This window comes from Coregonus lavaretus (assembly GCF_964263955.1).
Source record: "Coregonus lavaretus genome assembly, chromosome: 11".
Lineage (NCBI taxonomy): Eukaryota > Metazoa > Chordata > Actinopteri > Salmoniformes > Salmonidae > Coregonus > Coregonus lavaretus.
In genome coordinates, this window is record NC_139998.1 from 39,074,840 (window position 1) to 39,562,795 (window position 487,956).

The 487,956-nt window shown below is 43.1% G+C and overlaps 2 protein-coding genes across 7 annotated transcripts; both read left to right on the forward strand.

Annotated features, from left to right (window-relative positions):
* The first annotated feature begins 9,424 nt into the window (after positions 1-9,424).
* Positions 9,425-14,604, forward strand: LOC311137371 (DET1 homolog). Its single transcript, XM_084171819.1, has 7 exons — positions 9,425-9,471; positions 9,573-9,634; positions 11,523-12,313; positions 12,440-12,793; positions 13,128-13,318; positions 13,568-13,759; positions 14,306-14,604. The coding sequence occupies exons 3-7, from the start codon at positions 11,585-11,587 to the stop codon at positions 14,493-14,495; spliced, it is 1,656 nt and encodes a 551-aa protein (XP_084027945.1). The 5' UTR covers positions 9,425-9,471; positions 9,573-9,634; positions 11,523-11,584; the 3' UTR covers positions 14,496-14,604.
* A 178,153-nt stretch (positions 14,605-192,757) lies between these two features.
* Positions 192,758-487,251, forward strand: LOC311137143 (NT-3 growth factor receptor-like). Of its 6 annotated transcripts, none has more exons than XM_084171493.1 (16): positions 192,758-192,821; positions 245,108-245,182; positions 247,304-247,375; positions 326,469-326,537; positions 343,048-343,202; positions 343,643-343,785; positions 345,264-345,405; positions 356,403-356,702; positions 358,875-358,889; positions 370,494-370,549; positions 371,388-371,490; positions 446,634-446,822; positions 464,580-464,710; positions 478,757-478,962; positions 480,459-480,702; positions 487,119-487,251. In XM_084171493.1, exons 1-16 carry the CDS (start codon positions 192,811-192,813, stop codon positions 487,239-487,241), a joined length of 2,034 nt encoding a protein of 677 aa, XP_084027619.1. In that variant the 5' UTR covers positions 192,758-192,810; the 3' UTR covers positions 487,242-487,251. The 6 variants fall into 6 exon arrangements, with proteins under 6 accessions (XP_084027619.1, XP_084027616.1, XP_084027617.1 ...); XM_084171490.1 differs by having other exon boundaries at positions 192,770-193,317; XM_084171491.1 differs by having other exon boundaries at positions 192,770-193,317; positions 478,790-478,962.
* The last annotated feature ends 705 nt before the right edge of the window (positions 487,252-487,956 follow it).

Below are 487,956 nucleotides of genomic sequence, written 5' to 3' on the forward strand. Positions count from 1 at the left end.
TGGGATTGATTTACACTTTTTGCACCAAAGTACGTTCATCTCTAGGAGACAGAACGCGTCTCCTTCCTGAGCCGTATGACGGCTGCGTGGTCCCATGTTGTTTATACTTGCGTACTATTATTTGTACAGATGAACGTGGTACCTTCAGGCATTTGGAAATTGCTCCCAAGGATGAACCAGACTTGTGGAGGTCTACAATGTTTTTTCTGAGGTCTTGGCTGATTTCTTTGGATTTTCCCAGGATGTCAAGCAAAGAAGCACTGAGTTTGAAGGTAGGCCTTGAAATACATCCACAGGTACACCTCAAATGATGTCAATTAGCCTATCAGAAGCTTCTAAAGCCATGACATTATTTTCTGGAATTTTCCAAGCTGTTGAAAGGCACAGTCAACTTAGTGTATGTAAACTTCTGACCCACTGGAATTGTGATACAGTGAAATAATCTGTCTGTAAACAATTTTCTGAAAAATGACTTGTGTCATGCACAAAGTAGATGTCCTAACCGACTTGCAAAAACTATAGTTTGTTAACAAGAAATTGTGGAGTGGTTAAAAAACAAGTTTTAATGACTCCAACCTAAGTGTATGTAACCTTCCGACTTCAATGGTAAGTGTTTTATAACTGTATCCAATATAATAAAATACTCTACATTATATCATGAAACAATGAATACTATCAACTATCCACACACCAAACTGTTATATTAGCAAATTCTGCAGGCTTTCCATTACATTCCAAATGATTGATGATTTTTCAATAGTGACAAACATCCAACTGTCTTCCTCTGAAAATCAAGTAGTGATCTCATATGAAATGAAGGATAGCTTGTTTTTGTTTTGATTGATTTAGGTGAGAGTTGCACTATTGGAACTGATTGGCTGTATGCATGCCAAGTAACTGATGTAGCCTAGTTTGTAACATTATTTTTTACTTCAGTTCTTTGAATGTTAAACTCTTAAAAGTTGATGCATCGAAATTGACTTTTGAGTATGCCGTTACTTCTCAGAAAATCTTAAATTTACTTCACTCACAAAGACTTGAAGTTCAGGTGGGTAGAGTTAGCCGGAAAGCATTCTAAAATGCATGTGTATTTAGTGTGCCTTGGAAAGTTAAAAGCTTTTCCAAAATGTCAAATACAACCCTTTAGTAATAGACATACAAAAATGGTAAAACAATGCATTTCTGCCTGCTCTTTGTACTAAGAGCAACCTTTTCAATAGCTATTTCAGCTTCAAGAGGAAATTCACAAAAATATTATAAGGAGGGAATAATTGACACAAGAAATGTATAATTATTAACTATCCATGTCATTTTCCTACTAGCCTACTATGTTTCTACAGGTCTACACTTGTTTTCTATACAGTGCCTTCAGAAAGTATTCACACCCCTTGACTTTTTCCACATTTTGTTGTGTTACAGCCTGAATTTAAAATGGATGAAATTGAGATTTTGTGTCACTGGCCTACACACAACACCCCATAATTAAGAGGTAGGCCTGATCACCTGATCATCTCTGGCGGGAGGTAAGCTTGGCTTATATGGTGTCGAGTAAAGCTTAAACCATGTATTTAGATTGTAGGTAAGTATTGTATTCGGCTGAGCCCGGTGAAGCACGAGGCTAGCTAACCCACTACCTGGACTAGCTAGCGGGTAGCTACTCGTAACTATTAGCAACTGTGGATAGTAGTTTCCAATGTTATTTCACGCTTAAGAGTACCTGTAATTATGCCAGCTAGCTGCCTACCATTCAGCTGTTTTTCTAACCTCATTATCTGAAGTGTTAACGTTAGGTAGTTAGTAGCTACTATACTCGAAATGTAGCTAGCTTGTTGCTACCTGGATAGCTAACTAGACAATAGCTGGAACAACCTAGCGAACATGTGCGAACTTTGAATTCCATGCTGTCACAGTCACTAGCCCATTCAAGCTTAACATCCTTATCATTTATCGCCCTCCAGGTTCACTTGGAGAGTTCATCAATGAGCTTGACGCCTTGATAAGTTCCTTTCCTGAGGATGGCTCACCCCTCACAGTTATGGGTGACTAACCTCCCTACGTCTACCTTTGACTCATTTCTCTCTGCCTCCTTCTTTCCACTCCTCTCCTCTTTTGACCTCACCCTCTCACCGTCCCCCCCTACTCACAAGGCAGGCAATACGCTTGACCTCATCTTTACTAGATGCTGTTCTTCTACTAATCTCACTGCAACACCCCTCCAAGTCTCCGACCACTACTTTGTATCCTTTTCTCTCTCGCTCTCCTCCAACACCACTCACTCTGCCCCTACTCAGATGGTAATGCGCCGTTGCAACCTTCGCTCTCTCTCTCCCGCTACTCTCTCCTCTTCCATCCTATCATCTCTTCCCTCTGCTCAATCCTTCTCCCTCCAATCTCCTGATTCTGCCTCCTCAACCCTCCTCTCCTCCCTTTCTGCATCCTTTGACTCTCTATGTCCCATATCCTCCCGGCCGGCTCGGTCCTCCCCTCCTGCTCCGTGGCTTGATGACTCATTGCGAGCTCACAGAACAGGGCTCCAGGCAGCCGAGCGGAAATGGAGGAAAACTAGACTCCCTGCGGACCTGGCATCTTTTCACTCCCTCTCTACATTTTCTTCCTCAGTTTCTGCTGCTAAAGCCACTTTCTACCACTCTAAATTCCAAGCATCTGCCTCTAACCCTAGGAAGCTCTTTGCCACCTTCTCCTCCCTGCTGAATCCCCCTCCCCCCTCCTCCCTCTCTGTGGATGACTTCATCAACCATTTTGAAAAGAAGGTTGACGACATCCGATCCTCGTTTGTTAAGTCAAATGACACTGCTGGTCCTGCTCACACTGCCCTACCCTATGCTTTGACTTCTTTCTCCCCTCTCTCTCCAGATAAAATCTTGCGACTTGTGACGGCAGGCCGCCCAACAACCTGCCCGCTTGACCCTATCCCCTCCTCTCTTCTCCAGACCATCTCCGGTGACCTTCTCCCTTACCTCACCTCGCTGATCAACTCATCCTTGACCGCTGGCTATGTCCCTTCCGTCTTCAAGAGAGCGAGAGTTGCACCCCTTCTCAAAAAACCAACACTCGACCCCTCTGATGTCAACAACTACAGACCAGTATCCCTTCTTTCTTTTCTCTCCAAAACTATTGAGCGTGCCGTCTTTAGCCAACTCTCTTGCTATCTCTCTCAGAATGACCTTCTTGATCCAAACCAGTCAGGTTTCAAGACTGGTCATTCAACTGAGACTGCTCTTCTCTGTGTCACGGAGGCTCTCCGCACTGCTAAAGCTAACTCTCTCTCCTCTGCTCTCGTCCTTCTAGACCTATCTGCTGCCTTTGATACTGTAAACCATCAGATCCTCTTCTCCACCCTCTCCGAGTTGGGCATCTCCGGAGCGGCTCACTCTTGGATCGCGTCCTACCTGACAGGTCGTTCCTACCAGGTGGCGTGGCGAGAATCTGTCTCCGCACCACATGCTCTCACCACTGGTATCCCCCAGGGCTCAGTTATAGGCCCTCTCCTATTCTCGCTATACACCAAGTCACTTGGCTCTGTCATATCCTCACATGGCCTCTCCTATCATTGCTATGCAGACGACACACAATTCACCTTCTCCTTTTCCCCTTCTGATAACCAGGTGGCGAATCGCATCTCTGCATGTCTGGCAGACATATCAGTGTGGATGACGGATCACCACCTCAAGCTGAACCTCGGCAAGACGGAGCTGCTCTTCCTCCCGGGGAAGGACTGCCCGTTCCATGATCTCGCCATCACGGTTGACAACTCCGTTGTGTCCTCCTCCCAGAGTGCAAAGAGTCTTGGCGTGATCCTGGACAACACTCTGTCATTCTCCGCTAACATCAAGGCGGTGACCCGATCCTGTAGGTTCATGCTCTACAACATTCGCAGAGTACGACCCTGCCTTACACAGGAAGCGGCACAGGTCCTAATCCAGGCACTTGTCATCTCCCATCTGGATTACTGCAACTCGCTGTTGGCTGGGCTCCCTGCCTGTGCCATTAAACCCCTACAACTCATCCAGAACGCCGCAGCCCGTCTGGTGTTCAACCTTCCCAAGTTCTCTCACGTCACCCCGCTCCTCCGCACAATCCACTGGCTTCCAGTTGAAGCTTGCATCTGCTACAAGACCATGGTGCTTGCCTACGGAGCTGTGAGGGGAACGGCACCTCCGTACCTTCAGGCTCTGATCAGTCCCTACACCCAAACGAGGGCATTGCGTTCATCCACCTCTGGCCTGCTGGCCCACCTACCTCTGCGGAAGCACAGTTCCCGCTCAGCCCAGTCAAAACTGTTCGCTGCTCTGGCACCCCAATGGTGGAACAAGCTCCCTCACGACGCCAGGACAGCGGAGTCACTCACCACCTTCCGGAGACACTTGAAACCCCACCTCTTTAAGGAATACCTGGGATAGGATAAAGTAATCCTTCTACCCCCCCCCTTACCCCACCCAAAAAAAATTGTAAAGTGGTTGTCCCACTGGCTATCATAAGGTGAATGCACCAATGTGTAAGTCGCTCTGGATAAGAGCATCTGCTAAATGACGAAAATGAAAATGTAAAATGTAATTAATAAAAAATGAAAAGTTGAAATGTCTTGAGTCAATAAGTATTCAACCCCTTTGTCATGGCAAGCCTAAATAAGTTCAGGAGTAAAAATGTGCTTATCAAGTCACATAATAAGTTTCATGGACTCATTCTGCGTGCAATAATAGTGTTTAACATCAATTTTGAATGACTACCTCATCTCTGTACCCCACACATACAGATAATTGTAAGGTCCCTCAGTCGAGCAGTGAATTTCAAACACAGATTCAACCACAAAGAATGGCATCTATTTGTAGATGGGTATATATAAAAAAAATGCAAACATTGAATATCCCATCTGAGCATGGTGAAGTTATTAATTACACTTTGGATGGTGTATCAATACACCCAATCACTACAAAGATACAGGTGTCCTTCCTAACTCAGTTGCAGGAGGGGAAGGAAACCGCTTAGGGATTTCACCTTGAGGCCAATGGTGACTTTAAAACAGTTACAGAGTAGGATGACTGAGGATGGATCAACAACATTGTAGTTACTCTACAATACTAACCTAAATGTCTGAGTGAAAAGAAGGAAGCCTGCAGAGAATAAAAATATTCCAAAACATGAATCCTGTTTGAAATAAAGCACCAATGTAAAACTGCAAAAAATGTGGCAAAGAAATTAACTTTATGTCCTGAATACAAAGTGTTATGTTTGGGGCAAATCCAACACAACACATCACTGAGTACCACTCTTCATATTTTCAAGCATGGTGGTGGCTGCATCATGTTATGGGTATGCTTGTCATCGGCAAGGACTAGGGAGTTTTTTAGGATAAAAATAAACAGTATAGAGCTAAACACAGGTAAAACCATAGAGAAAAACCTGGTTGTCTGCTTTCCAACAGACACTGGGAGAGAAATTCACCTTTCAGCAGGACAATAACCTAAAACACAAGGCATAATAATTTTTTGGTAAAACAAACAAATAAGACAAAAAACAGAACTTGAGCGTGCATAACTATTCACTCCCCTCCCCCCCAAAGTCAATACTTTGTAGAGCCACTTAGGGGTATGTCTCTATGAGCTTGGCACATCTAGCCACTGGGATTTTTGCCCATTCTTCAAGGCAAAACTGCTCCAGCTCCTTCAAGTTGGATGGGTTCCGCTGGTGTACAGCAATCTTTAAGTCATACCACAGATTCTCAATTGGATTGAGGTCTGGGCTTTGACTAGGCCATTCCAAGACATTTAAATGTTTCCCCTTAAACCACTCGAGTGTTGCTTTAGCAGTATGCTTAGGGTCATTGTCCTGCTGGAAGGTGAACCTCCGTCCCAGTCTCAACTCTCTGGAAGACTGAAACAGGTTTCCCTCAAGAATTTCCCTGTATTTAGCGCCATCCATCATTCCTTCAATTCTGACCAGTTTCCCAGTCCCTGCCGATGAAAACATCCCCACAGCATGATGCTGCCACCACCATGCTTCACTGTGGGGATGGTGTTCTCGGGGTGATGAGAGGTGTTGGGTTTGCGCCAGACATAGCGTTTTCCTCGATGGCCAAAAAGCTCAATTTTAGTCTAATCTGAGCAGAGTACCTTCTTCCATATGTTTGGGGAGTCTCCCACATGCCTTTTGGCGAACACCAAACATGTTTGCTTATTTTTTTCTTAAAGCAATGGCTTTTTTCTGGCCACTCTTCCGTAAAGCCCAGCTCTGTGGAGTGTACAGCTTAAAGTGGTCCTATGGACAGATACTCCAATCTCCGCTGTGGAGCTTTGCAGCTCCTTCAGGGCTATGTTTGGTCTCTTTGTTGCCTGTCTGATTAATGCCCTCCTTGCCTGGTCCGTGAGTTTTGGTGGTTTGTTGTGGTGCCATATTCTTTCCATTTTTTTATAATGGATTTAATGGTGCTCCATGGGATGTTCAAAGTTTCGGATATTTTTTTATAACCCAACCCTGATCTGTACTTTTCCACAACTTTGTCCCTGACCTGTTTGGAGAGCTCCTTGATCTTCATCATGGTGCTGCTTGCTTGGTGGTGCCCCTTGCTTAGAGGTGTTGCAGACTCTGGGGCCTTTCAGGACAGGTGAATATATACTGAGATCATGTGACACTTAGATTGCACACAGGTGGACTTTATTTAACTAATTATGTGACTTCTGAAGGTAATTGGTTGCACCAGATCTTATTTAGGGGCTTCATAGTAAAGGGGGTGAATACATATGCACGCACCACTTTTCCGTAATTTATGCTTTTGAGTTTTTTGCAACAATTTTTTATTTTTTTTTCACTTCACCAATTTGGACTATTTTGTGTATGTCCATTACATGAAATCCAAATAAAAATCAATTTAAATTACGGGTTGTAATGCAACAAAATAGGAAAAACGCCAAGGGGATGAATACTTTTGCAAGGCACTGTATTCCCAAGTATTTGTATGAGGTGACTACCTCAAGCTCTAAACCCTCAGAGGTAGTAATCACACCATATACAGTGGGGGGAACAAAAGTATTTAGTCAGCCACCAATTGTGCAAGTTTTCCCACTTAAAAAGATGAGAGAGGCCTGTAATTTTCATCATAGATACACGTCAACTATGACAGACAAAATGAGAAAAAAAAATCCAGAAAATCACATTGTAGGATTTTTAATGAATTTATTTGCAAATTATGGTGGAAAATAAGTATTTGGTCACCTACAAACAAGCAAGATTTCTGGCTCTCACAGACCTGTAACTTCTTCTTTAAGAGGCTCCTCTGTCCTCCACTCGTTACCTGTATTAATGGCACCTGTTTGAACTTGTTATCAGTATAAAAGACACCTGTCCACAACCTCAAACAGTCACACTCCAAACTCCACTATGGCCAAGACCAAAGAGCTGTCAAAGGACACCAGAAACAAAATTGTAGACCTGCACCAGGCTGGGAAGACTGAATATGCAATAGGTAATAGGTTCTTGGTTTGAAGAAATCAACTGTGGGAGCAATTATTAGGAAATGGAAGACATACAAGACCACTGATAATCTCCCTCGATCTGGGGCTCCACGCAAGATCTCACCCCGTCTGTCATAGTTGACGTGTACCTATGATGAAAATTACAGGCCTCTCTCATCTTTTTAAGTGGGAGAACTTGCACAATTGGTGGCTGACTAAATACTTTTTTCCCCCACTGTACATAATCACACTTACATATATTTAAAACCAAATATTTTTAGACTTTTACTCAAGTAGTATTTTACTGGGTGACTTTCACTTTTACTTGAGTCATTTTCTAGTAATGTATCTTTACTTTTACTCAAGTATTACAATTGGGTCGTTTTTCCACCACTGTCCAGGTGTGCAAAGCTCTTAGAGACTTACCCAGAAAGACTCACAGCTGTAATCGCTGCCAAAGGTGATTCTAACGTGCATTGACTCAGGGGTGTGAATACTTGTGTAAATGAGACATTTCTGTAATTCAATTTCAATAAATGTGCAAAAATGTCTAAAAACATGTTTTCACTTCATTATTATGGGGTATTGTGTGTAGATGGGTGAAACAAAAAAATCGATTTCATCCATAATTCAGGCTGTAACACAAAATGTGGAATACGTCAAGGGGTATGGATACTTTCTGAAGGCACTGTGTGTTTATTTTCCATTAGCTGTTAAATATACGTCTTTGAAATGGTCCTTTGAGGTCTCTCGTCCTTATCCTAGTCTGCTCACATAATTACAGCCTCCATGTGTTTGTGGAGCAAATGGAGGAAGCCAATGGATCTAGGCTCTATCCCTCTATTCCTCCAGAAAGAATAGCCCAAAAGTGTTTGAATGCCCCTTCTGCTGTAGCCTTTTCTCCAATCCAAATCATACTTTGCAAACAGCTGCTAAAAGCTGAGGTGAAAAGGTTATGAGATATACAGTATTAGAAATTAATGAGCTGATATACAAAAACTCAAAGGAAAAAGTGTGGGAGAGGATACTCTTCCTGAATAAGTTATTTATGTGCTACACACATCCCCTCTGAGTAATAGAGCACCAGCTATTATTATTGGCTATTTAAAAAAATACCACAGAAGGCTTACATTGCATTACATGGTAAAATCTACAGTACATTGAAAAGTGGACAATTTCATGTTCTTACCTCCGTTTTTAGCACTACCTTTCCGTGTTACCTGCATGCTATTACTGGAAATTATGACTTGTAATCTGTGAGACACGTAGGTCAGGGATAATTGCACATAGAGCCATTATCATGATCTCAAGGCCAAGCATGAAGGCTTTCTTCTATTGGTCTTCCTTCTGCTTTTTCTGTGCAATTTTTGAGTCTTAAGAACAAGATCCATTTTGGGATTGTATAGAACATTTAATAATTAAGACCCATTTCTCTCCATACACTACTTTGTGATGGTTTCAGTTGATTAGACATATTAGCAGGGCCAGTAGTGTACTATGACCAAGAAAAACTCTGATCAGGTCAGGGATCAGGTCACATGGCCAGGAAAACTCCTGAACCGAATTTGTCAGCAATATGCGAGTGGAGGTTGTCTCATTGAATCGCTTCATGTTTGTCTCAGAGGGTTTCATCCTGACCACGTATTTAAAATAATTATATTCAAATTAATTTCAAGCAGGAAAAACACTGTTTGGGCCCCAATAAATTAGAGGGTTTTATGCCCAATGCAATTGCTGTGTCATTGCAGTGTAGGCTTGCTACCAGTCTGTCTGTCTTTGGTCAAGTGTGGTGTATACGTGATGCGATACTCTTTTCAACCTTAGTTTACCGTGGCGCTGTGAGGAATGAGGAACGGTTCCACGGAGGAGGATGCCTCTCTTAGCTAGCTAATACTAACAACATTGAACAGTGTTGAGAAATCACCGCTCACTTATTTCGTATGTGCAGAACACATGTTCCAAGCTTGCCATACATTCGTTTTTATTGCCTGTCCTCAAGACTGTAAGTTAAACGTTATTCCCGCATTTGTTCATTTTTGTGACTGCACAGTCAGTGCACTAGTACCAAATATATTTATAACTAACCCCTTCTGTCTGTGCTAGGACTAGTAGCGAGCTAGCTAGCATACCGGTTTGACAGAATCACAGCATGCTGCAAGCGACAAGTGAGTATTTCTGTTGATGGTGCTTTCTGCTGCATCTTACTGTCTATGCCTGGCCCAAAATGAAATAATATTCTGCGTTTCGGGAAGCTCGTGACTTAAAAGATGGAACGCTAGCTAGTTGCTACTTTTCAGGGCTAGCTTGATAGCTTTAGTTTGTATGGGTGGAGAAATGGGAGCCACACTTTTTTTCCCCTATGGTAAATCTGTCAAAATAAATAATTACTTACTAATCCATCGCACCTAACCTCGTCCCCAGGCTAATGGTTCTGACTAGGTGGACTACAGCTACGACCGGATGTGACTTTTTCGTAACAGGTTAGAATAATTTACGCAGCAGGTTAGGTAAATGTTAGGAGACTGATGTAAAGAAAAGGGATAGAGTTAGCTAAATTGCTCTCTTAACCTGCTACGAAAAGTCACTTCCGGTCGTAGCTGTACTCCATCGACTCACACCCAGCTAGTTGCGCATAGCCCATAGAGAACAATTGTAATGGCATCTTTTTGTAGACACTAACTCCGCCATGGCTCGTTGGCCGAAACCTTTGTTTTATTTTGGATAAACTTCGGAAAATAAGTAAATAAATACATTTCTTCTTTTTTTGGGGGGGGGGGGGGGGGGGGGGGTTGTAGATCAGCATTAATATTGCAGATAGATTGTAACTTCCATCAATGTATTGTCACTTCCAATCCCCCATATGTTTTATTTATATATATATATATATATATATATATATATATATATATATATATATATATACTACCGTTCAAAAGTTTTCGGTCACTTAGAAATGTCATTGTTTTCAAAAGAAAATGAGTTTTTCTGTCCATTAAAATAACATCAAATTGATCAGAAATACAGTGTAGACATTGTTCATGTTGTAAATGGCTATTGTAGCTGGAAACGGCTGATGTTTAATGGAATATCTACATTGGCGTACAGAGGCCCATTAGCAGCAACCATCAGTCCTGTGTTCCAATGGCATGTTGTGTTTGCTAATCCAAGTTTATCATTTTAAAAGGCTAATTAGAAAACCCTTTTGCAATTATGTTAGCACAGCTGAAAACTGTTGTGCTGATTAAAGAAGCAATAAAACTGGCCTTCTTGAGACTAGTTGAGTATCTGGAGCATCAGCAATTGTGGGTTCGATTACAGGGTCAAAATGGCCAGAAACAAATAACTTTCTTCTGAAACTCATCAGTCTGTTCTTGTTCTGAGAAATGAAGGCTATTCTATGCGAGAAATTGCCAAGAAACTGAAGATCTCGTACAATGCTGTGTACTACTCCCTTCACAGAACAGCGCAAACTGTCTCTAATCAGAATAGAAAGAGGAGTGGGAGGCCCCGGTGCACAACTGAGCAAGAGGACAAATACATTAGTGTCTAGTTTGAGAAACAGACGCCTCGCAGGTCTTCAACTGGCAGCTTCATTAAATAGTACCCGCAAAACACCAGTCTCAATGTCAACAGTGAAGAGGCGACTCCGGGATGCTGACCTTCTAGGCAGAGTTGCAAAATAAAAGCCATATCTCAGACTGCCCATGTTAATCTTTTATTTTTATTGGCCAGTCTGAGATATGGCTTTTTCTTTGCAACTCAGTTTTTTGCAAAAACGTTTTGCACAATTGCAAAACGTTTTGCAGCAGAAACCGTTTACTTCACGTAGAGTATTGGACAAATTCATGTAGGTCCCTCCCTGTTTCGCTCCGTTTGCTTCTGTTTGCGTCCGTTTCGCATGATTTGGTCCTAGTGAATACACCCCTGATGTAGGCTAAACTCATTTTAGTTAGAAATTACCTGTATGATATGTCTCTTCAGATAAGCTTCTGTTGCACTTTAAAATTAATTGTAAATTGATTTAATCGTTGTTTGTATTACCTCTTTTACCAGTTGCTATACAGAGAGATTTGTGATGTAGCTACCAGTAAGTGAGAGCTGGCAACAATCAAACAATGGAAGATGATTCCCCAACCCTGAAACCCAGGCGCATCCAGAACCAGAATGTGGTCCATCGACTGGAGCGGCGACGGATCTGCTCTGGGCGGGCTGGAGCCCACTGGTATCGCGTGCGCTGCTTCCACCAGAACCTATTCCCCAACTTCACTGTGGTCAACGTAGAGAAGCCTCCCTGCTTCCTCCGCAAGTTCTCCCCAGATGGACGCTGCTTCATAGCCTTCTCCTCTGACCAGACCTCCCTGGAGATCTATGAGTACCAGGGCTGCCAGGCGGCTGAGGATCTGCTGCTGGGGCAGGATGGGGAGACCCTGGCAAATGGCAACGACCAGCGCTCCCTCAACATCCGCGGCCGCCTCTTTGAGCGCTTCTTTTCACTACTGCACGTCACTAATGTGGCCTCCAATGGGGAGCACCTGAACCGAGAGTGCAGCCTGTTCACTGATGACTGTCGCTATGTGATCGTGGGCTCAGCGGTCTATGTGCCAGAGGAGCCCTCTCCACACTTCTTTGAGGTGTACCGCAACAACGAGTCTGTGACTCCCAACCCACGCTCTCCTCTGGAGGACTACTCACTGCACATCATTGACCTGCACACTGGCCGGCTTTGTGACACCAGGTCCTTCAAGTGTGACAAGATCATCCTCTCGCACAACCAGGGACTCTACCTCTACCGTAACATACTGGCTGTTCTTTCTGTTCAGCAGCAGACAATCCATGTCTTTCAGGTATATATCTCAGCTTGCATTGTCCTCTGAACCCTATGCTTACCTGGAAGTGAGATTATAAAATGTATACTTTATTGAATAAAATTGAATTAACGTTTTTACAAACCTTTTCCTTTCATCCTGTAGGTGACATCAGAGGGGACGTTCCTGGACGTGCGGACCATCGGTCGGTTCTGCTACGAGGACGACCTCCTGACTCTGTCTGCGGTGTACACTGAGGCCCGGGCCGAGGGCCAGCCAGGCTTCTCCCGCCTCTACAAGGAGAAGACCATCAACTCCCTGAAGCACAGACTACTGGTCTACCTGTGGAGACGGGCTGAGCAGGACGGCAGCGCCACCGCCAAGCGACGCTTCTTCCAGTTCTTTGACCAGCTGAGACAGCTGAGGATGTGGAAGATGCAGCTGCTGGATGAGCACCACCTCTTCATCAAATACACCAGCGAGGACGTGGTCACCCTGCGAGTCACTGACCCCTCTCAGGTACACCTCTGCCCTAACTAAGTTTCTGTAATAAGGCCTTGTTGGTGTGCAAATCATACAGGTATGCACTTCTGAAAGTGCTATCTGCAATCTGCAGTTGATTAAATCCTGTCATTTGATTTTGTTTTTCTGCACTCTAAATAAGGACACTGGGGAATTAACACTGTAGATTCAGGCTCATTGCAGCTTATTGCTCAGAAAACATCTGACTTGAAATATTGATTTTGTCTCAAACATTGTAGCTATAGGCCTATTTCATATGATTGTTTGCTGTTGATGCATTAGTGCATATCCTCTTTATTTCTAACTTCATATCTGTCTGCTCTTCTCTCAGCCCTCATTCTTTGTAGTGTACAACATGGTGAGCACAGAGGTGATGGCAGTCTTTGAGAACACCTCTGACAAACTGCTGGAGCTGTTTGAGAACTTCTGTGACCTGTTCCGGAACGCCACGCTCCACAGTGAAGCTGTTCAGTTCCCCTGCTCAGCCTCCAGCAACAACTTTGCACGGCAGGTCCAGAGAAGGTATTGTTGGCTGGGGGGAGGCTAACCGCAGGGCTAACATGAAAATAAATCCATACAGTGTGGCACAATCCAAAGGCCAATAAATTGAACCAATTTACATAAATTAGACTATTAAAACAGTGTTTAGTAGAGTTCTGAGAATTTCACAGTATTCCTTAGAATTTTTCAGTTAAATCATTCAGAAATGACTGCTTTTTTTTGTTCCATTGACAGTGGGAAATCTTTCTGCTTATGCTCCCTCCTGGTCAGGTTCAAAGACACCATAGTGAATGCAAAGTATGGCGGTCACACTGAGGCTGTGAGGAGGCTGCTGGGACAGCTGCCCATTAGTGCTCAGTCCTACAGCAGCAGCCCCTACCTCGATCTTTCTCTCTTCAGCTATGACGACAAGTGGGTTTCTGTGATGGAGCGGCCCAAAACATGTGGAGACCACCCCATCAGGTAACATTGGCTAGATAATGCTGATTTCTAAAACGTTTTTCTGTAAAACAAAAATGTTTGTTGTGCCCTGGTAAAAATTACATTGAATCAATAATCAATCATTCATACCATAAAACTTCAATTAATAAAGGGGTGTTTATTTGCTTCAACCGTGGAGCTGCGCCGACATCTGTTGGAGACATCAATCATTCAGAGCGAGATGGAGATTCTGTTAGATTCCACCGGAGCAGACTGGCAAAATGCATAATTACACTTTTCTTGACCAGGTGTTTATTAGAGTCTGCCATTTATTAGCTAAAATGTTTAAATGATGCCCGGCCATTATAAAAGGCAGGGACTTGTTGGAGACTGTGTTTAATCAACATTTTATGGTAACTGTAAGCTCTCTTGTTATTGGAAGTATTACATTTATTGTTTGGAAATGAAACTACAATAACTAATAACGTTATAGGACAACCATTTGGATGTAGCTGTGTGTTCCTAGATACCCTCTTTCATTTCAAACTTGCATTTGAAAAGACTGACTGTTTTTCTTGTTAACTGCAGGTTTTATGCTCGGGACTCTGGCTTGCTGAAGTTCAAGATCCAGGCAGGCCTGCTGGGCCGGCCCATTAACCATGCCGTCCGGCGGCTGGTGGCGTTCACATTCCACCCCTTTGAGCCGTTCGCCATCTCAGTACAGAGGACCAACGCTGAGTATGTGGTGAATTTCCACATGCGTCACGTCTGTGTATGAGAGGAAACCAGGGGACTAGACCTGGAGAACTTGGCATTGTACTGTGTAGAGAAAACAGCGGCCATTCTGCCTTTTTTCTCCCCCTAGTGTGAGGAACAAAATAAGACTGGACTGTGGGCGGAACCACTTGAAGTTGAAATGGGGAGCTTGGGGATGGGGGATGGGGGATGGATTCCTTGCAGGGACCAAAGATGATTTTGGCTGGCTCTCAAAATGTTATTTTCCATATCACCATGTCTTTTTTTGGGTCACATTTTATTCTATGTATTTTTATTTAGCTTTTTTACATTTGTTTTATATTTCAATAAAATTATTTAAATATTCTGTGTGATTCTTTATTATGAATATTTTGCTAGAGTAAAGGCTATCTGTAATATACTTTGCTTAGTGGACCCTTTTAACTCATGTTAAGGCCGCTTTAGACCAATATCATTTATTTTCCTCTTTTCCCATTTAACAGATAATGGTTGCATTCATACCACTTACACAAGTTAGCTACTGTACGTTGCTAACCTAGCTCATACTGTATTAGAAATGAAATGCATTAATGTGGGTAATTTCTACAGGAAATGTCCTTTAATGTTATTAGAAAGTACTGAATCCTTGTTAACCCTATCACCACAGACAAAAGTCAAGTATGAAGACTTTCATGAGGATGGTACTACTGTAATGGACTCATAGCTGTAGCCATATTTTGGAATACATGAGCATTTAATGTTATTTACAGTTCAGCAGATGTTATTAGCAATAACAAATTCAATTTGTAGGTACAGTTTTGTGCTACTTTATCTCAGGTTGCTGTCAGTACCATTTGGAGTGTACATCCATGCTAGTAATTTCCCCAACGTATGAATTTGACCTAAGATATCTTGCTCGCATTACTGAAAAAAACTATATTTTCTGAGGTGGATGCTTTCTTGGGATTATCCAATGCATGAGCCTCTGCCTGTAGGAAATGTGGAGTGAACATTCTCGGCTGAGGAGTGGAATGAGAAGTGTGATCCGACTGGAGATTTCTGTGGGGGTGTGAGTGGGAAGATGTCTGTGTACATCTCCTTTCTCATTTAATTCAGACATAATGATACTGCAGCAAAACGGAACCAAAATGACAAAGAAATGAAGAAAAAATGCTATGGTGATCATGTTTTCACAGTTCAATCAGCTCAGTTTTGAAAAAATAGAAAAGTTAAATTTGCAGGGCATTTCCCTAATTTTAGGATGATTTTATCTAGCTCATTTATCTACATTCAGGTCCATAATTATTGGCACCCTTGATAAAGATGAGCAAAAAATACTATTCAATAATTAATACAAATACTGAGCTATATTGTATGCTCAGAAAAATTGGGAAATTATATTTTATACCTTTACAATTGCTCAGAGAAAGATGTGTTTAACAAGTAATACAAAAAAATCTCTAAAAGTATGTGTTAATAATTTTGACCCCTGTTTTCAATACTCTAGCCCCCTCCCATTGAGCTTTTTTCTAAAATGTTTTATGAGATTAGAGAACACGTTGGGAGGGTTCCAGAACCATACAGAATCTTTCCAAAACCTTGATATCTTTCGCCTGCTCTTATGGACTGCCCTCTTCAATTCAAACCACAGGTTTTCAATGGGGTTCAAGTCTGGAGACTGAGATGAGCGTTGCAAAATGTTGAGTTTGTGGCCAATTAAGCATTTCTTGGTGGATTTTATATTTATTACTTGTTAAACAAAATCTATTTCTCAATTGTATTAGTAGAAAATAATATAATTGTCAAAACATTTTGAGCATGCAATATATACTGAACAAAAATATCAATGCAACATGTAAAGTGTTGGTCCCATGTTTCATGAGCTGAAATAAAAGATCCCAGAAATTTTCCATACGCACAAAAAGCTTATTTATCTCAATTTTTTACATGCCTGTTAGTGAGCATTTCTCCTTTGCCAAGATAATCCATCCAACTGACAGGTGTGACATATCAACATTTTACATTTTAGTCATTTAGCAGACGCTCTCATCCAGAGCGACTTACAGTTAGTGAGTGCATACATTCACCCCCCCATGGGAAACGAACCCACAACCCTGCCGTTGCTAGCGCCATGCTCTACCAACTGAACTACAGAAGCTGATTAAACAGCATGATCATTACACAGGTACACCTTGTGCTGGGGACAATAAAAGGCCACTCGAAAATGTGCAGTTTTGTCATACAACACAATGCCACAGATGCCTCAAGTTTTGAGGGAGCGTGCAATTGGCATGTTAACTGCAGGAATGTCCACCAGAGCTGTTGCCAGATAATGTAATGTTAATTCAATTAAGCCGCCTCCAACGTCGTTTTAGAGAATTTGGCAGTACGTCCAACCGGCCTCACAACCGCAGACCACGTGTAATAAAGGGGAAACACTCATTCTGATTGGCTGGGCCTGGTTCCCCAGTGGGTGGGCCTGGCTCCCATGGCTGCGGCCCTGCCTAGTCATGTGAAATCCATAGACTAGGGCCTAATTTATTTATTTCAATTGACTGATTTCCTTATATGAACTGTAACTCAGTAAATTCGTTGAAATTGTTGCATGTTGCATTTATATTTTTGTTCAGTATAGCTCAGTATTTGTAATATTTAGCTGAGTCTTTTTTGCACATTTCTGTCATGTTTATCAAATATTAGATCTTTATCAAAGGTGCCAATAATTATGGACCTGACTGTAAATCAGAAGGCTACCCTTCTACAACAGATTTATCAGTGAAGTGAAATGATGACATTCATGACAACTAACATTCATCAGATGTATTCTATACTGTTCTCTTTAAAGCGCATCTCAAGGTTAAATGCCTCTGTGTTCTGTACCCATCTGTGGACTCAATGGAATAAAGCAAAGTGTGGTAACAGGCTTTATCACAGAAGACAAAGGAGTGTCATGCCAGCTAAACAATCTATTACTGCAAAGACTTGAAAACCTGATCCATTTCAGCTTGAGTCAGGGCTGAAATATTTAGGCATATGTGTGTCCCATCTGAATAACTCATAGTGTATTTGGCAGTTAGGTGAGTTCTACAGTAGGCTTTGAACGCTTCCTAAACTTGGGAGACTTATAGCATGGTGCTGATATGCACTTTTCCTTCATATCTGTGTCCATTCCTCAGTAAGAAATCAATCCTGAAACTTATCTTACTGTATTAACCAAATGTTAGAATAAGTGTATGAGTAATAAAAGTGCTGCCCAGCTAGTTGCCTGTCACCCTGCTCTGCAGTAATCTCCAATCAGATAGTGGGAGTAGGTCCACGGCAGCTGGACAAAGGGCCAAGCATAGTGATATCCTGCCGGCCCCCATCAGAGGCCCAGCTCTCTGGGGCTAGCTTGTGAACATACAGCAGGTGCTGTGGGATTAAGTGTTCACCCTGCCTCTGGTTACAGGCTAATTGAACACATTCAAACACCTTCTGGACAGCTAGGGGAGGATTCTGCTGCTGTGATGGGTATGGGGGATAGGAGGGGGTGGTGGTGGTGATGAGAGGTTAGGTAGGGGTTCCAGCAGTTAGTTGATTAATTTGTAATATTGTCTGATGTAGGATGAATGTACTCCTGAGTGGCGCAGTGGTCTAAGGCACTGCATCGCAGTGCTAACTGTGCCACTAGATCCTGGTTCGAATCCAGGCTCTGTCGCAGCCGGCCGCGACCGGGAGACTCATGGGCGGCGCACAATTGGCCCAGCGTTGTCCAGGGTAGGGGAGGGAATGGCCGGCAGGGATGTAGCTCAGTTGATAGAGCATGGCGTTTGCAACGCCAGGGTTGTGGGTTTGATTCCCACGGGGGGCCAGTAAAAAAAATAAATAAAAAAAATGTTTTCACTAACTGTAAGTCGCTCTGGATAAGAGCGTCTGCTAAATGACTAAAATGTAAATGAATTAAATATCTTGTAGATCTCATTATGTCTCACAGAAGTGTGAAATCTAGCATGTGAGTGAGTGACAGAGCATACGGTAGGTCACTTCTTTGCATTGAAAGTTAACCCACCCTTATGACTTGTAGTTCACTTCACTGATGCTGATGTACTGTATCTTTCAATGAAAATTTGGTAAATGATCCCCATAAATAAAGTTTGTTCACCTTAGAGGAAATTGATTTACTCATTTGCAAGAAAGGGTCACAGTAATGTATGAACAATAGGTGGAGATGATCTCTTCTAATGTACTGTAGGTATTTTTGGTCTTACTGGCAGACATGAAATAAAGGTGGTCTTTTACAAACGCATGAACATTAATGTCCATAAAAATACTTTTTTTGTTATCAATGAATTGACTCAGTCAGACGCCTCGTGTTAATTTGCTGTATGTTTAGTCACACTGTATGATCGGGCAAAGGCCTCATGTGGAATATGTGTCTTCTGTAGCACAGCTAAGGAGCCAGCAGATGAGCGCTCTGCTGTTGGCCTGACCTTGGTTGCTATGGCTACGAGGTGTATAGAGTGTTATAGCCACTGTCTGCCTGGTAACCCAGTCCCTGCTAATTGCTGTTGTCTTGGCAACGCAGCGACCAATGTAATCCTGGGAAAGCGCAACAATCATAAATGTATAAATGTATCTGCTGCTTGCTTGTCATGTCTAGGAGACAAGCAGGATGATGATGCCATTCTTAGGTTTATGACTAGAGCATCAGACCATTGATATTAGATCCTCACAGTGGCTTCAGATAAGCTATCTGTGCCTGCCACTGCCACTTGTTCAATAGACTTCAAATATGAACCAGAAAGGGCCTGTTTTAGCAGGGTCATTATCATACTGTAATGTAATACAGTGGAAGCATGCTGCTCTGATTTTCTCCATTGACACATAGCTCAGTTAAGCATCATTCAGAGAAGAGCTGTAGAGAAAGTGACATGAGATTATCCTTTTCTAATCAACAACCTTGGTTTAATTACTTAATTTAGTGTTCCGTTATTATCTTCTCAAATGTACAACCCTTTAAGAAAGTGTTTGCTAAAATGCAAGGCCATTATTTATTGTTATGGGTGCATCCAAATAAATGTCACTAGAAAGCAGCTTAAACAAATGCAAATGCAGCTACTGTTGTTATTCTGGCTGCACTGTTTGAAATGACTGTAAATTAGCCGTAGTTGGCTAGCTAGCAAGCAAGGGATACGAACGTTACCAGCCAGTATGGCAATGGAACATTTAGAACAAACGACTGGGTCATGTCCATAGATACAGAACAAAAAGACTGAACGACTGGGTCGCGTCTCTGGCAACCGAACCGATAGAACGAACAACCAGCTGGCTTGGGTAGCAACCCTAGATTTGTGTCGGGAATATATCTTGTGGATGAAATAGTATGAATAAATTAATGAAAATAACATTTTTAATGAAAATATGTCAATCATTATTTGAATATGTTGGTAACCCGTAATATAAAAGTGATAATGCCCTCGAAGCCAGTGTTTGGAGGATATATTGGCACGGTTTGCCGGCCCTCGACTTCTTCCCGAGCCTACAACACCAATTGTCACTTAATTATTTAAGTATTAGTTGTGGCGTACAGCAGGTTAGCCACCAGGGGGAGACTTGTCGAGGCCTGGTGACAGATGGAGTCTACATCACGCGGCGATGGCTCCCTCTGCTGGATGTGCCAGGTCTCGACGGGCTCTCCGGCCAGGACTAATTGGGGCTGATTGTGGTTGGTGAGTAATGAAGGGGCTGATTGCTCACCAGCTGGACGAGTCCCATAAAGCTGTCAGAAGGGCAGCACACGAGAGGGGGGACTGTGGAAGAGAGGTTACTCCCGTACAGTCGTGCTCAGTACCAGAGATAATGGAGGGAGCTCGGTTTTGTTCCCCACAGGATACAGCAAGACCCCGGAGCTCAGAAGACGGTATCTCCTGGAGGAGACCTATTATTTTCTCTTTGTTCATTATTTAAATAAACACCCTTGAAACTGAGCTAATACAATTCTGTCCGTGTCTGATCTGTGTAAACATCTTGACCAAACCCCCTTGTCTGCCACATAGTATAGTACTGTTAGACATTTACTGCACTGCTGGAGCGAGAAACACTGCACCTGCTTTAACATCTGCTAATCTTTGTATGAGACAAATAAACTTAGATTTGATTTGATTTAGTTAAGATACTGTCTGAGGTGAGTCCTGAGTAGGCGATGGATGGAATGTGGTGAGACTGCCTGCTGCTCTGTCGTTACAAAAATAATACCTCATTACAGCAATAAGGTCTGGCAAGACACAGGTGCAGACACTGAGGCTGGATGGATGGAGTGACTGAGGGAGGAGAAAGTCATGTCATTACTTACCTACAGTACCAGTCAAAAGTTTGGACACACCTATTCATTCATGGGTTTTTCTTTATTTTTACTATTTTCTACCTTGTAGAATAATAATGACGACATCAAAACTATGAAATAACACATAAGGAATCATGTAATAACCAAAAAAGTGTTAAACAAATATATTTTATATTTGTGACGATCTCAGTTCGACAGACGCTGAGAGATGGGAAGCAAGTACAGGTTGATGATTTAATGAATAAAAGACATGGAACAAAACATGTACAGAGTCTGGACAGGGGAAACAAAACAACATCAATGCAGACACAGGGATCAAACTGGGGAACAGACAGATATACAGTTGAAGTCGGAAGTTTACATACACTTACAGTGAGGGAAAAAAGTATTTGATCCCCTGCTGATTTTGTACGTTTGCCCACTGACAAAGAAATGATCAGTCTATAATTTTAATGGTAGGTTTATTTGAACAGTGAGAGACAGAATAACAACAAAAAAATCCAGAAAATGTTATAAATTGATTTGCATTTTAATGAGGGAAATAAGTATTTGACCCCCTCTCAATCAGAAAGATTTCTGGCTCCCAGGTGTCTTTTATACAGGTAACGAGCTGAGATTAGGAGCACACTCTTAAAGGGAGTGCTCCTAATCTCAGCTTGTTACCTGTATAAAAGACACCTGTCCACAGAAGCAATCAATCAGATTCCAAACTCTCCACCATGGCCAAGACCAAAGAGCTCTCCAAGGATGTCAGGGACAAGATTGTAGACCTACACAAGGCTGGAATGGGCTACAAGACCATCGCCAAGCAGCTTGGTGAGAAGGTGACAACAGTTGGTATGATTATTCGCAATTGGAAGAAACACAAAATAACTGTCAATCTCCCTCAGCCTGGGGCTCCATGCAAGATCTCACCTCGTGGAGTTGCAATGATCATGAGAATGGTGAGGAATCAGCCCAGAACTACATGGGAGGATCTTGTCAATGATCTCAAGGCAGCTGGGACCATAGTCACCAAGAAAACAATTGGTAACACACTACGCCGTGAAGGACTGAAATCCTGCAGCGCCCGCAATGTCCCCCTGCTCAAGAAAGCACATATACAGGGCCGTCTGAAGTTTGCCAATGAACATCTGAATGATTCAGAGGAGAACTGGGTGAAAGTGTTGTGGTCAGATGAGACCAAAATCGAGCTCTTTGGCATCAAATCAGCTCGCCGTGTTTGGAGGACGAGGAATGCTGCCTATGACCCCAAGAACACCATCCCCACCGTCAAACATGGAGGTGGAAACATTATGCTTTGGAGGTGTTTTTCTGCTAAGGGGACAGGACAACTTCACCGCATCAAAGGGACGATTGGACGGCGCCATGTACCGTCAAATCTTGGGTGAGAACCTCCTTCCCTCAGCCAGGGCATTGAAAATGGGTTGTGGATGGGTATTCCAGCATGACAATGACCCAAAACACACGGCCAAGGCAACAAAGGAGTGGCTCAAGAAGAAGCACATTAAGGTCCTGGAGTGGCCTAGCCAGTCTCCAGACCTTAATCCCATAGAAAATATGTGGAAAGAGCTGAAGGTTCGAGTTGCCAAACGTCAGGCTCGAAACCTTAATGACTTGGAGAAGATCTGCAAAGAGGAGTGGGACAAAATCCCTCCTGAGATGTGTACAAAGCTGGTGGCCAACTACAAGAAACGTCTGACTTCTGTGATTGCCAACAAGGGTTTTGCCACCAAGTCCTAAGTCATGTTTTGCAGAGGGGTCAAATACTTATTTCCCTCATTAAAATGCAAATCAATTTATGACATTTTGACATGCGTTTTTCTGGATTTTTTTGTTGTTATTCTCTCTCACTGTTCAAATAAACCTACCATTAAAATTATAGACTGATCATTTCTTTGTCAGTGGGCAAACGTACAAAATCAGCAGGGGATCAAATACTTTTTTCCCTCACTGTAGGTTGGAGTCATTAAAACTCGTTTTTCAACCACTCCACACATTTCTTGTTAACTAACTATAGTTTTGGCAAATTTGGTTAGGACATCTACTTTGTGCATGACACAAGTCATTTTTCCAACAATTGTTTACAGACAGATTATTTCACTTATAATTCACTGTATCACAATTCCAGTTGGTCAGAAGTTTACATACACTAAGTTGACTGTGCCTTAAAACAGCTTGGAAAATTCCAGAAAATGATGTCATGGCTTTAGAAGCTTCTGATAGGCTAATTGACATCATTTGAGTCAATTGGAGGTGTACCTGTGGATGTATTTCAAGGCCTACCTCCAAACTCAGTGCCTCTTTGCTTGACATCATGGGAAAATCAAAAGAATTCAGCCAAGACCTCAGATTTTTTTTTTAGACCTCCACAAGTCTGGTTCATCCTTGGGAGCAATTTCCAAACGCCTGAAGGTACCACGTTCATCTGTACAAACAATAGTACGCAAGTATAAACACCATGGGACCACGCAGCCGTCATACCGCTCAGGAAAGAGACGCGTTCTGTCTCCTAGAGATGAACGTAATTTGGTGCGAAAAGTGCAAATCAATCCCAGAACAACAGCAAAGGACCTTGTGAAGATGCTGGAGGAAACAGGTACAAAAGTATCTATATCCACAGTAAAACGAGTCCTATATCGACATAACCTGAAATGCCGCTCAGCAAGGAAGAAGCCACTGCTCCAAACCTCCATAGGAAAGCCAGACTACGGTTTGCAACTGCACATGGGGACATGGAGAAATGTCCTCTGGTCTGATGAAACAAAAATAGAACTGTTTGGTCATAATGACCATTGTTACGTTTGGAGGAAAAAGGGTTGGCTTGCTAGCCGAAGAACACCATCCCAACCATGAAGCACAGGGGTGGCAGCATCATGCTGTGGGGGTGCTTTGCTGCAGGAGGGACTGGTGCACTACACAAAATAGATGGCATCATGAGGAAGGAAAATGATGTGGATATATTGAAGCAATAACTCAATACATCAGTCAGGAAGTTAAAGCTCGGTCACAAATGGGTCTTCCAAATGGACAATGACCCCAAGCATACTTCCAAAGTTGTGGCAAAATGGCTTAAGGACAACAAAGTCAAGGTATTGGAATGGCCATCACAAAGCCCTGACCTCAATCCTATAGAAAATGTGTGGGCAGAACTGAAAAAGCGTGTGCGAGCAAGGAGGCCTACAAACCTGACTCAGTTACACCAGCTCTGTCAGGAGGAATGGGCCAAAATTCACCCAACTTATTGTGGGAAGCTTGTGGAAGGCTACCTGAAATGTTTGACCCAAGTTAAACAATTTAAAGGCAATGCTACCAAATACTAATTGAGTGTATGTAAACTTCTGACCCACTGGGAATGTGATGAAAGAAATAAAAGCTGAAATAAATCATTCTCTCTACTATTATTCTGACATTTCACATTCTTAAAATAAAGTGGTGATCCTAACGGACCTAAGACAGGGAATTTGTCCTTGGATATAATGTCAGGAATTGTGTAAAACAGAGTTTAAATGTATTTGTCTACTTCAACTGTAGAAGGGGAAATTAACAAAGTGAAGGAGTCCAGGTGAGTCCAATGAGCGCTCAGGAGGAGGCACTCGAGGGCGTTCACCGACCTCGCGTCTCACAAAGACACGGCGGTTGGAACCAAATATCTTCAATTTGGACTCCAGACCAAAGGACAGATTTCCACCGGTCTAATGTCCATTGCTCGTGTTTCTTCTTATTGATGCCTTTAGTAGTGTTTTTTTGCAGCAATTCGACCATGAAGGCCTGATTCACTCAGTCACCTCTGAACAGTTGATGTTGAGGCCCCCTCTGCCTTGCTAGCACACGTGACTGCTCTCCTGAAACATCCTACCAGTGTGTGCCAAGCGAAAAGCTAGCTATTCGGTGGCACAAGTGGAGACATTTCAGGCTGAGGAGTACGTTTCACACATCCCCATGGACAAGAGACCTTACTCATGTTACATCATCCATACCAGAGGAGTGAATAGATTAGAACATGGTGGGTTGATATGTTCTTTATAACTGTTGTTTGTTCACCTGCATTGTACATCTGAGGCCAAGCAGTACCTTGTGGAAAAATTGACCGAATGTCAACTATATTTCAACTATACAACATCCACACACTCATTGGCACACAAACATTTTCTCTGTCCTCTTCATCAGGCTCTCTCTCTCTATTCTGCCAATGTTGTTTGTGGGTACATACGGTATTGTTCAGAAAAACGAAAATGCCTCGACATATCTCCATCAACAAGAGTGGTAGTTTAGAAAAATGGTTCTTCCTCATCAAGAATTACTCCAATGCACTTCACTGCAAGAAGGCTTTTTTTGCCTCCTTTTTCCGAGGTCTCGTTCTGCTGACTGTACTTGGAATAAATTCTACTTCAGTTGGACCTTTGATGTAGAGTAAAAATATTCATTGAAGTCTGAATGTATTTTTCCTCAGTTTACACAGAGAGAAAGAGAGAGAGAGAGAGAAAGAGAGAGCAAGAGAGAGAGAGAGAGAGAGAGAGAGAGAGACCAACAATGCAAACAGGCAACACTACATTATAGTGTGCTTAGAACAATGGTAAGTACACAGTAATAAGAAAAAATTTATGTAAAGTATTAACCAAATACAGTACCTTGCAAAAGTATTCATCCCCCTTGGAGTTTTTCCTATTTTGTTGCATTACAACCTGTAATTTAAATGGATTTTTATTTGTATTTAATGTAATGGACATACACAAAATAGTCAAAATTGGTGAAGTGAAATGAAAACAATAACTTGTTTCAAAAAATTCTAAAAAATAAATAACGGAAAAGTGGTGCATGCATATGTATTCACCCCCTTTGCAATGAAGCCCCTAAATAAGATATGGTGCAAATGATTACCTTCAGAAGTATCATAATTAGTTAAGTAAAGTACACCTGTGTGCAATCTAAGTGTCACATGATCTGTCACATGATCTCAGTATATATACACCTGTTCTGAAAGGCCCCAGAGTCTGCAACAACACTAAGCAAGGGGCACCACCAAGCAAGTGGCACCATGAAGACCAAGGAGCTCTCCAAACAGGTCAGGGACAAAGTTGTGGAGAAGTACAGATCAGGGTTGGGTTATAAAAAAATATCAGAAACTTTGAGCACCATTCAATAAATTTTTAAAAAATGGAAAGAATATGGCACAACAACAAACCTGCCAAGAGAGGGCCGCCCACTAAAACTCACAGACCAGGCAAGGAGGGCATTAATCAGAGAGTCAACATAGAGACCAAAGATAACCCTGAAGGAGCTGCAAAGCTCCACAGCGGAAATTGGAGTATCTGTCCATAGGACCACTTTAAGCCTTACACTCCACAGAGCTGGGCTTTACGGAAGAGTGGCCAGAAAAAAGCCATTGCTTAAAGAAAAAAATAAGCAAACACGTTTGGTGTTCGCCAAAAGGCATGTGGGAGACTCCTCAAACATATGGAAAAAGGTACTCTGCTCAGATGAGACTAAAATTGAGCTTTTTGGCCATCAAGGAAAACACTATGTCTGGTGCAAACCCAACACCTCTCATCACCTCGAGAACATGTTTTCATCAGCAGGGACTGAGAAACTGGTCAGAATTGAAGGAATGATGGATGGTGCTAAATACAGGGAAATTCTTGAGGGAAACCTGTTTCAGTCTTCCAGAGATTTGAGACTGGGACAGAGGTTCACCTTCCAGCAGGGGAAACATTTAAATGTATTGGAATGGCCTAGTCAAAGCCCAGACCTCAATCCAATTGAGAATCTGTGGTATGACTTAAAGATTGCTGTACACCAGCGGAACCCAGTTCCGCCTTGAAGAATGGGCAAAAATCCCAGTGGCTAGATGTGCCAAGCTTATAGAGACATACCCCAAGAGACTTGCAGCTGTAATTGCTGCAAAAGGTGGCTCTATAAGTATTGACTTTCGGGGGGTGAATAGTTATGCACGCTCAAGTTTTCAGTTTTTTTTGGTCTTATTTCTTGTTTGTTTCACAATAAAACATATTTTGCATCTTCAAAGTGGTAAGCATGTTGTGTAAATGAAATGATACAAACCCCCAAAAATCAATTTTAATTCCAGGTTGTAAGGCAACAAAATAGGAAAAATGCCAAGGGGGGTGAATACTTTCTCAAGCCACTGTATATTTCCTCACTTTCTGCTGTTGCATAACTATTACTGTATCAATCTATCCTACACGTGTGCACTGTATCATAGCGCAAGCTGGAAAGATAACTTGATCTACTCAATACAATGTACTCAATACAATCCAGTGGTCCCCAACCAACACAACGGATTGACCATTCTACCTTCACACCACTCTTGTTGCTTATTTCTTGAATACTGTGTCAAGAAATATCAGCCAGTTTTCAGGTATGGACAAAGTTGTTTGAGAGTAGCAGTTAATTTCATTTGAGTACCACAGTGGGTTAATTGTTCTGACTTCACTGGAGTAAACTATAAAACCAAAAGACAAATGAGTGTTTGGTGGAAAGACAAGCCTAAATATTGACAGCAAATATTTGACTTGGGTTTGACATCCCCCGGGTTGTCATGTCTTATCAGAATTTCCAGCTGTCTGTAAATTGAGGGTGGTGGGAAACACACACCCACAGGTCCTCAGCCCCCCCCCCCCCCCTCCACAGCCCCCCACAGGTCCTGAGAGCCCCCCCACAGTGAGACAGACTTACACGCCTCATTGTGCATCCAGCGCTGACTTCAGTCCGTCTCAGGCACACACTTGATTTGGCGTCAGCGGGGGGCTTCTGGTGGAGCAAAACTTAGTAACACGGCGAGACTTTAAATATTACAAGAAGGATATGCATAAGCTACTTAAATTATATATTCTACATGGCAACATGCACATGTACTAAAACATGTGAGTCGTAACATTCATTCATGTAGGCAATACAAACATTTGGTGAAACGGATACTGTACACTGAACATGAGCCCCAATGGAAAAGAGATTGATTCAACTGAAACGGATTATTTGTATTGACTAATTCAATTGTCTGTTCTGTCTACAGATATATTTACCTCAGCCTACTCATAAATAAGTCAAACCAAATGTTCATATTACTGTTGTTGTCTGATTGCCCAGACGTATTCATATGCTGGCCTGTTTCTCTAGGTTAGTGAACTGGGGAGATGGGGAGGGATATAGCCAGCCATCATCACCATTCCCACATTAAATTGAGGCTATTAGATTGATATTAAAGGGACAATTGGGTGTATAGGACATGGCTGGCTGAGAGAGAGAGAGGGAGAGAGTGTGAGAGATAGAGAGCGAGAGAGAGGGAGAGATAGTGAGAGAGCGAGAGAGCGAGAGAGAGAGAGAGAGAGAGAGAGAGAGAGAGAGAGAGAGAGAGAGAGAGAGAGAGAGAGAGAGAGAGAGAGAGAGAGAGAGCGTTATGTCCTGCCTGGTTGGGACACCATGGCCTGTGTGCTATGATGTGAGTCACCACTCAGACGTGGGCACTGCTCCACAGACGCCAGTGTCAGCTAATGAGTTACCAGGCGAGGGAGCAGATGCAGGCCTGACATGGCTATAGAGTTGTTAGAGAGGGCTTGCTGGGTGACCTGGGTTCAGACCTTTTACAGACACACGCCCGCTGTTCCCCCTCCACTGGCCCCCACTCTGCTGTACAGAGGAACAATGAGGAAAGGCGCATTATGGAACACAGTAGAGGTATAACGAACTCAAGGATGTAAAGCATTTTCCATACCACGAAATATCGGCTAAAATGAAAATCGCTTTGTTACAGAAAATACGGCAACAGTCATTGTGATTTCTAGATAAGTACAGTAGGTGACGTGTTTGTGAAATCCAAAGAATAGATTTGCACAACAAATCAATCTCCAATTATCTTTGGCTGAGTGATGCATATTTGAGTTACAGGGTAAGAGATGGGCATAGGGATAGAGGGAAAATGGTTGGAATAAAAGAAAGAGAAATTATTAAAGCAACAAAGAAAACTTTTTTTGTATACGACCAGTGAGAAGAATTCAGCACCCTCTCGTCAGCCATGAATCCTCTCCAATGAATGAATCTCAACGGCTGCCTCCCAAATGGCACCCTATTCCTTTTATAGGGCACTACTTTTAAACAGAACCCTATGGCACTGGTCAAAGGTAGTGCACTATAAAGGGAATAGGGTGCCATTTGGGATGCAAACAATGACACCAGTATGGAGAGAGCCAAGATGAGAGGTCTTCAGTAAAGCTCTTCTAACTGGGAGCATAAACATACAGTACCTAAGGGAGCACACAGCAGAATAATCAGCAAAGAGAGATTGATATTGACAGCTCTGGACAGGTGGTATCGCTTTGCTCTACATGATGTGGTCAAGACATTATGGGTGAACGAACATGTTTCGTTGTCTGTATCAATATGCATTTAGGCCATGAGGGTGGGTATTACCCAATAAACCCTCTCTACCAGAAGTTCAGAACTAGCCTTGGTTGAACACAGACATTAAATAGTATAAAGACTGTCAGTGCTGTGATTATGTTGCCACCTTGTGGAAATATAAGGAAAAACCACTGATTGTAAATGGAGAAAGAAAGGGAATTACAATTTGCAGTAATGTGGGTTAAAGTCAAGAATACTAAATTCAATGTTCAATATAAATAATTAATTAATAACAAATAACAGCCCCTCAATGAGCCAGACACATCAAGGTCGTGGTTTTGTTTTCAACACACATATTCTATGGTTGCAGATCTGTTTGTGCTTTAGCTGACTCCTCTGGAGTGTCTGCTATCATGCCAAATATGTATTGCAGCATGGCAGCATCGCAGCATGGCAATGAATGACAAACACATCTACAGCCAAACGAGAGATTTTCTAAACCTAGCCGAAAGCACAACTGTTGAAGGAATTCAATGACAGAATATATTGACAATTGTATCAATTTTTCTATATGCTCAAGACTCTTGAGACAAGACATCCCTCTTAGCTCTGTAATATTTTAACTGTTGAGAATCAAGTTTTCTATCATGTATGTATTCTTCTCACATACTGTAGGTTCTTACAAGGACAAAAAATGTAAAAATGTAAATGTAAATGTATTATCATTAGGCAAATTTTTTTCATTACAGAATCCACTAGGGGCAGCCAATCATACATAAAGAGCATTCACACCAGTTTGAAGGCAGCTTCCAAACTAGCAGACATAATATAATCCTACTACTTATTTTATTTTTATTTTTTATTTTTTATCCTTTATGTAACCAGGTAAGCCAGTTGAGAACAAGTTCTCATTTACAACTGCGACCTGGCCAAGATAAAGCAAAGCAGTGCGATAAAAACAACAACAACACAGAGTTACATATGGAATAAACAAAACGTACAGTCAATAACACAATAGAACATCTATATACAGTGTGTGCAAATGTAGTAAGTTATGGAGGTAAGGCAATAAATAGGCCATAGTGCAAAATAATTACAATTATAATTTAGTATTAACACTGGAGTGATAGATGTGCAGAAGATGATGTGCAAATAGAGATACTTGGGTGCAAATGAGCAAAATAAATAACAATGTAAATAACAATATGGGGATGAGGTAGTTGGGTGGGCTAATTAGAGATGGGCTGTGTACAGGTGCAGTGATCGGTAAGCTGCTCTGACAACTGATGCTTAAAGATAGTGAGGGAGATAAGTGTCTCCAGCTTCAGAGATTTTTGCAGTTCATTCCAGTCATTTGCAGCAGGGAACTGGAAGGAATGGCAACCAAAGGAGGTGTTGGCTTTGGGGATGACCAGTGAGATATACCTGCTGGAACGCATACTACGGGTGGGTGTTGCTATGATGACCAATGAGCTAAGATAAGGGAGGGATTTGCCTAGAAGTGATTTATAGATGACCTGGAGCCAGTGGGTTTGGCGATGAATATGTAGTGAGGGCCAGCCAACGAGAGCGTACAGGTCACAATGGTGGGTAGTATAAGTGGCTTTGGTGAGAAAACAGATGGCACTGTGATAGACTACATCCAATTTGCTGAGTAGAGTGTTGGAAGCTATTTTGTAAATAACATCGCCGAAGTCAAGGATCGGTAGGATAGTCAGTTTTACGAGGGCATGTTTAGCAGCATGAGTGAAGGAGGCTTTGTTGCGAAATAGGATGCCGATTCTAGATTTAACTTTGGATTGGAGATGCTTAATGTGAGTCTGGAAGGAGAGTTTACGGTCTAACCAGACACCTAGGTATTTGTAGTTGTCCACATATTCTAAATCAGACCCGCCGAGAGTAGTGATTCTAGTCGGGCAGGCGGGTGCAAGCAGAGTTTGATTGAAGAGCATGCATTTAGTTTTACTAGCGTTTAAGAGCAGTTGGAGGCCACGGAAGGAGTGTTGTATGGCAATGAAGCTTGTTTGGAGGTTTGTTAACACAGTGTCCAATGAAGGGCCAGATGTATACAAAATGGTGTCGTCTGCGTAGAGGTGGATCTGAGAGTCACCAGCAGCAAGAGCGACATCATTGATATACACAGAGAATAGAGTCGGCCCGAGAATTGAATCCTGTGGCACCCCCATAGAGACTGCCAGAGGTCCAGACAACAGGCCCTCCGATTTGACACATTGAACTCTATCTGAGAAGTAGTTGGTGAACCAGGCGAGGCAGTCATTTGAGAAACCAAGGCTATTTAGTCTGCCAATAAGAATGCGGTGATTGACAGAGTCAAAAGCCTTGGCCAGGTCAATGAAGACGGCTGCACAGTACTGTCTGTTATCGATTGCGGTTATTATATCGTTTAGGACCTTGAGCGTGGCTGAGGTACACCCATGACCAGCTCGTAAACCAGACTGCATAGCGGAGAAGGTACGGTGGGATTCGAAATGGTCGGTGATCTGTTTGTTAACTTGGCTTTCAAATACTTTCAAAAGGCAGGGCAGGATGGATATAGGTCTGTAACAGTTTGGATCTAGAGTGTCACCCCCTTTGAAGAGGGGGATGACCGCGGCAGCTTTCCAATCTCTGGGGATCTCAGACGATACGAAAGAGAGGTTGAACAGGCTGGTAATAGGGGTTGCGACAATTTCGGCGGCTAATTTTAGAAAGAAAGGGTCCAGATTATCTAGCCCAGCTGATTTGTAGGGGTCCAGATTTGCAGCTCTTTCAGAACATCAGCTATCTGAATTTGGGTGAAGGAGAAGCGGGGGGGGGGGGGGGGGGGGGGGGGGGGGGGGCATGGGCAAGTTGCAGCGGCGGGTGCAGAGCTGGTGGCCGGGGTAGGGAGTTAGTGCTCCAGGATGCACATTTCTGTTTGAAAAAGTTAGCCTTGGTTTATTGGTTCCTGACTTCCCTGAAAAGTTGCATATCGAGGGGGCAGTTCGATGCTAATGCAGTACGCCACAGGATGTTTTTGTGCTGGTCAAGGGCAGTCAAGTCTGGGGTGAACCAGGGGCTATATCTGTTCTTAGTTCTGAATTTTTTGAATGGGGCATGCTTATTTAAGAACAACCAGGCATCCTCTAATGAGGTCAATATCCATCCAGGATACCCGGGCCAGGCCAATTAGAAAGGCCTGCTCGCTGTAGTGTTTTAGGGAGCATTTGACAGTGATGAGGGGTGGTCGTTTGACCGTGGACCCGTGGACCCATTACGGACGCAGGCAATGAGGCAGTGATCGCTGAGATCCTGGTTGAAGACAGCGGAGGTGTATTTAGAGGGTAAATTAGTCAGGATGATATCTATGAGGGTGCCCATGTTAACGGATTTAGGGTTGTACCTGGTAGGTTCCTTGATAATTTGTGTGAGATTGAGGGCATCTAGTTTAGATTGTAGGATGGCCGGGGTGTTAAACATATCCCAGTTTAGTTCACCAAGCAATACGAACTCTGAGGATAGATGGGGGGCAATCAATTCACATATGGTGTTCAGGGCACAGCTGGGGGCTGAGGGGGGTCTGTAGCAAGCGGCAACAGTGAGAGACTTATTTCTGGAAAGGTGGATTTTTAGAAGTAGAAGCTCAAACTGTTTGGGCACAGATCTGGATAGTATATTAGAGCTCTGTAGGCTATCTCTACAGTAGATTGCAACTCTGCCCCCTTTGGCAGTTCTATCTAGACGGAAAATGTTGTAGTTGGGAATGGACATTTCAGAATCTTTGGTGGCCTTCCTAAGCCAGGATTCAGACACTGCTAGAACATTAGGGTGTGCTAACGCAGTGAATAACTCAAACTTAGGGAGGAGGCTTCTGATGTTAACATGCAAGAAACAAAGGCTTTTGCTTTTGTGGTCCTCTGTAGCTCAGCTGGTAGAGCACGGCGCTTGTAACGCCAAGGTAGTGGGTTCGATCCCCGGGACCACACGTACACAAAAAATTTATGCATGCATGACTGTAAGTCGCTTTGGATAAAAGCGTCTGCTAAATGGCATATTATTATTTGCGGTTACAGAAGTCAACAAATGATAGCACCTGGGGAGCAGGAGTGATACTGGGGGCTACAGTGCCTGGGTTAACCTCTACATCACCAGAGGAACAGAGCAGATGCTTTATCCTGTGGTCTGGTATCTCTACTTTGTACTCCTTGATACCAACAGAGTGAAGTTGCATTGTCACTGTTTTTGGTGAAATTACATTACAGTCATTTAGCAGATGCTCTTATCCAGAGCAACTTACAGTTAGTGCATTTTTATTCAATTTTTTTCATACCTGCCCTCCGTGGGAATCGAACCCACAACCCTGGCATTGCAGACACCACGCTCTACCAACTGAGCTACATCCCCACCTGCCATTCCCTCCCCTACCTTGGACGATGCTAGGCCAATTGTGCGCCGCCCCATGGGTCTCTCAGGCGCGACCAGCTACGACAGAGCCTGGATTCGAACCAGGATCGATAGTGGCACAGCTAGCTCTGCTATGCAGTGCCTTAGACCACTGCGCCACTCGGGAGTTACAGATGTTGCTAAAGACTTGCCTCATTCATTAGTCCATCTTCTGTTTCTCTGCAAGAAAGTCGCCTTATAAAGATATGTTTCATTAAAATTATTTCTGCAGATTCCAGACCCAACAAGCCAATCAAGACAGCAGTGAACATAACATAACTGTGAACATGACAGTGAAAAGGTGAGGACTAGCATGCTAGAGAGCACAGCCTAGTTGTTCACACTCCTCCTACATGATGTATACATAGATTTGATACAGGGGGCTAACTCTGTCCCTCAACTTGTCTTGAGTGATTGTCAGTATTAGATGACACCTTGTAATTGTTCACATAATCATACGTTCCATCCTTCATCCCCACAGGACACATACAGTAGCTGCTCATGGATAGCCACCTGAAATCCTTCATAATCCTGAAACACAGACAGCAGCGCCATACATAAACAAACAAGTAAGCATATGGTAAGTGTGTCTCATGACATTTTCCATGAATCCTAATATCCACGCACGCACACAGTCTTGCCTAACATGGTTTACAGTACAGACACTGTTCATCGTGTGTGTTGTGTTTACAGTATGATAATCTGTCCAACAAATTAATTCCAATGTGCTCACATGCAATTTTATCTATCTGGGTACTCAAACTAGGCTGTATGATACCAGCTCCCACAGATAATATTAATATGAAAACCTGATATATAATATACAGTTGTGAATGCTACACTATTTTTGTGAAAATATATTATTTGTCTAAAAACATGCATTTGTTTTGGTGTCTGTGGGAGCTGGTATGGTATATATACAGCCCAGTGGAGGCTGGTGGGAGGAGCTATACGAAGATGGGCTCATTGTAATGGCTGGAATGGAATTAATGGAAAGGTATCAAACACATCAAAGATATGGAAACCACGTTTAACTCCATTCCATATGTTCCATTCCAGCCATTACAACGAGCCAGCCCTCATACAGCTCTTCCCACCAGCCTCCTCTGATTTACAGCCTAGTCTGAGTACATTTTGAGGAAAATGCATGTTTTTAGACCAATAATACATTGTTACAAAAATAGTATAGCATTCACAACTGTATAATGTCCAACAAGCTCTCACAGTCTCATGTCAGAATTAGACATTCATCCATGTTTCTCAAACATCACATTTCGAAGTTCTTCCAAATGTCAAATTTCAAAGTGTTTAAGGTTAACTTTAGGCATTAACTCTGAATTCTTAATGGTAGGCCTTAACACCGAATGGTTAAGGTAAGGGTTAAGGTATGGGATAGGCTTAAAACAAAAAAATATCAAAAACAACTTTCCATCACTGGATTCAAACATGCAACCTTTGGAACCAGAAGCAGATGCTTACATCCATCCCCATCCACAATGCCCTTGCATTAGCAAAACCAAAGCCTGCTTGAAGGTAACAGCGCTCACTGTTGTCACTGTTGCCCCTTGTGGCCAATTTCCACGTCATCTCCCAATGTCCTCAGACATGGTTGGACGTCGAATACTGACTTGTATCATGGGTGACCTGTCTGAAATTGTCTTCATCAGGCTTTGCTAAGTTGAGAACATTGTGTAGAAATTATTTTGGAGACTGTGAAAGTTTGTATGGTATATCTACAGCCTGGTACGAGTACCCAGATCGAGGAAAATGCATGAGTCAGATAATTTATAACACATCACCAGTTTAACTGTCACTAGAGCACCAGTGCCATTTCACAATTCCCCAATGCAGTCTGCAGTCTGCAGTCTGCAAAGCAGAGAAGCGGTAATGATAAACTGTGCCACTGGATGGCAGAAGGTAGACACTGAGCTGAAGACATACTGTATGTAACTGCCATCTATATTTGCCAGCACGAAAACCAGAGGCTGAGAATAAGCAACATTAAGAATCAAGAAAGGACCTATAGTCAAAAGAAATGCATGTGGATACTATTACAATTACTATTATGTGTAACACCCCCCTCCTAGAATATATGTACAGTGCTCCATGCTGATACCAACATTTGTCTTAGGCTAATATATTCTAAGCTTTGTTTGTGTTAGTTGTACAGTATGTGTGGGAGGTATTTACATTATTAAATAAGCCTCTTAGATTTTGTCTGGCATGGATGAACAATTGTTCGAGGCTTTTGAGTTTGGACTGCCACAATAACAAACAACATTTTCTCTATTCTAGTAACATGATTACTATAAGCTACTAGGAAAACCAGGCTAAATGTACACCCTGGAAAAAGTTATACACCCTGTTACATAATTAATGGTCCACTCACTCCATTTGCTTGCTTCTGGTGAGTTTGGGCCATGGCTGAATCCTAAGGTCTTCCAAGACTACAGTCAGACAGACAGGTGAGAGTGTCAGGGTCTGCCTGAAGAAGATTATCATTCCTGACTGCCTCCTCCCACTGTTTGTGTTTGTTCAGTCTAGTGCTGCACTGTATGACAATATTGAGCACCTTTTCACCTCCTTATCCGCCTCCCTGTTGGAAGCTCTTTGTGAGCTGACAATTCCATTGCCTTTGACAGACTGCTGTTGACTACTATTCCTGTCAGAGGTCTCGGCCCACTCTGTCTCATTGCCACGGTTATTTTTAGCTTATTTTCTTGGTTTGGCAGTCAGCTCTCTTAAGAGTGATGAACCACCACACACTCTCCCAGCTGCAGAGGTTAGGACGGAGGACTGCACAGTCAGGCATGGGCCTGGAGATGAACGGATCAGCAGAACTGATTGAGAAGTGTCAAGGTAATCGTCTACTCCCTCTGATGTTCTATTTAAACAGTCAATGTCATGGTCCTCCCATGGCAAACGCTCTGTCTTTACATTGGAAGAGAGGAAGCTTGTCAGTTAGATGTCTGACAACATCAAATTACTTAGAAGATACGATTGGATAATATGAAAACAATGTAGTCATGTACAAAGTGGAGCTTATGATGCTTGTCATAGTATTATGGTGCACCATTGTGGCACGTATTGACATTAGCCTTTAAACTGTGTCAATATACTATAATAAGACAAGTACAGCAGCATGATGATCGCAACTCTGTTATTATCACACCATAATTCTACCACCAACATGAATTTATGATATTCATGACATATCTATGACAATAATTGCCCCATTAGGAAATGACAATCCTCAGATTTACCCTGCTTTCCCCCTGTACAAACTCTGCTTGTATAACTCCTTTCTCTTTGTGAGGATGGCAGACAAGTTTTTACCAGGGAAAGCCTCCCCACTCTCTTCTTCTCTGGCTTTTAGTGTTCATCTCCCATCAGCAGCAGCCCTTACTCTCATCCACCTGTCAGATCACACCCCTCCTCCTCTCCACACGGAGGAACACCAATGCTCTTCGTTAGCTTCACCTCCCACACAATTGTGGGCACACGCAAGAAGCACTTGAGGCGACGCAGTTTAAGCACCGCCTTCGCCCAATCCTGATACGTCCAAATAACCAGTGACGAAAACCCCAAAACCAGAAGTAATGCTGCTTGGATCTCACGCATCCCATTCAGTCCTGACAGATTATCTCGGTCCACACACAGAATCTGCCCACGGGAGATTACATGCAGGTCTGCTTCATAGCAGGCGGTTGTTGGAATCTTCCACTTTAGTGTTGCATTTTGGTCAAAGCAATCTTCAATCCCATTGGAAACATTCATCTGTATAATATACAGTAAGTGTAGCTTTGTTGTGTTTATTTCCCCCAGGGAATATAATGGTGAATGTTACTGTAAAACATAACAAAAAATGTACTGAACCATACTTTTTTTGTTTACTGAACCATCTTTTCTTTTCAGGATGACTGGGCAAAAATCATGAACCAAGCCTATTTTTTTGCTGCTACTCCCACTGCCAATGTGATACTGTAGCAGACAGTTGCAATGTGTTTATTTGATTGCCTGGTACCTCCATATGATAGGGGTCTACAGTAGATTTGATAAAGAAGAATATAGCACACTCGCTGTTAAGTGTTTCCTGTGATTTCCTGCTATAAAATAACGTGGAATATGAGAGTATGTCAGAATGAGAGTAGGCTATATCAGATACAGTGCATTCGGAAAGTATTCAGAACCCTTGACTTTTTCCACATTTTGTTACGATACAGCCTTATTCTAAAATGGATTAAATTGTTGTTTTTTCCTCAGCAATCTACCAGCAATACCCCATAATGACAAAGCAAAACAGGTTTTTAGAAATGTTTGCAAATGTATTAAAAATATAAAACTGAAAAGTGACATTTACATAGGTATTTACATAAGTACTCAGTATTTTGTTAAAGGACCTTTGGCAGCGATTACAGCCTCAAGTTTTCTTGGGTATGACGCTACAAGCTTGGCACACCTGTATTTGGGGAGTTTCTCCCATTCTTCTCTGCAGATCCTCTCAAGCTCTGTCAGCTTGGATAGGAGCGTCGCTGCACAGCTATTTTCAGGTCTCTCCAGAGATGTTTGATCAGGTTCAAGTCCAGGCTCTGGCTGGGCCACTCAAGGACATTCAGAGACTTGTCCCGAAGCCACTCCTGCACTGTCTTGGCTGTGTGGTTAGGGTCGTTGTCCTGTTGGAAGGTGAAACTTCGCCCCAGTCTGAGGTCCTGAGCGCTCTGGAGCAAGTTTTCATCAAGGATCTCTCTGTACTTTGCTCCGTTCATCTTTTCCTAGATCCTGACTAGTCTCCCAGTCCCTGCAGCATGATGCTGCCACCACCATGCTTCACCATAGGGATGATGCCAGGTTTCCTCCAGACGTTATGCTTGGCATCCAGAGAATCTTGTTTCTCATGGTCTGAGAGTCTTTAGGTGCCTTTTGGCGAACTCCAAGTGGACTGTCATGTGCCTTTTACTAATGAGTGGCTTCCGTCTGGCCACTCTACCATAAAGGCCTGATTGGTGGAGTGCTGCAGAGATGGTTGTCCTTCTGGAAGGTTCTCCCATCTCCACAGAGGAACTCTGAGCTCTATCAGAGTGACCATCGGGTTCTTGGTCACCTCCCTGACCAAGGTCCTTCTCCCCCGATTGCTCAGTTTGGCCGGGCGGCCAGCTCTAGGAAGAGTTTTGGTGGTTCCAAACTTCTTCCATTTAAGAATGATGGAGGCCACTGTGTTCTTGCGGACCTTCAATGCTGCAGAAATGTTTTAGAATTCAAGGCACACTTAACCAGCATGGCTACCACAGCAGTCTGCAGCAATATGCCATCCAATCTGGTTTGTGCTTAGTGGGACTATCATTTGTTTTTCAACAGGACAATGACCCAACACACCTCAAGGCTGTGTAAGGGCTATTTTACCAAGAAGGAGAGTGATGGAGTGCCGCATCAGATGACCTGGCCTCCATAATCCCCCAACCTCAACCCAATTCAAATGGTTTGGGATGAGTCGGACCGCAGAGTGAAGGAAAAGCAGCCAACAAGTGTTCAGCATATGTGGTGTACTGGGCCGTACGCACTACCCTCTGTAGTGCCTTGCGGTCGGAGGCCAAGCAGTTGCCATAACAGGCGGTGATGCAACCAGTCAGGATGCTCTCGATGGTGCAGCTGTAGAATATTTTGAGGATCTGAGGACCCATGCCAATCTTTTCAGTCTCCTGAGGGGGAATAGGCTTTGTCGTGCCCTCTTCACGACTGTCTTGGTGTGTTTGGACCATGATAGTTCGTTGGTGATGTGGACACCAAGGAACTTGAAGCTCTCAACCTGTTCCACTACAGCCCCGTCGATGAGAATGGGGGCATGCTCAGTCCTCTTTTTTTTCCTGTAGTCCACAATCATCTCCTTTGTCTTGGTCACGTTGAGGGAGAGGTTGTTATCCTGGCACCACACGGCCAGGTCTCTGACCTCCTCCCTATAGGCTGTCTCATCATTGTTGGTGATCAGGCCTACCACTGTTGTGTCGTCGGCAAACTTAATGATGGTGTTGGAGTCGTGCCTGGCCATGCAGTCATGGGTGAACAGGGAGTGTTGAGTACCAGGATCCTTAGCTTAGTGATGAGCTTTGAGGGCACTATGGTGTTGAATGCTGAGCTGTAGTCAATGAATAGCATTCTCACGTAGGTGTTCCTCTTGTCCAGGTGGGAAAGGGCAGTGTGGAGTGCAATAAAGATTGCATCATCTGTGGATCTGTTGGGGCGGTATGCAAATTGGAGTGGGTCTAGGTTTTCTGGGATAATGGTGTTGATGTGAGCCAGGACTAGCCTTTCAAAGCACTTCATGGCTACAGACGTCAGTGCTACGGGTCGGTAGTCATTTAGGCAGGTTATCTTAGTGTCCTTGGGCACGGGGACTATGGTGGTCTGCTTGAAACATGTTGGTATTACAGACTCAGTCAGGGACATGTTGAAAATGTCAGTGAAGACACTTGCCAGTTGGTCAGCACATGCTCAGAGTACACGTCCTGGTAATCCGTCTGGCCCTGCGGCCTTGTGAATGTTGACCTGCTTAAAAGTCTTACTCACATCGGCTACGGAGAGCGTGAACACATAGTCATCCGGAACAGCTGGTGCTCTCATGCATGCTTCAGTGTTGCTTGCCTCGAAGCGAGCATAGAAGTGGTTTAGCTCGTCTGGTAGGCTTGTGTCACTGGGAAGCTCGCGGCTGTGCTTCCCTTTGTAGTCTGTAATAGTTTTCAAGCCCTGCCACATCCGACGAGCGTCAGAGCTGGTGTAGTACGATTCAATCTTAGTCCTGTATTGACTCTTTGCCTGTTTGATGGTTCGTCGGAGGGCATAGCGGGATTTCTTATAAGCGTCCGGGTTAGAGTCCCGCTCCTTGAAAGTGGCAGCTCTACCGTTTAGCTCGTTGTGGATGTTTCCTGTAATCCATGGCTTCTGGTTGGGGTATGTACGTACGGTCACTGTGGGGACGACATCATCAATGCACTTATTGATGAAGCCAGTGACTGATGTGGTGTACTCCTCAATGCTATCTGAAGAATCCCGGAACATGTTCCAATCTGTGCTAGCAAAACAGTCCTGTAGCTTAGCATCTGCGTCATCTGACCACTTTTTTATTAACCGAGTCACTGGTGCTTCCTGCTTTAGTTTTTGCTTATAAGCAGGAATCAGGAGGATAGAGTCATGGTCAGATTTGCCAAATGGAGGGCGAGGGAGAGCTTTGTATGCGTCTCTGTGTGTGGAGTAAAGGTGGTCTAGAGTTTTTCCTCTGGTTGCACATTTAACATGCTGGTAGAAATTAGGTAGAACGGATTTAAGTTTCCCTGCATTAAAGTCCCCGGCCACTAGGAGCGCTGCCTCTGGATGAGCGTTTTCCTGTTGACTTATGGCCTTATACAGCCAGGGAAGTGAACTAGACAGAGGATAAACGCTAAGACAACAGAGAATCTGGGTAAGCCTGTGTGAATAGGTGTGTCTTTAGTTTGGACTTGAATATGTGTATGGATTGTGAGATTCTGACATGGAGAGGGAGTTCCAGAGTTGGGGAGCTGCACTGATAAAAGCCCGGTCTCCCTTGGAGTGGAGCCTGGTGCGAGGGATGGTGAGGAGGCCAGTGTTAATGGAGCGCAGTGAACAGGTGGGAGTGTAGGGGTGCAGGAGGTCAGTAAGGTATGTGGGCACCAGTCCATTGAGTACTTTCTAGGTGAGCACGAGCAATTTGAAGATGATGCTGTATTTAACTGGGAGCCAGTGAAGTTTGATGAGGGTGTGGTCCCAAGGTCTGGTGTGTGTGAGGACTTGTGCAGCTGAACTTTGAATATGTTGAAGTCTGTCCAGTGTTTTGGTGGGGAGTCCGTAGAGAAGGGTGTTGCAGTAGTCGTGATAAAACAAAGGTATGAATGAGGGTTTCAGCAGTGGGGTCAGTGAGAGAGGTTCTAAGTCATGAGATGTTTACGAAGTGGAAGAAGGCTGACTTGGTGATGTTCCGGATGTGGCGTTCAAATGACAGAGTGGGGTCTAATGTAACACTAAGGTTCCTGACTGTGGAGTTGGAGTGGATGGTGCAGCCATCGATTGTCATGTTGAGTTGACCCAGTTTTTTGATGAGAGAGTTGGGGCCCATGAGCATGATCTCTGTTTTGTCATAATTTAGGTTGAAAAAGTTATTGCTCATTCAAGTTTTCACTTCACAGAGACAGTCAACAGAGGGGGATGGCAGGATGGAGTTGGGTTCTGTGTGGAATTAGATTTGTATGTCATCTACATAACAGTGAAATCGGAGTCCATTTTGACGGCGGATCTGACCAAGGGGTAGCATGTCAATACTAATCAGTAATGGACCTAACACAAAAGGCACCTAAAGGACTCTCAGACCATGAGAAACAAGATTCTCTGGTCTGATAAAACCAAGATTGAACTCTTTGGCCTGAATGCCAAGCGTAACGTCTGGAGGAAACCTGGCACCATTCGTATGGTGAAGCATGGTGGTGGCAGCATCATGCTGTGGGGATGTTTTTCAGCAGCAGGGACTGGGAGACTAATCAGGATCGAGGCAAAGATGAATGGAGCAAAGTACAGAGAGATCCTTGATGAAAACCTGCTCCAGAGCGCTCAGGACCTCAGACTGGGGTGAAGGTTCACCTTTCAACAGGACAATGACCCTAAGCACACAGCCAAGACAATGCAGGAGGAGCTTTGGGACAAGTCTCTGAATGTCCTTGAGTGGCCCAGCCAGATCCCGGACTTGAACCCGATCTAACATCTCTGGAGAGACCTGAAAAGAACTGTGCAGAAACGCTCCCCATTCAACCTGACAGAGCTTGAGAGGATCTGCAGAGAAGAATGGGAGAACTCCCCAAATATAGGTGTGCCAAGCTTGTAGCATCATACCCAAGAAGACTCGATGCTGTAATCGCTGCCAAAGGTTCTTCAACCAAGTACAGAGTAGTCTCTGAATACTTATGTACAGTGGGGAGAACAAGTATTTGATACACTGCCGATTTTGCAGGTTTTCCTACTTACAAAGCACGTAGACCTCTGTAATTTTTATCATAGGTACACTTCAACTGTGAGAGATGGAATCTAAAACAAAAATCCAGAAAATCACATTGTATGATTTTTAAGTAATTGATTTGCATTTTATTGCATGACATAAGTATTTGATACATCAGAAAAGCAGAACTTAATATTTGGTACAAAAAACTTTGTTTGCAATTACAGAGATCATACATTTCCTGTAGGTCTTGACCAGGTTTGCACACACTGCAGCAGGGATTTTGGCCCACTCCTCCATACAGACCTTCTCCAGATCCTTCAGGTTTCGGGGCTGTCGCTGGGCAATATGGACTTTCAGCTCCCTCCAAAGATTTTCTATTGGGTTCAGGTCTGGAGACTGGCTAGGCCACTCCAGGACCTTGAGATGCTTCTTACGGAGCCACTCCTTAGTTGCCCTGGCTGTGTGTTTCGGGTCGTTGTCATGCTGGAAGACCCAGCCACGACCCATCTTCAATGCTCTTACTGAGGGAAGGAGGTTGTTGGCCAAGATCTTGCGATACATGGCCCCATCCACCCTCCCCTCAATAGGGTGCAGTTGTCCTGTCCCCTTTGCAGAAAAGCATCCCCAAGAATGATGTTACCACCTCCATGCTTCACGGTTGGGATGGTGTTCTTGGGGTTGTACTCATCCTTCTTCTTCCTCCAAACACAGCGAGTGGAGTTAGACCAAAAAGCTCTATTTTTGTCTCATCAGACCACATGACCTTCTCCCATTCCTCATCTGGATCATCCAGATGGTCATTGGCAAACTTCAGACGGGCCTGGACATGCGCTGGCTTGAGCAGGGGGACCTTGCGTGCGCTGCAGGATTTTAATCCATGACGGCGTAGTGTGTTACTAATGGTTTTCTTTGAGACTGTGGTCCCAGCTCTCTTCAGGTCATTGACCAGGTCCTGCCGTGTAGTTCTGGGCTGATCCCTCACCTTCCTCATGATCATTGATGCCCCACGAGGTGAGATCTTGCATGGAGCCCCAGACCGAGGGTGATTGACCGTCATCTTGAAATGTTCTAATAATTGTGCCAACAGTTGTTGCCTTCTCACCAAGCTGCTTGCCTATTGCCCTGTAGCCCATCCCAGCCTTGTGCAGGTCTACAATTGTATCCCTGATGTCCTTACACAGCTCTCTGGTCTTGGCCATTGTGGAGAGATTGGAGTCTGTTTGATTGAGTGTGTGGACAGGTGTCTTTTATACAGGTAACAAGTTCAAACAGGTGCAGTAAATACAGGTAATGAGTGGAGAACAGGAGGGCTTCTGAAAGAAAAACTAACAGGTCTGTGAGAGCCGGAATTCTTACTGGTTGGTAGGTGATCAAATACTTATGTCATGCAATAAAATGCAAATTAATTACTTAAAAATCATACAATGTGATTTTCTGGATTTTTGTTTTAGATTCCGTCTCTCACAGTTGAAGTGTACCTATGATAACAATTACAGATCTCTACATGCTTTGTAAGTAGGAAAACCTGCAAAATCGGCAGTGTATCAAATACTTGTTCTCCCCACTGTAAATGTAATATTTCAGTTTTTTACAATTAAAATAAAAAATAAATAACTGTTTTGCTTTGTCATTATGGTTTGTAGATTGATGAGGGGAAAAAACCATATAATCAATTTTAGAATAAGGCTGTAACATAACAAAATGTGGAAGAAGTTAAGGGGTCTGAATACTTTACGAAGGCTCTGTATATGTGCCAGAGACTTTAAATATACTTCTCTAACATTTCATCACCCATACCCCTGGTTTATTAATCCTGACACTATAACAATTGAGGGCTATGATTGTAAGAATGTGTGATTAGAGACCTGGCACAGTCTGTTACTGTAGGTCATCACAACAGCAGGAGCAGTTAAAATCTATCATTTACTTAATGTAGCTATAATTCAAAGCTGTTAAACGTATCTTTCCCTTAAATTGTTTTAAATCTGAGACTGTCCATAACCTTGTCTGGGAGATGTGGTTTTAAGCAAATGGGATTACTGCGCTAATTTAGATTTTATTTAGCTTTTATATGAGTGGAAATTGTAATGATATTTAAACATGAGGTTTTTCATGAATCATAAACGTATTCATTTAAGGGTGTCTCCTGTATGTGAAAGTAGCCAATGCTCTCTACTGGACATGTAGATCACATCAGTTTGAGAGCACAGGCTTATGTCATACTAATCACATAAGGATAGGTATAGTATGATAAAAATATAATTTAATTCAAACAAACTACTAATAACCATAGCAACTAGGCAACTAGGTCACTCTTGGGACTGACAAACCTACAGCATACTTATCACATTTCAGGAGAAGACTCAGATGCAGACAGTGTCGAAGTAACAAAAGTTTATTACAAAACCAGCGGGCAGGCAAACAACAGGTCAAGGGCAGGCAGAGGTCAGTAATCCAGATCAGAGTCCAAAAGGTACAGAACGGCAGGCAGGCTCAGGGTCAGGGCAGGCAGAATGGTCAAAACTAGAAAACAGGAACTTGAGAAAGACAAGAGCAAGGGGGAAAAACAGATCAGGGTGTGACAATACAGCCATTGTCAGGATAGATCTCAGGGCAGAATGTCCCCTGTTGTACAGCCACTGTGTTGACAGATGTATTGCTCTCTGGGTGACATTTTCAAACTCTCCAGCAGAGGTGTCAGTGTGCTCTCACACAGTGGCACACTGCCTGGGTCATGTCACATGAGCAGGACACAGGTCCAGGGGGGAGGAGGGCGGCTGGGCAAGGCCAACCCTTTTTTTTTTTTAAAGGAAAAAAAGGGGGAAAAACACGTGAACACAACATTTTTATGTGATTATTATATTTTTTCAGACATGGTTTTCAGACTACATGACATTTTCTTCTCCACACATTTCTTTTCACCACTTCCAGCTACATCTGCTCTCCCATCCAGGGACCTACCAGGACCGACGCTGCTTAGCTTCAGAGGCAAACCAGCAGTCAGATGCAGCGTGTTATGTTGCTGGAATGAATGTGCCAAAACTTGTAACTGAAAAAAAGGCAGCAAAAGCAAGGCCAGGGAAATTTGCAAGAAAGAGGGTGGTGTTTTATTTAATTGCGTTATACATCTCTTTACTGTAAACATTTGCTCTCGCAATTAAAAATGATTTCCTTGCAATATTTTGTTTTGCTATCAATACTTTTGGATTTATGTTTAACTTTCAATAACATTATTTTTGTTTGCAATACTAAGAATTTTGTTCTCGACTTCGGTAGCTTTTCTTTATATTAATGGAACAAAAGTAACTCACTCATTAGAGGATTGCGCCGTAGAATAATGCTATTACTCTATTAAAAGGTGTTTAATAAAAGTGCGTCAATCTAAGTAAAAAATAAATAAATCCCAACCAAAAAGAGAAAAAAATGATATTGAATATCCCTTTGAGCATGGTGAAGTTATTAATTACACTTTGGATGGTTTATCAATATACCCAGTCACTACAAAGATACAGGGATCCTTCCTAACTCAGTTGCCGGAGAGGAAGGAAACTGCTCAGGGATTTCACCATGAGGCCAATGGTGACTTTAAAACAGTTACAGAGTTAAATGGCTGTGATAGGAGAAAACTGAGGATGGATCAAAAACATTGCAGTTACTCCACAATACTAACCTAATTGACAGAGTGAAAAGAAGGAAGCCTGTACAGAATAAAAATATTCCAAAACATGCATCCTGTTTGCAACAAGGCACTAAAGTATTTCTGCCAAAAATGTGGCAAAGTAATTAACTTTTTGTCCTGAATACAAAGTGTTATGTTTGGGGCAAATCCCATACAACACATTACTGAGTACCACTCTCCATATTTTTAAGCATAGTGGTGGCTGCATAATGTTATGGGTATGCTTGTAATCGTTAAGGACTGGGGAGTTTTTCAAGATAACAAATTAATGGAATGGAGCTATCCACCAGACACTGGGAGATGAATTCACCTTTCAGCAGGATAATAATCTAAAACACAAGGCCAAATTTGCACTGGAGATGCTTACCAAGAAGACAGTGAATGTTCCTGAGTGGCCGATTTATAGTTTTGACTTAAATCTGCTTGAAAGTCTATGGCAAGACCTGAGAATGGTTGTCTAGCAATGATCAACAACTAATTTGACAGAGCTTGAAGAATTTTGAAAATAATAATGGGCAAATGTTGCACAATCCAGGTTTGGAAACCTCTTAGAGACTTACCCAGAAAGACTCACAGCTGTAATTGCTGCCAAAGGTGCTTCTACAAAGTGGTGTGAATACTTATGTAAATGAGATATTTCTGTATTTCATTTTAATACATTTGCAAACATTTCTAAAAACATGTTTTCACTTTGTCATTATGGGGTATTGTGTGTAGATGGGTGAGATTATTTTAAAAAAAATATAAAATGTTGAATTCACAACAAAATGTGGAATAAGTCAAGGAGTATGAATACTTTTTGTAGGCACTGTATGTGTAAATGTTTTTTTATATATATTTCCTGAGCTTTCTTATATCTCCTAGATATAGGACAGACACTTCATTCCTTATGATTTATTTTTTGACTGTCTTTTTTGTCATTTATGAATGTGTTATTCAATGAGTTTCTATGGGCTATAGCATTTTTATTTTGTACCTTTATTTAACTAGGCAAGTCAGTTAAGAACAAATTCTTATTTACAATGACGGCCTACCAAAAGGCAAAAGGACTCCTGCAGGGATGGGGGCTGGGATTAAAAATAACAAATAAAAATAAAATATAGGACAAAACACACATCACGACAAGAGAGACACCACAACACTACATAAAGAGAGACCTAAGACAACAACATAGAATGGCAAAAACACATGACAACACATCATGGTAGCAACACAACATGACAGCAACATGGTAGCAACACAACATGGTAGCAGCACAAAACATGGTACAAACATTATTGGGCACAGACAACAGCACAAAGGGCAAGAAGGTAGAGACAACAATACATCACGCGACGCAGCCACAACTGTGAGTAAGAGTGTCCATGATTGAGTCTTTGAATGAAGAGATGGAGATAAAACTGTCCAGTTTGAGCTGTGACGACCCCCCCACTCTGTCTGCCGTATTCTCTCTCTTTGCTCTTGTTTCCTTATTAGGAGTTGGGATGGTCGTCAGCTACATGGGAAACACCTGGGCTTGGGTGTGTCCCAGGATAAATGTACCTCTTCCACATTCATTGGGGAGACTTTCTCCATGCAGACACCTTTATTGATTTTTGTTGTGGTATTTTTGTGGCTTTTTGGTTGTTTGCTTTGGCACCTTTCAACACCTTGCATTATTACATTTATGCATGCAAAACACTCACTTACACTACTGATTACTGATTACACACACCATTGTTAATTGTACTTAGTTTACTTTAGTTAATAAATATATATTTTGGTATTCCTTGTCTCCACGTTGTCTCCCTTTTGTTACGAATTTTGAGCCGGTTCGTGACAAGTGGGGGCTCGTCTGGGATCTTGAAAGTGTTGTGTTTGGGAGAGTTAATCTTAAATTCTGTAGGTGCTTTGGTTGTATATTTTGTTAGGTTGGTTGAGTTTGATAGGCCCAGTATTGGTTGCCTTTAGTTTTTTGGGTTGTGTACTGCGTTGGAGAGAGTACAATGGTTAGTTTCCAGGCCCTGCCCAGCCTGGAAACTCTTGCTCTACTCGCTGTTGGGACATTGGTCTGAGGAGGTGAGTACAATCGGCTGTGTACCTCAGTGGGAGATTTGGATAGGGTAGTGACATTTGCTACCCGGAGCTATAGCCTTTTCCCCTGATATGCTTAGTGACGTGTTATATTTTGGAATACGTTGGGCATGGTTAAATGTTTTATTTTTGTGTGGTGTCTGTGGACTGAGCAGTTGTCTCGGGGGCACATCCGTGGCTTGGTGGAATCTACCAGCGTGCTGGGGGGTTTATTTCCTTGCCAGTGGGCTACAGTGCGTAATTACCCACCGCAAATCCGCACGAAGACTAGGGTTGAGTTATTGTAGGTTTTGGGGAAGCTCCATATCCCATCTCTCTTCTGTGGTGCTCGGTGTGATTGTCATTTCTTGTGTTGTGTCTGGTGTGCTCAGCAGATGGGTTGAGCGAGATTATTATAATATTTTTTGAACAGCAGAAAGAACTGCTTCTGTTACAGCTAGGGCATGATTGTGTAAAATATGAAAGGGAATTGGAATTTAAACAGGATATGGAGCGTGCTAAAATCAAGCTGCAACAAGAGCGACTAGAGTTGGTTAGGGAAGGAAAGCTCTCAGGGGAGAGTTTGCTCTGGGAAGGTGACCCAGAGTTACCTAGGGGTCGTTCCTCTTTTGGTCGTGACCCAGACACATTTGATATTGTTGGGAACTTACGGTTGTTGCCTCAGTTTAATGAAAAGGACCCTGAGACATTTTTTGTTGTTGTTTGAGCGTGTTGCTGATGCTAGGAGTTGGCCTGATTCTGACCGCACTTTGATGTTGCACTGTGTGCTGACTGGTAAAGCGCAGGAAGCATATTCAGCTCTTAGTGTAGCCGACAGTGTCAGTTATGATAAGGTTAAAACGGCTGTGTTACAGATTTACGAATTAGTCCCTGAGGCTTACTGCCAACGATTTAGAACTTTAAAAAGGGATGATCACCAGACTCATGTTGAGTTTGCGCGAGAATTATCTTCACATTTTAATCGCTGGTGTTCCGCCTCTGCAGTTATGACTTTCCAAGGGCTGTGTGATCTGATTATGTTAGAGCAATTTAAGGACACAATCCCTGATCGTATAGCGACGTACGTTAACGAACGAAAAATAAAGACTGTCGCTGAGGCTGCGGTTTTGGCGGATGAATATGTTTTGACTCACAAAAATGTTTTTGCAGAACCCCGTATTCGGAGTGAGTGGGGGCGTTTGCAGAGATTTGGGCCTCGCTCACCGAGATACTTCGGTTCACGGGCAGAGTTTCATTCAACTAGGGTTGAGCCCGATTCCCGTGGGAAAACTGACGTTGGTCAAGAGTGTCACTACTGTCAAGACTTAGGTCATTGGAAAAAATGAATGTCCGGTTCTCAGGTCTAGGGGTAAATGCAGTACAGGTGGTTATGTTAAATCTAAGCCTATGGCGTTAGCTGCGCCTGTTCCACATCAGTTCACTCCTGACACATTGTCTCATGCCCAGGGGCATGTGAAAGTCCATATTGATCCAGACTATTTACCTTTCATTACGGAGGGTTTTGTGTCTATGTTAGGAAGTAAGAACCTAGTGCCAGTGAAGATCCTGTGCAGTGACACGTTCTATGATCCATGACGACCTGGTCACTGAACTGGCTAACGAGAATACCACAAAGAAGTCTGTCACTGTTTTCCCTGTTATCCCGTTATCTGTATCCCGCTCCGATTTAATCGAGGCGCAACGGACTGACCCCACATTAGAAGAGTTGCGGGACCAAATTGTGCCTGTGGAACAGTTGGGAGATGTCGCACAGGGCTATTTTCTCAAAGAGGAGGTCCTGATGAGAAAGTGGATGTCTCATGGTAGTTGTTTTCTGGGGGATGCAATTAGTCAGGTTGTGGTACCAGTTAAGCTTTGTGAGTTGGTGTTGACAACTTCTCACAACGACGTTGCTGGACATATAGGTGTGAGGAAAACCTACAATCACATATTAAGACATTTATTTTGGCCTAGATTAAAGAGGGATGTTTCTGATTTCATTAAAACTTGTCACACCTGTCAATTAACTGGTAAACCTAATCAAGCTATTAAGCCGGTACCACTGTTTACTATTCCTGTACTCAGTAAACCTTTTGAGTATCTGATTATTGACTGTGTTGGTCCTTTGCCTCGTTCTAAAAAGGGTAGCAATTATTTGTTGACTGTGATGTGTCAGACCACTAGGTTTCCTGCTGCCTATCCTCTCCGGTCTATCGCAACTAAGTCTGTGTTAAAAGCTTTGACTCAGTTTCTCTCACTGTTTGGAATCCTTAAGGTCATTCAAAGTGATCAAGGATCTAATTTCACCTCTAATCTCTTTGGTCAGGTTCTCCAACAGCTCCATATTAAACACAATTTGTCTAGCGCCTATCACGCGCAACGTCAAGGAGCACTGGAACGTTTCCATCAAACACTTAAGTCTTTGTTGAGAGCTTATTGTACTGAGATGGATAAGGATTGGGAGGAGGGGTTGCCTTGGTTACTGTTAGCCGCTAGGGAGGTTTCACAGGAGAGCACAGGTTTTAGTCCAAATGACCTTGTGTTTGGACATAGGGTGCGTGGGCTTTTATCTGTTCTCCAAGATGACTGGAAGTCTCCCGAGCCTCCTCAGTCCCTGTTATCATATGTGTGTGATTTTCGGCGACGCTTGTATGCCGCTGGTGAAATGGCTAAAGAGAAGCTATCATCTTCACAGGACAGGATGAAGAGCATATTTGATCGCCGAGCTGAGCCTCGTCACTTTAGTCCAGGTGATCAGGTTCTGGCTCTGCTGCCAATTGTTGGTTCTCCTTTTCAAGCCAAGTTTCAAGGTCCATATACAGTGGTGCGCCAGTACACTGAGCAAAATTATCTAGTTGCCATTCCAGAACGGAGGAAAGCACACCAACTGTGCCATGTAAATTTGTTAAAACCCTATTATGCACGTTCCTCTGAGACTGAACAGTGGGAGTCTACAGAGGACGGTAAAACTGTTATTTTGGCTGATACTGTTATTTCCCTGGGTTCTGGTCATGCTAGGTCTGTGCATGAGGAGGAAGATGTTCCTGGTCCCGACGATTGCATTATGCAGGGTAGATTGAAAAATTCAGAGACACTGGATATTTTAGATAGCCTTTTTACTCTACCTGTTGATGGGCGGAAAGAGATGGTTGGTCTGATTCTGAGATTTTCTTTTTTGTTTTCTAATACACCTACACGTACAAACTTAATAGAACATGATATTGACATTGGAGATGCTGACCCCATTCGTCAACGGTTCTACAGAGTTTCTTCATAGAAACTGCGTTGTCTGGATGCTGAGGTCAGGTACATGCTGGAGAGTAAAATAGCAGAGCCTTCTTTCTTCAGTTGGGCTTCTCCCTGTATCTTGGTCAGTAAATCGGATGGAACAAACAGATTTTGTACAGACTACCGTAAGGTAAACGATGTCACTAAGCCAGATTCATTTCCTCTTCCTCGGATGGAGGACTGCGTTGATCAAGTCGGCGCAGCTAAGTTTGTGAGCATATTTGACCTGTTAAAGGGCTATTGGCAGGTGCCACTGACGAGTAGGGCACGTGAAACCTTTATTACACCTTTTGGTCTGTACTCGTATTCGGTTATGAGTTTCGGCCTGCGTAATGCACCTGCCACTTTTCAGCGACTTATGAACAGGGTTGTCTCTGGTCTGGCCGGGTGCGCTGTTTATCTGGACGATTTAGTGATATATGCAGATACTTGGGAGGAACATCTGTCCCGTATTCAAGCCTTGTTCGAATGTCTGGCTGCGGGTCGCCTCACGATAAATTTGGCTAAATGTGAGTTTGCTCAGGCGACTGTTACATACCTTGGAAAGGTGGTTGGGCAGGGTGAAGTGCATCCTGTTCGGGCTAAAGTGGTAGCTATTGATGCTTTTCCACCACCAACTACTAAAAAGGAACTGATGCGTTTCTTGGGAATGATTGGGTATTATCGTGGTTTTTGTAGGAACTTCTTTACTGTGGTCGCTCCCTTGACAGATTTGCTGAAAGCTAAGGCTGTTTACGTATGGTCTTCTCGTTGTCAACAGGCTTTTGAAGATGCAAAGAGGTTGCTTACCTCAACTCCGGTGCTGGCTGCTCCTCGTGTGGATTTGTCATTTACCTTGCAGGTGGATGCTAGTCATGTGGGGGCAGGTGCAGTTTTGCTGCAAGAAGATGTGTCTGGGGTTGAGAGGCCTGTTAGTTTCTTTTCCAAAAAGTTTAACCATTATCAGTTGAACTATTTGGTCATTGAAAAAGAAGCGCTAGCACTCATATGGGCGCTGCAACACTTCGAAGTGTATGTCGGGTCGGGAGTAATACCTATTGTGGTCTACACCGACCATAACCCTCTCACCTTTTTGAGGTCCATGATGTGTCCTAATCAGAGGATAATGAGATGGTGTTTATTTTTTACAATCCTTCCATCTAGACGAGCGGCACATTCAGGGGACTGATAACGTGATTGCTGATGCGCTCTCTCGTGCGCCCTGTTCCTGAATGTTTAGGTGACTGACCATTGTTTGGTTTTGTCATGTTCTATCTTTCCTGTCTGTTCCCTCCTGGTCTTGTGTTCTTCTTTCCTCTTAAATGTTGCTTCCTGTGTGTAAATGATGCTGAGGTCTGGGGAGGAGGATGTTGGCTGGGGCAAGTGGAGGTGTGAACATGTAACAACTTGTTAATTTGGGACGCAGAGGCTGGTACGTTGTTCCAGGGTCCTTGTTGGTCCCCGGTTTTATGGGGGGGGGGGGGGACAACTGCCTCTGCAACGACCCTGTCTAGAGAGAGAGGAGGGGACAACTGCCTCTGCAACGACTCTGTCTAGAGAGAGAGGAGGGGACAACTGCCTCTTCCACATTCATTGGGGAGACTTTCTCCATGCAGACACCTTTATTGATTTTTGTTGTGATATTTTTGTGGCTTTTTGGTTGTTTGCTTTGGCACCTTTCAACACCTTGCATTATTACATTTATGCATGCAAAACACTCACTTACACTACTGATTACTGATTACACACACCATTGTTAATTGTACTTAGTTTACTTTAGTTAATAAATATATATTTTGGTATTCCTTGTCTCCACGTTGTCTCCCTTTTGTTACGAATTTTGAGCCGGTTCGTGACAGAGCGAACTGAAAAGAGGAGTGACCCAGGGATGTGTGTGCTTTGGGGACCTTTAACATAATGTGACTGGCAGAACGGGCGTTGTTTTTCGAGGATGAGGGCTGCAGTAGGTATCTCAGATAGGGGGGAGTGAGGATAGTAGTAAAGGCCAAACTCAATATTTTATCAAATCATTTCTATTTTATATCTAAAGGGGTCCTAAAATTTCCACGTGGCGTTTTCTTACATGTGAAACTGTAAATTAGATTTTTTTCACGTCATTTCAAGTTTTTAACATGTGAAACTACACATTTTACATGTGAAACTGCAATTCACGTCAGGTAAAAATATGTTATTCTTCTCACATGTGAAAAGGTGGTGTTAACATGTGAACTCAATGTAATACATGTAAAATATGGTTTCACATGTGAAATTTAAGCTCAACATGTGAAAACAGCTATTTTACTTGTGTTGAAAAAGTGTTACAAGTGTTGAAAAAAGGCCCTGGAAAAATCAAGAGTGCATCAAGTGTGAATTGCAGCTCAAATAATGCTTTCTTTCTCTCTTGTAACCCTCACATTTTAAGATGAGGATGGAGAAGCTGGTTAGATTTTGTAGGATGAATTCAATCCAGAATGGAAGCAACCATGGCTGTAGACTGTAGACTGTGGAGTGTTTTAGGCTCTATTCAATCCATACTGCGGAAGTTCAGCGTACAGCGTGATTCAGATTTAAAAGCAATGTTCATGCATTAGCGCAGACTGCATTCACGATAAATGCTGAGGTTGCCGGCCAAATCGGAAATTACCTTCACATTTCTATCGAGCAATTTTTAACGCTTCAGTGATACAGATTGAATAGAGCCCTTTATCTCCTTACCTTTTCTCTAGCTGTCCCAAAAGGTTCATTACCAGATGTGATACATTGAATTACCCACATCTCACAATAATCACATCTCACAATTGGTTTATAGGCATGTGGTTGTTTTAAGGCTCTTAAAGACATGCTTCGGAACTTTGGCAACCAGTAAGTCTTTTTTATACAACGTGTGGGTTGCATTCCAGCCAGTGTCTATTCAACAAGTTACCACCGGCTAAATCTATGACGTTAAAATGCCTATTTACTCTGTTCCATCTGACTGCGCAATCCACTTTCTCATCAGCCCAGCCAGGCACGTTATACACTTGATCTCCACTATAAAAAGCATCTAGACATTATCTCACATTTCCTTCAGACTATCATTTAGTTTTCAACAGCAGAGATGTGTACAAACCTTGCTGTCTGTCTCTTCGACATTTGCAACATTGTTTCAATATTCAAATTCGATCTCCAGCTGTCCCATAGTAATGAATGTGTCGGGAGTCGGGAAGAGACAGACAGGAAGACAGCGTTTCTCAGCCAGTCGAAATCATGAATCAGCTGGCATAATTTTTATGGTTATATATAAAGAAATGTAAATTGAAAAAAGGTCAAACGAAACGAAGTGCAGCTAGTTTGCTGTCTTTCCAGCTTCAGTTTGAAGTGATTGTGTTAGCTGTGTTGTTGGCTAGCTCCTCTGAACAACAGTATCCTGACGATTGAGCACCATTTTCTATGCCAGGCGAAATCGTGCCTCATTAGTTCATTGTTATGGATGTCTCCAAATAAATGTCACTAGAAAACAGCCTAAACTAATGCAAATGCGGATACTTTGCTGTTATTCTGGCTGCACTTTTTGACGTGACTGTAAGTTAACCGTAGTTGGCTAGCTTCCAAGCAAGGGATAAGAACGTTGCCAGCCAGTATGGCAATGGAACATTTAGAACGAACGACTGGGTCGCGTCCATAGATACAGAACAAATAGACTGAACGACTGGGTCGCATCTCTAGAAACAGAACCGATAGAACGAACAACCAGCCGGCTTGGGTAGCAACCCTAGATTTGTGTCGGGACTATATCTTGTGGAAGGATGATATAGTATTAATAAATTAATCCAAATAAAGTTTTTAATGAAAATATGTAAATCATTATTTGAATATGTTCGTAACCCGTTGTATAAAAAAGTGATAATGCCCTCGAAGCCGGTGTTTGGAGGATATATTGGCACGGTTTGCCGGCCCTCGATAAATAATAATAATAATATGCCATTTAGCAGACGCTTTTATCCAAAGCGACTTACAGTCATGCGTGCATACATTTTTGTGTATGGGTGGTCCCGGGGATCGAACCCACTACCTTGGCGTTACAAGCGCCGTGCTCTACCAGCTGAGCTACAGAGGGCCTGTAGTTCTCGATGAACTAACAACACCTATGCCAATATATCCTCGAAACACCGGGTTCTCGGGCATTATCACTTAATTAAACCTCCCGCTTTGGGCTGGATGTGTCAATGTGTAGTTCATACACGCATAATATAATAGCAGAATTGCTGTCAACTCAATTAGCCACGAAATCCATAGTTTGAAAAATACTCTTCTGGAAGCGGTTCGGTGCCATTTTCCCCCACGTGGGCCAGTCACCTAGCAATTCAAGTTTCAGCCAATGAGCTTCAGCCCCTCGCCATTTGAGTGACAGCTAGAAAGATGCACACACAGCAGAGTGAGAAAGGGAGAGAGAGAGAGAGAGAGAGAGAGAGAGAGAGAGAGAGAGAGAGAGAGAGAGAGAGAGAGAGAGAGAGAGAGAGAGAGAGAGAGAGAGAGAGAGAGAGAGAGAGAGAGAGAGAGAGAGAGAGAGAGAGAGAGAGAGCAATGATGTGGTGCACATACAGTGGGGAAAAAAATTATTTAGTCAGCCACCAATTGTGCATGTTCTCCCACTTAAAAAGATGAGAGAGGCCTGTAATTTTCATCATAGGTACAAGTCAACTATGACAGACAAATTAAGATTTTTTTTCTCTCCAGAAAATCACATTGTAGGATTTTTTATGAATTTATTTGCAAATTATGGTGGAAAATAAGTATTTGGTCAATAACAAAAGTTTCTCAATACTTTGTTATATACCCTTTGTTGGCAATGACACAGGTCAAACGTTTTCTGTAAGTCTTCACAAGGTTTTCACACACTGTTGCTGGTATTTTGGCCCATTCCTCCATGTAGATCTCCTCTAGAGCAGTGATGTTTTGGGGCTGTCGCTGGGCAACACAGACTTTCAACTCCCTCCAAAGATTTTCTATGGGGTTGAGATCTGGAGACTGGCTAGGCCACTCCAGGACCTTGAAATGCTTCTTACGAAGCCACTCCTTCGTTGCCCGGGCGGTGTGTTTGGGATCATTGTCATGCTGAAAGACCCAGCCACGTTTCATCTTCAATGCCCTTGCTGATGGAGGTTTTCACTCAAAATCTCACGATACATGGCCCCATTCATTCTTTCCTTTACACGGATCAGTCGTCCTAGTCCCTTTGCAGAAAAACAGCCCCAAAGCATGATGTTTCCACCCCCATGCTTCACAGTAGGTATGGTGTTCTTTGGATGCAACTCAGCATTCTTTGTCCTCCAAACACGACGAGTTGAGTTTTTACCAAAAAGTTATATTTTGGTTTCATCTGACCATATGACATTCTCCCAATCCTCTTCTGGATCATCCAAATGCACTCTAGCAATCTTCAGACGGGCCTGGACATGTACTGGCTTAAGCAGGGGGACACGTCTGGCACTGCAGGATTTGAGTCCCTGGCGGCGTAGTGTGTTACTGATGGTAGGCTTTGTTACTTTGGTCCCAGCTCTCTGCAGGTCATTCACTAGGTCCCCCCGTGTGGTTCTGGGATTTTTGCTCACCGTTCTTGTGATCATTTTGACCCCACGGGGTGAGATCTTGCATGGAGCCCCAGATCGAGGGAGATTATCAGTGGTCTTGTATGTCTTCCATTTCCTAATAATTGCTCCCACAGTTGATTTCTTCAAACCATTGCAGATTCAGTCTTCCCAGCCTGGTGCAGGTCTACAATTTTGTTTCTGGTGTCCTTTGACAGCTCTTTGGTCTTGGCCATAGTGGAGTTTGGGGTGTGACTGTTTGAGGTTGTGGACAGGTGTCTTTTATACTGATAACAAGTTCAAACAGGTGCCATTAATACAGGTAACGAGTGGAGGACAGAGGAGCCTCTTAAAGAAGAAGTTACAGGTCTGTGAGAGCCAGAAATCTTGCTTGTTTGTAGGTGACCAAATACTTATTTTCCACCATAATTTGCAAATAAATTCATAAAGAAATCCTACAATGTGACTTTCTGGATTTTTTTCTTCTCAATTTGTCTGTCATAGTTGACGTGTACCTATGATGAAAATTACAGGCCTCTCTCTCATCTTTTTAAGTGGGAGAACTTGCACAATTGGTGGCTGACTAAATACCTTTTCCCCCCACTGTACAGTGAGAGAAAAAGTATTTGATGCCCTGCTGATTTTGTACGTTTGCCCACTGACAAAGAAATGATCAGTCTATCATTTTAATGGTAGGTTTATTTGAACATTGACAGACAGAATAACAACAAACAAATCCAGAAAAACGCATGTCAAAAATGTTATAAATTGATTTGCATTTTAATGAGGGAAATAAGTATTTGACCCCCTCTCAATCAGAAAGATTTCTGGCTCCCAGGTGTCTTTTATACAGGTAACGAGCTGAGATTAGGAGCACACTCTTAAAGGGAGTGCTCCTAATCTCAGTTTGTTACCTGTATAAAAGACAGCTGTCCACAGAAGCAATCAATCAATCAGATTCCAAACTCTCCACCATGGCCAAGACCAAAGAGCTCCCCAAGGATGTCAGGGACAAGATTGTAGACCTACACAAGGCTGGAATGGGCTACAAGATCATCGCCAAGCAGCTTGGTGAGAAGGTGACAACAGTTGGTGCGATTATTCGCAAATGGAAGAAACACAAAAGAACTGTCAATCTCCCTCAGCCTGGGGCTCCATGCAAGATCTCACCTCGTGGAGTTGCAATGATCATGAGAACGGTGAGGAATCAGCCCAGAACTACACGGGAGGAGTAGTTGTCAATGATCTCAAGGCAGCTGGGACCATAGTCACCAAGAAAACAATTGGTAACACACTATGCCGTGAAGGACTGAAATCCTGCAGCGCCCGCAAGGTCCCCCTGCTCAAGAAAGCACATATACAGGGCCGTCTGAAGTTGCCAATGAACATCTGAATGATTCAGAGGAGAACTGGGTGAAAGTGTTGTGGTCAGATAAGACCAAAATCGAGCTCTTTGGCATCAACTCAACTCGCCGTGTTTGGAGGAGGAGGAATGTTGCCTATGACCCCAAGAACACCATCCCCACCGTCAAACATGGAGGTGGAAACAGTATGCTTTGGGGGTGTTTTTCTGCTAAGGGGACAGGACAACTTCACCGCATCAAAGGGACGATGGACGGGGCCATGTACCGTCAAATCTTGGGTGAGAACCTCCTTCCCTCAGCCAGGGCATTGAAAATGGGTCTTGGATGGGTATTCCAGCATGACAATGACCCGAAACACACGGCCAAGGCAACAAAGGAGTGGCTCAAGAAGAAGCACATTAAGGTCCTGGAGTGGCCTAGCCATTCTACAGACTTTAATCCCATAGAAAATATGTGGAGGGAGCTGAAGGTTCAAGTTGCCAAACGTCAGCCTCGAAACCTTAATGACTTGGAGAAGATCTGCAAAGAGGAGTGGAACAAAATCCCTCCTGAGATGTGTGCAAACCTGGTGGCCAACTACAAGAAACGTCTGACCTCTGTGATTGCCAACAAGGGTTTTGCCACCAAGTACTAAGTAATGTTTTGCAGAGGGGTCAAATACTTATTTCCCTCATTAAAATGCAAATCAATGTATAACATTTTTGACATGCGTTTTACTGGATTTTTTTGTTGCTATTCTGTCTCTCACTGTTCAAATAAACCGACCATTAAAATTATAGACTGATCATGTCTTTGTCAGTGGGCAAACGTACAAAATCAGCAGGGGATCAATACTTTTTTCCCTCACTGTATCTGCACATACGTGATGTAGTACAACCTTTTCGGGGACCGTTTTTGGCTACTACTGGCTGAAAAGAATGCCGGAGAATCTCTTTAAGAGTCTTCATGCAATATGTTGTTTTGTATATACAGTTGATATTTTGTATGCATGGTATATCTTATTCTAAAAGACTATGTAAGACATGTAATTACTTATCTGTAACTCTAGTTTTGAATCCAGAACATTCTGACCACATCTTATTTTTAATCCTCTGTATGGATTTAATATAATCTCAAGATACTTTTAATGGCATGGTCTCTTTCTCCTTGAAATTGTAAACCTTTATCAAGGTCTACCTTATTTTCATATCAACATGGTGCCTCCTCACATGAGGAGGAATGGATTTTATACACTCAAAGCGTGGTTACATCTCCCCGTTTTGTTTAAATAAAAGCTTGGGTTAAATTAGTGTGCTGCCATAGACAGGTTGGTTGTTTAGCAACAAAACTGACGCGTGCGGAACTATGGGGCAAAACAGATGAGGCTTAGATTGTTGACAACATGTAAGCTATATTTCGGCTCCAGTGTCTATTGAAAACATAAATACATTTGCACAATGAGCACTTGTTGTCTCTCAAAAACAGTATTTCAGTTGTTGGTTAGCTAGCTGGTGAATTTTAGACATGAAATCATTTAAAACACCTCAAAACAAGTATCAAGAACAAAATGAAACGAGCCACTTCCCCACATGGCAGTTTCCTGTCATTCTTGCTAGCAATCTGGCCATGCGGAATCACAACAACACGCTGACTTCTGCCCCATGGAAGCGCGCACATCGTTTTTGTGACATTATCAGCTAACCCATCTATAGGAATCCACATTTTCTTTGAATTATTATGAACCCTAATGCACCAGCCTGAAGCTCTGGAGTGCTTCCTAAGTGCAGGCGGAAAATATTCTGTAGGACCAAAAGCAGCTCGCTTTTCTCATCTTCTACACATCACTCCATGTCTCCATTAGAGGAAGGCAAGAAGACATGATCATTTTCGCACAACCAACACCTCTGTTATGTAGCTAGCTACCATAACCAGCAGAATAACAATGATGCACAAGGATTGAGCCATTTCATGTGAAGGTATCATCTCTCCCCCTTGATAGAGATACCACGCTTTTGTTTTGCTGAGCAGACAGACCCCAAAGAGAACCCCCCCCCCCCCCCCCCAAGTGGCTGAATTGGTAAATTGATACATTTTCATAACTATAGAGAACATACAAAAATGCTATGCTAATAACAAATACAAGTTTACACACTCCCAGGAATGTCATACATGATGGATCATTAGCTTCCCTACATAAAAGGTACTAACAGGAGACGCGACGAGAATGCTGATCCAATGCCTCCCAACACAGAAGTGAACTATTTAAGATAAGGGCCAAGTTAGCAGCCAACACTGATCTAATGTCATAAGTGAACACACCACAAACAAAGTGAAAAAAAATATATATATATATGATTTGTTTAACACTTTTCTGGTTACTACATGATTCCATATGTGTTATTTCATAGTTTTGATGTCTTCACTATTATTCTACAATGTAAAAAATAGTAAAAATAAAGAAAAACCCTTGAATGAGTAGGTGTGTCCAAACTTGACTGGTACTGTATATATATTTACACACTATTTACAATGACAGTATTTAGAACACCCTCAGTCCTCTACACAAGATTGTGCTGCTAATACCAAGTCCCATAGCAGTCTCTTTCTACTGTAAAGCAGAGGGTAACAGAAAAAGTAGTGCAGGTGATGGGATATTTCTTGTGAAGACACCTGGGTGACTTCATACTAAATGTTACGTAGCTCCCTCATTCATACACCTTATGGAACAACGGGGACTGTGAAGCAACACAAACATAGGCACAGACACATGCATACAAACAGCAGCTAATGGGGATCCATAATAAATTCAAATTCAAATACAACGACACCTCCCTGTTGTGCTCTTTTGGCCATGAGGCACATTCATGTCAGCAGTTATGTATTTTGGCAGGTGAACTCCACTGGTGGCAGGAGTAGAGGGGTGAAGATGAAGTTGGCTGTACTTTCCAGTCATGTTCTGGCTGCCTTTTCGGTTGAAATGTTGGTGGAAGTGGTTCCACATCATATTCTAGCACAGTGTGCCGCTTCTGGGCTGGCCTCTTCACACCTTTAGATAGCCGGGCGGGTGTAGGTGTGGATCCAGAGACAGCAGCAGGGGTTGGACTGAATAAAAAAAGAAAAATCAGTAAGAATACTTTCACAGATGAGCCCTGCATCAATACATCAAATAAACAACACATATCTATAAACATATACAGTTGAAGTCGGAAGTTTACATACACCTTAGCCAAATACATTTAAACTCAGTTTTTCACAATTCCTGACATTTAATCCTAGTACAAATTCCCTGTCTTAGGTCAGTTAGGATCACCACTTTATTTTAAGAATGTGAAATGTCAGAATAATAGTAGAGAGAATGATTTATTTCAGCTTTTATTTCTTTCATCACATTCCCAGTGGGACAGAAGTTTACATACCCTCAATTAGTATTTGGTAGCATTGCCTTTAAATTGTTTAACTTGGGTCAAACGTTTCGGGTAGCCTTCCACAAGCTTCCCACAATAAGTTGGGTGAATTTTGGCCCATTCCTCCTAACAGAGCTGGTGTAAATGAGTCAGGTTTGTAGGCCTCCATGCTCGCACATGCTTTTTCAGTTCTGCCCACACATTTTCTATAGGATTGAGGTCAGGGCTTTGTGATGGCCACTCCAATACCCTGACTTTGTTGTCCTTAAGCCATTTTGCCACAACTTTGGAAGTATGCTTGGGGTCATTGTCCATTTGGAAGACCCATTTGCGACCAAGCTTTAATTTCCTGACTGATGTCTTGAGATGTTGCTTCAACATATCCACATAATTTTCCTTCCTCATGATACCATCTATTTTGTGAAGTGCACCAGTCCCTCCTGCAGCAAAGCACCGCCACAGCATGATGCTACCACCCCAGTGCTTCACGGTTGGGATGGTGTTCTTCGGCTTGCAAGCATCCCCCTTTCTCCTCCAAACATAACGATGGTCGTTATGGCCAAACAGTTCTATTTTTGTTTCATCAGACCAGAGGACATTTCTCCAAAAAGTACGATCTTTGTCCCCATGTGCAGTTGCAAACTGTAGTCTGCCTTTTTTATGGCGGTTTTGGAGCAGTGGCTTCTTCCTTGCTGAGCAGCCTTTCAGGTTATGTCGATATAAGACTCGTTTTACTGTGGATATAGATACTTTTGCACCCGTTTCCTCCAGCATCTTTACAAGGTCCTTTGCTGTTGTTCTGGGATTGATTTGCACTTTTCGCACCAAAGTACGTTAATCTCTAGGAGACAGAACGCGTCTCCTTCCTGAGCGGTATGACGGCTGCGTGGTCCCATGGTGTTTATAGTTGCATACTATTGTTTGTACATATGAACGTGGTACCTTCAGGCATTTGGAAATTGCTCCCAAGAATGAACCAGACTTGTGGAGGTCTACAATGTTTTTTCTGAGGTCTTGGCTGATTTATTTTTATTTTCCCATGATGTCAAGCAAAGAGTCACTGAGTTTGAAGGTAGGCCTTGAAATACATCCACAGGTACACCTCCAATTGACTCAAATGATGTCAATTAGCCTATCAGAAGCTTCTAAAGCCATGACATGATCATTTTCGAAAGAAAAGCATTTTTTTTGTCCATTAAAATAACATCAAATTGATCAGAAATACAGTGTAGACATTGTTAATGTTTTAAATGGCTATTGTAGCTGAAAACAGCTGATTTTTACTGGAATATCTACATAGGCCCATTATCAGCAACCATCAGTTCTGTGTTCCAATGGCACGTTGTGTTTGCTAATCCAAGTTTATCACTTTAAAAGGCTAATTGATCATTAGAAAACCATTTTGCAATCATGTTAGCACAGCTGAAAACTGTTGTGCTGATTAAAGAAGACATAAAACTGGCCTTCTTGAGACTAGTTGAGTATCTGGAGCATCAGCAATTGTGGGTTCGATTACAGGCTCAAAATGGTCAGAAACCAATAACTTTCTTCTGAAACTCGTCAGTCTATTCTTGTTCTGAGAAATGAAGGCTATTCTATGCGAGAAATTGCCATGAAACTGAAGATCTCGTACAACGCTGTGTACTACTCCCTTCACAGAACAGCGCAAACTGGCTCTAACCAGAATAAAAAGAGGAGTGGGAGGCCCCGGTGCACAACTGAGCAAGAGGACAAATACATTAGAGTGTCTAGTTTGAGAAACAGGCACTTCACAGGTCCTCAACTGGCAGCTTCATTAAATAGAACCCGCAAAACACCAGTCTCAACGTCAACAGTGAAGAGGCGACGCTGGGATGCTGACCTTCTAGGCAGAGTTGCAAAGAAAAAGCCATATCTCAGACTGCCCATCTTAATCTTTTCTTTTTATTGGCCAGTCTGAGATATGGCTTTTTATTTGCAACACTGCCAAGAAGGTCAGCATCCCGGAGTCGCACATATCAAAGAAAAAATAAAAATAATCTCTCAAATGAATAATATGCAACCATTCAAACAACTGCATCATTAACATGAGTAGAAAAAAACGTATTTCACTTACCAGTCTAAAGTGGCGTCCTCTCCTTTCAAAAACATATATTCAGTTTTTGAGTCTAAACCATATTCACTAAGTCCTCATCTACTGGTTCTGTGACACTTTCCCGGTCGATTTCTGCTATAATCTCATTGTCACACCCTGGCTCTGGGGACTCTATATGTTGAGCCAGGGTGTGTATATTCTATGTATTGTATTTCTGTGTTGGCTGAGTGGTTCCCAATCAGAGGCAATGAGTGTCAGCTGTTGCTGGTTGTCTCTGATTGGGAGCCATATTTATAGAGGCTATTTCCCACAATAGTTGTGGGATCTTGTTCCTTTTGGTTTGTACCGTAGGACTGCACGTATCGTTTGTTGTTTTGTTCGAGTGTTTACTCTCTTTAAATAAATATGTTTGCCTTCAACGCTGCGCCTTGGTCCACTCACTCTAACGATCGTGACACTCATCCAAATCTGTATACAATGGATCACCCCCCTTGGCATTTTTCCTATTTTGTTGCCTTACAACCTGGAATTAAAATTGATGTTTTGGGGGGGGTTTGTATCATTTGATTTCCACAACATGCCTACCACTTTGAAGATGCAAAATAATTTTTTGGGTGAAACCAACAAGAAATAAGACAAAAAAACAGAAAACTTGAGCGTGCATAACTATTCACTCCCCCAAAAGTCAATACTTTGTAGGGCCACCTTTTGCAGCAATTACAGCTGGAAGTCTCTTGGGGTATGTCTCTATAAGCTTGGCACATCTAGCCACTGGGACTTTTGCTCATTCTTCAAGGCAAAACTGCTCCAGCTCCTTCAATTTGGATGGGTTCCGCTGGTGTACAGCAATCTTTAATTCATACCAAAGATTCTCAATTGGATTGAGGTCTTGGCTTTGACTAGGCCATTCCAAGACATTTAAATGTTTCCCCTTAAACCACTAGAGTGTTGCTTCAGCAATATGCTTAGGGTCATTGTCCTGCTGGAAGGTGAACCTCCATCCCAGTCTCAAATCTCTGGAAGACTGAAACAGGTTTCCCTCAAGAATTTCCCTGTATTTAGCGCCATCCATCATTCCTTCAATTCTGACCAGTTTCCCAGTCCCTGCCGATGAAAAACATCCCCACAGCATGATGCTGCCACCACCATGCTTCACTGTGGGGATGGTAATCTCGGGGTGATGAGAGGTGTTGGGTTTGCGCCAGTCATAGCGTTTTCCTTGATGGCCAAAAAGCTCAATTTTAGTCTCATCTGACCAGAGTACCTTCTTCCATATGTTTGGGGAGTCTCCCACATGCCTTTTGGCGAACAGCAAACGTGTTTGCTTATTTTCTTTCTTTCAGCAATGGCTTTTTTCTGGCCACTATTCCATAAAGCCCAGCTCTGTGGAGTGTACAGCTTAAAGTGGTCCTATGGATAGATACTCCAATCTCTGCTGTGGAGCTTTGCAGCTCCTTCAGGGATATCTTTGGTCTCTTTGTTGCCGCTCTGATTAATGTCCCCCTTGCCTGGTGCGTGAGGACATCTACTTTGTGCATGACACAAGTAATTTTTCCAACAATTGTTTACAGACAGATTATTTCACTTATAATTCACTGTATCACAATTACAGTGGGTCAGAAGTTAACATACACTAAGTTGACTGTGCCTTTAAACAACTTCTGATAGGCTAATTGACATCATTTGAGTCAATTGGAGGTGTACCTGTGGATGTATTTCAAGGCCTACCTTCAAACTCAGTGACTCTTTGCTTGACATCATGGGAAAATAAAAAGAAATCAGCCAAGACCTCAGAAAAAACATTGTAGACCTCCACAAGTCTGGTTCATCCTTGGGAGCAATTTCCAAACGCCCGAAGGTGCCACGTTCATCTGTACAAACAATAGTACGCAAGTATAAACACCATGGGACCACTCAGCCGTCATACCGCTCAGGAAGGAGACGCGTTCTGTCTCTTAGAGATGAACGTAATTTGGTGTGAAAAGTGCAAATCAATCCCCGAACAACACAAAATAGATGCACTTCACAAAATAGATGGCATCATGAGGAAGGAAACGTATGTGGATATATTGAAGCAACATCTCAAGACATCAGTCAGGAAGTTAAAGGGTTGTATGTCAGAAATGTAAATGTTAATGCTTGGTCGCAAATGGGTCTTCCAAATGGACAATGACCCCAAGCATACTTCCAAAGTTGTGGCAAAATGGCTTAATGACAACAAAGTCAAGGTATTGGAGTGGCCATCACAAAGCCCTGACCTCAATCCTATAGAAAATGTGTGGGCAGAACTGAAAAAGCGTGTGCGAGCAAGGAGGCCTTCAAACCTGACTCAGTTACACCAGCTCTGTCAGGAGGATTGGGCCAAAATTCACTCAATTTATTGCGGGAAGCTTGTGGAAGGCTACCCGAAACGTTTGACCCAAGTTAAACAATTCAAAGGTAATGCTACCAAATACTAATTGAGTGTATGACCCACTGGGAATGTGATGAAATAAATACATGCTGAAATAAATCATTCTCTCTACTATTATTCTGACATTTCACATTCTTAAAATAAAGCGGTGATCCTAACTGACCTAAGACAGGGAATTTTTACTAGGATTAAATGTCAGGAATTGTGAAAAACAGAGATTTAAATGTATTTGGCTAAGGTGTATGTAAACTTCCGACTTCAACTGTATATGCCCGTGAAAATTTGCTTTTGTTTACAACGTCATTGTAGTCACATTATCCGTATTGAGCAACAACTGTCCCGATTTCAGGACACCCAGCCAGTAGAGGTTAAACCATATTTGCCGTTCACTTGCACTGTATAAGATTGAAGGGAGTTCCATGCACTCATGGCTCTGTATAATACTGTACGTTTCCTTGAATTTGTTCTGTCCTGGGGACTGTGAAAATACCCCTGGTGGCATGTCTGGTGGGGTAAGTGTGTGTGTCAGTGCTGTGTGTAAGTTGACTATGCAAACTATTTGGAATTTCCAACACATTAATGTTCCTTATGAAAACAAGAAGTGACGCAGTCAGTCTTTCCTCAAATCTTAGCCAACAGAGACTGGCATGCATAGTATTAATATTAGCCCTCTGTTCTGGACCAGCTGCAGCTTAACTAGATCTTTCTTTGTAGCACTTGACCATATGACTGAACAATAATCAAGATAAGATAAAACTAGAGCCTGCAGGACTTGTGGAGTATTAAAAATCAGAGCATATCTTTATTACGGACATACCTCTCCCAATCTTTACAACCATTGAATCTATATGTTTTGAAAATGACAGTTTACAATCTAAGGTAACACCAAGTAATTTCGTCTCCTCAACTTGTTCCACAGCCACACAATTCATTAACAGATTCAGCTGAGGTCTAGAACTTAGGAAATTATTTGAACCAAATACAATGCTCTTAGTTTTAGAGATGTTCAGGACCAGTTTATTACTGGCCACCCATTCCAAAACAGACTGCAACTCTTTGTTAAGGGTTTCAGTGACTTCATTCGCTGTGGTTGCTGATGTGTATATGGTTGAAACATCAGCATAGATGGACACACATGCTTTGTTTAATGCCAGTGGCAGGTTGTTGGTAAAAATAGAAAACAGTATAGGGCCTAGAGAGCTGCCATGTGGTACACCACACTTTACATGTTTGGCATTAGAGAAGCTTGCATTAAAGAAAAGCCAAAACACATACAGTGGTGTGAAAAAGTGTTTGCCCCCTTCCTGATTTCTTATTTGTTTGCATGTTTGTCACACTTAAATGTTTCAGATCATCAAACAAAATTTAAATATTAGTCAAAGATAACACAAGTAAACACAAAATGCAGTTTTGAAATGAAGGTTGTTATTATTAAGGGAAAACAAAATCCAAACCCACATGGCCCTGTGTGAAAAAGTGATTGCCCCTTACAACCTAATAACTGGTTGGGCCACCCTTAGCAGCAACAACTGCAATCAAGCGTTTGCAATAACTTGCAATGATTATTTTACAGCGCTGTGGAGGAATTTTGGCCCACTCATCTTTGCAGAATTGTTGTAATTCAGTCACATTGGAGGGTTTTCGAGCATGAACTGCCTTTTTAATGTCATGCCACAGCATCTCAATAGGATTCAGGTCAGGACTTTGACTAGGCCACTCCAAAGTCTTCATTTTGTTTTTCTTCAGCCATTCAGAGGTGGACTTGCTGGTGTGTTTTGGATCATTGTCCTGCTGCAGAACCCAAGTTCGCTTCAGCTTGAGGTCACGAACAAATGGCCGGACATTCTCCTTCAGGATTTTTTGGTAGATAGCAGAATTCATGGTTCCATTTATCACAGCAAGTCTTCCAGGTCCTGAAGCAGCAAAACAGGCCCAGACCATCACACTACGACCACCATATTTTACTGTTGGTATGATGTTCTTTTTCTGAAATGCGGTGTTACTTTTACGCCAGATGTAATGGGACACACACCTTCCAAAAAGTTCAACTTTTGTCTCGTCAGTCCACAGAGTATTTTCCCAAAGGTCTTGGGGATCATCAAGACATTTTCTAACAAAAATGAGACAAGCCTTAATGTTATTTTTGCTCAGCAGTGGTTTTCGTCTTGGAACTCTACCATGCAGGCCATTTTTTCCCAGTCTCTTTCTTATGGTGGAGTCATGAACACTGACCTTAACTGAGGCAAGTGAGGCCTGCAGCTCTTTGGATGTTGTTGTGGGGTCTTTTATGACCTCTTGGATGAGTCGTCGCTGCGCTCTTGGGGTAATTTTGGTCGGCCGGCCTCTCCTGGGAAGGTTCACCACTGTTCCATGTTTTCGCCATTTGTGGATAATGGCTCTCACTGTGGTTCGCTGGAGTCCCAAAGCTTTAGAAATTTCTTTATAACATTTTCCAGACTGATGGATCTCAATTACTTTCTTTCTCATTTGTTCCTGAATTTCTTTGGATCTCGGCATGATGTCTAGCTTTTGAGGATCTTTTGGTCTACTTCACTTTGTCAGGCAGGTCCTATTTAAGTGCTTCCTTGATTGAGAACAGGTGTGGCAGTAATCAGGCCTGGGTGTGGCTAGAGGAATTGAACTCAGGTGTGATAAACCACAGTTGAGTTGTGTTATAACAGGGGGGGCAAACACTTTTCATACAGGGCCATGTAGGTTTGGATTTTGTTTTCCCTTAATAATAACAACCTTCATTTCAAAACTGCATTTTGTGTTTACTTGTGTTATCTTTGACTAATATTTAAATTTGTTTGATGATCTGAAACATTTAAGTGTGACACACATGCAAACAAATAAATCAGGAAGGGGGCAAACACTTTTTCACACCACTGTACGTTTTCTCAACAACAGGTTATGGTCAATAATATCAAAGCGCAATTGAGCATACACCTCCTCTTCCTTCCTAATCTGACCTTTGAATCTTGGTCCACCTACCTTTTTTTCCAGGGAATATAAATATAAACAAGTCTCATCTCTTCTGCCACACATCTATCAAAATGGCTCTGATCTTACATTTGGCCTCACCTCTACCCTGTGGAACATGAATATACATTATATCTTGTTTTACAGCCCTTTTTGCTATCTGGTCTACAATTTCATTCCCTTCCACACCCGAATGGGCTGGGACCCAGCAGAATCTCACTATTACACCCAGTCTCTCGATTCTCCATAATAACATCAATGCCTCCAATAGTAGGTCACTCCTATTAGATTTGCCAGATGATAAACTATTCAACACAGACAGGGAGTCTGAGCAAACTATAATTCTGACAGGATGAACATCCTCCAACAACTAGAGGGCAACTACTATCGCCAACAGTTCAAATGAATATACTGACAGTTCATCTGTTAGTCTTCTACATATCTGCACATCCAATTCAGGAATGTAAACGTCTGCTCCTGTATGCCCACTATCTGGATCCTTGGATCTATCTGCGAAAAGCTGTAAAAAAAACTAAAAACTTCTACCAATGTAATTGTCAACCAGTTTCCCTATATCACTAACTTCTGACCATTCTTTTGTTTTCCCTACCAAGGTTCGATCAACAACAGGATCAGGTATTAACCACAGAGGAACATCCCCTATTACCACAGAAAGGCCAATCTCCAACTCCCTCAAACCACACTCATCAGCAAGCTTTCCAACTGTCCAACCAAAACCACTGCCTTGTCTACTAGTACATTCCCAACAGTTATTGAGAACAGTAGCAGTGGGATAATCAACCTCACAGCCTTTCACCCTAACCCAATAAGCTAATGACAATTTTTTACGGTGTATATCCAAAGGCATCTTACCTGCCTCCACTAGTAAGGCACTTACAGATGTTGATTTAAATGCACCAATACATATCCTTAAAGCTATATACTGGATTCTGTCCAGCCTCGGAAGCCAATTCTTCACCTCTGTTCCAAATCAAATCAAATCAAATTTTATTGGCCACATGCCGAATACAACAGGTGCAGACATTACAGTGAAATGCTTTTTTACAGCCCTTAACCAACAGTGCATTTATTTTTTATAATAAAGGAAAATAAAACAACAACAAAAAAGTGTTGAGAAAAAAATAGCAGAAGTAACATAAAATAACAGTAGGGAGGCTATATATACAGGGGGGTACCGGTGCAGAGTCAATGTGCGGAGGCACCGGCTAGTTGAGGTAGTTGAAGTAATATGTACATGTGGGTAGAGTTAAAGTGACTATGCATAAATAACTAACAGAGTAGCAGCAGCGTAAAAAGATGGGGTGGGGGGGCAGTGCAAATAGTCCAGGTAGCCATGATTAGCTGTTCAGGAGTCTTATGGCTTGGGGGTAGAAGCTGTTGAGAAGTCTTTTGGACCTAGACTTGGCACTCCGGTACCGCTTGCCGTGCGGTAGCAGAGAGAACAGTCTATGACTAGGGTGGCTGGAGTCTTTGACAATTTTGAGGGCCTTCCTCTGACACCGCCTGGTATAGAGGTCCTGGATGGCAGGAAGCTTGGCCCCAGTGATGTACTGGGCCGTACGCACTACCCTCTGTAGTGCTTTGCGGTCGTAGGCCAAGCAGTTGCCATACCAGGCGGTGATGCAACCAGTCAGGATGCTCTCGATGGTGCAGCTGTAGAATTTTTTGAGGATCTGAGGACCCATGCCAAATCTTTTCAGTCTCCTGAGGGGGAATAGGCTTTGTCGTGCCCTCTTCACGATTGTCTTGGTGTGTTTGGACCATGATAGTTCGTTGGTGATGTGGACACCAAGGAACTTGAAGCTCTCAACCTGTTCCACTACAGCCCCGTCGATGAGAATGGGGGCGTGCTCAGTCCTCTTTTTTTTCCTGTAGTCCACAATCATCTCCTTTGTCTTGGTCACGTTGAGGGAGAGGTTATTATCCTGGCACCACACGGCCAGGTCTCTGACCTCCTCCCTATAGGCTGTCTCATCGTTGTCGGTGATCAGGCCTACCACTGTTGTGTCGTCGGCAAAGTTAATGATGGTGTTGGAGTCGTGCCTGGCCATGCAGTCATGGGTGAACAGGGAGTACAGGAGGGGACTGAGCACGCACTCCTGAGGGCCCCTGTGTTGAGGATCAGTGTGGCAGATGTGTTGTTACCTACCCTTACCACCTGGGGGCGGCCCGTCAGGAAGTCCAGGATCCAGTTGCAGAGGGAGGTGTTTAGTCCCAGGATCCTTAGCTTAGTGATGAGCTTTGAGGGCACTATGGCGTTGAATGCTGAGCTGCAGTCAATGAATAGCATTCTCACGTAGGTGTTCCTCTTGTCCAGGTGGGAAAGGGCAGTGTGGAGTGCAATAGAGATTGCATCCTCTGTGGATCTGTTCGGGCGGTATGCAAATTGGAGTGGGTCTAGGGTTTCTGGGATAATGGTGTTGATGTGAGCCATGACCAGCCTTTCAAAGCATTTCATGGCTACAGACGTCAGTGCTACGGGTCGGTAGTCATTTAGGCAGGTTATCTTAGTGTCCTTGGGCACGGGGACTATGGTGGTCTACTTGAAACATGTTGTTATTACAGACTCAGTCAGGGACATGTTGAAAATGTCAGTGAAGACACTTGCCAGTTGGTCAGCACATGCTCGGAGTACACGTCCTGGTAATCCGTCTGGCCCTGCGGCCTTGTGAATGTTGACCTGCTTAAAAGTCTTGCTCACATCGGCTACGGAGAGCGTGATCACATAGTCATCCGGAACAGCTGGTGCTCTCATGCATGCTTCAGTGTTGCTTGCCTCGAAGCGAGCATAGAAGTGGTTTAGCCCGTCTGGAAGTCTTGTGTCACTGGGAAGCTCGCGGCTGTGCTTCCCTTTGTAGTCTGTAATAGTTTTCAAGCCCTGCCACATCCGACGAGCGTCAGAGCCGGTGTAGTACGATTCAATCTTAGTCCTGTATTGACTCTTTGCCTGTTTGATGGTTCGTCGGAGGGCATAGCGGGATTTCTTATAAGCGTCCGGGTTAGAGTCCCGCTCCTTGAAAGCGGCAGCTCTACCCTTTAGCTCAGTGCGGATGTAATCCATGGCTTCTGGTTGGGGTATGTACGTACGGTCACTGTGGGGATGATGTCATCGATGCACTTATTGATGAAGCCAGTGACTGATGTGGTGTACTCCTCAATGCTATCTGAAGAATCCCGGAACATGTTCCAGTCTGTGCTAGCAAAACAGTCCTGTAGGTTAGCATCTGCGTCATAATCTATACACCCGTAATCAGTTGTGTAAAGTACTAAGTACAAACACTTTCAAGTACTACTTAAGTAGGTTTTTTTGGTTTCTGTACTTTACTATTTTTATTTTTGACAACTTTTACTTTTACTTCACTACATTCCTAAATATATTTTTTAAACCTTTTACTCCATACATTTTCCCTGACACCCAAAAGTACTCGTTACATTTTGAATGCTTAGTAGGACAGGAAAATGGTCCAATTCAGGCACTTATCAAGAAAACATCCCTGGTCATCCCTACCACCTGATCTGAAGGACTCAGTAAACACAAATGCTTTGTTTGTAAATTATGTCTGAGTGTTGGAATATAAAATAAATAAAAAACAAGAAAATGGTGCTGTGTGGTTTGCTTAATATAAAGAATTTGAAATTATTTATACTTTTACTTTTAATACTTAAGTACATGTTATCAATTACATTTATTTTTGATAATCAAGTATATTTAAAACCAAATACTTTTAGACTTTACTCAAGTAGTATTTTACTGGGTGACTTTCACTTTTACTTGAGTCCTTTTCTATTAAGGTATCTTTACTTTTACTCAAGTATGACAATTGGGTACTTTTCCACCACTGTCAATAATCAATTGTCATACTGATCAGAGCTCTATAAATATCCATCAATGATTGTCTGTCAGCACCCCATTCAATACCAGAGACCGAGTGCATAAGATTCACCACCTTCTTACACTTTCAACATTTAAGACCTTATCTTTCCATGTACATCTCTCATTGAACCATAGACCCAAATATTTGAACTTAGAAACCCTCCCCATAGGCTGTCCATGCAGAAACAACTGTAAAATCAGTAACTTTCTTCTTCGAGAAGAACATACAGTAAGACTTCGCCACTGACAATTTAACCTTTTCATGTGTGAGTTCCAAATATCTCTAACGGTCGCCCCAGCGTGAGTTTTTTATAATGCGCGACAGAATGCACTCACTGTTCTAAAATGTGATTGTTACGCAATAGAACACAGATAACCCACACTGCCCTCAAACTAAGGCACGCTGCCTGATAATTATCTAAAGGCTATTTTTCAACTTGTCAATTATGAATTATTTTCTAACAACAGTTTGAATTGAGATGTGTTCTGCCTTCTCATTAATTCACATAGAAGTAGCCCATTTCACTGTTGCGGACAATTTACGTTTGAGGCATTACTGAGCAGGACAAACTGCTCTCTTCAACGAGAGCCCAAGCACAAACCTTTTCCTCCCTGGCACATTTTCCAGCTGGCGCCCGCATTGCCTTCACTGCTAACAATAACTTTGGACATGTGTGCGTTCCTATCAACGTAAGTGCTATCATTCATAGTTTCTGTAAATCGTGTTGTCGTTTCTACTGTAGCACACCGTATGTATGTTTTATTCCCATATTTTCAAGTACTGGTGACGAATCATGCATTCCGATTCTTGCATAGACAAAAATACTTTGTACTGATTAGCTAATGCTAAGCTAATTGCCAGCTATAATAATAATAATAATATGCCATTTAGCAGACGCTTTTATCCAAAGCGACTTACAGTCATGCGTGCATACATTTTTTTTTGTGTGTGTATGGGTGGTCCCGGGGATCGAACCCACTACCATGGCGTTACAAGCGCCGTGCTCTACCAGCTGAGCTACAGAGGACCACATGTCCTATGTGTGGCGCCATGTTTGTTGACGTCATACAATGCATTCTGGTTGTCACGTAAACGTCTGTCAGACCAAAGATTTTATAATAAAACAAGGTGAAGGGATGATTCACTCGTCTTTCGTGTAAACTACCGGAAGTGCATGATTGAAGTGAATGATGGTAGACGACGCACCCCGTTCAACATGCACACTGCAAACTGACCCAACTCATCTTGTAACCTCTTATCTTTGGTTGACGCGAAAAAAACAAACATGGCGGCACGCACAAACTACCCATCGTCGAAATACTTTCGATTTTTAAAAAATGTTTTACTCAATTATATTTCGATCACTGGAGAGGTCCCCCGTGATGTGATAAATTGTAAATAGTAATTGCTATGAGCTAATTCATGTTGTGGTTTCTGTAAGCCGAGGATTACCTAAATATTAGGTCACTCTTTCCTCAGTTAGAGCTACAACTAATGTAGCCTACATGTTCCGGTTTGGATGAGAATTGTGTTATGCTGTCGCTACTTCTGTGAATGTCTGAACATTGCATCCAAAAATAAACTGCTCACATTGAGGACATAACTTTGTAAAGACTGAGTTTGTGCAATATGTTTCTGTGAAAAAACAGTGTGGCCAGCTCAAACGCTGACTGTTGCGTCAATCGTAACTAGACATTCTAAATAAGTATTCTAATCATACCGGTTTGAGCGGTTTAAATGTCAAAACGAACTCTGAAACAACTATATTAATTTCGGGACAGGTCGAAAGGCATTAAACATATATGGCAATTTAACTAGCTTGCTAATTTGTCCTGGGATATAAACATTGGGTTGTTATTTTACCTGAAATACACAAGGTCCTCTACTTCGACAATTAATCCACAGATAAAAGGGTAAACAGACTTTGTTTCTAGTAATCTCTCCTCCTTCAGGTGTCTTCTTCTTCTTCAATGAGGTTTAACGGCGGTTGGCATCCAATTTGTTGCATTACCGCCACCTACTAGACTGGAGTTCAACTCCCTTATCTTTCCTTGAAAAATAAAATAAACCAAAGCAAAGAAATATCCTACCATCTAACACTACAACTAATAATTAACCCCACCCTTCTCCACTGTTTAAATCCACTCACTCCTACCTCATGCCCTCAACCTGAATTGATGGGACATCACCACTTAACACTCCCTGTAACTCTTCTGCTGTCAAGTCTCGCACACCCAAATATCTCTCTGCAGCTGCCACCACCACCTCAATTTTCTTCGATTTGCGTTCCATCCCTGCAGTACAATTAATAACCATTGCTATAAACGCTAAAAATCAAATCTTGCTGAACCATATATCAATTTTTGGTTTATCCCTCTGTACTGGTACATCTCTACTACTCACACCATTTCTCTCAGGATCCCTCCCCCTTGACCCATTTTCCTCTACTTTCTTTACTGCCTCCGCACATGACAACTTCTTCTCTACTCCAACCCTGGATACCTCAACCTGCTTCTCTCGCACTGGACATGTCTGATCCCCAGCCCCATTGCCACCCCTACAATTAGCACACACCACCACTTTCCCCACTGCTTCACACTCCTTAGTCTCATGCCCTTCTGCACACTTCTCACACCTTGGAATCTCCCTCCTACACACTGCTGCCACATGCCCATAAGTTTGACACCTGTAACATCTTATGGTATTCGGCACATATGCTCGCACTGGATAACTTATATATCCTAACCTCACTTTCTCAGGCAAAGACTCAACTTCAAAACTCAAAAGAACAGACAATGACTCTTCTGTTTCCCCACTCTCGCCACCCTGTTTACGTCGCACCAAAGGACGAGCATCACACACACTGGGAATCATCTCCTTCAGTTGGTCAACTTTTACATTCACTGCTACTCCAGTAATCACTCCTCTCAATGGCGCCCTTTTCTTAAGAGCGAAACAATTCACAATTCTTTCCCCCATTTGTTTAACTCTGAGCGCCTTCTCCCTCTGCCCAACAGAAACACAAACAATTATCACTAGACCACTTCTGTCTGTAAACAATTGTTGGAAAAATTAATTGCACAAAGTAGATGTCCTAACCAACTTGCCAAAACTATAGTTTGTTAACAAGAAATTGAAGTGGTTGAAAAACAAGTTTTAATGACTCCAACCTAAGTGTATGTAAACTTCCGACTTCAACTGTACTAATGCTCTTGTTTCCATCATATCTTCAACATTAGTACCATTATCATCTGTATGTGTGCTTCCCCATAAACTATTATGGGCATTGAAGTTGCCTCACCATATCTCTCTAGAGCCCGATTCTCCTGATATTTTATCAAACATCGCTACAGATAGTTGACAAGGGTTGTAAGAATTACTACCTGCACTGTGGATTTCCACCATCACACATTCGTATTCAGATGGGACAGGTATATTACGATATACAAGCCCTTCCCTTATGAACGTAGCACAACCACCACCCTGTCCAGTTGATCTATCAGATCTGATTGAACAATAACCAGGAATAATAAAATCAAGATATGGTCTAAGCCACGTTTCTTGAACACATATCACATCAGGTTTGATCTCTAAATCAATTACATATTTCTTAAACTCCTGACCGTTAGCAATAAGGCTTTTGGCATTCCACTGAAGGATGACAAAAACCATAAATCTAATTATCATCATACTGAGACATTCCATCATTAGTATTATTAGGAGTCAACATATCAACAATCATGGCAACAGTAACATCTGTTACTCCTAAAAACTCTGTTGCTGCTTCCACAATGATCTTCAACTTGGCAGTTTTTCTTTCCACATTCGCAGTCAGGTTTATAACCGTTCCATTGAAGGCTATGAAGTCAATCTGATTAACTATCAAGGTGTCCTCTGACACAACACATTAGTGAGAGCAAGATTTCTGAACAGGTCTCATAACCGTGTCAGGACTAGCATAAGCAGCATTTCCGACAGTATGTCCACTTATTCCAGGAGTAACCCTATTATCTCCATCATTCTGCCTAGTAGTTCCACCAATCTGCCTCGCAGCATCTGATAAGATACATTATGAGTGATTTTATATCTTTGAGGCTCTCTAACCTCTTTCTGCACCTGGCATCTACCAAATGCTGCATTGTGTCCCCCCCACAATTACAGCAGTTAGCCATGACATTGTTCCCACATTCACCAAAATCATGTTCCCCTCCACACTTGGCACATATTTTCTTTCCTTTGCACTGACTCTACCATTACAAATTAACCGGGCTAATGTGACTACACCTCTCTCTTTCTTAACCGCATTGGTTAATCGAATAGGGTGGAGATGAGACCCCGTGGTCGCATCAAACACGATTACAACTTTCCACTCCGACACGTTATTTACTACTTTGGCCCCCTCTTCACGCCCCCTCAACACTAGAAGCGCCACTGCTTTATAGCAAGGCCATTATTTTTCCTTTTCCTTTTCCCCACAGACCATCCATCCCCACCCATACCATCACAACTATCCATGTCGACCACAGTCCAGCACACCTGTTGCTAAACCGTCTACCACAATATAGAACTATTGATTCTGCTTCGCTTCTCCACAAACACTCAAACCCCAGCCAACTTCCTCTCTCGCTCCACTGTCACCATCTTTACACAGCTGAAGCTGGCTATTTAATTGGGAATTAAAGGGGAAGCGCAGCATTGGGAGGAGACGCACTGAGACGGTTCAGACATAATTTGGGGCGTCACAACACAAAAGACAGCATCAAGGCTAAAGTGCTGAACAGGATTGTTTAGTAAAAGCAGGGCCTTAATTTGGCACTCACTTATTCTGTCTTTCTCTCTGGAATGTGTGTAGTTGATATAGGGACATTGTTGTAGATTTCATGAGTGACAAGCAGCCGTAAAAAGTAGAACAGGATTGTGTGTGCCGATATTGAGTCTTTGTTCCATGTTGTCCTACCTACACAGACAGCACAATTGGGAGATATTTGAATAAGCCCCCAGGATTTCTTAGTTTAGGTTGTGTTGAAGGACAGTATTAATACAGGGAGCTGGGAGGAGGAGGCTGAGCACACTGCATAGCATATAGTGATGTCAGCAGCTGCGACTGCCTGGAAGTCAGCACACAAAGCAAAATGAGGGACGTGAGAGGACTATGTGTGTGTTTGCATGTGTGTGTGTGCGTGCTCATGCGTGCCTATGTCTGCAGCCTAGTGATGTGGGATGGGAATTACAACCACATCAAACCAAGCCAACATCATTAATAACTGAGATGTGCTAACGTAAAGAATACTTAACAAGAGGGATCTGCTTTAATAACACATCATTCTTTCTACTTTACAAACATATATAATGACGAAGAAAAGGATAAATGAAAGTTACAGTACATCCATTCATCATAATACCATCTAAGGTAATGTCATGTGGAGCAAGGAACAGAATCATCCTCACATATTACTAGACAGACATCATACTGTTGATGGAGAGGGTGGAGCTAAAGAGAGAGATTGTGCCCCGGGTGGGGAGGAGTGAGATAGAAAGATAGAAGAGACGTGAAGACATTAGATCACAGGAAGGAACCAGGAAGGATGATAAGAGGATAAACATGAGAAAAAGCAACCAGGACAACCCTCTATCACAGACTCTCCAGAACTTCACTTACATATTACGAAACAACATCAGACATGATCAGCAAATTTTCTATTTTCTGAGGCAGTACTTACTTCTCTTTGACTATTTGTATTAATATTTAAATATTGGAGCTCTAATCACATCCATTATACTGACAAGAAGACATTTCCCCTACATGGAAAACAACATGAAAGGGGCCTAATGCTCCCTGTCAACACGTCAAAGGCACTTACATGCGACTTCTGCTTTCAGAATACGAATATCGCACTGAAAAGACAGATTGTGTTCAGATCTGGCTGTGCGGATTTCTCCTCCGTCTGGACACAATCAGGCTACCGAAAGTGCATACAGTGGGCGACGTCATCAGCACGCCACCCACAAGTCTCCAGAAAACTTGGGAGCGAGAGGCACCTTTTTTCATTAAATGTTGGAGGGAATATGTTCCTAGCGTGTGAGGAATGTGTTTGCTGGCTTCGTGTTTGCTAGCTTATTTAGAAAAACTATTTTTAGAGTTATGCTAACTTGTTTGCAATCCCTTTAGCTTTGCTAGCTAACTGGCTACAGAGGTTAGCTGGCTAGTTAGCTACAATAGTTGGCTACTGCCATCAAGAAGGCTGTGTTATCAGATTTAGCCTGTTCCACAGTTTGCAGAATGCATACAGGCATTTGAATATAGCGTGGGAAAAGAGAATCCAGACACAATGTGGACATGGTAGACACATTTAAATGTAGGTGTATATGCATTACGTGTTTCGGAATTCCATGATCAGAACTCCATGATCAGAATACAAAAGCTATATGAACAGTCAAGTGTAGACACAACCTTTAAGGAGGGAGGAGTATCTGATTGCACATTGACTTGACTGCACATTTGAAAACCAAGGATTGAGAATGGTTGCCTTGCACTAGTAAACCCTCCATAGTCTCCCATGGTTCCATTGGGTCCTCTTATTCATGGTTACAGTGTAGCTGGCCACTGTGGCCAGGCAGGAGCAAAGCTGGAGGCTCAGGGCAGTCTGTATAGAGATCTTTCCAAGGACCACCTGTGGAGAAACAGAAGAGATGGCAGGCTTTAGGCAGTGGCTTTAGGCATGGGAAGTACTCTGCTCTGCTTGGCTTGGCTTGCTGGCTCCCTAAAAGCCAATATATGCTTGATCTGAAAATGTGGTCAGAGACTTCGTATGGAGGGTGTGACACAATCAAATGTGGAGCCTCCGGAGGCATGCAGAGGCCAAATCAAGCTCCATACCACATTGCTGTGCGCCTCTCAAATTTTGTAACAATGCGGAGGGCTCCGTATAACTCTGCATTGACATGATTGGTTGATGGTAGGTGGGGGGCGGTACGTCCTGTATAAACACAAACTCAAGTCCTTGACAACTTCCTTCACAATAGCTCTGCTCTGCTCTGCTCCACTAAGCGCAATAAGTATGAAAGCCCTGACGTCTGCGGAGGCTGCATCACAGTATATGCTGTACGGTCACTTTACTTCTGCTATTAGTGTGATATGTCAAGACACCCTTATATCCATGCCAGGAAGATAGCTCAACTACCTGCAGCTGCTTGATTGCTGAATGGTTTCAGGTATGATGATTAGGAGCTGTCCATGGTGCTTAAGAGACTGAAGGTGGTGCTGCAGCAGTGATTTGTCAGGACTTTCTGTCCACAGCGCGGAACAGGTTTAGTGTGTTTGAGCAGCCCAGCCGTCACGGACTGTAGCTGCAGAGCTGCGTAGGCATGTCACAATAAGCCACAATGAGACTATCACAACTATGGACTCTGAATTGGGCTAGAAAAGGTCAAACTTGTCATCAGAGTTTCAGTCAGAGCCTTTCGGAGGAGTGAATGGGTTCAGAGTGCCCAGTGACCCTGTATGTCCATAGACTGACACAGAGTCAATTACTATAATGCACTGTCTGCAGAGGGACACCCTCTCTTTCTATCAGAAGTGGGTCATAGTGTGCCTATTTGACCCTGCACTGATCAAGTGCATGGTGTTATGACAGTGAGGATGACAAAACATACCTTGATGGTGCATTCAACACCTTCCTCTATCAAACCTCCTCTTTCATGCAGTGAAGCCGAATGCTAATCACAATCCTCTCCAACACTCAGCAGAATGTAACCTTTTTTATGCCTTCTGTCCAGCTGTTCAGTATGGGTTTAAACTAAAGGTATGCTTTTTTATATAGAAAAAGCAGTTTGCCCTTCATGGATTTGAACTGATTTATTTTTCACTGGATAGTGAAAAGACCAATAGAAATGGCCTGTAGCAGAAATCGTCAGCTGAAAGCACATACAATAATGGGATGTTTTTGTGAAAATAGTGTACATATGACTCCCAGAGCCCTTAAAGTAAGTGGCTTTCCTTTGTGCACATTAGCTGCTTCATAAACGACCTCAGTTTGTTACAGCTCTATTAGCAAGTGGCAGCAGTGTAATTTAGATGCAGTGAAACATAGTACTGTAATGCTGTGTGGCGACAGTGGACCATGCTCTTTTCCTGCTATGGGGCATGCCGAGTACATATTGAATTCCTTTGGAGTCGCAAAGAAAGATAATAAAAGCAATATGTAGATATTTGGATATGATCTGATTTTATTTATGAATCTTCCCAATTATTTGTAGCAGTGCAACTACTTGTACAAGTGGAGCTATTTTTTAAATACAGCTGTTGGTTGCAATTCTTACCTATAGGCAATTGCAGAAAGCATCTTGTTTTAAGCAATTTAATGATTAAAACTGACATCATAACATCATAGCAGAGCATAAATGAGATGCAATGTATGTGCTCATGATATCACTGAACTGGTAATTAATTTAAACACATGGGAGTCATGTGAAGCCTATGGGTCGTTACACTTAAAAAGTAAATATAATTTTTCCATCCATAAGCACATATTCCCCTGCGCTGTGTTGACTGATGTGGTGTGAACTTCTCCATTTCATGGCACATTTCTTCTTAGTCCTGCTTCATGACAGCTCTCTCTGCATCCTTCTTATTTTTTGTTATCTGTGCAAAGTATAAAGTAATACTCACTTTCCCTGTAAAATACACTATGTGATGAAAAAGGTCATTACTCCTATTGTCTGTCAGTGTGAAAGATACTCTGGTCTCAGTCTCTGTAGATGGCTAGATAAATACAATGTTTAACAGGAATGCCACAATCACTCATGTGGCCACTATGCAGTACACATTTTAATAACTATAATTAATGCCGGTTATTCCTAAAATTGACTACTGCAGTAAATGAACCACCAGTTTTTTTACAAGACAGACTAAACATAAATAGAACACTCTCTGAAGAGCCTTTGCCAGGTTGTCACTGCAAATAAGATTGTTTTCTGAACTAACAGGCCTGGTTAAATAAAGGTTAAAAAAATCTAACATATCTTTATATTCGTATGCAGTATTACATTTAAAATACATTTTCTCCAAATGTGATTAACTCCTTTACTTACAAAATGTGATCTCTTGATTTTGTGATGATTGCAAAAACGATGGGGGGTCTGATTGCAAAAATGATGGGGGTGTTACTTCATTTGAGAAGCGATTGGCCACCCTTGAATGCACAACAGTTGCATTAATGAGAGCCCTCTCCGCTGGAGCTCAACACTCCTCTATTCAAGCACTCATACATCTATGGGTTCTTGTTTTGAATGAGGCCAACAAAATAATAAACAGGCTTAAGCTATTTTGATCCTCTTGTAAATGTATAGCTGGACTAATGCATTATCACAGAAGGACTTGTTTGCATGGCTTAACTTCCCAAGATTTGTTGTAGATATTCTCAGCATCTACATATCTAAAGCTAAATTGAATGTTGTTGGAGAACATTTTGTACTCCCTGAGCTATGACTTCATGACAAAATGGAACCCACCCCACTCCAAAACACTGCTCTGGTCCAGTAGCTCAATTACAGCAGTTTTTGGTTTCTTGGACAGTCTCCTCTTATGCTTTTTGAAACCAAATATTGATTTTGTAATTTCTCTCATTAGTGGCATGTGGACCACAATGAGCACACAGGTTAACGGTCACAGTGCTGGTAAAGTATACCTGCTACACACTACCTTGAAATACTCATGAGGATAGTATTATTTATGACAGGCCTAGACGTCCAGATGCCCAGCCAGAGATAAGTCCAAGTTAATGGTGCTGGTTGGTGGTAGTTGTGCTGGTAGGACACGGCCTGTCATTCCACTATAATGGGACTTTATAGCCATAGTGCCATTCACCTACATTAGCAAGAGACCTGAAGAGCACAACACATTTCTTTTTCATTTGACTAATCTTGTTGCATTGGAAAAATAATGTTTTTGTCCTCGTCCACAGAAACTAAACAGAAAATGAATGGGGGATTGAAATGTTCTACTTTTATGTTTTATCAAATACCATAAGTGGTTATTTAAGAAGGCAACCTCTCACAGAGGCAACATGACAATACGATACAGATGTAGGATCTTAATGTGATCACCCTGTTGCAGGAGAACTTTCCTGTAATGCATGATATTTAAAACTTGCAGTGTATTTGAGGTTTTAAAAGGCTTCTGAAGTTTGTAATTTCCACGTGATTTTCCCATACCAAAAATGTACTGTATCAACCCCTACAGAAATGTCCATTCATTATAATCCACATAATAATTCACATTTCCTGTTACTGCAGGATTATTTTCCTGCTGTAGCAAACAGGCTCAAATGAAGATCCTACTGTACATCTGTATATGCTGGGCATATTAGATGCCTGGTTGCTCATGTAGTAGTACTGTAGCAAAAATAATTGTGTGTTCTGTATCAATCATTTTAAGGACTGTGTAAATTAAGTAGGCTAATGTGAAATGGACCAAAAGGTTCGATGTCTCAATATTTCATGGTTCTCAACTGTGTCACTACCTGAGGGAGCCAGGCTCTGCACTGATTTGGAATTCCAGTGATCTCTTGGAATGCTGCTTGAGCACCAGAAGAGGAACTGTCCAATCAGGGGCTCAGTGGGCTGGAAGTGTGCAGGATCCCAGCTTCCCTTTAATAAAGGAAATGTTAATTATAAATCAGAGCATGATTAATACAGACATGCTGGCATCATTAGAATCCTGGCTGGGCCTAAAAGGAATCGCTCAAACACCTCATCGGAAAATCTCTCACGCAATCTCTCTCAGGCCTCCCTTATACAAGGAACACTCAGTCTTTCTCCGGTAAAATAGATTATTTTCTAATAGATCCTTCCCATCTGTACTGCTGTATATCACTCATTCTCTGATTCCCCACCCTCACTCTGAAAAAAGACCACCCTGACACTAAAAGTATGTGCTGGTCCCTCTGTTAGGGCTGATCAGTGTCAGTGACGGGGTATACCCCACCACAGGCGTCAGACAACAGCCACCAAGGTCAAAGCTAGGACATACCCAGAGAGGTGGGCCAGATGGCCATACAATGTAGACACTCCATATGGTGATATTCAATATTCAACTGAGACACACAATGATTCTATTTTGTGAATTCTCATACTGTCTCGCCACTGATTTCAATGAAAGGTACGATTTTAACAAACAACGACAAATAGGTTTGAGTCTCTTTCAGCCCTCCCAGCTTTAACTAACTCAATTGTTGTCTCTTCCATGATGATCTGTTAGAAAATAAAATGAAAACAGAATGAAACGATGGCATTCAATCTCAGGTTATTCATTTCAAGAGGCTCATGGTCCAAACCAATTCTAAAGAAAATAGGTATGTAGCTCTGTAATGTATTTGTCAGAGTGTGTGGCAGACAGTGTATAATCATTTTTATCACTCAGTCAGTCGTGACTTGACTGCAGATCCTTTTTATATTTGGTCACAGATGTATAATTCACGTAACACATTTACAACATAATAACAGCAATAACAGACACAAAATAACAATCTCATTCCAAGAAAATGAAGTGCCACAATAGAGCAGCTAAGGACAGAGTTAACCAATTTATTTATTCTCACATGTTCCTCCTTCCATCCGGCCAGAGCAGAACAGAAAGAAGATGTGTAAGTGAGCTGAGGCCTCTGATATTGCCGCACAGACAGACCTGGTCAGGTTAATCATGGTCAGAGGATGGGGCAGATGAATCAAACCCAGAAACAGTGACAGGCTGCTGGGAGGAGAAAACAAATGCAAAGGAAGAGAAGAAAAGGCCCAAAACAAAGCTTTAAGGCCCACCGCGACTGATGGAAGAGAGAAGAGAAAATTGCTACAGTAAGATAAAGAGGGGAGACAGTAGCCGGGCGGTGATGGTCTGGTGTTAGCAGCGCAGTGCCGTGGGGAGGGGATACAGGGCAGTAATTAAAGCTGTGCGCCGATAACTGCCCTGCTGGGGCCGGGGTTAAACTGCGGCCATTATGGAGGTAAGACAAGGGCTACAGCGGGAGGCAGCGTCTTAGCAGGGAGACTGTCTGCTGCTGTGATGGATGGAGCACAGGGCCTGCGTTATTAAACCCATTACAGGGATATCTTCTCACCTCTCCATATAAATCTCACTATAAATAATTTATCTTCCGCCTACTCTCTTCTCATGGTGTATTTCTTCTGCACTTATACGGCCATATATTACTAAAGATGCACTCAATTTGATCCCCTTGAGATGAGTACTGTAGCTCAATGTATTCAGTATTTGAAAGGGTTGTTCTGCAATGACAGCCATTTTGATGTGGTTGAAAGCAAATTATTTAAGTGGAATTTATTCTAGAGCAATAAGAAAACCCTTTTTGTTTTACATACCAAAAAAAGTATGTGATCCCCGAGTTAGTGAAGTCCACCTTGAGATCTTCAGAGCAGGAGGATATAGGACTACTATAATAGTTAGAAAATATTGTGGGGACAACAAGTGACATTGGCCTTGAGCACATTTCGAAATTCAAAACATTTTCAAAGCTTTGTAACACCAACGCATATCACAACAGATGTGGATTGAGCATATACTGTACATGTATACCACCATTTACTTGGCATGCTCCTGGGGACATTACTACCTTACAGGGCTTAACAACAGTATTCTGCCATGATAGGCTTACAAACTGAGCATACCATCACAATACCAATTACTTTTCGTTTGCAAAACCTTTTCCTCCTAAACTACAACTGTAATTAACCCCACAATTGAGGAAGTAAGCATAAAGTTAAAAGATATAACAGAAACATGATTCACAGCCAAACTGTAAACAGCAAGTTAATCACTTGACACTAAGTAAAAAGCACAAACAACAGCAGAAAATAAAAACAAGTCCCTCCAACTTTAAGTGAATTAAAGCCCCTGGAAGACGTGACACAAGGCTTTGTTACTAGGCAACCTTTAGGGTAAAGTCACAGTGTTATACATTTTTAAGCCTTCAGACAATTGCGACATGGATTGTGTATGTGCCATTCAGAGGGTGAATGGGCAAGACAAAATATTTAAGTGCCTTTGAACGGGGTATGGTAGTAGGTGCCAGGCACACCGGTTTGAGTGTGTCAAAAACTGCAATGATGCTGGGTTTTTCACGCTCAACAGATTCCCGTGTGTATCAAGAATGGTCCACCACCCAAAGGACATCCAGCTAACTTGACACAACTGTGGGAAGCATTGGAGTCAACATGGGCCAGCATCCCTGTGGAACGCATTCAACACCTTGTGGAGTCCATTCCCTGACAAATTGAGGGTGTTCTGAGGGCAAAAGGGCATGCAACTCAATATTAGGAAGGTGTTCCTAATGTTTTGTACACTCAGTGTAGGGAATAGGGTGCCATTTGGGACACAGACTGTATCCCTCCTCACAGAAAGCAGATGGGGCACATCTCCATCACGGTGTTATACATAAACATCCCACTATTACACATAACAGAAAGGAAAGGATGGAGGTCTGAGGAGAAGAGACAGAGAGCCCCTGACCACCCTCCACCCTTCACCCTGGTAGCTCTACATCGTTGAATCCCAAATGGCCCCCTATTCCCTAAATAGTGCACACTATATAGGGAATAGGGTGCCATTTGGGAAGCACATACTGTATAGTTAATGAGGGCTCCACACAGGGAGCAGGGCCACTAATCAATCTCTGTTCCGTTGTGTGACGCTCCTGCTTCCTTATCAATCTTCCTGAGAATAGGTGAATATGATTAATTGGCTGTGTGAGGGTGTGCTAAAGGCCACCAGGCCGGCCTGTTAACCTCTTGCTGGCAGGACCTCATTATGAAACAGCCATGTTGAAGAGGAGGAGGAGGAGGAGGAGGAGGAGAGATAAAGGAGAAACTCATTTGCACTCCATGTTTAAAGAGTTACACACAAAAAATTAATCAAATTCATCATGATGCTGAATAAAATATTCTGGCCATTATATTTGATTTCTATTTCAAATCAAAATAAACAAATAGAGATGTATCTATGAGCCTGTTTAATACATGTTTGTCCTGGTATTTTATATGTTTTCTTCAATTTGAATAGGAACTGAGAAAAATGTAGCCCAGTAACTATTTATTTCCAGCTGTTTTGAATGGCCTTAATTGCACAAACTGTTCAAAGCTACTGCCTCGCTTATCCAATGTTGATTCTGTTCAGCATAAAAAATACAGCGGGTGACGTGTGCTGATGCTGTCATGTTGCTGCTCATGCTGCTGCTCATGCTGCTTCTCATGCTGCTTCTCATGCTGCTTCTCATGCTGCTGTTCATGCTGCTTCTCATGCTGCTGCTCATGTTGCTGCTCATGCTGCTGCTCATGCTCCTGCTCATGCTGCTGCTCATGTTGCTGCTCATGCTGCTGCTCATGTTGCTGCTCATGCTGCTGGTCATGCTGCTGCTCATGCTGCTGCTCATGCTGCTGCTCATGCTGCTGCTCATGCTCCTGCTCATGCTGCTGCTCATGTTGCTGCTCATGTTGCTGCTCATGCTGCTGCTCATGTTGCTTCTCATGTTGCTGCTCATGTTGCTGCTCATGCATGTAGCTGTTCAAGTCTATTGTGTAGCAGCCATGAACTCAATGCATTGGCTAGCACAAATCACCCCAGTGGTCCATAAGGGATCCCTAAGGTTGGTCGGGAGGGAGGGAGGGGGGGGCATTTCAAACCACCCTATCGGTCCGCCATAAATACTCCCTAATTGTTTCTGTGGCAGGGAAATATGGATGTCTTGAAAGAACCCACACAGCACATTACCAGCCAGACAACAACAGTCTGCAGTGCATTCCAAGGCAACCTCGTAAGACTCTCCTGTGCACCTCAGAGTTGGACGATGGCCATAAAACAACCACATAATGCATCGCAAAATGCTAACATGATGAACATTTGAAACCACTGGCACCCAGGAAAAGTACCTCATGGCTTTGAAATTGCTCATGAAGTCATCATGAAAACAATAGGTCCCTGCTCTAATGGCTTGATTAGGTCAAAGGTGCTGATGTTTCAGTTGTGGTGGTGAAAAGCATTAGCAGTTCAGGTGGTGAAAAGCATTAGCGGATTGGTATAACTTAGCTGGAAGACAAATTAATATGACAAGATGGGTAGTAGTTCCATCAAGAACATGTTTTACTGATGGGCCAGAGGTATAAAATAACAGATTTCCTTAATGCCCTCCTGGGTTAAGTTACGTCTCCCTCTGCATTTTGCTCAAATTGGGTAAAAAAGTCCATTACAACACCTCTAACTACTTTCTTGGTGTATCATCATCACCCAGCAATGTGTGTGCCAGACAGACTGTGTAACACATAATTATGACCAGCAAATTTGATTACCAGTGTGTATTGTCCCACAAGGGGGCTTGAACATCTAAATGGAGTTCCTTAAGCTGTTTTGGAGGAAGCACTAAGACGTTTACTCAAAGTATATTTGACAAAATAAATCCATAACAAATAGTTTCTGAAAACTGCAGGATGAGAGGAAACAAGGAGTGAAATAAGCCATTCAAGCAAAAATATATGGAAGACAGATTGTACACAGACAAATTTGCTGCAGTAGACGATGCCATTGATTTTGGCTGGAGTTGGAACTACAGTATATTATTGATTTACGGAGGCTGCTTGTTTGTGCCTTTCTGCTTGGCCCTCTGGGAGAAAGCTCCGAGCAACATTAGGGAGGGAGAGAGAGAGAACGAGGGATGGAGAGAGAGAGGGATGGAGAGAGAGAGGGATGGACAGAGAGAGGGATGGAGAGTGGTCCTCTGTAGCTCAATGTGGTCCTCTGTAGCTCAATTGGTAGAGCATGGCGCTTGTAACGCCCGGGTAGTGGGTTCGATCCCCGGGACCACTCATACCTAAGAATGTATGCACACATGACTGTAAGTCGCTTTGGATAAAAGCGTCTGCTAAATGGCATATTATTATATTATTATTAAACTACTCAGGACCAAGACCAGGCTGGCCTGCAGGCAACACTTACTGTGACCAGCGGGGATCCCTCAGCACACTGCCTATAAGAAAGCCATTGTAATGGTTAAGAATGCCACATACTTTACCTCTATGGAAGTGACCCTTACCTGGCTGACGGCTGCACACTGAACTGGTGGGGAGGTGTTGTGTTCACAGCTATGCAATTTCTCTCTCCGTCAGGCCCACATCAGAGCTCCACTGCTCTTTGACCCCTTATTTAGAGGCCCTCCAACTGCCTGTTTTACTGCACTTGACCCCTATCAGAGAAAGGCACCCTGTCGGCGGGTGTGAGGGGGTGTGACGGGATATTACCTGCATCCTGTGGTTGGTAACATATCTCTGCACTCCCTCAGTTAACAGGGGCACTTCTAGGAAGATAAGGCTGCTGAGAGAGAGAGAGAGAGAGAGAGAGAGAGAGAGAGAGAGAGAGAGAGAGAGAGAGAGAGAGAGAGAGAGAGAGAGAGAGAGAGAGAGAGAGAGAGAGAGAGAGAGAGAGAGAGAGAGAGAGAGAGAGAGAGAGAGAGAGAGAGAGAGAGAGAGAGAGAGAGAGAGAGAGAGAGAGAGAGAGAGAGAGAGAGAGAGAGAGAGAGAGAGAGAGAGACATAAAAGACAAGCAAGGTTTGAAATAATTATGTTTTAGTCAAATATTATATATGTTTGGGCTTCTTGCGGTCAAGTTGCAGTCTACAAATTATTTGTAATTATGTTCCGGCCCTCTGACCAACCTTTCAAGAAAAAAATCGGCCTGCGGCTGAATCTAGTTGATGATCCCTGCTATAAGGCATTAGGTCAACAGTAAAGTAAATGCTATACGCTGCTGCTACTGTTAATTATCTATCCTGTTGCCTAGTCACTTTATTGATAGTTATATGTGCAAATCTACCTCAATTACCTTGTACCCCTGTACATCGACTCGGTACTGGTACCCCGTGTATATAGTCAAGTTATCGTTACTCATTGTGTATTTATTATTACTTTTATTATTACTTGTTTTACTTTTCTATTATTTCTCCATTTTCTTTCTCTCTGCATTTTTGGGAAGGGCCCGTAATTAAGCATTTCACTGTTAGTCTACACCTGTTGTTTACAAAGCATGTGACGAATAAAATGTGATTTTATTTTATTTTATTTGAAGTCCTTTTGCTGTACGGATGTAGGATCTTAATTTGATCACCCTGTTGCAGGAGAACTTTCCTGCAATGCAGGACATTTAATGTATTTGCGTTTTAAAAATGCTTCTGGTTTGTAATTTCCACTTTGAAATGTCAGACTTCCCTTATGAAAAATGTATCAACCCATACAAAAATGTCCATTAATTATAATGTTGCTACATCCTATGTCTCACAGCATATTTATATTAGATCCTAGTCAAGTTGGTTGGAGTAGGTGAGGCGGGAGGGCGGAGCACTATTACAGGGTGAATACATAAAAAAATGTAAAGAACACTGCTGGTTGATTTCCCTTGACCATACAAAAGCATCTGCTGTACTACAATTTACAGAAATAGAGAACATAGAGGATCATTATGTTCTATATTTCTGGAAATGTTTTGCTATAGCGAGAAGGTTATTAGCAGTGAATAATTACGCAGTTTTTTTGTTTTGCTTTTGAATGTATGTATTAGAACTCTTTCTCCTTAGTAAAACATGATTGCATTGCCAGTCAACGATATGACGCCACACACAGCAGGAAAAGCATGATTTTATTCCAGTTTGTGTGACTGTTATAACATCTCCACTAGTAGAGTAGATTTTATCCGACCCACGGGTCTAATCACAGTGCCGAGTGTGAACGCTATCGGATCATAACAAGCTCAGTGTAAACTCCTTAATGGAAGCCCTCTGTTTAGTGACCTATCTGAGCAGGCAGAGAGAAACTCATAATGCCTATCACAGGCCACATTAATGGCTCTTAGATGGAGTTATTAATTAAGTACACAGAGTGGCCCAACAATGGAAGCAGTCCCTTCCACACCCTCTGCTCTCATATTGCATAGGACTAACGAACAAGGCTTTTACTCTGAAAGAGGAGGTCTAATAGCTGTGTTGTCTTCCTGCCTGGGGAGAATCAGTCAACCTACAAGAAGATGATGCCCAGAACATTTACTAATGGATACATCCTTTTGATTTAGATGTTGTGCCGTGATGCACACTTAAAAATACAGCATCTGTACAAAATCTGAAGACACCATTTGCCTTATAGTCTGGATCTGTCCCTTGAACAGCAAATGAATGGAGGTTGTAGGGGAGGGGATTGGCAAGGTGTCACCTACAGCCTCCTTTGATAAGTTGCAGCGCAGCACTGCGTTGGTAAGTTATTAGATGTGTAGGTGGTTCCTGTTCTTTACTCCTCTCCTCTCATTGGAGAGCTTGCCGACGACTCCTGATTTATTCTCAGAGTGTGAAGACAAGCTCCCTTTCACCTCCAAGCCATATGAATCACCCATGGCAACTCACATAAACATAGCCAGTCAGATCTGCAACTTCCAGCAAAGGCACTTCAAAAGTGGCTCTCAGTTCAGTATTATAATGGCGATGCAAATCAAAACAGCATTAAATTCTGACACAAACAAGGAGAAGCATATTCTACTAATGGGGTTCTCCACTTAGATGTAAAGGCTTTGGTTGCTTGGTTGCTCAATTTGCCATGTATCAAGTCTCCTCCGAGGTCTCTCAGGTTTGCACTAACGGCAAGAAAAAAGGCTCTGTAAGGGCACTCTGATGTGTGCCTTAGGGTAATGAGGAACTTGCTGACTAATCTTATGGGAAATGGACACTTAGAGTTGATAGGGAAACTTCCATTTATACAATTTATACAGTGCCTTCGGAAAGTATTCAGAACCCTTGACTTTTTCCACATTTTGTTACGTTACAGCCTTATTCTAAAATTGATTAAATAAATAAAAATTCTCACCAATCTACACACAATAACCCATAATGACAAAGCAGGTTTTTAGAACTTTTAGCAAATGTATTAAAAAAAACAAGTATTCAGACCCTTTGCTATGAGACTTGAAATTGAGCTCAGATGCATCCTATTTCTGTTGATCATCCTTGAGATGTTTTACAACTTGATTGAAGTCCACCTGTGGTAAATTCAATTGATTGGACATGATTTGGAAAAGCACACACCTGTCTATATAAGGTCCCACAGTTGACAGTGCATGTCAGAGCAAAAACCAAGCCATGAGGTCGAAGGAATTTTCCGTAGAGCTCAGAGACAGGATTGCGTCGAGGCACAGATCTGGGGAAGGGTACCAAAATATTTCTGCACCATTGAAGGTCCACAAGAACACAGTGGCCTCCATCATTCTTAAATGGAAGAGGTTTGGAACCACCTCTCCTAGAGCTGGCTGCCCGGCCAAACTGAGCAATCGGGGGAGAAGGGACTTGGTCAGGGAGGTGACCAAGAACCCGATGGTCACTCTGACAGAGCTCTAGAGTTCCTCTGAGGAGATGGGAGAACCTTCCAGAAGGACAACCATCTCTGCAGCAGTCCACCAATCAGGCCTTTATGGTAGAGTGGCCAGACGGAAACCACTCCTCAGTAAAAGGCACATGACAGCCCGCTTGGAGTTTGCCAAAAGGCACTTAAAGGACTCAGACCATGAAAAACTAGATTCTCTGGTCTGATGAAACCAAGATTGAACTCTTTGGCCAAGCGTCACATTTGGAGGAAACCTGGCACCATCCCTACGGTGAAGCATGGTGGTGGCAGCATCATGCTGTGGGGATGTTTTTCAGTGGCAGGGACTGGGAGACTAATCAGGATCGAGGCAAAGATGAATGGAGCAAAGTACAGAGAGATCCTTGATGAAAACCTGCTCCAGAGCGCTCAGGACTTCAGACTGGGGTGAAGGTTCACCTTCCAACAGGACAATGACCCTAAGCACACAGCCAAGACAACGCAGGAGTCTCTGAATGTCCTTGAGTGGCCCAGCCAGAGCCCGGACTTGAACCCGATCGAACATCTCTGGAGAGACCTGAAAATAGCTGTGCAGAAACTCTCCCCATCCAACCTGACAGAGCTTGAGAGGATCTGCAGAGAAGAATGGGAGAAACTCCCCAAATACAGGTGTGCCACGCTTGTAGCGTCATACCCAAGAAGACTAGAGGCTGTAGTCGCTGCCAGAGGTGCTTTAACAAAGTACTGAGTAAAGGGTCTGAATACTTATCTAAATGTGATATTTCAGTTGTTTATTTGTAATAAATTTGCCAAAATTTATAAAAACCTGTTTTTGCTTTGTCATTATGGGTTATTGTGTGTAGATTGATGAGGGGGAAAAAATATTTAATACATTTTAGAATAAGGCCTTAACGTAACAAAATGTGGAATAAGTCAAGGGGTCTGAATACTTTCCAAATGCACTGTATGTATAACATGAAAAGTGAATCAAAAGGGGACCATCACGCTCTCCCAGAAGTTTGATCACCTTATTCTGAAAAATATCTTATCTCTGCAGAATTGTCATTGCTATAATTATTTGAAAACCCATAACGAAACCCATTTTGACTAAATAAGGTTGTGATGTTGTTTTTCAATAGTACAGGTAGATCATAAATCCAGCTTCATACTCCTTAATGTAGTCGTATTTACAACACGGTTAACTATTTCTTTTAGGATCTTAAAAGGCTATTTTCTAAGAGTGCCCCCTAACAAAATCAAGCATCTCCTAAGAGCATTCACTCAAAAGACCTCTCTCTCTACTTCAGCTATGCAAATGATCTCCAATAAAAATAACCATCCCAACGAAGTGCTAAAAGCCTACGCAGACCAAAAAACTGTCCAAGTAACCAGATTTCCACTGTTCTTAGATACAGTAGGATCTGTAATTAACTGGACTTAAACCACTGTTCTATAGCAATGAGCTCATTTGAGTCCCATGCCTTCAGAAAGAAAGTGAAATAAAACAGAGGATTGTAAGTCTTAATTTATTCATTAATAACATCAGCATAACTTCAGAGAGGAAAGTTGACAGATACTGTATGTTTTCACAAGCTATGTTGCTTTGTTCTAGAAGTGATTATTTCACAGTGTGCTGATATATCCCGTGATGACTCAACAGGGGATAATTGATCTCCCCTGTCATTTCATCAGTCACCTCCCTCCCTCCCTGTCTTGACCTGTCACTCAGTCCACCATCCTGCTGACTCCCGGCGCACCTGTTCTGGCCAAGCAGACACACACTGAGGCCAAGTCGGGTATAGGCACGAGGCATGCTGGCACATCTTTAACCCTGGAGTCCCACTTACTCATGCTGGCCAGCCTCACATACACCAGGGTTCCTACGGGGGAACTGCCAATTAATGAACTCTGGGAAGCCCAGCACTCTGGATTATTGGTGAACATGCCCACTGCAGTAATTGACAGGGCTGCAATTGAAAGCAGAATGTAGCAGGAGGGAAATCTGTCATCTACAGCTCTGGTCAATATTGTTGTAGCACGTTGGGAGGCTGGTATCAGAAGTCTGCAGCCTCACATTATTATGTGCTGCTGATTTCTGTTTGTTTACGGAATCTCTTTTTGCTCGTCTCCAACGGCCTATAGGGGATTTGTTGTTGACTTTCAGTGGAAACATTAGAAATACTTGGGTGGACTGACTGTAGACTATAAGAAAACCAGGTTGTCTGAGGTCATAGCAACTCTGCTTTGGGGTCCACTGAGGACTGATATTGACAAATCTTTGGATATAACACCAAAGGGCTGTACTACAGTAGATATGAGACTCTGTGTTGCTTAAAGGCCCATGCCAGCCTCCTCTTTTCCCCACAACACCCCAAATCCCATATGAGATGGTGGATCAGGCACAGGTTTGGATAATAATGAAGATCCTGTTGTGAAAATATATCATAATTATAAATTGGCCTTTTGGGGCCTCCTGAGGTGTCTAGGTGATTAATCTGGACTGTGTTGCTTGGTGACACCTGTGTGACAGTGTTGGTATGTGTACTCGTGTGTGTGTGTGTGTGTGTGTGTGTGTGTGCGTTTGTGTGTGTGTGTGGTGGTGAGGGAATGATGTTGGCCAACTCAGCACCCCCAGTAGCCCAGGTCCATCCTTCATGGCTCCCTGTCCTGAGTGGACTAGTTCTGGATGGCAGTAAATACCTCTAGAAGGGTGACCTCATTTGCACCTGGCTGCACACTTCCCCTGCAATTATTCTACTTGGGTCCCATGTTACTGAGCCGAGTGTGGGCAGTGCCAGCCAGCGTTGGGGCACAATGTCCTCAAAGAAGCTGTCCCTGTAGTACCAAGCTGAAGACAGACAGGGGAGGGCAGGCAGGCAGAATACATTAGTGCAGGGTAAGATAGTTATTAGATCAGCCTGTGCACTAACACGGCTCTTGTCTCTCTTCCCTGCCATTAAAGGAAGGGAGGATGTTTGGGGAGGATGGAGGAGGATGTGGTCTCTGTTGTGGGATGGGATTTCTTGGTTCTGGCGGAGCCATTAAAAACATAATTGCTGAGGTTTTTTGCTTTATAGCTATTCACTGAAGATGAAATGGAGCAACGTGGACAGCACAGACAGAACCCTCTTAGTCAATTAATGGACATATTTTTCCTTTTTGGCTCCACTCTGATTTCAGATAGAAAGAAATAATTGAATAGGGTGTGTACAAATACATTTGGATTAGGTCAAAGCCCTGATATTGAGAATGTTAACAAGATAAGAGGCTGACCGACGTCAGAGCAGGACTCTAGTTTATCACTATCTGTTTGGGTCGCTGGGAGCTGCAGGCAAGTCATACATAAGGTCAAAGGATCTCTTAGTTCCCACTGTGTTACTTTCCTAACAAATGTGTTATGTTGAGATGGGAAACTTTGTTGGAATAATGTATTTTAATTAACCTTTGCTTAACTTCTAAACTCCCTGTGCGGTGGGTGTTGAAGAGAGATAGCAATGGGTGTACTTTTTTGTCTTTGACTTAATTTTTTTATTTTTTTAAATTTCATCTTTATTTAACCAGGTAAGCCAGTTGAGAACAAGTTCTAATTTACAACTGCGACCTGGCCAAGATAAAGCAAAGCAAAGCAAAGAAGTGCGATAAAAAACAACAACACAGAGTTACATATGGGGTAAAACAAAACAAAGTCAAAAATACAACAGAAAATATATATACAGTGTGTTCAAATGTAGCTGTCACGCCCTGGCTCTGGGGACACTGTTATGTTGAGCCAGGGTGTGTAATTCTATGTTTGTATTTCTATGTTGGCCTGAGTGACTCCCAATCAGAGGCAACGAGTGTCAGCTGGTTGTCTCTGATTGGGAGCCATATTTAACTGTCTGTCTTTCACTTTGTGTTTGTGGTTTCTTGTTCCGTGTTGGTTGGTGTATGTAACCAGGGACGTCACGGTTTCGTTTTGTTGTTTTGATCGGGTGATCATTTATTAAATAAAGAAGATGTTTGCCTTCAACGCTGCGCCTTGGTCCTCCTCTCTGGTAGACGATCGTGACAGAAGAAACCACCAAGATGTGACCAAGCAGCGTGTCCAGGAGCCACCGCCAGGGAGATCCCTAACAGATCTCCTTCGCCTCCTCGACTGGGTCAAGCCGAGTGAGGAAGAGAAGGGCTTGACATTGTGGCAGAAGGGCGAAAGGCTGGCGAGGGACATGGAGACCTGGTCCACGGGTAGGGGAGACGGGCAGAAATTTTTTAGGGGGGGCTAACGCCGTGGACGACGGGCCAGCAGGAGACCGCGGCAGAGCGGCCCAGCGGATTGGCAGAGGAGGCCGCCAGGTTACGGGGGCCACTGGTCGAAGAGGGGGTGGAAGATGTAGAGGCACGGCGAGAGGTACTGGCGTGTGTTGCCAGTCCGGTCCGGCCTGTTCCTGATCCCCACGTAGGGCCAGTGGTGTGTGTTCCCAGTACGGTCCGGCCTGTTCCTGCCACTCGCACCAAGTCTACGGTGCGCATCGCCAGCTCGGCCCGGCCCATTCCTGCTCCCCGCACCAAGTCTGTGGTGCGCTTCGTCAGTCCGGTCCGGCCCGCTCCTGCTCCCCGCACCAAGTCAGTGGTGCGCGTCGCCAGCCCAGTCCGGCCCATTCCTGCTCCCCGCACCAAGTCTGTGGTGCGCGTCGCCAGCCCAGTCCGGCCCATTCCTGCTCCCCGCACCAAGTCTGTGGTGCGTTTCGACAGCCCGGCTCGGCCCGCTCCTGCTCCCCGCACCAAGTCAGTGGTGCGCGTCGCCAGCCCAGTCCGGCCCATTCCTGCTCCCCGCACCAAGTCTGTGGTGCGCGTCGCCAGCCCAATCCGGCCCATTCCTGCTCCCCGCACCAAGTCTGTGGTGCGTTTCGACAGCCCGGCTCGGTCCGCTCCTGCTCCCCGCACCAAGTCAGGGGTGCGCTTCGACAGCCCGGCTCGGCCCGCTCCTGCTCCCCACACCAAGCCAGTGGTGTGCGTCGTCAGTCTGGCACGGCCCGTGCCTGTTCCCCGCACCAAGTCAGGGGTGCGCTTCGACAGCCCGGCTCGGCCCGCTCCTGCTCCCCACACCAAGCCAGTGGTGTGCGTCGTCAGTCCGGCACGGCCCGTGCCGGTTCCACTGGTGCCTGGTCCGGCACCGGTCAGATGCGTTACGCCGGAGCTAGAGCAATCCGCTCCATCAGTGTGCAGTCCAGCTCCGGCCAGCGGGGCCAGACCGGACCAGGGGTACTTTGGGGGGTTGGAGAGGGAGTGGGGATCAGGCCCGGAGCCGGATCCGCCGCCAAGGCGGAGTGCCCACCCGGTCCCTCCCCTGTGGTATTTAGTTGGCGCGGTCGGAGTCCGCGCCTTTAGGGGGGGGTACTGTCACGCCCTGGCTCTGGGGACACTGTTATGTTGAGCCAGGGTGTGTAATTCTATGTTTGTATTTCTATGTTGGCCTGAGTGACTCCCAATCAGAGGCAACGAGTGTCAGCTGGTTGTCTCTGATTGGGAGCCATATTTAACTGTCTGTCTTTCACTTTGTGTTTGTGGTTTCTTGTTCCGTGTTGGTTGGTGTATGTAACCAGGGACGTCACGGTTTCGTTTTGTTGTTTTGATCGGGTGATCATTTATTAAATAAAGAAGATGTTTGCCTTCAACGCTGCGCCTTGGTCCTCCTCTCTGGTAGACGATCGTGACAGTAGCAAGTTATGGAGGTAAGGAAATAAATAGGCCATAGTGCAAAATAATCACAATTAGTATTAACACTGGAATGATAGATGTGCAAGAGATGATGTGCAAATAGAGATACTGGGGTGCAAATGAGCAAAATAAATAACAATATGGGGATGAGGTAGTTGGGTGGGCTAATTTCAGATGGGCTGTGTACAGGTGCAGTGATCGGTAAGGTGCTCTGACAACTGATGCTTAAAGTTAGTGAGGGAGATAAGAGTCTCCAGCTTCAGAGATGTTTGCAATTTGTTCCAGTCATTGGCAGCAGAGAACTGGAAGGAATGGCGGCCAAAGAGGTGTTGGCTTTGGGGATGACCAGTGAGATATACCTGCTGGAGCGCATACTACGGGTGGGTGTTGCTATGGTGACCAATGAGCTAAGATAAGGCAGGGATTTGCCTAGCAGTGATTTATAGATGACCTGGAGCCAGTGGGTTTGGCGACGAATAGTAGTGAGGACCAGCCAACAAGAGCGTACAGGTCACAGTGGTGGGTAGTATATGGGGCTTTGGTGACAAAACGGATGGCACTGTGATAGACTACATCCAATTTGCTGAGTAGGAGGCTATTTTGTAAATGACATCGCCGAAGTCAAGGATCGGTAGGATAGTCAGTTTTACGAGGGCATGTTTGGCAGCATGAGTGAAGGAGGCTTTGTTGCGAAATAGGAAGCCGATTCTAGATTTAACTTTCGATTGGAGATGCTTAATGTGAGTCTGGAAAGAGAGTTTACAGTCTAACCAGACACCTAGGTATTTGTAGTTGTCCACATACTCTAGGTCAGACCCGTCGAGAGTAGTGATTCTAGTCGGGTGGGCGGGTGCCAGCATCGTTCGATTAAAGAGCATGCATTTAGTTTTACTAGTGTTTAAGAGCAGTTGGAGGCTACTGAAGGAGTGTTGTAATGCATTGAAGCTCGTTTGGAGGTTTGTTTACACAGTGTCCAATGAAGGGCCAGAAGTATACAAAATGGTGTCGTCTGCGTAGAGGTGGATCTGAGAGTCACCAGCAGCAAGAGCGACATCATTGATATACACAGAGAAAAGAGTCGGCCCAAGATTTGAACCCTGTGGCACCCCCATAGAGACTGCCATAGGTCCAGACAACAGGCCCTCCGATTTGACACATTGAACTCTATCTGAGAAGTAGTTGGTTAACCAGGCGAGGCAGTCATTTGAGAAACCAAGGCTATTTAGTCTGCCAATAAGAATGCGGTGGTTGACAGCCTTGGCCAGGTCGATGAAGACGGCTGCATTATAATATCGTTTAGGACCTTGAGCGTGGCTGAGGTGCACCCATGACCAGCTCGGAAACCGGATTGCATAGCGGAGAAGGTATGGTGGGATTCAAAATGGTCGGTGATCTGTTTGTTAACTTGGCTTTCAAAAACTTTCGAAAGGCAGGGCAGGATGGATATAGGTCTGCAACAGTTTGGATCTAGAGTGTCACCCCCTTTGAAGAGGGGGATGACCGCAGCAGCTTTCCAATCTCTGGGGATCTCAGACGTTACGAAAGAGAGGTTGAACAGGCTAGTAATAGGGGTTGCGACACTTTCGGCGGCTAGTTTTAGAAAGAAAGGGTCCAGATTGTCTAGCCCAGATGATTTGTAGGGATCCAGATTTTGCAGCTCTTTCAGAACATCAGCTGTCTGAATTTGTGTGAAGGGTGCATAAATGGTGGCCGGGGTAGTGGTAGCCAGGTGGAAAGCATGGCCAGCCGTAGCAAAATGCTTGTTGAAATTCTCGATTATTGTAGATTTATCGGTGGTGATAGTGTTTCCTAGCCTCAGTGCAGTGGGCAGCTGGGAGGAGGTGCTCTTATTCTCCATGGACTTTACAGTGTCCCAAAACTTTTTGGAGTTAGTGCTACAGGATGCAAATTGCTTGTGTATATTGGTTCCTAACTTCCCTGAAAAGTTGCATATCGTGGGGGCTATTCGATGCTAATGCAGTACGCCACAGGATGTTTTTGTGCTGGTCACTGGTCTTCACTGACATTTTCAACATGTCCCTGACTGAGTCTGTAATACCAACATGTTTCAAGCAGACCACCATAGTCCCCGTGCCCAAGGACACTAAGATAACCTGCCTAAATGACTACCGACCCGTAGCACTGACGTCTGTAGCCATGAAGTGCTTTGAAAGGCTGGTCATGGCTCACATCAACACCATTATCCCAGAAACCCTAGACCCACTCCAATTTGCATACCGCCCCAACAGATCCACAGATGATGCAATCTCTATTGCACTCCACACTGCCCTTTCCCACCTGGACAAGAGGAACACCTACGTGAGAATGCTGTTCATTGACTACAGCTCAGCATTCAACACCATAGTGCCCTCAAAGCTCATCACTAACATTTACATTTACGTCATTTAGCAGACGCTCTTATCCAGAGCGACTTACAGTTAGTGCATACATTATTCTATTTTTTTCATACTGGCCCCCCGTGGGAATCGAACCCACAACCCTGGCGTTGCAAACGCAATGCTCTACCAACTGAGCTACCTCCCTGCCGGCCATTCCCTCCCCTACCCTGGACGACGCTGGGCCAATTGTGCGCCGCCCCATTGGTCTCCCGGTTGCGGCCAGCTACAGCAGAGCCTGGATACGAACCAGGATCTCTAGTGGCACAGCTAGCACTGCGATGCAGTGCCTTAGACCACTGTGCCACTCGGGAGAAAAGCTAAGGATCCTGGGACTAAACACCTCCCTCTGCAACTGGATCCTGGACTTCCTGACGGGCCGCCCCCAGGTGGTAAGGGTAGGTAACAACACATCTGCCACACTGATCCTCAACACGGGGGCCCCTCAGGGGTGCGTGCTCAGTCCCCTCCTGTACTCCCTGTTCACCCATGACTGCATGGCCAGGCACGACTCCAACACGATCACACTGCTACGCCATCTTGGGTTGATGGCATCTTGACTTACTGCACTACATAAACCTACATTTCAAAAACAGAGCCAAAGTGGTACAATAATTGCACTGTAACTGAGATAAAAGCTAGAGACAGTATTTCCATCCCACTGATTCACATTACAGTGAAATATTTAAGCATATTTTATCAGCAGCACTTTTGTTAACAGTATCAGTCCAAAGTGTTTTACACTGACACTATAGAAAAATGCACTGATTGAGAGACATACTGTATACTGTATAAGGATTCTTCTTTGTCCATATTGTGTTCTTCTGCATTATTCTATTGCCAGTGACAGTACACTGAATCCCACTCTTCAGAACCAGTCGCTTTACAGTCTTTTCCATTCCAATTGGATGATGTTATGTGCTGTAAATTAAACATGTCCTAAGCTTTTTCTCAAGACAATCCCTTTCATGTAATTACCTTAAAATATACTTTCTCTTAGATTTTTATTTCATTATTTATTTTGTGACAGAGTTTATTTTGATTTTTTATTCACTGATGCTTTGAGACGTAAGATTAAAAACACACATTACTAACCCATTCTCTTTCAATCTGTTTATAGATGTTCTCCTCAGGGAATGAAGTCTGAATGTCTTAGTCTTTTCAGACTGAATGATAATATTTTGGGTTTGACTTCAATCAAAGTTTAGCTTTAAAACATATTTGAGTTTCAACAACTTTACGGTTTAAGAATGAAGATGCAATTAGTCCTTTAAATTAAATATGTATAACAATTCACATGCACTATATTTATATGGTTTACTATAAATGTAGTAATATTTCAATTATATTTCTATGGAGTTCAGATGAGTATTTAAAGGCATGGTATTAAATATGACGTGGCTGTCCTGTCTCTCGGTAATGAGCCAGGGAGATTTGCCCGAGCCTCCACCAGGAAAGACAAAGACACTGGCTGTGCTCCAAATGGCACCCTCTTCCATAAATAGTGCACTACTTTTGACCAGGGCCCATAGGGCTTTGGTCAAAAGCAGTGCACTATATAGGGGATAGAGTGCCATTTCAGACACACCCACTGTATTTCCTCTCAGCTGGAATCATTGCTTATTTTGACAGCAGAAGTTGTTTAATAGCACAGGGGAGATTTAATTGGGCATTGTACTAGCTTTTTGGCAACACACAAACTGTGGGATACAGTATATCTCGTAGTATTGTACTGAAAAGACACCATATTTAAAGAAAAAAGACAATGGTATCCCAGATGCCCTTTTAATGTACTTCTGTAGGGTAAAGGCAAGTTGGAAAATAATACTTTACCAGTCAAGGGTATTCAACAGGTTCAGTGGATCTTTGTGGTTCACATTATCCAATCTACCACAAAAAAAATAATTTTGCATCAATATTATGATTTATCAATAAAGTTAATCTCTGTTTTATTTGTAGCTACATCTTGTTTGTGGTCCTCTGTAGCTCAGCTGGTAGAGCACGGCGCTTGTAACGCCAAGGTAGTGGGTTCGATCCCCGGGACCACCCATACACAAAAATGTATGCACGCATGACTGTAAGTCGCTTTGGATAAAAGCGTCTGCTAAATGGCATATTATTATTATTATTATTGTTTGGCCAGCATTGTGTCCAGTCACTCCGGTTCACACTGACCGTGGCGTGTGCAGAAAGTAGCCCATCACTTTTTCCTACTGATCAGTGATAGCGCCTGCTAAATTCAGGGCATCAATGTTGTTGAGAAAAGTAGCACAACCTTTGTAGTTCTTGATGGCTAACGTTATATCTTTCAAAAACGGCGCGGTTTTCCTGAAACGAGTCCCATAAATAGAGCCTGATTCACCAGCTCTCTACAGCCCTTCACTCACTGACTCACCTCAGAGTTACAGTTACGCAACCTCTCCTAGACTCCTACAGCCTGCTCACTTTAACTGTTGATTGGCTTCATCATACTGTATGCATTCGCTGAGAACATTCGCTCCTTGGACAATTATACTCCTGCACATAATCTGAAGATCTGCAGACATTGGACTGATTTCACTCCATTATGATGATTTGTCAGTGTTCTAGAAATACAGTTATGGCAGGTGTCTCATACACTGTGAGAAACACGTGGAAATGATGAGAGCCAACACATTCTGGGCATTGATCTTCACAGTGACACTCCTGCAGCTCTCGGAGTCTGGGATGTGACTATAAGATGCTCACTGAGTGTACAAAACATTAGGAACACCTTCCTAATATTGAGTTGCACCCCCTTTTGCCCTCAGAACAGCCTCAATTTGTCAGGGAATGGACTCTACAAGGTGTTGAAAGCGTTACACAGGGATGCTGGCACATGTTGACTCCCATGCTTCCCACAGTTGTGTCAAGTTGGCTGGATGTCCTTTGGGTAGTGGACCATTCTTCATACACACAGGAAACTGTTGAGCATGAAAAACCCAGCAGCATTGCAGTTCTTGATACACTCAAACTGGTGTGCCTGGCACCTACTACCATACCCGATTCAAAGGCACTTAAATCTTTTGTCTTGCCCATTCACTCTCTAAATGGCACACATACTCAATCCATGTCTCAATTGTCTCAAGGTTTAAAAATCATTCTTTAACCTCCTCCCCTTCATCTACATTTATTGAAGTGGATTTAACAGGTGACATAAATAAGGGATAATACAATAATAATAATAATATGCCATTTAGCAGACGCTTTTATCCAAAGCAACTTACAGTCATGCGTGCATACATTTTTGTGTATGGGTGGTCCCGGGGATCGAACCCACTACCTTGGCGTTACCAGCGCCATGCTCTACCAGCTGAGCTACAGAGGACCACTGAATGGGATCATAGCTTTCACCTGGATTCACCAAGTCAGTCTATGTCAAGGAAAGAAAAGAGCTGGTGTTCCTAATGTTTTGTACACTCATTGTATATTAGACTGCAATCTCACCATGGATCTTTCCATTTTCAGTTGGTGAAGACTCAAACTCTTACAGGACCAGCATATCATTGTTGAACCTTGTTTAGTAGTCCTACAGAATCTTCAAATCTATGTCCTAAATGATTTGTGGTGTAGTAGCTGATGCTTTTTTGAATTAATGATTTAACTCTAATTATAATTGAATTGCTATACTGCTTCAATGGTTATGTATATTTGGTTAAGTTGTAACAGGAAGTGACACATTCTAACAACTTCTTTGAACTCATTGTATTTTTTAGTGGCTCAAATCTGTGCCAGCTGTGTGCTGGAAACTGTTACTGGACAAACACATTTGTTTAATTGAGTATGAGAGGAGTCACCCAAGCGTTGAAGTGCTTACATCATCGAGAGGCCAATTTGGAGAAGTAACGATTCTAAGTGTTTACAGCTCACAAAGTGGACCTGGAGCGTGACATTTTGGAGAACATGAAAACAGGTGGGATCCTTATCAGGCAATCTCTTGAACTGCGGTTGCTCACTCTTTGTGAGACCCTGCAGTAAGACAGTGAGACAAAATCACCCTCCAGATGGCTCACAGGCTAGTACAGCAGCTCCATAGACATCCTCATGTCCTGTCAGGGAGACAGCCCACTGTTTCTACCACTCCAGCCATCTGCTCTGACCTCTCTACAGTTTGTTGTTTGCTCTTCTGACACACTGTTTGAATGAGACGGGTGCAATTGCCAGAGGCTACATTTGCTAACCTGAGCAAATGTTCAAACTTGAAATGTTTTGAGAGAGAGATGTTTTTGCGTAACAAAATCCCTAATTTATGCAGAAATATTCACTTGCAAATAGACAATCACAATTTACTGAAACAGTTAGATGAGCATGTCTTGTGTTCAGTTAGTGATTTCTAAGCTCCATCTCTTCGCTTCACGAGTAATGTAACATGTCTGTATAATGATTTCTGGAAGAAATAGAGACCCGCACAATGTCCGAAAAAGGAATAGATCCAAAAGTGAGGCTTAAATGCAAAATAAGGATGTTTATTGAAACATCATGGTGCCAAAATAATATATCATAGTGAAAGAAAGTGCATAAATGAAAGGTGAAAACAAAACACAAACGTTTAGGCCTCAGGCCATCATCAGTGTAAATCGTCAGCACACACACCTGGCTTCTATTTCAATGATAATTGCATGTCACATGATCGGGCAAGAAAATACATCAGAAAATCTATAAATCAGTACCTAGTACAATAGAATGCATGATCTAGACTATATACGAAATATACAAAATATACAAAAGTGGACAGAGAAACATCATCATTATACATATACCATGTGAACATAATGTATAATGATTTGTAAATGTGTCAGTTAGATGTGTACAATTCTTTTAACTTCCTTCACTCTCAGCACAAGATTCCCTAATGTTAAAAACAACACACTGGAGAACAGTAGAGGAGTAGTGCTGGCCTTTTGATAAACTAATGTGTATGAACATTAGGGGGATTTTGTGGTGCTCTTTTTCATGTCACTACACACATCTGGAGAATACTAATGTATTTGCTTACCTCATCTACAACCAGACACATTTGATTATTTTTACTTGATCATGGTTCTATGTTCTGTGTAGAGTCTCAGATGTGAGGTAGATGAAAGAAAGAAAGAATAACAGGGAGACTATGTTTTTGCAGATAATAAGCTTTTTCAAACAGCTGCTCCTATGTCATCTCGACTTCCTCTAAGATGGAGCCAATTGAACCTTATGAGTGTTCAGCCTGAGTGACCTCTTGGAGCCCTTGGGTATGGAACTCCTTGTGAAACACCCTATTAGCCAGGAGCACGGCCCCTTCAGAACCCTGGTTCTAGATCACAGTTCATTAACGACGGAAGAGCTACGAAATCCAATAATATTACTGTAGACCTCAAAGTGATTTGGATTGATTATGAAAGCAATCAGCCATGCTTGACTGTGATCAGCTTGTCTCCCAGCTAAGGATGAAACATGTTCATTGGAGGATGGAGACCTGGACAGTATAGAAACTGAACTCTCTTTCTTTCTCTCTGATAAAGCACGGGTTGGACTGATTACATGATGCTAATATGAGGGAAACACGTCTATTCATTCATCAGTAGTCAATTAATTGCTTGCTGAATTCCAATTAGAGAAACGGAGCTGAAAGTGAAAGTGACATCTAGTATTAGAGACATGAAACAATGGTCTCACTTACACTGGGTTTGTTCTGATGTCAGATGACGGCCAAAACTGATACTTCTTTACACTAGACTGGCTCAGACTGCAAGTCGTCACAGGTGTTGTAAAGCTCTTAGTCCACCTATATGAGTAGTAGCTTAGTATACTGTACAAAAATATAAAACGCAACATGTACAGTGGGGAGAACAAGTATTTGATACACTGCCGATTTTGCAGGTTTTTCCTACTTACAAAGCATGTAGAGGTCTGTATTATTATCATAGGTACACTTCAACTGTGAGAGACGGAATCTAAAACAAAAATCCAGAAAATCACATTGTATGATTTTTAAGTAATTAATTTGCATTTTATTGCATGACATAAGTATTTGATCACCTACCAACCAGTAAGAATTCCGGCTGTCACAGACCTGTTAGTTTTTCTTTAAGAAGCCCTCCTGTTCTCCACTCATTACCTATATTAACTGCACCTGTTTGAACTCGTTACCTGTATAAAAGACACCTGTCCACACACTCAATCAAACAGACTCCAACCTTTCCACAATGGCCAAGACCAGAGAGCTAAGGACATTAGGGATAAAATTGTAGACCTGCACAAGGAATGGGAGAAGGTCATGTGCTCTGATGAGACAAAAATAGAGCTTTCTGGTCTAAACTCCACTCACCGTGTTTGGAGGAAGAAGAAGGATGAGTACAACCCCAAGAACACCATCCCAACCGTGAAGCATGGACGTGGAAACATCATTCTTTGGGGATGCTTTTCTGCAAAGGGGACAGGACGACTGCACCGTATTGAGGGGAGGATGGATGGGACCATGTATCGCGAGATCTTGTCCAACAACCTCCTTCCCTCAGTAAGAGCATTGAAGATGGGTCGTGGCTGGGTCTTCCAGCATGACAACGACCCGAAACACACAGCCAGGGCAACTAAGGAGTGGCTCCGTAAGAAGCATCTCAAGGTCCTGGAGTGGCCTAGCCAGTCTCCAGACCTGAACCCAATAGAACATATTTGGAGGGAGCTGAAAGTCCGTATTGCCCAGCGACAGCCCCGAAACCTGAAGGATTTGGAGAAGGTCTGTATGGAGGAGTGGGCCAAAATCCCTGCTGCAGTGTTTGCAAACCTGGTCAAGACCTACAGGAAACGTTTGATCTCTGTAATTGCAAACAAAGATTTCTGTACCAAATATTAAGTTCTGCTTTTCTGATGTATCAAATACTTATGTCATGCAATAAAATGCAAATTAATTACTTAAAAATCATACAATGTGATTTTCTGGATTTTTGTTTTAGATTCCGTCTCTCACAGTTGAAGTGTACCTATGACAAAAAATTACAGACCTCTACATGCTTTGTAAGTAGGAAAACCTGCAAAATCGGCAGTGTATCAAATACTTGTTCTCCCCACTGTAAAGTGTTGGTCCCATGTTTCATGAGCTGAAATGTTCCATACGCACAAAAAGCTTTTTTCCCTCAAATTTTGTGCGCAAAATTGTTTACATCCCTGTTAGTGAGCATTTCTACTTTGCCAAGATAATCCATCCACCTGACAGGTGTGGCATATCAAGGAGCTGATTAAACAGCATTATCATTACACAGGTGCACCTTGTGCTGGGGAATATAAAAGGCCACTCTAAAATGTGCAGTTTTGTTACACAACACAATGTCTCAAGTTTTGAGGGAGCATGCAATGTCCACCAGAGCTGTTACCAGAGAATTGAATGTTCATTTCTCTACCAAAGCCGCCTCCAATGTCGTTTTAGAGAGTTTGGCAGTTCATCCAACTGGCCTCACAACCGCAGACCACATGTAACCACGCCAGCCCAGGACCTCCACATCCGGCTTCTTCACCTGTGGAATCGTCTGAGACCAGCCACAGACAGCTGATGAAACTGAGGAGTATTTCTGTCTATAATAAAGCCCTTTTGTGGAAAAAAACTCTTTTTTATTTTCTGGGCCTGGCTCCCCAGTGGGAGGGCCTGACTCCCAAGTGGGTGTCAGGCCCACCCCTTCCCAGTCATGTGAAATCCAAGGATTAGGGCCTAATGAATTTATTTCAATTGGCTGATTTCCTTATATGGACTGTAACTCAGTAAAATCGTTGAAATTGTTGCATGTTGCGTTTATATTTTTTAAAAGTATATAACAATCAGTCCAAATGAAATAAACCTAAATAAACGACAAGTTTGGTACCATTAAATTATACCTTAAATAGTTTTTCAGTGTTTTCAGATGAAATAAAGCCACTGTGAGTCATGTCAGATGGTTTCTGATTCTCCTCAGGGCTGGGAGGTAATATTGGCTCATTCTCCCTCCAATCAGGAAGAAGATCATATACTGTATACATCAGAGTATGGAACCCTGAATTTACAACTTGGTAAATTGGCAGTAAACAACTGAAATGATTTCCAATATACAGTGTTGTGTTAAATTAGATACATACTGTCTGTTTATTTTAGGTTTTACATCTAGCACCTCTGCTTGAGTTTTCCTCTCCATACTGCTGAGCTAAGCACTGTTCCTGGACCAGGACTGCAGTTTCTGCCCAGCCAATAGCCAGATTTCTACCTTATGCCGTGACTTACAGATGTGCAAATTAATCAAAAATCCATTCTGTCATGTTTTCCCCCTCTATTTGCTGTTAGCAGGAATCTCATCCTTCAACATGTACAACTTTATTTAACAAGATTCAATGTTTAATATTGTTCTGAATAGAAACCATATGTGGTTACAAGCCAGTTCCACACCAATCATAACTTAGCCAGCATGTGCGGCTCTCTATCAAGCCATGCACACATATAAGGTGATTTTCGTTACATTTCTCTTTTTGTAGCCACTTAACTGTACAAATATGTTATGGTAGCAATCTACTGAGGCTCTGTGGTGTGATATCAGGTTATCTGACAGTATTGTCACATTTTCTGGATTATGGTTGTATTGTTTTTTTTTACTGCTAGGTATTATTGCACTGTTGGAGCAAGAAACACAAGCATTTCACTGCACCTGCAATAACATCTGCCAATCTGTGTATGCGACCAATAAACTTTGATTTGATTGCAGCCCCTTCTTCAGTCACATTCATGCCAACATGAACAATGTCTATCCTCTTAATTCCCTGGCTAAACCCAAGGCCAAACAGATGGAACCTGTGTTTCAAAAGCCTCCATTCAAAGCATAATTACCACACACAGCCTTGACAGTGACTCAGTGTTTTATATGTTCAATCTCTATGCTCTATCCTGCCTGTAGTGGTGGTGGGATCGGGATCACCACCTGATGGATAAGGTGGGGTATGTCACCCATGTTTTATTAATCAGGTCCCACTAATGATACTAGCTGACACTCAGAGTCTTTACACTCAGTAATTGCACCAGGCAGAGAGAAGAGCCATTAGAGAAGAACACCACAGAACAAGATTAACATATTGTGGAGAAACATCCTGGTGGCAGTTGCTGCTAATGCCATGATCTAAATGATGACAATGCCCATCTGGGACATAATGTATAAAGACATAAGTACACAACAGAGAACACAATTAAACTATTGTTAATTAAAGAGGCAAAAGTACAGAGACATACCAGGGTGTGGGACAATGAGGCAATGACACAAGAAAGCAGATGCAGAGTCTCTATTCTGTTAGTGACTGGCTAATAGGCTACACGTACTGTATGTCTCACCTTGTGATAATTGCCCTACCTGTATTCCATGCTCATAACAGCTACTGTGAAAGGTGACAAAGAGGTCTTACTGGTTACTGGTTATGGACCTCTCTCAACCAGAAGGTCTTGATACATTTTTTACATTTATTTTTAGTTAACCTTTATTTAACTAGGCAAGTAAATTAAGAACACATTCTTAATTACAATGACGGCCTACCAAGAGGCAAAAGGTCTCCTGCCGGGACGGGGGTTGGGATTAAAAATAAAATAAGGGTGCTACCTGCTACCCAGTCATCTCAACCCCAAGATGAATGCTGTACATTCACGGATACACAAAACCTTGCCTGAGGTCTGGGGCTCGTAGAAAGGCTCTCTCACCTTTTGCTATCACATTCACATGTTTTGAAGTCCATCTGTTAAAAGGGCGAGAGAAAGGATATTTGCACCCTGCCACCATTCTTGCCAGTGCTGTGGGTGGAAAGAATGCCTATAGTTGCTCTCACGTCCCTCTTTCTTCTAGCCTAATAATATATTTTTTCCTTGAAGCCGAATACAAGGAGACTGTCTCTCACTATCTGGCCTAATGATACACACAGAGACAGCCCACTGGGCAAAAACTGGTTAAATCAACGTTGTTTCCACGTCATTTCAACCAACAAATTCAATGTGATGACGTTGAATCAATGTGGAAAATTGATTGGATTTGAAAAAAAGTATTTTTTACACCCAATTTTTTACCTAAATCCAATGACATGGTGACATTTTTTTATGTTATTTTTTTATTCACATTAGTTGACAGCTCAACCAAATGTAAATGAAAACTAGACGTTGAACTGACGTCTGTGTATAGTGGGAGTTATTTTGGTGCTCTCTAGTCCAGACCCATTAATAAAAGCTGTCTAATAAGAATATACACTAAAAGATACAACTCTCAGCTCTCAAAGCCCAACTTTTGGTAATGACCCTGTCATCAGTGTGGAGCTCTAATAGATAAAGTTCTCCCTCTGCCTGCACACTGATAATTAACACCCCTCCTCTCTGTTCTATTCTCCAGTGGGACAGGGAGCGCCACAGTATATCTCTATCTGCTGGTGGCCGCTGGTATCCCCTACTTCTCTGGTCTCTGTCTGTAACAAGTAAGAAAGAAAGGGACAGATAGAAAGAGAGAGCGAGAGAGGCAGAGAGAGACAAAGTGGGAGAAGAGAGAGGGGGAGCAATAGCAGGAGGAGGAGGAGGAGGAGGAGAAGGAAGGAAGGAAGGTGATGTATAAAAAAAACTGACTGCATTTAACTCAATCAAGATGCCCTGAGTTATAGGGATCTGTAATTTGTTTCTGCTTTCTTTAAGTACAGAGAACAATCTCTAGAAGGAACTTGTCTCTTTTTCTGGGGCTTCTGCAGAGAGATAAGGTGCTGACATTGTGTGTCTCTCATAGATTGTTCAGCAGCAGCACAAAGCCTCCAACTCACCTAATTGATCTACTGACTGAGTGCTTATTTTTCCTACACTGTAGCCGCTTCCTCCGCAATCACACTGATGGGATTAATGGATCTCTAGCTGTAGCATGCACATGGACCAGCAGAAAGAAGATGGTAAAAAGTTTAGATGTACAGACAGAAGACAAAGGGAGTAATTTAAACTCCCATTTTACCCCTGAACAAAAGCCATTCAACCAAACTGCTGATTCCAATTAAATGGCCATTACAGTGAAACACAATCTATTCCAGCTTTAATTTGTCTATGAAGGACTTTTCTGTTGTTGTTTTTTTACTTCCCCATCTAATGTGACTTGTGGCTTTTCTGCCCTCCCAAAAGAAACGTAACTGATGCCCATAACTTGGCAGAATTAGTCAAGCAAAGTGATTTTTCACTACAAACACATTGATTGAGTTATAGGCAAACTGCTATAAATCCTGTGGGACTTTATCCAAAGAGGCTATGAGGGTTCAGCCAATGTGCGATTTAAACTGGTCAAACAAAGACTAATCGCCACTCTACCAATACAGCCCAGGGAAGCAGCCATGAGAGCTGGGGTGGTTTTGGTGTGTATTCAAAGGGTTTTGGGGATATAAACAGATTATCTGGAAGCAGATGATACTAGAATGCCCCCCTAGCAGGGTTCAGTGTAGACTATGATACAGTGAACTCATTTGCAGCGTGGTAGAGGCTCGGCTAATAGTGCTCTATGGGGTTTTCAAGGTTATTTCACAGACACGCTGGAAAAACTGTTTGTCCATGCTCTTACTACATAAGGAAAGCAGGAGAATACTTAGTAGAGTATGCTTTTATACCCAGAACCCGGAAAAAATCTGATCTCTGTATATTCTTGTATTTTAGAGAGCAGAGATAAGATAAGCAGAGATTAATGTTGGCTGAAACATATATTTTTATTGCCTCATTATTTACATTTAGTGTAAAAAACAGAACACACAAGAGTATAGTGAGCATTTGGGAGTAATGTTATTGCAGAGAATCCACAAATATGTGTGAGTAAAAAACGCAACACAGACTACATAAAAGTCAATGTTCCAATGTACTGTGGCAGTTGAACAATAATTCAGGGACTTTTTTATGATATCAAATGCTATATTATGCTTCCGTTGTTCGAGATCTCAACATACCTTAATCATAAAGAGTGTGATGATCAGAGCAGGAGGGTTAGAGGGTGAGAGGAAGAGAGAGGGAGAGGGGAAGGAGAGAGGGAGAGGGGAAAGAGAGAGGGAGAGGGGAAAGAGAGAGGGAGAGAGGAAAAAGAGAGGGAGAGGGGAAAGAGAGAGGGAGAGGGGAAAGAGAGAGGGAGAGGGGAAAGAGAGAGGGAGAGGGGAAAGAGAGGGAGAGGGGAAAGAGAGAGGGAGAGGGGAAAGAGAGGGAGAGAGGAAAAAGAGAGGGAGAGGGGCAAGAGAGAGGGAGAGGGGAAAGCGAGAGGGAGAGGGGAAGGAGAGAGGGAGAGGGGAAAGAGAGAGGGAGAGGGGAAAGAGAGAGGGAGAGGGGAAAGAGAGGGAGAGAGGAAAAAGAGAGGGAGAGGGGAAAGAGAGAGGGAGAGGGGAAAGAGAGAGGGAGAGGGGAAAGAGAGAGGGAGAGAGGAAAGAGAGAGGGAGAGGGGAAAGAGAGAAGGAGAGGGGAAAGAGAGGATCAGCAAGTAAAAAGGTATTGTATATTTTTTGCTCGTGTTAATTTGAAACAGCAATAGCCATTTTTGTCTTGTTCAAAATCAACTGAATCTATTGCTACTTAATTACATTTTAAATGGACTTGTGATTAATTGAATCCCTCCTCTCTCTTGCTTTGAATCAAGTTCTGATTAATCCATTTCTAATGAATTATGATGGGAGAGCGGTCCTGTTGTATCATTCAGCTGGCTGTGAGGGATCTCTGACTGGCCTGGTCCCTTTGTCTGCCTGTGAAATGGAGCCAAGGACTGACAAGAGAGACAGGTCACCCAAAGGTAACCGTAGACTGGTGAGGAGTCCATTTCTAAAGTGAAGCGTGGCCAGGTGAGGCAAGCCAAACTCTGGTTCCCTTTCAGTCGATCACTCGGCATAACATACTATGGGGAGTCAACGACCAATCACATTCACCTGAAGAAAACTTAAAATCACAGCCAATGGGGACAATGAATGCAGAGCGCCGCCTTCCTGGCTATAATACCGGGGCTCACATTTATTTCCTCAATTCGGCAAGGTCGACGTCGGAAGTGCGATGATGCAAAAGCGTAAGAATGGCGCTGTTAAGATCAGAGATTCGTCTCCTGAGTATACACCTATGTTCGAGGTGTACATACCTACGTCTCCTGATTACAAACCAAGTAATCTTACTTATAGGTCTTCATGATCTCTTGAAACATTGATGATCATGAAATGGAGTCAGTCCGCAGTGGTGAGAGCTCTGAAGTTGAGCCAGTCCAGGATGTAGTGGGCCTACCTGCGGCGACAGGTGTGGTAGAGTCTTCCAACATTTGCCCTGAAAGTTCTACCAGAGAGGATTTTGGACTGGTAGGAATGAGATTTTTGGAAAAAGTGGATTCCTGCTTTTTGGCCGACCCATTCGTTGTGTCAAGCTGGGTAAAAGACAAACTGGGAATTGTTACATCTGTGAAAGTTTTGAGAAGTGGAATTGTTTTGATTTTTTTTGTATCTGCCTCCCAGAGGAAGCGGGCACTTCCGGTCACGGGGCTCGGTGCTCAACATGTGGTGTGCTTTGCTCTCCTGAGCAGGGCACCGCTAAAAGGGTTGATCACTGCACTGATGGAGCAGAAGTCACAGAAGATACAGTTAAAGTCGGAAGTTTACATACACCTTAGCCAAATACATTTAAATTCAGTTTTTCACAATTCCTGACATTTAATCCTAGTACAAATTCCCTGTCTTAGGTCAGTTAGGATCACCACTTTATTTTAAGAATGTGAAATGTCAGAATAATAGTAGAGAGAAGGATTTATTTAAGCTTTTATTTCTTTCATCACATTCCCAGTGGGTCAGAAGTTTACATACACTCAATTAGTATTTGGTAACATTGCCTTTAAATTGTTTGACTTGGTTCAAACGTTTCGGGTAGCCTTCCACAAGCTTCCCACAATTATTTGGGTGAATTTTGGCCCATTCCTCCTGACAGAGCTGGTGTAACTGAGTCAGGTTTGTAGGCCTCCTTGCTCGCACACACTTTTTCAGATCTGCCCACAAATGTTCTATAGGATTGAGGTCAGGGCTTTGTGATGGCCACTCCAATACCTTGACTGAGTTGTCCTTAAGCCATTTTGCCACAACTTTGGAAGTATGCTTGGGGTCATTGTTCATTTGGAAGACCCATTTGCGACCAAGCTTTAACTTCCTGACTGATGTCTTGAGATGTTGCTTCAATAGATCCACATAATTTCCCTTCCTCATGATGCCATCTATTTTGTGAAGTGCACCAGTCCCTCCTGAAGCAAAGCAACCCCACAGCATGATGCTGCCACCCCCATGCTTCACGGTTGGGATGGTGTTCTTCGGCTTGCAAGCCATCCACTTTTTCCTCCAAACATTACGATGGTCATTATGGGCAAACAGTTCTATTTTTGTTTCATCAGACCAGAGGACATTTCTCCAAAAAGTACGATCTTTGTCTGCATGTCCAGTTTTTTTTGTTTATGGCGGTTTTGGAGCAGTGGCTTCTTCCTTGCTGAGCGGCCTTTCAGGTTATGTCGATATAGGACACGTTTTACTGTGGATATAGATACTTTTGTACCTGTTTCCTCCAGCATCTTCACAAGGTCCTTTGCTGTTGTTCTGGGATTGATTTGTGCTTTTCGCACCAAAGTACGTTCATCTCTAGGAGACAGAACGCATCTCCTTCCTGAGCGGTATGACGGCTAAGTGGTCCCATGGTGTTTATACTTGCGTACTGTTGTTTGTACAGATGAACGTGGTACCTTCAGGCATTTGGAAATTGCTCCCAAGGATGAACCAGACTTGTGGAGGTCTACAATTTTTTTTCTGAGGTCTTGGCTGATTTCTTCTGATTTTCCCATGATCTCAAGCAAAGAGGCACTGAGTTTGAAGGTAGGCCTTGAAATACCTCCACAGGTACACCTCCAATTGACTCAAATGATGTCAATTATGTCACGATCGTCGGATACAGAGGACCAAGGCGCAGCGTGGACGGTGAACATATTTATTAAATAATGATTACACGAACAAAAACAACAAATCGATACGTGACGTCCAAAGGTGCAAAACACAAACCTACACAGGAACAAGATCCCACAAACACTGTGGGAAAACTGGCTGCTTAAGTATGGTCCCAATCAGAGACAAGAAGCAACAGCTGATACACGTTGCCTCTGATTGAGAACCACACTGGCCAACATAGAACTACAAAACTATAACGAAAACAAATGAAAACTCACACCCTGGCTCAACATACTAGAGTCCCCAGAGCCAGGGCGTGACAGTACCCACCCCCAAAGGCGCGGACTCCGGCCGCGCCAACCAAACACCACAGGGGAGGGACCGGGTGGGCACTCCGCCTTGGCGGCGGATCTGGCTCCGGGCATGATTCCCAATCCCTCTCCAACCCCCCAAAGTACCCCTGGTCCGGTCTGACCCTGCTGGCCGGAGCTGGACTGAACACCGGTGGAGCGGATTGCTCTAGCTCCGGCGTGGAGCAGCTGACCGGTGCCGGACCAGGCACCGGTGGAACAGGCACGGGCTGTGCCGGACTGACGACGCACACCACTGGCTTGGTGTGGGGAGCAGGAACAGGCCGAACCGGGCTGACGATGCGCACCATAGGCTTGGTGCGTGGAGCAGGAACAGGCCGGGCCGGGCTGACGATGCGCACCATAGGCTTGGTGCGTGGAGCAGGAACAGGCCGGGCCGGGCTGACGACGCGCACCACAGGCTCGATGCGAGGAACAGGAACAGGCCGGACCTTACTGGGGACACACACCACTGGCCCTATGCAGGGATCAGGAACGGGCCGGACCGGACTGACGACGCGCACCAAAGGCTCGATGCGAGGAACAGGAACAGGCCGAACCGTACTGGGGACACACACCACTGGCCCTACGCAGGGATCAGGAACGGGCCGGACCGGACTGGTAACACACCCCAGTACCTCTCGCCGTGCCTCTACACTTTCCCTCTCCTCTGTGACCAGTGGCCCCCTTAATCTGGCGGCCTCCACTGCAAACCCGCGGGACCGCTCTATCGCGGCCTCCTGCTGCCCCGTCGTCCACGGCGTGAGCCCCCCCCCTAAAAAATTTCTGGGGGTCTCTCCTCCCCGTGGGCCAAGCCCAGTCGAGGTTGATGTCCTTTAGCGATACCTCTGGCGCTGGCTCCTGGACACGCTGCTTGGTCCAGTGTTGGTGGGATCTTCTGCCATGATCGTCGGATACAGAGGACCAAGGCGCAGCGTGGAAGGTGAACATATTTATTAAATAATGATTACACGAACAAAAACAACAAATCGATACGTGACGTCCAAAGGTGCAAAACACAAACCTACACAGGAACAAGATCCCACAAACACTGTGGGAAAACTGGCTGCTTAAGTATGGTCCCCAATCAGAGACAACAAGCAACAGCTGATACACGTTGCCTCTGATTGAGAACCACACTGGCCAACATAGAACTACAAAACTATAACGAAAACAAATGAAAACTCACACCCTGGCTCAACATACTAGAGTCCCCAGAGCCAGGGCGTGACAAATTAACCTATCAGAAGCTTCTAAAGCCATGACATCATTTCCTGGAATTTTCCAAGCTGTTTAAAGGCACCGTCAACTTAGTGTATGTAAACTTCTGACCCACTGGAATTGTGATACAGTGAATTATAAGTGAAATAATCTGTCTGTAAACAATTGTTGGAAAAATTACTTGTGTCATGCACAAAGTAGATGTCCTAACCGACTTGCCAAAGCTATAGTTTGTTAACAAGAAATTTGTGGAGTGGTTGAAAAACGAGTTTTAATGACTCCAAACTAAGTGTATGTAAACTTCCGACTTCAACTGTAGATGTGATAGTTGCAGCAGCAGATAAATATTTGGATGTGAGAGATTTTAGTGCAGAAGATCTACAGGAAGTTTTGAGAGAAGGGGTTCCATCCTCCCAGGCCGACGGCCTGGTGTAGGATCCTTTAGTAGTGGGATGGGCTGGAGGGTTTTGGGGGTTAGTGTATACAGTGGGGGAAAAAAGTATTTAGTCAGCCACCAATTGTGCAAGTTCTCCTACTTAAAAAGATGAGAGAGGCCTGTAATTTTCATCATAGGTACACGTCAACTATGACAGACAAAATGAGAATAATTTTTTCCAGAAAATCACAATGTAGGATTTTCGATGAATTTATTTGCAAATTATGGTGGAAAAAAGTATTTGGTCAATAACAAAAGTTTCTCAATACTTTGTTATATACCCTTTGTTGGCAATGACACAGGTCAAACGTTTTCTGTAAGTCTTCACAAGGTTTGGTTTCACAAGGTTTGGTTTGGTTCTGGTATTTTGGCCCATTCCTCCATGCAGATCTCCTCTAGAGCAGTGATGTTTTGGGGCTGTCGCTGGGCAACACAGACTTTCAACTCCCTCCAAAGATTTTCTATGGGGTTGAGATCTGGAGACTGGCTAGGCCACTCCAGGACCTTGAAATGCTTATTACGAAGCCACTCCTTCGTTGCCCGGGCGGTGTGTTTGGGATCATTGTCATGCTGAAAGACCCAGCCACGTTTCATCTTCAATGCCCTTGCTGATGGAAGGAGGTTTTCACTCAAAATCTCACTATACATGGCCCCATTCATTCTTTCCGTTACACGGATCAGTCGTCCTGGTCCCTTTGCAGAAAAACAGCCCCAAAGCATGATGTTTCCACCCCCATGCTTCACAGTAGGTATGGTGTTCTTTGGATGCAACTCAGCATTCTTTGTCCTCCAAACACGACGAGTTGAGTTTTTACCAAAAAGTTCTATTTTGGTTTCATCTGACCATATGACATTCTCCCAATCCTCTTCTGGATCATCCAAATGCACTCTAGCAAACTTCAGACGGGCCTGGACATGTACTGGCTTAAGCAGGGGGACACGTCTGGCACTGCAGGATTTGAGTCCCTGGCGGCGTAGTGTGTTACTGATGGTAGGCTTTGTTACTTTGGTCCCAGCTCTCTGCAGGTAATTCACTAGGTCCCCCCGTGTGGTTCTGGGATTTTTGCTCACCGTTCTTGTGATCTCACTGGGTGAGATCTTGCGTGGAGCCCCAGATCGAGGGAGATTATCAGTGGTCTTGTATGTCTTCCATTTCCTAATAATTGCTCCCACAGTTGATTTCTTCAAACCAAGCTGCTTACCTATTGCAGATTCAGTCTTCCCAGCCTGGTGCAGGTCTACAATTCTGTTTCTGGTGTCCTTTGACAGCACTTTGGTCTTGGCCATAGTGGTGTTTGGAGTGTGACTGTTTGAGGTTGTGGACAGGTGTCTTTTATACTGATAACAAGTTCAAACAGGTGCCATTAATACAGGTAACGAGTGGAGGACAGAGGAGCCTCTTAAAGAAGAAGTTACAGGTCTGTGAGAGCCAGAAATCTTGCTTGTTTGTAGGTGACCAAATACTTATTTTCCACCATAATTTGCAAATCAATTCATAAAAAATCCTACAATGTAATTTTCTGGAGAAAAAAAATCTCAATTTGTCTGTCATAGTTGACGTGTACCTATGATGAAAATTACAGGCCTCTCTCATCTTTGTAAGTGGGAGAACTTGCACAATTGGTGGCTGACTAAATACTTTTTTCCCCCACTGTAGGTGCAGGGTTAGGTGGTGGTGCAATTTACGTTTTCCCATTCCCCTTTTCCCTATTTTTTTTTTTTTTTGGGGGGGGGGGGTGACCAAAATGTGCAATCTGCGAAAGTTAGCAATATGCAACACAGTGTCTAGTCTGCCGGAAAGCCACGCGAAGAAGAAGAAAAATATTTCCTCAGTTCTTCGCTCTTCAGTTCGCCTGAAGGAGAACTTGTCACGCAATTTACAAGCACACAAAGATTTCTTGATTCGGCTCCCACTTAGGTGTCTGTTAGTGGCGAGAGAGTACTTGTCCCTCTAGATCTTGTGAGTTTTGGGTCTTGGTAGTGGTTTATGTGTTTTCTAAAAGCTAACTACTTTCTGCTCTGCTTTTGTAGCTAATGCTTCCTTGCTTGGGTAGGATTTGTGTTTGCTAAAAGCCTACCACTTCTGCTCTGCTTGTGTATCCAGTGCTTCCTTGCTTGAGTAAGATGGCCAGTGGTAAGAGTAAGTTCAAAAAGCTAACCAGACGGATTTGAACCTCCGACCATGCCCCAGGGCATATGGTTTTACAATAAAAATTAAGATAGATACTCACAAGTGCTGTCCTGTTTACCTGGGGTGGAAAAAAGGTGTCACCCGCTGAGTTCAGACTCCCTTGTACGCTGATTTCTGATTTCTTAGCCCTCTCTGGCGAAATATACTTCTCCCATGGGCAAAGAAACTCAAAAGGGGTGATGATATTAATTAACAGTTATTTTGATCCGAATGTGCAAATTGTCCGAACAGTTCCGCAAGGTGGATGGATGATTTTAAACATGTTACTGGACCATAAACAGATACGGCTCATTAACCTTTTCGGACCAAATAAAGATGATCCACGCTTCTTTGAAAATATATAGAATAAATTATCAACCCTGCAAGACTCTATTATTATGGTGGGAGATTATAATACTGTTTCAAATAGCTCAATGGACCGTAAAGGAAATCACACTACAAACAATCACCCTCATGCTCTTAAGGAAATCATGAATGTCATGGATACATTAGAACTAGTGGATATATGGAGATTTAAATATCCTGACCTAGTGAGATATACAGTGGGGAGAACAAGTATTTGATACACTGCCGATTTTGCAGGTTTTCCTACTTACAAAGCATGTAGAGGTCTGTAATTTTTATCATAGGTACACTTCAACTGTGAGAGACGGAATCTAAAACAAAAATCCAGAAAATCACATTGTATGATTTTTAAGTAATTAATTTGCATTTTATTGCATGACATAAGTATTTGATACATCAGAAAAGCACAACTTAATATTTGGTACAGAAACCTTTATTTGCAATTACAGAGATCATATGTTTCCTGTAGGTCTTGACCAGGTTTGCACACACTGCAGCAGGGATTTTGGCCCACTTCTCCATACAGACCTTCTCCAGATCCTTCAGGTTTCGGGGCTGTCGCTGGGCAATACGGACTTTCAGCTCCCTCCAAAGATTTTCTATTGGGTTCAGGTCTGGAGACTGGCTAGGCCACTCCAGGACCTTGAGATGCTTCTTACGGAGCCACTCCTTAGTTGCCCTGGCTGTGTGTTTCGGGTCGTTGTCATGCTGGAAGACCCAGCCATGACCCATCTTCAATGCTCTTACTGAGGGAAGGAGGTTGTTGGCCAAGATCTCGCGATACATGGCCCCATCCATCCTCCCCTCAATACGGTGCAGTCCTCCTGTCCTCTTTGCAGAAAAGCATCCCCAAAGAATGATGTTTCCACCTCCATGCTTCACAGATGGGATGGTGTTCTTGGGGTTGTACTCATCCTTCTTCTTCCTCCAAACACGGTGAGTGGAGTTTAGACCAAAAAGCTCTATTTTTGTCTCATCAGACCACATGACCTTCTCCAATTCCTCCTCTGGATCATCCAGATGGTCATTGGCAAACTTCAGACGGGCCTGGACATGCGCTGGCTTGAGCAGGGGGACCTTGCGTGCGCTGCAGGATTTTAATCCATGACGGCGTAGTGTGTTACTAATGGTTTTCTTTGAGACTGTGGTCCCAGCTCTCTTCAGGTCATTGACCAGGTCCTGCCGTGTAGTTCTGGGCTGATCCCTCACCTTCCTCATGATCATTGATGCCCCACGAAGTGAGATCTTGCATGGAGCCCAAGACCGAGGGTGATTGACCGTCATCTTGAACTTCTTCCATTTTCTAATAATTGCGCCAACAGTTGTTGCCTTCTCACCAAGCTGCTTGCCTATTGTCCTGTAGCCCATCTCAGCCTTGTGCAGGTCTACAATTTTATCCCTGATGTCCTTACACAGCTCTCTGGTCTTGTCCATTGTGGAGAGGTTGGAGTCTGTTTGATTTAGTGTGTGGACAGGTGTCTTTTATACAGGTAACGAGTTCAAACAGGTGCAGTTAATACAGGTAATGAGTGGAGAACAGGAGAGCTTCTTAAAGAAAAACTAACAGGTCTGTGAGAGCTGGAATTCTTACTGGTTGGTAGGTGATCAAATACTTATATCATGCAATAAAATGCAAATTAATTACTTAAAAATCATACAATTTGATTTTCTGGATTTTTAAAAATTACAGACCTCTACATGCTTTGTAAGTAGGAAAACCTGCAAAATCGGCAGTGTATCAAATACTTGTTCTCCCCACTGTACATGGTGGAGACTCAATCAAGCTAGGCGTCTTGACTACTTTTTTATGTCATTCTCGTTGGCACCAAAAGTTTAAAAAGTGTTGATAGAGGACAGAATGCGGTCGGACCATCATATAATTGGCATATACATTACTCTTACTGAATTTCCACGTGGGCGAGGATATTGGAAATTTCATCAAAGCCTATTGGATGATAACTTGTTTTTAACTAGGACAGAGAAATGTATAACTGAATTTTACCGACATAACATAGGTACAGCAAATCCCCTTATTGTATGGGACACTTTTAAATGTGCCTTTAGAGGCCATGCAATTCAGTACTCATCTCGAAAACAAAAGCAATTTAGGTCAAAAGAGTCCATACTAACAAAGGAAATAGAAGGTCTAATAGAACAGATAGATAGCAATAAAAACTGTAACATAGAAGCTCAGAATAAGTCAGAGGAAAAATAAAAATAAATGGAGAAACTTATTCAAGAAAGATCAAGTGTAATATATTATAAAAAATAAAGCAAACTGGATGGAATATTGGAAGAAATGCACCAAATTCTTTTTAGATCTTCAACATAGAAATGCTACCAAAAAGAATTTACTGATATTGGTTACAAATGACGGAGTCACCCATTATTCACCAAATTATATTTTGAAGGAGGAAAGCAAAGTACTTTAAGCATATGTTTTCGTTTCAGTCGCCTCCATCTCCTCTAAATGAAGCTAATTGTATGGATATGTTTTCTATTGATAATGTAAAATTAACAACCATACAGACAGACTAATGTGAACGTGAAATTACAGAGGAGGAACTGGATGCAATTAAAGACTTTAAGTCTGGGAAAACTCCAGAGTTGGATGGCATACAAGTTGAGGAATACCAAACCATTTTTTATATACTCAGAGGACTTAAAGCATGTTTTAACCACACCTATGTAAATGGTAGATTATCAGACACTCAAAAATAAGGTGGGAAATATAAGTGGAGGCCCCTTACACTTCAGTGTTGTGATGCAAGAATTCTAGCAAAATGTATAGCGCATAGAATTAAAAAGGTATTGTCGGACATTATTCATTCTAATCAGACAGGTTTTTACATGGACGATACATTGGAGATAATATAAGGCAAGTACTGGAAACAACACTATGAAAAATCAGGGAAACCAGGCCTGCTATTCATAGCTGACTTTGAAAAGGCCTTTTGATAACGTACGACTGGAGTTTATATATAAATGCCTGGAGTATTTCCATTTTTGGAGAATCTCATATAAAATGGGTTAAAATCATGTATAGTAACCCTAGGTGTAAAATAGTAAATAATGGCTACTTCTCCAAAAGTTTTAAACTGTGAAGAAGAGTGAAACAAGGTTGTCCACTATCGGCATATCTATTTATTATGGCCATCGAAATGTCAGCTATTAAAATCAGATCCAACAATAATATCAAGGGATTAGAAATCCAGGGCTTAAAAACAAAGGTGTCATTGTACACTGATGATTCATGTTTTCTTTTAAATCCACAACTTGAATCCCTCCACAGCCTCGTAGAGGATCTAGATACATACACTGCTCAAAAAAATAAAGGGAACACTTAAACAACACAATGTAACTCCAAGTCAATCACACTTCTGTGAAATCAAACTGTCCACTTATGAAGGAACATTGATTGACAATAAATGTCACATGCTGTTGTGCAAATGGAATAGACAACAGGTGGAAATTATAGGCAATTAGCAAGACACCTCCAATAAAGGAGTGGATCTGCAGGTGGTGACCACAGACCACTTCTCAGTTCCTATGCTTCCTGGCTGATGTTTTCGTCACTTTTGAATGCTGGCGGTGCTTTCACTCTAGTGGTAGCATGAGACGGAGTCTACAACCCACACAAGTGGCTCAGGTAGTGCAGCTCATCCAGGATGGCACATCAATGCGAGCTGTGGCAAGAAGGTTTGCTGTGTCTGTCAGCGTAGTGTCCAGAGCATGGAGGCGCTACCAGGAGACAGGCCAGTACATCAGGAGACGTGGAGGAGGCCGTAGGAGGGCAACAACCCAGCAGCAGGACCGCTACTTCCACCTTTGTGCAAGGAGGAGCAGGAAGAGCACTGCCAGAGCCCTGCAAAATGACCTCCAGCAGGCCACAAATGTGCATGTGTCTGCTCAAACTGTCAGAAACAGACTCCATGAGGGTGGTATGAGGGCCCGATGTCCACAGGTGGGGGTTGTGCTTACAGCCCAACACCGTGCAGGACGTTTGGCATTTGCCAGAGAACACCAAGATTGGCAAATTCGCCACTGGTGCCCTGTGCTCTTCACAGATGAAAGCAGGTTCACACTGAGCACGTGACAGACGTGACAGAGTCTGGAGACGCTGTGGAGAACGTTCTGCTGCCTGCAACATCCTCCAGCATGACCGGTTTGGCGGTGGGTCAGTCATGGTGTGGGGTGGCATTTCTTTGGGGGGCCGCACAGCTCTCCATGTGCTCGCCAGAGGTAGCCTGACTGCCATTAGGTACCGAGATGAGATTCTCAGACCCCTTGTGAGGCCATATGCTGGTGCGGTTGGCCCTGGGTTCCTCCTAATGCAAGACAATGCCAGACCTCATGTGGCTGGAGTGTGTCAGCAGTTCCTGCAAGAGGAAGGCATTGATGCTATGGACTGGCCCGCCCGTTCCCCAGACCTGAATCCAATTGAGCACATCTGGGACATCATGTCTCGCTCCATCCACCAACGCCACGTTGCACCACAGACTGTCCAGGAGTTGGCGGATGCTTTAGTCCAGGTCTGGGAGGAGATCCCTCAGGAGTCCATCCGCCACCTCATCAGGAGCATGCCCTGGCATTGTAGGGAGCACGTGGAGGCCACACACACTACTGAGCCTCATTTTGACTTGTTTTAAGGACATTACATCAAAGTTGGATCAGCCTGTAGTGTGGTTTTCCACTTTACTTTTGAGTGTGACTCCAAATCCAGACCTCCATGGGTTGAAAAATTTGATTTCCATTGATAATTTTTGTGTGATTTTGTTGTCAGCACATTCAACTATGTAAAGAAAAAAGTATTTAATAAGATTATTTCATTCAGATCTAGGATGTGTTATTTCAGTGTTCCCTTTATTTTTTTTAGCAGTGTATTTGTGGAAAAATCACGCTGATTAACTCTTTAGTATTATCCCAGTTTACCAATTTGCTTATGGTCTTGCCCACGCCTAGCGAACAGTTTTTTAAATTATATGAGAAAAAAAGATTCAATTTTATTTGGAACGGCAAGCCAGACAAAATTAAAACGGGCCTATTTATATAATGAATATGAATTCGGAGGACAGAAATTATTAAATATTAAAGCATTAGACCTATCACTAAAAGCTTCAGTCATTCAAAAGTGATACTTAAATCCGAACTGGTTCCCTAGCTGTCACGTTCGTTCATAGACGGGTCAGACCAAGGCGCAGCGTGATATGCATACATGTTTATTTGAACCGAATAAACAACGACAAATCAACAAACTAAACGAAACGTGAAGTCCAAGGTACACAAACAACATACCTCACACGGAACAAGATCCCACAACCCACTAGTGCCAATAGGCTGCCTAAGTATGGTCCCCAATCAGAGACAACGAGCGACAGCTGCCTCTGATTGGGTACCACACCGGCCAACATAGATCTAGAAATACTAGATAGAAAACATAGAACTACACAACATAGAATATACACACCCTGACTCAACAAATAAGCGTCCCCTGAGTCAGGGCGTGACACTAGCAAATTAGTAAGATTGTCTCACCCCATGTTCAAGAATGGTCTTTTTCCCTTTATTCAGATTACAACCTCTCACTTTCAGTTATCTGAAAAGGAAATCATCTCCCAAATATAACTATTTCTAAAACAAGCCATAGAAAGTTGTTTGCAATTTCAATTTAATCCTCCAGAAACGACAGAACAAATAATGCAACAAATATTGTGGTCAAACTCAAATACACGAATCGATAAAAAAACATAACTTTTGGAAAGAATGTTTGAAAAATGTATAATCTTCGTAAATTATATCATAGGTAGGACTGGTAGAGTTATGTCACACATGCAGCTAACAAAAACATATGGAATTGTCTGCTCTACCCAAAATTACAACCAAGTAATTGCAGCATTACCGCAAAAATGTTAGAGGAAAGTGGAAGGGGGAAAAGTAAGGAACTTGTCTGTCGGCCCTGCATTAAAGACCATAATTGGTTAAAGAAAATTGTGATAAATAAAAAAGTATACCAGTTTCATTTAAGGACCAAAGGATTGACAGCCGTCCCATATAGATTGCAAAATAGTTGGGAAGAGATTTGTGATGTACTGATTCCATGGCAAATGGTTTATGAACTGATACAATTTTAAATTATTATACAAAATTCTTGCTTCCAATAGAATGTTATTTATATGGGGAATACAATCTTCCCAGCTCTGCAGATTTTGTTTTGGTACTGTCCATTTGTAGCTTATTTTTGGTTATAGGTCCAGGAATAGCTGAAGGATTGCAATATTTACCTGGCGCTAACCCTGCAGATAACACTACTGGGTGATCTGAAAAGTCATAGTCAATCGATCAATAATATAATAATACTTTTAGCAAAAATGTTTATTTTCAATTTACAATCTGTAGAAACAATGAGAATAGAAGGGTTCAGAACTTTTGTGAAACATCACAGTACAGTTGAAAAATATATGGCAAATAGAAATCCAATATGGATGGTGTTAAGAGATAGATGGGAGGGGTTGAATGGAGCTGAAGGTTGGGACTAATAACAACAAGATAAATATATATATGGGGGATTGGAAGTGATGCAGACAATTACATTGATGGAAATTACAATCGATCTTCAATATTAAAGCTGATCTACCCCCTAAAAAAAGAAAAGAGAAAAAAAAAGGATGCGGTGTCTCTGACTGGTTCTGGGTTTTTTTCTGAGATAGAAATGGATGAGCTAGCTCCAGCAGCTTCATGTCTCTGCCACGGATATCGCACTGGGCTGCAGAGCAGTGGCCCGGCGATATGGCTCTTCTCTCCTTCGCAATGGAGGTAGCCCAGGTTGGGGAAAGTTTTACCACCTGCAATGACAGTGGTAAAGCGTCGCTTGACTCTCTTTCCAGTTTTGACCTGGAATAAACTCACATTCAGCCAAGTTGCATGAATGTGGAACTGTTTTACAGGGGACACGTCAAGCTTGTATGCCGGTATGGTAAGCTCGTTAGCCAAATGGTCTCGGAGGCTAACAGAGAGGCTAATCTTAGCCAATCGCTCCTGAATACAGCACGGCTGGTTCCGGTGGACCAGTGTCATCTCTGGTTGACTTTGTCACAAATAGCCTACCGGAGCGGGGGAATGTGTTTTGGGCAAGCCAATTTTATCAAAATGAGTGTTTGGCTCAGGTATGGAGTCCATGCAGTCGCGTTCTGAGGAGAAGCGAAAGCAGGAAGTAGCAGTGCTTTCTTGCTGCATTGAAGTCATGCTGGGAACTTGGGCAATATGACCTTCCTGCTGGGAAAATGCACGTGAACGCCCGTCCAACTCTGGTTCATGACTAGGAGACTCGGGTATGATATCTGGACCCCAATCTTTTTCATATGCAGGGTATATTGTCATGCACCACTGAGAATGACAAACATGGCCAAGTTTGTTGGCAGTCAATGGTGACATTGAGCATTTGCATTCTGGTTATTTGGTGGACGCTCTTATCTAGAGTGACTTGCAGTAGTGAGTGCTGTGCTTCTACCCAAGGGCCTACAGTGTCCAAGGGTATCAAAAGTATGGTATCACCCATATGTGAGCATAAATCAGTCTCTTCCCCGCAGTTGGACACAATGTTGTCGGGTGTGGCGGGTGTGAGAGGACATAAGAAAATAACCACATTATCCCAATGTCACGAGTGTCAGTGTAATGCGGTGGATCGAAGTCAGGCGCAGGACACAGAACTCTATGAAACGTACTTTACTGAATAAGTAAAGAAATCAATACAAGATACCTCCACACAGGGAGGAACAAACCTGCTCACCAATGACACACGAAACGAAAAACAAACACGCACAAAACACATTGGGAGCCACCGGGTTAAATAGGGAAGGAGTAATCACATAATGGGAAACAGGTGTGTAACAATCAGGTAGAGCATAGAAAATATATTGGCAGCAGCTAGTATTCCGGTGACGACGAACGCCGAAGCCTGCCCGAGCAAGGAGGAGGGGCAGCCTCGGCAGAATCCGTGACAGTACCCCCCCCCCCCCCCAGACGCGCGGCTCCAGCCGTGCGTCGACACCAGCCTCGGGGACGGCCAGGAGGACGCAGCGCGGGACGAGTCGGATGACTGCGGTGGAAATCCCTCAACATGGAGGGATCGAGGATGTCCCTCCTAGGGACCGAGCACCGTTCCTCCAGACCGTACCCCTCCCACTCCATGAGATACTGCAGGCCTCCCACCCGACGCCTCGAATCCAAGATGGAACGGACCGAGTACGCCAGTGCCCACTCGATGTCCAGTGGGGGTGGAGGAACCTCCCGTATCTCAGACTCCTGGAGTGGACCAGCTACCACCGGTCTGAGGAGAGACACATGGAATAAGGGTTTAATACGATAATCAGGAGGAAGCTGTAACCTATAACATACCTCGTTCAATCTCCTCAGGACTTTGAATGGCCCCACAAACCACCGACCCATCTTCCGGCAGGGCAGGCGAAGGGGCAGGTTTCGGGTCGAGAGCCAGACCCGGTCCCCCGGGGTATACACCGGAGCCTCACTGCGGTGGCGGTCGGCGCTCGCCTTTTGCCGCCCGATGGCCCGTTGCAGGCGCACATGGGCAGCGTTCCAGGTCTCCTGCGAGCGCCGAAACCATTCATCCACCGCAGGTGCCTCGATCTGGCTCTGATGCCAAGGTGCCAGAACTGGCTGATAACCTAATAAACACTGGAATGGAGTAAGGTTAGTGGAGGAGTGACGGAGTGAGTTTTGGGCCATCTCTGCCCAAGGGAGGAACACCGACCACTCCCCCCGCCGGTCCTGGCAATACGACCTCAGAAACCTACCCACCTCCTGGTTGACTCTCTCCACCTGCCCGTTGCTTTCGGGGTGAAACCCTGAGGTCAGGCTGACCGAGACTCCCAGACGTTCCATGAACGCCCTCCAGACTCTCGAGGTGAACTGGGAACCCTGATCAGACACTATATCCTCAGGTACCCTATAGTGCCGGAAGACGTGTGTAAATAGGGCCTCAGCAGTCTGTAGGGCCATAGGGAGACCGGGCAGAGGAATGAGGCAGCAGGACTTAGAAAACCGATCCACAACGACCAGGATCGTGGTGTTCCCTTGTGAGGGGGGAAGATCCGTCACGAAGTCCATCGATAGGTGGGACCACGGTCGTTGTGGAATGGGTAGGGGTTGCAATTTCCCTCTGGGCAGGTGTCTAGGAGCCTTACACTGGGCGCACACTGAGCAGGAGGAAACATAAACCCTCACGTCCTTAGTCTGACCGATACCAGGATGACCAGAGGAGGGTGACGTGTGAGCCCAATAGATCAAATGATCGTGGACCTCCAACGGGACGTACACACGACCCTCTGGATACTGGGGAGTGGGTTTGTTCCGCAACGCCCGCTCGATGTCCGCGTCCACCTCCCACACCACCGGTGCCACCAGACACGGGAGTGGGCTCCACGGAACTCTCCTCCGTGTCATACAGTCGGGACAGAGCATCTGAATTAGCGTTCTGGGAACCTGGCCTGTACTAACGGGTGAAAACAAAACGGGCGAGAAACATGAACCACCTTGCCTGGCGAGGGTTTAATCTCCTCGCCGCCCGGATGTACTCCAGATTGCAGTGGTCAGTCAAAATGAGAAAAGGGTGTTTAGCCGCCTCAAGCCAATGTCTCCACGCTTTCAGGGCTTGGACCACAGCCAACAGCTCCCGGTCCCCCACATCATAGTTGTGCTCCGAACGGGCTTCTTCGAAAAGAACGCACAGGGGCGGAGCTTGGGTGGTGTTCCCGAGCGCTGGGAAAGTACAGCACCTATCCCAGCCTCCGACGCATCCACCTCAACCGTGAAAGCCAAGGAGGGATCCGGATGAGCCAGCACTGGAGCCGAGGTAAACAGGTTTTTCAGATGACTGAACGCCCTGTCCGCCTCAGCTGACCACCGCAGATGCACCGGTCCCAACCTTCAGCAACGAGGTAATGGGAGCCGCTACCTGACCAAAGCCCCGGATAAACCTCCAGTAGTAATTGGCAAACCACACAAATCGCTGCACCTCCTTCACCGTGGTTGGAGTTGCCCAATTACGCATGGCCGAAATGCAGTCAGTCTCCATCCTCACCCCAGACGCGGACACGTGGTGCCCTAGGAAGGAGATGGACTCCTGGAAGAACAGGCATTTCTCCACCTTGGCATACAGGTCATGCTTCAACAGTCGTCCAAGCACTTTACGCACCAGGGACACATGCTCGGCCCATGTAGCGGAGTATATGAGAATGTCATCAATATACACCACTACACCCTGTCCGTGCAGATCCCTGAAAATCTCATCGACAAAGGATTGGAAGACTGATGGAGCATTCATCAACCTGTATGGCATGACGAGGTACTCATAGTGTCCTGAGGTAGTACTGAATGCTGTCTTCCACTCATCTCCCTCCCGGATACGCACCAGGTTGTACACGCTCCTGAGATCCAATTTCGTGAAGAAGTGCGCCCCGTGCAATGACTCTGTCATACAAGCTATCAGAGGTAATGGATAGCTGTACTTGACGGTGATCTGATTAAGACCACGGTAATCAATGCACGGGAGTAACCCACCATCCTTCTTCTTCACGAAAAATAAACTTGAGGAAACAGGTGAAGTGGAAGGCCGAATGTATCCCTGTCTCTGAGATTCGGAGACATATGTTTCCATAGCTGCCTTCTCCTCCTGTGACAGAGGGTATACGTGACTCCGGGGAAGTGCAGCGCCTACCTGGAGATTCATCGCACAATCCCCCGGACGATGGGGTGGTAATTTAGTCACCCTCTTTTTACTGAAGGCGAGAGCCAAATCGGCATACTCGGAAGGAATGTGCATCGTGGAGACCTGGTTTGGACTCTCCACCGTAGTAGCCCATAAGGAAACCCCTACACACCTCCCTGAGCACTGACTGGACCATCCCTTGAGAGCCCTCTGTTGCCAGGAAATAGTGGGGTCATGAGTGGTTAACCAGGGAAGTCCCAACACCACAGGATACACAGGAGAATCAATCAGATAGAGTCTAATCCTCTCCTCATGACCCCCCTGCGTCCTCATTAAGAGTGGTGCTGTAACCTCCCTGATTAGGCCTGACCCTAACGGGCGACTATCTAATGCATGTACAGAAAAGGGCACATCAACATGAACAGTGGGAATCCCTAAACTAAGTGAATACTGATGATCAATGAAATTCCCAGCTGCGCCTGAATCTACTAGCGCCTTATGTTGGGAATGAGGAGAAAACTCTGGGAAAGCAACCTCTATACACAGCTGACCAACAGGGAGCTCTGGGTGAGTCGGGTGCTTACTCACCTGAGATGGTCGACCAGTGCTCTGCCTACTGCCTCGACTCCCTGGGGACCCTCCCCAGCACCGACACGCAGCGTGTCCTCTGCGGCCACAGTTGGTGCAGGGGACGGCCCCTCTCCTGGTCTCCCTAAGCGCAGCACCTCCGAGCTCCATGGGGGTAGGGTCGGAGGTGCTGGGAGATTGAATGAATGGGCCCTGATCAGAACGTCCGCGGGTCTCCAACAGGTTATCCAGCCTGATGGACATCTCCACCAGTTGGTCCAGGTTGAGGTTGGTATCCCTGCAGGCCAGTTCCGCCGAACGTCCTCCCTTAGGCTGCAATGATAGTTGTCGATCAGGGCCCTCTCATTCCATCCTGCGCTGGCTGCCAGAGTCCTGAACTCCAGCGCAAAATCCTTGGCGCTCCTCCTCTCCTGTCTTTGGTGGAACAGACGCTCGCCCGCCGCTCTCCCCTCCGGTGGATGATCGAATACCGCCCGGATGCGGCGGGTGAAATCCTTGTAGCGGACAGATGTAGCGTCAATTCTTCCCCACTCGGCGTTGGCCCACTCGAGCGCCTTCCCCGACAGACAGGAGATGAGGGCGGACACGCTCTCGTATCCCGAGGGCGCCGGGTGAATGGTTGCCAGGAAGAGCTCTACCTGGATAAGGAAACCCTGACACCCGGCTGGTGTACCGTCATATGCCCTCGGGAGCGAGAGCCGAATCCCACTGGACCCAGGTGGCGAAGGGGTGGACAGTGGTATGGGTGGTTGAGTGGTTGGAGAAGGTGTAGGAAAGCCACCTCTCTCCCATCGGTCCATAGCATTCACCACCCTCTCCATAGCGGTGCCGAGAGCCTGGATCATGCTCTCCTATCGTTGAACGCGTTCCTCCATCGATCCGGACTGACTGGCTGTACCTGCTGACTCCATCTTTGGTGCGTGTTTCTGTCACGAGTGTCAGTGTAATGCAGTGGATCGAAGTCAGGCACAGGACACAGAACTCTATGAAACGTACTTTACTGAATAAGTAAAGAAATCAATACAAGATACCTCCACACAGGGAGGAACAAACCCGCTCACCAACGACACGCGAAACTAAAAACAAACACGCACAAAACACATTGGGAGCCACCGGGTTAAATAGGGAAGGAGTAATCATATAATGGGAAACAGGTGTGTAACAATCAGACAACAGGTAGAACATAGAAACATAGAACATAGATCGGCAGCAGTTAGTATTCCGGTGACGACGAACGCCGAAGCCTGCCTGAGCAAGGAGGAGGGGCAGCCTCGGCAGAATCCGTGACACCCAGCCCTCAAGGTGGTGCTCCGCCCCTGCAGATAACAATGTATGGGAGGTTGGCTGCGTGCTCCGCCTAGTGGCGGGCATGTGAAGTGTCACCGTGGGTGTGTCCTAGCACCTGTTTTGAGAGTGAAGATTTCCTCTCTTTTTTGGAAACGGGCTATTTGGGTGGTTCCCGTGTCTGAAGTACAGAGCGGTTGGTACAGCCAGTATTTCCTAGTTCCTAAGAGCAATGGAACGCTGCGTCCCATTCTGGACTTGCATGGTTTGGACAAGCACCTCAAGTTGTGCAAGTTCTGCTTGGAGTAACCCTGGATTGTAAACTTTCATGGTCAAAACATGTTGAATCAACAGTAGCTAAGATGGGGAGAAGTCTGTCCATAATAAAGCGCTGCTCTGCCTTTTTAACAACACTATCAATAAGGCAGGTCCTACAGGCTCTAGTTTTGTCGCACCTGTTCAGTCGTGTGGTCAGGTGCCACAAAGAGGGACCTCGGAAACGTACAATTGGCTCAGAACAGGGCAGCACGGCTGGCTGTTGTACACAGAGAGCTAACATTAATAATAAATGTAAATCTCTCATGGCTCAAAGTGGAGGAGAGATTGACTTCATCACTGCTTGTTTTTGTAAGAAGTGTTGACATGCTGAATGCACCGAGGTGTTTGTTTAAATTACTAGCACACAGCTCGGACATCCATGCATACCCCACAAGACATGCCACCAAAGGTCTCTTCACAATCCCTAAGTCAAGAACAGACTATGGGAGGCGCATAGTACTACATAGAGCCATGGCTACAAGGAACTCTATTCCACATCAGGTAACTGATGCAAGCAGTAAAATCAGATAAAGAAAACAGATAAAAATACATCTTATGGAACAGCGGAGACTGTGAAGAGACAAACACGCACAGACACACATACACATGATAAGACACTCACTCACACACATGGATTTTGTATTGTAGATATGAGATAGTAGAGTAGTGGCCTGAGGGAACAGACTTAATGTGTTGTGAAAAGTGTTATGAAATGTAATGTCATGTAATATTTTAAACTGTGTATAACTGCTGGACAACAGGAAGAGTAGCTGCTGCCTTGGCAGTCGGTGCGTCCCGGTGATTGGTCCACGTAGCTACACGTTTGGACGCATCTCGCCATCGGCATTGGTTGCTCAAGGTATCAAAATCAAATCAAATCAAATGTTTTTTGTCACATGCACCGAATACAACAGGTGATGACCTTACAGTGAAATTCTTACAGTGCCTTGCAAACTATTCATCCCCCTTGGCGTTTTTCCTATTTTGTTGCATTACAACCTGTAATTTAAATGGATTTTTATTTGGATTTCATGTAATGGACATACACAAAATAGTCCAAATTGGTGAAGTGAAATGTAAACATTCACTTAAAAAATAAATAACGGAAAAGGGGTGTGTGCATATGTATTCACCCCCTTTGCTATGAAGCCCCTAAATAAGATCTGGTGCAACCAATTACCTTCAGAAGTCACATAATTAGTTAAATAATATCCACCTGTGTGCAATCTAAGTGTCACATGATCTGTCACATGATCTCAGTATATATACACCTGTTCTGAAAGGCCCAAGAGTCTGCAACACCACTAAGCAAGGGGTACCACCAAGCAAGCGGCACCATGAAGACCAAGGAGCTCTCCAAACAGGTCAGGGACAAAGTTGTGGAGAAGTACAGATCAGGGTTGGGTAATAAAAAAATATCAGAATCTTTGAACATCCCACGCAGCACCATTAAATCCATTATTAAAAAATGGAAAGAATATGGCACCACAACAAACCTGCCAAGAGAGGGCCTCCCACCAAAACTCACGGACCAGGCAAGGAGGGCATTAATCAGAGAGGCAACAAAGATAACATTTTAGCAGACGCTCTCATCCAGAGCGACTTACAGTTAGTGAGTGCATACATTATTTTTTTATTCATACTGGCCCCCCTGTGGGAATCGAACCCACAACCCTGGCGTTGCAAACACCATGCTCTACCAACTGAGCTACATCCCTGCCGGCCATTCCCTCCCCTACCCTGGACCAATTGTGCACCGCCCCATGGGTCTCCCGGTCGAAGCCAGCTATGACAGAGCCTGGATTCAAACCAATGGCACAGCTAGCACTGCAATGCAGTGCCTTAGACCACTGCGCCACTCGGGAGACAAGAAGGAACTGCAAAGCTCCTCAGCAGAGATTGGAGTATCTGTCCATAGGACCACTTTAAGCCGTACACTCCACAGAGCTGTGCTTTACGGAAGAGTGGCCAGAAAAAAGCCATTGCTTAAAGAAAAAAATAAGCAAACACGTTTGATGTTCGCCAAAAGGCATGTGGGAGACTCCCCAAACATATAGAAGAAGGTACTCTGGTCAGATGAGACTAAAATTGGGCTTTTTGGCCATCAAGGAAAACGCTATGTCTTGCGCAAACCCAACACCTCTCATCACCCCGAGAACACCATCCTCACAGTGATGCATGGTGGTGGCAGCATCATGCTGTGGGGATGTTTTTCATCCCCAAATAGTTTACAGTTCAGGAGTCTTATGGCTTGGGGGTAGAAGCTGTTGAGAAGCCTTTTGGACCTAGACTTGGCACTCCGGTACCGCTTGCCGTGAGGTAGCAGAGAGAACAGTCTATGACTAGAGTGGCTGGAGTCTTTGGCAATTTTTAGGGCCTTCCTCTGACTCGGCCTGGTGTAGAGGTCCTGGATGGCAGGAAGCTTGGCCCCAGTGATGTACTGGGCCGTACGAACTACCCTCTGTAGTGCCTTGCTGTCAGAGGCCGAGCAGTTGCCATACCAGGCATTGATGCAATCAGTCAGGATGCTCTCAATGGTGCAGCTGTATAACTTTTTGAGGATCTGAGGACCCATGCCAAATCTTTTCAGTCTCCTGAGGGGGAATAGGTGTTGTCGTGCCCTCTTCACGACTGTCTTGGTGTGTTTGGACCATGAAAGTTCGTTGGTGACGTGGACACCAAGGAACTTGAAGCTCTCAACCTGCTCCACTACAGCCCCGTCGATGAGAATGGGGGTGTGCTCGGCCCTCCTTTTCCTGTAGTCCACGATCATCTGCTTTGTCTTGATCACGTTGAGGGAGAGGTTGTTATCCTGGCACCACACTGCCAGGTCTCTGACCTCCTCCCTATAGGCTGTCTCATCATTGTCAATGATCAGGTCTACAGCACAGGCAAAATCATAGAGGAAAACCTGGTTCAGTCTGCTTTCCAACAGACACTGGGAGATAAATTCACCTTTCACCAGGACAATAACCGAAAACACAAGGCCAAATATACACTGGAGTTGCTTACCAAGACCACTTTGAATGTTCCTGAGTGGCCTAGTTACATTTTTGACTTAATCGGATTGAAAATCTATGGCAAGACTTGAAAATGGCTGTCTAGCAATGATCAACAGCCAACTTGACAGAGCTTGAAGAATTTTATAAAGAATAATGTGCAAATATTAAATAATTCAGGTGTTCAAAGCTCTTAGAGACTTACCCAGAAAGACTCACAGCTGTTATCATTTGCAAAAGGGATTCTGACATGTATTTACTCAGGGTTGTGAATACTTATGTACAGTGAGGGAAAAAAGTATTTGATCCCCTGCTGATTTTTTACGTTTGCCCACTGACAAAGAAGTGATCAGTCTATAATTTTAATGGTAGGTTTATTTGAACAGTGAGAGACAGAATAACAACAAAAAAATCCAGAAAAACGCATGTCAAAAATGTTATAAATTGATTTGCATTTTAATGAGGGAAATAAGTATTTGACCCCCTCTCAATCAGAATGATTTCTGGCTCCCAGTTGTCTTTTATACAGGTAAGGAGCTGAGATTAGGAGCACACTCTTAAAGGGAGTGCTCCTAATCGCAGCTTGTTACCTGTATAAAAGACACCTGTCCACAGAAGCAATCAATCAATCAGATTCCAAACTCTCCACCATGGCCAAGACCAAAGAGCTCTCCAAGGATGTCAGGGACAAGATTGTAGACCTACACAAGGCTGGAATGGGCTACAAGACCATCACCAAGCAGCTTGTTGAGAAGGTGACAACAGTTGGTGCGATTATTCACAAATGGAAGAAACACGAAAGAACTGTCAATCTCCCTCGGCCTGGGGCTCCATAAAAGATCTCACCTCGTGGAGTTGCAATGATCATGAGAACGGTGAGGAATCAGCCCAGAACTACACAGGAGGATCTTGTCAATGATCTCAAGGCAGCTGCGACCATAGTCACCAAGAAACAATTGGTAACACACTATGCCGTGAAGAACTGAAATCCTGCAACGCCCGCAAGGTCCCCCTGCTCAAGAAAGCACATATACAGGACCGTCTGAAGTTTGCCAATGAATATCTGAATGATTCAGAGGAGAACTGGGTGAAAGTGTTGTGGTCAGATGAGACCAAAATTGAGCTCTTTGGCATCAACTCAACTCGCCGTGTTTGGAGGAGGAGGAATGCTGCCTATGACCCCAAGAACACCATCCCCACCGTCAAACATGGAGGTGGAAACGTTATGCTTTGGGGGTGTTTTTCTGCTAAGGGGACAGGACAACTTCACCGCATCAAAGGGACGATGGACGGGGCCATGTTCCGTCAAATCTTGGGTGAGATCCTCCTTCCCTCAGCCAGGGCATTGAAAATGGGTCGTGGATGGGTATTCCAGCATGACAATGACCCAAAACACACGGCCAAGGCAACAAAGGAGTGGCTCAAGAAGAAGCACATTAAGGTCCTGGAGTGGCCTAGCCAGTCTCCAGACCTTAATCCCATAGAAAATCTGTGGAGGGAGCTAAAGGTTCGAGTTGCCAAACGTCAGCCTCGAAACCTTAATGACTTGGAGAAGATCTGCAAAGAGGAGTGGGACAAAATCCCTCCTGAGATGTGTGCAAAACTGGTGGCCAACTACAAGAAACGTCTGACCTCTGTGATTGCCAACAAGGGTTTTGCCACCAAGTACTAAGTCATGTTTTGCAGAGGGGTCAAATACTTATTTCCCTCATTAAAATGCAAATCAATGTATAACATTTTTGACATGCGTTTTTCTGGATTTTGTTGTTGTTATTCTGTCTCTCACTGTTCAAATAAACCTACCATTAAAATTATAGACTGATCATGTCTTTGTCAGTGGGCAAATGTACAAAATCAGCAGGGGATCAAATACTTTTTTCCCTCACTGTAAATGAGATTCCTGAATTTCATTTTCAATACATTTGCAAAAAGTTTTAAATAAATGTTTTCACTTTGTCAGTATGAGGTGTTGTCTGTAGATGGGTGAGAAAAACTTTCGGAAGGCACTGTATGTCCAAGTGATAAAACCTTGCAAAGGCATGTGAGGAACCCCAACTCGCTGCAGCACAGATATCACCAATCGTCATTCTCCTGAGTAGCCGCCACACTGCTAGCACTTACACCGCTAGGCCACCCTTGTCCTTTGCTGTCATACACCAGGGAGATAGCCTCCACAATCCAATGAGAAAGACGCTGCTTAGATAGCGCCCTACCCCGAGCTGGATTAGCGAAACAGACAAAAAGCTGGTCATAAACACAGATATCCTTGGTCCTATCCATATACTGTAACTGCTCCCACTGTTTCTCATACTGTTCTTCTGGCTCGGTCTAGGAGCGGTGTTAGGCATCTCGCAGGTTGCGCTTTTATCCGAGTTACCACAGTTCCCCTGTTGGATTGAAACTTGGGCTGCCTTGGTGTCAGGCAGCATGCAGATTGCGCATTTATCCGGGTTACCACAGTTTCCCTGTGGGTTTCAGCCTTGGGCTTCAGTGGTTCGTCAATGAGGCTGTGTGCGAATGAGCATTATCAAGTCACAGCGGTTGCGGTTCCTTGTGTGAGTTTCTTGTGTAAGTTCTGGCATTCCAGACTCCTTGGGTCTCTGTGGGAGTCTTTTTGGAACCGGTAGTGTCTATGGACTTGGGCCGCCGTGGTCGATGTTAGTCAGCGTTTTCTCCAGGTTACCACTTTTCCCCTGTGGGTTTCAGCCTTGGGCTGCCGTGGTTCATCGACTCTGGTCGATGCTATGCTGCATGTGTGTGCACAGTTTCCAGGTTACTGCAGGATTTTTGTGGGTTTAAGCTTCGGGCTGCCGTGGTTCGTAGACTCTGTTCGATGCTATGTGTGTGCACTTTACCAAGTCACGACAGGTGTTGTTTTGGGACTTGCGGTTCCATGTACGAGTTCTGACATTTCAGGCTCACAAGGTAAGTATTGTTCTTGGAACTGTGGGCTCTATGGACTTGGGCTGCAGTGGCAGCGTGGCTTCTGTAACCCCTTTATGGAGCCGGTGGAACCTGTGTGCTTTGGCTGCCGTGGGGCTCCTAGTTTGGTACCCTCTGAGCAGGCTTGTGGCGTGATTGTATGACTGCATAGTATGTTATACAGAGTGACCGACTGAAAAGGAAGGTACAGTTTTGAATATAACTACTGTTCCCTGAAGAAGGGAACGAGGTACTCATAACTGTACGGTTTCAAGTGAGTTTCAGTTACTGTCTGAGGTGAGTGATCTGTGCTTAAAAAATGGAGGTGGATGACCTGTAGTCTTTTAAAGAGCTTCACTCTTAAGGCTCTGCACTGCCTTGTGGATTTCAGCCTAACCATGCAGATAAAGTAGGTTTACAGATATATCAAATATTGTGAAATATATTGGCACCCTTGCATGATTCACTATTTATTTTAAAATACATTGAAATAAAATAAAAAGTAAGAAGTGTTTATGCGTGTATTTGTTTGATTTACAATTGCACAGGACCAGTATTATTATTATTTTTTTTACTGTAATGGAGATTTTACACTTCAAGTCAAAAATGGCATGGACTAAATTATTCCAAATTCAAATGAATTTGGTTGGAAGCAATAGTTCACGTTAACTGTGTAGTTGATTTAACCTGTGGTAAGTTGTAGGTGCCTACAGGGTAAAAGTAGCCATTTAACCAGTTTTGAAAAAAAATTATGAACAGCACTTTCTGCTCCATTATTTGGAGTAAGGTTTCTTTGGATAGGAAATGCACCTAGAACAAATGGATTTGAAACCTATATATTTATGAGTTTGATGAATTGGATTAACTTTTTGAACTCCGAGCACAGATAGGACACATGGACATTCATTTCTTTAGGCATTAATCATGCAAACACATTTTTTTATTTATTGTCACTCAGTGAGATTCAAATCTGTGATCTTTTGTTCTCTATACGTGGAATTAGTCCACTGCGCCACCAGGATGGAGCTATGCCATGTTTTTTTATGCAGACAAAGCTGTTCATTTTAGTCTATTCAAACAGACTCCATTTAAATGGGAAACAACCGCTCATTAAGATCAGGTGTGGCAAATTAGTGGGTGCTGCCAACCCACCTGAACACACTTAACAAGATAGAGGATAGAGAGAGTTTTGTTGATGCTGAGAACGGAATGTATATGTTTTTAAATAACATTCTTAGAACATTCTCTGAACATATGACACAGTATGAAACATTTTATTTATTTATTTATTACATGCTTGCTTCCAAAGTGGTTTTAAAGTAATTAACATATGTGGACAACTGTATATGTGGTCCTCTGTAGCTCAATCGGTAGAAAATGGCACTTGTAACGCCAGGGTAGTGGGTTCGATCCCCGGGACCACCCATACGTAAAAATGTATGCGCACATGACTGTAATTCGCTTTGGATAAAAGCTTCTGCTAAATGGCATATTATTATTATTAGTATATGAAGTGTTGCCTGATATATAAACATGAGAGACGCCATAATGAGGTTGATAACCTGGATGTTTGCACTAGTCCCTTGCATCCAACCTCCAAGGGCACGGAGGAGTGGCGAGGTGGAAGGCATGGTGGGAAATGCTTGATGAGGGCCTCTTGTTTGTTTCCTATGAAACACACACAGTGCACTGCACACCAATGGATATCCAAGCACCTGGCTGACTTCCACTCACTGTGGCATGGTACACAATAATGAGCTAACTCTCACACATCTGACCCCATGACTTATTGATGAGAGGGATCTTTTTTTGCAGAACATTTTGTCTTTCTCTTGTGCCCTACTCCTACTTTATCGCCCCTCTCTCCAACCAGTGAAAGCACTGATAGAGCATCTTACGAAATTATAGTTGTCCCAATTTTATTGTTGATAATTCATTAAATGTGGCCCAAATTAAATAACTTTCCTTTAATGGTTCAATATATATTAACCTCCCCCAACATATATATTTTTTGGGGTTAAAATTCAAATCTGAAATTTACGTTTGCAATCATATCGTGTGAAATAATGCACGGGAACTCTGTCAGGGTGGAATAGTCCATTATTATGAACCAGTCTGCGAGTGATTAATGACACTTGTTTCTACTATTATGAGAAAATCTTAGATTATATTAATATTGATATGATACATATGTATGGAAGTAAATTATTGATCTTTTCTGAGTTATTATTCGTCTGTATGGATAAATTAATTTTTTTGATGCCTTTTTTTGTCAACAATGTGGCCTCATTAACCTGGGCACAGTGGCCAAGCAAAACCTCCCTCCCTCTCCATTTCCTTTGCAACTTCAAAATCAAAACAAATCAAATTGTATTTGTCACATGCTTCGCAAACAACAGGTGTAGACTAACACTGAAACGCTTACTTACGGGTCATTTTCCAACAATGCAGAGTTAAAGACACCGATTTGCCACCGGAACAGCCTAAATTCTTCAGGGCATGAATTCTACAAGTCAGAAACATTCCACAGGGATGTTGGTCCATGCTGACGCGATGGCATCACACAGCTGTTGCAGATTGGACGCCGGTACACCACCGCCACCAGCCTGTACTATTGACACCAGGCAGTATGGGTCCATGGACTCATGCTGCTTACTCCAAATCCTGACTCTGCCATCAGCATGACGTAACAGGAACCGGTATTTGTCGGACCAGGCAATGTTTTTCCACTCCTCAATTGTCCAGTGTTGGTGATCAGGCAGGTAGCTTAGTGGTTAAGAGCGTTGTGCCAGTAACCAAAAGGTTGCTGGTTCTAATCCCTGAGCCAACTAGGTGAACAATCTGTCGATGTGCCCTTGAGCAAGGCACTTAACCCTAATTGCGCCTGTAAGTCGCTCTGGATAAGAGCGTCTGGTAAATGTTGTCCACTGGAGACACTTCTTCTTGTTTTTAGCTGATAAGAGTGGAACCCGATGTGGTCGTCTGCTGCAATAGCCCATCCGTGACAAGGATCCACGAGTTGTGCGTTCTGAGATGCCGTTCTATACTGCACCGTTATATGTCTGTTTGTGGCCCGTCTGTTAGTTTGCATTTCTTGCCATTCTCCTTCGACCTCTCTCATCAACGAGCTGTTTTCTCCCACAGGACTGCTGCTGACAAAAGCGAGATCTTGTCTTGTGTCTCTACCACTGTCACGCTTCTCACCAATTCTGCTCACCAACATTGTGTGATGGTGAATCTGTGATGGTATTACATCTAAATGACTTCAAATAGTCTGATTTAAAATGTTCCACTGGAAGTTGTTTGTGGACTATATAGCGAGAGAGGGCAGAGGAGGAGCCTTGGATTGAAGCGCTGAGCATGTTGTTATGACATGCATTATCTGAATTAGGCCCACAGAATTATACCTATGGAGGAGCGGCTTCTATGAAGGACCTTTGAATGTCTTTGAACTTCTGAGAGTTATCTTAACGTTGGATCAGCGCTAGCTAGCTAACAAGCTTGTGTGTGCAGAGCGGCACCATAATTAAAATAAAAACACATCTTACCTTTTTGTAGTTAATAAATCCAATGTGAAACGTGATAACTATAGTATCCTTAATTAGCATTGAAAAAGTTAATCCCTTCTCTCTCCCTAATTTCTGAATCACGTTCATAACATCAGTAAGCTACAGTAGCCTATGCTTCGGAGGGGGAGAGGCAGGTAGCCTACACACGCACAAACCCTGGCAAAGTTTTTCAGCTGGCAGGCAGACACTGGAATAAGTTTGTTGCTTTTTTTGTGGAACTGGAAGAAAATTACCGGAACATAAAATAACTTTATTAACCAGTTCCCATGCTTTTAAAGAAACGGTTCTGTTACAGAACAGTATAGTTAATTTCCAGTTCTGATTCTGTTCCTTGAAACATTTCAGAATTTTTCTGTTTTCAGTTCTGTTTCCTGAACTGGTTCCAACCCCTGAAATATACAGTGCCTTCGGAAAGTATTCAGACCCCTTGACTTTTTCCACATTTTGTTAGGTTACAGCCTTATTATAAAATGTATTAAATTGTTTTTTTCCCTCATCATTCTACACAAAATACCCCATAATGACAAAGCAAAAACTGGTTTTTAGAAAAACAATTCCCCTGATCTGTGCCTCGACACAATCCTGTCCCGGAGCTCTACGGACAATTCCTTCCACCTCATGGCTTGGTTTTTGCTCTGACATGCAATGTCAACTGTGGGACCTTATATAGACTGGTGTGTGCCTTTCCAAATCATGTCCAATCAATTGAATTTACCACAGGTGGACTCCAATCAAGTTGTAGAAACATCTCAAGGATGATCAATGGAAACAGGATGCACCTGAGCTCAATTTCGAGTCTCATAGCAAAGGGTCTGAATACTTATGTAAATAAGGTCTTTCTGGTTTTTATTTTTAATACATTTGAAAAACATGTCTAAAAACGTGTTTTCGCTTTGTCATTATGGGGTATTGTGTGTAGATTGCTGAGGAAATAGTTTTATTTAATATATTTTAGAATAAGGCTGTAACGTAACAAAATGTGGAAAAAGTCAAGGGGTCCGAATACTTTCCGAAGGCACTGTATACATTGGAGTGTGATGCTTTGAGCTAATGAGGTAGTGTTCTGACTGATCAGAGTTTTGTCTGGACCTGTTTTGAGTGGGTTGAGGGCATCTATCTATGTCTACATGAATGTCAGTCCACAAGCCCTTTAGAACAATGGTTGATGTATGTGGATAAGGTTTGAGTTGATTAAACAGTTGACATCAAAACTGTAATGTCCTGTGCTAGTCTTAAACACACCAGTGAAAACATGTCTAACATGCCAGTGATTCTGTGCTAAAGGTGCTTCTGTTATGCAGTGCTATCTATCTGCTGCAACACCCACACTATAGCGTTGCGCTGCAGTAATCCACCGTCATGGATGTATTTTAAGACCTGGCAGCACGACAAGAGAACATCCACAATATCGCACCCTCTTATTCATTTAATATCTTATTCAGTAATTGCAAATTAATCCATGTGACATGCAGGCAATCATGCTTCCTCTCCTTTCCCAAAGAGCCCCTCCAAGCAGTGGCCTTTCTGTGTTGTTTTCTGATTGTGTCATCACCATGGCAGCACGAAAGGCGCAGGTAAACATCGACAGAGATTAGACGGTGGGTAAAGCAAGACCAAACTCTGCAAGAGGGAAAACTGTTTATTCTCGCAACGATGCGTAGACTGTTTCGGTTTTCAGGGCCCCATCTGTAGTGATGCAGTTTAGATTGATCAAACACTATCCTAAATCATTGTCGAGTCAAACAGTGAATGTTTCACCTTGAGTCAGAATTTCTCATTTTCAAAAATTCCATTGCAGCCATTTTCCACACAATTGAGAAAATGTGGGCAAAGTAATACACTCACAGGATAGTTCCATAACAGGCTTGAAGGCTATAAAACACAAGCACAGTACTGTTGAAAGAGGTTCAGTACTGTTTTGAACAGAAGCAAAAGAAGCCATCCTATGATTTGTAATTAGGCACAAAAATGTTTTTACAGTATGTGTAGTTGTCAAATCAGTTTTTCTGTCCATTGATTGACTGTCAGGTTAACATTGTGCCAAGCTACTGTAGTACCTGTAGAGGAGATGGGATGTATACTAGTAAACTGCTGACACACAGCGAGGAGAGCTTCAAACACAGACATGAGTGATGTGGAGTTAATCTTGACAGGCAGAATGAGACTCCAAGCAATGAAGTAATTAAGGACAAAAAGGAACAGTGAAAAAGCCTGGCCATTATTTATCCTTCCATGAAGAGACATGATTGTGCTATTGACTGGCATGTAGGTGACAGGGTGTTTTTGTGACTACAGACAGAAAGAGAGACTATAGCTTTTTGTGCAAGCCATCAATAGCTGTGACAAGTTAAAAAGGCAGAGAGATTGCAAGCTCATTCCCTTCCTCTTTCAGACACATACACAAGCCTAGACCAAGTTGGCAGAAGGCTGATCAAATTTGGTATGAGTTATTGCATGAATTAGGCAGGCAGTAGATGAGGTCAATTGGGAATCAAGACAGTAGATGAGGTCAACTGGGAATCAAGGAATCAATGCAACAAAAGTGTCTTAAAAACCCTACAACTTTCAATGGCAAAGAGAAAACAAGTTCAGAGGACAATGCTAAATGCCTTGCAGCTATACAGACAGTATATATGTGTATGTATACTAATAGCATACTATATACTGCACGCCTACTGTTTCTAATGATAGTGAGCCCTTATCTACAATTACTATGGTTCTGCGTGTCATATCATTACTGTGACATTCTTTTATCATCAGTACTTCAATGACATATGGACTACGAATAGCAGGATAACTTTATATGAAATAGAAGTTACGTTACTATAGGATGTAATCAGTTTGTGAGCTACTTTGTCAAAGAAGGATCTGCATTGAGTTTGCATTTGGGAAAATAACAATTGTAAACTATTGGCATAAGTTGCTTCAGTAAGGACCTCCTGGTTTAACAGGAAAAGGGTTGGAATACTCATTACAACCTGACATCACAATGACTCTCCTTGATGATGCCACATTCCCATCAGCGCTTCAGGCTACTAGCTTTAAACTAGCTTCAAAGGGGTTGCTGCTTTCTGGAGCTGAATTTCGATTCATGTTACAATGAGAACAGAAAAAAGAAATGATCTGGAGAAAAACACTTGATTATTGCAGCACTTTGTCAGTCATTAGAGTCCCTAATGGCAGGTTGTAGCAGTCAATATGCAAAAGTATTGATTTAGGAATAAGGGGGAATCTAGATATCGGAGACAGAAGACTGATATTCAGACAGGCTTCACTCTTTCTGTTTTAATGGACATTTCAAAAACAGCTCAATGGAGAGGATTACTTTTATTCTGGGCACTTTAGAGGTTAATTAGCTCCATGTGATGATCAATGATGGGCTGAAGATCTTCCAATGATTATTCTATGATCTACAGAGAATGAAACGCTTCAATGGGTTGAGGGATGTTTCTTTTATATCCCTTGACTCTTGCAATTTATGTACAGTGCATTGGGAAAATATTCAAACCCTTTGACGTTACAAACCCTTTGACGTTTACGTTACAAACCCTTTGACGTTTACGTTACAGCCTTATTCAAAAATTGATTAAATCGTTTTTTTTCCCCTCCACAATCTACACACAATACCCCATAATGACAAAGCAAAAACAGATTTTTTGAAATGTTTGCAAATGTATTACAAATAAAAAACTGAAATATCACATTTACATAAGTATTCAGACCCTTTACTCAGTACTTTGTTGAAGCACCTTTGGCAGCGATTACAGCCTCAAGTCTTCTTGGGTATGACACTACAAGCGTGGCACACCTGTATTTGGGGAGTCTCTCCCATTCTTCTCTGCAGATCCTCTCAAGTGCTGTCAGGTTGGATGGGGAGCGTTGCTGCACAGCTATTTTCAGGTCTCTCCAGATGTGTTCAATCAGGTTCAAGTCCAGGCTCTGGCTGAGCCACTCAAGGTCATTCAGAGACTTGTCCCGAAGCCACTCCTGCGTTGTCTTGGTTCTGTGCTTAAGGTTGTTGTCCTGTTGGAAGGTGAACCTTAGCCTCAGTCTGAGGTCCTGAGTGCTCTGGAGCAGGTTTTCATCAAGGATCTCTCTGTACTTTGCTCCATTCATCTTTCCCTCAATCCTGACTAGTCTCCCAGTCCCTGCCGCTGAAAAACATCCCCACAGCATGATGCTCTCACCACCATGCTTCACCGTAGGGATGGTGCCAGGTTTCCTCCAGACGTGATGCTTGGCATTCAGGCCAAAGACTTCAATCTTGGTTTCATCAGACCAAAGAATCTTGTTTCTCATGGTCTGAGAGTCCTTTAGGTGCCTTTTGGCAAACTCCAAGCGTGCTGTCATGTGCCTTTTACTGAGGAGTGGCTTCCATCTGGCCACTCTACCATAAAGGCCTGATTGGTGGAGTGCTGCAGAGATGGTTGTCCTTCTGGAAGCTTCTCCCATCTCCACAGAGGAACTCTGGAGCTCTATCAGAGTGACCATCGGGTTCTTGGTCACCTCCCTGACCAAGGCCCTTCTCCCCCGATTGCTCAGTTTGGCCGTGCGGCCAGCTCTAGGAAGAGTCTTGGTGGTTCCAAACTTCTTCCATTTAAGAATGATGGAGGCCACTGTGTTCTTGGGGACCTTCAATGCTGCTGACGTCTTTTGGTACTCTTCCCCAGATCTGTGCCTCGAAACAATCCTGTCTCGGAGCTCTACGGACAATTCCTTACACCTCATGGCTTGGTTTTTGCTCTGACATGCACTGTCAACTGTGAGACCTTATATAGACAGGTGTGTGCCTTTCCAAATCATGTCCAATCAATTGAAATTACCACAGGTGGATTCCAATCAAATTGTAGAAACATCTCAAGGATGATCAATGGAAACAGGATGCACCTGAGCTCAATTTCGAGTCTCATAGCAAAGGGTCTGAATACTTATGTTAATAAGGTATTTCTGTTTTTGTTTTAGTATACATTTCTAAAAATCTGTTTTCACTTTGTCATTATTGGGTATTGTGTGTAGACTGATGAGGAAAAACAATTATTTAATCCATTTTGGAATAAGGCTGTAACGTAACAAAATGTAGAAAAAGTCACGGGGTCTGAATACTTTCCAAATGCACTCTATACGTTTGCAGGCAGTTATTCCATGTGTCTCTGATTACTCTGTTGTGTAACCCATACAAACGGATGGTGACAGATGGTCCTGATTCCCCACATTGTCAAACAGGCCTCAACCCTACGGGTCTGGAGAGAGAGAGAGCGCTGCATATCTCGTACGATAAGCATCAAGAGGGCAGGTCAGAGTCTCAGTGGAGAGTAAGCTATGTGTGTGTATGTGCATTAATGTGTTAGTGTGAACATAGCATGGTGTGTGTTGGACTATATTATGCCCACTGGTCTTCATGATTACTGTTGTCAAGCAGATGATACATATAAGCGAAGGGGTAACTTTGCCATTACCAGTCATGTTTTTCTTTCCCAAGTTTCAGTTTGTCAAATCTCATCTAGACCATTACACAAGTATGAGTTCATACAGTCAAGCTAGGCTGTGACAATGCTAAGTGGACATGCATCATTTATGAATGATTCATTATTATTATACAGTGAGGGAAACAAGTATTTGATCCCCTGCTGATTTTGTACGTTTGCCAACTGACAAAGAAATGATCAGTCTATCATTTTAATGGTAGGTTTATTTGAACAGTGAGAGACAGAATAACAAAAGAAAAATCCAGAAAAACGCATGTCAAAAATGTTATAAATTGATTTGCATTTTAATTAGGGAAATAAGTATTTGACCCCCTCTCAATCAGAAAGATTTCTGGCTCCCAGGTGTCTTTTATACAGGTAACGAGTTGAGATTAGGAGCACACTCTTAAAGGGAGTGCTCCTAATCTCAGCTTGTTACCTGTATAAAAGACACCTGTCCACAGAAGCAATCAATCAATCAGATTCCAAACTCTCCACCATGGCCAAGACCAAAGAGCTCTCCAAGGTTCAGGGACAAGATTGTAGACCTACACAAGGCTGGAATGGGCTACAAGACCATCGCCAAGTAGCTTGGTGAGAAGGTGACAACAATTGGTGCGATTATTCGCAAATGGAAGAAACACAAAAGAACTGTCAATCTCCCTCGGCCTGGGGCTCCATGCAAGATCTCACCTCGTGGAGTTGCAATGATCATGAGAACGGTGAGGAATCAGCCCAGAACTACACGGGAGGATCTTGTCAATGATCTCAAGGCAGCTGGGACCATAGACACAAAGAAAACAATTGGTAACGCACTACGCTGTGAAGGACTGAAATCCTGCAGCGTCCGCAAGGTCCCCCTGCTCAAGAAAGCACATATACAGGGCCGTCTGAAGTTTGCCAATGAACATCTGAATGATTCAGAGGAGAACTGGGTGAAAGTGTTGTGGTCAGATGAGACCAAAATGGAGCTCTTTGGCATCAACTCAACTCGCCGTGTTTGGAGGAGGAGGAATGCTGCCTATGACCCCAAGAACACCATCCCCACCGTCAAACATGGATGTGGAAACATTATGCTTTGGGGGTGTTTTTCTGCTAAGGGGACAGGACAACTTCACCGCATCAAAGGGACGATGGACGGGGACATGTACCGTCAAATCTTGGGTGAGAACCTCCTTCCCTCAGCCAGGGCATTGAAAATGGGTCGTGGATGGGTATTCCAGCATAACAATGACCCAAAACACACGGCCAAGGCAACAAAGGAGTGGCTCAAGAAGAAGCACATTAAGGTCCTGGAGTGGCCTAGCCAGTCTCCAGACCTTAATCCCATAGAAAATCTGTGGAGGGAGCTGAAGGTTCGAGTTGCCAAACGTCAGCCTCGAAACCTTAATGACTTGGAGAAGATCTGCAAAGAGGAGTGGGACAAAATCCCTCCTGAGATGTGTGCAAACCTGGTGGCCAACTACAAGAAACGTCTGACCTCTGTGATTGCCAACAAGGGTTTTGCCACCAAGTACTAAGTCATGTTTTGAAGAGGGGTGAAATACTTATTTCTCTCATTAAAATGCAAATCAATGTATAACATTTTTGACATGCGTTTTTTTTTTGTTATTCTGTCTCTCACTGTTCAAATAAACCTACCATTAAAATTATAGACTGATCATGTCTTTGTCAGTGGGCAAACGTACAGAATCAGCAGGGGATCAAATACTTTTTTCCCTCACTGTATGTGGATATAAGCATGGCATTATGACTAAATCTAGTATGGGAAATAAATAGTATGGATATATTATATAAATGGATGAGGCCTCCTGTGCACACCCTGAACGGAGCATTGGCAGCGACTCCGATCCCCTGCAGCAGCTCCACTCCTTTGGCGGGAGCTTCATCAGGGTGGACTGAGCTCTGCCAACACTGCTCTCCCAGTTCCTGCCCCATCCCCTGCATCCAGCGACTTGAGGGAGGTCTGTCAAATGCTCAGTCTGCTCAGCTCTCACGTGGTTGGCCAGGGATGTTGGCAAAGTCTCAGCTCACTCAACAAATAGCTGCAGATGACCCTATGCCTGTTAGCTCTTATGGGAATGAGCTGAATACCCCCTCTGACTTTAAATCTCATAGGGGGCTTGGGCTAATGCACCTAAATGTGCAAAGTATGATTACAAAAATGGACACAATTGATATTTGGGTACAGGACTCGTGTCCTGTCATTCTGGTTCTCTCTGAAACATGGTTAAATGGTAAAGACATTGAAGTAAATTATTATAATGTATTTAGATGTGACAGATTACAGAAAGGGGGAGGAGCGGCCATATACGTAAAATCTAATTTCATGTCGTCCCAATCTTTAAATATTTCTGTTCCCAAGAATTTGAGCTCCTGGTTGTAGATGTGTCCATAAACAAGAATACACATTTATTTGTTGCTGGGATTTACCGCCCCCCTGCTGCCATGGCGGATGCTATTGGTGCTATATCCAAATGTTTAACACCTTTTTTGTTCTCAGAGTTGGTCATTTTAGGGGATTTTAATCTGGATTGGCTATCCCCGGCCCTTATATCAATTTAAGAGCATTGATTTTAATCTGACTCATTTGATCTCAAAACCACACAGCTAAATGTGAAAAACCCTGGTAACTCCTCATTGATTGATTTAATTATTACTAATAACCAATAAATATTTCTTAAGTGAAGTGTTTGCATATGATCTCAGTGATCATTGTTAAGAAGAGACATTTTGGCCTCCCGAGTGGCGCAGCGGTCTAAGGCACTGATCAGTGCTAGAGGCATCACTACAGATCCGTGTTCGATCCCGGGCTTGTGTTGCAGCTGGCCGCGACCGAGAGACCCATGAGGCGGCGCACAATTGGCCCAGCGTTGTCCGCGTTAGAGGAGGGTTTGGCCGCCTGGGATGTCCTTGTCCCATCGCGCTCTAGCGACTCCTTGTGGCGGCAGGGCGCATGCACGCTGGCTTCGGTCGCCAGCTGTACCATGTTTCCTCCGGGTTAAGCGAGCAGTGTGTCAAGAAGCAGTGCGGCTTGGCGGGGTCGTGTTTCGGAGGACGCATTGCTCACGACCTTCAACCTCTCCCGGGAGTTGAAGCAATGGGACAAGACTGTAACTACCAATTGGATATCACGAAAACGGGGGAAAAAAATTTGATACTAAAATACGTTTTCTCCTCAATGGTTTTACATGACATGTTCTACTCTGAGTTAGCCACTATCTCCTGTATTCCTGACTCTGAGTTGCCTCTAGAACATTTCTCCTCCATATTTATTTCTCTGGCAGATAAACACGTCCCTTTTAAACAATTCAGAGTCAAAGGTAGATCTAACCCTTGGTTTTCTTCTGAGCTATCTGAGCTCATTCAGATGAGATATCAGGCCTGGGCCAAAGCAAGGAAAACTGAATGTAGTGGACTGGCAATATTTCAGACAATTGAGAAACAGATATACTATCTCTATTAAGAAAGCTAAATCAAGCAATTTTTTAAGGTCTATCTCTGCTGGTGATTATGCATTTTGGAAAACAGTAAATGCACTGAAGCGTACAAATTCCTCTTCTTCCCTGCCTAAGCAAGTTCTGTGTGACTCTGGCATCATAACTGAGAATAATGTAATAAGGGATGCTTTTAATCATCATTTTATCTCATCAGACTTTTTATTTAAGAGAAACTGTGGTTTAATTGACCCTGGTCAGTAAATCGATTGCTCTTCCCTCTGCCAGCCACTAGCTCACTCGATGGTTAATCCGTCAACTTCTAGTGAATAATCTTTTCATTTCAACAATTTACTATCTGTGATGTGCTAGATACCTTGCTTAAGATTTATGTTTTAAAAAATCCACTGGGGCTGATATACTTGATCCATTTTTGCTGCAGCTCTCTGCTGGATCATTAACCCATATTTTTAACCTGACGATTATATCTGGCCCATGTACTCCTCCTTCACAAAGGTGGTGACCCTTGTGACCTAAATAATTATCGCCCTATTTCCAAATTTTCTTGCCTAGCTAAAATATTTGAATCATTGATTAATTCTCAGCTAAGATCTTTCTTATCTTTGAAATGTATTTTAAATGTACATCAGTTGGGTTTTAGACCAGGTCATATCACTATCTCTGCTGCAGCCCTAGTTATAAATTATGTGGTTAAATGTATGGATAAAAGGCAACATTGTGCTGCCCTCTTCATTGACTTGTCAAAGGCTTTCGATACTGTTGATCACTCACTGCTAATTCAGAGGCTTTCCTCAATTGGTCTAGACCAGGCTGCATGTAACTGGTTTAAAAATTACTTGACAGGTAAAACTCAATGTGTATCTACTGATGGTGTTAAATCAGGTTTCCTGGATATTACGAAAGGTATCCCGCAGGGGTAGATTCTGGGTCCTGTACTTTTTACTGTTTACATTAACAATATCAACTTGTCTGTAAAAAATTGTAACCTGCACTTGTATGCCGATGATACTGTTGTGTATGCTATTGGCCCCACGGTTGACCAGGCTCTATCTGAACTAAAGTCTGCCTTCATTTTATTGCAGAAACATTTTATTGACCTGAAATTAGTATTGAATGCAGGTCAAACTAAGTATATGATGTTCTCTAAAGTTTATAAAAAATAACTCTGATGATTTAAGCATATGTACTTTGGATGGTGTCCATATTGATCGTGTCCCTGCTTACAAATATCTAGGCATCTGGATAGATGAAAAGCTGTCTTTTAAAAAGAATATTGATGAGTTTGTAAAGAAGCTGAGAACAAAAATGGGCTTCATATATAGAAATAGATCCTGCCTCTCACTAAATAGTAGAAAACAGATTATTCAGTCGACGTTCCTATCGGTTCTAGTCTATGGCGATATCATCTATATGAATGCAGCTGCCACTTCATTCAAGCCTTTAGATGCAGTTTAGTACTCATCACTGCATTCTCTATCAGAAAGTTGGTTGGCACTCTTTGATGTCACGTAGGTTGATATATTGCTATGTTTTCATTTATAAAGCCCTTTTACAAAAGGTCCCACTGTACCTAACATCTTTACTAAACATATGAGTTACCACACCTGGTCTGAGGGATGGTTAACTCTGGAAATTCCTTTGTCTCTACGGAGTTAGGTAAATCAGCTTTTAGTTTTCTTGCACCTTATTTGTGGAACAATCTTCAAAATGTTCTTAAATTTGATGTTTTGATGCTTCTAGGGCAATTCAGAATGCTGATTGAGGACCTTAATACTGATGAATATGTTTGTTTTTTATGACCATGTTTTTCTTTCTAATTGCATTTTGTATTGATATTGATGTGTGTATTTTCTGTAATTTATGTAAAGAGACCTTGGTCTCGGTAGGACTCCCTGATAAAATAAGGTTGAATAAATACACCTGCACCTGTTCAGATATGCCCATTGTAGCAGCCAGATATTTGCCAAAGTAAGAATGTATAGGCCAACTATCTATTTTAGGACTCCAAAAAAAGTAGAGAGGGAAAGACATTATAAACCAAACAAAATGTTATGACTGGAATTACCACAATTGCCAATTGCCATCTCTGTTGAATTCCCATGTCTGCTAAAAGGCTATTTTCTGCAGAGAGCTTAGGTCATGCTATTTCTGCCGCTCTTTTAACTGATTATGTCAGGGAAATAAAAGTGCTAAGTAAGTAAGGCTCACACATGCCATGTCAGCACAAGGAACATGCATTGAAATAAATGTAATCTTCACAAAATAAATACATATTTTCTCATATTGTCACCCCCTGGCTATTCCAGCTTTATACCAGTTTCAAAAGCACTAAGTTAACAAAATAAACATATGTTTCACCAAACACCAAACGGACACCATGCAGTTGAAATTGGCAACAAGTTATGTGGACAATTCCATCGCCTACAAAATCCCAATTTTACTTCTAACTGTTCAGTGTAGCGGTCAGCTGTGATACAACAACTTGGACCTACAGTAGGCTATGTTTCAGGATTCATCTCAATAGTCTAAAATGGTTTAAAAAAAATTAAGAAGGAAAAAATAGGAAATGCCAGGAGAAGGTCAACCATATTGCTTTCACCTATGTCTGGTCTCAGATCAGTGCAGATTTTACAATTTAGCAGACACTCTTAGTCAAAACGACAAGAGCAATTCGGGTTAAATGCCTTGCTCAAGGACACATCGACAGGCGGGTTGGGGATTCGAACCAGAGACCTTTCGGTTACATTTACATTACATTTTAGTTGTTTAGCAGACGCTCTTATCCAGAAAGACTTACAGTTAGTGCATTCATCTTAAGATAGCTAGGTAGGACAACGACATATCACAGTTATAGTAAATACATTTTTCCTCAATAAAGTAGCTATCAGCAAAGTCAGAGCTAGTAAGGGGAGGAAAAAAAGTGAAATGCGAGTGTTAACGCTCTTAACCTCTGGGCTACCTGCCGGACAGAGGAGGGAAAGGAGACAATGGATTTCTTCAAATAGACTACGCTCTGTTTCAGTCATGGGATTTCAGTGGGTTCTACCACTATGCTTTCCTCAAAAGCCTGCTAGGCTACAATATGGATGAATGCATGGGCTGAAGGCAGAAGTACATTTTCCCGCCATTTCCTCTACATACTACATAGCCTACACTTTCATAATGTTAAAGGCACTCAGACATTCAATTAAAATGTGGACTTTACCCAACTGAAACCAATTTGTTGAGTGTTTTGCAGCGTTTGATGTCTAGTTGATTTAGGCCTAGTCCCTACATGTCGCATTGGTTTTGCAAACATGTCGCATTGGTTTTGCAAATGCCATTGACGAATGGTCAGACCAGTGGGTCAGACAGGTAGGCTAGCCTACTCATCTCCAAGCAGACCACGATTTGGGAACATTATGTTGCCAAATCCCTTCTCATTACAGTTCTCATTACATCCCTTTTCATTACAGTAATGCTGCCCTTGAATAATTTAATAATTTTAGTTATCATTCCAGTATTCATGAAAAGCGTTTCTTAGCGGTAGTGTATCTCTTGCTTGTTCTACAGTGCGAAGGATTCGCATGCGTGTGCCCAGGGGAGTTCGGGTAGTAGTTTGGGAATGATTGTAGGCATATCCACTGTCGCGACAGGGGAGTTTACTTTTGAGAAAAGGTTGTAATTCTCATAATAGTGTTTATTGTCAGGTTTTCCTCTCCTGGTAGCCTGGCTACCTGTTTTCATTTATCAGGCTCAGGCACAGATTCATGTGTTTAGTCATTTTATGGAAACATGGTAATGTAAGAAAGAGAAAGGTGAGGATATTTACCTGACGCCAGCTGTGTTGATAGTATATTCCACTAGGGCACACTTCTTGACACAGAGGGTATTTCAATCAGTTTCAGGCCTTCGGGTTGGAAGGATGGGAACAGACGTGTATGGTAGCTCCCCATACGAAAAATGAATGTATTATAATATATGTACATACACTGAGTATACAAAACATAAAGAACACCTGCTCTTTCCATGATGTAGACTGACCAGGTAAATCTAGGTGAAAGCTATGATCCCTTATTGATGTCACTTGTTAAATCCACTTCAATCTGGGTAGATGAAGAAGAGGAGACAGGTTAAAGAAGGATTTTTATGCCTTGAGATAATTGAGACATAGATTGTGTGGGAGGGGGCAACTCAATATTAGGAAGGTGTTACTAATGTTTGGTATACTCAGTGTATATGCGGGGGAATTCAAAATATATTTACATACACAGTGCCTTCAGAAAATATTCACACCCCTTGATCTTTTCTACATTTTGTTGTGCTACAAAGTGGGATTAAAATGGATTTCATTGTCATTTTTGTCAACGATCTACACAAAATACAAAATACAAAATACAAAATGTATGAAATCCATTTACTAATATATCTTCATTAGATAAATATTTAACTCCCTGAGTCAATACATGTTAGAATCACCTTTGGTCTTTCTAGGAAAGTCTCTAAGCGCTTTCCATACCTGGATTGTGCAACATTTGCCTATTATTCTTTTCAAAAATCTTCAAGCACTGTCAAATTTGTTGTTGATCATTGCTAGACAACCATTTTCGGGTCTTGCCTTCTTTTTTCAAGCATATTTAAGTCAAAACTGCAACTCTGTCTTTTTTTCAGTATTACTTTAGTGCCTTGTTGCCATTAAACTCTGTAACTGTTTAAAAGTCACCATTCGTCTCATGGTGATATCCCTGAGCGGTTTCCTTCCTCTACGGCAAACGAGTTAGAAAGAACGCCTGTATCTTTGTAGTGACTAAGTGTATTGATACACCATCCAAAGTGTAATTAATAACTTCACCATGCTCTGAGGTATATTCAATGTCTGCTTTTAAATTTTTCTCATCTACCAATAGGTGCCCTTCTTTGTGAGGTATTGGAAAACTTCCCTGGTCTTTGTGGATGAATCTGTGTTTGAAATTCACTTCTCGAATGAGTGACCTTACAGATAATTGAGGTACAGAGATGAGGTAGTCATAAAATAATCATGTTAAAAACGATATTAAGTTATTATATGACTTATTAAGCAAATTTTGACTCCTGAACTTATTTAGGCTTGCCATAACAAAGGGGATGAATACGAATTGACTCAAGACATTTCAGCTTTTCTTCTTTAATTAATTAAAATTTGTAAAAACATAATTCCACTTTGACATTATGGGGTATTGTGTGTAGACCAGTGACAAAAAAATCTCTATTTAATCCATTTTAAATGCAGTGCTGTAACACAACAATATGTGGATGTAGTCAAGAGGTGTGAATACTTTCTGAAGGCACTATATGTCCAGAATATATTTATGAAATATATAACTTGAGTACATCATACAATATGTATGTAAATATATTTTAAAATACACAGTATGTTAATAAAATATATATTTTTTTACCTCTGTACCTTAGCATTAGGTTCCCAAAGTGGGATTCGCATGCAAAAGTTAGATCATTGAGGTATAGCCAGTGCTTAATTTGAGCCGGATACTGTAGGAACAGTTTTGGACTATTTTGTTCCGGAACCTATTTGGCAGGATCCGGTACCTCTCATGGCATGAAAAATAATGTTCACTTTTTGCAATGTAAGAGTTCTAATACACCATGAGAAGGCCTATAATTTAGCCACAGAGCTTATTTTTAAAAATAGCCTTGCTGTGGATTGTGTGTAGCCCAATAACACGGCATAGCCTACAGTCGGGAACGCGCAGCAAATCTGTCAGTAAACATCATGTAGACAAAACAGGCCTTTCAAAATATTTTAAATACAATCGCGGGAAAACACAGCTTGGAAAGCAAATGGCTCCTGCTGAAAAGAGAAGACTCTAATCTGTTTGCTGTAGGCTACCAAAATATTTGATCAACTTCTAAATATTGTTTTACAAAGTAAAACAAGAGCGAGATAGGCTTTTGGCACGAACACAGCAGCCATCACCAGCCAGTGAGCTGCACATCATTGGGTGAGTCAGTGAAGCTGGAAAGCATTTTTAGGACTATAATTTCCTCCTCATATTGTAGCCTACAATATTTGTCTCCACACACCTAGGCCTAGGCTATTGATGGATTTAAAACAAACTTCGTTTTTATTGATCTCAGATTCTCAGTGTGTCAGTGTCAAAGTAGCCTGTCATTGCGATCATTTGTGTGGTATTAAAAAAGATTCTACCAAAGTCTCCAATCATGTAAAATGACGCAGAATTGCATGAAATGCGTTTAGAAAATGCTACATTAATCCCGGACCTTTGGCAACAACAACAAAAAATCTCCATGTGTACAACTTCTATAAGCGCCTCTACTCTACTGCTCTATGCCACTATGCAAATGCGATGATATGCATGCAATGCTTTATTATAAAGGTGATTTTTTCCCCTCATGTGTTCCGGTACCTTTGAGCTCCCCAGGTCACCCCCCTCTCGCGCTCACTTTTTGTTCCATCACCTCCCGATTTACAAATTAAGCACTGGGTATAGCCTACCTGCCACTTATGAAGGTTAGTAAGATTAGCTAGCTATGTTTATTTAGAAAATAGTTCCTGTGCCCCGCCTTCAACTGACAGAGCAGCCATTGCAATTTTCTTCAGATGAAGAAGAGCAGCTGTCACCACCAATGTATAATGGCATTTCATTTGATTTTATATTCATAACATTGATTTAAATGTATGTTTTTCACCTGGCAAGAGACAGAGGAGAAATACTGTATGTTTTCATCAACACCCAGCAAGCAAGAGTTTTCACCGAGCTATCTAACACAGCTAGTTAGCTAGCTAGCTCCTTCTTTAGCTTGCTACCACAACGTGCACTGTGACTGACCATGGTAAGAATTGTTTTGGATATTAAAGTTCTGAGTTAATATGTAATGCATGTGTTAGATATAATTTCATTGCCAAAGCTAGACAATGTTAAATAATGCTTGCCAAGCAATGTGGTGCTTGTTATTAGCTAGCTAGCTTTATAGTGAGGGCTGGGTTTCACCAAAGATTTATATAACTAACCCTAGCTCGTTGTTCTATCTTTGGTTTCTCTGTCAGCAATATAGCTAACTAGAACTGGCTAGCTAGCTAGCTAGCTACCTAGATTATTTATAGCTAAAAATAATCATATTTTTCAATCCAGTGAATCCTTCTGGTTTGGAGACTCAACTGCCTATGGATAGACCCCAGCCAATGTAAGTTAGTCTTTTGTATCATTTAGCAAGCTAGTTCCCAATTAAATGAAAATGTGTTCACGAACATTAATCCCTATTTCTTCATATTGTTTGGAATTGTTTCACTGACTCTCTGTCTCTGCATTATCCACAGGGTAACTGTCAACATGTGAGTCTGAAATGGACACTGGAGGTTAAGGAATCTGCATGTTCAGTATCAATTCGAAGTTCATGAACATTAACACCTAATTCTTCATCTTGTGTGACTCTCCATCTCTGCATTATCCACGGGGTAACTGTCAACATGTGAGTCTGAAATGGACACTGGAGGTTAAGGAATCTGCATGTTCAGTATCAATTCAAAGTTCATGAACATTAACACGTAATTCTTCATCTTGTGTGACTCTCCGTCTCTGCATTATCCACAGGGTAACTTTCAACTTACTCTGAAAATGGACAAAGTGAACAAATCTGCATTGTAAATATAAATGTGATGTTTAAAGACCTTATTTTCAAATACAGATGATAAATGCACAGAGGTAATTTGTACACATTTTGTTTTTCAGATGCAACCTTCCAGTGACTCCTATGCCACAATTCAACAATGAACCAAGTTATTTGAACAGAACATAAAGATAATTAAAAGCACTCCTTTAGTTGTCAGTCATGAGTCATTCATTCAAACTTTTCAAAATATACTAAAGCGTGCTATTTTGTAATAGTGCTGAACTTTGTAGTTGTAGGCATTGCATTTGAATGTAGCCTAGCTAAAAGTATGTAATGTAAATAGCTAAATCTTCCATTCATTAAAATAAATGGCCGAAACGTTTGTGTTTTGTTTTCACCTTTCATTTATGCACTTTCTTGCACCATGACTTTTTGGGCACCATTTTTAATACAAATCTTTATTTTGCATTCATGCTTCAGTTTTGGATGTATTCCTTTTTCCACATTCAAATACATTGAGGTTTAAAATCACAACATTTTTAAGAAGATACATTTTAGAAATAGGCGGGGTTGATGACTTTGTGGCTGTGGTAACTAGTGACGACCTAGAATTTGCTTGACCCGAGTTACTGACCTGATGACACAGACGGCTTCATCAACCACGGTAATATGTGTTATGTGAAAAGTTGTATAAGAAAATACCAGGTTTGAGGGTGTGTGTGGATGTGGTTGGTCTTTCTTTATCTCATCTCTCACTGTCATTCCCCCTCTCTCTACCTCCCCTTTCTATCTTTCTCTCTCCCCCTTTTCTCCCTCACTCCTTCTCTCTCCCAGTGTGAAGGCTGTGTATAATGAGCTCCACAACACTCTCATGGCCATCAATGAGCAGCACAAACTGCACTGGTGGAAAAACACCCACTGACTGGCCTCAGTTCCAGGTGCAAAACACACACACACACACACACACACACACAGCGGGCTAATGGAAGTTAATGGGGCTTAATGGAGTGTACCGTAATATGGGATGATGCAGACTCCAGCCCCTTTGTTACTGTCAGAGTTAGTCTAATGTAGTGACCAGTGTTACAAGTTAATGTATTAGACTGTAAAACAATAGTGTATGGTCCAACAATGTGACCAATATTAGAGACTGCTGGAGAGTAATATACTGGACTGGTCTGCCTTGTTGTTCAATGGAGTCTAATGAAACTTCTCTTTCAGGAGTGGGCACAGGAAAGAAAAGCAAAAGAACTGAATAAAGAGGTAGAGGCACAGCAAGGCACAATAGAGGTGAGCATGTCTCCATCTGTCATTATGACCTCAGGCACCAAAGACGGTATTAACAATAAGTCATATAATAAAGACAGCACTTCTAAAAGCCTATTTCACACCATAGCCTGCTGAATTTGCAATATAACTTTTCTTTCATTTTGATTTCGGCACAAATGGAAATGTGGCAATGACTCGCCCATGTATTGATGTTTCAGCATCGCCTCAATGAAGAGTTGGGCGTTCAACTAGCCATGTGTGACATGCACGCGCAGTTACAAGCCTGCTAGAGTTAGCGGCAGGCGGGCGAGCAAAATCCACCATCGTAGTATGGATGAAGCCTGACCTGGAATGTGAAGCTAACTGAAGCTGGCTAACTGAAGCTGGCTAGGTTTATAAAAGCCTGAGTAGCTTTCTTTGTAGTATACCACTCTGGTGACAGACACAGTGAGACAAACACTGTGACACACACACTAACCACCATTCCCTTGTATCTATCTCAGTTAGTCTAACTGCTAGCTAGCTGCCTATCAAGCTAGCGGGGTTTTCTTGAGGGCTTGAACGCAGCCTGCCCTGTCTGGAACTGCGAGGAGTAACAGCGTAACCTACGTTGCTATCATGACATAGACCAAAGCTGGCGGGAGTACCGTTGAGGACAGTGGTGTCTCTCTATCATAGGTGAAGGATCTTTTAAACAAACAAAAAGAGTTCTACCAGCAGTTGTTACAACAACAAGAAAATAGATTCAAGTGTTGTGCCCAAATACTGGTGGAGTCAACTAATAAAATAATTGACGACCTGACCAGAGCGGTCCAGGACCTGAAGAACAGTTTGCAGTTCTCCCAGGGTCAGCTCGATGAGTTTAAACAGGACAACGGCAAGATGACAGCAATCTGTAAGACATTGAGAGAGGACATCAGTTCTGTATGTGAATCCATGATAAGAATGATGGAGAATCAGATTATCTCGAGGGACAATCAAGGCGGAACAACATTGTTGTGGATGGAATTACAGAATCTCCACGAGACCTGGACGGAGTCTGAGGACAAAGTCAGGGAAATGATCTCGGAGAAACTGAAGATGGAAAAACCACCACCTGCCCAGGTGACAGGCCCAGGCCAATGGTGGTCAAGTTCTTGAGGTTCAAGGACAAGGCAGCTGTTCTGGAAAGAGCCAAGAATGAGGACTATTCTGAAGCTGTGCGCCAGAACAGAAAAGAACTTATCCCACCCATGAAAGCTGCTAGAGCGTGATGGGACATTGCATACATCAGCTATTCACGGATCATTGTCCACCCTCCCTCTCAAAAGCCTGGAAGGGATGAGCGAGTCAAGCCTATTGGTTCATAGATTCAACCTCGCAGCACACACACACACTTACAGTACACACACCAACTGATTAATGGACTGCTGAATGTATATCTTTTTTCTCTTGCTTAGTTTGCCCTTTTCCACATTATGTCTATCTCTGATAAGCTACCCAGGAAAGGGCTGAAAATAGCCCATATGAATATAAACTCAGCAAAAAAAGAAACGTCCTCTCACTGTCAACTGTGTTTATTTTCAGCAAACTTAACATATGTAAATATTTGTATGAACATAACAAGATTCAACAACTGAGACATAAACTGAACAAGTTCCACAGACATGTGACTAACAGAAATTGAATAATGTGGGGGGGGGGGGGGGGGGGTCAAAAATCTAAAGTAATAGTCAATATCTGGTGTGGCCACCAGCTGCATTAAGTACTGCAGTGCATCTCCTCCTCATGGATTGCACCAGATTTGCCAGTTCTTGCTGTGAGATGTTACCCCACTCTTCCACCAAGGCACCTGCAAGTTCCCTGACATTTCTGGGGGGAATAGCCCTAGCCCTCTCCCTCCGATCCAACAGGTCCCAGACGTGCTCAATGGGATTGAGATCTGGGCTCTTCGCTGGCCATGGCAGAACACTGACATTCCTGTCTTGCAGGAAATCAGGCACAGAACGAGCAGTATGGCTGTTGGCATTGTCATGCTGGAGGGTCATGTCAGGATGAGCCTGCAGGAAGGGTACCACATGAGGGAGGAGGATGTCTTCCCTGTAACGTACAGCATTGAGATTGCCTGCAATGACAACAAGCTCAGTCCAATGATGCTGTTACACACCGCCCCAGACCATGACGGACCCTCCACCTCCAAATCGATTCCCGCTCCAAAGTACAGGCCTCGGTGTAATGCTCATTCCTTCAACGATAAATGCGAATCCGACCTTCACCCCCGGTGAGACAAAACCACGACTCGTCAGTGAAGAGCACTTTTTGCCAGTCCTGTCTGGTCCAGCGACGGTGGTTTTGTGCCCTTGGTTGACGTTGTTGCCGGTGATGTCTGGTGAGGACCTGCCTTACAACAGGCCTACAAGCCCTCAGTCCAGCCTCTGTCAGACTATTGCGGACAGTCTGACCACTGATGGACGGATTGTGCGTTCCTGGTGTAACTCTGGCAGTTGTTGTTGCCATCCTGTATCTGTCCCGCAGGTGTGATGTTCGGATGTACCGATCCTGTGCAGGTGTTGTTACACGTGGTCTGCCACTGCGAAGATGATCAGCTGTCCATCCTGTCTTCCTGTAGTGCTGTCCTAGGCGTCTCACAGTACGGACATTGCAATGTATAGCCCTGGCCACATCTGCAGTCCTCATGCCTCCTTGCAGCATGCCTAAGGCACGTTCACGCAGATGAGCAGGGACCTTGGGCATCTTTCTTTTGGTGTTTTTCAGAGTCAGTAGAAAGGCCTCTTTAGTGTCCTAAGTTTTCATAACTGTGACCTTAATTGCCTACCGTCTGTAAGCTGTTAGTGTCTTAACGACCGTTCCACAGGTGCATGTTCATTCATTGTTTATGGTTAATTGAACAAGCATGGGAAACAGTGTTTAAACCCTTTACAATGAAGATCTGTGAAGTTATTTTGATTTTTACAAATTTTATTTGAAAGACAACGTCCTGAAAAAGGGGCGTTTCTTTTTTTGCTGAATTTATGTAGCCTTAGAAATAAGGTTCATGAAATCAATAACTTGCTAACATCATATAACATTAACATATTTGCCATTTCTGAGACTCACTTATATAATTCATTTGATGATACAGCAGTAGCAATACAAGGATATAACATTTATAGAAGAGACATGAATGCTTAAGGGGGAGGTGTTGCTGTATGTATTCAGAGCCATATCCCTCTAATACTTAGAGAAGATCTTATGTCAGGTGTTATTGAAATGTTGTGGTTGCAGGTTCACCTGGCACATCTGAAACCTTTTCTTTGGGGGTGTTGCTATAGGCCACCAAGTGCTAACAGTCAGTGTCTAAATAATATGTGTAAAATGCTTGATAATGTATGTGATGTAAACAGAGAGGTCTACTTTCTTGGGGACCTGAATATTGACTGGTTTTCATCAAGCTGTCCGCTCAAGAGGAAGCTTCTCACTGTAACCAGTGCCTGTAATCTGGTTCAGGTTATTACTCAACCTACTAGGGTGTTTACAAACACTACAGGAACAAGATCATCCACATGTATTGCTCACATTTTTACTAATACTGTAGAACGTTGCTCTAAAGCTCTATCCGTACCCATTGGATGCAGTGATCACAATATAGTGGCTATATCCAGGAAAGCCAAAGTTCCAAAGCTAGGCCTAAAATAGTCTATAGTCTAGTCAAAATATTTTGCTGTAGATGATGTAGAAAATATTTGTTGGTCTGATGTGATTTATAAGGAGCATCCAGACACTGCACTTGATGAATTTATTAAATTGCTTCTTCCAATTACTGATAAACATGCACCTGTTAAGAAACTGACTGTTAGAACTGTTAAGGCTCCATGGATTGATAAGAAATTGAAAAACTGTATGGTTGAAAGAGATGGGGCAAAATGAGTGGCTAATAAGTCTGGCTGCACATCTGACTAGCTGACTTACTGCAAATTGAAAAATTATGTGACTAAACTGAACAAAAAGAAGAAGAAACTGTATTATGAAGCCAATATAAATTATTTTAAAAACTTCTGAATATTGTAAATGAAATTATGGTCAAAAAGACAAATTCAACTCCATCTTTCATTGAATCAGATGGCTTATTCATCACAAAACCATTTGATGTTGCCAATTATTTTAATGATTACTTAATTGGCAAAGTGGGCAAACATTACATTTACATTTACATTTACGTCATTTAGCAGACGCTCTTATCCAGAGCGACTTACAAATTGGTGTATTCACCTTATAGCCAGTGGGATAACCACTTTACAATGGGTTTTTTTTTTTGGGGGGGGGGGGGGGGGTAAGGGGGGGGGTAGAAGGATTACTTTATCCTATCCCAGGTATTCCTTAAAGAGGTGGGGTTTCAAATGTCTCCGGAAGGAGGTGAGTGACTCCGCTGTCCTGGCGTCGTGAGGGAGCTTGTTCCACCTTTGGGGTGCCAGAGCAGCGAACAGTTTTGACTGGGCTGAGCGGGAACTATGCTTCCACAGAGGTAGGGGAGCCAGCAGGCCAGAGGTGGATGAACGCAATGCCCTCGTTTGGGTGTAGGGAATGATCAGAGCCTGAAGGTACGGAGGTGCCGTTCCCCTCACAGCTCCGTAGGCAAGCACCATGGTCTTGTAGCAGATGCGAGCTTCAACTGGAAGCCAGTGGAGTGTGCGGAGGAGCGGGGTGACGTGAGAGAACTTGGGAAGGTTGAACACCAGACGGGCTGCAGCATTCTGGATGAGTTGTGGGGGTTTAATGGCACAGGCAGGGAGCCCAGCCAACAGCGAGTTGCAGTAATCCAGACGGGAGATGACAAGTGCCTGGATTAGGACCTGTGCCGCTTCCTGTGTAAGGCAGGGTCGTACTCTCCGAATGTTGTAGAGCATGAACCTACAGGATCGGGTCACCGCCTTGATGTTAGCGGAGAACGACAGGGTGTTGTCCAGGGTCACGCCAAGGCTCTTCGCACTCTGGGAGGAGGACACAACGGAGTTGTCAACCGTGATGGCGAGATCATGGAACAGGCAGTCCTTCCCCGGGAGGAAGAGCAGCTCTGTCTTGCCAAGGTTCAGCTTGAGGTGGTGATCCGTCATCCATACTGATATGTCTGCCAGACATGCAGAGATGCGATTCGCCACCTGGTTATCAGAAGGGGGAAAGGAGAAGATTAGTTGTGTGTCGTCTGCGTAGCAATGATAGGAGAGGCCATGTGAGGATATGACAGAGCCAAGTGACTTGGTGTATAGCGAGAATAGGAGAGGGCCTAGAACTGAGCCCTGGGGGACCCCAGTGGTGAGAGCACGTGGTGCGGAGACAGCTTCTCGCCACGCCACTTGGTAGGAGCGACCGGTCAGGTAGGACGCAATCCAAGAGTGATCCGCGCCGGAGATGCCCAGCTCGGAGAGGGTGGAGAGGAGGATCTGATGGTTCACAGTATCAAAGGAAGCAGACAGGTCGAGAAGGACAAGAGCAGAGGAGAGAGAGTTAGCTTTAGCAGTGCGGAGAGCCTCCGTGACACAGAGAAGAGCAGTCTCAGTTGAATGACCAGTCTTGAAACCTGACTGGTTTGGATCAAGAAGGTCATTCTGAGAGAGATAGCAAGAGAGTTGGCTAAAGACGGCACGTTCAATAGTTTTGGAGAGAAAAGAAAGAAGGGATACTGGTCTGTAGTTGTTGACATCAGAGGGGTCGAGTGTTGGTTTTTTGAGAAGGGGTGTAACTCTCGCTCTCTTGAAGACGGAAGGGACATAGCCAGCGGTCAAGGATGAGTTGATCAGCGAGGTGAGGTAAGGGAGAAGGTCACCGGAGATGGTCTGGAGAAGAGAGGAGGGGATAGGGTCAAGCGGGCAGGTTGTTGGGCGGCCTGCCGTCACAAGTCGCAAGATTTTATCTGGAGAGAGAGGGGAGAAAGAAGTCAAAGCATAGGGTAGGGCAGTGTGAGCAGGACCAGCAGTGTCATTTGACTTAACAAACGAGGATCGGATGTCGTCAACCTTCTTTTCAAAATGGTTGATGAAGTCATCCACAGAGAGGGAGGGGGGGGGGGGGGGGAGGATTCAGCAGGGAGGAGAATGTGGCAAAGAGCTTCCTAGGGTTAGAGGCAGATGCTTGGAATTTAGAGTGGTAGAAAGTGGCCTTAGCAGCAGAAACAGATGAAGAAAATGTAGAGAGGAGGGAGTGAAAAGATGCCAGGTCCGCAGGGAGTCTAGTTTTCTTCCATTTCCGCTCAGCTGCCCGGAGCTCTGTTCTGTGAGCTCGCAATGAGTCATCAAGCCACGGAGCTGGAGGGGAGGACCGAGCCGGCCGGGAGGATAGGGGACATAGAGAGTCAAAGGATGCAGAAAGGGAGGAGAGGAGGATTGAGGAGGCAGAATCAGGAGATTGGAGGGAGAAGGATTGAGCAGAGGGAAGAGATGATAGGATGGAAGAAGAGAGAGTAGCGGGAGAGAGAGAGCGAAGGTTGCGACGACGCATTACAATCTGTGTAGGGGCAGAGTGAGTAGTGTTGGAGGAGAGCGAGAGAAAAAAGGATACAAAGTAGTGGTCGGAGACATGGAGGGGAGTTGCAGTGAGATTAGTAGAACAACAGCATCTAGTAAAGATGAGGTCAAGCGTATTGCCTGCCTTGTGAGTAGGGGGGGACGGTGAGAGGGTGAGGTCAAAAGAGGAGAGGAGTGGAAAGAAGGAGGCAGAGAGAAATGAGTCAAATGTAGACGTAGGGAGGTTGAAATCCCCCAAAACTGTGAGGGGTGAGCCATCCTCAGGAAAGGAACTTATCAAGGCGTCAAGCTCATTGATGAACTCTCCAAGGGAACCTGGAGGGCGATAGATGACAAGGATATTAAGCTTAAATGGGCTAGTGACTGTGACAGCATGGAATTCAAATGAGGAGATAGACAGAAGGGTCAGGGGAAAAATTGAGAATGTCCACTTGGGAGAGATGAGGATTCCTGTGCCACCACCCCGCTGACCAGATGCTCTCGGGGTATGTGAGAACACATGGTCAGACGAGGAGAGAGCAGTAGGAGTAGCAGTGTTTTCAGTGGTAATCCATGTTTCCGTCAGCGCCAAGAAGTCGAGGGACTGGAGGGTAGCATAGGCTGAGATGAACTCTGCCTTGTTGGCAGCAGAACGGCAGTTCCAGAGGCTGCCTGAGACCTGGAACTCCACGTGGGTGGTGCGTGCAGGGACCACCAGGTTAGAGAGGCAGCAGCCACGCGGTGTGAGGCGTTTGTATAGCCTGTGCGGAGAGGAGAGAACAGGGATAGGCAGAGGCATAGTTGACAGGCTGCAGCAAATGGCTACAATAATGCAGAGGAGATCGGAATGAAATGAACTAAACATCTGGGAAAGGAGAGAGCGGGGCCTCCCTCACCACAACTCCCAAATATAACTCTCCCAACCAGAGCATATGAGCGGAGTGGAGCGGTGAGAATCTCAGCTCCTCGCTCACGGAGCTGTTCTCCCCTCCGCTCCCCCCGCTCAAAGCCACTTCAGGCCAGTCCGCTCATTATCGCTCAGCGCTCAACGAAGTTTGCATCGCGCTCCACTCAAATCGCCCCCTCGCTCGCTCCAAAAAAGGAAAATAATCTGCATGTATTTCACTTTTAGCTTAAACCACAGCCTTACCTCCCAAAGAACTAAAGAGCAACGACAACATTTTCCAAATATAAATGTTTTATTTCAAATTACAAATTAGGCCTAGCCTATGTAAGAAGGAATATACACAAAAAGTCCTGTAAAATTAAACGAATCAATGGGCCTAATTACATAAATAAAAATATACAGGCTATACATCAAAGTTTTAAAAGTAAATTAACTATTAGGCCAAAATTCTGATAACTGAACTTTTGCGCAGCTTGCAAGTGGATTAAAATTAAAATAGGCTTGTATCCATTGTCAAACTTTAAAATAAAATTTAAAAAAATGAATTGCTTTCCTTATCTACAGTTCTTTTGAGTTCACCTTCAAGAACACAAGTTTGACCAATGTCTGAGGCTTCAGACTCATGCGGTGGTTTCTTGACAGCAGGCCAGCAGCGGAGAAAACCCTCTCTGCGCTCGCAGACCCGCTTGGGATGCTGAACACAATGCAAGCTACTTTAGCCAGGCGGGGAAAAGACGTGGAGTTTTCTTTCCAAAATCGAATAACATCTGCGTCCGGGTTCTGTCTCGGGGATGAGAGGTAATTTTCGACTTCACCTTTGGCGTCTCCGGTTATGCGTAGCTGCTCACTGAAGTATGACCCGAACAGGCAAGCTCTTTTTGGTTCAGGCTCGGGATTCAGGTCAGCGGCGGGTGGGGTGTCTGTCTCGGGTGTCCCGCTGGGAGCGTTAATTTCCTCAGCTTCTTTTATGAGGAGGTTGCAGATCTCCCCGAGTTTGTTGCATACAGACTCATCTCGGATTATCCATTCTGTCTTGAAACGGGGATCTAACACTGATGCTAAAATGAGATGTTTATCAGTATAGTATATTCCATAGCGAATTGACACGTTGTTAGCCAATGTTTCTGCAAAAGCAGCGATGCCCATTGAAAGTGCAGCGTGAGTGTCATCGGTGAGCAGGGATTTGATTTCTGTGACAGCAGGGAGGATCATCCCCAGGTTCCCCAGCTCCTTCTGCATTTTGTCTGTGAGGTCTGCCAGTGGTGTCAGCACACTGAAAAGGTGCGTCAGCTGCCGTACTTGATTCAGGGTGATGTTAGCAACATTAGACTTGAGTTTGTTTTGCCATAACAGTTCTTTTTGGAATAACCGGATGAACGACTGAATCAAGTGATCCATCAAGTGGCGCAGGCATTTGTGGGGCGGACACCTAATTGGTCGGTTTCCTCTGTGTTCAGGGTGCTCTTGCGTACACTTTTGTAGCCCGGTTGAGCTGCGCTGGCGAAGTGTTGCATCCCTTCGCGTTCTCCTTTACTCAGCGGTTCATAGTCCATGTAAATCATTTTTTTAAATGCTACATCCAGCTCTCTTTTTCTCTCCCTTGTTATGGTTGGGCCTTTGTGTGCAGTGAATAAACTTTTGAATTCCTCAACCCTTTTCTCTTGTTGCTGCTGCTGCTCCTCTTGCTCTATAAAATACAAATTCATGGACAACACAAATTAAATTAAACGAACCATATATTAGGCCTACTTTGAATGACAAAACGAATTTGTTTGAATATTAGGCTATATTTACTTTACACTTTTGTTACAAGTTACCCTATTCAACTTGCTAACCTTTTGCTTTCTTCGCAGCATGTTTCTCGTAGCACACTTTCGTGTTTTCGAGAGATGTGTCTTTTTAGATTCCAAAATGAATCTTTACTGACTGAAACGATGTCACCACATTCTTTTTCTTGAACCACATTATCATTGTTAGTTAGTTTTATATTAATAGTACACCTGTATGACTTCTCATTTTCCTTTTTGAAGTACTTGGTGAACTCCATTATTGAGCCGAGTTCTGACTGAAAATAGTCTACTGTTGATGACTGTGCAAGACACAGATGGATTCTGGGTCAGGCTTGAGCATGCTTCAGACTCGTTGTGTGAGCGGAGCGAAATTGGAGCGGGACATAGGGCGACGCTCCGTCCATTTAAAAATGCCGCTCTGCGCTCTGTCCAAAATCCGGCCGCTCGCGCTCCCCGCTCGCTCCCGCTCCACTCCGCTCACATGCTCTGCTCCCAACTTCCACCTCAGAAACTATAATTGTTGTAAACTACAGCGGTTCAATGTTTTCTAGGAATAGACTAACTTAGTTTATTCAGCTAGCTAACTAGGTACAGTATTATTCCGTGAAAATCGTCCGGGCACCTAGTCATAAGACGCCACAGCCAGCTAGCATGCCGGACTCCAACAACACGGTTTAGCGCCAATACTCGGCCACAACAAACCACCAGTGTATCAACACGAAAGCAGATCGTTCGTGTCCGTGTCTAACGTTGTGGGTTAGTCCCGACAGCTTGAGCGAGTCCGTCGTCAACTTATTCAGCCAGTTAGTTAGCTGTAATAGTTAGCAAGCTAGCTATCCATTGCTTTCAGACAAAGAAGAACCCCTCCTTTCACGGCACGAACACACAGAGAGAGCCAAGCTAACGTTAACTAGTCACCCATGTCCCGAATTCCTTGAACGACTCGGGCTACCAATATGTAAAAAACAAAACACAAATGTAAGTTATGACTTACCCCTAGCAGCTACTGTTAGCTAGCCAAGTGCAAAGCTAGCCACTGAATTGACTCAGCCAGTTCTTGTCTGTTCGCTAGGTCGTTCCAGCTATTGTTTACTAGTAGCTATCCAGGTAGCAACAAGCTAACTAAATTTCAAGCACAGTAGCCACTTGCTACCTAACGTTAACGCTTCAGACAATGAGGTTAGAAAACAGCTGAATGGCAGGCAATTATTGTATGTAATTATTGTAGGCAGCCAGCTGGCGTAATTACAGGCACTCTCAGGCGTGAAACAACTATACCGTTGCTAATAGCTACTCGCCAGCTAGTCCAGGTGGTGGGTTAGCTAGCTAGCTTCGTGCTACACCGGGCACAGCCGAATACAATACTAACCTACAATAATTACATACAACAACCTACGATAACTACCTACAATACCTAACTACAATCTAAATACATAGTTTAAGCCTTACTCGACAAAGCCCAAGCTATGTATAAAGCCAAGCTTACCCGACGCCAAGCTTACCCGACGACCTCCTCCTTCGACACAAGGTCAGTCATGTCTGCATAGGCAGGAAATGCCAACAACGAACAGTGAGCCATCACATTCATTCATATTCATTCATAAAAAAACTAATAATGAAAGAAAAGCATTGTAAGTTTGAATTTTGTAAAGTTAGTGTGTGAGAGGTGGAAAAATTATTGTTATCGCTCAATAATGACAAACCTCCTGGCATTGATAACTTAAATGGAAAGTTACTGAGGATGGTAGCTGACTCTATAGCCACTCCTATCTGCCATATCTTTAATCTGAGCCTAGAGCAAATTCTTTGTCCTCAGGACTGGAGGGAAGTCAAAATCATTCCACTACCCAAGAGTGGTAAAGCGGCCTTTTCTGGTTCTAACAGCAGACCTATCAGCTTGCTGTCAGCTCTTAGCAAACTGTTTGTAAAAATGGTGTTTGACCAAATACAATGCTATTTCTCTGTAAACAAATTAACAACAGACTTTCAGCATGCTTATAGAGAAGGGCACTCGACCTGTACTGCACTGACACAAATGACGGATGATTGGTTGAAAGAAATTGATAATAAGAAGATTGTGTGAGCTGTACTATTAGATTTCAGTGCAGCCTTTGACATTATTGACCATAGCCTGTTGTTGAGAAAACTTATGTGTTATGGCTTTTCAACCTCTGCCATATTGTGGATTCAGAGCTATCTATCTAATAGAACTCAGAGGGTTTTCTTTCATGGAAGCTTTTGTAATGTCAAACGTCTAAAGTGTGGTGTCCCACAGGGGCAGCTCTCTAAGCCCTCTACTCTTTTTATTTTTTTTACCAATGACCTGCCACTTAAACAAAGCATGTGTGTCCATGTGTGCTGATGATTCAACCATATACACATCAGCAACCACTGCTAATGAAGTCACTGAAACCCTTAACAAAGAGTTGCAGACTGTTTTGGAATGGGTGGCCAGTAATAAACTGGTCCTGAAGATCTCTAAAACTAAGAGCATTGTATTTGGTACAAATCATTTCCTAAGTTCTAGACCTCAGCTGAATCTGGTAATGCATGGTGTGGATGTTGAGCAAGTTGAGGAGACTAAATTATTTGGTGTTACCTTAGATTGTAAACTGTCATGATCAAAACATATATATTTTTAAATTTATTATTTCACCTTTATTTAACCAGGTAAGCCAGTTGAGAACAAGTTCTCATTTACAACTGCGACCTGGCCAAGATAAAGCAAAGCAGTGCGATAAAAACAACAACACAGAGTTACATATGGGGTAAAACAAAACATAAAGCCTAAAATACAACAGAAAATATATATACAGTGTGTGCAAATGTAGCAAGTTATGGAGGTAAGGCAATAAATAGGCTATAGTGCAAAATACTTACAATTAGTATTAACACTGGAATGATAGATGTGCAAGAGATGATGTGCAAATAGAGATACTGGGGTGCAAATGAGCAAAATAAATAACAATATGGGTGAGATGGGTGGGCTAATTTCAGATGGGCTGTGTACAGGTGCAGTGCTCTGACAACTGATGCTTAAAGTTAGTGAGGGAGATAAGAGTCTCCAGCTTCAGAGATTTTTGCAATTTGTTCCAGTCATTGGCAGCAGAGAACTGGAAGGAATGGCGGCCAAAGGAGGTGTTGGCTTTGGGGATGACCAGTGAGATAAACCTGCTGGAGCGCATACTACGGGTGGGTGTTGCTATGGTGACCAATGAGCTAAGATAAGGTGGGGATTTGCCTAGCAGTGATTTATAGATGGCCTGGAGCCAGTGGGTTTGGCGACGAATATGTAGTGAGGACCAGCCAACAAGAGCGTACAGGTCACAGTGGTGGGTAGTATATGGGGCTTTGGAGACAAAACGGATGGCACTGTGATAGACTACATCCAATTTGCTGAGTAGAGTGTTGGAGGCAATTTTTTAAATGACATCGCCGAAGTTAAGGATCGGTAGGATAGTCAGTTTTACGAGGGCATGTTTGGCAGCATGAGTGAAGGAGGCTTTGTTGCGAAATAGGAAACCGATTCTAGATTTCACTTTGGATTGGAGATTCTTAATGTGAGTCTGGAAGGAGAGTTTACAGTCTAACCAGACACCTAGGTATTTGTAGTTGTCCACATACTCTAGGTCAGACCCGTCGAGAGTAGTGATTCTAGTCGGGTGGGCGGGTGCCAGCAGCGTTCGTATAGGTTAAATGGTTGTAAAGATGGGTAGAGGTCGGTCCGTAATAAAGAGATGCTCTGCTTTTTTGACACCACACTCAACAAAGCAATTCCTGCAGGCTTTAGTTTTATCTTATCTTGATTATTGTCCAGTCATATGGTCAAGTGCTGCAAAGAAAGAACTAGTTAAGCTGCAGCTGGCCCAGAACAGAGTGGCACGTCTTGTTTTTCATTGCTAATAGTAATACTATGCCTGCCAGTCTCTCTTGGCTGAGAGTTGAGGATATACTGACTGCATAAAATCTTGTTTTTATAAGAAACATTAATGTGTTGGAAATTGTTTGTGTAGTCAACTTACACACAGCACTGACACACACACTTACCCCACCAGACATGCCACCAGGGGTCTTTTCACAGTCCCCATGTCCAGAACAAATTCAAGGAAATGTACAGTCTTATACAGAGCCATGACTGCATGGAACTCCCTTCCATCTTATATAGCGCAAGTGAACAGCAAACCTGGTTTCAAAAAACAAATAAAGCAACACCTCACGGCACAACGCCTCTCCCCCATGTGACCTACTTGTTGTGTGTATGTACTGTATGTGTAACTGATAGATGCACACACACACACACACACACACACACACACACACACACACACACACACACTACATGTTAATGTTTTTAAATGTATGTAAATTGTAAAGTCTTTTGACTGTAAAGTATTTTTCTTTATGTGTCAGACCCCAGTAAGACTAGCTGTCACCATTGGCATCGGCTAATGGGGATCCTAATAAATAAAATAAAAAATAAAATAAAATGCCTGGGATGCCAGTGAGATCTTCAACTAGGAGACGTACAGTCGTGGCCAAAAGTTTTGAGAATGACACAAATATTAATTTCACAAAGTCTGCTGCCTCAGTTTTAATGATGGCAATTTGCATATACTCCAGAATGTTATGAAGAGTGATCAAATGAATTGCAATTAATTGCAAAGTCCCTCTTTGCCATGAAAATGAACTTAATCCTAAAAATACATTTCCACTGCATTTCAGCCCTGCCACAAAAGGACCAGCTGACATCATGTCAGTGATTCTCTCGTTAACACAGGTGAGAGTTTTGTCGAGGACAAGGCTGGAGATCACTCTGTCATGCTGATTGAGTTAGAATAATAGACTGGACGCTTTAAAAGGAGGGTGGTGCTTGAAATCATTGTTCTTCCTCTGTTAACCATGGTTACCTGCAAGGAAACACGTGCCGTCATCATTGCTTTGCACAAAAAGGGCTTCACAGGCAAGGATATTGCTGCTAGTAAGATTGCACCTAAATCAACCATTTATCGGATCATCAAGAACACGGCACGAAAATAGGCATGAATGATCAGTTCCCGAAGGAGATTGTAGAAAGGCGCAAAGTTCTGTATCCAATCTTCAAGGAAAACAGATTAAAAGGGAAACGTGTTGCACTAGTGGTGGATAAATTATATATTGACAACCAAATGTTCAGAGACACAAAGACTACTCCATGGCTATTCTAAAAGTTGTAATAGAGGAGTCAAATATTGGAGCACCTGATACTAGCAATGATAGGGATTGTAATATTAAATAACATTTATAGTAAGTATAGTATTTTATAAATGGATAAAACGATATAACAAGCAGAATAATACATCTTTATATACAAATAATTAGAACATGGATTTTTTGGCGGGAGATTGTTGTTTTGGCGGATGGTTGTTGTGGTTGGTCCTGTGTTCTCTCTGGCGTCCTTTCCCCCTTGCAGCAGATGTGGATGCGGGTGCGTTTGCACGCTCGGCCCATTTCTTCCGCAGTCAACCATGTGGTGTGCATTTTTGTATTTGAAAAGGTACGGCGTTAAGTGAGTGAGAGGGGAAATGGTTGCATATCCCAGAGCCGACCGGGGGTCTATGAACAGGGGTAGTGAGAGAGAGAGCTTTCAATTTTGTGTAGATGAGGGATATACATTTTTAAATATAGTATACATCTAATCTAATTATTCATTGTCCTATCATGATGGAAAGATCCCTAACCCTATAACCTGGACACCCACCTGAGCGACCCATACACCAAAGAGAAGTTCCCATCTATTTTATGGACCTGCTGTGAATATGCAGCCTAAACAGAGAAATAAATGCGGTCAGAGACCTACTTGAGCAGCACCGCCCCCTCAAGATTCTGAGCCTGCCTGGCAGGGTTGGTCCTACAAAGCCAGAGCCCCCTGATGGGAGAGCAAAATATACAAGGAAATTCTCAAAGCTGCTAATGAGAACCTTGACGACCTTTTACCTAGCCGGTGGGGATTCCGGTGGGGTACGCCCACCCAGGTAGTGGCAGTGCTGGCAACACTGGCTGCAGTAACCCATGGGGAGGGGGTCACACTCGGACAATCAGAGAGGGGGTTTATCATTGTGGCCCAGGTGGCACAAAACAATCAAAGGTCTGACCGCATGGAGATGCTTGGGAAAATGGTTACAACAGGGGATCAGAGTGTTTGTGTCTCAGGTGAAGAGGGTGGATCTGATCTCCATCACCTAGGACTTGACATAGATTAAGTAGATTAATCAAATCTCACATTGTTATCAATTTCTGCTCAATCTGCATGCTTTCTCAATCAGCTTTAACTGTATGTGCACTCGTAGATCAAGTTATTTCTCGAGTTGGGCTCTGGGATATAACAGCCGTTGAGTATCGGATTTTATGGTGGATTGTGGAGGAGGGGGGTTGAGTGTGTTGGAGTATGTGAGTATGTGCGTGTGTGCTGGTCTGGCATCTGTTGTGGGGGGGGTGGGGATGTTGGGGGGGGGGGGTATGGGATGGACCGCGGGAATTATTTGCTAGGATAATAATTGCTTGTCAATTAATTAAATGTAATACAATGGCAATCCTGGTTATATGTTAGAATCCTATGCGTGAACTGCCGACATTATTACGCATATTAATTGATAATGATGGAAAATAGGATATGCATAATAAAAATAATAATAATAGTTATATAGATATATATATAGAGAGGTAAAAGCATTGGAAATGCTTTTGGCGGTTAACCTGCTTCTGTTTTGTGGGTGGCACTGTGTGCTGTTATCGATGGATGGGTCCTGGCCTCTCGGGGCCTTAGGGATACGGAGGGACGTGGGTGGGATGCTGATCACTGGGATGACGGCTCAACTTGGGATGGGGAGGGGCTTTAGCGGGGGAATTAGTGGAGAACAATTGAAGGGTTACTCCGTAGCAATGCAAATATCACGGTACAGCTATATGGACACTCAATCATTACGCTATTTTTTATTGATAAATTTACAAACATATATAATGATAAATAGACTTGAAACTTGTATCTCATTATGGTGTATGGTGAAATAAGTATAGCCAGTTATAATTGTAATGGCTTAGCTGATAATAACAAAAGAAGAACAATATTTACATGGCTCAAAGAGAAGGAATATAATATCTATTGTATACAGGAAACTCATTCAACAATTCGAGATGAAGTAGCGTGGAAAAAAGAATGGGGGGGGGGAAATATACTTCTCCCATGGGCAAAGAAATTCAAAAGGGGTGATGATATTAATTAATAGTAATTTCGATCCAAATGTGCAAATTGTCCAAATAGATACGCAAGGTAGATGGATTATTTTAAATATGGTATTGGACCATAAACAGATATGGCTCATTAACCTTTACGGACCAAATAATGATGATCCACAATTCTTTGACAATATATATAATAAATTATCAAGCCTGCAAGCAACTCAAGACAATATTATTATGGTGGGGGATTATAATACTGTTTTAAATAGCTCAATGGACCGAAAAGGAAATCACACCACAAACAATCACCCACATGCTCTTAAGGAAATTGTGAATGTCATGGATACATTAGAACTAGTAGATATATGGAGGCTTAAATATGCTGATCTAGTGAGATATACATGGCGGAGACTGAATCAAGCTAGTCGTCTTGACTTCTTTCTTAACTCATTCTCGTTGGCACCAAAAGTAAAAAAAGTGTTGATAGGGGACAGAATGCGGTCGGACCATCATATAATAGGCATATACATTACTCTGACTGAATTTCCACGTGGGCGAGGATATTGGAAATTTAATCAAAGCCTATTAGATGATAATTTATTTATAATTAGAACAAAGGAATTTATAACTGACTTTTTCCAACATAACATAGGTACAGCGAATCCCCTTATTGTATGGGACACCTTTAAATGTGCCTTTAGAGGCCATGCAATTCAGTAATCATCTCGAAAACAAAAGCAATTTAGGTCAAAAGAGTTTATACTAAGAAAGGAAATAGAAAGTCTAACAGAACAGATAGATGGCAATAAAAACTGTAACATAGAGGCTCAGAATAAATTAGAGGAAAAACAAAAAGAAATGGAAAAACTTATTCAAGAAAGATCAAGTGTAATATATTATAAAAATAAAGCAAACTGGATGGAATATGGGGAAAAATGCACAAAATTATTTTTTAATCTTCAACATAGGAATGCTACCAAAAAGAACTTAATGAAACTAGTTACAATTGACGGAGTCACCCATAATTCACCTAATGATATTTTGAAGGAAGAAACAAAGTATTTTAAGCATATGTTTTCTTTTCAGTCGCCTCCATCTCCTCTAACTGAAGCTAATTGTAGAGATTTTTTTTCTATTGATAATGTCAAATTAACAGCCACACAGAAAGACTCATGTGAAGGTGAAATTACAGAGGAGGAACTTCTGGATGCAATTAAAGACTTTAAGTCGGGGAAAACTCCAGGGTTGGATGGCATACCAATCGAGGTATACCAAACCTTTTTTGATATACTAAGAGGACCGTTATTAGCATGTTTTAACCACTCCTATGTAAATGGTAGATTATCTGACACTCAAGAAGAAGGTCTGATCTCATTATTACTGAAACAGGATACAAGTGGAAAATATAAAGATCCAGTCCATTTACAAAATTGGAGGCCCCTTACACTTCAGTGTTGTGATGCAAAAATCCTAGCAAAATGTATAGCGCATAGAATTAAAAAGGTATTGTCGGATATTATTCATTCTAATCAGACAGGTTTTTTACATGGAAGATACATTGGAGATAATATAAGGCAAGTATTGGAAACAATTGAACACTATGGAAAATATGGGAAACCAGGCCTGCTATTCATAGCAGACTTCGAAAAGGCATTTGATAAAGTTCGACTGGAATTTATATATAAATGCCTGGAGCATTTCAATTTTGGAGAATCTCTTATAAAATGGGTCAAAATCATGTATAGTAACCCTAGGTGTAAAATAGTAAATAATGGCTATTTCTCAGAAAGTTTTAAACTATCAAGAGGAGTGAAACAAGGTTGTCCACTATCGGCATATCTATTTATTGTGGCCATCGAGATGTTAGCTATTAAAATCAGATCCAATAATAATATCAGGGGATTAGAAATACAGGGCTTAAAAACAAAGGTGTCATTGTACGCAGATGATTCATGTTTTCTTTTAGATCCACAACTAGAATCCCTCCACAGCCTCATAGAGGATCTAGATACATTTTCTAACCTCTCTGGATTAAAACCAAATTATGACAAATGTACTATATTACGTATTGGATCACTAAAAAATACAATTTTTACATTACCATGTAGTTTACCAATAAAATGGTCTGATGGTGATGTGGATATACTCGGAATACATATCCCAAAGGAAATAAATGATCTCACTTCAATAAATTTTAATAGAAAGTTAGCAAAAATAGATAAGATCTTACTACCATGGAAAGGAAAATACCTGTCAATTTGTGGAAAAATCACCCTGATTAACTCTTTAGTATTATCCCAGTTTACCTATTTGCTTATGGTCTTGCCTACGCCTAGCAAACAGTTTTTTAAAATATATGAGAAAAAAATATTCAATTTTATTTGGAACGGCAAGCCAGACAAAATTAAAAGAGCATATTTATATAATGAATATGAATTCGGAGGACAGAAATTATTAAATATTAAAGCATTAGACCTATCACTAAAATCTTCAGTCATCCAAAAGTTATACTTAAATCCGAACTGGTTCTCAAGCAAATTAGTAAGATTGTCTCACCCACTGTTCAAGAAAGGCCTTTTTCCCTTTATTCAGATTACAATCTCTCACTTTCAGTTATTTGAAAAGGAAATAATCTCCCAAATGTCACTATTTCTAAAACAAGCCATAGAAAGTTGGTTGCAATTTCAATTTAATCCTCCAGAAACGACAGAACAAATAATGCAACAAATATTGTGGTTAAATTCAAATATACTAATTGACAAAAAACCTTTATTTTTTGACAGAATGTTTAAAAAAGGTATAATCTTCGTAAATGATATCATCGGTAGGACTGGTGGAGTTATGTCGCACATGCAGCTAACAAAAACATATGGAAATGTCTGCTCTACCCAAAATTACAACCAAATAATTGCAGCCTTACCGCAAAAGTGGAAGAGGAAAGTTGAAGGGGGAGAAAGTAAGGAACTTGTCTGTCGGCCTTGCATTAAAGAACATAATTGGTTAAGGAAAACTGTGATAAATAAAAAAGTATATCAGTTTCACTTAAGGACCAAAGGATTGACAGCCGTCCCATATAGATTGCAAAATAGTTGGGAAGAGATCTTTGACGTACCAATCCCATGGCATAGTGTTTATGAACTGACACGCAAAACGACACCGGATTCAAAAATTAGAATCTTTCAATTTAAATTATTATATAAAATTCTTGCTACCAATAGAATGTTATTTATATGGGGGATACAATCTTCACAGCTCTGCAGATTTTGCTGTGAAGAGATAGAATCATTAGATCATTTGTTTTGGTTCTGTCCATTTGTAGCTTGTTTTTGGACACAGGTCCAGGAATGGCTAAAGGATTGCAATATTTACCTGGAACTAACCTTGCAGATAGCATTACTGGGTGATCTGAAAAGTCATAGTCAATCAATCAATAATATAATAATACTTTTAGCAAAAATGTTTATTTTTAATTCACAATCTGTAGAAGCAATGAGAATAGAAAGGTTCAGAACTTTTGTAAAACATCACAGTATGGTTGAAATATATATGGCAAATAGAAATCCTATATGGATGGTGTTAAGAGATAGATGGGAGGTATTGAATAGAGTTGAAGGATGGGACTAATAACAAATAACAACAAATAATGGCAAAGATGGCTAATGGTGTAGGCATACTGTGTCCATAATGAGTATATAGGTTGTATGTTGGGAGCTTTTGGGAGGGAGCACAGTTAGAAAGATATGGCATTTAGAAGCAAACCGGATGGACATCATGAAAATGATCGGGGAGGTTGAGAGTAGAAGAAGTTCAGGAGCAAAAAAATTAATAAATATATATATATATATATATATATATATATGGATATAGAATTATTGTAAAATTAACTCTGTCCATAAGGTGTAGATAGTGATTGTGGACCGGAGGTAGAGGCCTGGGCGTTGTTGTTCACTAGTTTACTCCAAGTAGGGAAAGGATGGTGGGGTTGAAAAGTAATAAAGGGGAATATATATATATAAAAAATAAAAAAAACATGGGGGATTGGAAGTGATGCAAACAATTACATTGATAGAAGATACAATCTATCTGCAATATTAAGCTGATCCATCCCCCCCCCAAAAAAATAAAAAAATAAAAATAAAAAAAGAACTTCAAGGAGAGAGGTTCAATTGTTGTGAAGAAGGCTTCAGCTGCAGGATCGGGGCACCACCAGTGCAGAGCTTGCTCAGGAATGGCAGCAGGCAGGTGTGAGTGCATCTGCACGCACAGTGAGGCAAATACTTTTGGAGGATGGCCTGGTGTCAAGAAGGGCAGCGAGGAAGCCACTTCTCTCCAGGAAAAACATCAGGGACAGACTGATATTCTGCAAAAGGTACAGGGTTTGGACTGCTGAGGACTGGGGTAAAGTCATTTTCTCTGATGAATCCCCTTTCCGATTGTTTGGGGCATCCGGAAAAAAGCTTGTCCGGAGCAGACAAGGTGAGCGCTACCATCAGTCCTGTGTCATGCCAACAGTAAAGCATCCTTAGACCATTCATGTGTGGGGTTGCTTCTCAGCCAAGGGAGTGGGCTCACTCACACTTTTGCCTAAGAACACAGCCATGAATAAAGAATGGTACCAACACATCCTCCGAGAGCAACTTCTCCCAACCATCCAAGAACAGTTTGGTGACGAACAATGCCTTTTCCAGCATGATGGAGCACCTTGCCATAAGGCAAAAGTGATAACTAAGTGGCTCGGGGAACAAAACATTGACATTTTGGGTCCATGGCCAGGAAACTCCCCAGACCTTAATCCCATTGAGAACTTGTGGTCAATCCTCAAGAGGCGTGTGGACAAACAAAAACCCACAAATTCTGACAAACTCCAAGCATTGATTATGCAAGAATGGGCTGCCATCAGTCAGGATGTTGCCCAGAAGTTAATTGACAGCATGCCAGGGCGGATTGCAGAGGTCTTTGAAAAGAAGGGTCAACACTGCAAATATTGACTCTTTGCATTAACTTGATGTAATTGTCAATAAAAGCCTTTGACACTTATGGAATGCTTGTAATTATACTTCAGTATACCATAGTAACATCTGACAAAAATATCTAAAAACCCTGAAGCAGCAAACTTTGTGAAGACCAATACTTGTGTCATTCTCAAAACTTTTGACCACGACTGTACAGAGTCAACTCCACCATGGATTCCTCTCCATGTACACGTTAGTATCCTCACCTCAGTTCCTTAATATCTCAATGGTTCCTCAATATATTTTTAGAAGGTTTAATAATGCATTATTTGCCTCGACAAGCACCCCATTTCCAAACAGAATACCTGTATACCTTCTTGATCAGACCATGTCAATTTCCTCTTCTTCTTATCTATCCCTCTCTCCCCCCTCAGTGTTCCTCTGGAGAGGCCTGGCTCAGATGAATGAGACAGAGGGCAACACCCAATACCACCACCTCGTCTCACTAAAGATCGATGAGGCAAGCCTGAGAAGTACAAGTATAGTACCATGGTCTAAGAGAGAGGCAACATGAATGAGTAGTGCAGAGGGCAGGTGGGTCACGAGAGGAATCACAGACATACACTAATACATGATCACATAGAAATGTGTACAGCTAGCTTGAAATGTCGTGGATGGAGCAATCAAATTGGTACCTTTCGGGAGGCTCAAACCATTGGTACATTATCAAGGAGGACGGTCACCTGTGTATGCGAGCTGAGGATCACTGGTTCAAGCCCGGTGTGGGACAGGGACAGTGGAGGAAGATATACTGTCTTTGCATTGGCACTACACACCTGATTCAATTAATCAACACTTGATGATAAGTTGATCATTTGATTCGGCTGTGTAGTGCTATGGCAGAAACTAAAGTGTGCACCCCTTTGGGTTCCCAGGACCAAGAAATGCTGTTCTATCTAGACTAATCACATTCAACACCTCACATCTCCCTGGCTACAGTATGTAGACATGATCCAACTCTGTGAACACATTGACTAAAAATAATATGCCATTTAGCAGACGCTTTTATCCAAAGCGACTTACAGTCATGTGTGCATACATTTTTACGTATGGGTGGTCCCGGGGATCGAACCCACTACCCTGGCATTACAAGCGCCATACTCTACCAATTGAGCTACAGAGGACCACTATACTTCAATGAATGTTTGTTATGTGTACCTGTTTGCTTTCTTTGCCAACCACAATCATGTAGGTTATATGAGAGCATTGCCTGGTTTTTAAAACAAGTTTCAGTGTTGCTACAGTTTACAAACAAAGTAATTGTGACACAATTTATGTTTTTCAGGTGATCATGGTGAAAGCCTATCATCGAGATGGGCAACTCTAGTCCTCGGAATACAATTAGTTTAATCATGTGTGTTAGCTGGGGCTGGGCAAAAAGTGTGATTCCAGTCAATCCCCTGAGGGCTGGAGTATCACAATGAGGAGGACCAGATCAAGATGGAATCAACAGACTTGACGCAAGATCCAGCATGATCTTATACAGGGCTCTCGTGGAGAGTTGCTATCTTGTAGGTTTTCTCCAACCCTAATCTAGTGCACCTGATTCTAATAACTAGCTGGTTGATAAGCTACAGGAGGGTGACTCTCCAGATCTGAACCTTCACCTAGTCCCCCCACCCTTTTCTCTTGTAACCTCTCTCCCTCTACTATAGCCGTCTTCAGTGATTGGACTGAGAGGGATGTAAACACAGGCAGCTTGCAGATGCCACATTTAACAATGTGTGATTCATTCACCATTACATAACAATTTAAAGTAACGTGAATAATCTTTGTTTCATATTCTTGTTTTTGTACTAAAGTGGTCCAGTAGGTTAGTATGAATGGTACTGATGGCTGTATTACAGTCATGTTGGTAAGGTTGACTTGAGCTATGTTTTTTCTTATGTTTTGTATTATAATATTTTCTGTAACTGGTCTCATCACCTGCTGCTTGCATTTCAATAACTAAGTTGATTATGAATTGCATAATTGTCAGAAAGTGAGGATAAATCATGCTAAGATGTTGCTACATCAATCAACAGCCATCTTAGTGCAGAACAACATTGCCTGGACATGTATTATTTGGGGTGAGACTCAAAATAATATTGGAGATATGGCCAAAGAGTAGCTAATACCTACGATCAAGGTAAGAATAGACATTGCTATAAAGTTCTACTTGTGTTTGATGAAACTGTAGCGGCATTACGCTATTGTATGTAATTTGAGCATTGGTTTGATTAGCTAACGTAGCTATGGTGGAGAGGTTGATTTGATGCAACAAAATGAACGTTTGTGGCCGATCTAAGCTCATGCCTGTTAGATAGTTAATCTGCCTTGAATTTAATTGTGAATATGGCTGAGATAATTGAACAAAATAAGTATGTTAAGGGTCAATGTTGTCAAAGTACAACGAGTTAGCTAGCCAGCTAGCCAACTTGTGCTATAGCTGGGCTGCTCGGAAGAGCCGTGAACCCGGGAGCCTGGCTAGCAAGCAAGCTAGCTAGCAACATACGTTACAACGTCAACTAACGAAACAGATACAATTTCAATAATGTAGGCTATCTGTCTTGAATTCATTTTTGAATATGGCTTAGATATGGCTGAGAACAAAAATATATTGAGCATCAATGTTGTTGGGATATAACATTAGCTAGCAAAAAAATTGTGTAGCTAGATTTGCTGAGAGACGAGAGAGTGGCTAGGTTTCAGTTCTGCCTCACAGCTTGGTACATAGAACAAATAGATCTCCAATGAGGGTATGCTGCATTTCTCACTTTAAATGAGACTATGATCTGTAACAAAGATGAAATATTAGCCTATTAGCCCCATGTAATTAGTTAGCTTTCCTTTGTTGTTTTCTGTAAAAGATAGCAGAGAAATACTGTTTTTAATTAAATACAAAACCTTTCTCGAATATTCAAACAGAAGGAAGTGGTCATAATTCATATTTTTCTGTGATTCAAGTGTCACTGTTGACAACTTTGTGGAATTTCTTGGAATATATTTAGCTAGCTTCCACAGCATGCTGTCGAAATGTGTTTATAGCCCATATACAGTATTTACATATACATTGAGTGTACAAAACATTAGGAACACCTTCCTAATACTGAGTTGCACCTCCTTTTGCCCTCAGAACAGCCTCAATCCGTCGGGGCATGGACTCTACAAGGTGTCGAAAGCGTTCCACAGGGATGCTGGCCCATGTTGATTCCAATGCTTCCCACGGTTGTGTCAAGTTGGCTGAATGTCCTTTGGGTGGTGGACCATTGTTGAAACACGCGGAAAACTGTTGTACGTGAAAAACCCAGCAGCGTTGCAGGTCTTGACACACTAAAATCAGTGTGCCTGGCACTAACTATCATACCCCGTTCAAAGGCACTTAAATATTCTGTCTTGCCCATTCACCCTCTGAATGGCACACATACACAATCAATGTCTCAATTGTCTCAAGGCTTAAAAGTCCTTCTTTAATTAATCTGTCTCCCCCTCTTCATCTACACTGATTGAAGTGGATTTAACAGGTGACATCAATAAGGGATCATAGCTTTCACCCGGATTCACCTGGTCAGTCTATGTCATGGAAAGAGCAGGTGTTCCTAATGTTTTGTACACTGAGTGTATGTTCAATAAATATATGAATAGCATGTATGTAAAATACATACTATCACCTATGGAAAAGTAATGCATGTAAATATATGTACATATATGTCAAAGAATATTAAAACATATTTAAAATGGTCAAAATCGAATATGTAAATATATTCATGTAAGATATGTGACGTATATGGACATATGAGTATTACGTGTATTTAGATATATTTATTTCAAATATTAGTACATACAGTGCCTTCAGAAAGTTTTCAGAAAGTTTTCACAAGTTTTTCCAAATGTTCTTGTGTTACAGCCTGAATATAACATTTATTAAATTTAGATTTTTTTTGTCACTGGCTAACACACAATACCCCATAATGTCAAAGTGTATTTATGTTTGACAAAACTTTACAAATTAATAAAAAATGAAAAGCTGACATTTCTTGAGTCAATAAGTATTACATCTCTTTGTTATGTTAAGCCTAAATAAGTTTAGGAGTGAATATTTGCTTAACAAGTCAATAAGTTGCATGGACTCTGTGTGCAATAATAGTGTTCAACATGATTTTTTAATAACTACCTAATCTCTGTACCCCACACATTCAATTATCTGTAAGGTCCCTCAGTCAAGCAGTGAATTTCAAACACAGATTCAACCACAAAGACCAGGGAGGTTTTCCAATGCCTCACAAAGAAGGGCACCTATTGGTAGATTGGTAAAAATAAAAACAGCAGACATTGTATATCCCTTCAAGCATGGTGAAGTTATTAATTACACTTTGGATGATGTATCAATACACCCAGTCAATACAAATACAAATACACAGGTATCCTTCCTAACTCAGTTGCCGGAGAGGAAGGAAACCGCTCAGGGATTTCATCCTTGAGGCCAATGGTGACTTTAAAACAGTTACAGAGTTTAATGATTGTGATAGGAGAAAACTGAGGATGGACCAACAACATTGTAGTAACTCCACAGTACTAACCTAACTGACAGAGTGAAAAGAAGGAACCCTGTACAGAATAAAATATTCCAAAACATGCATCCTGTTTGCAACAAGGCACTAAAGTAATACTACAAAAAAATAAGGAAAATCAATTAACTTTTTGTCCTGAATACAAAGTGTTATGTTTGGGCAAATGTTGCACAATCCAGGTGTGGAAAGCTCTAATAGACTTACCCAGAAAAGACTCACAGCTGTAATCGCTTCCAAAGGATTGACTTAGGGGGTTGAACACTGATTTAATCAATATATATTATATACACTAAATGCACAAAACATTGATGTCACCTGTTAAATCCACTTCAATCAGTGTAGATGAAGGGGAGGAGACAGGATAAATACGTTTTTTTAAGCCTTGAGACAATTCAGACATGAATTGTGTATGTGTGCAATTCAGAGGGTGAATGGGCAAGACAAAATATTTAAGTGTCTTTGAACGGGGTATGGTAGTAGGTGCCAGGTGCACCGGTTTGAGTGTGTCAAGAACTGCATCGCTGCTGGGGTTTTCATGCTCAACAGTTTCCTGTGTATCAAGAATGGTCTACCACCCACAGGACATTCAGCCAACTTGACACAACTGTGGGAAGCGTTGGAGTCAACATGGGCCAGCATCCCTGTGGAACGCTTTGGACACCTTGTAGAGTCCATGACCCGACAAATTGAGGCTGTTCTGGGGGCAAAAGCTGGTGCCACTCAATATTAGGAAAGTGGTCCTAATGTTTTGTACACTCAGTGTATTTCCACACTATGGGGTGGTAGTGTAAGAGCTGTTTGAAAAGACCGCCTGAAATGTCACCCTGTTTTGGTGGGATGGAGTTTTGGCCTTCCTCACCAGGCAGTAAATGAGTTAATAGACCAATAAGAAAGAGAGTTCCAAACCTCTCTGCCAATTACAGCTAGTTCTCAGTGTTCCCCTTCCCACTCAGACCACCCCCAGAGAGTACTAGCAAAATTCTTGCTTGAAAAATTGCTCTTTGCTAAGATGCTATTTTTCTTCATTTTTTTTACCATTGTAATTGAAAACAATCACAGTAAGGTACTAAATTGTTACCCAGAAATTATTTGATATTGAGATAAAAACGGCTGCATTGGACCTTTAAGGGCAAAGCAACACTGAGCCAAGGTGTCTTTTCTTGTAAAATGTGTTTTTCTTTTTTTGCTGTAATACAGTGCATTCGTAAAGTATTCAGACTCCTTGACTTTTTCCACATTTTGTTACATTACAGCCTTATTCTAAAATGGATTAAATTACATTTTTCCCTCATTTATCTACACCCAATACCCCATAATGACAAAGTGAAAACAGGTTTTTAGAAATGTTTGCAAATGTATATAAAAACAAAAAACAGAAATACCTTATTTACATAAGCATTCAGACCCTTTGCTATGAGTTTTGAAAAAGAGATCAGGTGCATCCTGTTTCCATTGATCATCCTTGAGCTGTTTCTACAACTTGATTGGACATGATTTGGAAAGGCACACACCTGTCTATATAAGGTCTCACAGTTGACAGTGCATGTCAGAGCCAAAACTAAGGTCGAAGGAATTGTCTGTAGAGCTCAGAGACAGGATTGTGTGGAGGCACAGATCTGGGGATTGGTACCAAAATTTTTTTTTGCAGCATTGAAGGTCCCCAAGAACACAGTGGCCTCCATCACTCTTAAATGGAAGAAGTTTGGAATCACCAAGACTCTTCCTAAAGCTGGCCGCCCGGCCAAATTGAGCAATCGGGGGAGAAGGGCCTTGGTGTGACGAGGTGTGAATGAAGGAGTCAGGCGCAGGAGGTAAAATACCGAAGTCCAGAGTTTATTCCGTTTACATAAATCAAACGCCCCAAGCGTCAAACGAAACTATTACAAGGGAAAACATCCACCTTGGCATAAACACAGTGAATAGTAGCTCAACCGAGCTACACCTTAGCCAAGATAGGCCACCAGTACTTCTCGGTCAGGCAGCGCATTGTACGACCGATACCTGGATGACCAGAGGAGGGTGACGTGTGTGCCCAGTAGATCAGACGATCACGGATAAGCGCAGGCACGTACTGCAGCCCAGCTGGACACTGCGGTGGAGATGGATCTGTGCATAATGCCTGCGCTATATCTGCGTCCATCGCCCATACTACCGGCGCCACAATGCATGAGGCCGGGAGTATGGGGGTGTTGTCTCTGGGCCTCTCCTCTATGTCATACAGCCGAGACAGTGCGTCTGCCTTCACGTTCTTCGTACCCGGAATGTATGAGAGTGTGAAATTAAACCGGGTGAAGAGGGCCCACCTGGCCTGGTGAGGATTCAGCCTCCTCGCTGCCCGAATGTACTCCAGGTTACGGTGGTCTGTCCAGACGAGAAAAGGGTGTTTCGCCCCTTCAAGCCAATGTCTCCACACCGTCAAAGCTCGGACAACAGCCAGCAGCTCCCGATCACCAACGCCGTAGTTCTGCTCCGCCGAGCTGAGCTTCTTAGAAAAGAAGGTACAGGGGCGGAGCTTGGGTGGCGTGCCCGAGCGTTGAGATAAGACAGCTCCTATCCCTACCTCGGACGCATCCACCTCCACTACGAACGGTAGTGATGGATCGGGGTGAGCCAGTACCGGGGCTGAGGTGAACAGATCCCGAAATCTATTGAAGGCCAAATCAGCCTCAGCAGACCAGCGAAGCCGGGACGGCCGACCCTTCAACAAGGAGGTAATGGGAGCTGCGACCTTGCCAAAGCCCGAATATACCTTCGATAGTAGTTGGGAAAGTCAAGGAAGCGATGCATCTCCTTTACCGTAGTTAGAGACGGCCAATTACGCACGGCTGCAATGCGGTCTCCCTCCATCTCCACACCTGTGGTGGTAATGCGATATCCGAGGAAAGAGATTGACTGCTGGAAAAACTCACACTTCTCTGCCTTGGCATGAAGATCATTTTCCAGCAGTCGGACCAGTACCTTGCGAACCAGGGACACATGCTCGGCGCGCGTAGCGGAATACACCAGGATGTCATCGATGTAGACCACCATACCGCGACCAAGCATGTCCCGAAACACCTCGTTCAGAAAGGACTGGAAAATGGATGGACCATTCATCAAACCGTAGGGCATCACCAGGTATTCATAATGCCCCGAGGTTGTGCTGAATGCTGTTTTCCACTCATCCCCTTCCCGAATACGCACCAGGTTGTAGGCATTCCTGAGGTCTAATTTGTTGAAAAAGTGGGCCCCATGCATTGACTCAATCACTGAAGGAATGAGGGGAAGAGGATAACTAAATCGTACCTTCACATTATTCAGTGGTCGATAATCAATGCACGGGCGTAAACCGCCATCTTTTTTCTTCACAAAGAAAAAACTCTAGGAGGCAGGTGAAGTGGAGGGACGTATATACCCCTGGCGCAGGGACTCAGTGACGTATGTTTCCACAGCCTCCGTTTCAGCCTGCGACAGGGGATACACATGACTCCTGGGAGGTACAGCGAATACCCGAAGGTTTATCGCGCAATCCCCCTCCCAATGAGGTGGTAATTTAGTCGCTTGCTTCTTGGAAAACGCGAGCGCCAGATCATGGTATTCGAGGGGAATGTGCACGGTGGGGGTACCGTCTGGACTTTCCACCATGGTCGCACCAACGGAAACACCTAGACATCTACCCGGACACTCACGCGACCACCCCGTAAGAACCCTCTGCGGCCATGAGAAATTGGGGCTGTGAAGGGCTAAACACGGGATACCCAAGACTACAGGGTAAGCAGGAGACTCAATAATCATAAAGGTGATCTGCTCAACATGCATCTCCTGCGTAATCATGGTGACTGGTACCTTAACTTCCTTAACCAACCCCGACCCTAATGGTCGACTATCAAGTGCTCTGATGGGGAGTGGAATGGTTAGGGGAACCAATGAAATGCCTTGATGGCGTGCAAATGCCCTGTTTATAAAATTCCCAGCTGCGTCTGAATCGACTATTGCCTTACACTGGGAACCTACCAAGTGATCGGGAAAGGAGATAGATAAAGTACAGTGTGCCGCAAAGGGCTCTGAACACGTTTGGGTGTTCGTTACCTGGGGTGATGCGTGAGTACCAGAGTGGCACTGTCACTGTCCTCCTGCGCTCTCTCGACCGGCGGCTCCTCCCAACTCCATCTGCTCGGGGTCAGAGTCGTCCGGAGTGGGAACGGGCAGACCCCTACCAGGACGTCCTCTGGCTGCTAGCAGATTGTCCAGCCGGATGGCCATGTCCACAGTTGGGAGAACGATAGCATGGTATTCAGGCAGGCTAGCTCCCGTCGGTCGTCCTCCCTTAGGTGGCACCGGAATGGTTGATCAGGGCCCGCTTGTTCCACCCGGACCCCGCTGCCAGCGTCAGAAACTCCAGCGCGTAGTCCTGAGCGGTCCTCGTCCCCTGCCTCAGATTAACCAGTCGTTCGCCCGCCTCTCGACCCTCAGGCGGGTGATCAAAAACGGCCCGAAAGAGGCGAGCAAACTCCCTGTAGTCCTCCAACGCGGTACCTCCCTCGTTCCACACCGCGTTGGCCCACTCCAGGGCTCTCCCACAAAGGCAGGAAATGAGGACGGATACCTTCTCCCGCTCCCGGGGCTCCGGCCTGATGCTGTAGAAATACAACTCCAGTTGGAGTAGGAATCCCTTATATTGCGCTGCCGTCCCATCAAACGCTGGTGGTCCGGGATATCTGGATCCCTCCAGGGGCTGGGGTGTAGGTTGCTGGATCCGGTTGACCAGCTGGTCTCGTTAGATCGGATCCTCTCATCAAATACGGTGAAAAGTCAAAAAATCACGTCCTCCATTTGCAGATTGCACTTTCTCTCTGAACTTTGTCACAACGCCTGCTTTTTTCCCGATCATTGAGGGCGCACCATCTGTAGCCAGGCTGAAAGCGCGGGACCAGTCCACTCCGACCCTGTCCAGCGCGCCGACGAGTGCGGTAAAAATATCAGCTGCTGTCGTTGTATCTGTCATCGGCACCAACTCCACGAACTCCTCGGTGATGGTCAATGTGTCATCAACTCCGCGGATGAAAAAATGGCCAGTTGTGCAACATCTGTAATGTCCGTGCTTTCATCAATTGCAACCGAAAACGCAATAAATGACTTTACTTTTTGCTTCAACTGGCTGTCCAAATCCACTGAAAGATCGGAAATCCTGTCTGCAACTGTGTTTCTTGTCAGGCTGATATTTGCAAAAGCCTGCCGCTTTTCAGGGCACACAATCTCCGCTGCCTTCATCATGCATGTTTTTACAAATTCACCCTCACTAAATGGTTTTGAAGCCACTGCGATTTCATTAGCAATGAGGTAGCTAGCTTTCACTGCAGCGTCACTGATGTCTCGGCTGTGAGTAAACACAGACTGCTGTTTCTTCAGACCCGCCAACAGTTCATTCACCTTCTCTCATCTCCGCTGTCCTTGAAAGTTGTCATATTTGTCGGCATGAAGACTCACATAGTGGCGACGAAGGTTATATTCTTTCAGCACTGCAACATGCTCTGAACACACCAAACATACAGCTTTCCCATTCAATTCCGTGATTAAATAGGATGACAATTTTTCTTGGAACACTCTGCACTCTGCGTCCACTTTTCTCTTTTTTGACAGAGACATATTGGGGCAATGAGGGTGCCAAAGCACATAATGTTAAAAGTAGAAGCCGTAATAAATATCGCGGGCAAAACAAAGTAGCTCATTGGCTGCACGTGCATGACCTACTTGCTCTGCCCCGGTATAAACAGTTTGCTTGCTTAACACAATTGCTATTGCGCCATCCAGTGGACGCAATTGGAACAGCAGTTTATTTTATTGAAAAATTGCAGCGCATTTTTATACTTAAAAAAAAAAAAAAAATTTTTTTTTTTTTTTTTTTTATCATCTCGCGGGCCGGATTAAACCCGTTTGCGGGCCTGATTCGGCCCGCGGGCCGTACGTTTGACACCCCTGATTTAGAATAAGGCTGTAAAGTAACAAAATGTGGAAAAGTCAAGGGGTCTGAAAACTTTCCGAATGCACTGTATGTGCTGTCGTCAATGAGATATTCGTCAATGAGAAATATTTGTGTGAATATTTAACTCAAGTTTATCTGCATAATACTGGCTGCCTTTTTTGATGTTTTTGTTTTGTTGCCATACTTGACTGGGTAGGTGTAGCCCTCTAAAAGGGATACATGGTGGCCTGGACGCCCGATGGGTAAATGAACATCCAACCATAGGCCTAATGAAAAATCACCATAAATTAGTTTCCTATTGTTATTGTGCTATAGTATAGCCTACGCTCTGTGTGCAATTGCTGTTTTCATCTGATTTGACCTGCATCCTGTGTTGCAGGTGTGTAAGTTTCCTTTCTGCCCTGTAGGTGGGACTTAATGCTTGGAGCCTGGACCTCGCTCTCTCTCCCTTCACTTTCTCCAATGCGCTATCCCTCCGAGTCTTGGAGCAGTGCTAGAACAACCTGGAACTAAGCGGCTAACGGCAGCATGAATACAGGGTAACGTATACTATGCAGTCTAGAGAGGAGGACAATCTTGGCGTACTGCTTTTTGAACCATTTGTACTTTGACGGAGTATTTTCCCCCCTTCTTCCTCATCTGTGAAATAGATGGACATTAGCGCATTCGCATCAATTTGACATACCTCCATAAATTCACTCGCCCGCGCGTACACACAACGCAATTGCATAGTAGACGGTCTCTGCTTTGGAGGTTCAAAACATCTCAAGGATATTATCCTAATAAACGTTGAATCATGGAATCATTTTTTATTCCACCACGAATTTGCTGGTGGAGGGTATTGTTTCTTTTGAGCATCTTTCAGGACTACTTGAGCAATATGCTGGACTGCCCGCCAACCTGCATCTGCTCTCCAACTGAGATCTATTGCAATAAGTCTGATAATGGGAAATTCTTTCCCCTGCTTGCACTGCAAGATACTGGGAACAATGGAAATAACAGTATCGAAGATGTTTTCAAGAACATCACCTCAATGTAAGTCTTTGTGGCACTGTAGTGGCCATCACATGTTGAGTCCATGTGAATCACAACTTAGCGTAGGCCTACTCTCCCTGTAATTTATTTGTTTTACTTCTGCCGCACCTCCTTACGTGATATATTTAGGAATGCAAACCTGTGATTCAGCTGAGTCTGTAACATTTAGTAGGCTACCTATAAATCCCTTTCACGTAATGTCGTTACCGTTATCTCCGTGGAATACGTTAACCCTGCAAAGCCCTTCAGTCACAAGTAAAATGCGGTATCAATAAGAACTGAATTCAATGTAATTTCTAAAATAGACCTGTTGGTGCATTGGCCCGCAAATACCCCAAACACAGCAATATTGCTATTCCTTTATAAGAGCCTGCATGCAGGGCTTGATTCATCTTAAAGAAATCAAAGGCTTGGAATAATACCACAAGAAGCAATATCATTTGATATGCTCGGTCATTCCATTTGATTTCAATCACTTTTTGACCGCACGCGTTTTGATTTGAATGAAACTTTTCATACATATTTGCCCATGGCAGAAGTGGTCAGAAAGTGACATTTTGCACCTGAATGCCAAAACATTCAGGAACTAGATGTGCTCAAAGTTTACCAATTTTTCATACCTCACCATACCATGAGACATCCAGGTCATCATCACTGGAACAGATAAACGGTTGAGTTTTATATACTTTAAAAGCTTACAAACTACCTAATCATTTAATGAAATTTTTTTTGGAATAACAATGTCATTTTTTTGTCACATCAAAGTTTGTTGACTTAAATGGGAATATCAGTTGTTTTAAATTATACTGTCACTCTTCTATAGGAAACCTATTGAAATCATAGAATATTGGATAATAGAACAGACATTCTATGGTGACATTTAATGGTGGGTGGACCGGCAGCCATTTTTGTGGCCATATATACCAGGGTATTTGGAAGTTAAAATGTCAATTCAATTTAAATGTCAATGGTGTACCAGCTAAATTGCAGTGCTCTGAAGGGATATGTCCGTTCTATTAATTATATTTCTCTGATTGAATGACACCTACTGTACTCTATATTCAAGAGTATGCTGTGTCACAAATGATGGCAGGCACAACACAAACACCTCCGATTATGTAAATTAGAAAAAATAAGAAAGAAGACATCGGAGTTGAACCATTTTAAGATGGGTTGTGAAAATATTTAATAATTTTTTTTTTTTTTATAAAGCACTTTAAAAAAAATAGAAAATATTTTCACAACCCTGATTGTCAGCTTTTAATTGACATCAAACTCAACCATTAATATTTTCCAGGGATGAAGACTTGGCACCTCCTAAATGTTTTGGCATTCAGGTCCAAAAAGTAACTTTCTGACCACTTCTACCATGGGCATATATGTATGGAAAGTTTTGTTCATATCAAAAGGAGTGTGGTCAAAAAGCGATTGAAATCAAATGGAATGACCCTACATACAACATGTAGGCTAACCACATCTCAAGAGAGGCCTTTTGCCTCTTTTTTTTAAACTGCTTTGCATTCTGTCAGGGCCTCAAAATAATTGATAACGTTTGCAAACGTCTGAAAAGGTGCTCTGTGTTTACTGAAATTAATCAACCTAGAGAGATTATATTTTCAGATCCACTCCAAGTGTAGCTGTGTCAGTTTTTATTATAATGCTTCTTGGTCATGACACAATTGACCATTTTAGTCCGGACAGTTTAACTAGGCTAATCCTAAATAATCGTTGTTAGTTAGATTTGGTTGCCACCCTGTCAAGTGTGTGTTATCAGCCCGGTAGATTTTGTTCTGATTTGATGGTCCTATTTTTAGCCATGTCACTAACACAGTAGAGAGCCTATTCTGATGAATTTCCAGCATATTGAAAACATTAAAAGGCTATTCCACCCGGAAAACTAAAATATGCTTGGGAGAAGGTTTCCCCTCTTATATTCCCAATGGAAAGTATTTTTGGACTCTATAAGTAATGTGTTCGTAAAAATAGAGCATGGACACTGATGACATACTTTTTCCTCTAGAAGGCTTTTCTTTTAGAAATGCCATTAGTTCTGTTGAAGAACAATCTCCCCCACCGCTCCTAGCTCTCTCGGCTGAAATGTTAAGCCATTTAGGGCTCTTATAGCACAGTGAATTTGTATTGCACCCATTTGTATTCACCTCTAAATTATTCTAAAAGAAAACAGAACAATAGTAGTAGTAGTAGTAGAAACAAGATCATCAATACCCAATACACAGAGATTTTGGATCCCAGCTGTTACATTTCAAACTGAAGAGACTATTTTGGTAGAACAAAACGCTGATTCTTTGTTGAGATTTGCCAAGGACGAGGGTGCCATGACAACCTCTACTTTGAACTGAATCCACTAAATGTCCATACCCTGAGAAGTCATGATTTGCCTAGTGTGTAGGATGTAGTCCCCATGTGTGGGCATAAGGGCCAGAAAACTCCCGTTCCAAATACATGCATAATTCCAACGATATTATCCAAACTATGCCGCCTGGTTATAAATAAGCACACTTTAAAATAAGCACACAAGCACCAGTCAGTTTGTATTGCATGGCATATTATATTTATATTATATTTATTGACTTTGTAGGTCAACTCATTCTTGTGCTTGCTACCTCCACTCTCTCCAGAAGGCCACTAGAGGGACTGCTGGTTGTACTTTTACAGAGATGAGAACTCTCGGTCATTCGATAGATTGAAACAATTACAAAAGTTATTTTATGTACCAGCTTTATCAGAATCTTGGAATCCATTATTTTATTTTCATGGCGAGATTTTTGTTGAGCGCTGTCGCAGATAACCGCATCTCATGGCTGCTGCTGTTATGCGTGTAGGAATCATTCAGCACCCCCTATTACTGTGTAGGCTAGTTGAGGAGAATCTGCAGTCTTGAAATGCAGAAGTTGTTACAGCACATACACCAATACGATTTCAGAGTAGACCTAAGGAGTTGTGAGAAGCATTTTTTATCTCCCTTTGGCATGTTCGTTTTAGGCTGCTTCTGGATTTCCTTGAATATACCATGACCTTGAACGAATTGTACATTTGACGGCTGTCTGCCTCAACGATAGCTACATTTGTCTCGCTGGACACAAGTTCAGAGTTCAGATTTCTAAAAGCCAACAATTCTGTCAGGTATTGTGTAACATAATAATCATGTAACATTTATTTTGACGGGTCTGTGTATTGTGATTGTCAAATTATGTAGCCTACCTCAAATATAAGCTACTTTTCCACATCAATTGAATCCAAGTGTATATGTAATGCTTTAAATCTAATATTGCACTAAAACACCATGAATGCCATGTTATTATGTTTGAGAAATAATGGCCTACACAGATAATTGACAGGCAGTAGGCCTAGGTTTACTTTGTTGGCAGTACATTATTTCCCCCTGAAAATGGCAGGCTAGTATTCAGCATGGGGGGTATCATCCAGTGGCATGGTAATGTCATAATCTTTTTGTAGTGTTCTGATTGACCAAGGTTTCTTCTTCTTAGGCTTACTGTTAATGAAGTATGAATGCTCTGTTGTCTGGAGCATGTTTGAAAGAGCTAATCCTTACGGACATTTTCATTTCTCTAGAACCAAGTGTGTTTGAAATGGATTAGGCTGGGTTGTTTTGCTGCATAGACAATGAGGAGTAAATTATTCTCTTTGAGAGGCACATTTGTTTTATCTCACACAAGACTCAAGCGTTCTCGCTCCAGACTTCAATTCTCACATTCACAATACAACAGGTGGATGCATGATATTGCCATATATTAGTATGTATGCATTGCATTCATCAGGTTCTCTATAGAGGTAGTGGCAAAGACACGATTTTGAACTTTTGCTGTCATAGCAATGCTGTTGACGTTGAATTTGTGCTTCCCTTTTAAGATAAAGACCTTCCTATCACAGTGCTATCAGTAATTATAGGGAAAGCACACTCTTTTCGTGCAGTATCAGAAATGTGATATTTTATATTTCCTTTCATTACTCCGGCTTGGGCGGTATGCCATATATACTAGGGTATTTGGAAATAGCCACGGAATGGTTTTTCAATACCGTCAATACCTTCAACTATTTATTTGAAGTTTTTCAATACATTTTAATATTTGTAATAATATACCTGCTGTCAACTTGTGCAATATGTTAGGGGATAAAGCAGATGCGTTCTTCATTTCACCTGTCACATTATTTTACATTATGAAGCTTACCGTAGTTCCCCAGAACAGTTGAGCCAGTCATGTGTTTGTTTATATATAGCACAATGGGAGAAAGCTGGAGCTGGTGTATTTGGTTGAACTTGCTAGTTAGCTAAGTAAGTGGCTGAATTAATAAGCAGACGGGGCATCATATAGTGTTAGCTTTCTGCCGTGTTTGAGAAGTCAAAGTGCTTTGGATGAGTTATCTGTACAGCTGCCACTCCTGCTATCTTGATTTACTTGCGTTTATTTTTTCTCCTTTCCGTTCTTGGCCCGTCTGCTCCTCCCCCTATTCTCCGAACAGAGCATGCAGGCCCGTTGCCCTAGCGACTCCACACAGACACAGCGTGCACACACTCCTTCAGACAAGCATGGTCAAAACTTTATTCATTTGCACAATGTCTCTCTTTCACATTACATTTACATTTGAGTCATTTAGCAGACGCTCTTATCCAGAGCGACTTACAGTTAGTGAATGCATATGTTTTTTGTTTTTTTTCATACTGGCCCCCCGTGGGAAACGAACCCACATCTCTGCCGGCCAAACCCTCCCCTAACTTGGACGACACTGGACCAATTGTGCGGCGCCCATGGGTCTCCCGGTTGCGGCCGGCTGCGACAGAGCCTGGACTCGAACCAGGATCTCTAGTGGCACAGCTAGCACTGCAATGCAGTGCCTTAGACCACTGCGCCAGTGGTCATTCACTTGGTCATTCACTTGTAAATGTCCGAACTCACCAAAAATTAAGTTCGGTAACTACTACCTATACTTGTGTAGCTTTATGAGCTGGATTGCCTTTCTTTGCAATTAGTTTATTTTCGTTTGCGCTCGCTAGCATATTTAGCTAGCAGCCTCTATTGAAATATGCTATTAGTTTGTGCTAATTTTGTTAGCATTCTGGTATTAGATCCCCAATGTAGTTTATTTTGCATTTTTAGCAACCCCTTGTGTACTAAGACGGTAATACCGTAATTCCCGGGATGAGAGAAGGCCGGTATGACGATATGAAAATCTGGATACCGCCCAACCCTACTGGATACCGCCCAACCCTACAGGTTTGCCAACATGGTGTGTGTGTGTGTGTGTGTGTGTGTGTGTGTGTCTGTCAGCCTGCCTCACCTCATATTTGTCCTCTGTATAACTTGCCTATTTTAGTACCCTAAGAAGAGACAATTTGTTTTCATCCATTAGGCTAATTGTCTTTGCTCTGTACTTAGTAAGGCCGTTCTCTGTAGAAGGCAGTTTTCTGTGTAATTCTTTATCTTCCATAATGGAATGCAGAGGCCATGGTCAGCAGTCAGGCTGCATTTTGTAACTAAAACCACTAGCCCAGTACTTTGAAGTCTTTGAAGGTTATTTGAGCATTAGACATGTTGAAATATGCCATGCCAGATCCATTTGCTGTCCCTCCACGGTCTCTCAGAAATTGTACACTTAAGAGAGTGGGAGTGAGCCAGCACATGTTCACAAAAACGTGGGCAAGCTATGAAAAGGAGGCTTCCTCTATGAGTGACGCCACTCCTCCCACACCTCCCTGCTCTGCTTCAGAGGAAGATGGAGGGCCTCGTTTGAATCAGAGCCAATAAAAAATACAGTGTATAGTGATGAGGGAAAAAATCTAAACAATTTCATATTGAGATATTATTTTTGAACAATATTATATCGATATATAATTTTTTGCTACTGTAGGTAGAGTTGGCTAGGTCTAGTCAGCTGTACCTATGCCACAACTCTGGTATTTTTCATCCTATCTTTTTAAATAGTGAGCCAACATGTTTTCAGCACTTTTATTTCCCTAAACAATCAACTCAATTTCTCATGCTCTCTTGTCTCTCTGCAGCAGACATACAGTATAGAGAGCAATATGTTTGGAACATCAAATCGCAGTATCGAATCGCAATACATATAGAACCGTAATACATATCGTATCGGCACCTAAAATATTGTGATACTATCGTATCATGAGGTCTCTGACTATTCCCAGCCCTAGTGGACTACAGAGTACAGTACATGGAGTTGTGTACAGACTGACAGATGGAAGGACTGTCAGTGTTTTCTTTCACACATCTTTATTTAACATAATTCAAAAAGATTGAGGCATACTGTACAGTATGTGAATAAGAGGGGGAGGTGACTGCCCAGTGTGGAGTGCATCGTTTATGATTCCTGTTGCATGTGGAAGTGTACCAGTGTGTACCAGTGTACCAGAGTACCCATGCCTGCCCCTTACCTGGTTGAAAGATGGTTTATCATTGAGTAAACATGGCTGTGCTTTGCCTGCTTAAATGTTAAGTGCTCGATCCGGGTGGGCTTGTTCAGCTGAAGTATATTACTAGACCATGACTGCTCCGTATCACTTTGGACAAATCTTTAAACCCAACCGGGTGTCTCTCTGCTGAGGTCCGCTTTACGAGATCTGAGAGCTGGATCTAGGAAATAAACTGTCATCAAATGGCATATAAACATCTTCAGCCTCTGCTTTGCTTCCAGATCTATATTTACTGCTAGGCTATCTATGATCCTGTGCTGTTCTCTGAGGATTGGCTTCACAGTGATCCATGCTGGAGCTAACTGACTGCACGGCCACCTTGCCAGTCATGCAGAAACCCAACCAAGTATTCCATCAAATGTCACTCTATCAGTTGAAAAGATCATGTCAGAAATCACTGCGTACTTCAAGTGTTTTGAATCTGGAGGCGTTTAGCTTTTCCATGGCATAGCAGCAGCACACTGTGAGAATAGCATAATGTGCATCAAGGTGAGGAAGCCACTTCATGGATGACTGGGAAAGATACAGTATATAGTCCAATAGATTTTGTGTTTCAGAACCATATGTAAAAAAACACAGACATAATGTTATGATGAATGTGGTATGCTCCCTTTTGTGAACATTGGGTAAACATCAAAACATCACAGTCAAGTACAGTAGGTTGATTATATACTGTAGCATAGCCTTTAGCAAATCAAATGTGATGATTTTAAGAAAGACAATCACTTTGTCTATACATTTTGGGGTTGAAACAGTTGCAATTGTATTTGAGGCTTTGCCAACTAGGACAGTGAGTGGCCAGTCCAATAACCTCCCTGATGACCTTGAGGGATTAAAAAGCTTTTTATTCACCATTACTACTGGGATGGAAATGCCTGCATGCATGACCGACCCTTTATATTACTCATTATGATTTCCAATAACATTAGCTACCATTATGTCCCATTTTTAAATTGACAACAAAAAGCATACTCCCTCTTGTCCTGTCGTCCACCCCTAGTGAAAATATATTATGGATTTGACTTTGGCCAGGGGTAGAGAGAGCCATTATGCTATTGTCCCCTTTGTGGTACCACCCATGTGTGTGACCCCTAATATGCATTATGCAGAGGGCAGCACTGTTTATGAAATAGGTAATGGCACAGATCAATTGCAGATGGTTAGTGATGGCCTAATTATTAAAGACCCATATACTGCGTGTGTTAATTTTCCAGTTCGCAAAATCCCCTTATATGTAATTGTTCAGAACACAATGTTCACCGTAGATAATGGATAGGTCATATTGTGTGCATGTTACAGAACTGGAGTTTACTGACTTCATGCAGCTATTAATCTCTCAATGTGCAGAATGCATGCATTGAGTCTCTGTTTAATCGTTGTTGCATTCCTGTCTGTTTATTAAAATGATCAATGTCTTTCTCATTCAACTCTCTGACCTCAGTGGTATGTGCATCATATGCCTGCTGCCACCCTCTGCTGTGGAGAACATGAGCAAAGACTGGACCCTTCATTTATCTATTGTAAAGAATGAATGCGCATACGGTCTATGACATTGCATCTGATGACTTAAAGCACGTGTCAAACTCATTCCACGGAGGGCCGAGTGTCTGTGGGTTTTCGCTCCTCCGTTGTACTTGATTGATGAATTAAGGTCACTAATTAATAAGGAACTCCCCTCACCTGGTTGTCTAGGTCTTAATTGAAAGGAAAAACCAAAACCCTGCAGACACTCTCAATACCAATTTCAGCTTTTGCCCAACCCCTTCAAAAAAAAAAAATGTATTCAGGTGAAGTTGTGGGTGGAGGGGAATTGCTGATAAATATTCATTTTGGGGGTGGGTAAACGTAGTTGTACCTGATCCCAACATTTTCTCACTAAAGCATACTTAACAGAAGTCCACTGGCACGCTCTGATAATATAATGATGTGCATTGCAAGCAAATGCAGCTCTGGACAGTTAGTTCACAGTGGTAAGGTGCTGAATGCCTGTAGTAGCAACAACGGCTCAGCCGCATAGTGGTAGGCCACACAAGCTCACAGAACGGGACCGCCGAGTGCTGTAGCACGTAAAAATTGTCTGTCCTCAGTTGCAACACTCATTACCGAGTTCCAAACTGCCTCTGGAAGCAACGTCAGCACAATAACTGTTTGTCGGGAGCTTCATGAAATGGGTTTCCATGGCTGAGCAACAGTTTGGGTAAGTACCTGTTTCAGCATGACAATGCCCCCGTGCACAAAACGAGGTCCATACAAAAATGGTTTGTCAAGATCGGTGTGGAAGAACTTGACCATCGAACACCTTTGGGATGAATTGGAACGCCGACTGCGAGCCAGGCCTAATCGCCCAACATCATTGCCCGACCTCACTAATGCTCTTGTGGCTGAATGGAAGCAAGTCCCCGCAGCAATGTTCCAACATCTAGTGGAAAGCCTTCCCAGAAGAGTGGAGGCTGTTATTGCAGCAAAGGGGGGGACCAACTCCATATTAATGCCCATGATTTTGGAATGAGATGTTCGACGAGCAGGTGTCCACATACCTTTGAGACCTGTGTTTTCTATAATGCCTGCTACAAGAAGTTAGTCATTATTAGTGAATATGCATTATGCATGGTTCTGGTTAAATCTGTAACAAAAATTGCATTTTCATAGACAGACTTGAAAGCCAGATCAGTGATTATTGCAAAAAAAGCAGGTAAAACTATTTTGATAACATAAATACATAATTAGTGGGTCTTATTGTTGTGGAAGGCTTATATTTACCCTAATTTAACACGGCCTGAATTCATTCGATTATTGCTGACTGTTTGAAATGCAGTGTATTTCACCTTTTAATTGTACAGCAAAGCTTATTTAGAGAAAACAAAATTGAGATGTATATCGTGAATCGCCCATAAGTAAAACATAATAGAGAAATGATTTTTAGGCCATATCGCCCAGTCCTAAATGGATCTTCATTTTGTTCGTTAAACTGTAAAGGTAGTTTACAATCTGTGGTTGGTTGATGGAATCTGGCTTTACCCAATTTTTGTTTCACTATAGATGAGTGGGTAACAATCCTCTCTGCCACCGTGCCATCTACAAACACTGTCTGCTTTCTCTCGCTCTCTCGCTGTCTCTCGCTCTCTCTCGCTCTCTCAGAGGAGCCTTAGCCTGCCTTTCGAACAGTGCTTCCAGACCGCTTTGAAATATTGATCAATCCACCCCTTTCTCTCCCCCTAAAACACTGTCTTCTGCTGCAACTCACTGATTGTTTGTAGAGACATACACAATATATTTCCAGTATTTAATCAAATCACATTTATTGTCACATGCTTTGTGAACAACAGGTGTAGACTAACAGTGAAATGCTTACTTGCAGGTCCTTTTCCAACAATGCAGAGTTAAAGGTAAAATATAAATACTGACGCGAGGAATAAACACACAGTGAATAACGAATAACAATAATGAGTAAAAATAACATGGCTATATACAGGGAGTACCAGTACCGAGTCAATGTGCAGGGTTACGAGGTAATTGAGGTAGCTACTGTATGTACATATACAGTGGGGAGAACAAGTATTTGATACACTGCCGATTTTGCAGGTTTTCCTACTTACAAAGCATGTAGAGGTCTGTAATTTTTATCATAGGTACACTTCAACTGTGAGAGACGGAATCTAATACAAAAATCCAGAAAATCACATTGTATGATTTTTAAGTAATTCATTTGCATTTTATTGCATGACATAAGTATTTGATACATCAGAAAAGCAGAACTTAATATTTGGTACAGAAACCTTTGTTTGCAATTACAGAGATCATACGTTTCCTGTAGGTCTTGACCAGGTTTGCACACACTGCAGCAGGGCTTTTGGCCCACTCCTCCATACAGACCTTCTCCAGATCCTTCCGGTTTCCGGGCTGTCGCTGGGCAATACGGACTTTCAGTTCCCTCCAAATATTTTCTATTGGGTTCAGGTCTGGAGACTGGCTAGGCCACTCCATTTTATTGCATGACATAAGTATTTGATCACCTACCAACCAGTAAGAATTCCAGATCTCACAGACTTTTCTTTAAGAAGCCCTCCTGTTCTCCACTCATACCTGTATTAACTGCACCTGTTTGAACTCGTTACCTGTATAAAAGACACCTGTCTAAACACTCAATCAAACAGACTCCAACCTCTCCACAATGGCCAAGACCAGAGAGCTGTGTAAGGACATCAGGGATAAAATTGTAGACCTGCACAAGGCTGGGATGGGCTACAGGACAATAGGCAAGCAGCTTGGTGAGAGGGCAACAACTGTTGGCGCAATTATTCGAAAATTGAAGAAGTTCAAGATGACGGTCAATCACCCTCGGTCTGGGGCTCCATGCAGGATCTCACCTTGTGGGGCATCAATGATCATGAGGAAGGTGAGGGATCAGCCCAGAACTACACGGCAGGACCTGGTCAATGACCTGAAGAGAGCTGGGACCACAGTCTCAAAGAAAACCATTAGTAACACACTACGCCGTCATGGATTAAAATCCTGCAGCGCACGCAAGGTCCCCCTGCACAAGCCAGCCCATGTCCAGGCCCGTCTGAAGTTTGCCAATGACCATCTGGATGATCCAGAGGAGGAATGGGAGAAGGTCATGTGGTCTGATGAGACAAAAATAGAGCTTTTTGGTCTAAACTCCACTCGCCGTGTTTGGAGGAAGAAGAAGGATGAGTACAACCCCAAGAACACCATCCCAACCGTGAAGCATGGAGGTGGAAACATCATTCTTTGGGGATGCTTTTCTGCAAAGGGGACAGGACGACTGCACCGTATTGAGGGGAGGATGGATGGGGCCATGTATCGCAAGATCTTGGCCAACAACCTCCTTCCCTCAGTAAGAGCATTGAAGATGGGTCGTTGCTGGGTCTTCCAGCATGACAACGACCCGAAACACACAGCCAGGGCAACTAAGGAGTGGCTCCGTAAGAAGCATCTCAAGGTCCTGGAGTGGCCTAGTCAGTCTCCAGACCTGAACCCAATAGAAAATCTTTGGAGGGAGCTGAAAGTCCATATTGCCCAGCGACAGCCCCGAAACCTGAAGGATCTGGAGAAGGTCTGTATGGAGAAGTGGGCCAAAATCCCTGCTGCAGTTTGTGCAAACCTGGTCAAGACCTACAGGAAACGTATGATCTCTGTAATTGCAAACAAAGGTTTCTGTACCAAATATTAAGTTCTGCTTTTCTGATGTATCAAATACTTATGTCATGCAATAAAATGCAAATTAATTACTTAGAAATCATACAATGTGATTTTCTGGATTTTTGTTTTAGATTCCGTCTCTCACTGTTGAAGTGTACCTATGATAAAAATTACAGACCTCTACATGCTTTGTAAGTAGGAAAACCTGCAAAATCGGCAGTGTATCAAATACTTGTTCTCCCCACTGTAGGTAGGGGCAAACTGACTAAGCAGCAGGATAGATAATAGACTGCGCTGTAGCAGCAAGGTATGGACTAGTAGCAGCAGCGTGTGTGAAAGTGTGTGTGGCATCAGTATGTACAGTTGAAGTCAGAAGTTTACACCTTAGCCAAATACATTTAAACTCAGTTTTTCACAATTCCTGACATTTAATCCTAGTAAAAATTCCCTGTCTTTGGTCAGTTAGGATCACCACTTTATTTTAAGAATGTGAAATGTCAGAATAATAGTAGCGAAAATGATTTATTTCAGCTTTTATTTCTTTCATCACATTCCCAGTGGGTCAGAAGTTTACATACACTCAATTAGTATGTGGTAGCATTGCCTTTAAATTGTTTAACTTGGGTCAAACGTTTCGGGTAGCCTTCCACAAGCTTCCCACAATAAGTTGGGTGAATGTTGGCCCATTCCTCCTGACAGAGCTAGTGTAACTGAGTCAGGTTTGTAGGCCTCCTTGCTCGCACACACTTTTTCAGTTCTGCCCACAAATGTTCTATAGGATTGACGTCAGGGCTTTGTGATGGCCACTTCAATACCTTGACTTTGTTGTCCTTAAGCCATTTTGCCACAACTTTGGAAGTATGCTTGGGGTCATTGTCCATTTGGAAGACCCATTTGTGACCAAGCTTTAACTTCCTGACTGATGTCTTGAGATGTTGCTTCAATATATCCACATAATTTTCCTTCCTTATGATGCCATCTATTTTGTGAAGTGCACCAGTCCCTCCTGCAGCAAAGCACCTCCACAGCATGATGCTGCCACCCCCGTGCTTCACGGTTAGGATGGTGTTCTTGGGCTTGCAAGTTACCCCCTTTTTCCTCCAAACATAACAATGGTCATTATGGCCAAACAGTCCTATTTTTGTTTCATCAGACCAGAGGACATTTCTCCAAAAAGTACGATCTTTGTCCCCATGTGCAGTTGCAAACCGTAGTCTGGCTTTTTTATGGCAGTTTTGGAGCAGTGGTTTCTTCCTTGCTGAGCGGCCTTTCAGGTTATGTTGATATAGGACTTGTTTTACCGTGGATATAGATACTTTTGTACCTGTTTCCTCCAGCATCTTCAGAAGGTCCTTTGCTGTTGTTCTGGGATTGATTTGCACTTTTCACACCAAAGTACGTTCATCTCTAGGAGACAGAACGCGTCTCCTTCCTGAGCGGTATGACGGCTGCTTTGTCCCATGGTGTTTATACTTGCATACTATTGTTTGTACAGATGAACGCGGTACATTCAGGCGTTTGAAAATTGCTCCCAAGGATGAACCAGACTGAAGTCTTGGCCGATTTCTTTTGATTTACCCATGATGTCAAGCAAAGAGGCAATGAGTTTGAAGGTATGCCTTGAAATACATCCACAGGTACACCTCCAATTGACTCAAATTATGTCAATTAGCCTATCAGAAGCTTCTAAAGCCATGACATCATTTTCTGGAATTTTCCAAGCTGTTTAAAGGCACAGTCAATTTAGTGTTTGTAAACTTCTGACCCACTGGAATTGTGATACAGTGAATTATAAGAGAAATAATCTGTGTGTAAACATTTGTTGGAAAAATGACTTGTGTTATGCACAAAGCAGACTTGCCAAAACTATAGTTTGTTAACAAGAAATGTGTGGAGTGGTTGAAAAACGAATTTTAATGACTCCAACCTAAGTGTATGTAAACTTCCGACTTCAACTGTACACTATATATACAAAAGTATGTGTACACCCCTTCAAATTTGTGGATTCGGCTATTTCAGCCACACCCGTTGCTTACATGTGTATACAATCATCGAGCACACAGCCATGCAATCTCCATAGACAAACATTGGCAGTAGAATGGCCTTACTGAAGAGCTCAGTGACTTACAACGTGGCACCGTCATATGATGCCACCTTTTCAACAAGTCAGTTCATAAAATTTCTGCCCTGCTAGAGCTGCCCCGGTCAACTGTAAGTGCTGTTATTGGAGTGATGTATCACGCTTCACCATCTGGCAGTCTGACGGACGAATATGGGTTTGGCGGATGCCAGGAGAACGCTACCTGCCCGAATGCATAGTGCCAACTGTAAAGTTTGGTAGAGGAGGAATAATGGTCTGGGGCTGTTTGTCATGGTTCGGGCTAGGCCCCTTAGTTCCAGTGAAGGGAAATCTTAATGCTACAGCATACAATGACATTTTAGATGATTCTGTGCTTCCAACTTTGTGGCAACAGTTTGGGGAAGACCATTTCCTGTTTCAGCATGACAATGCCCCTGAGGTCCATACAGAAATGGTTTGTCGAGATCGGTGTGGAAGAACTTGACTGGCCTGCACAGAGCCTTGACCTCAACCCCATCGAACACCTTTGGGATGAATTGGAACGCCGACTGCAAGCCAGGCCTAATCGCCCAACATCAGTTCCTGACCTCACTAATGCTCTTGTGGCTGAATGGAAGCAAGTCCCCGCAGCAATGTTCCAACATCTAGTGGAAAGCCTTCCCAGAAGAGTGGAGGCTGTTATAGCAGCAAAGGGGGGACCAACTCCATATTTATGCCCATGATTTTGGAATTAGTTGTTCAATGAGCATTTTGGGAATGTAGTGTATGTGTGTGCATGTTATTTCTGTGTGGGCGTATGTACTGTGTGTGTGTTTTGGGGTGTCAGTGTAAGTATGTGTGGGTGTGTGGGTAGAGTCCACTGTGTGTGCATAGTCAGTGCAAGAGAGTTCAATGCAGATATTCCGGTTAGCCATTTGATTAGCTATGTAGCAGCCTTGTTTAGCAGTCTTATGGCTTGGGGGTAGAAGCTGTTCAGCAGAGAGAACAGTCTATGCCTTGGGTGGCTGGAGTCTCTGACAATTTTTTGCCTTCTTCTGACACCGCCTGGTATAGAGGTCCTGGATGGTGGGGAGCTTATTCAGCTTACCTTGGCATTCTTGGGCACGGGACTATGGTGGTCCGCTTGAAACAAGTTGGGATGGGTTGAAAATGTCAGTGACTACACATCCTGGCCTTGCAAATGTTAACCTGTTTTAAGGTCTTGCTTACATCGGCTGCGAAGAACGAGATCACACAGTCGTCCGAACAGCTGGTGCTCTCATGCATGGTTTAGTGTTGCTTGCCTCGAAGCGAGCATAGAAGGCATTTAGCGCGTCTGGTAGGCTCGCGTCGCTGGGCTGCTCGTGGCTCGGTTTCCCTTTGTAATTCCTGATAGTTTGCAAGCCCTGCCACATCTGAGTGTCAGAGCCGGCTTAGTAGGATTCGATCTTAGTCCTGTATTGACGCTTTGCCTGTTTGATGGCTCGTCGGAGGTCGTAGCGTGATTTCTTATAAGCGTCCGGATTAATGTCCCGCTCCTTGAAAGTGGTAGCTCTAGGCTTTAGCTGTTGCCTGCAATCTATTGCTTTTGGTTGGGATATGTACAGTGGGGAAAAAAAGTATTTAGTCAGCCACCAATTGTGCAAGTTCTCCCACTTAAAAAGATGAGAGAGGCCTGTAATTTTCATCATAGGTACACTTCAACTAGACAGACAAAATGAGGAAAATAAATCCAGGATATCACATTGTAGTATTTTTAATGAATTTATTTGCAAATTATGGTGGAAAATAAGTATTTGGTCAATAACAAACGTTTCTCAATACTTTGTTATATACCCTTTGTTGGCAATGACACAGGTCAAACGTTTTCTGTAAGTCTTCACAAGGTTTTCACACACTGTTGCTGTTTTTTTGGCCCATTCCTCCATGCAGATCTCCTCTAGAGCAGTGATGTTTTGGTGCTGTCGCTGGGCAACACAGACTTTCAACTCCCTCCAAAGATTTTCTATGGGGTTGAGATCTGGAGACTGGCTAGGCCACTCCAGGACCTTGAAATGCTCCTTACGAAGCCACTCCTTCGTTGCCCGGGCAGTGTGTTTGGGATCATTGTCATGCTGAAAGACCCAGCCACGTTTCATCTTCAATGCCCTTGCTGATGGAAGGAGGTTTTCACTCAAAATCTCACGATACATGGCCCCATTCATTCTTTCCTTTACACGGATCAGTCGTCCTGGTCCCTTTGCAGAAAAACAGCCCCAAAGCATGATGTTTCCACCCCCATGCTTCACAGTAGGTATGGTGTTCTTTGGATGCAACTCAGCATTCTTTGTCCTCCAAACACGACGAGTTGAGTTTTTACCAAAAAGTTCTATTTTGGTTTCATCTGACCATATGACATTCTCCCAATCCTCTTCTGGATCATCCAAATGCACTCTAGCAAACTTCAGACGGGCCTGGACATGTACTGGCTTAAGCAGGGGGACACGTCTGGCACTGCAGGATTTGAGTCCCTGGCGGCGTAGTGTGTTACTGATGGTAGGCTTTGTTACTTTGGTCCCAGCTCTCTGCAGGTCATTCACTAGGTCCCCCCGTGTGGTTCTGGGATTTATGCTCACCGTTCTTGTGATCATTTTGACCCCACGGGGTGAGATCTTGCGTGGAGCCCCAGATCGAGGGAGATTATCAGTGGTCTTGTATGTCTTCCATTTCCTAATAATTGCTCCCACAGTTGATTTCTTCAAACCAAGCTGCTTACCTATTGCAGATTCAGTCTTCCCAGCCTGGTGCAGGTCTACAATTTTGTTTATGGTGTCCTTTGACAGCTCTTTGGTCTTGGCCATAGTGGAGTTTGGAGTGTGACTGTTTGAGGTTGTGGACAGGTGTCTTTTATACTGATAACAAGTTAAAACAGGTGCCATTAATACAGGTAACTAGTGGAGGACAGAGGAGCCTCTTAAAGAAGAAGTTACAGGTCTGTGAGAGCCAGAAATCTTGCTTGTTTGTAGGTGACCAAATACTTATTTTCCACCATAATATGCAAATAAATTCATTAAAATCCTACAATGTGATTTTCTGGATTTTTTTATTCTACAGGCCTCTCTCATCTTTTTAAGTGGGAGAACTTGCACAATTGGTGGCTGACTAAATACTTTTTTTCCCCACTGTACGTACGGTCACTGTGGAGATGATGTCGTTAATGCACTTATTAATGAAGCCGATGACTGATGTGGTAAACTCCTCAATGTTATCGGATGAATCCCAGAGCATATTCCAATATGTGCTAGAGAAACAGTCCGGTAGCTTAGCATCTGCTTCATCGGACCACTTCCATCTTGAGCGCGTCACTGGACATCATGTGACAGCTATGGTATGTTGTGTTCATGTGATGTGTCTGGGGGAAAGTCTGAATGTACTTTCTTCTCTCTGGTTTCTAATAGAAAATGATAATCTGGGTATCTAATTCAATAACAATGACACTGAATTAGTGATCTAATTCTCAAAAATGTTATTTTATATTTCTTCTCTAGTTTCCAGTTCTTTCCGCAGTTTTAGTATCTCCCTTATATTCATTGCATGGCTAATGAAGCGCCTGATAGATTGTAGAGCACCATGGATGATCCTGAGCAGTTAATTTCTTGGTTTAGTTGGCAGCTGGCAGATGAAGGTTGTGTGACGATTGGCGTTTACGGTGGCACAGCCTTCATTCTGGAAGCCCCAGCTCTATGGTTCTGTACATCTTTCAACAAATCCCTGAAATGACCTCCTCATTGACCTGTATACCTCAACACTATGCAGAGGTGTAAAAATAGGCCTGTTTGCAGGACACTGCAGTAGTTAGGGAAGGTACAATGGTGTATGTTTTATCTCTGTAAAAACAGTCATTTTTTAGTGACCTCCCTAATGTTTTACTTTTCTTAGAAAAGTATTAATGCACTTTATGATTGAATCTACCTCTGTAGGGTGCGCTAAGATCAATGGCAACTGCTGTCTAATAGTGTCTGTTTGAACCTGAAGCAGTAAGGCAGCAGTGAGCTGGGTGGGTATCTGTGCAGAGAGCCCCCAGGCTCTGTGACACTCATTGATATGCAGCGAGAGCCTCTGAATGGGGTAAACAAGGGAGCAGGCGTCACACAGCCAGTGGAATATCTCAGGAGGCACCTGCTCAGCTCACACTCTGGTTCAGCTGCACTCTACTTATTCCTCACTTTCGCTTTCTACTTCACATTCTGGTGGGGGGACTTCCAGGGAGGCCTTGTCTCTCTCTTAGGAATGGTGGGGTTGACATAGCTATACTTTGGTGGGCTGCTAGTATAGATTGAGATATAATTGCTACTTTGAGACATATGTTAGGTCATAATACTGTAGGCAGAAGTCTAATCGAGAGTCTATGGCATTTTATTTCAATGTTTGGGAAAGGAAATATACTGTAGTAATATAACATTTCCCCCTGCGGTTTGATAGCCATAAACAATATGATACATTTGAATAAAATAAAGGTGTTTATGTGTGCACTGTTTTCCCCCACTATTGTTGGTTTTGGGAAGAACATCTTTTTCAGTGTTTATCCCCCTCAGTTCTAAAGTGGCTGCTAAGCTGTTCTTGTTAATGAAATGTTTTTGAGCTGTCAGACCGGTGTCTTGGCCCCCATACTTTTATGGAAACCATTTTGGGCTGGTGATCAAGAGAATGGCTAAGATCCAAGGATGGGATGTCTCATTGCCCAGATGATGTTAGGAGCACTTAAACAGCTATCTTACCATGACAGAATGAGACCAAGAAGTAATTGTGGCGAGTTAGTTTTATATTGATCCTACCCCAAAGTTCCCCTGGCTGTATTAAAACATAACCAGTGCCTTGACGAATCAGCAGGGCAGCCTACTAGACCTGTGTACTGCTAGAACAACCATGCGTTAGCTGGCGCTGGTGAGCAGAGCGGCTCTTCTCTCTCTAAGGCGAGACTGGGACCAGGAAAGTAAAGGCCACACAAAGGGTGTGGAGTGAGTATTGAATGTTCCTAGACAACGTGGCATGGGTTTTAATGAGTCGGGAGAAGCTTCATGTCCTCTGCATGAATAAAGAGCTCCTTCACCAGCCCCTTCCCCGCCCCCATGCTCTCCAACCCCCTCATCTAAACAGGAGGGAGAGTGAGGCACACAAACAGAAATCTTTACCAAGCAGGTACATCTTATTTGTTCTCATTAGCAAGATCATTGTGATGAGAACAAGAATACTGTGGTTTAAGTCCACTAACTGTTTTCGTTTTCTCTGCGTTGATGCACTATTTGTCCCTGTCAATTAGTCTCACTAAGCATTTCCTGTTCAGTGCAGTTATTTTTGTAGGAGCCTGAGTAACGGTACGGTGGTGGTTGAATGTTATTCAGCTCTTACAGCCCACACTCACCCTACAAAATAACCTATTTGTTACTGTTAGCCAGACCACAGCAATCTCTGTGTTGTTTGCTAACATCTAAATGTGGATATTTTTGTGTGGATTTGTCTCATTTCATTTTGATACTTTACCTCACTTTCAAAATGATCTTAATGTGCTGTATGTATGACCACAGCTGGTGTCACTGTCCACAATCAGCAAGCCATTTTGTCTTCATTAATTTGCTTTCATTTGTGAGTCTGAGTTTTCTCAATGCAATATTCTTAACTCTGTTGTCTGTTTGTAAAGCTGTTTTTCTCAAACAAATTCCCAAGGTGTCTTTACTTCTTCCCATTGTAGTGTTCACTAAGTGACTATTTAAAATGATTTAAGAGTAATTTACCCTAATTAAGGTTTTACAATTGATATGGGTGCAGCACATCAACAATGAATATTTAGCTCAAGTTGAATCACAAATTCATTGGCATATCTTGTTTTAATTAATTCATAATTGCTTTGGCAACTCTGAGAGCTCTGTACTGTTACCGTTTCCCAAATAATTACAACTGTGTCACCCAATGGGATGTTCGAGACTGGTAATTGGATTCCAATGTAAATTACTTTTTAAATGTTTCAAACCCAAGGAATAAAATATGCTATTACATTTAAGAGCAGTGATTATATTTCAGCCTGTGAGTCATTATAATGCAATAACAGTCTCAGCACCAGTAACATTACACTAGGTTCTCATTATTCAATATGACTGTTAATGTGTGCAACTGAAAGGATTTGCGATGAGGTTTTGTTTAGCTTTCCCTCACCAAGTAGTAGAGGCACCATCTGAAATGTAATATCAAATGTGTGATCGGTTTAGATTGCATTAAAATCCATTTGGCTGAGAGTGTGGATGTATGACCGACCGATACATCAACACATGAGGAAATGTATGTTATGATTTAGCACACCTTTCTATTGATTAGAGAGGGAGGGTACCCAAAAGCCCCAGACCGCTTACGGCCACACCAAATTGCACAAAAAAGGTCAGCAATGAATTAAAGATCACCTGGAATGCTGTTCACATTTGGTAGTAGAACTTAATTGAAAACACTAAAGTATCAAAACATGCTGAAGTGATGTAGAATATCACTGTGTCTGTGTGTGTGTGTGTGTGTGTACGACAGATGATGTGGGTCAAGAATAAGGACTTTACAGTCACACAAAGATTCACAAATAGAGGCCGAAGTGGAAGGTCATTGGATACGATGCTAATTTATCAACCCCTAAAAAAATATCCATTAATTACAATCCACATAATAATTCACATTTCCTGTTGCTGCAGGATTATTTTCCTGCTGTAGCAAACAGGCTCAAATGAAGATCCTACACCTGTACCATCTTTGAAGCATCTTGAAGCATGTGAAATGTGTAGGCAGCAGAAGCAGCGTCATACAGTAGGGCTGTGGTACTGTACAGACAGAATTAAAGCCAGGCTCATGGCTGCACCATGAAGGTATGCTGGTAGCAGGTCCATTGAGAGTGAGAATGGAGGATTCAGCACTGCTCCTGCCCTCATTCTCAGGCAGCACAGAACAATTCACACAGCCCCCTGCTCCCTCCCCTTCCTGCAGTGCATACACTGTATCAATACCCTTTAGAGAGGAGCTCCATGCTCAGTGCTCTAACACTCCTGCAGATCTATCTAACCCTCTACCCTGTTCAATTCTTCAAAGTAAAAGGATCCTCACTCCTGCAGCAACACACATACACACTCGCTGCCATGTTTAACGTTGAAATGGAAGATTAGTATTCTGTTCAATTATGGGATTTCTAATAAACTGGTCTGGTTTCAGGGCATCTACTTACACATTGTTTTGTAATGATTATGGTGCTACCCTATACGTCTAGGAAAATGCAATGCTGCAATGATAAATCTCAAGTCATAGATTGTTCTCTCTGCTACTGCACGGCAAGCGGTACCGTCTAGGTCCAAAAGGCTCCTTAAAAATATTTACATTTACATTTTAGTCATTTAGCAGACACTCTTATCCAGAGCGACATACAGTTAGTGAGTGCATACATTAACAGCTTCTACCCCCAAGTCATATGACTGCTGAACAATTAATCAAATGGCCACCCGGACTATTTACATAGTCACTTTAACCCCTACCTACATGTACAAATTACCTCAATTACCTCGACTAACCTGTAACCCCGCACATTGACTCGATACCGGTACCCCCTGTATATAGCCTTGTTATTGTTATTTTATTGTGTTACTTTTTTAAACTCTTATTTTCTAAAAACTGTGATAAATAAAATCTGATTTGATTTATAATGTTTTTATTATTCTTTATTTATTCAGGGAAAAACTCATTTGAGACCAGGGTCTCATTCACAAGAGTACCCTGATCACAGTAACACAGCAATCAAATACAATATGAAACAAAACAGTGATCAATACAATGTAACATAAAAATACAGCACAATACAAAATGTACAAAAAACTGTTCCATTCCTCATTTACTAGGTCCTCAATCAATACTTTAAATTGCCTGAGTGGCACCAGAACACCCAATTGTAATGAGTTTTGTAAATTGTTCCAGCAGTGAGGTGCATTCAAACTAAAAGCGGATACACCTAATCCGGTGGAAACCCGAGGAACCTCAAGAGTTAACCAACCCTGTGAACGGGTTTGGTAACTCATGTTTTTATACTTCAACAATGAAGTTCGGTAAGTCGGAAGTTTGTGTAGTAGAGCTTTGTAAACAAAAAGGGAATAGTGAAGTGATCTACGGGACTTTAGTGAGGACCAGACAACCTTTTGATACAGGATGCAGTGATGAGTATTAAAACTGTCACCTGTGATAAAGTAAAGGGCACTATGGTAGATGGCATCCAAAGGTGTAAGAGTAGTGGCTGCTGCATTCTGGTAAATGGTGTCCCCGTAGTCAAGAACTGGCAGGAAAGTTGACTGTACAATCTGCTTCCTGCTGTTTAGGGAGAGGCAAGATCTATTTATAAATCTTAGCTTTAACTAGCTCATCAGTATGTTTTTTAAATGTTAAATCCTTGTCAATCCAAATGCCCAGATATTTATAGGCGGGAACCCTATCAATGGGAGAACCATTCAATTAATAAATATGTAGCCAATCTGATTTGTTGTTGTTGTGAGAACTAGAGAACAACATATTTACTAGAGACTAGAGAACAACGTCCTGAGTGGCGCAGTGGTCTAAGGCACTGCATCGCAGTGCTAACGGTGCCACTAGATCCTGGTTCGAATCCAGGCTCTGTCGCAGCTGGCCGCGACCGGGAGACTCATGGGCGGCGCACAATTGGCCCAGCGTCGTCCAGGGTAGGGGAGGGAATGGCCGGCAGGGATGTAGCTTAGTTGATAGAGCATGGCGTTTGCAACGCCAGGGTTGTGGGTTCGATTCCCATGGGGGGCCAGTATAAAAAAATATGTATTCACTAACTGTAAGTTGCTCTGGATAAGAGCGTCTGCTAAATGACGTAAATGTAATATTTTGTCTTGCCCACATTAAGTACAAGTTTTAAACCAACCAGGGCTTTTTATAAGGCAACAAAGTTCAATTATATCTCTAACAACGCCTGGTCTACAGTTGGAGCAATGGCATACAGTACATAACAGTATCGTCTGCATACAGATTAATATTACACGTTTTAACAAATAGACCAATATTATTTATGTAAATAGAAAAGAGAAAAGGTCCCAATACCGACCCCTGTGATACACCTTTCTTGTCCTGTCTGACAGATCATTCTCAAACCGCTTGCAAGAAGCCTGATCCAGGCCTATTTCAGTAAACCTTTGAATTAAAATGTGGTGGTAACAGTGTCGAAGGCCTTGGAAAGATCTATAAATAAGGCAGCACAATGATTTTTATGATCTAAGCAATTTAACACAAAATGCATTTGAAAGTTCTGCTGTTCTGTGTGGGCGATTGCCTTTTCATAGGGCTTGACTAACCTGAACGTCTGAGGTTCTATTTTTTTGAGAATAGGCACTGAGGTACTGAACCCTAGTCCTCTAATGGAGGAGATAGAAACATGTCTCACGTCTGCACAGAGAGACTAAAGGGAGAAGGAGAGAGAGCCCAGATCTCAGCTCACCTCTCTCCTTGCCACCCCTCCCAGCCCCTCCCAGGTGGCTGCCCCTCCCCTCCCCTCCCAGCCCCTCCCAGGCGGCTGCCCCTCCCCTCCCCTCCCAGCCCGTCCCAGGCGGCTGCCCCTGCAATGCCCTCCTAGCCCCTCCCAGGCGGCTGCCCCTCCCCTCTCCTCCCAGCCCCTCCCAGGCGGCTGCCCTTCCCCTCCCAGCTCCTCCCAGGCAGCTACCCCTCCCCTCCCAGCCCCTCCCAGGCGGCTGACCCGGTAATCCCCTCCCAGCCCCTCCCAGGCGGCTGCCCCTCCCCTCCCCTCCCAGCCCCTCCCAGGCGGCTGCCCCTCCCCTCCCAGCCCCTTCCAGGTGGCTGCCTCTGCCCTCCCCTCCCCTCCCCTCCCAGCCCTTCCCAGGCGGCTGCCCCTGCCCTCCCCTCCCAGGGGGGCCTTTGTACTGAGAGTGCAGACCCCTTTTGCATTATTATTCTATTCATGAGGCCAGGGTTATTTCTGGATGCTGTATTGACAGACATGCCATGCTCGTCTCATACGAGATAGAAGTGGAGGAGAGGTGGAGTAGGGTAGATTATGTTTTTGACTTGTCCTATTGTGTGTTATCGTCAGCACCTGTGCTCTGAGTCAGGCGGAGGGGTCAGTGCTTCAGAACACCAACTTACTTATCCACCGCAAAAAATACAGAGCTGTCATATCTTGAATTTTCCGTCAGTTTGTATGAAATGCTGCTGGTGTATGCTGGTTTGTTGAATATACTGCACAAAAAGAACAGTGGCGCTATGGAAACTGCTCAAGAGTGTGTGGGCTATATGAAATATTACCATATTTCCTGTAGTGATGTGGAATAAAATGTACACAGTTACATATCGGGATATTATTTTTGATGATATATCGTATTGTTTTGACAATATCGCAATATTATTTTAGCTCTAGTGTCACGACTTCCGCCGAGGCTGCCTCCCCTCCTTGTTCAGGCAGGCTTCGGCGTTCGCCGTCTCCGTTCTTCTAGCCACTGCCGCTCCATATCTCATCATTCCATTTGTCTTGTCTTGTCTATTACACACACCTGGTTCTTATCCCCTCATTAGTCCGTGTATAAGTGTTCCCTCTGCCCCCCTTGTCCTTGTGGGTGATTGTTATTTGTGAGAGTAGTGTAGCTCGGTGGAGCTACTCTCCCTTTGTATTGCCGGGATAGATATTTCCCCTGTGCCTGTATATTGTTGGAGTATCCCGTACTGTGTATTGCCAGGGTAGATAGTTTCCCCTGTGCCTGTTTCCGTGTGTCGCTATCCAGCGCATTTGTGTACGACGGAATAAACTCTGTATTCTGTGATTTATCCTCCTGCGCCTGACTCCTTCTATCACACTCATCACATCTAGTTTGCTGTACCTGCACCAAAACTCCAGAATTTTTCCTTCGAAGCTTGTTCTCCATCTTCTTTTTAAATAGGGAGCCAATTTGTTTTCAGCACTTATTTCCATGTCTGATCAAAACTTGTTTTCTCATGGCTCTCTCTTTTCCCTCTGCAGCAGACTTAAGGTGAGCGATATGTTTGAAACATCGAATCGCAATAAAATCACAGTATCAAATCGAAATACATATAGAATCGTGAGAAGCGCAATACATATCGTATCGGCACCTAAGTATCGTGATAGTATAGTATTGTGAGGTCCCTGGCAATTCCCAGCCCTAATTTCCTGTTGTGTTTCTTAGGGGGCTTTTTCTCCACAATGCTATGCTGATGCCCAGGAGAGGGTGGAGAGGGTCGACTGGCCTTATCCAGTGCCAGTCTGTCCATTATTTGTCCCTAATTGGCTCTTCCTCCACTAATCATGGAAATTCCTCCCTGTTGTTTTATCCTCCAACATTCTTTCATCATAACTCAGACACGTACGTCTTATTTTCCTCAGACTGCTCCCTTCCTTTCAAACCTCGAGAGAACCTTTTCAAAGTAGTTTAATCCCTTTGAGGAGAGAAATACCCCCTCCTTCAATGTGCCCCTTTAGAGACAACACTGAGACGGCTGTGAAGCAGATGAACAAAACTTGTTAAATAACAAAGAGCCATGGTCTGAGGCTGATGCCTTATGCCCTCTGAAAGAAGAGTTGCTCAATAATGAAGCCCTCATAACACCGCTCATTAAACCCACCGTATCAATAAACCCATTGTGATATCAGAATGACTATGTCTGTGGTATTTACATTTAGATGTGAATCAAGGTATGGCCTATATGTTTGTTAAAGGCCGTTCTTTAGCACTCTACATCCCCATTGTTTGTATTGTAACTGTTACCAACAATAGATACAGTGTGAGTGTGTGTGTAATCTGTGTGTGTTACTGTACCTAGTGAGCTTATATGGCTCAGGTAGCCTTTGAATAGTGATGCATGAGTCCTCCTGATAATGATAAATCTGCTGATTCTCTATGCTCACCTTCACAGAGGCTGACTACCGTACCTGCACTGTCAAGAGAAAACGCTGCTGGCATATTCACTGTGTTAGCTAATGGGGTGGGGGTCATGTTGGTGTGTATGGAGGGGGGAGGTTGCAGGGAGGGGAGCCGTCAATCATTCCTAAGAGTCTACAGTGCTGACGAGATCCTCTTGTTAGTCCAGAGTGCAATCAATCATTTAAAAACGTTCTCACTCTGGGACTGCACCTTCAATCACTGTAGTGACTTATGAGGCAGCCTCAGCCCAGGGTGATTCTCAATCACATACACCAGGCCAGCCAGCCAGCCAGTCAGCTAGACGTACTGTATTTCAACAATGTGTGTAGGTATCACATGGTGCCTGAATCGGCAGTGGTGATGTTTGGGAGTTTTCCTGCCTCTCACTGATGTCAATGTGCTTTCATGACACATCTGTTCTCATGGTTTCCCCTCCCAAATGGATGTGCTTATTTATCATCTGTTCTGGTAGTGTATAGCCACTTTCTGTATGTCACCGTGCTCATTTTAGGTTGTTATCAAAGTCATGGATCACTTGTTAGGGATTGTTAGTGAGGGATGAGGAGGGGTGGAGGTGTTTTTGGAGTGGAGAGGAGAGCGGGTGATAGCAGCAGATTAGCTGATGTGATGTGATTGGTAAAAGGTGGGCTGAAGTGGCCGTTGAGTTTGACTCACTGCCTGCCTCAGAACATTCTGAGCGCCAACATGGCGGTTTATCATTTCCATGTATCCACACGCATACTTTAGGCTACCTCCGTTATCTGTAGAGTTGCTCAGACGAGGAGAGGATGCTAGCTAGTAGCTACACATGAATCATTGTCATTTCACTCCATTTTCTTAGGGCTTTTATATCTGAGTGGAATTCACTGGATGAAAAATGTAATGTAATGTATATAATGTGTTATAGCTCTACCCATCTCCCAAGAACCCCACAAATGTCAATTGATGATGGGGTACTCATTGCATCAGTGCAGTTTTTCCCACCAGGCCCAATTTAGAGGTTGGAAAACAAAGATATTTGCATTAAACCGGCTTTCCTCTGCCAGTGTTTTTTCTGTATTTGGATGAAAATAAGTGGCTAGTTACCAGGTCTAGTGGTCCAGTTGGATCAGACTGCGAATGTGTGGATTGGACGAGATGAGACCTGCCACCTGGCAGAGTGTGTTCAGATTACTGTGGGCCTGTGGAGGTTTGTTCTGTCTCATCAGTTTTAACACAGTTGTTAATCAAAATCAATTCAGTAATATTTGTGATTTTTTAATGTTATGGTTGAATAGTTTTAGTCTCTGCTGATGTTTTTCTCATAGTTTTGCTAAATTAAGTCTGTTGCATGGATGAATGTAGGCAAATCAACTACCTTTATGGCACACACACCCATAACACATTAGAAATAGTATTATAGACTACTGAAACAAACTGTATGGGAAAGACTGCAGGCTTGAACCATCAGTTAGTAGCGTATTTGGTCCCACATTAAAACACATGAAGTAACTATACAGGAGCATAGGCTGTATGACTACATCATTATGTGCCGTGAGGAGAAAGCGGAATGAGTACATGCTCTGACATTATTACAATTAGTTGATCTTCTTTAGGAGGCCTTGTTGTCTTAATGAGGATTAAACAATGTCATATGCTAAGACTAATGAGTGCTGCTTTTAAACATACTTTGATTTCGCAGACCCAAATGATAATTGGGTTTAGTATTAATATAAAACATTTGCTGAAACATGGCTTTTACTGACCAGCGACAGGACTCCTTTTGTATCTGCTGAGATTAAATGACTTTGGACATTGCATATTTTATCCCTACCAGAGGAGACAGTAGCTGTGGATGTGTTTGAAGTTGTACATCAATGAGTGTGTTTTTACTGTTGGGTCAACTGTATGAATATATTCAACCAGCACGACTCTGAGGGCAGACAGAGTAAATCAACTCTGGCACATTGATATGCTGTAACCTGGTCATGGAATTCATTAGTGTGACTAGGGCCGTGAAGGTCATGGAATGTTGAATGACTGTTATTGGTCAGCCAAATGACCGCGGTCACCGTTATAACCTTTCGAATAGCAAAAACAAAAAGAAAAGCCTCACATTTTCTCGTCTCCTCCACTTCTGGCTGCGTGTGCTGCTGCTGCAGGGAGGGGGCGTTGTCTAGTCAACCGAAGACTCGCTTGTTTCAGCAAGGAGTAACAAAGTTAAATCACGTTGTAGAGTCCATGATATAGCAGAAACGGACTCAACCGCATCTACGGTTATGATGGTTATCTTTTGACGGTTATGATGGTTATCATTTTCATGACGGTCATTTTTCATTTTAGCTGGTAATTGTGCCAGTCCTAAGCGTGACCCTATTTTCAGGGTCACCTATCTTCAGTCAACCACTTCTACTTGTACTGTATGTTGATGACATGGACCTGCAAGTCATTGCCTGACATGTTACCCCAAACACAGCCTTAGGTCCTTGTTTTATTGTTTCGGCAGAGTAACTATTCCCAAATCATTCATGCTAAACGGCATGATATAATAAAAGTGGGTTGTAAATCTGTTGATATGGTGTAAAGAAAGAGTAAATAAAGCTTTGGCTCACTGAATAACAGCCCTGTCTGTGTGCTGTGTAGTCGTGGAGGATTAGGGACAGTTAGGTGCTCTTTCTATGCATGCTGAGGCAATTTCACACCTTGTAAATTTAGAGGACAACTCTCTATTTAGTACTTCAAGATAAACAGGAGTAGGTTCTGAATAAAGCTGAAACTTACGATCCATAGCATGCCCATCTCCAAGTTAAGATGAGAATGTAGAGCACTCTTATTAACAAAAAAATTAACAATACTACTATATTAGGCAGTACAGTGGGGTCCGAAATGATTGACACCCTTGATAAAGACACTGCATAAAATATTGACACTGCATAAAATAAATAATTCAAATACTGAGCTATATTGTATGGCAAAAAAATTGGGAAATTATATTATTTTATACAAATACAATTGCTCAGAGAAAGAGATTTTATTCTCAAAAAGGTAGGGGTCAAAATGATTTCAATGGGTTTCAAGTCCGGAGACTGAGATTACCATTATAAAATGTTGATTTTTGTGGCCAATTAACATTTTCTTTGTAGATTTTGATGTGTGCTTGGGGTTATTGTCTTGCTGGAAGATCCACTTGTGGCCAAGTTTCAGCCTCCTGGCAGAGGCAACAAGGTTTTTGGCTAAAATGTCCTGGTACTGGGTAAAGTTCATGATGCCGTTGACCTTAACAAGGGCTCCAGGACCAGTGGAAGCAAAATAGCCCCATAACATCAAAGATCCACCACCATATTTTAAAGTAGGTATGGGGTTCTTTTCTGCTTATGCATTCTCATTTCAATGCCAAACCCACCACTGGTGTGTGGCCAAAGAGCACTGGTTTCCAATCCAAGTGCCAATGCCGTTTAGCAAACTCCAAGCGTTTACATTTGTTGGATGACATGAAAATAGAGCTCTTTGGCCACGCACACCAGTGGTGGGTTTGGCGTTGGAATGAGAATGCATGAGCAGAAAGGACCCCATATCTACTGTAAAATATGGTGGTGGATCTTTGATGTTATGGGGCTATTTTACTTCCACTGGTCCTGGGGCCTTGTCCAAACCCACAATGGTTTGTTTTTTTCTTTGTTTTTTCTTTTTAGTAATTTAGCAGACGCTCTTATCCAGAGCATTCATTTTAAGATAGCTAGGTGGGACAACCACATGTCTCATTCATAGTCAGTACATTTTCCACAATAAAGTAGCTATCAGCACAATCAGTGCTAGTAGAACAAATGTAAATAAAATATTTGTATATATTTTTTGGAGGGTGTAGTTGCCTTTTAACTCATTTGTGCACCTAGCAAGAGACCGTTTGGCTAGCAGTGTTTCTGTACTATACAATGGCCTACATGTGATGGCAGAGATAGAAAAATAAATGCCCTCCCAATTCGTACAAATCATGATATGAATTTGGCAGGCCTACTTTGGAAGTCAATATTTAATTGGGAAGGTCTTTTTTGGGAAAGACTTTAGAAATGTTCATTCAAACAGCGCATGATGACTGAATTGCGCATCGCAAAGATTCAACCAAGACTTTAAAAGTTAAAACATATTTTCTACCTACCCTACTGACTACCGATGTCGTTCTTCTGTGAAATGCTCCATGCGACAACCAGTTGAGTGCTGCGTGCTCTTGCTACCTGACAGATGATATTCCATCGAAACTAGGCTATGTGTGCGGCACGCATGTGATATTCCACGTGCTTTACATTTGAGTACGCTATTTTCTGCATGATTTCTCTATTGTACTACATAATTGATGTGGTGTATAGTATAACTCCACTACACTACTTTGATACGCATCAGTGGGGATTAAGAAGTGAGTATACGCAATGCCCACTAAACCACTGAATACGAGAGGTTAAGAGGAGACATAACACACTTGAAATACTACATTCATAGTTTGCAGAGCTGCACATTTCAGTAGGCTGAGTAAGAAACACTGTCTTACATTTCCATGTATGCATAATTGGTAACACTTTACATGACACTCTGCGTCAAAACATGTTATGACATGGTGATAACCATGTCATAATATGTCATAACAGCTGACATAAATTGTCATAACCTGTCATAATATGTTATTTTATGGCTGGTTAATACACCTACATAAATGTGTCAAAACCCACAAAACCTACCATGGTAGTAATTTTATGGCTGATTATGACACCTACATAAGAGTGTAAAAACCCACAAAACCTACATCACAAGGCAAAACATTCCATTACACCATAGCCTACTTGTCAACAGGATGTTTATGTTATATAACATTTTCTGAAATTGACCATATTAAATTATCATTGTATTTGCGCACACATTGATGTCAGACATGCACCTACCCCAATGCTCTTTTGCTGATGACTGGTATGAATGTAGGCGCAGATTTCAGGAGCAGGACAAGACACCCTGTTCTTGACTGATGACTATCATACGGGCATGTACGTGGCTTATATGATTATCATGGTCATAATGCTTCTTGACAGTGTCATAAAGTGTATTTTCTTAGTCCAAGTAAAGTGACACAGGATGGTCAGAATACTTCATGACAGTGCCATAAAGTGCATTTTCTACAAGTTATTGAAATTATGATGAAAAACAAATCATGACTGTAAGGAATTCATTACAACAACAACAAACTTGAAAACAAAAAACTTCTTGGCAGGGAAAAAAACATTTGAATAAAAGTGGGTTTTGACACTCTTATGTAGGTGTCATAACCAGCCATAAAATATATGTCACAACCAGTGAACATTTATGGGTCATGTTATGACCATCTTATGACAGGTTATGACAAGTTATGTCAGCTGTTATGACCTATTATGACATGGTTATGACCGTGTCATAACGTTTTATGACGCTGGGTGTCAAGTAAAGTGTTACCGCATAAATACTGTATCTATAGTACTGTTTAATGCAAATTTTACTGCTGTAAACTATGTGTATGTCTCACAAGCCATGTTGGAAAGGGGGCTTGGCTCAGCTTGGCTTGCATCTCTCCCACCAAACTATTTATCATAGCTTCCAGATGAGAGGCCATTGATGCCGGTTATCATTGCGCCCATTAAGAGGAGTGGCGGAGTAGAGTGGCAGCTCAGCCATCAGCATGCAGGCAGTGCAGCACTTCTGGACCGGTGCCAGGAGAATACAGTATTATGATCCTCAGTTTGTTGAAAAACCCAGCAGCTCCATGCAGCATGCTATATGCCAATCTGACTGACGCGTTGAGAGCTGCAGTTGAAATATTTGCAGAACTGCTGACTAGAAGACAGGGGGATGAGGAATGGGGGATGGTTTAATCCGATTCTAGCAGGGTGTTATACACACCTTCATCCACGCCAGACCTGTCGTCCTGGCCCCTGAACCATGGAGCTAGGTAATTACTGCTGACTGACAACCACAGGCATGCACGCACGCACACACACACCCCACACTACACCACACTACACACTCTCACTTTACATTCTGACTGGATTATTTCAAAGAGATTTGAAAATTAAAGTGGGCTAATATGTTGTTTTTATTGCAGTTATCAAAGTATACAGTACATTGGGTTTAGTGCTTAAGAGTAAGAATCAAGAATTGCAAACACTCACCCTTATTATAACGTTTTTGTTTTCGGTTCTTCTAAACCAGGGATGGGCAACTTTGATGGGGGAGGGCACAAAAAAACAGAACTCATCATGAGGGGCTGCAGTGGCTCGTGGGTCTGCGTACCTACATCAATTTTTAACGGCCCCCCTCGTGACAGCAAAGAGAACATTGTTACATTTTAAAGTTCATTTCCTGCAATTCTGCACATTTTGCCATGGGGAGTAGAGAAAATGTTGCCGTTTTAGAGCAAGTTTGCTGCAATTCTGCACGTTTTGCCACGGGGCAGAGAGAATATTCTGCTATTTGCCATGGGGCAGAGAGAAGATTCTGCTATTTGTGCCATGGGGCAGAGAGAATATTCTGCTATTTGATAACTCATTTCATGCAATTCTACTAATTGTGCCATGGGGCAGTTTTACAGCAAATGTCCTACAGTTCTACATGTTTTGCCATAGGGTGGAGACAAATGTTTGCAGTTTTTAATATGATAACTGATGATCAATTAAAATGTTTTACTGGTCCACAGGCCTACAAAAGGCCGCCAGTTGCCATCCCTGTTCTAAACTTTTCTAATTTACCTAGCAGCCAGCTTTGAGTAGAAATAAAAATCCCTAAAAAGAGAAAACATGTAAATGTTCCCATCTTTTAGTTGATTTACATTAAATGCCACTGCAAAATAGGTTTCAGAACAGTAACAGTGATTTTGTATAATTAATTAAGATGCAGTTGTAAGTGGAGTCACAGATATTTTTCTGTGTTGTGTGTTTTCTAAGGCATTACAACTTTATAATGGGACTGTGGAGCTTTATTCCCCACTCCATTTTCCCACAAAGCATAAACTAATCCAAAAAGCTTTTTATATTCAACAGACCACTCAATGTGTAATGTCTGGTACATTTTAAAATATAAATTACTGTGTGCATATTCTAACAAAACAGGCCCTTGACACATGTAGCATCTCAAAGTGTGCACATGCTGTATAGCTAACGAGTCTACAAATGACAAAATCAATCTTATTCACTTATACTAGTTAGAAACATTTGTCTTCTTGCACAGTATGGTTTTGAACGTTTTTCAATTTGAGCAACATAGTGTTTTTTAGACATAACTGCAAACTTCAAGAGTTGGCCATTAAAGGAGTTTGTCTTATGGGTTTACTCTGATGTCATCGGCCTCCCCCCTTGCTCTTGGGAACAATAGAAAGGCAAGGGAAAGGGGGATACCTAGTCAGTTGTACAACTGAATGCATTCAACTGAAATGTGTCTTCCACATTTAACCCTCTGAATCAGAGAGGTGCGGGGGGCTGCCTTAATCGACGTCCACGTCATCGGCGCCCGGGGAACAATAGGAGCAAAAAGGACAAAAGAGGAAAGCTCCCCCCCAACACTTGTGCCATGTCATGTCATACCTGGACCACCTATTGAGATGTGGCTTTTGTTAAGTAAATCATGTGATAAATGAGGTGAAAAGGAGACAGGAGTATGTATTTAAAGATATGGCTGTGTGAGACTCATCAGCAATGACTAGGGCCTAATGGGACAGCACACAGAGATGGTGTTCTCTTTCTCAACCGCACATAGACATCGATAAATCAGTGGGACTGGACTGGGGAGGATGTTTGGTTACAGATGCTAAAATAATGACTGCACATCTTACATACAGTGCCTTCAGAGTATTCACACCCCTTGACTGTTACAGCCTGACTTTAAAATGGATACAATTTAGATTTTTTGTCACTGGCCTACACACAATACCCCATAATGTCAAAGTGGAATTATGTTTTTCAAATGTTTTTTACAAATTAATTTAAAATATAAAGCTGAAATGTCTTGAGTCAGTAAGTATTCAATCCCTTTGTTATGGCAAGCCTAAATACTGTAAGTTCAGGAGTACAAATTTGCTTAACAAGTCAAATGATAAGTTGTATGGACTCACTCTGTGTGCAATAATAGTGTTTAACATGATATTTTAATGACTACCTCATCTCTGTACCCCACACATACAATTATCTGTAAGGTCCCTCAGTCGAGCAGTGAATTTCAAACACAGATTCAACCACAAAGACCAGGAAGGTTTTCCAATGCCTCGCAAAGAAGGGCAGCTATTGGTAGATGGGTAAAAAAAAAAAGCAGACATTGAAAACCCTTTGAGCATGGTGAAGTTATTCATTACACTTTGGATGGTGTATCAATACACCCAGTTACTACAAAGATACAGGGGTCCTTCCTAACTCAGTTGCCGGAGAGGAAGGAAATCAGTCAGGGATTTCACCATGAGGCCAATGGTGACTTTAAAACAGTTAGAATTTAATGGCTGTGATAAGAGAAAACTGAGTATGGATCAACAACATTGTAGTTACTCCACAATATTAACCTAAATGACAGAGTGAAACGAAGGAAGCCTGTACAGAATAATTTTTTTCTCCAAATATGCATCCTATTTGCAACAAGGCACTAAGGGCCTGATTCCGATTTAGGAAATTAAGCCTTTCTTATGCACGCCTTTCCTACTCACTTCTCAGTAGTTGGTATTCAGACTTTGCAGGCATGGTTCCCTTGCGCGCTGAATAAATGTAATTCAACCGCTGAAAACCCTTCCACTTGCTGGCCAACAGATTTTCTTGTGGAGTTTTAATTAAATAGGGTTTTCAGTACATTTATCTTAAGCCATCCCTTTAAATACTGTGTACCCCATAAGGTCGATATCCGTGCCCCTGCAGAAATCTAATTAGCATAATAAAACAATCCCCAGAAAAATGTGTCAGTTTAAGCTAGAGATATGTTTTTTTTGCATTGGATGCGTCTCAATCCACCGCATCCGCCTATGTCACACTTCTGCATATGTGGTGAAAGGTGACAGAGCTAGAGCGGTGTTTGTCAGACCATGATACATCCCGAAAATCGGTCTTCTCACAAACTATTATGACCCTTCTATGGAAAGATGAGACTCTCACGAACATGAGAGAGTCTTCTTTTTCTCTACGACCCCCACAAGCGTCTTGGGACTCGTGTGACGTTGGTACAGCTGATCTGCCAACTTCTGTCTGTAGCGTCCAAACAGTTTGGGCTACACACTAATATGACCCCTCTGTGGAATGGTTACTCTCACGTACATGTCGGATGTTTTGCTATAGGCCTCACAAGACTTGTCTGAATGTCCCCCGGTACCAGTTGGCAAAATAATTTTTCATCAGATATTGTTTGTATCTCTTTTTTTGTTGGGGGGGTCTTAAAATTCAAAATCAAATAACAAAATTAAATTAAATCTAATCTAATTGCTTACTTACAAGCCCTTAACCAACAATACAAAGTAAAACAAATAAAAAAAGTGTTAAGAAAAATTTTTTTAAGCAAATAACTAAAGAGCAGCAGTAAAATAAAATAACAGTAGGGAGGCTATATACAGGGGGGTACCAGTGCAGAGTCAATGTGCGGGGGCACCGGCTAGTCGAGGTAATTGAGGTAATATGTACATGTGGGTAGAGTTAAAGTGACTATGCATAAATAATAAACAGAGTAGCAGCAGAGTAAAAAAGGGGGACGGGTTGGGGGTGGGGGGGCAGTGCAAATTGTCCGGGTAGCCATGATTAGCTGTTCAGGAGTCTTATGGCTTGGGGGTAGAAGCTGTTGAGAAGCCTTTTGGACCTAGACTTGGCGCTCCGGTACCGCTTGCTGTGCGGTAGCAGAGAGAACAGTCTATGTCTAGGGTGGCTGGAGTCTTTGACAATTTTGAGGGCCTTCCTCTGACACCGCCTGGTATAGAGGTCCTGGATGGCAGGAAGCTTGGCACCAGTGATGTACTGGGCAGTACGCACTACCCTCTGTAGTGCCATGCGGTCGGAGGCTGAGCAGTTGCCATACCAGGCGGTGATGCAACCAGTCAGGATGCTCTCGATGGTGCAGCTGTATAACTTTTTGAGGATCTGAGGACCCATGCCAAATGTTTTCAGTCTCCTGAGGGGAAATAGGCTTTGTCATATGACCCTCTTAAAAAAAAATCCATATACTGTAGCTTAGTAGAAACCCCACCCGGTTTAAGACAGGGCTTAGACTCTTATGGGTTAGTTCTAATTTTGTCAACAGATTAGAATACTTCGAGAGATTGGGAAGAAAGCCATCTAAATATATGCATATTCGTCTCCATTTCAACACCAACTGGTAAATAAAGATTATTGTAGATTATTTGGGCACATTTTAGGGTTAGGAAAGTATATACACTACATGACCAAAAATATGTGGACACCTGCTCGTCATACATCTAATTCCAAAATCATGGGCATTAATATGGAGTTGGTCCCCCCTTTGCTGCTATAACAGCCTCCACTCTTCTGGGAAGGCTTTCCACTAGATGTTGGAACATTGCTGTGGGGACTTGCTTCCATTCAGCCACAAGAGCATTAGTGAGGTTGAGCACTGATGTTGGGCGCTTAGGCCTGGCTCACAGTCGGTGTTCCAATTCATTCCAAAGGTGTTCAATGGGGTTGAGGTTAGGGCTCTGTGCAGGCCAGTCAAGTTCTTCCATACCGATCTCGACAAACCATTTATTTATGGACCTCGTTTTGTGCATTGTCATTCTGAAACAGGAAAGGGCCTTCCCCAAACTGTTGCCACAAAGTTGGAAGCACAGAATCGTCTAGAATGTCATTGTATGCTGTAGCGTTAAGATTTTATCTTCACTGGAACTAAGGGGCCTAGCCCGAACCATGAAAAACAGCCCTAGACCATTATTCCTCATCTACCAAACTTTACAGTTGACACTATGCATTGGGGCAGGTAGCGTTTTCTTGGCATCCGCCAAACCCAGATTCGTCCGTCGGACTGCCAGATGGTGAAGCGTGATTCATCACTCCAGAAAAACGTGTTTCCACTGCTCCAGAGTCCAATGGTGGCAAGCTTTACACCATTCCAGCCGACGCTTGGCATTGCGCATGGTGATCTTAGGCTTGTGTGCGGCTGCTCGGGCCATGGAAACCCATTTCATCAAGCTCCCGACGAACAGTTCTTGTGCTGACGTTGCTTCCAGAGGCAGTTTGGAACTCGGTAGTGGGTGTTGCAACTGAGGACAAACGGTTTTTACGCGCTACGCGCTTCAGCAGTTGGCGGTCCAGTTCTGTGAGCTTGTGTGGCCTACCACTTCGCGGCTGAGCCATTGTTGCTCCTAATGTTTCCACTTCACAATAACAGCACTTACAGTTGACCGGGACAGCTCTAGCAGGGCAGATATTTGACGAACTGACTTGTTGGAAAGGTGGCATCCTATGACGGTGCCACGTTGAAAGTCACTGAGCTCTTCAGTAAGGCCAGTCTATTGCCAATGTTTGTCTATTGAGATTGCATGGCTGTGTGCACGATTTTATACACCTGTCAGCAGCAGCTGTGGCTGAAATAGCCGAATCCACTATTTTGAAGGGATGTCCACATACTTTTGTATATATCGGGTTTGGAGGGCCTTTATGCACGAAATATACACTGAGTGCACAAAACATTAAGAACACCTTCCTAATATTCAGTTCCATCAATAAGGGATCATAACTTTCACCTGGTCAGTCTATGTCATGGAAAGAGCAGGTGTTCTCAATGTTTTGTACACAGTGTATTGATGAATAAAAAATACAGTGGTTTGATTCATTCTGAAAATTGTCACATTCAGTTCTGTAACCCTTGGTAATGTTGGATGATTAGTGTACATCGAATTATAATACGGAGAATAGTGTACAATAGTAGGCTATACCCTCCTCTATTGCCTGCACTAACCATGGAACTGTGTGATGACACAGCCAAGTATTGCGCCATGCGTCGGGTTCAAACTGTTACGGCTTGTTCTGCGCTCCGCTCCATAGCGATTTAATTAGCCTACATGTATATATTTTTATATATCATCAACTGTTAATAATGATCTCCAGCAACAACCACATGGCCGTGATGGCTTTTACACAGGAAGCAAATGAAGGTAAACTAAACAATGTAATTCAATTGAATAATGTAGGCTATACCAACTGAAGGGAACTAACATTGTTATTAGGCCTACTGACGGTCGACACTGATAATGGCAAATATTTAACATGATAGAAATAGGAGACAGTGAATGTCGGGGTAGCCTAAAATTAAAACATTTGAGAGTACCCATCCCTGCAAGGTAAAAGGCTACAATTTAAATTCTGCATAATGGCACAGCATTTCATAAATTGTACTGTGGGAAAGTTGATATGTTGATATTCTTCAGTTTGCTGCCATATGACTGGTTTCACATTTGTCTCCAACGATTATAAGGTAAAATATATCTAAAACAAGTGTCATTTATATTTCCAATTCCCTTATCCAAACAAATTACTAATTTACTTAGCTCTTATCAATAGCTCTTATCAAGTTGTAAATTACAGTGCATGGAGAATGCTGTTATTTCTATCGGTAATAAAAGAAAGCAGATGCTTTTTCCCACGGCCAGCCCGCTCACTAGGCAGGATTATAATATATCCTTTTGTTATTACTGTATACATTTGTTTCTACTCCATTTAAAGTGATAAGGTATTTGTGAAGTTGTCCTCCTCGCACATGGTGGTGATGTTAGAACGGAGTAATGAATCCGTGATGGAGTCAGCTGACAGTCTCAATAAAACTGAATGGGTTTGTTCCAATGTTCACAGAGGTGAACTGCTGAGAAGGTAGGAAATTCTTTTTTTCAATCTCCTTTTGGTATGTTTATGTAGGTGGGTCTCATGCTGATTTCTGCTTTTGGCTCTCTCTGCAGCACAACAGCGTTAGTGGGTGAAAGTCTAACCCACTGCCAAGATAAGGAGAGAGAAGGTGCATCGAAAATGACTCCCTATTTAGTGCACTAGTTTTGACCAGAGCCGAATGGGTGGTGTGCTAGATGGGGAATAAGGTGCCATTTGGAACGCAGTCAGAGGGTTAAAATCCCATCCTCCAGCTGGGTCATCGCCCCAGTCACACAGATAGCCGCAGGCTACAGAGAATAGGCACTGTGCTTCTCCATGCTTTTAAATGAGTCTGTCACCGTGGGTGGCACCATCAAACCTGCAGCCATTCAATGCTGCCTGAGTGTTATACTGTATTCCTCACCATCAGAAGATGGGGTCGCAGTGCCTAAGCATACTGTTGTACAGTCTGTCAGGAGAGAAAGTTTTTGGTGAAATAGGCTTTCCCGTTCAACCATTTGGTTCGGATCACTTCCCACGTTGTGCCAAACTGATTGACAGTGGCATTGACTTCTCTTCCTATACCTACAGTACCTGACAACTTTTTGAGCAACTCATCTATTATATTTTTCTATCAACTCTAATCCATGTATCAGTGCTAATCCATCAGCGTATTTTAAATGCATTTGCAAAAGCATAAGAAAGAACCATTATATTGTAGTTCCAACGAAGAGACTTAAGGAAACAATTTATTCTATAAATACTGTATAAGGCATGAGAACCAGAATGTATTCAACGGATGAATTCTCACTTTGTCATTGGCGGGTCTTGGTTCAGTGCATCACTCCTGCTGTGGTTCAGTGGGCTCTCGGCACTAGAGGTAGGCCTATGCTGTAAAATAAATCTGCAATATTTTAAGACTGATTTTAGTCTGAATATTTTTAAAGTGAGGATTCTTTTTTATACAAAGTTATAAGTAGCAGTGTTCAATCTGCTCACAGGGGTTGATTTTAGGTATGGGAATATGCAAAGCACCTGTTAGCTGTTAGCCTACATTATCCAACAGTCTGCCTAGCACTTCTGGTTAACACTAGCTCCCACTCATATACCACAGAGGAGGAAAGGGGGGATGCTCTGTAGTTGTCAACACAATCCAATCCCCCCTCCCCCCTCACTGCAGCTCTTCCTACACTGTACTCTACTGCTCCAAAATACCAAACAATATGATGTTGGTTTGACATTTGATAAACACATACTGTGTTGTATGATCCACCCCACTCCACACACTTTCAATAGATAGGTGGTACTCTATACTCTCTGTACAGTATGTGTGTGTTAATGTCCCTCTCTGCCTCTGGAGTTCTCCGACCACTCCCTCTCTGTAGCCCCTTGCAGTCTCATTATAGCCCATTTAGACAGCTAATTGGTGAATCAATCAATCAGTCGATTAGTCAAAGGCCCTGGAGGACAGGCAGTGGTGGAAAAAGTACCCAATTGTCATACTTGAGTAAAAGTCAAGATACCTTAACAGAAAATGACTCAAGTAAACGTGAAAGTCACCCAGTAAAATACTACTTGAGGAAAAGTCTGAAAGTATTTTAGTTTTAAATATATTTAAGTTTCAAAAGTAAATGTAATTGGTAAAATATACTTAAGTATCAAAAGTAAAAGTAAACGCTATAAATCATTTAAAATTCCTTATATTAAGCAACGGCACAATTTTCATGTTTTTATGTGCATACAGTGGGGCAAAAAAGTATTTAGTCAGCCACCAGTTGTGCAAGTTCTCCCACTTAAAAAGATGAGAGAGGCCTGTAATTTTCATCATAGGTACACGTCAACTATGACAGACAAAATGAGGAAAAAAAATCCAGAAAATCACATTGTAGGATTTTAAATGAATTTATTTGCAAATTATGGTGGAAAATAAGTATTTGTTCAATAACAAAAGTTTCTCAATACTTTGTTATATACAATTTGTTGGCAATGACACAGGTCAAACGTTTTCTCTAAGTCTTCACAAGGTTTTCACACACTGTTGCTGGTATTTTGGCCCATTCCTCCATGCAGATCTCCTCTAGAGCAGTGATGTTTTGGGGCTGTCGCTGGGCAACACAGACTTTCAACTCCCTCCAAAGATTTTCTATGGGGTTGAGATCTGGAGACTGGCTAGGCCACTCCAGGACCTTGAAATGCTTCTTACGAAGCCACTCCTTCGCTGCCCGGGCGGTGTGTTTGGGATCATTGTCATGCTGAAAGACCCAGCCACGTTTCATCTTCAATGCCCTTGCTGATGGAAGGAGGTTTTCACTCAAAATCTCACGATACATGGCCCCATTCATTCTTTCCTTTACACGGATCAGTCGTCCTGGTCCCTTTGCAGAAAAACAGCCCCAAAGCATGATGTTTCCACCCCCATGCTTCACAGTAGGTATGGTGTTCTTTGGATGCAACTCAGCATTCTTTGTCCTCCAAACACGACGAGTTGAGTTTTTACCAAAAAGTTCTATTTTGGTTTCATCTGACCATATGACATTCTCCCAATCCTCTTCTGGATCATCCAAATGCACTCTAGCAAACTTCAGACGGGCCTGGACATGTACTGGCTTAAGCAGGGGGACACGTCTGGCACTGCAGGATTTGAGTCCCTGGCGGCGTAGTGTGTTACTGATGGTAGGCTTTGTTACTTTGGTCCCAGCTCTCTGCAGGTCATTCACTAGGTCCCCCGTGTGGTTCTGGGATTTTTGTTCACCGTTCTTGTGATCATTTTGACCCCACGGGGTGAGATCTTGCGTGGAGCCCCAGATCGAGGGAGATTATCAGTGGTCTTGTATGTCTTCCATTTCCTAATAATTGCTCCCACAGTTGATTTCTTCAAACCAAGCTGCTTACCTATTGCAGATTCAGTCTTCCCAGCCTGGTGCAGGTCTACAATTTTGTTTCTGGTGTCCTTTGACAGCTCTTTGGTCTTGGCCATAGTGGAGTTTGGAGTGTGACTGTTTGAGGTTGTGGACAGGTGTCTTTTATACCGATAACAAGTTCAAACAGGTGCCCTTAATACAGGTAACGAGTGGAGGACAGAGGAGCCTCTTAAAGAAGAAGTTACAGGTCTGTGAGAGCCAGAAATCTTGCTTGTTTGTAGGTGACCAAATACTTATTTTCCACCATAATTTGCAAATAAATTCATAACAAATCCTACAATGTGATTTTCTGGAATTTTTTTTCTCAATTTGTCTGTCATAGTTGATGTGTATCTATGATGAAAATTACAGGCCTCTCTCATCTTTTTAAGTGGGAGAACTTGCACAATTGGTGGCTGACTAAATACTTTTTTCCCCACTGTATGTGCATATGTGTTTAGTGAGTCTGCCAGATCAGAGGCAGTAGGGATGACCAGGGTTGTTCTCTTGATAAGTGTGTGAATTGGACCATTTCGCTTTCTGCTAAGCATTTGAAATGTACTTTTGGGTGACAGGGAAAATGTATGGGAGTAAAAAGTTCATACTGTATTTTCTTTAAGAATGTAGTGGAGTAAAAGTAAAAGTTGTCAAAAATATAAATAGCAAAGTAATGTATAGATACCCCCAAAAACGACTTAAGTAGTACTTCAAAGTATTTTTACTTAGTTACTTTACACCATGCAGAGTCTAAAATAAACTCAGCCAATCAATCAGCATTTCCCCAACTCATTTTTTACTTAAGATTTTAATCTCTGTGGGGTTTGAATGATTCAGGTTTGTGTGAGGCGGTTTTCCCTCTCCTCTCCTCTCCTCTCCTCTCCTCTCCTCTCCTCTCCTCTCCTCTCCTCTCCTCTCCTCTCCTCTCCTCTCCTCTCCTCTCCTCTCCTCTCCTCTCCTCTCCTCTCCTCTCCTCTCCTCTCCTCTCCTCTCCTCTCCTCTCCTCTCCTCTCAGCGGGAGTTGGGACACATTCCCAATTCACAGGCACATTAATACACTCTTGTACATCTGTGAAATTGGAGAAATATAAGCACCCACCAAATAATAATAATAATAGTTATTTATTGTCCTAAAGCTTTTGGTTTTGTTTCACGTGGCGAGTCCATAGTTCCTCTGTCGAGGGGATTTGTTGTTCTGCGTTGCCTCCCCAAACCACGAACCACTTTGCTGCTCTGGAAAGCAGAGTTGCTAGGTTACATAACGCTCTTTTATCAAGATGTGAGCAGGATAGTCTTAGTATTTTGTCTTTAAGATGAATTGCCAGAAAAATGTCCATGAATATCACTATAGAAGATGTTAATGGAATTTTTTTCTCCAAATCTGAGTGATACATTATGCACCATAGCTGTTGTTCATCACGTTGTCTCATACATTTGCATTTTGAGCAAGTAGTATTGTGAAATGGATTACCACGGTTTTGTACTTTGCTATGTTAACTCTCCACTTACTGCCGTCTACATGTCCTTTTATATTCTCCTTTAATAAGAAATCTGTTTTCCTGTCCATCAGTCGATACACAGTATGTACTGTGAAAAAAAAATGAATATAAATGTATGCACTCACTCTGGATAAGAGCGTCTGCTAAATGACTAAAATGTAAAATGTACTGTATGTGTGTATACAGTAATGTGACTTAATGCTCATACACTGTTGTTTACATAATACATACTCTAGTGTAGGCTACATGTAGTACACATGCATGATTCCAGTCTCAGGTCAGCTATACTGTCCAGAATGCACTGGTCCCGCGTTAGCTTCATGTGGCCCCAACTGTGCACATAACCTCCCTGCCACCTGGACAAGATCTCACATCTCACCTGCCATCTGATCTCTCTCATATTCATGGGCCTGCTCATGCATCCTAACCAATCAGGATGAGTTCTGAGGGATTTCTCAGCAGCTGTTCAGGATGTCGTTCCACATGTACGCATCACATGGAAAGAGAAGCAGAGAGATTAAGATGGTCTTCCTGGTCTGAACCAAGGAAACACTGCACTGATTCTAAACAGACCAGAGAGGGAGATGGGTTACATTTTACATTTGTATGGGTGATGTAAATATAAACATTTCAAATCTTAATGCCAAAACTTGATGCCAGAGTCTTTATGTAATTTCCTGAGCTCAGAGATCAGCAATGCATGTTGTACAGCTGCGTGAGTGCTGATGGATGTGTGTGCTCGTGTGTGCTTGTGTGTTGAGCGGTTGTGTGAAAATGTGTATGTGTGTGTTACACATTTGAAAAAAGGGTTATTCTGTGGGGACAGCCGCAAAACCCTTTTGAAATCTTTTTTTCTGAGTGTAGAAACAAATAAAAAAGAGTGTATATGAGAAGAAAGGATGGAAGTCAGAGTAATTGAAAAGATAGATGGGAGTGAGAAAATGGACATGAGAGTTTGAAGTGAGAGAAATAAAAGTAGGAGACCGATCGAATTAGAAACATGACACTGTGGTAAATCTTAAAAACGTTAACTCATTAAGTTACTCACCAAGTTAAATGCCCACGATACATAAGCAATAAGGCATTTCAATTTCACCAGGCCCAAAGGTAACAACTACCTCTTAAGGAAGTGTCTTACTCTTACCAGAATAATGCGGTCGTCACTAGTAACCACAACCACAAAGTCATAAACCCCGCCTATTTCTACAAAAAACATTTTTTTTAAACCCTAACCGTAAACCTTACCTTCAACACACCCTAACCTTGATGAATATAGCTCATTTGGACTTTTGGATTGGGTAACTAGTGGAAACTGAATAAGTAACTGCTGAGTGTCAGTTTTAGTTCAGTTCAAGAGCATCAATAGTCAGCATGGAGCACCCAGAGTGATTTTAGCTCAGTGTTGTGGAGAGGCTCTGGGGACCTCCAGCAATTCGCTTTCATTAAACGTCCCCTCATTACGCAGGATGTAATTGCATTGAAGCTCATTTAAGCCAGCAGTAAATCATGTGAATATACTTGCACTGCGGGACATCCACAGGAAAATAATTCTACCAGACAGTGTATCCCACATACACTACATGACCAAAGGTATGTGGACACCTGCTTGTCGAACATCTCATTCCAAAATCATGAGCATTAATATGGAGTTGGTCCCCCCTTTGCTGCTATAACAGCCTCCACTCTTCTGGGAAGGCTTTCCACTAGATGTTGGAACATTGCTGCGGGGACTTGCTTCCATTCAGCCACAAGAGCATTAGTGAGGTCGGGAACTGATGTTGGGCGATTAGGCCTGGCTCGCAGTTGGCGTTCCAATTCATCCCAAAGATGTTCGATGGGGTTGAGGTCAGGGCTCTGTGTAGGCCAATCAAGTTCTTCCATACCGATCTCGACAAACCATTTCTGTATGGACCTCGCTTTGTGCACGGGGGCATTGTCATGCTGAAACAGGAAAGGGCCTTCCCCAAACTGTTGCCACAAAGTTGGAAGCACAGAATTGTGTAGAATGTAATTGTATGCTGTAGCGTTAAGATTTCCCTTCACTGGAACTAGCCCGAACACTGAAATTCCTCCTCCACCAAACTTTACAGTTGGCACTATGCATTGGGGCAGGTAGAGTTCTCCTGGCATCCGCCAAACCCAGATTCGTCCGTCGGACTGCCAGATGGTGAAGCGTGATTCATCACTCGAGAGAACGCGTTTCCACTGCTCCAGAGTCCAATGGCGGCGAGCTTTACACCACTCCAGCCGACGCTTGGCATTGCGCATGGTGATCTTAGGCTTGTGTGCGGCTGCTCGGCCATGGAAACCCATTTCATGAAGCTCCCGACGAACAGTTCTTGTGCTGACGTTGCTTCCAGAGGCAGTTTGGAACTCGGTAGTGAGTGTTGCAAATGAGGACAGACGATTTTTACGTGCTACGCGCTTCAGCACTTGGCAGTCGCGTTCTGTGAGCTTGTGTGGCCTACCACTTTGCAGCTGAGCCGTTGTTGCTCTGAGACGTTTCCACTTCACAATAACAGCACTTACAGTTGACCTGGGCAGTTCTAGCAGGGCAGAAATTTGACAAACTGACTTGTTGGAAAGGTGGCATCCTATGACGGTGCCACGTTGAAAGTCACTAAAACGATATAACAAGCAGAATAATACATATTTAAATACAAATAATTAGAACATGGCTTTTTTGGCAGGAGGTTGTTGTTTTGGCGGATGGTTGTTGTGGTTGGTCCTGTGTTCTCTCTGGCGTCCTTTCCCCCTTGCGGCAGATGTGGATGCGGGTGCGTTTGCACGCTCGGCCCATTTCTTCCCCAGTCAACCACGTGGTGTGCATTTTTGTGTTTGAAAAGGTGCGGCATTAAGTGAGTGAGAGGGGAAATGGTTGCATATCCAGGAGCCGACCGGGGGTCTATGAGCAGGGGTACTGAGAGAGAGCTTTCAATTTTGTGTAGATGAGGGATATACATTTTTAAATATGGTATACATCTAATCAAATTTTTCATTGTCCTATCATGATGGAAAGATCCCTAACCCTATAACCTGGACACCGACCTGAGCGACCCATACACCAAAGAGAAGTTCCCATCTCTTTTATGGACCTGCTGTGAATATGCAGCCTAAACAGAGAAATAAATGCGGTCAGAGACCTACTTGAGCAGCACCGCCCCCTCAAGATTCTGAGCCTGCCTGGCAGGGTTGGTCCTACAAAGCCAGAGCCCCCTGATGGGAGAGCATAATATACAAGGAAATTCTCAAAGCTGCTAATGAGAACCTTGACGACCTTTTACCTAGCCGGTGGGGATTCCGGTGGGGTACGCCCACCCAGGTAGTGGCAGTGCTGGCAACACTGGCTGCAGTAACCCATGGGGAGGGGGTCACACTCGGACAATCAGAGAGGGGGTTTATCATTGTAGCCCAGGTGGCACAAAATAATCAAAGGTCTGACCGCATGGAGATGCTTGGGAAAATGGTTACAACAGGGGATCAGAGTGTTTGTGTCTAAGGGAAGAGGGTGGATCTGATCTCCATCACCTAGGACTTGACATAGATTAAGTAGATTAATCTAATCTCACATTGTTATCAATTTCTGCTCAATCTGCATGCTTTCTCAATCAGCTTTAACTGTATGTGCACTCGTAAATCAAGTTATTTCTCGAGTTGGGCTCTGGGATATAACAGCCGTTGAGTATCTGATTTTATGGTGGATTGTGGAGGAGGGGGGTTGAGTGTGTTGGAGTATGTGAGTATGTGCGTGTGTGCTTGTCTGGCATCTGTTGTGGGGGGGTGGGCATGTTGGGCGGGAGGGTATGGGATGGACCTCAGGAATTGTTTGCTAGGATAATAGTTGCTTGTCAATGAATTAAATGTAATACAATGGCAATCCGGGTTATATGTTAGAATCCTACGCGTGAACTGCCAACATTATTACGCATATTAATTGATAATGATGGAAAATAGGATATGCATAATTTAAAAAAATAGTTATATATATATATATATATATATATATATATATATATATAGAGGTGAAAGCATTGGAAATGCTTTTGGCGGTTAATCTGCTTCTGTTTTGTGGGTGGTACTGTGTGCTGTTTTCGATGGATGGGTCCTGGCCTCTCGGGGCCTTAGGGATGCGGAGGGACGTGGGTGGGATGCTGATCACTGGGATGACGGCTCAACTTGGGATGGGCAGGGGCTTTAGCGGGGAAATTAGTGGAGAACAATTGAAGGGTTTCTCCGTAGCAGTGCAAATATCACGGTACAGCTATATGGACACTCAATCATTACGCCATTTTTTATTGGTATATTTACAAACATATATAATGATAAATAGACTTGAAACTTGTATCTCATTATGGTGTATGGTGAAATAAGTATAGCCAGTTATAATTGTAATGGCTTAGCTGATAATAACAAAAGAAGAACAATATTTACATGGCTCAAAGAGAAGGAATATAATATCTATTGTATACAGGAAACTCATTCAACAATTCGAGATGAAGTAGCGTGGAAAAAACAATGGGGGGGGGGGGGGAATATACTTCTCCCATGGGCAAAGAAATTCAAAAGGGGTGATGATATTAATTAATAGTAATTTCGATCCGAATGTGCAAATTGTACAAATAGATACACAAGGTAGATGGATTATTTTAAATATGTTATTGGACCATAAACAGATATGGCTCATTAACCTTTACGGACCAAATAATGATGATCCACAATTATTTGACAATATATATAATAAATTATCAAGCCTGCAAGCAATTCAAGACAATATTATTATGGTGGGGGATTATAATACTGTTTTAAATAGCTCAATGGACCGTAAAGGAAATCACACCACAAACAATCACCCACATGCTCTTAAGGAAATTGTGAATGTCATGGATACATTAGAACTAGTAGATATATGGAGGCTTAAATATACTGATCTAGTGAGATATACATGGCGGAGACTGAATCAAGCTAGTCGTCTTGACTTCTTTCTTATCTCATTCTCGTTGGCACCAAAAGTAAAAAAAAGTGTTGATAGGGGACAGAATGCGGTCGGACCATCATATAATAGGCATATACATTACTCTTACTGAATTTCCACGTGGGCGAGGATATTGGAAATTTAATCAAAGCCTATTGGATGATAATTTTTTTATAATTAGAACAAAGGAATTTATAACTGACTTTTTCCAACATAACATAGGTATAGCGAATCCCCTTATTGTATGGGACACCTTTAAATGTGCCTTTAGAGGCCATGCAATTCAGTACTCATCTCGAAAACAAAAGCAATTTAGGTCAAAAGAGTTTATACTAAGAAAGGAAATAGAAAGTCTAACAGAACAGATAGATGGCAATAAAAACTGTAACATAGAGGCTCAGAATAAATTAGAGGAAAAACAAAAAGAAATGGAGAAACTTATTCAAGAAAGATCAAGTGTAATATATTATAAAAATAAAGCAAACTGGATGGAATATGGGGAAAAATTCACAAAATTCTTTTTAAATCTTCAACATAGGAATGCTACCAAAAATAACTTAATGAAACTGGTTACAATTGACGGAGTCACCCATAATTCACCAAATTATATTTTGAAGGAAGAAACAAAGTACTTTAAGCATATGTTTTCTTTTCAGTCGCCTCCATCTCCTCTAACTGAAGCTAATTGTAGAGATTTTTTTTCTGTTGATAATGTCAAATTAACAGCCACACAGAAAGACTCATGTGAAGGTGAAATTACAGAGGAGGAACTTCTGGATGCAATTAAAGACTTTAAGTCTGGGAAAACTCCAGGGTTGGATGGCATACCAGTCGAGGTATACCAAAACTTTTTTGATATACTAAGAGGACCGTTATTAGCATGTTTTAACCATTCCTATGTAAATGGTAGATTATCTGACACTCAAGAAGAAGGTCTGATCTCATTATTACTGAAACAGGATACAAGTGGAAAATATAAAGATCCAGTCCATTTACAAAATTGGAGGCCCCTTACACTTCAGTGTTGTGATGCAAAAATCCTAGCAAAATGTATAGCGCATAGAATTAAAAAGGTATTGTCGGATGTTATTCATTCTAATCAGACAGGTTTTTTACATGGAAGATACATTGGAGATAATATAAGGCAAGTATTGGAAACAATAGAACACTATGGAAAATATGGGAAACCAGGCCTGCTATTCATAGCAGACTTCGAAAAGGCATTTGATAAAGTTCGACTAGGGTTTATATATAAATGCCTGGAGCATTTCAATTTTGGAGAATCTCTTATAAAATGGGTCAAAATCATGTATAGTAACCCTATGTGTAAAATAGTAAATAATGGCTATTTCTCAGAAAGTTTTAAACTGTCAAGAGGAGTGAAACAAGGTTGTCCACTATCGGCATATCTATTTATTGTGGCCATCGAGATGTTAGCTATTAAAATCAGATCCAATAATAATATCAGAGGATTAGAAATACAGGGCTTAAAAACAAAGGTGTCATTGTACGCTGATGATTCATGTTTTCTTTTAAATCCACAACTAGAATCCCTCCACAGCCTCATAGAGGATCTAGATACATTTTCTAACCTCTCTGGATTACAACCAAATTATGACAAATGTACTATATTACGTATTGGATCACTAAAAAATAAAAATTTTACATTACCATGTAGTTTACCAATAAAATGGTCTGATGGTGATGTGGATATACTCGGAATACATATCCCAAAGGAAATACATGATCTCACTTCAATAAATTTTAATAGAAAGTTAGCAAAAATAGATAAGATCTTACTACCATGGAAAGGAAAATACCTGTCAATTTGTGGAAAAATCACCCTGATGAACTCTTTAGTATTATCCCAGTTTACCTATTTGCTTATGGTCTTGCCTACACCTAGCGAACAGTTTTTTAAATTATATGAGAAAAAAATATTCAATTTTATTTGGAACGGCAAGCCAGACAAAATTAAAATAGCATATTTATATAATGAATATGAATTCGGAGGACAGAAATTATTAAATATTAAAGCATTAGACCTATCACTAAAAGCTTCAGTCATACAAAAGTTATACTTAAATCCGAACTGGTTCTCAAGCAAATTAGTAAGATTGTCTCACCCAATGTTCAAGAAAGGCCTTTTTCCCTTTATTCAGATTATAACCTCTCACTTTCAGTTATTTGAAAAGGAAATAATCTCCCAAATGTCACTATTTCTAAAACAAGCCATAGAAAGTTGGTTGCAATTTCAATTTAATCCTCCAGAAACGACAGAACAAATAATGCAACAAATATTGTGGTTAAATTCAAATATACTAATTGACAAAAAAACTTTCTTTTTTGACAGAATGTTTAAATAAGGTATAATCTTCGTAAATGATATCATCGGTAGGACTGGTGGAGTTATGTCGCACATGCAGCTGACAAAAACATATGGAAATGTCTGCTCTACCCAAAATTACAACCAAATAATTGCAGCCTTACCGCAAAAGTGGAAGAGGAAAGTGGAAGGGGGAGAAAGTAAGGAACTTGTCTGTCGGCCTTGCATTAAAGAACATAATTGGTTAAGGAAAACTGTGATAAATAAAAAAGTATATCAGTTTCACTTAAGGACCAAAGGATTGACAGCCGTCCCATATAGATTGCAAAATAGTTGGGAAGAGATCTTTGACGTACCGATCCCATGGCATAGTGTTTATGAACTGACACGCAAAACGACACCGGATTCAAAAATTAGAATCTTTCAATTTAAATTATTATATAAAATTCTTGCTACCAATAGAATGTTATTTATATGGGGGATACAATCTTCCCAGCTCTGCAGATTTTGCTGTGAAGAGACAGAATCATTAGATCATTTGTTTTGGTTCTGTTCATTTGTAGCTTGTTTTTGGACACAGGTCCAGGAATGGCTAAAGGATTGCAATATTTACCTGGAACTAACCTTGCAGATAGCATTACTGGGTGATCTGAAAAGTCATAGTCAATCAATCAATAATATAATAATACTTTTAGCAAAAATGTTTATTTTTAATTCACAATCTGTAGAAGCAATGAGAATAGAAAGGTTCAGAACTTTTGTAAAACATCACAGTACAGTTGAAATATATATGGCAAATAGAAATCCTATATGGATGGTGTTAAGAGATAGATGGGAGGTATTGAATAGAGTTGAAGGATGGGACTAATAACAAATAACAACAAATAATAACAAAGATAGCTAATAATGTAAGCACACTGTGTCCATAATAAGTATATAGGTTGTATGTTGGGAGCTTTTGGGAAAGAGCACAGTTAGAAAGATATGGCATATAGAAGCAAACCGGATGGACATCATGAAAATGATCGGAGAGGTTGAGAGTAGAAGAAGTTCAGGAGCAATAAAAATAAAAATAAAAATAAATATATATAATATAATTATTGTAAAATTAACTCTGTCCATAAGGTGTAGATAGTAAGTATAGACCGGAAGTAGAGGCCTGGGCATTGTTGTTCACTAATTTACTCCAATTAGGGAAAGGATGGTGGGGTTGAAAAGTAATAAAGGGGAGTATATATATAAAAAATAAATAAATAAATAAAAAAAAAGGCACTGAGCTCTTCAGTAAGGCCATTCTACTGCCAATGTTTGTCTATGGAGATTGCATGGCTGTGTGCTCGATTTCACCTGTCAGCAACGGTTGTGGCTAAAATAGCCAGAATCCACTAATTTAAAAGGGTGTCCACATACTTTTGTGTATGTATAGTGTATCTTTACTAGACTACATTCATTTACTTAATTTACAGTATTGCCTTGTAGCTTCCTCAGATGGGACTGGAAGGATGAACTTTACAACTGAGCTGAACTGTACATCCGACAACTATGAGAGATTTAACACATAAATCAACAGAATAAACATATAGGTTAAAAGTAGATTTTTTAACTGACTGTCTTCTGTTCTTTCCCTGTGTTCCAGACACATTGAGAACTGGACTGGCCTGCAGACGCTGAAAGATGTGGACATGGAACTGTACACTGGACTTCAGAGACTGTGAGTATCAACCTGGGAAGAGAGCAGGAACATAAACCATTTACATACTGATGGTGATCTGTGGTTGCTGCAGAGCCCAGTGTGAGCCCAGTGTTGCTCTAGTCAATTTAGCATACCATATGGATGTGAGACCTTGGACTGTTTCTTGACCTGAAACATGCAAGACATATTTAATGGTATACAATGATCCTTGTCCCACCACCTAGTGACATGGCACTTGGTCTGGTGGGCACACACACTCATCAGCACTATTGACCACTAGCAGTTGCTTATATTGGAGGCATGTTTATTTTAATGCACTGCAGCCAGCCTCAAACAACAGGGCCTCCCTACTGCCCGTTTTACACTGATCAAATAACGCTGGAATAGTGGCCAGGAAATGTAATTACGTCCCTAAACACCCTGGCCAAACACTACGAGAAGTCTCCTTCCTTCCTCCCTGCTATGCTGATTCCTTCCCCCATGCCTACTGCCCACCCTCAGACATCCTGGTCAGACATCCTGGTCAGACATCCTGGTCAGACATCCTCTTCCATCCTCCTCCAGTTACCCCCCCCGCCTCCCCTCTTCTCCAGCCTCTCCTATAATCTCATCCATCCTTCCCCAGTCTCCCCCAGTTTCCCCTAGTCTCCTCCAGTCTCACCAGTCTAACCACTGGTCCTATTAGGGGAGGCCCAGAGCAGTTGAACAAGGCTGATTAACAGCTCCTCTCATTAACATCAGGCTCACCTGGAGTGGGCTCTGGCTCCTCTGCTCCCTCCCTCCCTCCCTCCCTCCCTCCCTCCCTCCCTCCCTCCCTCCCTCCCTCCCTCCCTCCCTCCCTCCCTTCCTTCCTTCCTTCCTTCCTTCCTTCCTTCCTTCCTTCCTTCCTTCCTTCCTTCCTTCCTTCCTTCCTTCCTTCCTTCCTTCCTTCCTTCCTTCCTTCCCTCCCTCTCTCCTCCAGCAGCAGCAAGGGCCAGGTGATAGGGATGACTCACCAGGTAGTGTGCTGCACAGGCAGACCAGAGCAGGAGCTATTCTGGGCCCACGCTGGGTCAGCCACACGGGCCTCAGAGCCTCAGCCAGCCCACCTCACTGATTAATATTTAAGTACAAGCCACAGGGGGACATGTGACACGTACACCTGTGTTGGCTGTGTTAAATCCTTCACTCCCAGGTCCTGATGTGTCTGACCTTGACCACACTGTATTACCCACTGGGATGCCCTTGTTTAAGCCAAATTCAATATGGGGGAATAGATGTCTTAACATGCCTATGCTTACCAAACACCCAGTGTTACAGTTTCACATCACTGTTAGCCATACTGTATGATGCCATCAGGACTGTTCTGATGAAATCATTCTCTCAGATGGATACTAATGAAAACAGCTGAGTGTTCAATGCAAATAAACAGCTTGCAGATGCCTATGATAAAAATGGATTCAATATACATAATTGATCTCAGCTGAGGAGAGAGAGAACAGTATCAAGAGCCTGCATCTTCTCTAACTATAATGATGCCCCATGTGGAGGGAGAGGAGCAGGGGAGACACGCTGGAAGATAAGATTAGATGGCTTTTAGAATGCTTCCCTCTTCACCCAAATGCCGCCGGTAGCGGGCCTGGCAATGATCTGACTGGTTAGCTTGGTCGCTGTCAAATTCAGTTAAAAAGCCAAAAGTAAAAGATTCCCTCGCACACTCCCAGTGCACTGCTATCACAGCCCATGATTAACTGTAATTGAGGAATTTATGGGAACCTATCTTCGACCAATCAGGAGACAATTGCAGTTTCTGTGAAACTTGTGCGACGTGTGTGCCTACTCCTTAGTGTGGGTGTAGCCACGCCACACTGAAAAACCCTGGTTTCCATGGACACACTGGTAGGAATATGTTGGTGGTTATAATTGTGGAATAGCATTTAATTTTTCTTTAATCTTACTTTATATGTAAACGTAGGAGGAAACATCTGTTAGTATCAACAATAGTAACCTTGAGGGAATAATTTTTTTCCCTTTATGCTAAACATCCCACCGATGTACATGTACACTATCTCATGCCTGTGTAAATTATTTCCATATGTGTAACTTACAGTTAACTGTTTACATGCCTTATGCGTGTGTGTCACTGTGTGTCTCTTCCAGAACAATCATGAACGGCAACCTGCGTGGTATCCAGGCCAGAGCCTTCTCCCAGAACCCCCACCTGCGCTACATGTGAGTGGTGTTACTGTTACCCCACTCATTCTCTCTCTCTCTAGTCTGACTGATGAACACAGATGAGAACATACATCACATCTGCCATTCATCCCCTCATCGTGTGGATTCTCCCCCTCCCTCTTTTACAATAATTTTTTACAGACAGCATTGTTCACAGTTCCCCGCCGTCTGACTGTGCACACTGACTGAATGATCTTCCTTCAACAGTGACATATTCAGATTGACTACGCCACATATTTACCAAAGCAAGCAGAGTTTAGTTTAGCACAAGCTAGGGACTGTCATGACAGAGCAGCCATTTCCACTTTAATCCTGATTGTGAATATGCAGGCATCCCGTTCCACATGAGACCCACAAACCACTCTAGCGCTCTCCCCGTGACCCTGTCCCATCCCAGGCATACATTATCCTAACATACATAATTCACCCAGATGAACCTCTTCTCAAGGGAAGTAAGCGTGTTCCTTCTGCAGTGATATGCCAGTTCAGCTACAGTGCCTGGGTCTTCTTCCTGGTGCTTCACATACGGCTGAACACACACAGTTCCACCATGTTATGTTTGCTGTGTCGGTTCATAATGATTAGATGAGAGAGTTTAATAGTCACATGTACAGGGTTGCAGATGTAATTATAGAGTACAGGGTAATTCTTAAGCTCCGAGCTCCAACAATGCAGGACAAAGTGAAATAAAATAAAAAAATATATAAATATAAAAAATAGATAAAAATAGATAATAATACAAATTATAATATATACATATTAATAACTGTGCAATGATAAATGTACATTGGGGGGGGGGGGGGGGGGGGCAGGTGGCTGACTAGTGGTGGCTATTCAGCATGATAATGTCCATTGGGGTGGGGCAGGGTAAAAATGTCAGTTGAGGTGGGAAGGGGGAAATGTTCATAGGGGGAGCGGCGGGGGGGATAGGAAGTCTGGGGGAGCTATTCTTCAGCCTGATGGTCTGATGGTCTGGGGGTGGAAGCTATTGGCCAGTCTTACAGTTTTTGCCATGAAGCTCCTATACTGCCTGCGTCTGAGTGATGGAAACGGGGAGAACAGGCCATGGCTCGGGTGGCTGGGGTCCCTGATGAACTTCTTGGCCTTCCTGTGACACCTGGTGTTGTAGGTGTCCTGGAGGGCAGGCAGTGTGCACCCAATGGTGCATTCGGCTGAGCATACCACCCTCGTAGTGCCTTGCGGTCCGCGGCGGTGGAGTTGCCGTACCAGGCTGTGATGCAGGCTGACAGTATGCTCTCAATGGTGCTCCTGTAGAACACTGTGAGGGCCCTCGGGGATAGGCCAAATTTCTTCAGCATCCTGAGGTTGTCATGCCTTCTTCACGATGGTGTCCGTGTGGTCTGACTATTTCAGCTCCGAGGAGATGTGTACACCGAGGAACTTTATGTTTTTGAACGTCTCCACGGTGGCCCCATTGATGAGGATGGGAGCGTGCCCAGCCTGGTTCCTCCTGAAGTCCACAATCAGCTCCTTTGTTTTTCTGACGTTGAGGGAGAGGTTGTTTACCTGGCACCACACCGTCAGAGTGCCTACCTCCTCCCTGTACGTCGTCTCGTCATTGTTGGTAATCAGGCCTACTACTGTCGTGTCGTCAGCGAACTTGATGATGGAGTTGGAACTGTGTGAGGCCACGCAGTCGTGGGTATTCATGGAGTACAGGAGGGGACTGAGGACACACCTTGTGGGGCTCCTGTGTTGAGGGTCAGCGTGGCGGAGGTGATGTTGCCTACCTTCACCACCTGGGGGCGGCCCGTCAGGAAGTCTAGGATCCAGTGGCATAGGGAGGAGTTCAGACCCAGGGCCATGAACTTTGTAGTGAGCTTAGAGGCCACTATGGTATTGAACGTCAAGCTGTAGTCGATGAACAGCATCCTCACATATGCATTAATTTTGGTCCAGGTGGGTGAGGGCAGGGTTCAGTGCAATGGGGATTGCGTCGTGGATCTGTCAGTGGCGGTAGGCGAATTGGAGAGGGTCGAGTGTGTTGGGGAAGGAGGAGGTGATGTGGTCTTTGACTAGCCTCTCAAAGCACTTCATGATGACGGAAGTGAGTGCTACGGGTTGGTAGTCATTCAGTTCAGTTACTCTACCTTTCTTGGGCACAGGGATGATAGTGGACATCTTGAAGCAGGTGGGGATAGCGGCCTAAGCTAGAGAGAGATGGAAAATGTCGTTTGAATGACTTACACACGTCCTCTGGGAAGACCGTAAGTACGTAGCCCTCGTTGTCCCCAGGGGCTCTCCTCGGCCGCTCAGAGTCATTGTTGTGCTCGGAAGTGTGGGAAAAAGGTGTTTAGCTCGTTCGGTAGGGTGGTGTTGGAGTCCACGACATGGCTGGCTTTCTTTTTGTAATCCGTGATTGTTAGGAGCCACAGCGTTAGGAGCCATTGCGCTATACGCCTCGTGTCCGACCCGCTGAATTGCTCCTCCACTTTGTCCCTCCACTTGTGTTTCGCCATCTTGATCGATCTGTGTAGGTCGTATTTGTACTGTTTAACCATACTATCGACCCCGGTCACCTAATGTATGTACTGTATGTGGTTCGTAAGCAAGGCTGCATTTATTCCATTTTATCCTTTAATATGAATACACTCTTCACTGGCTGTGTACATATTCTGAATGAACCCAATTTCAGGTTGTTGAAAAGTGCAGTGGTTTCTGTAAAGAGTGAGGGAATTAAAGTTGGTTTGTGGACTGTATGCATGGATTGAGTGGCAGCGGAGTGCTGGTGATTTCCATAAGAAAGGTGAGACTTTTTTTAGTGTGACAGCTCTGTTATTAATAATTTTTCCCGGGGTAAACAGTGAGAAAGAAATGTAATAGCAGTCTACTACCTGGACTCACCAGTCTGTAATCTCAGCTGTCAATCACACACTACAGTACAGCAGTCCCTGGTCTTTTCTCCTATTCATCACTGCTCTTGTGTATGTTTGTGTATGTGTATATGTATGTACATTTTCATGTGAGTGGGTACACATGAAAGTTAATGTGTGGCAAAAAGCATGAAGAAAAGTCTATGTGCATGTCTTTTATTTTATTTTACATGATTCAGAGAAGCTGGCCTTGACTAGAATGCATAACAGTGTCCTGTGCAGTGTAACTGTGAGAGACAGAGTGCTGGACTATACTAGTTCACCTCTTCATGTAATAATGGGATGTGATCTAGTCTAGCACTCTGGAATGGGTTAAAGGGGAGTCATTATAAGCCCCAGCTTTCACTGTCTGCTGTCTCAAACAGAGCAGATGGACATGCTAATGGAACTCATTATAAAGGCTGGTGATGGGTGAGGAAGACCAGACTCACTGTACTGTATGTGTCCACCGCTGGAGGTGCAAAGACTGGGTTACAGTTGGAGCATAGGTTCTAAAGAGAGTTATGTTGGCATCTTAGATCTATGCACCCTGTTATAGAGAGGCATGCAGTAACAACAAGTGGAAAGCAGAATTGAGCATTGCTTTAGTGTTTTATTACAGCTCTCCTTGTGCTGAGTGGACAATGTTGTTCACGCTGCGCTGGGTTTTATGTAGAGAAATCCCCCAGATTTCCAGAGCAGTCATTCACATCACGGTCAAGTGGGCCAGCCCAGGAGCAGTTTGGGACCAGGCTCCCTATCCTTCATGTGCTAGGGCCCTGTGTTTTGCACCATCATGTCACATGACCTGGATTTGTACCTTTTATTTAAAGCTTTTTCATCAAACTGTCCTCTTTTCTTTTTATGTTAATTGGTCCAGCATCATCCTCAGGCAATTGCTTGAATTTTTGGTGTATTTCTAATTTCTGGAGAAGGCTTAAAATAAAGGTTCAAATCTAGGTCATGTGACATGTTAGCTCAAAACACAGGGCCCTATTTATGTCACAAACGTTCCATCGAAATCAGCCCATACATCAGCTCAGTGCAGCAAGAGCTCAGTTCAACAGGAAGTGAAATAGACAACTCCTGTCAGACTGCGAATGACTGGATGGAATGACACAGATATCTTGTCTTCGAGGCTTGATCAATTAAGCAATAATGCCCGAGGAGGTGTGGTATATGGCCAACATACCACGGCTAAGGGCTGTTCTTATGTACGACGCAATGCGGAGTGCCTGGACACAGCTCTTAGCCGTAATAAATTGGCCATATACCACAAACTCCAGAGGTGCCTTATTGCTATTATAAACTGATTACCAATGTAATTGGAGCAGTAAGAATAAGTGTTTTGTCATACCCATGGTATACGGTCTGATATACCACAGCTGTCAGCCAATCAGCATTCAGGGATCGAACCACCCAGTTTATAATGTACAGTATATCATCCATCTTTTCATTTGAGCTATATGTTATTTATAAATTGTATTGTGCCAATTCCACCATTTGTATTTTGCCATGCAGTTCTACAATACTAGATATTTGGTCATTTGTATTTGATCAATGAACCAGATTTCATTCACACCAATATTTACAGAAGGTCTCGCTATCAGTTGTTTATTCAAGGTCTTTATCCCAACATGGATGGAAATGGACTCTGAACTGCTCTAGATAAAAGACAAGGAAATCAATACCCGAGCTTTCAACTTGCTTTACCCAACCTATTTTTGAAGTATACGGTTGCTTTCATGTGTCTCCTGCCATGTGTGGCAGAATGAAAGGTTGCTGTCTGGGGTCCATCTTTTTTATCCCTTGATGAGAGGACACCCATATATCTTGTGGGATGGTTGTCACAGGGAAGTTGTAAAGGTTATTCCCTCCAGTAGTGGAGGAGGGAGACCAAAAAGTCACTCTCATTAAATCTTCTCAACCCTATGCCGTGTCTCTTCACACTGAAATGTCACATTCACTCCAACCCCCCCCCCCCCCCCTCCTCTTCCCGCTTTTGCCATGGTCCTTGTTGCAAATGCTCTGCCTTTTTCATAGTTTTTCTATTTCGTGCCCCTGTTTCGGAGCCCTCCTCAGCAGCTGAAATAGCATTGGGTACGGTTACATGCACACAATAATGCGATTATTGTGGAGAGTCAGATTACTATAATAGTTTGATTAAAAAGTGTACATGTCACGCCCTGACATAGAGATCTCTAGTTGGTTTGGTCAGGGTGTCAATATCTATGTGTAGATCTAGGTTATCTATTTCTATGTTGGCCGGGTGTGGTTCCCAATCAGAGGCAGCTGGCGATCGTTGTCTCTGATTGGGGATCATACTTAGGCAGCCATGTTGCCTACCTATGTTGTGGGATCTTGTTTCTGGTTTGGCTTGTTTATATGTAGCCCATTAGAACTTCACGTTACGTTGCTTTTGGTGTTTTGTCGTGTGTTTACTTCATAATTAAACATGTACGCATACCACGCTGCACCTTGGTCCAATCCTTTACTCAACGAACGTGACAGAAGATCCCACCACCAACGGACCAAGCAGCGTGAACAGGAAGAGCAGACAACATGGACATGGAAGGATATTTTGGACGGTAAGGGATCCTGGAATTGGGAAGAGATCCAGGCAGGTATGGATCGCCTTCCTTGGGAGCAGACGGAGACAGCGAGAAAGGATAAACGGCGAATCCGAAGTGCACAACGACGAAGGAGACCTGAGAGGCAACCCCAAGAAAACATTTTGGGGGGGTACACAGGGTGGTCGACGAAGCAGCAGGAGGCCGTGAAAAGGGTGACTGTGGAGGAGGAGGAGGTCACTATAGTAGAGGCCCTCCAAGACCTGCAGCTCAGCAGTCTGAGAGAGGAGACCACCACATTGCAGGGGCTGTTAGCTCAGAGGGAGCAGGAGTTCTCCCTTCAGAGGGAGGCGCTACAGGAGTCAGTGGATGCACTGAGAGAGGAGTTGGCCAGGCAACAGGAGGAGCTGAGAGAGGAGTTAACCCTTCAGCAGCAGAGAGCTCAGTACTTAGAGCAGAGCCTGGCGAAGCCAGGTTGCAGAGCAGAGCCAACTCCCTGCACTCGCTTTGAGGAGCGTGTGACCGTGCAGACACCAGGCTATGCGCCTGCGTTGCACACTTTGCCGCCAGGGCGCCTTCACAGACCCGTGGTGCAGGTTTCCAGTCCGGTACGGCCCCTGCCTGCACCTCGCACCAAACCAGTGGTGCGTGTCTCCAGTCCGGCACGGCCCGTGCCTGCTCCTCGCACCAAACCAGTGGTGCGTGTATCCAGTCCAGCACGGCCCGTTCCTGCTCCTCGCACCAAACCTGTGGTGCGTGTCTCCAGTCCTGTACGGCCCGTACCTGCTCCTCGCACCAAACCAGTGGTGCGTGTCGCCAGCCCGGTGCGCCCCATACCTGCTCCTCGCACCAAACCTGTGGTGCGTGTCGCCAGCCCGGTACGCCCCATACCTGCTCCCCGCACCAAACTAGTGGTGCGTGTCTCCAGTCCTGTATGGCCCGTACCTGCTCCTCGCACCAAACCAGTGGTGCGTGTCGCCAGCCCGGTGCGCCCCGTACCTGCTCCTCGCACCAAACCAGTGGTGCGTGTCCCCAGTCCGGTACGGCCCGTGCCTGCTCCTCGCACCAGGCTAGTGGTGCGTGTCCCCAGCCCGGTACGGTCCAGTCCAGGGTCAGAGCAGTCTGCTCCACCGGTGCCTAGTCCAGTTCCGGTCAGCTGCTCCACTCCAGTGCCAGATCAGTCCGCTCCACCGGTGCCTAGTTTAGCTCCAGTCAGCTGCTCCACTCCAGTGCCAGAGTAGTCCGCTCCACCGGTGCCTAGTCCAGCTCCGGTTAACTGCTCCACTCCAGTGCCAGAGTAGTCCGCTCCACGGGTGCCCAGTCCAGCTCCGGTTAGCTGCTCCAGTCCAATGCCAGAGCAGTCCGCTCCACCGGTGCCTAGTCCATCCCCGGTCAGCTGCTCCAGTCCAGAGCCAGAGCAGTCCGCTCCACCGGTGCCTAGTCCAGCCCCGGTCAGCTGCTCCAGTCCAGAGCCAGAGCAGTCCGCTCCACCGGGGTCCAGTTCAGCTCCGCTCAGCGGCTCCACTCCAGTGCCAGAGTAGTCCGCTCCACCGGTGCCAAATCCGGGTCCGGTCGTCTACTCTCCCACACCAGGGTCCAGACAGGACTTGGTGCAACGCGGGAGGACTGCAGAGCCAGAACCAGACGTCAACCCCTCTCCAGGGTCGGGGCCTCACACACCAGGGTCCAGACAGGGCTTGGTGCATCACGGGAGGATTGCCGGTCTAGGCCCAGACGTCAGCCCCTCTCCAGGGTCCGGGCCTCCCACACCAGGGTCCAGACAGGGCTTGGTGCATCGTGGGAGGACTGAGAGGGGAAGCATCGCGCCGGGGTCCAGACCGGACCAGGTGTGCAACGGGGAGCCAGAAAAGGAGAGGACAGTAAGGGTGACGTCACGCCCGGAGCCGGAGCCGCCGCCGAGGCTAAATGCCCACCCGGACCCTTCCCTAATGAGTCAGTTTTGCGGCCGGAGTCCGCACCTTTGGGGAGTGAATATTTATGTGTAGATCTAGGTTATCTATTTCTATGTTGGCCGGGTGTGGTTCCCAATCAGAGGCAGCTGTCGATCGTTGTCTCTGATTGGGGATCATACTTAGGCAGCCACGTTGCCTACCTATGTTGTGGTCTAAGGCACTACATTGCTGTGCCACTAGAGATCCTGGTTCGAGTCCAGGCTCTGTCGCAGCCGGCCGCGACCGGGAGACCCACGGGCGGCGCACAATTGGTCCAGCGTCATCCAAGGTAGGGGAGGGTTTGGCCGGTAGGGATGTGGGTTCGTTTCCCACGGGGGGCCAGTATGGAAAAAAAACAAAACAAACAAAAAAACATTTATGCATTCACTAACTGCAAGTCGCTCTGGATAAGAGCGTCTGCTAAATAACTAAAATGTAAATGTAAATGTAAATCTTGTTTCTGGTTTGGCTTGTTTATGTGTAGCCCATTAGAACTTCACGTTACGTTGCTTTTGTTGTGTTGTCGTGTGTTAACTTCTTAATTAAACATGTACGCATACCACGCTGCACCTTGGTCCAATCCTTTACTCAACGAACGTGACAGTACATGCTTTGCAAGAAGAACAATTTCCCTAATAATCCTGTTGACATGGACACATCTGAAATCAGGCTACCTGATTGCAGTCTGATAAATGCAGAAAATTGCCAATCAAAATAAATGTTCTACCACAGTGACCATGTTATTTTTGAGAAGCCTATTTGATTCTGAGTTCAGACATATGGAGTTTATATGTGAAAATTACTTCTAAGACACATACATTCAATTGTTCCGAACTCACTTCACTAAAGAGGGAGGCTCGCTGGGTGTCACGATCGTCGAAAAGAGAGGACCAAGGCGCAGCGTGGAATGCGAACATACTTTAATTTTTAATGATCACACGAACAAAACAACAAAACGATACGCGACGTCCTTGGCAAAATACACTAACCAAACACGGAACAAGATCCCACAAACACTGTGGCAAAACAGGCTACCTAAGTATGGTCCCAATCAGAGACAACAAGCAACAGCTGATTCACGTTGCCTCTGATTGAGAACCACACCGGCCAACATAGAAACAAATGAACTAGATAAACAACCTAGCACACAAAACACATAGAAACAACCCACCCTGGCTCAACATAGCAGAGTCCCAGAGCCAGGGCGTGACAGTACCCCCCCCCCCCCCAAAGGCGCGGACAAACATAAACCGAACAGGGGAGGGCCGGGTGGGCATTCCTCCTCGGAGGCGGTTCCGGCTCCGGGCTTGACCCCCACCCTCCAACAAACCCCCCATAGCGCCCCTGGTCCGGTCTGGCCCTGCTGGCTGGATCTGGACTGGACATCGGTGGAGCGGATCGTTCAGGCTCCGATGTGGAGCAGCTAACCGGTACCTGACCAGGCACCGGTGACCCAGGCACGGGCTGTGCCGGACTGACGACGCGCACCACAGGCTTGGTGCGGGGAGCAGGAACAGGCCGGACCGGGCTGACGACGCGCACCATTGGCTTGGTGCGGGGAGCAGGGACGGGCCGAACCGGGCTGACGACGCGCACCACAGGCTTGGTGCGGGGAGCAGGGACGGGCCGAACCGGGCTGACGAAGCGCACCACTGGCTTGGTGCGGGAAGCAGGAACGGGCCGGACCGGGCTGGCGACGCGCACCACTGGCTTGGTGCGAGGGGCAGGAACAGGCCGGACCGGGCTGGCGACGCGCACCACAGGCTTGGTGCGAGGGGCAGGAACATGCCGGACCAGGCTGGCGACGCGCACCACAGGCTCGGTGCGAGGGACAGGAACAAGCCGGACCGTACTGGGGACACACACCACTGGCCCTACGCGGGGATCAGGAACGGGCCGGACCGGACTGGCAACACACCCCAGTACCTCTCGCCGTGCCTCTACATTCTCCTTCCCCCTGGTGACCAGTGACTCCCGTAACCTGGCGGCCTCCTTTGCCAACCCGCTGAACCACTCTATCCCGGCCTCCTGCTGCCCCGTCGTCCACGGCGTGAGCCCCCCCCTAAAAATGTTCTGGGCGTCTCTCCTCCCTGTGGGCCAGGCCTCCATGGCTCTCGCCAGACTCTCGCTCCTCTGCTCCCAAGTCCAGCCTCTCTCCTCCTCCCGCGGCTTGACCCAGTCGAGGTTGATATCCTTTAGGGCCCTCTCTGGCGTTGGCTCCTGGACACGCTGCTTGGTCCAGTTATGGTGGGATCTTCTGTCACGATCGTCGAACAGAGAGGACCAAGGCGCAGCGTGGAATGCGAACATACTTTTATTTTTAATGATCACACGAACAAAACAACAAAACGATACGTGACGTCCTTGGCAAAAGACACTAAACAAACACGGAACAAGATCCCACAAACACTGTGGCAAAACAGGCTACCTAAGTATGGTTCCCAATCAGAGACAACAAGCAACAGCTGATTCACGTTGCCTCTGATTGAGAACCACACCGGCCAACATAGAAACAAATGAACTAGATAAACAACCTAGCACACAAAACACATAGAAACAACCCACCCTGGCTCAACATAACAGAGTCCCAGAGCCAGGGTGTGACACTGGGCTGGTGCTAGAACATGCACAGATCAGATCAAACACACCGCTGTAACACCGATTAAGGTGTTTACATGTCCTAATAATTAGAAAGATTGCTCAGAAAACCAGGTGTTTTAATCGGTGTATGCTTACTTCGATTTTGACCTTACACCGATTAAGATTAAGATAAGCAGCGTAAGGTGTTTACATGACTATTGCATAATCTGCCTACTGCCATAATCAGTTTAATATCAAATGATTACTGTGCATGTAAATGTACTCTGTGTTTATTATTCATGCCGGGCATTGATGTAGCTGATGCTTATGATCAATATGCTTCTGATGGGAGAGGGAGGGGGCCAGGAAAAGAGGTCTACTTCCTCTGTGTAGCTGTACTCCCACTGAATCTATCTCTCTCTGCAGAATCTCTTTGACAACCTTGTGAGTCAGTCATCCTGCTGTTCTTTCAATGTATTTCCTAGTACTGTTCTTGTAAACATATGACACATAATGTTGTGAGAGCATTAGCTGCCTGTTTTGTCCTTGATGTGCAGCACTGTGACATCATGAACTGTGACTGTTAGCTGGGAATCCCATCAATTCAATCGGCTCCTAGCAACTGGGATAATACTGGGATAAAAGTATGTGTCCAACATGACAATGCGAGGTCCTTCATGTACACATTTTACCATAACAAATATTTAATAATCAGAACCGTTACAATTTTGGGGGGTTTATAATGTAAATGGTCATATGTAGTGTGAACAGTTGAGGGAACAGAAAATGGTTTTCATAATGTTCTACTATATAAAGGAGTGTATGCGAGGCCACAGTCTTTTAAAGGTCCAATTCAGCTGTTTTTATCTCAATATCAAATCATTTCTGGGTAACAATTAAGTACTTACTGTGGATGTTTTCAATTAAAATGTTCAAAAAGAAACAAAATAGCTTCTTAGCAAAGAACAATTTTTCAAGCAATAATTTTGCTTGTCTGGGAGTGGTCTGAGTGGGGAGGAGAATAATGGAAAAGTAGGTGTTATTGGCAGAGAGGTTTGGAACTCTCTTTCTTATTGGTCTGTTAACTAATTTACCCCCTGGTGATGTCACCAGACAGGCCAAAACTCCATTCCAAACAATCAGTCAGAATTTTCAAGGAAGTCTTTAAAAAAAACCTCTTACTCTGAAAGGGCAATATCACAATTTTCACAATTTCACAGTATTATTCCAACCTCATTCTGTAAATATATATATAAAAAAACACAGGAAAATCCAAAATTTTAATTTATAGAGGTATTTGCATCCATAGATAATAATAAAATAAATAATATGCCATTTAGCAGACGCTTTTATCCAAAGCGACTAACAGTCACGCGTGCATACATTTTCTTTGTGTATGGGTGGTCCCGTGGATCGAACCCTCTACATTGGCGTTACAAGCGCCGTGCTCTACCAGCTGAGCTACAGAGGACCATGATAAAAATAAATAAATAAATAAATAGATGATAAAGGGGGTGTGTGCCTACTGATAATACTGTGCACACTGCGCAATCTACTATGGATCTGTGCTTATAGAGCAAATACCATGCAGATGTTGGCAAACCACATCATGTGAAATGTGGTGTGTGATATGGTACTGAATACATACAGCAGTTATTTATTAACATAAGAACATATTTTTATCATTCTACATGTACACAAAAGTCTATATAGAAGAACCATACACAAATATACAGACCCAGGCACAAATTCTGTAGGTGGCCTACTTCAGTCTCCAGCCAATATTCAGTGGAAATTGCTCTCGGTTCCCTCATTGACATTTCTCTCCCAGTGATTTGCTTGAAATATTGTTGCAAGCAGGCTTATTACTCAACAATCACCTTGCAATTCTCCAAAGATTGCTTTTTATTGCCACAGTCTAGGGGAAGCACATCCGAGATGGATATGCCCACTTTGAAATGCATTGAGGCTGCAATCTAAATCATGAGATGGAGGTAGTAAATTGCTTTCATAATTCTGTCACGGTATCCAGTGGCTGTGTTTCTAATTTGGCACCACAGGAATAAACATTTTAACATGTTCGTTCATGGGTGATAAATGCATGGCGTTTATGATTTGTAGGTTTTGATATTCATATAGGGCCATGGCTGTTTGCTGTTGGGGGTGAATCAGGCATGGTGTGTATATGCGTGTGTGTGTCTGTGTGTGTGTGTGTGTGTACATGCGTGCACTTTAGAGTCACTTTTGCACAAGGTTAAAGAGTCATTAGGCACCCTGGGCTCCTACGGCACCCTACCGTACCACAGTCAAAGATCACAACCTCATGACTCATGGTTATTAATGGCTGTAGAAGCCCTGGGGACCAACCACTAGCAATTAATGCCAAGCACTGATATGGAGTAGTGAAACTGTGGAATGGAATAATGGCAACTCACATCATCTCACAGCATTTGTAGAGTGTGTATATTTTTTACTTACATATCTCTTAAGTAAACAGATTGATGTGCATGAGCAGGCCCCTTTCTTTTTCCTTACTCTTTTTCTATCTTCTCCACTCCCTGTTAGCTCTGTATGTCCCTATCTCTCCCTCTCTGAACAATCTCCTTGCCTCTGCTGTCAGTGATCAGCTCTTTTACCACAGGGGTGATCACAGCAGGAACCTCTAACGTGGGATGACTTGGCAGGGCACAGGAGTTCAGCTGAAAATGAATTTGACTTTATCACACTCTTCCCATTGTGCCTCATTGCGCCATATATAACTCAAATGCTATGATCTTTATTTAAAGAGGGGTGATAGAACGTTTAAGGCTGTAATTGGCTTTGAATGTGAGGCCTGGCGTTTTTGTTCCACGGTAATCAGTGTCTGTGAACTCTATCCACAGCTCGTTCTCATACAAGGCCACACTATTACAGAGGGAGAGTGAGCAGTGAATAGAGAGGGGCATGGAGAAGGAGAATGGAGAGGGGGATGGAGAAGGAGAATGGAGAGGGGGATGGAGAAGGAGAATGGAGAGGGGGATGGAGAAGGATAATGGAGAAGGGGATGGAGAAGGGGATGGAGAGGGAGAATGGAGAAGGAGAATGGAGAGAGGGATGGAGAAGGGGATGAGAATGAGAATGGAGAGGGGGATGGAGGAGGGGATGGAGAAGGAGAATGGAGAGAGGGATGGGGAGAGGGATCTAGAAGGGGATGGAGAAGGGGATGGAGAAGGAGAATGGAGAGGGGGTGGAGATGGGGGATGGAGAAGGTGATGGAGAAGGGGATGGAGAAGGGGGATGGAGAAGGGGATGGAGAAGGGGGATGGAGAGGGAGGATGGAGAAGGAGAATGGAGAGGGGGATGGAGATGGGGGATGGAGAGGGGGATGGATAAGGGGATGGAGAAGGAGAATGGAGAAGGGAATGGAGAAGGGGATGGAGAGGGAGAATGGAGAAGGAGAATGGAGAGAGGGATGGAGAAGGGGATGAGAATGAGAATGGAGAGGGGGATGGAGGAGGGGATGGAGAAGGAGAATGGAGAGAGGGATGGGGAGAGGGATCTAGAAGGGGATGGAGAAGGGGATGGAGAAGGAGAATGGAGAGGGGGGTGGAGATGGGGGATGGAGAAGGTGATGGAGAAGGGGATGGAGAAGGGGGATGGAGAAGGAGAATGGAGAGAGGGATGGATGGAGAAAGGGATGGAGAAGGGAATGGAGAAGGGGAATGGAGAGAGGGATGGAGAAGGGGATGGAGAAGGAGAATGGAGAAGGGGGATGGAGAAGGAGAATGGAGAGCGGAATGGAGAAGGGGATGGAGAAGGAGAATGGAGAAAGGGGATGGAGAAGGGGGATGGAGAAGGGGGATGGAGAGGGAGAATGGAAAAGGAGAATGGAGAGGGGGATGGAGGGGGGGATGGAGAAGGAGAATGGAGGAGGATGGAGAGAGGGATGGAGAAGGGGATGGAGTAGGTGATGGAGAAGGAGAATGGAGAGAGGGATGGAGAAGGGGATGGAGAAGGAGAATGGAGAGAGGGATGGAGAAGGGGATGAGAAGGGGATGAGAAGGGGGATGGAGAAGGGGATGGAGGAGAATGGAGAGAGGGATGGAGAAGGGGATGGAGAAGGGAATGAGAAGGAGAATGGAGAGAGGGATGGAGAAGGGGATGGAGAAGGGGATGGAGAGGGGGATGGAGAAGGGGAATGCATAACGAAATTAGCTTCTTCTTCCGCTACTATAGTTAATTAGATCAGGTGTGTTGGTGGATGTGTGTTTGTTACACGTGAGTGTGTGTGGGAGTGAGTATTGCATCTCTGGAGTGATGTGTTACTGCATCTTTCAATTGGACCGGTGGATGCTGATGCCTGTGTGGGTGGTTGGGCTAGCACGTTGTCGGTGTGTGTAGAGAAGGTTGCTGGGTTCCCACTGGACATCTCTCTCCTCCCTCCCACGGCCCAAGCTGTTCTAGCTGTAGCTGTAGTGGAGGGGAATTATAGGACCAGCCAGGGATTGTGATAGGGATAGAAATTAAGTTAGCCCGCTAGACCGAGGCTAGTACTTTTCAGACCGAACTAGTAGAAAAGGTGCCCAACTAGCTCGAGATGCAGGTTAAATTTTTTTTTTTCATTATCGCATAGCGGATTTTGGACCGGGGCTGGCTAGTGCCCAAAATCTAGCCCAGGTGACCAGTGCCCAAAATCCTTAATGGGATACTTCAGGATCTTAGCAATGAAGGCCTTTATCTACTTCCCCACAGTCAGATGAACTCGTAGATACCATTTTTATGTCTATGCGTGCAGTATAAAGTTTAGCTAACTAGCGTTAGCGCAATGACTGAACGTCTATGGTAACTGCTAGCATGGTAGTAGATACCATAGACTTCCAGTCATTGCGATAACGCTAGTGAGCATTGGCTCACGAAACTACCTCTAGCTTCCTTCATACTGGATGCAGAGACATACAAATAGTATCCACAAGTTCATCTGATTCTGGGGATGTAGATAAAGGCCTTCATTGCTAAAATCCCGAAGTATCCCTTTAAGTTCCATCACTGGATTGTGGGATGAGTTAACTAATCCCCTCTGAACACCCAAAAGTTTATGTTCACATCACATCAGAGAGATCTCTACTGCAGCGAGAACAGCCCCAACATCTCCTTGGATGTGTTTATTAAGTTGGAGTACAGTATAGTTCAGTGTTAAATAAATAGTGGAAATGTATCACACACCTGTGTATTTTTGATTGATTGCTACTGCTAGTCTCGTAAAAGCGGTCAGGTGGAAGGATCAGTTCAAAGGGTTCAGGCAGTGTTTTCTCATGCCTGGATTCTCATCTTGTTAGACTGTGATCGGTTGGACAGGTTTGCAGTGAGCAGCTGAGCTGCAGTGCAGGAACATATGTGGGTTCTTCTCACATGGATATTTATTTCTGACATTTGAATTTGCAAAAAAAAAAGTTACTCTATTAAAGCTCCCCTGCTTCCCCCTACACCTCTCTCCTTGGCGACATCTCTCTGTGAAGAGATGTCCTTGTAGAAAAGATAAAAGCACTCACAGCCACCCTGAAAAACAGCCTTGGGAATGGGGCCTAATTGGCGTCTTTGTCAGATGCATGTCAGAGGAGGCAGTGTTTCTCATTGTTCCACTGACAGCCAAGGCCTCTGATAGGGTCCCAGTGACACTGGGGGGGGGGGGGGGGGGGGAGATAGGAGAAGGGGCTGGGACGAGGGCTGGGGTGAAAGGAGGGGCTCCTAAGGGCCAGGCTGGAGACTGTTGCTCCTTTAGGTTATTTTACTGTGAATTATTGGAGAGGTGGAGCAGGTGATTTGCATTGAGAACCTCTCAAAACTTCAGGAGTGGAGGGCAAGTCCATCTGTCAAATATTCCAAGTCCAACTCCTGTGCATGGATGGATGACAATTTTTTCACCCTCTTTTCTTATTTTATTTCAGCTCATTGACTTGCCATTGATTAACATACAGGTAACTGCCTAAATAATGGAAACACCAACATAATGTGTCTTAATAGGTCGTTGGGCCACCATGAGCCAGAACAGCTTCAATGCACCTTGATATAGATTCTATAAGTGTCTGGACCTCTATTGGAGGGATGCAACACCATTCTTCCACGAGAAATTCCATAATTTGGTGTTTTGTTGATGGTGGTGGAAAACGTTATCTCAGTCGCCGCTCCAGGATCTCCCATCAGTGTTCTATTGGGTTGAGATCTGGTGACTGAGACGGCCATGGCATATGGTTTACATCGTTTTCATGCTCATCAAACCATTCAGTGACCACTCGTGCCCTGTGGATGGGGGCATTGCCATCCTATGGGGGCATACACATGGTAGCCAACATAATGGCCAGCATTTTTATACATGACCCTAAGCATGATGGGATGTTAATTGCTTAATTAACTCAGGAGCCACAACTGTGTAGAAGCACCTGCTTTCGATATGCTTTGTATCCCTCATTTACTCAAGTGTTTCCATTATTTTGGCAGTTGCACACACACTGTGCACACACTGTGTAAAACTCCTCCATTGTTTCAGATTTGATCAAATATAGCCTTTGACCACCCATTTGTAATAATGCACTGCTAACCATTAAGGACAAATCATACAGTGCTCTGGGCAGTGGGTCCTTCACCCCCATCCCCTACCAATCAGCTTCTTAAATCTATTTGTTCAATTCTATATACTTTAAAACATTGTTTATGCAGATGTTTTTCTTATTCACAGTGGGTTATTTTAGGAGACATATTGGATGTAAATAATAGGCATTGTAATGGTGATTATATCTGTCACTCAAACCATTGGAGCTGTGCTTCTGAGACCCTGAGCAGCCGTGAGGTCTGGACTTTAGTGGCCTCGCCTGTCCATCATCTCACTACTGGGTGAAACGTGCATTTATAACAATACAGTGCCTTGCAAAAGTATTCACCCCCCCTTGGCGTTTTTCCTATTTTGTTGCATTATAACCTGTAATTTAAATTGATTTTTATTTGGATTTCATGTAATGGACATACACAAAATAGTCCAAAATGGTGAAGTGAAATGAAAAAAATAACTTGTTTCAAAAATTTCTAAAAAATAAATAACGGAAAAGTGGTGCGTGCATATGTATTCACCCCCTTTGCTATGAATCCCCTAAATAAGATCTGGTGCAACCAATTACCTTCAGAAGTCACATAATTAGTTAAATAAAGTCCATCTGTGTGCAATCTAAGTGTCACATGATCTGTCACATGATATCAGTATATATACACCTGTTCTGAAAGGCCCCAGAGTCTCCAAAGATTTGAGACTGGAACGGAGGTTCACCTTCCAGCAGGACAATGACCCTAAGCATACTGCTAAAGCAACACTCGAGTGGTTTAAGGGGGAACATCTAAATGTCTTGGAATGGCCTAGTCAAAGCCTAGACCTCAATCCAACTGAGAATCTGTGGTATGACTTAAAGATTGCTGTACACCAGCGGAACCCATCCAACTTGAAGGAGCTAGAGCAGTTTTGCCTTGAAGAATGGGCAGAAATCCCAGTGGCCAGATGTGCCAAGCTTATAGAGACATACCCCAAGAGACTTGCAGCTGTAAGTGCTGCAAAAGGTGGCTCTACAAAGTATTGACTTTGGGGGGGTGAATAGTTATGCACGCTCAAGTTTTCTGTTTTTTTGTCTTATTTCTTGTTTGATTCACAATAAATCATATTTTGCATCTTGAAAGTGGTAGGCATGTTGTGTAAATCAAATGATACAAACCCCACAAAAATCAATTTTAATTCCAGGTTGTAAGGCAACAAAATAGGAAAAATGCCAAGGGGGGTGAATACTTTCGCCCCCCTTCGATAATTGGTTAGGGTACTGTATAATATTGTATGTGACCTAACTGCATTCATCACAGTTTATAAGTGTATGTGTGCATGTTTATCGAGGTCATACTACAATGAATATCCAATTACCTACCTACCTATTAGATTCTACTGATTCTACCCAGAGCTATATATATACTGAACAAAAATATAAACACAACATCAACAATTTCAACGATTTTACTGAGTTACAGTTCATATAGTGAAATCAGTCAATTGAAATAAATAAATTAGGCCCTAATCAATGGATTTCACATGACTGGGCAGGAGAGCAACCATGGTTGGGCCTGGGAGGGCATAGGCCCACCCACTGGGGAGCCAGGCCCACCCACTGCGGAGCCAGGCCCAGCTAATCAGAATGAGTTTTTCCCCACAAAAGGGCTTTATTACAGACAGAAATACTCCTCAGATTCATCAGCTGTCCGAGTGGCTGGTCTGACGATCCCGCAAGAAGCCGGATGTGGAGGTCCTGGGCTGGCGTGGTTATACGTGGTCTGTGTTTGTGAGGCCGGTTGGACATACTGCCAAATTCTCTAAAACAACGTTGGAGGCGGCTTATGGTAGAGAAATGAACATTAAATTATCTGGCAACAGCTCTGGTGGTCATTCCTGCAGTAAGCATGCCAATTGCATGCTCCCTCAAAACTTGAGACATCTGTGGCATTGTGTTGTGTGACAAAACTGCACATTTTAGAGTGGCCTTTTATTGTCCCCAGCACCAGGTGCACCTGTGTAATGATCATGCTGTTTAATAAGCTTCTTGATATGCTACAACTCTCAGGTGGATGGATTATCTTGGCAAAGGAGAAATGCTCACTAACAGGGATATAAACAAATGTGTGCATAAAATTTGAGAGAAATAAGCTTTTTGTGTGTATGGAACATTTCTGGGATATTTTATTTCAGCTCATGAAACATTGGACCAACACTTTACATGTTGTGTTTATATTTATATATGGCTCTTAATCTACCTGTTCATGGATAAACCTCAGGGAAGATGTCACACATGAGTTCTTCTTGTATTTGCTTGCTTTTCCCACATGGAGGTTCTTCCAAACTGTATGCCAGCCAGTCAGTGTGGGGTTGGGGGAGGCTGGGCTAATGGTTTGAGCTGTTCTGCTGAGCGGGATACAGTGTCTGTCCTCTCTGGGGAGGCCATGCCAGGCACTGTAACACTGTGTACGGATCAATACCCTCTGTTGAGCTGCTCTACCCTCAAAGTGAACACTGGGGGATCTCAGACAATTGCCTTTTCTCCCGTTGTCTCCTGCTCTGCTCTGCTCTGCTCTGTCTGGAGTCTGGGTCCCTCAGTGGGTTAGAAATCTCATATCTGAATCAGACTCACCCGCAGCGCAGTGCACAATGCTAGGCGACAGTTGGTCTCTACTGTCTACTACTCCCACCACCCTGGGGTTTTCCCCTCTGGTTTTAGCTGAGAATATATCTCCGGTAGTGGGGGCATACAGTTGATAGGTCAATGGAGGCAACACCCCCACCCACCCAGCCAAGTTTCAAGTTTTATTAGTCGTACAGTATGTATGGGATACACATGATATACACCATCCAATTAAATTATTTCCTGCAGGTTCCTTCTCGACAATACAACAACAACAATAAATATAAGAATATGAACACATACAGTCATGGTCAAAAGTTTTGAGAATGACACAAGTATTGGTCTTCACAAAGTTTGCTGCTTCAGTGTTTTTAGATATTTTTGTCAGATGTTTCTATGGTATACTGAAGTATAATTACAAGCATTCCATAAGTGTCAAAGGCTTTTATTGACAATTACATTAAGTTTATGCAAAGAGTAAATATTTGCAGTGTTGACCCTTCTTTTTCAAGACCTCTGCAATCCGCCCTGGCATGCTGTCAATTAACTTCTGGGCCACATCCTGACTGATGGCTGCCCATTCTTGCATAATCAATGCTTGGAGTTTGTCAGAATTTGTGGGTTTTTGTTTGTCCACCCACCTCTTGAGCATTGACCACAAGTTCTCAATGGGATTAAGGTCTGGGGTGTTTCCTGGCCATGGACCCAAAATGTCGACGTTTTGTTCCCCGAGCCACTTAGTTATCACTTTTGCCTTATGGCAAGGTGCTCCATCATGCTGGAAAAGGCATTGTTCATCACCAAACTGTTCTTGGATGGTTGGGAGAAGTTGCTCTCGGAGGATGTGTTGGTACCATTCTTTATTCATGGCTGTGTTCTTAGGCAAAATTGTGAGTGAACTCACTCCCTTGGCTGAGAAGCAACCCCACACATGAATGGTCTCAGGATGCTTTACTGTTGGCATGACACAGGACTGATGGTAGCGCTCAACTTGTCTTCTCCGGACAAGCTTTTTTCTGGATGCCCCAAACAATCGGAAATGGGATTCATCAGAGAAAATGACTTTACCCCAGTCCTCAGCAGTCCAGTCCCTGTACTTTTTGCAGAATATCAGTCTGTCCCTGATGTTTTTCCTGGAGAGAAGTGGCTTCCTCGCTGCCCTTCTTGACACCAGGCCATCCTCCAAAAGTCTTTGCCTCACTGTGCGTGCCGATGCACTCACACCTGCCTGCTGCCATTCCTGAGCAAGCTCTGCACTGGTGGTGCCCCGATCCCACAGCTGAATCAACTTTAGGAGACTGTCCTGGCGCTTGCTGGACTTTCTTGGGCGCCCTGAAGTCTTCTTCACAGCAATTGAACCTCTCTCCTTGAAGTTCTTGATGATTCGATAAATGGTTGATTTAGGTGCAATCTTACTAGCATTAATATCCTTGCCTGTGAAGACCTTTTTGTGCAATGCAATGATGACGGCACGTGTTTCCTTGCAGGTAACCATGGTTAACAGAGGAAGAACAATGATTTCAAGCACCACCCTCCTTTTAAAGCTTCCAGTCTGTTATTCTAACTCAATCAGCATGACAGAGTGATCTCCAGCCTTGTCCTCGTCAACACTCTCACCTGTGTTAACGAGAGAATCACTGACATGATGTCAGCTGGTCCTATTGTGGCAGGGCTGAAATGCAGTGGACATTTTTTGGGGGATTAAGTTCATTTTCATGGCAAAGAGGGACTTTGAAATTAATTGCAATTCATCTGATCACTCTTCATAACATTCTGGAGTATATGCAAATTGCCATCATAAAAACTGAGGCAGCAGACAACATTTTTGGTATACTCAGTGTATATGTGTGGATGAGTGTATATATTTGTGGGTGTGTGCGTGCGTGAGTGAGTGCATGTGTGCATGTGTGCTAAGGTGTGTAGAGTCAGTGCAGGTGGTCAGTCCAGTTTAAATGTCTGATGGCTTGTAGATAGAAACTGTCTCTGAGCCTGTTGGTATCAGACCTCATGCTCTGATACAATCTGCCCCACAATAAGCTCATGTCTGGGGTGTGTTGGGTCCTTGATGATGCTGCGGGCCTTCCTCAGGCACTGTTTCGAGTAGATGTCCTGGATGGGTGGGAGCACGGTCCCAGTGATGTACTGGGCCATCTTAACCACCTGTTATAGGGCCTTGCGGTTGTGGACGGAGCAATTCCCATACTAGGCGGTGAGCTGTAGCAAACTATCTGCTTTAGTTTTCAAGATGATAGATCTCTGTCGAGGGAAGAGCTGGTTTTTACATATTGTGTGTATATTTATGTCTTCTGAACACATGTTTGTTTGTTGGCAATGTCAATATGGGGAAAAATGCACCAAATTATTTTTTTATCTTCAACATAGAAATGCTACCAAAAATAATTTACTGAAACTGGTAACAAATGACGGAGTCACCCATGATTCACCAAATTATATTTTGAAGGAGGAAGCAAAGTACTTTAAGTATATGTTTTCGTTTCAGTCGCCTCCATTTTTTTTCTATTGATAATGTAAAATTAACAGCCATACAGAAAGACTCACGTGAAGGTGAAATTATAGAGGAGGAACTTCTGGATGCAATTAAAGACTTTAAGTCCGGGAAAACTCCAGGGTTGGATGGCATATCAGTCGAGGTATACCAAACCTTTTTTGATATACTCAGAGGACTGTTATTAGCATGTTTTAACTACTCCTATGTATATGGTAGATTATCAGACACTAAAGAAGAAGGTCTGATTTCTTTATTACTGAAACAGGATACAAGTGGAAATATAAAGATCCAGTCCTTTTAAAAAGTTGGAGGCCCCTTACACTTCAGTGTTGTGATGCAAAAATTATAGCAAAATGTATAGCGCATAGAATTAAAAAGGTATTGTCAGACATTATTCATTCTAATCAGGTTTTTTACATGGACCATACATTGGAGAAAATATAAGGCAAGTACAGGAAAAAATAGAACACTATGAAAAATCTGGGAAACCAGGTCTGCTATTCATAGCAGACTTTGAAAAGGCATTTGATAAAGTACGACTGGGGTTTATATATAAATGCCTGGAGCATTTCAATTTAGGAGAATCTCTTATAAAATGGGTTAAAATCATGTATAGTAACCCTAGGTGTAAAATAGTAAATAATGGCTATTTCTCCGAAAGTTTTAAACTGTCAAGAGGAGTGAAACAAGGTTGTCCACTATTGGCATATCTATTTATTATGGCCATCAAAATGTTAGCTATTAAAATCAGATCCAACAATAATATCAAGGGATTAGAAATCCAGGGCATAAAAACAAAGGTGTCATTGTACGCTGATGATTCATGTTTTCTTTTAAATCCACAACATGAATCCCTCCACAGCCTCATAGAGGATCTAGATACATTTTCTAACCTCTCTGGATTACAACCAAATTATGATAAATGTACTATATTACGTATTGGAACACAAAAATTTTTTTACATTACCATGTAGTTTACTAATAAAATGGTCTGATGGTGATGTGGATATACTCGGAATACATATCCCAAATGAAATAAATGATCTCAACAATACATTTTAATAGAAAGTTAGTAAAAATAGATACAATCTTACAATGGAAAGGTAAATACCTGTACATTTGTGGAAAAATCACCCTGATTAACTCTTTAGTATTCCCCCAGTTTACCTATTTGGTTATGGTCTTGCCTACGCCTAGCGAACAGTTTTTTAAGTTATATGAGAAAAAAAGATTGCATTTTATTTGGAACGGCAAGCCAGACAAAATTAAACAGTCCTATTTATATAATGAATATGAATTCGGAGGACAGAAATTATTAAATATTAAAGCATTAGACCTATCACTAAAAGCTTCAGTCATACAAAAGTTATACTTAAATCCGAACTGGTTCTCTAGCGAATTAGTAAGATTGTCTCATGGCCCCGTGTAGCTCAGTTGGTAGAGCATGGCGCTTGCAACGCCAGGGTTGTGGGTTTGTTTCCCACGGGGGGCCAGTATGAAAAAATGTATGCACTCACTAACTGTAAGTCGCTCTGGATAAATGACTAAAATGTAAATGTCTCACCCAATGTTCAAGAATGGCCTTTTTCCCATTATTCAGATTAAAAGCTCTCACTTTCAGTTATTTGAAAATCACACAGGGGCGCCGGAGAAGATGGCTGCTGCTTTTACAGCCCTCTAACCAATTGTACCATTATGTGTGTTTTTTCGCGTTATTTGTAATTTATTCTGTACATAATGTTTCTTCCACCATCTCTTATGACCAAAAATAGCTTCTGGATATCAGGACAGCGATTACTCACCTCGTATTGGACGAAGATTTTTTCTTCAACGAGTCGGACATGAAGGATATCCTACAGACACCCGACAAGGCCCAAATCCTCATCATTCGCATGAGAATGAGACAGAGATATCGTGGACGTAGGTCGGGGTGCCTTGTAAGGATCTGACGGCGAGCGAGTAAACTAATTTTATACCTAATTTCTACCAGCATGTTAAATGTGTAACCAGAGGGAAAAAACTCTAGACCACCTTTACTCCACACAAAGAGACGCATACAAAGCTCTCCATTGCCCTCCATTTGGCAAATCTGACCATAACTTTATCCTCCTGATTCCTGCTTATAAGCAAAAACTAAAGCAGGATGCACCAGTGACTCGGTTAATAAAGAAGTGGTCAGATGATGCAGATGCTAAGCTACAGGACTGTTTTGCTAGCACAGACTGGAATATGTACCGGGATTCGACAGATAGCATTGAGGAGTACACCACATCAGTCACTGGCTTCATCAATAAGTGCATCGATGACGTCGACCCCACAGTGACCGTACGTACATACCCCAACCAGAAGCCATGGATTACAGGCAACATCCACACTGAGCTAAAGGGTAGAACATATGAAGAGTGGTACTCAGTGATGTGTTGCATTTGCTCCAAACATAACGCTTTGTATTCAGGACATAAGGTTAATTTCTTTGCACATTTTTTACAGTATTACTTTAGTGCCTTACTACAAACAAGATGTTTTGGAATATTTTTATTCTGTACAGGCTTCCTCCTTTTCACTGACATTTCTGTTAATATTGTGGAGTAACTACAATGTTGTTGATCCATCATCAGTTATCTCCTATCACAGCCATTAAACTCTGTAACTGTTTTAATTGGCCTCATGGTGAAATCCCTGAACGGTTTCCTTCCTCTCTGGCAACTGATTTAGGAAGGGTGCCTGTATCTTTGTAGTGATTGGGTGTATTGATACACCATCCAAAGTGTAAAATTAATAACTTCACCATGCTCAAAGGGATATTCAATGTCTGCTTTTACATTTTTACCAATCTACCAATAGGTGCCCTTCTTTGTGACCATAGGAAAACCTTGTATGTAATTGTATGTGTGTGGGGTACAGAGATGGGGTAGTCATTTAAAAAGTATGTTAAACACTATAATTGCACACAGATTGTGTCCATGCAACTTATTATGTGACATGTTAAAGCACATTCTTACTCCTGAACTTATTTAGGCTTGCCATAACAAAAGGGTTGAATAATTATTGACTCAAGACATTTCAGCTTTTCATTTTTAATTAATTTGTAAACATTTCTAAAAACATAATTCCGCTTTGACTTAATGGGGTATTGTGTGTAGATCAGTAACACCAAATCTCTTTTTAATCCATTTTAAATTCAGGCTGTAACACAACAAAATGTGGCACAGTCAAGAGGTGTGAATATTTTCTGTAGATCTATCAAATAAACTGTTTTCGGCGTCAGCCCACCACCTATACCAGGCCGTGATGCAACTGGTCAGGACACTCTCGATGGTACAGCGGTAGTATTTGGAGAAGACCCGGGGTGGCATGCCGAATGTCTTCACCCACCTCATCAGGGCAATACAGAACGAATGACTGATTGACTGACAGCCTTGTCAAAGTGGTGTGTGTGATTGCATAATATTGCAATTGTGTGTACACTATAGCCTATGTGTGGGCTCATTTTCAGAAAGTCCACACCTAATATCAGAGAGTGAGAAGGAATACAAAACAGTCTTTGCTCATGAATTTGTGATCACAGAGCCCTAAAATGGTGATGGTGATACTGCATGTTATGGTAACAAAGTTAATGGGCCACTGGGGATGTTGTTGGCTATTGTTGCTGATATTTAACTGTATGTTATGCAGGCATGTTAAACCATGTTCCCAGGATGACAATGGATTCCCTACAAGGTCTGTCCTTGGATAACTGATCCCTCTGTCTGTATTCTGATGATCTATCCAGTTTGTCAGGTGCAAACGCTTGGCTCATACTATAAATCTGTTCAGCTAATGATCTAATCAACCCATTCACATCCTTGTACCATATTTAGTACAATATCAAAATGCGCATCAGAACAAATTCAGTTTGGTGTAATTGCATGAAATGTGGTGTCAACGTAGTTAGTACAAGTGTCTAGACAGGTCACATTGACATTTTACTATTGTCATTATCTACACTACATGACCAAAAGTATGTGGACTCCTGCTCGTCGAACATCTCATTCCAAAATCATGGGCATTAATATGGAGTTGGTCCCACCTTTGCTGCTATAACAGCCTCCACTCTTCTGGGAAGGCTTTCCACTCTATCTTGGAACATTGCTGTGGGGACATGCTTCCATTCAGCCACAAGAGCATTAGTGAGTTTCAAATCAAATCAAATCAAATCAAATTTTATTGGTCACATGCGCCGAATACAACAGGTGCAGACATTACAGTGAAATGCTTACTTACAGCCCTTAACCAACAGTGCATTTATTTTAAACAAAAAAGTAAGAAAAAAACAACAACAACAAAAAGTGTTGAGAAAAAAAGAGCAGAAATAAAATAAAGTGACAGTAGGGAGGCTATATATACAGTAAAATAAAGTGACAGTAGGGAGGCTATATATACAGGGGGGTACCGTTGCATAGTCAATGTGCGGGGGCACCGGCTAGTTGAGGTAGTTGAGGTAATATGTACATGTGGGTAGAGTTAAAGTGACTATGCATAAATACTTAACAGAGTAGCAGCAGCGTAAAAAGGGTGGGGTGGGGGGGCAGTGCAAATAGTCCGGGTAGCCATGATTAGCTGTTCAGGAGTCTTATGGCTTGGGGGTAGAAGCTGTTGAGAAGTCTTTTGGACCTAGACTTGGCACTCCGGTACCGCTTGCCGTGCGGTAGCAGAGAGAACAGTCTATGACTAGGGTGGCTGGAGTCTTTGACAATTTTGAGGGCCTTCCTCTGACACCGCCTGGTATAGAGGTCCTGGATGGCAGGGAGCTTTGCCCCAGTGATGTACTGGGCCGTACGCACTACCCTCTGTAGTGCCTTGCGGTCAGAGGCCAAGCAGTTGCCATACCAGGCGGTGATGCAACCAGTCAGGATGCTCTCGATGGTGCAGCTGTAGAATTTTTTGAGGATCTGAGGACCCATGCCAAATCTTTTTAGTCTCCTGAGGGGGAATAGGCTTTGTCGTGCCCTCTTCACGACTGTCTTGGTGTGTTTGGACCATGATAGTTCGTTGGTGATGTGGACACCAAGGAACTTGAAGCTCTCAACCTGTTCCACTACAGCCCCGTCGATGAGAATGGGGGCGTGCTCAGTCCTCTTTTTTTTCCTGTAGTCCACAATCATCTCCTTTGTCTTGGTCACGTTGAGGGAGAGGTTGTTGTCCTGGCACCATACGGCCAGATCTCTGACCTCCTCCCTATAGGCAGTCTCATCGTTGTCGGTGATCAGGCCTACCACTGTTGTGTCGTCGGCAAACTTAATGATGGTGTTGGAGTCGTGCCTGGCCATGCAGTCATGGGTGAACAGAGAGTACAGGAGGGGACTGAGCACGCACCCCTGAGGGGCACCCGTGTTGAGGATCAGTGTGGCAGATGTGTTGTTACCTACCCTTACCACCTGGGGGCGGCCCGTCAGGAAGTCCAGGATCCAGTTGCAGAGGGAGGTGTTTAGTCCCAGGATCCTTAGCTTAGTGATGAGCTTAGAGGGCACTATGGTGTTGAATGCTGAGCTGTAGTCAATGAATAGCATTCTCACGTAGGTGTTCCTCTTGTCCAGGTGGGAAAGGGCAGTGTGGAGTGCGATAGAGATTGCATCATCTGTGGATCTGTTGGGGCGGTATGCAAATTGGAGTGGGTCTAGGGTTTCTGGGATTATGCTGTTGATGTGAGCCATGACCAGTCTTTCAAAGCACTTCATGGCTACAGACGTCAGTGCTACGGGTCGGTAGTCATTTAGGCAGGTTATCTTAGAGTTCTTGGGCACGGGGACTATGGTGGTCTGCTTGAAACATGTTGGTATTACAGACTCAGTCAGGGACATGTTGAAAATGTCAGTGAAGACACTTGCCAGTTGGTCAGCACATGCTCGGAGTACACGTCCTGGTAATCCGTCTGGCCCTGCGGCCTTGTGAATGTTGACCTGCTTAAAAGTCTTACTCACATCGGCTACGGAGAGCGTGATCACATAGTCGTCCGGAACAGCTGGTGCTCTCATGCATGCTTCAGTGTTGCTTGCCTCGAAGCGAGCATAGAAGTGGTTGCAATTTGAGCACTGATGTTGGGCGATTAGGCCTGGCTTGCAGTAGGCGTTCCGATTCATCCCAAAGGTTTTCGATGGGGTTGTGGTCAGGGCTCTGTGCAGGCCTGTCAAGTTCTTCCACACCGATCTCGACAAACCATTTCTGTATGGACCTCACTTTGTGCATTGTCATGCTGAAACAGGAAAGGGCCACAAAGTTGGAATCACAGAATTGTCTAGAATGCCATTGTATGCTGTATTGTTTTTATATATACAGTATATGTTTTTATATATACAGTATATTGGTCCAGGCTATCTACAGTGGGGAGAACAAGTATTTGATACACTGCCGATTTTGCAGGTTTTCCTACTTACAAAGCATGTAGAGGTCTGTAATTTTTATCATAGGTATATCATATCACATTTTATGATTTTTAAGTAATTAATTTGCATTTTATTGCATGACATAAGTATTTCATACATCAGAAAAGCAGAACTTAATATTTGGTACAGAAACCTTTGTTTGCAATTACAGAGATCATACGTTTCCTGTAGGTCTTGACCAGGTTTGCACACACTGCAGCAGGGATTTTTGCCCACTCCTCCATACAGACCTTCTCCAGATCCTTCAGGTTTCGGAGCTGTCGCTGGGCAATACGGACTTTCAGCTCCCTCCAAAGATTTTCTATTGGGTTCAGGTCTGGAGACTGGCTAGGCCACTCCAGGACCTTGAGATGCTTCTTACGGAGCCACTCCTTAGTTGCCCTGGCTGTGTGTTTCGGATCATTGTCATGCTGGAAGACCCAGCCACGACCCATCTTCAATGCTCTTACTGAGGGAAGGAGGTTGTTGGCCAAGATCTCGCGATACATGGCCCCATCCATCCTCCCCTCAATACGGTGCAGTCGTCCTGTCCCCTTTGCAGAAAAGCATCCCCAAAGAATGATGTTTCCACCTCCATGCTTCACGGTTGGGATGGTGTTCTTGGGGTTGTACTCATCCTTCTTCTTCCTCCAAACACAGCGAGTGGAGTTTAGACCAAAAAGCTCTATTTTTGTCTCATCAGACCACATGACCTTCTCCCATTCCTCCTCTGGATCATCCAGATGGTCATTGGCAAACTTCAGATGGGACATGCGCTGGCTTGAGCAGGGGGACCTTCCGTGCGCTGCAGGATTTTAATCCATGATGGCGTAGTGTGTTACTAATGGTTTTCTTTGAGACTGTGGTCCCAGCTCTCTTCAGGTCATTGACCAGGTCCTGCCGTGTAGTTCTGGGCTGATCCCTCACCTTCCTCATGATCATTGATGCCCCACGAGGTGAGATCTTGCATGGGGTCCCAGACCGAGGGTGATTGACCGTCATCTTGAACTTCTTCCATTTTCTAATAATTGCGCCAACAGTTGTTGCCCTCTCACCAAGCTGCTTGCCTATTGTCCTGTAGCCCATCCCAGCCTTGTGCAGGTCTACAATTTTATCCCTGATGTCCTTACACAGCTCTCTGGTCTTGGCCATTGTGGAGAGGTTGGAGTCTGTTTGATTGAGTGTGTGGACAGGTATTGTCACGATCGTCTACGAGAGAGGAGGACCAAAGCGCAGCGTTGGTAGCGAACATATTGATTTTAATGTAATACACGAGAATACAAAACAAAACACGATCATGAAGTCCTCAGTGACAACGACTGAACATAGAACAAAAACCCACAACACTAAGGTGAACACTGACAGTTTAAATATGGCTCCCAATCAGAGATAACGAGCCGACAGCTGACACTCGTTACCACTGATTGGGAGTCACACGACCAAACAATGAAACACAACCAAATACAACACAACCAAATGAACACACCCTGGCTCAAAATACACAGTCCCGGAGCCAGAGCGTGACAGGTATCTTTTATACAGGTAACGAGTTCAAACAGGTGCAGTTAATACAGGTAATGAGTGGAGAACAGGAGAGCTTCTTAAAGAAAAACTAACAGGTCTGTGAGAGCCGGAATTCTTACTGGTTGGTAGGTGATCAAATACTTATGTCATGCAATAAAATGCAAATTAATTACTTAAAAATCATACAATGTGATTTTCTGGATTTTTGATTTAGATTATGTCTCTCACAGTTGAAGTGTACATATGATAAAAATTACAGACCTCTACATGCTTTGTAAGTAGGAAAACCTGCAAAATCAGCAGTGTATCAAATACTTGTTCTCCCCACTGTATATAGCTACAATTATTGAGTTCTGATCGTTTAAACATGTATTCACATGACTTGATTTAAGAAATATGTAAAAAACAGTAACCCCATGTGTCCAAACACTAACTATAGTACAATATCAAAAACTCACATTGTAGACAAACACTTTGGCCAATTTTAGATTTCTCCATCCGTATCAAAATATATATAGCTGTGTTTCCGTTTGGGGTTGGTGGCGTTTGGACTAGCTGGCACTAACCTGTCATGGGTAAGAGGTGGGTGCACATTGATGATGGAGCTTCCCTCTGCCCTGCTCTGCTCTGGCCTGCCCAGCCCAGCCCCATCACACATGCTACCTTTACTGTACTATCTGTCCCCGTCCTGCTGTTAAAGAAATCTCAGCTCAAAAACAACAAGATGGTCACCCCCGGGTGGGTGGCGAGGCCATGATGGCGCCACACATTCTTCCTGGGAGCCTGTTGCCACGGCAGCCAGCAGCTCTCATGCAGCCAAGGGAGGGGCGTCTCTTCTGTCAGTGCGATGGTATTCTTTACACAAGACCTCTCTACTGACTGCCTCTGTGGTCCATCACAATAATTGGGAAGGAATGTCAAGGAAATGGATGGTGCATCCTGGGTAAATATAGTACTTTTAGGATGTAGGATTGTTGTGATCAGATATTCAGTGTAGAACTCAGCAATGTTTTTTTCTCACATTGAAAGCATGTAGTCTCAATCCCCACAATGCATGTAATCTTGTTTAATTGGCTTGTGCCAAATCTCAATATGGCCCATCAATGTTGGTCTACAAATCTGACAATAAATTAGCTTTTATGGGGCGATAAATCCAAACAATAATATGTGATGTAAATGGTGTGTGTGATAAGTTGTATGTTGAGGAAGAAGGGAGGAATGAGAGTGGAGGATGATTTTCTCCTGTCCTGGAGTGGCAGTAAGTAATGAAAGGATAGATAGATATGGTACTCTGTATAAAGAGGCCTCTTCAGAAACAAACAGCTTTTAAGGCTGGCTGTCATTCCATCATTCTATTTCCTCCATTCCTGGACAAGGCCACCTTTTAATGTCCTAGTTTCTCCTCCTCCATATACTCTCATCTATCTGGACCAAGACAGAGTTGTTTTGATCTCACCTGTCACTCTTAGGTTTTTACAGCCAAGGATGTAGCCCCTCCCCCAACCCTAGCTACCAATGGATAGATAATGTGGTGGAGAGGAGGCCAGGCTAGTAGCCCTTCAAACTTCACTTATATCTCTGCCCCTACCTGCTGCAACATAATGATGCTCTTTATGAGTATTCACTCAAAATAATTCAGATTTGTCCGAGTATTTAGAATAGTAACCCTGAGGAAAGGAATGACTTGGTGTAGACCTACTGTTTAACCCCTCTACTGTATTTCAATGTGTTCCAAGGTTTCTGATCAGTATGGAGTCAGTTCTCAGAACTGACAACTATTAATCAAAGCCATATTGCCTTACTCCATGTTGCCTTGCTCTTTAAATTCTGATTGCATTACTTTCAAGTACATTGCACAGATGAGAGGGTAGGAATGATTGTTCTGTCTGTGGGGTTTACCCCCACTTGGGTTCCTTCCTGGATCCGTACTGTATGATGAGATCTCCTCCACTGTGTTGTTCACATGGATCCGTGGAGTATGCCTTGATCTAGTGACTAGAGCCCGACCAATGATTTTGGGGGACAAAACTTACCGACACAATATATATATTACCGATGCCGATATACTGTTTTACGCAGGGGAAATGAAAAGGTAAAAATGTTCCACAGTGAATTCTCATAAATTGCCATCCAAAACCGCAGTTGTCCAAGAAGTATGCTTCAAATGTTGATTTGTTACATTATGAAATTAATGATACATCATGGGGATGGCCACAAGTGTTCAGAAAGCATGAGATTCCCTTTTTCATCCTGTTTATTGAAGATCGGTTATCGGTGAAATTATCGGCCAATACAGATATAGCGTTAAAAGGCCAATATCGGCCGATAATATCAGTGAACTGATATATCGCTCGGGATCAACTAGCGACCTCTACACCGTAGAGCTTTGTGAATACTGCTATATATAATGAGCACAGCTCCTTGGGAGCCCTGCTAAGTAAAATAGCATACACAATACACATACTGTACATAACATACAGTGGGGAAAAAAGTATTTAGTCAGCCACCAATTGTGCAAGTTCTCCCACTTAAAAAGATGAGAGAGGCCTGTAATTTTCATCATTGGTACACGTCAACTATGACAGACAAAATGAGGAAAAAAAATCCAGAAAATCACATTGTAGGACTTTTAATGAATTTATTTGCAAATTATGGTGGAAAATAGGTATTTGGTCAATAACAAAAGTTTCTCAATACTTTGTTATATACCCTTTGTTGACAATGACACAGGTCAAACATTTTCTGTAAGTCTTCACAAGGTTTTCACACACTGTTGCTGGTATTTTGGCCCATTCCTCCATGCAGATCTCCTCTAGAGCAGTGATGTTTTGGGGCTGTCGCTGGGCAACACGGACTTTCAACTCCCGCCAAAGATTTTCTATGGGGTTGAGATCTGGAGACTGGCTAGGCCACTCCAGGACCTTGAAATGCTTCTTACGAAGCCACTCCTTTGTTTCCCGGGTGGTGTGTTTGGGATCATTGTCATGCTGAAAGACCCAGCCACGTTTCATCTTCAATGCCCTTGCTGATGGAAGGAGGTTTTCACTCAAAATCTCACGATACATGGCCCCATTCATTCTTTCCTTTACACGGATCAGTCGTCCTGGTCCCTTTGCAGAAAAACAGCCCCAAAGCATGATGTTTCCACCCCCATGCTTCACAGTAGGTATGGTGTTCTTTGGATGCAACTCAGCATTCTTTGTCCTCCAAACACGACGAGTTGAGTTTTTACCAAAAAGTTCTATTTTGGTTTCATCTGACCATATGACATTCTCCCAATCCTCTTCTGGATCATCCAAATGCACTTTAGCAAACTTCAGACGGGCCTGGACATGTACTGGCTTAAGCAGGGGGACACATCTGGCACTACAGGATTTGAGTCCCTGGCGGCGTAGTGTGTTACTGATGGTAGGCTTTGTTACTTTGGTCCCAGCTCTCTGCAGGTCATTCACTAGGTCCCCCCGTGTGGTTCTGGGATTTTTGCTCACCGTTCTTGTGATCATTTTGACCCCACGGGGTGAGATCTTGCGTGGAGCCCCAGATCGAGGGAGATTATCAGTGGTCTTGTATGTCTTCCATTTCCTAATAATTGCTCCCACAGTTGATTTCTTCAAACCAAGCTGCTTACCTATTGCAGATTCAGTCTTCCCAGCCTGGTGCAGGAGTGTGACTGTTTGAGGTTGTGGACAGGTGTCTTTTATACTGATAACAAGTTCAAACAGGTGCCATTAATACAGGTAACGAGTGGAGGACAGAGGAGCCTCTTAAAGAAGAAATTACAGGTCTGTGAGAGCCAGAAATCTTGCTTGTTTGTAGGTGACCAAATACTTATTTTCCACCATAATTTGCAAATAAATTCATAAAAAATCCTACAATGTGATTTTCTGGATTTTTTTCTTCTCATTTTGTCTGTCATAGTTGACGTGTACCTATGATGAAAATTACAGGCCTCTCTCATCTTTTTAAGTGGGAGAACTTGCACAATTGGTGGCTGACTAAATACTTTTTCCCCCCACTGTACATGTATGATCTCAGCACCATTAAACATACATTTTTACTGAATTATGCAAGCGCTTGTTCAGTGCGGAGGGAGTTGGGGATGCTCATCTCTCATAGTGGTGATGGCGCCTTGCGTTCCTTTATTTCCCGTCATTGACCTATTGGTTGTAAAATATATTTATTTCTATGGGTTGAAGATCAAGTCTGGCGTCATCTGGTAGCATCATCATTGAAATGGCAATAGTTCTGCCCAGTCACACTTTAGGAACAGCTTCACACAGGGCAGAGGAAATAGTCACTCACTAAAACACTAGTTCGGAGAGTTTTCTATTAACTTTTACTTGTAAGGTTTTCCAGACTTTTAAAATGGCAGGTGGTGGATTGGAACAGGAGTAGGAAAACCCAGAGCTCTGAGTTCGAGCTATTGTGCATTAGACAGCACTCTATAGGCTATTCCTGTACTGCTCAGAATAATTACTGGTGATTGGCAGGCACTAGACTTGCACACGGTCATTGAGGGGGCGCCCTGTTGTGCAGTTTAGAGATGTGCCTGTTCAATCAAGATAATACCTCTTGCACAAACTATGATTCCCACTGTGTGCATGGCCAGGCGTAAGTGTTTAAGTGTTTTAGTCCTGAGCATTTATGGGATGAAGAAAAGGATTAGATTAGGAAATAGTTGAGAGGTTGGAAACATTACGCTAATAAGCATTCTGATTTTATCAATCCACATGATACTGTATACTCATTTACACTTTTGTGTGAGTGGTTCTGTTGGTAATCTCTATAGTATTATCTATGAAGGATGTGGGAAAACCACCCCTCTTTGTTTTTCTATAGTACCAGTCTAAATGAAGAAGCCCAGGTGTAATATGGGGCAGCAGCTAGCCTAGCGGTTAGAGAGGAGAGCCAGCAACCAGAAAGTTGCCAGTTCAAATCTCGGGTCCGACGGTGAAATATCTGGTGTCAAGTGAGCTGGCAACTGTGTGGCAGCCCCCCGCACCTCTCCAAAACCTGTATATATGAAGGTGTTGGGACAGTGACACTTGGGAATTGAAATGATATAATGACTATGATGTTAAAGTGCAGACTGTCAGCACTTTGTGTCATTTTGGAGTCACTTTTATTGTAAATAAGAATATGTTTCTATACACTTCTACATTAATGTGGATGCGATCATGATTACGGATAATCCTGAATGAATTGTGAATAATGATGAGTGAGAAAGTTACAGACGCACAAATATCATACCCCAAGACATGCTAACCTCTCACCATTACAATAACAGGGGAGGTTAGCATTTTTGGGGGGGTTATGATATTTGTGGGTCTGTAACGTTCTCACTCATCATTATTCACTATTCATTCAGGATTATCCGTAATCATGGTAGTAAAAATAACACAATACGTTATTTACCATTCATTTCTATTGGGCACAAAATATTCTGAAACACAACCAAAACAAACAGCAAATGCATCCAACAAATGTGTAGAGTCACAAGCTTGATATAGTCATTGCATGCTATGAAAATGGGACCAAATACTTTTTACTACTTTAATACACATAAGTGAATCTGTCCCTAAAATGGGACAAAAAGTGCTGTAATTTCTAAATGATTCACCTGATATGGATGAAAATACCCTCAAATTAAATCTAACAGTCTGCACTTTAACCTCATAGTCATTGTATCATATCAAATCTAAAGTACTGGAGTACAGAGCTATTTTGTGTGCTAAAATTTTTTGGGTATACTAATACAATTGCTCAGAGAAAGAGATTGAGAAAGTTGCAGAGGGTCAAATATCATACCCGAAGACATGCTGATCTCTCACCATTACCAATAACAGGGGAGGTTAGCAGTCTTGGGGTTATGATATTTGACCCTCTGTAACTTTCTCACTCATCATTATTCACAATTTATTCAGGATTATCCGCAATCATGTTAGCATCCACATTAATGTAAAAGTGTTTAGAAACATATTCTATTCTTACAATAAAAGTGACTCCAAAATGACACAATACATTATTTACCATTAATTTCTGTTGGGCACAAAATAATCCGAAACACAACCAAAACAAACTGCAAATACATCCAACAAACTTGTAGAGTCACAAGCTTGATTTAATCATTGCGTGCTAGGAATATGGGACCAAATACTAAACTTTTGACTACTTGGCCAGTTACCTTACTAGCACTGTGCCATTTGTCAAACAGATTTCCTTTGTCTCTAGCAAACTCCACATAAGTCTGAGTAGGAGACTTTTTATGAGACCTAAATCTCTGTCGATATGCCTCAGGAACAAGCTCATAGGCACGAAGAACAGTAGCTTTGACCACATCATAAGTCAAACTGTCTTCAAGAGGTAGCGCTGCCAGAACCTCTTGGGCTTTACCTGTTAGTTTACACTGAAGTAATAGGCACCATACCTCTTCGGGCCATTTCAATGCTACCGCTATACGTTCAAAAACACTGAAATAGGAATCAACCTCTGACTCCCTGAACACAGGTACCAAGGTGATCTGTCTACTAATATCAAACGTAGCAGCCGACACAGCTGGTGAGGATGGCTCACTAGCAGGCATAGTATGAGCAGAGACTAACCTCGCTGTTTCTGCCTCCAGTTCCATTTTACGCACCTCCAGTTCCATCTTACGCGTCTCCAGTTCTTGATCAAGCCTACGCGTCTCCAGTTCTTGATCAAGCCTACGAGTCTCCAGTTCTACCTCTAGCTTACGCATTTCCAGCTTGTCTTGCCTGATCTGTGCCCGCTCTTCCACCTCCATTTGGAGCCTTGTCGAGCGGACATCGATCCTGGCATCACTGTCAGTCAGTGGGGAGAGTGGGTCATAACGGGGCAATGTGGCTGGAGCCTTAGCCTCGTCCTCAGACACTGATGGGCTTACAGGAACAGCAACCACATCCCCTACAGGAGCAGCAGACTCAGGCGGCGGTAACTCAAGCACCCGCTCGTTCAACAATATCGCTAGCACTACTTCCCTAACTTCTGCTTTCACTAAACCCCTCGGTATGGGTACAGAAAAGTGGTCAGCCAAAGCCTGTAGATCCACTCTACGGCAATTCTCAAAAATCTCCCACTTAGGGTTTTCCAAAAATGCATCCAACTCAAAAGTAGCCATCCTAACTAGCAACACGAGCCGTCGAATACTGAACACACAAAAAAAAACAGGTAGTACAGCTGCCAAGCTCAACACTGAACCAGACACTTACTAATTTGCATGAGTAGCATGGGATAGATCCCAGACGAGCCCCCACTTTATGTTACGAACCCCGTGGCTCTAAACATCTAGGGTGGATGGACATGAGACCCGTAACATAAATCATGCAAATTAGGAGTGTGACATGGAACAGTGAGAACAAAAATTACACAACAACCACGAACTACCGTCAAACATAAATGGTTTATTTCTGAACACACGGTAAAGGTTTGGGAAAAAGGGCTGAGCAGGACCCAAGAAATGAAACAATAGTGTAAAACACCCCTAAACTGATCTTGCCTGCCTCAAGAACCGCTAGGCTACTGCTACTCATAAAAAAATACAGTGGGTGGTCCGCTCAGGTCTAACTAGTGTTTATAGACAGTTCTTTCTACGGGAAATGTATGCCCAAGGGCAGCTAGCTCAAACTCCCCTTTTCCCAGAAACACACAAAGTTACCAAACAGAGTAACCAGCAAATTAATGAGTACTCTAAACACAGGACATCACAGTATCCATACTCACATACGGAAATAGTCTCTCTCTAACAACAAACACAAGTGACTGGTTTTTATACAATGGGATGTGTGATTGAAAAACCCAGCAACAGGTGGTGCTATGCAGAGGAATGTTCACTGATTGGTCCACCTTAGCAATCAGCAGACACCTCAACGACCACCAATCAGGAACATACAGGACACCTGTGATTAGGGCAGAAGGAGTAGAAACACACAAAAACACAGGATACCTGTATCCGTAACACTCCCACCCTTAAAAGAGCAAACCACAATGGTTTGCGACACACGTACCATCACAACACCCAAAATTCAAAAATCATCCTGCCGGGATAACAAAAAAATAAAACCTAGATCATTAAACACGAGACAAAGCATCTGCCAACACATTATCCAACCCCTTTTTGTGGCGGATCTCCAAATTATAATTTTGCACGACAAGTGCCCAACGCATAAGGCGTTGGTTCTGGTTGTACATCCGGTGGAGAAAAACTAAGGGGTTATGGTCAGTATACACTATCACTGGTAATGCACTGGAACCAACATAAACTTCAAAGTACTGCAGAGCTAACAACAAAGCTAGAGCTTCTTGTTCAATGGTGGAATAGTTTGTCTGACATTTGTTAAATTTCCGTGAAAAATAACAGACAGGATGGTCCACTCCACTCTGGTCCTGCTGCAGTAGAACAGCACCAGCACCTCTGGCACTTGCATCTATCTCCAGTTTAAACGGTCGTTCAAAATCTGGCGCAGCAAGAACAGGAGTACTACATAAGAGTGCTTTAGCAGTGTTGAAAGCAGTACAACAATCTTCAGACCATACAAATTTTCTTGCCGGACTGAGCAAATCCATTAATGGAGCAACTACCGCAGAGAAATTTTTACAGAAACTACGGTAGTAGCCAACCATCCCTAAAAAGCGGCGTAGCTCTCTTCTGGTGGTAGGTGCGGGAAATGCATTTATAGCTGAGACCTTGGCATCTACAGGGCGCACCTGACCATGGCCGACCTGTTTACCGAGATAAGTAACAGTGGCCTTCCCAAACTCGCACTTTGCTAAGTTCAGGGTTAGAGAAGCGGTGGCTAGACGTTCACACACTACCCTTAGAGTGTTAACATGATCAGACCACTCAGTTGAATAAATTACCAGATCATCTGACTGTCTGTCCGTTAAATGAATCAGGCTTGACGGGAGAGACAGCAGCATCTCTGAATTGGGCAATCTAGCACACTGCTGCTGAGTATTGCGCAACTCCAAACCATCTCCGTCCACATCATTAACATGACCTCCCACTACAGCCGTAGCAGCAACAGAGACAGCCGACTCGGCCAGTTTCTCTGGACTGTCTACTTGAGTGACGGGTCTGGTGTGGTATGTCTTCAACATGTTAACGTGGCACACACGAGATTGGCATTTTCTATCAGGAGTCTGTATCACGTAGTCAGTTTCACTTAGTTTCTTTTCAATGACATAAGGACCAGAGAAACGTGCTGACAATGACGCTCCTGGCACAGGCAACAATACAAGAACTTGGTCACCTGGCTGCAGTGAACGAGAAACAGCCTGTGTGTCATAGTGTCGTTTCATCCGTTTCTGTGAGGAAGACAGCGCTTCCTTTGCTAGAGCACAGGCAGCATGTAGGCGCTCACGAAAGCGACTAACGTAGTCCAACACATTTTCTTTCACACACAACTCTTGTGACAAAAACTGATCCTTAAGGACTTTCATAGGCCCTCTCATGGTGTGTCCAAACACCAGTTCAGCTGGGCTGAACCCTAGGGATTCCTGTACTGTCTCACGGACAGCAAACAACACTAGAGGAACTCCCTCATCCCAATCTTTCTCAGATTCCAAGCAATATTTACGGAGCATGGACTTCAGGGTCTGATGCCAACGTTCAAGCGCACCCTGAGACTCTGGGTGATATGAGCTTGACACACGGTGTGTAACTGACAAGGATTTTAACACTTGTTTGAAAAGTTTAGAAAGGACATTCGTACCCTGATCAGTTTGTATCACCTTAGGTAACCCAAAAGTGGAGAAGAATTTGATCAACGCTTTACTCACCACCGGAGCAGTAATCCTTCGCAGAGGAATGGCCTCTGGGTACCTGGTGGCCACACACATAATTGTCAACATAAACTGGTTACCAGATTTTGTTTTTGGTAATGGTCCAACACAATCAACCATCACATGTTCGAAGGGTTCACCTATGGCCGGTATGGGACGAAGAGGCGCGGGGGAAATAACCTGGTTCGGTTTCCCAGTTACTTGACAGGTGTGGCAAGTCCGACAGAACTGAGCCACATCTTGTTTTAAACCAGGCCAAAAGAAATGTCGCAAAACTCGATCATAAGTCTTGGTGACTCCCAGATGTCCGGACCACTGGTGATCATGAGCGAGGGATAAAACATTTTGTCGAAAGGCTATAGGAATCACTATTTGGTAAACAGCATTCCAATCTCCGCCAGCGTCAACATGGGATGTCCATTTACGCATGAGGAGATTACCATCAATGAAGTATGCCATGTTTTTCTTCTTTAGCTCCTCCTCTGAGACAACACCAGAAAAACATTTAGCCAGGCTAATGTCAACCTGTTGGTTAGCGATCAGCTGCTCACGAGTAACTGGTAACTGTATTGCCTCAGCAACAAGTTCCACATCCTTCTTCCTTTCTCTGGGCTGTTGGTCAGACTGCACCAGCTTACCAGAGGTAGCACCCGAACTATCCTCTGGGTCACACTCTCTGAATAGAATCGTGTCTGACAAATCTATCACTTCACCCACTTGTCGTGCTTGAGCACGTGTGACAGCACAAGCGGGGAACACATCTGGATAACCCTGTGCCAGCTCCTCGGAGAGAGACTGGTCACTTTTATCCAATACCTCCAATACGGGTATCACCTTTCCTCCGGCAATATCATTGCCCATTATAAATGTCACACCTTTTACTGGCAACATAGGACGTACGCCCACTCTGAACAATCCACTGACTAACTCAGAGTGTACGTTCACAAAGTGCAATGGCACTGGGACAAATCCCATTTCAATTCCTTGTACTAACACACTGGAACCACAATATGTATTATTAGACAAGGGCAACACATCAGCTAGTATGAACGACTGCGCCGCACCAGTATCTCTGAGGATTCTAACTGGACGCTGAGACGCTTCGTCATCTGATATAGAAACAAACCCCTCAAAAATGAACGGTTCATAACTGTGATCTGGGACAGGGACTTTCAAACCACATTCACTATGAGGACTCTGTCTTGATTCCGGCCTTACAACCGTACGAATCAGCCCAACACCCGTTGGCGGCCTGGCGTGCTGAGGCATCCCCTGTTTGCGTTTAAGCAAAAAGCAATCACTAACCAAATGTCCCACCTTATGACAATAGAAACAGTGACGCACATCTTTTGGGCGTGCTGGATGTACTACTGGTCGACTAGGACTAAAAGTTAGCAACTCCGCAGCCCTGCTCTCCGTACGAGCCGAAAACACGCTCTTATGCGTCAACACAAACTCGTCTGCCAATACAGACGCTTCCGACAGTGAGGATACTTTCTGTTCGTTCAGATAAACTAAAATGCGTTCGGGTAAGCATTTTTTAAACTCTTCTAACAAGATTAACTCCCGTAGAGAGTTAAAATCAGTTACTTTACTAGCACTGTGCCATTTGTCAAACAGATTTCCTTTGTCTCTAGCAAACTCCACATAAGTCTGAGTAGAAGCGTTTTTATGAGACCTAAATCTCTGTCGATATGCCTCAGGAACAAGCTCATAGGCACGAAGAACAGTAGCTTTGACCACGTCATAATTCAAACTGTCTTCAAGAGGTAGCGCTGCCAGAACCTCTTGGGCTTTACCTGTTAGTTTACACTGAAGTAATAGGCACCATACCTCTTCGGGCCATTTCAATGCTACCGCTATACGTTCAAACACACTGAAATAGGAATCAACCTCTGACTCCCTAAACACAGGTACCAAGGTGATCTGTCTACTAATATCAAAAGTAGCAGACGACACAGCTGGTGAGGATGGCTCACTAGCAGGCATAGTATGAGCAGAGACTAACCTCGCTGTTTCTGCCTCTAGTTCCATTTTACGCATCTCCAGTTCCATCTTACGCGTCTCCAGTTCCGCCTCTAGCTCCATATTACGCATCTCCAGCTTGTCTTGCCTGATTTGTGCCCGCTCTTCCGCCTCCATTTGGAGCCGTGTCGAGCGGACATCGATCCTGGCATCACTGTCAGTCAGTGGGGAGAGTGGGTCATAACGGGGCAATGTGGCTGGAGCCTTAGCCTCGTCCTCAGACACTGATGGGCTTACAGGAGCAGCAACCACATCCCCTACAGGAGCAGCAGGGTCAGGCGGCGGTAATTCAAGCACTCGCTCGCTCAACAATATTTCTAACACTGCTTTCCTCACTTCGGCTTTCACTAAAACCCTTGATATCGGTACAGAAAAGTGGTCAGCCAAAGCCTGTAGATCCACTCTACGGCAATTCTCAAAAATCTCCCACGTAGGGTTTTCCAAAAATGCATCCAACTCAAAAGTAGCCATCCTAAACTAGCAACACGAGCCGTCGACTACTGAACACACAAAAAAAACAGGTAGTACAGCTGCCAAGCTCAACACTGAACCAGACACTTACTAATTTGCATGAGTAGCATGGGATAGATCCCGGACGAACCCCCACTTTATGTTACGAACCCCGTGGCTCTAAACATCTAGGGTGGATGGACATGAAACCCGTAACATAAATCATGCAAATTAGGAGTGTGACATGGAACAATGAGAACAGAAATTACACAACAACCATGAACTACCGTCAAACATAAATGGTTTATTGCTGAACACACGGTAAAGGTTTGGGAAAAAGGGCTGAGCAGGACCCAAGAAATGAAACAATAGTGTAAAACACCCCTAAACTGATCTTGCCTGCCTCAAGAACCGCTAGGCTACTGCTACTCATACAAAAATACAGTGGGTGGTCCGCTCAGGTCTAACTAGTGTTTATAGACAGTTCTTTCTACGGGAAATGTATGCCCAAGGGCAGCTAGCTCAAACTCCCCTTTTCCCAGAAACACACAAAGTTACCAAACAGAGTAACCAGCAAATTAATGAGTACTCTAAACACAGGACATCACAGTATCCATTACTCACATACAAAAAAGTAGTCTAACAAAATTACCAACCAGAGTAACCAGCAACTTAGTGAGTAAACAAAAACAGGACACCACAGTGTCCATACTCACATACGGAAATAGTCTCTCTAACAACAAACACAAGTGACTGGTTTTTATACAATGGGATGTGTGATTGAAAAAACGAGAAACAGGTGGTGCAATGCAGAGGAATGTTCACTGATTGGTCCACCTTAGCAATCAGCAGACATCTCAACGACCACCAATCAGGAACATACAGGACACCTGTGATTAGGGCAGAAGGAGAGAAAAACACAGGACACAGGATACCTGTATCCGTAACAAACGTGTTCAAACATTCATTCATTCCCTTTGCTGTTGGACTACTAAATGCAAAGTCAATTGTATCGGTATATGTACCTATCTATCCAGTGCAGTTGGGACAGTGGTCAGTTTTGAGTGAATGTATCAATGTCCTCTATGTTTTTAGTGAATGCAGTATGATGGACTGACTGGTTTTAATGTGGATGATGTGAGAATGTACAGTATGTGTATGTGATCCTTTTAATGGAAGGTGATTCCAAAGAAAAATGTCCATCCTGGATGGCAATAAAGTTATATTCTATTCTATTTATAGAAATTATTTTGTATTTATTTTTATTTCACCTTTATTTAACCAGGTAAGTCAGTTGAGAACAAGTTCTCATTTACAACTGCGACCTGGCCAAGATAAAGCAAAGCAGTGCGATAAAAACAACAACACAGAGTTACATATGGGGTAAAATAAAACATAAAGTCAAAAATACAACTGAAAATATATTTACAGTGTGTGCAAATGTAGCAAGTTATGGAGGTAAGGCAATAAATAGGCCATAGTGCAAAATAATTACAATTAGTATTAACACTGGAATGATAGATGTGCAAGAGATGATGTGCAAATAGAGATACTGGGGTGCAAATGAGCAAAATAAATAACAATATGGGGATGAGGTAGTTGGGTGGGCTAATTTCAGATGGGCTGTGTACAGGTGCAGTGCCAACTGATGCTTAAAGTTAGTGAGGGAGATAAGAGTCTCCAGCTTCAGATATTTCTGCAGTTTGTTCCAGTCATTGGCAGCAGAGAACTGGAAGGAATGGCAGCCAAAGGAGGTGTTGGCTTTGGGGAATACCAGTGAGATATACCTGCTGGAGCGCATACTACGGGTGGGTGTTGCTATGGTGACCAATGAGCTAAGATAAGGCGGGGATTTGCCTAGAGGTGATTTATAGATAGCCTGGAGCCAGTGGGTTTGGCGACGAATATGTAGTGAGGACCAGCCAACAAGAGCGTACAGGTCACAGTGGTGGGTAGTAAATGGGGCTTTGGTGACAAAACGGATGGCACTGTGATAGACTACATCCAATTTGCTGAGTAGAGTGTTGGAGGCTAAATGACATCGCCGAAGTCAAGGATCGGTAGGATAGTCAGTTTAACGAGGGCATGTTTAGCAGCATGAGTGAAGGAGGCTTTGTTGCGAAATAGGAAGCCGATTCTAGATCTAACTTTGGATTGGAGATGCTTAATGTGAGTCTGGAAGGAGAGTTTACAGTCTGACCAGACACCTAGGTATTTGTAGTTGTCCACATACTCTAGGTCAGACCCGTCGAGAGTAGTGATTCTAGTCGGGTGGGCGGGTGCCAGCAGCGTTCGATTGAAGAGCATGCATTTCTTTTTACTTGTGTTTAAGAGCAGTTGAAGCTTGTTTGGAGGTTTGTTAACACAGTGTCCAATGAAGGGCCAGATGTATAGAAAATTCTATGCGCATCAAAATTAAGATCTGTTTTTCTGTGAAAGCCTAAAACTGTAAGATCATATTTTATAACTTAGTTAGTCTTGTTAGCAACCGAACAAGCTTTCAAATTATGACCACCTGACCCAGATTGCGATTTATAATGGGCTTTTTTTGGATTGCGTAAACAACAACAGTAATTTTGGATAGCTGCGATGCAGGGTTGTGTTCCAAACAAAACAACTATAGGTGTGCTTGCTCTAGTTCCTCAACGGCACAGCTAGGAGAGCTCAAAAAAGCACCTTATAGTTGAAGACTGCATTGAAATTACTTAGGAACTGTGCACGCTTTGGAGAGGTGTGTGGCCACTTGGAGACACCAGTTAGTCCTCTCACTCAAACCCTTTTAATTGTTTTGTGTTACAGTGAGGGAAAAAAGTATTTGATCCCCTGCTGATTTTGTACGTTTGCCCACTGACAAAGAAATTATCAGTCTATAATTTTAATGGTAGGTTTTTTTGTACAGTGAGAGACAGAATAACAACAACAAAAAATGTTATTAATTGATTTGCATTTTAATGAGGGAAATAAGTATTTGACCCCCTTTCAATCAGAAAGATTTCTGGCTCCCAGGTGTCTTTTATACAGGTAACGAGCTGAGATTAGGAGCACACTCTTAAAGGGAGTGCTCCTAATCTCAGTTTGTTACCTGTATAAAAGACACCTGTCCACAGAAGCAATCAATCAATCAGATTCCAAACTCTCCACCATGGCCAAGACCAAAGAGCTCTCCAAGGATGTCAGGGACAAGATTGTAGACCTACACAAGGCTGGAATGGGCTACAAGACCATCGCCAAGGAGCTTGGTGAGAAGGTGACAACAGTTGGTGCGTTTATTCGCAAATGGAAGAAACACAAAATAACTGTCAACCTCCTTCTCCATGCAATATCTCACCTCGTGGAGTTGCAATGATCATGAGAACGGTGAGGAATCAGCCCAGAACTACACAGGAGGATATTGTCAATGATCTCAAGGCAGCTGGGACCATAGTCCCCAAGAAAACATTTGGTAACACACTACGCCGTGAAGTACTGAAATCCTGCAGCGCCCCAAGGTCCCCCTGCTCAAGAAAGCACATAACTTAGTGCAAGTTCTCCCACTTAAAAAGATGAGATAGGCCTGTAATTTTCATCATAGGTACACGTCAACTATGACAGACAAATTGAGAATTTTTTTCTCCAGAAAATCACATTGTAGGATTTTTAATGAATTTATTTGCAAATTATGGTGGAAAATAAGTATTTGGTCACCTACAAACAAGCAAGCTTTCTGGCTCTCACAGACCTGTAACTTCTTCTTTAAGAGGCTCCTCTGTCCTCCACTCGTTACCTGTATTAATGGCACCTGTTTGAACTTGTTATCAGTATAAAAGACACCTGTCCACAACCTCAAACAGTCACACTCCAAACTCCACTATGGCCAAGACCAAAGAGCTGTCAAAGGACACCAGAAACACAATTGTAGACCTGCACCAGGCTGGGAAGACTGAATCTGCAATAGGTAAGCAGCTTGGTTTGAAGAAATCAACTGTGGGAGCAATTATTAGGAAATGGAAGACATACAAGACCACTGATAATCTCCCTCGATCTGGGGCTCCACGCAGGATCTCACCCCGTGGGGTCAAAATGATCACAAGAACGGTGAGCAAAAATCCCAGAACCACACGGGGGGACCTAGTGAATGACCTGCAGAGAGCTGGGACCAAAGTAACAAAGCCTACCATCAGTAACACACTACGCCGCCAGGGACTCAAATCCTGCAGTGCCAGACGTGACCCCCTGCTTAAGCCAGTACATGTCCAGGCCCGTCTGAAGTTTGCTAGAGTGCATTTGGATGATCCAGAAGAGGATTGGGAGAATGTCATATGGTCAGATGAAACCAAAATATAACTTTTTGGTAAAAACTCAACTCGTTGTGTTTGGAGGACAAAGAATGATGAGTTGCATCCAAAGAACACCATACCTACTGTGAAGCATGGGGGTGGAAACATCATGCTTTGGGGTTGTTTTTCTGCAAAGGGACCAGGACGACTGAACCGTGTAAAGGAAAGAATGAATGGGGCCATGTATCGTGAGATTTTGAGTGAAAACCTCCTTCCATCAGCAAGGGCATTGAAGATGAAACGTGGCTGGGTCTTTCAGCATGACAATGATCCCAAACACACCACCCGGGAAACGAAGGAGTGGCTTCGTAAGAAGCATTTCAAGGTCCTGGAGTGGCCTAGCCAGTCTCCAGATCTCAACCCCTTAGAAAATCTTTGGAGGGAGTTGAAAGTCTGTGTTGCCCAGCGACAGCCCCAAAACATCACTGCTCTAGAGGAGATCTGCATGGAGGAATGGGCCAAAATACCAGCAACAGTGTGTGAAAACCTTGTGAAGACTTACAGAAAACGTTTGACCTGTGTCATTGCCAACAAATGGTATATAACAAAGTATTGAGAAACTTTTGTTATTGACCAAATACTTATTTTCCACCATCATTTGCAAATAAATTCATTAAAAATCCTACAATGTGATTTTCTCATTTTGTCTGTCATAGTTGACGTGTACCTATGATGAAAATTATAGGCCTCTCTCATCTTTTTAAGTGGGAGAACTTGCACAATTGGTGGCTGACTAAATACTTTTTTTCCCCACTGTACATGCCCGTCTGAAGTTTGACAATGAACATCTGAATGATTCAGAGGAGAACTGGGTGAAAGTGTTGTGGTCAGATGAGACCAAAATGGAGCTCTTTGGCATCAACTCAACTCGCCGTGTTTGGAGGAGGAGGAATGCTGCCTATGACCCCAAGAACACCATCCCCACTGTCAAACATGGAGGTGGAAACATTATGCTTTGGGGGTTTTTTTCTGCTAAGGAGACAGGACAACTTCACCGCATCAAAGGGACGATGGACGGGGCCATGTACCGTCAAATCTTGGGTGAGAACCTCCTTCCCTCAGCCAGGGCATTGAAAATGGGTCGTGGATGGGTATTCCAGCATGACAATGACCCAAAACACACGGCCAAGGCAACAAAGGAGTGGCTCAAGAAGAAGCACATTAAGGTCCTGGAGTGGCCTAGCCAGTCTCCAGACCTTAATCCCATGGAAAATCTGTGGAGGGAGCTGAAGGTTCGAGTTGCCAAATGTCAGCCTCGAAACCTTAATGACTTGGAGAAGATCTGCAAAGAGGAGTGGGACAAAATCCCTCCTGAGATGTGTGCAAACCCGGTGGCCAACTACAAGAAACTTCTTACCTCTGTGATTGCCAACAAAGGTTTTGCCACCAGGTAAGCGGGGCCTCCTGTAGCTCAATTCGTAGAGCATGGCACTTGCAACGCCAGGGTTGTGGGTTCGATTCCCACGGGGGGCCAGTATGAAAAATGTATGCACTCACTAACTGTAAGTCTCTCTGGATAAGAGTGTCTATAAAATGTAAGTACTAAGTCATGTTTTGCAGAGTGGTCAAATACTTATTTCCCTCATTAAAATGCAAATCAATTTATAACATTTTTGACATGCGTTTTTCTGAATTTTTCTGTTGTTATTCTGTCTCTCACTGTTCAAATAAACCTACCATTAAAATTATAGACTGATCATTTCTTTGTCAGTGGGCAAATGTACAAAATCAGCAGGGGATCAAATACTTTTTTATATTGCACCTACCCCACATTTTCCAGGAATATTCTTATCATGTTACTGAATGTATCCAGACTATTATCAACAAATGCGGCGAAAAGTACAGTAAATATAAAATGCACATAAAATCAACAGTGTAATGTTTGGATTCTGTCTTGTGTCAGGTGAACTGTTGTATCCCCACATTTGGTCTAACATTTTTTCCAGAATCTCCAAACTGTTCCCTTTCAGTTGCTAACATGGTTATGCGTATGCTTTTCATATTTCTTCTGTAAGAAACATTTAAATGTATCCCTATCCATATAGGCAAATTCCCACGAGTGTAAAGGGTAAGGGTTAAACCAAATCACTTTCTCTGTATTAGTATAAAATAATATAATGTCCTTAATTTCTTTGCATACAATATAACTCAGTATTTGAGTTATTTATTTTATACTGTCATTATTGCTTATCTTTATCAAGGGTGTCAATAATTTAGGACCCCACTGTACAGTCGTGGTGAAAAGTTTTGAGAATGACACAAGTATTGGTCTTCACAAAGTTCGCTGCTTCAGTGTTATGAGATATTTTTGTCAGATGTTACTATGGTATACTGAAGTATAATTACAAGCATTCCATAAGTGTCAAAGGCTTTTATTGACAACCCTCCTTTTTCAAGACCTCTGCAATCCGCCCTGGCGTGCTGTCAATTAACTTCTGGGCCACATCCTGACTGATGGCAGCCCATTCTTGCATAATCAATGCTTGGTGTTTGTCAGAATTTGTTGGTTTTTTTCCACCCACCTCTTGAGGATTGACCACAAGTTCTCAATGGGATTAAGGTCTGGGGAGTTTCCTGGTCATTGACCCAAAAATCCGATGTTTTGTTCCCCGAGCCACTTAGTTATCACTTTTGCCTTATGGCAAGGTGCTCCGTCATGCTGGAAAAGGCATTGTTCGTCACCAAACTGTTCTTGGATGGTTGGGAGAAGTTGCTCTCGGAGGATGTGTTGGTACCATTCTTTATTCATGGCTGAGTTCTTAGGCAAAATTGTGAGTGAGCTCACTCCCTTGGCTGAGAAGCAACCCCACACATGAATGGTCTCAGGATGCTTTACTGTTGGCATGACACAGGACTGATGGTAGCGCTCACCTTCTCTTCTCCGGACAAGCTTTTTTCCGGATGCCCCAAACAATCGGAAAGGGGATTCATCAGAGAAAATGACTTTACCCCAGTCCTCAGCAGTCCAATCCCTGTACCTTTTGCAGAATATCAGTCTGTCCCTGATGTTTTTCCTGGAGAGAAGTGGCTTCTTTGCTGCCCTTCTTGACACCAGGCCATCCTCCAAAAGTCTTTGCCTCACTGCGTGCAGATGCACTCACAGCTGCCTGCTGCCATTCCTGAGCAAGCGCTGCACTGGTGGTGTCCCGATCCCGCAGCTGAATCAACTTTAGGAGGTGGTCCTGGCGCTTGCTGGACTTTCTTGGGCGCCCTGACGCCTTTTTCACAACAATTGAACCTCTCTCCTTGAAGTTGTTGATGATCCGATAAATGGTTGATTTAGGTAAATGTTTTTTGGGGATTAAGTTCATTTTCATGGCAAAGAGGGACTTTGCAATTAATTGCAATTCATCTGATCACTCTTCATGACATTCCGGAGTATATGCAAATTGCCATCATCAAAACTGAGGCAGCAGACTTTCTGAAAATTAGTATTTGTGTCATTCTCAAAACTTTTGTCCACGACTGTATGTGTGTGTTTTGGAGGGGTTGGGTTAAAAGCGGAAGTCAAATTATGTTTAGACCTTGTGTGCAATTGACCAATAAAGTAATCTTAATCTTAACATCAGATAGATATTTAAAATAGAGGACAGATATACCAATGTAAATGACCAAGCCCAGGTGCAGGGGTGTCATTACAGCTAAACCTAGGGTATGGCAAATTTCAAGTTTTAATGTCACATGCACAAGTATAGTGAAATGCCTTTCTTGCAAGCTCTAACCCCAACAATGCAGTAACAATAACAATGTAACACAAAAAATAACATAAGGTAGAACAAAACCACACAAGGAATACAAATAAGAAATAAGAAGAACACGATAAAGTAGGTAAGCATACTATATACAGGGTCAATTCCAGTACCACATTTACAATGTGCAGGGATACTGGAGTGGTAGAGGTAGATATGTATAGGGGTAAGGTGACTAGGCATCAGGATATATGATAAACAGAGTAGCAGCAGCGTATGTGATGATTGTATGTGAGTGGGTGTGTGTAGAGTCAGTATAAATGGAAATTTATGTACATATTATGTATTATGTGTGTGTGAGCAAATGATGGAGTGAGTGTTTGTATGTGTGTTGGAATATCAGTGTGCGTAGAGTGTAGGGCCCTGTGAGTGTGCATAGAGAATAATAAACTAATATAAGAATAAATTAGTCCATGCAGCCATTTTGTTATCTATTTAGTTAGCTATTTAGCAGTCTTATGGAATGGGGATAGAAGCTGTTCAGGAGCCTGTTAGTGTCAGACTTGATGCACCGGTACATCTTGCCGTGCGGAAGCAGAGAGAACATTCTATGGCTTGGGTGGTTGGAGTCTAACGATTCTCCGGGCCTTCCTTTCACACCGCCTGATATAGAGGTCCTGAATGGCAGGGAGCTCGGTCCCAGTGATGTACTGGGCTGTCCACACCACCCTCTGTAGCGCCATGTGATCGAGGGCAGTACTATTGCCATACGAAGATGTGATGCAGCCAGTCAAGATGCTCTCAATGGTACAGCTGTATAACTTTTTGAGGATTTGAGAGCCCATGCCAAACCTTTTCAACCTCCTGAGGGGGAAGAGGCGCTGTCGTGCCTTCTTCACGACTGTGCATGTGGACCATTTTAAGTTCTTAGTGATTTGGACACTGAGGAACTTGAAGCTCTTGACCCACTCTTGACCCACTCCACTGCAGCCCCGTCGATGTGGATGGGGGCTTGCTCGCCCCCCCCCCCATTTCCTGTAGTCCACGATCAGCTCCTTGGTCTTACTAACCAAGGTCTTACTGGCAAAGTATGGCAAAGGGGATTCCCCCCACCCCAAATATGTTTTATAAAGTTAAAGCTAATTTACTGTATTTCTATCAAAAACAAGCAACATTTACTTCAGTCATTATCACCTCAGTCGATAGGGGACTTATAATAATAATATGCCATTTAGCAGACGCTTTTATCCAAAGCGATTTACAGTCATGCGTGCATACATTTTTGTGTATGGGTGGTCCCGGGGATCGAACCCACTACCTTGGCGTTACAAGCGCCGTGCTCTACCAGCTGAGCTACAGAGGACCACAACTTAACATTCTACAATCACATGTCATAGGCCTACAGCAATTAGTGTAATGTAATATAGAACATCCCCATCAACTGGATGAGTCACTGTTATGTAGGTGGATTAAAATTATCCAAACATTATGTTGAATATAATAAAATAATAATATAATATAATAATTCACAACAATCTAAACATGACCATTTAATTCACACAGTAACATTCATTTAGTCGATTCAAGTTTCATTAGTCTTCACACCTCTCCTGGTGACAGTTACCCCAGGACTTCCGTGAGAATGTCTCTTCATCGAGATTGCCACAGATCAGGTGTGTTAGATCCCTGTGATAGCCCACAGATGGTCTGTTGTTCAAACAATGCCATAAATCGTGATTGACTCCCACGCTTGCCAGTCGCTAGTCGCGCGTATCACCTTCTCTCATTCTTCTACTACATTAGCAGCTACACACTAGCTCAGCACCTGGATTAAAAACTCTAGTTTAGTTTCATGTCAAGTAGAGCTGGGCGATATGGACATAAATATATCACAATAAATTGCCTGAATTGATGCGATAACGATAAATAGAACGATAAGTTTATAACATTCATGTGCACCACTTTTTTTTACAATTATCCTTTAAACTACTACTAGTTTGATGGTTGTAGCCATCAATTGTCCCATTAACGATCACCCATATTAGCAAACTTATTTCATTTCAAACTTCACAATAGTATAGGCTACTTATCGTAATGGACGATATCAGAAAAATGCCTGAGATAAGTGATCGGTATGGTTGGTGTCGATAATTGTTTGGTTTATCGTACCAAATCTAATGTCAAGTCAAATAGCAGTTACCTAGCCATCTGTACACTACAGTCATCTTCCAGCTCTGCACTGTATTGAGAGAAGGGCTGCACTGTTCCCTGCAGCTGCCCTGATGCGCTCTCCATAGTTCTAAAGCCAGCCAGCGAGGCAAACAGCCTTCCCGCCTGCTCCGAGGCGTCCTCGTTGTCACGCCCTGGCTCTGGGGACTCTGAGATGTTGAGCCAGGGTGTGGATTTTCTATGTTTAGTTTCTCGGGGTAGCTTCTATGTTGTGTTTTCTATGTTTTGGGTTTTGTTCTAGATCATATAGATCTATGTTGGTCAGGGTGGTTCCCAATCAGAGGCAGCTGTTGCTCGTTGTCTCTGATTGGGAGCCATACTTAGGTAGGCTGTTTTCAGCTATTCTTTGTGGGATCTTGTTCTTATTTGGTTTGTGTTATACCGTAGACGTCACGTTATCGTTTTGATCGTGTGATCATTCTAAATAAATAATATGTTCACCTTCAACGCTGCGCCTTGGTCCGCTTCATCATGTGTCAACGATCGTGACACTCGTGGTCCTAAAACATGCTCTCTACTACCGCTAAACAGCCTGCTCATCAGCTCTGAGCCGTCCTTATGGTCCTAAAGCCAGTCCCTAATATCTGTAAACTGCATTAGCCTTTTTATTCGGGATTGGAATGATTTTAGCAGCCTATTTTAAATTGTTGGTGTTGAGCTAGGATATGGCGACTGCCATACTCTGCCATACCCAATTGACACCCCTGCCCAGGTGTAACATCAGATAGGTATTTAAGATAGGGGGCAGATGGTGCCACTCAGAGAGGCAGACAGGGGGCAGAGTTCAGACAGGATTGTTCACCTCACTAACACATTTAGAAATCTCTTCTCCTCTCTGTCATCCCTCTGTCCCCCCTCTCATTCCCTTCCTTCCTCTGTCCTTCCTCCTCTCCTGACTGTCACGGGCGGCAGGGCGATATGGAGGGGGATCGATTGGCTCCACATGGCCACAGCTGTCACTGCCGACCTCTGTCACCAGGACAGCAGCTCAGGACATTTATTGGACAGCCAGAGAGGAAAGGTGAATGGGACAAAATTGATGAGAGTGAGCAGAGAAACACAGGCTGAATATATGAGATACATCAAATAAATTCTCACAATCCAATAACAATAACATGATACTATCTCAAACAACATCTTGTCAGTGGTTGCCTTCTGACATCAAGTCTGGACAGCATACACAATTGGCCACTTCTGTCATGGAAAGCAAACTACACTGAAAAATATAAATTCAAAATGTAAAGTGTTGGTCCCAGGTTTCATGAGCTGAAATAAAAGATCCCAGAAATGTTCCATGCACACAAAAAGCTTACTTCTCTCCAATGTTGGGCACACATTTGTTTATATGCCTGTTAGTGAGGATTTATCCTTTGCCAAGATAATCCATCTACCTGACAAGTGTGGCATATCAATAATCTGATTATTAACAGCATGATCATTACAAAGGTGCACCTTGTGCTGGGGACAATAAAAGGCCACTCTAAAATGTGCAGTTTTGTCACACAACACAATGCCACAGATGTCTCAAGTTTTGAGGGAGCGCACAATTGGCATGCTGACTGCAGGAATGTCCACCAGAGCTGTTGCCAGAGAATTGAATGTTAATTTCTCTACCAATGCCGTTTTAGAGAATTTGGCAGTACGTCCAACCGGCCTCACAACTGCAGACCACGTGTATGGTGTTGTGTGGGCGAGCGGTTTGCTGATGTCAACGTTGTGAACAGAGTGCCCAATGGTGGGGCTGGGGTTATGGTATGGGCAGGCATAAGCTACGGACAACAAACACAATTACATTTTATCGATGGCAATTTGAATGCACAAAAATACCTGACACCAATTGTGAGGCCCATTTTTTTTTTAAGGTATCTGTGACCAACAGATGCATCTCTGTATTCCCAGTCATGTAAAATCCATAGATTAGGGCCTAATGAATTTATTTCAATTGAATGATTTCCTCATATGAACTGTAACTCAGTAAAATCAATGAAATTGTTGCATGTTGCATTTATATTTTTGTTCAGTATAGTTTGAAGAATTAGGAGGAAATATAAAAAGACAGAGGGCACACATATCTGTCCTTTCATCAACCGGAAGCTTCAGACAGTCATAATCAGTGGTTCTTTAGTATAGCCACTCCTCCCCCTCCCCTTGTCTAATGTCAAACTGCCATAGCAACTTAATAAGGCTGCCAGGGCTCTGGCTAATGGGCCATGTCTTACTGATGTCTTACACTCATGTCTTACACTCTCTTCCCCTCTCTCATTTTCTGTATTAACTACGTATCTCTCTCTCACATTCTCTATTTTTGTGTTTCTTTCTTTCTTTCTTTCTTTCTTTCTTTCTTTCTTTCTTTCTTTCTTTCTTTCTTTCTTTCTTTCTTTCTTTCTTTCTTTCTTTCTTTCTTTCTTTCTTTCTTTCTTTCTTTCTTTCTTTCTCTCTCTCTCTCTCTCTCTCTCTCTCTCTCTCTCTCTCTCTCTCTCTCTCTCTCTCTCTCTCTCTCTCTCTCTCTCTCTCTGTCTCTGTCTCTGTCTCTGTCTCTGTCTCTGTCGCTCTCTCTCGCTCTCCCCCTTTTACTTTCTTTGTCTTTTGCTCTCTCTCTCTCTCTCTCTCTCTCTCTTTCTCTCTCTCTATTTGTTCCTCATTTCATTTTCTTGCTTATTCTTCATAAATCTGTCAAGTGAACCCCCCTCACATCTCTCCAGTGTGAAAGATGGCCTCCTGTGTGTGTTGTTGAGATGCCAGACTGAGCCAAGCCTGTCCTTGAGTCACTGCTTGTGATTCTGCAGTACTGCTGTCTCTGACATTGTGCGTGTGACAGTTGTATTAAGTTTATTTTGGCACAGTGTAGATCTAGACTAAACTGCTGGGCTGCTCTGCCTCTCTGTTACATGAGCCTTGTGTTGAAGTACAGACAGAAACAGAACATAAAATCCTTGTCCCCCTTTATGATTGTGTCTTGATGCTTATTAAAAATACCCTTCGGATTATGGATTCTACAACTACAATAAACTCACTGTCGTTTTACCAGCTCTAATGATTTGCCTACACAATGCCCTGTACCAGCACATTGTTGTAGGGTAAAATAGTGAGGATCAGGTAAATGTTTCATTATGTAGTGTTGTTTGCAGTGACAGACAGACAGGCATGGAGGAGGTCTGATAAATCCTGTTGTTGTTCTCCTGCAGCATGGTGATGCCTCTGCTGTCAGCCACCTGATGAGTGTGTTTGTGTGTGTGTGTATGAGAGAGAGAGAGAGAGAGAGAGAGAGAGAGAGAGAGAGAGAGAGAGAGAGAGAGAGAGAGAGAGAGAGAGAGAGAGAGAGAGAGAGAGAGAGAGAGAGAGAGAGAGAGAGAGAGAGAGAGAGAGAGAGAGAGAGAGAGAGAGAGAGAGAGAGAGAGAGAGAGAGAGAGAGAGAGAGAGAGAGAGAGAGAGAGAGAGAGAGAGAGAGAGAGAGAGAGAGAGAGAGAGAGAGAGAGAGAGAGAGTGCGTGAGTGCGTGAAAGAGTGTAAATGTGTTATTCTGCGTGGCACGGATGAGTGTGTAGTCTGTGTATGTGTGTTGTTCTGCATGCATGGCACTGATTCATCACCCTCGTCAGTCATTTCATTACTGCACAATTAAATACGTCTCATTGCCCGTCGCAGACTTGGAAACACAGAGACGTGCAAAACAGGAATACAACTGAGGTCACATTAAACAGTAATACTCAGGGGGCGTAGGTCTCTTTAACCTCTTCCTGCACAACTCTGTCTGTGTGTTGACAGTGTCATGGAAAGGGTCACCATTGTTGTTTGTCCATGAGTCCAGAATCAGATAGTTGGTCTGTATAGAGGAGTATGTTGTTCATGGCTGCAGAGATTGTTCATGGCTGAACTATATATTTTGTTGGAGCTCTATGCAGTGGCTTTCAAGCCTTGATTGTGGAGGTAGTTGAGCTGTGGAGAAGAAATGACAGAGAAATGATGGTATTCTTCTGTGTGTTTTTCAAGGCTGTGACAGCTGAGCTGAGGTGCCATGGTTTCTCGCGGAGGCGGCAGCAGCGAAATACAATCTTCCTGTAGTCAAATCGTCATTGTCTCCTCAGTTGGAAGAGCAGGAAACTCATTGTTTTGAGAAATATTAGACAATAGAAGCCAAGCTGTGACTAATTAATCTCAGAAGCCCCATTTATACAGCAGCCTTACAAGGAAAGGGGAAGGAGAAGACCAGGCCTATCTAAGCCGGTGTGTTCATATTGCAAACATGAACAGTACATGCCATTTGTATAGATAGTATTGTGGAGTAGGCCGGGGATGGGGGAGTGGGTTTTACCTTGCATTTCTTGTTATCAGAGGCAGTGACTGGCTGGCTGGCTCGCTCTTCCAGGGCGGATGGTTGGGGGGTGCAGAGAGGGTGTGGTGTGACAGTGTTTCGGAGGTGGCAGAATGCCAAGTGCTTATTGTCAATTTCATCTTCTCCTTTCCATTCTGCTAACGCCTGGCTTTCTCACACAAACCCTTCAGATGACCTGCTTACTTATTCATTCTCACTCTGTATTTTTCAAATCAGTTCAGAACAGTGTGTGTGTGCGTGCAGGTGTGTCATGCATCCATTATTTTAGAGGGAGCACAAAGTATGTGAGGATGGAGGGGGGAGAGGGTTGTTCCATAGGGGGGCTTATCAGATAATGTTTCATATTTCGAACACCTGAAGCAGCTTTTCCTGCAATCTAGAGCCATAATCATTATGCCTAATTCTATGACAAAAATATGTCAATTTTTTCCTGCATAGGTTATCTAAGTACGCCTCTTTACCTGTTCAATTGTAATTTTAATTAATGATGCACATTGATTATTTATAACTTTTATGCCTTAGGAGTTTAGTACTGTCACACTGGTATATAGTATCATAACACAATAATTAATGCAATTTCTGTATTAAAGTCTAGCAACCTTGCTAGCAGGCATGCCTGCTAAGATACAGTATTTAGACAAGCTACTCTAATTTTGCCTGGCTATCCAGACTCCTTGCTTCGGCCAAACGCTACGCCACGCATACGGACATTAGTTTCTTCTCTGCAATGAGTCTGGATCTGAGTACCTTCCCGACCCTTCACCGTCTGATTGGTCCAGAAACCGATGGGTTGGGCCAGAGCCAGAACACACGTGGGTAAATCAGCAGTTTGAAAATTCATCATTGGCTTTGAAACTCTGATTGGTTAGAGATGATCCAATCGACGATTACTTTGTTTTGTACAAAGACCCCTCGTCACCACAAACGACTTCAATGATGGCAGTCTCAGACTAAAGTATGTAGCGAATGACAGAGCAGCGGAATAATTTAGTGTGAGTCGTCAGGCTAACTCTAAATGTAGTTATAGCCTGAATTGGCTCTGTAGCTAGTTATGCGATTGGGAACCTATCTAGCTGGCCAGCTAAAGCCAACTTCATAAAATTGCTAGGTGGCTATTATTGCAGAGAAACAAAACATTTTTGTTTTATTTATTCATTAAGAAGGAACCAATAGGCTACATGGCTTGATCAAATTAATTTACAAACATACCTCCTGCAAGTCCTGTCCATCACCGGCAGCTAAAATCAAATAAAACTCTGTGTGTGACACTCGACACTCTCTCTTCTCCACTGATGATACTGTCTGCACGCACTAGAATATCTAGCGTCCTGCCTAGCATATCTTTGCTCTGTGGTGCACCTTGGAAGGAACCATTTACTAGGGAGAATAAGGTATGGTACTCTTTGCCCGGTCCAGTCAGTGTGCCCCCTCCGCAAAATACCACTGACAGATCTTTTCATAAATAATTATGATAAAACGTTGGCTTAAAAATTAACGTTAGTAATTAATCTGAAAAATACAAAATCGGAACAAATCTGAAGGGGCTATGGGCAATGACACCTCTGTGTGTGCGTGTTGATGACTGAATTGTTGTTTTTACAAGGTCATTTCACTTTTTGACTCGCTTGTGTGAGTTTTTTTAACACCATGGCACCACCAGGCACAGTTCAAAGTGACAAAAAAGGCAACATGAAAGCAGCTCTTTATGAATGTAACTAAACTAGCCCACCTATTAATTGAGTCACAATATACAAAGCATCTTTATTCAAATGTCACGAGACGCCGGGGCTAACATTACAGCTCATTAACATTCACATGACCATAGTGCTGCGAAAGCTAAAATGTATTTTCATTTTGTGTCCCTTCTCCTGGTAGAATAGAATAAAAAATGTAGGTCCATGAAGTGAGGCAATAGCAGCACCGTGATCATTAATGAGACAATTAGTGTGCAGAGCAGGAGCGCTGTCTGAGCCCGGCGCTGGACCAAGCTCTGTCTCCAGCGCCATTGTTTTGCCTGGGAGCCACGTCACAACGACTAAATGAGTAATCAAAAGAGAGTGCCGGGGAAGTAATACATATTTGGTCTGATTAATACATCCTCACTGAGAAAAGTCAAGTTGGCTTTTTTCTTTTCACATGTCCCATGGTTCACGGTCTTTCAAGTAGACAGGAAGGACACCGGCGATGGGTGACGGTCACCTTCACAGAATCACACTGTATGCTGGGAAACATGGCGAGGGAAGGAGGGAGGTAGGAAGTGAGCGAAGGAGGGAGGGAGGGGTCGAATGATACATTGTTTTCTTTTTAGGTGTTTCTTCTTCAAAGACAGTGAGGTATTAATCTGTGTGATGCCCTGAGTGAGCTGAGATCACAGTGCTTTTTGTCTCTCTGCGGAGGGTTGGGACAGAACAGGGCTGCTCCATATAAAAGCACAGCTTTGGCCCTCTGGGAACTCCACTATAAGGACACTGGGCAGTAAATAATGAAACAGTCAGGATGATGGACACCACCTGACGTCGTCTCTTTGGCTCCAAGGCGCTAGTAAAGGATGTTGACAGTTGCTCATCAGACAGTGCTGACAGCCCTACACATTTAAACTAGACCCAACACTAGATTATGCTGTTTACAAAGAATGTTTAGGGGACAATCAGTCAATAAGGGGAACACACGTGTTTTCATTTCCATGGTATTATTCAGTGTGAAGTGCAAGAGGAGTGTTGAAGATCATTATCTCTCAGACACAAACACCTACATGTACAGTGCCTTCGGAAAGTATTCAGACCCCTTGACTTTTTCCACATTTTGTTTCGTTACAGCCTTATTCTAAAATGGATTAAATACAAATAAATCCTCAGCAATCTACACACAATACCCCATAATGACAAAGTGAAAATAGGTTTTTTGACATTTTTGCAAATGTATTAAATATAATAAACAGAAATACCTTATTTACATAAGTATTCAGACCCTTTGCTATGAGACTCGAAATTGAGCTCAGGTGCATCCTGTTTCCATTGAACATCCTTGAGATGTTTCTACAACTTGATTGGAGTCCACCTGTGGTAAATTCAATTGATTGGATATGATTTGGAAAGGCACACACCTGTTTATATAAGGTCCCACAGTTGACAGTGCATGTCAGAGCAAAAACCAAGCCATGAGGTCAAAGGAATTGTCCGTAGAGCTCTGAGACAGGATTGTGTCGAGGCACAGATCTGGGGAAGGGTACCAAAAAATGTCTGCAGCGTTGAAGGTCCCCAAGAACACAGTGGCCTCCATCATTCTTAAATGGAAGAAGTTTGGAACCACCAAGACTCTTCTTAGAGCTGGCCGCCCAGCCAAACTGAGCAGTCTGGGGACAAGGGCCTTGGTCAGGGAGGTGACCAAGAACCCGATGGTCACTCTGACAGAGCTCTAGAGTTCCTCTGTGGAGATGGGAGAACCTTCCAGAAGGACAACCATCTCTGCAGCACTCCACCAATCAGGCCTCTTGGTAGAGTGGCCAGACAGAAGCCACTCCTCAGTAAAAGGCACATGACAGCCTGCTTGGTGTTTGCCAAAAGGCACCTAAAGACTCTCAGACAATGTGAAACAAGATTCTCTGGTCTGATGAAATCAAGATTGAAGTCTCTGTCCTGAATGCCAAGTGTCACGTCTGGAGGAAACCTGGCACCATCCCTACGGTGAAGCATGGTGGTGGCAGCATCATGCTGTGGGGATGTTTTTCAGCGGCAGGGACTAGGAGACTAGTCAGGATCGAGGCAAAGATTAACGGAGCAAAGTACAGAGAGATCCTTGATGAAAACCTGCTCCAGAGCGCTCCGAACCTCAGACTGGGGCAAAGGTTCACCTGTGTGCTTAGGGACAATGACCGTAAGCACACAGCCAAGACAACGCAGGAGTGGCTTCGGGACAAGTCTCTGAATGTCCTTGAGTGGCTCAGCCAGAGCCTGGACTTGAACCTGATCGAACATCTCTGGAGAGACATGAAAATAGCTGTGCAGCAAAGCTCCCCATCCAACCTGACAGAGCTTGAGAGGATCTGCAGAGAAGAATGGGAGAAACTCCACAAATACAGGTGTGCCAAGCTTGTAGCGTAATGCCCAAGAAGACTCAATGCTGTAATTGCTGTATAAACAAAGTATTGAGTAAAGGGTCTGAATACTTATGTAAATTGGATATTTCCATTTTGTACATTTAATACATTAGCAAAAATGTCAAATAACCTGTTTTTGCTTTGTCATTATGGGGTATTGTGTGTGGATTGATCAGGGGAAAAAACAATTTAATCAATTTTAGAATAACAAAATGTGGAAAAAGTCAAGGGGTCTGAATTATTTCTGAAGGCACTGTATATACCTACCTACACCTACTACATGTATATGTTTGTTTGTGTGTGAGAACCCTGACATAATGATTATTTTACAGTGGAGGCTCCTGAGGGGAGGACGGCTCATAATAATGTCTGGAACGGAGCCAATGGAATGGTATCAAACACATGGAAACAATGTATTTGATACCATTTCACTGATTCCGCTTCAACCATTACCACGAGCTGTCCTCCCCAATTAAGTCCAAACTTGTGAAACATAGAAGTCTATGATTGGTTCAGATTTCAACTACTTTTCAACCTCCATGGACGTCCGGTGTCGGTCAGCACTCAGTGGGTGAGGATGCCTGTTACAGTAAATGGAAAGAGGCTAGGTAGTAGGTGTTATGGTAGGTGTCAGTACGATCCGGGAGAGGTGAAAATATCTGGAGATCGGGAAAGAGAGAGAGAGAGAGAGAGAGAGAGAGAGAGAGAGGGAGAGAGAGAGAGAGGGAAAGAGAGAGAGAGTGAAAGAGAGAGAGGGAAAGAGAGAGAGAGAGAGAGCAGACAGTTTTCACAGTCTTGCTTTGACCACCAAACGACAGAAGGAGAAAAATATACTGTTATGAGCTGATCATAACAGTATGCCAGTGAAAGGGAGGTCAGTTGTAGGTGACCCAACTGTGGTCTGTGAATATTATGATTTCCCATTTTAGCCAATTCAATTGCAGTAATTCCGTTACTGATTTTAATTCCGTTACCGATTTGGTAACAGAATTACACGTTTTAATCACTTAATAATTCATAAACAAACTGGATATCAGTAAAAACACTTTAACTAATTGGTAGGTCTGCCTTTACTTGTTACTTCTGTGAACTTTCATTATCCTCCCTGCTCATGAGAAGTTACAAAATATCTTAACCCTTTACACTCGTGGGAATTGGCCTACATGGATAGGGCTAAATTGAAATGTTTCTTACAGAATAAATAATGAAAAGCATATGCAAAAACGGTCCATTATAAATCGCAATCTGGGTCATTTGGGCATCAGTTGAAAGCTTGTTCTATTGCTAACATGACTAACTAAGTTATTAAATATGATATTACAGTGTTAGGCTTTCACAATGCAATTAATGGAAATAGATCATAATTTTGATGCACATAGAAAGGAGTCATGAGTGCATTCAGTTGCGTGTGCCACGGCGAATCTTATTCACAATAGACAAACATAGGCTAATTCTGTTCAGAACAACCCAGGGTATGACACCATGTCATATTGTAACTTTGCATCAAACATAGTGATCATAAACATTGACAATGTACAGTTGAAGTCGGAAGTTTACATACAGCTTAGCCAAATACATTTAAACTCCGTTTTTTACCATTCCTGACATTTAATCCTAGTAAAAATTCCCTGTCTTAGGTCAGTTAGGATCACCACTTTATTTTAAGAATGTGAAATGTCAGATTAATAGTAGAGAGAATGATTTATTTCAGCTTTTATTTCTTCCATCACATTCCCAGTGGTTCAGAAGTTTACATGCACTCAATTAGTATTTGGTAGCATTGCCTTTAAATTGTTTAACTTGGGTCAAACGTTTTGGGTAGCCTTCCACAAGCTTCCCACAATAAGTTGGGTGAATTTTGGCCCATTCCTCCTGACAGAGCTGGTGTAACTGAGTCACGTTTGTAGGCCTCCTTGCTCGCATACGCTTTTTCAGTTCTGCCCACAAATGTTCTATAGGATTGAGGTCAGGGCTTTGTGATGGCCACTCCAATACCTTGACTTTGTTGTCCTTAAGCCATTTTGCCACAACTTTGGAAGTATGCTTGGGGTCATTGTCCATTTGGAAGATCCATTTGCGACCAAGCTTTAACTTCCTGACTGATGTCTTGAGATGTTGCTTCAATATATCCACACCATTTTCCTTCCTCATGATGCCATCTATTTTGTGAAGTGCACCAGTCCCTCCTGCAGCAAAGCACCCCCACAGCATGATGCTGCCACCCCGGTGCTTCACGGTTAGGATTGTGTTCTTCGGCTTGCAAGCAACCCCCTTTTTCCTCCAAACATAACGATGGTCATTATGGCCAAACAATTCTATTTTTGTTTCATCAGACCAGAGGACATTTCTCCCAAAAGTATGATCTTTGTCCCCATGTGCAGTTGCAAACCGTAGTCTGGGTTTTTAATGGCGGTTTTGGAGCAGTGGCTTCTTCTTTGCTGAGCAGCCTTTCAGGTTATATCGATATAGGACTCGTTTTACTGTGGATATAGATACTTTTTTACCTGTTTCCTCCAGCATCTTCACAAGGTCCTTTGCTGTTGTTCTGGGATTGATTTGCAGTTTTCGCACCAAAAGACGTTAATCTCTAGGAGCTCCTTCCTGAGCAGTATGACGGCTGCGTGGTCCCATGGTGTTTATACTTGCATACTATTATTTGTACAGATGAACGTGGTACCTTCAGGCGTTTGGAAATTGCTCCCAAGGATGAACCAGACTTGTGGAGGTCTACAATTCTTTTTATGAGGTCTTGGCTGATTTATTTTGATTTTCCCATGATGTCAAGCAAAGAGGCACTGAGTTTGAAGGTAGGCCTTGAAATACATCCACAGGTTCACCTCCAATTGACTCAAATTATGTCAATTAGCCTATCCGAAGCTTCTAAAGCCATGACATAATTTTCTGGAATTTTCCAAGCTGTTTAAAGTCACAGTCAACTTAGTGTATGTAAACTTCTGACCCACTGGAATTGTGATACAGTGAATTATAAGTGAAATAATCTGTCTGTAAACAATTGTTGGAAAAATTACTTGTTTCATGCACAAAGTAGATGTCCTAACCGACTTTTGTTAACAAGAAATGTGTGGAGTGGTTGAAATACGAGTTTTAATGACTCCAACCTAAGTGTATGTAAACTTCCGACTTCAACTGTATATGACGTGAGTTTCACGCTATGGAAATGTGAATGGCACATTTGGACTCACGGGTGTTTGGCTTGCTTGTATGACATCAAAGTGGTATTTATTCTAATCCTCAACATCTTATCTTTAAAAATACATAGCGTCCTCTTAATTTACAGCATTTCCCTCACTCAGACACCAAAAACTATGCAAAAGTTGCCAGATTAGAGGGAGGGATGGGGGCAACTTCTTGTCGCGTGAGGTGCTCAAGTTCAGAACGGCTGTCAGTCAAAACCCATGTAGCGCTGTGAAGCGCAGAGCCAGAACTATGATGTCATTTATCGCATGTGACTGTATAGCCACTGCGTTCCAATTTAGGTGTTTATCAGTGCCCAAATATACTATTTTCAACCCGTATATGGGTACGAGTTTAAAGGGCTAAAGATATGTGGGTTTTTGGTAATGGAATTACAAGGCACAAGGCAAATAATTTCTCCAAAACTAATTATGTTTGGATATTAATTGGCAGGGGTTTTTACTTTATTGTGTTTTGATATATTTCTAATACCTTTTAAGACTTTTTCTGGTAGATACCTTTTAAGACTTTTTTATATATATATATATATCCCTTAATTTAATATATCCCTTAGCTTTCATTTGACACCCAATTTGACATGTGACTATGAACTTCACGTTGGTGCTCATTAGGGTTGAATGGCGGGGACACGGTTACTGAGATTTACTGGCCAAATCCACTCCCTTTTCCCAGGATAACTAACTGTGATAAACCGGTAAATTATAATAAATTATTTATATAAACAGCATGACGTGAAATGGAACTGTTAAATTATATGTAATATCTAAATCTTTCTTCTCTATGGCCTTCTCTCTGCTCTCTGCATTATCAATCATCAACGCTCAGGGTGGGGACAGACAGCCCATCTCAGTATGGATTGCATTTCACAATGCATGTAGACCTATCATCTCATCATGGTAAAACATTTTCTTGTGATAGGTAGGCCTACATGTGCTGCAGCATAGCCAGTAATATAAGGACCGAAAGCGCGTCTAATTTACACATCTCAATCTGGCTTTCGGGGTCACCATATTTTTTTATTGTTAAGATTTTTTTCATTGCAGCTGCAGTGTTTTAAAACAGACTATCACTCGAATATCGTTGCTTTGAATCATGTGCGAGAAGTCTCTCTCTCTCCATCAATTCCATTCGAATTGCATCAAAATAGATAATCCTGTTCAAGATATACTGTATATGTCCTAGCCTACCTAGTTCAGACAATAAATTCAATGCAGTATTAGCCTTATACACTACATGACCAAAGGAAAGTGGACACCTGCCCATCAAACATCTCATTCCAAAATGAGCAGCTCTAGCAGGGCAGAAATTTGACGAACTGACTTGTTGGAAAGGTGGCATCCTATGACGGTGCCACGTTGAAAGTCACTGAGATCTTCAGTAAGGCCATTCTACTTCCAATGTTTGTTTATGGATATTGCATGTGTTTGTGCTCAATTTTATACACCTGTCAGCAAGACTGTGCAAAGCTGTCATCAAGGCAAAGGGTGGCTATTTGAAGAATCTCAAATATAAAATGTATTTTGATTTGTTTAACACTTTTTTGGTTACTACATGATTCCATATGTGTTATTTCATAGTTTTGTCTCAGCTTTATCATGGTTTGAACGAGATGCGTAATTCCATTCCATATAATACAGTATAATACAATACGGTATGGAAATACAGTTCACACTAAAAAAGATTAGCCTACTGGAGCTAGTTTCATTTATTTACCCAAGAGAGTATATAGCTAGCTACATCTATGGCCTTTTATGTTTTTCTGTCGTGCGTAATGTGCAGTAGCCTATAACCCTATATCATATATGTATTGGATAATGGCACATTCATTTGGGCTTTTTTGGGCTTGTGCTCATAAAATGTCTTTAATGTAGGGCTCATAAAATGTATTTAATGTAGGGCTCATCAGGCTCAGGTAGCATCAAGCTTGAATTTTTGATCAAAGCTCTAATCAAATCCAGACATAGGCCTATTTATATGCTTTATATGCTCTTGAATGACACTTCCGGTTTTGGTGGGAAATACCAGATTACCCGGGAGAAAAGTTATTTATTCTCGAGATAGAACAATACCGGAAAATATTCAACCCTAGAGCTCATGGGTCCTTTTAGATGGAAATGCCCGAATGCTTTCATTCTTTCACGGCTTTATGTATGGTTTCATTCTATTTGAGTTGGAATTTTATACCCAGGTGTATAGTATGTGTGTGTTTGATGAAAAGTGTTTTTCTTTGAGACATAGCAAGCTTATTTAATTCAAGTTGTTGGGTAAATGCATGTCATGGAGACTCCTAAGGTTTTGAAGCAAACTGCCATGCATTTGAAAGCAATTTTTTCAGTCAGATTCATTTTTCATTTCGATGGGAAGTGTGCCAGAGAGGAATTGATAGCTGGGTGCAGGAAACGATAGTAATAGGGAACCCCCTGTGGTTTTTCTGATTATGCTTGTGAAATATTATAAATGGATGTGTCCAGGGATTCAAGAGATTGGTGTTCTTGTTATAAAAAAGTTTATATTCTGTCGAGGTGGCTTTGAATTGAGTGATAGTGTTTCAGTGCATAGAATCAATCTCTTTTTCACTTCTGCCAGATACATTCCCTTCTGCAGACTTTCATCATTTCAATAAGTATTGAGCAACTTTTCAGTTGATTTGCAGCAGTTTCTGGCACCTGGGAATATTGTTAAAAGATAAAACCATCATAACATGAGGCTTGGGGGTGTTATCTTCCCTCTGTGAGGTATTTTCACAGGTAGGAATGAACTGGTCTCATATATCAACAACACTTTATTAAACCCCCAAATATGTTATAATGCAAAATTATTTATGACCCTATAATTTTAGTAATGTGGCTGTTTTTGGTAGTATCTACACATTTTCAAGCTGCCTAATCATGTTCTGTGTTAGTGGTTTCATTGTTTCCACTGTAACCAATAGGCCTAGCTGTTTGTCATCCACAGGTACCATAATATTAATAAGATGCTTTTCATTAAAGGTGCCAACCGGCCCCAGTGTGTCCATGTGTCACGGATTCAGCCGAGGCTGCTCCTCCTTGCTCGGGCAGGCTTCGGCGTTCGTCGTCCCCGGAGTACTAGCTGCTGCCGATCGATGTTTCGGTGTTTGTCTTGTTTGGTCTTTATTGTTTACACCTGTTTCCCATTATGTTTTATTGTGTTCCCTTTGTAACCCTCTGTTTCTCATTGTGTATTGTGCGTTATTGTTTTGGTCTTCGCGGCAGTTGCCCATGTGTGCGGGTCTTGTTATTTCCCTCGCTGTTTGAGGTTGCCAGTGTACTTTGTATTTTTGCACTGAATCCAGTAAAGTTTCTGCCAGTAGCTCGGTGTCCTGCTCTTGACTTCGCCTACCGCATACACGTCGCTCTGACAGAATAACGCACCCTTTAGACATGGAGTCAGCAGGAGCGGCAGTGCCAGCTGGATCAATAGAAGAGCGCGTAGAACAACAAGCGGCTATGATCCAGGCTCTCGGCACCGCCATGGAACAGGTGGTGAAAACCGTGGAGTGATGGGAAAGAAGAAGTTGGTCTACACCTCCCCCGACGATACCACCACCATCAGCTATGCCCATCGCTTCATCTCCGGGGTCCAGTGGGATTCGGCTCTCGCTCCCGAGGGCTTATGATGGCACAGCTGCCGGGTGTCAGGGTTTCCTGCTCCAGGTGGAAATATACCTGGCAACCATCCACCCGGCGCCCTTAGGATACGAGAGCGTGTCCGCCCTCATCTCCTGTCTGTCCGGCAAGGCGCTGGAGTGGGCCAACGGCGAGTGGGGGGGAATAGACCGCCGCTACAGTCAACTATGCGGAGTTCACCCGCCGCTTCAGGGCAGTATTCGATCATCCACCAGAGGGTAAGGCGGCGGTTGAACGTCTATTCCACCTTCGACAGGGGAGGATGAGCGTGCAGTAGTTCGCACTGGACTTCCGGACACTGGCTGCCAACGCGGGATGGAATGAGAGGGCCCTCATCGACCACTACAGATGTAGCCTGAGGGAGGACGTGCGTCGGGAATTGGCCTGCAGGGACACCAACCTAAACTTCGATCAACTGGTGGACATGTCGATTCGCCTGGACACCCTGTTGGCTACCCGCGGACGTCCAGATTCGATGGAGCTCGGAGGTGCTGGTACTAGGAGGGAGACTAGGAGAGAGGCCGTCCCCTGCACCAACTGTGGCCGCAGAGGACACACTGCTGGTCGGTGCTGGGGAGGGTCTCCTCGGAATCGAGGCAGTAGGCCGCGCACTGATGAGTCATTCCAGGTGAGTAGGCGCCCAACTCACCCAGAGCTCCCTGTTGCGCATATGTGTATTAAAGTTATGTTTCCCGAGGTTTCTCCTCATTCCCAGCATAAGGCGCTAGTCGATTCAGGCGCAGCTGGGAATTTTATCGATCGCCATTTCACCCATAAGTTAGGGATTCCTATAGTTCCAGTGGATGTGCCCTTCCCTATCCATGCCCTAGATAGTCGCCCTTTGGGGTCTGGGTTGATTAGGGAGGTCACAGCGCCGCTCAGGATGAAAACGCAGGAGGGCCATGAGGAGATAATTCGGTTGTATTTGATTGACTCTCCTGCGTTTCCCGTGGTGTTGGGGCTTCCCTGGTTGACGTCTCATGACCCCAACATTTCATGGCAACAGAGGGCTCTCAAGGGATGGTCTGATCAGTGTGTCGGGAGGTGTGTGGGTGTTTCCGTAGGGGCCACAACGGTGGAAAGTCCGAACCAAGTTCCCACCATGCACATTCCACCTGAATATACGGATTTGGCTCTCGCCTTCTGTAAAAAGAAGGCGACTCAATTACCACCCCATCGACAGGGGGATTGTGCGATAAACCTCCAAGTAGGCGCTGCGCTTCCACGTAGCCATGTGTATCCTCTGTCTCAGAAGGAGAGGGCGGCTATGGAAACATATGTCGCCGAATCGCTGAGACAGGGATACATACGGCCGTCCACTTCCCCTGCGTCCTCGAGTTTCTTTTTTGTGAAGAAGAAAGATGGGGGTTTACGCCCGTGTATTGACTACCGTGGTCTCAATCAGATCACCATCAAATATAGCTATCCTCTCCCTCTGATTGCTAGTATGACAGAGTCATTACACGGGGCGTGATTCTTCACAACTCTGTTTCTCATTGTGTATTGTGCGTTATTGTTTTGGTCTTCGCGGCAGTTGCCCATGTGTGCGGGTCTTGTTATTTCCCTCGCTGTTTGAGGTTGCCAGTGTACTTTGTATTTTTGCACTGAATCCAGTAAAGTTTCTGCCAGTAGCTCGGTGTCCTGCTCTTGACTTCGCCTACCGCATACACGTCGCTCTGACACCATGTCAGTTAAGGCCACATCGCCCCATGCTACCCTGCTAAGGTCTCACAACTGTTGTGTGACAAACAATAATATGTGCCATCTGAGATGCTCTATCTGGTGTAATTTTGACATCAGCAGTCCTTTCCCTCTCGGCAGATCTAAGGAACTGCCTTTGGCTTCAGACTACTGTGAGATAAAAAGCATAAAAATTAGTCCTACTGTATGGAGTATCTGACTGCAGGCTGTGTTTAATTTTCATTTTATTAACAATGGGCCCTGGTCCTCCCGTTGACTTCTTCATCTGCATTATAGATGAGGGGCTGTAGCCCCAGTGTCCCATAAACCCCTGCTGGAGCCAATCAGGAGGACTCACTCCTATCAACATTCTGTGGTTATTTTTTATGCGGAGTACCATGACACACATATGTAAATGTATGTGAATATCATGAATATCATACCTTATTAAACACAGCTGTGCTATCATGTGATATACATGAGATATATTTAGGACATGCATCATAAGTATCAGCTTTTTACCTTTTCCACCCTCACTCAATGAACATTTACTCGCCTTAAGATATGCATAGTATACAGCAGAGGCCATTTTAATCACCTCTGAACTGTGTTAATGGACGAGTTATAAATTCCAGAGCCAAGTGCAAATTTACCCGCCTGCTATAAATAACCCTGCTGTGGTCTTTAAGGCATGTGAAGAACATTATCAAATGTCATAAGGAGCATATTAACTCTGAACCACAAGGCTTTGTCTGCTTAGCCTCTGAACTTCCCCTTCTATGATTCATTTCCACATTTGTCTTTCTCACTTTAAATAACAACATGCCTCTTCCTGTGTGTTTGAGGCTGCATGTCCTATTTGATGTCTGATTTGATTTATATATTTATTTGTCATTGCCTTCTCTCCCCAAATCCAATTTTATCTGACATTTCTCATGACTGAAACAAAGAATGACCTTTGAAAAGGACACTTCCGTTCCTGCATGCAGACAGATGGTGGTGTGGTGGTGTGGGGAGGCAGGCCTGGTGAGGGGGGAGGCAGGTCTTAGTAATGGGGGAGGTGTTGTTGCGTTCACCCATCTCCCTCCCTCACCCACGAGGTGCTGCCCAATCCCAGGCCTGCAAGGCACCTTGGGAAGGCGTTAAAGAGGAAGCGTCCACCCCCTACCTTAATTTTGTTCAGAGTGTTAATTGCACTGGGGCTTTGACTGCTCTCTCCTTAAAATCTCTCATGATCAATGCTCTGATTCAATGAGCCTAACACAATACACTGGCTGAGGAACACCGGAACAGAGGGAGAGAAAAAGAGTTCCCATGTACTTTGGGTGCAATGCCTGGTTAAGAGGTAATGAAGGCTTCATAAGGATTTAATAATTCTTCCCTCTTTATGTTAATAGGGTTCATAATCCACCTCAACAGGCACCTTCACCCTTCCAACCCCCCTGACACACAACTCACTCACCGCTCTCCATCTACTGTAACACAGAACACACTCAGGCTCATGGCTACATAATATTACATACAGTGGGGAAAAAAAGTATTTAGTCAGCCACCAATTGTGCAAGTTCTCCCACTTAAAAAGATGAGAGAGGCCTGTAATTTTCATCATAGGTACACGTCAACTATGACAGACAAATTGAGAAAAAAAATTCCAGAAAATCACATTGTAGGATTTTTTATGAATTTATTTGCAAATTATGGTGGAAAATAAGTATTTGGTCACCTACAAACAAGCAAGATTTCTGGCTCTCACAGACCTGTAACTTCTTCTTTAAGAGGCTCCTCTGTCCTCCACTCGTTACCTGTATTAATGGCACCTGTTTGAACTTGTTATCAGTATAAAAGACACCTGTCCACAACCTCAAACAGTCACACTCCAAACTCCACTATGGCCAAGACCAAAGAGCTGTCAAAGGACACCAGAAACAAAATTGTAGACCTGCACCAGGCTGGGAAGACTGAATCTGTAATAGGTAAGCAGCTTGGTTTGAAGAAATCAACTGTGGGAGCAATTATTAGGAAATGGAAGACATACAAGACCACTGATAATCTCCCTCGATCTGGGGCTCCACGCAAGATCTCACCCCGTGGGGTCAAAATGATCACAAGAACGGTGAGCAAAAATCCCAGAACCACACGGGGGGACCTAGTGAATGACCTGCAGAGAGCTGGGACCAAAGTAACAAAGCCTACCATCAGTAACACACTACGCCGCCAGGGACTCAAATCCTGCAGTGCAAGACGTGTCCCCCTGCTTCAGCCAGTACATGTCCAGGCCCATCTGAAGTTTGCTAGAGTGCATTTGGATGATCCAGAAGAGGATTGGGAGAATGTCATATGGTCAGATGAAACCAAAATATAACTTTTTGGTAAAAACTCAACTCGTCGTGTTTGGAGGACAAAGAATGCTGAGTTGCATCCAAAGAACACCATACCTACTGTGAAGCATGGGGGTGGAAACATCATGCTTTGGGGCTGTTTTTCTGCAAAGGGACCAGGACGACTGATCCGTGTAAAGGAAAGAATGAATGGGGCCATGTATCGTGAGATTTTGAGTGAAAACCTCCTTCCATCAGCAAGGGCATTGAAGATGAAACGTGGCTGGGTCTTTCAGCATGACAATGATCCCAAACACACCGCCCGGGCAACGAAGGATTGGCTTCGTAAGAAGTATTTCAAGGTCCTGGAGTGGCCTAGCCAGTCTCCAGATCTCAATCCCATAGAAAATCTTTGGAGGGAGTTGAAAGTCCGTGTTGCCCAGCGACAGCCCCAAAACATCACTACTCTAGAGGAGATCTGCATGGAGGAATGGGCCAAAATACCAGCAACAGTGTGTGAAAACCTTGTGAAGACTTACAGAAAATGTTTGACCTGTGTCATTGCCAACAAAGGGTATATAACAAAGTATTGAGAAACTTTTGTTATTGACCAAATACTTATTTTCCACCATAATTTGCAAATAAATTCATTAAAAATCCTACAATGTGATTTTCTGGATTTTTTTTCCTCAGTTTGTCTGTCATAGTTGACGTGTACCTATGATGAAAATTACAGGCCTCTCTCATCTATTTAAGTGGGAGAACTTGCACAATTGGTGGCTGACTAAATACTTTTTTTCCCCACTGTATAATAAAAAAGGACTGGGGGGAAAAGGGGATCTTTGATCTTCTGGTAGCATTGGAAGTCCCCTTGAGTTAGTCTCCAATGGTACATGTCTAACGTAAAAGAGACTGGGGTCAAGAGTGAAAAGAATAAGAGCTCCTTTTTAGACATGTATCTTGAGGCTAGACATATCACCTGCATGTGTCTGGTGGTGGGAGGACATTGGGTTCTTAAAGGGATAGTTTGGGATTTTGGCAGTGATGCCCTTTTTCTACTTCCCCAGGCACAGATGAACTCTTGGATACTATTTTTATGTATCTGCGTGCAGTTTGAAGGAAGTTGCAAAGTAGCGTTAGCGCAATTGCTAACTAGCTTTATCACAATTGCTAACTAGCGTTAGCGCAATGACTGGAAGTCTATGGGAACGAGATTCCCTAAAAACACACCACTTCGAAACAGCTACGACCGGAAGTGACTTTTTCGTAGCAGGTTAGGAGAATTTACCCAGCTGGTTAGGAGAATTAACGTAGCAGGTTAGGAGAATTAGGTTAAGGTTAGGAAAAGGATTAGAATTAGGGTTAGGATTAGGGTTAGCGAAAATGCTCTCCTAACCTGCTGTGAAAAATCACTTCCGGTCATAGCTGTATCAAAGTGGTGTTTTTTTTTAGGGAGTCCCCTATGGGAACAGCTAGCATGCTAGTCATTACGCTAACGCTAGTTAGCATTGGCTCACGAAACCACCTCTAACTCCCTTCGTACTGGACGCAGAGACATAAAAATGGTATCCAGGAGTTCATCTGACTCTGAGGAAGTAGCCAAAATCCCGAACTAACCATTTAAAAGTAGTTTTATCATTTAGGATTCATTCATTATAAACTGAGTAAGTCATAAACACTGAGTATACAAACATTAAGGACACCTGCTCTTTTCATGACATAGTGAAAGCTATGATCCCTTATTGATGTCTCCTGAGTGGCGCAGTGGTCTAAGGCACCGCATCGCAGTGCTAACTGTGCCACTAGAGATCCTGGTTCGAATCCAGGCTCTGTCGCAGCTGGCCGCGACCGGGAGACTCATGGGCGGCGCACAATTGGCCCAGCGTCGTCTAGGGTAGGGGAGGGAATGGCCGGCAGGGATGTAGCTCAGTTGATAGAGCATGGCGTTTGCAACGCCAGGGTTGTGGGTTCGATTCCCACGGGGGGCCAGTATAAAAAAAAAAATATGTAATCACTAACTGTAAGTCGCTCTGGATAAGAGCGTCTGCTAAATGACTAAAATGTAAATGTAAATCTTCCTCTGCTCCTGTAGGATTCTCTCCCTAAAACATCCCAGTAATTGATTCTGTCTGTGTGACATTCTGAAAGGGATTATTTGTGAGCTAAACTTCCCCAAGAGAAAAGGATTCCTACAAATATTCTGTTATTGTTTATTTCACAAATGTATCATCTGTACAGTTCCTAAAAAATAAGTTATTTGTTACATTTGATTGTGTAAAACTTAGCAGTACTACTTATTTCTCTGAGAGTGATGTGGATATACACTGAGTATTCAAAACATTAAGAACACCTAATATTGAGTTGCACCCCCCCTTCTGCCTTCAGAATAGCCTCAGTTTGTTGGGGCATGGACTCTACAAGGTGTCAAAAGCGTTCCAGAGGGATGCTGGCCCATGTTGACTCCAATGCTTCCCACACAATGTTGGCTGGATGTACTTTGGGTGGTGGACCATTGTTGATACACACGGGAAACTGTTGAGGGTGAAAGCAGCGTAGCAGTTCTTGACAAAAACCGGTGTGCCTGGCACCTACTGCCATACCCCGTTCAAAGACACTTCCATTTTTTGTCTTGCCCATTCACCCTCTGCACACGTACACAATCCATGTCTCCTCCCCTTCATCTCACTGATTGAAGTGGATTTAACAAGTGACATCAATAAGGGATCATAGCTTTCAACTGGATTTACCCGGTCAGTCTATGTCATGGAAAGAGCAGGTGTTCTTAATGTTTTGTATAGTCAGTGTATCGCATTTTGCAAAAAAAATGATTTTAAACAAATACATGTCTGTCTACGAACAACCCCATGCCATGATTACATAGTGAAAAAAACACACCAATCTCTTTCACCATTTCGGTCCCGCTTTAAATGACGTTCAGCTTATAAAGGCTTCTTAAAGCATTCATAATGCCTTCATAAACACTACATAAATGAGTTAAAGTATCTATATCCGTATGTCATGCTTTATAAAGGGATCATAAATGTGGCATAACTGTGTGACTAATCCACTATGTCGAATATGATATAAACATGTGCTTTATAAAGGGTGACATGTTGAAAGATGGCATACGCTCTAAAGTTAAGTAATGTTAGTCACATTACACCTAATCCCGTTCCCGGACATTTCCGCCAAAATGTGAGGGAGGTCTGGTGGACCAAAGCATCAAACCTGGCCTTCGTTAGTTAGGGTAAGGTTTAAAATCACATTTTAAGAAAATATATTGTGGAAATGGGCTGGGTTTAGCCATTGTTTTGTGACTGTGTTAACTAGTAATTACCAGGGGGAATGTATTTGTTAGCAAAGGACATAGCCTGGTGGCAAATACTGTACTTTACTGAATAAGGTCACTCCCATAGAATTCTATGGTCACTCCCACTAAGGCCAACTTTGAATGGTTGATATCCCAGTCTTATATGTGCTTTGTGAGCAATAGCCTGTTCCTCAGTACACAACAAGCACGCAACAAAAACAAGCCATACCGCGCGGTGCTGGGCCCAGTCAGGTCTTTGACACATTCCCCCACTCCCCCGCTGAAAGATCAGCCACAAAATGTTGGCACCATTGTAACAGGTTGTAATCAAGCCCTGGTCTCCAGCATGGGAACAGAAGAGGAATACCTGGTGCGGTAGTCTCAGGTTGGGCTACTCCAAATCATCTTGGTTCTGACACACACACACACACACACACAAACACAAGCTTTGCAGGTCCATCAACCCATTTAAATACCTCACACCCTACAGTAACCTGTGGATCATGAAATAACCTTCATAAAGCAGCAGAACATTAATAACCTATTTATTTATGTAGTGTCCTGTAATACTTAGATTGAAGTGAGACACCTTCGGTCATTCATAATACATCCATAAAGACTCTATATTGCATGACGCCGTACTTACTTTAAAGTCAGACTGCTTTGGTGATTTATAACACATACATACATGCCTTATATCATATGATGCTGTACTTACTATAAAGTCAGACACCTTTGTTCATTCATAACACATTCATAAAGTCTTAATGATGTCAACACAAATGTATTAACACTTAGGGAATTATCACTAACAGCTAAAACAAATAAACATTAAAGACATCTTTATACCATACGTTTCCTTTTATTAGTACATTTTTTAAACAATACAAATACATGAAGTTTCAAAAAGTCCAGCAACATTACACAGGGCTGTGAATAGTGTAGCTTGTCCCTGAGCTGGCGGACAAATGGTTGAACATTTGAACACACTGGCATTGCAATGCTCTACCAAGATGCATGACATGGTTATAAATGCTTTGTGAAGCCTCAATTAAATATGATGTATAAAGCCTTTATTAAGCTGTGCTTATGCCACCCTTTATAAAGCACAGGTTTATGTCATATTTTACATAGTGGGTTATTTCACATTTGACATTGGTGGTTAGGTCACACAATTATGCCACATTTATGAACCCTTTCTAATGCATGGCATATGGTTATAGATTATTTGTAACACATTTATGTAGTGTTTATAAGCTGCATGTCATTTAAAGCGGGACCATCATTTCTTTAAACAATAAAAGCAAATGTACCAACATTTCGCACAATGGATATATAGCGTTTTGGAATTAAACTCTTCATTTGTATCTAATTCTATAATTGTATTTCTCAGGGCAGTCTGTGTAGAATTCCCATTTCTCATTAGCGTTTTGCCGTCCTCAGGGGGACGGTGAGATTTGACAGACAGACAGACAGAATATTTTTGCCGGCTGGGCTGGGTCTGGCTACATGTTATTTTGCCACCACTGGTCTCTTAATAAAGGGTTTCCCAAACTCGGTCCTGGGGCCTCCCCTGGGTGCATGTTTTGGTTTTTGCCCTAGCACTGCACAGCTGATTCAAATAACCAACTCATCATCAAGTTTTGATTATTTAAATCAGCTTTGTAGTGCTAGGGCAAAAACCAAAACATGCACCCAGGGGAGGCCCCAGGACCGAGTTTGGGAAACCCTGTCTTAATACACAGTGTCCAGATGAACTCCTCCTTTGTGTGCCAAGAATAATAACATGTAGGAAAAAAATACTCAGCCCCTGCTAGTCCCTGTGGATGCAGCTTTAATAATCTCATTATCAATTTAATGAGGTGATTAGAATGCCAGGGGCCAGGGGTGCACAGGAATGTGTTATGGACGAAGCTAACAGCATCCTGAGTCCTCCTGGCATCTTGGTGCTGCAGTCGTCCTGACTCCTGCAGCTAGGGGATTAGTTACTATTGTCTCTGGAGACTTGGCTCGACGCGGCTCCTGTAATGCCGGGTCAGACGCCCTGGTGGTCCCAGGTCCTCCCTCTGCTAAAGAAGACAGTGCACCACACAGCGCTGTGCAGGGTTCTGCTCTTTGTCCCCACGTGCCAAAGGAAATTGAGAGGAAACTTTTAGCAAGAGCCAGCTTTTGCTTTGCCATGGAAACAGGCATGTGCAGCAGCATAGCATTGTTTAGTAATGTTAGCCTATCGGCATCCCTATTCACCCAACCACCAGCTGAAGGACTAGCCAAGGAGGCACTTTTAGCAGCATGGGAATGTCTCTCTGAAATGGAAGGAAAGATTGTGTGGTATTCTGACTGTGGACAGACCTTTTTCCTGTTACACCAAACCATAAAGCACATAAACAACATAGGCTACCCATGGATCAAGTATGCCATAAAATATATAGTAATGGTATAGAATGGTCTGCTTTACTTGCAATTTTCCCCCTTCTCCTAAAAGTGCGCGCTCATTCACTCTCCCTCAATGATTGAGGTAAAAAGAAAATGGTACAGACTCCGTCTACCCCAACCCAATGATATTAAATCCTTGAAAGGGAGTGAATGACTGCACACTGCAAGGAGAAGGGGTGTATGTGTGATGGGAATTGGGCTGTAGTGTGGGACACAGGCAGCCAGCCCTCAGCTGGGGAATTTGACTGAAGCTGAATTAGTCACAGTGGCTGCTGAAGAGCCTCCTGTGCCTGACCAATTGAGGCCGGCTTCTTACTCGTAATGAGGGATACTGAGCTTATTCTACCTACCGCCAGGTCCCAGATAGGGTAGGATTTAGTGTAAAGTAGGATGATTTCATCTCTATTTGTGAAACGAGCGTGAACTGCCTATGCTATGGTGCTGAAGTAAGAGCAGGCAAAGGGCTGTGTATGAAAATGGGTGCTGTCCATGGTCCTGTAGTAGAGAGGAGCAGGTAAGGAGGAGTATGCACTGTATATTATACAGCAATATGGACTATGGACAGCACTGAGAGATACTCCTGCTGCCCATAGTTCTGTATACTGAGGGAAGGTCAGAGTTGTCTCAGAGGTATTGCGCTGTCAATGGTCCTGTAAAGAGAGGCTACTGAGAGGTGTATGTGTTGTAGTCCCTCACTGTCCATGGTGCTGCCGAGCAGAGCAGCAGAGGGGACAGGTCAGTGACAGACAGGCAGCAAGGCAGCAGTCCCCTGGTCCCCAGGGCCAGATGAGTGGTAAGAATGCAGTGGAATGCATTGATTATCTGTCAGGCAGGCCTGCTAGGATCTAACCAAGGCAGTGTTAGGGTATTAAGTATCTGAAGTATTCAATTAATATTGATAATGAGGGGCTGTTCGTTATGCTCCGCTGTTAGTGATTCAGCCCCCGGTGATCACTGTCTCTTCACAGAGAAGGGTTGGAGTGGGCTTGGGTGACTGCTCCGTAGTGTGCTTCCCACTGTGTTAGTTTGATGGTGCAATATTTTCACATTATTGCGTTGTGCTTGAGCACAACCTCGATGTCACGCTGTAGCCTACCATTTTTCACTTCTGTAAGTTCACACCTTTTCGAATTGTAAGTCGCTGTGGCTAAGAGCATCTGTTAAATGACAAAAATCTAAATATAAAAATACATGATTATCAACTGAAGCTCCCTCTACAGAATACAAACAGATCCTTTGGTGGGCCACTCACTCTCCCTCTGCAGAATACAAACAGATCCTTTGGTGGGCCACTCCCTCTCCCACTGCAGAATACAAACAGATCTTTTGGTGGGCCACTCCCTCTCCCACTGCAGAATACAAACAGATCCTTTGGTGGGCCACTCTCTCTCCCTCTGCAGAATACAAACAGATCCTTTGGTGGGCCACTCCCTCTCCCACTGCAGAATACAAACAGATCCTTTGGTGGGCCACTCCCTCTTCCTCTGCAGAATACAAACAGATCCTTTGGTGGGCCACTCCCTCTCCCTCTGCAGAATACAAACATATCCTTTGGTGGGCCACTCCCTCTCCCACTGCAGAATACAAACAGATCCTTTGGTGGGCCACTCCCTCTCCCTCTGCAAGAATACTTCCATTTCAGGGTTTAACATTTTAGAGCGGTGCTCTGGTGATTACATGCCTTATCTGCTTTTCAGCCACCTTCTTTGAATTGGATTTGAAGGCCTCAGGTCCTCGCTGTCTCTATTTAATTTGTTGTCTTGAAAATGACCAAGTCTGTCTTTATTGGATTGTCAGGGCTGCTCAGTTCCCTCCAGCACCACTTATTCCCTGATGATTTTTCAGTTTATTTTATTTGTGCTTTGTCTTTTCTCAGATGCTGTTTTCTTCATCACTCGACCACACAGTCCAGCACTAATACATTTATCATGTGTTTTCTCTCTCTCCCTCTCTTTTACAGAAACTTATCGAAGAACCCTCTGACCACATTATCATGGCAACTCTTCCAGAATCTGCAACTCTTCGAGCTGTAAGTTTGTTTACACCTATCATCTTCTTTTATGGACTTGTGCACCTATAGTAACCGTTCATAAAGACCTGATATATTCTAAGTGTGCAACCCACCTTCATTGTTTCCAAATGGATTCCCATCTACCTCCATTAGAAGCCAAACAACAATTAACTTGAAGAAAAACATTGGAAGAGACAAACAACACTATAGTCCCTGCGTCATTGATTTTGATTTAATGGATGTGACATAAAAGTGTGTAAAATGGAGCGGTCCAGGCCGAGTGATCCTCTAGTCCAGAGTGTCTTGTCTGTCCAGAAATATACCAGCAATCAGTGTGTTTATGACCTGAATCTTCTGGTTGTTTGGGCTACTTTCCTCCCTCCCAGTAGAAGACATAAAATTCAGTCTAGCGTTGAGATGGCCATCGTAGAGTTGCATCCCCTCCAGCCTCTCCTCTCCAGCCCAGGAATCAGAGTGCTTCCCCTAAATAGCAGAGAGCCTCAGCCAGGCACTGACGCAGAGCAGAGAGCAGGCTTTATCATGGCTCAGCTCAGCGTGGGGAACAAAAGGAGAGCAGCTGTATGGTTGTGGTTTAAATGTGGTATTTTAAGCTATGGAAGCAGGGCAGCTCCTCTGAGGAGGCCCATCTTCTTTTCAGGGTTGCTTGTCTAATAGTTACCAAATACACACTTGAATATGTTATGCCAGAGTAACAATAGCATGGACAGCAGAGCAGCAATTGATGATAAGAGTTCTAAAGTAGCTGTAAGATAAGAGGGCATGGAAAGTTACAAACAAGTGGTTGCTTTTAAAACACAGATGCATTATAGACTCTAGAGATGGTCATTTTCATGTGTGTCCTTATTGATATGGATATTCCTTTTGATACCATTATCATTGTTATTCATAGCCATATTTTAGCTGTGTCGTCTGAAGAGTACAGACTTTTAGAAGGATAAAGCACACATATTTCAGACCCTTTCAGAGTCTGCTTAAAGTATTTAATCTGTAATTACTAAAACTGTTCAACAAAGGCTCAGTGATAAGCACTAGACAGCACACCTTGAACAAAGAGAATAATCTCATGAAAAGAAGATGAAACCGGTTATAAATGAGTGCAATTTCCGTGCGACCAATTGGGAACAAAGACATTGATTCATTTTCTTTTTTTGTGGCGTAGAGCCTAACAAAAGACTAACAAAACATAATTCAATGGATAAGAGAAACAGAGTTTATCTCCCTTTTTCTTAAATGATTTACTCTCCCATCCCCTGTGGAATGTCGGCACAATGACAAACACACCAAACACAGAAGGGCTGAGGCATGCGGATGTCCTTCTGGGGTTGTGTCTGAAACGACACCCTATGGGCCCTGGTCAAAAGTAGTGTGCACTATATAGGGTATAGGTTGCCATTTTGGACACACCCTGCGTCTGTCTTTAATGGTGTGTGCTGGTCTGTTGGTCCTCACAGTGCCATGCTCTCTCCTGGGACCACATTTGTTGATTAAAACTAGACAGGCAGAGGGATGTCTTTTCGTTCCAGATCAGAGTGCATCAGAGTCATGCCTGTCAGTTTGAAATGGAGGTGGCTGCTTTTGTGGATGTGTTACGACTGAATCATTTAGGCATTGAGCAGTCAGATCCCTATTCACTGGAAATAAGGATGAGTGATTTTTGTGTAATTTAAATTGAGATAATTGGCCTCAGGATAGGGTATGGGTCCCAGGATACATTTGGCACATACATGTGCTGGGAGATTCACATAAGATGCAGTAATTTGTTGTAATCATGCCGCAGAAGTCATACAGTTACTTAATCTTCTCGAAGGCAAAACTGACCTGAATTGTTTTGCCATTGTAAATGAGTTGTTGTTACAGGCCTCAGACACATTGGGGCCAAACTTGCGAACATGAGAAAAAGTTGACTTTTAAACTGTTTCTCCTTCTCAAAATGTGCATCAACCAATTAAAATAATTGATTTGCTGGCACGTGATAGAGCACTACATTGTAGCTGATCCCATCAGATAACCTGGCACATGTTAGCTCTATGCTAACCTCAACAGCTGACAGTGATTATATCCGGTAACAAGTTCTGCATCAGCCAATTACAAATGTTGTGCTCGATATACAATCAAACACTTTTCCATGAGATCAACCTTAACAGAAGTCAAAGTCGAAGGAACCTTCTGATAATCAAAGTTACTAAAACACACCACAATTTCAACTGTACCAATAGCTCATAGTGTAGTGAGCATGGCTCCTGGTAATTTTTGCCGTTTGCGGCAAGTTCGAATCCCAGGTGCGCTAAAACATTGAAAATGAATAATAAGAATAGCCTACATTTAATGAGGAGCTGCATATTTCTTCAGCCTTGTAGACAAGCACACAATAATCAAGTTTATTAGGCCTACATAAACTGAGTGTACAAAACAAAAACTGCTCTTTCCATGGCATAGACTGACCAGGTGAATCTAGGTGAAAGCTATAATCCATTATGGATGTCACTTGTTAAATCCACTTCAATCAGTGTAGATGAAGGGGAGAAGACAGTATAAAGAAGGATTTTTAAGCCTTGAGACAATTGAGACATGGATTGTGTGTGTGAATGTGATTGGGCAAGACAAAATATTGAAGTGCCTTTGAACGGGCTATGGTAGTAGGTGCCAGGCGCACCGGTTTGTGTCGAGAACTGAAACGCTGCTGGGTTTTTCACGCTCAACCGTTTCCTGTATGTATCAAGAATGGTCCACCACCCAAAGGACATCCAGCCAACTTGACACAACTGTGGGAAGCATTGGCGTCAACATGGGCCAGCATCCCTGTGCAACTCAATATTAGTAAGGTGTTCTTAATGATTTGTACACTCAGTGCATATTACATAGACGTGTAGGCTACACTTACATGTACAATATTTTATTTGCATTATTATAATCATCCACTTCATCAAATATGCATTATTTAAATTGAGCTTTGAGGTCCAGCAGTGAACAGTTTTTTTCTTATACAGAGCAAAGAGAAACGACAGTCCATCATTACTTTAAGACATGAAGGTCAGTCAATACGGAACATTTCAAGAACTTTGAAAGTTTCTTCAAGTGCAGTTGCAAAAACCATCAAGCGCACTGATGAAATTGGCTCTCATGAGGACTGCCACAGGAATGGAAGACCCAGAGTTACCTCTGCTGCAGAGGATAAGTTCATTAGAGTTACCAGCCTCAGCAATTGCAGCCCAAATAAATGCTTCACAGAGTTCAAGTCACATACACATCTCAACATCAACTCTTCAGAGTACTAAAGGACACCAATAAGAAGAAGAGACCTGCTTTGGCCAAGAAACACGAGCAATGGACATCAGACCGGTGGAAATGTGTCCTTTGGTCTGGAGTCCAAATTGGAGATTTCTGGTTCAAACCGCTGTGTCTTTGTGAGACGCGGGGTGGGCGAACGGATGATCTCTGCATGTGTAGTTCCCACCATAAAGCATGGAGGAGGTGGTGTTATGGTGTGGGGGTGCTTTGCTGGTGACACTGTCTGTGATTTATTTAGAATTCAAGGCACACTTAACCAGCATGGCTACCACAGCATTCTGCAGCGATACGCCATCCCATCTGGTTTGGGCTTAGTGGGACTATCATTTGTTTTTCAACAGGACAATGACCCAACACACCTCCAGGGTGTGAAAGGGCTATTTTACCAAGAAGGAGAGTGATGGTGCTGCATCAGATGACCTGACCTCCACAATCCCCCGACCTCAACCCAATTTAGATGGTTTGGGATGAGTCGGACGGCAGAATGAAGGAAAAGCAGCCAACAAGTGCTCAGCATATGTGGGAACTCCTTCCAGACTGTTGGAAAAGCATTCCTGGTGAAGCTGGTTGAGAGAATGCCAAGAGTGTGCAAAGCTGTCATCAAGACAAAGGGTGGCTACTTTTAAGAATCAAATATAAAACACTTTTTTGGTTACTACATGATTCCATATGTGTTATTTCATAGTTTTGATTTCTTCACTATTATTCTACAATGTAAAAAATAGTAAAAAAATAAAGAAAAACCCTTGAATGAGTAGGTGTGTCCAAACTTTTGACTGGTACTGTACATTTAAAGCATTAACATAGACATTACAGACCTATATAAAATAAACATAAAAAACTGCAACTAAAGACACACATGTACACAAATACGCATGATCATGCAATATTGGCACTCTACACTTGAGACAGACCAAGTAATTCTTGAATTTGGAGGTTTAAAATATCCCTCTGGGGGTCAAGTTGACCTATTTTAAGAAATGCCATTGGTTGGTGGATATAAAGTCTAAGATCTTTGATAGGCTGATGCGGAATTTGTGAAATAATCACTGTCAGCTGGTGAGGTTAGCATAGGGCTAACATGTGCTAGGTTATCTGATGGGGCACACACTTGTTTTCACATAATTTCAAATAAATTATGTTGAACCAACGTGGAATAGACGTTGAATTGACGTCTGTGCCCAGTGGGCAGCTACAATGTAGCGTTCTATCACATGCAACTACGTCTACGATTGTAATTGGCCGATGTGCATTTTGAGATGGAGGTCCAGGTTAAACTTAAACTTTTTCTAATATTCACAAGTATGGACCCATTGTGTTACAGCATGAAGCCTCTGATCTAGCGCTGCTGAACCTTGTTGTTTCACTGACTGCTTCTGTGTGCATCGTTTTCTCTCCAGCAGCTTGGACTAAACATAGCAAAAGTAAGAGTGATACTGAAAGCGCAACAGCAACAGCAGCTTCTTGTGTATCTTAACCACCAGCAACCATGCCACTGTGTGCTGCTGCTTGTGTTCTGTGGTAATTGCTGTCAGCTTTTTTTGGTGCTCAGCACAGGGTGAAAAGGGAACATGTGTGTATGCGCGTGTGCGTGCGTACCCGTAAGTGTGCGTGCATGCGTGCACATATGTGCATGTGTGTGTGTGCGTGTGTCTCCCTGTTCCCCAGTCCTGTAAGTGTAATCACAGAGTGGCAAATTACCTGTGTGGATAAGGCAGCTCTGAGGAAGCAGGCAGGCCTTATCAGGAGCCCTGGTGCTGGCTGGGTGCAGAGGAGACCAGCGGAGACCTGCCAATCGCACTGTCCTCCCCTCACCAAGCCGAGCCTAGCAAATGAGCTGCTTTACTGAGCTGAGACACACACACACACACATGCACCCACCCACCCACCCACCCACCCACACACACACACACACACACACACACACACACACCCATTAACAGGCACACACACGCACACATATGCACACCGATAGAGAGACTGCAGGTAATTTTAATTGTATTTATTTAACCTTTATTTTATCAGGGAGTCATACTGAGACCAAGGACTATTTTACAGATGAGCCCTGAATTACAGAAATTTCAGAAAACGCCCAGAACATCAAATTTAAGAACATTTTGAAGATTGTTCCACAAATAAGGTGTAAGAAAACTAAAAGCTGATTTACCTAACTCATTAGAGACTAAAGGAATTTCCAGAGTTAGCCGTCCCTGAGACCTGGTGTAATAAGGAGTAGCAGTAGCAATTTAGAGTTAGGGGAAGGATAAAATGTCCTAAACGTTTTGGGATGACATTCTTTATCTTATGAATAAAAAACAGTAGGGTTATAGAGTAGATGATGTTGAATATGGTATTATACAGTATATGTGTTATTACTAAAGCACGAGCAGGGTTGGTGGCACCCACAGGACCTTGAATGGACAAGTGTTTTTTTCTTCATTGCTGGCCATGTGATCGATAGGGAAAATATTTTACATCAACTTTCTGCATACTCATTTTATCATGGATTGTTGTGGGTTGGATGAATTACAGAATATTGAGTGCTGAATCAAAGTTTAAAAAGAAAAGTAGAACTCCAAAGTCCAAAATGTTATTCCCTACTAGGTTTGCCCATTTCAATAAGGATTTTTGGAGTGCAGACAGATTTCTAATGGACCTTATTGGCAACCAAAACCATCCCCAGTTGGTCACACTTTAATAAGGAAAACACTCATCCAAAAGTAAGCCAAAAACTCTGCAATCATTTTCCCAACCTTTTTTCACCATCAAACTCTCAGATACACTACGTAAATATATACATACACTACCAGTCAAAAGTTTGGACACAACTACTCATTCAAGGGATTTTCTTTATTTTACTATTTTCTACATTGTAGAATAATAGTGAAGACATCAAAACTATGACATAACACATATGGAGTAATGTAGTAACCAAAAAAGTGTTAAACAAATGAAAATATATTTTATATTTGAGATTCTTCAAATAGCCACCCTTTGCCTTGATGACAGCTTTGTACACTCTTGGCATTCTCTCAACCAGCTTCATGAGGTAGTCACCTGGAATGCCTTGTTTAAAGTTAATTTGTGGAATTTATTTCCTTCTTAATGCGTTTGAGCCAATCAGTTGTGTTGTGACAAGGTATGGGTGGTATACAGAAGATAGCCCTATTTGGTAAAAGACCAAGTCCATATTATGGCAAGAACAGCTCAAATAAGGCCTCCACAATCACCTGACCTCAACCTAATTGAGATGGTTTGGGATGAGTTGGACCGTAGAGTGAAGGAAAAGTAGCCAACAAGTGCTCAGCATATGTGGGAACTCCTTCAAGACTGTTGGAAAAGCATTCCAGGTGAAGCTGGTTGAGAGAATGCCAAGAGTGTGCAAAGCTGTCATCAAGGCAAAGGGTGGCTACTTTTAAGAATCTCAAATATAAAATATATGTTGATTTGTTTAACACTTTTTTGGTTACTACATGGTTCCATATGTGTTATTTCATAGTTTTGATGTCTTCACTATTATTCTACAATGTAGAAAATAGTCCAAAAAAAAGAAAAACCCTGGAATGAGTAGGTGTGTCCAAACTTTTGACTGGTGCTGTGTATATATATATATATATATATATATATATATATATATATATATATATATATATATATATATATATATATATATATATATATACATATATGTACAGTATGTATACTCAAATACTGTAGGTGTTATCCCATTGTGGAAGTAGTGTTTTATTTACAGTATTTCTGAATGACTTATTCTTTACATGCTTTCGCATAACCTCTATAACCTGCAGCAACACATATTTTACCCGTCAGTATAATATGAATATCTCACATAATGCCTATTTGATAGATTCTTGCATGATCAAATGTTTATTTGAATCATACATTTGTTAGTTATGGCCCTGTACTGTGCAATAAATCATTTCCCATTGGAGATTCTCTCTATGTGGATGTTTGATGGCAACACTAACTCTGTCTTATATATTGCATTCATAAAAGACGAGATCATTTTTATATCTCTGCTTCTGATGGCTTTCCATTGAGTGTCTATCTGTCTTGCTGCTGGGGGTTGAAGACAGTCCTGATAAGATGGATGGCTCGCAATGGTCTGGCACTCTTTTCTGGTGTTTTATAGCGCTTTGAGAAATAAAATATTACCTTATTTTAGTCTGTGTCTTTTAGCCAAGGGAGCCGGGCTAGAGACACTGCTCACACAGCCCAACCACTCACAAGGCCTGTAAAGGGTATCATGGTAGGGGATTGCTAAATGGCACATCTGTTGTAGCTGCTCCAAGGATGATGATATGATAAAATATTATTTTCAGCACCAGCACAAAGGCACATTCACCAGTGTCAACAAACATTTTCTATGTGGCCACAAAGCTGCTTTGCCAGGGGCTGGGAGGGTCATCGATCCCCTTTCTACTGGTGACCTTTCTTTAATCCTGCATGGGCTCTATAGAAATACCTTTATGAACAGCCAGGACATGTCTGTGTTAGTCATTGTGAAGAGATCATCTATTTTTAAAACAGTGGGACAGATACATGAGTGGTATTATTAAGAATGGAAAGAAGTAGAGGGTGATCAAGCAACGTGAGTCGAGGTGCAACCTAAAAATGTGTAAACGTCATTGGAAAGAAAAAGGCGCAACGCTCGCTCACCGCAGAACGCTAGCTGACCGCCGTTTCTTTCCAATGGTATTATTAAGAACACATCAGATCAGGCAAGACACAAAACAACACAATCATGTCAGTTTTCATGCCTTCATGCTTTAGCGTCCCTTGAAAAAACAACATTTTCTCACCAAATTAAGGGAAAGTAATCTTGGAACATGATGATGGCATACTTTGCCTACATTCCAGCATGCCTTTAGTCTCCAACGGACAACACCCAGGATCAGGCTTAGCTGTACGTTTGTTAATTCTGAAATAATGACTGTGCAGGTGGCGTCCATTAGCCAAACTCTGCCTATACATCCAAATGATGGCACAGCCAATTAGAGAGCAGGTGAGTGGGAGCTCTGCTCCGCTCCTCTCTGTCGGTACTTCACTTCATCCTGGCTAAAACGGGGTACAACAAAAGGTTAGAAAAAGGGAAACAGCATTAGGAATGGAAAGGGCAGCAGCACAATCCCCATTCATTTCATGTCCATTTTAATGTGCAGCTGCTGCCTGGATGCCTGGATGGGACTGCGAAGCCAAAATGTCCACTGTGATTAGTCGTGGGAGTGGAATCTCTAATGATCGGCCTCTTAATTAAAATCCTGAAATAATTAGGTGTGCATCGCTTCATGTCTGAATTGCCATGTATTCATCACTGGAGTCAGTGGTGGCTCTGTGATGAGGTGTTACTTTATAACAGCCTAAACTGTAATAGCTAAATCCTGTAATTCCTTTCATAGGCCCGTTCTGATTAGTTTGATCAGTCATGGAAATGGCAGCACGCAGGCTACTCATCCTTAATCTGTAAAAGGCAGAACATTCACAGACTAAGTCAGAGTATTACAAAATACTTTTGTCATTATCTCTTGTGCAATAACATGAAATTGTGCATTTCTGAACTATATATATACACCAGTCAAAAGTTTGGACACACCTACTCATTCCAGGGTTTTTCTTAATTTCTTCTATTTTCTACATGTAGTGAAGACATCAAAACTATGAAATAACACATATGGAATGATGTAGTAACCAAAAAAGTGTTAAACAAATATAAACCTATGTTATATTTGAGATTGTTCAAAGTAGCCACCTGATGACAGCTTTGATGACAGCTTGGCCTTGATGACAGCTTTGCACATTGTTGGCATTCTCTCAACCAGCTTCATGAGGTAGTCACCTGGAATGCATTTCAATTAACAGGTGTGCCTTGTTTAATGTTAATTTGTGGAATTTATTTCCTTCTATTTGCGTTTGAGCCAATCAGTTGTTGTGACAAGGTAGGGTTGGTATACAGAATATAGCCCTATTTGGTAAAAGACCAAGTCCATATTATGGCAAGAAAAGCTCAAATAAACAAAGAGAAACAACAGTCCATCATTACTTTAACATTTTACATTTTAGTCATTTAGCAGATGCTCTTATCCATACATAATTGTTTTATTTTTCATACTGGCCCCCCGTGGGAAACGAACCCACAACCCTGGCGTTGCAAACGTCATGCTCTACCAACTGAGCTACATCCCTGCCGGCCATTCCCTCCCCTACCCTGGACGATGCTGGGCCAATTGTGCGCCGCCCCATGGGTCTCCCGGTCGCGGCCGGCTACGACAGAGCCTGGATTTGAACCATCAAGCGCTATGATGAAACTGGCTCTCATGAGGACCGCCACAGGAAAGGAAGACCCAGAGTTACCTCTGCTGCAGAGGATAAATTCATTAGAGTTAACTGCACCTCAGATTGCAGCCCAAATAAATGCTTCACAGAGTTCAAGTAACCGACACATCTCAACATCAACTGTTCAGAGGAGACTGTGTGAATCAGGCCTTCATGATCGAATTGCTGCAAATAAACCACTACTAAAGGACATCAATAAGAAGAAGAGACTTGCGTGGGCCAAGAAACACGAGCAGTGGACATTAGACCGGAGGAAATCTGTCTTTGGTCTGACGAGTCCAAATATGAGATTTCTGGTTCCAACCGCCGTGTCTTTGTGAGACGCAGAGTAGGTAAACGGATGATTTCCGCATGTGTGGTTCCCACCATGAAGCAATATATATATATATATATATATATTCTTCATGAAAATACATTATGCGGACAACACCATTTGGTATACATCTGGCCCTTCATTGGACACTGTGTTAACAAACCTCCAAACGAGCTTCAACGCCATACAACACTCCTTCCGTAGCCTCCAACTGCTCTTAAACACTAGTAAAACTAAATGCATGCTCTTCAACCGAACGCTGCTTGCACCCGCCCACCCGACTAGAATCGCTACTCTCGGCGGGTCTGACCTAGAGTATGTGGACAACTACAAATACCTAGGTGTCTGGTTAGACTGTAAACTCTCCTTCCAGACTCACATTAAGCATCTCCAATCAAAGGTTAGATCTAGAATCGGCTTCCTATTTCGCAACAAAGCCTCCTTCACTCATGCTGCCAAACATGCCCTTGTAAAACTGACTATCCTACCGATCCTTGACTTCGGCGATGTCATTTACAAAATAGCCTCCAACACTCTACTCAGCAAATTGGATGTAGTCTATCACAGTGCCATCCGTTTTGTCACCAAAGCCCCATATACTACCCACCATTGTGACCTGTGCACTCTTGTTGGCTGGCCCTCACTACATATTTGTCGCCAAACCCACTGGCTCCAGGTCATCTATAAATCACTGCTAGGCAAATCCCCGTCTTACCTTAGCTCACTGGTCACCATAGCAACACCCACCCGTAGTCTGCGCTCCAGCAGGTATATCTCACTGGTCATCCCCAAAGCCAACACCTCCTTTGGCCGCCATTCCTTCCAGTTCTCTGCTGCCAATGACTGGAACGAACTGCAAAAATGTCTGAAGCTGGAGACTCTTATCTCCCTCACTAACTTTAAGCGTCAGTTGTCAGAGCAGCTTACCGATCACTGCACCTGTACACAGCCATTCTGAAATTAGCCCACCCAACTACCTCATCCCCATATTGTTATTTATTTTGCTAATTTGCACCCCAGTATCTCTATTTGCACATCATCTTTTGCACATCTATCATTCCAGTGTTAATACGAAATTGTAACTATTTTGCACTATGGCCTATTTATTGTCTTACCTCCATAACTTTCTACATTCGCACACACTGTATATATATTTTCTGTTTGTATTTTTTACTTTATGTTTTGTTTACCCCATATGTAACTCTGTGTTGTTGTTTTTATCGCACTGCTTTGCTTTATCTTGGCCAGGTCGCAGTTGTAATTGAGAACTTGTTCTCAACTGGCTTACCTGGTTAAATAAAGGTGAAAAAAAAAAAGAAAAGAAAAAAATATATATATATTATTGCGTTTCTGGCTCTACCAACATGAAAGGAACACATTTTCAGCTGAGAGGGAATAAGAAGAGCAGGGTGTTTTGTGGTAATGTGTTAGGTGCCAGTCATTCACCCATGTGCATGCCCCAAAGCTCAGAGCTGGCATGTCCATCTGCTGGCATGATTACACATGACCCCTGCTTTCTCTTTGGGGTTACTACAATTAACCCTGACAAACCCCAACACCAAACACCAAGCCAGGACTAAAATGTAACTAACATCTCTCTAAAGCCTACACTGTAGCTTCGACAGAAGAAAAGTTTTAAGTAAAAGAAGAAATAACAGGGTATTGTTTGGACACAACTGGGATATGAGGCTGGTATTATTCATACTACCAAGATCAAAGCGAACGTAGAGCCAAACATATGCTGCTCCGTACATAGCTGGAGATGTAGACCTACATTCACTGAATAATACCAATGCTGCTGTAATATTGATTGTTAGCCTGAGGTGGTTGCTCAGCGGATAGAGATAACAAGCTGCTCAGGAAAGAGGACTGGAGGGAACGAGGTTGATGTATGTAGAAATTTTCATGCACTCATAACGATGTCGCTCCTATTGATTGGTGCTCCCTGCCATCCCTTCTGATTCCTTAATAATTTGTTATAATTCTGTCATCGTATGGTAACATGTTTTTCAGGGATAAATACATCTCTTGGTCATTGAAGATGCGACTCGTGCATGTTCTATACACTAGATGTTAGCCAGGAACTGACTGGAGGGAATATCTATCTCTATGAAATCTGGATTTTAGATGGAAAACCAAGCTTGCCCTAAGCTTGGGAGTAACCAAAGTCAGAGTGTGGACCGACCACACGGCGTGGCTGGCTGTGTGTCTGATCTGTGGCTCATGTTGTGTTAGGCATTCAGAACACCCTTACAGCTTTCTGTCACAGTGGAGACATCGACACCATGGCTTGGTGAAGGAGCTCAATAGAATCAGTGCTGCCTACCTGGCTATCTGATACATATATCAGGGCATCAGCAAACACCTGCCCAGGCCACAGCACTCTCTCACTCAACCACACATTGAGACATCAATCTCACCTCGTCTCCCACACCTTCACCCCCCTACCTCCCTTCCTTCCTTCCTTCCTTCCTTTCTCCTTCTGCCACTTCTGTGACTGGTTGTGGTTGTTCAAACAGCCCTCATGCCTGACTGAGCATCTCTTTCCCCCAGCAGTACTGCAGACTGGCATCCATGCGTGTCATTTAGAATGGGGGTCATTGACAACGCTTTCCACCCCTAGGCTGCTTTCAGAGCCAGTGACAGCTTGACAGCATGTTGTCACTGTATCAGAATCAACAAAACAATTCATATAAGGAAGTATAACCAGAACAGTGTGTTTTCAGACATCTTGTTCTTTGTTTGGCCTATTGCCACATCATCCATATGGATCGAAAGAGATATGTTATTTACCATGCTTTGGAGTTGGCAATTCTGTCCACATTTGAAAATAATGATGTGCAATTTAAGCTTGACGCTCAGGGAGATGTCAGAGCTGTTTTCTTGTCGTTTTGCCTTTGTTCATTGTCATAGATAGTTACATTTTAGTACATCATTCATGTATAGTATTTTCTGAGGATGTCTTTATTCTGGGCTTTTTTTAGTTAACTGCATAACTTCTCAGTGAAGTGAAGAAGATAACTGTAAACGTCCCAGCTGTTTATCTGATGGGCTGAGCATGAATTCTATGTGAAACCCCGTTTGATTAATAAATAGATTATGGGGACAGGAGGACTTAAATCTGTAATTACCGTATTATTAAGCAATGGCCTCTCATATGGGGATTAGATTAACAGTGCAGGAAAACAAATTCAATCCCTGGCTCCAAGAATGTTTGAGACGTCACCGGAAAGGTAATGTGACCAAGCAGAGAGAAGCCTGCTGTCATCCTCATGGTTCTGTAATCTAAGAGGAGGAAGGTAGGGGTTTACATCCCTGGCCCCTGTTCTATTCATATTCACTGCCTTTAATTAGCTACTGCTCTTCATTTGGGTTTAATCCTCCCCCTTGGCTATGCAAGATCATTGATATATTCACTGCACCGTGTGGGGAGAGCACCTAAATTCAATTTAGTTTTATGCATGTGGATAGAGTAATCTCAGCCTTTCAAATAGTTACCCCCCCCCCCCCCGCTTAAACATTATTGGATATGTTATGGATATGTTAGAGAAATGTTATTGGATTTATCCAATATGGTCCACATCTATAAACTAAGATTGATTGCTCCGACTGAATATATAGATTAGAAAGTTAAGTGATTGCAGGTCAGTAAATGTTTTATGTCATCGTCATTTGATTTTGCCATATTCCTTTGTTGCAGTGTTCAGCTCCTCCATGGTCTCTCTGTTTGTATTTAATGAAAATCCAACCAGGGAGACTGCATAAGTCCTGTACTGGGATTTCACTAAATATGGCCTAACTCGTTATCAAATGTGTACAGATAACATTAACATTTAGCCAGCTTGCCTAGAGAATACCGTACAGTGTAGTTAATGGGCAATCTTTTATATCTGGCATAGCTATTGACACTTAATGAACACTCACAGACTATAGGGACCTTGTTAAATTGGGCATCACCAACTTTACCTTTAACTGATGAAAAACCCTTGTGTCTCATTTATCCTGGTAAGCGTATGTGGCAGGCTGATCAATTCCCAGTCCACCTAGAAAATGGGAGCTATTTGGATTCAGGCCACACCTCCCTACGCATAATTCCATGTATAATAATGTACAAAAGAGATAAAAACATATTTATGTATGCATTTCTCTGTTGTCACATATTGTATACAATGTCCCTCCCTACCTGTCGCATGCTAACTTAGCCATTTTAAAGCAGATACCAATGTATAATACATAACAGGAGATAACCATGATTAAGTTATATGCGATTTGCAATTCTCAGCTCAGCATATAGGCTACTGGACTCCCATGTGGGTTCCTAGCTGCACGCCACCTTGACCTTTCCAAAGGTTCATTTAATGTTTTATTCAGGTTAGTAGAAGACATGCAAATGGTTATTCTCACAGGCCATAATCAGTAAGTCAGTGCTGTGGCTAAACTCCCCATGGGCTAACTTTATATCATGCAATCCTCAGTTTATTGTCTCTATGTTGTTAATTAAGTACATATTTTCATAGGTATATTGTCAATGTACTGAGTAAGAAAAGAGGCCATCTGCCTACCAGAGGAGGCTGCTGAGGGGAGGACAGCTCATAATAATGGCTGGAACGGAGCAAATGGAATGGCATCAAACACATAGAAACCATGTGTTTGATACCATTCCACCTATTCCACTCCAGCCATTACCACGAGCCTGTCCTCCCCAATTAAGGTGCCACCAAACTCCTGTGCTACCTACACACACACACACACACACACACACACACACACACACACACACGCGCGCTTCATAAAGGTGTTTTATTTATGTCGTAAGTAGGAAGCCTTTGATCACCACTCTTCAAAGCGGCTTAATGCACACGTGGAAAAGTGAACCCAGGATACTCTGTCCTTGGACAGAACAGAACACACAATACTGCACAAAACCAAGTTAGTCCATGTATTGCAAGCGAATACATCATAATTTAAAGATAACAGAAAAACTTTCGGTGAGTGACTCCCCCCCCCCCCAGTCCAGACCTGCGTGTTACATAATGTATAGCGATGGCTGCGATGCCCATTTGGTATGCACTCTCCGCTTTTCACGCGCAATCTCTGACCCCGTCTTGTAAATCAGAGAGGTTATATCTCTCTTTTGTCAAACTGGTGAATCAATAAGTATTCATGCACACAGCTAGTTAAGATCATGTTAATGAAATGTCCTCCAGGTCTAGGTGCTTTTTCTCTCTTTCCATATGTTGGATCCAGTGTGCTGTGCTGTACTACCCACTAGGCCCTCAGAGAGCCAGGCAGCAGGAAGCAGGCAGCAGGCAGAAGGCAGCAGGCAGCAGGAAGCAGGCAGCAGGCAGCCAGGGCCCTTTAAGGAAGTGGTGCACATCATGTGGAACTAAAGGGATTAGACATGCTAACTGCCACTTCATAGTCTTCTCTGGTCCATGGACAAATGTAACAAATGTGATAATAATGTCAGGAAAGATGTCAAAAGTGGAAAGTAGTTGTACCATTGGGATGAAAGACAGAAAAGGAAAAGCTAAGAATACAATGGGCACGTTCAATATTTGATTATGATATGAGCATTGTAAGGACTATTCATTTGACCCATTCTCCTTATCTAATGAATAAAAATAAATAAAAAATGTCTGGACAAATGTATCTTAAGGAGTAAAATAGAGGAAATGACATGATGTCGTATAAAGGTTTGTTTGAAGCATCAGAGTCTGAGCTAACAGTGATACCCAGTATGTCTCATCAGAGCCTCACACCTCTTCACAGTAGCCTAGGTGTGAGGATCTGGAGGGCCGGGGTGTGAGGGGTGTGTGAGGGGGGTCGTGTTAGACGTGTTGTTTAAGGAGATAATTATAATTAATAATTCATATTATTGTTAATGTGTGGAGCATCACAGGGTACGAACAGCACACCCCTCTTTCCCTCCTGTTCTCTTTAATCCTTTGTTAAAATAATATGAGTCTTACTGTACAGTATGTCCTCATGCTCAAGCACTATGATATTCTATTTTCAATATTGAAATTCACGGTCACCCACCAAAGCACATGAATTTAGAAGTGTATCTGCTCTGGGTGGTTCTACAAAGAAGACCTTTAGCTCTTCCCTGCTATCATTTTCAAATTTGTCATCCGTGTCTTTCACATTAATGTGACATTATTGATTTAGCCAGGGCTGGTGCAGGGCCTGTGTTTGTTGAGGGGAGGGCTAAGTCCAAATCATATCCACCCGCTTCCAGCCCCAGGGTACGGTTAGCCCAGCCTGGCCTGGAGATGAGATGGAGGGTCTCCAGTTCCTCCCCAGGCACGGTGTGATGAATGTTTGGGGCTGGTCTGGAGGATAAGACTGTCCTTCACCTACTTCTGCCTGTCTTGACGGTAAATGACCACAGATGCATTGTGTTGTTTCTCAACTTATATTTCTCTCTCTCCTCTCTCTCTCTCTCTCTCTCTCTCTCTCCTCTCCTCTCCTCTCCTCTCCTCTCCTCTCCTCTCCTCTCCTCTCCTCTCCTCTCCTCTCCTCTCCTCTTCTCTCTCTCTCCCCACACAGGAGGCTGGAAGAAGTGGTGTTTGAGTGTGGCTGTGATATACGCTGGATTCAGCTGTGGCAGCAGCGAGGAGAGGCTGGCCTGCACACCCAGCAACTCTTCTGCAACAACGGAGCCTCCAAGATCCCTCTGCAGACTATGAATATCTCCCTCTGTGGTATGAACCACTGCCGCCACGTTCCCCGCTCCACACTACTCAATCATCCCATGGTAGAATAATAGGAAGCATTTTACTTGGAATGGCTGTCATAGAGCCTAGACTATTCACATCGAATTCATAAGAATGGCCTAAACGCATGTCATAACTCATCTCATGACAGCCGGCCAAAGAGTCATGACAACTTACTGTTCTGAAACTCTGCTTGTTCCTTCCTTTCCCTTTCCCAAATAGAATTCACAATAGCTCAAAGTGTCTCAGTCAGAATTTCAAGTGTGCTGTGTCTAGCTGCTATTGTATTCTCTCTCTCTCTCTCTCTCTCTCTCTCTCTCTCTCTCTCTCTCTCTCTCTCTCTCTCTATCTCTCTATCTCTCTATCTCTCTCTCTCTCTCTCTCTCTCTCTATCTATCTATCTATCTCTATCTATCTCTGTCTCTCAGACCTGCCGGACATCAGTGTGACGCACTTTAACCTCACTGTTGTTGAGGGGGACAGAGTCACCGTCACCTGTAATGGATCTGGATCCCCCCTACCTGAGGTGGACTGGACCGTCAATGACCTCCACTCCATCAACACTCACCAGGTGGGCTAGGGGACAAACCAGGGGACAAACCAGGGGACACACAATGCACTCTGCTATTCTACTGATCACTAGGTTGTACACTATATATACAAAAGTATGTGGACACCCATTCATATTAGTGGATTCTGCTATTTCAGCCACACCCATTGCTGACAGGTGGCACACAGCCATGCAATTGCCATATACAAACATTGGCAGTAGAATGGCCTTACTGAAGAGCTCAGTTACTTTCAACGTGGCACCGTCATAGGATGCCATCTTTCCAACAAGTCAGTTCGTCAAATTTCTGCCCTGCTAGAGCTGCCCCGGTCAACTGTAAGTGCTGTTATTGTGAAGTGGAAACGTCTAGGAGCAACAACGGCTCAGCCGCGAAGTGGTAGGCCACACAAGCTCACAGAATGGGGCCGCTGAGTGCTGAAGTGCGTAGAGCGTAAAAATCGCCTGTCCTCAGTTGCATCACTCATTACCGAGTTCCAAACTGCCTCTGGAAGCAACGTCAGCACAATAACTATTCGTCTGGAGCTTCATGAAATGGGCTGAGCAGCCGCACAAAAGCCTAAGATCACCATGCACAATGCCAAGTGTTGGCTGGAGTGGTGTAAAGCTCACCACCAACTGTAAAGTTTGGTGGATGAGGAATAATGGTCTGGAGCTGTTTTTCTAGGTTCGGGCTAGGCCCCTTAGTTCCAGTGAAGGGAAATCTTAATGCTGCAGCATACAATGACATTCTAGACGATTCTGTGCTTCCAACTTTGTGGCAACAGTTTGGGGAAGGCCTTTCATGTTTCAGTATGACAATGCCCCCTTGCACAAAGCATGGTTTTTCGAGATTGGTGTTGAAGAACTTGACTGGCCTGCACAGAGCCCTGACCTCAACCCCATCGAACACCTTTGGGATGAATTCGAACGCGGACTGCAAGCCAGTTCTAAGCGCCCAACATCAGTGCCCGACCTCACTAATGCTCTTGTGGCTGAATGGAAGCAAGTCCCCGCAGCAAGGTTCCAACATCTAGTGGAAAGCCTTCCCAGAAGAGTGGAGTGGAGGCTGTTATAGCAGCAAAGGGGGAACCAACTCCATATTAATACCCATGATTTTGGAATGAGATGTTCGACAAGCAGGTGTCCACATACTTTTGGTCATGTAGTGTACCATTGTGATTTGTGTGTATCTAGCTGCATGAAACTATTTGGCTTGTGACCTTGGAGTTTGTGTTATCTACAGTACAACTTCAGGGTAAATTCCATTTAGATTCCAGTCAGTTCTGTAATGCAGTTGTTGTGCTATGGAGAAGGCCCATGTCCAATTGTGTATTTCTGATGTCACAGCTTTCTGAAACTCTTAAAATGCATAACATGCAGAATATTACATCTAAAATCCTTAATGGAGATTGTCTGCCACTATGCTATGAGGTTGTCAAGCATCTTTATCTTTATCCTACTGTATCACTCCCCTCTCTTTCTCTCCTACTCTGTTCCAGTCCAATGTTTACTGGCCCAATGTCCACTCCATCAACCTGACCCTGGTCAACGTGAGTCGTGATGACAACTTCTACATGCTGACCTGTATAGCAGAGAACAAAGTGGGGATGGCCAACACCTCCATTCAGCTCACTGTCCATTGTACGTAGTGATAACCAATTCCACTTCAAAGTTTGTATTTATCAAATCGCAAACACTGTGTTTGATATGTGATGACGCCAATATTCAGCCCACTGTCCAATGCATGTACAGACTGCAAATATTCAGATCACAGTCAGCCCATGAATGCTGCAGATGTTGTCAAGCACCTTGTTACAGCACTTTTTAGCTTTTATATGCAGACAATGTTTAATTACATGTTATTCCTCAAATTGTGCCATGTATTCTTTATATGCATCTAAGTTACATGTACAGTGCATTCGGAAAGTATTCATACCCCTTGAATTTTCCACATTTTGTTAATGTCACGATCGTCATAATGATTGGACCAAGGCGCAGCGTGATATATTTGTACATCTCATTAATAGTGTACTAGCAACACGATACAAAATACAAAACAGCAAAACGAAACGTGAAGTCCTCGGTCATGAACACAAACCAACACGGAACAAGATCCCACAAAACACAAGTGCACAACAGGCTGTCTAAGTATGGTTCCCAATCAGAGACAACAAGCAACAGCTGATTCTCGTTGCCTCTGATTGAGAACCACCCCGGCCAACCTAGAAAACACATGAACTAGAAACTGAACATAGAACACAAAACATAGACCCTACACACCCTGGCTCGACATATAAGAGTCCCCAGAGCCAGGGCGTGACAGTACCCCCCCCCCCCCCCCCCCCCCCAAAGGCGCGGACTGCGACCACGCCAACATAAACCCAACAGGGGAGGGGCCGGGTGGGCATTCCGCCTCTGAGGCGGATCCGGCTCCGGGCGTGACCACCACCCTCTAACAACCCCCTCGTAGCGCCCCTGGTCTGGTCTGGCCCCGCTGGCTGGACTGGACTGGACATCGGTGGAGCGGATTGCTTAGGCTCCGGTGTGGAGCAGCTGACCGGTACCTGACCAGGCACCGGTGAAACAGGTACGGGCTGTGCCGGACTGACGACGTGCACCACAGGCTTGGTGCGGAGAGCAGGAACGGGCCGGACCGGGCTGACGACGCGCACCATTGGCTTGGTGCGGGGAGCAGGTACGGGCCGGACCGGGCTGACGAAGCGCACCACTGGCTTGGTGCGGGGAGCAGGAACAGGCCGGACCGGGCTGACGACGCGCACCATTGGCTTGGTGCGGGGAGCAGGAATGGGCCGGACCGGGCTGACGAAGCGCACCACTGGCTTGGTGCGGGGAGCAGGAACAGGCCGGGCCGGGCTGGCGACGCGCACCATAGGCTTGGTGTGGGGAGCAGGAACGGGCCGGACCGGGCTGACGAAGCGCACCACTGGCTTGGTGCGGGGAGCAGGAACAGGCCAGACCGGGCTGACGACGCGCACCATTGGCTTGGTGCGAGGGGCAGGAACAGGTCGGGCCGGGCTGGCGACGCGCACCACAGGCTTGGTGCGAGGGGCAGGAACAGGCCGGGGCGGGCTGGCGACGCGCACCATTGGCTTGGTGCAAGGGTCAGGAACAGGCCGGGCCGGGCTGGCGACGCGTACCACAGGCTTGGTGCGAGGGGCAGGAACAGGCCGGGCCGGGCTAGCGACGCGCACCACAGGCTAGGTGCGAGGGGCAGGAACAGGCCGGGCTGGGCTGGCGACGCACATCACAGGCTAGGTGCGAGGGGCAGGAACAGGCCGGGCTGGGCTGGCGACGCACATCACAGGCTTGGTGCGAGGGACAGGAACAGGCCGGACCGTACTGGGAACACACACCACTGGCCTTGTGTGGGGATCAGGAACGGGCCGGACCGGACTGGTAACACACCTCAGTACCTCTCACCGTGCCTCTACACTCTCCCTCCCTCTACTGACCAATGGCCCCCGTAACCTGGTGGTCTTGTCTCCTCGTCCACAAACTCGCCCTTTATCTGCCTCCAGCAGCCCCATCGTCCATGCCGTGTGCCCCCCGAAAAAAAAAATCTTGGGGGTGCCTCTCGCCTGTCCGACGACGGCCCGGTTGGCGCCGCTTCTCCTCTCCTGCCTGGGTCTCCCCCTTCATCGCCCTCCGGTAACGGACGGCCTCCTCCTCCGTGATCTGCCCCCAACCGAGGAGGACATCCACTAACGTTACCTCCGGTGTTTGCTCCTGGACACGCTGCTTGGTCCTGTATTGGTGGGATCTTCTGTCACGATCGTCATAATGACGAGACCAAGGCGCAGCGTGATATGCGTACATCTCTTTAATAGTGTACTAGCAACACGATACAAAATACAAAACAACAAAACGAAACGTGAAGTCCTCGGTCATGAACACAAACCAACACGGAACAAGATCCAACAAAACACAAGTGCACAACAGGCTGCCTAAGTATGGTTCCCAATCAGAGACAACAAGCAACAGCTGATTCTCGTTGCCTCTGATTGAGAACCACCCCGGCCAACCTAGAAAACACATGAACTAGAAACTGAACATAGAACACAAAACATAGACACTACACACCCTGGCTCAACATATAAGAGTCCCCAGAGCCAGGGCGTGACAGTTACGTTACAGCCTTCTTCTAAAATTGATTAAATTGTTTTTTTTCTTCATCGATCAACACGTAATACCCCATAATGACAGAGCAAAAACATGTTTTAAGATTTTTTGGCAAATGTATTAAAAATACAAAACTGAAATATTACATTTACATAAGTATTCAGACCCTTTACTCAGTACTTTGTTAAAGTACCTTTGGCAGCGATTACAGCCTCGAGTCTTCTTGGGTATGACACTCCTACGTTGTCTTGGCTGTGTGCTTTGGGTCGTTGTCCTGTTGGAAGGTGAACCTTTGCCCCAGTCTGAGGTCCTGAGCACTCTGGAGCATGTTTTCATCAAGGATCTCTCTGTAATTTGCTCCATTAATCTTTCCCTCAATCCTGACTAGTCTCCCAGTCCCTGCTGCTGAAAAACATCCCCACAGCATGATGCTGCCACCACCATGCTTCACCGTAAGGATGGTGCCAGGTTTCCTCCAGATGTGACACTTGGCATTCAGGCGAAGAGTTCAATCTTGGTTTCATCAGACCAGAGAATCTTCTTTCTCATGGTCTGAGAGTCCTTTAGGTGCCTTTTGGCAAACTCCAAGCGGGCTGTCATGTGCCTTTTACTGAGGAGTGGCTTCCGTCTGGCCACTCTACCATAAAGGCCTGATTGGTGGAGTGCTGCAGAGATGGTTGTCCTTCTGGAAGGTTCTCCCATCTCCACAGAGGAACTCTGGAGCTCTGTCAGAGTGACCATCGGGTTCTTTATCACCACCCAGACCAAGGCCCTTCTCCCCCGATTGCTAAGTTTGGCCGGGCGGCCAGCTCTAGGAAGAGTCTTGGTAGTTACAAACTTCTTCCATTTAAGAATGATGGAGGCCACTGTGTTCTTGGGGACCTTCAATGCTGCATAAATTTTTATAGGCTTTGTCATGCCCTCTTCACGACTGTCTTGGTGTGTTTGGACCATGATAGTTTGTTGGTGATGTGGACACCAAGGAACTTGAAGCTCTCAACCTGTTCCAATACAGCCCCGTCGATGAGAATGGGGGCGTGCTCAGTCCTCATTTTTTTCCTGTAGTCCACAATCATCTCCTTTGTCTTGATCATGTTGAGGGAGAGGTTGTTATCCTGGCACCACAATGCCAGGTCTCTGACCTCCTCCCTATAGGCTGTCTCATCGTTGTCGTGATCAGGCCTACCACTGTTGTCATTAGCAAACTTAATGATGGTGTTGGAGTCGTGCCTGGCCGTGCAGTCATGGGTGAACAGGAATTACAGGAGGGGACTGAGCATGCACCCCTGAGGGGCACCCGTGTTGAGGATCAGCGTGGCAGATGTGTTGTTACTTACCCTTACGACCTGGTGGCGGCCCGTCAGGAAGTCCAGGATCCAGTTGCAGAGGGAGGTGTTTAGTCCCAGGGTCCTTAGCTTAGTGAAGAGCTTTGAGGACACTATGGTGTTGAATGCTGAGCTGTAGTCAATGAATAGCATTCTCACGTAGGTGTTCCTCTTGTCCAGGTGGGAAAGGGCAGTGTGGAGTGCAATAGAGATTGCATCATCTGTGGATCTGTTGGGGCGGTGTGCAAATTGGAGTGAGTCTAGGGTTTCTGGGATAATGGTGTTGATGTGAGCCATGACCATCCTTTCAAAGCACTTCATGGCTACAGACGTGAGTGCTACGGGTCGGTAGTCATTTAGGCAGGTTATCTTAGTGTTCTTGGGCACAGGGACTATGGTGGTCTGCTTGAAGCATGTTGGTATTACAGACTCAGTCAGTGACATGTTGAAAATGTCAGTGAAGACACTTGCCAGTTGGTCAGTGCATGCTCGGAGTACACGTCTTGGTAATCCGTCTGGCCCTGGGCCTTGTGAATGTTGACCTGCTTAAAAGTCTTACTCACGTCGGCTACGGAGAGTGTGATCACATGGTCATCCGGAACAGCTGATGCTCTCATGCATGGCTCAATGTTGCTTGCCTCGATGCGAGCATAAAAGTGATTTAGCTCATCTGGTAGGCTCGTGTCACTGGACAGCTCGTGGCTGTGCTTCCCTGTGTAGTCTGTAATAGTTTGCAAGCCCTGCCACATCCGACGAGCGTCGGAGCCGGTGTTATACAATTCAATCTTAGTCCTAATTTGACTCTTTGCCTGTTTGATGGTTCGTCGGCGGGCATAGCAGGATTTCTTATAAGCATCCGGGTTAGAGTCCCGCTCCTTGAATGTGTCAGCTCTACCCTTTAGCTCAGTGCGGATATTGCCTGTAATCCATGGTTTCTGGTTGGGGTATGTACGTACGGTCACTGTGGGGACGACGTCATCGATGCAGTTATTGATGAAGCCAGTGACTGATGTGGTGTACTCCTCAATGCAATCGGAAGAATCCCGGAACATATTCCAGTCTGTACTAGCAAAACAGTCCTGTTGCTTAGCATCTGCGTCATCTGACCACTTCCTTATTAACCGAGTCACTGGTGCTTCCTGCTTTAGTTTTTGCTTATTAGCAGGAATCAGGAGGATAGAATTATGGTCAGATTTGCCAAATGGAGGGCGAGGGAGAGCTTTGTACGCGTCTCTTTGTGTGGAGGAAAGGTGGTGTAGAGATTATTTTTCCTCTGGTTGCACATTTAACATGCTGGTAGAAATTAGGTAGAACTGATTTAAGTTTCACTGCATTAAAGTCCCCGGCCACTAGGAGTGCTGCTTCTGGATGAGCGTGTTCCTGTTTGCTTATGGCCTTATACAGCTCATTGAGTGCAATCTTAGTGCCAGCATCGGTTTGTGGTGGTAAATAGACAGCTACGAAAATATAGATGAAAACTCTCTTGGTAAATAGTGTGGTCTACAGCTTATCATGAGATACTCTACCTCAGGCGAGCAAAACCTCGAGACTTCCTTAGTATTAGATTTTGTGCACCAGCTGTTGTTTACAAATATACACAGACAGCCACCCCTTGTCTTACCGGAGGCAGCCGTTCTATCCTGCCGATGTAGCGTATATCCCGCCAGCTCTATGGTATCCATGTCGTTGTTCAGCCACGACTCGTGAAACATAAGAAGTTACAGTTTTTCATGTCCCGTTGGTAGGATATCCTTGATCTTAGGTCGTCCATTTTGTTTTCCAATGATTGTACGTTGGCTAATAGGACAGATGGAAGAGGCATATTACTCGCTCGCATGTCGGATCCTAACAAGGCACCCCGACATACGTCCACGATATCTCCGTCTCTTTCTCATGCGAATTACAGGGATTTGGGCCTTGTCAGGTGTCTGTAGAATATCGCTGTCGTGATATCCAGAAGCTCTTTTTGGTCATAAGAGACGGTGGCAGAAACATTATGTACAGAATAAATTACGAATAATGTGAAAAAACACACATAATAGCACAATTGGTTAGGGTACCGTAAAACGGCAGCCATCTTAGTCCAATAAGTCCAAAAATGGATGTAGCAACTAAGGATTCCAGCTTTAAGGAATAAGCAATCTCCCTTGCATTCTGATGCTTGACTACTGATCATAAGCTCCCTCTTATAGATTGTAGCCCAGGGGTGTCAGACTCATTTTGCCCTGCGGGCCGCATTCGGTCTTCAATGAGTTACGGAGGGCCGCGCTTCAAATGTATTATATTTCCTCACCGTCAAAATTTGCAAAGAATTGACCTTAATCCATAGCTTTTTGAATTTCTGATGCTCCCTGACTGTCTAGCTTTCGTTTCAATGACTGTTAGCAAGCTGGACAGAGTGAATAGACTATAAATGTACACTATATACAGTGGGGAGAACAAGTATTTGATACACTGCCGATTTTGCAGGTTTTCCTACTTACAAAGCATGCAGAGGTCTGTAATTTTTATCATAGGTACACTTCAACTGTGAGAGACGGAATCTAAAACAAAAATCCAGAAAATCACATTGTATGATTTTTAAGTGATTAATTTACATTTTATTGCATGACATAAGTATTTGATACATCAGAAAAGCAGAACTTAATATTTGGTACAGAAACCTTTGTTTGCAATTACAGAGATCATACGTTTCCTGTAGGTCTTGACCAGGTTTGCACACACTGCAGCAGGGATTTTGGCCCACTCCTCCATACAGACCTTCTCCAGATCCTTCAGGTTTCGGGGCTGTCGCTGGGCAATATGGACTTTCAGCTCCCTCCAAAGATTTTCTATTGGGTTCAGGTCTGGAGACTGGCTAGGCCACTCCAGGACCTTGACATGCTTCTTACGGAGCCACTCCTTAGTTGCCCTGGCTGTGTTGTTTCGGGTCGTTGTCATGCTGGAAGACCCAGCCACGACCCATCTTCAATGCTCTTACTGAGGGAAGGAGGTTGTTGGCCAAGATCTCGCGTTACATGGCCCCATCCATCCTCCCCTCAATACGGTGCAGTCGTCCTGTCCACTTTGCAGAAAAGCATCCCCAAAGAATGATGTTTCCACCTCCATTCTTCACGGTTGGGATGGTGTTCTAGGGGTTGTACTCAACCCTTCTTCTTCCTCCAAACACGGCGAGTGGAATTTAGACCAAAAAGCTCTATTTTTGTCTCATCAGACATTTCACATTTACATTTTAGTCATTTAGCAGACGCCCTTATCCAGAGCGACTTACAGGAGCAATTAGGGTTAGTGCCTTGCTCAAGGGCACATCGACTCATTTTTCACCTAGTCGGCTCAGGGATTAGAACCAGCGACCTTTCAGTTACTGGCACAATGCTCTTACCCACTAAGCTACCAGCCACCCCACATGACCTTCTCCCATTCCTCCTCTGGATCATCTAGATGGTCATTAGCAAACTTCAGACGGGCCTGGACATGCGCTGGCTTGAGCAGGGGGGACCTTGCGTGCGCTGCATGATTTTAATACATGACGGCGTAGTGTGATACTAATGGTTTTCTTTGAGACTGTGCTCCCAGATCTCTTCAGGTCATTGACCAGGTCCTGCAGTGTAGTTCTGGGCTGATCCCTCACCTTCCTCATGATCATTGATGCCCCACAAGGTGAGATCTTGCATGGAGCCCCAGACCGAGGGTGATTGACCGTCATCTTGAACTTCTTCCATTTTCGAATAATTGCGCCAACAGTTGTTGCCTTCTCACCAAGCTGCTTGCCTATTGTCCTGTAGCCCATCCCAGCATTGTGCAGGTCTACAATTGTATCCCTGATGTCCTTACACAGCTCTCTGGTCTTGGCCATTGTGGAGAGGTTGGAGTCTGTTTGATTGAGTGTGTGGACAGGTGTCTTTTATACCGGTAATGAGTTCAAACAGGTGCAGTTAATACAGGTAATGAGTGGAGAACAGGAGGGCTTCTTAAAGAAAAACGAACAGGTCTGTGAGAGCTGGAATTCTTACTGGTTGGTAGGTGATCAAATACTTATGTCATGCAATATAATGCTAATTAATTACTTACAAATCATACAATGTGATTTTCTGGATTTTTGTTTTAGATTCCATCTCTCACAGTTGAAGTGTACCTATGATAAAAATTACAGACCTCTACATGCTTTGTAAGTAGGAAAACCTGCAAAATCGGCAGTGTATCAAATACTTGTTCTCCCCACTCTATATATATATTTAAAAGTATGTGGACACCCCTTCAAATTAGTGGATTCGGCTATTTCAGCCACACCCGTTGCTGACAGGTGTATAAAATCGAGCACACAGCCATGCAATCTCCATAGACAAACATTGGCAGTAGAATGGCCTTACTGAAGAGCTCAGTCACTTTCAACGTGGCACTGTCAAAGGATGCCACTTTTCCAACAAGTCAGTTCGTCAAATATTTGCCCTTCCTCAACTCCCCAAGAACTTGACTGGCCTGCACAGAGCCCTGACCTCAACCCCATCAAACACCTTTGGGATGAATTGGAACGCCGACTGCGAGCCAGGCCTAATGGCCCAACATCAGTGCCCGACCTCACTAATGCTCTTGTGGCTGAATGGAAGCAAGTCCCCACAACAATGTTCCAACATCTAGTGGAAAGCCTTCCCAGAAGAGTGGAGGGTTTTATAGCAGCAAAGGGGGGACCAACTCCATTTTAATGCCCATGATTTTGGAATAAGATGTTTGACGAGTAGGTGTCCACATACTTTTGGTCATGTAGTGTAGGTCCATTATCTTTTCTACACAATTTTGATTTTCCCTGATTATTGTTTTTCTTCTCAATTATTTTCTTTATTATTATTTTTTACTCAGACGACCCGCGGGCCGGATTGAATGGGCCATATGTTTGACACCCCTGTTGTAGCCTATGTTAACTACATTTACATTTCATTTCAGTCCCCACAACTACTCCTATCCATTCTATCAGTACATTCATACATTCAATGCTATCTATTCTAACCTACCCATTCTATCAGTACTCCTATCCATTCTATTTTCACCATTCTATTACTACTCCTATCCATTCTATCAGTACTCCTATCCATTCAATGCTATCCATTCTAACTCCATTCTATCAATACTCCTATCCATTCTATTTTCACCATTCTATTACTACTCCTATCCATTCTATCAGTACTCCTATCCATTCAATGCTATCCATTCTAACTCCATTCTATCAGTACTCATATCCATTCTATCCTCTCCATTCTATAACTAGGCCTACTTTTATCCTTTCTATCAGTTCCATTCTATCAGTGCCCAGAGGCCATTGTATTGAATATTGATCCCTGCGAGCTGGGAGGTGGTTCCCTTGGATGTGAATATTTTATCCATGACAAGGCAGTTGGCCAACAGGGGTGTAACATTATTCTCTCCATACTCAATAGAGATTGATTCCCAGAGATTACGAATAGATCTGCAAACTCAGGTGGAAACAAGTCACTCTCTCTCTCTCTTACGCTCTCTTATGCTCTCTCTCAATTCAATTCAATTCAAAGGGCTTTATTGGCATGGGAAACATGTTTACATTGCCAAAGCAAATGGAATAGACAATAAACAAAAGGGAAATAAGCAAGGGAAACATTAGTGAACATTACACTCACAAATGTTTTAAAAGCATATAGACATTTCAAATGTTATATTATTGGCTATGTACTCTCTCTCTCTCTCTCTCTCTCTCTCTCTCTCTCGCTCTCGCTCTCGCTCTCGCTCTCGCTCTCGCTCTCGCTCTCGCTCTCGCTCTCGCTCTCGCTCTCTCTCGCTCTCGCTCTCTCTCTCTCGCTCTCTCCCTCCCTCTCTCTCTTTCTACACCCCCTCTATCTCAAACACTCATTTTCAGGGTGTTTTTCTTAATATTTTCACAGAGACCCCCTGTGTTTGACGTTGCATTACTAACAATGAGGAAATTGGCATGTACTCTTTGTATATAGTGTGTATTTTAGGGTTGTCACAATACTACGATATCTGATTGTCCATGGCAACAAGGAAAGCACAAAGCAGACTAGACTCTTTGGTCTTTAAAAAAACTACTGCATGTAAGATATTGTGTGCTATAGCTTGGAAAAGAAACGTGATTCTGGTTGACAACATAAGGCTGCTTGTTTCCAACATTAGGACTGTTTTCCTCAGGAAATGTAGTCCACTTCATGTTTTGTTTCCTTGCCACAATACTACCTCTGAGAGTCGCGATACTGGTATAGTGACAACCCTAGTGTATTTTAGCTCAATTAACAGTGAATCAGAATATGATTGATGCTTTAGATGAGCTCTGTATGGCACATTTACAGCCCTGTATTTGCAGATGGTTAGCTTCTAACAGACTGACCATGGATGTGGAGTTAAGTGGTGGGCACTTTTATAAGGTGTGATATTATTACTGTGTCTGGCCGCCATCGTTCGGAGTGGATGAATCCACTCCACCAAAAGCCTGGAGACAACCCAATGTTCCTGTGGTCAGTAGCCACATCTTAGCAGCAGATTCAAATGTCAACAAAACACCATTTATATGGTTGGCCTTCAAACCACTCACAGTCTCTTTGCTGGGAGGTGGTTCCCTTGGATGTCGATATTTCATCCATGACAAGCCAGTGGTCCTCTACGTGAAAGATTGCAGAGATTTATAGAATGTTTCATCACATAATGTGCGTGATTGCTTTCCAGCGGAGCGAGGAGAGGGAGCTCTGACCCTCTCCGTTGGGAAAGATCTGGAAGATCCTGCTAGTTATTCAGTGGCGGTGCACTGGTGCATCACAGCAAAGCCATTTGTTATTGTTTGTGTTGTTCTTTATGAAACCACATGCTCTTTGGTTTCCTAACCTTCCTGGTAATTACCAATCATCTCAACAGCCGCTTGGCTTGTCTTTTGGAAACGTCTTAAAACAGAGAATGTCAACAGCTGTGGTGATTAGATAGACTAACTGATCGTCAAGTTCCCTTATTAGACCACATTGTTTCCATCAGCTGGATACCATAACAGGGTAATTTGATGACCGTTTGTTGCTCCTGCATTTACATTCATACTGAGTGGTGTTGGCCAACAGGGTGTAACACTATACGCTGACACATTAAAGAACACATTTCTGTCATACCTGACGCTCCTCTCCTCATGTCTGTCCTCGCTCCCAACAGTCCCCCCCACCATCCTGAAGCTGGACGAGCCCGAGCGTCGCCATGAAACCTGCATAGAGTTCACGGTGCGTGGCAACCCCCAGCCCACCCTGCGCTGGTTCCACCGAGACAACGAGATCTCCCCCAGTGACTACATCCGCACTGAGATGGATACCTACCAGGACTACCTGGAGGGATGCCTCAACTTCAAGGACCCGACGCACCACAACAACGGCAACTACACTCTGGAGGCAAGCAACTTCCTAGGAGTCACCACCAAGACAGTGTATGGACACTTCCTCAACTCCCCGTTTCCAGACGGTAGGTAGATTATGCTAGCTAAAGTAGCTAAACTGTATATAGTAGTACAGATACAGTTGAAGTCAGAAGTTTACATACACTTAGGTTGGAGTCATTAAAACTCGTTTTTCAAACACTCCACACATTTCTTGTTAACAAACTATAGTCATGGCAAGTCGGTTAGGACATCTACTTTGTGCATGACACAAGTAATTTTTCCAACAATTGTTTACAGACAGATTATTTCACTTATAATTCACTGTATCACAATTCCAGTGGGTCAGAAGTTTCCATACACTAAGTTGACTGTGCCTTTAAACAGCTTGGAAAATTCCAGAAAATAATGTCATGGCTTTAGAAGCTTCTGATAGGCTAATTGACATATTTTGAGTCAATTGGAGGTGTACCTGTGGATGTATTTCAAGGACTACCTTCAAACTCAGTGCCTTGACAACATGGGAAAATCAAAAGAAATCAGCCAAGACCTCAGAAAAAAAATTGTAGACCTCCACAAGTCTGGTTCATCCTTGGGAGCTATTTCCAAACGCCTGAAGGAACCACGTTCATCTGTACAAACAGTAGCACGCAAGTATAAACACCATGGGACGCAGCCATCATACGGCTCAGGAAGGAGACACATTCTGTCTCCTGGAGATGAATGTACTTTGGTGCGAAAAGGGCGAATCAATCCCAGAACAACAGCAAAGGACCTTGTGAAGATGCTGGAGGAAACATGTACAAAATTATCTATATCCACAGTAAAACGAGTCATATATCGACATAACCTGAAAGGCCGCTCAGCAAGGAAGAAGCCACTGCTCCAAAACCACCATAAAAAACCCAGACTACGGTTTGCAACTGCACATGGGGACAAAGATCATACTTTTCGAGAAATGTCCTCTGGTCTGATGAATCAAAAATATAACTGTTTGGCCATAATGACCATCGTTATGTTTGGAGGAAAAAGGGGGTTGCTTGCCAGCCGTAGAACACCATCCCAACCGTGAAGCACGGGGATGGCAGCATCATGCTGTGGGGGTGCTTTGCTGCAGGAGGGACTGGTGCACTTCACAAAATAGATGGCATCATGAGGAAGGAAAATTATGTGGATATATTGAAGCAACATATCAAGACATCAGTCAGGAAGTTAAAGCTTGGTCACAAATGGGTCTTCCAAATGGATAATAACCCCGACCATACTTCCAAAGTTGTGGTAAAATGGCTTAAGGCCAACAAAGTCAAGGTATTGGAGTGGCCATCACAAAGCCCTGACCTCAATCCTATAGAAGTGTGGGCAGAACTGAAAAAGCATGTGTGAGCAAGGAGGCCTACAAACCTGACTCAGTTACACCAGCTTTGTCAGGAGGAATGGGCCACAATTCACCCAACTTATTGTGGGAAGCTTGTGGAAGGGTACCCGAAATGTTTGACCCAAGTTAAACAATTTAAAGGCAATACTACCAAATACTAATTGAGTGTATGTAAACTTCTGAACCACTGGGAATGTGATCCTAACTGATCAAAGACAGGGAATTTCTACAAGGATGAAATGTCAGGAATTGTGAAAAACTGAGTTTAAATGTATTTGGCTAAGGTGTATGTAAACTTCTGACTTCAACTGTATATAGTAGCTTCATACCTGTGACCTTTCATTAGTCCAACAGGATATTGCATGGATCAGTGGAATTGATGAAGCAGAGCTGAAAACTGTTAAGAGAGTCGCTGAGAACCAAGTTTTACTGACTTATTAACAGGTTCACTGATAAATATAGAAACACTCTTTCTTTCTGTTAGACCTCTATTAATACATGGAATTTATGAGGTGAAAATAAGATATTATTGGGAATGTTACTTTTTGTTCTTCTTTTTTATTTTAAATGCTTTATTATTAGACATATAGACATTTATAACAGTACAACATCCCCAGTCCTTCATCCCACCCACCCATTCCACCCACACATCACACCCACACACCTTCCCACCCATCCCAATTGTATATACCTGTCAGCAACGGGTGTGGCTGAAATAGCCGAATCCACTAATTTGCAGGGGTGTCCACGTACGTTTGTATATATAGTGAATTTGCTGACCAGTAGTAGAGTAAAAACTGTAATTCTTTTAACATGCCCTGTACATATACACATTGGTTGAACACGGCACTGATGACTCCTTTTCTGTCTTCTTTTCCTACAGATTATGGTGATTATGGTAAGTGATCTTATAAGACAGTCAACAAGAAATAGTACCATAAGACAAATAGTACCAAGTCTCTAGCTGAATAAAACATGATTAAAACGATTCTAGGGGGTTATGGTAAGTGATTTTCATTTTAAGACAGTCAACAATACATATAGGTAACTGCCAAAATAAAGGAAACACCAACATAAAGTGTCTTAATAGTGCATTGGGCCACCACGAGCCGCCAGACAGCTTCAATGCACCTTGGCATAGATGTCTGGAACTCTATTGGAGGGATGCGACACCATTCTTCCATGAGAAAGTCCATCATTTTGGTGTTTTGTTTATGGTGGTGGAAAATGATGTCTCAGGCACCTTTCCAGAATCTTCCATAAGTGTTTAATTGGGTTGAGATCTGGTGACTGAGAGACGACACACACACACTTTAAACCCCCTATGCTCTTTTGAGACCCCTCTTTCATAGTTACTGAGCTCTCTTCTTCTAGCCATGGTAGCCAAAATAATGGGCAACTGTGCATTTTTATACATGGCCCTAAACATGATGGGATGTTAATTGCTTAATTAACTCAGTAACCACACCTGTGTGGAAGCAGCTGCTTTCAATATACTTTGTATCCCTCATTTACTCAAGTGATTCCTATATTTTGGCAGTTACCTGAGGTACCATGACATAAATAGTACCATGACATCTACAGTACCAATCAAAAGTTTGCACACACCTACTCATTCCAGGGTTTTTCTTTATTTTTACTATTTTCTACATTGTAGAATAATAGTGAAGACATCAAAACTATGAAATAACACATATGGAATCATGTAGTAACCCAAAAAGTGTTAAACAAATCATAATATATTTTATATTTGAGATTCTTCAAAGTAGCCACCGTTTGCCTTGATGACAGCTTTGCACACTCTTGGCATTCTCTCAACCAGCTTCATGAGGAATGATTTTCCAACAGACTTGAAGGAGTTCCCACATATGATGAGCACTTGTTGGCTGCTTTTTCTTCACTCTGCGGTCCAACTCATCCCAATCCATCTCAATTGGGTTGAGATCGAGTGATTGTGGAGGCCAGGTCATCTGATGCAGCACTCCATTACTCTCCTTGGTCAAATAGCCCTTACACAGCCTGGAGGTATGATTTGCGTCATTGTCCTGTTGAAAAACAAATGATAGTCCCACTTAGTGCAAACCAGATGGGATGGCGTATCGCTGCAGAATGCTGTGGTAGCCATGCTGGTTAAGTGTGCCTTGAATTCTAAACAAATAACTGACAGTGTCACCAGCAAAGCACCCCCACACCATCAAACCTCCTCCTCTATGCTTCACGGTGGGAACCACACATGCGGAGATCATCCGTTCACCTACTCTGCCTCTCACAAAGACATGGCGGTTGATAAAGTACGACTGGGGTTTATATACAGTGGGGAGAACAAGTATTTGACACACTGCCGATTTTGCAGGTTTTCCTACTTACAAAGCATGTAGAGGTCTGTAATTGTTATCATAGGTACACTTCAACTGTGAGAGACGGAATCTAAAATCAAATCAAATAAAAAATCCAGAAAATCACATTGTATGATTTTAAGTAATTAATTTGCATTTTATTGCATGACATAATTATTTGATCACCTACCAACCAGTAAGAATTCCGGCTCTCACAGACCTGTTAGTTTTTCTTTAAGAAGCCCTCCTGTTCTCCACTCATTACCTGTATTAACTGCACCTGTTTGAACTCGTTACCTGTATAAAAGACACCTGTCCACACACTCAATCAAACAGACTCCAACCACTCCACAATGGACAAGACCAGAGAGCTGTGTAAGGACATCAGGGATAAAATTGTAGACCTGCACAAGGCTGAGATGGGCTACAGGACAATAGGCAAGCAGCTTGGTGAGAAGGCAACAACTGTTGGCGCAATTATTAGAAAATGGAAGAAGTTCAAGATGACGGTCAATCACCCTCGGTCTTGGGCTCCATGCAAGATCTCACCTCGTGGGGCATCAATGATCATGAGGAAGGTGAGGGATCAGCCCAGAACTACACGGCATGACCTGGTCGATGACCTGAAGAGAGCTGGGACCACAGTCTCAAAGAAAACCATTAGTAACACACTACGCCTTCATGGATTAAAATCCTGCAGCGCACGCAAGGTCCCCCTGCTCAATCCAGTGCATGTCCAGGCCCGTCTGAAGTTTGCCAATGACCATCTGGATGATCCAGAGGAGGAATGGGAGAAGGTCATGTGGTCTGATGAGAAAAAAATATAGCTTTTTGGTCTAAACTCCACTCGCCGTGTTTGGAGGAAGAAGAAGGATGAGTACAACCCAAAGAACACCATCCCAACATTGAAGCATGGAGGTGGAAACATCATTCTTTGGGGATGCTTTTCTGCAAAAGGAACAGGACGACTGCACCGTATTGAGGGGGGGATGGATGGGGCCATGTATCGCGAGATCTTGGCCAACAACCTCCTTCCCTCAGTAAGAGCATTGAAGATGGGTCGTGGCTGGGTCTTCCAGCATGACAACGACCCAAAACACACAGCCAGGGCAACTAAGGAGTGGCTCCGTAAGAAGCATCTCAAGGTCCTGGAGTGGCCTAGCCAGTCTCCAGACCTGAACCCAATAGAACATCTTTGGAGGGAGCAAAAAGTCTGTATTGCCCTGCGACAGCCTCGAAACCTGAAGGATCTGGAGAAGGTCTGTATGGAGGAGTGTGCCAAAATCCCTCCTGCAGTGTGTGCAAACCTGGTCAAGACCTACAGGAAACGTATGATCTCTGTAATTGCAAACAAAGGTTTCTGTACCAAATATTAAGTTCTGCTTTTCTGATGTATCAAATACTTATGTCATGCAATAAAATGCAAATGATTACTTAAAAATCATACAATGTGATTTTCTGGATTTTTGTTTTAGATTCCGTCTCTCACAGTTGAAGTGTACCTATGATAAAAATTACAGACCTCTACATGCTTTGTAAGTAGGAAAACCTGCAAAATCGGCAGTGTATCAAATACTTGTTCTCCCCACTGTTTAAATGCCTGGAGCATTTCAATTTAGGAGAATCTCTTATAAATTGGGTTAAAATCATGTATAGTAACCCTAGGTGTAAAATAGTAAATAATGGCTATTTCCCAGAAAGTTTTAAACTGTCAAGAGGAGTGAAACAAGGTTGTCCACTATCGGCATATCTATTTATTATGGCCATCGTGATGTTAGCTATTAAAATCAGATCCAACAATAATATCAAGGGATTAAAAATCAAGAGCTTAAAAACAAAGGTGATGATGATTCATGTTTTCTTTTAAATCCACAACTTGAATCCCTCCACTGGTTCATAGAGGATCTAGATACATTTTCAAAATCTCTGGATTACAACCAATTTATGATAAATGTACTATATTACGTATTGGATCACAAACAAATACAATTTTTACATTACCAAGTATTTTACCAATAAAATGGTCTGATGGTGATGTGGATATACTCGGAATACATATCCCAAATGAAATAAATGATCTCACTCCAATACATTTTAATAGAAAGTTAGCAAAAATAGATAAGATCTTGCTACCATGGAAAGGTAAATACCTGTCAATTTGTGGAAAAATCACCCTGATTAACTCTTTAGTATTATCCGAGTTTACCTATTTGCTTATGGTCTTGCCTACGCCTAGCGAACAGTTTTTTAAATTATATGAGAAAAAAACATTCCATTTTATTTGGAACGGCAAGCCAGACAAAATTAAACCGACCTATTTATATAATGAATATGAATTCAGAGGGCAGAAATGATTAAATATTAAATCATTAGACCTATCACTAAAAGATTCAGTAATACAAAAGTTATACTTAAATCCGAACTGGTTCTCTAGCAAATTAGAAAGATTGTCTCACCCAATGTTCAGGAATGGCCTTTTTTCCTTTATTCAGATTACAACCTCTCACTTTCAGTTATTTGAAATGGAAATCATCTCCCAAATATCACTATTTCTAAAACAAGCCATAGAAAGTTGGTTGCAATTTCATTTTAATCCTCCAGAAACGACAGAACAAATAATGCAACAAATATTGTGGTTAAACTCAAATACACTAATTGATAAAAAAAACTTCCTTTTTTGACACATTAAAAAAAAAGGTATAATTTTCGTAAATGATATCATTGGTAGGACTGGTGGAGTTATGTCGCACATGCAGCTAACAAAAACATATTGAAATGTCTGCTCTACCCAAAATTACAACCAAATAATTGCAGCATTACCGCAAAAATGGAAGAGGAAAGTGGAAGGGGAAAAAAGTAAGGAACTTGTATGTCGGCCTTGCATTAAAAAACATAATTGGTTAAAGAATATTGTGATTAAAAAAAAAGTATACCAGTTTCATTTAAGGACCAAAGGATTGACAGCCGTCCCATATAGATTGCAAAATAGTTGGGAAGAGATTTTTGACGTACCATTTCCATGGCATAGTTATTATGAACTGATACGCAAAACGACGCCAGATTCTAAACTTATAATTTTTTAATTTTAATTATTATTTACAATTCTTGCTACCAATATAATGTTATTTATATGGGGCATACCATCTTCCCAGCTCTGCAGATTTTGCTGCGAAGAGACAGAATCATTAGATCATTTGTTTTGGTACTGTCCATTTGTAGCTTGTTTTTGGACACAGGTCCAGGAATGGCTAAAGGATTGCAATATTTACCTTGAGCTAACACTGCAGAAAGCACTACTTGGTGATCTGAAAAGTCATAGTCAGTCGATCAATAATATAGGAATACTTTTAGCAAAAACAATATTTTCAATTTACAATCTGTTGAAACAATGAGAATAGAAAGGTTCAGAACTTTTGTAAAACATCACAGTACAGTTGAAAAATATATGGCAAATAGAAATCCAATATGGATGGTGTTAAGCAATAGATGGGTGGTTTTGAATGAAGTTGAAGGATGGGACTAATAACAATTAACAACAACTAATAACAACAAGATAACTAATGTAAAGCATACTGTGTCCATAATAAGTATATAGATTATAGGTTGAGAGCTTTTGTGAAAGAGCACAGTTAGAAAGATATGGCATATAGAAGCAAACCGGATGGACATCATGAAAATGATCGGAGAGGTTGAGGGTAGAGGAAGTTCAGGAGTAAAAACCAACAAAATACAGTGGGGAAAAAAGTATATAGTCAGCCACCAATTGTGCAAGTTCTCCCACTTAAAAAGATGAGAGAGGCCTGTAATTTTCATCATAGGTACACGTCAACTATGACAGACAAAATGAGAAAAAATATCCAGAAAATCACATTGTAGGATTTTTAATGAATGTATTTGCAAATTATGGTGGAAAATAAGTATTTGGTCAATAACAAAAGTTTCTCAATACTTTGTTATATACCCTTTGTTGGCAATGACACAGGTCAAACGTTTTTCTGTAAGTCTTCACAAGGTTTTCACACACTGTTGCTGGTATTTTGGCCCATTCCTCCATGCAGATATCCTCTAGAGCAGTGATGTTTTGGGGCTGTTGCTGGGCAACACGGACTTTCAACTCCCTCCAAAGATTTTCTATGGGGTTGAGATCTGGAGACTGGCTAGGCCACTCCAGGACCTTGAAATGCTTCTTACGAAGCCACTCCTTCGTTGCCCGGGCGGTGTGTTTGGGATCATTGTCATGCTGAAAGACCCAGCCACGTTTCATCTTCAATGCCCTTGCTGATGGAAGGAGGTTTTCACTCAAAATTTCACAATACATGGCCCCATTCATTCTTTCCTTTACACGGATCAGTCGTCCTGGTCCCTTTGCAGAAAAACAGCCCCAAAGCATGATGTTTCCACCCCCATGCTTCACAGTAGGTATGGTGTTCTTTGGATGCAACTCAGCATTCTTTGTCCTCCAAACACAGTGAGTTGAGTTTTTACCAAAAAGTTATATTTTGGTTTCATCTGACCATATGACATTCTCCCAATCCTCTTCTGGATCATCCAAATGCATTCTAGCAAACTTCAGACGGGCCTGGACATGTACTGGTTAAGCAGGGGGACACGTCTGGCACTGCATTATTTGAGTCCCTGGCGGCGTAGTGTGTTACTGATGGTAGGCTTTGTTACTTTGGTCCCAGCTCTCTGCAGGTCATTCACTAGGTCCCCCCGTGTGGTTCTGGGATTTTTGCTCACCCTTCTTGTGATCATTTTGACCCCACAGGGTGAGATCTTGCGTGGAGCCCTAGATCGAGGGAGATTATCAGTGGTCTTGTATGTCTTCCATTTCCTAATAATTGCTCCCACAGTTGATTTCTTCAAACCAAGCTGCTTACCTATTGCAGATTCAGTCTTCCCAGCCTGGTGCAGGTCTACAATTTTGTTTCTGGTGTCCTTTGACAGCTCTTTGGTCTTGGCCATAGTGGAGTTTGGAGTGTGACTGTTTGAGGTTGTGGACAGGTGTCTTTTACACTGATAACAAGTTCAAACAGGTGCCATTAATACAGGTAACGAGTGGAGGACAGAGGAGCCTCTTAAAGAAGAAGTTACAGGTCTGTGAGAGCCAGAAATCTTGCTTGTTTGTAGGTGACCAAATACTTATTTTCCACCATAATTTGCAAATAAATTCATAAAAAATCCTACAATGTGATTTTCTGGAGAAAAAAAATCTCAATTTGTCTGTCATAGTTGACGTGTACCTATGATGAAAATTACAGGCCTCTCTCATCTTTTTAAGTGGGAGAACTTGCACAATTGGTGGCTGACTAAATACTTTTTTCCCCCACTGTATATTTATTGTAAAATTGACTGTGTTCATCAAATTTATATGGTATGTATAAGCTGGAAGTAGAGGCCTAAACATTGTTGTTCACTAGTTTACTCCAATTAGGGAAGGGGTGGTGGGGTTGGAAGGTAATAAAGGGAAATATATTTTTTAAAATGATATGTAAAGTGGATATAAAATGTCTACACAGCCCTGTTAAAATGCAAGGTTTTTGTGATGTAAAAGATTGAGACAAAGATAAATGATGTCAGAACTTTTTCTACCTTTAATGTGACCGATAACGTGAACAATTCAATTGAAAAACAAACTGAAATCTTTAAGGGAAAATTAAAAATTAAAAAATAACAATAATCTGGTTTCATAAGTGCGCACACCTTTAAACTAATACTTTGTTGAAGCACCTTTTGATTTTATTACAGCACTCAGTCTTTTTGGGTAGGAGTCTATTAGCATGGCACATCTTGACGTGGCAATATTTGCCCACTCTTCTTTGCAAAAGCGCTCCAAATCTGTCATATTGCGAGGACATCTCCTGTGCACAGCCCTCTTCAGATCACCACAGCGATGTTCAATTGGATTCAGGTCTGGGCTCTGACTGGGCCATTCCAAAACATTAATCTTCTTCTGGTGAAGCCATGCTTTTGTGGATTTGGATCTGTGCTTTGGGTCGTTGCCGTGCTGAAAGGTGAACTTCCTCTTCATCTTCAGCTTTCTAACGGACGCCTGAAGGTTTTGTGCCAAAATTGCCTGGTATTTGGAACTGTTCATAATTCCCTCCACCCTGACTAAGGCCCCAGTTACAGCCCCAAAGCATGATGCTGCCTCCACCATGCTTCACTGTGGGTATGGTGTTCTTTGGGTGATGTGCAGTGTTGTTTTTGTGCCAAACATACCTTTTGGAATTATGGCCAAAAAGTTCAACCTTGGTTTCATCAGACCATAACACATTTTCCCACGTGCTTTTGGGGGACTTGATGTTTGTTTTTGCAAACTTCAGCCGGGCTTGGATGTTTTTCTTTGTAAGAAAAGGCTTCCGTCTTGCCACCCTACCCCATAGCCCATTCATATGAAGAATACGGGAGATTGTTGTCACATGTAGCACACAGCCAGTACTTGCCAGAAATTCCTGCAGTTCCTTTAATGTTGCTGTAGGCCTATTGGAAGCCTCCCTGACCAGTTTTCTTCTTGTCTTTTCATAAATTTTGGAGGGACGTCCAGTTCTTGGTAATGTCTCTGTTGTGCCATATTTTCTCCACTTGATGATGACTGTCTTCACTGTGTTCCATGTAATGCTTTGGAAATTATTTTGTACCCTTCTCCTGACTGATATCTTTCAACAATGAGATCCCTCTGATGCTTTGGAAGCTCTCTGCGGACCATGGCTTTTGCTCTGAGATGCAACTAAGAAAATGTAAGGAAAATCCTACTAGAACAGCTGAACTTTATTTGTGATTAATCAGAGTCACTTTAAATGATGGCAGGTGTGTAATGACTTCTATTTAACATGAGTTTGAATGTGATTGGTTAATTCTGAACACAGCCACATCCCCAGTTATAAGAGGGTGTGCACACTTATGCAACTAGGTTATTGTAAGGTTTTTATTTTTAATTTTTCCCCCTCGAAGATTTAATGTATGCGCTAACTGTAAGTCGTAAATGTAATGTAAATGTATCAAATACTTGTTCTCCCCACTGTATGTATGTGTGTGTATATATATATATATATATATATATATATATATATATATATATATATATACTGTATATATATATATTTGCGAGAGAAAAAAAAAACATATGGGGTATTGGAAGTGATGCAGACAATTACATTGATGGAAGTTACAATCTATCTGCAATATTAAAGCTGATTTACCCCCTAAAAATTTTTGGTACCAAATATCTCACATTTTGACTAATTAGACCAGTGGACAGATTTCCACCGGTCTAATGTCCATTGCTCATGTTTCTTGGCCCAAGCAAGTATCTTCTTCTTATTGGTGTCCTTTAGTAGTTGTGTATTTGCAGCAATTCGACCATGAAGGCCTGATTCACACAGTCTCCTCTGAACAGTTGATGTTGAGATGTGTCTGTTACTTGAACTCTGTGAAGCATTTATTTCGGCTGCCATTTCTGAGGCTGGTAACTCTAATGAACTTATCCTCTGCAGCAGAGGTAACTCTGGGTCTTCCTTTCCTGTGGAGGTCCACATGAGAGCCAGTTTCATCATTGCTCTTGATGGTTTTTGCAACTGCACTTGAAGAAACCTTAAAAGTTCTAGAAATGTTCCGTATGGACTGACCTTCATGTCTTAAAGTAATGATGGACTGTCATTTCTTTTTGCTTATTTGAGCTATTCTTGCCATAATATGTACTTGGTCTTTTACCAAATAGGGATATCTTCTGTATACCAACCCTACCTTGTCACAACACAACTGATTGGCTCGAACGCATTAAGAAGGAAAGACATTCCACAAATTCCACAAATTAACTTTTAACAAGGCACACCTGTTAATGGAAATGCATTCCAGGTGACTACCTCATGAAGCTGGTTGAGAGAATGCCAAGAGTGTGCAAAGCTGTCATCAAGGCAAAGGGTGGCTACTTTGAAGAATCTCAAATATAAAATATATTCTGATTTGTTTAACACTTTTTTGGTTACTACATGATTCCATATGTGTTATTTCATAGTTTTGATGTCTTCACTATTATTCTATTGTCACGATCGTCAAAAGGAGTGGACCAATGCGCAGCGTGGAATGCGAACATACTTTATTAGAGTACTACACAACTAACAAAACAACAAAACGATATGTGAAGTCCTTGGTAACAAACACTAACCATACACGGAACAAGATCCCACAATACACTGTGCCAAACAGGCTGCCTAAGTATGGTTCCCAATCAGAGACAACAAGCAACAGCTGATTCTCGTTGCCTCTGATTGAGAACCACCCCGGCCAACATAGATACACATGAACTAGATCCTAAACACAGAACACAAACACATAGAATCTACACACCCTGGCTCAGCATATAAGAGTCCCAGAGCCAGGGCGTGACATCTATAAATAGTAAAACAAATAAAGAAAAACCCTGGAATGAGTAGGTGTGTCCAAACTTTTGACTGGTACTGTATTTAATAAGCAGAGTGACAAAATCGTCATGGGAGCATACATTTTATTTCATTTAAATGTTCTTATATTTACTACCCTAATTCCAAACAGTTGTTCATACCATACACTGCCTACATTAGCTGAGTAGGACTCAAGGTTATACCTAGACTCCTCTCTTGTTGAAGGACCAACAGGCTCTAGGAGGGCATTTTCATTTAGTCTTTAGTCTGTTCTAATTTAGGAGTTAAATGTAGAGGCACGCACAGCCACTGATCTTCATCCCCAGGCCCTCAAATTGACATCATGCCGGAGCTTCATTGGGATTTTCCATGCATAATAAACGGACGTGAGAGAGTGACAGATTGTTACTGTCAGGGCTGGGGATGATGTTAGATGAGTGTACTTGGTGGTAGGAAGGCAGGGAGGGTAAGAGGGTAGACAGAACAGGACAGAGTTGTTTGTCAGCACTGTTCTATTCTGTTCCACTCCCCTAAACTGCACCGCACCGCACCATGGCCTGTTAGCAGAGAGCATGATGGGAGGGAAACCCAGGGGGATTAGTGTCTCCATAGAAGTGGATACAGATGAGGAGAGAAAAGGTCTCAGTTTATCAGAAATGGAAGCAGAGCTGTGAAGGGCAACAACCCAACTGACACTACACAGATTACAAAGCATTAACCATAATATCAGTTAGCTGCATGGATTGTGGGTCTGTGCTGTAATTATTTCTTCTGGTACATACTGTATGTCAGGGTTCCCCAACTAGCGGCCCGCGGTTGATTTTAGTTGGCACCCCCAAGTTATTTTTTATTTTTTATTGTTGGACATAAAAGACTGTAAAAACACCAGCAAATCAGCTTCAATAGATTTTTTTGGGGGAAATCTGTTCCCACGCATAATAGAGAGTGATACACTGAGTGTACAAAACATTAAAAACATATTCCTAATATTGAGTTGCACCCCCCCTTTTGCCCTATGAACAGCCTTAATTAGTCGGGATAGGCTCTACAAGGTGTCGAAAGCGTTCCACAGGGATGCTGGCCCATGTTGACTCCAATGATTCCCACGGTTGTATCAAGTTGGCTGGATGTCCTTTGGGTGGTGGACCATTCTTGATACACACTGGAAACTGTTGAGCGTGAAAAACCCAGCAGCGTTACAGTTATTGACACAAACCGGTGCTCCTGGCACATACTACCATACCCTGTTCAAAGGCACTTAAATATTTTGTCTTGCCCATTCACCCTCTAAATGGCACACATGCACAATCCATGTCTCAATTGTCTCAAGGCTTAAAAATCCTCTTTAACCGGTCTCCTCCCCTTCATCTACACTGATTGAAGTGGATTTAACAAGTAACATTAATAAAGGATCATAGCTTTCACCTGGATTCACCTGGTCAGTCTGTCATGGAAAGAGCAGGTGTTCTTAATGTTTTGTACACTCAGTGTATTTGATCGTATACAAATGTAAGCAAGATTTGAAATGGCCCGTGGCTTAATCTATTTGATGATCCCTGCTGTAGGTCATACCCACCCTTCTCCCCTGCCATCACGGATTACTACTCTGTATGTTAATCTCTATGCCTATGGCTTGTTCAGAATGCTAGTGTAGACTGCATGTTATGTTTCAGGATATATTATACAGTACATACAGTATAACTCAAGGTTGTCAGTCAGTACTTTCATAAATAGGACCGCTGTGTTCTTTGTTCTTCTTCACAGGGACTCCTACGCCGACCATCACAGTAACACACAGGCCTGAGGAGGACACGTTCGGGGTGAGTTTGGGAACACTGTGGTGCTGTACTGTGGCTTTTTATACCTAGTGGAGATACAGCCTGTTACAGTACATGAACATCTTATTTTTCCTGGGAACAACAATAAAAAGGAGGCTTTAGTTTGAGCTATTTTATTCTGTTTCTTTTATTTTTCACTCCCTCGCCTTGTAGCTCCCTCCTATCTGCCTTTTCCTTTCCCATTTCTTTATAATGTGACTTCGCTCATCTTTGTGCTGTAATTGACACAGGTTAGTGTTTTTTTGTCATGAATCTTGTTCTGGAGGCAGTTCTGCAGAGTGGTCACTAGCTGGCACAGCCACAAAGTCATACAATCTGATTTTAACCCTAACCTTAACCACACTGTTAACCATAATGTCTATCCCTGACCTTAAATTAAGACCAAAAAGCAAATTTTAGTTTTTATAACGTTTTACAATATAGCCCATTTTGACATTTCAGCTGGCCTATCTAAGGGAAATCACTCAGTTCTGCTTCCAGGACAAGACTCATGACAATAAACATCAACCTGTGTAATTGACTGAATGGAGATTATTTCCTCATTTGAAGGTTTTAATTGGGAAGAGAGCACTGACATGGAAGGAGAGAAGACTTCCACTTAATTTTGTGCATCTCCTCTTTGATTTATCTTTGAATTGTTGTTGCCAGTGGAGAATGTATAGGATGCATTCCCCTTAATTTTCAGCAATACATTGCACTACTAATTAAGTTTTCACAAACCCTGCATTCATTCTTCATGCCTGTTGGCTAGTCTGTACCTAAGGTAGAAATCTTTATTGTGAGATCTACTCTCACTAAACCCTGTCTTGTCCTTCTCCAGGTGTCTATTGCTGTCGGCCTGGCTGGATTCGCCTGTGTCCTTCTTGTTGTCCTGTTTGTTCTCATCAACAAATATGGACGACGGTCAAAGTTTGGAATGAAAGGTAAGAAACACTCAGTGCTCTTCTGAAAGGAAGTTAGAGTAATTTAGACCTTATTTTCTTAGATAGCGCCTCTGCTGTCAAAATAAGAAATGATACTGGGTTTGTGCTTCTGTATCCCTTTCATGACAAATAACTTGTTGTGTTATCTTTCTATGCCATACCCAGTCCACATTCACATACAGTATGTATGCAGCACACAACAGTAACATTACACTCAAAAAGGTGCTATTCAGAACCAAAAAGGATTATTCGGCTGTCCCCATAGGAGAACCCTTTGATAACCCCTTTTCATTCCAGGTAGAACCCTTTTGGTTATAGGTAGAAACCTTTTGGGTTCCATGTAGAACCTTTTCCACAGAGGGTTCTACATGGAACCCAAAAGGGTTATCCATGGGGACAGCCACAGAACCCTTTTGGAACCCTTTTTTCTAAGATTGTACTTATACTTTATTTGATCTACTGCTTGTGTTGGTGAAGTATGTGGGCAGACAGGCGGAGGTGGGGGTGACACTCACCATATTGCAGATTTGAAGATGAGTTTGCAGGAGTGTCAGTTATGCCAACCAATTCCAAATATGGCTCAGTGCAGCCTAAGCGTATATTTTTGAGTCATGTCCAAGCACTACTTATCACTGTCTTCTGGTGGCTGATGCAGCTGGTTCTGCTGCGTGTCGTGTTGGACTTGGTGCTCTCTGTATCTGCAGCAGGAGGGGGTGATGCAGTTGTAGTAAACACCTCTCTCTCAGCTTCATGCCCTGTCCCTTCCCCTGGAACGGCTCTGTCTCAGGGATGGCTGTTCTGCTGTTAGAAACTGTGTGACTGTGTTTACAGTGTTTCAGGTAACACCTGCCGGCTTTTGCTGATGGCTGTGCATTGCCTGTGTAGACATAGCTTAGGAGGATTTGGGCGAGGGGTGTCAAACTAATTTTTCCCCGGGGTCCGCATTTGGTCTTCAGAGAGGTCCGGAGCGCCGCACTGAAAATGTGTTATATTTCCTCTGTGTTTAAATTTTAAAGAATTGTCCTCTATCCCACATTTTTGGAATTTCTGATGCTCCCTTACTGTCTTGCTTTCATTTCCATGATTCTTAGCGAGCCGGACACAGTCAAGAATGTATAAATGTAGGTCCATTATCATTTCTGCACAGTTTCGGTTTGGTTTGAGTATAAACGCAACATGCAACAATTTCAACGATTTTGCTGAGTTACAGTTCATATAAGGAAATCAGTCAATTGAAATAAATTAATTAGGCCCTAATCTATGGATTTCACATGACTGGGAATACAGATATGCATCTGTTGGCCACAGATACCTTTAAAAAAAAAGTAGGGGCGTGGATCAGAAAACCAGTCAATATCTGGTGTGACCACCATTTGCCTCATGCAGCATGACACATCTCCTTCGCATAGAGATGATGAGGCTGTTGATTGAGGCCTGTGGAATGTTGTCCCACTCCTCTTCAATGGGTGTGTGAAGGTGCTGGATATGGGTGGGAACTGGAACACGCTGTCGTACACGTCGATTCAGAGCATCCCAAACATGCTAAATTGATGACATGTCTGGTGAGTATGCAGGCCATGGAAGAACTGGGACATTTTCAGCTTCCAGGAATTGTGTACAGTTCCTTGCGACATGGGGCAGTGCATTATCATGCTGAAACATGAGGTGATGGCGGCGGATGAATGGCACGACAATGGGCCTCAGGATCTCATCACGGTATCTCTGTGCATTCAAATTGCCATCGATAAAATGCAATTGTGTTCGTTGTCCGTAGCTTATGCCTGCCCATACCATATCCCCACCGCCACCATGAGGCACTCTGTTCACAACGTTGACATCAGCACACCGCTCATCCACACGACGCCATACACACTGTCTAACATCTGCCCAGTACAGTTGAAACCGGGATTCATCGGTGAAGAGCATATTTCTCCAGCATGCCCATGGCCATCGATGGTGAGCATTTGCCCACTGAAGTTGGTTACGACGCCGAACTGCAGTCAGGTCAAGACCCTGGTGAGGACAACGAGCACGCAGATGAGCTTCACTGAGACGGTTTCTGACAGTTTGGTACACCTGTATTTGGGGAGTTTCTCCCATTCTTCCCTGCAGATCCTCTCAAGCTCTGTCAGGTTGGATGGGGAGCGTCGCTGCACAGCTATTTTCAGGTCTCTCAAGAGAAGTTTGATCGGGTTCAAGGACATTCAGAGACCTGTCCCGAAGCCACTCCTGCGTTGTCTTGGCTGTGTGCTTAGAGTCGTTGTCCTGTTGGAAGGTGAACCTTCGCCCCTGTCTGAGGTCCTGAGCGCTCTGGAGCAGGTTTTAATCAAAGATCTCTCTGTACTTTGCACCATTCATCTTTCCCTTGATCCTGACTAGTCTCCCAGTCCCTGCCGCTGAAAAACATCCCCACAGCATGATGCTGCCACCGCCATGCTTCACCGTAGGGATGGTGCAAGGTTTCCTCCAGACGTTACACTTGGCATTCAGGCCAAAGAGTTCAATCTTGATTTCCTCAGACCAGAGAATCTTGTTTCTCATGGTCTGAGAGTCCTTTAGGTGCCTTTTGGCAAACTCCAAGCGGGCTGTCGTGTGCCTTTTACTGAGGAGTGGCTTCCGTCTGGCCACTCTACCATAAAGGCCTTATTGGTGAAGTGCTGCAGAGATGGTTGTCCTTCTGGAAGGTTCTCCCATCTCCACAGAGGAACTCTGGAGCTCTGTCAGAGTGACCATTGGGTTCTTGGTCACCTCGCTGACCAAGGCCCTTCTCCCCCGATTGCTCAGTTTGGCCGGGCGGCCAGCTCTAGGAAGAGTTTTGGTGGTGCCAAACTTCTTCCATTTAAGAATGATGGAGGCCACTGTGTTCTTTGGACCTTTAATGTTGCAGACATTTTTTGGTACCCTTCCCCAGATCTGTGCCTCGACACAATCCTGTCTCGGAGCTCTACGGACAATTCCTTAGACCTCATGGCTTGGTTTTTGCTCTGACATTCACTGTCAACTGTGGGACCTTATATAGACAGGTGTGTGCCTTTCCAAATCATGTCCAATCAATTGAATTTACCACAGGTGGACTCCAATCAAGTTGTAGAAACATCTCAAGGATGATCAATGGAAACAGCATCCACCTGAGCTCAATTTTGATTATCATAGCAAAGGGTCTGAATACTTATGTCAATGAGGTATTTCTGTTTTGTATTTGTAATACATTTGCAAAATCTTCTAAAAACCTGTTTTCGCTTTGTCATTATGGGGTATTGTGTGTAGATTGATGAAAAAAATAAATAATTTAATCAAATTTAGAATAAGGCTGTAACGTAACAAAATGTGGAAAAAGTCAAGGGGTCTGAATATTTCAGAAACTATTCACACCCCTTGACTTTTTCCACATTTTGTTGTGTTACAGCCTGAATTTGAATGACTACCTCATCTCTGTACACCACACATACAATTATCTGTAAGGTCCCTCAGTCGAGCAGTGAATTTCAAACACAAATTCAACCACAAAGACCAACTAGGTTTTCCAACGCTTCGCAAAGAAGGGCATCTTTTGGTAAATGGGTAAAAAATTATAAAAGCAGACATTGAATGTCCGTTTGAGCATGCTGAAGTTATTAATTATTTGGATGGTGTATCGATACCCAGTCACTACTAAGATACAGACGTCCTTCTTAACTCAGTTGCTGGAGAGGAAGGAAACCGCTCAGGGATTTAACCATGACGCCAATGGTGACTTTAAAACAGTTATAGAGTTGAATGCCTGTGATAAGAGAGAACTGATGATCGATCAACAACATTGTAGTTACTCCACAGTACTAAGCTAATTGACAGAGTGAAAAGAAGGAAGCCTGTACAGTTTACAACAAATATTCCAAAACATGCATCCTGTTCGCAACAAGGCACTAAGGTCATACTGCAAGAAATGTGGCAAAGCAATTCACTTTTGTTCTGAATACAAAGTGTTATGTTTGGAGCAAATCTAATACAACACATTACTGAGTACCACTCTCATATTTTCAAGCATAATGTAATGGGTATGCTTATAATCGTTATGGACTGTGGAGTTTTTCAGGAAAAAAAGAAATGGAAAGGAGCTAAGCACAAGCAAAACTCTATTGGAAAACCTGGTTGAGTCTGCTTTTCACCAGACAGGGAGATTAATTCACTTTTCAGCATGACAATAACCTAAAACCAAGGCCAAATATACGCTGGAGTTGCTTACTTTGTGGTAATTATTCTAATCAAAGGAGATACTTTTAGATTTCCTCAAAACCATCAAACTTTATGAATAATTACTGCAGTAATGGAGCGTTAACGGTCACCCAATGGTGTAGAGTTAAGGCCCAAATAAGCAGGGTTAGGTTACAACTTTTTATAGTTTTCTGAGTCCTTGTGACGAAGGACAGGTATGTGAAATCATACAAAGGTACATTGTGCTCTCATGCAACAGACAGAAAGATTTACATGGCGCCAAATATCTGTCTCTAGTTCATTTACTACTTTTTTATACAGAAATACTAATGCAACATAGGATACTAAATCCTTCCCTTAATTTATGAAGTCCAGTGTTATTAATAATCTGGAGAGAGGGTTCTCCTCAACCTGGCAGACAGACCAGCATTTCACACAGACACTACTAATGGAATGCAGTGTTTTCTTATCACCAAGCCATCGTAAATTGACTGTCAGCGTTAAGCCTCAGAAGCTCTTCTCGGAAGAACAGACATTGTGAAAGTACTAATATAGGAATACTTTCTAATTTAAAAGTAATGTGATTAACATATGTTGTAATTCTGCAACACTTACCAAGAAGAGTGTGAATGTTCATGATTGTCTGAGTTACAGTTTTGACTTAAATCTACTTGAAAATCAATGGCAAGACCTGCAAACGGTTGTCTAGCAATGATCAACAACCAAATTGACCGAGCTTGAATAATTTTGAAAATAAAAATGGGCCAATGTTGCACAATCCAGGTGTGGAAGCTCTTAGAGAATAACCCAGAAAGACTCACAGCTGTACTCTAGGCTACAGGACTGTTTCTCTAGCACAGACTGGTCAAAGGTGCTTATAGAAAGTATTGACTCAGTGGTGTGTATACTTATGTAAATTAGATACTTCTGTATTTCATTCAGAGGAAGGCGCTCAAAATTGTCAAAGACTCCAGCCACCCTAGTCATAGACTGTTCTCTCTGCTACCGCACGGCAAGCGGTACCGGAGTGCCAAGTCTAGGTCCAAAAGACTTCTCAACAGCTTCTACCCCCAAGCCATAAGACTCCTGAACAGCTAATCATGGCTACCCGGACTATTTGCACTGCCCCCCACCCCCCACCCCATCTTTTTACACTGCTGCTACTCTGTTAATTATTTATGCATAGTCACTTTAACTCTACCCACATGTACATATTACTTCAACTACCTCAACTAGCCGGTGCCCCCGCACATTGACTCTGCACCGGTATGCCCCTCTATATATAGCCTTCCTACTGTTATTTTATTTTACTTCTGCTCTTTTTTTCTCAACACTTTTTTGTTGTTGTTTTATTTAACTTTTTTTATAAAAAATAAATGCACTGTTGGTTAAGGGCTGTAAGTAAGCATTTCACTGTAATGTCTGCACCTGTTGTATTCGGCGCATGTGGCCAATACAATTTGATTTGATTTGATTTTCAATACATTTGCTAAAACTTCTAAAAACATGTTTTCACTTTGTCATTATGGGGTATTGTGTGTAGATTGGTAAGAAACAAAATCTATTTAATCAATTTTGAATTCAGGCTGTAACACAACAAATGTAGAATAAGTCAAGGCTATGAATTCTTTCTGAAGGCAATGTGTATATTTACACTACCAGTCAAAAGTTTGGACACACCTACTCATTCAAAGTTTTTTCATTATTTGTAAAAATAAAAAAAATAAAAAAATAAAGAAAAATTGTAGAATAATAGTGAAGACATCAAAACTATGAAGTAACACATATGGAATCATGCAGTAACCAAAAAAAGTGTTAAACAAATAACCACCCTTTGCCTTGATGACAGCTTTGCACACTCTTGGCATTCTCTCAACCAGCGTCATGAGGTACTCACCTGGAATACATTTCAATTAACAGGTGTGCCTTCTTAAAAGTTAATTTGTGGAATTTCTTTCCTTCTTAATGCGTTTGAGCCAATCAGTTGTGTTGTGCCAAGGTAGGGGGGTATACAGAATATTGCCCTATTTGGTAAAAGACCAAGTCCATATTATGGCAAGAACAGCTCAAATAAGCAAAGATAAACGACAGTCCATCATTACTTTAAGACATGAAGGTCAGTCAATACGGAACATTTCAAGAACTTTGAAAGTTTCTTCAACTGCAGTCGCAAAAACAATCATTCGCTATGATGAAACTGGCTCTCATGAGGACCGCCACAAAAATGGAAGACCCAGAGTTACCTCTGCTGCAGAGGATAGGTTCATTAGAGTTACCAGCCTCAGCAATTGCAGCCCAAATAAATGCTTCACAGAGTTCAAGTAACAGACACATCTCAACATCAACTGTTCAGATGAGACTGTGTGAATCAGGCCTTCATGGTTGAATTTCTGCAAAGAAACCACTACTGAAGGACACCAATAAGAAGAAGAGACTTCCTTGGGCCAAGAAACACGAGCAATAGACATTAGACCGGTGGAAATGTGTCATTTGGTCTGGAGTCCAAATTTGAGATTTTTGGTTCCACCCGCCGTGTCTTTGTGAGACGCGGTGTGGGTGAACGGATGATCTCCGCATGTGTATTTCCCACTGTAAAGCATGGAGGGGGAGGTGTTATGGTGTGGGGGGGCTTTGCTGGTGACACTGTCTGTGATTTGTTTAGAATTCAAGGCACACTTAACCAGCATGGCTACCACAGCATTCTGCAGCAATACGCCATCCCGTCTGTTTTGGACTTAGTGGGACTATCATTTGTTTATCAACAGGACAATGAACCAACACACCTACAGGCTGTTTAAGGGCTATTTTACCAAGAAGGAGAGTGATGGAGTGCTGCATCAGATGATCTGGCCTCCACAATCCCCCGACCTCAACCCAATTGAGATGCTTTGGGATGAGTCGGACCGCAGAGTGAAGGAAAAGCAGCCAAAAAGTGCTCAGCATATGTGGGAACTCCTTCAAGACTATTGGAAAATAATTCCAGGTGAAGCTGGTTGAGAGAATGCCAAGAGTGTGCAAAGCTGTCATCAAGGCAAAGGGTGGCTATTTGAAGAATCTCAAATATAAAATATATTTTGATTTAACACTTTTTGGGTTACTACATGATTCCATATGTGTTTTTTCATAGTTTTGATGTCTTCACTATTATTCTACAATGTAGAAAATAGTAAAAATAAAGAAAAGCCCTTGAATGAGTAGGTGTGTCCAAACTTTTGACTGGTACTTTATAAATACACTACCGTTCAAAAGTTTGGGGTCACTTAGAAATGTCCTTGTTTTCGAAAGAAAAGCTTTTTTTTTGTCCATTAAAATAACATCAAATTGATCCGAAATACAGTGTAGACATTGTTAATGTTGTAAATGGCTATTGTAGCTGGAAATGGCTGATTTTTATGGAATATCTACATAGGCGTACAGAGGCCCATTATCAGCAACCATCAGTCCTGTGTTCCAATGGCACGTTGTGTTTGCTAATCCAAGTTTATCATTTTAAAAGGCTAATTGATCATTAGAAAACCCTTTTGTGATTATGTTAGCACAGCTGAAAACTGTTGTGCTGATTAAAGAAGCAATAAAACTGGCCTTCTTGAGACTAGTTGAGTATCTGGAGCATCAGCAATTGTGGGTTCGATTACAGGCTCAAAATGGCCAGAAACAAATAACTTTCTTCTGAAACTCATCAGTTTATTCTTGTTCTGAGAAATTAAGGTGAGAAATTGCCAAGAAACTGAAGATCTCGTACAACGCTGTGTACCACTCCCTTCACAGAACAGCGCAAACTGTCTCTAACCAGAATAGAAAGAGGAGTTGGAGACCCCGGTGCACAACTGAGCTAGAGGACAAATACATTAGAGTGTCTAGTTTGAGAAACAGACGCCTCACAGGTCCTCAACTGGCAGCTTCATTAAATAGTACCCGCAAAACACCAGTCTCAACGTCAACATTGAAGAGTCGACTCCAGGATGCTGACCTTCTAGGCATAGTTGCAAAGAAAAAGCCATATCTCATACTGGCCAACAAAAAGAAAAGATTAAGATGGGCAGTCTGAGATATGGCTTTTTCTTTGCAAACCTGCCTAGAAGTTCAGCATCCCGGAGTCGCCTCTTCACTGTTGACGTTGAGACTGGTGTTTTGTGGGTACTATTTAATGAAGCTGCCATTTGAGGACCTGTGAGGTGTCAAGTTGGCTGGATGTCCTTTGGGTTGTGGACCATTCTTGATACATGCGGGAAACTGTTGAGCGTGAAAAACCCAGCAGCGTTGCAGTTCTTGACAGAAACCGGTGCGCCTAGCACCTACTACCATACCCCGTTCAACGGCACTTCAATATTTTGTCTTGCCCATTCACCCTCTGAATGGCACACATACACAATCCATGTCTCAATTGTCTCAAGGTTTAAAAATCCTTCTTTAACCTGTCTCCTCCCCTTCATTTACACTGATTGAAGTGGATTGAACAAGTGAAATCAATAAGTCATTCACCTGGTCAGTCTATGTCATGGAAAGAGCAGGTGTTCTTGTACACTCAGTGTATCTACTTGGATTGTTTGTTCTCAATTTCTTGTTTAGATTTTTTGGATTATTTGTGTGTTATATTTGTATTGTAGCTAGTAACATAAGCATTTCACTGCACCTGCCATAACACCTGCAAATCTGTGTACGCGACCAATAAACTTTGATTTGATTTGATTTGGAAAGTAATCAGTCCCTGTATCTGATGTTAACAACATTAGAATGCCCCCAGGCCTCCCTATGAAGCCTGTAGTCCTCTAATGAATGCATATACCGCTGGCTGACTGCTTGCCTTGGCACTTTGCCATCTCCACATTGACTTTCTCCATTTCACTCCTGTCCCACGGGGGGCTCTTTTTTTCTCCTCCTCTTGGCTCTATCCCCCCATCTCTTCTCCCACCCCTTCCCCTTCTGTGCTTCCTCTCCCTCTGTTTGACAACAACAGAAAGTGCTCTCAATCCTTTTTAACCAAGTTAATTAAAAGCAGATTAAGTTGATAACATCATCGGATGTGAAAAAAAAAACACACAAAAAAAGGAATACGAAATGGGGGGAAGAGAGTGAGATAGTTGCAGACATCGGCAGGCAGAGTGCTGGCGGGCTGGCGATAACAGTACTGCAGGAGGGAGGGAGCAGCCGGTTCCGTCCGTACCGATTGCTTTACTCTCCCAGCTGTTTACATGCAGACACACAATGTCTCCTAGTTCCGCTGCTCTGCATGCATCCCCAGGCCTCGTTCTCTCTCACACAGATACATCCTGGCTTTGGTGTTATTTACATTTAATGGTTCATTTGATTGGGAGTCCTCATATGTCCTCGGTTAGCTGTGAGACATGACTGCCACCAGCCCAGCACCACCCACTCCCCCTGTGTGAATGCAGGGTATTAGAGAAAGGAAGGCAGGAACAGAATCAGCCATTCTCCCTGAGTCTCTGGGCATGTCTGGCATGTAATTCTGGCTGATTGGCATGTGACAGTAAGACTTGAAGGAGAGCCGCGAAGCTCACAAATGTGCTTTGGCATGTTTTTTTATGCCCTGCCTGAATAAAGGGCCTTTGGAATGCCGACTGACTTCACGATGAGAATAGTCTGGCCATAAAAAGCCTCCATTGTGTCACCCTTGAGAAGTTAATTTTTCTCCTTCATCCCTTTTCCCTCCAAACAGCGGTCTTTTCTGTTCCAGTGTCCTGCCAAGTGTGTTGAGGAATCCTGTTTTTGGACAAAGTGTTGAGACTTTATTTCATTATTTTGGTCGCGGTCCAGCTGAATAAATAATAATTGTTCGTATGAAGTGAAGCGGAAATAACCGTAATCTAGTCCTGTGGCGACTGAAAGGTCATCCCGGAGCAGCAGCTGAAAGCTCAGCTAATACAGCCTCTAAACAACACTGTTTTATAAATGAGTCCTTTGTTGCAGGTGCTGTAGCATCAGTTGATGGCTGTGTTTCTATGCCCAGAGTTTATAAAGAGGTACAGCAGCAATCTCTATTTGGTCTCCACATGTTCTCTTTGTCTAGCTGGGTGTTTGGCAGTAACTAAAAGGCAGGTTTGGTGTGAGCTGCGTGTCCATGCCATCTCAGTGTTATCAGGACACCCCCTGCATGGCAATGTTTGACCAGGGCTTATTTAAACCACCCTCTCCGCTGTGCTGATTCTTATTCCACAGTAGCAGTGGTTCTCTCTCTAGTGTTAAACTTTCTCTGAGGGCTCACTGTGAGATCCCATTATTTCGATCTTAAATCTTACAGCAGGACTTTCACCCTGATAGGAGTGGGCTTTTTCTCCCTCTTACTTCAGAGAAGAAAGGTGTGTGTTTGCCAAACTGATGTGCTGGAGGCTGGAGCACTGGTGAACTCGACAGCACACACAGGTTAGTCCTCTGTCCAATCTCACCTTTATGGGATAAATATGACAAGGCCTTTTCCTGGGGACGTTTGTTTTACTGTCCCACTTTCATTACTTGACCAAGAGCATCGTTCATCAATCAGACAGCCGTCCTGTAACTGACATTACTACATACACTCACAGTATTGCTATTTGGACTGCACCACTACTGCACTATACATTCGATATTCCTACATACAGACATCATTGACTACCTGATCATCACATCACCACATAAGGATGAATGACATTTACCATCAATGAAAGCATGTTACATTGTGTTAATATTATACCAATTTAGAGCATGTGAAATTAATCAGGATCATTTTAAAAGTATGCAGAATTTATGCTCTTAAATACTGCTATTAGTTTTGCGGTTTTTTCTCAGTCCTTTTGGCGGCTTAGGTATAATGTACTGTCATTATCTCCATTTACTGCCACATTAACACCAATGCGCTGCTTCAATAACATGTTAAAGCCTGTAATTATCAACAATGGAAATTATTGTTTTGGCCAAAATATGCCAGCCAGAAAAGGTTTTATACACAAAGGAAAATGTGACCTCACTAGAAATGTTAACACACACTTGCTTGAATATCCTTCTCCAGTAAAATATTTAATTTATGAATTCAATACTTGTGTTGTAGTTAAAATGAAATTATCTAGCAATGTACATAAAGTAGATGTATTTGTTTATGTTGTTTTTACATAGACCCCTTTTTATTTACTGTGTTTTTACATTGCTCTAAATCACCTGAGGGGTATACTACGAAGCAAGCTAGATCTACTCAGGGTTTTCTAAAGCTAACCAGCTTCAGTTAGCTGCACATTCCAGCTCAGGCTTCATCCGTACTTTAGCAGGATTGTAACTGCGTGTGCATGTCACATGTGGCTAGTCAAATGCCAAACTCTTCATTGAGACAATGCTGAAACATCAATCCATGGCCGAGTCAGTGCCACATTTTCATTTGTGCGGAAATCAAAATGAAGGAAAAGTTATCTTGGAAATTCAGCAGGCTATGGTGTGAAATAGGTTTTTAGAAGTGCTGTCTTTATTATATGACTTATTGTTAATACCGTCTTTGGTGTGCTTATCAATGCATGAGCACCTTTTTTCCCCACTCTTATCAATATAATAATTGTATCATAATAATAATAATAATAATTGTATTTGTCATACAAAAGTTTTTATGTCCGTGAAGTTTCAAATGCATTCTATCATTACTAAATAATGTGGTAGGTATTTTGACATGTTACTATTTTTTTTATACAAAAAAATGCATGAATAAAATCAGTTTTATGAATTTTATCAGTCTTCTTCCTGAAATTAAGGGAATGATGACTGCGAGAGGGAGGCAATCTGATTTCAGTGGCCTCAACTCGGGGTAAATAAAGTTAGCCCTGAGTTAGCCTGCCCTGGAGCAGGTTAGTTCTGAAGGATTCGTTGCCATAGAAATTTACCTGACTTAAAGGTCAACCACATTCGTATGACTGGTTATCTCTAGTTGAGCTCAGAGTTGATAAAAGTGACTTTGCTATCTCAAACGTGATTCGTAGGATATCCCTCTGTGCAAGAGCTTCAAAACAATTCAGAATTCAAACAACTAGTTTCATATATGGCACAATCACCACACCGACTTTGAAATAACATTGATTTGATAGTCCAGAGAATGTACTTTATCAGTATTCACTGTTGGTTTGGAGAATTCCAACACTCTCTATGAGATCAAAGCTCATACAAAGGCCTATTGACTGATAAGTCACCCTCATATGACCTCTCTAAATTGCTTCTGGTCTGTATTTCTTTTGTCCTGTGGTTCAACCTGCAGCAGGGCTTCGGCTCTGGAGATTGGTGCTGTAGGACCCAGATTAAACTCCAGGCTGACACTGTGATGTACAATGATGTACAGTACACCACAGCACACCTTGATGTTTTGTTTTTTCTTTCCCCCCCCCCCAGAGTGCTTGATTTATTTGTTTGCTCAGGTATCTGGTTATAAGTACAGGTTTTGTGAAAGTCACAATGAAGAGGAGATGGGGAGAGGGAGCCCTTAGGTGGCCTCATTTGTTTCTATTGACAGAGTGGCAACCGGTGATCGATTGTAGATGCCTGGGCTGCAGCAACCACCTTCTCTCTCTCTCTCTCTCTCTCTCTCTCTCTCTCTCTCTCTCTCTCTCTCTCTCTCTCTCTCTCTCTCTCTCTCTCTCTCTCTCTCTCTCTCTCTCTCTCTCTCTCTCTCTCTCTCTCTCTCTCTCTCTCTTTCATACGATAATCTCTTTTCAGAACAGCCTGGAGAGTCAATGGGTTTGTGACTTTTTGCTTGCTGTAATGATTCACACTTTAGTGGCTGCTGGCTTCGCTATGACCTGTTGGCTTTTCGTTGACAACTGGATAGTTGTGCATAGCTTGGAATCACAATTCATGAGCTAGGTGTTATGGTATGATTAATATATGCATGGATCATGCGAAAATGCTTTTCCTAAGCAGTCCATGTTATAGAGGGTAGTACCTCTCCTCCTTCATCATAATAGCTGGTCATTTTCTCTAAAAGGCCCTTAATGGATGATTCGTATTTCTCACTGACAGGACGCACCTGACCAGACCAGTCCATGTACTTACTGTACCTTTCCATTGTGCCACCCAACCATTCCAGAACCACACGCCCCTATGGCTGTGCCAATGTAATGTTTCCGGGAGCTGGTGCTGTAATGGAGAAAGGCCTGCTGCCTGTAGGGCATGCTCAGATTCATCTGGTGATACTGAGTTTCAAAAGCTCAGAAAAGGAGGCTTTTAAAGAAAAGGGACGGTGACAGGGGACAAATTATTTCATTAGGCATCTGTAAGTCCGCTTCTTTCCACAACAAATTCCCTGCTAAAAGGGGACATTTAATGTTTGTTCTTTGGCCCTCTATCTAAATACGATCTCATTTGGTGTCCAGAAAGCTTTAAAAACACAAGCCGTAATGTAATTTACCTTATGGGATTATTTATGAAATATGTCCAATTTGTTTAGAATAATGGAGATTATTAGAGGCCCAGCTTGTTGTTATGTAGTGGATCCTTTCTCAACAGATGGGGTCTTAACAACACAATGGGTCTCTCTAGCTGCACACCCTGAAATCCATAAATCCCTTTAGACATTCTTATTTCCATCCATAAAACCCACCGCATCCTACGACTAGTGGCCTGTGTGGGCTTGTCACTCAGTGTCACAGTGGTTCAAGGCTGGTTTCACACCATTTGATTCGAAGAAGTCATGATGGCTTTAACAGTGTTGTCTTCACTGGACCCGCTGCTGGGCCTGAGTAGCACCTCTCTGCAGAGAGAGCTGGTCTGTCTGGTGTCAACCTACAGACACAGACATGGCTGCTGGAAAGGGGAAGTGACTGGCGAGGCGAAAGAGACACTGGATTAAGTCCTGACCCTCATACTAGTGCTGTGTCTTCTCCCTCTGTAACTAACTGAGCTTTTTTGCTGCCCTGCAGCAACCCTACCTCCATCCCTCCACCGTGCAGCTCAGCTCCTCTTTGCTCCTGTCTGCTCTCGTTGGCCTCACTCTCACCTAAACCCCCCTCCCGACCCACCCGTGTCCTGCCCCCTGACATCCCCCATCCCACGTCTGTCACAAGGGTTTCCCTTTCTCTGTGCAACATTACCTGTGTACCGCCGAAGGGCGATTAGCACACACCAGTGAAGCAAAGTACATCATTCATGACTGGCTGGGTTTTGGGCATGGAACTGCTTAGAATGCTATCGTCCTACATTGCTGGAATACATGACTGTGGCCTATTCAAACAGTTCTGTAAGTCATACCAATGATCCACTGCTTCATTGAAATACAAGTAGAACATTTTTGTTACAGGTGTCACTGACCAGCTAAATTTATCCCATTTCTTTGGAATTTTAAGCATGGCTACCCATGTACATACCCAAATACTCTTTCAAATAACTATAATTTGTTTCATGCGGAGATAGAATGATAGAAGGTATTATGGTTACATGATGGAGATAGCTTACATTCAGATATATTCATGCATTTGTATTTATTTTTATATTTAATGTGCCTTTTTCCTTTCATCTCAATCTGAGGGTGTTTTCACACTTGGTCTCTTTCAGCAGAATTTTGTGAACTCAGTGTGGTTTGCAGAATTTGTTGTGCATTGTGAACACTCCAAAGGAACTCAGACCCCTCAAAAGAGCCCCCGAAGCTAACCAAACTGAGACCATCTCGAGAGGTGGTCTGAGTTCAATTTGCTTGAATTCCACGGTCCGGTTCCCTTTTTTAGGGCAATGGGAACACAAAGCTCCCCAGGTTCACTTGTCGTTATTCCCGCACCACACACTAGACTACTGCAACATTGCTTCCCCTGCCATAACTCCTCACATTAGTGCCACAAAAAAGAGAAGATGATGATGTCCAGGTTTGTGGAAAAATGTGTGCTGTTTTTGGATATTGATTAGCGATTGTCAAGGATGGACAGAAATTCTAAAAAATGTCTGGAGTTTTGTACTGACACAATGTTCAGATTATGTGTTTGCAATATGTGATCTACAGTGGGGGAAAAAAGTATTTAGTCAGCCACCAATTGTGCAAGTTCTCCCACTTAAAAAGATGAGAGAGGCCTGTAATTTTCATCATAGGTACACGTCAACTATGACAGACAAATTGAGAGAAAAAAAATCAAGAAAATCACATTGTAGGATTTTTTATGAATTTATTTGCAAATTCTGGTGGAAAATAAGTATTTGGTCACCTACAAACAAGCAAGATTTCTGGCTCTCACAGACCTGTAACTTCTTCTTTAAGAGGCTCCTCTGTCCTCCACTCGTTACCTGTATTAATGGCACCTGTTTGAACTTGTTATCAGTATAAAAGACACCTGTCCACAACCTCAAACAGTCACACTCCAAACTCCACTATGGCCAAGACCAAAGAGCTGTCAAAGGACACCAGAAACAAAATTGTAGACCTGCACCAGGCTGGGAAGACTGAATCTGCAATAGTTAAGCAGCTTGGTTTGAAGAAATCAACTGTGGGAGCAATTATTAGGAAATGGAAGACATACAAGACCACTGATAATCTCCCTCGATCTGGGGCTCCACGCAAGATCTCACCCTGTGGGGTCAAAATGATCACAAGAACGGTGAGCAAAAATCCCAGAACCACACGGGGGGACCTAGTGAATTACCTGCAGAGAGCTGGGACCAAAGTAACAAAGCCTACCATCAGTAACACACTACGCCGCCAGGGACTCAAATCCTGCAGTGCCAGACGTGTCCCTCTGCTTAAGCCAGTACATGTCCAGGCCCGTCTGAAGTTTGCTAGAGTGCATTTGGATGATCCAGAAGAGGATTGGGAGAATGTCATATGGTCAGATGAATCCAAAATATAACTTTTTGGTAAAAACTCAACTCGTCGTGTTTGGGGGACAAAGAATGCTGAGTTGCATCCAAAGAACACCATACCTACTGTGAAGCATGGGGGTCGAAACATCATGCTTTGGGGCTGTTTTTCTGCAAAGGGACCAGGACGACTGATCCGTGTAAAGGAAATAATGAATGGGGCCATTGTGAGCTTTTGAGTGAAAACCTCCTTCCATCAGCAAGGGTATTGAAGATGAAACGTGGCTGGGTCTTTCAGCATGACAATGATCCCAAACACACCGCCCGGACAACGAAGGAGTGGCTTCGTAAGAAGCATTTCAAGGTCCTGGAGTGGCCTAGCCAGTCTCCAGATCTCAACCCCATAGAAAATCTTTGGAGGGAGTTGAAAGTCCATGTTGCCCAGCGACAGCCCCAAAACATCACTGTTCTAGAGGAGATCTGCATGGAGGAATGGGCCAAAATACCAGCAACAGTGTGTGAAAACCTTGTGAAGACTTACAGAAAATGTTTGACCTGTGTCATTGCCAACAAAGGGTATATAACAAAGTATTGAGAAACTTTTGTTATTGACCAAATACTTATTTTCCACCATAATTTGCAAATAAATTCATTAAAAATCCTACAATGTGATTTTCTGGATTTCTTTTTCTCATTTTGTCTGTCATGGTTGACGTGTACCTATGATGAAAATTACAGGCCTCTCTCATCTTTTTAAGTGGGAGAACTTGCACAACTGGTGGCTGACTAAATACTTTTTTCCCCCACTGTATAGGCTAAGAGAGCTTTGTAAACTGTATATTCAATTGTGGGGTTTGAATAGTGTGAAAAGACAGCAACATATTTGATGAGAATCACAACATACGGTACAACATCAGGGTCCTTGCTATCCGGATCCATGGGATGACCCATCTCTGACGTTACCCCATTGAAGTTGATATTTAAAATGGTTAAGATAAAGGTTAAGGTTAGAGTTAAGTTTAGGTAAGGGTTAAGGTTAGGGTTAGGGTTAGGATTTAGGGTGGGGATATCCCAAGGATCCCGATAGGACTAACCATAAAATCAATGCTAGCTTTTAAAGGGACCAGCCTACATTGGGTGTACAATTTTCAATTACAGCATTATCTAACCTGCAGTATTCTTCTGCTATTTATTCTGTTACCAACAATATTTACATGTTCATTTTATTTTCTGATTATAATTATTAGGTCTCATCGTTTAACTAAATGCAATCTATTAGGGCTACCGAGTGGGGCAGCGGTCTAAGGCACTGCATCTCAGTGCTTGAGGCGTCACTACAGACCTCCTGGTTCGATTCCAGGCTGTATCACAACCGGCCGTGATTGGGACTCCCATAGGGCGGGGCACAATTGGCCCAGCGTCGTCCGGGTTTGGCCAGTGTAGGCCGTCATTGTAAATAAGAATTTGTTCTTAACTGACTTGCCTAGTTAAATAAAGGTTAAATAAAAAATAAAAAAATTAGCTTCCAAAATTGAAGTAGGTATATTTAGCTGTCCGATTACATGATCTGATGGAATGGCTTGTCCTGCACTTTGTAAAAACCCAGGGAATGCAAAGAGGACTCAGACCACAAAATAGGTGAAGTGAACCGAGTTATTTTGCTATTTTTTACCCCAGCGTTTGTTACGCCCCTGAAAAAGGGGAGAAATAATCATGAGAGTGATACGGTTATGTTTCCTCACTGAGAACTTTAGTGTAATCATTTTACAAAAGAAGTACATTTTACAGAACAACAGATCTACAGGAAATAGATAGTTTTGTAGGGTACAAAGCTTATTCATGTCACAACAGCATACACTGTAATTCACTGTAATTCACTGAAACATACACTAATTTTCCAATATAACTGTCAAGCACAAAGTAGCTGTTTTATATTAATAACGTACCTGAAAAAGGGGAGAAATAATCACGAGAGTGATACGGTTATGTTTCCTCACTGAGAACTTGTAATGTGTAATGAGGAAAAGACTGTGATTTCCCTGGGTTCAGTGTAATGAGGAAAAGACTGCGATTTCCCTGGGATCTTGGGTGGAGACCAGAGCAATCGATCTCAGGCTCATAGATTAAGAGCATTTAGTAGATCACAGATTAAAAAACTATTTTACCCTTAAATTAGGCACCACAAAATAAAGTAATCAATATAATGTTTACACATTCCTCTTACAATTTTTACCCTTTGTACGCTTGACGGATTTTAACTTTTTAACACAATTATATGAATTTGATCAATCTCTATGAATTTGTACTGAATGCATGATCTTTTTAACCTTAGATATTTTAAGATCCTCACATATTATGAATTTACTGATACTTTTTAGTGTATAACAGGCTATGAATATTTCATTTAACCTGTCACACGTTCACTTTCAATAGGAATGAGATCTTTTCTTTTTAAAGTGGATATTATGTGAAAACACCCTCAATGTTCATTTAATTTTGAATTCAGTTAACTCAGTACTCAAGTTAGGCACTAAGCCAAATGATGTATTACGTCCTTTTTACATCCACAGCTTTGCCAGTCCTCTCAGACTGTAGGAGGGAGGATGATTTGTGCCAGGCATTTTCTTTGGCATACCTGTTTATACACTTGTCTTATGGCAGCTTATCAGAGTTAAAGGTGACATCCCCATCTTCTCAACAACATGCCCTGGCAGTTTAAGCTTCCTTGTAATGGTTTAGAGGGGATAGAACAGTGCCGCCTTCTCTCTCTCTTCCCCATTGCCCCAGATCATTCCCTCCCAACTGCCATCACTTTTCTGTGCCACGGTTAAAAACACAAAATGAGTCCTCAAGACCCTCTTTACTTATTAATCTCAGTTAAAGATGCATGAGAGATGCCCTGGAGAGGCTGGCCCTCCTCCACTGTCCCTGTCCTAGAATTAGCCAAGAGTGAGGCAGCTAGCTGAGGCACCGACCAACCAGGGCAACGCTCCATAATCACAACAGCAGCAGACACAGGGCCACATGAAAAGAGGCCAGCATGGAAGCTTTAGTGTCCTGCTCTGTTAGCTGAGTGGGAAGCCACTGCCAACCCCCATGCCAGCCCCCAGCGGACTGGCTGGGAATGTGTTGGCAGTGGTACCTCTGAAGCGTACCTACCTACTCCATCCACACACACACTACCTCACTACATCTCACTCAATCCTTCCTGCTTAATTTAGCCCTGCCCGGATGTAAATTATGGGAATAGGACGCAGCAACAAACAAAAAAATACAGTATGTGGACTGGAATGTGTATTACTTTCTGATGAAATACTGTATACAGAGAGCACCACAGGAATAATATGTAAGCAGTAAGAAATGTTAATATGACATGATGGCTGTGCTCTCCATTCACTAAACAGTCTTTACACTTGGCATACACTACCGGTCAAAAGTTTTAGAACACCTACTCATTCAAGGGTTTTTCTTTATTTTTACTATTTCCTACATTGTAGAATAATAGTGAAGACATCAAAACTATGAAACAACACATATGGAATCATGTAGTAACCAAAAAAGTGTTAAACAAATGAAAATATATTTTATATTGGAGATTCTTCAAATAGCCACCCTTTGCCTTGATGACAGCTTTGCACACTCTTGGCATTCTCTCAACCAGCTTCACCTGGAATGTTTTTCCAACAGTCTTGAAGGAGTTCCCACATATGCTGAGCACTTGTTGGCTGCTTTTCTTTCACTCTGCGGTCAAACTCACCCCAAACCATCTCAATTTGGTTGAGATCGGGGGATTGTGGAGGCCAGGTCATCTGATGCAGCACTCCATCACTCTCCTTCTTGGTCAAATAGCCCTTACACAGCCTGGAGGTGTGTTCGGTCATTGTCCTGTTGAAAAACAAATGATAGTCCCACTAAGCCCAAACCAGATGGGATGGCGTATCGCTGCAGAATGCTTTGGTAGCCATGCTGGTTAAGTGTGCCTTGAATTCTAAATAAATCACAGACAGTGTCACCAGCAAAGCACCCCCACACCATAACACATCCTCCTCCATGCTTTACGGTGGGAACTACACATGCGGAGATCAAAAGTTCACCCACACCGCGTCTCACAAAGACACTCACAAAAATCTCAAATTTGGGCTCCAGACCAAAGGACAAATGTCCACCTGTCTAATGTCCATTGCTCATGTTTCTTGGCCCAAGCAAGTGTCCTCTTCTTATTGGTGTCCTTTAGTAGTGGTTTCTTTGCAGCAATTCGACCATGAAGGCCTGATTCAAACAGTCTCCTCTGAAAAGTTGATGTTGAGATGTGTCTGTTACTTTATGTATTTGGGCTGCAATTTCTGAGGCTGGTAACTCTAATGAACTTATCCTCTGTAGCAGAAGTAACTCTGGGTCTTCCATTCCTGTGGTGGTCCTCATGAGAGCCAGTTTCATCATAGCCCTTGATGGTTTTGCGACTGCATTTGAAGAAACCTTCAAAGTTCTTGAAATGTTCCGTATTGACTGACCTTCATGTCTTCAAGTAATGAATGATTGTCGTTTCTCTTTGCTTATTTGAGCTGTTCTTGCCATAATATGGACTAGGTATTTTACCAAATAGGGATATATTCTGTATACACCCCCCCCCCCCCCCCTACCTTGTCACAGCACAACTGATTGGCTCAAACACATTAAGAATGAAAGAAATTCCACAAATTAAGATTTAACAAGGCACCCATGTTAAATGAAAAGCATTCCAGGTGACTACCTTATGAAGCTGGTTGAGATAATGCCAAGAGTATGCAAAGCTCTCATCAAGGCAAAGGGTGGCTATTTGAAGAATCTCAAATATAAAATATATTTTGATTTGTTTAACACTTTTTTGGTTATTTCATAGCTTTGATGTCTTCACTATTATTATACAATGTCGGAAATAAAGAAAAACCCTTGAATGAGTAGGTGTGTCCAAACATTTGACCGGTAGTGTAAGTGACAATATAATGGCCAAGTAAGAGGATTTAGCATTAATTCTCCATCCCTTATTAGTAGTATATTAGTCAATTTAACTCCCTAAAGCTCCACATTGCATCTAATTCCAAAATAATTGAGTTTCCATCAAATAAATAAAAAAGTATATGCTTCACATTCAGCAGGAAAGATCATGGGCCTCGGGAGGTTAGTTTGCTGTGCACATAATCATGACTGTGTTTCCAACGACCTTGTCCTAGAGAGATATAGAATATACAGTAGTGCAAGTATAAAGCACAATAACATGGAAAACAGTCATGCCAATTCCCTATAGGAAAACAGCCTGGCTGGATGTTCATTACCATTTTAATTGGTTATTTAAAGATAAACATTATTATGGACCTCTTACATGTATGTTTAAACACTTTCTTGCTCTGCAAAACAGCCATATAGTGCACTATACCCAGTGCTCTCCAGACTGGTTCCCCTGCTCTGTTTTGAAAGGCAGTGTGATCTGGAGAGAGAACATATCAAATCAAATCTAATCAAATTGTATTGGTCACAAACACATATTTAGCAGATGTTATTGCGGGTGTAGCGAAATGCTTGTGTTCCTAGCTCCAACTGTGCAGTAGTATCTAACAATTCACAACAATACACACAAATCTAAAAGTAAAAGAAAAAATAAGAAATATATAAATATTAGGACGAGCAATGTCGGAGTGGCATTGACTAAAATACAGTAGAATAGAATACAGTATATACATATGAAATGAGTAAAGCAGTATGTAAACATTATTAAAGTGACTAGGATTCCAAGTGACTAGTGTTCCGGCAGCCTTGCGAGGGTTAACAGGCTTAAATGTCTTACTCACGTCGGCCACAGAGAATGAGAGCCCACCGTCCTTGGGAGCGGGCCGCATTGGTGGCAGTGTGTTATCCTCAAAGCGGGCGAAGAAGGTGTTTAGCTTGTCCGGGAGCAAGACATCGGTGTCTGCGACTTGGCTGGTTTTCCCTTTGTAATCTGTGATTGTTTGTAGACCCTGCTGTCTCGTGTCTGAGCCATTGAATTGCGACTCCACTTTGTCTCTATAATGACATTTTGCCTGTTTGATTGCCTTACGGAGGGAATAACTACACCATTTGTATTCAACCATATTCCCAGTCACCTTGCCATGGTTGAATGTGGTGGTTCACGCTTTCAGTGTTGCGCGAATGCTGCCATCTATCCACGGTTTCTGGTTTGGGTAGGTTTTAATAGTCACAGTGGGAACAACATCCCCTATACACTTCCTGATGAACTCAGTCACCGTGTCCATATATAAGTCAATGTTATTCTCAGAGGCTTCCCGGAACATATCCCAGTCCTCGTGATCAAAACAATCTTGAAGCATGGATTCCGATTGGTCAGACCAGTGTTGAATAGACCTTAGCATGGGTACTTCCTATTTGAGGTTCTGCCTATAGGATGGGAGGAGCAAAATGGAGTCGTGATCTGATTTGCCAAAGGGAGGGCAGGAGAGGGCCCTGTAGGCATCCCGGAAGGGGAGTAACAGTGGTCGAGCGTTTTTGCAGCGTGAGTACTACAGTCAATGTGTTGATAGAACTTTGGTAGCATTTTCCTCATTTTTTACCTTGTTTTATTTTGAATTTCTAACCCCAAATATCTGGTTATGGCGACATGCTTCATTTCTTTAGCTGACTATGTATGACGAAACCATGTTTCTGAAGCTACACATGAAGAACGCACATACTGAAGTCCATGAATTAAGAATGGCTAACAGGCCAACTTCATTTGATTCAGTGTGTTTCTTTCCATTTTTGAGAGTGAAAACAATTTTTTGCCGTGAGGTGAAAGGTGGCAAAAGCATTTTCAATGGCATGCTAAACCCTGATCTGAGATAGAGATCTGAAGACTGTCCACAGACATATCCCAGTCAGACATGGGACTCTTCATCACTGAGTGTCTGTCCGAAGACGACTTTGGACTGCTAATGGAGAAAGAGAAAGGTTTTTTTTGTGGTTTATTTGTTCATACTGGATCAGAGGTTTTCTTATTTTCTTGTGTGTGCTTTAAAGTGGACCCTTGGCTTTTCCCAGAGTCTTGCCTTTCTGCAGCCACTTGCACACAATGGGGGTTTGAGTCTGAGTATTAAAGCCTGACGAGTAACCCATTTACTCAACATCCAAATGTTGTATGAGTGGAGGTAGTGTTCCCAAGTGCACAGTGAAATGTTTTGGAAAATGTTAATGGAACAGCCTTCAATGTTGATCCAACCTCTTTCATAATGACTGTAATTGATGCAGATATTATCCACACACTGGATGCTAAAGGAAAGTGAAAAGCAGTGATCACGCACAGAGAGAGAGAGAGAGAGAGAGAGAGAGAGAGAGAGAGAGAGAGAGAGAGAGAGAGAGAGAGAGAGAGAGAGAGAGAGAGAGAGAGAGAGAGAGAGAGAGAGAGAGAGAGAGAGAGAGAGAGAGAGAGAGAGAGAGAGAGAGAGAGAGAGAGAGAGAGAGAGAGAGAGAGAGAGAGAGAGAGAGAGAGAGAGAGAGAGAGAGAGAGAGACTGAGACTGAGACTGAGACTGAGAGAGAGAGAGAGAGACTGAGAGAGAGACTGAGAGAGAGACTGAGACTGAGAGGAGAGAGAGAGGAGAGAGACTGAGACTGAGAGAGAGACTGAGAGAGAGACTGAGACTGAGAGAGAGAAGAGAGAGAGACTGAAACAGATGGTTGTTATGTATAACTGGATGACTTCCAGTTTACTGTTACAACAATACAGCCAAAACCAATATACTGTGATACCGCCTATGACGTAATGTAGCTTGACGGTTTATCTTGGTTGACCAAAACAGGTCAGTGAGTCTGTAAACAGAATTTGTACGGGACACAAGTTTGTACGGAACACAAGCTCATCAAACATTCCCCTTTGATTTAAAACATTGTTTTGCAGTTCCGATGAATTTATCTCAGCTATTCTTGTGGAAACACAGTTTTCTCTTTTCTCTTTGCCATTAACTAGAGGCGCCATTAACGCTTACATGTCAAAAGGAATACTCATCATGACGGTGTGCGTTGATTCTGCTATTGACTGATTCAGGAACTTAGATCTAATTGGTCATTGAGACATGGCTGAATAGGAGTAATGGCGACGGAGTCTCTGCAGTCATTCCTGTTATGTGGCTCTTGAGGAAGATTGACATTCTGACTGGTTGGATGTGGCTATGTTCTCTGGACAAAGCCACTGGAGAGCTAGAAGAGTGCCCTCCCTCTCTCCCTGGGGCTGAGCATTAATGAGAGGAAAAGCCTCTCAATGTTTAACGAGGGGCCTTTTAATTTTTAAGGAGTCGAGAGTAATTGTTGTGTAACCACAACCCGCTTGTCTTAATTATTTATCTGGATGGTATTGGAGGATAGAGGCAGTGCAGACAGAGCAGGATGGAGAAGAGAGAGGTATGTATGGAGTGGGCCGCAGTGTGTGACAGTAATGATGTTGATGGACACAACAGAAACACTCCCTGGATCTGAAGTACCTGCCGGTGTTTAAATAACTACTTCCTCACATCCATAGTTAACATGGCGGGACCATCCTTATCACTGGATACTGGTAGGCACTACTAGGCATTGAGAAATTAACTAATTATGTTCCAACCAAACAAGTATTTGACTGGGCAATCAATGGATTTCCTATTAACCCTGAATGGATGGTCTGTGGATTATCTGTTATCTGACATGATGGTGACACAACCATCGTAGATATAGACATTCTTTCTTTACATAACGTCTAATCGTCAATCTACCCCCATGCCTCTGATTGGTATACAAATAAGGCCTTTTTCTGTGAATATGTGGAATCGTTACACTTGTAGACAAAGTTTGTATAACTTTCAAGGCATCTCCTTGACATTGTCAAAACAACCTTTTCCTAAATGGAATGCAGACATATGCAGTGGTAATGAGAAATCTAATAGAAGCTGTTTGTTTTACATATTCTGTATGACGCCAATGACAGCTTGCATAAGTGATGTGATGGAATGCTGCTTTGGTCTATTGTTTATCATGTTCTTCTATCTTTCACATAAAGAGATTGAGAGACAAATGGAGAAAACCACTAAATTGATAAATGCATAATGTTCCCAAGAAAGTTCTAAGTAAATATATTGTGTGTACACAGAGTGATTTAGAGTGATAGAAGAGACAGAGACAGCATCACTCTCATCCTCCTCTCTCGTACGGGACACACAGGAAGTCTCCTGTCAATAACGTGGGGGCTCGTGTTCTGCTGTCAGTAACAGCACTCCACAACGGCACCACTTTATTTGTTTGTTTGCATTTGTTCCTATTAAGTCACCGGGGAAGTAAAGCGTTCCTCTCGACTTACACCTCGCCCAGGGGAGCATCTAGTGCCAACGAGAGCAAAACAAATAAGCCAGCCTTCTGTCAGCCGCCCGACGCAGGCAGCCAGGCAGCCAGGCAGCCAGGCAGCCAGGCAGCCAGTCTGCAGCCCCCCTCTGGCTGGTGGGATCAACTCCCCCACTCCCAATCAGACCTAGCCAGGCCTAGGCCCAGAGTACACAGAGAGGAAGGCTGGAGGGGCTGATCTAAACTGGAGCTGGAGCTGGGATGGAGGATGAAGGATGGAGGTAGCAATTTATCTAATGGGCTGGCTGGCATCTACCCACAGGCCTAGAGCCTCTTGTCAGCAATTAGACACCTGCACAGTCAGGCATAAACACACAGAACACACACACAGGCCAAGTACTCACACATGCGCGCACGCACACACACACACACACACGCACACACACATGCACACAGACACACACATGTGCACACACGCACACACATGTGAACATGTTACTACAGTGTAGGACCAGTCATAAAATGAAACATTTAATAGTCTGGGACTCTGGCAGTCATCTGTGAAATGCAGCCTGTTTGCCTATGGGAACCCTGATGTGATCACCATATACAGGATATACTACAGGCTGTAACTCATCAGATGCTTTTCTATATGACCTCATTACTCAGATGACCACTTCTTTAGTGAATCTGTAGGTCTATAGAGCCGCCCCCTTTTCTCTCTTGAATGGCAATATCAGAGCCCTGTGTTTATCTGTAGATCCCATTGGCTGTTTCCCCTCACTCACATTGAATTACCATAAATTCCCCCCTGTGTTGTTTTGATGAGTCACAGCACTTATTCCAGTGACATATGTATTGAGCCCCTCTTCTATGAAGTCAAAAAATGACATTTGTCATTCTCAGTAGTGGCAGGTACAATTGTAACTGAATAAGAGAAAGAGATTGATTTGTAAGAGGTTTGAGCTGAAGGTCAATGGTCATCTGGAGCGATGACAGGCATGTCTGTTTCACACACACCCTTTTATCAGACGCACATACAAACACACACACACCTTTCAATCAGTGCATGGAGAAAACAAGAACACACAGAAAACCAAAACAAATCTCTCAAAATCAAACATTTCATGGCCTGGATGCCAGTAGTCCACCATCGAAGGTGACTTACCTCGATACCTCCAACTGTCACAAAAAACGTTCAGAGAAATGATTCCCCTCTTTAATTTCGACTTGTTTACCTACTTACTGAGGAAATATTTATTGTATAATTCCTGTCTTAATTATCTCATGCACCAGGGTAGCAGACAGACAAAACAATCACATCAGTCATTCAGGCAATCACATTCTATAAATAAATGTACAGCCATTAGTGTGAAAAATGCTTGTCAGAGAGAGAAGCATTCCTCAGGCTCCTTGGAGATGCCTGTCACAGAGAGGCAGCTGAGAACTATGCCTAGTTTCTACCAGCACCATGAAGCACCATGAAGAAGGTACATACTGTTCACAGCAGTAGCAGCTCACTCGGGCTCATGTAGGGCCTAGATTTAACTGAAAGGGTTTGTGGCATGTGTCCTCTTGGGCTGGATTCTCGCTGGCTTTCTGACAGTCCGGTTGTCTTCATGTGTTTGGGAGGGAGCCTAGTGTTGAGGATGGAGTTTGGAGTGGTGTACTGTATTAGTGGTGTACTGTAGGGTGTGTAAGCTGTGTGATCTATGTGAGTGGTGTCAGTGGTGTGATGTGTGCAGTGGCCCCTGTTACTATTGCCCTTGCAGCAGAGGGGATACGTCTATTCCCATCATCATCGTTATTGATGCCTGTCTCTTGCTCATCTTGGCACGCAAGAGCTACATTTTGGAAGTCCCATTTTGGAACAAGATATAAACCTCAATCAGTCATACAGATGTGCATATCAATCAGTTAATCATGTGATCAAACAATCAGACTATCAATTACTAGCAACCTCATTATAGGAAATATTCAGAAAATAGAATAATCAAGACAGTTTTAGGAACATGTCATGGCATTGTCATCTTGTCTAATTTTCCAATCCTTCTCTCCATTTCCTCCTTACTTCCCTGCTCCACTGAGGACTGATCCTGACCAGTTTATATAATTGAGCTTGCCAATTGCTTCCAATTGTCCCTGTAATTAACAAACTCAAGGAACATTGATGAGCGAATAGTGGCAATTAGTCTAAAACGCAAATAAGCTGCTGGGGCAAGAAGAGGAGTTGCATCTGGTCCTTATCGATTTGATGAGGAAGGAAAGATAAGGACATGTCCTCTCCTTTCTCCCTACCTTCTTAGAGGAAAAGCTAAGGGCACTACTCCTCTCCTTTCTCCAGTTCTTTTCTCACAAGAGTATTATTTTCTTAATCCCTCCTCTCATGTGCCAGTTGGTGAGTGGCACCAGGCCAAGAGGGCATTCATGGGTAAATGAACACTTAAATGCTATTTTCTTGGAAAACAGTGTCATATTCATGCAGGAGATAGGAGACTGTCCCACTGGGCACAAACTGGTTGAATCAATGTTGTTTCAATGTCATTTGTCAAATTTCAACATAGACAAACATTGTATAAAATATGATGAATTTGTACCTTTAAAACAACGTCATATCTTCCACGTTATATCTATTATATCCACTATCAGAATAAAACATTGTAGGCTGGGCAGCACCTCCTACTGGAGAATTGATATATCTTCAGTTACCCTTCGATCTCCCATCCAAGCCCTGTTTAGCTATGATATTTGTCACTGACTTTTACCAATATGCTATTGTGAGAATGATTGTTGAGAGATCTCCACTTTATAACTAAATAGATTCACTATTGCTATCGAAGTCAATCCAAAGGGTAGGTTTAACAGAGCAAATGAAATGTGAGCATACTTCGTCACTCATATATCATTAATTATGCTATTTAGGCCTATATAGTATTTCCAAAGTCATCAACAGCTATTGTTTCAATTGAACCCAGAATTCAACTAAAAATAGACAATACAATTGCCCTAGGGTTTCAAGCTCTGGTTGATTTCGAATGTAATGATATTTAGTGATACTGAATTGTGTTTAGTTGTCAACGCAACCAAATATCAAAATTTGAAGGAGATGTATCTTCTGCTTGGATAGTTCCATCTGTGCCACTGACTTAGTCTAGCTTTAATTCCAGTTTGTCTACTAATTAATATGTTCGATTCACATCTCCATCTCAACCAAAAATCTTAGTTAAAGTATAGGATTATGTCAAATCAAACTTTATTTAAAGTGCATTTAAAGGTAGATTAAATTTGTGTAGTCCTATTTTTTAACAGATGTTTGCATGAGATGGAGACGTGAATCCAACATATCAATTATTCATTTGTAGACCAACTGGATTTAAAGTCAGTGGCATCAAATGTTGATATTTGGTTGAGTTGAAAACCAAACACAAATCAATATAACTTTTGAAATACAATAAATAGCCTGTTGACTTGTCGACAAGTTATAAAATGATATGTTGGATATATGTCTCCAACGCAACCAAAAATAAATGATAAGTAATGGGATTAAACCAGTGCCTCAGATGGAACAATCCAAGCAGTAGACACATCCCCTTTAAATGTTGATATGTGGTTGCATTGTCAACCAAACACAATTAAATATTAATTTTATAATACTGTAAATAGCCTAAAGTTAAAGCTATCTTACAAACTAATGTAACATTCAACCCTAAAATGAGTAACACATCCATGGCCACATTTTGAGATGATTGTAACTACAGTGCCTTGCAAAAGTATTCATCCCCCTTGGCTTTTTTCCTATTTCGTTGCATTACAATCTGTAATTTAAATTGATTTTCATTTGGATTTCATGTAATGGACATACACAAAATAGTCCACATTGGTGAAGTGAAATGCAAAAAAATAACTTGTGTCAAAAAATGCAAAAAAATTAATAACGGAAAAGTGGTGCATGCATATGTATTCACCCCCTTTGCTATGAAGCCCCTAAATAAGATATGGTGCAACCAATTACCTTCAGAAGTCACATAATTTGTTAAATAAAGTTCACCTGTGTGCAATCTAAGTGTCACATGATCTGTCACATGATCTCAGTATATATACACACCTGTTCTGAAAGGCCCCAGAGTCTGCAACACCACTAAGCAAAAGGCACCACCAAGCAAGTGGCACCATGAAGACCAAGGAGCTCTCCAAACAGGTCAGGGACAAAGTTGTGGAGAAGTACAGATCAGGGTTGGGTTATAAAAAAATATCCGAAACTTTGAACATCCCACGGAGCACCATTAAATCCATTATAAAAAAATGGAAAGAATATGGTAACACAACAAACCTGCCAAGAGAGGGCCGCCCACCAAAACTCACGGACCAGGAAAGGAGGGCATTAATAAGAGAGGCAACAAAGAGACCAAAGATAACCCTGAAGGAGCTGCAAAGCTCCACAGTGGAGATTGGAGTATGTGTCCATAGGACCACTTTAGGCCGTACACTCCACAGAGCTGGGCTTTATGGAAGAGTGGCCAGAAAAAAACCATTGCTTTAAGAAAAAAATAAGCAAACACATTTGGTGTTCGCCAAAAGGCATGTGGGAGACTCCCCAAACATATGGAAGAAGGTACTCTGGTCAGATGAGACTAAAATTGAGCTTTTTGGCCATCAAGGAAAACACTATGTCTGGCGCAAACCCAACACCTCTCATCACCCCTAGAACATCATCCCCACAGTGAAGCATGGTGGTGGCAGGATCATGCTGTGGGGATGTTTTTCATCGGCAGGAACTGGGAAGCTGGTCAGAATTGAAGGAATGATGGATGGCGCTAAATACAGGGAAATTCTTGAGGGAAACCTGTTTCAGTCTTCCAGAGATTTGAGACTGGGACAGAGGTTCACCTTCCAGCAGGACAATGATCCTACGCATACTGCTAAAGCAACACTCAAGTGGTTTAAGGGGAAACATTTAAATTTCTTGGAATGGCCTAGTCAAAGACCAGACCTCAATCCAATTAAGAATCTGTGGTATGATTTAAAGATTGCTGTACACCAGTGGAACCCATCCAACTTCAAGTTCTGTTTTTTTGTCTTATTTCTCGTTTGTTTTTACAAAAAAATATATTTTGCATCTTCAAAGTGGTAGGCATGTTGTGTCAATCAAATGATACAAACTACACAAAAATACATTTTAATTCCAGGTTGTAAGGCAACAAAATAGGAAAAATGCCAAGGGGGGTGAATACTTTCGCAAGCCACTGTATACATTTCTTCTTATGTAATCACATAAACCGTACATGTTCAAGATAGCATTCATACGTCGTCACAGGTCTGTGGAGATCTTCACAATTGCTGTAATAATCTTCACAGAATCTCGAACGACATTGATCACTTGCACCGTGTACTTTTAATGTAATCTCAACTACAATCCAGGTCATTTGGTTCTGTTATTAGATGAAGCGCAGTGATAACACATTAATGTATTTCCATTGGAATTTGGTTTTACTTTTAGATGTTTGAAAGCATAGTGATAACACATTGGAAGTTCAACTAACTTTTGGCTGTATTTTTGAGTGGGGGAATATACACTGAGTGTACAAAACATTAAGAACAGCTGCTCTTTCCAAGACATATACTGACCAGGTGAATCCAGGTGAAGCTATGATCCCTTATTGATGTCACTTGTTAAATCCACTTCAATCAGTGTAGATGAAGGGGACGAGACATGTTATAGAAGGAGTTTTAAGCCTTGAGACAATTGAGACATGGATTGTGTATGTGTGCCATTCAGAGGGTGAATAAAAATGTATGCACACATGACTGTAAGTCGCTTTGGATAAAAGTGTCTGCTAAATGGCATATTATTATTATATTAATGGGTAAAAGTTTTGTGTCAAGAACTGCAACGCTGCTGGGTTATTCACGCTCCACAGTTTCCTGTGTGTATCAAGAATTGTCCACCACCCAAAGGACATCCAGCCAACTTGATATTAGCAAGGCTGGAGCCTTCGGGAGTTGTGAGGGGAACTGTGCCTTTCGTTCTCCTCCCTTCTCACCAGGCAGTGACAGGTGGAAGTAGCAGCAGGTGAGGTTCTGTCTGAGTAATGTAGCACGAACAGGCCTCCACAACTCCACACTACTACTGCCTTTCATTAAGGCCCTGCAAAGGCCACAGCAGCAGAGCTGTAGCAGAGCTAGAGAGAACATCTAGCAAGCAGACATTGTCTCACTCCAGCCTTACCTGATGTCGATAGATGTATTTGCTTTCTGTTTCACTAACGGCTGTTGCTATGTATTAGAGTGGCTCCATAAGGAGGGCTCTATCGATTATGGTACGTCTGGGAGTTTTCTAACCATTTTTTTTTTTTTTTTCCAAGATTTCATAGCTCATACCTTTTTATCTAATGAGTATAAGAGTTATTGTATTTTATTATGGAGTAAACAACCTGACAAGAAAATACACAAGAACACATACGACAAGTGTAATGGCATCCACCTACTGGCTGGTTTGCCATAATAGAATATGTTTGTGCTTAGATATTCTGGATAAAATAAAATAAAATGTGCTGCCTCATGGGATCAAACTAAGTGCATGTGCAGCCCCTGTCAGTCTCAGAGTCAGGCTGTGTCCCCCAGAATACAGTACAAAGTATCATCAAACACTTGTTTGGAGATAAAAAGTTTAAATTTTGCTCTGCTTTGATCTAGGGTGGTTTAAAATAATTGTTAGCATTTATTCAAAACAACAACAAACAGCAAAACCAGCAGCTGTTAGTTACACACAACTGAAAGGAGACTTTGTGCTTATTGTTAGCAAATGAGCTTGCAATATCAAGCAATACATTCAACGTTTAAAATGGATTGAAAATATTGCACATTGATTTAAATATTGCAAAGTGATTATTGAATAAGAAGGTGTGTTACCTTGAGATGTAGCCTAGCAGAGATGGAAAGATCTTTGTGTACAAGTGTTACTCACCCTCCTTAGAAAGGTTTTATATTTAAATTAGTATTGACAATTTCCATTAATCTCGCTGATGTAAACTCCCAGATTTCGGTTATAATTTAATTGTTTTATCAAGGTAATTCACTTATAAATCAGCTTCTGTTAAGCCAATTCGCTGCGTGACAGTTTTGGCTGAGAGCCCCGCTTGCCAGCTTGCATTGAGTTAGTCTCAGAAGACACTGCGGTATTGGGTTGCATATCCACAGTCATTGGAGGCTGGGAAGTCCCACCTACACCTTCATTCGCTGGTCAGACTCTCCGTCAATTTGTAGTGGATGGACACATCACACCCTCACGTGCAACATAGCGCTGGAAAGCTAAGAACCTCCTCAATTATAAAAACGAGTCTTTTGTTGAATAGGAACTACATCATATATGATATTCAATATTTTTTGTATTTTCATCATATTTGTACAAATATGTACAGTGGCTTGCGAAAGTATTCACCCCCCTTGGCATTTTTCCTATTTTGTTGCCTTACAACCTGGAATTAAAATTGATTTTTTGGGGGGGGTTATCATTTGATTGACACAACATGCCTACCACTTTGAAGATGCAAAATATTTTTTGTGTGTGAAACAAACAAGAAATAAGACAAAAAAACAGAAAACTTGAGCGTGCGTAACTATTCAACCCCCCAAAGTCAATACTTTGTAGAGCCACCTTTTGCAGCAATTACAGCTGCAAGTCTCTTGGGGTATGTCTCTATAAGCTTGGCACATCTAGCCACTGGGATTTTTGCCCATTCTTCAAGGCAAAACTGCTCCAGCTCCTTCAAGTTGGATGGGTTCCGCTGGTGTACAACAATCTTTAAGTAATACCACAGATTCTCAATTTGATTGAGGTCTGGTCTTTGACTAGGCCATTCCAAGACATTTAAATGTTTCCCTTTAAACCACTCAAGTGTTGCTTTAGCAGTATGCTTAGGGTCATTGTCCTGCTGGAAGGTGAACCTCCGTCCCAGTCTCAAATCTCTGGAAGACTGAAACATGTTTCCCTGTATTTAGCGCCATCCATCATTCCTTCAATTCTGACCAGTTTCCCAGTCCCTGCCGATGACAAACATCCCCACAGCATGATGCTGCCACCACCATGCTTCACTGTGGGGATGGTGTTCTCGGGGTAATGAAAGGTGTTGGGTTTGCGCCAGACATAGCGTTTTTCTTGATGGCCAAAAGCTCAATTTTAGTCTCATCTGACCAGAGTACCTTCTTCCATATGTTTGGGGAGTCTCCCACATGCCTTTTGGCGAACACCAAATGTGTTTGCTTATTTTTTTCTTTAAGCAATGGCTATTTTCTGGCCACTCTTCCGTAAAGCCCAGCTCTTTGGAGTGTACGGCTTAAAGTGGTCCTATGGACAGATACTTCAATCTCTGCTGTGGAGCTCAGGGTTATCTTTGGTCTCTTTGTTGCCTCTCTGATTAATGCCCTCCTTACCTGGTCCTTGAGTTTTGGTGGGCGGCCCTCTCTTGGCAGGTTTGTTGTGGTGTCATATTCTTTCCATTTTTTTTATAATGGATTTAATGGTGCTCCGTGGGATGTTCAAAGTTTCAGATATTTTTTTAATAACCCAACCCTGATCTGTACTTTTCCACAACTTTGTCCCTAACCTGTATGGAGAGCTCCTTGGTCTTCATGGTGCCGCTTGCTTGGTGGTGCCCCTTGCTTAGTGGTGTTGCAGACTCTGGGGCCTTTCAGAACAGGTGTGTATATATACTGAGATCATGTGACAGATCATGTGACACTTAAATTGCACACAGGTGGACTTTATTTAACTAATTATGTGACTTCTGAAGGTAATTGGTTGCACCAGATCTTATTTAGGGGCTTCATAGCAAAGGGGGTGAATAGATATGCACCCACCACTTTTTCGTTATTTATTTTTAAGCATTTTTTGAAACAAGTAATTTTTTTCATTTCACCAATGTGGACTATTTTGTTTATGTCCATTACATGAAATCCAAATAAAAATCAATTTAAATGACATGTTGTAATGCAACAAAAGAGGAAAAACTCTAAGGGGGATGAATACTTTTGCAAGGCACTGTACTTGAGGTTGTGTTCTCAAAAGTGAGTACACCTCAGCAATTTATTTTAAAAAACTACAAGAAAGGTGGGATTTTAATCTTTCTTGGAATATAAATTATTACTTTTGGGCTGTGTTAATTTCGTCAACAAAAAGAGTGACTCAAATATTCGTCAAACACCTATTTTTCAGTGGCAATTGACGAGACTATAACTGACTAAATAGACCCAGAAAAAACTATAACTAAACAAAAATTATTTTTCATTTCAGTTGACTAAAACGAGATGAGACTAAATTATCTCTGACTAAAATCTGACTACTAAATGGACTGGAAAATAGTTTTGGGAGAGAGTGAGCGCTTTTCGGTGATAAGCACAATTAATATTAGCAGAGCAGTTCTGTTCAGCAGTGGGGAGGACGCCCCACACCCAGCACACACAGCCTACATCAGCTGGTGAGCTGCCGAGGAGCAAGCGAGGAGTGTGGGCAAACAGGCTTCGCACCAGCTCCGCCTCCGATTATACATATCGTGCAGGTGACTCTCTTGCTTCCCTCTAACTAGTCACGGCCAGACTTCTAGTTATCTACCCTTTTCCTGGTTAATAAACACAAACTGCTTTACGAAATGAAAAACAATAGTAATAGTCTCGCTCAACCCTCCCACTTTCCATACTTCATTTCATAGCTAGGTTATGTAGCCAATGTAGTCAAGTTTCCCTCTTTTCCTCAGTGAAAACGGCATGAGAGATTACAGTTCAAAAGATATGACCCATAATACCGACGCTACGTTTTTCTATTTCTATCGTGCATTGGTGCCGCATTTTACATTCATAAAGCATTTCGCGGGCCGCTCTAAAACTAGACTAGCTAACAACCTGGGGCGCATTCAGCAGGACGCAACATTTTGGAATGTTCAGATAGAAATATGCTATGTAGAACAAACATGCCTCTTTGACATGTTGAATAAGGAATAACGTTGGCTCTATTCATGGCATTTCTATCTGCAACGTTCAATAACATTTTGCATATATCTGACTGGGTAAATAATTGTATTTTGAGTTAATGTGGACCCTGTGACTCAGACTTGTGCACTTGGACCTGGACTCGAGCACTGGGACTCGGACTTCAGCCATAGGGACTTGTGACTCGACTCATGACTCGCACATTGGTGACTCGGACTTGGACTCGAGCACAGGGGAGTTAGTTGGGACTTGATTCGGACTTGAGGTATGGTAACTCGACTACATCACTAGGTGAAACAGTCATTAGCTCCTGTTCAGTCATTAGCCCCCGTTCTACTTTTGGACATCAATATGGCTGCGTTGTCTGTGGAACGTTGATAACATTAGCAATGACGTGACCGAGGGACGGAGGTGCAAATCCATACTACTTTGCCAATACTTTGCAGCACCATATGGTGATTGTGCTTCTCTCTCTTTCTGTCTGTCTGTCTGTCTCTCTCTCTTTCTCTATCTTTGTTTTGTATGCAATATGCAATGTCTATGCAAGCTGAATTAGGAATTTACTTGACCAGATAATTCTTATATATTTCTTATATATGTTTGTCATATTTCTGCTTTTGGGAAGAGAATAGGATGTTATGCAGAAGAATATGGTGTAAGACAAGGCTATGTATGTTTGTGCACATGGAAGTCAGTCATTTATGTTTACTTTAGGGTAATGAGGCAATACAAATGTGATGTGACTAAAATGAAAGGGCATTTAGTTGACTAAAATGGCCCACTGTTTTCATAATTTTTACGTTAACTAGACTAAATCATTATGCAAATGAGAAAAATGTGACTAAGACAATGATATTTTAGTCATGATATTTTAGTCAAAATTAATAAGACTAGACTTAATCTAATCTAGTAACAAAATTAACACTGTTTTGGGGTGTGTCTACTAAGGCGTAAATCTATATTTTGCCATTACATTTAAGAGTTAACTGAAGGTGCGATGCGGAGAGAGATTATGCGATGTAAAGTGTCATTCTTGTTAATAACGTTGACAGAAAGTGTTTCTCAAATCATTGTGTGAATATTTTATTCATCCACCCTCCTCTTGAAAGCTCTTCGTTTCTGCAGCGCTGAGTACATTGTCTTGTTCAACCCTTATGACGCATCACCCTATCCAAATGGAACACTTTGAAATGCAGGACAGAAGTGGCCCAGAATGGAAAGGCTGAGTGAGATGTCGCCTTCCTGTCTGATCTCTTTCAAGTATACTCCCACTGTGACGACCATGTGAAATGGTATACAGTATTTGTACTAAAGTCTTTTTTTTATTAGAAAGCAATTTCATGCTGGCCCTGTGTGTTTTTATCATCCTAATAAGCAAGTGTTTTTTTCATCAGCCCACACTGTGTGGTAAGCCTAGAGACAGTAGCATGTATGTCGTCAGTCTCAGTGTGGGCTCAGTAGTGTTGCAGTGGCAATGGCCTGAACTCTGTTAAGAGGAACATAGCGCATTTTTGTTGAGTGTGAAATGGCCCTGTGTTTAATCACTGGAACCGGCACCTTTAACAAGTAGAAATCAATTACTCCCTTTACCCTGAACCTTATACTCCCTTCATGGGCCTCCACTCCCCCTTCTCTGCCCCTCCTTCCACCTTTCACCCCCCTTCTCTCTCCCCCCTCACAGAGGAGGAAATAGTGCCTGTTAGCCATCTTCACACCTCCCATCCGCTGAACTGAGAGACCTCAGTCGAGATAAAGTCCTTGTAATTAGCTATTGATCTTGCTGTTTTTATAATTGTGTATAATTGCATTTATTTTATGTGTTAGTTGTGTTCCTTCCTCCATTTGGGGGAGTAACATTGTAGATGAAAATCGGTAAGATGTGGCTGGAGAATAGAACATTGCAGAATAGAACATGATAGGCACCCCTGCTTACCCAGGTGCCCTAGCGTTTTGTACAAATAATTGGGATGATACCATGAGGCGTGTCTAGACAGTGTGGGTTAATGTTCAAATATTTGTGGAATGTATCTTTGAGGCAAATAAGGACCAAGCCAGAGGGCATGTGGCAGTGTTCTGTAGAGGCCCCATGACAAGCCATCATTCTGTTGCTTTTCTGCTTGGTTGTGTCATCGTTATGTTTCCAGCTGAAAGTGACAAAGTGTGAGTGTGAAATACATCTGATATACAAGGTGTTGATTGAAAAGGCCAGAAAATGAACTGCAGTAACAAGGAGAGGAAAACACCTTTCTGAAACAGTTGCTCATATCTCCTGACTTGTCTAATTTCTTTATATTTGACTGTGTGTCAGTCACGTCCACGATAGGAGTGGACTGTAGGAGAATAGATAAGAGGTGGGAGAGAGAAGGCATGTGGCAGCACTGGGAATTTGTCTGATTTCATCTGTGAATACCTCCAATTCAAGGTGTGAATCATTCTGCCCTCGGCAGCCTCTGTTGTTCTCAGAACAGTCACTACTGAGTTCAAGAAAGCAAGTTGGAGAGGACAGACAGTGGGATGGTGGATATGTACACCACCTGAGATGATATTGACCAAAGCCTTAACCATTACAAAAGCTAGAGCCCTATACACACATGTAGTGGTGTGATGAGCGAAACAGTCCACAGGATCGCCTGAAATACAGTCATTGGTGACTGTAGCTCTGTTCACCGCTACTCACAGACATCCAGAGATGTATCTCCAGGCATTGAGATGTTTGCATCTCCTCACTCTGTTGTGAGAGAGAGAGAGAGAGAGAGAGAGAGAGGGAGAGAGGGAGAGAGGGAGAGAGAGAGAGAGAGAGAGAGAGAGAGAGAGAGAGAGAGAGAGAGAGAGAGAGAGAGAGAGAGAGAGAGAGAGAGAGAGAGAGAGAGAGAGAGAGAGAGAGAGAGAGAGAGAGAGAGAGAGAGAGAGAGAGAGAGAGAGAGAGAGAGAGAGAGAGAGAGAGAGAGAGAGAGAGAGAGAGAGAGAGAGAGAGAGAGAGAGAGAGAGAGAGATCCTATTCTCCTGGACCAGAGGAGATCTGAGGAGCCATCTCCCTTCCCTTTGTTCAAAGCGCAGTCCTTTTCATCTCCGATACCCTAGAGCTGCTGGGTTGTGTTGGCTCTACAGGGTAAATTCCACCCTACGAGCAGCTCAACGCTCCGATTCCGGCCTCTCTGATTGGCTCATACTGCTCTCACAAAAACCCTGAGAGCCACGAGAGCTGAGGAGGTACACGTTGAAGCCAAAGTTTGGCTATTATTCTAATTGCTACACCTCCCTAGAAATACTTGTGATAGCCATCTGCTGGCTTGGGTGTTGGGTGTGAGGTATGGATGTAACTGATGCACCCTTTTCATTCATTGATTATGTATTATATTTAGAGTGTATGAACACATGTACAATTCCATAGGGATAAATACAGCAATTTTCTTAGAGAATCTCTAATGTTATGGTAGAATCCAATTTAAAATGCTGTAATTGACATTTTGAGATCACATGTTTGTTATTTGTGACACTTTGTGTGTGGGAAACACCACAAACAGTGGAATGAAATAGGCCTAATTTTCCCTAATATCTTCTTCCCAGCTTTTTAAACAAGACCGGCAGAAGATGGGCTGGGCTGTATGTACCCAGGATGAGTGCTATAAGCCAGTCTAATGCAGTGAGCTGGCCCAGGTTCAACCAGCTCTATGGTTCAGCAGCGAATGGCTGTTAGAGCCAGAACATAGCTGCTAGTGGTATAGTTTAAATGTTATTAAAAACATTATGCGCTATAAGACTTAGGCATGTCTTTAATATAGATCCGCCCATCTGTCTGGACCTTATTTAAATTTAGGAATTAGACGTGTGAGACATTTATCCACTGTTTCCCAAAGTGTAGTTCTACCATCAAACAATGTGAATTCAGAGAGTCTAAGGGCACTATTTTAACAAATCTAATGCAATGGTAAATCTAAGCGCTGGCGGTATCGCTATAGGTCAAGGGGTGTCAGAAATAGTTTTGCTATTTTCACAGCCATTATTATGAGGGCAATAGCTGGCGGTGGTGCGAAAGGGCTGGGTGTTGATGAATAAACAAGTTGTAGGTGTGAAGAGGGCTTGGCCACTCACTGGCCAATCAAGACATTCCATGGCTTAATACTGCATGTGTTTGTCTCAAGTTCTGTAGGTTATTGATGGTCTAATTTGGCTGGGGGCACAGACTATTCTGTCCTAGTCCAATGTGGATTGATACTAAAGTTGATTAAATAGTATAGGCTACAGTAACGAGTGATACTAACAGTAAAAAAAGAACATCCAGTGTTTCTTTAATATGTTTGGAGTGTTTATAGTCAACATTGTTGTAATTGGGTTCAACTAGTATAGGCCTTTACGCATTGCACTTCTCAAATAAAAAATACTAGGCTCCCGTCAATTAGGGCTAGGCGATATATCAAATTCGATTAATTAGAATGTATGTTTTTGCGCGATATTACAAATGCCTGTATCGCAAGAATCTTTTTCGTTTTTATGAGTGTTTAGGTCTATTGTTCTCATGTTGTCTCGTCTCCTTTCACTCCTTCTGTGCTGTGTCAGAGATCTGAATATAATGACAAGATGCTCATGTCTCTGCCCTAACAATGGGTCGTTGTCCTAAAGGCGGGAAGGCAAGCAACAAGTTTAGGTCCAAAATATTCCCATAGAAACACAATGGGGTTATTTTGGACAGATTTTGTCGAGAGTGAAACCTCTCGCTTCGCCTCTTCTCTGGCTGTGTCGATCTTCCCATTTACACACACACCAAGCCCCTCCCCCTGCCACAACAAAGATGAGAGATCACTCCTTCCTCTCTGACAACTGGTTTCAACTCGATATTTGCATTTGAGGTTTGGTCCAACAGAATTGGTCATATAAACACAGAAACACATTGAGACTTTATTTTACTGTAATAGAGGATAAGTTAACCTATCTAACGATACCCTTTTTATGTCTCAACTCCTCAAATTGCTAGCAGAGCAGACACTACTAAAAGGGGAGTATCAATGAACATTGAATGTGGAAAGTCTATGCTGAGTTTGTTGTGCGAGCCCTTGCGGTACTTACCGCTAGCAGCATTTTAGCCACAGATTGTTATACTAGCTGTCTAGTGTGTGTTTTATTAATGTGCAATAAGCATAAAACATAATTTTATAAGGAATTGGCAACTGGTTTTCATTCTGAGAAATAAGGTAGGCAACTTGATTTCAACATCTGAACAAAGTGGACAGGCTAGCATGCTGTTCAAACAGTTGGAGACGGACAGAAGGGTGTGTTCATAACAATTCAACTGTTCTACCTTGTTACCTAGCAAATAAATCCAAGTTGGCTAAACTTGAAATATAAAGATTAGCTAGCTACTCACTAACACCTGGGCTTATGTTTGAGAGATTGTTTAATTTTCTATAATGCCTGCTACAAGAAGTTAGTAATTATTAGTGAATGTGGATTATGCATGGTTCTGATAAAAATGTTAACAAAAATGGCATTTTCATAGACAGACTTGAAAGACAGATTAGTGATTATTGCAAAAAAAGCATGTTAAACTATTTTGATAAATAATTAAATTATTAGTCTTATGGTTGTGCAAGGCTTATATTTAGCCTATGTATAATTTCACAAGCCCTGAATTCATTAGATTATTGCTGACTGAAATGCAGTGTATAGGACCTTTAATTGTACAACAAAGCTTATTTAGAGAAGAAAAAAACATCTATATATACAGTGCATTTGGAAAGTATTCAGACATTTTGTTACATTACAGCCTTATTCTAAATTGGATTAAATACATTTTTTTTCCTCATCAATCTACACACAATACCCCAAAATGACAAAGCAAAAACAGATTTCTAGAAGTTGTTGCAAATGTATTTAAAATAAAAAAACAGAAATACTGTATTTACATAAGAATTCAGACCTTTTGCTATGAGACTTGAAATTGAGCTCAGGTGCATCCTGTTTACATTGATCATCCTTGAGATGTTTCTACAACTTGATTGGAGTCCACCTGTGGTAAATTCAGTTGATGATTTGGAAAGGCACACACCTGTCTATATAAGGTCCCACAGTTGACAGTGCATGTCAGAGCAAAAACCAAGCCATGAGATCAAAGGAATTGTCCATAGAGCTCCGAGACAGGATTGTGTCGAGGCACAGATCTGGGGAAGGGTACCAAAAAATTTCTGCAGCATTGAAGGTCTCCAAGAACACAGTGGCCTCCATCATTCTTAAATGGAAGAAGTTTGGAACCACCAAGACTCTTCCTAGAGCTGGCCGCCCGGCCAAACTGAGCAATCGGGGGAGAAGGGCCTTGGTCAGGGAGGTGACCATGAACCCGATGGTCACATCTTTGGAGATGGGACAACCTTCCAGAAAGAAAACCATTTCTGCAGCACTCAACCAATCAGGCCTTTATGGTAGAGTGGCCAGACAGAAGCCACTCCTTAGTAAAAGGCACATGACAGCCCGCTTGGAGTTTGCCAAAAGGCACCCAAAGGACTCTCACACCATGAGAAACAAGATTCTCTGGTCTGATGAAATCAAGATTGAACTCTTTGGCCTGAATGCCAAGCGTAATGTCTGGAGGAAACCTTGCACCATCCCTACGGTGAAGCATGGTGGTGACAGCATCATGCTGTGGGGATGTTTTTCAGCGGCAGGGACTGGGAGACTAGTCAGGATCAAGTGAAAGATGAATGGTGCAAAGTACAGAGAGCTCTTTGATTAAAACCTGCTTCAACCTGACAGAGCTTGAGAGGATCTGCAGAGAAGAATGGGAGAAACTCTCCAAATACAGGTGTGCCAATGTGAGAATGTGATTTGAAGGAGTCAGGCGCAGGAGGGTAAATCACTGAATACAGAGTTTATTCCGTAGGACACAGTTACGCTGGATAGCGTCAACAAAATACAGGTACGCGGGGAACAATATCCCCGGAAATAAACTACAAGGTACGGGTAGCTCAACCGAGCTACACTCAACACACAAATAACAATCACCCACAAGGACAAGGAGGGCAGAGGGAACACTTATACATGTACTAATGAGGGGTGAACCAGGTGTGTAATTGACAAGACAAGACAAATGGAATGATGAGATATGGAGCGGCAATGGCTAGTAGGCCGGTGACGATGAACGCCGAAGCCTGCCCGAACAAGGAGGGGAGGCAGCTTCGGAGGAAGACGTGACAGTACCGCCCCCCCTCTTGACGCGCAGCTCCAGCAGCGCGCTGACCCCGGCCTCAGGGACGGCCAGGAGGACGTGGAGCAGGGCGAGCCAGATGGCGACGGTGGAAATCTCGCAACAGGGAGGGATCGAGGATATCCCTCACCGGGACCCAGCACCGTTCCTCCGGACCGTACCCCTCCCACTCAACGAGGTACTGATGGCCCCCCACCCGACGCCTCAAATCCAGGATGGAACGGACGGAGTACGCCGGGGCCCCCTCGATGTCCAGAGGAGGTGGAGGGACCTTCCGCACCTCAGACTCCTAGAGCGGACCAGCCACCACCGGCCTGAGGAGAGACACATGAAACGAAGGGTTAATACGGTAATCGGGGGGAAGTAATAACCTATAGGTGGCCTCGTTGATTCTCCTCAGGACTTTAAACGGCCCCACAAACCACTGAGGTGGCGGTCAGCGTTGGCCTTCTGACGAAGCACAGCGCGTTGGAGGTGGACGTGGGCAGCGTCCCACGTCTCCTCCGCGCGCCGAAACCAGTCATCCACCGCAGGAGCCTCGATCTGGCTCTGGTGCCACGGTGCCAGAACCGGTTGGTAACCCAACACACATTGAAATGGCGTTAGGTTAGTGGAGGAGTGCCGGAGTGGGTTCTGGGCATATTCGGCCCATGGCAAGAACACCAACCACTCCCCCGGCCGGTCCTGGCAGTAGGACCGCAGGAACCTACCCACATCCTAATTTACCCGTTCCACCTGCCCTTTAGATTCTGGGTGAAACCCAGAGGTCAGGCTGACCGAGACTATAGTCACGTCCATGAACGCCTTCCAGACCTTTTATGTGAACTGGGAACCTCGACAGAGGAAGGAGGTGGCAGTCCTTGGAAAAGCGGTCAACAACGATGGTGGTGTTACCTTGGGAGAGGGGAAGATCAGTCAGGAAATCAACACTTAGATGAGACCATGGTCGTTGTGGAATTGGTAAAGGTTGTAACTTACCCACTGGGAGGTGCCTAGGTGCCTTACTCTGGGCGCACACCGAGCAGGAGGAGACATATACCCTCACGTCCTTAGCCAAGGTAGGCCACCAGTACTTTCCGGTCAGGCAGCGCACTGTACGACCGATACCTGGGTGACCAGAGGAGGGTGACGTGTGTGCCCAGTAGATCACACTATCACAGATAAGAGCAGGCACGTACCGCAGCCCAGCTGGACACTGAGGTGGATATGGATCAGTGCGTAATGCCTGCTCTATATCCGCGTCCATCTCACATACTACCGGCGCCACAATGCAGGAAGCCGGGAGTATGGGGGTGTTGTCTCTGGGCCTCTCCTCTGTGTCATACAGCCGTGACAATGCGTCTGCCTTCACGTTCTTCGTACCCGGGATGTATGACAGTGTAAAATCGAACCGGTTGAAGAATAGGGCCCACCTGGCCTGGTGAGGATTCAGCCTCCTCGCTGCCCGGATGTACTCCAGGTTACGGTGGTCCGTCAAGACGAGGAAAGGGTGTTTCGCCCCCTCAAGCCAATGCCTCCACACGGTCAAAGCTCGGACAACAGCCAACAGCTCCCGATCACCAACGTCGTAGTTCTGCTCCGCCGGGCTGAGCTTCTTAGAGAAGAAGGCACAGGGGCGGAGCTTTGGTGGCGTGCCCGAGCGTTGAGATAGGACAGCGCCTATCCCTACCTCGGACGCATCCACCTCCACTACGAACGGTAGTGATGGATCGGGGTGGACCAGTACCGGGCTGAGGTGAACAGACCCCTGTGTTTCCTGAAGGCCAGGTCAGCCTCAGCAGACCAGCGGAGCCGGGACAGCCCACCCTTCAACAGAGATGTAATGGGAGCTGTGACCTTGCCAAAGCCCCGGATAAACCTCCGTTAGTAGTTGGCAAAGCCCAGAAATCGCTGCACCTCCTTAACCGTGGTGAGAGTCGGCCAATTACGCATGGCTGAAATGCGATCCCCCTCCATCTACACCCCTGAGGTGGTAATGCGGTATCCGAGGAAGGAGACGGACTGCTGGAAAAACATACACTTCTCTGCCTTGGCATAAAGGTCATTTTCCAACAGTCGGGCCAGCACTTTGCGAACCAGGGACACATGCTCGGCGCGCGTAGCGGAATACACCAGGATGTCATCGATGTAGACCACTACACCGCAACCAAGCATGTCCCGAAACACCGCGTTCACAAAAGATTGGAAGACGGATGGAGCATTCATCAAACCGTAGGGCATCACCAGGTATTCATAATGCCCCGTGGTTGTGCTGAATGCTGTCTTCCACTCATCCCCCTCCTGAACACGCACCAGGTTGTACGCACTCCTGATATCTAATTTGGTGAAAAGCGCGCCCCATGCATTGACTCGATCACTGACGGAATGAGGGGGAGAGGATAACTAAACCTGATCATCTCCTTGTTCAGTGGTCAATAATCAATGCAAGGGTGCTGACCGCCGTCTTTCTTCTTCACAAAGAAGAAACTCGAGGAGGCGGGTGAAGTGGAGGGACGTATATACCCCTGGCGCATGCACTCGGTGACGTATGTTTCCATAGCCGCCGTTTCAGCCTGCGACAGGGGGTACACATGACTCCTGGGAGGTACAGCGTCTACCCGGAGGTTTATCGCGCAATCCCCCGCCCGATGAGGTGGTAACTTAGTAGCCTGCGTCTTTGAAAACGCGTGCACCAAATCGAGGTATTCGGGGGGAATGCGCACGGTGGAGGTACTGTCTGGACTTTCCACCGTGGTTGCACCAACGGAAACACCTAGACACCTACCCTGACACTCTCGCGACCACCCCGTGAAAACCCTCTGCGGCCATGAGAAGGTGGGGTTGTGGAGTGCTAACCAATGGATACCTAATACCACCATAATAAAAAAATGTATCTGCTCACAATGAGTCTCCTGGGTAATCATTGTGACTGGTGCAGTAACTTCCTGAACAAACCCGGACCCTAATGGTCGACTATCAAGTGATCTGATGGGGAGTGGAATGGATAGGGGAACCAATGAAATACCTAGACGGCGTGAGAATGCCCTGTCCGTAAAGTTCCCAGCTGCTCCTGAATCGACTAGCGCCTTACACTGGGGAACTACCCTTTGATCGGAAAAGTAGATGGGTAGGGTACAGTGTGCAGCAGAGGGCTCTGAACGAGTGTGGGTGTTCGATACCTGGGGTGATGCGAGAGTGCCCCGCCTGCCGCCTCCAGACTCAAAAGAGCGTTGACGACTCCATGTGGTGTACTGTCGCTGTCGTCCTCCGCTCTCTCGGATGGCGGCTCCACACAGCTCCATAAGCTCAGGATCCGAGTCGGCCGGGGTGGGAACGAGCAGACCCCTTCCAGGACATCATCTGGCTGCCAGCAGGTTGTCCAAACGGATGGCCATGTCCACCAGTTGCCTGAAAGACAACATGGTGTCCCGGCAAGCTAGCTCCCGTCGGACGTCCTCCCGCAGATGGCACCTGAAATGGTCGATAAGGGCCCGCTCGTTCCACCCGGACCCCGCTGCCAGAGTCCGAAACTCTAAAGCGAAGTCCTGCGCGGTCCTCGTCCCCTGCCTCAGGTGGCCCAGCCACTCGCCCGCCTCTCGACCATCGGGCGGGTGATCGAAGACGCCCGAAAGAGGCGAGCGAACTCCCCGTAGTTCTCCAACGCGGCTCTTCCTTCGTTCCACACCACGTTGGCCCACTCCAGGGCTTTCCCCGAGAGGCACGAGACGAGGGCGGACACCTCCTCCTGCTCCGATGGGGCTCCAGTTGGAGGAGGAATCCTTGGCAGAGTGCCGCCGTCCCGTCGAACTCCCGTGGTCGGGATATCTGGATCCCTCCGGGTGCTGGGGTGTGGGTGGCTGGATCCGGTTGGCCAGCTGGTCTCGACAGATCGGGTCCTCTCCTCTCCAGGCGTTGGACGACCTGAAGAACCCGATCCATCACTGCCCCCAAGCTGGCCAGCATCGTGGAATGCTCCTGGACCCGTGCCACGACTCCAGGCATGCGCTCCTCTCCCGCTGACTCCATAGTGCAGTTGGGTGATTCTGTGAGAATGTGATTTGAAGGAGTCAGGCGCAGGAGGGTAAATCACCGAATAGAGTTCATTCCATAGGACACAGTTACACTGGATAGCGTCAACAAAATACAGGCACACGGGGAACAATATCCCCGGAAATACAAGGTACGGGTAGCTCAACCGCGCTACACTCAACTCACAAAGAACAATCACCCACAAGGACAAGGGGGGCAGAGGGAACACATACATGTACTAATGAGGGGATATGAACCAGGTGTGTGTAATAGACAAGACAAGACAAATGGAATGATGAGATATGGAGCGGCAGTGGCTAGTAGGCCAGTGACGACGAACGCCGAAGCCTGCCTGAACAAGGAGGGGAGGCCGCTTCGGAGGAAGTTGTGACAGCCAAGCTTGTAGCGTCATACCCAAGAAGACTCAAGGCTGTAATTGCTGCCAAAGGTGCTTCATCAAAGTGCAGAGTAAAGGGTCTGAATACTTATGTAAATGTCTTTGTTTTTTATTTTTATAAATTTGCTAAAATGTCTAAAAACCTGTTTTTGCTTTGTCATTATGGGTATTGTGTGTGAATTGATGAGGGGGAAAAAACTATTTAATCCATTTTAGAATAAGGCTGTAACGTAACGAAATGTGGAAAAAGTCAAGGGGTCTGAATACTTTCAGAATGCACTGTATATCGTGAATCACACATAAGTTTGAAAAATTGAGATATGAGTTTTAGGACATATTGCCCAGCCCTACCGTGAATTGTATTGTATGTGTGAGCCAAGATATAGCCTACTGTAGACATGCAGTTGATGCAGCATTATAGGACTGAACATTCAAAATACGTTTGGAGGAGCACGTCTTTGGTAACTTTGGTCTTTGGAAATGGGGATGGATACAAACTGAATGACGTAGGCAGTGCAGGTAGGCCTATGTCAATTGTAAATAATGCAAAAGCATGATAGCAAAAGCCTCAGGACTAGACCATTAAAAAAACCTCTACAAATAAACTACTTGGCGAATGCATGGCCATGATAAGAAAGACACCAGACGCATTGCTGTTGAAGCAGCTTTCGTTATAGTAGGGTAAGGGTAGCATACTAAGGACTTGTTTTTTTATTATTATTATTTATTATATTTTTATCAAAGGGAATGGAAAACAAGCAATTGTTACTGGAAAAGAACTTACATTTTTCTAAATACGAGTGTCACCGGATTATCTCATCTCTAGTTCCATGATGGGCATATAGCCTACATGGATGGGGTTTTACGCACATCCAGAATAATAACAGGAGCTGGCTAAAATAATGTAATAGCCTACATACATTGAGGGAAAAAAAGTATTTGATCCGCTGCTGATTTTGTATGTTTGCCCACTGACTGAAATGATCAGTCTATAATTTTAATGGTAGGTTTATTTGAACAGTGAGAGACAGAATAACAACAAAAAAATCCAGAAAAACGCATGTCAAAAATGTTATAAATTGATTTGCATTTTAATGAGGGAAATGAGTATTTGACCCCCTCTCAATCAGAAAGATTTCTGGCTCCCAGGTGTCTTTTATACAGGTAACGAGCTGAGATTAGGAGCACACTCTTAAAGGGAGTGCTCCTAATCTCAGCTTGTTACCTGTATAAAATACACCTGTCCACAGAAGCAATCAATCAATCAATCAGATTCCAAACTCTCCACCATAGCCAAGACCAAAGAGCTCTTCAAGGATGTCAGGGACAAGATTGTAGACCTACACAAGGCTGGAATGGGCTACAAGACCATCGCCAAGCAGCTTGGTGAGAAGGTAACAACAGTTGGTGCGATTATTCGCAAATGGAAGAAACACAAAATAACTGTCAATCTCCCTCGGCCTGGGGCTCCATGCAAGATCTCACCTCGTGGAGTTGAAATGATCATGAGAATGGTGAGGAATCAGCCCTGAACTACACAGGAGGATCTTGTCTATGATCTCAAGGCAGCTGGGACCATAGTCACCAAGAAAACAATTGGTAACACACTACGCTGTGAAGGACTGAAATCCTGCAGCGCCCGCAAGGTCCCGCTGCTCAAGAAAGCACATATACAGGGCTGTCTGAAGTTTGCCAATGAACAGGAGAACTGGGTGAAAGTGTTGTGGTCAGATGAGACCAAAATCGAGCTCTTTGGCATCAACTCAACTCGCCGTGTTTGGAGGAGGAGGAATGCTGCCTATGACCCCAAGAACACCATCCCCACCATCAAACATGGAGGTGGAAACATTATGCTTTGGGGGTGTTTTTCTGCTAAGCGGACAGGACAACTTCACTGCATCAAAGGGACGATGGACGGGGCCATGTACCGTCAAATCTTGGGTGAGAACCTCCTTCCCTCAGCCAGGGCATTGAAAATGGGTCGTGGATGGGTATTCCAGCATAACAATGACCCAAAACACACGGCCAAGGCAACAAAGGAGTGGCTCAAGAAGAAGCACATTAAGGTCCTGGAGTGGCCTAGCCAGTCTCCAGACCTTAATCCCATAGAAAATCTGTGGAGGGAGCTGAAGGTTCGAGTTGCCAAACGTCAGCCTCGAAACCTTAATGACTTGGAGAAGATCTGCAAAGAGGAGTGGGACAAAATCCCTCCTGAGATGTGTGCAAACCTGGTGGCCAACTACAAGAAACTTCTGACCTATGTGATTGCCAACAAGGGTTTTGCCACCAATTACAAAGTCATGTTTTGCAGAGGGGTCAAATACTTATTTCCCTCATTAAAATGCAAATCAATTTATAACATTTTTGACATGCATTCTTAAGGATTTTGTTGTTGTTATTCTGTCTCTCACTGTTCAAATAAACCTACCATTAAAATTATAGACTGATCATGTCTTTGTCAGTGGGCAAACGTACAAAATCAGCAGGGGATCAAATACTTTTTTCCCTCACTGTAGATACAATGGGGATGTCCGCTCACTGTTTTGCTGCTGCCAAGCTTGATCTTTTAATAAAGCTTTGGTAATTAACATGTATTTCAAAGCGGTCTCACGTTCCAAACCCTTTATAATAGTATTGAATACTTGGCGAATGCATTAGGCAGGACAAAAAAAACTACTTTCATTGAGAGGAGGGAAGGCTAAGCTTGGTTTTTAATCAAATGAAACAAAATTGGAAAAAATCTATAGTTTTTTTATGTTTTTAAATAGGAGGGTAACACTTTATTTGACTAGTCAATCTGTAGATGCTATACAGACTATCTACAGACTATCAGTAACGTTTCAATTAATGATCTACTAACCCTAGCTCTAACCTTAACCCTAGCCCTAACCTTAACCCTTACCCTAACCCTTATTCTAAACCTTAACTGTAAGCTTAGCAAGCAGTTGCTTATCAACAGATATTTTGTTGATAGTATGACCATCTGTAGAACATCTACAGATGGAAAATCCGGACTATCCAAATAAAGTGTGACCAATACGACGTTTACGGGGTCAAAAAGCACATCTCTCTTGTGCACTTCCATTGTCAAAATCCATGCCATAACCAACCGAATTAATGCCAAAAATATCACTGTGTTACCGCAAAAAATATCCCAGTCTTAAATATTCCCATCAGCACATACTGAAAGGGGCACTTTGTCACACATCTTTAAGGACACACCTCATATATTGCCACCCTTCCCACCTCAGCACAAGCAAGCTCATATAAGACAGGTAAATTACCAATCCTGGCTAGGTTTGGAAATAGAAGAGTGCCGGCTTTAACAGGACGAAATTTCAAACGAGCATGTTTGACAATTGCGCTGGCCTAACGCCAGCCTAAAATAGAGCCCTAATTGTCTAAACATCTTTATTCTGAAGTGATTCCTCCCCAGACATACACCAGGCCACACACGCTCAGAGAATGGGACCACCGAGTGCTGAAGCGAGTAGCGCAAGTTCCAAACTGTCTCTGGAAGCAACGTCAGCACAAGAACTGTTCGTCAGGTGCTTCATGAAATGGTTTCCATGGCCGAGTAGCCGCACACAAGCCTAGGATCACCATGTGCAATGCCAAGCGTCGGCTGGAGTGGTGTAAAGGTCACCGCCATTAGACTCTGGAGCAGTGGAAATGTGTTCTCTGGAGTGATGAATCACGCTTCACCATCCGATGGACGAATCTGGGTTTGGCGGATGCCAGGAGAACGCTACCTGCCCGAATGCATAGGGCCAACTATAAAGTTTGGTGAAGGAGGAATAATGGTCTAGGGCTGTTTTTCATGGTCCTCTCTGCTGCTGTGGTACTTGGTGCTAACAAGGTTTTGTGAACATTGTGTGTTCCCTGTCTCAGACTAGCCATATGTCTGTTTCTGACTGTCTTGATTGGAGACATGATGTACTGGGGAGTACTGCATGGGCCCAGTGTGAGAGTTAGAGCACCCTACTGACAGTGACTGATTTACAGATTAAAGGGCCACTGGTGGTCTCTGGATGGGGACATTCCCAGGCCTGGTCCCATGTTATGGTAACAAATCAATGCATTGTAAATGGAAAACAACAACAGTCATCATGCCCTCACTCGGCACCGCCACGTCGACAGACAGAGATAGACACCCTACCAGGGAGGGAGGGGAGTTGTTTGTTATCTAATGTCTTACTGCATGTCTCTCCTGTCACTGCACTGACATTACTTTTCCTGCGTTCACCAGTAAACCAGTTACAGGGAGGAGTCAGGGGATAGCGGGGGAAAGCAAAGGGCATGTCAGTCTTAATACGCTGATGGCTTTCAAATGGAAAACCTTGACCTGTCTCAACAGTTTACTGTCTGCTTTGATTGCTCTGTCTGGCCAGTACTGTTTCTGATACATCGCACAACACTGGAGCTGTTCGAGCACAGAGAGGACACTCACAACACCATCACACACACACACACACACTCTTAATGTGATATTTCAGTCTTTGAAAGCACATGAGGGCATGTTATCACGTTGTTCAAGGATTGTTTCTCTAATATAACCTCGCATAATTAATAATCTTTATCATACCATGACATTTTAATTGACATGCAAACTCACCAAAGAGACAAACTGCAGAATAAACTATGAAAGTATTACAGTACATATAGGCTTTATAAAAAAACAAACAGGATGTTCATTGTAGACACAAGCCTTTACTGTCGCAAACAGACAGTGTAGGTCATACTAATAGGCACACATGACTGAGTGTTGTGTAAAATGACACGACGCCTCACTCTTTCTTCCTTATGTAGCGGATCATTGGTGTGGCAGAGCGCTCTGACAGGCGTGCTTCCCCCTGTTAATGTGTTCTGCTGTCTGCCTTCCACACAGGCTGAGATGGGAATCCACAGTGGAACATATGCATTACATGGATAGATATGAGGGGTGACTCTGAGGAGCTGTGCGCTGAGGCAGGGTGCATATATGTTTGTTACCCCAGTTAGTGTGTTATCCGATCAGCCACTCTCCCACTGCCCACACCACAGTCCTGTTGAGGCCAGACACAGAATCTGTATTCATTTGGCCATGCACCTGCCACAGGAGAGAGGCTATGACATGTGGAATGAAAAGGGCGAGCAGGAGAGGGAGAGCAGAAAGAGAGAGAGGAAGACTGGGAAGAGAGAGTGGGAGGGAGGGAGGGAGGTAAGGAGGGAGGGAGGGAGAACATATGATAAAAGATGAGGGAGATTTTAAGGTGGAGAGTGTACCCCATGGACACCTGATTGAACACTGGCCTTTGTTTAGGTATTGTAATTCCCCCTACCCCATCCTCCTCCATCCTCAACCCCATGGCCTCTCGCCCCCATGCTGGTAATAAAGGTAAATTAATCATGGCCAGCATTCAATAACAGTGCATGGATACCCCCTCCACCCTCCACACTTCTTTCTCCTATCCCCCGCCTTGGCTTTTAATAATGGATAGGCCCCCAGATCCCCTCCCCTGCCCCCTCCTCGTTCTGGCTCTATCTGTGCTCTATAATGTAGCCTGGAGGAGCCAGGTCATTAGCATGCAGGAGGTGTCAAATACCTGCCACTGGCAACGCCCACCGCCGCCTTGCTGCAGCACACAATCAGGGAAATGTTTTCCTTGTGCGATGGATGCGTGTGGCCGTCACTCCTCTTTTTGATTTACAGCCCTCTCCTCCAGCTCGGGATAGCATTGCGTGCAGGGATAGGAGAGGAGGGAGGGATGAGGTCTGTTAGACTGGGCGCAGTGCTGTGACATGAAGTATGGCCAACGGGTGTCGCTACTCCACAGAGACACTGTCCTCTTACAGTGACGTGATTTACAGACACAGCCTGCCTGGCTGGCAGAGGAGAAAAGAAAGGAAAGACTAAATGAAGAAGGCTGTCAGGATTCAACACAATAATCACTGGTAACGGTCGTTAGAATATTGGCAGACATATGATTTATATTTCCTTATGGTTTTAACAGTTTAGTCTGGCTAAACATGTTAAATGTAAATCCGGGCGCCAGCAGTGTTTCAAAGTACCCAGGGTAATTCTCTGAGGTGGTGTAAAACCTGGCCGCCCCTCTGGTGAGGGCCAAGCAGGCGGGTCTGCTGGGCTGGGGTCAGAGAGCTTAATGAGCAGAGTGGAATGGATGAATCCCCTCGTGTAGAATGCAATGAAATGTGCAGCTGGCTCAATTCCCACGTGATTATAGCTTTATGACTCAGCCTGGTGACATGAAGTGTACAATTTAGCAGGTAGCATTAGTCACCAGGGTCAAAAGTCACCGTGCCTGTTTTAATCCCACTCCCTCTTTCACGACTGACGCTTTTATCAACGATTGGGGACGATGTTGTCGACTTGATTGTGATATTTGTTGGGCTGTAAGAGGAATTGGTAAGGGATGGAGAATGGGAATGCAGATGTTGTCTAGATTATTCCTTTAGCCGAGTGGAGACAAATCTTGTTGCTTTATGTAAGTGTGTATGTTTGTGTGTGTATTATGGTCATGTGTTTAGTATTACACAATAGGCATACATATACTATCCTTTATATTTGAAACACATGCAGATACTGTCTGTGCCATGCATGTCTCGGAACTTGAGTTTATTTGTGTCTTTTGGGTTGTCAGACTCAGGTTTCGTTAGGATGCTAGGAACTTGAGATATGAGCTCGTAACATGAACTTTCACATAAATAATGCATTATTGTAAATGGGAGATATACACAAAAGTCCAAGTTTAATCTAAGTTTACAGTATGGCTTTTTTGAGCCCTCTGTCTGTTGCCTTTGGCCCTTCACCTGTCCCCTCAGGCTGGGCTGATGCTGCTGCTACTGCACTGTCTTTCTATTCCGCTCGATTCCCTCCGAGCACTTTTATGCAGCTATACAAAATACACATCGGCTGTTGTGGCTGGGCCATAAATATCCCACAGCCTACTTTTCTTAGGGCCGTAAAAATGACTACCTTTATGCCTGGGGAATTTTGTCACAGTTAGTCACAACTTGTGATTTGGGGACAATAGACAGAGGATGTCACAATGTCCTACAGTTAATGCAATAAAACTATCAGACAGATCATTGATGGCTGACAGTATAATCATCATTTACTGTAATATCCCCTTGTACTTTTGTTGCAATGCTGTTGATTAAAATGAATCGTCGTTATCTCAATGTCTCTGCGTTTTGGATGAGTATGTGTGTGTGCTTCATGCCAAGGTTTCGATGAGAGAAGTCATGTTAATGAAGTTTAGCAGGGTATTTTGGAAAGTTAACGTGGAGTGTTTAAGTTGTCCTACCCTGTCACTGTGCTCCTTTTTGTGTCACATGTACACTGTGATGAACAGCGTGGCTCCATCGCGACGAGCGCCAAATCACCGCTGTTAATGGATTTATGAGGCAGTAGAGAGACGCAGTGGAGCGCTCAGGTCCAATACCAAACCTCAGAGTCATGACTTACGTTAGTCACCTCATTTACTGTGAGACCGGGCCTGACAACGCCTCCTCCTCTCTCTTTTTGACTGTGTTTACTCGAAGTCACCTGAGCCGCGTCATTATTTTTCACTTTGATTTAACCTTCACAACACTTCTCTACTCTCACCTCTACATCAGCCAGTTACAGTGCCTTGCAAAAGCATTCATCCCCCTTGGCGTTTTTCCTATTTTGTTGCATTACAACATGTAATTAAATGGATTTTTATTTGGATTTCATGTAATGGACATACACAAAATAGTCCAAATTGGTGAACTGTAATGAAAAAAATAACTTGTTTAAAAAAATTCTAAACAACAAATAACGGAAAAGTGGCGCGTGCATATGTATTCACCCCCTTTGCTATGAAGCCCCTAATTAAGATCTGGTGCAACCAATTACCTTCAGAAGTCACATAATTAGTTAAATAAAGTCCACCTGTGTGAAATCTAAGTGTCACATGATCTGTCACTTGATCTCAGTATATATACACCTGTTCTGAAAAGCCCCAGAGTCTGCAACACCACTAAGCAAGGGGCACCACCAAGCAAGCGGCACCATGAAGACCAAGGAGCTCACCAAACAGGTCAGGGACAGTGTTGTGGAGAAGTACAGATCAGGGTTGGGTTATAAAAAAATATCAGAAACTTTGAACATCCCACGGAGCACCATTAAATACATTATAAAAAATGGAAAGAATATGGCACCACAACAAACCTGCCAAGAGAGGGCCGCCCACCAAAACTCACGGACCAGGCAAGGAGGGCATTAATCAGAGAGGCAACAAAGAGACCAAAGATAACCCGGAGATTGGAGTATCTGTCCATAGGACCACTTTAAGCCGTACACTCCACAGAGCTGGGCTTTACGGAAGAGTGGACAGAAAAAAGCCATTGCTTAAAGAAATAAATAAGCAAACACGTTTGGTGTTCGCCAAAAGGCATGTGGGAGACTCCCCAAACATATGGAAGAAGGTACTCTGGTCAGATGAGACTAAAATTGAGCTTTTTGGCCATCAAGGAAAACGCTATGTCTGGTGCAAACCCAACACCTCTCATCACCCCGAGAACATCATTCCCACAGTGAAGAATGGTGGTGGTAGCATCATGCTGTGGGGATGTTTTTCATCGGCAGGGACTGGGAAAGTGGTCGGAATTGAAGGAATGATGGATGGCGCTAAATACAGGGAAGTTCTTGAGGGAAACCTGTTTCAGTCTTCCAGAGATTTGAGACTGGGACAGAGGTTCACCTTCCAGCAGGACAATGACCCTAAGCATACTGCTAAATCAACACTTGAGTGGTTTAAGGGGAAACATTTAAATGTCTTGGAATGGCCTAGTCAAAGCCCAGACCTCAATCCAATTGAGAATCTGTGGTATGACTTCAAGATTGCTGTACACCAGCGCAACCCATCCAACTTGAAGGTGCTGGAACAGTTTTGCCTTGAAGAATGGGCAAAAATCCCAGTGGCTAGATGTGCCAAGCTTATAGAGACATACCCCAAGAGACTTGCAGCTGTAATTGTTGCAAAAGGTGGCTCTACAAAGTATTGACTTTGGGGGGGGGTGAATAGTTATGCACGCTCAAGTTCAGTTTTTTTGAATACTTTCGCAAGCCACTGTAGGTTTCTATCAGCAGTGCTGTGAGTGAGTCAGTGCTGATATTATATGTGATGTATGTGTTAACAATATGTTTATTTATATTTTTCTGTGTGCTCAAGTTATTTTAGGTTTCTAATTAACTGGGGTGAGAGAGAGAAAGTGCCTGAAAAAGGATTTCTACATGCTCATTAACATGGATTGAAGATACATTCAAGCTTAACACCATCTCTGTTTGACAGTTACTGTCGGGAAAACCAAACACAGACATGTGAATCACATTATACTATATACAAATATGCTTTCAGGACTCAAAATAAAAATACATAGCTAGAAGCAAAGGTTATTTTAAGATTTAGGACAGAAAACAGAAACCAATTTAAAGTTGCGGTTCATTGGTGTGTTGTGCGAATGCAATGTGGTGGTTGGGTGTTTGTTGTGAATCTGTCTCTCTCTCTCTCTTCTCTCTGTGCCTGCTGGGGACATACTGTATGTGTTCTGGGGAAATGTCCCTGAGTTGACTGTCCCAGCAGTCCATCGTTTATCTGCCACTTCCTGCCCCGGGCCCTACCCCCCCTCCACGCCTCTCCCCTCCATCTTTCTCCTCCTCCTCCCCCTCCTCCAGTCCATCTCTTGCCAGGAAACACTTGGCTCTCTGCCGGCCATCTCAGTATCTTATTAAATTGGCTTTGTTCTTCAGTTGAATTAGAAGAAAGAGTTTAAAAAGTTATGTTTCCTTTTTGGCAATAACTAGGATTGGCCTTAAAGCTATAAATGTTTGAAGAAGGTATTCATCTTTGAAGTGTGCTTTTGTGTTATGTAATGCTCGGGTCTGATGAAGGAACCCTTTCAATTGAAAAGGCATAGTATCAAATCAAATCATATGCGCCGAATACAACAGGTGAACAGTGAAATGCTTACTTACAAACCCTTAACCAACAATGCAGTGTTAAGAAAAATAAGTGTTAAATAAACAATAGATAAGTAAAAAATAAAAGCAGTAACATAACAGTAAAAATAACAGTAGCGAGGCTATATACAGGGGGTACCGGTACAGAGTCAATGTGCGAGGGCACTGGTAAGTCAAGGTAATTGAGGTAATATTTACATGTAGGTATAGTTAAAGTGACTACGCATAGATAATAAGCAGAGAAGCAGCAGCGTAAAAGAGGGGGCAAATAGTCCGGGTAGCCATTTAATTAGCTGTTAAGAAGTCTCATGGCTTGGGGGTAGAAGCTATTAAGAAGCCTTTTGGACCTAGACTTGGCGCTCAGGTACCACTTGCCATGCGGTAGTAGAGAGAACAGTCTATGACTAGGGTGGCTGGAGTCTTTGACAATTTTTAGGGCCTTCCTCTGACACCGACTTGTATAGAGGTCCTGGATGGCAGGAAGCTTGGCCCAAGTGATGTACTGGGCCGTACCCACTACCCTCTGTAGTGCCTTGCGGTCAGAGGCCGAGCAGTTGCCATACCAGGCGGTGATGCAACCAGTCAGGATGCTCTCGATGGTGCAGCTGTAGAACATTTTGCGGATCTGAGGACCCATTCCAAATCTTTTCAGTCTCCTGAAGGGGAATGGGCTTTGTTGTGCCCTCTTCACGACTGTCTTGGTGTGTTTGGACCATGATAGTTTATTGGTGATGTGAACACCAAGGAACTTGAAGCTCTCAACCAGCTCCACTACAGCCCCGTCGATGAGAATGGGGACGTGCTCGGTCCTTCTGTTCCTGTAGTCCACAATCATCTCCTTCGCCTTGATCACGTTGAGGGAGAGGTTGTTATCCTGGCACCACATGGTCAGGTCTCTGACCTCCTCACTATTGGCTGTCTCATCGTTGTCGGTGATCAGGCCTACCACTGTTGTGTCGTCGGCAAACTTCATGATGGTGTTGGAGTCATGCCTGGCCATGCAGTCATGGGTGAACAGGGAGTACATGAGGGAACTGAGCAGGTACCCCTGAGGGGCCCCCGTGTTGAGGATCAGCGTGGCGGATGTGTTGTTACCTACTCTTACGACCTGGGGGCGGCCCGTCAGGAAGTCCAGGATCTAGTTGCAGAGGGAGGTGTTTAGTCCCAGGGTCCTTAGCTTAGTGATGAGCTTTGAGGGCACTTTGGTGTTGAACGCTGAGCTGTAGTCAATGAATAGCATTCCTTTTGGCCAGGTGGGAAAGGGCAGTGTGGAGTGCAATAGAGATTGCATCATCTGTGGATCTGTTGGGGCGGTATGCAAATCGGAGTGGGTCTAGTGTTTCTGGGATAATGGTGTTGATGTGAGCCATGACCAGCCTTTCAAAGCACTTCATGGCTACAGATGTGAGTGCTACGGGTCTGTAGCATTTAGGCAGGTTACCTTAGTGTTATTGGGCACAGGGACTGTGGTGGTCTGCTTGAAACATGTTGGTATTACAGACTCAGTCAGGGTCAGGACAGGTGAAGACACTTACCAGTTGGTCAGCGCATGCTCGGAGTACACGTCCTGGTAATCCGTCTGGCCCTTCGGCCTTGTGAATGTTGATCTGTTTAAAGGTCTTACTCACATCGGCTACGGAGGGTGTGATCACACAGTCATCCCGAACAGTGCATGCTTCAGTGTTGCTTGCCTCAAAGCGAGCATAGAAGTGATTTAGCTCGTCTGGTAAGCTCGTGTCACTGGGCAGCTCGCGGCTGCATCCTTTTGTAGTCTGTAATAGTTTGCAAAGCCTGCCACATCCGACGAGCGTCGGAGCCGGTGTAGTACCATTCAATCTTAGTTCTGTATTGACGCTTTGCCTGTTTGATGGTTCGTCGGAGGGCATAGCGGGATTTCTTATAAGCGTCAGGGTTAGAGTCCCGCTCCTTAAAAGCGGAAGCTCTACCCTTTAGCTCAGTGCGAATGTTGCCTGTAATCCATGGCTTCTGGTTGGGGTATGTACGTACGGTCACTGTGAGGACGACGTCATCGATGCACTTATTGATGAAGCCAGTGACTGATGTGGTGTACTCCTCATTGCCATCGGAAGAATCCTGGAACATATTCCAGTCTGTGCTTCTAAAACAGTCCTGTAGCTTAGCATCTGCGTCATCTGACCACTTCTTTATTGACCGAGTCACTGGTGCTTCCTGCTTTAGTTTTTGCTTGGAAGCAGGAATCAGGAGGATAGAATTAAGGTCAGATTTGCCAAATGGAGAACGTGGGAGAGCTTTGTATGCGTCTCTGTGTGTGGAGTAAAGGTGGTCTACAGTTCCTTTTCCTCTGGTTGCACATTTAACATGCTGGTAGAAATGAGGTAAAATGAATTTAAGTTTCCCTGCATTAAAGTCCCCGGCTACTAGGAGCACCGCCTCTGGATGAGCATTTTCCTGTTTGCTTATGGCCTTATACAGCTCATTGAGTGCGGTGTTAGTGCCAGCATCGGTTTGTTGTTGTAAATAGACAGCTACGAAAAATATAGATGAAAACTCTCTTGGTAGATGGTGTGGTCTACAGCTTATCATGAAATACTCTACCTCAGGCAAGCAAAACCTTGAGACTTCCTTAATATTAGATTTCGTGCACCAGCTGTTGTTTACAAATATACGCAGACCGCCACCCCTTGTCTTTCCGGAGGCCGTTCAGCCACGACTCTGAGAAACATAAGATATTACAGTTTTTAATGTCCCGTTGGTAGGATATTCGTGATCGTAGCTCGTCAATTTTGTTATCCAATGATTGTACGTTGGCTAATAGGACTGATGGAAGTGATAGATTACCCACTCGCCGTTGGATCCTTACAAGGCACCCCGACCTACATCCCCGATATCTCCGTCTCTTTCTCCTGCGAATGACTGGGATTTGTGCGTTGTCGGGTGTCTGAAGTAAATCCTTTGCGTCCGACTTGTTGAAGAAAAAATCTTCGTCCAGTACTAGGTGAGTAATCGCTGTCCTGATATCCAGAAGCTCTTGTCGGTCGTAAGAGATGGTCGCAGAAACATTATGTACAAAATAAGTTACAAATAACGCAAAAAAACACACATAATAGCACAATTGGTTAGCAGCCCGAAAAACGGCAGCCATCTCCTCCTGCGCCATTATGTTCAGTATTGGGTTGTTTGAAGTTTAGATCATCGGGAAGATGCTGTTCACAGTGACGTAAAAAGCAGTGGAGTTGAGTTGATGCCACCATTTCCGTAAGAGAGTTTTCCTAAAAGCACAAGAAGCCACATATGTAATATCCTACCACCATCAGGCATTCGGTCCCATCCCATCATATACAAAATGTGTGCTTGAACATTGCAGGCATTGGTGCACATAGATGTTCACTTAACCCTCTTCGATCTTATTATAGGCCTACAGTATAGAAGTAGCAGCTCCTATTCACTTCAATCTACAGATACCCATAGCATCTAAGGAGGAGACATGATAGAGGGATGACAGAGAGAAAGAGAGATGGGGAATGTATTGCCTTAGGATGAATTCATCATGAAGGCTCACAATTCATTCACCATTCAGCCACTTAGTTAAATTAATGCAAGCACATTTTATTGATGTTGGCCTCTAAAAGAGAGCAAAAGGAAGGGACTGACTAATGTACAGTATGTTCTTTTTTATCATTCAATATACACACTGGCAATTTTAGCATGTAAATCTTGGTGGGGCAAATTCCCCCAAAAATTTTTGGGTGCATGCCAGCAAAGCCACTACACAACACAACACTAAACAATACATTAATTGCACTGTAATGGTGACAAATGGTGCCCACAAACTGTTAGGGCCTACATAAAGCTGTCCCAACAGCAGAGTCCCAACAGCAGTCCCAACACCTTACCACAGCTATACCTGGCTATCAGTGGAGCCAGTTCATTCAGCCTCATTTAATACCTTTTAAAAAACATAGCTGATATGGCTGACTTGCTTAAACAAATGTGGTGTCTACTGACAATTGAGATGTACAAACTATGGCATAAGGGGACGACGAGCGGATAAGAGGCAATCCGTAATTTTGATTAAGACATTAATGAGCGTGCAAGGACGGACGTAGTCAATATAACTATTTGTTCAGCGCTTTTGAAATGTACAGCGACAGAATTCAGAACGGGACGTTCTAACAGTATTCTCCCTGTACACCAAGTCAGAACCGTAGGATAAATTAAGGGGGCATATAAGCAGACAATGAAAGCTCTTACAATATTCGATGATTACGTTTCTCTAAAACAGGCTATAGGCTACATGTGCACCACCAAGTCAGAATAGTAGGCTAAGTTATGAGGGGGTACGGGACCAAATGATTAGGGTGAGGCACACGGGATACTAACATACACTTAGTATTACTTTCTTAGCTACAGTATACATATCTCCCTGGCATGTTACATCATTTATAAAGCAGCATACAATACATTTTTGGACTCACCTTGTTGTGCTGTGCTCACTTGAACAGGAAGGTGGCACTGAGGTCCTTCATGGGCAAATTTTGTCATCAAACTTTGTCATCAAAGTCTGGCATTCTCTGGATTTATGGTGCTTTCAAGACAACTGGGAACTATGATAAAAACAACGTTGAATCATGATGATGTCAGTGATCTTCAGGTTGGAGCTCTAGAAAGAGGCCCGAGTTCCCGACTTGCAATTCTGAGTTGGATGACTGTTCAAAAAGTATTTTCCCAGTCGGAGCTAGTTTTGTTCAGAGTTCCCAGTTGTCTTGAACTCACTGAAGTCTGAGATTTCCCAGTTCCGAGTTTCCAGTTGTTTTGAGCGCGGCAGAAGTATGCTGGATTGACAGCATGGCCAATGTTGACTGTTTATCCTTTTAAGCTTGGAAAAGAGACCCTTAAACCCAGACTTGGGACCACACACCCACTCTACTGAATAGCAGGCGAGTGATTGCTTTGCAATGCTTGCAGTTAGCCACTGATTCCTTCCAAACCACTCATTGTTGTATTTGTGATTTCCAACTTGTTGTGTAATGTTTATGTCAAATTGCCGATGAGCACCGATATGTTTTATCTATCATTATTTCTCTTCATATAACAAGGATTGAAAGGATTTGCCAGTAGACTGTCGACTTGATTCATGATGATGACTGCTAGCTTGCTAGCTAAGATTTTGAAAGTATGATGTTGACATGATCAGTCCAATCAAAGCTACTGTAGATATAACGTGATTTGACATAATTGTATCTGTGGCCAATGAACTTGAACCTTCTTGGATGGGCACTTCTAACTCTATGGCAGCACCCTAGGAGCTTGAATTTTCGAGCTCTACGTAGTGTCCCCATGAGTGACAGAACACTGAGCCAATCAAGGCCCAACTAGGGAACATTACCAACCCCTACGCTCCGTATTTTCCGCTGGCTGCCCCACCACCACAGAAAGCACTGAGCTAGGCTGAAACACCTGCATTTTGGAGCTGCCTTACTAAAGAAAGCAAAAAATAGACCAAGTTTGAATGCGGCTTTATGAACTCAATTAAATATTTTTTTTTTACATTGTTTGCAAACTGATATGTGACGTGTATTAATGCCAATATAACATTTTCTTTAGCTAAACAGGTGGGGCTCAAAACAGATGGGGCCCTGCCCCACCTGCCCTGAATGACGGGTCGTCAGTGAATATACAGTGCATTCTGAAAGTATTCAGACCATTCACTTGTTCCACATTTTGTTACGTTACAGCCTTATTCTAAAATGGATAAAAGTTTTTTCCCTCATTATTCTACACACAATACCCCATAATGACAAAGCGAAAACAGGTTTTTTGAAAATTTTCCTTCTTATATAAATATTCAGACCCTTTGCTATGAGACTCGAAATTGAGCTCAGGTGCATCCTGTTTACATTGATCATCCTTGAGATGTTTCTACAACTTGATTGGAGTCCACCTGTGGTAAATTCAATTGATTGGACATGATTTGGAAAGGCACACACCTGTCTATATAAGGTCCCACAGTTGACAGTGCATGTCAAAGCAAAAACCAAGCCATGAGGTCGAAGGAATTGTCCGTAGAGCTCTGAGATAGGATTGTGTCGAGGCACAAATCTGGTAAAGGATACCAAAAAAATTCTGCAACATTGAAGGTCCCCAAGGACACAGTAGCCTCCATCATTAAATGAAAGAAGTTTGGAACCACCAAGACTCTTCCTAGAGCTGGCTGCCCGGCCAAACTGAGCAATTGGGGGAGAAGGGCCTTGGTCAGGGAGGTGACCAATAACCTGATGGTCACTCTGACAGAGCTCAAGAGTTCCTCTGTGGAGATGGCAGAACCTTCCAGAAGGACAACCATCTTTGCAGCACTCCACCAATCAGGCCTTTATGATAGTGGCCAGAAGGAAGCCACACATCAGTAAAAGGCACATGACAGCTCGCTTGGAGTTTGCCAAAAGGCACCTAAAGGACTGTCAGACCATGAGAAACAAGATTCTCTGGTCTGATGAAACCAACAGTGAACTCTTTGGCCTGAATGCCAAGCGTCCTGTCTAGAGGAAACCAGGCACTGCTCATCACCTGGCCAATACCATCCTTACGGTGAAACATGGTGGTGGCAGCATCATGCTGTGGGGATGTTTTTCAGTGGCAAGGACTGGGAGACTAGTCAGGATCGAGGGAAAGATGAACGGAGAAAAGTACAGAGAGATCCTTGATGAAAACCTGCTCCAGAGCACTCAGGACGTCTGACTGGGGCAAAGGTTCACCTTACAACAGGACAACGACCCTATCTACCCAGCCAAGAGAACTCAGGAGTGGCTTCGGGACAAGTCTTTGAATGCCACTGAGTGGTCCAGCCAGAGCCCGGACTTGAATCCGATCAAACATCTCTGGAGAGATCTGAAAATAGCTGTGCAGCGACGCTCCCGATCCAACCTGACAGAGCTTGAGAGGATCTGCAGAGAAGAATGGGACAAACTCCCCAAATACAGGTGTGCCAAGCTTGTAGCGTCATACCCAAGAAGACTCAAGGCTGTAATCGCTGCCAAAGGTGATTCAACAAAGTACTGAGTAAATGGTCTGAATGTAAATGTGATGTTTCAGTTTTGTATTTTTAATACATTTGCAAAAATGTCCAAAACCTGTTTTTGCTTTGTCATGATGGGGTATTGTGTGTAGATTGATGAGAATAAAAAAAGAAAAACGTTTTTTGGGGGGAATAAGGTTGTAACGTAACAAAGTGTGGAAAAAGTGAAGGGGTCTGAATACTTTCCGAATGCACTGTGCATTAAGCTGCAGAGGGCTAAATCAGGGTCACACAGAGAGTTTCTTGGTAGTCTTAAACAAATCTACTTTGAAACAAAAGTATACACACATGGTTATGGTCTTTAAAAAAAGAAGATACAGTGGGGGGAAAAAGTATTTAGTCAGCCACCAATTGTGCAAGTTCTCCCACTTAAAAAGATGAGAGAGGCCTGTAATTTTCATCATAGGTACACGTCAACTATGACAGACAAAATGAGGGAAAAAAATCCAGAAAATCTCATTGTAGGATTTTTTATGAATTTATTTGCAAATTATGGTGGAAAATAAGTATTTGGTCACCTCCAAACAAGCAAGATTTATGGCTCTCACAGACCTGTAACTTCTTCTTTAAGAGGCTCCTCTGTCCTCCACTCGTTACCTGTATTAATGGCACCTGTTTGAACTTGTTATCAGTATAAAAGACACCTGTCCACAACCTCAAACAGTCACACTCCAAACTCCACTATGGCCAAGACCAAAGAGCTGTCAAAGGACACCAGAAACAAAATTGTAGACCTGCACCAGGCTGGGAAGACTGAATCTGCAATAGGTAAGCAGCTTGGTTTGAAGAAATCAACTGTGGGAGCAATTATTAGGAAATGGAAGACATACAAGACCACTGATAATCTCCCTCGATCTGGGGCTCCACGCAAGATCTCACCCCGTGGGGTCAAAATGATCAAAATCTCAGAACCACACGGGGGGACCTAGTGAATGTCCTGCAGAGAGCTGGGACCAAAGTAACAAAGCCTACCATCAGTAACACACTACGCCGCCAGGGACTCAAATCCTGCAGTGCCAGACATGTCCCCCTGCTTAAGCCAGTACATGTCGAGGCCCGTCTGAAGTTTGCTAGAGTGCATTTGGATGATCCAGAAGAGGATTGGGAGAATGTCATATGGTCAGATGAAACCAAAATAGAACTTTTTGGTAAAAACTCAACTTGTCGTGTTTGGAGGATAAAGAATGCTGAGTTGCATCCAAAGAACACCATACCTACTGTGAAGCATGGGGGTGGAAACATCATGCTTTGGGGCTGTTTTTCTGCAAAGGGACCAGGACGACTGATCCGTGTAAAGGAAAGAATGAATGGGGCCATATATTGTGAGATTTTGAGTGAAAACCTCCTTCCATCAGCAAGGGCATTGAAGATGAAACGTGGCTGGGTCTTTCAGCATGACAATGATCCCAAACACACCGCCCAGGCAACGAAGGAGTGGCTTCGTGAGAAGCATTTCAAGGTCCTGGAGTGGCCTAGCCAGTCTCCAGATCTCAACCCCATAGAAAGTATTTGGAGGGAGTTGAAAGTCTGTGTTGCCCAGCGACAGCCCCAAAACATCACTGCTCTAGAGGAGATCTGCATGGAGGAATGGGCCAAAATACCAGCAACAGTGTGTGAAAACCTTGTGAAGACTTACAGAAAACGTTTGACCTGTGTCATTGCCAACAAAGGGTATATAACAAAGTATTGAGAAACTTTTGTTATTGACCAAATACTTATTTTCCACCATAATTTGCAAATAAATGCATAAAAAATCCTACAATGTGATTTTCTGGAGAAAAAAAATCTCATTTTGTCTGTCATAGTTGACGTGTACCTATGATGAAATTTACAGGCCTCTCTCATCTTTTTAAGTGGGAGAACTTGCACAATTGGTGGCTGACTAAATACTTTTTTTCCCCCACTGTACCTGTACCATTACAGATGTAGAGTTGAAATGTATTCCATTTTGAGTTTACATCCCAATATTACATTTTATATACATCACATAAGACTGAAATATGACAAAACCGTTTGACATAGAAACACCGGATATCCGGTGTTTAAAAAAAGTAATAATGTTTATGAATTATTAAATTATTAAAAATATTAATAACATTCCACCCATGAGGGCAATTTGGTCATTTGATTGTAGAACAGGGCTACTGAGGTTTTCAGAATATACAGAAGTGATCCAACATGCTGTCACTTATGTAATGGTAAAATAAAATACATTTATTTTAATCTAGAAAAAGCACTGATGTTTGCAGAGGAAAATGGCATCACTACATTCTACTATATGCAGCTTTCCACAGGTTTGGCCATGTCAAAAATATCTTGAGAGATTTTGATCCATTCCACATGTTTAGAATCAATGGCATGTAACATTTATTATATTTATTATAGTTGAGAGGAAAGGAATATAGAATTGAAGTCTTGACCTTGGTAATACTCCTCCTAGCGTTTACCTTGATTATTTTTATACTTCTGTCTGGAGTTATGGTATGATCTTTCCAATTAAGGGAAGAAAGAGAAAGGCATCTTAAATGACCTAATTAGTAGACGTGGTCATCTAGCAGTCAGAAGCACATACAGTACAGTATATTACAGGGCTCTCCAACCCTGTTCCTGGAGAGCTACCCTCCTGTATGGTTTAACTCCAACCCTGTTCCTGGAGAGCTACCATCCTGTAGGTTTCCACTCCAACCCTGTTCCTGGAGAGCTACCATCCTGTAGGTTTCCACTCCAACCGTAATCTAGCACACCTGATTCTAATAATTAGCTGGTTGATAAACTGAACCATGTTAGTTACAACTGGGGTTGGAGCGAAAACCTACAGGAGGGTAGCTCTCTAGGAACAGGGTTGGAGTTAAAACCTACAGGAGGGTAGCTCTCTAGGAACAGGGTTGGAGTTAAAACCTACAGGAGGGTAGCTCTCCAGGAACAGGGTTGTAGTTAAAACCTACAGGAGGGTAGCTCTCCAGGAACAGGGTTGGCGTTAAAACCTACAGGAAGGTAGCTCTCCAGGAACAGGGTTGGAGTTCAAACCTACAGGAGGGTAGCTCTCCAGGAACAGGGTTGGAGTGAAAACCTACAGGAGGGTAGCTCTCTAGGAACAGGGTTGGAGTTAAAACCTACAGGAGGGTAACTCTCCAGGAACAGGGTTGGAGTTAAACCATACAGGAGGGTAGCTCTCCAGGAAAAGGGTTGGCGTTAAAACCTACAGGAGGGTAGCTCTCCAGGAACAGGGTTGGCGTTAAAACCTACAGGAGGGTAGCTCTCCAGGAACAGGGTTGGAGTTAAAACCTACAGGAGGGAAGCTCTCCAGGAACAGGTTTGGAGTTAAAACCTACAGGAGGGTAGCTCTCCAGGAACAGGGTTGGAGTTCAAACCTACTGGATGGTGTAGTTAAAACCTACAGGAGGGTAGCTCTCCAGGAACAGGGTTGGCGACCCCTGATATATATCCACGGGTCCTAAAGGTCCAAAGTGTTTTTTGAAAGATTTCTGGAAGATCTCCATTACATATCTTGAAAATGGATCATGTATTAATCATGCATGGATCATGTATGGATCATGTATGGATCAATTATCGATCATGTCTTGAAATGTGCATATTATGTATTTCAACCATGGTTCATCACAGCCTACCACTGTCCTGAACTGAACTGATTTGCATTTTCATGTCCTAAAAGAGATTCACACAATGTGCGAGGACATTTTCCCTAATTTTTGGTACAGCAGAATGTAGCCCCGCCCATTAGACCTTAATGTGCTTTAGATGCCAATAATGGTCTGATGGAAAGACATCAGTCTTCTCAATAATAGGAAGGTGTTCTTAATGTTTTTTACACTCAGTGTAATGAACCATCATCACTATAGAAAGAGTTCATGGAAGTGAGGGTGGTTACAGTAGAAGCATTTATTTTGTATGTTGATTCATCTGACAGCTCTTTGTTTGATTGTGTGATTGTTTAATGAGTCAAAAAAGCAATACGAGGTTTCAACTTGCGCATCCAATAAAGATTGTCTTTTTAGTTGCTCTGTTTCCTTCCGCTTCCTGAGTCACTACTTGAATACAATTAAACAGGAACCAATCCAGTTCAGCCGAGTTGCCTCTGTGTTACCACAGGCTTGGCATCGCAGATGCCATGTGCGGCTCCCACAGTAATCACATTTGTTTGAGCTGCACAGAGGGGCTTTGCTTCAGTAGACAACTCAGAGAGATGAGATACACCCTTCTCCACAGGCCACCACTGAGCTGATTTACACTGTTATAGCATGACATCCTTCTCAAACCCTGAGCACTGTTTGATTCATTCAGCAATATCCAGGTTCATCTATTAATTATGCTGATTTTTAATGTGGGACTTTCTGGGTATTGTCAGGATTAGGGCTTGTTGTGGAAGATATTCAGTTATCTGAGATAGATGGCACCCAGTGATTAGATCAGTTGCAAGTTATGTTGGAAGTTACTGAGAAAATGGACTTCATTAAGTAGTCTGTGTGTCCGTGTCTTGAATTGAAAGCAAACCGTGATGGATCACATTGCATTGTGAAAGAATATGGAAAACACTTACAGTGCATGTTGATAACCAAAATTGTTCCTGACATTATTAATATTTTCCTGCAGAACTTTGCACAGCTGTATTGTCACGCCCTGGCTCTGGGGACTCTCGTATGTTGAGCCAGGGTGTTTATTTTGTTTAGGTTCTAGTCGTTGTCTATCTATGTTGGCCTGAGTGACTCCCAATCAGAGGCAACGAGTGTCAGCTGGTTGTCTCTGATTGGGAGCCATATTTAACTGTCTGTCTTTCACTTTGTGTTGGTGGTTTCTTGTTCTGATTTGGTTTGTGTTATACTGTAGACGTCACGTTATCGTTGTTGTTTTGATCGTGTGATCATTCTAAATAAATATATAATGTTCGCATTCAACGCTGCGCCTTGGTCTCTCCCTGACGATCGTGACAGAAGAAACCACCAAAACCAGACCAAGCAGCGTGTCCAGGAGCCATCGCTAGCAGATCTCCGTGGCAACCTCGACTGGGTCAAGCCTAGTGAGGAGCAGAGAGGGTGGACTTGGGACCAGTTGAGGAAGAGCTTCGACTGGGTCAAGCCCATTGAGGAGCTGAATGGCGGGAGTTGGAGACAGAGGAGCGAGAGTTGGGCGAGAACGATGGAGGCCTGGCCCACGGGGAGGAGAGACCCCCAGAAATTTCTTAGGGGGGGGCTCACGACGTCGGGGCAGCAGTAGGCCGCGATAGAGCGGTCCAGCGGGTTGGCAGAGGAGGCCGCCAGGTTACGGGAGTCACTGGTCACCAGGGGGAAGGAGGTTGTAGAGGCACGGCGAGAGGTACTGGCGTGTGTTGCCAGTCCGGTCCGGCCTGTTCCTGATCCCCACGTAGGGCCAGTGGTGTGTGTTCCCAGTACGGTCCGGCCTGTTCCTGCCACTCCCACCAAGTCAGTGGTGCGTTTCGTCAGCCCGGCGCGGCCCGTTCCTGCTCCCCGCACCAAGTCAGTGGTGCGCGTCGTCAGCCCGGTCCGGCCCATTCCTGCTCCCCGCACCAAGTCAGTGGTGCGCGTCGTCAGCCCGGTCCGGCCCATTCCTGCTCCCCGCACCAAGTCAGTGGTGCGCGTCGTCAGCCCGGTCCGGCCCATTCCTGCTCCCCGCACCAAGTCAGGGGTGCGCTTCGTCAGCCCGGTCCGGCCCATTCCTGCTCCCCGCACCAAGGCAGTGGTGCGCTTCGTCAGCCCGGCTCGGCCCGTTCCTGCTCCCCGCACCAAGTCAGTGGTGTGCTTCTTCAGCCCAGTCCGGCCTGTGCCTGCTCCACGCACCAAGCCTACGGTGTGCGTCGTCAGCCTGGTAAGGCCCGTTCCTCCTCCACGCACCAAGCCAGGGGTGCGCGTCGTCAGTCCAGCACAACCCGTGCCTGGGTCATGTCCGGAGCCGGATCCGCCGCCGAGGCGGAGTGCCCACCCGGTCCCTCCCCTGTTGTGGTTGGTTGGCGCGGTCGGAGTCCGCGCCTTTGGGGGGGGGTACTGTCACGCCCTGGCTCTGGGGACTCTCGTATGTTAAGCCAGGGTGTTTATTTTGTTTAGGTTCTAGTCGTTGTCTATCTATGTTGGCCTGAGTGACTCCCAATCAGAGGCAACGAGTGTCAGCTGGTTGTCTCTGATTGGGAGCCATATTTAACTGTCTGTCTTTCACTTTGTGTTGGTGGTTTCTTGTTCTGATTTGGTTTGTGTTATACTGTAGACGTCACGTTATCGTTGTTGTTTTGATCGTGTGATCATTCTAAATAAATATATAATGTTCGCATTCAACGCTGCGCCTTGGTCTCTCCCTGATGATCGTGACATGTATAATAGAGTTAGTTGTTGTTTTCACTCTTTGCTGTATACGGAAGAGTATTAGGGTCAAGTGAAGAGAGAAATGTAATAAACAGCAACGGGTGGTGATACTTTGATTATTTTTTTTTGCACGATAGTAAAGTGGCAATATTTTGAGAATAAAGTGGCAATATTTCTAGAAAAACATAGCGGATTTGGTTAAGTGCATGTCTCCCTGGCTCCCTTTTGCTGTGCGCGGCACCGTTGAAATGCCTGCAGTTAGATGACCTGGTGAAACTATACTTTAGAATTGGCTTTAGTAACAAGTAAACCTTTCTCTTTTAGCACATAATAACCATATTATTATAAGTATTAGAACCTGGAAAAGGTTGTGCCACAGATTCTTTTCAGAAGGAGGAACCATGGTTACATACAGTGGGGGAAAAAAGTATTTAGTCAGCCACCAATTGTGCAAGTTCTCCCACTTAAAAAGATGAGAGAGGCCTGTAATTTTCATCATAGGTACACGTCAACTATGACAGACAAAATGAGGAAAAAAATTCCAATAGTCTCACTAGTCTCCGCTATGTGTCTCAGCTATACCGTTAACTTAGGCTACCACTTGTTTACCTTATAGAGGCTAGTGGCTAGACCTGTTGGCTGTTAGGTTATAATAATGGAAAGTAAAATTACTGTCTTAGATGGGGCTTTACCCAAACCAGTGCACTCCTGCCCAATGGCTATGCAAGGTCCATGAAAGGGGTTTGGGGGCAGCCTTTGAGCCCAACAGGGACGCGCAATCCTACTCCACACAATTTGTGACCTACATTCATAAGGTAATAAGCATAGGCCTATGAGGCTACTTCATTGGAAGTGTAGCCAAATAAAACACCATGCCATTACACACAAATGTTTAAGTTAACCTTTCGTTTCGACATATACGTTGCTGGCCTAGCTGTTACTCTCTAAAATATACTATGCAAGGTGTTGGCATACGCAGGGGATTGAGGATAACATTGTAGCGAATTTGAACGGCACCATGACAGGGACTGATGCACGCAATGCCATGTATTTTCGCAGTCTGACATGGCCGTTAGAATGGTATTGCTGTGGGGATACCGTGTGTGTGTGTGTATGTGTGTGACGCCAGTTTGAACAAGTGTATTAGACCCCCCCCTCCCCCCCGCACACACACCTGCATACACACACAACCCACCTGTCAGATATGCAGTTAACCAAATCCCCTACTTTAATCTTGAAATATAACTGCAACTTTATTCTCAACATTTTGACTTTATTCTCTAAATTAAATTTGGAGTTTATTCTTTGTTTTTTTTTACTTGGCCCTAATACTCTTCTGTAGCTGTGACATGTAAACGTCTTTAAATCGTATTCATACTCATTTCAATGTATTTCTATTGCATTTCTGGAGAGGAGATGTAAACTTCCTGTATCGTATTGCATTATATCCCTGAGGCTCAAAGCGATTCTCACAGCATAATGCATTTTTTAAGAGTAAACCTCAAATGCATTTTTTACCTTTAGGGGTGCTGAGAGCTTTCATATTCCTCTCACCCCATCATCTTAAACACTAACCATCGCATGTGAGATAGGCTCAAGTCTAGCGGGTGTGGTGGAATGAAATGATTTCTCCCTGCTGTTGATGCTGTGTCAATAGCATTGCTGTTGTGCCATAATGCTATGCTTGTTGGAGCCTATGTGTCAACATGGATGTGACCTTTGTGTGAAAGGTGGTTGTGTGTCTATGAAAAGTCAGTTCAAGCCTGTCGACCCTGCCTCCCATGTCAGAATGCTTGACCTTTCATATGGAGGGGTCCATGAATAGGGCTGTGGCGGTCATGGAATTTTGTCAGCCGGTGATTATCAAGCAAATAACTGCCGGTTTCACGGTAATTGACCGTAATTAACATAAACACATTAAGCATCTCCTGGCTTCCACACATAGCCTACAAGCCTCTGATGCAGACCTTTGGAACATCTACATTTAAAAAAAAGTATAATAAATCCATGTAATATAGCCTACACCATCACAATAAATCCATTATTTATTTTAGACACTGAGTTGTCCTTATCTTAGGCCCTAATCTGGCTATGCCATATGGCTGTGGGCTACACTAGTTCATTTAGCAGGCAAGATTTGCTTAGAATTCCATGGCATTATTTTATATTATTTTATAGTGTGAAGAATACAATTGAACATAGCTGAATAAAATAGAAAGGATATTTTCTCCAAACAATTTGAGGGAGTGTGCACATGCGGCTATTCTGTGTTGAGCGGTTAACAAAGAAACAGGTACTCCCATATGCTTAATTTTGTTATTTTATATTAGTTATTTATGTTAATTTAGTTGTGATACAAATGTTGGGCTATATGTTTCGATTTGTTATACATTCTAAGGCTGCATGATGCGGCTCTAATGATGATTTGAATAAAGTGGCATGAAAGGCATGAGCTCTGCTTTGTTTTTTGCGCAGGCTGCACACACTTCATCAGTCTCTCATTCACAATTTGACAAGCACTTGATAATGCCTCAAATTTCCTGGCTGCATCCCCTTTGTGTGGCTGTATTGAAGATATTTGAAGAACTGTCCACATTTACTTTTCGTCGGCCTAACAAACAGCAAAAGCACTAGCCTATGTCAATCTACTATCCCCCATAGTACAAAAGTTGACCTATTCTATTTTGTGCGAGATATAAATATTCAAAACATAGTCTGGGACAGTTGTGGGATGCGATTGATCCCAAATGAATACAACCACTAACATCAAAAAACCTGTTTTACGCAATGAGCCTGATGCAACAGATCAGAACATTTAGCTTAAAATGTTGATAAACTATTAGGCTATTTCTTCACATTATAAGCACAGCAATGCGCACACGGCAGTAGGCTATAAGCTCAAATGTTCCATTAGCAGGAAAACACCATTCTTAAAAGTGACCGCAAATGTGATTATGCATGTAATGCTTTTATTATAAAGGTGCATTTTTATGGTGAAAATGATCTTCCCCAAACTTGAAACTCACACGCTGCGTATATATGCCAGTTAGGCTCTACACCTGTTTTACAGCAGATTATTGTGCTTCATTTTAAGAAGTTATATGGCCACTTTAGTTGTGATACAAACCTTATCAAAACATATAGGCCTATGGGCTAGGCTACATGACTTGTGCAACTATGATTTGAAAAAGTTGCACAAAAAAAAGTTGCCTTAAGCTGGGCATCATTCATAAGTGATAATATATCATTCACAAGTGATAGGCTAATATAGTCACCCATCAGACTATTCTTGATTGAATCATATACTAAATAATATATGTGTGAAATTTGTTTTGATTTAGAATGGACCATTATCTGTCTCGAAACAGGGGCAGGGGAAAAAAAGACTATCTATGCACTTAAATAGTGAATGGAGGATGCTTTTCCCGTGGCTCATTTTCATGACAGCCTGGTAGGCTATACTCCTGTTGTAAAGATAATTAATGTGCTTAATATTAGGAAAGTTAAGAAATAAATATAGTAGGCCTAGCCTATAGAAAGCTGATGGGATCCTCCTCTTTTTAATAGAGGCCATCACTCTGTTTTCTCATGAAATTGCATAGCCTATAGAAATGTTGAGCAACATGAGCTCATGGGCTCTCATGAAGTGTTTGATTAGATTTTCTATCACATTTGCATTGATGTCAGAGTGATTAGAGGGACAATAGAGTGCTGAGTACCAAGCAGTTAGCAAGTTTGGTAGGCTACTAATGACCATCAGCAGCATCAGAGCTTGGAGAAGCCTAATTACCATGACTAAACGGTCACGTGGAATTTGACTGCCATCATGACTCGTGACCGCCTCTGTGGCGGTAATACAGTCACCGTAACAGCCCTACCATGAATCCTATCTGTCTTCCCTGATCACTTGTCAAGCCAGGATGGTGTGCGTGTCAGCTTGCAGTGAGTGTACACTGAGCTGCTATTATATTGGATCCATTTAATAGAGCTTGTTTTCTGCCTCGATAAGACACACTCTGTACATAGCCTAGTAGGAACACACTGTGAAATATCTGACATTCCCAAAACAATGCTTTGGAATGTACACTACCGTTTGTTGCCTGTTTCCGTTTCTCGCGGCTCTGTCAGAGTAGGAGCACAGAGCAGTTAGAGCGAGCATGGGATGGGAGAAATAGAGTTGTGAGATGAATGGGACATTGAGTAATGTGAGGGTTGGGTGAGGATTTGAATTTTACGAATAATGGTTGCCCAGGGCCAAGGTAGCAAAGACTGTTGGGTTCATAATTAGGCTAAGACAGTTCATGCTCGTTTAGATTGCTTAAAGCGTTCTGAGGGCAGCCGAGCTGAGCCGTACAGAGATAATTCTTATACTGACAAATTAGTCTGCATGCTTATTGCTTTCAGACATATTAATAAATTATTTATCCTCCTGCAGTCTATTTTGATTAAAATGCATCATCTTTAGTATGGTGGCAGACCTCTGCCTGATGGCACTCTCTCTCTCTCTCGCTCTCTCTCTCTCTCTCTCTCTCTCTCTCTCTCTCTCTCTCTCTCTCTCTCTCTCTCTCCTTCTCTCGCTCTCCTTCTCTCTTTCTCTCTCTCTCGTTCCTTCTCTCTCTCTCTCTCATTCTCGCTTTCTCTCTCTCTCGCTCTCTTTCCCTCTTTCTCTTTTCTCTCTTTCTTTCTCTCTCGCTCGTTTTTTCTCTCTCTCCTCTCTCTCTCTCCTCTCTCTCTCCTTCTCTCTCTCTCTCCTTCTCTCTCTCTCTCTCTCTCTCTCTCTCTCTCTGTCTCTCTCTCTCCTCGCTCTCTCGCTCTCTCGCTCTCTCGCTCTCTCGCTCTCTCGCTCTTGCTCTCTCAGAAGAGAAGCAGAATACAAAAGACTTTGGACATTCATACACATTGGACAATAAAGTCATCTTCTCTTTTCTCCCTCCCTCCTTCTCTCAGGACCCGTAGCAGTGATCAGTGGTGAGGAAGACTCGGCCAGCCCTCTTCACCATGTCAACCATGGCATCATCACCCCCTGTACCCTAGACGCTGGGCCAGACGCTGTGGTCATTGGGATGACCCGTATCCCTGTCATTGAGAACCCGCAGTACTTCAGACATGGACACAACTGTAACAAGCCTGCTACCTGTGAGTACACATCAGCTCTGTTGACATTCACAGTCGTTCTTATCAACCCTATGTATGTATGTATGAAAAAATATATATATATGTATGCACTCACTAACTGTAAGTCGCTCTGGATAAGAGCGTCTGCTAAATGACTAAAATGTAAAATATGTTCTTATCAACATGGGCTAGTGTTAGCCCAAGGCCCAAAATGCCCTCTGTACCCCTTCAAACATAAATAAATAATTTAGGCCTACCTTAAAATGATTTGTTTTATATCAGAGAGAAGCAGAACAATATATTTCACTGTAGGTGTGATCATTTTTATTACATTTGTCACATACATTTATTAATAAGATATAGATAAAATCATACTTAAATCATATTGATCATCCTTGAGATGTTTCTACAACTTGATTGGAGTCCACTTGTGGTAAAATGTAAAATATATGTAAGACTGCCTTATGAGGCCCTGTGAGTTTCCTTTAATTTTCCATGTTGGCTTAATCCTTCCTAATCTGGGAATGTTTCATTCTTTGGGATTTAAAGGTATTGTTTACTCTCTGCAGGTAGTTCCATGCTGCTCTTTCTATGATCCGCTTCATAACCATGATTCAGAATTGGATTTACTGCCTTTCCACAGATGTACAGTATTTATGTCCTTTATTCCCTACCTCTACACACTGCACTGCAGTGTAACCATTTCCACTGGCTCTCTTGTATAGGAATTATTCCTTAATATTATTCCTTAAAAGAGCTTTGTCAAATCGGCTTAATTTATCTGCCTCTAAAGATGGTGTCTGATGACTCATCCTCTCATGGGTTCCAGAAAGCTGTATCTGAACGCAGACTATACTGGCTGCTAAATTCACTCATTGTCCATGTTGTGTGTATCCAAGCAACTCCTTATCGCCACTTAACTCTAAATACTTTTTGTTTGTTCCTAAATATTGCTCCTATTGGATTTATTTTGAAGTTGAACCCCCAGTAATGTTCCCATTTTCATATCCCTTGAAGAAGACTTCAGAGCAGCTGATTACGTTAACTAATGCTGTGCAGTCTCTCACATTGACTTTCCCCCTCTTAGATTTCTATTCGCAGTTCTCTTTTTTCCTAATGAATTGGTTTTCCTTTTATCGGTCCAAGAGTTGTGTATTGATTAAAGGCTTTGATCTCTGCTCCATCTTTTTCTTTAACACAGATGTGGTTGAGTGTCTCCCCATAAAGACTGATTGGAATTACTGTATGTCTCTATCTGAAAAATAGTGAGTTTTGTAGGGAATTTGTAGCTGAGGGCTTAATTGTTCTGCAGGTGCTTTCAGTGCTGTGTTATGCACTAGCCATTTAGGAGGTCTCATTGGCCATGTAATAGCACAACATTTTATATGCAGTGCCTTCCATAATTATTGGGACATTGAAGCATTTTTACTTATTTTGGCTGTATAGAGTGCATTCGGAAAGTATTCTGACTCCTTGACTTTTTCCACATTTTGTTACGTTACAGCCTTATTCTAAGATGGATTAAATAAAACTTTTTCCTCATCAATCTACAAACAATACCCTATAATGATGAAGTGAAAACATTTTTGTTTTTTTATTTGTTAAAAAAACAGAAATATCACATTTACGTAAGTATTCAGATCCTTTGCTATGATACACAAAATTGAGCTCAGGTGCATCCTGTTTACATTCATCATCCTTGAGATGTTTCTACAACTTGATTGGAGTCCACTTGTGGTAAATTCAATTGATTGGACATGATTTGGAAAGACACACACCTGTCTATATAAGGTCCCACAGTTGACAGTTCATGTCAGAGCAAAAACCAAGCCATGAGGTCGAAGGAATTGTCCGTAGAGCTCCGAGACAGGATTGTGTCGAGGCACAGATCTGGGGAAGGGTACCAAAACATTTCTGCAGCATTGAAGGTCCCCAAGAACACAGTGGCCTCCATCATGCTTAGTTTGGAACCACCAAGATTCTTCCTAGAGCTGTCCGCCCCGCCAAACTGAGCAATCCGGGGAGAAGGGCATTGGTCAGGGAGGTGACCAAGAACCTGATGGGTTCCTCTGTGGAGATGGGAGAACCTTCCAGAACGACAACTATCTCTGCAGCAATCCACCAATCAGGCCTTTATGCGTGACCAGAAGGAAGCCACTCCTCAGTCAAAGGCACATGACAGCCCGCTTGGAGTTTGCCAAAAGGCACGTAAAGACTCTCAGACCATGAGAAACAAGATTCTCTGGTCAGATGAGACCAAGATTGAACTCTTTGGCCTGTATGCCAAGCGTCACGTCTGGAGGAAACCTGGCACCATCCCTACGGTGAAGCATGGTGGTGGCAGTATCATGCTGTGGTGATGTTTTTCAGCAGCAGGGACTGGGAGACTAGTCAGGATCGAGTGAAAGATGAACTGTGCAAAGTACAGAGAGATCCTTGATGAAAACCTGATCCAGAGCACTCAGGACCTCAGACTGGGGCGAAGGTTCACCTTCCAACAGGACAACGACCCTAAGCACACAGCCAAGACAACGCAGTAGGGGCTTTGGGGCAAGTCTCTGAATGTCCTTGAGTGGCCCAGCCAGAGCCCAGACTTGAACCCGATCTAACGTCTCTGGAGAGACCTGAAAATAGCTGTCTAGCGACGCTCCCCATACAACCTGGCAGAGCTTGAGAGGATCTGCAGAGAAGAATGGGAGAAACCCCCCAAATATAGGTGTGCCAAGCTTGTAGCGTTATACCCAAGAAGACTCAAGGCTTTAATCGCTGCCAAAGGTGCTTCAACAAAGTACTGAGTAAATGGTCTGAATACTTATGTAATTTTTAAAAAAAATTTATTCTCTAAAAACCTGTTTTTATTTTGTCATTTTGGGCTATTTTGTGTAGATTGATGAAGGGGAAAAAAACAATTTTAGAATAACGCTGTAACGTAAGAAAATGTTGAAAAAGTCAAGAGGTCTGAATTATTTCCCGAATGCACTGTACTTCAAAACTTTGGATTTGAAATCAAACAATGACTATGAAGTTAAAGTGCAGACTGTCTGTTTTAATTTGAGTGAGAAAGTTATGGACGCACAAATATCAAACCCCCCACAAAAATGCTAACCTCCCCTGTTATTGTAATGGGGGTATGATATTTTTGCGTCTGTAACTTTATTCACGATTTGTTCAGGATTATCCGTAATCATGGTAGCATCCATGTTAATGTACAAGTGTTTAGAAAAATATTCTGTTTTTATTAACCATTCATTTCTATTGGGCACAAAATAATCTGAAACACAACCAAAACAAACAGATAATCACAAGCTTGATGTAGTCATTGTGTGCTATGAATATGCGACCAAATATTTAACTTTTTACTACTTTAATACATATATAAGTGAATTTGTCCCAATACTTGTGCTCCCCTAAAATGGGGGCACTATGTACAAAAAGTGCTGTAATTTCTAAACGGTTCACCCGATATGGATTAAAATACCCACAAATGAAAGCTGACAGTCTTCATAGTCATTGTTTGATTTCAAATCCAAACCTTTATAGAGTATAGAGCCAAAATAATAAAAATGCTTCACTGTCCCAATAATTACGGAGGGCACTGTATCTCAATGTTACCACCCATTCCTGTGCTGTTAGGCTACAGAATGTGATATTACTCTGTAGCAGCAGGCTACGTTTATATCTGACCTGGCATGGAAAATGTACACTAAGTGTACAAAACATTAGGGACACCTTCCTAATATTGAGTTGCACCACCTTTTGCCCTCAGAACAGCCTCAATTCGTTGGGGCATGGACTCTACAAGGTGTCGAAAGCGTTCCACAGGGATGCTGCCCCATGTTGACTCCAATGCTTCTCACAGTTGTGTCAAGTTGGATGATTGTTCTTTGGGTGGTGGACCATTCTTGATACACACAGGAAACTGTTGAGCATGAAAAACCCAGAAGCGTTGCAGTTCTTGACACACTCAAACCGGTGTGCCAGGTAACTACTACCATTACCCCTTTCAAAGGCAATTCCATTTTTTGTCTTGCCCATTCACCCTCCGAATGTTACACATACACAATCCATGTCTCAATTGTCTCAAGGCTTAAAAATATTTATTTAACCTGTCTCCCCCCTTCATCTACACTGATTGAAGTGGATTTAACAGGTGACATCAATAAGGGATCATAGCTTTCACCTGGACTCACCTGGTCAGTCTATGTCATGGAAAGAGCAGGTGTTCCTAATGTTTTGTACACTCAGTGGAGATCACACCTGTAATTGGATCAATACTAAATGTTGTGAAGGTCCAGATCCTCTCGAGACACTAATTGTTCACATTTCCGTGAATCTTTGAGAAAAAAGATAAATGGATGAAAAATGATAGAGGGACACAGAGGCAAGCAAAGCCAATATCCGTTGTTCCATCTGATACACAATCAAGTAGTGCCTGGTGGCTGTGGAGAGAGAAGCGCATCATGAATGGCGTGTAAAGCAGCAGAATTGGTCATGGAAGACGGTGCACATGCTACAGTACGTGATGTCAATTTATAAGTTCTGGGTAAAGATTAGTTACTGGCACTCTCCTGCAGCCACGGTTCTCATCAAAACTAACAGGGCTATGTTTATCTAAATGAGTGGTCTACAGCTCACACACCAGCCCCTGCAGTCACACACACGTGCATGCACGCACGCACACACACACACACACACACCTTCAATATAGTCCAGACTCCCTGGGCTTGCAGGGTTCAGAAGGGAGACCCAATGAGAGAAAAGGAAATCACATTTAGTCCTGAAAAATAAATTGCAGGAGTTATACATTATACATGAATCTTTTAAGCCAATCCATCAGGGTCTCGTGTGTGTGTGTGTGTGTGTGTGACTGTTAATCTGTGTGTCTTACTGTGTATCTCTGCATGTGATGGCTTTGTATAACAAAATATCATAAAGATTTAGTATTTTTATCATTCATTATATAGTACTCCAGGATCCAAATCAGATGGGGATGAAAATGAAGAAAAAAATGCCCTTCATGACACTTTGTGCTATATAGTGTACATGGCATTGACTGCTCAATATGAAATACCCAAAACAGACAGACTCAGAGAAACACTGCTCGGATAAAGCTGACCTTATGGACTTTAAGTAGGCAATGAGATATATTCAACCAATCAATGAACAGAGAGGAAAAACCGAGACCTACTTTATCCTCTTTGACTTTCCTTCAAACGGCACTGACAATGGGGTTTCTTTCCTTCAAGAGATCAGAGGAGTAGAAAGCAATGAGAATTTACACACTTTTGACTGCCGTCGTCAACAAAGCAGTGAAATTCACAGTGAAATTACTTTTTTTAAATGCTTGATGTCTTAATGAACTGTATTACCTGTTTTTTGTTGTTGTTGCAATTGTCATATATCATCCTCTTTTAGTGCAAGTGGGTATAATGTTCTTCAAACAGTTATAGTACAGGACTATCATATTGAAAATATGTTTCATTTCGGTTTGTGATAAGTCATATCACTTTGTCTGTTTTTGATAATGGATGTATTCTGATATAATAAAGATAACAGACACACTTGAGCTCTCTGTAGACAAAAGATGTCACTAACAAGATGCTAACTTTTCTCTTAGCAGAGACGACAGCACACCTTACCCAGCTCACTCCAGGGCTTTTTAATATGTATTTACAGCAAGAGCGAGTTCTAGTAGAAATTCATGGCCCCGAGGGTGCTGTCGTTATTTTCTCTGAGCATAAATCACAGCGTTCCCCTCAGCCAGTCTAATGCCGCGGCTGATGAAGAATCAGGTCCATCATGGAAATCACCTTGTGTGGTTATAATCACTGATATTTCTATTTACTCCGACTGCAACAGTAAATCCAATGGCTTCATCCAGTGTCACACACGTACTTGTGGCTTTCGTTGATATTTCATCCGTCAGCTTTACAGATATTTCTGTGGTTTATATTTAATACCAGATATAGATGTAAAGTGTTGGTCCCATGTCTCATGAGCTGAAATAAAAGATCCCCGAAATGTTCAATACGCACAAAAAGCTTATGTATCTCAAAATGTGTGCAAAAATGTGTTTACATCCCTGTTAGTGAGCATTTCTCCTTTGCCAAGATAATCCATCCACCTGACAGGTGTGGCATATCAAGAAGCTGATTAAATAGCATGATCATTATACAGTTGCACCTTGTGCAGGGGACAATAAAAGGCCACTCTAAAATGTGCAGTTTTGTCACACAACATAATGCCACAGATGTCTCAAGTTTTGAGGGAGCGTGCAATTGGCATGCTGACTGCGGGAATGTCCACCAGAGAATTTCATGTTCAATAGTCTCCCATAAGCCGCCTCCAACATCGTTTTAGAGAATTTGGCAGTAAGTCCAACCGGCCTCACAACAGCAGACAACGTGTAACCACCTGCGGGTTCGTCTGAGATCAGCCACCCGGACAGCTGATGAAACAGTCTCAGGGAAGCTCATCTGCGTGCTCGTCGTCCTCACCAGGGTCTTGACTTGACCGCAGTTTGGCGTCTTAACCAACTTCAGTGGATGGCAGCATGTATGGCGTTGTGTGGGGGAGCGGTTTGCTGATGTCAACGTTGTGAACAGAGTGCCCCATGGTGGTGGAGGGGTTATGGTATGGGCAGGCATAAGCTACGGACAGTGAACACAATAGCATTTTATCGATGGCAATTTGAATGCACAGAGATACCGTGACGAGATCCTGAGGCCCATTGTCGTGCCATTCATCTGCCTCCATTACCTCATGTTTCAGCATGATAATGCAGGGCCCATGTCACAAGGACCTTTACACATTTCCTGGAAGCTGAAAATGTCCCAGTTCTTCCATGGCCTGCATACTCACAAGACATGTCACCCATTGAGCATGTTTGGGATGCTCTGGATCGACGTGTACGACAGCATGTTCCAGTTTCCCGCCAATATCCAGCAACTTTGCACAGCCATTGAAGAGGAGTGGGATAACATTCCACAGGCCACAATCAACAGCCTAATCAACTCTATGCGAAGGAGATGTGTCACGCTGCATGAGGCAAATGGTGGTCACACCAGATATTTATTGGTTTTCTGATCCACGCCCCTACCTTTTATGTGAAATCCATAGATTAGGACCTAATGAATTCATTTCAATTGACTGGTTTCCTTATATGAACTGTAACTCAGTACAATCTTCGAAATTGTTGCATGTTGCGTTTATATTTTTGTTCAGTGTACATTTACCTACATACAGTTACTTTGTAAGAATAGGAAATGTCTTCATTATGTATCTTTTCACCGAAATGCACAAATATTTAACTTGAAGAGATAAATGATGAATGAATGCATCAACAAGCTCAGAATCTGCAGTTAGATTGACATTCACTTCATTAATCAAGGAACTAATTTGATTAAATGTGAATTTACTTGAAATATTAATCATGGCTGTCTTTATGGTCACAGCCTGTACCCTCTGTCAGAATGCTCCCCCTCTCTACTACCAGCTATTTACTGAGCTGCAGGACAGTCAGTCGAAGTGCAGGGAGAGAGAGGTCTGATAGGAGGAGCACACCTTGTGGTCGGCTGGATTTCTTCCCATCACCTGCAGGTGGAAAATCTGTGGGAAATGAATCCTTATTAGTGACAAAAAGGCAGGTGACAGAGGACATGTCCCTTGGCAAGGCCCATCCAGATCTGGCTCCGACTTTTACCTCTTCAGACAACCTCTTTGTTTTAGCATTCTGCCCAGTGTTTTAATGAAATAGGTTATATCATCTGCCAGCTTGGTTTAATTTTTCTAGCCTTTCATAATGAGCAGATGTAATATATTCAGTGATTAAATGAAGATATGGCTAGTGCAGAGCTGTTGTCTAAATTGATTTATTCAAGTAATCACTTGAAGAGCTTCAGGCCAGAAGTATTTCAAATCACCTCAAAGTCAAAGACTTGGCTGTATGTAGGGAATGGTAGCAATGGCAAAGGTTACCAAGAAGTAAAACAAAAAATAATTACTATGTGAGAAAGATTTAGTAACATTCATTCACTCACTCACTCACTCACTCACTCACTCACTCACTCACTCACTCACTCACTCACTCACTCAATCACTCAATCACTTAATCTCCTTTTATTTAGACAAGTCATTTTCTGTTGCAAGGTGAAAAGAACAGTATTCAGAACCAGATACTAAATGTTAGCCCCTGTTAGCCCTCTGCTCCACCACTACAGAACAGATACCACCCCCCATCTTCTCTTCCCACTGCAACAGTTGACTGATGGCTGTCCCCTACACAGAGATCATGAGCAAAACATGAGTTTTGTCCAGATGCAATCAATATCAGAGATTGGCTGTAACCCTGCTCCATGACCCATAGCTAGGTGTCGCGGCCTCTTCCCTCATCCATCTATGTCTTCATCAGTTGGATTTAGGCCCAAAACAACACCCAAGGAGCCCCATCGTCCAGATAACCATGGCTATTTTTATAGCTCCATTTAAGGATGAACATAGGAGTTCAGGGTTATCTTGTAGTAAACAACTATCCTGTTTAGAAAATAAACATGTTTGTAGGACATTTATTATAATAAAATGAGAGTAGTCATATGTAGTATCCATCACGGTTGAAGCCCTTTTCACATTCGTTACTGAACATACAGTAATATGATCAACAGATCAAAAATCTCATCACTTGTTGGGTATGCATTACTTGCTTAATCCATTGATTATTTTTTTCTTCCTCTAATTTCTTCCTTGAAGTGAATAGTTAACGTAGCTATATGTATGCAAATGTGAGTCTCCCAACTCATTAAAAGCATTCTAATTGCAACTCAGTGGCGGAACGGTCATCACACTGCAGAATCTAACCTTGCTCTGCGCTCCACCTCCTGCTATGCTACTGTATCCATCCATGGATGCAACGTCTGCTGCAGGACTGGAGTCAGAAAGTTAATATGACCTTGATAGTGTCTCAATAACAGTGTAATAATGGTTAGAGTCAGGGGAGTGTTTCAACATTTTAATTTGCCAATAAAATCTAAATGAAAAAAAAAACAAATGCTTCACATACTGACAGAGAGTACAGGCTCTATATTGACAAATCAAACAGACGACAGAAGCATGTTTTGGAGTGGAATATATTCAGTATATTTCACATTAACCAAACTAGTTTTCCATTGAGGAAATCTATGCTTTCCTATACTTAAGTCACATGTGAAAGTCCCTCTGGATAAGAGCGTCTGCTAAATGACTAAAATGTAATGTAAATGTAAAGTAGTTCCGATAAGTGATGGGTAGTTGGCCATTCTTTCTTCCCAAAGAAAGATTTGTTGAAGTCAAATTATAGCATTCGTATCAGAAGATGATATATGTGGTTTGTACACTCACCTTACTTTGATGACACACTGTGTGTAAAGTCTCTGCGACACAGACTGTGTGTAGAGTCTCTAGCATAAAAAAAGGATGATGGTTGTTTCAGCCCCAAAACATTTAGACTCGCACAATTGAACTCAGATTTATCTCCCCAACATCTGCACTTGAGGTCATCCAATTTCACCTAAGCAGGGGTTGGAACCAAAATAATTTTCCAATCATTTTGTACTGAACAGAACCATTATTTTTTAGTTCCATTCCACTGTTCTGACTAGCAAAATAAAGTTCTGAACTGGTTTGAACCAAAAAAGTAAAGGTTTATATCATTCCTTTCTGTTCCTTTTTAAACCTCTGAAATCTATATATTTTTTACATTTAGCTCGACATTTAATTATTTCACCAATGGATAGAGCAGCTTGCTATGGAGCGGGCAAGCTATAGGCATTGGACAGATAAGTGTAGTGTAGGGTGCGACATGCGACTGAAATTTTGCGGGTGAGGACAATGCTGGGTATGAAGTGCATTATCTGAATTAGGCCCACAGAATTATACCTACAGAGGAGTGGTTTCTATGAAGGAACTTTGAATGTCTTTGAACTTCAGTGAGTTGGCTTTGCGTTGGCACTTTGTAGCATTTTTTGAGGGGGCTGGAATTTTTTTTACAGAACGGAAAATAACGTTATTAACCGGTTCCTTTTAAAATATTGGTTCTATTCCGGAACAGTATAGATCACTTTCGTTCTCGGTTATGGTTCTGTTCCTCAATTTGTTTTGTTATTTTCCAGTTTTCTGTTCTGTTCCCTGAACCAGTTCCAAGCCCTGACCCTGAGTGCTGCTGGTTCACTCCAAAGTAAATTCAAGTCAGAGTTTGAAAGAGTTTGAGTACCTGTATTAGTCATTCCTCCTGCTACTCAGAACACATTTGAACTGAGTCTGAATCTCTCTCTGTGCTCTCTTGGCTTCCTCATGGCCTGTTTTGTTATGTGAGGAGCCTTCCTGAGAGGATTGGCACTGACTCCAGCTGCTCCTTATGTTCGGCCCTCTTCATGCGTACACCGCGGCTACAGTACAATCCTCCAACCAACCTTGGATGGTGGTAAAGCCCTGAAGTGAAGCTTGCTGCTTCCTTCCTCGCAAGCCTCTCCAGACACAATGAGACGTATTTTTCACACACCACTGCTCATGCTTTAAAGCTCATTCCTTATTTATGTGATTGTCATGTTTACTGACAGTGCTGTTCAGCATCCAGGTTTCAATGGCAGTCATGAATTGCCCTGCCTTTTGTTTCCCTTCAGGACTTTCTGACACAACACACTTTCCCAGAATCAACCGAGTATGATATCCTCTCTCTGTGTGTCTGTCTCTCCTTGATCTCTCCTTCTGTCAACACCAACATAAGAATATGATAGATGTTTCCATATGTGAATAAGCTGTCTATCTCTTCTCTGCATCTGGTTTCACATTATGGAGGCAAGGCCCTGGGCTCACCACGAAGTTGGGTGTAGAAGCGTTGGAAGGTCGAATTCATTTGAACTCAGCATTTGTAGCTTCTATGTGCTATGTTTGACGATATTGTGCAGTTTGTATACATATGCCTATTGTGTGTGGAACAAAGCAACATGAACAAATCCTAGTGTAAATATACTGTCCATTTGCAAACCATAGATGTACGGTTACAAAATCTATAGCAACCGCAGTGCACGCCTCTGACGTGTTGTTGAGTGCTTTATTTCTGTAGTGTTTTTTGTTTTGTTTTCCTACTTCATGCTCTGCATCCCTCTGTTTGCTGTAGTGTTCTTCAACATCCCCTCAGTCAAAGCACCTGGAGAAATGTGTTGCTCTGAAAGAGAGAGAGCGTGCTCTACATTATGTATCAGCCAGTGTCTGGCAGAGCCTGTGGAGGAAATGTGCTGATAGAGATTCATTCTACTCGTCTGCATAAGAGAAAAATAATCAGATAAAGATGAGGCAAGGCAACCACGTAAGGTGACACTGGGATTCAGGTGAGAGCCCTCTGGATGACTCGCATGGAGAGATTCAGAGATTGGAGCCTTTTATGGCCACGGCCCTCATTTGCATTTTTTGTATTTGTTTGTGAGAGGAGCATCATAGTGATGCGTGTGGGAGGTGTGAGAGGAGAGTGCTAGGTGTGAGGGGGAGGTATATGAAAATTTATGCACTCACTAACTGTAAGTCGCTCTGAATAAGAGCTTCTGCTAAATGACTAAAATGTAAATGTAAATGTATAAGAGGAGAAGGTGCTCTGCTCTGTAGAACAGTGTCTTCTGTGTGTGAGGTGTAAAAGTCTGAGAATGGTGCAAGGGTGTTTACAGACTAACAGACAGGCCGGTACTTTCCGGGATCCCCTCAAACACTCATTTTGGGGCACCATCTGCCACCTGCCCCCAACACTGAACACATGCAGGCTGTGTCCTCTCTCCGCATTCCCACACTGTTTTCATTACACCAGTACACAGAGCCAGCCATTAACCTCGCTGGCAAGCAGCACACACTCCCCCATCCCATATTACTAATAACTTCAGGGCACCTGTTTTGCACATGTTGTGCATATGAACTTGATACGGTCTAGCCACTGAGGGGAGACAGACATTTCTAACACTAATTCAACATGAGTCAGCTCAGCAGGCAATGGTTTATTTGTATTTTTTTCTCTTCCTGTGAATTATCTGAATAGATAAACATCTCTTAATTGTTTAAGTACATCTAACGGCATAGATACATTAATGCATCCTCAAATGCATCTGGTTTGCTCATGTAATGTTGTTGTGTATGTCTCTGTTTCAATAAATATTACGAGGAGGCAAACACTAGGTTGTGTGAGAGAACTGTTAGAACAGGTATCATAGAAACAGCATTGTGAAGAATAGAAGACGAGGTACTGTGTGTGTGTGTGGGATACCCATAGGGAACATTTTTAGAGAGAGGAGTAAAGGTCTTGCTAGGAGTAGTACAAATCAAATCAAATATTATTGTGGGTGTAGTGAAATGCTTATGTTCCTAGCTCCAACAGTGCAATAGTATCTAACAAATCACAACAATACACTCAAATCTAAAAGTAAAAGAATGGAATTAAGAAATATATATATATATTAGGACGAGCAATGTCGGAGTGGCATTGACTAAAACACAGTAAAATAGAATACAGTATATACATATGAAATTAGTAAAGCAGTGTGTAAACATTATTAAAGTGACTAGTGTTCCATTATTAAAGTGACCAGTGATTCCATGTCTATGTATATAGGGCAGCAGCCTCTAAGGTGCAGCGTTGAGTAACCGGGTGGTAGCCGCCTAGATGGCTATTTAACAGTCTGATAGCCTTGAGATAGAAGCTGTTTTTCAGTCTCTCGGTCCCAGTTTTGATGCACCTGTACTGACCTCGCCTTCTGGATGGTAGCGGGGTGAACAGACCTTGGCTCGGGTGGTTGATGTCTTTGATGATCTTTTTGGCTTTACTGTGACATCGGGTGCTGTAGGTGTCCTGGAGGGTAGGCAGTGTGCCCCCGGTGATGCGTTGGGCAGACCGCACCACCCTCTGGAGAGCCCTGCGGTTGCGGGCGGTGCAGTTGTCGTACCAGGCGGTGATACAGCCTGACAGGATGCTCTCAATTGTGCATCTGTAAAAGTTTGTGAGGGTCTTAGGGGCCAAGCCACATTTCTTCAGCCTCCTGAAGTTGAAGAGGCGCTGTTGCGCCTTCTTCACATTTTTTACATTTTAGTCATTTAGCAGACGCTCTTATCCAGAGCGACTTACAGTTAGTGTCAGATTGTCAGATTGTCAAGGGCCAGTGATTGGACTAAATGAAATGCTTCACTTCTGTTTGTACATGTAATGGAGGTATGTTGAGGGGGACATTATAGAAGCTTTTAAGCTTTGTTCACATTGGCAGTTTGAAGTGACTCAAATCAATATTTCTTTGCATATCCGATTAGAATCTGTTATTTTTCCTTCAGTCTGAACAGCCAAAAGGCACATGGAATCGGATATTTCAAGCCACATTTCAAACCACCTACAAAGGTGATTTGTAATCAGATACAAATCTGATTCCTGGCCATGCGACTTGTCTGAACGGTCAAATCTGATTTATTTGCAGTCAAGTGGTGTTTAGACTTATTTGGCATATCTTGTTGCTTGCTAGCTACTCTGTTGACAGTGTGGTAGCTAACTAGCTTGTTAATTGTTTACAAACATTAGGGAATGTGCTAGAACGGTAAACAGCTACCTAGCTAGCTAGTTGACTTCTGTGGCAAACCAAAAAGGACTTGTTTTGAAAGTTGGATATATCCTTTGAGGCTTTAAAAGTGTTCTTACCCTATGATTTTGATCATTCAAAGCAACTGGGAAACATCCATGGCAGGCATTGTTGTCACCTTCGCTTGGTCGCTAGATAACTTCTGCCTGATAGGAAGCACAAGCACCACCACCAATCAGCCTACACCACTGCACATACAGTGGGGGAAAAAAGTATTTACTCAGCCACCAATTGTGCAAGTTCTCCCACTTAAAAAGATGAGAGAGGCCTGTAATTTTCGTCATAGGTACACGTCAACTATGATAGACAAAATGAGAAAAAAAAATCCAGAAAATCACGTTGTAGGATTTTTTATGAATTTATTTGCAAATTATGGTGGAAAATAAGTATTTGGTCAATAACAAAAGTTTCTCAATACATTGTTATATACCCTTTGTTGGCAATGACACAGGTCAAACGTTTTCTGTAAGTCTTCACAAGGTTTTCACACACTGTTGCTGGTATTTTGGCCCATTCCTCCATGCAGATCTCCTCTAGAGCAGTGATGTTTTGGGGCTGTCGCTGGGCAACACAGACTTTCAACTCCCTCCAAAGATTTTCTATGGGGTTGAGATCTGGAGACTGGCTAGGCCACTCCAGGACATTGAAATGCTTCTTACGAAGCCACTCCTTCGTTGCCCGGGCGGTGTGGTTGGGATCATTGTCATGCTGAAAGACCCAGCCACGTTTCATCTTCAATGCCCTTGCTGATGGAAGGAGGTTTTCACTCAAAATCTCATGATACATGACCCCATTCATTCTTTCCTTTACACGGATCAGTCGTCCTGGTCCCTTTGCAGAAAAACAGCCCCAAAGCATGATGTTTCCACCCCCATGCTTCACAGTAGGTATGGTGTTCTTTGGATGCAACTCAGCATTCTTTGTCCTCCAAACACAACGAGTTTAGTTTTTACCAAAAAGTTCTATTTTGGTTTCATCTGACCATATGACATTCTCCCAATCCTCTTCTGGATCATCCAAATGCACTCTAGCAAACTTCAGACGGGCCTGGACATGTACTGGCTTAAGCAGGGGGACACATCTTGCACTGTAGGATTTGAGTCCCTGGCGGCATAGTGTGTTACTGATGGTAGACTTTGTTACTTTGGTCCCAGCTCTCTGCAGGTAATTCAATACGTCCCCCCGTGTGTTTCTGGGATTTTTGCTCACCGTTCTTGTGATCATTTTGACCCCACGGGGTGAGATCTTGCGTGGAGCCCCAGATCGAGGGAGATTATCAGTGGTCTTGTATGTCTTCCATTTCCTAATAATTGCTCCCACAGTTGATTTCTTCAAACCAAGCTGCTTACCTATTGCAGATTCAGTCTTCCCAGCCTGGTGCAGGTCTACAATTTTGTTTCTGGTGTCCTTTGACAGCTCTTTGGTCTTGGCCATAGTGGAGTTTGGAGTGTGACTGTTTGAGGTTGTGGACAGGTGTCATTTATACTGATAACAAGTTCAAACAGGTGCCATTAATACAGGTAACGAGTGGAGGACAGAGGAGCCTCTTAAATAAGAAGTTACAGGTCTGTGAGAGCCAGAAATCTTGCTTGTTTGTAGGTGACCAAATACTTATTTTCCACCATAATTTGCAAATAAATTCATTACAAATCCTACAATGTGATTTTCTGGGAAAAAAAATCTCAAATTGTCTGTCATAGTTGACGTGTACCTATGATGAAAATTACAGGCCTCTCTCATCTTTTTAAGTGGGAGAACTTGCACAATTGGTGGCTGACTAAATACTTTTTTCCCCCACTGTATACCCGTCATTACTATGACAACTAGCGTAGCCATGTCAGCAAATGACTGCTGTCTGAACACACACAAATACGATTTGGTCACTTGTAACTTGCTGTTTGGAAACAGATTTTAAAAACAAAACAGATTTGAGCATTAAGGCCTGCAGTGTGAAAAAGGCTTTAGAGGGAAGTAAATCCCTATCTGATTACATCGCTACTAACCTAAACACTGATTAATACAGGAAGGTTAGGGGACTTTACATCTGAGGACTGGGTCAGGGAACATGCAGATATTGCTTCAGTTTACTGTGGCATCTTCCTATTTTAGTTCCCAACCCAAAGGGTAGTAAAATGAACTTTTTACTCCAGTGAAGATTTGGGTCTATGTGATGTTCACAGCAGAATCTATTACAAAGTACTCAAAGTACAGCCTTTTACTGATAGATTAAAGATTTGGTATGTATTTGACACCTGTGTTTACTCTACTGTACAATTGTGTTTGAACTCAAATATGTTAAACAGAGTTCATATAATGAGAAGTCACTTTTTATGAAAAGTCACCCCCGAAAACAGCAGCATTTGCATAAAGTAATCATCCAGAAGTCAAGTACCAGTGATTGGACTGAATGAAATGCTGTCATTTGTGGTCTACTGGAGAGAGACAGAGACAGAGACAGAGACAGAGACAGAGAGAATTGCTGTGGTAACTATATTCCCAATCAAATACCAACGATTTGCAAACATTTGAAACCAAATCAGCTCTAGTTTGCTCTTCTGTCATTTTCAGCGCAGTGGAGTCAACATCTGCTCTGCCAAAGCAAAGCAGCCTAATTAGGATGAAGACTGTGTCCTGTTCTATCCCAGCTGTGTGCTCTGTGCTGCTGGGCCACACTGAGAGAGATAAGGCCCAGTGAGGGTAAACTCCCTGAATGGGTGCCCTCGCCCACATAAACAGAGAGGTGAATGCACCACAACCGCTGTGGTAATGAGAAAATTAGCCCAAGCTATTTGTAACTTCCTTAATTGCTTTGTGTGGATAGACAGCACACCTTCCAGCATACCCATAGCTACCTGCTAATTGTAAACCTATCACTGTCTTTCTTGGAAATTGAGAAGGCAGAGGATAAAATAAGCAATTACAGAGAACAAAAACAATGATTTATTTCTGGATCCTTATTAAATAAATTTTATCTAATTAGATTACCGATATTTGTGTGGGTTTGCAGATGTAAAAAAAAATCTCAGTCCAGTGCAAACCATTATCAAACATGTTTTTAAGATTACCTATGGTCGCAGTTCAAGCATAAATATTTGCAGCGCTATCATGCTGTTATTAATTTATTATTGCGTTGATTGTGCTCATTGCATTGTAGCTACTATTCTTCTGGTGCTTCATAAGGGAAATGCCTTGTTTGTGCCAACCAATAGTAATACGAGCTCTGTCCATCCAATGCCTCAGTATGTACCTATCTCTCTGCTCTGCCCTAGTCCTGCAGGGGGGATCTGTGGTACCGTACTGGGCTGGTCCTTGGACAGTAGTGGGTATTGGTGTTGGACAGCAGCTCATCCGAACCCTTGTTTTGAGTAAATACCAGCTGCTGCTGTGACTTGCCATATGGAAGCCACACTTCCCCAAGCAGGCAGCTTTCAGCCACTCAGAACAGGTGGAACGCACTGAGATTAAGGACTAATACTGGCTGTAAACTGTGATTTCATCAGAATTTTACCACAGTGTACAGGTTGCAGACAGGTTGCTGACATTTTCCAGGTTTGCTTGGATTATTATGATCACTTTATTTTATTTTTGGAAGGGGAAGGGGTCATTTTGACTTTGAAGCATTGCATCCTACTGGTTGGGAACGGAATTAAACATTTCCTCACTGCAGTTGCTATGGTGTGCAGGTTCTAAGATGTTATATCATTACAGGGCAATGGACATTTTCTAATTGTGGTATATTTATGGATGCTGTAAGTAAGTAACAAACACATGTGTTTTACCCTCACATCTCTTCTAACCCTCTATAGCTCCACAGCAGGTCTTATGGCTGTGTTCTGTATGCCTGTAGCCAATTAATCCAACCTCATCATTAGATCCACTGAGGCTTCATAGCAGGATTTAAGACATACCAGTCCCATCAGTGAACCATCACTGAACACTTGCCCCTAATTCTGTCAGAAACACTGATGGTTTGTTGCTCCTGGAACTGCTGACCACTTAAACCATGTCTCTCTCTCTCTCTCTCTCTCTCTCTCTCTCTCTCTCTCTCTCTCTCTCTCTCTCTCTCTCTCTCTCTCTCTCTCCTCTCTCTCTCTCTCTCTCTCTCTCTCTCTCTCTCACGCTCTGGCCCCCCCATCTCCATCTACAGACGTGCAGCACATAAAACGTCGGGACATCATTCTGAAGCGGGAGCTGGGAGAAGGGGCCTTTGGGAAGGTGTTCCTGGCAGAGTGCTATAACCTCAGCCCCACCAAGGACAAGATGCTGGTGGCTGTCAAGGTAAGAGATGATCTCTCAGTTACACAGGGCCACCTCACTTTCCAGTTACAGCAGACCCCTCACAGAGGTCAGGGCCCCTCAGCGCTCAGTGTCTGAACTGTATTAACTTGATCCTTGAACGTCTCTTGGGGCCACCACACCTGCCATGGGCAGGTGCCTCAACAAGAAGGATTTGGAAACTTGGATCGATAAAAATGTGTTTTTTTGCTGTAGTGTAGATCGATAATCATACTAATGATCATTGAGGTCACTATGAGTACCATGTTGGTTGTCTCATATCAGACTGAGTGTATGAGGCTCCAATATGAGGTGACAGTGCCCCAGTATCTGTGCGTTAGAGATGTCGATGATGAGTATGACGTGTCTCCTCTCTAACGCACAGGCAGCTCAGATTCAAACTCCCATTAGACAGCTCTGCAAGTGTTATGATGTCAAAATATGTTTGTTACTCGCCAAATATGGAGATTCGCTGAGCAACTATCTTAATTTACTCCCTAGCAACCGGAAAAAAATCATATTCGGCACCTCCGATATAAATCACTCATTACTGCCACGCTCAGATCGGAAGTCTACAACAGCTCAGTACATTTGAGGTGCCGAAGAGGCATTTTGTATTTAGACCTTTTTTGGATACTGGGGCAGGGTGACTGCAGCAGCTGACTAATAGGTGAGAACATTTCCCCCTGGAAGTCACGTTCATAGCTATATACCTCATTAGCAGGTTCACTTAACACAATATTAAACATGTTTTACATGCTGTACAGGTCATTATGGCTGACTTCAATATCAACTTTTGTGTCAAGATTTTTTGTGTCACTTTTAGCTAAAGCTTCACTGTTGGAATTAAGCTCAATGGTGCTCAATATGAAATAAAAGGCTAATGAACTGTAGCATTAACTGTATAACAGACTGGTAGCTGGAACAAACAACTATGAGCATTATGTACAACTGGTGGGCATTAACCATCTGGGTTCGCCTCTTCACTAACACACACACACACACACACACACACACATACACACACACACACACACACACACACACTAGTGCTGAGCAATTAACCAAAATATATGTTTAAAAAATTATAATAATCCTCTGAGCCAAGGATATTGATCAAATGAATGGCGTTTTGTCAGGGTCCTTTATAAATATGACTTATTCAGTGATTCCCTTAGCTTTAAAAATAAATAAATGTGGCTGTCATGGGAGGCATGTTAAAATATAGCTGCTTGTTAGTGAGGCTTAAGGGTGATCATAGATCTCCTGATCCTAAATAGGTCTCAGTGGGTTTGATGGCAGCAGTAAGATCTGTCATTCAACCAGGGCCATATGGTGTACCTTGTTACAATGGTACACAGAGAGAATGGAGGCGTTGAATGTTCAGCGATCAATATTTATGTGACTTTAGAGGACTGCTCCTGGATTGCAGTTGGGGCATAATTGAGGTGGTAGCCACCAAACAGCTTGTTTACCTATTATGTTTGTTCACACATTTACAACCCATTATTACAAGGGTATAGATTTTCACAGCTTCAAGGTTAATCAGGTCTATTGGGATTGTGTTTTATCAGCCCTAGTTGATGCAGACACCTGTTTATATCAACATCCATTTTAAAGGCCCAGTGCAGTCAAACTAGATTTTCCTGTGTATTATATATATTTACACCCTATGAGATTGGAATAATACTGTGACATTGTGAAAATTATGATAATGCCCTTTTAGTGTTATTTGAAAAGATCTGCAAAAATGTCAGCCTGTTTTGGTGGGATGGAGTAACATCACCAGGCGGTAAATTAGTTAATAGACCATTAAGAAAGAGAGTTCCAAACCTCTCTGGCAATAACATCTAGTTTTCAGTTTTCCCCTCCCCACTCAGACCACTCCCAGACAGAACTAGCAAAATTCTTGCTTGAGAAATTGCTCTTTGCTAAGAAGCTGTTTTTGTTTCTTTTTGACCATTTTAATTGAAAACAATCTGCCAAGTGCACTGTTGACACTTTTAGGGATGATTTTTCAAGATTTCTTGAACTCGCTTTGATACTTAAAAGAGAATTAGCCTAGATTTGATACAATAACAGAGATCATATACTGTAACTAGATGTGTCTACGGTGCTGCTTATAACTAGTATGTAACACTGATAATATATCTTAAAGGTTTTACAATTAGACTGAAGAACTGGAGGATTATGGTTGAGAAACAGAACATTACAGAAACCGTTTGTAATCTGAAGGAGAGCAGTTTCAATAGTTCAGCATCTGTATCATTGACCAACGGGGTGAAACTAACAAATTAAATATCAACCTCAAGATAGCCGTAACTAAATAATGGTAAACTGATATTGCTTGAATTATGTTGAGGTCAATACAATCTCAAGAGACATAGGCTATATTTCAATAAAAACCACACCACTGCTCTGTCTATATGATTCCCAGAAACTAGAAAGACAAGCTTCTCAAAAAATCCCTAATAAAATGAACTTCTCAACCCCAAACATTGCTTTGGGTTTGCTTATTCATCTATAGACCTATGAATGGCAGCTCACAAAGTTGACTGGAATCGACTCAGTATTGTGGACAATAGGAGAAAGCAAGGTGAATACTGTGGAGGTGGTGTGGCTGGTGTGGGCCTGCATAATGTGAATGGTTGGTTGTGAGGGAGGGTGGCAGAGAGAGTCTTCCTTTCACAGCGAGGTGAAACCCATATGTAGATAGCAGCTGTGTTGGCTGTCAAGAGGAGGAACCAGGTCAAAACAATCACAGTAATGTACTATTAATATTGAGATCAAAATGGGTGTATTGGACCTTTTTAAGTTGTTAGTGCAAAAAGAGATACTGTATTCTCATAAAATATATTTTTTCCAGTTAAAATCATCACAAGATATTGGTAGCTGGTCACATAACATCACTGTGTCAAATCCATCCTGAAACACAGTGGGTCATACTGTCACAATCTCCTTGAAATGAGAAGTGACTGTCAGTAATTGTTGCGCTTAATTTATTACATTTCATGTAAAGATTACGATTGTAACCTCGGGTTCAAATGCAAATTTCACCTCTAACATGACACTGGTTGAGGATATTAAAGTTCAAAGGTCATACAAAGGTACCTAGATCAGCTGCTGGAGGAGGGGTCACACTATGATGGTTGGAGACAAGTGGCACATTCATCACTATTTCCCTCTTGTCACCATCACTCTTCATCAAGGCGCTCATCCATGGAATGATGTTAGCCATGATAGTGTGGAGGGAGCCACAGTGCAGAGGCAGGGGAAAGAGGCCAACCTTACAGAGACAGACTGCAGCTGGAGAAATCAGGCTGTCTGTGAGGGATGTTAGATCATCTCCCAAAATGTTCTACTCCACAGATGCTTTGATTATGAATAATGGAGGCAACACTGAGCTGGCTTTCTTTTGACTTGCTTTTTCTTTCTTCCTTTTCTTCACATCCCCAGTCACCAGAGTGGATCCTATTGAAATAGATGCTGTACAAATATACAGGCCTGTATGCTGTTGTTTTTTAACATTGTAGGTTGTATTTCATGTTAGGTAAGATTGCAACGTAAGCGCCACAGCAACATAGCTACTTATATTTCATCTTATGTTATATATAGGTTATAATGGAATGTCAGAATATATATGTGTAGGTCTACAATTCTAGGACACTACCAGTAAAGCTGTTTTGTCTGTGTGTCGGCTCTCTAGTATGTCCTGTATATTCAGGTGGACTCTGAGGACACAGCACTCCACTGCAGCACAGGGGTCATAAGCATCCGGGAGGATGGGGATGGATGCCTTGCCATCTGTCCATGGGCACTGCCATCCATTCTAATTCCCCTCTGCATTTGTGATATAAGGGAATATCTATATGTGGAATATCTACCCACATGTACATATTACCTCAACTACCTCAACTAGCCAGGTGCCCCCGCACATTGACTCTGCACCGGTACCCCCCTGTATATAGCCTCCCTACTGTTATTTTATTTTACTTCTGCTCTTTTTTTCTCAACACTTTTTGTTGTTGTTGTTTTATTTTACTTTTTTATTAAGAAATAAATGCATTGTTTGTTAAGGGCTGTAAGTAAGCATTTCACGGTAATGTTTACACCTGTTGTATTCGGCGCATGTGGCAAATAAAATTTGATTTGATTTGAATTCAAAATTGTATAAAACATTAGCAAAACCTTGTGATCAACCTTGTGATCAATGATATCTATCATTGTTGAATCATATATCGCCTATATACAGTATATTGCCTATATATAACTATCTGTCAAATAATTTCATACAGTAAGGCAATGTTAATTATATGCAATTAATAGTGTGTTAAGAATGCTATGAATTATTATGTTTTAGCTGTGGTGTTGTTGTTGCGGACTTTACATAAGTGGAGGATTGTATCGTCAACATCTCCGGAAAAAAGTAATTTTAGTTCCGAACTTTAGTTTTAGCTACAAAATAAATAAAACATTTTATGGAAAAGCACCCAGGAGTTACTGCTTGGCAGTCGTCCCAGATGCAATAAGGAGCTAATCCTACCTTTTACAGTTGGTGGATCAGAGGGAGACAAGACATTGAGTGTAAATGCCAACTATTTCATAGGTGGGAATTTAGGAAGGGGGTTTATTTCCAGCCGATAAGCTTGTCGATAATGATACCATAACTCTGAGCCAATATGGTAGGCAACCACAACGTCTAGATCTGGTGAGGCACGCACATCTCTTATCACAGCTCTATAATGAAATGTCAGACTGTGTATATGGGACACATAATGAAGTAAATAACTAAATGATCTGCTTCTGTAAATCTATGAGGTTTGCCAGGTCATTGTGACAACCTGTCAGAGAAATGTTTATTTCATGTTCTGCTCCTCAAATGGGAAGATTACAATGCTTTACCTCCCCTGCTCCATTTATTACCCTGTCTCTGTTCTGTTCGCACCAGCCAGGTTATTGTGTGTGTGTGTGTGTGTGTGTGTGTGTGTGTGTGTGTGTGTGTGTGTGTGTGTGGACGTGTTTAACTATTCTTGTGGGGACCAATTAGTGTTAAGGTTAGAATTATGCTAAGGGTAAAGGTTAGGAGCTAGGGTTAGTTTTAAAGTTAGGAGCTATGTTTAGGTTTAGGGTTAAGGTTAGGTTTTTGGGTTAGGGTTAGTGTAAGAGTACGGGTTAGGGTTAGGGTTCGGTTAGGGGTTAGGGAAAATAGGATTTTGAATGGGACTGAATTGTGTGTTTCCACAAGGTTAGCTATACAAGACTGTGTGTGTGTGTGTGTGTGTGTGTGTGTGTGTGTGTGTGTGTGTGTGTGTGTGTGTGTGTGTGTTTGGATGTTAGTGTTTATCTACGGTTCATTGTTAGGAAGCCCAATTATTAATTTCTTTCTTCAGTTTCTTTGAGAAATATAACTAATCTCCCAGTTATCAAATATTTTCCATTAATTTAGGAGATAAATAAAATAAAATCAAAGTTTATTGGTCTTGTAGACAGATTTGTAGGTGTTATCGCAGGTGCAGCGAAATGCTTATGTTTCTAGCTTCAACAGTGCAGTAATATCTAGCAAAACAATACACACATAATCCCCCACCTCCCCAAAAAATAGAAATTAAGAAATATCAGAAGGAGCAATATCAGAAGGAGCAATGTCAGAGTCCGGAATATATACAGTTGAAGTCGGAAGTTTACATACACCTTAGCCAAATACATTTAAACTCAGTTTTTCACAATTCCTGACATTTAATCTTAGTAACCATTCCCTGTTTTAGGTCAGTTAGGATCACCACTTTATTTTAAGAATGTGAAATGTCAGAATAATAGTAGAGAGAATGATTTATTTAAGCTTTTATTTCTTTCATCACATTCCCAGTGGGTCAGAAGTTTACATACACTCAACTAGTATTTGGTAGCATTGCCTTTAAATTGTTTAACTTGGGTCAAACGTTTCGGGTAGCCTTCCACAAGCTTCCCACAATAAGTTGGGTGAATTTTGGCCCATTCCTCCTGACAGAGCTGGTGTAAATGAGTCAGGTTTGTAGGCCTCCTTGCTCGCACACGCTTTCCCACACATTTTCTATAGGATTGAGGTCAGAGCTTTGTGATGGCCACTCCAATACCTTGACTTTGTTGTCTTTAAGACATTTTGCCACTACTTTGGAAGTATGCTTGGGGTCATTGACCCATTTGCGACCAAGCTTTAACTAGGTCTGGCCATGACCTAAGTGGCCGCAGCAAACTCATTGTGATAATTTTTCCATTTACAGTTGAAGTCGGAAGTTTACATACACCTTAGCCAAATACATAAAAACATTCCATGTCTTAGGTCAGTTAGGATCACCACTTAAGGACTTTGTTGTCCTTAAGCCATTTTGCCACAACTTTGGAAGTATGCTTGGGGTCGTTGTCCATTTGGAAGACCTATTTGAGACCAAGCTTTAACTTCCTGACTGATGTCTTGAGATGTTGCTTCAATATATCCACATAATTTTCCTTCCTCATGATGCCATCTATTTTGTGAAGTGCACCAGTCCCTCCTGCAGCAAAGCACCCCCACAGCATGATGCTGCCACCCCCGTGCTTCACGTTTGGGATGGTATCTCCCGAGTGGCGCAGTGGTCTAAGGCACTAGAGATCCTGGTTTGAATCCAGGCTCTGTCGTAGGAATCCAGAATCCAGGCTCAACCGGGAGACCCATGGGCCGGCGCACAATTGGCCCAGTGTCGTCCAGGGTAGGGGAGGGAATGGCCGGCAGGGATGTGTCACGATCGTCTTGACGAGAAGGAGTAGACCAAGGCGCAGCGTGTGAAACGAACATGACTTTAATTAGTAAAGCACAAGTACAAAACAAAACACGATCGTGAAGTCCACAGTTACACTGACTGAACACGGAACAAAAACCCACAAACACAAGGTGAAAACAGACAGTTTAAATATGGCTCCCAATCAGAGACAACGAGCCAACAGCTGACACTCGTTACCTCTGATTGGGAGTCACTCATCCAAACAAAGAAATACAACCACATAGAACAACCCAACCAAACAGAACACCACGAAACGAACACACCCTGGCTCAACATACAAAGTCCCGGAGCCAGAGCGTGACAGTACCCCCCCCTAAAGGCGCGGACTGCGACAGCGCCTCAAAACCCCAAACAGGGGAGGGCTGGGTGGGCATTTCTCCTCGGAGGCGGCTCCGGCTCCGGGCTTGACCACCACCCTTCCACAATCCCCCCGTAGCGCCCCCGGTCCGGTCTGACCCCGCTGGCTGGATCTGGACCGGACATAGACGGAGCGGATTGCTCAAACTCCGTAGTGGAGTAGCTGACCTGATCAGGCACCGGACTGACGACGCGCACCCCTGACTTGGCGCGTGAGGCAGGAACGAACCGGACCTGGCTGACGATACGCACCCTTGGCTTGGTGCGTGGAGCCGGAACGGACCTCACCAGGCTGACGACTCGCATCCTTGGCTTGGTGCGAGTAGCAGGAATGGGCTGGATCAGGCTGACGACTCGCACCCTTGGCTTGGTGCGAGTAGCAGGAACGAGCTGGACCAGGCCGACGACGCACCCCGTAGGCTTGGTGCGTGGAGCAGGAACAGGCCGGGCTGGGCTGGCGACGCACACCGTAGGCTTAGTGCGTGGAGCAGGAACAGGCCGGGCAGGGCTGGCGACGCACACCATAGGTTTGGTGCGTGGAGCAGGGACAGGCCGGGCCGGGCTGACGACGCACCCCGTAGGCTTGGTGCGTGGAGCAGGAACAGGCCGGGCTGGGCTGTCGACGCACCCCGTAGGCTTGGTGCGTGGAGCAGGAACAGGCCGGGCAGGGCTGTCGACGCACACCGTAGACTTGGTGCGTGGAGCAGGAACAGGCCGGGCAGGGCTGTCGACGCACACCGTAGACTTGGTGCGTGGAGCAGGAACAGGCCGGGCAGGGCTGTCGACGCACACCGTAGACTTGGTGCGTGGAGCAGGAACAGGCCGGGCAGGGCTGTCGACGCACACCGTAGACTTGGTGCGTGGAGCAGGAACAGGCCGGGCAGGGCTGTCGACGCACACCGTAGACTTGGTGCGTGGAGCAGGAACAGGCCGGGCAGGGCTGTCGACGCACACCGTAGACTTGGTGCGTGGAGCAGGAACAGGCCGGGCAGGGCTGTCGACGCACACCGTAGACTTGGTGCGAGGAGCAGGAACGGGCCGGGCAGGACTGGCGACGCACACCGTAGGTTTGATGCGTGGAGCAGGGACAGGCCGGGCTGGGCTGGCGACGCACACCGTAGGTTTGGTGCGTGGAGCAGGGACAGGCCGGACCGTACTGGGAACACACACCACTGGCTTTAAACGGGGATCAGGAACGGGCCGGACCGGACTGGCAATCCACCTCAGTCCCTCTCGCCGTGCCTCTACGACTTCCTTCCCTCCTCTCGCCCAATGGCTCCCGTAACCCGGTGGCCTTCTCTCCTCTTCTCCTATTTCGCCCTGTGGCAGCCTCCTGCTGCCCAGTCGCCCATGCCGTGTGCCCCCCCCTAAAAAATTCTTGGGGGTGCCTCTCGTCCGTCCGACGATGGCACTGCTGACGCCGCTGCTCCTCTCTCGCCAGGGCCTTGATCCTACCCCAAGGTCCCTTGCCCCCGAGCATGTCCTCCCAGGACCACACTTTGCCCACCTGGGCCATCGCCAGCCTCTCCATCTCCTTTCCTGGCGCTTCCTCCCATGACCAGGCTGCCTGCTCCTGGACACGCTGCTTGGTCCTTGTACGGTGGGTTTTTCTGTCACGATCGTCTTGACGAGAAGGAGTAGACCAAGGCGCAGCGTGTGAAACGAACATGACTTTAATTAGTAAAGCACAAGTACAAAACAAAACACGATCGTGAAGTCCACAGTAACACTGACTGAACACGGAACAAAAACCCACAAACACAAGGTGAAAACAGACAGTTTAAATATGGCTCCCAATCAGAGACAACGAGCCAACAGCTGACACTCGTTACCTCTGATTGGGAGTCACTCATCCAAACAAAGAAATACAACCACATAGAACAACCCAACCAAACAGAACACCACGAAACGAACACACCCTGGCTCAACATACAAAGTCCCGGAGCCAGAGCGTGACAGGATGTAGCTCAGTTGGTAGAGCATGGTGTTGCAACGGCAGGGTTGTGGGTTCGATTCCCACGGGGGGCCAGTATGAAAAATAATAAAATAATGTATGCACACACTAACTGTAAGTTGCTCTGGATAAGAGCGTCTGCTAAATGACTAAAATGTAATGTAAATGTAATGTAAAATGTGTTCTTCGGCTTGCAAGCAACCCCCTTTTTCCTCCAAACATAACGATGGTCAGTATGGCCAAACAGTTTTATTTTTGTTTCATCAGACCAGAGGACATTTCTCCAAAAAGTATGATCTTTGTCCCCATGTGCAGTTGCAAACCGTCGTCTGGCTTTTTTATGGCGGTTTTGGAGCAGTGGCTTCTTCCTTGCTGAGCGGCCTTTCAGGTTATGTCGATATAGGACTCGTTTTACTGTGGATATAGATACTTTTGCACCTGTTTCCTGTAGCATCTTCACAAGGTCCTTTGCTGTTGTTCTGGGATTGATTTGCACTTTTCGCACCAAAGTACGTTCATCTCTAGGAGGCAGAACGCCTCTCCTTCCTGAGCGGTATGATGGCTGCGTGGTCCCATGGTGTTTATACTTGCGTACTATTATTTGTACAGATGAACGTGGTACCTTCAGGCGTTTGGAAATTGCTCCCAAGGATGAACCAGACTTGTGTAGGTCTACAAATCTTTTTCTGAGGTCTTGGCTGATTTATTTTGATTTTCCCATAATGTCAAGCAAAGAGACACTGAGTTTGAAAGTAGGCCTTGAAATACATCCACAGGCCACTCCAATACCTCTCCCGAGTGGTGCAGTGGTCTAAGGCACTGCATCGCAGTGCTAGCTGTGCCACTAGAGATCCTGGTTCGAACCCAGGCTCTGTCGTAGCCGGCCACGACCGGGAGACCCATGGGGCGGCGCACAAGTCGTCCAGGGTAGGGGAGGGAATGGCCGGCAGGGATGTAGAGCATGGCGTTTGCAACGCCAGGGTTGTGGGTTCGATTCCCACGGGGGGCCAGTATGAGAAAAAAAAAACATTAAAAAAAAAAAAACATTAAAAAAAGATAAGAGCGTCTGCTAAATGACTAAAATGTAATGTACACCTCAAATTATGTCAATTAGCTGGAATTTTCCAAGCTGTTTAAAGGCACAGTCAACTTAGTGTATGTAAACTTCTGACCCACTGGAATTGTGATACAGTGAATTATAAGTGAAATAATCTGTCTGTAAACAATTGTTGGAAAAATTACTTGTGTCATGCACAAAGTAGATGTCCTAACCAACTTGCCAAAACTATATTTTGTTAACAAGAAAATTAGTGGTTGAAAAACAAGTTTTAATGACTCCAACCTAAGTGTATGTAAACCTCAGACTCAACTGTATATACACTGCTCAAAAAAATAAAGGGAACACTTAAACAACACAATGTAACTCCAAGTCAATCACACTTCTGTGAAATCAAACTGTCCACTTAGGAAGCAACACTGATTGACAATACATTTCACATGCTGTTGTGCAAATGGAATAGACAACTTGTGGAAATTATAGGCAATTAGCAAGACACCCCCAATAAAGGACTGGTTTTGCAGGTGGTGACCACAGACCACTTCTCAGTTCCTATGCTTCCTGGCTGATGTTTTGGTCACTTTTGAATGCTGGCGGTGGTTTCACTCTAGTGGTAGCATGAGACGGAGTCTACAACCCACACAAGTGGCTCAGGTAGTGCAGCTCATCCAGGATGGCACATCAATGCGAGCTGTGGCAAGAAGGTTTGCTGTGTCTGTCAGCGTAGTGTCCAGAGCATGGAGGCGCTACCAGGAGACAGGCCAGTACATCAGGAGACATGGAGGAGGCCGTAGGAGGGCAACAACCCAGCAGCAGGACTGCTACCTCCGCCTTTGTGCAAGGAGGAGCAGGATGAGCACTGCCAGAGCCCTGCAAAATGACCTCCAGCAGGCCACAAATGTGCATGTGTCTGCTCAAACGGTCAGAAACAGACTCCATGAGGGTGGTATGAGAGCCCGACGTCCACAGGTGGGGGTTGTGCTTACAGCCCAACACCGTGCAGGACATTTGGCATTTGCCAGAGAACACCAAGATTGGCAAATTCGCCACTGGCGCCCTGTGCTCTTCAAAGTTGAAAACATTTCACACTGAGCACGTGACAGACGTGACAGAGTCTGGAGACGCCGTGGAGAACGTTCTGCTGCCTGCAACATCCTCCAGCATGACCGGTTTGGCGGTGGGTCAGTCATGGTGTGGGGTGGCATTTCTTTGGGGGGCCGCACAGCCCTCCATGTGCTCGCCAGAGGTAGCCTGACTGCCATTAGGTACCGAGATGAGATCCTCAGATCCCTTGTGAGACCATATGCTGGTGCGGTTGGTCCTGGGTTCCTCCTAATGCAAGACAATGCTGGACTTCATGTGGCTAGAGTGTGTCAGCAGTTCCTGCAAGAGGAAGGCATTGATGCTATGGACTGGCCTGCCCGTTCCCCAGACCTGAATCCAATTGAGCACATCTGGGACATCATGTCTCGCTCCATCCACCAACGCCACGTTGCACCACAGACAGTCCAGGAGTTGGTGGATGCTTTAGTCCAGGTCTGGGAGGCGATCCCTCAGGAGACCATCCGCCACCTCATCAGGAGCATGCCCAGGCGTTTTAGGGAGGTCATACAGGCACATGGAGGCCACACACACTACTGAGCCTCATTTTGACTTGTTTTAAGGACATTACATCAAAGTTGGATCAGCCTGTAGTGTGGTTTTCCACTTTAATTTTGAGGGTGACTCCAAATCCAGACCTCCATGGGTTGATACATTTGATTTCCATTGATCATTTTTGTGTGATTTTGTTGTCAGCACATTCAACTATGTAAAGAAAAAAGTATTTAATAAGATTATTTCATTCATTCAGATCTAGGATGTGTTATTTTAGTGTTCCCTTAATTTTTTTGAGCAGTGTATATATATATATATATATATATATATATATATATATATATATATATATATATATATATATATATATATACAGTGGGGAGGACAAGTATTTGATACACTGCCGATTTTGCAGGTTTTCCTACTTACAAAGCATGTAGAGGTCTGTCATTTTTATCATAGGTACACTTCAACTGTGAGAGACGGAATCTAAAACAAAAATCCAGAAAATCACATTGTATGATTTTTAAGTAATTAATTTGCATTTTATTGCATGACATAAGTATTTGATACATCAGAAAAGCAGAACTTAATATTTGGTACAGAAACCTTTTTTTGCAATTACAGAGATCATACGTTTCCTGTAGGTCTTGACCAGGTTTGCACACACTGCAGCAGGGATTTTGGCCCATTCCTCCATACAGACCTTCTCCAGATCCTTCAGGTTTCGGGGCTGTCGCTGGGCAATACGGACTTTCAGCTCCCTCCAAAGATTTTCTATTGGGTTCAGGTCTGGAGACTGGCTAGGCCACTCCAGGACCTTGAGATGCTTCTTACGGAGCCACTCCTTAGTTGCCCTGGCTGTGTGTTTCGGGTCGTTGTCATGCTGGAAGACCCAGCCACGACCCATCTTCAATGCTCTTACTGAGGGAAGGAGATTGTTGGCCAAGATCTCGCAACACATGGCCCCATCCATCCTCCCCTCAATACGGTGCAGTCGTCCTGTCCCCTTTGCAGAAAAGGTGCAGTCGTCCCCAAGAACACAGTGGCCTCCATCAGTCTTAAATGGAAGAAGTTTGGAACCACCAATACTCTTCCTAGAGCTGGCTGCCTGGCCAAACTGAGCAATCGGGGGAGAAGGGCCTTGGTCAGGGAGGTGACCAAGAACCATATGGTCACTCTGACAGAGCTCTAGAGTTCCTCTGTGGAGATGGGAGAACCTTCCAGAAGGACAACCATCTCTCCACCAATCAGGCCTTTATGGTAGAGTGGCCAGACGGAAGCCACTCCTCAGTAAAAGGCACATGACATCCCGCTTGGAGTTTGCCAGAAGGCATCTAAAGACTCTCAGACCATGAGAAACAAGATGATCTGGTCTAATGAAACCAATAATGAACTCTTTGGCCTGAATGCCAAGCGTCACTTCTGGAGGAAACCTTGCACCATCCCTACGGTGAAGCATGGTGAAGGCAACATCATGCTGTGTGGATGTTTTTCAGCAGCAGGGACTGGGAGACTAGTCAGGATCGAGGAAAAGATTAATGGAGCAAAGTACAGAGAGATCCTTGATGAAAACCTGCTCCAGAGCGCTCCGGACCTCAGACTGAGGCGAAGGTTCACCTTCCAACAGGACAACGACCCTAAGCACACAGCAACGCAGGAGTGGCTTCAGGACAAATCTCTGAATGTCCTTGAGTGGCCCAGCCAGAGCCCGGACTTGAACCCGATCGAACATCTCTGGAGAGACCTGAAAATAGCTGTGCAGCAACGCTCCCCATCCAACCTGACAGAGCTTGAGAGGATCTGCAGAGAAGAATGGGAGAAACCCCCCAAATACAGGTGTGCCAAGCTTGTAGCGTCATACCCAAGAAGACTCTAGGCTGTAATCGCTGCCAAAGGTGCTTCAACAAAGTACTGAGTAAATGGTCTGCAAATGTGATATTTATTTTAATAAATTAGCTAAAATGTCTAAAAACCTGTTTTTGCTTTGTCATTATGGAGTATTGTGTGTAGATTGATGAGGGAAAAAATACAATTCAATCAGTTTTAGAATAAGGTTGTAACCTAACAAAATGTGGAAAAAGTCAAGGGGTCTGAATAATTTCCGAATGCACTGTATGTACATAGGGCACTAGCAGTCTCTAAAGTGCAGGGTAGAATACCGGATGGTAGCCGGCTAGTGACAATGTCTAAGGTCACTTTTCCTCTCTATATCCACAGTCTAATAATGTTGTTGTAACAGTATCATACTTTGCTAAGCAGTTAAAATAAACCCTTGTACTCCTCAGACCCTGAAGGACTCCACCCTTGTATTTTCTCAGACCCTGAAAGACCCCACCCTTGCAGCGAGAAAAGATTTCCAGAGGGAGGCGGAACTATTGACCAACCTGCAGCACGAGCACATTGTCAAGTTCTACGGTGTGTGTGTGGATGGAGACCCCCTTATCATGGTCTTTGAGTACATGAAGCACGGAGACCTCAATAAGTTCCTCAGGTAAGCTGTGTAAACTAAATGCACAATAAGATGCACAATAATATGTGCTCAACTCTTACTAAGTTCAGTAAATTAGTATTTGGGTGCTGTAGCCCAGGAGTAATACAAGCTGCCAACTGAGAAATACTTTTCTGGTGTGTGTTGGTGGAAGTTAAAGTTTACTCAGCTGAATAAAGCAGCAAATTGTGTAGGAAAAGTAAGACGTGCTCAACTCTTGCTCAGTTCTGTCTTTGGGTGCTGTAGCCCAGGAGTACAAGCTGTCAACTGAGAAACAGACTTTTCTGATATGTGCTGTTGGAATTGCTAAGTTTACTCAGTTGAATAAAGCAGAGACGTGTGGGATAAGCAAGACGTGCTCAACTCTTATGTCTATAAATGTGTCTTTGGTGTAGCCTATGAGTTATAAAAGCTGTCAACTGAGAAACATACTTTATATATCTAAAATGTAAAATGTAAATATATGTGTTTTTGGAATTGTGGAATTTACTCAGCTTAATTGAGACGTGTGTGGAAGCATCTCCCCCTGTTTACCAACCACACAATGTCTGTAGACTCAACAATTAATGGCAGGCTGACTGCACCCCACTAATGATTTACTGGTCCACAGTACGCTAACCTGAATAATTATCCTCAGTATTAGAGTTAACGTCATACAATAAATCCTTTGGCCAGCAATATAATAGATGTGATCATTTCCAAAGATGAAACCAGTTCCTGTCTATTTCCTAATAAGTTCTAAATGTAGTGTAGTAGATCGGCCACAACCCTGCAGTTTCACTGCAAGCATCAGGCTGTGATTGATGGATTGCTTCCCCTCAGAGGAATGTTGTAGCGTACAAGAAACAGGAGGGGTAATAAAATGTTTGTGTTGTTTTCCACTAGACCTGTCACCCAGTACCAGCAGCAGCGACTTCCTATTCGCTACACTGTAGATTAAGTAGAGATAACCTGTTTGTGTAAAACCACAAAACGCTGTGTGTAATGGCAGTCTGCTGACTGAGCCTCCACGGACTAGGGAAACTGTGACTCAGAATTCAAATGAGATGGCTGATCTCCTTTTTGATTGGATGTTATTGAGCCCCTGGATGCTTGGCAGTGGCAGGGAACAGTGGTGCTCAATAGCAGAGGCAGAGCAGGCAGACGTCTATTGCTTGCTGATGGCTTTATAGATGCAAATGTCATGACAGTTATAGCATATCTATTCAATTGTTCTGCATTCATTCATACAGAGGAGCTCTTGTTGGTTTTGCACATAGAGGCCCTGGTACAGTAATGATATGGCCCATGTTCCTGTTTCAATTAAAGGTTGAATGTAAAACACCATGCATCTAATGTCTAATCCATTACAACTGAAGAACATACCACTGTCATATGCTATGCAGAGTTATAATCCATTATAAAATGTAATGTGGAGTAAGAATATGGTGATTGAGATAAGATTCCCCCTCCCTCCTGCCCGCCCTCCCTGCCTCCCTCCCTTATTTCCCCATCCACAGAGCTCATGGGCCTGATGCGTTGATCCTGGTTGACGGACAGTCGCTGCAGACCAATGGGGAGCTGGGCCTGTCTCAGACGCTGCACATTGCCACTCAGATCGCCGCGGGGATGATGTACCTGGCCTCCCAGCACTTTGTGCACCGTGATTTAGCCACTCGGAACTGCCTGGTAGGAAATGGCCTGCTGGTGAAGATTGGTGACTTTGGAATGTCCAGGGACATCTACAGCACGGACTACTACCGGGTAAGCACCTATGTATGTTGCATAATAAAATATTTGTTCCATATTATTCATGTATTGTAAGTACCTTCATAATCAAGCTAATCTAAGGATGTCTTTCGGTGACAACCTCAGTGTTTTTGCTTTAGAGAACAGGTGGTGTTTTGACACAGTAGCTGGATGGTGTAGTGTTCACCCTGCATTCACCTGCTTTCCTCATGATTATGTGTTATCTTTTCCTTTATTGATGCCTGAACTCTTTACCTTTACTAACGCCAGGAAATGTACAAGAAAAGTGATGCATGCTCAGTATTCACCCCCTTTGGCATTTTTCCTATTATGTTGCCTTACAACCTAGAATTAAAATGGATTTTTTGGGGGTTTGTATCATTTGATTTACACAACATGCCTACCACTTTGAAGATGCAACATATTTTTTCATTGTGAAACAAACAAGAAATAAGACAAAAAAAACAGAACTTGAGCGTGCATAACTATTCACCCCCCCCCCCCCCCCCCCAAAGTCAATACTTTGTAGAGCCACCTTTTGCATCAATTACAGCTGCAAGTCTCTTGGGGTATGTCTCTATAAGCTTGGCACATCTAGCCACTGGGATTTTTGCCCATTCTTCAAGGCAAAACTGCTCCAGCTCCTTCAAGTTGGATGGGTTCCGCTGGTGTACAGCAAACTTTAAGTCATACCACAGATTCTCAATTGGATTGAGGTCTGGGCTTTGACTAGGCCATTCCAAGACATTTAAATGTTCCCCTTAAACCACTCGAGTTTTGCTTTAGCAGTATGCTTAGGGTCATTGTCATGCTGGAAGGTGAACCTCCGTCCCAGTCTCAAATCTCTGGAAGACTGAAACAGGTTTCCCTCAAGAATTTCCCTGTATTTAGCACCATCCATCATTCCTTCAATTCTGACCAGTTTCCAAGTCCCTGCCGATGAAAAACATCCCCACAGCATGATGCTGCCACCACCATGCTTCACTGTGGGGATGATGTTCTCGGGGTGATGAGAGGTGTTGGGTTTGCACCAGACATAGCGTTTTCCTTGAAGGACAAAAAGCTCAATTTTAGTCTAATCTAATCAGAGTACCTTCTTCCATATGTTTGGGGAGTCTCCCACGTGCCTTTTGGCGAACACCAAACGTTTTTCTTATTTTTTTTCTTTAAGCAATGGCTTTTTTCTGGCCACTCTTCCATAAAGCCCAGCTCTGTTGAGTGTACGGCTTAATGTGGTCCTATTGACAGATACTCCAATCACCGCTGTGGAGCTTTGCAGCTCCTTCAGGGTTATCTTTGGTCTCTTTGTTGCCTCTCTGATTAATGCTCTCCTTGCCTGGTCCTTGAGTTTTGGTGGGCGGCCCTCTCTTGGCAGGTTTATTGTGGTGCCATATTCTTTCCATTTTTTTATAATGGATTTAATGGAGCTCCGTGTGATGTTCAAAGTTTCTGATATTTTTTTATTACACAACCCTGATCTGTACTTCTCCACAACTTTGTCCCTGTTCTGTTTGGAGAGCTCCTTTGTCTTCATGGTGCCGCTTGCTTGGTGGTGCCCCTTGCTTAGTGGTGTTGCAGACTCTGGGGCATTTCAGAACAGGTGTATATATACTGAGATCATGTGACAGATCATGTGACACTTAGCTTGCACACAGGTGGACTTTATTTAACTAATTATGTGACTTCTGAAGGTAATTGGTTGCACCAGATCTTATTTAGGGGCTTTATAGCAAAGGGGGTGAATACATATGCACGCACCACTTTTCCGTTATTTATTTTTTATAATTTTTTGATTCAAGTTATTTTTTTCATTTCATTTCACCAATTTGGACTATTTTGTGTATGTCCATTACATGAAATCCAAATAAAAATCAATTTAAATTACAGGTTGTAATGCAACAAAATATGAAAAAAACGCCAATGGGGATGAATACTTTTACAAGACACTGTAATGATGTCTATTGGGTCGTTCTACGAATAGAGTGCCTTTTGTGTCCCTTTGATATTTTATGTAGAATTTATCCACCAATATTTAATTTTAAAAGCCTGTTATATTAAAGGAAGTGTCCTTTAATATAGACAACATGGAAAATTCAATAATTCAGATTTTTTATATGACTTGCCCATAGATAGTTAGTCTAGAAATGTTTCAACAATTTCAATTGTTTTGTGAAGCTTGTTTTCCATTGACACCATACACAACAAGCTTCTATTCCTCCTGTCATAATTGGATTTATGGCTGATTTAAGATGAAAATGTTACAGTCAACCATGTTACTTTATTTGGCACATAGCAGACACTTACTATAGTCCTTTTTTTATTTAACCTCTTGAGAAGGGAAAACATGTTTTTTATTAAGTTGAAAGTGTGCTCTTTATGACAGAATGTTAAAATTAGGTGAACTTCACCAAGTTACACTACCCAAAAGGTACTCAATTGGTGTAATGACCCTATTATTAAACATGTATCAGGTGTAGGGCAGAACCATTCTTGCTGTATTCTTTTGCATTCTTGTCTTGGAGACACGGTGACCAGACTGAATATAGAGCTCTTATCCAAGTTGATAAGGGAGTTGCTGAAGCTGTGCTGGCATCACAAAGGGATTATTACTGTGGTACATCGGATTTTCACTAGATACAGTCTGTAATTGCCATTGTGGAAAATATGTTACATTTGCAATAAATGTAAAATAGTCCATTGAGTCGCCTCCCACTTAATGTATTCTGCAGGCTACTTTTCCTAAGTGGTACCTCTAATGGCTGATTTCTCTTTACAACAAGCAGCTCAGTAAAATGTATCAATAAGGTGTCTAGGAGACCAGGAAGTGATGTAAATTAAGGCACTGTGCTTGACTTTCACTGTGCAATTACTGTTCCAACCGCTTCTGCTCTTTACTGCAACAGCTTTCATGTTGCTTTTCTCCTTTTAGATACTAACACGAGTAAGTTATAGTAAGAAAATAAAATCAGAGAAAAGTGATGTGATCTGAAAGATTAGTTTTATTTTCATCGGCATACAGGTACAGATGGTAATTAGTGGAGTAGCCTGTGAGAGAGAGATGTCTGATTCACCAACAGACTACTAACAGGTCTGCTGGACTGCTCCCTATTGGTATGTTGGTCTGAAAATGAACTGTGGGCCTTGGCCATTTTAGGCCTGGGCATCTCTGCCAGAACAGACCTGCTGTATGGTCCACTGACAGAGAGATAAGAGGTCGTAACTGCATTGGACACATTCCCTTTTGTTGAGTGATTATAAATTGGGGCGGCAGCCAGCAACACATCTCCCTGACACTGCTCACATATTGACGTCCGCTCCTCTCCTCTCCTCAAGGAGAACCAAGAAAACTGCCCTCCAGGGATATGACACAGTAAGCAAGAGCACGGTCTGAGCTGGGTTCTCACAGGCAGCATATCTGATAGCCCCCATCTGTATAATGAAAGTGATGCCTGGGCTCCCCAATGACAAATTAGCTGTTGGTTCTCAGTCTGCAGGCATGTGACTGTGTTTGTGAACTAAGGAGTGGACAATGAAAACTTGATATCACATCATAGAGGAATGCATTTTGTATTATATTGTATAATCATACAGAATCAATTCTGAATACCTGGTCACTGAATAACTAACTATACTGGGTCTGTAATTACATTACACCCCCTCAACAGCCACTGTTGGCAAGCTGCAATGTTAATCCAACAATCCAATGATATTGTTCCAAGTAAGGAAAGGTATATACAGTGAGGGAAAGAAGTATTTGATCCCCTGCTGATTTTGTACGTTTGCCCACTGACAAAGACATGATCAGTCTATAATTTTAATGGTAGGTTTATTTGAACAGTGAGAGACAGAATAACAACAAAAAAATCCAGACAAACGCATGTCAAAAATGTTATACATTGATTTTTCATTTTAATGAGGGAAATAAGTATTTGACCCCTCTGCAAAACATGACTTAGTACTTGGTGGCAAAACCCTTGTTGGCAATCACCGAGGTCAGACGTTTCTTGTAGTTGGCCACCAGGTTTGCACACATCTCAGGAGGGATTTTGTCCCACTCCTCTTTGCAGATCTTCTCCAACACGAACCTTCAGCTCCCTCCACAGATTTTCTATGGGATTAAGGTCTGGAGACTGGCTAGGCCACTCCAGGACCTTAATGTGCTTCTTCTTGAGCCACTCCTTTGTTGCCTCGGCCGTGTGTTTTGGGTCATTGTCATGCTGGAATACCCATCCACGACCCATTTTCAATGCCCTGGCTGAGGGAAGGAGGTTCTCACCCAAGATTTGACGGTACATGTCCCCGTCCATCGTCCCTTTGATGCAATGAAGTTGTCCTGTCCCCTTAGCAGAAAAACACCCCCAAAGCATAATGTTTCCACCTCCATGTTTGATGGTGGGGATGGTGTTCTTGGGGTCATAGGCAGCATTCCTCCTCCTCCAAACACGGTGAGTTGAGTTGATGCCAAAGAGCTCGAATTTGGTCTCATCTGACCACAACACTTTCACCCAGTTCTCCTCTGAATCATTCAGATGTTCATTGGCAAACTTCAGAGGGCCTGTATATGTGCTTTCTTGAGCAGGGGGACCTTGCGGGCGCTGCAGGATTTCAGTCCTTCACGGCGTAGTGTGTTACCAATTGTTTTCTTGGTGACTATGGTCCCAGCTGCCTTGAGCTCATTGACAAGATCCTCCCGTGTAGTTCTGTGCTGATTCCTCACCATTCTCATAATCATTGCAACTCCACGAGGTGAGATCTTGCATGGAGCCCCAGGCCGAGGGAGATTGACAGTTCTTTTGTGTTTCTTCCATTTGCAAATAATCGCACCAACTGTTGTCACCTTCTCACCAAGCTGCTTGGCGATGGTCTTGTAACCCATTCCAGCCTTGTGTAGGTCTACAATCTTGTCCCTGACATCCTTGAAGAGTTCTTTGGTCTTGGCCATGGTGGAGAGTTTGGAATCTGAATGATTGATTGCTTCTGTGGACAGGTGTCTTTTATACAGGTAACAAGCTGAGATTAGGAGCACTCCCTTTAAGAGTGTGCTCCTAATCTCAGCTCATTACCTGTATAAAAGACATCTGGGAGCCAGAAATCTTTCTGATTGAGAGGGGGTCAAATACTTATTTCCCTCATTAAAATGCAAATCAATTTATAAAATTTTTGACATGCGTTTTTCTGGGTTTTTGTTGTTGTTATTCTGTCTCTCACTGTTCAAATAAACCTACCATTAAAATTATAGACTGATCATTTCTTTGTCAGTGGGCAAACGTACAAAATCAGCAGGGGATCAAATACCTCACTGTAGCAGCTCTGTTATTATGCTTAATCTGCCTTTAGACTAACAACAACATGGATGGACAATATTGAAAATGTATTGACGGTTGCTTCAATCAATGCATATGTTATCGTCAGTCTATGAGTGTACAAATTAGCTATATTTAAATGTCTCTCTATATGCTAGTTCTGCTATGCTTTGAGATTGTGGTGGAGTTTTTGTCGTCACCCTGACAGTTTTAATTTTGCTCCAAGGGAAGCCCACACTCTGATTTATATGCTTCCACGGTCCGCCGTTCAACCCCAGACTGAATTGAGGGCGGTGCTTGCCAGGGAGAAGCCATTAAGATTAATTGAAATTCAATCAATTCATTTAATCTCCCAACACACACAAACACATAAACAAGTTCACAAATACTCTGACTACGAGAAGCAGACCCAGTCCCCTAAGACAGACAGAGCTAGCGTAACAAACACAAATCTGTCTTCCTATGAATATTTCAAATATCATAGCACCGTGGTAAGTTTTCAAAAACGGTATGTGAATTTGTATCATCCTCCTGTTCTCCTATCTCTATGTTGTGGACACCAGCCTGCATTATGGAGCGGTGTACCTGCTCATGTAGTGCTACCAACATTAGTCTGGTGAGGAACAATCTGTCCACATAAAGAAGTCAATGAATGGAAAGGGTGTCAGGTCATTGCAGCAGGGAAACCAATTCACTTCAGAGACCCTTACAAATGTAGTATGAAGGAGAAGTCTTAGGTAATTCCCCGGGCATTCCGACATGTTCCCTGTCAAGTACTGATTATGAGGTAGGGCTGGGGTTGAATCAGGAGATGGGATAGTAGGGTAGAGCTATGGCGAAGGTGATGTTTCAAGGTAAGACAATTTAAGTTGATGTTACAGTGAACATTAGGGTTGTAGTGTGTGTATTGTATGATAGACAAATATCCCTTTCCCTAATAGTCCTGGAATGCATTAAAACTCTTAGACCTGCTTTGGCTTCACATTCTACTATTGGATACCCTTTTCTGCACAGTACGGACACACATTTTAAATCTGCATCCCCCTTATTTATAATTAGATGTGGTTCATTTATATGATTGAACATGAATACATTTGATTTTTGAAACAGCCTTTTTTCTCTTTTCAGCTTGGGAGAAGATCAGTAGAGTGTGGTAGTGGCGTTAGGGTTCCATATTCACACAGGCTTTATGAGACGTGGTCCAGCAGACATTTTACCATAATCTCATTAATAAACCTTCATAAATCTTAAAAAAGGAGAGCAGGCGTACGAGGAGGAGGAGGAGGAGGAGGAGGAGGAGGAGGGGGAGAAGGAAGGGGTGAGTATGATGGAGATGTAAAACGGAACAACTTATTATAATGTTCAGCAGGCCAAATTTAACAAAGATAAACCAACAATACATAATCACCAGAAGGAAATTGACGCTATAATATACTGTTATTATCGATGGCAAACATGGTAGACTGATCCTTTATAGCTACAGTGTCAGTAATGTGGGAATGTAATGTAATGTTAACTTATTTGTATTCACATGCTCAGTCAATACCTTGACCCATAGTTAGTTCAGTGCTAATGAGCTCTGTAATTAATATGCAGCTACCACTTAAGAGTTGAAAGTAACAATAATCAGACATCCCCTATTAAAATGTCACTCTTGTTCAACCCTTCCACGGATATGATTAACACAGTGTAATTGACATGAATAGGAAACAGATTTAGAAACAATCCAGTTGAGTTAAAGACAAGGGCACAGAGAATTAATGCCTCATTGTTTTAATCGATTAATATCTGGCAGTGGGAATGGGAAGGCTGAGGGGAAGACTTCATTTATGTTGCTGCATGGCTTGAAGCTGTCAAACTTCTTTAATGGATCCTTTTTCCTTCCCTCTCTTGGCGCCATCTTCTCTTCCTCCTCCCAGCTGAGCCTCATTTGACTCTTCTTCATCTTCTGTGTTACAGGGCTGTG

What these genes read in the sequence shown, in the direction of transcription:
- LOC311137371 (XM_084171819.1), top strand. Translation starts at nt 11,585, where the DNA reads ATGGAAGATGATTCCCCAACCCTGAAACCCAGGCGCATCCAGAACCAG. An exon ending in GCACGGCAGGTCCAGAGAAG is followed by an intron (nt 13,319 to 13,567) that starts GTATTGTTGGCT and finishes CCTCCTGGTCAG; the next exon opens with GTTCAAAGACACCATAGTGA. An exon ending in TGTGGAGACCACCCCATCAG is followed by an intron (nt 13,760 to 14,305) that starts GTAACATTGGCT and finishes TGTTAACTGCAG; the next exon opens with GTTTTATGCTCGGGACTCTG.
- LOC311137143 (XM_084171490.1), top strand. Translation starts at nt 193,079, where the DNA reads ATGGAATCATTTTTTATTCCACCACGAATTTGCTGGTGGAGGGTATTG. An exon ending in AATCTGCAACTCTTCGAGCT is followed by an intron (nt 326,538 to 343,047) that starts GTAAGTTTGTTT and finishes CTCCCCACACAG; the next exon opens with GAGGCTGGAAGAAGTGGTGT. An exon ending in CTGTAACAAGCCTGCTACCT is followed by an intron (nt 446,823 to 464,579) that starts GTGAGTACACAT and finishes CTCCATCTACAG; the next exon opens with ACGTGCAGCACATAAAACGT.